This window comes from Rutilus rutilus (assembly GCF_951802725.1).
Source record: "Rutilus rutilus genome assembly, chromosome: 2".
NCBI lineage: Eukaryota > Metazoa > Chordata > Actinopteri > Cypriniformes > Leuciscidae > Rutilus > Rutilus rutilus.
Window position 1 is genome coordinate 31998083 of NC_140210.1, and position 576716 is coordinate 32574798.

The following is a 576716-nucleotide window of genomic DNA, read 5'->3' on the forward strand; positions in this document are numbered from 1 at the left end:
AACCAACACAAATAATTGCCGTGTTTCAGACATATTTTAATAAGTCAGCATTACTGGATTATTTATAGACTCACAAAAACTAACCCGAGAGAATGAAATAAGCTTTATTTATTTATTTCTGTAATTTTCATTACCTCTATCTGGAGGATTTGCCCATTGAGAAGGTGCCATACCAGGGGTATTGTTTACCCCAAATAGTCGATGTAATTGGCTCTCTGAAGTCAGAAAATTGCTTTAATAATGCCCTGCAGCTCGCCAGCAAAGAAGATATTAAAAGTAAACATCCTCATCAAAGAAAAGAGGCCGCCACCTGAGGTGCCTCAATACATTAGACTCCATTAAAGAGCTATGGTCCGCGTCACTGCCACTATTGGCTTTGCCCATACTGCGAGTTAATAACTGTTTCAGGGCTGTACACCTTGTAATAAATGTTCAGTCTATGCCCTCAATTAACATGATTATGAACCACTCTTGGAATGTGTTTATTGAATGCCATTCTTATTGTTTGGCTAGGATGATGATACATGCACATTCACAGTTGTATTTTAAACCACCTCAGAATGCTCTTTTATCCCTTATTTAAGTGTAGACAGTAGGTTAACTGAAATCAATGTGGCCAGATGTTATTTAGCAGAGAGAGCCCCCAAACCACATTTTGCCATGGAAACTCATTGTGATTGAATGGGTGAACAATGAAACCTCCCTGAACGCTCCTTTAGTTTTTAGTTGTACTTCGAAATAGCATCATGTTATGGTCTCCTATACTGGCTTATTACAGTCGACAGATATCGAAGCAGAGGTTAGGCCAGGTCCTGCCTGAGAAAAGGTCACCTGTCCAAAATATTCCCTTTTCTCTACCCAGTCTCCTGTCAGCACATAGATATCATTACCTGTTATGACTGGTTGAGTCTCTTAGCAGCCTCGCTTGGTTCTCAGCATGCAGTATTAATCATGCCCATGGGGCTGTATGGTCTTCAGCACAACCTTTAAAAGACCTCGGTTTTCTTGCAGACTCCAGTCCCTGAGTATGTGAGAGCATGGTGTTGAGTTTATCAGTGGCCACATGTTTCTGTTTATATGGTATTTGGGTCCACAATTAGCCTTTGTTAATGAGATGGAAATTAATTCAGAGAGGCAGTTTGGGTCAGGTGGAATGCATCATGATTATGATAAGCTGACAAGCCCCTTAATTGAGGTTTGGGTCAGTTGGGCTATTTATTGAAAGTTAAACTGTGTTTAGGGGTATAATACGCTTATGGAGTTCTACATGCACAGACTTACCAGATTAGAGCATGGAAATCCCTATACATATTTTTGTGTTGGTAAATTATTCGTTTATATCTGCTACTTCTGTCATGTATTGATAAGTGAACAAAACACATGGCCTTCCACTCCATAAAATTGTCAACCCTATTTAGTTTTTGATGCATAATTCTTTAGAATGGTTTACATAACAGGGTATAGAGGACATTTCAGACTGGCTTAATTAGTTACTGTACATACAATGCCGTGAGCTAAATGCCAAGCCTCAAGCTAATTGCAAAATATGTTATGTTGACGTTCAGCTGGAAGAATATGAGGTTATAAGAGGACAAGAAGTTGATGTCAGTTCATTTCTTTTCCAGGATACTCTTGACTCCATGACCATCCTGCCCTCGGTCATCGTGATTTTGCCAAGTAAGACATATTTTGTCATCCCTATCCCTAATCCTAAACCTAATTCTAATCATATACCCATAACTTATCCATACATTCAGGGGGAACTTATAGGTAAATAACACTGACGTAGAAGCACCTAACCATTGTTGTAAGCCTAAATTTGACATAAACCGTAAAATGATCCCTCAAATCTGGAATGATGTTGATCCAGGAACATGTTGTACTTGGTGAAACCACATTCACCCTGCCCTCTGCCTAATCAAATATGATTTAGAGAGATGGATAAATTAGAATGATGCCTGTCTGTCACTCAGTCAAGTCCAGCTTTAGATGTTGCCACTCTCAAGACAGTTTTGAAAGGAGGGTCCACTGCAGGAGATGAAAGCTGTAGATTAACACATGCAGTATTTGCTGCTTGAATCGATGCCGCAGCCTTCTGCATGTGCATAGATAAGAGAGGATCGCATGCGGATCCTCAAGAGCCTGCTGGAAAAGAACTCCCAGGTTCATCTCCAATCGAAATTACATCTCCTAACTGAGTTTTACAGCACAGCCAATCAATGCTCTTAAACTTCAAAGTAGACCTGCCGACATCTCCCAGCACATAATCAGATATAGACAGGTGAGTTATTCAGCGTGATGGGCCTAGATTTGAAACTGAATGTGAACCCCTCACGCGTCTCACTTATAGTCCAGGTGCTGAAATAATAGTAAATCCATGACATGATTTATAAGTCATACTCCAAAACCCAATGTGACATATTTTGCTTTTATTACTGTGGATTTAAGTGAAGTCTTAAAATGTGACAAGGTCAAAGAACAAGGAGTATGTTTTCTCGCTTCACTGATAACGCTGACATTTTATTATATGATAATGAACAGAGAATAAATATTCAGGTGACAGAAAAAATGATGACATAAAGCCAGACCCACAGAATGAGAGGATGCACATGTAGGTGGATATAGAAGCTTATACATATTCAAATTCTGCTGCAGTGTTTTGCATTCTCATGCTTGATCTTGTCTAATCATTTCAAGGGTAAAGAGTATTAATTAACAGGTGCAGGCCCCGCTTTATTTACAGCCGTAGAGGTTCTGAATGTCCTTGAAACCATGTTTATCTTTAAAGTTAAAGTTTTTGCATTATTTTAACATTTTGCATCAAGGTCATGTGAAGTGCACTCATCTGCAGTGAATTTCGACATCACTTAAGTGTTATGATTTAGGGAAAAATTTACTGCATACTGTACACAGTCCCTTTCGCTAATCTCCAAAGCACTGGTATGAAATATTCTTTTTCTGTCATGAGAGGAGGAAAAAAAAATCGTATGATGAGATTTTTATATTAACCTGTTATCAATGTGTCTAACATTGCTGATTTAACTTCCTCCCTCTGTTATGACAAGGGCTTAGATTCACAATGCTGCATTTGGGATCTTGATGACAGACACATTAAATTGAGTAATGACAGTGTCAGCTGCCTTGATTATGAGGTACTAAAAGAGATGGGATGTAGACATTTCCAAGCTGGGTGTGGCGTTCTGGAGGAGGGAACTGCATTACTTCATGCGTCAATATTGAGTGATGCAGGCTCAATAAAGACAAGCAATATTTGGGCCATTAACATAAAAACGCACTCGAGTTTTACACGGTTTGCTTGAGTGCAGAAAGTGTTGTTAAACCATTCACGGTAATGTAATGGAGATTGTTGCTGTTTGCAACAAAACTGTTTCACAGCTGTGCGAAACTGGCGTGGGATGGCTATTGACCAGGCCTTTTGAAAGAATCTTTTGTTTTTTATTTCTTTTACTTGCTTTTAAGATCATTTTCAGCTGGGTACTGTAACTGAACTAATGCTTTTGACACTGTGGTTAACCCCCGGTTACGTTTCACACTTGTAATTTAAAAGTGGGGTTAGCTTCAGAGCAGCGTTAACTGCTTTTGGTGTGTTAAATCTGCATTGCAGTTCCAACATTTTTTAATTTTAAAACTACATTTTTAGTGAATGAGTCAAAATCTGTTTTAGATTGAATGAAAAATCACTATTATTTACAAAAGCATCTGCATTTTCATGGGTTTAAATAAAAGATTTTTGATATAAGAGACAATAAAAACAACTTTGTAATTTTTTTTTTACTTGATTTTCAAAAGTCAACGAATTTGGACAGCTGAATGTAAAATGTTTGACTAGCCCAACATGTCAGTCTCTGAGTAACATGTAATTTATAAAATAAACATCATTCTGTAAAATAAGTACAATTCACTATGCAAAAAGCACTTTAAACATCTCCAGCCCATTTTATAATTACCCAAATTTCACCCCTCAGGCACGTTATGATGTGCAAAACTTAGGCCCCGTCCACACTACTGCGTAAACTATTTTATCGGGAATTGTCAGTTGCACACAGGAATTGTCACATTGTCACTATTTTACCGGGAATTGTCACAGATCGCTCGAATAATAGCTTGCCTCCGGCGCATGTAGGCAGTTAGCATTGTAAAATGCAGAATTTACTTGCACAACAGCTGCTAGAAAAGGTATAGCCTACGCCATGACTGATGACACCCATAGATCCGAGCGTGAGCCTCTACTACGTCATCGTTTCTAAAGTCCTCTGTTTTGACCCGTCCACACTAAAACGCCCTCCGGAGATTCAAAACGAAAAACGGGTCGGCAGCGTTTCTAAACTTCTCCGTTTTGGGTCTCCGTTTTTGCCGTTTTAGTGTGGACGGGAGGTGCAAACGTAGCAAAAGGTCTCCGTTTTTAAACGAAAACGCAGTAGTGTGGACAGGGCCTTAGGCTGGCTGTCGGTTGGAATATTACAACTATTGGAACTAAAAACATCGACATTACACAATCTTGGACATCAATCATTTCACTGAATACTTGCTGGCTAAAAACATATTTAATTATTACCTTACAATCCATCTGTTTTCAAATCCACATTATTTAAATATCATGACATCGATGTCTGTCAGAAAATAACATGCACAATAAACCATAGTTTACAAACTACTATTCACCTTATTCCGCCCCGCCCACTTTTACTTCTGTCCAGTACTTCCGTTGTAAACCAACTTCCGGTTTAGCGGACCCTCATTCAATTTCGAGGGGAACTGCAGAGAAGTCTCACTGATAAAATGTCACATAAGATAAGCTAATTTGTGCCAAATGTGCTATGTACGTGTGTACCAACAGCACAGCACAGCAATGCACTGTTTCTCGGGGTAATTTTTAAACGACTTTTAGGTGTTTATATGACCCGTCTGCCTGTCTGATCGCAGCCCGGCCGATGTGTAGTGTTTAGCCTACATTAGCCACAAACATCTAATGTTGTAATGGTCTCACTACAGGACACATACACATGCTATACCTTGTTTGAAAGCTATGGTCCTCTAGAATTCAGTCGCTGGATTTATTTTACAGCCATTACTTGTGTTAGAGATCAAACCATAAGAAATTGCAGCTAGCAGTTAGCTAAGCTAACGTTACCCTCTTGTTCATCTAGTTGAGGCTCTACTTTCTTTCTACACCAGTTCGTGGCTATTTTTTTCTCATCTGTTGGCTATACACTGCAAATGTATCTGGTGATTAAGCAAACAAACTGTGGTGTAATAATGTTTCAAACTTTACATGTAGTAGTGTTTGTGCACATCTTCATAACTAAGTAATAGCTATTAGAAAGACACAGCTATTAAATAATTTGATTGTGGCATTGTTTCAAAAGCTTCAAGTGAAATGTACTTTAGTACGTTGCAGCAGTTGTTAATAACCATAGGCCAACGCATTTGGCTATAATATTATAGTCTATCTACTTATATCAAGACAGATAACAGATTGGACCAGGGCAAACAAAGCGCTAAGTAGCTAAACCAGGAAGTGAGATTACGCGGATGGCGCCACCCAGTGCTACTTCCGGAATAAGGTGAATAGTATTTACGAGAAGCAGAGGTCCAGGGATTACACACATTTTCTGGAAAACCCACTCTACTGGATGTTTTGAATGCGTCATCGCTGTCCGAGAAGGGGGTGACAATGGCGACCTGAGCACCTTCGACATGCTAGCGTATTTGTTAGAGACGATAATGCACGTGGCTGTAAATTTGTTGTTCACTTACAGAAATTCAATCTGAATGACCATGGAGCCGAATGAAATACTTTACACTGTATGCTAAAGGGAATAAACACCAATCCAATTGAAAAACTTTGCCGGGTTAGTGAACATCGTTCATGTGTTGGTTTTGACAGACATTTTGTTATGCATGAACTATGCATTCCGATTCTGACATTCCTGATTTTAATATTTTAATATTTTTGACTGATCTTTTTTCATAATTTTGGCAAAAGGTGAACTGTTAAAAAAAGTGATCTTGAGACAAGTCCCTGTAGTCGTTCAATTTGACTCTCATATTATAATATGAGATAGCAGACTTTTTTTTTTTTGGGAAAGCTTCCATTTTGAAGACGTAATTAAATTAATTGTAATTGCATGGGAAAAAAAGGTCTTAAAAATTTCTCCACAGCAAAAAGAAAGTCATACATGTTCGGGAAGGTGAATGACAATTTTTATTTTTGGGTGAACTATCCCATTAATAATATATTTTACTCGTTAGCATGTGCCACATAGAGAGATAATGTGTGCAGCTATGATTGCTGTTAACCTGATCATATGGGATTCCTGTGGAGATGTCGCTGCAGACATATCCTCCCCCTGGTAAAGCGGTGGTCCAGGTGAGAAGCTTGGCCTTGTTCATTACTCTTCATTAGTCTGGACTTCATCCCTCAGTGGGACTCTGTGACGTGATCAGGGGAGAGCTGCATTTTATTCGTTCCGTAGCTTTCCTGCTCTCAGTGTGATAATGAGGCCATCACATACTGTGTTCAGGGGTCGCAGACGTAATTTCTCTCTGCAGAGAGGCTGGATCTCTCTCACGTACTGTGCTGCCAGATTCTCAATCTTCTCGCTTCACTAAACTCTCTCTCAGTTAAGCCAGTAAGAACAGAGAGATTTGAAGAGCTGTGAATATTACAAGTCTATATCTTTCCCCCTGAAGTCCTGTGTGTAGGTGTGAGTATGTGAATAATATCATTGTGTGTATTCTATTAGCAGGAGCCAAATGAAATCCAAATATGTATTTGAAATATCTGAATGCATATCAGAAAGTGGGAGAATTATTGGCAGATAACTCTTATGTTCTCTCCAATATGCCGGCCGCTCTTTTCACACATTTTCCCAAAAATGTTAATGCTAAAAGAATTTCTAAAACAAGCGTTATAAACTATGGCACTTATTCGGGGCCTTTTTGGAGTTTGAAAGTTGGATTTGTCAGTATATTTTGTTGTATGGCAAAGATCAGCCTTAAAGGGATATAGTTCACCCAAAAATGAATTTACTTAAGCGTTAATTAAGCGAGTTCCGAACCGGTTTGGAATTCTTTCTTCTGGGGACCATAAAGAAAACATTTAATATTTGACAACTTTATCATGGTAGAAATGTTAAATTGCTGACATTTATATCCAGGGATGTAAACCCAGCCATATTAGCAAGAGATTAAGAAAGAATGTGTACATAACGTGAATGCATTTTTTAGCAGAAAATTTTCCCCGATAGCCTTTCTGTAAATTTACTCAGACCTACACTAGAAAATGGTTAAACATGTGGCTTTGACAGGTGCATTTATATATAGGCTGTGTGGTTAGGACAGTCATTTAGCCTATTAAATTAAGAATATCATTTGCAAATAGATCAAATGCTTTATTTTACAGTAAATTATAATAACTCTTAGGCCGTGTGTCCACCAAAGCGTTTTTACTCGCGGCTGGCGTGTTTTTTCAATTGTTTTCAATGGGAGCGCCGCGTTTTTAAAACGCCATGAGCGTAACGAGGCGCTGAGCATCTTTTTCACGCTGAAGCGCTGAGTGTTCGGCGATTTTTACAGGTCGCCGAGAGTTGAATAATGTTCAACTTTGGGTAAAACGCTGCGCTCATCACTGTCACTTTTTACCCAACCGACCAATCACAGTGGAGGAGGGGCGGGACTAATACCACACCGACCAACCGCGTCCGCCACATGATTCTGCTTGTACAACGTCAACAGATGACAACAACAAGCATAACAACTCTGCAACCTTTATTGAGATGGCTGGTCTGTCCTCAAAATCTAACGGTATAGTTGACCTAAAAATGTACGGTCTGTTATCATTGATCTATTTAACACTAACTAGAGTCAAACACTACGAGTTGTACACGTGTAATTTTTCTGCACATTTTTACTTTTGCATTCAACAAAAAAAAAAAAAAAATTACAGGTTAAGTGTAAATTACAGCTTTTTATCCACTATGTTGGCTCACTAGCTGGCATTCAGAATTTAATTATTTATCAACTTAGTTTTCAGAGTTACCAAGAACTCTTATAATCTATATCCTTGAGTTGCTTAAAAGGATAGTTCACCCACAAATCTAAATTCTGCAACTGTGACACACACACACACACACACACACACACAAAAAGTTGATTTGAAAAGAATGTTCACACTTTAGCCTTTCAAATACAGTGTATTTTGTCAAGATCAAAAAGGACAAAAACACACAAAAGACCTTATTTAGCCCCGCCCCTTTCAGCTCTGTGCTTGTTGTGTTCTGTCTCGCGGTTTGTATTTCCACAGCATGGAAGTAAGATCTTAGGGATTTATGCTTATGATACCTTTCGTTAACTACAATAAGTAAATCCATTTCACCAGCTAATTACTCTTCGACAGTGATGCCATAGAAATATACAGAGCTACCGCAAAAACGGAAGTTCAAAGAAGATGCGCGCTTGTTTCTCTGGTGCATAAGGTATATAAAAGCAGTCCATTCAACTTGTGCATTATGTTGGAAGTCTTCTAAAAACAGATAGTAATTTTATGTGAGGAACAGAATGAAAGGTAAAAGGGGTCATGAATTGCATTTTCTGAACTTTATATATCTACGTCCAGGGACAGAACAGCATCAGACAGTTTTACTCGACAGCAATATCACAGATGACAGACATGAAGAGCACACATCTTTGATTTACAAACACATGTTAATGGGTGTGTAGAGGAAAATTGTGATGTCACAAGTTCAAATACTGGCATTTCTGGAGGGAGGAAAATAAAACTCATAAACTAGGGAGCAAGCTTTGAGGTATGAAACGTGCAGTGTTTTTATTAGAGTAAACTCATATGTAAATATCAAAGACATTGTGATTTTCCATTTCATGACCCCTTTACGTTGTTATTAAATGAAAATATTGCCCTCTGCTCTAGCTGTCAAATGTAATTTGCTTTGAAGATGCGTGAAGTATACGAGAACATGGGTGAGATTTAAAAGATTTTTGTTGTATGTCAGTAATGAAATTTTGAGCAAACTACTTTCATTTATTGGAGCTTTACAGCACCTGGTCACCATTTACTTTCATTAAAAAAAAAAAAAAAAAAAACTCCTTTTCATGTTTCAAGGAAAACATACGGCAAATATGTTTTTGTAAATGTTGACAATTTCCCATTCTTTCATTTGGTGCTGACTTTGTTGCTAGATCCTTTAAGGATGGACTTATTATTCTGATTGAAACTTTGGATGAAGAAACAACCTAGACAAAAATCCAGACCTGTGCACTTCAACAAAGACACCAACCGGCCGAGTGATTTACTGTAGTCATATAAAATTCTATTCTACTCATAATTTTGTTATATACGAAGGTGACATCACATCCATGTTCTCTCTATTTTGTCATCCTCTTTCTCTATCTCGCCCCCTCTCTCAGTGTCAGTGTAATAGAGCATTTGATTTGAGAGTCTTGGAAAGACTGTGCTGTTATTGATAAGATCGGCCACCTGCCGCAGTGCCGCAACCACAGAGATGAACGGCCCCAGACTTTTCATTACTGAACACCAACACATTTATAAATCTTTCATGTGACCGGCGTGGCCACACCAACCAGCCTTCTCTGAATGTGCTCAGTGTGCACATCACTCTTTGATTAAGACCAGAAAGGTCCAACATGGATATAAGGTAATGCAATATTCATGTGTATTAGTCATTTGATCAGCAAGCTGACGGACTTTAAAAATACATTGTCATTGACTCATGTTCCCTCTAGTATAAATGTCAGCTAGTGTAAAGCTCATCCAAAATAAGTCATCTGAAAAAAAAAAAATCCCCCTACCTGATGAATAATGCATTTGGAATGGCGTGTTTTCAACTATAACATGAATAATTAATTATAAATATTTGGATCAGATAATGGGATTATCTTGATGTAGCAGAATTAATATTAAAATCAATGAACATGTTCGTCCAGCGAACACTCAGTATAACGTTTCTTTTTTCGTGGCCACAGAAAATGAACTCTTTCTTACTGAGCACAGTACTAGAGAACATGTAGCTGTGGTCACATTTGTTTTGCAAGCAGTGACCACAGAATCAACACTCTCGTGAATGTGCACAAAAGTTTTATTTAACTAAAACGAACTAGACTAAATAAACACATACACACAGACCTTGCATACATGGGTAAAAAAGTGAATGAATGAAACCAAAACAAAAACCGAATGAAGCTATGGAAACATAAGAGTCAGTTAACCTAATGAACAACCATCCGTTTCTTAATTCAAAGCACCTTGCTAACAAGGGTTCTACAGCTTATACTAAACCTCCAACTAGTTAGTTAAATGTACGATACTTGCGCAATTCCTAAGCAATTGAACGAGCAGTCTCAGAAGAAAGTCTTGATGGTTCAGTAGTTCGATGGTAGTGAAGTTGCAACAGGTTCTTCCACATTGAAGAATGATGAACTTCAGTGATGTTAGTATGACTTGTTTGTGGTCGGGAGAGTTCTTTCTCCTGAATGGGAAATTTCAACATGGCTGGTTGTAACTTTGAGACCCCTCCAGCCTGCACGTCAGGGCAAAGTGAAGTCCCGCGGTGCTGTGGTCAGACCAGATGTCTCCTGTCTTTCCCACATGAACAGCAACTAGAAGAGAGAGGGAGGGTCACTCAGATAGTGCCCTTTTAACTTCTGTGGAGGTCACACCTCTATAATTTGGCTTGACCGATGAAAAGGGTGCAATTTCAGGCGGGAAAAGTTCCTTTGTTTGAAAGCTGACTCATTTGCATGATCATAGTGGGTTTAGGGTGACCAGATTTCTCATGATGGAATATGGGACAGGATTAACAGGCACAACCTGTTAACCCCCGCCCCATTTCACATATTTCATTATATGAGAAATTTTATTTCATGACAATGATATATATCATATAGTTATTCAATTTTTGTTATAAAAAAATAATAATAGGGCAAATACGATGAGTTACAAATGAAATAAACTAAGTTTTTCAGATATGTTTATTTAACATGTATACATTTATTTAATATCCTTTGTTGTTTGATTAGCATTAATGACACAGATAGGTATTTTAGGCTGCTGTCACTTTAAGACCGAATGCTAGGATCTAATATACTGACTCAAATCTGGTTTTCACGGAGCTGCTTACGTTCACTTAAGCCATAATCGACTGTATTTGCATGAGATACTCCACATGATGGGCATTTTGACAGCTGTCGGTATTTCACCATTCAGGAGCAAAGAGAACTGAATTTGGAATTGCGTGCTGTCTGAGAGAGCGCTTCTGGTGTGCGTCATTCAGCGCAATACCACATTGAATTCTTTTTTTCACAACTTACTCCATATAATAACTTGATAAACTCTTTTTGAAAATCCTCCAGTAATTATACACACAGTGTCCTGGGAATATGCTTATTCATTCATAGAACGGTTTGTCTATGAATCTACGATTGGGTCGTAAAACCAGTCTTATCTTTGTTGTATCCATGGGGGGACTGTTCTGCATTTTGGGTTGTCACAGACATCTTAGCACCTACTTTTGTTATTGGGTAATGGGTTTGTTGGATTATTCATTAAATATAACAAATAATTGTGTGTCTGATTGGTCCAGCCGCTACACTGAGAAATTATGAATTGCACAAATTATGAAATTACTATTAATGGGGAACTAGTACAGTTATTTATGATTGTATCCAATAATTTCCCCAATTTCCCCATTCAATAAATGCCCCATTTTCTTTTCTTTTCTTTTCTTTTCTTTTCTTTTCTTTTCTTTTCTTTTCTTTTCTTTTCTTTTCTTTTCTTTTCTTTTCTTTTCTTTTCTTTCTTTTTCTTTTTTTTTGTGCTCAAGGCTTTCAGAACTTTTACAATAATCATTTCACTCCTTCTGAGGGAGAAGCACTCTAATGACTTTAACTTTCATAACCTCTCTCGGTCTCGCTTCACATGTCGGTCGGTGATATTGGCACAGAATAAGTGACAGTGTGATACAATCTGCTTTTTATCCAGCACTGGATTTTGACAAGTGCAATTAAAGCTCCTTTAGCTGTCGTCTGGTAGGACAATGCACGTTCACCTTCTCTTGCCTTGATGTGCAACATCTCTTTCTTACTTCCCTCCCTAACTCATTGTGTCTGCCCGACTTTCTCTCCTTCAGTGTCTCAATCTCACTTTAGCTCAAATACATATTTCAGCTCAGAAAACTGATGTTCTATTGTCAGACGTCTCTTGCCCTTTTTTTCATTTAAAAAAGGTGTGTGTGTGTGTGTGTGTGTTTGTGTATATATATATGAAGAGTTCAGATGCAAAAGTGCCATCTGAAATTTTCTTCTAGAATGATCATTTTTATCAAGCTCGTATATTTAAGTTCAACGATTTCACTTAAATGGCAATGAAAATTACCTATGAATTGTCATTTAAGTTAAATTACTTTACTTAAATATACAAGCTTTATAAAAATGATCATTCTAGAAGAAAATTTCAGATGGCACTTAGAGGATTTTGCATCTGAACTCTTCACATATATATGCGCATACTGTATGTATTGCCACTTACAACAGCAATGAACTAAAGAAATTCTCGGAAAGTACGTGTTTTGAGCACCAGCAATTCTGAAAAGACTGCCCATATGTGGTGCCATATGCCTTGCATTTAATGCCAAAGACTGACAAGAGAAAAAGTGCTTGCAGCACTTAAGTTAAAATACTCCCCATAAAAGGTATATGTGCGCTCTTATCATTTTGAGGACAACCCCCCCCCCCCCCCCCCCCCCCCATTAAACTTTGATTTAATGAGTGAGGTACTGACAAAAGATGGTCATTGCGACATTATTAAGTTACATTATCAGCTTGGAAAATACTCTAATTTGATTAGAAACACCGGAGACCTAGCCTGGGTTTCCCCATGCTGCCTTGAGCGCAGCGCGATTTTATTCACGCTGCTAGGCAGCCTGGATACCATGGACCAGATTTTCCCCTCAAAAAGGGAACCAATCACAGAACGGGGTGGGAGCAGCAAGACGATGACGACGTCTATGCGACACACCGAAGCAGTTTGTTTATATCTATGGATCCAACATGGCATCAGACGCGAAGTTACCTTTCGATGCAGCCTTAGATAGTGTTCTAAGTAGTTTAGAACGCAAGTTTATTTCGTCTTCTTCCTCGTCAAATTTCTGTCGCTCTACAAACGTCATCTGGTATAATTGAAGCGATTGGCTATGAGCTACGTACAGGCGCATTTGATAGACATACGTAGCGCCCAATAAACGGCTCTGGGCATTCGTAAACCACGCCTCAAATACGAGAAAATGAACATGTGGTTCCCAGACCACGTCTCAATGAGAAAGAGGTCTGACGTTAGCCAGGCTCCCGGAGACCAGAAATGTAAAGGATAATTCCGCTATGAGTCGGGTGAGACTTCCGTGTTCAGGAAAACAGTGAATATGCACAGAATCTGATTTTAGAATTCACCCCACAAACAAAGCTGCAAAATATTAAACGCTTCGTTACTTGCCAGTTGATATCCAGCATTGCTTATATTTACTGTAAGCACATATATAAATATATATATAAATTCACACTTACACCATTTACACATAATTACACAAAAATTGTAGGTGTGCAAGATTTTTTGAATATGCATTATAATGGGTTCTATCCTAATTTTACTTTGCATGCAGTATTTGAGGGTTATTCAACTGTACTCTGTGTCTATGTGCTTGTGTAAAATGTACATTTCTATGTGCTTGCATCCTTTATGATGCCATGATGCATCACCATGCCACAGTGGTTGTAATGGAAAAGAAGAAAGACATGAAGAAAAATAGTAAATAGTTAGATAAAGAGATGTCAGAAAGCATCCATCACCTGCTGCAGTTGAGAGACACGATTCCTGTGAGATGTAACAAATAGATATGAACACTAAATGATAGTGTGTGTGTGGTTCAGGTAAACCCTACATTATGGGAAAAATGTCCCAACAAAGATGGCACTATCCAAAATCCTTGTCGTTGTGAGGACATTTTTAGTCCCCATATGAAAAATGGCTTATAAATCAGTGATGTTTTTTGAAAATGTTAAAATACAGAAAGTTTTCTGTGAGGGCTGTGTTTAAGGGGTAGAGTTAGGGGATATAATATACAGTTTGTACAGTGTAAAAACCATAATGCCAATGGAAAGTGCAAAAGTGGAAACTGCGATATTTTTTCATGATCCTTAGAAAGTTACAAAGAACAGCATTTATTTGAAATTAGATTTTTTTACTGTTACTGTTGATCAATTAAATGCTTCCTTTCTTTTTTCTTTTAGTGCATAAATCAGCTACACATTAACTGTACTACTTTCAACTGACCTTACTAGGTTTCAAGTTTAGATAGTTGTGCACATATGTGTCAGAAAATAAAAGCACTTGTATAATGCAGAGCTATTCAACGTGTGCTTTTTTTGGTTTCATTTTATTTTGCAGTATGTGCACTTACGTGTACTTACAGTGTGCAAAGTACTGGGTAATATGAGGTAACTACAAAGTAATGTTTAGAGGTAGGTTCAGGGTTAGAACCTAGGTATTACCCAGTTATTGCAATTACTATAATAAGTACAAAGTGTACATGGGGAACAGGACTGTAAAATTAAGTGCTACCGTTTTTTTTTCTTTCTAGTGAGCAGCTATGCTCTCAAAAGGGGAAATGAAAAAGATCAATGTTGGAGAGTTTAATGAGGATATAAGATGTCTCTGGAGGCAGTTTTTCTCCCTATGAATTTTAAGAACGTTTCAGGCCCAGTCCAATGTCAGGCAGATTTGCATTTGATTTATAGTCACTGTCACTGAGATTTTGACAGATGAGTAAAACCAAAATATTCCCATCTTTTGCTCTATTCACCCGGGAACATAAACACAACCATACATTTTTAGCTTGCCCTTGCTTTTATTAATAAGTTTCAGAGGATAAACCACAGGACAGTATTACATTTGAAAGAAGCATTATTGCATTATAGCTGATGATGAATCTTCCCTTTGAGACAGGAATAAATTACATGCTTCAGTATTAAACAGAAATGAACACAAAAATCTTTCCCTATTGCTCTTTGTGTTAAATTACTTGTACTACATGCTGAGAGTCTGAACTTAGTTTTGAACCATGTGCATCTTTCTTTTTTTATGTATTTTTATGGACCTGTGGACATATAAATAAGAATGGCGAAATCACTCTTCACATCCAGAGCTCTCCAAGAACAGCTTGAGAAAGCAATATACTTCAACATCAATACATCAGAAGCAAAGGCATACCTTCATCTCCTCTGAATGAGCCCAGTGGTCTCCTCCCACATTTCGGGCTCTCATTTTACCGCAGCTCATTCGCCTGAAGGGCTAAATTGCCCCCTCTGGAATATTGGCTCCAAATATACTATTACAAAGCAATTTTGTTGGTAAAATAAGCATGATGTGAATGCTGTTTTTGAGGCAGCAGTCTTTTTTCATTATTAAAAACTTCAACCCTCCTGAGATGTGCAGTAGTGTCACATTTAACACAATTCACCAACATATACTATTCATTATATGGATCTATTCTGGTAGAGAGAAGATGTGTATGCTGTGTTGTTTAGATTTTTTTTTTTTTTTTTTTTTTTTTATACAGACTTTACTGGTCATTACTGCCTTCCTTACAAAAATACAAACATCATAAAAAAAAAAAATTTGAGCCAAACAATTTTTAACTTCCCTTGAACCATATATAAACAAGTTAACAACACCAATTTCTTTGAGCACTGCTTTTGTTGATCCTTTCTTAAGTGTGTGGTTAACCCAAAGAAAGGAATGCTCGGGGAGTCCGTATCCACACGGGACTCAATTAAACCTTCTGCCTTTCTGTAGCAAAAGCATTTAATTGTGTCCATGTGTTATATATTCCTAAAAGTTCAGGGTGTTTGGTGACTAAATCCCTGCTAAGTCATCACATAATATTTGATTCTGCTCAGAAGGAGTTGTTTGCCTTAGTACACAGATGAGGTTGTATCAGGAGACTTCCTGCCTTATTTGCATTGTAAAGATAAAACACACACACACACACACACACACACAAAAAACTTAAATCATTTTCTACACTGAAATTACCTAGATGGTGCTAATTATGATGACTATGATTATGGATGCTGAATGATTTGGATCACTGTCATATAGGTTTGGATTGTTGAATCGTTCATTGATTCCGTTCATTGATTAATGAAACCAGTTTGCATTATCATAGCAGTTGCAACCTGCAGTACAATAACTATGACAACCAAAGAGAATGCTTGCATTATCATTCCTGATTAAATAAACTTTTGCATACATAAAATGGTAACACTTTACAATAAAGTCCATTAGTTAACATTAGTTAATGCAGTAATACAAATAAACTGTAATGTTAAGTAACTGTTGTAAACTGTTGGTTCAACATGGTTCCAGAAAACATATTTCTCTGTTGACAGCCATTTAAAATTAGCTTTGTAGTCAGATTTACATACATATTTCAGTAACATGTCACCCTTGTATAATTAATGTTTATGTAAATGTATGTACACACACGCACACGCACACACACAGCTCATTTTAAATGGCTGTCAATAGAGAAATATGATTTTTAGAACCACACATTGTAGTTACAACATCTACTTTTAGGAGCTACCAAGTTCATGGTAATCGACAACAAAGTACAAGGGTTTTACTTTGCTCTAGAGTGTTTCAAATCAAATTTACTTCAGATATGTGGCATCTCTCTTTAGGCAATGTCAATTAAAGTTTAGTGTGTAGTAAAGGGGCCAATTTGTGAAACTTCATTAATTGACAGCTAACATAAATATCTCATTAAACGGCACACCTGAATTTAATTGCATACATTTCAGAAAAAAAAAAGAAAAAAAATGCATTCACCTCCAAAACAACTTACAGTTGCCCTCTGTTTTGACAGAGCAGGCAACAGTTCACATCCTGTCTGTTATAGGCTAGAATTTAGCACATGCATCTCTTAGACCTCTACATAATAAATTGTCATATCACATTCTTGTCTTTAGTAATGTTTTTTTATTTCACCTTCTTCACATTCACCATTGCTGGTTGCCTGATGGATTGTTATTGCACTCTAGACGTCTGGATTCTATTCTAACTTATTTGCTAAGGGCATAACTCAACCTGATCCAATCTACTCAACACCAGACCTCGCTGAAAACAAAAATGGGGAAAAAGCTAGTCAGCATCACTCCTGATCCACATCAGTCTGTTTGGGTTATTTTGCATTGCTTAAAATGAAAACATGCATCCTGGGTTCATATTAAGCATGCTAATCATTCCCTGACCATAAATGTTTGCTATAATTAGCTGTTTTTGTCTTCTGGTGCATTCAAGATGATGTTTATACCCTAGAATGGAGAGAACAAGCCTCTGTGCATCTGAAGCCCAATGGTTTCACCCCAGGAGAGACAATTAGGCATGGTTTTTCATGCCTTCTGTAATGACTGTGTGTACATTGTTTCTCAGCGCTCTGCAGACGAGCTGTCCTATCATTCTTCAGCTGTCAAACTGTGCTCTGGGTCAACAATGCACTAAATGCATGCTAAATGCCATCACATTCAAATTTAAATAATTTATCCCTAGACACAATCAGCATTCTGACAGCAGAAACGATACTAGCAGTAATTACTTCATTCTCGGAGTATTTTTGTAAAACATTTTATGTGAATCATTAATTGGACCATAACATACTTTGCAATCTTAGATTGCCTCTGAGATGGATCCAAAATCCTGCGTTCACAATATAGTTATCACCCTTCTGTGCTATGTTCACATGGCCACTATGCCAAAAACTTTTGTTCAGCGGCACCTGATTAAATTGTACTGAGATAAAAATGACAAATTACTGTTCAACTTTGAGCCTTAAGGGGTTCTCAATTCAGTTTAGTTTGTGACAAAGAAAGGCTTTGATACCCACACTGTAAAAAATTTCTAACCCTCCCAAATCAAAAATTTCAAGTGACCGATAACATCTAAATTTTTCAATTGGCCCAAGTAAAATTCTGTAAATTATAAAATTAAATGTACAGATTTTCACTTGGGCCAATTGAAATTTACAGAATTTTACTTGGGCCAATTGAAAAATTTAGATGTTATCGGTCACTTGAAATTTTTGATTTGGGAGGGTTAGAAATTGTTTATAGTACTCACACAAAATATGGGGAATCTTAATATATCAGAACCATATATTATATTAGAATTTTTTAAATATGAATATTAAATTGGATATATTTTTGCTGATATTGGGTTACAAATACATGATCATTTCCCCTATACATTTAGATTACCTTATTGTCATCATCTATCAAATTTTCACTATACTGTAATGTTGTAATGCCTAAATTCGTCTTTGATGTTATTATTATTATTTTATTTTATTTTTATAATGGCCATTAATTGGTTATTGGCCAGTAACACAATAAAATAGTCATTGACTTATCGGTATTGGTCAGATCTTTAATATTGTGCATCCTAAACAAAATACATTTGCCTTAGTTAAGACACTCGTGGATTGTTTCACATAAAAAATGTGAGAATTGTTCTTTCTGTTATACAATATAAAATTGTGCTCTATGGTTAATCACTAATTCAAATTTGCCTGAAATATTAAATAAATAGTGTAATGTCAGATGGTAGATACATTTCCTGTAAAGAAAGTGGCACATGCTGTCACTTTTTTAATTAGCTTTATGTGACCAGTTAATTATGCTGTAACTATAACGTGCATCAGCGGTCAACGGAAGGTTTCACATGCAATTTGCCAAACTTTAGATCCAAAAGCCCCCCACATATGCATTTGCGAGTTAAATATAGTGTCAAAGATCCTCCCATGCTGAAGCCAGAGCCAGAGTTTGTAACATAAAGAGCCACTAGTACCACTTACTGTATTATAAATAATAATGCTTCAGTCCTGCCTACTTAGTCTTCTAATGAAAAAAGAGAAATATCAACAAGTCAATTTAAATTTCCATGACTTCTGAAATATTTTGAATGTGAAACTTTCTTTAAAATTTGAAGGTTGAGTTTGTGGTCAGTATCCCGGTACCCTCATTATACTTTCCTAGAAAACATACAAGTATCGGTGTTCTTTAATGATTCCATCCGTATAGTTTCCATAGGTTCATAGGATTGCACTGCAGCAGCTGTAAAGGTGAATGACTGGCCGCAGAAGCGAAGAGGAAGCCAATAAAGTGCCGCCCTTGAGTGTGAGCCAAACGCCCTGTGACACACTCAACCCTCCACAGAACAAGGTCTGCCAATACAATTCATTAGGCAGCCAATTACTCACTGCCAAGGTTTTTTTTTTTTTTTTTTTTTTTTTTACAGTAACACTCCCTGACCCACAAAGAGCTTGCTTCTGGAAAGGAAGCTGTTATCTTGCCTGTGTCTTACCTGTTTGGCTTTCCAGACATGGAAATTACTTGACTTTGCCCTGCATTGAGGGCGGGATATTTTGAGAGCGGAGGCCTGCTCCTTCATCGGTTCTTTTCCTTATTGGTGTCCTTTCAGCATGAAGCGTGTCAGCCAAATCAATACAGGACTCTGAGGGAGATAGATGAAGCAGACAGTGATTATAGGACCATGTTTTATGTGTTTGCTGCATTATTAACCAAGAGATTTAATTTCGAATGCTTCTCTCCTCCTGAAAGGCCTGAGAGCTTAATTACAGAAGAACAGCCTTGACCATCTGCTTTCATACAGCCTTGCCTCAGACCTCAGACTGCAAAACCGGAGGCACCTCTGTCTTACATCAATTGTATAATAAAATTTTGATTGAAATTCTGGCCCTGTGCACAATATGATATGAATCTGATGCAAACTTGATGTAAAAAATCCTTCTTCATGAAATAAGGCTAGAGGTTGCTAATGTATTAAAGGATAATTCCGGTATTTAACACTTTGAGTCTATTTTGTAGTTTGTTTTGGATGAACAAGAGTGGTGGACAAATACATTTTGACAATGGTTCCTGTCTTGACTTTTTGACTATTTTAGAATTGCCCATGACCGCTTTAGAATGGGAGTCTATGGCCATGCACAAACATGTCCTTAAAACAACCCTTAACGTTCGTTTTCAAAACTGTTCAACTCACCGAGTGGTTAGTGGTGTTCGTTGATGATTAAAAACAAATATATCGGCGCAATGTATGATTTCAATCCGTTTATTTTTCTATAGTGGAACTATACCTCACAACCGCGTATAAACTTCCGCTCGATATTTGAGTCTGAAGCGTCTTTTCCGTTCCCGGTAGCGCAGTAATATCAACGAGCAATGAGTCCTCCAACAGAAATCAATGGGATTTTACAAAATGCCAAATAAAACACGACAGAAACTGTATTTCGCTACTCTACTTGTTTTGGAACATCAACGAACACCACTAACCACTCGGTGAGTTGAACAGTTTTGAAAACGAACGTTAAGGGTTGTTTTAAGGACATATTTGTGCATGGCCATAGACTCCCATTCTACAGCGGTCATGGGCAATTCTAAAATAGTCAAAAAGTCGAGACAGGAACCATTGTCAAAATTTCTTTGTCCACCACTCTTGTTCATCCAAAACAAACAGACTCCATGGGCCCTATTTTAACGATCTGAAACGCAAGTATCAAGCGCGAAACGCAAGTAACTTTGTGGGCGGGTCTTGGGCACTGTTGCTATTATACCGGCGGGATAAATGACTCTTGCGCCCGACGCAAATCTAAAATGGGTTGGTCTGAAGTAGCTTCATTATTCATAGGTGTGGTTTGGGTGTAACGTGAAATAAACCAATCAGAGCGTCATCTCACATTCCCTTTAAGAGCAGGCGCGCTTGTTCTATAGCGGATTCCTATTATAACGGCGGATTTGCCAGGCGCACGCGAGGAGCGGTTCACAGCCGAGGAGACCGACGTTCTCGTCAGGGCCGTAAAACACAGAGAAGTGACATTGGGGATGGAGAAACCCACCCAAATTAACTTCGGTTAAACAGGCGTATGATAATTTGGGTTAATGTGTAAGCTAGATGTATGCTTTTATAATAAACTATCTATCTATCTATCTATCTATCTATCTATCTATCTATCTATCTATCTATCCATCTATCCATCTATCCATCTATCCATCTATCCATCTATCCATCTATCCATCTATCTATCTATCTATCTATCTATCTATCGTAATAATGTATGATTTGCAAAAATGAAAACTGCTGCTCCTGTGTAGATGAGAGAATCAAAGTGTATGCGCGTTGTGCACACTTGGTTATGGCCAAGCATGCACCCTTAAAATAGCATATGAATAACATGCGCAACGCGCCACTGACTTTAAACTAGTTTTTTTTGGTCAGTGGCGGAATTGTTTTCTAAACCTGTAAAATAGCATGAGGGAACGTTTGCGCCGGAACACACCTACTCTTTGCGCTGAACCGCCTCCGGGAGCGCAAGTTCATTTGCTAGTCTACCGACGTGCGTCTGTGGAGGGAAAAGTCCGCCGTGCGCGGGTGCAAAATAGGAATGATACATGCGTCTGTGTACAAAGTCAATTGCGCTGGGTGCAAGATAGGGCCCAAAGTGTTAAATACTGGAATTATCCTTTAAGGTGAACATCAGAAACATTTTAATTGTTATTATTATTTTTTACATATTCTGTATACATGTCATATTAAATACCCCATGGAATCAAAATTGGAGTTTTGTGGCATTTAATTCATACTGTATCTGCTTGTTTTGAAGACATTTATATGCTAATGCAGGGGTTTTCAAACTTCATGCCACGAGAGAGTTCGGGTTGGGGGGGGTACCATTCAGGGCTGCGTTTCCCGAAACCTTCTTAACACTACGTCGTTCTTAAGTTACACCTTAAGCTGTACCTTATTGATAATACGTGTTTCCCGAAACGTTCTTAGTTAAGTATACCTTCTGTAAGTCATACGTTCGGAAGGTTGGTCTGGACCACTCTTAGCTTTACCTTTTCACTGTAGCAGGTCTATATGAATATAATTCTGAAGTTTTAATACACCCAGTGTTTAATTAGGCTAATTCAAGTGTTTTCATGCAAAGAATAAAATTGTCATTACACTGATTGTTGTTAGAATTTTAATGATATTAATATATTATATTATTAATTTAATAAAAGAGAGCTTTTAAAGGCCAGTGAAAGCATAGGCTACTGTCAGTTAAGTCCTATTCGGACTCTAATTGTTTCTCATGGGCTCGTATTTTAAAGGGGTCATATAATGCCATTTTTGTACAAGCTAATATGATTATTTAGGGTCTAAATTAAAAGTTTGTAATATACTTTAATTAAAAATTCTCATTAGTATTGTAAGAAAACACTCATTTTACCTGGTCAAAAACAGCTCTGTTTTCAGCACGCCGTTTAAGAGCATGTGTCTTTAAATGATAATGAGCTTTGCTTACCCCGCCCCTCTGTTCTGTGCGTACACCGTTTGTAACACAATAACACAATAACCATTACGCGTTGTTATAAACGTGGGATTATGAATTATATTGAGAACGTCGTACATAGAAAACATGCCGTAATGTACCCTGAGTGTAAACAGCCGCATTCATCGTGAAGCGTGCAGCAAGCGATTTGCAAAGATTAATATAAATATTAATATAAAGGTTAATAAAACGTTACACTCACTTCTTCTTCTGGAGGTGCAGCAGGAACACGAATAGTTGGTATCGATCCTTTTTTCAGGAGCAGCTTCTTAGCAAAACCAGCTTTATACTGACCTCGTTTGTAAAGCAGTCTGGTGTGTGAAATGATTTGCGCAAACATGAAAGCATTGCTGTTGATCGTGGGGAATATTCCCTTTGAAAACAAACTCAGCCACTGCGTCTTCAGCGGTTCGGATTTAGGAACATCAAAATGACTGCTGTGTTCCTTATTACACCCAAGAACAGAACACCACAATCGCTTAGGCAACATTCTGCTCATAGACAGTGCTCCAGTGTATCAACAATGACCGCGCCGGTACGCGCGGACTATGATGACAGCTCGCTCACCAGCGAGGGCGGGTCTGTGTTGAAACGCTGCTGTCAATCAACAATCGTGGGAGGGGCGTCATTTTTGTGACGTCACAAAATCAAACGGCTTGATTTGAGATGGGGGAAAACATATAAGAAGATAAAAAAAAAAACACTGGATGGATTTTTATCATTTTATGATGGTTGTGTACAGGCACTGCCAACACACATTTCAGTACAATCAACTTGTAAAAGTGCATGTACCATTATATGACCCCTTTAAACATTTACAGGGGTAAGTCTGTGATTTTAGTGCCATCCGAATCCATAATATCAGTGTTTTTTCTCACCCAACCTGCGTAAAAATCCCTGGCCAAATTAGTACCTACTGTTTTTCGACAAACAGGTCGTGTGGTAATTTAATTGCTGTCTGAATCCAAATCGCTGAGTTTACAAGAAGAGATTCAAAATTCACTGTTTAAATCCTTTTTGATCACTACCGAGCACCGTTCGTAAGATGTACACTTTTATTACTGAAATGCTGGAAAGTATTTACAAGGACAAAATTTCATCGCAGCTCCACCTCAGCGAACAAAAATGGGAAAGAGAAGAAAGCACGTAAAAATTTGAAATGGTTGTCATGGCAGCAATATATGATACAATTTTAAAATATATAGGCTAGGCTATTATAGGCTATTATAGTTTGGTATAAAATATTATAGTATAAAACTTCTTTTATAAAGAACACTGCTTTCTCACATAATGCAGTGAAACAGCCCCTGCACTAAAGAATAATTGATTCTCGAGCCATCGATATCAACCAATTCAGCACCAACGCCACGGACAGCACCGGGTAACGTCGCACGTAAGAAGGTATATCTTAAGCAGCTTCCTAAGGTATAGTTCGGGGAGCACGCCTAGCAATGGTATACCTTTAGTTAAGTTATACCTTAAGAGTCTTCGTAGCGCGCTAAGAGACAACGCTATCGGGAAACTCAGCCCTGGGCATTATTAGTGGGGTAATTTACGAGATACAACCTTGGATCCATTAGCGCCTTCACTTAGCCATTCGGCTGATATCTCTAAATAAGCTCTAACTTTAATAATGTTCGACCAAGGGAAAAAAAAGCTTCTGGGGGGGTGTTTGGCTTGAGGTCATGGTGCAAAGGACCCTAGGTTGAAATTACTCCAAACCATCCCTTTAAGTTTATACGTCATGTCTATATGTTATGTACCCTATATGTTAGGCAGGCCCAATCACTTTCAGCTTTTAAATCCAGTCTTAAAACTTTTATAATTTGGCGTTTAATTCATAACATAAAATTAACATAATAACATCATATTTTGAGTATGAGATGTTGATGACTTTTTCTGCATTTGCTCATTATGCCCAATCAAATGTGCTCTACATTGAGAATGTTCTCCCACTAATAACACCTCAACTGAATAGAAAGCAACAAATCAATGCCTGTGGCATAACTAAAGCCGTTTGGCTATTTTTAAAAGGAAAAAATAGGAAACAAATTAGAAGAGGAAATTGCGCTTGCTGTTTAATGGGCTATTTTAATGTACATCTGATTTTTTATATATTGTTTTGTAAAACAAAACCGAATTCTTATTTATTCTCCATAGTTTTTGTGATTTGTAGAACAGCTGGTCCAACATGCAGGTTTGTATAGATACAATTGGATTATATATGCCATTATCATGTAAATTATTTAATATTTAATATCTTGTTGAGGTGGCTGCTTCCATCTATTCATGCCATTGCTATTCGGCATGTGGCATTAATCATGTAATTATCGCTGTTTGCTTGGTGACATCCAGTCAGTGTTTTGGTGGCTTTTACCTCAGCTTCATTATTCAACCCTGAAAAGGTTACATTGATTTGGATTTTCTCTAAGGGCGTGGGGGAGGGGGCCATTTTGCAGTCTCAGGAACGAATCTTAATATATCATATCATTTTTGACAGTTGTGGCGAGGGCCTTCAGGAAACGTGGGTATTGGTTTTTTTTGTGTCATGAGATTGTGTTTGCATTGCAGCCATTGGTATTAAGAGTAATGACCAAGTGACACAGATAATGTCAGGGTGGAATTTTCTGCATGCATGGTGGCAGGTGAAATGACAAGCCTTTATTTACGACACGACAATCTTTGCGCTTTCAATTTGCCCAAGTTGCTGCCTAATGACCTTTCTCAGAATGATATTTCTGTGCGATGTTGGACAGCATTTTATATATCCCCTTTCAATCCCCCCCCCCCCCCCCCCCATATTCATATAACAGCTCTGTCTCGCTTGCGTCATCTATCTAAAACTGAAGTGAAAGAAACAACGCTTTCTGTTTTGAAGGATTGCTGTGGTCCTGAGCTACAAATGTTAAGACTTAAATGCAAACGACATTACACCATCTTCTCTCTGATCTGGTGATCTGAAACATTGGATCAAAATGTTGCGTGGGGTGCAGCACAATGTAATATTGGTGAAAAAAATATTATCCACTGACTCAGAAGAAAGGTGTGTTCCAACATGATCTCATTAGTATTCATTGCTGTTGGTGGTTGTAAAACATTGTAAACCACATTTGCATAGACTCTGCGGCATACATTGTTACTTATTAACAAGTGGTAATATTCGTATTATGGGTGAAGTTATAGACTCTTATTATGGAGTATTATATTATATCATTTTCAGGGTAAACCTCACTCAAAGACAGATATAAACCAATCCAAACAGTTGTTTATTGAACAGAACTCGGGAGAGAGTGAGTGTGTAACTAGAGAGCCTGTGGATACTGTGACAATAATATAATATAATATAATTGTCACGTTATGTTTAGTTCTATGGACTCTTATTTTGACATGCTGTTCTGTTTCCCTTACTTCCTGTTTCCCTGATCTGTTTAGTTTTGGTTTCCTTGGTTTGGCTAGGCCTACTTATTATTACCAGCTGTGTGTTATTTAGTTCCTTTGTTAACTCCTGTATATACTCCATGTTCAGTTGTCTAATGTGTAATGTGTTATTTACTCCTGTGTTCTTTTAATGATCTCCTGCATTTATAATTAAATGTGACATATTATGCCCCTTTTCACAAGATACAATATAAATCTATGGTGTCCCCAGAATGTGTCTGTGAAATTTCAGCTCAAAATAACACCCAGATCATTTATTATAGATTGTCAAATTTGCCCCTTTTTGGGTGTGAGAACCAACTTTTGTATGTGTCCCTTTAAATGCAAATGAGTTGCTGCTCCCCGCCTTCAAAAGTTCAAAAGACGGCCAATCCTTTACACGAGCTTCAGATACTCTGGGGGAGCCGCTAGCAATTTTGGGCCCTATGAAAGAATATGAGGTTGGGCCCCTTACCGCACCCATTCCATTAATAAAATCGATCTCTGGGGGCCCCAAAAGTGCGTGGGCCCTTAGAATCGCCCTTTTCCATTGCGTTACACTGTTGTCGCTTGGGAAAACAAATGGCAGTGCTGTGGGTGGAAACGTGCATATTAAGGGGCGGTAATATTATAATAAGATCCCCTTCCTATGTCAGAAGGGGAGCGAAATCTGATCGGCTTATTTTTTGACATGCTTGCAGAGAAAGTCTTACCAAAACAAACTTACTGGGTTGTCACTTTTCATGTTTCCTGGGTTGGTAGATGCACCGGGGACCCGATTATAATACTTTAACAAGTCAGATTTTCATATTATGTCCCCTTTAAAGACTTTTGTATTCCTTGTTCGTGCGTGTTGCTTACTACACCAACTCATTAATATAATATAATATAATATAATATAATATAATATAATATAATATAATATAATATAATATAATATAATATAATATAATATAATATCCATGCTGTCAAAATTAGTAGGAATGTGCACAGGCTAATTATGAGCTACAAACAAAACAAGTGAAACGTCAATTTTGGTCGAATTTGAGGTTTTCACAAATAATTAGTTCATTAAGTCCTCATCTAGGTATCCTGATGCTCCAAATAGCAAGCAAACATCTAAAATAATTTATTTGTACCTTTTCTGAGAGGTGTACTTTCTTAAATCTTTCCTTTGTTTTAAAAATCCATGAACATTTTCTCTGCTGGCTTCTCGACGACTGGTGCGTCCTCTCAGCATAAGTTTGGGGTCACAGCATTCCATCTTTGTGAATATTTATAGTGAATTCTCGATGGCACGAGTCTTAACAAATGAAATGTGATTTTCAAACCCATGCTGATGTAAACAAAACCAGCTCGTTGCTAACCAGTCGTAATTACGCCTTCGGTGATTAATCAAAACACACCACGCGGTGCATTGTGGTATCATGGAAGCGTTCATCCTCTGAAGACACGAAAAGTAAACTTTTAATTAATGGATGTGGAAGATAGAGTGCTCAGTCGGTGGCTAATGCTTTAAATGCACTATAAGGTCGGTGAATATTTTCGGAGCAACTGACATGGAACATTTTGCTACACTTATTAATGACTACTTCTGTGATAATGAGCCACCACCTAAACAGGATGATTATGGACATTAATGTAAGCAAATCTTGAACAATGGCTGGGCATGGACACAATATGAAACTGTGATGACTGTAATAAAATGAACTTTGCTCACTGTGTTGATCACTAATCTTGCCACACATAAATTCAGGAAAAATCATGAAAATTATTTCCCAGAATTTAGTCTTTTTTTAATAAACTTGTTAACATGAGATGGGCAATTTGTTATTTAATGCTGTTATTGATATTTTATTGCATAATTTTGCTACATGGATTGCCCTTAACCAGTGACACACTTCTCAAACTGACTTGCTAAGCAGACAAATCAGTTATTATTATACAATATTCTATATATACAATATTATATTATATATATAATAGTTGGTTACACTTTATTTTAAGGTGTCTTTGTTACAGTGTATTTATACATTTAAGTACTGAGTAATATTAATTAACTACATGTACTTACTATAGGGTTAGGATTAGGTTTGGTTTAGGGTTAGTTGCATGTAATTATGCATAATTTATAGTAATTACTATAGAAACTACATGTAACGTGTAACAAGGACACTGTAAAATAAAGACTTACCAAATTTGGTGTTATTACCAGCGATTTTAAGGGATGGTTGCCAGGTGATTTTGTTTTGGAACTTCATCGACTTCAAACATTTTTAGCTCATTCATTTTTGTTGTCTGATTCCAACAAATCATATCGTTTTGAAGGTTTTGTTAATGGAGAAAATGTTTTGCCATTTTGCCAGCACGGGTCACATGTAATACTAAAAATCGAATATATTTAGAATGTAATAAAAGCATTCATATTTTTAATGGTCTTAAATCATACACAAGTAAATCTACATTTTAGAAACTGTCAGTATTGTACATTTTTGGCTTATGTCCACATTTTTAATGTTAGATAATTATGCAAATTCCTACAAATATGAGTTCAGGCTTTGTATTCAGAGTACAACTAAAGTACAACTTCAACCTAGAGTACAACTATGTATTTTATTTGAAAACTATGATAGCATCACATAAAAAAAAAAAGGTTCATCCACCCACACAATATCTTTACGGTGAGATTCTTAAGGTAACAGCTGAATAATTGAACAGACTTTTTGGGTGGTATTCTCTATGATTGCCTTCAAGGTAGCTCTTCTCTTATAAAATGGGCATATAGCAATTTCGTGACGGTGTAGCATCTTTGTGACCATAGCAAATGGATCTATGAAATAGCTTGGCTTTTTGTTTATGATCTTTATAAAGGATATTTGGTGAAACTATAATATCATTGGCTTTGATAGTCACATATAGTCTCATATAGACAAATTCTTGGTTCTTGTTTGGTGTATGAAATGATGTGTCTGGATGTTCAATTTCATGCAGAAGCAGTTTTATCTTAAGTGAAACTTTATAGAAAATAAAGATATACGTTTGACGGTTTGTGTGTGTGTGTTTAGGAGACTCAGGAAGGCTGTTAAATTTGGCCATGAAAATGGGTTTACAGCCAGTCTCTCATCCATTTCATGAGGGCTAGAGCTGGTTGCCCAAGAACAGGCATTTGGGTCACTTTAACCTCTGCTTTTCCATGCTACATTAATCTACTATCCACCTCAAATCTGCTGTGAAATTAGCCTGTCTAAATACAGATGACTTAGATATTGGGTGTTCTTGCTCTGTCCAAACATCTAAGAAAAATGTGTGTACATGTTTGTGTACATGAAAGGAACAGAGTTAGGCACTGAGTTCACAGTAAATTTCTGACTACAGTAATTTATTGTAAAATAATAACTTTAAGTCTGTATATTCCTGGCCAGTGTACTAGAAGACAAATTGTTTTATTAATATTAAATAGGCTGCTTGGATGATATAAATCACAAGTTTAAGAGCACATTATACATTTTGCAAACTTTTAAATTTGCTAACATTAGAAAGAAATAGCTAACCAAAATATCAAAGCACTGAGACTGGATCAATTTAGCAAATTATGTTTAAGTGTATGTTATTAACAGAGGTGAAAATACCTATGGATGTAATGGAAGATCACCCAGAACACCCTGGCTGGTTCTCAACTCCAAGAATGCAAAGAACTTACTTGCATTCTCGTGGAGACCGGTCTTGCCAGGCGACCTTGAAAGAACGAACTCGGAAGGACGAGAGGACACATCCTTGTGAGAATTGAGATGTGCTGCGATCTTGTTGCTTAACTGATCGTCCAAGCATAGGGACATCCAACATAACGTCACAAACAAATGTCACAACCTATTTAAATATAGCCTATATTTTATATAATTATTTTCATATCATTTTAAATATTTTTTATCTTACTGTATTTATGAAAACGAGTAGCCTATATGTCTTACCTATGCTTTGTCATTGTTAAGATTATTTTTAATATGCCTGTAAAAATACTGCAGGCTTTCTTCAGGTTATAATTTTATTACAGTTAAGCAAAACAAACGGACAAATGTCTACTTTCACAAGTATTTGTGAGCTTGCAGCAGAAATCTCTGAACTGAGAATGAGAAGTTTAAAGCTTACAGGCTTACAGGTATGTTGTCTCGTCTTCTGGGAGTTCTAACGGTTCGATTCCCTCAAGTCTGCATTCGATGGATCCTCAATACTCAAGAACACATCCGGGTACTTTCATGCGTCCTCTGTACTTGCGTTCTTGAGTATTGGAATAGAGCAGTGCAGGTATGACGTCACTTTGTAGGCCAACCGACAGTTAGCATCACACTGGTTCCCTCGACCAAAACCCAATAGGATTTTTCCATAGGCTTTTGGATTATTGCAAAAAACAAGCACTGTGATCAACAAAAGTTTATTATACTTACACATTTTGTCCATCAAAATAATTTTCACAGATTAACACTTTTTGAAGCCTAAATCCAGTTGCCCGAAGTAAAAAGCTAAAGGGTAGCCTATAAACAAACAACACCATGGTCCCATGGCTTCATCGTCTGACAACTCTTTCAGTTTTTACCTAAAAACATTTTCCCAGAATGCTTGAGTTAGAATAGTTTATAAGAGCACAATTAAGCATAACAAGGCTATAAAAGCAGACTGAGCATACCTGTTCGGCGTGATGACATTTAATCTTCCCGACAGTCTTTGTTAGCAACTGCCTTTTTCAAAACATGTAACAGCTTAAAAAAATCACGAGTGGGGTAATGATGTATTTTTTGTCGTAGAATAAAACAGACCTTAGACCACAGACCTTATTTAAGCCATTTAACCAAAATCCCATTAAAAAACCTGTTGACTTCAGGACAATTAAACCAGAAGTGCTAAAATGCTAACTCGTTTCCACGCTAACTTGAACTCCGATTGGTTGATGATGACGTAGTACGAGAACAAGATCGCTAAAGAGCGCATATTGAGAAATGGCCCCTATAGAGCTGGTAAGTCCCGCCCATCCGTAAAACCCCAAGTGGACCTCTAGGTTGAAAAATCGTCAATGCAAGTTAATGTGAGAAAATAATTATTTTCTGGTCCCGTTTGAATTGTGCCATGAATGTTAACATAATTTGCCTGTGAAATTTTTATATAATTTTTCATGTTACGAGTTTGACAGTATATTGTATGATTCTTTGGCTAGCAGTTGTGGAAAAGACATAAGGAGAAAGACTACATGTCGCCTATGTGACGTCACCCCATAACACATTTTCCCTCCACTTGTCAAATCACGGTGCTAATGCTGCGATAATCTATGGAGACAGATCGAGATGCCTGTGTGTTTTGTACCCAAATGTCACCATTCAATCAAAATGGGCTGTTCTTTCTTCAGATTCCCGCGTCGAAAGCAGCGAAGAGCTGTAGTCCACAAAGTGCTCTCACACAAAGTCTAACCGTATCAAACTTCTACCCGCTAAATTGTAGCATTCTTCACACGAAAAATTATATTAAAAATTCACAGACAACATATGTTCACATTCATGGCAAAATTCAAACGGGACCAGAAAATAATTATTTTCTCACATTCACTTGCATTGATGATTTTTCAACCTAGAGGTCCAGCGGGGTTAGCGGAAGGGGCGGGACTTACCAGCTCTATAGCAACCATATACTGTAGTAACACCTCAGCAAGAGACTAGCAACCACCGAGCAACACTTAAGCAAACACCCAGAACATATTCTGACCTAACGACATCAAACTATTTTACATTTTTAAACAAGACTTTGGCTTTAAGACAAGCCAGCTTTTCAGAATAAAATCTAGTTTATTAATATTAGATTCTAACCTAACTGTGCTGTTAGTTTTCATGATCTTATTGATTTTTTTTTTTCGTCGGACGGCAAAAAGCAAAGTGCAGCAAACGGACATATCCTATCCAGATGGGATTAGATTTCTCAGAGGACCTCTGAGTTAGCCAAGAAAAGGTAATTTTCAGATTCACAAACAAATGGGAAAACAATCAATTTTGGCCTCACTGTCTTTTTTGACTCACAAAGGACCGGTTCAATAGAGTCATTTGCAACCCGCTATAGGGCAATTTATAGAAAGACTTGTTTTTGCCATTATTTTGTGGTATGCTTGGTAGCGCCTCTGTTGAAAAGTGGTACAGGAAGCACTGCTTACATTTTTATTTTATACTGGGGAAATTGTGGGGTGGCAGATGTGGTGGCACAGCTTTTTCTTAGGGTGGCAGCTGGATCCCTGGTAGATCCGCCTCTGAGAGACAATGAAGGACAGGCTAGAGCCACACAAAGGTGTTTTTGTTTGTTTGTTTGTTTGTTTTTCTTTTTTTACGATTTTATGCTACATTTACATTAAAAGAAATGTTAAGACAATAGATAGACCTGAATGGGAATTTGTAATCGAAACATTTCACTATAAGTTAAATTTGGCAGCTGTAATTGTAATCTTGATTATTTATAAATCATTTACATTACTATTTGAATATTATGAAGCAAAATATTGAATGGAAAAAGAGACAATAAATATCCACTTTTGGAAAAAGTACATTCACCGGTATCAAAATATTTAGATCTCTTTTGACGAAATATTCTGCATTTACTTTCTTTTTGTAGACACTTTTATCCAAAGTGACTAACAAATGAGGAACTTCAAAAGCGATATACTGTAATGGCCACAATGTTTGCAGTATTGAAATGTTTCTAAATTTAAATGTGCATTCTGTAATTTTAGGTTTCACACACAAAGAAATGGACAGTACATATTCAACATATGAACTGAAGACTCATCATATACGTAGACAAAATAAAAGCTTTTATTCATAAATGAATCATGGTGCATTTTTTCAGCCAAAAAATATCGCATTGTCTTGTGCAAAGCTGTATCCACAGAAGTAAGTGTCAGTACGTAGTCAAAAGTGATGCCAGTGCAACCTAAAAAAAAAATACTAGTTCACATTGTAGCCTTTAATTCATGCACATGGATGTTGTAATAAAACACACCAGCCAGTTATTGTAATATCCTATAAGAAAGAAAATACAACAGTTGGAAGACGCAGTACAACCTGCCAGACCATGTCTAAGACTGTTCTACACATTGACAGCATTTGGCGCTCTAGATAGAAGGGTTATAAAGCCGAGAAGGACATTTACGGGAGTAAGTGGGGCAGTTAGGATTGTGTCGTGGTTGAGGAAGATTGATTATTTCAGCAGAGGATGCTTCTGTGATTTCCTTCAATGGTTAAATCTTGGTTCTTCTACTGGGGTGATCACAGTCTGAGGTTGTTTTCTTTTTTTTTAAACTAAGCAAAGACTCTTGTGCTCTGACCCTGCATTCATCAGAAAGGAAACTGCATGTCCCCAAACACTGGTTGCTAAAGGCATCAGGACAGAATCTTTCAGAGGGTCATTACAGCTGGCATGCCATTTCAAAAAATTGTTTTGTGTTTCTGTTATTCCAGTTTTCTCTGGTGTCATTTAAAAAAAAAAAAAAGAAGAGGAATTCAAAGCTTTGAGAGTAGACTAACCTTTTTTAATAATCCAGTTCTGTGCATCCTGTTGTTTCCTATATTTACAGGAATTTATTTTAATCTATATTGTGAAATAGTCATTAGATACATGCACTTTTCCTCCTTGCCAGTTGTTTCTCTACATGAAAATGAGCAAAGGTGGCGAACTTCTGCTGTTGTACTAACTGAGAGAGAAGTTTTCATACATAAGGTTTGCTGCATGACTGGTGTTAGAAATTCTCTTTGTGTAGCACACAGTAGATGCATTAGTAATGGATGGCTCTGGTTTTCTCTCCTGTTTTGCAGAAATATTCATCACAAACTTGTAACATCATTTATATAGAGGAGTTCTTGCTTCGGTATACACTTAGTGCTGCCTCATTAGTATTCACTATTTAACAGGTACTTTACGGACTGCAATCAGATGCCACTTTAACTTTTCCTCAAACACCATCCTGAGCGTCTCAACCGCACAAACCTCTTGTCTACAGGGGGAAAAAAAATTGTAATGAGAAATGGGTTCTGACGGTAGCGCTCGTGCTGAATGGAACAGCCATGCAAAATGGGGTCATGCTAGTGAAAATGTTAAGCAAGTATCGTAAATGGTTGCATTTTCTGCTTCCCGTGTTTTTTAAAGAAGCAAGTCCAATGCAGAGCTTGTTCACTATCCAAGTGCAGGAAACAGCATCTGGTTAAAGCTCAACATAAGCCTTTTTATTGGTCAAAATGTTATGTGCATGGATGTGGAGGATTAAACCAGTGCTTCATTTAGGTTTGACTGCACATATGGCAAAATCAAGTTAAATCCTTTTAGTGCGTGTATGTCTTTCACTACAGGCTACTGGTAAAAATAACCCCACACCTCCACATGGAAAGTTAACACTGAGTAAAATTGATAGGCAATCTGGAGCAATGATTGGGTAGCCTTGCCTGATCTTTAACTGCTTGCTACAGGGATGATAGAAATTGTCTCTTTCACTAAACCAGCCCAGACACCATTTTACGACCGTGGCCACTGTTTCGTTCAATGATTCAGTGTCCAACAATCAGGGACCTTCTGTTCTGCGATATATCAGCTAACTCAAATGACTTGATTACTATATAACAGATAAAAAATGTTCTGTTCTCTCAGCCATATTCGGGCATATACCAAAATGTGGTCAATTCTGCAGGTATTTTGTCAATGCAAACCTGTTATAAGACAACATTTCCAGAGAAAACCATTTATTTCTGGTTTGTAGAAAAGTAAATATGACAGCACATGTGCATCAATAATGATGTCTGCTGGCTGAAAGCCAGTGTGAAAGCATTTCAGGGCGGTTGTGGAATGGTCACTTGCCCATTTGTGTCAGTGCTGCATTGCTACTGAAAATCTTGCCTTTGTTGATGTTTCTTTGAAATACATAAACATACATACACAAACTGTATACACTACCAGTCAAAGGTCTGAAATAATTAAGTCTTTTGAAATAAGTCTCTTATGCTCACTAAGGCTGCATTTATTTGATCAAAAATACAGTAAAAACAGTAATATCGTGAAATTTTATTACATTTTAAAGGGGTGGTTGATTATGATTTCACTTTTCTAACTTTAGTTAGTGTGTAATGTTGCTGTTTGAGCATAAACAACATCTGCAAATTTACGACACTCAAAGTTCAAAGCAAGGGGAGCTTTTTAAGGACTACAACAAACGGCTGCTAGGGACTACACAAGCTTCCTCCCAGGTTAGTGACATCACTAACTCTAAAATTTACATAAACCCCGCCCCCGGAACACGATTTATAGATGACTAGAAGATAACTACACATAAGCTACATAAATACATCAACTAACCATTCATAAATATTGTCTACATGTTGTCTCTTCTTCTTAGGTCTCTCCATCTTTGGCTGACTCTAGTTTGAACATAAAAGGCTAAAAGTTTTTTTTACATTTTCAGTGTTTGTCTGTATGAGGTAATGGAAGCTGCTAAGAATGATCTCTTGAAGCTCCGCCCTCTGTGCTGTGAGCAGCAGCTCATTTGCATTTAAAGGGACAGACACAAAAATGTTGCGTTTTTGCTCACCCTCAAAAAGTGACAAAAAATATCTGTGGGATATTTTGAGCTAAAACTTCACATACACACTCTGGGGACATCAGAGATTTATTTTACATCTTGTGAAAAGGGTATTATACCACCCCTTTAAAATAATAGCTTTCTATTTGAATGTATTTTAAAATGTAATTCATTCCTGTGTCCAAATATGCCTATAGTAGGCAAAAAAAGATGCTGTGTCCGATTGACCTTATTATCCTGTAAGGCCATGGTTGGGGATTTGTGAATGGAGGTGAAGCGACAGTGACAACTTGGCAGATACTTTATTTTGATGGTCCCCTTTAGACATTCTGTTGACTGTTAGTAGCATTGGCCTGCATGTCAACTAACTCTTAGTAAAGTATTAGTAGACTATGCTTAATAGGGCTGCCCCCTAAAATTCAACTAATCATTAGTCAACTAGAAGAGGCTTAGTCAACCAAAAATGGTATTAGTCGAAATCACAGTCCATAAGAGACAGGCTGTTAACGGAGGGTCTTTGTGGTAATTACAGTATGTCGGCCAGGAAATCCAAACGTTCGGTTATTATCCATCGACCTCAAATATGTTTTATAATTTGAAACATGTAAATAACTTGGCCGCTCGCGCTAACGTTAACACAATAACAAGAAAACGCTGTACCTTTGTAAAATAAAGAAGACAAACATGATCGGTCTCTGTGAGCTTGAGTGCGTCAAAAAAACAATAATCATTGTATACTTGCCTCACAGACATGAGAAATATATCAATAAAAAGCTTGAAATGCGATTGTCAACCGATTGTCAACCAATTCAAGTGGAAAACAATATTCTCAGATTATGTAATCCCTATGAAACGTGCATACATGCACGTCCACTACTGCGTAGATGACGAGTCAGCATTGTTGACTTAATCTCTGCAGCTGAAAAGACAGAAAACATTATCAATAAATTATTTACATTTTTAGACAACACGTTTTTTCACAACACGTTGTAGGAAACTTAGAATCGAAAACCAGGAGACGTTGGGATCGCGTTCAAACAGAAGTTATTCTTTATTGAGAACTTTGCGTTGCGTTGCTGCAGTTCTTCCAACAGTCTAAATCTAATACAGTATGCATTGTAGTTATATACATTCCAAGGGGGAGGGATTACATAGAGGCGGAGACTCTGAACAAAGCATGCAAATTAAGTAGGAACACACCCTACTCTGAGATCGCTACCAGTACAATTGAATCAGCGTAACTATTCAAATGCTGATACTGGCCAGGAACTCCGGTTCCAAGAGCCATCCCAGAGCCATTAAAGACAAAAGGTGAAAGTCTCCCCTTCAGCTAATCCAATCAACCTAACGATTCAACGTATGGGCCAGGGGCTCCGAAAGCCATTTGGGCTCCGAAAGGTACTTTTACCAGTGCGCCGTTGCAAGCTTTATGCGTGCAATTGGCTATGTATTACATATAGGCAATTAATGGCTTATCATTATGGTTTATATGGCTTATTAATTGCGTGCGGTTGGTCGACTAATTGCTTAAATGAATGACTACTAGTCGACTAGAAAAAATCTTTAGTAGAGGGCAGCCCTAATGCTTAATATCTGCTAACACTTTATTTTGATTGTCCCCCAACAGAGATTGTATTGACTTTAAGTAACTTGTCAACATGTTCTGCTAACTCTAACCCTAACCTAACAGTCTACTAATACTCACCTAAAGTTAGTTGACATGTACAGTATGTGCAATGTTATTTATAGTCAATAGACTGTCTAAAGGGGACCCTCAAAATAAGTGTAACCCACAGATGTTGTATGGCCAAATTTCATTAATATTACATGCATTCATACTATATAGAACATACTATACAGTATGCAATTCTGGATGTGGCATAGTTTTTCTTGCATTTTTTATTACAGTTATTAAAAAAAGTTTTCCTCCTGTGACCTAAAAAAAATATCATCACACCTATGTCATGTCCATGTCCTAGAACAGACACATGGCCTTATTAGCAGACTCACACTGAATCCACACCCACTGAATCCTTTAGAAAGCACCACAGATTTCCACAGAATTAGAACATCCGTCATTCCATTGCCTGTTGATTTATCAAATGTTATTGGCTTATTCAATTACGCTTTCAGCTACCAATTAGGAGTGTAGTTCTTGGCTATATTTAACATATTTTGCCATATTTAAAAGCATTTCACATATTTCCCCCCAGTCAGTGCAGGAAAAAAGAAACCTCTGCTGATTCAATCTGTACGAGTTTTCTTATTAGTATGCATCTTTCATTGACATGCAGTAGGCTATTGGTTAGAACTGAGATGGATCTTCTTAATTCTCTGTAAACATTCAATTAGGGACTCATAGATGGATTTAAGTAGACAAATAGGCTAATAATAACTAAATTATACTTGGCATATTTGCTCAAGCAGGATGGCTTTTTCATCCATAGATCTTCCTTTGCAAATATGTCTTGATATCCGCAATCTAGCCTGGTTTGCGAGAACCCTTAACACATGACTGCAATAGGTCCCTGGTGCAATGCAGTAATAATTAGGTTTGAATCCCTTGTGCTGTTGTGCTCCTTAGAGGCTGAACCCCATCAGAGCCTGGACAGAAGCACAGAGGACACGTCAACTCCTCGTGTCCCTGAGAACCAGAGGCTCAAATGCTGCTTTACAGGAAATCAATACAAGCAGGGACCCTACCGGCTGTCCTAGGATCAATGGGAGAGCAGATAGACAAGCTTTTTTGACTGTTCGCTCAGAAGAGAAACTAGCAGAAAATGTTGTATGCTTTTCTACTGAGGTTGGCTCACATTCTATAGTAATTCACTTAAGAATGTGCTATATAAAGTTGCTACAGAGATTTGACTTGGCAAAGGAGGGAAATACAAATTATGCATTTAAGGAATGAGCACATGTGGTTGCTTATTTAGGGGAAAGAAAATATGTAAACATGACTGTAGAAGGTTACAGTCTGTAAAACCCAGCAACAAAACTTAATATACACAGGTAACTGACCTTTGCTCAACCTTGGCCAACATGATACATACCAGTTGTACCTTCAGACTTCGTGTAATGAAAGTCTTTGGAGGGTCTATGTATTTAGATAGTTTTAGATGGAATATTATGAAAATACTTTGTTGTCAGGTTGATAATAATAGTGAAACAAGGTATACAGGAGATTCTTTCATTCTTTAGTTCGTTCATCTGTCCGTCTATTTATGTATTTGTCAGTTTATTTTTATTTTTTTATATTCTTTAAATATATTTTGAGAAGTGCATGCTGTTTAAACCATGTGTCATCCCTCATTCTAATATATCCCTCATTCTTCAATACCTGGATGACAGCAACATAAAAACCCACATTTAGGTAAATTAAAGGTTGTGACTTATCATAGTGAATGTTGAATAACAAAATAATAATGTTTCTCTGTCTCTGTCATTCACTCTGATAAGCAGTTTAAATCAGTGCATTGACTGAGTGCTGTTTGCCACTGCTCTTTAAAACATATTTTCATGATTTCTTATCACAACTTTTCACATATTTTGTCAAATCAGCTTAGGTTCACAAACATTTTACAGATAACACAGTCAACTCAAGCTTTTTGTTTAAATTAACTCCAAATTTTAAGGCAACCAGTTTAGGCTACTTCAAGTAAAATCAACAAATACTTTTTTACAGTGTGATCGTGTCTTCAATAATTTCTGTGCGTGATGCTAATCTAATGCCACATCCACAAAAATATGTTTTAATGTAAAAATGTAATTTTCAAATGAAAACAACATTTTCTAAAGTGTCTTCATGTTCTGTTTTCGCTGGAGGAAAACAAAAGTGTGATGAGGGGTGAACACAGGGAAAATGTTACAGGACGGGAAACAGTCTCGTATTGGATTGCATCAAATAACACTGTCTCTGAAGAAACAAATATGCAATCAAATTTAAGATAAAAAAAAAAAAAAAAACCAAGCAGGGAAAGGAAGATTCATTGTGGAATATAAGGCTTCAACGATAAGACCACACTGTCAGTTACACAAAATAGCTCTCATCACACAGAGGCTGTTTGCGATCAATAGCTCTTTTCTGCTTCTCTCTCAGTCATTCACATTTACAGTTTTTTTTTTTTTTTTTTTTCTCAGGGAAGATGGGTGGACACCGTCTGCCTGCTTGCATCCAGCATGGATCCATTTTTAATTTGATGTGCTAGGAGCTGCTGACAGTCCCCATATCTTCAGATAAAGTAGGAGGATTATTAATGTATGACTTCAATATAATGATTTTCCCATCTGCCAATCAAGCAGCCTCCTTTTGTGGCAGCCCAACACAAATGGCTTCACTGATGGCATTTACAGAATCCCATTATGTCAGTCTGCAATATAACGAACATTAGAAAAGACTTTTGAATCAATGGCTGGTAATTAATTTTATCTTGCCAAATAAGTCAATAGAAGTCACCTAGCTGAGAATAACACTGCCTATTAATTTGAGGGGTTCATTTTTAGAAATTCCATTGTAGTAAACATCAAAGAAGAACAAAGAGGAAAAACAGAAACAGCTATATTACATTTATGAGCTACAGTATAATGCAGGATGAACTTTATGATAATATACAATTAATTTCCCTAGATATTTATTAAGATAATGTAAGGAGCTATATTTTTTATGCAATATGGGTCTTATGGGTCTTCTATTTTAAACTATATTTAATTATACTCTACTCTAATAATGTGGGAATAGCACTTCGAGAAGGGTGAGATTTTCTCATTCATTTAATCCTCTAGCGACTGAAAATGGAATTTATAGAGATGCAATACAATTTTTCTTCACTAACTGAAAGGTTCTCATATATTTTATTGATGAAAGTAATATCCTATTCAGTCTACAACTTTAGGTCCTGCATGCACAATCACATTCCAGAGGATGCTTAGGTTCTCAGCCTTAAGTGGCACGTCCACAGTCCACAGACTTCACTGCCAGTTTGATGCATATAGCACACAAGTCTAGAAAGCCATTTCTCCATCTGGCTAACTCTAATCTGACTGGCTTGCTTGGCCCTGAGGAGGCTAGGTCCTGCTAGGCCCTGCTTGAGTAAGTTATTGGTAACACTTTACAATAAGGATACATGAATAATCATGTACTAATGTCTGAAGTAATAGTTTCTTCAACAAGAGCTCATGATTAGTGAAGATATGAACTAATCATGAACAAATGAAGAGCTATCCTTAACTACATGTTAGTACATGTTTGGTAGTTAATGCATTAATTAACATTTAGGGGTAAACTAAATCAAACAGGCTCTGTAAGAAGGAATAATAAATATTTTGACTTTGAAATACATTTAAACAATTTATTAATGTCATAATTTAAACTATTGACATCAACAGCTTCATCATACACATTACTGAAAGGCACAGGATTAGTTTGTTATTAATTTCACTGATCCTCCTTATCACACATAGAAAATACTAAATACACTAATAATTTATCTTAAAAGGTCTTAATCTGTTTTGTGATATTCTCTTTCCCATCAAACTAAACCTACTGTGACTTACAAAAGTTCCTGAGGAATCGGTTGCCAAAAAAATAACCAAACAGGAAACATGAATTAAGGTCAGGGGAATGTTTACTGGGATCAGTAGTTCGGTCTCCATCAAGACACAGGTTGTGACGATACTGTTCCTCTGTTCTCTGACTTTTTGAAAAGCCACACAACATCACTTAACTGGGCTGAATGCTAGTTGTAGTACATGTGTATTTGATAGTAAGTTTATGATTAATCATGAAATTGGTAAGTAGTTAACGGTGAATTAATTATGATGTGCCCCCTCAAGGAAAGTCATGCCACAATGCATTAACAAGCCATTAGTTGATGTTAGTGTATGGTTAGTTAATAATGAGTTAATTATAATGTGCCCCATCAAGTAAAGTCATGACATAATGATGCATTAACAAGCCATTAGTTGATGTTAATGTATGGTTAGTTAATAATGAAATAATTATGATGTGCCTCCTCAAGTAAAGTTATGACACAATGGCTACATTTACATGCAACCAAATAATCCGTTAGTAATCGAATTGAAGGCTCAATCGGACTGAAAAGCCTTCATGTAAACACCTTAATCGATCCGATTGAGCTTGATCCAAATTAAATTTTGATCGGATTGAAAGGGGTGGTTTATTCCTTTTCTAATCCGATCTAGAGCACATGTAAACACTTGATCGGATTGAAAACCGAAACTGAAAGGACTGCACATGTGCAATGATGCTGAAATAGCGTAATGACGTATGACACGTGGAGCGAGCTGTTATTCCTGTTGAATAAAGTATCATATAAATGAGTGTCTCATAATTCTAAAATTCTACTTTCACTCAACGTCTGTGAAGTTGAATAGGACAACGTCCCACCAGTGCTCGTTTCGGATTCTCATCCACAGACGACTGGTTTTGGGCGCAGGGAGGGGCAATTTTACATCGTTATAAATATAAGCAGCACAGCACAATGGTTTGTATCCTCATTGTCTCCAAATTATGACCAGAAATGGATAAATATTAAGTCTGCTGTTTAAAACAAATAAAGAACCAATGTAGGAGAATGGTTATTATGGGCAAACAGCAGGAAACTGTATATATTTGTGCATGTCAAAAAATTCTATCCCGATTTGAAGCTTGTGACATAAACGTGCACATGAAACCCGATCACATGTTTAGCGTTCATGTAAACGCTATGTTCGGATTCATCAATCGGAATTAATTCAGTCCGATTGAAACAAAAGTTGTGCATGTAAACGTAGCCAATGATTAACTAAAATATGAATAAACATATGCACTGTGTGCCATCGCTATTCCTTCACACCCATGGTACAAAAAAGATACCATAAAAGGTATGGTATACCATACAAAAATTGTATACCATACAAATGGTATACCATACAAAAAGATAAAAAATATTTGTGGTTATTTTATTTTTGTTTATATAATTAATATGGACTTAAAAGAAAGCCCACACATACCTGTAAAACACACATAAGGCACGTTTACATGTAAAATATGGCATATCCAAAAGCTAATGCTAATCGAAGCATATACATTAAAGCGACAAAGAATACAGTTAATTACTGTACATAACTTCCTGAAAACTCCCAATACAACATATATGCAAACATCAAAGTCTTTAATTATTAATTCTGTTTACCAAAGCAGTCAACATTTATTAGATTAAAATGCCAGCATTACCATAGAACTTACGTGCGGCGAATTGTTAACGTGTCCCACCAGAAACAAATCCCACATACTGTAGTTCCTGGAAGAAAAGTAGCTATTACTAAACATAGGCTGTATCTCGTTTTAGGTCAAGGTGTGTATTACGAGGCCCTATAATTAGCTAAATGTGCAACATTAGCCTCTGGACTGAGAACAGGTAGCCATATTAATGGTAAATAGAGGTATTCCTCGTTATCTTTAGTATATAGATATACTATATATAGTTCCCTTTGAGTTTGTCTGGTCTCGTTTCAGTTAAGTGTGTGTGTGTGTGTCTCCTGCTACCTGTTTGGATTTATACCTATTTGGATTCTTATATTACACCTTGTATTGGAACTTTATTTGTCTTTGCCTTCATCAGTCTGTCGACGCACACGCGTTATATGTATTTTAGATGAATTCGCACATTAAAACAAAAGAAAAATTATGGTTGGCTGCTTTATATTTCAGTTAGTCTTCCTGTCTAAGTGGTCTGACCTTGGTCAGAATAAATGTGACCCTGGACCACAAAACCAGTCACATGGGTGACTTAATTTTTTTAAATTGAGATTTATACATCATAAATAAGCTTTTCATTGATATATGGTTTGTTAGGATAGGACAATATTTTGCCGAGATACAACTATTTGAACATCTGGAATCTGAGGGTGCAAAAAAATTATTAAAATTAAGATTCCAGATCTTCACATAGTTGTATTCGGATCGAATGTAATGATTGAACAAACATTTTATGGTCCTACGCCTCCCACAGATGGTATAAAAATACATTTAGACCACTTCGAAACAAAATCGAAACATTGAGAAAATCGCCTTTAAAGTTGTCCATTTATGTTCGCGGTTGTGCTGCATTCACTCACAAAAATAAATGTTTTATATATTTACAGTAGGAAATTTACTAAATATCTTCATGGAACATGATCTTTACTTAATATCCTAATGATTTTTGGCATAAAAGGAAAATCGATCATTTTGACCCATACAATGTATTGTTGGCTATTGCCACAAATTCACCCGTGCGACTTGTGACTGGTTTTGTGATCCAGGGTCACAAATGGCATTTTTTTGTAGTCAAAATTGTCTTGCAGGACAATTTTTCCCAATTTTCACTTCATATTGTATCTCACAGCACGTCATTGTTTCTAAAAGGGACTTTATCTTGCATTGCAAAATCACAAAATATAAAACTAAAACTTTTTCTCATTATTGCTTTATCTCACAACTGCCACTCACACAGGTTGACTTTCTTATTTTGAACTTGATCTCACAATTACCTTGTTTACTCCGAGACAGAAATAGGCGTCTGTAGATATAGGACTTTTTTTTTTTTTTAAGCAAATTTGTGTGCAACCTTTGACATGGTGGTATTTGCTGGGGTATTTTAATCCAATCACTGTCTTCTCTTTGAGTTTTTTTTTTTTTTTTTTTGCCCATTCCACTCTGTGATGTGCCTCATATTCTCATATCAAGAAGACAAACATGTTGTTCAGAAAATACAACTCATCCTTTCAGTTACACTTCATTCAGCTGACAAAATTACTTGTTGAGATGAAGGCACACATCTTGTTCCAACAAGACAGACTGAAGCTTAGCTTTAGATGTGTCAGATATGGAGCTTTATATAGCAAAATGTCAAGACAGGAGTTGTTGTTTTTGTGGGAAATATTTCCAGCATAGTCATCTTTAAAGTAATATGCGTTCTTTAAAAGCATATACATTACGGAACTGAATTAGTGGTGTGTTTTAGGTCAAGGTGTGTATTACGAGGTCCTATAATTAATGTGCAACGTTAGCCTCTGGACTGAGAACAGGTAGCCATATTAATGGTAAATAGAGGTACTCATTAACCCGGGCAGTGACACTGACGGTAACATCATCTAATTACAGCTGCTGCGCGTCCCGTTGGGGCAACCATGTGTGGAGGGCTGAGGAAAAGGTCTAAGTCATTATTAGCTTTTCCACACACCTCACACAGTAATAGTGTTCTGGTTTAGTGGTGAGAGCAACAATTAGTTTATTTTTAAACCTGGCATCTTTTTAAGCAAGTTGATTTAATTATTTATACATCCAGGACTACTTGTTCCGTTGCTAATAACTGTAAAATCCTGTTCCAGTAAAATAACTGCTAATTGAAAGTATTTACTTAGTCAGCTGTGGATGTTCAGCCTGCAGTTGCAGTCTGATCACAATGAATGATGTGAACATCAACAGTGCTATCACGGCGTAGCCTTTATAGATCAGTGGGAAACAGACCTCTGTTCTACAATTGACTGTCTTCTGAGTCCATAGATTAAATCACCCTCTTGTCTTGCAGTTGGGCTTTTCTATTACGAAAGACAGAGGGAGGCGGCTTCTTTTGCACTGACGTGCCAGACTTGTGCTCGCCACTAACATGTCAATTTGTTTAGGCTTTGGCCATGGAATACTAATGATCCTGCAGTTATCTAAAATCAGGTTTTATGTAGCCATTCCAGAATGTGTGAAGCTTTAAATATAGGTTAAAGCATGATTGTTTGTTATGCAAGCAAATATTTAATTTGCTTATTCACTGAACTTAAAAAAGTACCATAATGCCCAAATTTATTCTGGTTTCCATACAAGACAATTGAATGAAAATTGTGTCTGATTATTGTTGAAAATTGGTTCATATTGTACTTACCCAAGCATAATTCCAGTTTATTTTATTTTTTTGATGTACTCATTCTGTGCATTTTGAAAAATAAAAAGATTCATAATGACTAAATTTAGGCTTACTTTCATACAAGAAAATCGTAGTAAAAAATATTGAAAATTGTAAATGATTATTGATGAAAACGTATTATTGTAATTTATTCTAACATGATTCCAGGAAATCAGGATAAAACTTGCAACAATAATACCAACAATCAACATATCTAGCTATTTTAATTGACTCATTCTGTGAACTTAAAAAAATAAAAAAAAATTATCCATAATGCCTACAATTTAGGTCATTTGCAGACATATATTAAAAAATTATATACAAAATTAATGGCACCCCTGATAAATATGATAAAAAATGGCTGTAAAAAATAAATCTGCATTGTTTATCCTTTTGATCTTTCCTTCAAAAAATTCACAAAAATCTAACCTTTCATTGAAGTAAAAGAATTGAAATTGGGGGGTAAAAAAAATTCCCTTAATCATCCATCACAATGAGTAAAACCAAAGAATATAGTACTGATGTGCAGCAAAAGATAATAAAATAGATCACAAAATAGAAAGTGGCTGTAAGAAAATAGCTAAAGAATTGAAAATCCCCATTTTGACCATCAGGGCAATAATTAAGTTATAATCAACTAAAGATGTTACGAATCTGCCAGGAAGAAGACGTGTGTCTATATTGTCTTAATGGACGGTGAGGAGGATAGTTTGAGTGGCCAAAGACTCTTCAAGGATCACAGATGGAGAATTGCAGAGATTACTTGAGTCTTGGGGTTCAGAAAGCCTAAAAAAATTTATCAAACAACCCCTACATCACCACATGTTGTTTGGGAGGGTTTCAAGAAAAATCCTCCTCGCTCCTCCAAAAATAAACTCCAGCATATTCAGTGGTCAGACACGACTGGATCTTCAAAAGGGACCGGATTCTATGGTCAGATGAAACTAAAAAAGGACTTTTTGGCAGAAAACCCAGCAGATGTGTTTGGTGCAAACAGGGATGAAGAGTACCCTATGCCTATGGTTAAATATACTGCTGGATCTTATATGTTGTGGGCCTATTTTTTTGCTGGAGGTCCTGGACATCTTGTTCAGATACATGGTATTATGGATTCTAGCAAATACCAACAGATAAAAAATCAAAACCTGACGGCCTCTGCTAGAAATCTTATAATGGGCCGTGGTTGGATCTTCCATCAGGACAACGGTCCAAAACAAACATCAAAATCAACACAAAAATTGGTAACTGAGCACAAAATGAAGCTTCTGCCATGACCGTCACAGTTCCCTGACCTGATGAGTGGAGTGAACTGAAGAGAAGAAGCACCAACATGAAATTGTGAATCTGAAGGATCTGGAGAGATTCTGCATGGAGGAATGGTCTCTGATGTCTTGTCAGGTGTTCTCCAAACTCATCAGGCATTATAGAAGAAAACTCAGATCTGTTATCTTGGCAAAAGGAGGTTGCAAAAAGTATTTAATAACAGGGTGCCAACAATTATGGCCAGCGTGTTTTGGAGAAAAACATTTATTTTATAATGTGATTTACCCCCCACTTTCAATTCTTTTACTTCAATGAAAGGTTCGATTTTTGTGATTTTTTTTTAATGAAAGATCAAAAGGATAAACAATGCAGAATTATTTTTTACAGCCATTTTTTATCATATTTATCAGGGGTGCCATCAATTTTGACCACCACTGTATATCAGTTCAGTTCAGTTCAGTTCATCTTTATTCGTTTCCTGAAGGCAATTTGGTTGCAGCATACAAGCATACACATAAAACAATGTCACACACACATACAAGAAATACAAAAAAAAAAAAAAAGAAAGAAAAAAAAATACCCCAATAAATACATTTACCTTGAGTTTAAAACCTTTACAACTGAGGGGATAAATTAATTTTTGAACCGATTCGTTTTACTAAGCGGAGTTCTGTACCGGCTACCAGAAGGGAGGAGATGGAACTCATGATACAAGGGGTGGGAATCGTCTAACAAAATGGTCTGGGCTTTACCCAAAGCCTGTCTATGGTATAACTGGGCCATAGTCACCTGCTTCCTCCCCATTATTTGATTTCCCTGATTTACAATCCTCTCAATACGATTTAAATTTTTCACGTTCAGAGAATTGAACCAGCACAACAAAGAAAAGGATAAAAGCGACTCAATATAGGATCTGTAAAACATGCACATCAATGTTTTATCCACATTAAATGACCTTAGTTTCCGCAAACAATACAATCTTTGCTGCCCCCTCTTGCACAAAGCATCAGTATTTGTGGAAAAAGTCAATTTACAATCTAAGACAGTACCCAAATACTTGTACTGTTCAACACTCTGGATACCCGCTCCATTAATACTTAATTGCTTATCATTCATTGATTTCCCCCTCAATCTAAAATCAATAGTCATCTCTTTAGTTTTCAGAACATTAAGTTTTAAAAAAGCATTCTGACACCAAACAATAAAATCATCAACCACAGGACTGTGCATAGAATCCTCCTCACTCAATAAGCTAACAATTATAGAGTCATCAGCAAATTTTATGATATGCCTATTACTAAACCTACTCTTACAATCATTAGTGTACAGAATAAATAATAAGGGAGAGAGGACACATCCTTGAGGTGACCCAGTAGATGACACCAGCCATTCAGACAAAACAGTCATTTACTTTGACTCTCTGTGTTCTCTGCACAAGGAAATCTAAAATCCAGCCTACCAAATAAAAATCCAACCCAAACTCTTTAATGAGTTTATCAACTAAAATATGTGGCTGAATGGTGTTGAAGGCAGATGAAAAATCAATAAAAAGTCATTTAACAAAAGTTTTCGGCTTCTCTAAATGCTGAGATATTAAATGTAAGAGACTTGCAACTCCATCCTCTACACCTCGTTTATCCATGTACGCAAATTGAAGAGGATCTAGAGATCTCTCAGTCCTTTGCATAATTTCTCTCTTAACTAATTTATATATATACAGTATATATATATATATATATATATTTTTTTAATATATATATATATATATATATATTTTATTTATTGCAACTGGTTATTGCTGAAAATTGATTATTACTGTTATTGTTATTTATTCTAGCATAATTAAAATAACTCCAGATTCTGTTTATTTCTTGAAAAATTCACTCATTTTTGCAACCTAAAATAAAAAGATTTATAATGCCTAAATTTAAGCTGGTATCCATGCGAAACAACTGTAGAAAAAGTTTGAGTCTACCGTGTTTTTTCACAGGTATGCTTCGAGACTGCATTAAGTTTACTTCAAACACGAGTTTTATATTTCTCTGCATGAGATACATTTACAAGCCTTCAGAAATGCCATACAGAGAACCACATTAAACCTTTTTTATTTTTACTGAAAAGCTCCCATGAGAGAACGATTTCCCACAAGGCTTTGAAATTTCATAGCAGTTCACTTGTTGAATTGCGTCTTACTTGCCTAACCTGTCTCCAAAAATATGTTTGTACAGTACATCACCTAAAGCCTTTTTCCTTCTCGCTTATTTCAAAGTTAGGTATTCCTACATGGTTCTTTTCAGAGCTTGCCTCATACACTCTTTTATGACTTTGCGCTACGGTCCTTTCTGGTGAGTGTGAAACTTAATTTGTGTGAATCTATCTAGTCCATTGCACTGTTTGACAAAGAATATCCCAAGAAGCGTGTGTTTTGAATTTTAAGGATTTGTTGTGTTTTTTTCCTCCTATTTCAGGCTCTCTGGAAGAGCTGAGTGACAGCATAAATTGACAATCCGCAGATTTTTTTATTTGTATTAAGCTAATGAGAGCTGCACAGTGTTTTTCTTTTAGAGTAATAATGATGAGATGATGATAACAATTGTACAGCCCAAATAAAACCCCATTACCCCATTCACTTCCATTGTAAGTGCCTCATCTTAACCTGAATTATTATTATTTTTCTTAAGAAAACAAAGGAATGGTTGAAATTTTATTTTTTTGTGATAATAAACATTATGCCTTATAATACATGATGGTGGTAAAGCTCATCTTGTTTTGAACCCAGACAAAAACAGCTTCCCACATGCCGATTCTCTCACAGATCTTCATCTTACAGGTCTCTCTCTGTCTTATACTGGCATTAGGCCCAGGCCATAAGAATAGTCCCTCATAGACCTACGTGATTTATTTAGAAAGAGGAAAGGCATCACCTCCAGCTTGAAGCAAAATGATGGCCTCTCAGTCTACCTGCTAAATAGGGCCCCCAGTATATACTGTGTAAATAAGGGAATTCCTCACTTCCAAACAGCTGGCAGGTAATAACACACGTTGTGTTCCCTGGCCACCGCAAGGTATGTGAGTCTGGCCGCTGTTATAATCCAGTGACAAGAGCAGATGAAGGGTGACTGTGTTTGTGTGTGTGTAGAGAAAGACTGCACTCTGACCCTTCTGCTGTAATGCATATAAGTTAGAGGAGTGGGATCCACGTATCCACATTTTCAGTGGAGGTAGAGTGTACTGAGCTGTCTGCTGGTCGGCTCATTGTTTATTCCACCAGCGTTGTTTATTAACATTCAGGAGATGGTTCATTTTTAAATGGGCAAGTTTTTAGGAGATGCAGAGCTTCATGGATTCCTGGCAAGCAGTGCTTGAACTGTGCCGTCATTGAAGTCGAACATAGGATCAGACAATCACAACACAATAATGCAGTTACATTTAGAATAGCCTAATTGCTGACTGTTCTCTCAATGGGCCCTATCTTGCACCCAGCGCAATTGACTTTGTACACCGACGCATGTTTCATTCCTATTTTGCACCCGCGCAAGGCGCGCTTTTCCCTCCACAGAAGCACGTCGCTAAACTAGAGAATGAACTTGCGCTCCCTGGGCGGTTCAGCGCAAAAAAGGAGGCGTGTTCCGGCGCAAACGTTCCCTGGTGCTATTTTACTGTTCCATAAAACAATTGCGCCACTGGCCAGAAAAAACCTAGTCTAAAGTCAGTGGCGCGTTGCGTGTTGTTCATTATGCTATTTTAAGGGCGCATGCTTGACCATAATGTATAGAGTGCACAACGCTCATACACTGTGATTCTCTAATCTACACAGAAGCAGCAGTTTTCATTTTTGCAAATCATATTATTACAAACGATAGATAGATAGATAGATAGATAGATAGATAGATAGATAGATAGATAGATAGATAGATAGATAGATAGATAGATAGACAATTTATTATAAATATAATAATTTATTATAAAAGCATACATAGCTTACACATTTACCCACATTATTATATGCCTGTTTAACCGAAGCTAATTTGGGTGTGTTTCTCCCATCCCCAATGTCACTTCTCTCTCTTTTACGGCCGTGACGAGAGCGTTGGTCTCCTCGGCTGTGAACCGCTCTTGGCGCGCGCCTGGCAAATCCGCCGTTATAATAGCAATACGCCAAGGAAAAAGTGCGTCTGCTCTTAAAGGGAATGTGAGATGATGCTCTGATTGGTTTATTTCACGTTACGCCCAAACCACACCTATGAATAATGAAGCTACTTCAGACCAACCCCTTTTAGATTTGCGCCCGGCGCAAGAGTCATTTATCCCGCCGGGAAAATAGCAACAGCGCCGAGACCCGCCCACAAAGTTACTTGCGCTTTGCGCTTTGACACTTGCGTTTCAGATCGTTAAAATAGGGCCCTATGTCTGCAAAACCTTCATCTGACTAAATTTGCAATATCACAAATATCAAATTCCTTATTGCTTTAAAACATTATTACTATATAATAATGTTTTTTTTATTTTATTTTATTTTTTTTTATCTGAACTTTAAAGGGCACCTATTATGACTCTTTTCACAAGATGTAAAATAAATCTCTGATGTCCCCAGAGTATGTATGTGAAGTTTTAGCTCAAAATACCCAACAGATCATTTTTTACAGCATGTTTAAATTGTCATTTTTTGGGGGCTCAGAAAAACGCGCTGTTTTAGTGTGTATCCCTTTAAATGCAAATTAACTGCTGCTGCACGGCCCAGGGGGCGGAGCCTCACGAGCTTGTGCTTCAGTCAGGACAATCTCATCTGATAATATCAGAACAGAAACTCATTTCGACTCGGAGTCGGACAATAATGCCCACAGAGCCAGAGAATATATGCTGTATGAGATAGAACAGGTATAGAGTTTAATTATGGTTATAACTTATTTGTCATCTGCTTTTATCCACTATTAATACAAGCCTGCTGTAGCAAACCCCGTCCAAATGATGACCAAAATAACGTTATACTGATGAGTTCAGTGAAGTTTATTGTACATCACACAAAAGATGAGCGTTAGTTTTACTCCAGAGAATCACTGTAAGACCTGAATAAACACAGTATAAGCCATAAACTCTCGCTCTCTCTCCCTTTCATTATCAACAACATACACAGCGAAGTACACAAAACACTCGTTACAACTAACAGTAAACAAATATATACACACCTTTTCAGTGGGTGCTAAATAAACTGGTAAATCTTATATCCGTAAAATGACTCAATGAGCTGTCATAAAGTGCGCGCTCTCACTTTCATTTCTGCCGTGGTCAGTAACGTTAGTCCTGTCGCTCTGGAGACTGTAAGCTGGATCACAAACAGTACTGATACATCCTCGAGTAACAACGAGAGTAAATGAAGACTGCTATGTTCATTCTTACATCCAACAACAAAACACCTCAATCGCTTAGGAGACATTCTTGTCTACAGCTGCTCCAGCTTCGAACAATGGTGGACTCTGTGTCCAGCTCACTCAGGGCGGGTCTAGGCTCAAACAGCAGTGTCAATCAAGGAGTCGTGGGAGGGGCTTGCGCAATTCTACGTCACATTGCCCCGAATCTGAGAACAGCTCATTCTGAGACAGTGCTTATGATTTATTGAGATTGTAAAAAAAACACTGGGTGGATTTTTATCATTTTAGGGTGGTTTTGCTCACACACTGCCAACACACATTTATGTTCAAACACCATGTAAAAGTGAATTTTGCATAATAGGTGCCCTTTAAACTTCACATTCTCTTCATGAACTTCTTGAAGCATCATAGTTGTGGTGGATTGGACTTTCAATGGAGGGACCGGAATCTCTCAGGTTTCATTAAAAAAATATCTTCATTTGTGTTTCAAAGATGAGTAAAAGTATTATGGATTTGAAATGGCATAAGGGTGAGTATATGATGACAAAATTAAAATTTATGGGTGAAGTGTTCTCACTGTGCCTGCAAAACCTTCATCTGTGACAACAGATGGAATATAGCACAAATCTCAAATTCCTTATTGCATATCAAGAAATGGTTGCTATGTAATACAAAAGTAATATATAATAAATAAATAAATCAGTTAATCATATAAATTGATCATGTTTCTTCGGAAGACTTGATATGGGTTTCTTTTACGTTCTCTACGACTCTACTTCCTGCTCAGCTACTGTTCGGACGCTCTTGCTTGCTGCTCCGCGCTTTGCTCTATCACTTTTATTTTGTTATATTTCATCTCCTTTTATCACCTAATTTTAATTTAAGCAAATCAGCACAGTGCTCAAACGACAAAGCTTGGATTGCTAAAAAAAGCAGAATTCTTTTATCCGACCAGCTTCCCACTAAAAGCCATCAGCTTACATTCCGGGGAAGGGAAAACACAATGCTTACATTCAAAAAGATGAGAGAGAAAATGCCTCTTCTGGTTCAAGAATCTATTTTCTGCACAAACTGCCACAGACTTTTACAAAGGATTGCAGTTCTTGAAACAAAGTTACTTGCGGGACCACCAAACCAGATGGAACACACAACAGAGCTTTGTCAGCATACAGCCGGTGAGTCCCATGAATCTAGTGCTCCTCGACAGGCCATACTGAGTGTAGAGAAACAAGCCATAACTGATCGACATACAAATCAATGGCACAAACAGGGAGCGAGACCCAAAGGCACTCGAGACATCAGATTGTCACGAGCATCGCATATTGCCGCAGTAGCATCCTCTACCCCAGATACGGCTCTGACGAGGATTGCAAACACTGGTTTCCTACCACCGCCTTTACATCTTGTGAACAGATTTGAAGTATTAATGGATGTAGATGAGGAATCCCCAAACGTGATGAATGTGATCAAACAAAGATCGAATCAGCCTGTAGCTAACTCTGATGCTAACTGGCGCTCAAGGTCGAGCAGACAGCGGCAGCAAAGCCAAGCACAGGACTCTGATAGTGGGTGACTCCATAATCAGAAACATTAGCAGTAGGGATACAACTACGTGTTGCCTTCCACAAGCAACAACTTCTGATGTAAACAGGGAACTTCAGAACATTCTGAAGAAACATAAGACTGCAAATCGACTTGATATGATATTCATAAAGAGCAGTCAGAACTCCTTAAGAAGGATTACAATGAACTTTTTGAAACACTTAAAAAACTGAAAGTTCAGACATTCATCAGTGGACCACTCCCAGCAAGAGGAACAAACAGGTTTTCACGGTTGCTTGGGCTTAATACGTGGCTGCAAAAAACCTGCAATATAAAAGGAGTGGACTTCATTGACAACTTAAATCTTTTCTGGAGTCAGAGACAACTGTTTCAACAGGATGGCCACCACCCAAACAAACATGGTTCAAGAGTGCTAAAGGACAATATCTACTTCTCCCTCCATCATCCTTCTGCTGTGTGTGAATCTACTCAACCTGAATGGCACACACACACCTGGACACAGTATGAATGACCACAGGACTTCACTTCAGCACCTGAATGGACATGCGGTTGACAAATCACACAAGGACAATGATAACACCATGCAGCCCCAACAACCTCTGCTCACGGACACAATCTCAGCTGAGCCCTGCCCACAGAGCTCACCACAGACAGACTGTGACATATTAGAACTGCTCCAAGATTCAGCACCCAAGGGCGACTTCCTGGAAAACAGCCAGGGAAGCCAGGACAGCATATTACAGCCTCCAATAACACCAGAGCAACAGCCCCTTTCACCAGACACGTTATCCCTCTCTCTAGCATCTCCACTTCTGTGGTTCTCAGAGAAAATGTAAGAACTGGTGTATGCTGCAACCAAACTATCCCACTCTTTTGCTGCGAGCCCCCAGATATCAACCAAAAAACGTAAGGCCCCGCAACCTCCTGTGAGAGCTCTTCGGCCTCTGCCACAACGCCAGGGCCCACACCCTCCCCCATCTGCTCGAGGTGAACCAAAAACAACTGATACCAGCGCTCAGTGATATGTGTCGGGTCCCCGCTATGATAACAGTAACTTTCTCAAATGTTTACAGAACAAGCGGGAACCCAGTGTGCCTGTATCTTTCTCTATTGATGTTCTGTTACATGATAGAAAGTCTAAGGTCTTCAAAAGCCGTACAGCAAACCCAACTAATCTGGTGCCTATTACACGTCAAACTAAGACTGCTGTGGGGACAAAAAGTAAGACTGTTAAGTTAGCACTTTTAAACATCTGCTCACTTAAAACAAACTTCTAGTCAACGCCTTAATAACCACAAACAACCTGGATTTTATGTTTCTAAATGAAACATGGCTAGAAGACAGCTGCAGTGCAACAATCCTCAATGAAACATCCCATCTTAACTTTACTTTTATGAGTGTCTGCGGAGCTGTTAGGAGAGGTGGGGGAAATTTTGGAAGAAACCATACAGCACCTTAAAACATCAACCTGCGCCTTTGACGCACTTCCCACATCTTTTTTCAAAAGTGTGTTAAACTGTTTAGAAGCAGATCTTCTAGAAGTGGTAAATTCCTCACTTCTCTCTGGGAGTTTTCCAAACTCCCTGAAAACTGCAGTTGTCAAGCCCCTCCTGAAAAAGAGCAATCTGGATAAAAACATATTAAGCAACTATAGACCAATCTCAAATCTTCCTTTCATAGGCAAGATCATTGAAAACGTTGTCTTCAATCAGCTGAACATATTCTTAAGCTCGAATGGATACTTTGACAATTTTCAATCTGGTTTCCGACCACATCACAGCACAGAGACAGCGCTCATAAAGATAATAAACGATATTCGCTTAAATACTGATTCAGGCAAATTATCAGTGCTGGTACTACTCGACCTCAGTGCTGCATTTGACACTGTCGATCCTGGGTCAGGCTTTCTGGGAGAGTCCTAAAATGGTTCAGGTCATACTTAGGAGGGACAGGTTATTATGTGAGTATAGGAGACCATAAGTCTGAGTGGACTTCCATGACATGCAGAGTCCCTCAAGGCTCAATTCTTGCGCCACTCTTGTTCAACCTGTACATGCTCCCACTGAGCCAAATAATGAGAAAGAACCAAATTGCTTACCACAGCTATGCAGACGACACAAAGATCTACTTAGCCCTATCACCTAACGATCACAGCCCCATTGACTTCCTGTGCCAATGCATTGATGAAGTGAACAGTTGGATGTGCCAAAACTTCCTTCAGTTAAACAAAGACAAAACTGAAGTCATTGCGTTTGGAAACAAAGATGAAGTTCTCAAGGTGAATGCATACCTTCACTCTAGGGGTCAAACAACTAAAAATTAAGTCAGGAATAGGGTTACATTTAGGATTGACTTTAAAGTATTATTACTGGTATATAAATCATTCAATGGCCTAGATATGCCATACATTGCAGATATGCTCTGAAAGGATTATTAGGAACACCATACTAATACTGTGTTTGACCCCCTTTCGCCTTCAGAACTGCCTTAATTCTACGTGGCATTGATTCAACAAGGTGCTGAAAGCATTCTTTAGAAATGTTGGCCCATATTGATAGGATAGCATCTTGCAGTTGATGGAGATTTGTGGGATGCACATCCAGGGCACGAAGCTCCCGTTCCACCACATCCCAAAGATGCTCTATTGGGTTGAGATCTGGTGACTGTGGGGGCCATTTTAGTACAGTGAACTCATTGTCATGTTCAAGAAACCAATTTGAAATGATTCAAGCTTTGTGACATGGTGCATTATCCTGCTGGAAGTAGCCATCAGAGGATGGGTACATGGTGGTCATAAAGGGATGAACATGGTCAGAAACAATGCTCAGGAAGGCCGTGGCATTTAAACGATGCCCAATTGGCACTAAGAGGCCTAAAGTGTGCCAAGAAAACATCCCCCACACCATTACACCACCACCACCAGCCTGCACAGTGGTAACAAGGCATGATGGATCCATGTTCTCATTCTGTTTACGCCAAATACTGACTCTACCATCTGAATGTCTCAACAGAAATCATCGAGACTCATCAGACCAGGCAACATTTTTCCAGTCTTCAACTGTCCAATTTTGGTGAGCTCGTGCAAATTGTAGCCTCTTTTTCCTATTTGTAGTGGAGATGAGTGGTACCCGGTGGGGTCTTCTGCTGTTGTAGCCCATCCGCCTCAAGGTTGTGCGTGTTGTGGCTTCACAAATGCTTTGCTGCATACCTCGGTTGTAACGAGTGGTTATTTCAGTCAAAGTTGCTCTTCTATCAGCTTGAATCAGTCGGCCCATTCTCCTCTGACCTCTAGCATCAACAAGGCATTTTCGCCCACAGGACTGCCGCATACTGGATGTTTTTCCCTTTTCACACCATTCTTTGTAAACCCTAGAAATGGTGTGCGTGAAAATCCCAGTAACTGAGCAGATTGTGAAATACTCAGACCGGCCTGTCTGGCACCAACCACCATGCCACGCTCAAAATTGCTTAAATCACCTTTCTTTCCCATTCTGACATTCAGTTTGGAGTTCAGGAGATTGTCTTGACCAGGACCACACCCCTAAATGCATTGAAGCAACTGCCATGTGATTGGTTGATTAGATAATTGCATTAATGAGAAATTGAACAGGTGTTCCTAATAATCCTTTAGGTGAGTGTATAAACCCAACAGATCACTCAGATCATTAGGATCACATCAGCTAGAAATGCCAAGGGTTCACTCTAAGCATGGTGAGTCCGCTTTTAGCTATTATGCCAGCCGCAGCTGGAACCAGCTTCCAGAAGAGATCAGATGTGCTCCTACAGTAGTCACATTCAAATCCAGACTCAAAACACATTGTTTAGCTATGCGTTTACTGAATGAGCACTGTGCCACCGTTTGTCCGATTATTTGTACTGTATTTTCTTTTCTTTTTTATTCTAAACTGTTTTAATTATTCTTATTCATTTTGATTATTTAAATTTCTTCTATGTAAAGCTCTTTTAATTACCATTGTGTATGAAATGTGCTATATAAATAAACTTGCCTTGCCTTGCCTCTATGTACTTTTTGAAACATCAAAGGATTGGTGGATTGGACTTTCAATGGAGGGCCAGAAATCTCGCAGGCATCATTAAAAATATCTTTATTTATGTTTCAAAGATAACCAAAAGTATTTTGGATTTGGAATGACATGAGGGTGAGTAATTGATGATGCAATTTTTATTTTTATTTTATTGAACTTACCCTTTGCGTATAAATTATCATCAATACATTCAGAAGAAAAAAAATGAAAATCTGTCATCATTTAATCTCCCTTTATCATTCTAAACTTGATTGACTTTCTTTCTTCTGTGGAAAACAAAAGTAGACACTGTATTTTGAAGAATGTTTCAACTGTTTTTGATCATACAATGAAAGCTAATTGGGTCCAAAACAACATTGGACTGAGACTGACTGTCATTGGATGGACCTAAAAATAACTTCTTTTATGTTCCACAGAAGAAAAAAACCCTCATAATCCATTATCATTTGCTAATTAAAATCTCTTAATTGAAATCTGCCTCAATTAATTAACATGTACTAAATATAATAATCATTCTTTTTATTTGTTCGTTTGTGTCTTGCTGAGACACTCTCGCTCTTTTTTGAGGCTTCATTCTCTCTTCCCCCCCATAGATGCTTGTTTAAAGAGACGTGCTGAGTCTCCCACATCAGCATTTTACCTCCTGGAATCAGATCCAATTTGTTGATTTAAGTCACACACTGAGTGGAGATGGATGGCTCTGGAACTGCAGGACTCCTTATCGATTGATCAAAGAGCCTGTGGATATGTGCACCGAATCGTTCGTCATTGTAAAGTGCGTCCATAAACACCCAATGAAAGTGCTTAAGTCTACGTAAGAATGCATCGAATGATTTCATGAGAATTCAATAGGATGCACAAAGATGAATGTCGTAATGGGCCATGCAGATATTTGGGGCGATATTTTAGTGAATTGACATCATTTTCTTTTTCCTGTTTCTTTTTGGAAAACTCTTCTTGCTGAAATGTCTTATTTCATATGAGAAGCATGGAAAGCAAAATGTCTTTTTGAGAGCATGACATATCCTTTTTTTTTTTTTTTTCAAAACAATCACCATGTGTTGGTGGATCATTTTGCTGTAAATAGATCAATTCTGTCCATGTGCTCTGTTCCCATGTATTAGAGGGAGCTGGCATGTCACTGAGCTTCTGTGCTTTGCATATGTGTTGTGTGATTACAGCGGTGGAAGCAGCCAGCTGTCCATGAAGACAGCAGAGGCTTACAGATTTTCTGCACAGCTCTGGGGCAATGGCATTACACAACACGTTGGCAGGAAGAGCTTTGTGCACACGAGAGACTGTGGCAATCGAAGCTCTGGATGAGACCAGAGAAACTGTCATACAGCTGGCTCTAGGTAGGAGGCCTGTGGGTGTTTTTTTTTTTTTTTTAGTTCATCTTAAATTTCTGAATCATAAACAAAAATCTCACTGCAAAACCATAGCAAGCATGAGAGAGTGCAGTAGCGACTATTCATGTGAATTTCCAAATCTTTTTCTTCACAGACTTTTCAAAAAGTTTCACTAAAGAGTTTTAAGCCTTGAACCAAAGCATCCAGCTCCTAGATGAATCACAGCCTATTATCCGAAGCAAAACAATCTGAAATATTTTCAAAGATCACAGTATATAACTTTGCAACTTTAACAGATTGAATAAATGACAGTGCATCATTATGTACTCTTTATATATAGTGTGCAATAGACTATTGAGTACAATATGAGTAATATGTATTACAAAGTATTCAAATATGCACAAAGCAGTATTTTATTTTCCAAATATACACAAATATACACAATATTTACAATATCTATTACAAAATAAATGAAGGACTTGAAAGTTAATGCTAAGTTATTGCTGTCAAATGGTATTTTAACCTAATCGATAAATGGATAAAGACAAGCATTTAGCAAAAAAGTGTGATCCCACTATATATTAGGTGTCTTTAACTACTATGCACTAACATTTAAACTGATTATTTGATTGTTCAATTTGATTGTACCTGTCCTGTTCAATATACCAATTTGGCCATTTGATTTCTTAATTTTATGTTTAAGTGTGACCCCAATCCTCCAAAGGAACTGCAAATTGATTGAGAGTGTGGGGTGACAGATTCAGTTATTTTGAACAATTTAGCAAACCATCTGTGGTTCTGTCTAACATTTTCTTTCCTTAGCATCTCATTTTTGCATGTAGATATGAATATGTATGAATAAGTACAGCATGCATTATCACAACACACAAGTCAGCGCTGTCAGTAATTGAAACGACTCTATCGGATTGCGAGGAGAGTTTATTTTGGTTGCGTTCTAAACCCTCCCTTGTAATAAAAGTCACTTGAGAAATTGTGAGGAGCCATAAATATGCAATTACATGCGCTGCGCTGCATAAGAAGAGCCAGAGTTGCAGATGCTGCGTTTGTGACCATATTAATATGCACCTGTCTGGCTTTCTCAATAGACAAGCATTGTTTAAGCACAGCAGGGAGACGTCGAGAGAAAACAGCTCCTCATTCATATTCATCTCTCTATCTCTCTCCCTTCCACACATTTAGCACCGTTGACTTGCAGGCAGAGTTGTATTCGCGTATTCTGGACAGCTGGCTGCACTTATTCTGTCAGAAGCAAACTAAACTTCACTCTTCATTTGCTTTTCATGGAGCTTCTTTTTGTATATTATAAACAACATAAATATAATGTAATACAATAGAATATTTATTGAATATTATCTTTCATTTTATTGCATTATTATTATTAGGGATGTCCCGATACCACTTTTTGCAGAACGAGTCCGATACCGATACTGTAATTTTTGGTACTCGCCGATACCGATACCGTAACCGATACCTGAATTTTCACTGCATTTGTAATTTTTAAATGTATTAGTAGATAAACCAAAAGATTATAAATCATATTAGTTGGCTTAATTTGTTCATCAAATATATATATTTCTTTCAGTTATTTTCATGCTTAATTAAGCCTGCTAAAATGCATATGAGCTTCTGTAAGCCTACTGTCACTGTTCATTCTATTGCTCTATCATATTTTATCTTTCATTTAATAGCACAGCACATATTTAGAGCTGCTTCAGCAGGGCTCAGTGCTGAGGATCGGGTCAGCGGTTCAAATGTTTGTCAAAACCAGTGAAATATCAATTATTTAATCCAATTTTGATACTACAACAAAAACTAGCAGCCTAATTAATGTGAATTTAAAACAAGTAAGCAGTCAGTAACAAAATAAAAACAAACAATTGAATTACAAATAGGACAAATATATACAATAGAACAAAGGCTACAAATGAAATAAACAGTGTTTTTAGAGTTTTTCAGGTAGATCTAACAGGTACAGAAATTTGAATAAAGTAATCAAATGTGAAAAAAAAACATATTCATTACTGTATGAATTATATATAGATGGATATTTTTGTAAAGTTGAAAAGGGTAGCCTATTTAGTCAAGAGCAGTGAGTATTTCTTTGTCCTTTGTTTGATTAACATTAAAACACAGAAGCAGGTTTATCAAACTGCTGCCCCTTTAAGACCGAGCGCACGGACCGCATTTGAACATGCTACGTTCATTTGAGATATAACCGACTTTGTTTACCGGTACTCACCAAGACGGGCGTTATTACATAGTTGTGTGTGAATTCGTCCGTACAAGCGCAAGACGTGAAAGACAATTTAATTCAGTATTCGCGTGCTGAGACGCTGGTTTGAGGGGCGCGCGCTTCGGATGTTTGTATTCATGAAACTTCTTGACCTCTGCACACGTCCTGTAATAATGTAGGGAACCACTCGTTATACTTCAGTCAGGTAACAGTTCATGTTTTACTTTACTTACATATACGATTTAGTTTTCATCCAAATAACATGTGCTGAGCCTGAGTGAACGATCAGCAATCAAGAGCATTCAACAGAAGTGCGCTTCTCGCTCTCTGCCTCTCTCTCTCGTCAGTTAACGTTAATAAGCTAAAGCTACATGCCTCGTTTAATTTCGTTGCCATTGACATCGGACTGAACAAACTTTCCACTGTTGTCTGTTTAAAAGGATGTGCTCGACCAGCTCGTGCGTCTATGACTCAGTTCACCTCGACAAAGCACTCACGGCGGCCAGTTTCGTTTCGCAAAATGTACGTGGTATCAGTGCGTGGTATCGGCGAATTTTTATGAGTACGAGTATATATCGGCCCGATCCCCGATGCCAGTATCGGTATCGGGCCATCCCTAATTATTATTATTACAAAAATGGAGCTACATGAAAAACACAAAACACACTGAAGAGTGAAGCTGAAAAACGTAAAGAATCTGTCCAAACACAATATTATTATAACCGTCATAAGGTTTTTTTTTTTTTTTTTTTTCATATACTGTAGCTGTCTCAAGAATCACACACATTGAGAGAAATGCTCTAAATTAAGTCCTTCTTCATCAACTTGTTTACATGACTGTTTGATTGCGTTTTGATGGAGCAGTCGGCAGAGAAATCTCTCTGAGAGGGGGAGAAAAAAAAATAATTTGAAAGCTGGGTGTATATTGTATTTTCCCATCATGGTTACTGCAATAGTCAGAACAGTGAATTTCCATCAGCACTGAAGTAAGACATGCCAATTTGAAACAAATTATTTTGTGATTATTGGATGAGGAATTCTTGTGCTGAGTTAAAACAAAGAAATTGTATGGTTTACTCAGACTATGAGCATGATTCTTGAACCCAAACAATTTTTTTTCTCATCATTTTGTCTTACTAAATTAACTTGTAAGGCTGACAATTTCACAAAAAGACTGTTTTATCACTCACACTTTTGCTCGGTTTGTCTTCCTTTTCACTGTACTTCATTTTCCTACCTGCAATTTTATGAAGAGGCCCGTTGAGGCCCTGACCTCATTTTTCAGTAGACTATGCTGATGATATTTCATGTGAATCCAGACTTACGGTAAAGGCAGATATAAAATGTTCAGTGACTACAGCTGTCACAAGGTATATTAAATAAAATTATAACACTTTACAATAACACTGTAAAAAATTTCTAACCTCCCTAACTCAAAATTTTCTAGTGACTGATAACATCTAAATTTTTCAATTGGCCCAAGTGAAATTCTGTAAATTATAAAATTAAATTTACAGATTTTCACTTGGGCCAATTGAAATTTACAGAATTTCACTTGGGCCAATTGAAAAATTTAGATGTTATCAGTCACTAGAAAATTTTGAGTTAGGGAGGTTAGAATTTTTTTACAGTGAAGGTCACATTAGTTAACGTTAGTTAATGCATTTACTAGCAATAACTAACAATACATTTGTTACAGTATTTATTTATCTTTATTAACATTAGTTAATACAAATACAGCTGTTTATCAACAATCAGAAGAACCCTTATTGTAAATTGTTACCATTGAAAATACCATGAAAACTCTTGTCAGAGTTCACTCTTTGACCAGAACTCGACTCGCGTACGGCCGTTACAAGAAGGAGTGATTTTAGTTTATAAAAATTGATATTTTTCTTACAAAAACGCATTTTATTAACCCCCTAGAACAGTGGTTCCCAACAGGGGGGTCGCGGCCCACAAGGGGGTCTCAGCGAGCTCTCTGGGGGGTCGCGTCATATTTTGAAAAGTTTTGAGTAATGAGCATTCAAGTCGTCCGTAACTTTTTCTATGTTAAAAATGTACAAAATGTATATAATGAGCGAGTTCATCATGAATCCATCTTCCAAACCGTGTTTTTGTCTTATTCTGAATATGGTACACCTATAATAAGTGTTTATATTGGGACTATTTAACACTGGTTCGGATCGCCGCCGCTGCGGAGTAGTGGTACTTGACCTGCGTGACTCGTCATAGCCAAACACAGAGAAGTAATTCCGGCTCCAAAAGACGCATTATTCTGTTAACAAACGCATGTTTATTAACGATCGCTATAGCGCAAAAAAAGGAATGCATGCTTTAAGGAGAACGATCATATTACTTTAGCTAATTTTATCCATTACCTGGCCTGGCTGACCAAAAATGGGATTTTAACCATGACAGCCTTAAAAACCCAAATACATATGGACCAGACTGACCCTTGAGGATGATAAAGATGTCTTACCCTGTTAAAGATCTCTCCACGCATTGACCAAATTACTCACGACCAGCAGATCCTCACACTTATTGATAAAGCCTCACAAATAACATGCAAGTATTGAGGTCCCAGACAGCAGTAATTTTGTAATAGCCTATATATTCATTCTTTTTTTTTAACCTACACACCAGTGTGAATACTGATATTTTTTTATTGCGATTCAAATAGGGCCAATTTATAGGCTACTCTTAGGCTTACGTTTTTAAATTACAAATGGCCCACTGATGTTTTTGTTATTGTATTTTCAATATTAGGCTATTGGCTATTATTTGTGCATAAACATATCTGGTTATAGTAATAAACATAGCCTACCGTTTGCTTGAAAACAACATATTTTGTCATCCTTGCTGCTAGCCAACAAGAGCGATAATATCATTAAATGTGAAGGGGGACCCTAAAATATTTTCTTGGGAAAAAGGGGGTCTCAGACAATAAAAGGTTGGGAACCACTGCCCTAGAACCTTATGGATTACTTTTATGATGGATGGATGTGCTTTTTTGGGCTTCAAAATCTAAGGTTCCATTCACCCCCATTATAAAGTTTGGAAGAGCCAGGCTATTTTTTAATATAACTCTGATTGTGTTCGGCTGAAAGAAGAAAGTCATATACACCTAGGATGGCTTGAGGGTGAGTAAATTATGGGATTTTTTGGGGTGAACTAACCCTTTAAGCCTTTAAAGTGTCCCATAGTATAAATCTATTGGAACAGAAAAGTTTATCTGCCTCTACTTTTGAGAGAAATGTCCACATCTCAAAATCCAATCAACAACCAAAGGATAAAACCAAGTCCCTAGCCTACGTTTCTTTCTAAAACTTTTCCGACAATCCATTACACCTGGATGTACGTCACAATAAATTATGTCACTACCTCCGTTTAATCATGACTTTAAAAACAACATTCCCCTCTTGTAGAGCTGCAGTCCAGCACAGCTAAATGCCATCTGCCATCATGCTGCATTAGTGATGCCACATTACACCAGGTGGACAATTCTTGTGGATCACTCGATAAACTTAATTTATTGTTATTTAATACACAAACAGACGCCTTTATAGATTGTAAGCATAAATAATAAATAATGAAAAGTGTCACTGGCATTATCAGGCAAATGTAGATGTGTGACAGGAAGACACATCAGTTTGTTCACCTCAGCATCCTGTCTGGTGATTAAGCTTAAACAAAGAGCCGTTTCCCCGTCACCTCTGTCGTGAGCCGGCCAATCAGAGGCCAGTAAAGAGCAGTGTTTTATTAGCCTGCATCTGCTGTGCAGCTGCTCTCTTCCCATCAGGAGATTCTCTTTTTGGCAGGTGTCACCGGCCGCCAGATGCATTAACCACCTTCCAGAGACCTGTCGCATCATTAAGCCATCAGCACATCACTGCGGACAGAGAGAAAACAGGCCATGGCAGGGACTAATCCAGCTGCAAACCTGTCCAGATGAATAATACATCAGCCCGCCAGACGATTGTTCAGCTAAGCAGGAGTGGACCACCGCGACCTGCTCGAGAGATTGACTTCATCCCATCAGGGCTAGTAAGCAGAAAACACTCTTCTTTTGTGCTGAGCTTCAGCTTGTTGTACAGAGAGGGAGATTCTCATGGGCCGACTCCTCCTGTCTGTTTGAGCCACACACTGATTTTTATCCTCCTCACTTGCTCAGCTGTTTTTCTCTTCTCTTCTGGTTAGCTGCAGGTCACATTATCCTACAACACCTGATAAGAAGTTGACTTGAGATTGTCGAGACCATAACAGTTGTTCATAACAACAAATAAGAAAATTTAAACATCATACTTTTTGCACTTTTCTTGTCAACCTGTCAAACTTGAGAAGAATCTAAGCAGGCAGCTGACAGTGCTGTAAGCACCAGAAATGCTCCTCTTCTCTCATTACTGAGAGCTACCGCAGGATTGCTGTCTCAACCATTTGTCCACAACCAGGGTGAATTGATCATTTTTACTAACACAAATTCACCATCAGTGCAGGAAAAGAAGATTATCATTTGAGAAAGTATTTGACTCTGTCAGGTTCATACTAAGCATGACTGTCACGAAGAACGGAAGAAGGAGGCAGGAACCGGCGAACATTCAATGTAACTTGATAGTAAAATAAACATAAAAAAACTAAAGGAAAGCGACAGCCCCTCATGGACGATTGCCGCATAAACTAAACTAAAACATCAAAATAAAGTCCAGGCCTGGTCCTCTCTCGTCTTCCACTGTCATCACTCCTCTTTTAATCTTTTCTGAGCTCCTCCATGAGACTCGAGACCGGTGTTGCATGCAGGTCATACTCATTAACACTCGTGCTACCGCTCTCGCTCTGTTCCCACAGCTCATAGATGTGTATAATTAAATCAGTTCATAATTAGCCAATCAATGATATGCTCAAATTAGCCATTGGTGACAAACTAACTTGCCAGCAGGAAACTATTCAGTCGGTGTCAGCAGTGTTTGTGTATTGTGTGGACACAAGATGTTTTATTAACCTGTATGTTGTTGACATCTGCTTTTCCATTATTTTATAGAAAGTTTGGTCACACTTTAGAAAAGGGTCCAATTCTTACTATTAACTAACTATTAACTATGACTTTTGCCTCAATAAACTCATAATTACTGCGTATTAATAAGTTAGTAAGGTAGTTGTTACATTAGATATTGGGTAGGATTAAGGGATGTAGAATATGGTCATGCAGAATAAGGTGCTAATAGGTGCTAAAGTGCTAATAAACAGCCAATATCCTAGTAATATGCATGCTAATAAGCAACTAGTTAATAGTGAGAATTGGACCCTAAACTAAAGTGTTACCAAAAGTTCAAACAGGCTTTGTTATGCAGACCCGGGACAGTCAACAAAAGCATGCGGGTTTGCAGCAACATAAGGGTAAAAAGTAAATAGCCTAATTTCAAAATGTTAAGGTTTGGCAGGTAAGCATGGTCCAGTTAGAGCCTGCTAGTAGATGCCATGACTATGCTGTTTTGGTGGCAAAAATCCCAATTCCAAATACACTTTCAAACTGAAAATACTGTTCGTGTCTGTGTCAAAATAATTTCTTCACTTTCCTACAAACAATAAGGGGGAAAAGCTCAAAATTAAACGTTAGTCTTCCCATTTTGAATTTGCTAATACTCTATCCTCTTATATCTGATCAGCTATGTACTGTATTTGTTTTCCAGTTTTAGTCCAGCATATTATTGTCTTCCGCATGAGCTAACCACCTCACTCCATCAGTTTCCTCATTAGTAATCAGCTGCATGCCGGTGATGTTTAATTGCTGGAATATGTCAGGATGTAATTATTGCAATCATCTCCATTAAAAAAACGGCTGCCTTTCTGAGCGAAAACGAGCCCAGTGACACAGTGATGATTCCACAGCTGTCAAAGCAGGTTTTAGTTGCCAGATCTCCGATTCCGCTCATCCTCTTTCATTATGTAAGGAATTACGCAGAGGCCACGAGGTTAACCAGATCGGATTTAGCACACTGCTGTAAGTTTCTACAAAACACGCTTGTCGCATATTGACCAGCTTTAGACAGGGGGCTGGCAATTAACGGTGTTGTCTAGCACATGCATGGGAATTTTGAGCTTTTGAGTTATTATCCAGGGATTGGTGGAACAGAAGAGGGACGCTGTAGAATTCTGCTTTTTTTTGTCGAGGTCATTTTTAACCAGTGCAGTCACTGTTATATGCAGCTCTCAAAACCATAGTGGAGGCAGTAGTGACATGGGAAATGCTGTGAGCTGTTGCAATCCATCTAATCTAGGTTGAGCGATTGTTCACCTTTCTCACCCTTATCCATCAGCCAGGCTTTTTGCAAAGGATACAAACAGTGGCAGGACAAAGATTATGCTGTGAAGACAAGTATGAGAATGCTTGCAAATGTGCAATAGACCAAGTTTCTCTCGGACGAAATGTCATGGGTTGTTTAATTCTCATCATATGGTTGAAAAATCACTCGGATAATTCTTTCTTTCAGTCTTCAGTGTCTCAAAGGATGTTTTAATCCTTTTTAACCAAAGTCCTCAAAGCATTCAGAACAGCCGATAACAGAACATATTGTAATATATTATTTTATTATAACCTGGGAACTGTTGAATGCCTTGTTCAATGTTTAAATGGACTTTGCTCATATGCTTTATTGTTGTCACGCTCATGTCTTGTTTAGTTTCATTATCTTGTTCTGTTTCTTTTTCCCTGTCACCATTTGCCTGAGTTTTTGTTCACAGTTGGTAACCACGGTTTCTAATTGAGTTACACATCTGTTTCTTGTTACGTTTATCATTCCTTCTGTGTATTTAAGTCAAGTCACCTTCATTTATATAGTACTTTTTACAATACAGATTGTTTCAAAGAAACTTTACATTTATAATAGGAAATGAATGCAACAAAATTGTTTTGACTGTACAGCAGCTCTATAAGAAAGTCATTGTCCAGCTTAGGTAAGTTTTTGATTGAATCATTTCCATTGTAAAAAATAGTTGAATTAGTTATTAACTTAGGGGACGCTTACACGACACCGTTTACAACTGAAAACAGAAAACTTTTAATGCGCTCTGGCCGTTCATTTACATAACAACAGTGTTTTGGTGGCCTGAGAATCCAAACTTTGAAATAGGTTTCAAACCCTCAGTTATTTTTGTTCATAGTTTTTTGGTGTTATATATTTATATTTATCTTTCTTTGGTTTTACCATCACTATATCATAGAAAAACACTTTGGACAAAAACTAAACGGTGACCTCATACAGATTTGAAGCATTTCCAAAGGAGTTTCTTCATGCTTTGTTTTTGTAAGATGCTGGTAATTATGGATTCTGAACAAATCAGATTAATTAGGTTTCTGTTGCATAACTTTAGAAGTTCCCACACTAATACTTTTATGTGCACAGTTTCAAAAGAAGAAGGAAAAGTAAATAAGATGCCATGTGAATTTTAAAATGTGACAGGTGCTTTGAAATGCAAATATTTTGCTAATCAAAAAAATGTGTGTGCTTGGTAATACATTGAAATATAGTTTTAAATGTCATTTCCAAAGGGGAATATAAAATACTGATCTTTAATTAAAATGCTTTAAATGTTGAGGCATTGATTTGGGCCACAGTGAAATGTCTATATCAGTCAAACAGACCAAGATGCCAAGTTTATACTGACATTACAGCATATAATATATTACGAAGTGTTGCATTTATCACTTCAGAAGCCACACATGGATTCTGCACCCACAGAACACTTCACAGATTTCTTCAGAATTTGAACACCCATCATTCGTGTGCTCATTTTGAAATACTAAAGCTAATTTAACGATTTCAGCAATAAGAGTGTATAACTTGCTGTTTAAAACATTGTATGATGTTTAAATCTATTCCACAGAGTTCTTCACCCCAAAGACTCTTCATATTCCATCTGGGTTTGCATATAAATCAGTCTCACAGCAGATTCTCGAGTTGGTATTTCCAGAAAGCTGTGCTTCAAAGCACCATTTACATTTGATGCAAGCATTAAGGATTTGAAAAAAATATATATATTTTTGTTCAATTATTCAAAACACAGACTTATCCAAGCACTAAATCAAGGCATAGGTGCCCCATGACAACATTATCAAATACTTTTAAAGTGTGTTTAACCGCAGACCAAATATCCATCTCATATGTTAATCGAAAATAAATAGGTTAAAATGGCCTTTTTAAGGAAGTGTGTAGATACTAGGCAAGTTGCTAAGTATACGTTTATTGAGGTTTATCTTGCATGAAATGTCACAGTGGCAGTGTTAATCACTAGCTGTGCTTATAGGCCTAGTTAAATGAATGCCATACAATTTTACAAATTTCAGCTGGCACACCCTCAAGCAGTGATAGTTTACACACAAGTGTCAGCAATCCAAAAGACTTGAGTCACATGGGAGGATCGTGCACAAGATGAATGATATGAGTGTGCGAATCACACGCTGAGCCTGAAATCACAGGGTTTTAGATCTGCCGACAAGCATTCCTGACTCGATAATGCAGGGGAGCTTGTGAGGTGGAAACTTACTTCTGCTTATAATGTGAAAGCTTACAGTCTGATAAAACAAACAAAAAACTCTATGAATATTATGAACTAATATTTAAGGATCTTTAAGGTTCAGTTGTTTTGTAAAAAAATATATTCATCATTTTTATATGAACAGTTTTATGTAAAACATGTTGGGGTCATTCTTGTTTGATCATTATCTAACATCAGGTCAGAAAAAAAGTGCATGCCGCTTTGAACACTTTTAAAGGGTGATCAAATAAAAGCCTAAATTCAATGCAATAGACGGGGGAAAAACACATTAATAGCTTTAATGCATATTACATTTTATGCATATAGTCCCATAGCAAAAGCTAAATTGTGCTAATTTGTGAATGTGAATCCAAGTGTGTGAGAAAGAGAATTACTCTAATTTACATGATTACACCTGAGTTCCACTCTTCCTACACTAGAATAACTTTGTGAGAAAATAACCTATAGTGCTAATGGTCAGCTTCTAAAATGTTTAACTTGCAACTTTCAAAACATTAAACCCACTTAATACACTGATATATTGATCTGTCTTCTTAACTGTGACATTATAAATCCAACATGTAGCTACCAAACATGGACTGTTAGCTGCCCTTGTGGTTGTTTTCTGCAACATAGAATCCCTTTGACACTGTCATATATTGTTGTAAAGGGCTCACAAGGTTCTGACATGATGGATCAGTTACCCTGTAATTTTATGGCCCAGTTATATTGTTTGTGCAAATTCAAATGTTTACACAGCAAAAAAAAATTTGTCATCTTAAAATCAGATAAAATCAGAAAAGGCAGCATGTGAGAATGCTGCACAAGCTTGTTTTCCTGCCTCAGTTTTAAAAATAAAAAAGATAATTTGCGACTTTTTATCTCACAATTCTGACTTTTTTAAACTTAGAATCACGTGATATAAACTCGCAATTGCGAATTTATAAAGAAAAAAAGTTACAATTATGCACAAGTATGCACAAGTCCATCAGTGGAAGAAGGGAGGGGGTTTATAAGGAGGGCGAGGCCTGCAGGCCCCGAAGGGCTGAGGTGACGTTGACAGCTCAAGGTGGAGGTGAGGGCCTGGCAGAATGGGAGCGAGGACCAAGGTGGAACTGGAGGGAAGGAGGATCTGGGTGAAGCTGGAGGGGTGGAGGGCTGATGCATAGCCAGAGGCCCGGAAGTCCGCTGAAAACCTGGGTCACTATAGACCAAGGTGGAGCTGGTGGGACGAGGGAACCCGGTGGAGCCTTAGAGATGGCTGACCACGGCAGATCTGAGGGAGTACAGAGCCAAGGCGTAGCCGAAGGGCTGACAGGTCGAGGTGGAGAAAGGGGCCTGGAGGCCTGAGGTGTTGCCAGGCACTTCACAGAGCCATGCTGGTGGTGAAGGAGCCAGAGGCGGAGCCAAAAAGCTGGCGGTAATCACCGGGCTAGGGAAGAGCCGAGGAGCTTCAAGCCACCAGTGGGACAGGTGAGTCCGGGGAAATAGACGGATTCAGCGGAGAGGATGGTGAGAATGGAGTCTTTCTTCTTCTTTGATCCCTAGCTGGTGATTGGTTTGGATAGTTTCCTAAGACCGTATGCTGCTAACTGGGTGCTAATGGTTGCCAGATTTCCAGAGCAGTTTGAATGCTAGCCTGCTGTCAGTCATTCTTCAGACATGGCCAAACCATTGCAGTCGCTGTTTCTGGATCTGCAACGAAGATGGAGTTGGAGATGTTGGTTCGCTTCCACAGGCACTAATTGAGGGAAGCAAAGGCCATGGTTGCTTGACCAGTTCGAGTGTGGACCTCTGCTGTGGTCGCTACTTTCTTCTCTTGTTCCATCGTTCTCAGGTATTTGAATTTTTTAACTTGCTTGATTTTTGTAGCCATCAAGATGAACGATGGCCACTGATCCATCTGTCAATACTTTCGTCTTGTCCGCATTAATCTTGAGACCGTATGACTAGGCGACGCGGGCGATATCATAGAGGATGTCTGTGGCCTCTGCATCGTTGTTAGCCAGTATGGCATTGTTGTCAGCGAACATCAAATCTGTCATTAAAATTGTCCTCATAGTACCGTGCCTGTTTTGGAATGCGTGACTCCCATGTGACTCCATTTAACCCCAAATATCAAATGCATATTATTCACTAGACTTGCTCTCTACTTATTCATATAATGACACCATAATTAAAAACTATGGACTATGGAATTGAAACATGCAATGAATAGTATTGTATTAATATTAAATCTGATAAACATGTTAAAAAAAATGACATGCAGTAAAAACACAAAACTGTACTGTACTCTCTTTTATGTTGGGATTTGGTAAAACATTTTCATATGTTAGATTTCATATCTTGTTCACCAGTCTTGGAGAATGAAATAGCTCCCCCAACATAAGAAAAAATAATTATTTAATTGCATTTAGATATTCAGTGTGCAGCTAATAGGTTTTTCTGAACTAAAAACATTATTTGTAAATTTTCCATTTTGAGACTTGAAGAAAGAAGAGGTGTACAGTGAAAGGTGAAAGAGTACAGTGAGAGTGTTTTCACATACGGCTGGGTTTTCATCTGCCCATGATTGATTTCCGGTGGAAATAAAAGCAGCAAAGCTTCAGGGCATCGGAAGGGCACATCTCTTTCACAAGTCAACCGTAATAGATGTGTCCATGAACATAGAATTAGTGTGTGTGTGTTAGGGTTGTAACGGTATACCGGTATGGCGATTTATCACGATATTGGCATGTACGATTATCATATCGTAAACATTTGCTAATCCACGGTTTTGAAAAAAAATAAATAAAAATTAAACCAGATCTCATCTGCGCATATGCAACTTCTTTTCACTTGACTGCTTAGACTCCACCCAATACATGTGATTCGAATTCGAATCTCCTTTTCCCCCGCCGAAAACAAACACTTTTGTCATCTGAAAAACGAACGCGGGATTTTCCTCGAAGATGGATATCCAGTTTAGAGTGCTGATCGGGAATTTTTCTGTCCGAGCCCGGCCCGCGTCCGACAGAGCAGTAACCGAACCCGACCCGAGTCCGACAGGCATAAAGATATGTCCGAGCTCGACCCGAGACCGACAGTTAAAATCTGTTTTTTTTTTCTTCTCATACTAATGAGACATGTACGTTTGTTTGTGTGGGAAGCCCGCTTTTATTAAGCAACTGTAGGAAGGCATTCGGAAACTTCAACAGGTCAGTTGTGTCTAGAAATATGGACGAAGAGTGGCTGCAAAAGGAGGAAATATGTCGAACATATTTAAATTTCTAAATGGTAAATTAATCCAAATCGCTATGAGTGTGTCTATTAATATACAGCGGAAAACAATGCTATACTGTAAAACTATATTCTGCTTGTTCTGTGTGAATGAGCAGCGCCATTTCACCTAGTACATACTCAAGTATGTGTGACGCTCATGGTGTTTAAAGCGTCTGCTGTCTCACTCATATGAGGACGTGAACACATGAACATATCCAGAGCTGCTCTGCTTTTATTTAAAAGAATCATCATCAAATACACTCTGACTGAAACTCATAGGTGTTTAGTACAACCTGTCAAAATAAAAGTTCGATTTAGCTTAAAGAAATGTTACTATTGTACAATAGAATATAGCTTAGTTATAACAACAACAATAATAAAGTTTATTTAAACATTAAGAAATATAGTTTTTTGTCTGTTTTAATTTAGTAAACCTATCCAGACTAACAAAAGTTGTTACATTTCATCTGATTGCATTTTCAATAATATATTTGTATTAAATCATAGAATCCAGACAAATTATATCAGACAAGTTACCCAGAATTTCTGAGGAAATACATTTTATAAGACTCTACTATCTTATAATTATCTGAAATAATAATTAATAAATTAAGAATAAAAATAAGTTAAGGTTTTATGAATTCAATTGATTAGATATGTTTGTTCAATTGGGAATTAATTTTTTCTTTCTTATTTTTTCAAAAGGTAGACTCATACAAAAAAGTTTGTTTTAATAAACCATATGTTCAACCAAAAAACCCTATCTGTTTTCATTCATTTAAGAGCCATTGTAGCAGATGATTAAAATAATAATAATGATTGTTTAATACCGTATATCATGAAACCGTGATATTTTCTGAGACGATTATCATACCGTGAAAATCTCATACCGTTACAACCCTAGTGTGTGTGTGTGTGTGTGTGTGTGTGTGTTGTGTGTGTTGTCAGGCTGGTCCCTGTCCTCAGAGGCCCTGTCTTTCTCGCTGATTGAGAGGAGCTTTAATTAAGATAAATAGGCTGTGCTTAGTCATCTGTTTAATACCAGGCCTGGAAAGTGAGTGCTTTATCCTCTTACAGGTTTACAGAGGTAATAGGGAATTATTGTTTTGGAGATGAAAAAGAAAATCCCATTAGCGGCCAACTTTTTGCATTTCATCTAAACTTCATTAAGACAATGGCACCACTGCAACAGAAAAAAATAGATTATAATAATTTGATGAGTACACCTCCAGGTAGGCATAAGTTTCATTAAATGTTTCTTCATTTTCCCCTGGTGTTTCAATAGCTCTGGTTGTGCCTCTGTCTTATTGTTCACATTAGAAGTTAATGAGCTTAATGTGATGTAGACAAGGAGGACATGTTGCTGAATCAGCATCTTTGTTGGTCCTGAAAGAATATTTTCATCTGCTAATCAGGTTTTATGGGTTATGTTTATATTTAAGCAGGTTAGGGATGTAGTGTCTGCACCATGTGGGATGCGTTTGGTTTGTCACAATGTTTCATTGTAGTATGCACTGTCTACAATAGAATGCAGTGTTTCACTCGATGAACAGACACATCTTTGAAATTCTTAAATTGTAACAATATTTGAGTAAATTACCACTTTGAACATAATTTTGATCAAATAAATGCAGTCTTGGTGAGTCTTCTTACAAAAACGTTATTAAACATCATTAAACACCATATGTGTGTAGTTGTATTAGTATTAACATTTGTATGTAAAATTATTTTGTATGCCAACTGAATTCCTGGAAAATTATGTAGGGTTAGGGTTATTTATTTTACTGTAGGTTTTAGGTTCAGCTTTGAGTTAATTAATATTCCGAGATGTTGTGCTAATTTAATGCTTCCAGTGCAGACAGCCTCAAGCTGTTTTGGCATGACGCATCATGTGATGGTGTAGGCACAGGAATGCTTGGCTTATGATTGTTATGAAAATATGCTGAATGTGTTAAATTACACATTATTGAATGTGTTAAATCACATTGTGCAGATTATTAACACAACTAAAACATAAAACATATTGTTGTAATAAAATGGTTTAAATGGCTACTATGGTCCTGTTACTTGCAGATGCTGTAACGACACTATTCACAATTTGATGAGTGAATATTTTAATTAACAGTTAAAGTTTGGGGTTGGTAAGATTTTTTTTTTTATGTTTTTGAAAGAAGTCTATTATGCTCACAAAATCTGAATTTATTTGATAAAAATACAGTAAATGTTAATATTGTGAAATAATACTTGTATTGTAATATTAATAATATTTAAAATATTTGATTGTAATTTATTCCTATGATGCGAAGCTGAATTATCAGCGTCATTACTCCAGTCTTAGGTGTAACACGATCCTTCAGAAATCATTCTAATATGCTGATTTGGAAGAAACATTTCTTATTATTTTCAATATTATCAATTCTGCTTAATGTGTGGAAACAGTGATACTTTTTTTTCAGGATTATTTGATGAATGGAAAGTTCAAAAGAACAGTATTTATTTTTAAATTTATATATTTTGTAACACTATAAATGTCTTTACTGTCACTTTTGATCAATTGAATCCTTCCTTAGTGGTAGTAGTATTAAAGGTCCAATAGGTGCATCTATACAGAAACTTTTTTTGTTATGTTGGTAGAAAGTCTCCTCATATCCAGCAATCACTATGTTAAGCAGTCTAAATGTATTTTTACACATATATATATAATCTGTGGGAGGCGTAGGACCATAAAATGTTTGTTCAATCATTACATTCGATCTGAATGAAATGATACCATGTGTTCCCTGTGTCAGTCAACGTGTATTTGCATATCACTGCGCAGCCTGTTCACGCAGACATCTTACGTCACTAGCGTGTTTCACATACGCTGTGCAGAGAATGGCAGGCAAACAGTTGTTTATGTTCATTATTGTAATACTGTTACTCACTGTACTGTAAAATGACACATGATGTAATCCAATAATGTTGTTTCTGGTCGTCTTGCTTCTGGTCTGTGCCATGTGTTTTGGAGGAGAAGTGGCTTTGGACGGCGATTTGCTGGGAGGGTGGGCTCATATGCTTTCAATGCTAGCAGGCTAAAGTTAGCATTTCCCAGATCACCTATTGCACCCAAGCGGCAACCTCCCCGTCTCTCTCTTGAAACCAACACGGAAGTGAGTTAAACTGCAATTCATTGACTGGCCACTTGGGCTGGCTGCACAAGTGAGTCAAATCTGTATCTCCCCCATGTTAAAATTACCAACTTTACAGCAGAAAAAAAAACATGTTTACAGCCTGGATTTCTATGTGGCTTTGGTCTATACAGCTAATTTTGCCCTTCATAACAACTGTGAGGGGGGTGAATTTTTTTATAACTCATCCGTTTAGTTGATTAATATTTAAAGTTCTGCATAATTAAGGGTGTGGCCACTTGAGTGACAGATGGATTCCCGCTGATGTCAATGCTAGCCGTTTGTCTGCTGTTACTAGCCGTCACTTCACCTCAGCAAATTTTAGCTGCTGAACTTGCCATCTCTGCAGTGTTTTGTGCTTTTTTCCGGGATTATTTCATACAATTTAATACACCCATTACTTCGCCCACGTCTTAGGATTCCGTCGTTGTCGTCGAGAATCGTTCGAGAGAACAACCAGCTCTGTATTTCAGTTGTTTTCCTCTGTGAACATGCACTAATGGATGTCTGACAATTTCGTTGCTTTTTGGAGTTTTCAGATTTAAAAACGTCAATAAAGGCTCGTTCGTTCTGCTCTCACGGAACAGATAGATTATAATACAGTATGCTTATGTTAGCGTCAATCCTGCAGGTGTCGGCGCTTTCTCCGTCATGCTATACGTAAATGCACATCCTTGAATGAGCGCGGATTTTCTAGCGCATTTACTTGAACTTCATAGGCAGTATATCTATGGTTTAACCCATTTGAGAGGCGGCCAAAATCAGAATTTAAAATGGACTGAATAAGCTCTCTACGAACTTGACGAGCGATGCCGCGCTGACGGACCATAGACTATAAAAAAAGAGTGACTGACATGTATGCACATAAATCACTGTCACACACACACTCTCAGAGTAATATTAAGTTACTGCGTAATACATTTTCAACTAGCAGAATAGTACAGAATCATGATACACAGTCTCACTTGTAGCCATGTCTTTTAACTATTATAATATTTCGAAGGACAAAAATAGGAACTTTTAATTGGCTTTACATCATCAACTGTCACTTTAGCGCGAGGCCCTGTGCAGTCGCAGACTTGGTACTGTCAGTAGCATAACGTTATAGCATTACCTCCCCAGCCTGAGCTAACTCGATCACGTCGAGCTAGGTGATTTCAGATAGCCAGGCTCCTCAGCTGCACTCACGCCCCACCTCTTTGCCTATTTTCTGTTATCCGGGAGTGACACAAGGCCAAGATGGCGACGGCCGGGTCCGCCTACTTTAGGCTTAAAAAATGCTCTTCAGAAACCTACGGGTGACGTCACGGACACTACGTCCATATTTTTTTACAGTCTATAATTGCACCTTTAATTCCCTTAAAACTTAAACACTAAAACATATAGTGTATGCCACTAATATTTCATTATAATACATACTTTTTAATAACCAGTGTATGATTGTTTAGAGGGCTCTTAAAGCATTAAATGTATGTATGTATGTATGTATCTATATCTATGTATGTATGTATGTCCCTTTCTCCTCATAACATAACTTGTTATGCTGGGAATGTAACACATTTTATGGTCCTATCAGCTAGTCAGTGTTGCTATGGCGTCATTTCCTCTTGCTTCAACTCAATAAGTCACATGACATTTAAGGCTCAGTTTATTTGTGTCAAAAGCTCTGTGGTGCTAACGCAAAACTTACTAAGGGATAACTTTCTCCAAGTAATTACAACATTATTGGTTGTAACATTATACATTTAGGGCAATATTTACTAAACAAGGCAAATTAGCATTAAAACACAATTCCAAAAAAGCGCCAATGGGAGTGGAAAGTTCTGCACGTGATCTACTGACAACACGCAAATTAAAGAACACAGACACAGACGGATCATTTCCATAATGACCAACGCAAGGAGCAGCGCAAATTGGCGTCTGGTTTAATATGCTTTTTTGGCCGTTAAATAATGCCACAAAATCCAGTAAATACCTTAGTAAATCATATTGCGTGATTCATTTAAATACTCTTCTCCTATAAATATTGCGTCTGAAAGGGAAACTCCTACAAATCCATAATGCAATAAGGTCAGTCGCAAAAATAACCCTGTCCAAACCTTTTCAGCGCTAACTTTTCACTGTGTCTTTAGTAAATCCTGACAGTAGGAGGGTTTGCGCTGGCACAAGCTGTTAGTAAATCTGGCCCTTATTTGGTAATTTATGAATTCACATATCTGAGCTGGCAGATTGCTATGTAAACTGCCAGTGCATGATTCAGCCCTTCTCTGACCCCTCTGTGAAAATGCCCATGGATGTGGATAGAAATCTCACTGGAGCATGAGACAGACACTGAAGATGTCACTTCTGGTATTGAGCACCGCTGCGAACATCATACGTGCGTCTCTCTCCTCAACCTGTCACTGAATCACATCCGTAGCCTTCACACACACGCAGTCTCACCTTGCTGCAGGCTGCTGTTATCCTCACCCTCTTCCATCCTCTACTGACACGTGGAGAAGAGTTCGAGAGGTGTGTGTGCGAGTGCGAGTTTCTAAGTGTACTCACTCTGTGTACACACATCCCCAGGCTCTGCTCTTGTTCTCACCTTACAGTCTGTTGGACTGCAGAGGAGAAATGAATCACACTGTCAGATGCTCTGAAAATAAGCAGCATCAAGCTCAAGCCCTGCTGACTTACAGCCACACCAGCGCAGCGGACGAGACCTCTCCTCTGAATTCCCCTGAATTACTTCACCTTCGCTAGTGGCAGGTGTGAACTGGCTTGCCATTTTGCTTGCCATTGTGAAGCATGCTGGCAGTGTGACCTGAAAACAAACGGGCAGAATAATTGAATTAGGAAACAACTGGAGTGTTAGACGGCATCTGTTGCTCACCTGATGTGCTGCTGTGTAGGTGATTAGCGTGACAGAAAGACTCAAATGCGGGAGGTCTCCAATCAGAAAAAACTCACAAACACACACACACACACACGCATGGATGCTTGCTGGATGCTCCCTCAACCACAACAATAGCTATGAAAGGTACTCTACTGTTTGCAAGGTTTTCTGAGTGGTTGCTAGTTTATTGGTAGTTTGTTGCTAGGGGTTTCTGGATGGTTTTTAGGGGTTTGCTAGAGTGTTCGGGGTGGTTGCTAGGCTATTAGCACTGTAGATGGTTGGTGATGGGTATTTACACCGAGTCCTTAAGATGTGATGCTGAGAAACACGAGAAAAGGTATATTTTCCATGTTAATCATAGTTTTTATTTTATTTTTATTTTTTTACCAGCCATTATAACGAAATGCAGCAAGCGCCATGGGTTTCTATTTTAGAAAAGTTTCTATTTCTTCGACGTCACGGCTGTAACAACAACATCTAAAGTGGGTTTGTGATAATTTTGCATGACTTTTATAGCCATACTGAAAACGACAATGGATAATTCACCTCAGATCTTGAAAATAAATGAAAGGAAACAAGAATGTTCAAACTGTGAACTCAAAAACAAATGTATTCTATGACAAAGATTGTTTCAGTCTCTCAGTATGTATTTGTAATAAAATTTAAAATGGTTTAATATACAGTATATGATTGGTTTTGAATATGTACTTATCCAGTTTCTTGTGAGTGCAGTAGTCTTGCAGATATAATCCGCCCATAGACTCTTTTGATTAGATGGGATTTTTGATCTATTTTGTCATGTCTCATAGCAGTGTAAAGATTGCTTGTCGCTGTCCGATCACACCTCTGTTTAACAAGTCACACAATTTGAAGTATCATTCATGCCTTTGTGGACAAGTAACTTGCCAACGATTATTTCCTGGAAAACATAAGCACCACATAGCAAGCACCACTATTAACCGCAATAAGCCAATGCTCATTGTGCACATGTACAGCTGCACAGCTGCAGGCAGTGTTGGTGCAGTAAAATTTATTCTCTCTGAAAAGCACATGCACATCGAGGGGAAACACATTCTATTGAGTGATGTGTCCTAAGCCATTCCACACTGGAAGGAGAACTCGACTATGGTGGATGTTGCCATGTGCGACGGAGACTGGATGTGCCCAGACATGATGCCAGGGGAGACGAGGTGACGAGTGAATGTGAAAATGGTGCCAAAAGAAGAGAAGTAAAAACGAATGGCAGAATGTGGGAGAGGGGAACAGGGAGAGTTCAAGCTGAAAGGGATGTGTTGAGAAGACAGATGAGCTGTGGGAGAGGAAGCAAAAGCTCTTTGCAGTTCAGCATGGAAATATGAGGTTGAAGGTGAGCATGGAATGGAAAGAAGCAGACATGAGAAGCTACAGGAAGAACAGAAGCGTGCTGGAGGAAAAAAGTCGAGGAACCTTGTCTGGCCTTCTCAGTCTTGATGAATGTGCCCTGTGTGGGAAAAGTTGCGCCCTGTTCAAGATAACAAGCTTTCCACCTGTGTCTTTGCTCACACGGCAAACCTCCACAAGCAGCAGTGCTACATCAGGGTGCCTCGCAAGCACAGAGATGCTAAGTAAACAAATAAATAACCTTTGCCAGTCTTAGAAAGTTCACAAAGAGTTTGCATCACTTTTGTTGGGGCTTTCCACTTCAGGGTACAGTCAGGGACTAGCTTCGTGCCCGCTGAACATCATATGCGAAGTGCAGTTGTAAAATACTTATTTTTCCTATTTTTCAGATCTCTTTTCCATTATGTATGAAGGTGCTTGTGGCTGAGGCACAGAGCGATGAACTCCACTTTCAGTTATTTGTCGATGTGATTTTTTAGATGTACAATATGCAGGCTGTGCTTATATGACGGGACGCCGCAGGTACCGGCAGTGCAGCTTCAATTTAGTTTATTTTTTTTCTCCAGCACAGGTTGCAAGGTGAGTGATTCTACGGCGCTGTAGAGAGCTTGCTTTGGTCATAATCCTTTCCTTTATTGAGCAACAGTTTTGGTAACATTCAGAATTTAAGAATTGGTTCAGTTTATGTGTTTGGATTTTATTTGAATTGTTCACGCTCAACATGATGTTGAAATGTAATGGGTAAGAATGACAGGAAGTGGAACTGCTATTCAAAGAAATTCAACAGTCACTCAAAAGAGTTATTTCATTTGTCAAACGCAATAACAAAATCAGCAAGAATCGTTTTCTTTGGTTTGCTGTTTATGATCTTCATATTGATTTAGTTTGGCTTGATTTCAAATACTTTTGAGGAAAGTATTAATGTATTTTGGAAAATTAATTTGTGTTCTTCTATGGTTCATTAAACATACACACACACACACACACACACACACACACACACACACACACACACACACACACACACACACACACACACACACACACACACACACACACACACACACACACACACACACCATGATCCTTCAGAAATCATTCCAATGATTCCAATGTGCATCTTCCCAATCCTAATTGTATGAACAATACTGTATATGAAGAGTTCAGATGCAAAAGCCTCTAAGTGCCATCTGAAATTTTCTTCTAGAATGATCATTTTTATAAAGCTTGTATATTTAAGTTCAATAATTTCACTTAAATGACAATGCAAATTACCTATTAATTGTCATTTAAGTGAAATTACTTAACTTAAATATACAAGCTTTATAAAAATGATCATTCTAGAAGAAAATTTCAGATGGCACTTAGAGGCTTTTGCATCTGAACTCTTCATATATATATTTTATATATTCATATATTCATTTTAATTGTACTAATATATATATATATATATATATATATATATATATATATATATATATATATATATATATATATAATCTAACCTTTCATTGAAGTAAAATAATTGAAAGTGGGGAGGAAATCACATTATGAAATAAATGTTTTTCTCCAAAACACGTCGGCCACAATTATTGGCACCCCTAGAATTTTTTACGAGTAAAATATCTCTGAAGTATATTCCAATTAATATTTACCTTTATTTAGCTCACCAGGGTGACTAGGAACATGAAATTGTCTAGCTATGACTTCTTGTTTCACAGGAGTTTAAATATGACAAATAACAAAGGCCAAATTCCCTTAATCATGCATCACAATGAGTAAAACCAAAGAATATAGTTCTGATGTGCATCAAAAGATTGTTAAGCATCACAAAATAGAAAATGGCTGTAAGAAAATAGCTAAAGAATTGAAAATCCCCATTTTGACCATCAGGGTAATAATTAAGAAGTTCCAATCAACTAAAGATGTTACGAATCTGCCAGGAAGAGGACGTGTGTCTATATTGTCTTAATGAGGAGGAAAGTTTGAGTGGCCAAAGACTCTCCAAGGATCACAGATGGAGAATTGCAGAGATTACTTGAGTCTTGGGGGTCAGAAAGCCTAAATAAAATGATCAAACAACCCTTACACAACCACATGTTGTTTGGGAGGGATTCAAAAATAAACTCCAGCATATTCAGTGGTCAGACACGACTGGAACTTCAAAATGGACCGGATTCTGTGGTCAGATGAAACAAAAAAAGGACTTTTTGGCAGAAAACCCACCAGATGTGTTTGGTGCAAACAGGGATAAAAAAGTACCCCATGCCTACGGTTAAATATACTGCTGGATCTTATATGTTGTGGGCCTATTTTTTTGCTGGAGGTCCTGGAAATCTTGTTCAGATACATGGTATTATGGATTCTAGCAAATACCAACAGATAAAAAATCAAAACCTGACGGCCTCTGCTAGAAATCTTATAATGGGCCGTGGTTGGATCTTCCATCAGGACAACAGTCCAAAACAAACATCAAAATCAACACAAAAATTGGTAACTGAGCAAAAATTGAAGCTTCTGCCATGACCGTCACAGTCCCCTAAACTGAACACTATAGAAAATGAGTGGGCTGAACTGAACAGAAGAAGCACCAACATGAAATTGTGAATCTGAAGGATCTGGAGAGATTCTGCATGGAGGAATGGTCTCTTATCTCTTTTCAGTTATTCTCCAAACTCATCAGGCATTATAGAAGAAAACTCAGATCTGTTATCTTGGCAAAAGGAGGTTGCAAAAAGTATTTAATAACAGGGAGCCAATAATTATGGCCAGCGTGTTTTGGAGAAAAGCATTTATTTTATAATGTGATTTACCCCCACTTTCAATTCTTTTACGTCAATGAAAGGTTCTTTTTTTTTGAATGAAAGATCAAAAGGATAAACAATGCAGATTTATTTTTTACAGCCATTTTTGATATTATTTAGCAGGGGTGCCATTAATTCTGACCAGCACTGTATATACATTATGGCTGGGGGAATTAACGCGTTAATCTTTGCGATTAATTTGAGATGTTTAACGAGTAAAAAAATAATAATAATAATAACGCAATTAAAGCTATAGTAGGTAATCCTGTTCAGAAACACTTTTTTTTATACTGGGTGAAATGGTCCTTCCATCCTGAGAGTAGTCAATACATTATGTGTTCAGAAAAAGGAATGAAAACAATCAGACCTCTGTAGCAGCTGCAGGACAGTAAAAACTCAGACCAATCACTGCCACTCGGTCCGAGTGTAAAGAACCAATCAGATGCCTTCAGAGCCAGGAGGAGTGTCTTGGCAGTGTCAATCAAGTTTGCGTACGCGCTGATCGCCCCTCTCTTGCACAGCGCATACCGTCATTCAAAATCAAGATTGCCGGTGTGCTGAGCAGCTGTGCTAATGGCGGACAAACAACCAAAACTGCCAATTTCTCGAGTGGAACCTGCTCATAGGCTACAACAAAGACAGGTAAACGGAAAAAGACCGATGACGATAAACAAGCCCGTCGGAGCCCATTGACTCAGTGTTAAAACTCTAGCCGCATAACATACAGATAAAATGTCACGCACTGTGCAAAGCAACAATTGAAACCTGCTAATTCACTGGCTTGTCATGTTGCTAAAATAATGTACTAGCAAACCTTATTTAGCATTACATATCGCTAGAATAATTATTTACATAGCCTACTGCAACGTTAGTTACCGTTATATTATCTTACTAGCTATTTATAACTCATAGAAAGAGTGCAACGTTATAAAGTTACATTACATGTATTGCATAATACGTAATGATTTGAGGACCAAGTTTGTAGTCAAAGTATGGGCAGGCCAGTCAATGTAAAGCATTTCATCCCTACCAGTGAATGTGCCATAACTGTTTATCCGTCGTCATCGGTGACCCTGCATGTTTACTAGCCTGCGCGTTCACGGCAGGCTCCGCTGTGGGGGGAACTTTACATAACAAAATACATGTTTAACAGCTAGTAGGCCTAACGTTATATGTTATGAATCTTACACGAAATTCATCTTCATCACAGTGCAACTAATGGAAATGGAAAAACGTGTATCAATGCAACCTGTTTGCCTTATAGTTATAACTAGCTCGTTAGCGAATCAAAAAATATATAAAACTTTACCAATATCGATATGATAGCTTGATGTGAGTAGGCTACTAAAATAAATCCTATTTGTTTATATTCATAATGATAAAGTTAGATTTTTTTTATTACATGTGATTCTGACATGATGCTACATGCACTGCGCTCCTTCCTCTCCGCTCGTCTCAGGTAAATAATGGGTCTTCCAGCTCAGCTGTCGAAGTCGCGCGTTCATGTGTTTTGGGGGCGTGGCTTTGGAAGGACCCCAGAAGGGAGAGGGTGGACTGAATGGAAATAATGAGCTGTCTTTAAAACAGTCGTTAGAGGTCTACATACACTCGATTTTTATACTTTCTTTTTCAGAATACTTACATTTGAATTATGTATTGATATATACATAAAGTTTAAACAAATTTGAAAAATAATTTTTTTAGACCATTCTTACCTACCCCAGCTTTAACGCAGCACTTTTTTTTATTATTCATTTTAATGATTTCCTGTTGCCGCTGCTATTGAAAAGGGCGAAAATATGTTCGGCGATCAGGTTTCATTCTCGCGCAGCTTTCATGAGCGGGTCTTTTCCGCTCTGTGTGTGCGCCTCGCTCTCCATTGTGTGTGTGTGTGTGTGTGTGTGTCGGCGCGCTGCTGCGCTCTCTGCTCATTGTTCCGCTCTATGTTTGCGCGGCGTGTTCTGCTCTGTCATTAACGGCCCAAACGCTCCAATCATGTACCGATCACGCACTGGAAAAGCAAAGTCCGCTCAAATAACCTGCACTTTCTCTGTAGTAGACTTCTGTTTGCAATAGCCCTACTGAGCTGGTATAGTCATGCTGGGCAACAATGGTAAAATTACCTGCTCTGATCACATGCTCTGGTAATAATAGTTTTGTAGGACTATATTTTAGTTTGATAATTATTTAAAAAAAAAAAAAAAATCTGTTAAATGGATTATGTTGATTGATTATTGAAAAAGAATAATATATTGATGTTTAATATTATTTTAATATAGGACTATTTTCTGTTCCTTTTTTTTATTATTATTTTTTTATTAGGTGATTCTAAGTTTAAATGTTGATGCATTGGGGGAAATGCAATTAATTGCAATTAATTACAGCAAATTGTGCAATTAAATTTTTTTTTTTGATTCCCAGCCCTAATATATATATATATATATATATATATATATATATATATGTATATGTATATATATATGTATATATGCATGCAAAAGCCTTTAAGTCATTTTTATCAGGCTCTTATGTGTATATATATATATATATATATATAGAGAGAGAGAGAGAGAGAGAGAGAGAGAGAGATATAGAGATATATATATATATACACACACATACATACATACATACACACACACAAACACACACACATATATATTAGTACAATTAAAATACATTTACACAAAAAAAATATCTTGTAATTTTTCACATTTTTCTATTCGAGCAAAGGAAAATAAAAACCCACAAAAACAGATTGACAAATGTAAGATAAAGAGTTTGCGGAGTTCCAAATGGTTCCATATGGATATGGCAGAAATCTCTTTTATGAGAACATCTTGGATTTGACAGTTGAACTGAGCTGTGATCCTAACAGCTCAACATTCTGACTCTACTGAATCCCTTGCTGAAGAGACAAATTGATGGATTTCAAAGCGCAAGATTTGTTTGATCAGCTGTTGGAACCTGCACTTCACAAAACCATCACTACCATCTGTTGTCATTTTATGGTGAAATAAAAATTTTGCAGCTCTTATTAGCACATTTCAAAACATAATACCAAAAAGATACCAAAAGTGTACAAATTATAGTATATTTTTATATTGCTCCATACATAGCCTAAATCAGTTTTGAACAGTTTTGAACTTACTTTGTATCAGTACAAAATAAAGAGGAGAAACAGACTGAATGACAGAAAATGAAGGACTGAGTGAGAGAGAGGAAGCTGGTACATCACACAGACAGTCTGATGGAACGTGGACGTCTTAGCTGTTGACAACCGAGGGGAGTGTTTATCAGGCTTGTCAAGATCCAACGATGGATAAAGAATGAATTACAGTTGCTGAGTCACTTATTCCGAGGGAATATCAAATACAAATTCTGACTTGCATAGCAAAATATAGAGAAGTTATGAAATCTAGCATTGACCTCTATAGGGGTGAACACACACTGGTTTCTATGTTAGCTGAAAATTTGTCAGATTGTGGATCTTCTACTGAGAGATGATTTCAAGCAAATCATGGCGAGTCAAATGCAGTTGTACTTAATGCATGTTGTTCATGAGTTGTTGTAGATTCCACTTCCTCTTAACCGTCTATTGCATGATGTTGCCTCAGGGTAACACAGATTTTCTTCACTCTGCAAACACATGATGCATACAGAATGCCTGTAAAATGGTTAATAGTGACAGGATGGATTTGACTAAACCAATAAAATCTTTTTGTTGGTCACACATCTTGGCAGTCATTTTAAATTATTTTTCTGGCATGGTACACTGATGATGCACATTTGTGCTCTGTAGAACACTGCCCTCATACTGTCCTTTTTCAATTAAACTTTTCAGCTAAAAAAATATTATTCACATTTGTTAGAGAGCGAATGTCATTTTATAACAGTTACAATTATACATTATTTGTATGGTATGAAAACTTGCAAAAGTGTATGTCACCTAGAGACAATGTGTTGCAGTAGAATGGCTATCAGTATGGATACAATTAATGTTTTTGTTTTTATCTTTGTTATATGATTGTCTATGGGCAATATACAGTTGTGGTCAGAATTAATGGCACCCCTGGTAAATATGATCAAAAATGACAACTTTTACACTGTAAAAAACAAATACATCCCCAAGTCAAAATTTTCTAGTGACTGGTCACATCTAAATTTTTCAATTAGTCTGACGTATTATTTCTCATTGAGCCAACGTTAACAGACTATTGCAACAAGAATTGCACTTGGGCCAATTAAAAATTTAGATGTGACCAGTCACTAGAAAATTTTGACTTGGAGAGGTTAGAATTTTTTTACAGTGTACGCACCATTTTGCTAGGGCTGTGCGATGGATCATTATTGATTTTCGATTTTGGCTTCCAACGATTATGAAAACAAGATAATTCGGTCCAGTGCACCTTCCTTTTCTTAACATATGTGCACTTTCATTCCTCCCTAAAAGCCCAAACTTAACATCCAAATCAGCCAAATAAGTGTGTGATGTAAAATGCAGTCTACTATTGCTAAACTGCGGAACGTGTTTGGTATCAAACAATGTTATTAAAAGCGCATTAAGCCGCAAAAGAAACACTGTTCCCCTGTCAGCTTTCTGTGAGCGCGCTCCGAGTAGGAGCCGAACGCAGACATGCAGATGGTCTTTGGAGACACGCCTAAACGCATACACATAAAAATGTAAAAATGCCATTTTGGAGAGTATTCACGTAAACACAGTAGGCTATGTCTTAAATAAACGTACAAAGTTGAATAAGAAAACGCGCCTGTAACAGTAGGCTATATTGGATATGTCAGTTAGCTCTTAAAGTGACAGCTGCCTTATATACCTGCAGTCTGTCATTAATGATATCAACTAAACAACAAATGACAAAGGAAAATCACTCACTGATCTTGACTGAATAACTTAAGTAGCTTTAATAAGGATTAATCTATACTTAATGTGTACAGTAAGACTATGCAGTGTTATTTTACATTTGATTATTAATTTTTTGTTGTAGGCTATTACTTATCTGAATACCACTGTTAGTACATCACCCTGTTTGTAGTACATCCGTTTTGTTTGTAATTAGTTTCTTTGTTCTTATTGTATTGCTGTTAACTTGTTTTATGTAATTGTTTTAAGGACATTTTTCTTACATTAGTGAACCTAATATTAGTTTCTGCTGAAGTATTGACAATTGTGAAATTTCACTGATATTTAAAAGTACTCATATCATGTAATATGACTTTGATCATATCGCCCACCAATAATCGTTTTAAATAATCAATAATTCAGTACTGACCAAAAATAACCATGATTATGATTTTTGCCATAATCGAGCAGCCCTACCATATGTCTCAGCACTCGGTGACCCCGCTCTGTGACTTTACATGGTCTTCCACTTCGTGGCTGAGTTGTTACTGTTCCTAAACACTTCCACTTTCACAATAATACCACTTACAGTTGACCGTGGAATTTCTAGCAGGGATGAAATTTCATCAACTGACTTATTGCAATGGTGGCATCCTAGCACAGTACCACGCTTGAATTCACTGAGCAATTCAGCACAACCTATTTTATTATTATTATTATTATTATTATTTTCCAGCATTGCACCGTGTTGCTTCTAGGATACTGTATGTACTTTAAAAGGTAAAAGGCCCACCAAATAGTATTGATGTCCATTTTGTTTTTGCAACAAAAAAAAAAAAATGTTGTAACATTGCTTTCATAATGTGTGCAACAGAGAGTTAAAGCTCAGTTTGCTCTGGTGGTTCCTCTTCCTGCAGTTATGCTGTGCACGTGGCTGTGCCTCATTCGAAAGCGCTTGCTGATGTTTTACATTGATCGTGACTTATGAAGGCGATTCAGCATGACAGTTAACAGGGCAGTGAGTTACAGGAGGGTTGATGTCCAATTAGCGCCGTCTCCTCGGCTTTAATGAGTGGTGGTAAATTTCAACTCCATCTCCCTGGCACAGTTTAATTAGCTGTAATTACATGTGGCCTGACCTTTGCAGAGCCCTGTCCTGTTGATTTACAGGGCTGCAGGTCTCTTGATTTATCCCCCTGGGAGGCTGAAGGAAGGCCAGAGAACGTGAGGGACAGTTCAGCCTGATAGAGCTCTTCAGGTATCTTGGCTCAGGCTTACTGTTGATCTTGGATGAGCTGATGTTTTGTATTTGGGAGCATTTTCCATTGATTAAACGGTTGCTAGTTACCATAATTTTACAGTCATTTTTCATACTTTGAATTCACAGTGAACAGGACCAGAAAATTATTGTTTATTAACATATCAACTGTAGTAGCGTGATGTCCACAGTGATGTACTGGCACTTACAGTAGGTTCGCATCATGCATTGAGGCATGAATAAATTATACAGTTGCATTTTTAGACCGTTTAACCAGATGCCTACCACTAAACCTAAGCCATTAGGTGAATAACACTGATGTAGAAGCACCTAACCCTGGTTGTAAGCCTAAACTTGACATAAACTCTTAACTTGTCCATTCCGTTAAACTTAAATATGATTGGTTGATTGAACATGTTGCACTTGGTGAAATCACGTTCACCGAACATATAGCTACAAAATTGCCACCTATAATGTAAATAGCCTTAAGAGGCAGGCTCTTAAGCTTACAGTAGCTTATTTTCCCCATATAACATGAAATCAGTTGTTTTTTGTAACATCTTTAATATTGGCTCGTGGAATATTAATAAGGTATAATGTACAGTCTTCCAGTTATTGTTGCAATATAAACCCTGACAGAGTGATCAGACCGCTAGTAGAAAAGGGGGAAGGTGGCAAGATGGTAACAAGGAGCCACAGGGGGCTCCACAAATATTGGCATCCAATTTGAGTAAAACTGACTGTGGCCGCAGGCTGAGTGCCATAGGTAATCACAGAGTGCTGGGAACCACATGTTCATTTTCTCGTATTTGAGGCGTGGTTTACGAATGCCCAGAGCCGTTTATTGGGCGCTACGAATGTCTATCAAATGCGCCTGTACGTAGCTCATAGCCAATCATTTCAATTATACCAGATGACGTATGTAGAGCGACAGAAATTCGACGAAGAAGAAGACGATGGGTCAGAGATTTATGTGTACACGATGGCGTTCAGCGACTATTGCCGTTTGTGCAAGATCGAAAGGTAACTTCGCGTCTGCTGCCATGTTGGATCCATAGATATAAACAAACTGCTTCGGTGTGTCGCATAGACCTCGTCATCGTCTTGCTGCTCCCTCCCCGTTCTGTGATTGGTTCCCTTTTTGAGGGGAAAATCTGGTCCATGGTGTCCAGGCTACCTAGTAGCATGAATAAAATCGCGCTGCGCGCAAGGCAGCATGGGGAAACCCAGGCTACCATATCGCACGGCTACGAGTGTCTTTAAAAACCCTTTTTTTGTGTGTGTAGAACTACTTCCTTCCGCCTCGGATTCAAATCTCAATTTGACAGTTTAACAGTTGAGCCCAAGCCTCAGTTACTAATTCTAAAACGTCACTTTAGATCTAGTAAAGAAGGAACGCTCTGTCGCTTCATTGAAGCTTATTGTAGAGTAGCCTATAGAGTAGAGTATTATGGTTTTATGAGAGAAAGATTGACTAAACAAGTGTATTACCTGCATCTGATATAGCATTCATTATTCAGGTCGATGTCCATAATATTATATCCATTATAAAGTCGATTTTCAGTTTGAATGTTCGCTGAGGAAAGTGATATCTTTGTCTGTGTCTTTTGACAGCGCTAAAACAACTTCCTTGTTCTGACTCACTCATAAAGACAGTCTTTGCTGTCATCTAATGGCAGAATAAAGTAACTTTCACTGAAGTCCATATCACAATCACTAATGGACCATTTCTCAATACCAAATGTATTATTGAGCAACCATTTTAAATGAACAACAATAGCCACTATAAAAGACAATAGGAAATAAACACGAGCAAACAATTCAGTCAAACATACAAAAGCAGCGCTCTAGTACAGGATTTCTGTTAAATATAGCCTAAATATAAAGTTATTAAACTTAATTTTCCTTAACCTAAAGTTTGCCTGTTTGATATACCCCAAATTAATTATATCTCATGTTTAACCACTATCTACATAAGAGCCAGTGGCAAATTCCCTAAGGACTGCCCAAGATGAATCTGTTCTCTGCGGGTACATGAGCGCTGAAAGGCCGCTGACGGTCTGGAGCTCGCATCTGCAAAAGCGTCCTAACAAATTGTAAAATAGGCACTATGTTTATATATGTGTCACATATTTGAGGTCTAAATAACTACATCCTTGCCTAAAAAAACTTTTAAAACTACATTTTGTAACAACAATAGTAGTATTTTTAATAAATATGGCCGGTGTAATTGTAATTCATACAAACGGTGAAATGGTTCCGGTGCTGATACTGGGGCAATATCGGACGGCTGGAAAAGGCTCTCAGCCAATCATATTCGAGAACCAGAAAGAACTGTTGTATAGTATACTAGTGTGTGATATAATAGTATTGTTTTAGTTGTGATAACGCAATGAAACATGCCAAATTATGCAGACATCATTTTTGGCCAGGATGTCATACAAAGAAATTATGAACATGTAAAAATGAGAGAACCAGCAAAATATTTATAACTAATTATGTTGAAGTCAATGCTTTGTGTGCTTTTTTATTTCTTTTGCATATTAAACTTATTAGCCAAATTATTTTGTCTGATAAATACCTTAACCAAGTTTAGTGTTTTGTTCTCCCCTAATATTTACTTTTTTTTTTTAGATTTTTTGATGGTTTAATCAAACTAGTAGGTAATTAAAAAACAAATCACTTTTGTAAGTTTGGTTAGTGCTACAATAGTTCTATTTAAGACCCAGCTTACTGTGGACTGATGAGCCCAAATCATCACCAGTGCACTGCACTGATTTATTCAGTCCCCAAAAATGTCATTATTTCATTAAATTCTGCAGTTAGAGCATTGCTTTTGTAGAGTAGGAGAAGTTCTTAGTTCATTCTTCGAATTTTTACACTTAAGACAACATTTTTACTCAAAATGGCTAATACATATGGCCCCAGAGGTGGGTTTGGCATAGACATAGCCATGTAGAAAAGTACCTCATCTCCACTGTGAAGTATGGTGGTGGATCTTTAATGATGCGGGGCTAATTTTCTTCCAAAGACACTGGACAACTTCCATGAAGTACCAGCAATTATAAACATAGTTTTATGGGAAAAACTATGGAAGATCAGAAGGTCTATGGAAGATAGGAAGGTCCTAGGAAGATCAGATACTCCAGAGTGATTGACATCTTTTCTTCCAAAGACACTGGACAACTTCCATCAAGTACCAGCAATTATAAACACTTGACTGACCCTGTCAGGAAGCTTAACCTGGGCCATGGTTGGATCTTCCGGCAGTATTAAATGAAGGAGTGCCAATAATTGTGAAATACATAGATTTCAGTCTAAACATACAAATAAAATTGTTTTGCGGTAAGACCTTTTTTCCCCACTATTCAACTTTAATCAAAGTTTAGATTTGTCTGAATTTTGGTCCCATTCACTTAGCTACATTGATAGTGCCTCAACTTTAATCCAATATTCTTCGTGGAAAATGGAAAACAAAATGCTGCAAAATGCTGTCCTATTGAACTCAACTTGTTCCGAACCCCAATTTTCAATGATTACAGTTAAAATCCTGGCAGTTGGAAAACAAAATTAAGTCTCAAAAGCATGATCAGACATTTGGGTATAGTCACATATTCACATTCAAATTGGCGAATCACTACCATTATTGGCTAATTAGCATTAATTACTGCTTCCTAGGAAGATCAGATACTCCAGAGTGATTGACATCTTTTTGCACTGGATTTATGAATGTGCTTGATGCCACGACTAAACTAAGTGTTGCATTACATAGCTTTGTTTTTCTTGTAACATCTGCTTGCAATCAGCTCTCTCCGGTATCCACAGGTTCTCCGGTACTAATTTAAAGTCAAAGTGCAGAACTCCTGAGCGGGAGGTGAATGATTATGTCTCAATGACTGAGACAAACGACTCCGGCACGCTAGGCACCATGAGACGTAAAGAGAAGCTTTGCAGACTGGAATGTCAAATAGCCGCGGAGACTTAAAGGGCCTCAAGGCCCGAGGAAAGAATGGACATCACACTGTGGAGCACAGAGAAATGCAGAGGGAAATGACGTCTGTGACCCCTGAACACAGAGTATGTGATGGCCTCATTATCACACTGAGGGCAGGAAATCTACGAAGCGAATAAAATGCAGCTCTCCCCTGATCACTTCACAGAGTCCCACTGAGGGATGAAGTCCAGACTAATGAAGAGTAATGAACAAGGCCAAGCTTCTCACCTGGACCACCGCTCCATCCCATGAGTACTGAGGTGGTGGGATAAACCGACAACACTAGTGGACAATATCACACCTGTTTAAAGGGTGGTAATTCAACCTACTAATGGGTCAGTGGTCAAATAGCACACATTTAAATTCCCACCACATGTACATCAAGCATTTTTTTTGTCTAGCTACAATTTATCACTTTTTTTATCTCCAACACATGCCAACTGGCTGATACCTAATAGCCTTTCTTTGTAATGTGATGTAAACAAAAGGAAGTTGCTCTCGCCCTTACGTGGTCTCCCAGAGCCTGATATAGATATCATTTCATTCCAGCGATGTACCTGTGTCAAATATTCTACCTCAGGGGTATTCTTTCCCAAAGAAGAAGAAATTGAAATTCAATAGATTTCCCACCTCCAAAAGGTTGAAGAGAGCATGTTAGAGAGAGAGAAAGAGAGAGAGAGAGAGAGATGCCCAGCGGGAGAGCTGTCATGCAGAGAAAGATGGTGCCCGACATTTAGTTATGCATTCCTATCTATTTTCACCCACAAAATTAGAGCTATTTGCCAGCCGCCGTCCGTCTCATGTTACTGCAAGGGACATTTTTCCCCACCTTTAGCTTTTGCCCCGTAAATTCAGTCTGGATGCGGTGTTGGATGAAAGTGTCTTTATGGAAAATACCATCTCATGCAATCTAGTTTATGTTTATTATGCTCAACAAATTGCATTTTGGGTTCAGCAGAAGTCATAGCACTGTTGTTTTTACGCTTTATTTGTCTCCATAAACACGGATGGATATGACTTCATTTCACAAGAACACAGATCTAGATTTGGTGATATTTTGGATTGACTTAAAGCTGGAGAACACTGAGGCTAGCCGATTAAAGAAGTGTCAATCAACAACACGATATTAAATGCACACGTCATTAACAATATATGACAGAGATTTGATTTTCCTGACAGCAGAGCATCTGTGCCTCCGAGATGAGGCGAGTGGACTGGATCTCATAGCACTGTTGTTTTTACGCTTTATTTGTCTCCATAAACACATGGATAATACAAAAAGGAATAGTCTAGTTAGTGTGCATTATGATGTACACAATTGAGCATTTAGTTTGAATGTTTGATGGATTTTATTGTAGAAATTTTTCATACTATTAAGACGTTTCAGAAGCCAAAATGTGACAATGCCAACAGCTCATTTACGTCGGTGTTCCATAATGGTGCACACTGGACAGTCTAATTTGTCATTTCAGACATGTTCGGGATAATATAATAGAGTACATTTCCCTTGGGACAAACTTCAACAATGAAAAACACAAATGAGCAGTTAAATATCTTTTTCATGAAGTCGAAATTAATCACATTGCATTACAGCCCTATATAAGAGTATTTATACAGCCATTTTGTTTTGAAGGACCAGTCATGGACGGCTCTTTAGCACTTCGCTTTTTATTGAGTCATTAAAACAAACCTGCATAAACTATCTTCTCACATAATGGTGCCAATCTCTGTTCTAGAGGCACCTAAGAGATGCATAAAAAAAGCCACCAACAGTGATCAAAACCACATTATTATGTAAACTTGATGATTTTGGACTGAATCACTTTTATGAAATGTACGGCCTTTATTTTGCTGGTGCATACAATCAATAGGCAGCTAACATTTGCACAGGGCCTTTCACCATAAGGGTGAAACAGATGACTTTTGACTGTGCTTTTCAATTGCGCACTCCTGTTTTCTCACTAGGGACCCTCCGAAACCTAACCTCTTGATTTTGGCAGACTGGATCAGAAGGTAGCCTGTGTCCTCAGGCTAAGCCTGGAGCCAGAGGCTCGCTTAAATGGAAACACACTCTCCGTGCTTAAAAAAAAAAAAAAAAAAAAAAATTAATCAGCGAAATGAATGTTAATATGGCACTTCAAAGCACTTTTGGGGACAATGTTCAAGCCCTAAGATCACGATGTGTCTGTGTATGTGATAGCAAATTCGGCACTATTGCATTTCAAGTAGTTTGTTCATTAAAGTGTAGGATTATTGTATGTTTTTTTTTTTGTGTCAGTATCAAACGGCCTATTTTTTTTTTAAATAATTAGACTTCAACAGCATGAGATCAAATGTCTCTAAAATCTAAAATTGTAACAATTTTGGATTATTTACTGTATTGGTTGGTAACAGGGTGTAGGTTACATTCCTTAACTGTCCTATAATTCTAGAACTATTGCCCATGTCTTGCAAAGTCAGCACATAACACAAGCAGCCTAAACGACTGATCTGACCTTCACAAAAAAAGAACTTGAATTGTTTCCAACAGAGATAAAAGATAAATGTCTGCATTTTTGATGTTTTCAATACAAGGCCCTGTGTTTTTTTTTCTTTGACGGGCAGCTATGTTAAAGTCCCACCAGACATTTCCGATTGTACTCAAGTCTGCTCTTTGACAGACAAGGACATATGATCTCTTTTGAAGCTGTCTAATGCATATTTTTCCTGTATGTCTGGTAGTTTCCCTGCTGAGTGGTGGATGTTTATCAAAGTTATAAATCTTCTGAGAACTGAGGTGGACTTCGGCTGAATTAGACCATCTTTCCTCCTCCGTTTTCCGGATTGACGTTTCTGGCTGATCGAAAGCACAGTTCCACAATGTAATTTATAGACCTGTTGTTAAATTGATTCACCACAATGGGTGTAATAAATCTGATACACGAAAAGTTTTGCTACTAATTTCAGGCACAAAACTTTTAGTACCAAAGACATCAGAAATCTATCTATCTATCTATCTATCTATCTATCTATCTATCTATCTATCTATCTATCTATCTATCTATCTATCTATCTATCTATCTATCTATCTATCTATCTATCTATCTATCTATCTATCTATCTATCTATCTATCTATCTATCTATCTGTTTTAGTTTTTAAAGAAACTACCTAATCAGTCAAATATGCTAGTTTGCTAACACAAAATAAACATTGTCATACAAAACAATTCATGATCTACCAAAATTATTGTTCATATTTGAAATTGAAGACTGTAATCTGAAGTAAACATTCGTTCATTTACATTACATACATGTATACATACATACACAGAGTAAAGTACACTCTAAAAAATGCTGGGTTGTTTTAACCCAATGTTGGGTCAAATATGGACTAACCCAACGTTGGGTTAAAAAATGCAGTTTAAAAATGGACAAATTGCATTTTGGACAAAATCAAAAATGGACAAAAATGCAATTAAAAAATGGACTGCATTTTTTAGCCCAACGTTGGGTTAGTCCATATTTGACCCAACATTGGGTTAAAACAACCCAGCATTTTTTAGAGTGTAAACAAATGATCAACTAAAGTAACCTCGCGAAGTATTTGGTCCAGATTATGATCTCTGGTCATGTGATGTGCACTGTCACGCCTCTCTCCCCCTGTTTGAGGACCATTGCTTTGCTGTCTCAAACTCAGTCGGGAGATTTATTTTCGATTGAAGCTGAACCTGGGTGTTCTTTTCCAGCGGGCTCTGGAGGGCTCTCACGCTGTCCTTTTCCTTATCACTGCACATGCAGGCAGCTGCAGCATCCATTTGAACGGCAACTGTCTGGTTTATCCTCGGCTTTCATCTCTTGCGGTAGACCTGTGCTCAAAGAACTGCAGCAGCAGCACCGATCCAGCCCACTCGCCTCATCTCGGAGGCACAGATGCTCTGCTGTCAGGAAAATCAAATCTCTGTCATATATTGTTAATGACGTGTGCATTTAATATCGTGTTGTTGATTGACACTTCTTTAATCGGCTTGCCTCAGTGTTCTCCAGTTCTAAGTCAATCCAAAAAATCACCAAATCTAGATCTGTGTTCTTGTGAAATGAAGCGAAGCTGTCTAGTCTCTACAAACTAGGCCTGTGAAACATTAGTGTTGTGCCGGCAGTATATTTGGTAGATGGGAATTTTAGATGCGTTCCGTGAAGTATTTGTCGAGCAGTGTCCGGTTAACAAGCGTAAGAGGAAATCCCTGTTCCCAGTCAAGAGGGATTAAGTAGGGCTCCGTTCTCTCTGCTCTCGGCAGTCATTCCCTCTGTTCAGCGTGGAGAACATGTTGATGTGAATAGACCTCAGTCATGTACACTGGAACCGTAACACCTGGTAGAAAGGTTGCGCAATAAGGGGCTGTGCAGAACAGCCATGGAATCGCTCACCCCTCCAGATTTTGTGAGTTTGCATGAGGTCTTGCATCCATTAACATTTATTTTTTATTGATGTTAACACTTTAGTAACTATACTGGCACATTCCCTATTAAATATGACCTTCTTCTACCCAGGCGAATGAATGTTATGAAATCGTTCAGCCCTTTGTGAAATGATTTATGAATTCGTACAGTCTGTCAAGGCCTATTTCCACTTCAAAGGGCTGTCTAATGAACAAAGTTTGTGTTTCGCCCTGGGTCCCTGTGATGATTTTCTGATATATGAATCAAAGTGTTACTGAAAATTGCCACAGTTTAACTTATTGTTTATATTTAAGTCGATTTCTTGGAAATTTTAGATGCCTACTTTTGCTTATCTTTAACAAATATCTGCATATTTATTTCTCTGCATAGTGTAGCCAATATATATAATGCTTGTGATAGTCTAAACATAATATTTGGTTTCTATTATCAAGATATGTATTATATTAAAGCTTCTGATAAGACCAAATCACTCTATTACAATGTACATGATAATCGCCTTAGTAACAAGACAAATACTACAAAAAAGTACAGTGATATTAATATTGGTTTGTATGAAACCAGCGGTGTCTCTGCGGTGACGTCCATCATAATCTTAACATACCTGTTAGAGCGTTGAATGTTGAATTTTATGTGCAAGGCTTCCATTTGAAAAACAATCCATAATGCTGATTGATGTTGCTGTATAGGCAATGGTTTGTAGCGCCTTTTACTGGTTTTAAATTGTTGCACATTGTTATTAGTTATTTAACAACAGTTTGCACATTCACATGAAATAGCTTACTTACGCATTGAAAAATAAAGTTGGAAAGTGCATTCACGTGCATTCATGGAGATTCCAAAAACCAATCACGTCCTTTTAGAACTCATAATTACAACTTGTAAACTTGTATCACTTAACCACTGCAACATCATGTGAAAACACTCATAATAGCAGCTTCAGCAATAAAATGTAATTAAGTAAGGTTTTATTTGTAGTATGTTTGTAGAATAATTAGAAAATAATGAAATACATACAACACAGTTTACTGTGGCTAGCACAGAGTGGTCTAATATCCGCTAAATAAAGTTTAAGTTTGCATTTGCGTAACATTGCTACTTGATGCATTTTATCTATTGATTACTCAAATTACACTGATTCATTATGTCATTAAAAGTGTTGCTGTAGAAAGCCGTAATTTCTAGTCTGAGAAACATGAACAACTTAGAACATCTAGGTCGTCATCTAGTTATTACGAAAGGGCGTGAATGCAGTAAATGGGATCAAAAATAATTAATGATTTACTCACTCTCATGTTGTTCCAAACCTGTATGAGTTTATGTCTTCTGTTGAATACAAAAGAAGAAAGAAGAAAGAAACTCATACAGGCTTGGAACAACTTGAGGGTAAATAATGACAATATTTAAATTTTGGGGTGAACTATCCCTTTAAGCAGAAAAACAGACAGGATCCGTATTTTTCCGTAGCAGATGTGAACGTACAGTTTCATCAAGTGTGTCGATGTAATTTTAACATAACAAAACATATATCTATGTAATTTTTTTTCCATTTTGCCATTTGCAGTGCCCTTCAAACTGAACATTAACTGTACACTTCCTTCGGATTGGAGTCTAATTTAGGATGACGGAATTTCCTGTGAATTCGCAAGGAATGCACATGTACTACAGTGTTGCTATAGACCTTATTCAGAGCAGCACCATGGCAGGGTTGAAAGCGAGGCTGTGAGGGATATACATTTCTTTTTAATGGCATTCACTGTAAAAAAAAGTTGTATAAAGCTCCTAATCACTTATAATTTTCCACAGCTCATGTTGTCTGGAGTTTTTTGTCTCTTGAAATTGCTTGGAATGGTATTTTTGTAGTGTTTCGTCTGCAGAGAAATCCAAAAATACTCGCATACTCTCTTGAGAAGTAATTACTTCACAACCGCTAAAAAAGTATGTTCTATATAGTATGAATGTGTGTGGTATGAATGTAATCTGGACGTACTACTTTGGCTACGCTGTCGTTATCATGTGACCTACCAGCATCAGTTGCATCGCTTCACTGCCATTCACAAATCTTCTCCCGTGGCCTCATGGGAAAGTGTCCATTATATGCAAACTTCAGAATCTCGCCGGAAGTAGTAGGTCATCCAGGTACTTCCTGCCTACTCTTTGAGGACTGTGAATTCAGACATAGTTATTTTGTCGCATACTTTTTTTGCCGACTATATAGTAGGGAAGTATGCGATTTTGGATGCAGTCTATGTGTATCCCTCACAGCCTCACTTTCATTCTCATTACAAATCAAGATGGCGCTGCTGTGAATAAGGTCTATGTATGACACTTTCTCTTGTTTTGAGTTGTTGTATCCTTTATAGGCTGTCATAAACAGACATATTTCAGTGTGTGTTTGTTTATACGCACAAAAAGCTGTCTGTGTTTTACCCCCCATCCCCCCTAAAATCCTTCAAATGTACGCTCTTAGGCAAACAATTTGTCTGTTTCTCCTCAGATGAACACTCATTTGTCACATTTCACAATTAGCTGCAGGCATGGCATTTAGCTCATTGCGTTGTGATTAGAATAACTTATTGTGCTTGTCCTCCACAGCATCTGCACACATGACTGCTGAATATTAGCATGCCCATTATTTGTCACTTGATCAGTTTAAACTGATGCTGAATACATTTGATGGAAACTATATTTGTGCTGTGATTTGTGTGTGGCTGTCATCCAATATTCATCCCAACCATTTATTTATGTCACTTGCTTTATGGTGCATTAATTTTGCGCGCAAGACAGTTTACTTGGGGATCTTGGGTAGGCTGGTTGATGGCTTGGAAATAATTAATAATTTTTTGAAGGGACGCAGAGTAGACAATCAAACTCAGTGTTACAGAGTAGAATAAAAACAAAAGCTCATACCCAGAGGGCTAAAGTCAAATCCTGTGAAATTACAGTTACAGTGTAAACCAAATGTAAGACCTTGGCATTTGACCCCAATTTTCTCCAGGGGTAATGTTGTAGCAGACCCTTTGGTTTGACCTTAGAGCTAACAACACTCCCTGTGAACATCTATTTGTGGCTTTGAGAGGCTGACTAAACTTACTGTCGCAAATAGTAGCAAGTTGTCACATATCCAGTGTTAGAAATTACTCATGAGTAAATGATCAAGCCCAGCTGATGCAGTTTTACATTGTCATATGTTGATCCCTTAACACCTTTCAGTTCAATTTTTGTTCAGTCTTGCACAAGTCACAAGAAACCCGTTAAACTGATTTTCTTTCTTCATACATTTCGATATTTGTAAGGTGTACAAGTCAGTCACATTGTCTCTAGAAGTGGAGGGATTGTGTCTATCATAGTTCATAAAATACGAAATGCACTGTATTTTATCACAAAGAATTGTGTATTGCTAAAACAATATGAAAAAGGTATTGCATTCTTGTTTTCTATCAGAACAACAGTATGGTGATGTTATTACACTTCTCACATTGTGAGCAACATAAAACATGCTTTCTTTCCCCCTCTCCTGCAAAGCCACAGGCAGAATTAAATTTATGTGGAAGATTGAGATGGCTCATTCTTCGTTGTCACAGTCAATATGCTGCATCAAATGGTTTGACTGATGTGCTGCACCGTAATAATTAAGACAAAGGGGGGGGGGGGGGGGGGGGGGGCATAGTGAATTTTTGCCTCGAACTAATGATTTTATCTAGTGTGAGTGCTGCCTGATGCCTTGGGAAGATGTGTGCCATTGTGTCTTTTCAGGTAGATTTTAGATTTTATTTACTTGTACGATTTTCTATATGTTTTCAAACAGAGGTAGATTAAATTTAAAGTTCTGAGTAGAGAGGCAGAGTCATGTTTTCACATTGCCTCTTGGCTTAACTTGCCTGTCTTACTGTGCTTGGAGATCGCTGTCCATGGTGCTGAAGCAAACAGGCTGAAGCTTTGCTTCAATGGAGTAGTGCAAATGCAGCATATATATATATTTATATATACTATAATAATAATAATAATTTGTTACATTTATATAGCGCTTTTCTGGGTACTCAAAGCGCTTTACATAGAATGGGGAAACCTCCTCAACCACCACAAATGTGTAGCATCCACCTGGATGATGCGACGGCAGCCATATTGCGCCAGAACGCCCACCTATAGAACGCCTACTATATGTTACTTCTGAAACATTGTAATGTGATTTGTAATTCTACAGTACATTGCATAAAATATTTTTAGAGCAGGCTGTGCCTAATGGCCCCCTCTGTTGGTGGTGTTAGAAATTCAAACTGTACCAGCACAAAGTTTCTTTTTGCATATTTTATTTACAATAGCAAGGGAAAATATTTTGGTTAGATTGTGTATCAATATTCAGGACCAGATCCAACCTGGTATTGACAAAATTCATGAAGTTCTTCAATTCACTTAGAAACATCAGGTGATCCCTTGTGAATGCTGTCTCCATATGCTGTGCTGCAGTTGCCTTTGGCATAAGCGTACCCCCACCCCACCCCCATCTGTCTCCCTTTCGTTCCCATCAAGTATAGCAGCATTCAACAATAAATAAACAACTTCAAAGAAATGCATGCCTATTCAATATGAATTTTTTCCAATAAAAAAGAGAAAAGATCATAATCATAAGTTTGTCTTGATTAACTTATTCAGCATAAAGGATTCTTAGAGCACAGCAGCAGAATTAATGATTCTAATGATGCACAGTGAATATAAGAATTCATAATAGTATATATCATTAATAGTATAACAATGGTAGCATTGACTAATACAGTGGTAATATACTAAGCTGCACTACTAAAAACTTTTTACCTTTAAAATGTACCGACCCAAAAATCAAATCAGACTCCAGAAAGTTAAAATTCATTAAAATGTTTGGTCTCAATTTGGTTCAAGGTCCAATTCTCACTACTAACTATTAACTAGGACTTTTGCCTCAGTCAACTCCTAATTACTGCCTTTTAATAGTTAATAAGGTAGCTGTTAAATTAAGATATTGGGTAGGATTAAGGGATGTAGAATATTGTAATGTAGAATAGCCATTAATAACGTTATGTGCTTTATCAATATGCGTGTTAATAAGCAACGAGTTAATAGTGAGAACTGGACCCTAAATTAAAGTGTTACAATTTTTTCAGGAGACAAAAAAAAAAAAAAACAGTTAATGAACATGTATAGACAAAGTACAGCGTCACACACACAAAAATAATGTGTAACACTTTACAATAAGTTTTCATTAGTTAACATTAAGTAACAAATTTAGTTAACTTCTACAGCATTTATTAATCTTAGATAGTTAATTTCAAAACTTACTAATACATTATTAAAATCAAAAGTTGTATTTGCTAACATTAGCTAGTGCACTCTGTACTAACATGAACAAACAATGAAAAGCTGGATTTTTATTTACTAACATTTACAAAGATTAATAAATACTGTAACACATGTATTGCTCATTGTTCGTTAATTTTAGTTAATACATTAATGTTAACATGTGACACCTTATTGTAAAGTGTTACCAAATAATGCAAAACATATTAACTAGATTACTTACAATGAAAAATACAAGAACTTAATCATACCAAAAATTATATAAATATAAATGTCATAAAATGCATTACTTCTGGGGTCTTCTTCCTTTCAAAGGTACAACAAATAAAATAAACTGTATTTTATTGTAATAGCCAAAATGGTCACACTTAAGATTAGGGTCCAATTCTCAATATTTACTAAATATGAACGAACTTTTGCCTCAATAAACACCTAATTACTGCTTATAAGATAGTTGTCACGTTTAGGTATTTGGTATAGGATTAGGGATGCAGAATAATGTCATGCAGAATAATGCATTAATATGTGCTTTATGCATGCTAATAAGCAACTAGTTAACAGTGAGAATTGGACTCTAAACTACGTGTTACCGCCAAAATAATGTCACCAGAATAGCTAGAGTTTCACAGGGTTATTGACTTGAACTTACGAACACAAAAGAAGCAGAGCTACAGCTGAACAGCTCAAACCAAACCTAAGAATCCCTCACCTCTTTACTCTGTGAGCTCGTATTTGGTGTAAAGACTGCTGCTACACTGTGTTGTCCCACACATCGCAAAGCATCGCCCGGCTGCGAGGATGTTTTCATATTAATGCGCATCACACGTGGTTTAAAACCGCAATATCTAAAAGCTGAGGGCATTGAGAAGTCGCCTAAGGAGGAAAGAGGGAAAAAAATCCGTAAACCTTCAGAAGGTGGTACGCGCGCGAGGGTTTTAATGAAGAGCACGAGACGATTTCAAATTTGATCTCGAGCGCATTGCCACAGATAAAAACGCAGCGCTCGTCGTTGTTCAGCAATTATCGTACTCGGAAACGTCCCCCTTGCGTGTCTTCAACAAAGGAGAGGGGATTGTCGAGCAACATATATGTCTCAACATGCAAATAACCCTCTACTGTAAGTCCTTTTCATAGTATTGCTTTCGCTCGTTGCGTCTCGCGGGAATGATAAAAGCAGGCTCGTGCTGTTTTGTCTTAGCGATAGTGGCTGTTACAGAATTATCTCAATTATTGATAATCTATGCTTATTCTATAGAGTGTTCAGTTAATGTTTGCTTAATTGCCTATGTCATTTAAGCGATAGCTAGTGTTGCTCAAGAGCCTGATATTATTGCGCGTAATAATACACTATGTTGCTTCGTTTCATTTAGGAGTGTTTGTTTATATGACGCGGCGACTCTTTCTTCCTTACAGGTGAAAGTTTGTCGTCTTCTGCGAGGGGGGATACGGAGCTTGAGTCCACAAACGGCATACTCGTGTCTATCTAGCGCTGGATTGTGTCTCATTTGCGTCTTCAAAATGAAGAGAAGGCAAAAGCGCGTTCTGCAGATGGCATTTCTATTCATGGTGGCTTTAATTTTTCTGCCAAACGTCGGCCTTTGGTCAATGTACAGAGAGAAGAACCTCATGAAGTCGCATGAGCCAGGAGAACAGGTGAGCACACACCTTTGATATCTATGTGTATAGGCTAAGTTATTACTGTCAATCAGATATGGTGCATGCAGCATAACCTCTGTAAATAACAAGCCTGTATAAGCCATAGCTCACCTGGACTAGTACTGTACTGAAAAAAATCATTCTTTATTTTAAAAAAAGTATTCTTCATGCCAGAAAAAAGTTCATGCCAGACTAGCTATCTTTACTTTCAAAAGATATATCACTGGAAGTGCAGCAAGTCATAGTGCTTTTCTCTCTTTGAATAAATGTTAAAAAGTATTAAACACAGCATCAATTTCTTAAAAGGGCTTTCAGGATTAATTCTACCTCACATTAGTTTGTCTGTTTCCAAATAATTTATTATACGCATTATTTAAAGAGTTGGAAATGTTCTACATTATTGTGTTTGGCCAATTCTATAGTGTTGGAAATGTTTATCATCCCCACTTTAATCAAAAGTTGTTAGTTACCAATCTAAGAGGTGTTGGGAAATGTTGCTTTTGACATCCCATCTTCTCTAACTAACCCAACAGTACTCTAATTAAACTTTTAGGATACAAAAACACATCTTTATGCGCCTTGTTCAGCTGTTAATGAATAGTTAACATACCATTATTGTGTGTTTGCCTCCCACAAGATTATGCATTTAGGAGCACTTAAGAAGTCAGCAGTTTTGCCTTGAGGGAAACATAAATCACCAGTCAAAAATGAAAAAAACATTTTCTTGCAAGGCGTGCAGAAATGAAAAGGATGAAGCTCTATCTAATGCTAATATTGAATATTTATTGTTGATCTCTGCTAATGCTCTCAAAGAGTCGGAGAGAACAATTCAACCTACTGAATGTTTTATTTTCAAGAGATTTGGGATTATAGCATCATTTTCATAGGTTGAATTCCTTAATCACGTTTAGCTCTCAGAGAACAACATTCATAAGCTCATTTGCTCTGCAACTGGCTGCTGCTTGTGATGAGAGTGCAATCAGTGATTCTCTCAGCCAGATGCCATTGTGACATATTTAGTCCCCTAAAAGCATCTTGCATGTGGAAAATCACTTGGGCTGGGTTGGCTGCATTCACTTACGTACATCACTACTAGATGACATTCATCTCAACATTACAGGACTAGCGTTCCCGTCTACTGAATTCCCTCTCTTCATGTATGTGTGTACCCCTCAACCGGCTGCTGAGGGGTGCTGTTGGTTCATTTGATTCCACCCTTGGGTACCTGGTTGCTTTTGGTTTCTGCAACTCTGATGTAGTTCTAGCGCTCAAGGGAAAATGCTGATTCTGTTTATTGCGTCTTGTAATTGCTCCTTTTTCATTTGTTTTGCCGGGGTTGCATGACTTTAGCCTTGGGTGAGCACAACTGCACAAATCCAGTCTCTTCATTAAAATTAAACCAGTGAGCAGGCACCACGATATTGCCAGGGCCAAAGAAATCTGAGCACCTAATGCAGGGTGCTGTCCTTTCGCTCTCTGCTGACCTCCCATTTCCGATTTCCTCAAAGAGGCATTCTCATGCAAAACAACCTCACTTGGCTCTGTGGGAACTTTGTAGGTGAGACAGGTGGGCCTTTGCATAGAAGCTTGGTGAAGCATTCTACAAGTGCCTCAGATAGAGGACTTAATATGTAGACTCTGTCATCTGAAAATGTATTGACATCTAATGAAGTAAATCAGGCGGACTATTGATTCCTCAGCAGTTTTTAAGAGAATATGATTAGTGGAATGAGAGCATATTCCATTAGAAAAAAAAAAGATGGGGAGGGCAGCGCAGGGATGAGAGCAGTCTGGAATCAGACTCTCAATCCCCTCATGTCACACACTTTCCGGACTCAAAAGAAGCTTGAGTTTACCAGCTCAATAGAAATATCCCAGCGCCTGTTATTGTGTACCTGTCAGAGCGGGAGAGATAATTGACAGCAGAGATATTGTGTGAATAAGCCCCCAAGAATCCCGGTGAATAAACCCACCTTGTGTGTCCTCTTTTATTATCCAATAGCAATTACCCATGATTGAATCAGCCCTCGAATCCCAAAAAATCCTCCCTCAGTGATGTTAACCGAGGTTTAACAAAATAGCGACGGGAAGCGTAGACTCAATGCACCGGCTCCCTTTCTTCTGGGAAGACATGCGTTGAGCTCTGTCCCTCCTTCCCTGTCAAAATCTCGGCTTTCTGTCCTTTGGGAGACAATCATGTTGAATTAGCTGTGGCGGCCCACTCCTGGCGCGGGTAAACAGCATCTGTGTACTTCGGTGGGTGGTGTGCACAGCGCCAGTGCTACGAGATGGATGTGTGCTGATAAGCGTGTGTCAGGACTGATAACCTTCCCTCAGCTCCTAACAAGAGCCCTCCGTTGAGCATGACATTGCCCACAAGCATTATGAAGAGAGTGTCTATGCAATTCTATCTCGACGCGCTACTGCTCATCGGTGTGTTGACAACGGTGTGCATGCAACACTGTCACTGATAGCATGGTGGATAACGAGAGCTTCGCCATTGTTAACTACCTGGGGTGGAAGCACAACGGAGGTGGAGGGCAAGGTGACCACAAGAATCTTTAAGCTTTCCAGTTTTCAAGCCGACCATGTTTATGTCATTCTAAACGAAGGAATCTTATTGTCGCTTTCCATTTGCCAGCAAAGTGACAAGGGGAAGAGAGATGTAGTAATTGCAATTACCCTCAGTGTCATACTGGAGAGATACATTATGGTAATGTACACGTCAAGCTGACAGTGAGAGCATGGGTGAAGAGTGCACAAGATGATTTGAACTAAATTGTGGTCTGGGGACACTGAAGGATCAAGCAAAATAGTATTGTAGAGAGGCTTGGATAACCAAAGGATGGAAATCGGATAGTTCTCGGATAGTTTGCAGTTCTTGTCGGGAAGCATTGAGAGGATTCCGCAATAAGCAGCACCGTTCGGTGTGATGCGAGGGCAAGGTTCAATTTGGAAATGGAATGGATTTGATGATATCCAAGTTAATGCTAACCATGTTGGCCCGAAAAAGGACACGTGTTTTTCTCCTCATCATTTCCATTGCACAGAATAGAAATTAAATTGTGCTGTCATTAGGGAGGGGGTCAGCCAAGTGATCAGTCCCAGGAGATATTATGTAATTGAATATTCCGCCTTGCAGTGATAGTGTCCGGTCCTCAAATCTCATACAACATATTTCTTCTCTCCACGATCCTATGGCATTCTGTTATCGAAAGTCATCAGCGTCACATTGTCTTCCTGTAATTGCGTTCTTCCCAGGAAAAAGGGTAAAGATAACTGAATTTCTGCCTGACTATTTTTTCTTTGGGTTATGTAGAACAGCGTTGTAGTCCTCAAGTCTGATTCCAAGACAACATTTTCAGGAGCATTTGGACTCAGACTCGAAAAAGCTGGTCTCGACTATTCATCGAAAATATGGTTTTGGACTCGGACTTGAGACCGAGTCCGGCTTGTCCTTGTAGTACATCACTAAGGCACAAACCCACCTTCCTTCATACACTCACTTTGGTTTCATGTTAAACATTCTGCTCTCTGTCATTACCACCTGGAGCCGCACTTGATGGCCCATGCCCCTAATATGAACAGCAGCGTGACCCTCTCGAGAAAGAGACAATTTAAACTTGATTACTCTGATGTGCCTCATGAGGTGAGGATGGAGCAATGTCTCGGGCTGTTCGCCGTGGCTCCCAAGAGTAATGCGCATTTCATATTGAGCGGCGGCCATATAGCAGAGCAGGGTAATATAAAACCACTTACTCTCAGGCTCACAAAACAAAGGGACACGGACCTTTCCAGTCTTGTGTGTTTGGCACCTCCATTAAGATAATAACACTATTACAAGAGATTGAAAGCCTCTGAAGGGCTCTTACTTTCTCTCTTGGTCTTTAGCCATGAGAGTGACACACACACACGCACACACACACACACACACACACACACACACACACACACACACACACACACACACACACACACACACACACACACACACACACACACACACACACACACACACACACACACACACACACACACACTTATAATGGCCTTGTGCATGATTGTTCAGTGTGTACTGATTAGAATGAATTTAATTAATGTATTTCTATTTCCATTATGACTAACTGTTTCTGCCCTTAAATGGCCCTTGTTTGTCCTTGATGGTGAATAGTTTTGAAAAATATATATAATATACATATAGTTATTAGCATTATTTAATCAACATTATATTCATGACTATGCTGTCCAATTTGTCCAAGCAAAGTTATCATAGGAGGGAGCAAAATAATAACAGTCGTTGTACTGGGTGCTTACAGTAATAAGCTTACAGTTACAGATTCCTTAAAATACTACCTATTTATGCAGCACATACTTTAAATGAGAACCTATAGCTCACACTGATCAGACCAAAGAGGTCTTTGTATTTACTGCAAATTCTAATAAATAATGATATAATTACTGAGCCATAGGTCACAAAAATAAGCATGCATACAAAACATAGGCATCTGGATGGTATTAAATGAGATAGGTAAACGTAATAGTATTATGTATCATTATGTATGTCAATGCTGTTGTATGCAGCAGTGTGTTAATCTTCTCTTTATTTGTCCCGAGGTGATCTGAAAGCTCTTTGCGTTGAATTATGGCCGTTTGAACTGGCAGATTTCACTGACTCCTCCACCCGAGTGATTGTTATCTAAGAAAAGTGAGGTCTGTTATATTTTATGGCTCCTCTCTGAGCATGTAGAGATTTATGGCATTAAAATCCGCAGTGTAAGGTGATATTTGTCTTTGGCAAAAAAATACAGTAAAATTGGGCGGCCAGTTTAATGGTGTAGCCCAGTATAAAGGATGTTATCATCAGACCTGAGGGATAGTGGGTGGTTATGCAAAATGTGTGGCGAATGCACAATTTAGAATCACCTTTTGATGTTTTTTTTTTCCAGCATCAGATGGTTTATTTAAGCCATATATTTGCTGACCAGAGAATTAATGTTTAAGACTTGCTGGCATGCATAATCAATTTTCCTAATTATGGTAAACTATGGAGAACAAGACTATTGAAGAAGTTTTGATGAGCTACAGAAATTCAGAGCATTGTTTTTTGTTCATCTTTGGCAGGAAAATGTGCCATTTGGCTACAGATCGTGTTTAAAACAGAAAGCAGTCAGGTACATGTACAGATAGAAAATTATAAAAGCTTTTCATAACCTCAATGTGGAAGTTGGACTCAAGGTTATGTCATTTTTTAAATGATTTGTGAGCTTGCTGTTTATTCATCATCCAAGCCCCGGCCCCTCTCTCAAGGATAAGGTGGAAAAGGTCATGCGAAGCAATCCAGTTTTTCTATTGTTAGAAGTGATGATTTACAATCAATCTCATCTTGTGTATTTAATCGACTTACATGCTCTCTTGAGCTTTCATTTTCGTGGAGTAATCATATCACTCCAATGTTTTCTCACCAAGAAAAAAAAAAAAAACACTAACTAAAACGGACTGTTATAACTGTCAATAGAAATTTATTTTGCATATGCTAACTTTAAAAAATGTTGAGTAAGTTTATAATAATATAATTTAATATTATAACCCTTTTGATTGCAAGTAACTGTTAAAAGAACAAGTGCAGTAACATGGAACTGTGGAGAGTTTAATCCGCAGTGGACCAGTGGGAAACGGTTCAGTTTTTCTCGGAGTATTGGTATATCCAGATCTTATTTCAACAGCGAGAGACTATTTAAAAGTAATTTTATTACTCCAGTGAATATTTTACCTTCTTACCATTTCAAATGAACTGATTGGAATCTTTTAATATTGCGGGAAATCCCCCAGGCTTGTTAGAGGGTCTCAAAAATACATTTTCAAATTCATTTATTCTCCTTTAAAAATGAACTCATTTTACTTTCTGCCTTTGTCTCTATCTCCCTCTCCCTTTAATTTATTGGCACAGACCAAAAAAAAAAAAAAAAAAATCAGCTGGGCCCACTAACAAGAAAGACCTTGATGCTTATTAGGATATTTTTGAGTCATTTTGAAACATTATCCAATTTAATTAACGCCCCACAGAACATCTTTGATCTCTTAATGGGGAAAATAGGCCTGAATTTGATGAATGTTTGCTAGGTGATGTCAATGAATCTTTATTAGGGGCTGAATGTGTTTTTCCATTGTGCTCGATGCTGAATTCATCAGAAGGACGAGCACAGGTTCAGTTGCCATACTGCACAGCCAGACAGATGATAGAACTAGCAGGGGAACAGCTTGAGACCAATCACACCACTGTAGGGAAAACTAAGACAGATAATAGTCTGTAAAGTTAGGAGCAAATTGCTGCCCACCCACCAGTTTATCTTTAGGTTAGGCCAATGTATGTGCCGTGGACTGAGACAGGAGAGGTATACAGCGAGATATGTGACAACAGAAGGACAAACAGCTATTTGTGGCATCATCACCCTCGGAGAGTTGCAGTGACATGAAGTCTTGTACATGTGTGCTCACTTGTTCGCTGTGAGGTGTTTTTGTCTACTCTTAAAGGAGTAGTACACCCCAAAAAATGAAAATTTTGCCATTGTTTTTTCACACTTATGCCATTCCAAATGTATTTCTTTGTTTGTTTGTTTGTTTGTTTGTTTCTTCTTTCTTTCTAAGGCAACCCTTAAAGACATTTTTTTTTATCTTTACCAGTGGCAAAGGAGTTCATTATTTATTTATTTATAATTTTTCTTTCTTTCTTTCTTTCTTATACTCTTAATAATTTATAATATATATATATATATATATATATATATATATATGTATAGAGAGAGAGAGAGAGAGAGAGAGAGAGAGAGAGAGAGAGAGACACGAGTAGCAGTGCGATATGGCTGTATATCAGCACGGCAGGCAGAGTGCCGCAGGTAATTACAGTGTGCTGATATACAGCCATTTCGCATTGAGTATAATATTGCATTTATACAGCAGTTTGACGCATACATGAGTAAATTAATAAGAAACAACAACAGGTCTTTAAAAACTCTCTTTTGTGCAGAACGTCCTTCCGCCTCGGATTCAAATCTCAAATTGACAGTTTAACAGTTGAGCTGAAGCCTCCTTTACTAACTCTAAAATGTCACATTAGAACTAGTAACGAAGGAACGTTGAGTCGCTTGTTGTATTATGTAGAGTACAGTATTATGGTATTATGAGAGAGAGATCGACTAAACGTGTGTATTACCTGCATCTGATATAGCATTCATTCTTCAGGTCGATGTCCATAATATTATATCCAAAAAAATCTGTTTGAATGTCCACTGAGGAAAAGCGGTATGTTCGTCTTTGTCCTTCCCATGACAGCGCTAAAACAACTTCCTAGTTCTGACTCAGTCATAAAGACAGTATTTGCTGCCATCTAATGGTGTAATAAAGTAACTTTCACTGAAGTCCATATCACCATCCTTTCTCAATATTTATTGAACAACAATATTTAAATTAACAATAATAGTCATTATAAAAGACAATTGGAAATTAACACAAGCAAACAATTCAGTCAAACATACAAGCAGCACTCTAGTACAGGATTTAAGTGAAATGTAGCCTAAATATAAAAACGTATTTTTTCCCTTAAAGGGGTGATATAATGCCGTTTTCACAATATGTAAAATAAGTCTTTGATGTCCCCAGAGTGTGTATGTGAAGTTTTAACTCAAAATACCCCACACATATTTTTATATAGCACATTCCTTTTTGAGGGTGAGTAAAAACGCACCGTTTTGTGTCTGTCCCTTTAAATGCAAATGAGCTGCTGCTCCCAGCACAGGGGGCGGAGCTCACACCAACATGCACTGAAAATTTCAAAAACTGTTAGCCTTTTATGTTAAAACCGGAGTCAGACAATGATGGAGAGACTCAAGAAGAAGTGACAACATGTAGAAGCAACACAGGACATTTCTGAATGGTTAGTTGATGAATTTATGTAGCTTATGTGTAGTTATCTTCTAGTCATTGATTAGCATATTCTGTCATGATAATCTATAAATCGCGTTCACGGGGGCGGGTTTATGTAAAATCTAGGTGATGTCACTAACCTGAGAGGAATGTCGTGTAGTCCCTACCAGCCATTTGTTGTAGTCCTTAAAAAAGCAATTTCTTTAAAAGCAAATATCTCCCTTTGCTTTGAACTCTGAGCATTGTAACTTTGCAGATGTTGTTTATGCTCAAACAGCAACATGACACACTAACTAAAGTTAAAAAAGTGAAATCATAGTCAACCACCCCTTTAACCAAAATCGATTTGCTCTGGAACAAGTAATAGATTAATAAGACCAAAGATCGCCCGTTTGATATACCCCAAATGAATTATATCTCATGTTAAACCACTATCTTCAAATTCCCAAAGGACTGCCCGAGATGAATCTGTTCTCTGCTGGTATGAGCGCTGAAAGGCCGCTGATGGTCTGGAGCTCACATCTGCAAAAGTGTTTTCACATATTGTAAAATAGGCACTATGATTATATATTAGTCACATATTTGAGGTCTAAATAAATACATTCCGCCTAAAAAACTCTTAAAACTACATTTCGTGACATATCAACAGTAGTATTTTTAAAAAATATGGTGGATTTGCTCGACCGCCATGAACAGTCGCCGCAAGCGGAGTGATACAAACGGTGAAACGGTTAGAGTGCTGTTACTGGGTGAATATTGCACGTCTTTCGAGAACGAGAAAGAACTGTTGTAAATATACTGTAGACTTCTTTTATGGTATTTGTTGTCCTTTTTTGAAGCATGACAGAAGTGGTCTCTAAATGTAATGGTCAAATAACAGCATAATGGAATGGCATGAGGAAATAATGTCAGAATTTTCAATGTGCTTTGACCCTGGTGCATCAGCGCATGTTGTTTGAAATAGAATAAAAAGTTCTTAAACCTTTTTTTTTTTTTTTTTGGCTTCTGAAATGATTGATGACATCACAATATATCAAATGCTAATGCCATTTCAAGTCACGCTTGTTTAATCTTAGTTTGCTGTTGACTATCTGGTATCAGTGTCAGGTGTGCTGTAACTGCATACTGTAACTGCTTTGAAGCCACATGCAGCACCAGCAATTGATCCTTTTAGAGAATGTGGCTTTGTGCTACTCAGATTACATTTCAGCTCTCTATTGATCGGAATGCTGGCTGCAGCCTTCGCGTCGCGTAGGTTTGTTATTAAGCTAATTTATCCTTGAAATCAGTAGAAAGTTGAATTAAGTGTGCCGTACAGTTAAATTACCTTTCTTGTACTCAATAGCTTATCCATAAATATTTAGCCACAGAAGCTCTCTGTAGGTCTTCATCTGCCGTGTTGCCAACTGTTCATTATGTAGAAATAAAGCACAGCAGACACATGTATCAAAACCCTCGTTGACACCTGGCTGTTCTCACAAGCTCTCCGGGTCATTAGAAGACAAGCTTCTCTCTCCTCAGGCTGCTGCTCCTGTGCTTTCCTTTTATTTATGACATCACGTGAACTCATAAAGTCCATCCTAATTACACTTCACTCTTAAGATTAATGGGCGATCTCAGCCACATGCATCTGCCAAGCTTACCTTTTTCCCACCCGACTGATGGATGTTTCTGTGGCTCCTCGAGATTCTCTGTTGCCACTGGACGCTAGTTTATTAGCCAAATAATTGGAAAGGGCTCAAACACCCTCATTCAACCTGTACAGCACGTGTGGACCTACTTGAAAGCAATTTCTTTGCTGAAGTTGAATTGATTGGTGTAACCCAGGCTCCAATCCATTTGTAGTCTGAGTCAGTTTTATGAATACAGTAGACTAAATAACCAAGGAATGTAAAGGAAATAATAAATAATAAGATAAAAGATGAAATACAAAACATTTCATGCTAGACATGGTTTATTTACAATATAAGGCAATGTAAATAATTGCAGAAACTTTGTTCCATCTTTGAGCTCTTGATCTGTGCTGCGCAGGTGAGCAGCCAATCGCGTGCAATTAGGTCAAGCGGACTCCGCCCCCTAGAAAAGCCGCTCAAGGAGAAAAGATAGAGAAAACACGAAGTTTTTCTTGTTTTTAGATTTTATTGAGAGATATATTTGATAGGAACAAACCCCGTATGTTTTGTAGATATTTTGTTTAGAAACAAAGTTGAGTAGTTTTCGGAAAGGTCTTACCTTTATCCTGTTGATCCGTGTGACCGCCGTCGTGCTAAAAATCCAATGGAGTAGGCCATTGTTGTGTCATCTGGTGAAACCCTGAAAGAAAATAAGAAATATCATTAATACACAAGGGAATCGGTGAGTTAAAATGTCTGTTTTAGTTTATATGTTGAAATGTTGTGTATTGATGTGTTTTGAAGGGAAAAAATGTTTCATTTTACATGGAGTAAATGTATGTAACGTTACTGTTATAAAACATGTACTAAGCTGTGTAGTCCAGTCATTTTATGAAAAAAGGTTGAACAAATTGCAACAGAAGCAAACTCAACTGATTTTGTATCGTCAATATGTAAGGAAAAAACCCCCCAGAAGAATCCCCTTCTAAAGAAAGTTTAGAAAAAGACCCAAATATAGCTTATTCATACGCCTATTCATTCTTTTTCTCACGTGAATTGGGTAAAAAAATGAACTTTTAGATATCACCATGAAAATTACTGAGTTGATTACTTGCATCAAGACAAACAAAAAATGTATAACAAGTTTTTTGAAATTGTTTGTTAACATGGACAAACGGTGCATAATCTAATTACATATGTGCTAATTTGCATAACTAGATTTTTATTTTTATCATTTTAAGAGATTGGGTTTGGGGCTGGGTCCGTGGGACTGTTTCTGGGGGTCGAGTCTGAGGGAAGAACAGGAGACAATGGTAAGGAGAATGCAGAAGACAAAAGGTAGGTAAAATAAAAAGTGAACCCCCAGAAACAGCCCCAAACCCCATCTCTTAAAAATTAATAAAGGCTGGTTTCTAAAGTACTTCTTCCTGCCTCTTTGTTTTAATGCTCATGGGTAGCCTAAATGGGTTCCATTCAGACCTTAACATTAAGTATTTTACTGTTATATGTCAACAAGATTCAACAAGACATTTGTCTGGCTATACCCAATGTTTAGATCTGTTGTGGTCTTTATGCAAATGAGCACATATGTAATTAGATTATGCACCGTTTGTCCATGTTAACAAACAATTTCAAAAGACTTGTAATACATTTTTTGTTTGTCTTGATGCAAGTAATCAACTCAGTAATTTTCATGGTGATATCTAAAGGTTACATTTTTTACCCCATTCACGTGAGAAAAAGAATGAATAGGCGTATGAAAAGGCTATATTTGGGTCTTTTTCGAAACTTTCCCCTAACGGGATTCTTCTGGGCTTTTTTTCCCTTACTCAGGACATATTGACGATACAAAATCAGTTGAGTTTGCTTCTGTTGCAATTTGTTCAAGGTTGACCCCCATTTTGGCTTAAAATGACTGGACTAGTGAAGATGTAGCCTATTCAAGTTAAGCAAAATAAGTATGTAAAGTGTGGATTGATTGAGAATATTGTTCTGTGTGTGCGCGCAGGCCAGTTTTGTTATCTCAAAATATAGATTCTGGATCCTTCTATTAGTATGAACCAAGCGTGCCGCACAACACAAGCCATGAAAAGTGAAGCCAAAGCGTCTCGATCGGTCCTAGTATAGGTCATAAACCCCGCCTCCCCATGTTATGTAACGGAACGTGAGACCAACTAAACAATTAAATTAGATTTCAAATATCTTTTTTCCAAAGATGGTTTCTGTCATTTACTGTAGTTTTTATCATGCTGATGTAAGTTCAAGTGTTTGTTTTTAAAATAAGTTTGTTTTTAGTTAGTTATTTGATGCGGTGGTGTGACGTCATGATTGACAGCTGTGATTGACGGGTTCTCTGAGCGAAGTAGTCACTGAAGCACCAACAGACTTTTTTTTCAGGATCTTCAGAGGACTGAGGAGATTGGAGCTTTAAATTTAATATCTAAATTTCTGTAATTACTTTAAAAAAGTGCAGGAGCGTGTGCTTGCGATTGATTCTGCGAGAGTGAGGGCGGGGCCTTGATTTTGCGTCTTTACTTCCTGCTCACTACTGCACAGGTCTGGTCTTGAGATCGCTACTGTGCAGACTCGGGTCCCAAGATGTCAGCGCCACATTGGGACACTGGCGGCTTCACTTCTCACCAATGGAAGAGAGCGAAGGGGCGTCATCCATCTTTTTTTACAGTCTATGGTATGAACACTTCAAATGTACACCGTTGAGGATGGCGAGCCAACCGTAAGACGATCAGAGACGCTTGTTTTTTTGTCTTCGTGGACATCTGCATTGCATTGCTCCCAACAAAATATTTTCATTGGATTCTTGAAGGCGTGGAGTATCTATTATTATGTTTTGAGTACTGGATCTTTCTTTATATGGAACTGAGGAAAGAAACCACTGTTCGTTATTATTCGGAATGACATTATTGAACTCTGCATTATATTTGAACTTTGTATTGAATTCTAAGTGTTCCTGATATTTTGGGTTTATTTTATATTTGTTTACCTTGAGTATACGTATTTGAGTTTTGTATAAGTTGAACTCTAAAGTGCTAAAATTGAAATAATATTGACATAAGGTCATCATATAAAAAAAGAAATGGGGAATCAAACCTAGAACTGAACATTTGAGTCATATACATTTCAAATTCATTTTGGTTATTTTATTTGGTTAAAAGTACAATTTAAACTAGATTTATACCTTATTTTAGTTTGATACACTCAATTTGTGTATTCTGTTAAATCCTAACAAACTATAAATAAGTTACATAAATAAGTGCATTTAAATCATCTACGTGTGTGTGTGTGTGTGTGTGTGTGTGTGTGTGTGCCCTTGCCTCTTACGAATTCTTGTGTCTTGTGATTGGTTTTAATCTGGTCTACAGTGTCCCTACAAATAATCATCTGAATTCTAGTGCGCTATTGTCCCTTTTACTGTGATTTACTGTGAACCCCTAAATGTCCTGACGGGGGTTACATTTGTCTCACCTTTTTGTCCCAAATTAATTTCCTTTCGATGATCATTGTCTGTTCCTGTCCCTGTTAAAAGTTCCTGTCCCTGTAGTAGTTGCCTTTCTTTTAACTGCTCCCTGAGGGCATTTCTTATGCTTTTCATGCCCTTTCTAATGTAGGATCCTTATTTTAAAGAGAGATTTCAATGGCCCTCACCTTAAAGGTTACATCTCAAGGGGGTTGATAAACTTTGCCTGAGTGAACTTGATGATGTTTTGAGTGAGTCCCATCTTGCAATCTTACAGTGCTCTTCAGCACTAATGGTGACATGAGCTGATAATTACTTATTGAAAGTCTTTAATGTTCTCCTGAAGTAACCTCTCTGCTCATGTATTGCTATTAAGACCGCAGATCTCTTCTTTTCCCCCTTCACTTCCAAACCTTGGTTGATGCTTTGATGTTGCAGCTTATTGATATAAATCTTTGTTGTTGCTGCTCAGTTCTGCTTCAAGCTAATACTGAATACAACTTTTTTTGCCCTCATGTTTTATCCTTGACTGTAAAATCACTGAATTGTGACCTAACGATGAGACCATGAATAATAAATAAAATACAATAAAAGGCACATTTACAAGGCTGTACACTACTCTTGAGCGAGGAATAAAGATATTAAAGATGTTGGATGTTTATTAAGTTTCCTGTTGTTTTAGACAGGATCACCCTGAAGTCATTGGCGTGCAGTGGTGTTCTGAAATAAGGAGGCCTAATAAATCAAATGTAAATTCATGTCCCATTTGACACATTTTCCAGGTTAAATAAACATTACATTACATCATTCATGCATTAATTAATTAATGTGAATAAATAAATAAATAAAAATGATAAAAAATACAATTATTTTTACATTAACAATTTTACCAAGTATAAATCTCATTACTCTCTTCATATAACAACATGCTGAAACACAGGCAAACTGAAGCACAAAGAATTCACATGCTCTCATTATAATGTTAGATTGGCGCTGCACATCTTGCACCTAACTATTTTTATGATCAAAGTGATTCCAGGCTTCACTGTGCATCTGTACATTTTGCATACTGGACAGCATGCTGTACTAACGCTAACCAATCAGGGGTGCGTTTCCCGAAAGCATCGTTAGCCAACTATGGTCGCAAGTTCCGTCGTTATCAGCATAGTTCAACGATTTGGTGTTTCCCGAAACCATCGTTCCAACGAACGTTCGCAAACAGCATCGCAAACTTGTGTGGTTGGAACGACAGCTCTCGACCTGTGGTTAGAAGCATAGTTTCTAGTTTACATGAAATGTAGACTGAATAAATCCTTATCTTTAGCAAAATAAGCAAGCTGACATTCAGTACAACCCGTGTTATTTATTTAGAATACATACAAATGTAATTTACGTCTTTTAGTTTGTCAAGAGATTTAAAGCACCGTTTTTGAAGACTGCGCATGTGCGAACGTGCTCTACTATATAAGAACGAGCCAAATATTGAGTCTGGTAATAAAGCAAAATAACTGAGAAAAATTAGAAATGGTGTTCAGATGCCATGTCTGTAGCTTATATGACAAAATCTAGCGTTAATTCGATCTCAAACAGATTAATTAAAATAAGTTATTAGTCCACCACGTGCGAGACGTCATAAACGATACTTTGCGACATACGGTTTCGGGAAACAGTCGTGACTAGCTAGTTGATTTCTCCATCGATTCATCGTACTATGGTAGTTAAGCAGCGCGCTATATAGTTGTACGGGAAACGCACCCCAGACCTCAAGGACCGCCCAAAAATTCCGCAATAGTCAGAAAAGAAGAAATATATTTTTTAAAGTCACGGTGATCATTTTCATGATCGATCGTCACTGTCATATCTGAGTACTTGAGTACTTCTGCACATCCCTAATAGTCAACTTATTTTAGGATCATCAGTCATCATGCTTGGTAAACACTTGTCACAGACATGGAGATGGACCTTTAATTTCACCAAGCTAATTGCTGACTAAAAATATTGTATTTGTATAATATATTTGCATTGTTGTATTTTTGTAATATTGATTATTTTCTCATCCATCCATTCATCCATCCTTTGTCAGTCTGTTCATTTTAAATGTTTTATTTTGTTGTGGTTAGTTTTGGAGAAGGAGTAGGGTTAGTGGCTTAAAAATATCTATATAATAGTAAAATGTAACTATGAACATTTTAAAATATACAGTAAATGCAATAAAACGGATTATAAAGATTTTTTTCTAAAGCTGTGCATATGTAAATATTTTTATTTTCTCAATATGTCTATATTAAATCGTATGTGTCAGCGTATGTGTACATGTATGAAACGTATGTTATGTATGAGCGTAGGGGCAGTCGTGGCCTAATAGTTAGAGAGACAGACTGGTAATCCGAAGGTTGCGGGTTCACACCGGCAGGAATGCCTGAGGTGCCCATGAGCAAGGCACCTAACCTCCAAAAGCAATAATGGCTGCCCACTACTCCAGTTGTGTGTTCACTGCTCACTGCTCCTAATGTGTGTGCACTAACTTGGATGGGTTAAACGCAGAGGACAAATTCCGAGTATCGGTTACCATACTTGGCTTTCACATGTCACTTAACTTAACTTAATACTTACAAACATTAATAAGGTCAGGCTGCAAAAGCATTGTTAGCAGCAAGTTCTGTCATTGCTAACATAGCTCAACGATTTTGTGTTTTCTTTGAACTATACTTCCAACAAACATTTACAAACAGTTTTGCAAACAACTCTCAACATGTGGTTAGCATAGTTCCTTTTGATTATGATATATGGAATAGATTATGTTATTCAGAAATCAGAAAAAAAGCTAGCATGAAGTATATTCATTTCATATACAAATTTCATTCTACATATTGATAATTGAATCAAACATGGATATGAAGCAAAACAATTGAGAAAAAGAATAGCAAAGTTGTCTTCAGATGCATTATGGAGAAATGATTGCACGGCAATTACATAGTGCACATAGACGTTAAAAATCGACTGTTGTCCATGTTAATGAGCCACAATAATCTGACATTAATTCAGTCTTGAACTACAATTTAAGCAATAACAACATCTAGGCTACTATTACTTATACTTTTTTGTCCACATGGTGTACTGTAGTAGGACCATGCTAACAGCCAAACCTTGCCCCCTTGTAGTCACCCCACAAATTCTCCTTAAAGGAGAACTCCTTTAAGAGAACATTTTTTTGTACATTTGGAGTGCTGTCAGTACAGAGAACAACGACAAAAATCGGTGTTGCCTACACCGAGTTATCCTCTTTTTAAAATTTGCACCCTGTTGACTTCAATGGGGCAAGTCACACATACCTGTATTTACATCCTGTTTTCGGTCGAAGTCCACAGTAGTCGATTGTCGAGTTCACGCGCGTGATCATAGGTACTAAACCTATGCGCGTGAACTCGACAATCGAATACTGTGGACTTCGACCGAAAACAGGATGTAAATACAGGTATGTGCGCTGGCTAAATAAACATCATTTTTTATATATTTCTTTCACATCTACTGCAGTCAGATTCACCCGCGTTCACTCAGAAGGAATCACTCACATGACCTGTGCACTTGTAATGACACATCAAGGATGTTAAGAGGCTAAAAGCAGGTTTAAAACTTGCCCCATTGAAGTCAACAGGGTGCAAATTTTAAAACGAGGATAACACGGTGTAGGCAGCACCGATTTTTGTCGTTGTTCTCTGTACTGACAGCACTCCAAATGTACAAAAAAATGAGCTCAATGTTAAAATTGACCGGAGTTCTCCTTTAAAAGATTTGTTTTTCTTGTCAGATTTATTCAGATACACTTTTGCCCCATAGAAATAAGCCTAAATGCATTTTGCCCATGTTTGCACAATATTAGCTTACTGTGCATCGTAGGAGTTGACAGCAGGGTGCAGTGCAGTTTCCCAGTGATGGGCACTGATGGAGGTGGACAACATCGCCTCAGTGGTTTTCTTCTTGATGCTTAACAGCATTGTATCTACCTACAACAATCAAACCGTGTCATTGATGTAAAGCTTTTGATGCCCGATGGTTCCTTGTTTAATCACATGAAACGCTCCTGTCCATGAGATTTGGAATCTAAAAAAAAACATGATAAAGGCAAACCATGACAGGCTTATCATCATCCTCTCTCCCCCCCCCCCAAAAAAAAAATCAGGACAAATACAGCAGTGATGCATTCCTGTCATCCACTCTTCAAATCAGCATGACACCACCAGCACTTGATGCAATCCTCTCTGCTGAGTCTGGCAGCCACTTTGTGACTTATTTGTTTACATGTGTTATTGTTTCTGTTCCTCTCTGTGATGTTATTTGCACTGCATTGTGTTCTCCAAATTTCCAGGCAATCTCTGTAAGTGACACCATGGCAAACACAATCGAGTCTTGAACGCCTCGTTCAAGACCACTGTCATCTCCCTGATGTCTCATGTCAGATGACAGATGAGAGATGATCAGTGACACCAAGCATGTGTGGGCTTAAACAGAGTAACTTTTTGTGGTTGGTTAAGAGACGTTGGACCCCTAATGAGTACCACTGCTGTTTGAGTTTGTTTCGCTTCACTAACCGGCGCTGCACATCTCAAGCATACAGTCGGCTTGATGTTACACCAAGCGTGAACGCCTTTATTGAATCCTCGCCTGAATAAGATGTTTTAGGTAAGATACTTTTCTTATTTTCTTTGAGAAGTTTTGTGCCCTGAATATGGCGTTTACAGGAGAAGTTGTTCATAACTTAAGCTCTGCTGCCTCTCGTCACATGTCTCTTGTTCTTTTGCTCAGATTCACAAAGCAAGAAAGTGAAATTGTGTGGCACGAGGCTGACAATCAGAGACCCAGAGCAGCGTACCTCCTTAGAAGCGCACATCACTGGGAATGACAATCGAGGTAGATTTGGTAGAAAAGCCTCATTTGGCTGCTCCTTTTGTGAGCCTCGAGATTCCAATCACTGACATTCAAAGATGAGATTGGCACAGCTGTCTCTTTGTGGTGACACGGCCCTCTGTGTGTCGCGGGTTGATTGACAGCTCCCTTGCTCTGTTGTCTCCACTCTCCAGGTCTGCAGAGAATCGCCCAGCACCAGAAGTCAAACTTGGAAACTGTATGCACTTTTTAGGGTGTTAAATTATACAACAAGCCCATGCTGAACATCGAGGCAATGTTGTGTTTTTAATAATTAATTATTTTTCTCAGGAAAACTAAACAAAATGCACTCTCTCTTTGTTTCGTAGTTCTACCAGCTTTCGCTGGCATTTCAAAGCAACAAGACTTTTATTTGGAGTATATTGCAGGGTGAATCCATGAGGTCATGATCAGTAAACCAAAATGTCATTAGTTGTTAAAAAAATACCAGTAATTTTCAGAATGACTTGAAATCCATTGTGATAAAAGATGTTAATGAACACTTTCAATTTAAAGTCATAATAATAATACAAATAAGAATGGTAAGAATCCACAGTAAGGTTCAATTTGTTAATGCTAATTTATACATATACTAATACATTTTAGCATTTCAAATTGTATAGATCAGCATTGAATTGTGAACAAAAATGAACTAACAATTAGCCTAACAGTAATATGTGTATAAATTAACATTAACCAGTGATAAAAAAAAAAAACATTTCTTGGTAAAACAGTGCATTAACTAATGTGAATGTATTTTTTTGCTAAAAATAAAGTATTACCATAATATTTATGTTAAATTTGAATTCATCATTATCATAAGATATGCAGCCTTTAAAATAAATATTGCTTCATCAACCTAATATTTTTTCAAGTAAACAGACATACTGTCAATAAATTGTAGTAAAGAACAAATAAATAAATAAATAAGGAGCAGTTAGTGTTTCCTTTTTCTTGTTTATATTGTTGTTTAAATATTATTGACATAAACAGTGGCAGATAATAGGCTGCATTTGCGGTGCAAGGTCTAATGCACAGATCTGATGCTTTGACACAAATCAGATTTTTTTGTTTTGTTCTGCCTGTCAGTTAATTTAAATGGATAGTTCTCCCCAAAATGAAAATTCTGTCATCATTTACTCACCCTCAGGTTGATCCCTATATGACTTACTTTCTTCTGTGGAACAAGAAAAGATGTTTTGAGAAATATCTTAGTGTCGTCTGAAGTCTGTGGTAACCAAAATGGTTTGATAACTAACATTCTTCAACATTGTTTTCCACAGAAGAAAGCAAGCCAAAGCATTTTTTTTTACTAACACATATTTTTACTAAGAAATACATTCAGTTATGCATGTGTGCTGCCACATAACCGCAAAGAACAACCAAACTCTTCACAGAGAACATATGAAAATATGCATGTGAACATTTGAAAGCAGTCTAAATTGGTACTCAATTCTGCGGATACTGTAGAAATATATATATATATATATATATATATATATATATATATATATATATATATATAAGTCTTAATGCCGACTTGGTCAGAAAAATACCAATACTTTTACTATATGTAAGAAGATGCCTGTTATCAGAGAAGCTGGAATGCTAAGCAGACCCTCAAATGATGTGCATTTGTTGATGTTACCAAATTATCATTTATTTGCATGTTTGTGCTGCTCTCTTATGGATGACTCCCCCAGTAGCTATATTAATATAGACACAGCACCCGTGTTTATCTTTCCTGCACAGGGTTTAGAAATGTAATTATGGCTCAGGCGGTGACATTTTTGTCATTTCACCTCTGAGTGGCTGATAGCATAATGAACAAGCTAAGATTATCTCGAGGCTTTTCACCAAATCTGCGGGCCCAGTGTAAACAATGTACATTTTCATATTAAATAAACTCGAATATGTCAAGCAAATTCGCTAGAGTTTTAAAATGTAGAGTTCCTTGTTATAATAAAATGAAAGTTAACCTGGATATCTCGATAGAACAGCATATGACAGTCACCTCACCTTGAACCTCTTCAAAGGATTTAAACTTTATATATGCCTAACATTGTGGAAATTATCTGGTTATGGTTTATTAAGGAAAAAAAAATGCAATTTTCGTGCACCGAAACTACACACTTAGACTGTGACTTTATGTGAATCCTTCGAATTGATATATATACTTGAGTTGGTTACATAGCATGTGGACAGTAGTCTGAAATGCTTTTCAGAAGTGACATCTTAGTTGTAAAAAAAGACCATAACACTCGACCTGTGGGATAGGTCACCTAAAAATTAAAATGGTCATACTTTACTCTCTTTCATGTCAAACCAATCATGTATGACTTTCTTCTTCTCAGGTTTGTAAAGTCATGAGAGTGAGTTAATGAAGACAGAATTATATTATTTATCAGACATTTTTACTAAAAATACAATGTCATTCACATGCATTGCTGCATTTCCACAAGGGGCAAGATTGAAAGATTTAGCTGTAGAAAATATTTCTTTGTCTTAGTATCGGAAAAAGGGAAAGTCATCCCCCCCCAAAAAGAAAATTGTCAACATTTACTTGTTCTCATGATATTCCAAACCAGCAGAACACAAAGTACATACAGTATTTTGAAGAAGTATATGCTTGAGTTGGCCATGTTACATGTGGATAAAAAAAAAAAAAAAAAAAAAAAAAAAAATCTAAAGTGCTTTTCAGGCGATTAGGACTGACATCTGTTGTTTTACAGAAAAAAAAGACCTTTACACTCAACCCACTGCAGGGTGTACAGCAGAACCCCTTGTTCACTTTGAAAGTCGTATGATGAAATCATATCCCAAGGAATCATCTTCCACTTTGACCACCGCTAAACCTTTCTCCTCACAATCTGGTCAAACTTTTTTTCCAACCACGTTCTATTCCAATGTCATTTGAAGAAACATCGAGCCACCCCCCTCCGATCCCCTCTTTGAACTAGAGCCCTGTTTCCTGAAAGTGTATGACCCAGATTCATCCCTCTCATTTCCATTTCTCTGATGTTTTTGTAGCATTACAAGCCCATGTACAGGCAGTTGTTGTTTCTAATGTTTCAAGGCAACAGAGGAGTCCCTTGAGCATAGAGTCATTTACTTTAAAAATGTATCCTCTAAGCAGAGAGGAACTCAAAGGCAGGCTAATAAATGCGGCGTGCCTCCCTCACCATGCGCCGATATTTAATCAGCATCAACAGGCTGCTGAAAGCACTCCACCGAAGTAAGTGCCCTCGGAATTTATTTGTTTCTTAAATTGGATGGGTCCTAAGTGTCTGTGGTTTAACATCATAACTAATTGGCCCCGGTGGTTTATCGCGTACGCTCCTGTCTCTGATTTAAACGGAGGCCCAGATTAGTGACTCTTACAGAGTGGCTGCAGCCCCATTAGAAAACATCTCTATCCATGTTCAGGGTGAAAAAATATATAGATGCTTGAACATGTTTGTAAAATCCTACTGTATTTGTGTTTGCATGCTTTCGTTTACCACCCTATCATTTTGCCTGCTTCTCACATGGCATCGGGGGGGACGTATAATCTCAGAAGTGGGCATTAATGTCCTTAGGTGTCGACCCCTTTCCACCGTTTTAACCCGCTCTCCTCCACCTCTCCACTGGAAGCTCGCCAACCATTAATTAAAGGCCCTCATTAAAGCTCTGCAGTCCTCTAACTGGTTGTGTGAGTGATCACCCTCAGCCTGGGGTCATTTCTTTGCCTCTTTGTGGGGGAATATATTTAGAATTGTGCTGAGTCAAAGCCGTCAGGAGGAAGTGGTTTAATATGATCAGGAAATGAGCCCTACAGCGGATAGAAGCGACTCGGCTCTCCTTACTAACGGAGAACCAGTTCAGCGCAGGGGTGCGGAACGCCCGACGGTCACACTCGTGAATGTGGACATTAGTATGCGTGTGGGATTCAGCGCAGAATTTCCTGAAAGCGCTCTTCTTTTGTTAATATCAGTAAGACCATGGAAAGCATGGATAATCCACCCTCAAAGAATCCTCTTAGACATTTTTACGAAAAAATTACACAAAAGAATCGTCATTGCTGTAAACTGTCTGCAGCTGGGAAGTTGTCGAGAAGTCTTAAACTTTGTGATCGTAGATCAGAGACCACAAGGAACGTACTTTGTATTCAATTCCTGCTTCAGATTTGTGTTTTATAGGCATTGTAAAGCTTTAGGGGGAATTGAATTACATGGAATAACAACAGTAAAACTGGATGGGTTTTTATCTTCAGCACGATTATTATCTTTCTACAGAAGATCTGCCACAAGTACAACACTGCCATTGGCTGTAATTGTTCTAGGGTGCATGCTCTTGCGATACAAGAGAAATTCAAACAATTATAACAGTGGCCTTATAAATGTTCTTCATTTTTCTAAAAAAGTCAGTTTGAATCTGAATTCACAAATCAGAAAATATGACCTCTTTTTTTCAGTATGAAATTGTGAGGCAGGCATCTGAAAAGGGCACTGTTCTGTAACAAGCGCTATTCAGAATAGGGACAATAACCTTGGGAAAGACTTTAAGGCCTAAAGATGGGATGTCGTTATAGTAAGGCCAAGCAAGGTGTCATTAATCACAGGGTCTCGGGCCCTGCGAGCATTGTGCGTTTCTCAGGTTGAGTTATTAAAGAAGATAACAGGGGTGAGTGCTTTCTCTACCTCAGGGTTTTGTCCTATTTCTGGATTTTAAATTCTCACTTTCAGTTTGATGCTGTAATATGGATGACTTACATTAAATATTAGAGTATGAATAGGGCAAGTGTCTCAGATTGTGAAATTGCTTTGTCTTAATAGTAAAATATGAAGGTGATGGTAACAGTTAATCCATTTATTTAATCTTAAATTGTATCGGCAGTGAAGAATTGGTTTTCTTTATGCAATGCCTCCCCCAGTTTCTAAAATGCATGTTTGAGCTGTTTTAACTGAAAGCAACTTGCACTGACATATCTTAAAGTCAGTGAGATTGTTTTGTCTCAAGATGCACATCAGTTATGTTTGTTATACGGCACGTTTATAAAAAAATAAATAAAATAAAATAAAAACTACTTGAATGCCCTAATTTGAACAAAGGCTTAATCCTGGCTTAATCTAAGTCCTGTCTGTGAAACCAGGCCATAGTGTCTACATTATATTTAGAATAAAAGTAATGCAAGTTTTGATCAATACACATTATGATTGTGCCACTAAGCACACTACAAACCTCTATCAGTATCAGAGTATTCTGTAATGGTATAAAATTCATTTTTGAATGGTATTGATTGATGGAGAAATGTAGTAAATTTTATTTCATGAAGATGTATTGTTTCAGAAAAAATGTAAGCCTACAGCATGAACTGAATAATAAGTATGTGACAGGATTGAATTGGCTGCGTTTCTTAAAGGCCTTTGGCTTCCGACCTTCAACAAATGGAGGCGATATTGTGTAAACATTAATGCTGGCAACTAGGAAAAGGAATCAATCAGTTTTGACATGGAGCTTTTGATTAGAAACTGCAGAGGACCTTTCAGAATTGTTGAAAATAAAAATATTTAAGTAATAAGGTGCAATTTGATGTGCAATAATATGAAAGTAGTCACAGGTAAAAGACATTTTGCATCATAGCTGTTGCTAAATGCTGTGACTATAATCTTTTTATTAGAAGGCACACAGCACTGTACTTTTACACTTTACAGCCAAATTTAAAGATTTAATCTCTACTGTAAGTGGGTTTGTTGTTCTTGATGCGGTATCACTTTTCAGCATTGATTTAAAGCTGGCATACTGTAGCTGAGGGTAGACTTGAGTTCTCATTATAGATCAATGTTTTTTTCTTATTGTGGCTGTATTGACAGGTAAGCCAATACCACAATTGATAAAAACAACAAATAAATCTTTGAAATCTTTTCATTTCAACAATTTTCTAGCATTACAGAGCTGTTAGGGATCATGGCTGTTTTTTTTTTTTGTTTTTTTTTTTTTTGGTGTGTGCTTTTTGCTTGCTTTGGCGTCCTGGAGTAGGTCAGATAAGTTCAAGGCCTACAAACACTAGTCATTTCCCCAGGTGGATTTGATGGTCCCTTTTGACAGCCCAGGACAGCTGGTGATCCTTAGTCATAAGCAAGGCATGCTGGGACAAGTACCAAGCTGACCTGTATATGCCACTGCTACATCACTCATAGTTTGTCACCTGTGGTGTAAATACCCATTTAGACTGGATAGGAGGTTTCACACTGACTGATTGTCCTCAGATTCACTTCACTAAAAGGATTTCAAATCCTGACCTGGATGTTTTGATGCTGTAATTACTGTATCACTTGAATTGAAGTAATTTTAGGTTGTTTGGGTAACGCTGTCATTATGATTAAGTCAAATCTCTCTTGTAATTATGTATATGTAACATTTGTTTACAGATTTTCACTTCTTTTTTTATATTTATTTCATTTTGTATTTTGGTTTAGTTTTAGTCAGTTTTAATGGTGCATAAACAAGTCTTTATATCAATGCTCAGTGCTGCAACCTTTTATGCAATGGAAATAGATCTAAAAAATCAATACTTTTAAGGATCTCGGCAGCTGTAATACTAAAGACATAGTAAAAGTTTTCAAAAGAGCAGGGCTAAAATCAGGTCCTTTTAGTAATACATTATGGGGGAAAAAATACCACTAACATTATAAGTCCACCTCTGGAAACATAAAATAAAAAGGTGGTCACACTTTATTTTGATAGTCCACTTTAGACATTCTACTAACTCTAAGTAACTTTGCAACTACAAGTCAACTAACTCTCAATAATTTGTAGCAACATTTTGTAGCAACTCTCATTAGATTATTAGTAGACTGGTTATGGTTAAGAGTTAGAATAATAAGTTGACGTACTTGCAAATTATATTAAGTAGGGGACCATCAAATTAAGCACTGGTGGTTGACATGTAGTTGCAAAGTTACAAAGATAGTAGAATGTCTAAAGTGGTCTGTCGAAATAAAGTGTACTGTTTTCCGTTCCCTTTTGACCAGCTATAACACCTCTTAAACTATGAGAGTGTGTTTTCTTACTAATCATTATGGACAACACTGCTGTAGCCTTGCCAAAAGCACGAAGCTGTGGTATGGGACTAGTCAACGAGATGTAAAAGTAAAGCAAGTGTTTTTACTGTGAACTCAGGAACAGAAACTAGCACCTCACACAGACACTGAAGGTGAGACATAAGAGAAAATCTGTAAATTGGATGATATCCAGCATAAAAATTTCCAAGACAGAGTTGCGTTTGTGTTAAAAACTCTCTACTTTTAAACATCTCACAAACTTATCAAAGACTTCTCATACAAAGCTGGTATCAGAGAGAGGGAGCTGTTCTTATTTGTGGCAAGTTTCTATCCCGCTTGCATGAGATGACCCTGTATTCCTATTCAATAATAGATAAAACAAACAGACATACACAAACAAACCTTTCTGCTTACTGTATGATGCTAAAGTGTCAAGGTTTGTTTTGTATTAGTTTTTCTCCCATATCCGGTGCTTTGAAGCATCAAAAGCTTATATGACGTGCTCCTTTCTTCACAAGACTGAAGTGTTAGCAAAGTGTCTGAGCAAACAGGAAGCAGCTCAAACTGAGACAAAGTGTCTTACTAACGCTGCTTTGATCTCCCTTTAATAACCTTCACTTGTCCTCTCAATGTTCCATTGCACAGGAACAAAGGCTCTTCACTGTCATAAATTTATATGTTAATTTACAGTGAGGTCCGAAATTCAGAGATCACATTGGCAGTCTGGGATTAGTAACTACATTTAAACACTTAGGCTACTTACTATACTTTACTACCGTTCAAATGTTTGTGGTCAAATAGCTGTATTCATTTGATCAAAAAATGTCAGCAGCCATTAATCCATTCTGAATTAAATGATCTAACAGTAATATTGTGAAAGTGTAATGTTATTACAATAACTGTTTTCTATTTTAATACATTTTAAAATGCAATTAATTTATTTGATGGCAAAGATGAATTTTCAGCATCATTACTCCAGTCTTCAGTGTCACATGATATTTCAGAAATCATTCTAATATGCTGATTTGGTGCTCAAGAAACATTTCTTATTATTATCTATGTTGAAAAAAAGTGCTGTTTAATATTTTTGTGGAAACCGTGCTACATTTTATTTTTCAGGATCCTTTGATGGATAATTTTTTTTTTGCCTAAATAACAAATACAAATATTTTGTAACAATGTATTTACTGTATATGTTTGGGTATATTGGCAAGTTAATATGTTGTAATCTTTTTATTTCGGTTTATTTTTTAGTTTAACTCATTCAAAAAACATTATGTGTAAGAACTACCAATATTTTGAGGATGCGTGTGTCCTTAGGTGATTTAAAAGCGAAATTGTTGGGTAAATAAATTTGCCTCAAATCCCAAGTTGCGTCTATAAAGGATTAGAGTCTCTCATGCATGTTGGAAAAATCTACTGAATTTCTTTAGCATGGGGGAGTTCTGATTTTTTAGAAGAGTTTCACCATAATTGCTATTGGTGGTTAGTTTGACCGTAAGTGTACATGTACTTTGGGATGGTCAATTGAGGTGATTTTAGGTGCTGCTGGTACATATGGAGAGTCCAATGCCACTACAGAGTGTGCTCATTACTGAGTGTGCCCTGAGGTGACCCTCACTTTCTGCTGTGTATGAGAGTTTCTCTTTCTCTCTGAGATAGTAGAGATGCACTGGTCCTCATTGTGCCGATCTCCTGCTGAGTTGCTTTATTCGGCTAAGGCCATACACATGTCCCTGAGAGCCACACAACTATCCACAAGAAAATCTCTCTCTCTCTCTCTCTCCTTTTTCTTATACAAAAAAGTGTTTGTATGCATGTATGTATGCCTCTCTATTTCATTAATAGATAAACATTATAAACCGGGAATGGAAAAATCTTTTGCACTTTTAACCCTCTTAATCAGATTAGTTTTGAATTAATCTGCAGAATTCAGCCTCATTTCTCTCATTTCCACACTCTCCGATTCCATGATTCATGTTAACAGTGTTGTTGAAGGGTAGCACATGAAAAGGCAAGTTTTCTAAGAATTTTCTTTTAAATGTGCAGTGTGTAATTTTTAGCGGCATGATAGTGGTGAGGTTTGCGAATTGCAAACAGCTAGTCACTCACGGCCTATCCCTCAGTTTGCAAACTCTAAGGAGAAGCTACGGTGGCCGACGTAGGATCGGAAGATGTCGTCGTCTGAGTCTGAGTCAGCAGAGAGTAGCAAGTCAAGCAATGAGGTTTCTTTATATTATATTTTATATTAAAGGGGACATATAATGCCATTTTTGTACAAGCTAATATGATTCTTTAGGGTCTAAATTAAAAGTTTGCAATATTAGATTAGATTAGATTAGATTCAACTTTATTGTCATTACACAAGTACAGGTACAAGGCAACGAAATGCAGTTTAGGTCTAACCAGAAGTGCAATAGCAGCAAGTGCAGGATATACAGTGGTTCATAAGTGCAGAACATGGATATGTACTGAATAAATATAGAGTTGAATACTATTATAAACAAAAATTTACAGATAGATTGTCCTATGAATATAATATACAGATAACTATTACTGTGAACAGAGTTTACAGCTAGATATGTACTGAATATAATAATATACAGATGGCTATTACTATAAACAGAATGTTTACAGATAGATATGTACTGAATATAATATACAGATGGCTGTTACTATAAATAGAATTTTACAGATAGATATGTACTATGAATATATATACAGATGGCTGTTACTATAAACAGAATGTGAGCATAATATACAGATGGCTAATACTATAAACAGAATTTAACAAATAGATATATGTATAAGTTAGGCTAATGAGCAGTATAACAATGGATTTAAAGTAGTGCAAATAAAGTTTGGACAGAAGCTATCCGAGTGAAAGTGCAGTGGAAAGTAATTGCATATTACAGTTAAGGTACGATATTGCAATGTATATATAAACAGTCGGTACTGTAAATAAACAGTCGGCAGTGCAAATTGAGCATATTCCAGTCAAGGTAGTAGTGCAAGATGCATATGTAAACAGTTGTTACTGTATAACAATCAGCAGTGCAAATGAACATTATAGTATTGCAAATAACAAAATGGAGGCAGGTGTGAGGAGGGAGAGGAGAGTCAATCAGTATATGAGGGGAGTGGGATCAATGAGGGTTAGAGTTTAATAAAGAGACAGCTCTGGGGAAAAAACTGTTCTTTAGTCTGCTGGTCCTGGTCCGGAGGCACCTGAAACGCCTGCCGGAGGGCAGGAGAGAAAACAGTCTGTGGGCTGGGTGAGAGGAGTCCTTAAGGATGCTGCGAGCTCGATGCAGACAGCGTTTCCTCTGGATGTGCTCGATGGCAGGTAGTGGAGTCCCAGTGATGCGCTGGGCGGTTTTCACCACCCGCTGCAGTGCCTTGCGCTCTGCAACAGAACAGCTCCCATACCACACTGTAGCACAGTTGGTCAGGATGCTTTCTATTGCACAGCGATAGAAGTTCACCAGGATAGTGGAGGAAAGCTGATTCTTCCTCAGTGTCCTCAGGAAGAAAAGGCGCTGGTGAGCCTTCTTGACCAGGCTGGAGGTGTTGGTTGTCCAGGTCATGTCCGCCGAGATGTGGATCCCCAGGAACTTGAAACTGGAGACACGCTCAACAGCCATTCCATTGATGTGGATGGTGTCGTGTGTGCCTCTTGACACTTTCCTGAAGTCCACGATGAGCTCCTTCGTTTTGGTGGTGTTGAGGAGCTGGTTATTTTCGGTGCACCATGTGGCCAGGTGCTTGATCTCCTCCCTATAGGCAGTCTCATCGTTGTTGCTGATGAGACCAATCACTGTAGTGTCGTCCGCAAACTTGACGATGGAATTAGATCCGTACACAGGCTTGCAGTCGGAGGTGAAGAGGGAGTAGAGGAACGGGCTTAGCACACAGCCCTGTGGTACACCAGTGTTGAGTGTGATGGATGTGGAGCAGTTGGAGCCTGATCGAACATTCTGGGGTCTGTTGGTCAAGAAGTCCAAAATCCAGTTGCACATGGAGGTGTTGAAGCCCAGGTCTCCAAGTTTGGCTATTAACTTAGTTGGGATGACAGTGTTGAATGCTGAGCTGAAGTCAACAAACAGCATGCGTGCATAAGTGTTCTTATTGTCCAGATGTGTGAGCACAGAGTGCAGTGCCATGGAGACTGCATCCTCTGTGCTCCTATTGCTACGGTAGGCAAACTGGTGTGAGTCCAATGTGGATGGTAGAGAGTCTTTTAGGTGTGCCAGGACCAGCCGCTCAAAGCACTTCATTACGATGGGTGTGAGTGCTACAGGGCGGTAGTCATTAAGGCACTTCGGGCTGGAGTGTTTTGGCACTGGCACAATGGAAGTGCATTTAAAGCATGTTGGTACAGCTGCTTGGGCAAGAGACAGGTTGAAAATGTCTGTAAAAACCCCAGCGAGCTGCTCCGCACATGCCCTGAGTACGCGTCCAGGGATGTTGTCTGGTCCAGCAGCCTTGTGCGCGCTGATCCTGCTCAGTGCATTGCAGACATCTGTGGAGGAGAGTGTGATCGGTGGGTGGTCAGCTGAGGATTTGAGCTTGGTGGCAGTTTCTCTGTTGTCTCTTTCAAAGCGAGCATAAAAGTCATTTAGCTCGTTCAGGAAGTTGACATCAGTGGCTGCGGGGGTGGAGTGAGAGGGTTTGTAGTCACTGATGGCCTGAATGCCCTGCCACATGCGCCGAGGGTCAGCGTTGGAAAAGTGTCCCTCTATCTTAAGCTTGTAGCAGTGCTTGGCCTCTTTGATGCCCCTTTTCAGATTTGCTCTGGATGTACTATAGGCTTGTGCATCTCCTGATCTGAAGGCAGTATTGCGTGTCTTCAATAGGAGTCGCACTTCCCTGTTCATCCATGGCTTCTGATTTGGGTATGTGGTGATCTGCTTCTGGGTTGTAACACTGTCAATGGTGGTATTAATATAATCCAGTACAGAGGAGGTGTAGCAGTCAATGTCCGTGTGAGAGCCACTGGTGGCTTGAGAAGCAAACATACTCCAGTCTGTGTGTAGAAACCTTTCCTGGAGTGAGAAATCTGCCCCCGCAGGCCACACCTTGATGGTCTTCATTGATGGCTTCACGCGATTGATCAGAGGTGCATATTTGGGGGTGAGGAACAAAGAAAGGTGATCTGACTGTCCCAAGTGGGGGAGGGGTGTCGCGACGTAAGCTTCAGCCATGTTTGTGTAAACATGGTCTAAGGTTTTGTTTCCTCTGGTGTGACAGGAAACATGCTGGTGAAATTTCGGTAGCACTGACTTTAAGTTTGAATGATTAAAATCACCCGCAACAATAAACGCAGCTTCCGGGTGAACGGTCTGTTGTTTACTGATGGCTGCGTGAAGTTCTTTCATAGCAAACTTGGCATCAGCATCCGGGGGAATATAGGCTGCAGTTATAATAGTGGAAGTGAACTCCCGCGGTAGATAAAACGGTCTACATTTAACCATGAGAAACTCAAGGTTAGCTGAACAATGTCTCCCAACAATAGCAGAGTTTGTGCACCAAGCTTTGTTAATGTAAATGCACAATCCACCACCTCTGGTCTTACCGGAGCCATCTAATGTTCTATCCGCCCGGAATGTATGGCGTCCCGCTAGCTCAATAGCGTTGTCCGGTATTCCGCTGTTTAACCATGTTTCCGTGAAAATTAGAACATTACAGTTCAAAAGTCTCTTGCTGTATGTGATGTTGAGTCGAATCTCCTCCATTTTGTTCAACAGCGACCGTACATTGGCAAGGAAAATGCTGGGTAAAGAGAGCCGGTGTGGTGTTAGCTTTAGCTTAGCTCTTAGTCCTCCGCGCTTCCCCCGCCTTTGTTTACGATCTCGCCGGCGCCTGCGAGCACTTCCGCCCGGCCGGGCAGAGTGCATAGCCTCGGGTGATCTGGCGATCTCAGGAAGGAGTCGAAGGTTGTCCATAAAACTGTCGGAAATTCGCAAACCAATATCCAAAAGCTCACCTTGGGTGTACGATGTTAAGGCACAACTGTTCTGGACGAACAGACCCGAAATGAGCAAGAAAAATACTGCTAAATTACAGAATCTGGAGAGACCGCGAGCCTCGCGATGTACTCGCGCCGCCATCTTGGATCTAAAAATCAATATACTTTAATTAAAAATTCTCATTAGTATTGTAAGAAAACACTCATTTTACCTGGTCAAAAACAGCTCTGTTTTCAGCACGCCGTTTAAGTGCATGTGTCTTTAAATGATAATGAGCTTCGCTCACCCCGCCCCTCTGTTCTGTGCGTACACCGTTTTTAATAATAACATAGCGCGTTGTTCATTATAAACGTGGGATTATGAATTATATTGAGAACGTCGTACATAGAAAACATGCCGTAATGTACCCTGAGTGTAAACAGCCGCATTCATCGTGAAGCGTGCAGCAAGCGATTTGCAAAGATTAATATAAATATTAATATAAAGGTTAATAAAGCGTTACACTCACTTCTTCTTCTGGAGGTGCAGCAGGAACACGAATACAGTAGTTGGTACCGATCCTTTTTTCAGGAGCAGCTTCTTAGCAAAACCAGCTTTACTGACCCTCGTTTGTAAAGCAGTCTGGTGTATGAAATGATTCGCGCAAACATGAAAGCATTGACGTTGATCGTGGGGAATATTCCCTTCGAAAACAAACTCAGCCACTGCGTCTTCAGCGGTTTGGATTTAGGAACATCAAAATGACTGCTGTTTTCCTTATTATACCCAAGAACAGAACACCACAATCGCTTAGAAGCCATTCTGCTCATAGACAGTGCTCCAGCGTATCAACAATGACTTTGTTGATACACCACTGTATCTTTATACACCACTGAAAACATAGTAATGGATCTTATATTGCATTTCTGTCAATAGATCCTCAGAAATATTACACATTGCACCTTTAATTTTTTTTTAAAAATTGCATTTTTGCTTGGTTTCTTTTTTACCTTAATTTAATTACTTTTTCAGTCTGCACTTCAGAATTTTGCCTATTTGTTATTACACCCAGCCAGTGTTACTTTAGTTTTAATAATATTTTGAATTTAATATTTTTAGGTTTCTTGTTAATGTTAGTTTAATGTTTAGTAATTTCACTATGCACTTTTTGTCATTTTATTATTTTTTAAAGATTGCTGTTTAGGTTTAACTTATTTCTATTTGTTTGTAATTGTAGTGCTTCAACTTATTTTTTATTTCAGTTTACAGTGCGTAGATAATTAGTATGCTTGTTGATATTCTGATCATATTTTCTTTTTTTTTTTTGTTAATGGTTATATATCACTTTCGTGATATAATTTTAGTTTAGTTTACGTTTTTCAACTTTCATTTTATTTTATTCCAGCTGTATTTTAATGAACTAAAACTATTAAAAACATATATAAACTTGTTCTGTGTGAGTAGAAGTGGTTGTCTGTCACTTGGAGAGTCACACCTGTTATAGTTGTCAATCCCAAACACTGACTGTATGCACATAGCCTATGTGTGCTTGTGTTGCTCTGCATTTACGAATGCTTGTGAGTGTCTGTATATGCACATGTAATTTTTGAAATCCTGAATATGAAGTATGCATTAGAAAGGAAAGCAATTATAAACCAGTTTTATTTTGTAATAAAACACTGTTTAGATGTAATGAATGCACTTTCATTTCTGAATTGCCAAAGGTGCTCCTGCCACAAAGCTGTTTTATTTGTGGGGAAAGGCTTTTTAGAAATAAAAACCAAGCAGCAGAAAGTAATTAAGTGCTCTGTAATAACACGAAAGCACCATATTAGGGCCCGTGTGCTCAGAACGCAGATGCAGTGCAGCTTGAAGCCAAAGGAGTTGGAACAGCGAGACACTTAAACGCTAAAGTCGAGAAGAGGCTGAACACAGCGTGTTTAAACGCGCCGGGAAAAAAAGCTTTTCAGCTGTTGTTGAACTCCACATTCAGTTGGGCTAATTAGATTTTCAAAGCTCACAGTGTGGCATATTTGCCTCTAATCAAAATCATTCAACATATCAGTCTATGTTGATATTCTATGCCGCAGCCATTACTGTCAGAGGTAATGATGTGATCACAGAGAGTGGAGTCAGGGAAGGCACACTGCCTTCTGCATGTATGCCATTTTTAACCAATATGACTCTCATTGAATTAAATTGCTGATCTGAAGCCAGCCACCTCACCTAATATTTGTCAATAGCAGTACTGTTCTCAGATCAGCCAGTTTGACTGTTGCCGTACAGTCTGGTCGACATTGCAATATATTCTTGCCAGAAACTTTCCAATTAGGAAGGATTATTTTGTTTTACGTGACATTTTAGAGGCAAGTTAATCTGAAATTGATGATACACAATAACAAAACCATTCTGCAGAAAAATGATACCCCAAATGTCTCCTCAAAAGCTGGAAAGACAACACTAAATAAATAGAAAAATTTTGGCATATTAAAGGTGCAATCTACAGAATTTTTTTTTGTCATGCTGGTTGAAAGTCTCCTCATATCCTGATAGCAATCACTATGTTAAGCAGTCTAAATGTTTTTTTATAAATATATCATCTGTGGGAGGCGTAGGACCATAAAATTGTTCAATCATTTCATCAGTCCGAATGAAATGATACCATGTGTTCCATGTCAGTCAATGTGTGTTTGCATATCACTGCGCAGCCTGTTCACGCAGACATCTTACGTTTCACGTAGGCTGTGCAGACAGAGCGAGAATGGCAGGCAAACAGCAACAACCTAACTTTACTTCTGAACCAACAACAAGTATCTGCATTTCAGGATTGACAGTACAGTTCTATGTACCGCTGACTTTGCCCTATGCAGATAATTCAGTGAGATTCGACTGCGTAGCCGCTATGTCCTAAAATCGCATATGAATAAAGCTGAAATACAGTGCATTCTTTCCTTTATGTCAACAGGTCAACTTCTGGAGTAATTTCGCAATCACATACTTATGTATGCAAGCAAGCGCTTCTATTACTCCCCTCACTGTACTGTAAAGTTTTCTCCCAGTGAATGACACATGATGTAATCCAATAATGTTGTCTCTGGTCATCTCGCTTCTGGTCTGTGCGCGTTCATGTGTTTTGGAGGAGGCGTGGCTTTGGATTGTGAAGGAAGAGTAGGATCGTACGCTTTCAATGCTAGCAGGCTAACGTTAGCATTTCCCAGATCACCTATTGAATCTTTAACATTAATCTTCTGAGCTGTTTTTCATCAAAGAATCCTGAAAATAAAGAAAACAAACAAAACAAATATATCACAAAAATATTAAGCAGCACAATTGTCTTCAAGATAATAATAATAAATGCTTCTTGAGCACTAAATCAGAATGATTTCTGAAGTATCATGTGACACTGAAGACTGAAGTAATAGTTGCAGAAAATTCAGCTTTGCCATCACAGGATTATTATTATATATTTTTTAAATAAATTCAAATAGAAAAGTTATTATAAATTGTAATATGTCACAATATTACTGGTTTTATAAAAATTTTCATCAAATAATGCCTTAAGCATAAAGCATAAAGAGCATAATGAGCAAATGGGCATAAAGTGTACTTACACTTTTCTAACAAAACATTACAAAAAAAATCTTACCTTCCCGCAAACGTTTGAACCTTAGAGCATATACAGCATTTTGAATCTTCTGGCAACCATGGATTAAAAAAAAAAAAAAAAAACCTTTTTTTTAAGCCATTGAGAGCATATGCATGGAGCTATAAATCGAATATCATAAAAAGGCTAAAGAATGTCATAATTTTTAGATTGTTTTTAGATTCCAGCTGCTAATTTCAGCCAACACTTGCCGTTTTTCTCTTTAGTATGTATCAGACAGTTTGTGAATAGTGCATGATGTGTGTGTGTGTGTGTGTGTGTGTGTGTGTGTGTGTGTGTGTGTGTGTGTGTGTGTGTGTGTGTGTGTGTGTGTGTGTGTGTGTGTGCGTGTGTGTGTTAGCTGGTGACTGCTAAATTCTATACTTTTATCTTATACATAGTACAGATTGTTTTCTGTGGTTTCATAAATTCATAAAATCCTCCTTGTTTCCAGTTCTTCAATATTGGTATTACTGTCTCTAATATCCCCCTTATAGAGGGTTAGAACAGTATTTGAAAGTAATGTGGAAGCTCTTCAAAGAGACAGAGTTACAAAGAAAGTGAGAGAGAAAGAGAGGCGACAGTGGAAAGAAAAAGATATTTAGAGTTTATAATTTCATGAGGATGATCCTGGGTAAATGAGTCCTGCCCAAATGAATAGAGTCATAAAAAGAAATAAAGTTTAAAAGCTCTGGAATTAATCAAGTTACAGACACGCTGTGACCATCAGGAATGTTTCAGAAATTGAATAATGTGAGCTAGGTGTGTGTGTGTGTGTGAGAGAGAGAGAGAGAGAGAGAGAGGGAGAGAGAGGGAGAGAGAGAGAGAGAGACTATCACAGTGGCTACCTCTCTGCTCTCCTGTAATTTCAGTAGATGTTTAATCTCTCTCCAGAGGAGGTGAATGTTGCTCATGCTGAACAGTATTAGATCTGGAGTCCCTCTCCCTACAGGCCACTGGAGGTTAATGTAAATATCAAACTCAGCAGCATGTGACTTTTGGAGCATCACTGTATTTCACAGCACCATTTCTCCTACACACAGATGCCCTGAATATCCATCAGACCAATTCTTCATATTTTTTACTCCAATTTTTGCATTTTAAAACAGTACTGTTCAAAAGCTTATAGGGTCTGTTTTATTTATGATATATCACTCAGGCTGCATTTATTTTATCAAAAGTACAGTAAAAACAGTTGTATTATGCAATATTATACAATTTAATATAACTGTTTTCTATTTTGTTATGTTTTAAAATGTAATTTATTCCTATGATGAAACAAAAGTTGCTGCTTAATGTTTTTGTGGAAACCATGAAACTTTTTTTTCAGGATTCTTTGATGAGTAGCAAGTTCAAAAGTTCATTAATGGAAATCTTTTATGAAATTATAAATGCATTTATAGTCACTTGTTACTTTTTGATCAGTTTGCTGAATAAAAGATACATCTTTTAATTATATGGAAACTGCTATCTGTACAGTTGGATAAATTGTTATGTCTGAAATGGCTGTTAGAAAGATTTTCATTTCAATTTCATTTCTTTATTAATAGTGGTTTGACAATACATATTCTGCCCCAGACCTCAGTTTGAAAAACATTTGTTTCGGTTGATTATTTGTGTTTCTACTGGTTTTGGGAATTTCACCCTTGGCTTGACTCGTGGATCCTGTGTTCAGATACATTTGGAAAGAGTAACAAATGGTTTTACAAAACAGGTGTATGAAAAAAACATACAGATGTATATAGATGATATTAATGTGTATTATGCTAGTTAACTCTGGCCACACCTCTCAATTAAAATAATCTGAAATGATCAACTTTAAAATGAGGATAATAAATCTACTTGCATTATTTATTCCCTTTTATGAATCTGACTACTATTTTGCCCAAGAGTTTTTTTCTTCTTCACACACTGTATAAGAACACTTATACATAATTACTGAAGCCCTGGCTCTTATCATTCAGCCTGTTCATGACCTATTTATGACTATAAACAGAACTGTTGTCAGATTCGACAGACATTTCCAATATTGCCATCATCTCTGTGTGCATCATTGTCATGGGGCTTATTTATTTCACAGGTGCACGAAATGTGCTCTCTGATCTTCTGCACCAGACACAGGTCAAATGATGTGGTTGATCAGAACACAATGGTTCCTGCTCTGTTGGATGTGTCTTTTTCCTGCAATCGTTTGAACTCATCACGGGTCGAACGGTCGCAGTTGGCTCTATGTTCCGTTTGTGATGTGAAGCAATGCTCTGATGTGCAGATGTCCTCATTAGCTGCACCTACTGGAGATGATCCCGTATTCTTAGATAATGATGTATCCTGCAGTGGACATCCAATGTTATTAGGTCGATAGTTCTTCTTCTATAGTTACTATCATCCCTTAGAAACAACCTTGGAGAAATGAAATCCCAATGCATAATAACATGTTACTTTGACTCTGTTGATGGTACTTGGACTCATGTCTTGACTGTATGTGATGTTTAGATACGCATCCTTCTGACACCAACACATATACGCATTCACTCACAAATGTCGGCCAGATTGATCGAATAGCTCCTGACAGCTGCACAAAAGGCTAATTCAAAACGTCCTTGTCCTCAACAGCAGAGCCTGTTAATGGAACCTTGCTTAGTTCAGTCTCACCTCTGCTGACGCCTACTGTAGGCCATTCAGAGAAGGATTCTATTTAACAAACAAAGCGCAGCTAGCACCAGCTATCACAATACCAGCAGATGAGCCGCGGCTGACAGACAGGACTTAGGACATTGAAAACCAGCTCTGAGAAGGAAGCTGTAAAAAAGAGCTCCGGCAATGGGTATTTTGGACAGCACTGCTAAACGACATAATTAGATAGTGGGGCTGGCAGTGTATAAAACATCTGCTTTCTTATCTGTAGAAAAAAAATAGAAATGGCGATGAGAAAAGGGAGGGGGAAAAACAGCAGAGAATTGCAGAGAGAACAAGCCCGCCAAATGTGAGGTTGAAAGAAAGGCCTTTTACCTTGCAAACCTCAATAGAGAGTAAATTATTCTTTAAACTAACTTAATTAAATTATGGACAGTGGTTCCACACAAGCAAATAATTTTTTATTAACATTAATGGAATTTTTTGAATCTGTGTAAGCTCCTTGTGTTGTGACACCACAACTGAATGAGAAAGAATCTATGTGAAATAGTAATGTCCAACCAAATCAATAGAATTGCTTCCCTGTAACTTAAACTGGTTAAGTTTAGTGAATGTACTCGGTTACTAACGTAACCTCGGTTCCCTGAGAGTAGGGAACGAGTATTGCGTAGCTATACGCAGTGGGGGAACTCCTTTCCTCATATTATTGAAGCCAACTATGTAAAAAGGATTGCAGCTGCACTGCTAGCACAGTGAGTGTCTGGTTCACTCATTGGCTGTGCTGCGGCAACTGCACATCCAATGGCGAGACCGCCAAATTGGGCGTGGCTAAGTCTATATTAGAGCCCGAATTCGCCATTATAGCAGGTTTAAATCGACTGAAGTGACAAACTTGCCATGTTACCATAGTGCGGCAGGCTACGCAATACTCGTTCCCTACTCTCAGGGAACCGAGGTTACGTTAGTAACCGAGTACGTTCCCTTTCGAGAACAGTCACTTCGTATTGCGTAGCTATACGCAGTGGGGACGCAATGTAAAACACCGCACTATAAGTAACTGGTCACAGAAACAAGCCAGAACCCAAGTATATAATGAACAGACCGGACACCGTCGGGTCTGATCATAATAGAGTGATGTCAATAAGCTCATACCCAATATATATATATATATATATATATATATATATATATATATTAGTGCTGTCAATCGATTAAAAACTTTAACTAGATTAATCACACATTTTTTCTGTGATTAATCGCAATTAATCGCAATAAAAAAAGAAATGTTTTTGTACGTTTTTAATATATTTTATAATGTAATAATTTCACAGTTAATCAAATTAATGTAGAAACAACATAAAGACAGTATATTTTAAATAATTTTTTAATGGCATCTTTTTATGAATGAAGGCCAGTATTACTGATATTAATACAGCTACTGATTTTTTTTTCTTTTTCACATTTATTAGGCTTCAAAAATATAACACTTTTTAATTTAAGTGAACTTAAAACAATGCTAACATAAACCCATAATAAATGTCATATTTATTTGTGCCCTTCCTGTCTTAACAGTTAGGAAATATACTGTAATAAAGTTATCAAAGTTATATGCAGTCTGCACTGCATAAACTATAAATTAAATAGTTAATCCTTATTAAAGCTACAAAAGTTATTTAGTCAACAGCAGTGAGTCATTTTCTCTGTTCCCTTTGTTCTTTAACTTTACTGACAGGAAGCTTTATTGGCTGCTGTCCCTTTAAGAGCAGACAGACACGCGGATCTCACCGTTTATATACCGTACTGTCTATGGATCTCACACGCGCGCCTCATTCTCTCGCAACTCTTCGTTCATTTTAGACTTTATATAAATCATTTAAGACTGCTCTTATGAGGATAATCGACAAAACTGACATTTTGGGATTGTTATTGTTAGTTCAAGCGCGAAAGAGAACTGGATTCTGGCGCCCTGTCTATGCATTGTGTGTGTGTGTGTCACATAAAGACATTCACAGACAGCGCTTTCTCTTTTGTCTTGCCGCGCTTGAAATGTTTAAAAGCATTTAAATGAATAAGAGCGTGATCATATAATGTAAAGCTAGCCAACGGATGGCAGAAAAGACAGATGGATGCTGCGTTAATTGCGTTAAATATTTTAACACGTTAAACCAGACAAAAATTAATCGCATGCGTTAACGCGTTAACGTTGACAGCACTAATATATATATATATTATACCAATAAGACCGGACACCGTCGGGTCTGATTATGTATAAAGGGATATCAGAACCAAGCCAGAGGCAGGTTTCATAATAAGGGATAATGTGCTTATGAACAGTAACATGACACATAGATAAGACCGGACACCGTCTGGTCTAGATCATACAGAAAGGACCTTAGCCTGCAGGGAAGGCACCTCCATGTTATAAAACCTCACGAATGTGGAAGGTGAAGACCAACCGGCCGCCGCACAAATGTCCTGAATAGGAAACCCAGAGGACCAAGCCCATGACGAGGCCATGCCTCTAGTCGAATGGGCTCTAGTACCTATAGGGCAAACCTGACCCACTGAGGCGTATGCCAGAGAGATGGCATCCACTATCCATCTGGACAGTCTTTGCTTCGTGACTGGAGACCCTTTGGATCGGCCACCGAAGCAGACAAAGAGCTGTTTTGATTGCCTATAGGGCGCAGAACGCTCCAAATAGACCTTTAACGCTCTGACAGGGCAGAGCAGATTTTGTAAATCCGCACCCGCCCGTACCCGCGGTGCTTAAAACCGCATCCGACCCGTTTTCCGACAGCAGCACTAATTAAAATCCGCAACCCGACCCGACCCGCTTAAAATAGAACCGACACCCGACCCGCACCTGAAATAAAATCAGTTTAGCCAATCACATTAGACACACTTTTTTCAAATTTGTATTGCCTTTGGCGGCTTGCCTTAACACAAGGACAACAGCCGAAGCTGTCAAAAAGCCGATAGCCTATAAAGAACATGGCTAACGTTACTACTTAACAGTGTTAAATTAGACAATAACAACAGTGTAGGCTATGTGATTCTTTTAAATGAAAGAAAAGTCCAGTATGCGAATCCTAAACGCTATACCGGCCTGTGCATTATGCTACTTAACTATACACAGCCTTACAATTAGGGGTGAGACGTGGAACTGTCCCGTTTATGAATCCAGTGCGAGGTGATTAGAGCCTATTTGTGGTGTTTTAAATTGCTGTGTAAAAAAAGCACATCGTCCACTGTTGACGGTTTCAGCTGACTCCTCCGCTCTTGGATAACGTATCCAGCACAAGAGAAGTCTCGCTCACTTGCAGCGCTGGATGCAGGGATGGTGAGGATAGACCTCGCAATCTGGGCAATATTAGGGAAAAGGTGAGCATGGTCTTGCCACCATGACAAAATGTCAAAATGGTCATCTTTTGGTGATTTGTGATCGATGTAAGCAGCCACTTCGTCCTGATACTGCGGGCCCTCATCACTGGAATCTTCCACGTCAGATAAAGTGTCCGCCGACACTCGAACTCGCTTCTCCGGTGGGGGGTGGTGGCACTGCTCCTCAGGACTTCCACGCTTATCCTTAAGGTCTATAATAAATGTAAACAAATATTGTAGTGCAAAAATGTTATGGACGTGACATTTGCAGTCAAAACTGCATTTTATGAATGAAAATGAAAATGCATTTAATACCAATATGGAAACGTCTGTTTATATATCCATACTCCCTTAATAAAGGAAAAATATCAGTCTACACATGCGTTTTATTAGCCTGGTAATACCAGACTCTGCTACTTCACTTTGCTTCGTAGACAGAGTCTGGAATAGCATAATAGAGAAGTGTTTTCTCTCTCGCGGGGGGGCGCTTGTCTGAAGTTTAAAATCATTGGTTACCCGTAAGCCAATCACATAACGTTTGGTTATGGCGTGTGTTATGCGCATGCTCAGCCACATCTAACTTCCACTGTAAATGCATGTATGATGCAAAAACTAAACCATCGAGCGAAATACCGGAGTGAACATGGCTGTGAACGACTTTTGCAGATTATGTGAAGTAAATCTACGCATCCACGGTACAATCAGCGTCTACGTCACGGCTCTCAGCCCGCCCTCTGTCCGTTGATTGGCCCGGCTGTTTTCAGGCCGGTGGAAAACTGAAAGATAGGCTGCTATCTCAGACTGACTACAGCAGCGAAATGAAATTAGCGGAAGTAGGAAGTCTGATGTAGTCAGGCTAGCGTTTTATATTTAATATGAGGGAAATACACAATGCCTACGTGTGACACAAAAAATCTGTAACTTTTAGGTGGCAAATCATTTTTCTTTCGTTCAAATCCCGCTCCGACATACAAATTCTATATAGGGTAGGCCTACTGTAGGGTATTAGGCCTACGTGTGCTACGTGTGGCTAGTCATTAAAGAAAACATTTAGTTTCACAATTTTATATATATTTATTTATTATTTCATCAATGTTGATTATATGAGAAGTGAAAAGCATAGTAGCCTAAGATCATAAGTTGTGCAATATGTCGGGAGACAGAGTGGGCAGACATTATTGACCACTTCATTAAGTTTCTTATTGTATAAAGCCTTTCTTTAAAGTGAATTTCGTTTTGTATTAATTTTATCTTAATTTTAATCAATGTTTTATAACAAAACAAAACAATTCAAAACGAAATAAAACAGACTGCTCTGTCTCCTGGCTATATTTGACATATTCAATAATCATTAGGCTACTTTTGCCGTTTCTTTGTGACATTTTTCATGAACGCGTCATCACCTCTCAATAGTTAATATTGTAATTTGGTGTTCAGTTTATACAGGTTTTCAACTGTTATGTAATACAAATATTTTTTTTTTCCCCTGTGGCTGTGTTTGCATTAATACTGACCTTTCACAAGGCGCCGCATCTCACTGTGCACGCTTGCCACTTCACTACTGTCAGCAAGAAGCTTCATACTTTTCAGTTTAGGATGCAGGAACATTGCAAGTCTGTGTAAACGATGAATTTCGAACTTGTCCTGGAGAATACTGAGGCATTTCTCCTTCAGTGAGGAAATGGTCATGCTATCATTTGAAGAAGCTCGCAAGTGGCGTCTGATGCGCTCATACCAAACAATGGTTAGATGGAGGGTCGGGGTTTTCAATGCCTCTAATGCTTTAGTGGCTTCCTTAAATCGCTCCAGGAATGCAACAAAGTCGGAGAGGACCTCTTCATCCAAATTTGTGAGGCGGTCAACTTCCCCTCGCTCTTCCAGAAGTGTGCGGATGTCTTCATATTGACTGCTGATAGACTCTAGCATTGTATGCAGGGAATTCCAACGTGTCTCTACAGAGTTTTTAAGAGTCTTTTTCAGGCGAGCCTGGAGGTTGGTCTGCTTGAAATATGTCACCAGTGACTTGGCCGAGTCAATCATTGCAGTTACTTCTTCCCCATACATATCCTCCTGGGACGGTTTGAATGTAGTGTACAGGACAGTATTAAAAATATGGGCAGCGCAGCTCAATCTGGTCACTGTACGCAGGGCTGCAACAATATTTGCGCCCCTATCTGTCACATACACGAGTTTGGAGTAGAATTCATCAATGCCAAATTTACGCAATGCGCTGATGATGGCTGGTTTAATGTTGTCAGCCGTTTTACGCAGTGAACTGTCCCACTCAGAGGTACACAGCACTCGTTCGATAAGCTTCCACTTATTGTTAATGTAGTGCAGAGTAACACAAAGGTAGCCGGTTTTTCTGTAATCGTCAGTCCACATGTCCAATGTAACAGCTCCATTACTCCCCTCCAACTGCATTTTAAGTTCTGGGATTAGTTTTTGGCGAATCTCCTCTGCATATTTGTTAACACCACGAGAAACCGTCGTAGGGTCAGGCAGTAGTTGTTTAACATCCACACGACCAGCCCGAGCACCAACATCTATCAACCCTTGTGCTAATGCAAAAAATCCCTCGCCGTGTACTGCATCAAAGGGTCTAATATCATTGCATACAAAGTTCACAGACAGCCTGGTTATGGTGTCCTTATCATCTCTACGAGGCACCTTCAGTTCTGTCCCCTTTGAAACATACTGTTCGATAGAACTGGTGCTCGGTTTGTTACTGCAGGTATCTGCGTGCTTCCTCAGCGACGAAGTTCTATATTTTCGGCTATCGAACACGAAAACTTTAAGGCAGGTTTTGCATGCAGCAAAGCCTTTCACAATGTTGCTTTCTTCATCAGAGATGACTCCAAATTTCTCCCACACATTGGACTTGAGTTTCGATGAAGTATTGTCGACAACTTTATAATCTCCTCTAGCTATTTTTTTTTCAACTCCTCACTATCCATCTCGACAACTCATGCAGCAGTTCGAGTGGTTGTGATTTTTTAAAAGTGAATATAACGTTAGGCCTAGAGACTCATGGGAGGGCGCGGGCTCAAAAAAATAAAAAAATAAATATAAATAAATATTTTATCAACTTGAAATACAGGCATAGTTTTGTGGATGTGTTCCTAAAAATATGCATTTATTTTTACATTTGCACGTGACTGTTTTGAACCCGTGTTTAGACCCGCTTTCCCCCGTGTCCGACCCGACCCGCACCCGTATCCGACACAGTTGGATATTTTTCACCCGTTTGAGCAAAATTTGCGGGTCACCCGCGGGTACCCGAACCCGTGCAGGACTCTGGCCTCCCCAACCTCTTCAGAAGGGGGAAGAGCTAATAACGTAATCACCTGTGCTCTAAACGGTGTTGAGAGCACCTTAGGTACATAGCCGTGTCTGGGTTTGAGAGTGACTTTGGGGAGTCACCTATTCCAAACTCCAAATAGGAGGGGCTCACAGAGAGCGCCTGCAGATCTCCCACTCGCTTGATAGATGCCAGTGCCAGCAGGAGAGCAGTCTTTAGCGAAAGTGGTTTGAGATCAACCGACTGAAGCGGCTCAGACGGCAGACCCTTCAGGGCCCCAAGGACCGTGGAAGGGTTCATCCTCCTGGCTCCCTTTAGAAACCGTACGACCAAGTCGTTTCTTCCTAGTGATTGGCCAGCCACCGGCGCATGATAAGCTGCTATGGCTGCCACATAAACTTTGAGCGTGGATGCGGAATGGCCCGCATCCAGCAGCTCTTGTAAGAAGGAGAGTATCACTGATACCTCACATGACTGGGGTTCAAAGTGTCTATCCGAGCACCAGCCGGAAAACACTTTCCACTTCAGGGCATAGAGACGCCTGGTAGACGGGTCTCTAGCCTCAGAAATTGTGTTCAAAACCGGATACCCGTTGAGGGGCCACACATGTAGATCCCATAAATCTGGGCGTGGATGCCAGATTGTCCCGTTCGCCTGCGCGAGGAGATCTTTCCTCAGTGGGACAGGCCAGGGGACTTCGTCCATCATCTGAACCAGCTCTGGGAACAATGGCCTGGATTTCAAGAGGGGGGCCACTAGGAGGACTGGGCATCAGCTCTCCCTGACCCGTTTGATGACCTGGGGAATCGGAATGGGAACGGGAAACACATAAAGGGGGCAACTGGGGCAGGGATGGGCCAGCGTGTCCCTGCTCTTCGCAAAGAACACTGCGCAGTGAGTGTTGTTTCTCGAGGCGAAAAGGTCGACTTTGTCCTTGCCGAAAACACTCCATATCAGACAGACCGTCTGAGGGTTTAGAGACCACTCGCCTAGGGGAGTGTTGTCTCGAGAAAGCATATCCGCACCCAGATTCTGAATGCCAGGGATATGTGCTGCTCTCAGAGAGCTCAGGTTGCCTTGCGCCCAGAGAAGGAGGTCTCTCGCCATGGTGAACAGGTTGCCCGACCTGATGCCACCTTGGCGATTTATATATGACACCACCGACATGTTGTCCATGCAGACTAAGACATGGTGTCCCTTGAGGTTTGACAGAAATGCTTTCAGGGCCAAACAAACTGCTTTCATTTCCAGGCAGTTGATTTGTAAGCTCTTCTCCGTGCTCGACCAGAGGCTGGAGACAGGCTTGCCCTCGTGCAGCGCACCCCAACCTAGGCTGGAGGCGTCTGTGAAAACCACTTTCCACCTGGAGGCCACCCCCATGGTCACACCCATGGTCACACCCTCCTACCAGTCCTGAACCCACCAGGGAATCAGGGCGCGTAAACAACCGTCATTCACCGTAATGTGCAGGCTTCCCGACTGCCATGCAAGGGCTGGCACGCAGCGTTTGAGCCAGTGCTGGAGCGGACAAATACGCAGTGATCCCATACGGAGTACTGGCGATGCAGCTTCCATGAGACCAAGAAGTTTCTGAAACTTTCTGAGGGGTGTGCGTGCACCTGCTTTGAAGGAGGTCGTCAGCTGTTGAACAGAGAGTGCACGCTCTGGTGTGAGTCATGCTCTCATAGTTGTAAAGTCGATAACTGTGCCCAGAAAGATAACACTCTGGCTGTGGTTCAGTTTGCTCTTGGCTAAATTGATTTTGAGCCCCAGGCATTCCAAATGGCTGAGGATCGAAGCTCTGTGTGTCAAAAGTTTGGTCTTCGACTGCGCCAGTCGTCAAGATAATTCAACACGCATGATGCCTCAGGGGAGAAAGCGCCCAAATTCGTAAATGTACGGGGTGCTAGGGACAGACCGTAAGGCAGAACTGTGTATTGATAAGCCTGCCCATCGAAGGCGAATCTCAAGAATGGCCTGTGATGGGGGGCTATCTGGACATGAAAGTACACGTCTTTCAGATCCACAGTAAAGAACCAATCCCCCGTGCGAACTTGCGCGAGGATGTGTCTGATAGTTAGAATTCTGAATGGCTGTCTTATGAGGGCTCTGTTCAGATGCCTTAGGTCTAATATGGGTCTGATGCCGCCGTCTTTTTTCGGTACTAGAAAATAGCGACTGTAAAACCCCCAAAAAATTTGCGCAGGAGGGATTAATTCTATCGCCCTTTTGCTAACAGATTTGGTGTTTCTAAGGGAAGCACGTGACACACGCTGCTTCTCACCAAAGTCTCGACTACCGCCTGAAACTTTGGGGGTCTGCGAGCGAATTGAAGCGAGTAGCCTCGTTTTATTGTATTTATAACCCAACTCGACACACCGGGGGCGGCTTGCCAGGCCAGGGCCTTTGCTGACTAGGGTTTGACACATATTTGGGGATAGGCCGCCTAACACAGGGGGACCTAATACCCTTATATTGTGATTTGTTCACATACTTAGTGTTGGACTGACTGGAGATGCTTTTGCCTCAGGCAAAGTCAGATTGACAACTGGGAAGGGGCCACCTAGTGAAGGGGGACCGGGAACCCGTGTGTTGTGTGCTTGAAACATACTTGAAACATACAAACATTCTGTGCTTTACTTGGGTCGCTGTAAAAACAGCGTTTGTTTGTAGGGGCGCGCACAGTGCAGCGAGCCCAGTTTCTACAGTATAAAATTCCCCAGCCGCCTGAGCTGAACAGGGAGCTGCGGGAATTATCGTGGGTTTTACCCCTGTTGCTAGGAGGTCTTCGGAGGCCTAAGGTCCAACACAATGCTGGGTTGGGGGCCCTGGCGCCGGGGCAACGGGTAGCACTTAGCTGGCCGTAAGGGTATCAGCCGCAGGGCGGGGCTGAGAGACCTGCTTCACTGGCTGTGGAGAAGGTGGTGTGGTTTTGGGCCTACTCGACGCGGAGCTAGAGCGCTTGGGCAGGAAGTGTTGCATGGCTTGGGACGACTTCTGCCCTTCAGTGTACCTCTCCGAAAATCCCTTCACCGCCGGGCCGAAGAGACCGGAGCTGGAGACGGGAGCATCAGGGAACACAGTTTTGTCCGCATCCTTAATCTCAGTGAGATTATGCCAGAGGTGGTGCTTGAGCATGACTAGGCTAGCCATGCTCCTCCCGATAGCCTGCGCTGTAGCCTTGGTAGCATGCAAGGCTAGGTCCGTGGTGCTCTGCAGATCCCGAAAGGCCTCAGGGTCCGGGCCAGCCCCCGGCAGAAACCAGCCGTCCAGCCGATTGGAGATGAGGATTCTCAGCATCTCCGCGTCAGAGTTAGTCCTCGTAGCTGAGACGCTGGCACCCGATTGAGAAGCAAGGGTGGGGTCAACAGAGCCCGACCATTCCTCCTCAGAGGCAGCAATAGAGAGGCTGTCGTCTTGTTTGTCGTCTGATCTCCCGCTGGAGAGACGCTGGTCCGCCTGAGAGAACAGGACTGGTGATGGTTTTTGAGAAGGAGAAAGCGAGGCACGCAGGGACATGGCCGGTGTGGGCTCGCTAATCTCCATACTCTCAGGCTGCAGTTGGCTGCGGCGCTTCTTTTTCCTCGGCATAAGTAGAACGGGAAAAGGAAGAGCAGGAGATGCGGTATCGCCATCTTTGGAGAGAGCTAGCCACGTCCGCAGCACGGAAACAGGCACGCTCTCTCAGACAGAGCAGCCACCAGCAGAAAGTGCATCCTCAGCATGGGCGGTACCCAGGCATTTGCTGCACTTCGTGTGCCCGTCGGCCTCGTGCAGATGGGATCCGTACGTGGCACAAGTAGAGCGAGGCATTTGAAACAACGCTCGCTTAGCTTTTTCAGAAAAAGGATATATATGACGATCGCCGGATGGCCTCAGGAGAACGGCGACAGGAGAGGAACGGCTTCCGGTGAGTGAAAAGCGCTGTCTGCTGTAGATGGCTCGTTCTAGCTGAAAAAGGCCTGTTTCCTATGGCGATGGCTTCGGAGGAGACAGAGATGTGAAGTTGTCGCTGAAGGAGATAAAATCTGCTATAATGGCGATTTCAGGCTCTAATATAGACTTAGCCACGCCCAATTTGGCGGTGTCTGACTCGCCATTGGATGTGCAGTTGCCGCAGTACAGCCAATGAGTGAGCCAGACACTCACTGTGCTAGCAGTGCAGCTGCAATGCGTTTTACATAGTTGGCTTCAATAATCTGAGGAAAGGAGTTCCCCCACTGCATATAGCTACGCAATACGAAGTGACCGTTCTCGATAGGGAACATGCTTTAGTTTATTTAAAACTGCACTGAAAACAACATGTGTTGGATTTACATGATTTGATAGTGTACATTGGTCACTTTAGGTCACTCAATTGAATTTCTAGACTATAGCTAGCTATTAGCCAATAATAGCACTTATAAACATCTTAAATGCTAAGATTTATATGCTTCTTTAGCTATAGGAGTTAAACTTGTTTGAATCAGTCCATAGCCTAACCAAATGCTCCACTCTTCTCCACAATGGTAACCCACTGTAATTTAAATTCCAATGTAATTGAACATTAAACACAATTACACACTATCAAGTCTTCCCTTTTTCAAAATTTCTCAAAAATACATAAAATAACACTTAATTTCAACATTTATTCTCTTAATTCAGCTATATGCAAAGCATGCTGGGATCTAGCAAGCACCGCCCAGTTTCAGTTAATGCAACACAAATCATTCATGTATTCCAACACAAACAGATTAAGTAAACTTAAATTTTACATATATTTAACCCCTTCCCCATCACCCCCAATTTTGGCAAGTGCTGCATACATGAAATGCCCAAAATAAAAAGGTTACTGCTCATAAGTAATTCTGAATAGAAACATAACACACATACATTTAGAAAGCCAACACTTGAGAGTTTATAGTTCAAGACTCAAAATTAACCAGACTGTTATTAATATTGAGATATATAAGCTCAAACATATTTTGAACTAAAATAATTATGGGATCACCAGTGATCCCTGACAGGTAAGGGGTTTTAAGCAGACTGAACACAATCAAATTAAGTTTGGACAAAATGTATAGCAATTGTGTTGTTTAAGCTAATTTTAATGAAGCAATTTGAACAAGCAGCCAAAATAAATTTTTTCAGTGCAATATATTAAAAACATCCCAGAACAGACTTTCCGAAATACTAACAGAAATGAAAGACTTTGCCTTTAGATTAACTTTATATTTCTTGTCTGGCTGATACTTCTAGCTCTGACGCCATGCACCTTGCCACCTTCTTCGCACGCCATCTTCATCCAATACATTGGAAATCGTCACATCCATTTTTTTTTCCCGCAAAATTAAACCCTTTACATTAGTTTAACGATTGATAATTAAGTATAGTGGAAAATTATACAGGTTAAGTTAATTTGACGCAACACAATAGTGTTTTGGTGGTAAAATAAATATATGTGTGTTACTTTAACAAAAAAATATTTGGGTAAAAAGAACAGTGCCACAACGAAATAGTGCCACAAATAGCCACAAATAGTGCCACAAAAGAACAGTTTTTGTGCAGTTGCTTTTCTAGTCATCTCATTGTTTGTACCATATTCCATTCTATATCTCCTCAAGTCTCTTTCAGATAGGGCTGGGCGATATGGGCAAAAATATTATCACAATATTTTTTTCCATGTTAGTCGGTATCGATTTATCACGATATTCTTTTACCATTAATGGGGAAGGAAATGTTTTCCACATACTTGTTACACCTTGAGAATGAATGTAAATAACTTGTTTGATCTCAATTAAACTCCACAGAGTAAGCTACCTTTTAATTTAGGGCCCCATGAATCCATTTTATTTTCCCCTAAATTCCATTTCCATTTTTTCTGGATTCTGTTTTATGATTTTATACAAATTTATCATAACAATTGTGTCTAAATTAATTAATTAAATTTAAGAATTACATTTTAGTATACAATAATAATATTTCAATCATAATTTCTTCAAGTTAAACCGGACTTTTATTTTGACGTGTTGTCATGTAGATCTTTTAGTTTCAGTTTCAGTATTTGACGGTATTTTTTCTCAAATGAAACGGTAAGTTTCAGTTCATGTGTTCATGTCTTAATATATTGAGATGCAGATTGCTCAAAACGCCATGAGCATGAAACATGTTTGAGTTTGTGTAGTAGACGAAACTACGGCACTCATTCACACAGAGACACATAGAACGTGCAGACTTATTAGAAACATGCACTGACTGGCTGTTGCCACGTTTATTTATGCTTTGTGATAGGCTATTAGATTAATCAATGTCTTTTTCAATATCATCATCACCGGTTCTGATGTCACATGGCGATGGCGGAACCAAACCCCACAACAATGCAACTTGTTCGATTATTGGCTGGTTACTTTTCACTTTTAGCACTTTATCAAGGCATATAGACTGTTTATAATTCAGGAATGGCGCACTTGAGGGATGTTCATGCAACCAAACTTTTTATGTGGTTTCATATATATATATTTTGCTTTATTTCCAGATTCAATCATAGGCTCGTTCTTTTATACTAGAGCACGTTCGCACATGCGCAGTCTTCAAAAACGGTGCTTTAAATCTCTTGACAAACTAAAAGACGTAAAGGAAATTTGTACGTAGTCTAAATAAAAGACACAGGTTGTAATGAATGTCAGCTTGCTTATTTTGCTATATGAAGTCCACATGTCATGCAAACAACCACCACAACTTTGTCGTTCCAACCACACAACTTTGCAATGCTGTTTGTGAATGTTCGTTGGAAAGATGGTTTTGGGAAACACTGACTCGTTGAACTATGCTGATAACGACGGAACTTGCTAACATAGTTGGCTAACGATGCTTTTGGGAAACGCACCTCAGGCCGGCTGTGCCTTTAATAACCAGACCTGTTTGAATGTCATATTCTCCTTCTTCACTGTATCTCAGGATAATTTTTTAACTGATTTTAAAACTCTATATTCTAAATAATAGCAATGTAGACCTAAATGTAATTCTGGCCCTTTTCATGAGTAGTCATGGTGGTGACAACACTTATTGCATTCTTGAATACTTAATTAATTGTGTGGCCTGACACAGATCAGATACATATTGTATTTTAATATGTGTGTGTGTGTGTGTGTGTATAAACAGAAACTTAATTCACAATTGTGAACAAAATCAGTTTCAAAAAGCTGTTCTGTTATTTCTCCCCTGTATCTTGGGTTTGATTTGTGTTTGTACTGGGGGAACAGTGACACTCCTCCTACATGGTTCTGTTTTGGAGCAGCAATATGAATTAGATATTGGCATTGATGCAGGCGGCATCCACCACCGCGCTTTGTTGACCACTTTTAATTAGGCAGCACATTGTGCCGTGAGCCACCCCACTTCAGTCTGGGCCGAGTCAGTAATTGCTAAATTTACTGTAATCAATGTGAGGAAAGCTTGAGAGCTTGATGATCTGCCAGAAAATTCCTGTGTGGCAAAATGGGGAAAAGAGAAACATTCAGCAGACTTGCATTCTGAGTACTTTTACTGTAATCTGAATTACTTTCACTGATGCCTTAAATACATGTCTTTTTCAAATGTTGTAAAGCATCTCAAATTTGATATCACTAGTTTAGTATGTTAAGAGAATAAATAACATCCAGAATAGAAAGAGGAAGAGAAAGGGAATGAAAGAACTGGATGATGTGACCTATATATTTAGCACGATTAATAGTTCTCAATATTGTCAATTTTATTTAACACATTTTATTAGAATCTACCATGCGACCCAAACAACCACAGATTTGAACTTTAACTGCAGATTCTTGAATGTGGGCATATGAAGAGACTTTAAAATAGTCCATTTCTTTTTTGAAAGTGTCCATATTTTCAAAGCTCTTCTGTGTCTTGCTGCTAACCTGACTAGCAGTGTTTCCATTACCCTTCAAATTGCGCGAATTGAAATTACGAATTGAAAATATGCCCAATGGAATCAATTTAGCAAAAACTCCCATATATCGTAAAAAAAAGTTTTTATGATCGCATTAGGGGGGTTTTCAGGCATTTCGAAAAAGGAATATTTAGCAAAACTGCAATGGAAATGTTTTTTTTTTTTTTTTTTGCATTTACAGGTTACCTGGTGTACGTTAAAGTCGATCATTCTGTTCAAGGTGCGGTATGTTAGGACAGAAGACGAGATAGAGTTATTTATTAAACTCGTAAAACACAAAATAATTACGGGAATACTGGATTCTAAACAAAGAAATGCTACAATTTATCAAGACCTTGAAGCAGATAGGAGGGAGAAACACCCAGAAACACCTAATACGTGGCCGCTCCCAAGTGGGGCTTTCCTTTCCATTAATGCTTGGATAACACGACTACGTCTGCTACTGCTACTGTTTTGGAACACAAGAAGAATATTGGAAACACTGGATTGCTGTGTTGTTTTCTACATCCGTCCGGTGTCTTTTTATGTTTTTAATATGTCTAGATCTTGAGGACAGACAGCTTCCAACAGCTCAAGATGTAGGCCATCATAAATGATGAATGTAACTAAAAACTGTCGTTTTGAAAGGGTGAGTTATATACAGGACATGGAGAAATAAGTAGCTGTGGCTTTACAAAGCGAAATTGAGGCATTCAGCTTTTCTTGGGTTTTAGCCATATTCTTACTGTATGTTTACATCTGTGAATTGTAGTGCTTTTCAAAAACTAAATTGAATCAATTTTTCCACCACTTCCACTAATCATGCAGTTAAACATGCCCTTTATTCAGGTGACAATGCCATGTCAGTGTTTTCATGCAAACTTAACAGTTATTTATTTACAATTATGTGACCAAATGGCACAGTTGTGATCAGTGATAATATATATATATATATATATATATATATATATATATGTGTGTGTGTGTATTATTATTATTATTATTATTATTTTTTTTTTTTTTAAATAGTCAATCTGCAGTGTTGTTTTTTTCCTGCATTATTGTCAAAAATTTGTCATGCATATGCACATTTTTGCAATGCACATTTTCCGCCACTTTTCACGAAGCAGACCACAACCTGATATATGCAGCTGTTTATGCTGCCTTGATGTAACTTTTACAATAGACTCTGAGGGAAAGCCTCAAGGGCTGAGGGTGTCATTTGGGACAAGGCCTACATGTAAATTACTCACAGCAAACTTAAGTCAACCATTACATTAATAACCTAGGCAAGCTCCACCTGTGCTCTGCCACAAAGTCTTGCCATCAGAAGCCTCTGTATTCCTATGGGTGAGTGATATCCAACATTGCTGCCAGCAGTTCTCTTTTTGCGATTGTCAAGTTGATGTCACATTCTTCTAGTGAAATTCCCCTCTGCCAAGCTCCAATGTGCTTGCATTCAATTTTTTAAAGGCCTTAATAAAGCAATGCTTTTGTTTTTAAATTATTCACAAACACAGTGGAAAAAAGCCATCCAAATCCTCGGAGCTGCTATACTGGAATCCAAGCACCTGCCTCCCATAATCCACTTTGCTAAGTAGCACTCTAAATCATTTCCCTAAAAATCTCTGTGTCTTTTTCACTGGATTAATTTTCAGTGAATAGCCTCTGTCATTTTCAATTTGCTCACCTGAAGCATTTCCATGGTGAAGCTTGCGCAAATACAAAGCACTAAAAGGCATGTAGACTTATTCTGGATGTATGTTTGAAGCATGGCATCCTGAATCCTTCTCTCAGAGCTTTCATCAAAACCATTCCCCACTGCATTAGCACCCACCACCAGTGAAAAGAGCTGTTATCAGGGGTCTATCTGTGAGAATGGATAAATTGTAGATCAAATGGGGCCTCTTAGACCTTCTAGAGCTCCACTTTTTACATCCTGCAAATGCCCATTGTGCAAATAGAAGAGGCGTCAGAAACACAGAGGAGCACATAGCTGCACTTAAACAGGCGCTGTCCACTGCACACCTCTTACCATTCTGCATGATCATTTTGCTTTTGATCACGCTTTTTCATTCCCAAATTAGAAAAATTCACCAAAATGTGACATGCTGTTCTGGCATGATGGAATTGATGGTTGGCACCAATTCTGCTTTCCCGGGGTTTGAAAAATCCCAGACTTATGTCCAACCAGGAAGGCAAATACTCACGTGCGCGTTTACTAAAAAGATTATGGGTTCTAAAGGAGTATCTAAAGGAGAATTTTACCTTTGGCTGAAATGTTCTGTGTAATGTTAATGGATCAGATTGGAAAGCTTTCTGTTTTTTTTTTGTTTTTTTTTGCTGGCTACAGTGATTTCAGCCAATTGAATGTGTGTTCAAACAACAGCTACAGATTGAAATTTTGATCATTGCATTATACTGTAGGACAATTTAGGCATAAGTTACCTCGGAGAGTTCTTGAAGATGTTTAATTTTGAAGTTAAATTACCTCTCATAATGATGTTGTTATTGTTGTTCCCTATAAGTCGCTCACGTTTGACATTACGTCAACGTGATGACGTAATTGGGATCATTTCAGGGAGCCCTATCATGCACACAGTCTTTCACTTCGAAGCCGAGCTTCCTGTTTGTCTGCAGCAACAAGACTCTGTATGTTGACGATCTCTTTGTTCTCCTCTCCCTGCAGTGTTGGTGTGATGGCGCGTTCAGCGAGTGGCTGCGGGCTGAATTACAGCTCAAACAAACTGCAAATTTCTGTGTCGGTTTCGGTGGGTGTTCCCTGAGAGTGCATAGCAGATCACTCTGCTGTGCATCGTGGCCATTCCTTGGGTGCCTCAGCACTGCTGAAAGAGATTAAAAGAGTACTTTCTTCTAATAAAAGAGCAACACAGGCGTGATACTGCGTCCTTTTTAGGATGTCATTCCGCCTGTGCGTTTCTGGATGCAGTCGTTCCCTGGCGCCAGCAGACGGCCACAATAGCTGCCTCTCGTGTTTGGGAATTCAGCATGCTGAGGCAGCCTTTGTGAATAGTTCATGTGCCCATTGCGGTAATATGACTATGGCAGCGTTGAGATCGAGACTCGCTTACCTCAAGGGAGGTGCAGTCCCCTCGCCTATGCCCCGATCTAGAGCCTATTCTGGACCTCAGAATAGGCCTACTTCAGCGGTTAGCCAGGGTGATCTGAGGATTACCGTGAGGGTGGGTCCTTCACGCCTCACAAACGCTGCCGCCGTTGAAGCCTCCAAAGGAACGTGCTGGTCCTTCTCATGGACGACCAGTTGTGTCCTTTAGAGCTCCACCTGACGACCAGATGTCGGTTGCAGCATCGGAGGGGGAACTTCAGTCCTCTGGAGATGAGGATTCGGCTGCATTACCCCCTTTGTGGATAGGTTGCATTGCCCGAGTCCGATCCAGAATGGGCAGCTATGCTTTCCCGGGCCGCCGAGAAGGTCGGGCTTGCGTGGAACCCTCCACCACGTCCCGAACCTTCTCGGTTGGACGATTGGTTTCTCGGGGCAGGCCTTGCTGGTTCTCAGCGTGCCGCTCTGGTATCATTCTTTCCGGAAGTGCATGAGGAGCTCACTAGGACATGGATGGCGCCGTATAGTGCCAGAAGCCGCCCTAGTGGTAATCCACGCCTCCCATCCAAGGCTTGTAAGTTTTCGTCAGGTCTTATGCCGAAGACTTACAGCGTCTTTTTCACTGGATTAATTTTCAGTGAATAGCCTCTGTCATTTTCAATTTGCTCACCTGAAGCATTTCCATGGTGAAGCTTGTGCAAATACAAAGCACTAAAAGGCATGTACACTTCTGGATGTATGTTTGAAGCATGGCATCCTGAATCCTTCTCTCAGAGCTTTCATCAAAACCATTCCCCACTGCATTAGCAGTGAACGAAAAAGCAAAAAGAAACCGCACGTTCCGACGGTCAGGCGATGTCAACCTTGGTGGTCCAGGAACGCCACCTTTGGCTCAACCTGGCGGATATGAGGGACACCGATAAATATCAGTTCTTGGATGCCCCTCTTTCCCAGGTTGGGTTATTGCGGTCGAGAGATTTGCCCAGCAGTTCTTGGCCGCCCAGAAGCAGACGGAGGCTATCCGGCACATCCTGCCCCGGCGGACTGCTGCTGCCTCCACCCATCTGCCGGCCACAGACCCTCCGTCTGCTCGTCGCCGAGCCTCCTGCGGCGTCCTCCACTCCCGCTAAGCCACCGCAGCAGCCATCACCCAGTCCTCAGCGTGGAGCAAGCCACAGGAAGTCAGCCCTGCCCGTCCAGACCGCTGCCAAACCAGGAGGCAAGTGGAGGTGCAAACAACTCTGAGGCGACCCAGAGGTGGATCAGACTACTCTTCAGGAGATGGTGAACGCGCCACTCCTTCACCCGGTGGAGGGCCGGGCGGAGAATCTTTTGTTTCCTTTTCTTTTTGTTCTGCAATTGTCCCACAATTTCAATAAAAGAGCAGTTTCTGAAACCTCTGGGTCCCAAGAGAGCACGCTTGGCGGTCGACGACGCTATGCCTTGTCACCCTCAAGCCCCTCTTTCATCACCAGCGAGCTGCAGTGGCACTCAAGAGGCCTACACACTCAAGAGGCCTCCGCAAACTCACTCTGCCCTTCGACGGAAGCAGGTACGTGTTGCACCACACTCTCAGACTCCACTTTGGGCCGCTATGCCATCCGAGTCGGGTCCCTGCATTCTGCCGCGCTGCCCCACCACAGATACGTCTGTGGTGCCGTTGGTCCCACTTGCACGGTGTCTGGGAGCTTGGCTAGTGCTTCCCAGCCCGTCTCGCTGGCTCAGCGATACCATCAGACTCGGCTATGCGATTCAGTTCGCCCGGCACCCCCCAGTCTTGTAGAGATCGTAGAGTCCTACTGGTGAAGGACGCAATCGAGCCGGTCCCTCCAGCCGATATGAAGACTCACCAGGTGCTACCGGGAGAATGGTCCAGCTAATATGGAGGCGCTTCGGGACCGCACAGGTAGATCTGTTTGCTGCCCCGGACACGTCCCACTGACAGTTGTTCTTCTCCCTCACCGAGGGCACCCTCGAGACGGACGCACTGGCACACAGCTGGCCCCGGGACTTGGCCTACGCAAGTATGCGTTTCCCCCAGTGAGCCTTCTTGCACAGACCCTGTGCAAAGTCAGGGAGGACGAGGAGCAGGTCTTGCTTGTTGCACCGTATTGGCCCAACCACACCTGGTTCCCGGAACTAGTGCTCGTCGCGACAGCCCCTCCCTGGCCCATTCCTCTGAGAGAGGACCCGCTCTCTCAGATATTGGGCACCCTATGGCACCCACGTCCAGACCTCTGGAAACTCCATGTCTGGTCCCTGGACGTGACGTGTTATCCAAGAGTTCCACTGTGTGAGGTATAACGGAACAGCAGTTTGAATCGCCTCTATGCAGGCCTTCAGCCCCAGTCAGTTGGGGGTCTGAGAGTCTTGCGTAGGGCGCTGGATGTGGCAGCAACCGTGGTGTTTTCCATAGGGATCCCAATTACGTCGTCACATCGAACGTGAGCGACTGATAGGGAACCTCTCGGTTACTAATGTAACCCTCGTTCTCTGAAGGAGGGAACGGGAGACGTTATGTCCTGTCGCCACTGTTGTTGACCATCGATGTACGGCCGTCACGATCTCGGCTCCTTAGCGAAAAACAATGTGTGTGACGTGATTCACGCACGCCAACATTCATTGGCTCATTCTGTAGACACTTGAAGATGATAGGGCTCCCTGAAGTGATCCCAATTCCCAATGAACATCTCACAGGGAACGAGGGTTACATTAGTAACCGAGATATTTTCCGTTAATTTTTTTTACGTATTTGAGATCTAACTTGATTTAACTGGATCTTTTGAGATGCATTCTGTGTGGAAGTTTCCCAAAAATTTTTTTATAATTTAATCTGAATATCATTATATTTCACTTAAAAAAGTTTCTCTTTCTCCACAGGGCTTCCCACTGGGCTTAAATGATGGTCACATTTATACCTGGACAGACGGTTTGAGAAGACGAGACTGGCATGACAACGAGAGCATCAGGAAAGACGAACAACGTGTTGGTATGCACGCTAAATCCACTGAATATTTCAGATTAGACCTTTTCTTTCTTATGATTGATACTTGTTCCTTTCAAAGCATATGCAAACCTCACATTATTACAGCATAAAGACATCAACCGGACTAAAGAGGCATGATTTGATGATGATGACGTTTTCTTTATGGCTTTCATTTAGGGTAAGACATTATTTTAGAATCCCTGCCAAGCTGTCTCTGTAAATCAACTAGTTGCCCCTGTGGCTAAAGAGACTTTATTGATCCATCTGAATTTACGGCTGGTTAATAATGTAAGGGTGTCTTTTTGCTGTGTTAAATTTTAGCTGCATTATGTCCTCGGCAGTTAAGGATATAAATGGCTGTCAAGGTGCTTACTTTGGTGTTTATTTTATCCAGTGATTTTCGTACGGTTTTCAAGGATGACCCAAGGTACTCGATAAGATATGGTTTTTGGCTAAGCACAATTTGCCCAATTCTTAGACTTGTTTACAGTTTCGACTATAAATCAGTTAATAACTGACATGGATAGTCATTGTTGGTATTGTGCCTGCAGTAACACCAGACTCATATGCATATGTGTCCATGTTTGAATGTGATGTAGCAATCTAATAAAATTCACATGAATTACATTTTAATATAATAATAATAATTATAATTATAATTATTATAATAATAATTTGTTACATTTATATAGTACTTTTCTGGGTACTCAAAGCACTTCACATATGGAAGGGGGAATCTACTCAACCACCACCAATGTGCAGCATCTACCTGGATAGTCACCATATAGATGTTATTGTGTTGCTTTTGCTCCTTACATACCCTCTTTTTTCTAAATGCCTCTTAAGTGCCTACATTTCCTTTTGGGTGAATGCATTTTGACATTGCAGTTATTTTACATTAGAAATAGTTTTCAACTGCAGACAATTAAAAATACTCTTAAATCCCCAATTCTAAATGCAAGTGCTCAGGAAATCAAATAATTGTGTCCTTCAGGTTAAAGGTTGTATCAGCGATTTCAGGCCCAAAAAAGGCCCAAACATAAATTATCACATTCATCTAATCTTTCCTAACGATCCGCTAGCTGCCCGCCTCATAAGCAGGCCGTCAAAAAACTGGGTGTTGTGAGGTTTTGCGCTCGTGTTCTCCGACTTCGCGTGAACCTCACAACACCCACCCCCTGTCGGTGATTGGTTGGAACACTATTTATTTTGGTTTTGAGTGGTTGGTGAAACCAATTGTTTTTGTGTGCAGATCTCAGAGCCGAGGCTGCCTACAGAGACACGTTTTTTTGATGGCCTGCTTATGGGGCAGGCAGCTAGCGGATCGTTAGGAAAGATTAGATGAATGTGATAATTTATGTTTGGGCCTTTTTTGGGCCTGAAATCGCTGATAGAACCTTTAAAGTTATTTGGCTGCAGATTAATATGTATAAAAAGAGGTCCCCAGAAAGAGGAAAGAGGTTTTATAGCCCTTTGGAATAAAAAAAGAAGTCACTGTATTAGGCAGGGAGATTTGTCAGATTAGAGGGAGGATGGCTTTTCTGGCGCCTGTAGGCAGGACCATGTCCTTCTGCATATGGCCCACTCGGCCCAACTGTTCTGTGTTGACCCTTCACGTTAGAGTATGCTGCACTATTCTATTAGAGGGCTTTCAGTGCACACCATCTGTTGTGACAAAGCTTATGATAGCAGCCTCTATTATAAAAAGCCACCCGCAAATTTTTCATGAATCTAGTTCACTGGAGATGGTAGTACATGAATGCAAGAGAAGAGTAATGGATCTTCCCATATCAATTTGGACATGGCCAACAAATTGCAATGCAAGTATCGGTGAGGATCTGAGTATTAAAGCTGTCCACTCCAAACTTTATTTATTTAGATTTAGATTACTGCTGAAACATATAGTACACATAGGTTGTGAGGTGGAGCTGCCGTGAATCTTGTTGGTCCAGCACATCCCACAGATGCTCAACTAGATTTAGATCTGGGTAATTCAGAGGCCAGGGCAACACCTTGAGCTCTTCATTGTGTTCCTCAAACCATTCCTGAACAATGTGTGCAGTATGGCAGTGTGCATTATCCTGCTGAAAGAGGCCAATTCCACCAGGGAACACCAAGGGTGTACCTGGTCTGCAAGAATGTTTAGGTATGTGGCGCATGTCAAATTTACGTCCACATGAATGGCCGGACCCAGGGTGTCCCAGCAGAACATTCCCTCAGAACAGCATCACACTCCTTCCACCTGCTTGTTGTTGTCCCACAGTGCATCCTGGTGCCATCGCTTCCCCAGGTAAAAGGTGCATACGTACACAGCTGTCCACGTGATGTAAAACAAATCGGGACTCATCGGACCAGACAAACTTCTTCCATTGCTCCAAGGTCCAGTTCCTACGCTTGTGTGCCCATTGGTGCTTTCAACGGTGGACAGGGGTAATCATAGGCACTCTGATTGGTCTATGGCTAGTAAGCCCCATACACAGGCGATGCACTGTCTGTTGTGACACATTCCCATATCATTAACATTTTGTGTGAATTGTACCACAGTAGACCTTCTGTTGGTTCGGACCAGATGGGATAGCCTTCATTGCCCTCATGCATTAATAAGTCTTGGGCGCACAACACTCTGTCGATAAGTAACGATAGAGTAATAGTCGATAAGATAAGTAAATCCTAGCAATTGCTTCTTCAAAGTGTAAAATAATTTTGCGCACTTATAATATATATATATATATATATATATATACAGTGAAGAAAATAAGTATTTGAACACCCTGCTATTTTGCAAGTTCTCCCACTTAGAAATCATGGAGGGGTCTAAAATTGTCATCGTAGGTGCATGTCCACTGTGAGAGACATAATCTAAAAAAAAAAATCCAGAAATCACAATGTATGATTTTTTAACTATTTATTTGTATGATACAGCTGCAAATAAGTATTTGAACACCTGAGAAAATCAATGTTAATATTTGGTACAGTAGCCTTTGTTTGCAATTACAGAGGTCAAACGTTTCCTGTAGTTTTTCACCAGGTTTGCACACACTGCAGGAGGGATTTTGGCCCACTCCTCCACACAGATCTTCTCTAGATCAGTCAGGTTTCTGGGCTGTCGCTGAGAAACACGGAGTTTGAGCTCCCTCCAAAGATTCTCTATTGGGTTTAGGTCTGGAGACTGGCTAGGCCACGCCAGAACCTTGATATGCTTCTTACAGAGCCACTCCTTGGTTATCCTGGCTGTGTGCTTCGGGTCATTGTCATGTTGGAAGACCCAGCCTCGACCCATCTTTAATGCTCTAACTGAGGGAAGGAGGTTGTTCCCCAAAATCTCGCAATACATGGCCCCGGTCATCCTCTCCTTAATACAGTGCAGTCGCCCTGTCCCATGTGCAGAAAAACACCCCCAAAGCATGATGCTACCACCCCCATGCTTCACAGTAGGGATGGTGTTCTTGGGATGGTACTCATCATTCTTCTTCCTCCAAACACGTTTAGTGGAATTATGACCAAAAAGTTCTATTTTGGTCTCATCTGACCACATGACTTTCTCCCATGACTCCTCTGGATCATCCAAATGGTCATTGGCAAAGTTAAGACGGGCCTTGACATGTGCTGGTTTAAGCAGGGGAACCTTACCGTGCCATGCATGATTTCAAACCATGACGTCTTAGTGTACACCAACAGTAACCTTGGAAACGGTGGTCCCAGCTCTTTTCAGGTCATTGACCAGCTCCTCCCGTGTAGTTCTGGGCTGATTTCTCACCTTTCTTAGGATCATTGAGACCCCACGAGGTGAGATCTTGCATGGAGCCCCAGTCCGAGGGAGATTGACAGTCATGTTTAGCTTCTTCCATTTTCTAATGATTGCTCCAACAGTGGACCTTTTTTCACCAAGCTGCTTGGCAATTTCCCCGTAGCCCTTTCCAGCCTTGTGGAGGTGTACAATTTTGTCTCTAGTGTCTTTGGACAGCTCTTTGGTCTTGGCCATGTTAGTAGTTGGATTCTTACTGATTGTATGGGGTGGACAGGTGTCTTTATGCAGCTAACGACCTCAAACAGGTGCATCTAATTTAGGATAATAAATGGAGTGGAGGTGGACATTTTAAAGGCAGACTAACAGGTCTTTGAGGGTCAGAATTCTAGCTGATAGACAGGTGTTCAAATACTTATTTGCAGCTGTATCATACAAATAAATAGTTAAAAAATCATATATTGTGATTTCTGGATTTTTTTATTTTTTATTATGTCTCTCACAGTGGGCATGCACCTACGATGACAATTTCAGACCCCTCCATGATTTCCAAGTGGGAGAACTTGCAAAATAGCAGGGTGTTCAAATACTTCTTTTCTTCACTGTATATATATTATAAGTGCGCAAAATTATTTTACACTTTGAAGAAGCAATTGCTAGGATTTACTTATCTTCAAATAAGCATGCAGGGACATTTACATCTAACAGACAAATCACAATGACAGTGACATTCAATAATATTGGAGTGTGAAGATCCTGGTGTTTAAAATTGTTATATACATCTCATTATGAAATTTGCGAGTAGACACAGAACAGAGGTCTAGCTAATCCAATGCAGAAAAAGTATTTATCAGATATAATGCTGGTTGTGCAATTACACTAGCTGAAAAAAAATATATTATGCACAATGCCTGTCAGTGATCAAACTCACAATGCTTAAGCTTTGCCCCAAAAGTTCTGATAACAATAATAAACTCTGCGTGGAGCTGTTGTACAACGATTTTAAGAGGCAAACACGTGTACACACTGAGAGCTTGTGCGTAGGAGTATTAAAATCTGTAATTTTGCATTATGATTTAAATGTTCTGTTTAACTCTGTTATAATGCCAGAAAATGCCAGAGGAGTGGGTGTGAGGTTATTGTAATTATGCACGTCACAGCGAGATGACTTTGTGCTGAAATGCACTACGGGGTACATTAAATGAAAGTTTATATATGTAATACACACATACACGTATGCACGCACTCACGCGCACACACACACACACACACACACACACACACACACAGTTGTGGTCAGAATTATTGGCGCCCCTGGTAAATATAATCAAAGATGCCATAGGGTGCCCAATATCTGAGAGAGCAGGTCCTCTCTCAGAGGAATGGGCCAGGGAGGGGCTGTCGCGACGGGCACTAGTTCCGGGAACCAGGTGTGGTTGGGCCAATACGGTGCAACAAGCAAGACCTGCTCCTCGTCCTCCCTGACTTTGCACAGGGTCTGTGCAAGAAGGCTCACTGGGGGAAACGCATCCTTTTGATCCTTCATTTAAAAAATTCGCAAAAAACGAACATTTCATGTAAAATAATTGAAAATGGGGGGTAAATCACATTATGAAATAACGTCTCAGGATAGGCATGTAACCATGGTTCCCTGAGAATAGGGAATGAGACGCTGCATCCCCTAGGGGTCGCTATGGGGAATGCCTCCAGCATGACAGGTATCTGAAGCATGAGTCTAAACACTACAATGAACTTGACATTGGCAGGCAGCAGCCTATGACGTCACTAGGTGAGGCCTAGTGTATAAAAGGGCACCTGTGCAAAACGTTATCTACTTCTTGTCTGAAGGAGACGTGTGCAGGAATACCGAAAGCATGGCATAGGGATGCCGTGTCTCGTTCCCTATTCTCAGGGAACTATGGTTACATGCGTAACATGAGACGTTCCCTTTCTATAGGGAACTCGTGCTGTGTCCCCTAGGGGTCGCTATGGTGAACGGAATACCCACGCTGCCATGCTGAATGGATGAGGGCCCTATTGGCTTAGCTAAGTCGAAGGACTCAAAGTCCTCATCCCTATGGTGCACACCAGCAGGATAATAGTAGACTGGAGCTTCTCAAGAACAGAGGCCTCAACGGGGTGACTCTAAAGAGAGGAAGCCTAACTACGTTCATATTCAGGCCAGCATCAAAGGAGGCTCACAGAGAGCCTAACACTCAGAACTTCTATCAGACAGAGTGAAAACAAGAGGCCTAGCAACTCTAACCCAAGGCAGTAAAAAGCTTAGAGGAGCTCCTTCAATGTAGTGTACTACCCTTCCACCTAGCCTATCTTTAGGAGTGGGGGCCTCAGCATGATGACTCTCAAAAACAAGAAGAGACCTAACAACGCCCCACGCTCAGTACATCTTGCAAGGAGGCTCACAAAGAGCCTACCACTCACAATTGCTATCCTAGTGGAGTGGAGGCCTCAAAAAAGATAGCTCTCTCTAGCGAGAGGCCTAACAAATATCACAGTGGCCAAGATGGCCCACAGAGAGCCTAACAACTTAGCAAACAGAGCTGAGCTCTAGGAGCAGAGGTCTCAGCATGACAACTCTCAAAACAAGAGGAGATCTAACAACACCCTACATTCAGGATACCGTGTAACGAGGCTCAAAGAGGCCCTACAACTCGCAAATGGCTATCCAAGCGGAGCTCTGGGGAGCGGAGGCCTCAGTAAGGCCTAACAACACTCGCAGTAGACAAGGAGGCTCACAGAGAGCCTGACGACTTAGCAAACAGGCTGGCCAAGCTCTAGGACTGGAGGTCTCAGCATGATGACTCTCTAAATCGAGAAGAGACCTAACAACGCCCCACACTCAGGACATATTGCAAGGAGGTTTACAGAGAGCCTATAACTGGCAGTTACTATCCTAGCAGAGCCTGGCTGCCTGGTCGAGCTCTGAGGATGAAGGCCTCAACATGACGATTCTTATTGTGAGAGGAGGCCTACCTACGTCCGACACCCAATACATCTTACCAAGGAGGTTCAACCAGAGGCATTGACACATATCCATATTCCTGCATCACCTCAACATCAGCATAGTTTACATGTGAATGATGGATGCTTGCAGAATATGGCTTTCCCCAAGATCTCCGCACCTCAGTGTGAAGATCTGGGAGGAAGGGAAGAGTCATACGAACTGGTGGGTTATGTCCCGTCAGGAAGCATTCACCAAGGTGGCTGCGAGAGAGCTTGCACCTCTCGCGCTTCCAAGGACAGATCTAATCTCTCTGTAGCGTGAGACATAACGTCCAACATCTCGTCATATGCAGGGCAGGAACATCAGAAATCTTGTAGATCTTAACTTATATAATTTACACGTTATGTAATTAAGTGCAGAAATGAAAGTAATCTTACCTGAAACTGATATTACATTAGCCAGTCTTAACAGTTTACGTGATTTGGCTCTTCTTGTTGATTTCATTTTTTTATTTCTTCGCAGTGTACAGAACACAGCTACATCCATTATCGGTGCGCAAAAAGCAGAAACTTGAATACCGGCGCGATAGCGAGAGATTGTACGGTAATTCACGTTGACCAAAACACACAAAAAACGGACGGGATTAGATTTCTCTGAGGACCGCCGAGTTTGACGAAAAACGGTAGGTAATTTGCTCTGGAATTTTTACAGAGGTCGTGTGAGAAAAAGACAGACATGGCAGATTCGGACAGGATTAAAATCTCAAAGTACGTCTGTGAAACAGAAATTTCTCTAACGTCCCCCTGCAGGGACGGACTGGGGCTAAAAAACAGCCCTGGAGTTTCTCCCAAATAGTCCCATCATCCGGCCATTCGCCTCTAGCCGTGTGGGACAGACACTAGCCAGGATGTCCTGATACTAGGCTATGCCACAATACTGTAGCCTATCAGACAGGTATTCACAGCAAGTAACATCTCAAAACCAATGATGATAATTGGGGTTGTGTTTATTAATGAAGCCTCAGCCTTCAAATAAAAACAAAAAATGTACAATGCCATAAAATACAAATAATGAAATGTCACTGGCTACAGTAACCCAAATTACACAAACTTGTAATTATAAAACATATAGTTAGGCTACTGTATACCAGGGATCTCCAACCTTTTTGTGTGCAAGGGCTACATCTAGAAGGAATTTTTATTTGTTATACTCCAATATTTATTATACATAACGTGGTGAAGCTTTTTTACTTTTCACCATCATATGGGAAATAATAAAATATCTTGATATTCTGGTTCAGACTTAAAAGCGTTTAAAAAAATCCTGAAAAATTATGAAAATTATTTTTTTTGTTTAGTTTTTTTATTATTTTTTTTGTTGATTTTCTATAAACCTATTGTACGTGTTATCAAAAACAGTAGCCCAAACATTTAGTATAAATATAAATGAAAAAAAAATAAAATAAAAAAAATAATAAACTGCCATAACTTCTAAACAAAAACATTACTGCATTACATTTAATACATTTATACATAACTGTATTAATATAACAGCATTTTTAATAGTTAATTCATAGGTTTTGGTGTGTAATGTCTTCTAACTGGTTTGTTCTCGGAACAATGTTTCGCCTGTTTTTTTTTTTGTTTTGTTTTTTTGCGTCAATATATTGAGAATATCAGCGCTGTTTCATCTGGCTTTTTACAAGCTTAAATCACATAGTCATTTGTGGTTTATAATAGAGATAGAGAATTCTGCGCTGAATTGAAATGCTTCTCAGTGGATCGCGCAGCTCTGTGTAATAATGTTCGCGTGATCGAGATCAGCTTTGTCCGCGATCGCTGTTTTTTGGGCCGAGCTGATAATGCGCTGCTCAGATCAAACAAGTTTTGTTCCGCTTTTTAAGCGTTTGCCATTTGATGTTTCTCATACGCAACGCAAATGACAGCGTACAATCAAAGAGAGTTGGGTAATTTTGTAGAGGCAAAAGTTCAAATTGAAACATTTAGTTGAAAATACCATTTATTCGAACTAAGTCTGGAACCCCGACGGCAAGTTGGGGCTATTTATAAAATGTGTTTAGCGGGCAACTCACAGGCACCACTCTGGAGACCACAGCTATTCAAATATAATGTAAGCAAATTTAAAAGTGCAGCCTTATAAAATGTCAGTGGCTATAGGCCGACTCTTCTTCCTCAGTTGTTGTTTTTTACACGTAGCATAAGTGATCATATTAGTGCCCCTGCTGTTGGCTGATACTGCTTTATTAGACTTTTTTTTTTTTTTGTGCCGACGGCCCTCGGTTGGACGGCCGTTCTGGACTTTTCCAGAACGCACAGATTGTCAATCCGTCCCTGTCCCCCTGTGAAACTAGTCCCGTCCGAATAGGGCTAAAGAGTCCTTTAATTGGTTTAACTGGTTTAAGTAAAGTAAAAACTACATAACCATTTTGATAAACATTTTGGAATAGCATTCTCTTGAATAGTTGGACCATATTTTATTCTGGAAGAAAGGTGGAAGATTTTTTCTGCCACGGAATAAAAAAAAAAAAAAAAGATAATTGCGACTTTTATCTCACAATTCTGCCTTTTTTTCTCACAATTGTGATTTACATCTCACAATTCTGACAAAAAAAAAAAAAAAAGTGAAGAGATAAAAAATTGTGAGATAAAAAAAGGATTTTTTATTCCATGGCGGAAACAAGCTTCCATATAAGGGAAACAGTCTGTACATTTTTTTCAATCAATTGGTGCTTACACTGATGACAAATAAAAAAGCCTGAATGCTATGTTTTTTATGTTTTTATTTATTTATTTATTTATTTTTAAGTATGTCTATCCAACTTATTTTTAACATAAAAGCAGACAAGGCCATTTTTACATTGAATGTGTCTGGTCACCGGTGTCGTCTGCTTCCAGTTATTTTTAGCTGTACCGAACAGCTAGTTAAACTACTTGATATTGCAAACTAGTACTTCTTTCCATATTATTTTAATGTATTGTCATAATTATAAACACACTGCTATGTATTCCAAATAGTTGTGCAAATAGTTAAGGTTTACTACACTTTGTTATTCTCCTAGTTATTGACCTATTAGTGCCTAATGAATCAGAAGTCACACATTCACAGAAATTCACAGAAAATAGCTTACTTCCGTGTTGTATATGAAGGTGGGTACTTAGATGTTTGGCATTTAAACATTTGGGAGATGATAAAGTGTTGGTTAATGATTCAGGCAAGCAGCTGTTCTCAGGGTCATATTAGTGGCACTTTTCAGTCAATTACTTACTCAGGACATAAGAAAACCATTCAAAGTAGAATAATTTCTGATGAAAAAGTGCTGTACAGCCTACATTGTTACTGCAGTGCTTTTTTCATGTTTCATCAAAGTATGCGTGTCATCTCAAAACTTCAGACTTGTTTTTAGCACTTTAAAGGGATAACTTGCACAAAATGAAAACTGTCATCTACTCACCCTTATGACAAAGCTCAGGTGATTATATTTTTCCTTGTAGAACACACACACACACACACAGTTTGCAAAATGTAAGCTACTAATGTATTAAAACAAATGGGATTATGTGTGTGTGTGTGTGTGTGTGTGTGTGTGTGTGTGTGTGTGTGTGTGTTCTGAATACTCAATGTTGATTGGCTGAAAGGAAAACCTTTTAATGTACAGGTAGTTCCTTTCAGTTGAACCACCGTTCAAGATCTTATCATTGCAATGCAATTTATGCACTCTCACGACTGCTTTCATCCAAATAACAATGCAAACACGATGTAAATACAGTAAGAGCTTCGTTGTGCAGTGTAACAGCATCACTGATTTCAGAACGAGTTTTGGCAAGTGTCCAGACTTGCGTTGTGTGATTGACAGCTTGGGCGATTGGAAAGAGATCGTTCCCTTTCGTTCAGTCACTACGAGTTATGTCAGTGAATGACGAAATGGGGGTTTCGCCTGAGAGCCCTATCACCTTCGAGTTATTAGAAAACGAGCCAATGGTATGAAAATACCATGGGTCTGCGTAATTTGCATCACGAACTCCGCCCCAGCACGTGGGTATAAAAGGAGCCACGAGTGCAATCTCGCATTATGTTTCTGCTTCGGAACCGAAGTGTTATGTGCTTCTCTTTGCCTTCAAAAGCAACGAGCATCTCTCTTCAGCGGTGTTGGTGTGACGGCGCGTTCAGCAGGTTCACGGGTCCTGCTGCTCCTCTTTGCAGTGACTTTGCACACGGCTCGTGTTCTCCCCTGGGTGCCTCGGCACTGCTGAGAGAGCTTTTCTTTTCTAAAAGAGCTGCACAGGCGCGTCTTTTTAAAGATGTTTCGCCCGTGTGTTTCTGGATGTGGGCACATGGTCCATCCGCCTGACGTCACGAGCGCTGCCTAGCGTGTTTGGGCTTTAATCATGCTCAGGCAGCGCTCGTGGATGAGTCATGTTCTCATTGCGGAAACATGCCCATCGCGTGTTGAGATCAAGACTCAATGACCTCCGTGGAGGTAGAGTGGAAGTGCATCAGGAGGTCACCAGGTCGTGGAAGTCCCCGTTGACTTGACGTGGCCCGGCGGCGTCCTCCACCTTCTCTTCCCTCGACGGCGCAGCGGCCAACGGGTACACTGGGGTCCCCTCGGTGGAGCACGCTGTGGCGATGCAATTGTGTCCCCAGAGCACCTCCACCTGGCGTGGTGACCCAAAGCATCCCTCCAAGGCCTCTAGGTTTTCGTCCACTCTCGTTGTCAAAGCCTATTGTAGCAAATTAGCTCTATGAAATATTAATAATCAATAATAACTGGTTATAATTGATTATGAATATTTGGATCAGTTAATATAATTAACTTAATGGCGTAAATTAATATTACAATCAATTAACCTGTTTGTCCCGTGAACACTCAGTGTTAATTGTTTATTAACTCTAAGAAATGTACATTTCCGGGGCATGGGAAATGTCTTTCTTACTTTACAGTACTACTAAAAGCAAGTAGACAAGATCTGTGATTAGTGACTCCAGATATGAGCTTGAGACACGGACAACTTTACGTGTGACATGAACAAGATTTTATTAACTTGTCTAAACACTTAAACTACTCTAGCATACACACACATACATGCATACAGTTTACCAAGGGAAAGAGAGCTGAAGCAGAATACAGGAAAGCAAGAAGTTATAGCATTGTTTGAAATTCAGCAGATCAACAGCCTTGAGCAAACCATCAGTTTAGTTCTAACATGCCCTTCTTTAAAAGGGGTAAGGGTACTTAATGTATCAAATAATGAGATACTTTTAAAAATAAGTTTGATACTTGCATGTCTCGCCCATTTGAATTAAACTGTCCTGATGCAATTTGTTGAGGCTCCAGTTCATCTTTGCTGATGTGGTCTTGATGAGAGAGAACCAGTGGTATTCAGAGTATCTTTGGTGAATGGAAAAACAAGGCCGCAGCCTGGCACAAACTTGGAGGGTCCTTAGAAACTTCTAGTTCAGCATCATCTTGTCAGCATCATGTCAGCATTTCAGAAAGGGACTAAGAGAGACGAGCTAAGAGAGCTAAGAGAGCTGATCTTGTGATCAGTGATTTTTAAAGCGTGAAGATGTCACACCCTCTGGAGGTGTGTGAGCCAATAAGAAGTGTTTTCCTTTGGAGGGAAATTTCTTTACGACCCATTGTTCAAGCAGGCCTTTGAACATGTAATTTGATTGGATGTTTAACACAAGAATCTTTAAGATGCTTATAATACTAATACATCACAAAGTTAGCAAAATGTAATGTAAATTAACAAATGGGGGACGAAGATTGGAGTTTATAGAGACTAAACATGCCACACGTATGATTTTGGTAAACCATAGTATGCAACAAAGTCGGAAACATTAATCCCAAAAGTTTACAAGAATACAAAGGCCAAACCACATAAAAAGAAAATCATTAGATGAGAAAATTAGATACATGTTTATATATATTTCTCAAGTGGTTATATATAGAATATATAGGATTAACATGGTTTATTTAAAATCCTCAGCAAGAATTAAGTGAGCGTCACAGCCCTCTGCAAATTCCTTTTTGGGGTCGTAAAACTCTTATCAGTCTCAATGTGTCCTGTAACAGGACACCGCGTTCTGCCAGTGTGTTAGCTTCACTTGTGATGTTAGTTTTGGGGGAAGTTTCACAGGCCTTTGTTGGGAGAGTGAGTTTGCTGGATTATTCATTAAATATAATGCATAATTTGTGTGTGTCTGATTGGTCCAGACGCTACACTATAGAGCTGCGGGGCTGGCCGCCTCCGCTCTGTATGCCATGGTCATCCTTCAAGTCCATCAGGAGAAGGTGCTCAGGGACATGCACGAGGGAAGAGCTGACCCGGGGGTCATGCAATAGCTGGGCACTGTCAACGACCTCGCTCTACGGGCGACGAAGGTCACTGTGCGATCCCTGGGTCAGGTGATGTTCACCTGTGAGGTCCAGGAACAACATCTTTGGTTCAACCTGGCCGATATGAGGGAGACTCAGAGAACTCGTTTTCTCATCTCCCCCCATATCCCAGGCTGGGCTCTTCGGCGGTGCGGCCGAGGACTTCGCCCAACAGTTCTCGGCCGCCCAGAAGCAGACTGAGGCCATAAAGCACATCCTGTCTCGACAGCCAGCTGCTGCCTCCACCCTGCCGTCGGTGCAGCCCCCTCAGTCTGCTTCCCGCCGAGGCCGCCCTCCTGTGACTCCCGCCCCTCCTGCTCGGCCCAAGCAGCAGCCTTCACCCGGGCCGAAGCAAGGAGGTGGTCTCAGGAAGGCGCCACAGCCCATCTCTGCCCCTAAGCCTGCTAAACGCCAGGCTAAGCGGCGCTCCTGAGACGGGCAGCTCGGAGCAAGGGCGCAGTTCTTCTCAGGAGCTGGCAGCAGGACCACTCCTTCTCCCAATGTAGGGCCAGGGGAGAATCTTTTGTTCTCCTTCCCCCGCTGCTGGCCTCACGGTCGGTGGCACCCTAAAATTGTTAAAGAAAGAACTGACTCCCCTTCCTCCGAGCCCCAAGAGGTTGCGGATGGCAGTATGCGACGCTATGCCTAACCACTCTCGTACCCCTCTGTCGCCAGACCCCTGTCAGAGCAGGCCGCCGTGGAACGCTCATCCTTCCCTGGCTTCCTCTGTCAGGACACGGAATTTGACCACGCCCCCACACCGGGATGCTACGCCTCCCATGTCTGGGCCGATTGTTCCGCCTTGCTGCCCCATCGTGGATACATCTGTGATTCACATGACCCTACTGGTACAGTTTTTGGGAGCCTGGCTACAGCTTCCCAATCTGTCCCACTGTCGAGAACTATCAGGCTCGGCTATGCGATTCAGTTTGCACGGTCTCCTTCCCGCTTCTGGGGAGTCCGCTATGCCGTGGTGGGTGGCAATGCCCCTGTCATGCATGAGAAGGTCGCCATCCTACTGGCGAAGAGTGCGATTGAGACCGTCCCTCCAGCCGAAATGAAGTCCGGCTTCTACAGCCCCCACTTTGCAATGCTCCAGTGGGCGGCGCCAAAAACGTGGTGATGTACACTAGCTGTTGATCTTCTGCAAAGGCGCTCTTACTTATAAAAGTAGCTGATTTATCCATTTGGTCAAGACTGCAAGTTATAAAAACTCATTTATGGCTGTAGTTTATATACACTTTTGTTGTATGGAAAAGAGCACTTTTTATTTGATTATTTAATTGAATATATACTTTAATGATAAGTAGGGTTTCCATCAACTGTGACAGGCAGACAGTGGAAAGTGGCTGGGACCAGAATGTACACTGCAGAGCCAGCAACTCAGTTAAGCCTTTATACTAGAGTATGTCTGGTCAGCATTCAGCAATAGTCCAGGTTTATTGGTTAAGCTGCTTCAGCTGTTCAGTCATAAAATAATAATAATAATAATAATAATAATATAAAATAAACTGTCAGTTCTCACAGTGGTACTTTCTATCTTTGGAGTGGTGTTATGTGCCATTGTTAGTACACACATGCTCACCTTGCCAACGTCCTGGCTGTGTTCAGCATGGTTGCTTATGTCAGACTGCATCTGTTTCAGGAAAAGGGGAGCATGGGAAACCATACCCACTCATAGAGGACGAGTGTGATGACTCAGTATACAAAGAGAACGGCTTCAACATCTACGTCAGCAACAATATTGCTCTGGACCGCTCCCTTCCTGACATCAGACATCCAAAGTAAGTATAGCTGATTCTCACAGCATGTTCACAGTAACCAGCCTCCAGAGATGCACAGCTTGAGCTAGACATCAGTGTTTTAACGATCCATGGCAGGCCATACTTATGCAATGTGTTTAATTAATGATTTTGTCCTAAATGAGGAATTAATTTAATTAGGATTGATTCATTTAATGATTTCAAGGCTTATATTTTACGTTAGTGTACCTTTTGCTGTAAAATTGCATAACAACAAGGAAGAGCAGGCATAACCATAAGGTTTTTAGCTCATTTATTAATAAAATTGGGAGCATAAAGCTTTGAGATTTTACCTCAAGCATCTTTGACCATCAGTAGTCCCTGTCAATTATTGTCACAAACTGCTCTGACACAGTTGAGGATCCACATGCAGCTTTATTATGGTAATCCACAATCAAGTTAAAAATATAGGCAAAGGGTCAAAACCATGGAGCAAACTATCCAAACAATAACCAGCCAGAAAACACAGGCAAACAGGGAAATCCAGGCAGAAAGTCAAAACCATTACATGTGAAAATCAGAAAGAGTGCTCAAAAATCCAATGGCAACACTAACAAGACTTTGCAACAAAAGAGTGAAAACACAGGGCTTAAATAGGCAGGGCTTATAACAAGCTTATGCCATAGCTGAACCTAATCACAACATAATATAAAACGTAAAAGTCAGTATCTCTCCGAGCTCATTAATAACAATAGCCACCGCCCTGGTATCTTGTTCAGTACTATAAACTCTGTTATAAATCCAGTCCCTGTTGTATTGAATGATTACTCAGTTAATACATGCAATGTTTTTAAACAATATTTTATTGATAAGGTTTTGTCTGTTAGGCAAACTATCATACCAGCCCCTGTTGTCATTACTTCCTCCCAAGCGACACAATGTGTGCTGAAGAATTTTGAGGTGGTTTCTTTTGTTGATCTCAAAAAAGTTGTTCATGAGTTGAAGCCAACCTCCTGTCCTCTAGATGTTGTTCCTGCTAGGATTCTGAAAGAAGCCATCGACATCGTAGGCCCTTTCCTTGTCTCCTTCATGAATTGTTGTCTTAGTCTGGGCGTTGTTCCCACTCCTCTCAAGCACGCCATTGTTAGACCGCTACTTAAGAAACCAAACCTTGATCCTTCAGTACTGTCTAATTTCCGCCCTATATCCCACCTGTCATTTTTGTCTAAGCTTATGGAAAAGCTTGTCTTCTCCCAGCTTCAGTCATACCTCAATCTGCATGGTATGGGGGACAAATTTCAATCTGGCTTTAGGTCTAGGCATAGTACAGAGTCAGCCTTACTGAGGGTTCATAATGACATTCTCAGAGCCTTAGATAATAAAAACTCAGTGGTTCTGGTGCTGCTTGACCTCACCGCTGCTTTTGACACCGTGGACCACGCAATCCTCATCTCCCGTCTACAACATGTTGTGGGTCTACAGGGCACGGTGCTAAACTGGTTCTCGTCATATCTCACCAACAGAACATTCTCAGTAATGCTTGATGATTTTTCCTCCTCAGCTGCCCCTTTATCATCTGGTGTGCCCCAGGGTTCTATTCTTGGTCCTATCCTGTTCTCCCTTTATATGCTGCCACTTGGTCAACTCATTTCAAAACACAACGTACAATTTCATTTCTATGCTGACGACCTTCAAGTCTACCTTCCTGTAGTTTTGAACAATCATTCAGCACTAGACCCCCTCCATAACTGCACCCAGGACATTAAACAGTGGCTTTCTCAAAATTTCCTTCATTTAAATGAAGGTAAGACCGAGTACATACTGTTCACCCCAGACTCACCTTGCAGCTCTTACAGTTTTGGCCCTTTCACGCCTCAATTTGCATCCACTGTTCGTAACCTGGGTGTTGCTTTCGACAATAGATTGCATTTTGATGAACAAATTGGTGCAGTCGTTAAGATTGGCTTTTTCCAGCTAAGGCTTATTAGTAAGGTGAAATCATTCCTGTCCCGTGCTGATCTAGAAAAAGCTATTCATGCCTTTATCAGCTCAAGGCTAGATTACTGTAATGCCCTCTACATTGGGCTTAACCAATCACTTCTCAACCGTCTTCAGATGGTTCAAAACGCAGCAGCGCGTCTCCTTACCAATACCCATAAACATTCACACATCACCCCCGTCCTCTGCTCACTTCACTGGCTCCCGGTACGGTTTAGGGTGGAGTATAAGGTTCTGTTGTTTGTTTTTAAGGCCATCAATGGTCTGGCCCCGGCATACCTTTCCGAGCTGGTCAATGTATACCAACCTGCCAGAACCCTCCGCTCCTCTCAGAACACTTCTTTGATTATCCCTAAGTTTAGATGCAAAAAGTTTGGAGGCCGCTCTTTTGCCATCCAGGGACCTACTTTGTGGAATGCCTTACCTACTTCCCTTCGTAACGTAACTGTGTTTAGTGTTTTTAAATCGCAGTTAAAAACGTTTCTTTTCAGGAAGGCTTTCAACATGTAACCACTTGTTTTGTGTTTTTAGTCTTTGTGTTAGTTACTTTGTTTTAACTGCTTAAATTAGCTTTAATTTGCTATTTTTATATCCTGCTGCCTTTTTTTTTATGTGTTTTATGGAAAGCGCTTTGTGCACCTTTCTGGTTGTTGTAAAGGCGCTATATAAATAAAAATTGATTGATTGATTGATAATGAGTCCAGGCAATGGGTTATGGGAATTGAAGTTCATCATGTGATAGCCCAGGAGTCGGGAGGAGTATCCTCTGGTGCAGATTATGGGCACTCCAGCTGGCGGATGTCACAATTATATATTGATGAGAATAAAATGATGATCATAAAACGTTTTCAACATTTGGTAATAATATACTTTTTTCTTTAGCCCTAAATCAGCATATTAGAATTATTTCTGAAGGATCATGTAACACTGAAGATTGGAGTAATTGCTGCTGAAAATTCAGCTTTGCCACAACTGGAATAAAATACATAAAAAAAATATATTCAAATAGAAAACGGTTATTTTAAGCAGTTATATTTCTAATATTTCACAATGTTACTCATTTTACTTTATTTTTGATAAATAATTCCAGCCCTGGTGAGCCTAAGAGACTCAAGAGAAAAATGTTAATAGCCCAAACTTTTTATGGGTATCACTCTTAGAAGAAAAGCTATACTACAATTTAACGGTTCCCATAATGGGATCATTTTAAAGATTTAGTTATAAATAAATTGTTTTAACTCATTTTTATTGTTAAGTCAATTTTATGAATTAAACAGGTCCCAAACATACTTTATCATTAGAAAAAAATTAAATAACCCGTTAAACATAAAAAATATTATGCAAACATTCAAGACATCACCTCCTTATATATAACCTTTTTTGGCGTAAGGGGTTCTTTAAAATTGATTAAAGAACACTAGGGTTCCCTTTCAGTCGCTCACGATCATGCTTAGGGAGCCTGTCATCTTCGAGTATTGATAAAACGAGCCAATGCACATTATTGTGCGAGATTTGCATCTCGCGCTCCGCCCCGCCCCGCTCGTCGTTATATTGCAACGAGCGAGTGTGTCGGTGCTTCTTCAGGAAGTCTCTCCCGGTGCTGGTGGTTCTACAGCGCGAATGCAGCGGTGGTCGCGAGCTTTCTGAGCTCTCAACTGCTGTTTTAACAACATCACATTTTTGTTTGTGTTTGTTTGTCTGACGGCCGGTTGAGGGCGAAGAGAGTGAGTGCTTCACTGGTACAGGCTGCACCATCCCTGTCAGTGTTGCCGCGATCATTCCCCTGTGTGCTCCGGCACTGGTGAGAATTTTTCATTTCCTGAAAGAGCAACACGGGTGCGTTTGCGTCTTTTTCAAGATATCATTCCACCTGTGCGTTTCTGGATGTGGTTGTTCCCTGTCCCCCTCTGACGGTCACAATTGTTGCGTCACGTGTTTGGGCTTACAACACGCTGAAGCAGCTTTTGTGGATGGCTCATGTTCCCATTGCGGAGTTCTTTCCCGAAGTGCGTGGAGAGCTTACTAGGTCGTGGACGGCACCTTTTACTGCCAGAAACTGCCTGGATAGCTCCTCCCCCCTCACTACCCTTGACGGAGGAGCGGTGAAGGGTTACGAGGCTATCCCTCCAGTGAAGTGGTCTATCACGGCACACCTCTGTCCGGCGGCCGCTGCATCTTGGACAGGGGATCCTCGTCTCCCCTCTCAGGCCTGTGTGTTCTCGTCTGTTCTTACGGGCAGAGCTTACAAAGCCTGTGGGCAAGCCGCCTCCTCTTTGCATGCCATGGTGTTGCTACAGGTCTATCAGGCCAAAGCACTCATGGACATGCACAAGGGTAGCCTAGGCTGTGCGCTCATGAGTGAGCTCCGCACCGCAACCGACTTGGCTCTCCGGAGCTCGAGCGTTGCAGCCTGCACGTTCGGTCTAACAATGTCCACCCTGGTGGACCAGGGGCGCCATTGTTGGCTCAGCCTGGTTGATATGGCGGATGCGGACAAGGTTCGGTTCCTGGACTCCCTAATTTCCCAGGTTGGGCTGTTCAGTGATGCGGTGGAGAGCTGTGCCCAACAGTTCTCTGCCACCCGAGAGCAGACGAAGGCCATCCGGCACATCCTGTCTCGGCAGCCCGCTGCTGCCATAACCCCGCCGCCGGTGGCAGTTCCTCCGCCTGCTCATCGCCGAGAGAGTCCTTCCGCTCCTGCTGGGCCACTGCAGCAGCCTTCACCCAGGCCTCAGCGGAGAGCCAGCCGCAGGCAGGCCGCCCAGCCTGTGTCAGACGCTGCCAAGACAGGTGGCAAGTGTAAGACCAAGCGTCCCTGACACAGGCCACCCAGGGATGGGGGGATAAGCTGTTCAGATGGTTACCGTTCCCGCCCGATTTGTCAAAAGAGCAAATTCCTCCATTCCTGGGTCCCAAGAGGGTCAGACTGGCGGTGTGCGACCCTGTAAAGCCTTGCACCCCTCAGTCCCCTCTTGTGTCACCAGTCGGCAGCCGGGTGCTGTTCGAGGACCCAACTACGCCTTCTTCCGTACCCCTTCCGACCCGTGGAGACAGGTAAGTGTTGCATCGCACACTCAGACCTCACTTCGGGCCGCCCCCGGGCCTTCCGAGCCAGGTCCCTGTCCTCCACCTCGCTGCCCCACCCCGGGTACATCTGTGGTGCCTCTGGCCCCCCTGGCCCGGTTTGTGGAAGCCTGGAGAGTGCTTCCCAACCGGTCCAGCTGGCTCCTCTGTACCATCAGACTTGGCGATTCAGTTCGCCCGGCATCCGCCCAAGTTCAGCGACGTTTTTTACACTTCGGTGCTGAGCGAATGTGCCCCTGTCATGTGCGTGGAGATCGCAGTCCTACTGGCGAAGGATGCGATAGAGCCGGTTCCTCTAGCCGATATGAAGACCGACTTCTACAGCCCGTTATTCATTGTACCCAGGAAAGGTGGTGGATTACGGCCAATCTTGGACCTGCGAGTCTTGAATCCGGGCCCTTGAACCCGGGCCTGCGAGTCTTGAACCCGGGCCCTTCACAGGCTTCTGTTCAAGATGCTAGTGCAGAAACGCATTTTCAAGTGCATCCGTCCCCGAGATTGGTTCGCTGCGATCTACCTGAAGAACGTATCCGGTCGGTGCTGAACTGCCTGAATCAAGAGCAGAACAGTGGTCCCACTGAAACTTTTTCAGAGGCTCCTGGGGCATATGGCAGCCGCTGCCGCAGTAATGCCGCTCGGCTTGCTCCATATGAGACCGCTTCAGCACTGGCAGAGCGGCCGAGTCCCGAGCTGGGCGTGGCAGAGCGGCACACTCAGTGTTACAATTACCCCGGCCTGCCACTAAAACCCTCAGCCCGTGGTCAGACCCTTCGTTTCTCCGGGCCGGAGTGCCCCAGAAAAAGTGTACAGGCATGCTGTGGTCTCCACAGATGCCACCAACACCGGCTGGGGGGCCACGTACAACGGGCATGCAGTAGCAGGGATCTGGACGGGCCCCCGACTGCATTGGCACATCAATTGCCTCGAGTTGTTTGCAGTACACCTTGCTTTGAAACGCCTCAAAACGCCGCTGCTCGGCAAGCACAACTGGTCCTTACAGACAACACTGCGACCGTTGCGTACATCAACCATCAAGGTGGTCTACGCTCCCGTCGTATGTCGCAACTCACCCGCCACCTCCTCCTGTGGAGTTACAAGCATCTGAGGTCGCTTCGTGCCACTTATATTCCCGGCCTGCTTAATTGTGCTGCCGACGAGCTCTCACGACAGCCTGTGGCCCAGGGAGAGTGGAGACTCCATCCCCAGGCGGTCCAGCTGATCTGGGACCACTTCGGGGCCACACAGATAGATCTGTTTGCCTCTCCGGACTCGTCCCATTGCCAGTTGTTTTACTCACTGACCGAGGGGACCCTCGGCACGGATGCGCTGGCACACAGCTGGCCCCCGGGCCTCCGCAAGTATGCATTTCCCCCAGTGAGCCTTCTTGCACAGACACTGTGCAAAGTCAGGGAGGAAGAGGTCTTACCAGTTGCCCCTTATTGGCCCAACCGGACCTGGTTCCCCGAACTTATGCTCCTCTCGACAGCCCCTCCCTGGCCCATTCCCCTGAGGGAGGACCTTCTCTCTCAGGGACGGGGCACTGTATGGTACCCACGTCCAGACCTCTGGAAACTCCATGTCTGGTCCCTGGACGGGACGCAGAGGTTCTAGGTGACCTACCACAATCAGTCATAGACACTATCACTTCTGCGAGAGCACCCTCTACGAGGCATGCTTACGCTCTGAAGTGGAACCTGTTCATTGAGTGGTGTTCTTCTCACCGAGAAGCCCCCTGAAGGTGATCGATCAGCGGCGTGCTTTCTTTCCTGCAAGGTGGGTTGGAGTGAGGGATGTCACCCTCCACCCTCAAAGCTTATGTTGCCTCTATTGCCGCACATCACAATGCAGTGGATGGGAGATCCGTGGGAAAGCATGACCTGATTGTCAGGTTCTTGAGGGGAGCGAGGAGACTGATTCCGCCTTGCGTCACCTCTATACCCTCTTGGGACTTATCTCTGGTGCTGACCGCACTGCAGAGACCTCCCTTTGAGCCACTGCAGGCAGCTGAGTTAAAAGTCCTGTCTTTAAAAACAGTTCTCTTGCTTGCTTTGGCCTCCATCAAGAGGGTAGGGGACCTGCACGCATTTTTGGTCGACGAATCATGCCTGGAATTCGGGCCGGCTAACTCTCACGTTATCCTGAGACCCCGGCCTGGATATGGGCCCAAGGTTCCTACCACTCCCTTTCGGGACCAGGTGGTGAACCTGCAAGCGCTGCCCCCAGAGGAGGCAGACCCAGCCCTGGCTTTTCTCTGTCCAGTCCTTGCGGTTATATGTGAACAGAACGCAAAGCCTCAGGACCTCAGATCAGCTTTTCGTCTGTTACGGAGACCAGCAGAAGGGAAAGGCTGTCTCCAAGCAGAGGTTGGCCCACTGGATAGTGGATGCCATCATCTTAGCGTATGAGTCCCAAGATGCACCTTGTCCCCCGGGACGGCGAGCTCACTCCACTCGGAGTGTAGCCGCTTCCTGGGAGTTGGCGCAGGGTACCTTGCTAACAGATGTTTGTAGAGCTGCGGGCTGGGCCACACCTAACACGTTCGCTAGATTCTATAGCCTACTTGTCGAACCGTTTGCTTCCAGTGTGCTCTCTTCACATAGAAGCCAGTTAACACTGTAAGCCCCACTCGATGTGTCGGCTTGCTGCGCCATTCCCCTCCTATGGACTGGATACATGCGCTATTCTTGCTCCAGTTGAGTTCCTCTTTAGCCGAACCCTGTTGAGCTCCTCCACACCCTTTCGGCATTGGACGAGGCGGAGCGTCCGATGCTAGGCCTACCACTCGTATGCTCTAGTGGAACTTGTGCTAGGCTGGGTCCACATGTTGTGATCCCTACGGCGATCCCATATGTGTATTCTCCACAGTACGGCTCCCTGAGGCGAGCCCGTGTCTTTCCCTTGGCAGAGCTTGCTCTGCCGTCACTGATAGGCTGGAACCAGTTATAGGCTGGAACCACCTCAGTGACATTCCATATGTTTTACTGCCCGGTAATTCGCCCAGTCCAAATGTGTATCCTCAACATGTTACCTCCCTGCGGGCTGGATGTGGCTTCTGTAGCATCCCTCCTTCCATCAAAGGGCACGCTTTCCCAGTGTTATCCAAGTCTAACTGAGTGAGTCTTGTGGAACAGCAGTGACTTTCCTAGCGTAAGCCCTGTCCTATCTCAATAATGCGGGGGGTCAGGAGGCTTTGTCTAGGTACTGGAAGGTGGCAGCACTAGTGGCGTTTTAATAGGGATCCCAATCAGTCAACACGTCGACTACGTTGAACGTGAGCGACTGAAAGGGAACGTCTTGGTTACGTATGTAACCCTCGTTCCCTGAAGGACGGAACGGAGACATAGTACCATCGCCACTACTGCTGGTCCACCGCTGACTCCGGGCTCCGTTCGGCTCCTCAGTGAAAAACAAGTGGTGCGTCCATCCGCTTCCGTGTTTATACCCGCGCTGTGGGGCGGAGCGCGGGATGCAAATCTCACACGCCAATGTGCATTGGCTCATTTTAACAGTACTCGAAGATGACAGGCTCCCAGCGTAATCCCAATCAGTCGACACATCGACTATGTCTCCGTTCCCTCCTTCAGGGAACGAGGGTTACAAACTTAAACGAGACGTTCTGTATACAACTCCATTGAAGCATTTTTCTGTGTTGTGTAGTGTGTAGTGTTCCATATTCTTACTGGGGCTACATGAACATTCATTTATAAGAACATTTTCTAGTTCAAATAACAATAAAAGGTTTTTCTTCTCCTTGCATGATCATTAGTATTAAAGCATAAAGCCAAAAAAGAGCAGTAGTAGTTCACAGTCCATCCATTTAGCAGGATTTAGAGGAGAAAGTCTGGTTTTAGACTTCCATCTAAATGAGCTCCTTGATGGATTGATCGTTAATTGTTCTTAGAAGGCTCTGCACCATTACCTTCCTTTGAATGTCTCCACTGCCATGGATTTTCCCTTGGCAAGAACAAATTTCTATATTACTCATGCACCAAAGAGTCAATGTCTGAAGGAGGACCAATTCGTTACAGGGTTGTCAATAACTAAAATATAATTCATTTTGCCTGAACGGGCTTAAGCATCTGCTACTGGCTTGCCAAGCTTCCAGGCTTTGATAGTGTGAATGAATATGAAGTCTTTAAAACATTTTTTTTAGTGCCATTACAAGGTTAGAGAATTTTCCCTCCTCTACGTCTTCTTGGTGAAAAAGTTTGTATGTTGCTTTACTGCTGTTAGCTGTAAAGTTGTCTAAACCCCTTACAAGCACTGCAGACAGTGTTCCGGTGAAGAGCCTGGTATGGGACTTTTATTTACATCCCCTATAAAAGCCTGTGGCGCTCAGTGTCAGTGTGGAACCTGCCAACACACAGAATGTGAATAACTGTCTCAGTGCAAGAGCCAGCTTGCCAGTGTATTCACTTTTAATGCAGGTAACAGTGAAACACACAGATGCTGCTGCAGTGTAAGTGCTAAAAGCAAGCAGAAGGAACTGGACAGATTCCATGTTTTCTGAAGTGGCTGTGAGTTTTAAAAACACACACATATACAGTAGGCCTTGTTTCACAGACAGGGCTTAGATTAATCCAGTACTAGGCCTTAGTTCAATTAGGACATTTAAGTAGCTTTTATAAACATGCCTTAAAAAAATTATAAAATAAAAACATTACTGGTGTGCATCTTGAGACAAAGCAATGGCACTGACATAGTTTAATATATGTCAGTGCAATTTGCTTTCAGTTAAAACAGCTCAAACATGCATTTTAGTATGGGAAATTTTAATCTACAGGTTTAAACATTGTCTCTGAAACCGGGGGATAGTCTTTTGAATAAAGCAAAACAAAAGCAAGCTATGCACTACCATTCAAAAGTTTGGGGTCTGTAAGATTTTTTTATGTTTTTGACAGAAGTCTCTTATGCTCACCAAGGCTGCATTGTGAAATATTATTTCAGTTTAAAAGAACTGTTTTCTATTTAAATATATTTTCAAATGTAATTTATTCCTGTGATGGCAAAGCTGAATTTTCAGCAGTCAATACTCCAGTCATATTACTTATTATTATCAATGTTGAAAAAATATCATTGTTGTGAAGCTTAATATTTTGTGGAAACTCTCATACATGTTTTTTAAAAGAATTCTTTGAGGAATAGAAAGTTTAAAAGAACAGCATTTATTTGAAATAAAAATATTTTGAAATCCCCATACTTTTGAACGGAAATATAAAGTGACAGTTACTACTTGCTACATTGTTACAAAAAAATAAATAAAAAAAAATACTTAAAATAATAAATAAATAAATAAATTCCCACAAAAATAGTAAACAGCACAACAGTGACAATAATAATAAATGTTTATTGACCACCAAATTAGCATATTAGAATGATTTTGATCAAATAAATGCAGCCTTAGTGAGCAAAAGCAATTTCAAATTTCAAAAACATTAAAAAATATTATAGAGTGACCGGTAGTGTGTGTGTGTGTGTGTGTGTGTGTGTGTGTGTGTGTATGTATTACCTCTTGTAAACATATATGCTTTTGTGTTTACTCCAAATTTACAAGTTTTGTTACAAATGTACAAACTTGGTTTGTTGAATCAAGGCTAAAGCAAAGACAAATAGAATGGTTGTCTATTTGAGGGCTTCAAGGACAGGAATTGAAAACCACATCCTAATGATGACATGCATTTCTGGAAAAGCTCAAATCCTAAAATATAGTGTTTTATGCAAATGCATTTTCTTTTATACCGATTCAGAGAATTTGTGAGAGATACATGTTCCAGTAATACACATGACACTGTCTGGCTATTAGTATGCAAATGGAGCGCCTTTTTCTTCCTGAACTGTATTTCATTAGTAGACTGATCTGACAGGTCAGACAGGGCTGTTTTAGAATGCTGGCTCCTCTCCAGAATGCATTTGTGCACAATGCTGGATCTCTCTGTACTGTATTTTTGTTTTGTGTTATTTTTCCCCCCCACCACCATTAGAAGTGAAATGTTAATAAACCATGCAGCGCCCTGAAAATGATTATTATATGGAAGTGTATGAATTAGGGCCAGCTTGTCAAGTTTGTCAGGGTGCTGAATTAGAGAGACCAGTGTGAGACATAAAGTGCCACTTCATCTGTCGGTGCCGGCTTTGTCGGAGCTCAATTAGCATGCAGATTTCTGAATGCTTTATGAGACCGCTGGGACTGAAGGACCTCTCAAAACATTGATTTATGATCTGAGCTCTGTCGCCGTTGCCTACGGCATTGGGGCAGCCCGCACCGGTGCTTTTGTTTTCAAATAATGTTTTTACAGTTTGGCAAGATCTAGTGCAATAAGCAACAAGATTTATATTTCACACACCATTGTTCTAAGGAGGCTTATGCGATGTTTTAAGAAGTGTTTCTTAAGTGCCTTACAATATGTGGATTATACGTTGATGCCCTGATTAATCATTTGATGTAAAGCATAAGCAGTTCGTATTTGCCTTCCTCGCTCTCAATCTCAATCTCATTCTTTCTTTTCTGTAGCTGTAAGCAGAAGCTGTATCTTGAAAACCTCCCAAACACCAGCATTATCATCCCGTTCCATAACGAAGGCTGGTCCTCTCTGCTCAGAACCCTCCACAGCATCACCAACCGCACACCTGACCACCTGATTGCAGAGATCATACTGGTAGACGACTACAGTGACAGAGGTAAACGGAAGAGCGTTTCTTTGTCTCTCAGAGCATCTGCTTGACATCAAGGTCGTTGCTGGTGGCTTTCTGCATTAGCTGCTCAAAGTGAATGTTGAACGAGGCTTTGATAGTACAAGGTCCTTGAGTCCGTCATTTATTGAAGTGGACAGGGCTTTGCCAATGACCACTGAGTGATAGTTATATGTTATGTTATGATTGGTGTTTTATCAATTTGAAGGGACTTTTGACACTTGTAGGCTCCCTCAAAACTGGGTTTGACTGTTAACATTGCATATACATCTTTAACATTGTTCACTACATAGTGGTGGAAATTATATATTAAATATTTGTTGGACTCCTTTGTCTCATTAAGGCTAATTTAAATGTTTGCATTTTATGTATTAGTACGTTTAAAGGGGACATATCATGCTAAATCTACTTTTTTAGCCCTTAAATGCATTTTGTTGTATATTTGGAGTGTTTAGAAGTACAGAAAAGTTGAAATTATTCTCTTCAGGTGCTTCGTTGATATCTTTATATTCTGTTTTGGTCATATTTTTCAACCTGTTCCGATTTTTCTGTTATCTATGACGTTTTTTGAACTATTACGTCACAGTATTTGCAGCGGAACTGCCAAATAAGGACATTGACTTCCGGCCCAACACTTCGAGCAATCCGCCATTTTTATTTCTCGCTGCAATTTTGTAGTCCAAGCTAAAGGATGCAGAAGTTACGAGAGGGTAAGTTAAAATGTTCGGTTGTTGGATGTAGTAACCCACACGCTTCATTACACCGTCTAATGTTGATGAAGCCGCGCTTGTAACAGGGCGCATGTTTAACTGAAAGAATGAGCGGAGAGAGAGACCCGGTCGCGCACGCGCGCACTCTCTCTCTCTCTTCGGAGCCAGACGAAAGTGTAAACAAGACTTCATCGTCTCCAAACTAGACGCTGTCTTACTCTCTCTCCCTCCCACATCAAAGTAAATCGACACGGTGGTAAAAGGTCGGAAGACCAAAGTTTCATGTGTAAATACAGTAACACACCATTGCGATACATCCATATGAAGACGTTGTTCTGCAGGTTCGTCGTCTCGCTCTGGCTCGAACATGTAAGGCTGGCTGGACAAGTCTTCCGTTGTTGACATTTTGTTAATAACGTGTGAATAAAAAGTTTCTGTGCCGCTAGATAATCGTATCTCTGCTATCAAACTACAAAAATGGCCGAACGGGGTGGAGTTGAACCGAGTGTCACCTCTGCAACCTGGAGAGGGGGCGGGGTATGAAGTGTCTCAATTGTATTTAAAGAGACCGCACCAAAACGAGTTGCTCTCAGACGCACATCAGAAAAGGGGTAGAAAAGGGGCCTGTGGAGCTATAATAATGAGGAATTCAGACCCAAGCATTGCAGTTCCACTTTATATAGACCACAAATGTATGATTTATATGTAAAAAGGAACGATTTAAAAGCATGATATGTCTCCTTTAAAGCACATTTAAACAGGGGTGGTTTCTTCATTAGGGCAATAGGCCGGCGCACCACCAAAGTGCGAAAGGGACGGATTTTTTCAATTACATTCGCATTCAACCACAGAGTTACGCTAACCGTCACTGTAGACTGTTTGTTCTGCCTCTGGATATAGTCCAATCAGCATCAAGTCACGTTCTGTGGAGTACCGCCTCTTTTTGGGCGATTTCACTCTGGCCGAGAATTGCCCAGAGTGTTCCCATAGACTTCCATACGAACTGCAGGTACTGCAATGCATTCTCTATGGGTTCCGGGAGGGCTCACACTAATGTGCTTTCGTCATCATATGTAACCTTAACTTGTGCAGCGATTGGTGGAAACAAACATACCTATTAACAATCTTTAAGCTGAATTGACATCCAATAATTTCCTGTTTTTAGTCTCATTGACCATGAAAAGTAGAGCACATTCTGCTCATTGTAAGACGTTTGGTAGTGGAATGCAGTAAGTTCAAGCCATCAGGACTGTCTTTGCTTTGAGACACATAGCGCTCGGTTGAGCACTATAGCACCAAATACTCCTCCTTTTGGAACAGCATCCCAATACTTCACACAATAAATCAATAAGAACATCCCACCGCACAATGCCCCTCTGTACTACAAGACATCTCAGCCAATAGCATTCCATCTCCCAGCTGGGGATGCATCATTACTGTAGAGGAATAATGGGAGAGCACAATAGTGAGCGTGCACTCCTCTCTATTCCCATTACAGTACTCGTGTCCAACTGAAATGACCTGCCATTAGACTGAGAGTCATCTTGCATTGTTTGATTTTTGATTTTTTATATATAATTTCACAGATTGTTGTTTGTGTCAGCATGTTCATATAATATAATAGTGTTTCCTAATTCATATAAGACCATCTGCAATGTTTAACGTGTGTATATACTGTGTGTAGAGATTAACTCTGCTATGCTAATCAACGCAAGCTCATTGGTCAGTTCCCTTTGATGATGAGCTCATATGAGATGCAGATTCTCTCTCAACAGATTTTTGACCTAGAGCAACAGTTGCAATAAACTCTCAAAGCATAGAAAATGTCAGTTTTCTGGCATTTCATTGCAGTGATTTGAAAGCAGATCCACTGAAAAAGCACTAAATCTCCTGCGCATTCGTCAAGTGCTCGTATGAGTCATTTATGTGGTTTAAAGAGTTTAAAGAGAATTTTAGCCAGATGCATTGCTTACTCTCTGTAACAAACATTTGTCAGTTTCCTCAGATCTCTAGCAATGAGAGGTAATTCTGCCAGCCACTATACAGAAAGAATGAATGAGCTTTCCAGTACTGCAACAATGATTTGGTAGTTACGTTTCACTCAGATTAAAGATTGACCAATTATGTCCAAGTGCATTTGAGAGGAAATAAGCACCTGTCAGTATTGTCACTGGTCACTCTACCTGCACTCTCTCTACACAAACACACAGAAGGTTGTGTGCAGATGGTGGCCTTTTTGTCTGGACAGTCGCTTTTGAAAACGTTCAGTACAATCAATCACTACAGCCAAAAGCGAGAGCGAGATCTAATTAGCATAGAGCAGAGGACAGTCCAGAATGACTGACAGAGAGCCACACTTCTGCCACTCATGATCACTGGCACTAACCAAACCTAGATATGAAGTGGATATAAAGTGGGCTGAAGTTATTCCCACCCATTTCCTTGTGTTCTCTTTAGCACCACTCATGATTTCCATTAGGGTTGGATGATATAGAAATTTCTGTATTTTTCAGACTTTTTGAAAATGTTTGATCTCAATATGCATGTATTATTCTATTCAAAAAAGGGAGCTGTGCTTTCAACCAAGCTGTGCCACTGTAGCTTTGGTAACACTTTATTTTGAAGGTCAGTTAACTCTTATTAGAGTATTAGTCGAGTGTCTGCTTAATATCTGCTACCATTTTATTTTGATGGTCCCTCAACAGACATTCTACTGACTATAAGTAACTTTGCAACTGCATGTCAACTTATTCTATTTACCTGAACCCTACAACTAACCCTAACGTAACAATATACTGTCTATGACATCTATTAATGCTCCAATGAGAGTTAGTTGACAAGTCACTTATAGTTAGTAGAACGTCTAAAGTGGACCATCGAAATAAAGTGTAACCAAATAAAAATACATAATCATAAACAGCAATATTTAATTATAATAAAATGTTTCCATGTATCAACAATGCCACACTTGTCACAGTCACCACCTCCTTCACTACATTTCCCAGCATCCTCCTTGGCCCACACCTGCACCTCCTTCACAATCACCTGCACCTGTCAGCAATCTCCCTCATTAACTTCACCATAAAACCACTCACCTTGTGTTCCCTTATCGTCCAGTCTTGTTTATCCCGAGTGTGTGGAACGTTTGGACCCATACCTCCCGTGTCCTCTCCAGCATTCCTCTACAGCGTCTGTGTCCTGTGCTCTCCTCTACCTTGTGTTTGACATTTACCTGTTTGTCTGCCCACTGCTGTTTAATAAACTCTTTCACCTGCTCTTCTGTCTCCGGGTCCCTGTCCCGTAACAACACTGAGATTTCTGTGAAAATTTTGAATGCTAACAAATGACACTAAAAAATCACTGAATCAGAGTTTTTTAATTGATTCACTTAGTTTGAGCTGATTTACTGAAATGAGTCAAACTTACTGAATTTAATGCTTTTTTTGCTTTTAAACATTTTCATAACATCTGTCTTTAAACTGTATCATTGACTCGTGATAGTTTTTGTATTATTGATACCGGAACATAAAATAAAAATAAGTGCATTAAAATCATTGCAATATTAACAATCCTAAATAAATTTTTAATATATGCAAGTAAAACCACAATGCTTTAATGCTTCAGGCAGACACTTATCAAAGCAAGTTATATTGCTTTCAAGATCCAAAGTATACTGTGCAGTGAATGTCCTAATATTCTTATAGAGTTAATTTTAAAACATCTACTTATGAATGGATGCACATGAAAAGACCACAGTGGCGCTCCTCACTTGTATTGTGTGATTAATTTTCATGAATATGTAGAGCGTTTGTGTTTCTTTGACTCTGCTTAAAGTAAAGTATTTTTAGAGCGTTGCTAAAGTGGAAGCTCTGCTGGTGTCTCTCTCGCCGCCAGCCTGGCTCTTATTGAAGATAAGCATTTCCACCATGTCTCACTCTGTGCAGAAGAGGCCTTGCTGGGCTCTCATTAATTGTGGATACAAATTAAATTCATGCCATGCATTTAATTAATTGAGAAACGTCTTCGTCATGGAAGCTCACAGTGGCATTCACTAGCGTGAAGGTGCTTCATCACTTTTGAACACTTTTGTTGTTCTTTCCTTGGCCCGGATGACTCGTTAAGGCTTTCAGAATGTTTCTTTTTGCCTGTGTGTTTAGCTAAGCTGTAAAGTCAACTGCATGATGATTAAATTAATATTCCCTTTAATAGATAGTATTAAATTAGAACATGTAATTAAAGTGCTCTTCTAATGAACCAAAATTAAATGGCTTGCATGAAAGATGACACTTGTGTAAAGGCAGATACAACACATGCAAGTCAGACTTAATTTTCTATTAAGGCTAATTAAACCGCCATTATCAGTGCATGGACGTGTGTTCATATACAGTAAATCAGTATTAGTGACCATTACAGTATATTGATAAATGGAATACATCAGCTTGCCATTGTTTCTGTTTGAGTAGGGGTGGAAGATAAAGGGCATTTGAATGAATATTGAGTTTGAATTTTGTTTAAGTTATGCTCAATTTGCCTTAAGACTTAAACAATATGCGTGTTAACATTATTTTAGTGTGATCAAACTGCTTACTTTTTCTTGTGTTATATTCAGTTTTACAACTTTATGGTAATGTCAACGCAATGACTGTATAAATTATGTAAATAGCTTTACCTATACATCTCAAATAATACACGTTTTATGAAGATTTAGAATACAGTAAAAGCAGTAATATTGTGAAATAATAAAAAAAATATATATTTTAATACATTTTAAAATGTAATTTATTCCTGTAATGGCAAAGGTGACTTTTACTCCAGTCTTCAGTGTCACATGATTCTCCTTATACTAATAAATTCTCCTTATGCTAGGGTTTTGCTAAAATTTTCACGAAACAATTAACCAGATCATCTTCAGGCTGTCACGGTTATCTGGACTCATTCATCTTTAGTTTCACTTTCATGGACTTTCAGTTTGTTTTCATTATTCACATGTTTCTTTGTCTTTTTTTTCCCCGTCACTCATCTGTTCTCAATGGACACTAATCTTCCACCAAAGCTGCACATTATTTATTTCCTTACCTCTGTGTATTTAGTTCCTCTGTGTCCAGTCTTCAGTTGATGGTCGATGTTTGCGTGTTAACCTTTGTTTCACGCACGCTCTGTAAAACTTTCTGTCAGTTCCTGTGTTTATTGTAGTATTAAATCACTATGTATTGGATTCTGTGTACCTTTGTCTTCATCATCTTCAGTCTTAGGACACAGGCCATGCCGACAAAAAGTTATGGAATTCAAAAGTGGATTAGTCAAAACATTCTTGAATAATGTGCAAACAAATTTGACGAAAAGCACGTCAATATAGATGTGAGGCTTTATCTCCTCAATGCTAGCGTATTTAAAACAAACTTGGTTTGTGTTATGACAACCGTGAGCTAAGGATACCTGCACAGTTTCGGGGCAGTGCCACCTGGTGGAAAAATTATTATTTTTGCTTATAAATTCTGAACAGATTAGCCAAAAATCACAAACAAAAAAAATAACGATACTTTTATTTATCGACCATTTTTGGTGTGGGCCATTTTGAATTTTGTCATAAAATAGTATCTTTTTTACGAATGCATTGGTGTTTCGTTACAAAACTCGATATGTGTATTCGACACAATGCTTTGAAGGTACTCAAAAGGTCTGGGGGCAGCGCCACCTTGTGGTATTTTTTTTTTATTAAATGTAAAAAAACAACAACAACCTCTAATAGCTTTTGATTAGTTCTCTTGTCATGAGACTTGGTAGATTCCTTGGGTCATGCCAAGAATATAGATACCAATTTTGCCGTAGTCGACCAAACTTCCTGTTTGCCATTTTGATTTTCTTTAAAAACATACTTTTTCGAACTCCTCATAGACTGTTTGTCCAATATTTACCAAATTCGAGTCAGAACAACTTGAGACCATACCAGCATAAGTCGTGGATTTCATGTTGATAGACGAAACGGTCAATGAAAAAAATCAATGAATTTGATGGCGCAATGCCAAACTGCATGTTAGGTTGTATCTCTGCAAAGCTTTGACATATTGACCCCAAAGTTTATCTGTCGTTGTCACCTCACATTGACCACACCACATCAATATGGTAACAGCGCCACCTATTGGTAGAAAAATATATTAGCAATGAAATCAGCCAAAAAAATGTTCAGCCATTATTATTTTGTCATAATCAACAATATGCCACAAATGTTGTTAGTCCAACTTAAAGGTAAAATTCTACCATAATTTACTCCTAGTGTTCCAAACCTGTATGGCGTTCTTTCTTCTGCAGAGCACAAAAGAATCAAATGATTATATAATTGGTTAGTATCCCTTCAAACTTGTACTGAACCGAGAATATTCATTTAAGAGCAACTGTGTCACAGAAACACATTTATGGTCCACCTAATGTGAGTACAATATCACAACACAACCTTAACTTCCATAGCCTAATTTGGGTTTTTACCTGCTGGAAGCTGAATTTGTAGTAATTACTGACCTACAGTGTCCTGTGTCCCTACCACCTACCACCCATGTGCCCTTTCAAAAGCTACAGCTGACACAATTAGTATGGTGTGAAGATAGTCTGGCTATTCTTGGACACACACACACACACACACACACACACACACACACACACACACACACACACACACACACACACACACACACACACACACACACACACACACACACACACACACACACACAAAGACACAGAGACAAACACAGATTCACAGTTTTTGCTGGCTCACCTTGACAGTGAATGATTACTATGCTCTGTGTTTTGCGAATGACGAGGAACAACTCCTGCAAGCCAAATGTGTTTCCCTCCAAGAAAACGTCCTTGAACTCCTCTACAAATTGATGTAAAGAACTGAATGATAAAATCTTTGCAGTAACAAGCTGTTCATTCTGTACCCTTTTCTGACATACTATTTGAGAAGCAGACAGTGGGATACTGGGCACTTTGCTAGCCAAGCCTCTCAGAGTCTTCTGCTAAGACAGCGTAATTATTACAATCACCTCACCTCTTTTTTAGAGCAGACACATGCACGCCATGGACCAATTCACGAAGCAACTTGAGATGTTACTTAAAGAGAGAGAGAGTGCTCTTATTTTGGATCTGTCAATGCTTTAGTGAGTACACCCAGCATGCTTTGCTCCTAAAACTGCACAAAGTGCAGGTGATTTTTTAAAGTATGCAGGTAATTTAGGTGTGTATTCACCCTTCAGATTATTTGCTTTGGAAAAAAAAAATATATAGAGAGAGAGTTAGTGTAGAGGTCTGTCCCATTTGCCATTCTTCTGTACTATTTTAGGCCATTTTTGTAGGAGAATGAGTGCAAGTAGTGTGTTCACAGTGAGCAATGCAATAAGACACTTTATGCACTCATGCACCTTATGAAGCGGAACGGGAGTTTTATCTGGAAATGATGGTGGTATGATCAAAAATTGTCAAAATGGCAGACGCAGTGACTGCTGAAACTTGGGTGATAAGGCTGGTCCTCTGAGTGTTGGTGGTCCACTGATTAATGTGAAGACAGGTCAGGTGACCACAAGAAGAAGAGATAAGACCTGTCCTGATGCCCTTGATGATGACTTGGCGAGGGTTCTCTGGAGGGTGACTCAAGTCTGTGGAGAAGGCAGCATTATGCAAAAGTTGAATGCGTTGACAAAATTGTTTAATATTTGTTTAACATGTACTGTATGTAAAAGGCCATTTTGCCTATTATATTGAATTAGGACTCAGGCAAGTGGTCAAAACAGGCATATGGACATATTTAAAATGTAATTTCTCAAATGAAAAGCTTATATGTATGTAGCAGTTTTTTTTTTCTTTTTTTTTTCAGCAGCCATTACTACAGTCTGCAGTGTCACATGATCCTTCAGAAATCATTCTGAAATGCCGATTTGGTGCACAAGACATATTTCTTGTTGAAAACAGTTCTGCTTCTTAATATTTTTTTGTGGAAACTCAGTATTCTTTGATGAATATAAAGTTCAAAAGAACAGTATTTATTTGAAATGTAAATATTTTGTAACATTATAAATTCATTTGCTTTCACTTTCGATCAGTTTAATACATCCTTGCTGAATAAGAGGATTAATTTCTTCTCAAATAAAGAGACAAAAAGAAGACAAGCATTTAAAATGTCACTTTAATTAACTGAAATGAAACAAATGTATGTACTGTAGTAAAAATAGCATTAGTGTTGTATTTGAGATTATACCTTCAAATTCATATACTACATGACAGTGTACTGTAGTGTAATGTAGTGTAGTGCACAGTGTATAGTACATCATTTTGAGGCACTATTATGTGATTTGTTTCTCCAGTAGGGACTACTTAAGGCACTATTTAATTGCATTTGTTAACTATTAGCTAAAAGCCATTGCATCTAGCAAGTGGTGGGGTAAATCACCCCCAAAATGCAGGGATTATCTAAGCAATAAATGAATCAAGGTGAAGAAAAAATCCATTGTCTAATAGCTTTTGCTGCACAGGAGGCAATTAATGTACCCTAAGCTGGCTGGGCTCAAGATCAGCCTCAGGGATCAATGTTCTTAAGCCCAATCAAAGCAATTCCATCGCATTATTTGGCTAGACTAATTGCTCGGACTAAAAAAGTGCAAAGTTTACCCCTAATGAGATTGACCTGTAGAATAAATGTGTTCCCTTGCTTTAAAGATTACGCTGACTTTTTTTATCCAGGGGCGTTAAATGAACACTTCCTGAGCATCCGGCTTTAATCGCTATTGCCATAAAATCATTGCTTGTGCATATTTCACAAGAAAAATGCTGTTTTCCCAGTGTCTCTGATTTAAAGGCACAAATCTCTGTATCAGCCAGGGTGTTTCACACATTATTGCAGTTTATCATGCACTGCACAAGTCGTTGCTACCCATTAGCAGTAGTGCAGTCTCCAGTCTTTTTAGTGGATGATCAGTGGGCTGGTCCTCTGGGTGTTAGTGGTCTGCTGACTGAGCCTCGGTGTGATGTGCTTAGATGACAAGACCTGCCCGGATGCCCTTGGACATTTTGCTGTCTTGGCGAGGCTTCTACCAATGGGGAAATGGCAGAATCTCTCTAGAGTGGCCATAGATGCGATTGATTGGAGCGGGCAAAATAGACAGTGATGTACTCTTTGTCACTGCCACTCCCCCATGGCGTGAAAGTTTAAAGCAAGAATCAATCCTCTCATTGGCCGCCTCATGGAGGCTGTCGATAGTCATAAGTGGCTGACCTTCTCATCAAAGTTTGTGCCCCTCATCAGGCTCACGGACTCTGGCAGATATTGCTTGGAAAGCTGCATCCATCAATCCTGTGCCAACACAGCCAGGGATTGTCATGGTGACAAGGCTTTGAGGGTTTTTCACAAGAGCTGAAGTGTTAATAAAGTTAATAACACCACTGTCAGCGGCAGATGTTCAACAGGAGTTAAAATCTAAATGCAAAAACATTATTTTTTAAGCTCCACAATGCACATAAAATACATTGAGATCAAAGTTATAGTCATCAGCATCAACAATCCCCAGTTTGCACAATGCAGACGTTACTGTAAGTAGCATATTGTTTTATTTGATATCTTCACTTACAGATATTATAATCTTAATTTACTATGCACTACACTCAGTCTGCAGTAATTGGTCTACTAATAGCTACTTCAGAGTCTTTTCTACTTAAAAGTATGATGCTCAGAACTAGTCCCTGCTGAGAAAATGGTTATCTCTCGCTCCCACTTTGACACTTCACCACTAAGGATCTGTCTCCCTGTTCCCCAGGCTCTACACCACTGAAGAGCTCTGTCAACCTCTGTATTTTGACATGGCATTTACTACATGGAGTGAACTACATTTAAAGCTATACTGTAAAAAGTAAAAAAAAAAAAATTATAATAATTGCAGTTGTGAAAGAAATGTACAGAGCCCCATCTGTACAAATATACAGGACCTTTGCAAAGATAAAAAAAAAAAAAAAAACTCGCTGTTTTTGCGTGCGCACGAGAAACTTTTTGTGTGCTCACGAGAAAATATACTTACACTGTTACACACCATCGTTAGCGACCCTATACAATTTTTACAAAAAATGAAGGAAAATGTAATTTCTTTTACATTTTATATATTTTTTTTCCTATTATAATGTTTATAATGAATTGATTTAGGAAAACTAATAAGGTTGATGTCTAACTTAAAAAAAATGAGGAGGAGGGTAGTGAATGACATCCCGGGTCACTGAAGACCAGAGGTTTGCATTTAAGGGATATAGTTACATTATGTTACAGATAAGTTGTAGGCACTTTTTTTTTTTTTTTATGGAATAGAGCAGGATATATATATATATATATGACACATTGATTGCCTGCTCATTCATTTTCATACAGCTATAGCAGCGCTGAGAGGGGTAGTTTGTAGATGTCCACTGAATTTAACGAAATATTTTTCTTTTTCAAATCAAATCAAATTTTATTTGTAGAGCGCCTAACAACAGCCAGAAGGTGCACAAGGCGCTTTCCAGTAAAACCAACAATAGACAACAATAAATAAAAACATAAATGTGCATAAAATAACAGTCAAATAGGAAGCTACGTGTTGAAAGCTTGTCTGAATAGGTGTGTTTTCAACTGGGATTTGAAAACACTCAACACGGTAATGCTTCGTAGGTATTGCGGAAGAGCGTTCCACAGCTTTGGGCCCTGGACGGCAAATGACCGGCCTCCAAACTTTTTATATTTAAACTTGGGAGTGACCAGAGAGGTGTGTTCAGAGGAGCGCAGAGTTCTGGCAGGTTGGTAGACCGTTAGTAATTCAGCAAGGTATGCCGGTGCCAGACCATTAATGGCCTTGAACACAAACAGCAGGCTCTTATACTCCACCCTAAACCGCACCGGGAGCCAGTGGAGCGAGCGGAGGACTGGGGTGATGTGTGAGCGTTTGGAGGTGTTGCAAAGAAGGCGTGCTGCCGCGTTTTGTACCAGTTGAAGCCGATTGAGGGATGATTGATTAAGTCCAGTGTAGAGGGCATTACAGTAGTCTATCCTTGAGCTGATGAAGGCATGAATGGCTTTTTCAAGGTCAGCTCTTGACAAGAATGGTTTTACCTTACTGAGGAGCCTTAGCTGGTAAAAGCTCGCCCTCACAACTGCACTAATCTGTTTGTCATACTGCAAGCTTTTGTCAAAAATAACACCCAGGTTACGCACAGTGGGTGCAAACTGCGGTGTAAGAGGACCAAAACTGAGAGAACTATTGGGTGAGTCCGGGCTGAATAGGATATACTCAGTCTTTCCTTCATTCAGATGAAGGAAATTCTGCGAAAGCCACTGTTTGATGTCCTGAAGGCAGTTATGAAGAGGGTCCAGTGCAGAACGATTGCTCAGAATCACAGGAAGGTAGATCTGGAGATCGTCTGCATAGAAATGAAATTGAACGTTGTGATTGGAGATGAGTTGACCAAGTGGCAGCATATAAAGTGAAAACAGAATAGGACCGAGAATGGATCCTTGTGGCACACCGGATGACAGGGGGGCAGCTGAGGAGGAAAAGTCATTAAGCATTACTGAGAAAGTTCTATTAGTGAGATATGAAGAGAACCAATTGAGCACTGTGCCCTGCAGACCGATAGCATGTTGAAGACGAGAGATGAGGATGGCATGATCCACGGTGTCAAATGCAGCGGTCAGGTCCAGTAACACCAAAACCACAGAGCTTTTACTGTCCAGGGCTCCTAGAATGTCATTATTGACCCTCAGTAACGCTGATTCAGTGCTGTGTCTAGACCTGAAACCAGACTGAAATTTATCAGCAATGACGTGCAGTTGGAGGTGAGACTGAAGCTGGGAGAAAACAATCTTCTCCATCAACTTAGACAAAAATGACAGGTGAGATATAGGGCGGAAGTTGGACAGTATGGAAGGATCAAGGTTGGGTTTCTTCAGCAGCGGTCTGACAATGGCGTGTTTGAGAGCAGTGGGAACAGTTCCCAAGCTAAGACAGCTGTTTATGAAGGAGACAAGGAAGGGACCTATGGTGTCAATAGCCTCCTTCAAAATCCTGGCAGGAACAGCATCAAGAGGGCAAGTGGTAGGCTTCAACTCATGGACAGCTTTTTTGAGGTCCGCAAGAGTAACTTTCTCAAAGTTCTCCAGCACACATTGCGTTGCTCTGGAGGACATGGCAACAGCAGGAGTGTGTGTAATGGTATGTCTGACAGACAAAACCTTGTCCAAAAAGTATTGTCTGAATGCATTGCATGTATTTTCAGATACATCATTCAAAACAACAACAGACACCGGATTTATGACAGAATTAACAGTGCTAAACAGAATTCCAGGGCGGTGGCTGTTTCTATGGATGAGATTGGAAAGATACTGTCCTTTAGCTTCCTTCACAGCTCTCTGATAAGTGGCAAGACTGTCTCTAAACATCTCCAGTGACACCTGCAGTCCATCCTTCTTCCATTTTCGCTCAGCCTGTCTACACTTACGCCTGAGGGCCCAAGTTGTATCATTTAGCCAGGGGTCCAATGGACCTTTGGTCATCTTTACCTTGTAAGGCGCAACAGAGTCCATAATCTGGGAGCAGATGGTGTGGAAGGAGGAGAGGAAAAGGTCAGGACATAGAGGCGATGCCAATGCAGCAGTAGAGGCGAGATCAGAAACAGAGAAGGCAGCAACAAAATCATCAACTGTAGATGAGGTAAAGATGCGACGACGATGGGGGGCAGTGGACGTGGGTGCAGGCGGAGCAGCACAGATATCAAACCGAATGAGAGAGTGGTCAGAGATGGGAAAATCCAGCACCTCACAAGTTGACACTGTCACCCCGCGAGAGATGATAAGATCAAGAGTGTGACCTAACCTATGAGTGGGACAGGATATGGACTGGGTCAAATCCAATGAATCTAAAAGTGCCTTAAAATCATTAGCAGGTTTATCAGAGGGGCAACAAACATGAATGTTAAAATCACCACAGATTAAAATATTGTCAAACTTTGCCAGAAACTCTGTCAGAAACTCTGAAAACTCGTTTAAAAAATCTCTATTTAATTTAGGCGGCCTATAAATTACTGCACATAAAATAGGACAGGGCAATGTGAGCACAAATGCTTGTAGCTCAAAGCTGGAATACCCTCTAGTGGACAGCTGGCGGCACTTCAAGGACTGTCTATACGTGGTAGCTATCCCCCCGCCCCTACCCGTTTGCCTCGGGGTGTTTAGGTAAAGATAGCCAGAGGGGAGGAGTTCCGAGAAGGCACTGACGTCACCTGGGGGAAGCCAGGTTTCAGTGAGGAAAAACAAATCCAGATTGTGAGAGGAGATGACATCATTGAGGACAAATGTTTTGTTATTGAGCGATCTGGTGTTACATAATGCCATGCGAAACGTGGTCAAGTTGACAGGCGGCGATGTCACACGTGGAATAGGACGTAGATTTCCTTGGACACAGCTCCGGGTGGATGTTTTTACACGGCGGTGACATGGATATGGAACGCCAGTGTCGAAGCCAACCGGCCGAAGCCAACGGTAGCACTCCCGCGATCCTCTAGCACTGCCAGGTCCCGATCGATCTCCACTCCTCGGCGACGGAGAATCCAGGTGAGTCCTCAGCCTGACATGTAACCCGCCTCTCCGACCGCGTCTTCTACGGCGCTTACTGCCTGGTAACAGGCAGACAGGGCGTCTCAGGAAAGGAGGAATTGATGTCAACAGTGGCGGTGGTGGTTTAAAGGACTGGGCATTTAGGAGGCGATTAGTTGTAATACGTAATTCCAGCAGCGTAGTGCGATCATAAACAATAAACGACGAGACGGTAGCAAAAACAAATATGAAAAAACAGAGGAGCAGGTGACAAGCCAAACACAGCGGCGCCATCTCTCAGCTCTCTCAAGAAACCAGATCTGGGACATAGAACAAACAATACTCAACCTTGAGTATCAACCTGATGACAATACTGATGTCTTTTTATTGATTATTAACAGTTAGATTCTAGCAGTTAGATTATTATCAGTTAGTAAACACTCTTTCTGCTAGTTACATTGTTACACCAGTAGGAATGAAACAAGTAGTAAGTTAGTAAGTCTTTATGAAACAGGAAGTTTTTATGAGTGAGTCATTCATTCATTTACAGCTTATTCGTTCAAAAACGCTGATTCATTTAGGAACAAAACTATTGTGTGTCTTTATATAGCTACGAGTTATCCATAGCTGATTTGTTTAAACACATTGTTTCATTCAGGAATCAAACAAGTATTTGCCTTTATGAGTGAGTCATTCAGCTGATTTGTTCAAAAATACTTTATATCTGATGTCTTTAAATAATATATACTTACGTCAACAAATGTTTGGAACAATGTAATTATTGTGTTCATGTTCAATTGTGCAAAACACTTTTGCTGCTATTCAGGTGAGATACGGATAAGGTCAGAGACAAGTGTCATGTTATGGTTATGTCAACAGTGTAATTTTAGATGTAATTATATGCTGCAGGTATTTTTTTTATATAAGTGCAATGTAAAAATATGTGTACACAATAAGTGCATTGTATCAAATGAATGGTTACACTTTATTTTAAGGTGTCATTGTTACAGTGCAATTATATATTTGAGTACAGAGTAATATTAATTTACAACATATACTGTACTTACAATAGGGTTAGGGTAGGATTAGGATTTGGTTGAGGGTTAGTTGCATGTACATGTAATTTATTGTTAGTACTATGGCAAGTACATGTAACATAGTTATGTAACAAGTACACTGTAAAATAAAGTGTTACCAAATGAATAATTTAATTCTTAGTACATAGTTAAAGTCATTTATAATAGAAATAAAAAGTGGGACCATTCAGGAATGCCACAACTGTGTATTGTTTGGAGGCATGTACCGGTTCTGCTGTGACTCCGTTTAGAACTATTTTTGTTGGCGGAGCAAAACCAGACAAAGTTACTGACAATATCGCCTAAAGCGTTGCAGTGTACTCAATAACTTTCTTGTTAATGCACTGTCCCGCAAAAGCAATATCACACTCTAAACCAGCATCCAAAAATAACATATGTTATACTACGGGTAGGCACTGACTTCAGTGGCCTGAGAACACTGGTGAAATTTGATTTGGATGAAATGTGACCTCTTTTTTGAAAGTAAGTTAATGAAGGGCATTGAATCAGTAGAGGTTATGGCAGAATTGGTCATAACACCACATGAGTGGGCAAAGCAATAATGCGTCCTTCAAATAAATAATTTCTAATATTTCAGCTTTAAAGTGTAGAACCATCATTGGATACACTGAGCACAGATTTGTGGGTAGCACTACATTAAATGATCAAATTTTTGCTCTCTTTTCCCACCAAAATGAGCCTGGCTCCTTGATAGCCACAGCTTTTTTATAATGAGATACATCTACGCCCCACTCTCTTCAATCAGTCTTCTCAGGTAGTCCATTTCCTTGGCTGTGGGAGGTTGTGAAATATTCAGGAGCATGCATCAGTACTCCTATTATTGAAATCAGCAGCTACTCTTTTTAAAAGGTGTAGCCATTAATCAATCATTACCAGAACATTGGCTTTATTATTTGCTTCATTACCAAAGCTCTACCTCTGGCAACCACCATTTTGTGTGCATGAGTGGAATCTAATGCAGCGACTAGTGCCATTTTTCTATCATTATGTGAGCACTAGAGGTCTTTTGTTGGAGATTACTCATAATGTTTTCAACCCTTACAGCCCTTCGTAACAGCATTCTATTGTGTACAGCCTTTCAGGATTAATTAATTGTGTCACCATGCTTGTGTCTGAAAGGCATGTGAATGAACGGCTTAAGACTTCAGGTGAACTTAATGAAAGTTTTGCAAAGCATTTCCAGTACGTAAGCATTCATAAAGGTGCTAAGCTTCAATCATATGCCAAGTTGACTCTACATGTCTAATGACCTGCACTGAAGTGATAAGAGAAGTCATAGAGATCTAAAAGGCCGATATTCAAGCCACGACTGTCCCAGCATGATGACTTTTTATCAGCTTTCTTTAGAGAGACCCCCTAACAAGATTCATTGCTTTTCTTTCTCAGAATTAGGAAGGGTTATCTGCAAGAGCGGTCAACTTTGGAGGGAAGCTCTTTTAATTATCATATCATTGTTGGCTATCGATTTCGCCCTCATCTTAAAGCAGAGGTATCAAAAGAACATCCAGCACCAAACAAGAAAGAATTTCTCATGTCATTCGTTGTGTCGCCTTGCTCAGCTGAGAAATGGTTGGAAATTATACTCCATTTAGGGCAATTGTGCTGCTGCTCAATACAAAGCCATTATTGTCCTTGAGAAATAGAGTAACATCTCTGTAGAGGAGCGACCGCCATCATGTGGGAGTGTAAAAACAGCTGTGATGGATGTTGTTCAAATGTAATGACTGAACTTGCAGTCAGCACAGTAGAGGAGGAGAAGGCAGAGACCATTGTGTGTGGTGGTTATTGGCTCCTGTTTTTACTTGGCATAGTCAACTGAAATCGAGCTGGGAAATAAACTGCCTCACACACGCCAAGCCCTGAACGAAACTTGCAAATTGAATATTGCTATAAAAAAAAAATAAAAAAAATAAAAAAAAACTTCCTTTACTAGGCCGAATGCAGCTGTGGCCAACAAGGTTATTTATTTTGTCGTAAATGAATGTGCCACGATGCCACCGGCTCAATTTTGGTGGTGGATTTGAAAAACGGAAGCTATTATTATTACTATTTGAGCACAATCAGCCTCATGTCTCCAAGCTGATTAGGAGTTGTCCTGAATGGCTCTGATTGTGTAATGATCAGCTAATTACAAAGAGAACAGTCCCATGCTGTGGTGAATTCAGCCTAGCTGCTAATGCCAGTCTGGCAGAGTGAATAATGCAGCACCCCATAAGAGTTTCACTCACAATAGCGCTACAGTAATGGCATTAGAGCACATAGCAATTGATGATTTTTTTTTTTTATGTGTTCTTTTCCGTGGATGAAATGTTAGCTTTGAATATCTCTTTGGAAATATTGCATCATATATCAGTTGCCAATGTGTATTTACACACAGTTGTTAAGCGATCTGTGTGGCTGTGATGCATATTGCCAATGAATAATAGAAAACAGCGAAGCAGAGAGCCATGGCTGTAGCTCGAATCGGATCTATTATACATAACCATGAGCTACTGCAATTAGCAAGAGTTTAAAAGTGCAATCATCTGTATAACCAGCATTGTTAGTCTTCTTGGCATATGAGGTGGACTTTGAAGAGGCATCTAAGTACTTACTTATCTATCTATCTATCTATCTATCTATCTATCTATCTATCTATCTATCTATCTATCTATCTATCTATCTATCTAGCTATCTAGCTATCTAGCTATCTAGCTATCTAGCTATCTATCTATCTTCCAGTGCTGCTGTCAAAATACTAAGAAGTTCTGAAATTCATATAAAATTTCCAATTCAATCGTAATATTTGAAAAGAAAAATACAATTAAAATTTTCGATAATGGTCTCTGAATTTTGGACCCCACTATAAATCATTAGAACATGCCTGCTGTAGTATTTGCAACATGGTCGTCATAGCAGAGTTCAGTTCAGTGTACTTTGGCTGTTGTGACAGTGATAAGCACTTTGTTCCAGAATTTGGAGACAAAAATAGGGAAACTCACTGACCAAAACCGACTAGAGTGGCTCTTCTAGACTCAGGGCTTAAACCAACCAAATGTAACAGAGCAGAACAGGGCTAGAATAGGTGGACATCACATCAGGCAATTCCATTAGCTGCATTGCACACGAATCAGAGCCTTGAATCTAATTCCATCTGCCACAGAAGAACAGTGAGCTTCAAGAGACCATGTGACCCTGCAGAACGCTGATAACTGTCCCTCTGTAACATGTTGTAATGTGAATTTCGGGGCAGCTAGTGAGTGTAAGACTGAGGTATTGTGAGCCATGGTGCCTAGCGGTTTGAAGCAGACAGGCTGGACTAGAGCGCCGTTTGCCCCGGCACTGAGACTGATGAACGTGCCGTTCTGCCGAGATGGGCCCATTTATTACAGTCTGACATGACAAATCATTGCACAAGGATACAGGGCCAGTTTGTGCACTCTGCCACCCCACCACAACAAAGCCATTGGTAATTCTAATGGCCAGTATGTGCAAATGTGACATTTCTTTTATGGTCATGCAAGTATCTCCTTTTTGCAGCCGATTCTGCACCATTAAGTTTAAAAGGAAGGGTTTTGTTTAAGCATAATATTCAGGAAGAGACCCTGCAGTTCCTCAATGACTAAAGGAGCATTTGATCCACTTTACTCAGACTGCATAATATAGGGAAAAAAGAAACGTGGAAAACTTCAACTGAATACAAAAAGACACATTTTGTACTTTAATTAGATCCTTACATGTCACACATATACATTTAAAAAAAAGATTGATTTCTATGAATAGGAACAAACCTGCGGTACACGACAGTTGGGTTATTCATTCTCTAATACTAATGCGCACCTCTTAGAAATATCCTCTCCACCGGCATTTGATCTGATGGTTTTTTTTTTCATACTTGTTCCCTGCCGCTCTGAGCTTTGATGTCCGTTTTCATTAAACAGATTGTGTTTCTTTTCTCATAGAGTGGGGTCATGCTTAACAGGGCGTACTCCGCGTGCAAAGAGGTGGGTCACTGGTGAAGCGTGTCTGTACAAATTTTAGAGAGATTTAAAATGGGTTTTGTCGTTGAGAAATGGCTGTGTACCTACAAGTACAGCTAATTGTATTTTCAATTAATTCCTTCGGCAAATGATGGTAATGATAAAAGCAGAGGTGACTTTTGGCACTACTCGACTGTGACTTTGTTAATTAGATTCGAGTCATGAGCAAAGGCCAGTAAATCCTCTTGTTTTTAAATACGCTGTGTAATGAATGCAAATTTCAGTTGTTTTCGGTCTCTCGTTAGTTCTTTTTATTCGCTACATGGTCGAAAGTATGTGGACATCCATTTTTAATTAACGTGCTGTAATATTTCAGATATTCCCTCTGTCAGCAGAGATATACAATCAAGCAGTACAGCCATGCAATCTGCTTAGACAAACGATTTTCATGTAGTGGGTCATATCTTTTCTGTTCCAGCATGACAATGCGTTTGCATCACAAAGCGTGATTCGTAAAAAAAAGTTTAAAAAGTTTGGCGTACAAGAAGTTGACTGTGATTCCCTTTCAGTCGAGAACGTCAGACGTAGTCGACTGAATGGGGATCACGCTTAGGGAGCCTGTCTTCTTCGTACTAATATTTAATCAAGCCAATTCAACATTGGCGTGCGTGATTACATGCTCTGCCCCGCACCGCGGGTATAAACACGGAAGTGGACGCGCGAACCAGTTGCCTTTCGGTTCGGAGCCGATCGGATGTCTCTGAAGAGTACTATTGTTTACACAACAAGCGAGTGTGTCGTGTTCTTGCGGAAAACCTCCCAGTATTGGTGTTTCTACAGCGTGAGTGCAGCGGTGATCGCAAGCTTCTCAAGCTCTCAACTGCTGTTTTAACAGCATCAAATTTCTATTTGTTTGTGCGTTTGACGGTTGGTTAGAGGGCGAGAAGTGAGTGCTTCACTGTTTCAGTTCGCTGATTCAGTGTTGCCGCTTTCATTCCCTGTGTGCTCCTCACTCCTCCCTTCCACCGCAGCCGGTGGAGTCCCCCCGTGGAGCGTGCTGGTCCATCTGTAATGGGTGGACCGGCCGTTTCACCTGGGGCTCCCCCAGAGGACAGGACGCTGATTGCAGCATTGGAGGGTGAGCTGGCCTCTGGAGATGATAACTCGACTGCGTTATCTCCCTCTGGGAACGTAATGTTGCCCGAGCCGGATCTCTCAGCTATGCTGAATTGGGCCACCGAGGCTGTCGGGCTCGAGTGGAACCCTCCACCGTGTCCTGCTCAGTCTCGGTTGGATGATTGGTATCTCGGGGCGGGCCGTGCTGGTTCTTAGCCCGCCGCCCCAGTGTCCTTCTTTCACGAAGTGCATGGAGAGCTTACTAGGTCGTGGACGGCACCTTTTACTGCCAAAAAATGTCTGAGTGGCTCTTTCCCCCTCGCTACCCTTGAGGAAGGAGTGGTGAAGGGTTATGAGGCTATCCCTCCAGTTGGAGCAGTCTGTTGCGACACACCTGTGTCCACCCCGCCACCGGTGGCAGTTCCTCCGCCTGCTCGTCGCCGAGGGCGTCCCCTGCCGCTGCCTCCGGTTCCGCGGGGCCCCCGCAGCAGCCTCCACCCAGGCCCCAGCGTAGAGCCAGCAGCAGGCAGGCCGCCCGGTCTGTCTCAGGCAACTCCTTCAGGGAACGGTGGGTTGCATACGCAACCAGGACATTTTGTACCATGAAATAATGGTAAGAAAACACTGGGGTTTTCTCAGAGCTGCACGCAATAACACAGTGTAGTCCGATTCTAACACTAATGGCCCTTTTAACCTTTTTTGTATATTTAATGAATCAAAAGCATACAGCACAACCAGTATAGTCTTTATTGGTAAAAATTTCCAATGACAATCCATTTGTTAACATTAGTTATCTAGTTAACATGAACAAACGATGATACATCTAAAGCATTTGATATTTTTAGCTCATGTTAATTTCAATATGTACCACTACATTATTAAAACAAACTCTGTTAATATTATTTTATGGACTCGATATCATGATCTGTGATAACAATAACAGTATAACATGATAACAATGAACAGTATTTCTTTTTATTATTATTATATCTTTTGAATACATAGCATTTTAACTCTAAATAAATATTTTTTATTATTAGAAAGTAGAAGGTATGCTTAGCATTAACGAATTTGAGCTTATGCTCAAATGAATCATAATGGAATCTAATTGCAACCGGATACTGCCATATAGTGTAACTATAGCTTTTAGATCTTCGCTAGAGTGGAGCCGGTGGAGTAGAGGAGAGAGGAGAAAAACAGTCTTGCGAGTGAGGAGGATAAAATCTACTCTGTGCGGCTCAAACAGACAGGAGGAGTCGGCCCATGAGAATCTCCCTCTCTGTACAACAAGCTGGAGCTCAGCACAAAAGAAGAGTGTTTTCTGCTTACTAGCCCTGATGGGAGGAAGTCAATCTCTGGACCCTCTCGAGCAGGCCACGGTGGTCCGCTCCTGCTTAGCTGAACAATTGTCTGGCGGGCTGATGTATTATTCATCTGGACAGGTTTGCAGCTGGATTAGTCCCTGCCATGGCCTGTTTTCTCTCTGTCCGCAGTGATGTGCTGATGGCTTAATGATGCGACAGGTCTCTGGGAGGTGGTTAATGCATCTGGCGGCCGGTGACACCTGCCAAAAAGAGAATCTCCTGATGGGAAGAGAGCAGCTGCACAGCAGATGCAGGCTAATAAAACACTGCTCTTTACTGGCCTCTGATTGGCCGGCTCACGACAGAGGTGACGGGGAAACGGCTCTTTGTTTAAGCTTAATCACCAGACAGGATGCTGAGGTGAACAAACTGATGTGTCTTCCTGTCACACATCTACATTTCCCTGATAATGCTAGTTAATGTGTATATTTTATCAGTGACAAGCCTTTATTTGCATCATGCATTTTTAATTCAGATTATACTTAAGGGAAAAGTGCATTGCATTGCAGCCTTCAGTTAGTAAAACTCTAAGGGTTTGTCTACATTTTTAAAGACAAAAATATTTGTGCTTATAAGCACTGAGAGTCTCCACGGTCATGTCTGCCAAATAATAGTTCATTGAGTCAGTGAACTGCAAAAGCAGCAAATATGCCCACCTGGAGTAGCAAAATATTCATGTCATACCTGGTGTAATGTGGCATCACTAATGCAGCGTGATGGCAGATGGAATTTTGCTGGGTTGGGTGGCAGCACTACAGAGGGGCCTGTCATATTTAATGGCAGACAGTCCTTATGACAGTTCACATTAGCCGCTGCGGATGCTGAAAATTTTATATGTTTTATATTCCCTTAAGTCAGACTTTACATGAAATATCATCAGGAAATTATACTGGAAAATGAGGTCAAGGCTACAAAAAAAAGAAGAAAAAAAAAGAAGAGAGCGCGCTCTACAGTTTAGTTAAATTGTAGCCGAGGCTTTTAACATACAAATAGAGTGTAAATGGTATGTACACAGAAACCATAGAGGAGACACAATCAGAAGAGACCATAATTACCATTTGCTGGAGAATGTGTGTGTTCAAAATTCTACAGGCAATTGCCTTTGTTCATAATTTAAGACCATTTTAAGCTCTTTGGAGTCATGATTTTATGCAACCGAGTTCATAATCTGTTTTTTGAGGTGGAGAATTTGGAAATCATTTTGAACTCTAGTGCCATCCTTTCTATATCAGTGGTTCTCAACTTGTTTGATTCAAAGGCCCCCAATATTGGCTAAAATATTTCCTTTGGTATTTCTGCTGTAAATATGACAACATTGCTTGTTTTCAACTTTATTTAGCAACAGAAATTGGGAATGTTGATATGCTAAAATTAAACCTAACTCAATGATTCCAGTATATGTTTTTTTTTTTTTTTTTTTTTTTAGAGCTTCATGCAATAACACAAAGCTTGAACAATGTAGTATATACTAGTATATAGTATATACAAATGTTCCCACAAGGATAGTAAAACCTGAGATCACCTACATTGTGGGGACCAGCCAGCGAGGGAAATGTGTTAATAAACATACTCAATTATATTTTTTTGAAAATGTAAAGATGCAGAAAGTTTTGTGTGATGGGTAGGTTTAGGGGTAGGGTTAGTGTGAGGGGACAGAATATACAGTTTACAGCGTAAAACCCATTACGTTTATGGAGAGTCCCCACAAAGATAGTGAACCAGACGTGTGTGTGTGTGTGTGTGTGTGTGTGTGTGTAGTGTCTGTTTTACCCTATTGAAAAAGAAGTGCATTTTAGCTTTAGCTTTTATACTTTTAAAAAGGTGACTTGTTACGGAAACAAATTATTTTAAAATAATATCATTAAGTGTAAACTAAATGAATGTTATTGGACACTTAATTACATATTAATTGCAATACAATTTAAATCCATTATAGTTTTTTTTTTTTACCCACTTATAGGTTTTTAGGACATCTTATATGTAATTTCATAATTACTTCTATTAGCTTTGAAATATGTTTAAAGTGCACTGCCAAATGTACTGATATGTATATTGAATAACACACTACAGTTCAAATTAAATTAATTGTATTTGCTTTTGTATGTTAGTCAGTATAAGTCATAGGTGTACTTATTTAAAGCACAACAAAATATTACTAAAACAATTTTTTTTTCATTTTAACTTTTAATGTGAATCGATTCAGACAATTATAAATTATTTTGACATTATTACAAAGTGTACTTTTTAGAAGTGTACTTACATTTGTTTGTCATGAAAGTGACATATACTCTCTTTAAAAAACATAGATGGAGTAGATCGAGTCCATCAACGCTTTCAAAGCTTTCACAGTTTTATACCTCTTCCTGTGTGTTCAACATTTAATTTAGGGTAAACTTAGGCAGTTTTGAGTTTTGATTTATATGCTGTTTAATGTTCGCGTAAGCTTACATGTGCATAACCAATGCTTCTATCTCTTGTTTATTTTTTTATTTTTTTTTTATTTTTTTATCCAGAAATTCGGTACTATGTTTATAAAAAATTATTATTATTATTATTATTATTCAATTATTTTAAGTCAAACTGTTGCCCATTCGGAAGTTTGCAAAGTCCCATCAATGGGCCCCGGCCCTCTAGTTGAGAATCACTGCTCTATATTTTATACCATACACAGCTTTTATTGCATATCAGCAAACCAGTGACTCATTGTGATTGAAACTCAAATGCTCTGAGAACTCCTGTTCCTCTCTAGTTCTCTCTCTTTCTCATTTCCATTCATTTTAGGTCTTCCCTCTGCTGCTTATTGAAAATCACCTTCATGGAAACAACCATTACATTTCAGCGATTTTGTTGCACAATAACTATTACGATAAACATGGTGGGAAATGACAGAAAAACACACCCAGCTCTCAATCATGCTGTTTTTTTCTGGTCCTTACTCAGAGGGCTTTCACGGCATGTTCAGCTCAGTAGAAGCAGGACTGAACGGTCCCTGTAATTTTCATCATGCAAACAAAGGAAAGCAATGCTATATAAATCAGGAGCAGAGTCCCTCTCTGTCTCTCTGTGTAAAATCTGCAAGACGTTCTCTCCATCTAACGTTTTGTTTTACCCAAGCTCGCGATGACCCCCTATTAAATCCTGGAAAATCTGTCTTTGTCTGTCATCCGTTTTAAATTCCCTCTGTGTGGAGATACCTGATCTTTTGTCTGCGCTTTCCTTCCCCACTGATTCGTCAGCTCAAAGCATTCTGACTGCTTTCTGAAGAACTTTCCTCAAATATGCAAAAGAAACTCACTGTTACCATAGTAGCGTATTATGATATTCAGAAAGAACAACCAACCATTTGGGATGCTAAAATTAGGCCAAAGTGTGTGCAGTTTTTTTTTTTTTTTTTTACTGTTTTTTTTCTTAATTACTGACTTCAGAATGATAATAAGATTCATCGTCTCTAACTAGACAGAGCAATTAAATTAACTGGGGAAGAAAGCTTCTCTACACCCTTATATTCTGCACAATTGTTTCCCCTCTAATTAGATGGTAAACTTTCTAGACTAGTGAAAATAAATTTGTGGTAAATTTCTGTGGTGTTTTTTTTTTTTTTTTTCAAGTAGTCCATCTATTTTTTCCTAAACACATAGAAAGAATGCACAATTAGTAGCCATACCAAGTACACTAAGCTTTGATCTTGTGTAGCCAGTGACATAGCATTGCACAATAAAATAAAAAACAATTCATTTTTACGTTTATTTTGACTGAAAAAAAAATATAGTCACTTTAGCAGTAAGTAAAAGGACTTTTAAGTCCTCTTTAAAAGAATATATCACCCTCAAATCAAAGTTGTGTTATTATTTACTCATGTTTTTACCCATACAATTAAAGGGTTAGTTCACCTAAAAATGAAAATTCTGTCATTAATTATTCACCCTCATTTAGTTCTAAACCCGTAAGACCTTGTTCATCTTCGGAACATGAATTACGATTTTCTTTTTTTGATGAAATCCGAGAGGTTTCTGAACCATCCATAGGCAGCAACGTCATTGCAACTTTCAGTAGCCAGAAAGGTAGTAAAGACATTGTTAAAATAGTCCATGCGACTTCAATCTTAATGTTATGAAACGACAAGATTTTTTTTTTGTCCGCAAAAACAAAACAAAAATAGCCACTTTATTCAACCATTTCTTCTTGTCTACGTGAGTCTCTGACGCTGTTGACGTAGTAAACACAGAATTTTCACGACACTGTAGAGACTACAGTATCTGTAAAACACAGTGCAGGGCTTCCAGGTTCTACGTCGTGGTGCTCACATGAACAGCGTCAGCCAGTTGTGAGCTGGCAGTTCTGCCGTATAACCTGGAAACGCTGCACTGTGTTTTACAGATACTTCAGATACTATACAAGATTTTCCTATGGGGTTTTATAATGGTGCTTTTCGATTTATGAGTAAAATAAAGTTTGTGGTAAATGTATTTTGACGATAGTTTCACATTTTGTTCTACAACGTACACTGCACACACTCACACCCAAAACTGTCTTATCTAGTTACTTAAAAGTATATGTTTTCAAAAATGAAATAACTGCTTCAAAATGTGCCTTTTTCACTATGTGTGTGTGTAATTTACGTTGTGGATCAAAAAATCTAAGTATTGTCAAGTTATGTTTACCACAGGCGAAAAACCCCATTTTAAAACCCCATAGGAAAATCTTGAAAGAAACCAGCGGTGAATTAGTCTTCCGGGTTCTAAAATCTTACCTGCACCACTCTATAATAGGGGACATACTAAATACAAAGAAACTGTCAAATGTGCATTTGCCAATTACATTTCTCATGCTGATAACACAAGAAAAATGTCATGTAAGTAATGAAAAATGTTCTATAAAAAAAAAAAAAGAGGTCTCAGAATTATTACTCACAATTATAGCTTGACCTGCCTTTTCACGATGTAAAATGGTTAAAATTTGATTTTGTACAATGCATAGTTTAGATAGCACTGGTATTATGATTGGTGCTAATTACAATAATAGACTTTCTGCATTATAACACCTGGGTGTACAGAGGAAAAAAGGTAGATATGCCGCTTAATTCCTTTGTCCTTGATCAGTCTAAAGAACCCTTGATTCCAATTACTTTATCATGATAATTTAGCCATTTCATCTCACATATTGTAGGCTCAGTCACAAAAGACATGCAAACAATGCTTAAAATATCAGTTATGTGCAACACTTCTTTTCTTTCATTTTCCTGATGCTCCCTGCTGTCTGGATGTCTTGCACTTCCACATGCTCCATTTCCCTGTATTAAAGAGGGCCGGCTTATCACTGTGTCTGTGAGTCTGTTAGCATTGCATATCTTACATGCAAAGTGATTACAGCAGTGGCAGCACCCAGTCATCCATGAAGACAGCAGCGGTTCACAGATTTGGCTGCACAGCTCTGGGGCAATGGCATTACATGACATGTTGGCAGGAAAAGCTTTATACACATGAGAGACAGAAACCATGGAAGCTGTGCATAAGAAGCTACACAAACCCCCAGGGCCACTTCAGATAACCTTCTCACTACCATGGAGTTATAGGTTGGCGTTGTGATGTAGTCCTCCCTCTCATACACCCCAACTGAAATAAGTCTAAGTTGTTGGGCCTGAAGGAAGGGTACCATAGCAAATAATGACATGTACAACAAAGTTGCCATTCTATTAAATAGCCACCAGGGTTAGAAACCCAGGTTAGAACATAGGTCTGTATGTTCACTTGAATTCATCAGTACAAGCAAGAGATGTGAAAGGCAATTCAATTCAGTATTCGCGAGCTGAGATGCTGGTTTTCAGGGCGCGTGCTTTGGATGTTTGTGTTCATGGAACTTCTTGACATTCACACGTCCTGTAATAATGTATGAAATCACTCGTTATACATAAATCAGGTAACAGTTCATGGTTTACTTGCATATACGATTTAGTTTTAATCCAAATAACACATGCTGAGTGAACGATCAGCAATCAAGAGCATTCAACAGAAGTACTCTCTCTCTCTCTCTCTCTCTCTCTCTCTCTCTCTCTCTCTCTCTCTCTCTCTCTCTCTCTCTCTCTCTCTCTCTCTCTCTCTCTCTCTCTCTCTCTCTCTCTCGTCAGTTAACATAAATAATAAGCTACATCATGCCTTGTTTTACTTTGCCATTGACATTCGACTGAACTACAAACTTTCCACTTACGTCTGCCACAAACGCTGCCTGGTATCGGTTGTTGGTATCGGAGCATTTTTACGAGTACGAGTACATGAGCTCAGTATCGGCGGATACTGGTATCAGTATCTGTGCATCCCTAGTTTCTAGTGCTGCATTGGTGCCTGCAGGATTTCATCTGATGATACGCACAGAAGGGCGACAACACTAAAAAGTTCAAATAAATTCAATATGGGCTCAAGTTCAATAATCGACTCTTTTTCAAATCGAAAATTCGAGCATAATCTAGCATGAATTCCATGTTGGTCCAAGCTTGTTTATGCTGGTTAGAGCTAGCTGTTCTAGTCATGCTGTTCTCAAGCATGGTCCACCAGCACTCCTGCTTCCCATACTGCACTCTAAAAACTGTTGGGTTGAAAATAACCCAATTTGGATTGTTTTGCAAACCACTCCTTGGTCAAATATGGACAAACCCAAACGTGGGTTATTTAAACAGCATGCTGGATTGTTAATTAAACTCTGTATAATGGGTTGATTTATGGTACTGTAGTTGTTTTTCACAGGAACACTCTTATTTTTACTTCATATAGGCTAATATTTCCAGATTAACTTTAATCCTGTAAACATTTTGTAAAAAACACTACACAACCAGTGTGTTTACGCGATACGTCCTTTATTTTGGTGTCAGTAGACTCTTTTTAAACCTGAAAACAGCCAAAAGCAATGAAATGGACAAAGACGTCCATCTAGCGCATGTTCTCATGAGAAACAAAAAAGACAAATTATAATGGTTTCAGACCGTTATGTGGCCAATTCAATAAAAATAAACAATTGACTAGAATAGAAGGATTAATTGACATTGCTGGTTGAGACATAATGTGAAATATTGTGAAATATTTGCACAGAATACATTTCTCAGGTCAGTCTGAGGACTCATGCATAAACACTGCGTACTGTACTGCAGCAGACACCACTGTATAGTGCTGAAATATTTCCAGTTCGGTTCCTCTATTGTTTTTTCCTCACACAGCTCAGACCCTTCACACGCTCATTCATTACAGAGAGGCTGCAGTCCTGCAGTTTCACAGGTTTGATTGGACCATGACTAGAAAAAAGGGAACCGATCTGCACTCCATCCAACCACTTGCTGTCTCTGATGATGTCCCATATTAGAGATGTGACAGGTCGAGTGAGATAGTCTGCAAGGATCTTTCCTTCCACATGCACACTTTCTGACTTCATGGAGTTGTGATGAGATAATTGACCTCCATTAAGACCAAGATAAGTTAGACTTTAAAGTGGTTTAAAGTGTGTAATTGACCCTTTTGCCTGGACCTTGTCTGTCATTATTCAGACTAGCAGGAAGTCCCTCATCTTACTTAAATGATAATTGGGTCATTTTTTTTTTTTTTCTGTTCTGTATATTCATTTATTTAAAAGTTCAGTTCTTAAATAGAAAGACTTCAATAAACCTATTTTATTATTTTTTAAATATTTTTTATTTTATTTTATTTTTCGGTATTATTTTTTATATGTCGGTATTAAAATTCATTTTGATATTCTTGGGAGGTATAAAGTTAGGAAATAATTAGGAAAAATACATAATTAAGCATTTCTAAGATATTGGCACATATATTTTTACGTATATGTTTAATTTAATTTTTATTATTATTATTACATTTTTTGTAGACACCCTTGCAGTATATGTCCCTGAACCAGATATACAGCAAACTAGACTAGCTATTCCATTAACTATTTTCTTTGTCACTCTAGACCAGATTGTGGGTGGGGCCAGACAGCTACGTATAGATGGGTTTACTGTAAGTGAGACACCCTCTCACCCTTGATTTTGTGCATTTATTCACACCTTTGACATTAGCTGACAGCAGCACATGTTCATGCACAACTGGTGGTGCTCAAATAGATCTGGTTCTTTGGCAAACTGCTATGTGTTAGCAGTGCAGTGTTGAGAAGTACCAAACCATGACTCATTCTTCACAGAAAGGAAACAACTGGCTATTTTATAGCTACAGAAAATGCAGAAATATATGTGTTGAGATAAAAATACTTTTCATGTTGCAATTCTAAGGAAAGCTGAAACATACCATTTGATTGTATTTGTTTTATCATTATTGTACGTTTGAAGCATGTTTTGCAGGTTTAGCAAGTTAGCAAAATTACATCTTTTGGTTTTAAATCTTTCTTCCAACATTTTTTTGTTGTTGTAAATCTACCACAGAAAAAAGCCACAAAGAAAATGTGTACTATAATTCAAATACCCTTACTTCTAACCTATGATTACCAGAACGGCTCATATGAAGACTCTATGAAGTGTATCTCCAAGCTCAGCAGAGGGCTGCTCTCTTGACTGCCGGGACCCATGCAAAGGTTAAGCCTTAATGGGTTTGATTTACTCCATTAAAACACCTTAAGGATGACAAATAGGACCGTATAACACTTCAATGTCATTGTTATAAAGGAAACGTCTGATTTATGCCAGCTCTGTGATGGCTGCCCTAACCCTGACATGTTCCGGAGGTCCAGGAAAATAAATGGCTAAGCTAAGAAACCAGAGGCAAATGACCGCAGTAAACGCCTCTCCCAAGTCCCAGCCGCCCGCCGAGGTGATCCATTTGTTAAAGTAGGAAGTGAGGTCAGGCCTGGACGGTCCCAGAGTGCCTGTTGAGGCTCGGCAGATGGTGGCCCAAGTGCAGACCAATTAAAAAAGACCTGTATGTGTGCTGGGAGCACAAGCATCCATGTTCTGTGTGTGGATATAAGCTCTGGAGGGGAGAGCGACCCTGGAGTGTGGCAATGGAGCCAGATGAGGCCCACATGAGAGAATATCTCCCACCCTGGTCCAGTTTGCTAAAATTTATTAGGCAAGGCAAGGCAAGTATTCAGCATTCAGCTCCATGAGGTACAGTAAAAGCAGCATCATTTGTTTTAGGATTTCTTGTTGTTTCTAATAAGTATGAATGGGTGAGTCTGTAATGTGGGAGTTGAAATGGTACCTTTAGGTCTTCATTAGCCATAAAGGAATAAGATTGACTGCAGACTTGGATGATTTCCTATACACTAAGGTCTTAAGCTCACAGATATCCACTCCTAAGGGTCTGAACTAAACCATGCTCTATCACAAAAGCCTTGAGGGAAATGGCAGAAGCTCCACATTCTAAGGAGCAGTAAAATGCAAAGCATTGCACTCATTGGAGTGTTGCTGCCAAACAACAAGGCACTAACTAGATTTACTCACATAATTAAATGAAAAAAATAGGAGCTAAATGCATGTGTCTGATATAGATCTCACAAACTGCTTTGGCCTAAAAACTATTTCAAGCTTTTTCAGGGAGGTGGAGGCTGTAACTGTGATAATTTGCTTTAACAAATGCATTTGTTGAAGGGCATTGGAAGAATTAAACCCTATTCTAGTTCCTTCCATCGCTGTTCTACTTAAACCCAGTGGGAAATTCTCTTCCCATCTTAAGTAGACAGTAGAGCCAGCAGTTATTATATTACCCAGTTTCTGCACTGATAGTGATATTAACAGTCTTCCCACTATAGGTTCTTTTTCACAAGCTCCATTTTGCCTGCAAAAGATTTGCATTTGGAGCTCTGAGACGTTGGGGGTTTTATTTCTCTTTTTGTAAAAGCTCAGGCACAATTGAAAGCAAGCAGAGAAATGAAGCAAAGGACAAGGGGCATTAATCTCTCTATGTAATGTTCATATTGAAAAATTTCAGCACTCGTAATGCCATGTCCATGGATAAAAGTTCCATAATAACACCCTCCCGATATCTCTCTCTCTCTCTCTCTCACACACACACACACACACACACAGTAACTTATAAGTCATATATCATAATTTCTGAGCACTTTGCTCCTTGTTGGTAATGCCATTTTCTCTCCCTCTATCTTTAAACGTATTATGTCCAAAATAAAAGGGTCAAAACTTCTCTGCTTGCTTTTTTTCTCTTTTTTTTTTTTTTTTTTTTCTGCAGCAACCCTAGTCTGATATCAGAACGTATAGTGCGCCCAGTCTCAAATCCATTTCGCACTCCATGCAAGGCGGTTGCTGGGGTAAATACTCTGATTTGATAGATGGCACTCATTAATAGAAGGTGCCTGCAACCTTTGATTAATAGCCCTTTGGTTTCTTTTCCCCATGTTGGTTAATCTGCAGAAACAAAGAAGTATTTGTGTCCCATGCTAGTAGAAGCCAAATTGATATTTTTAACATGGCGTTCAAGCATCTGGGACTTTGCTCGTGAGTTTTGCCCCTCCGGCTTTATTGGGAGAGGAAAGATCAAAGGAGGAACGTACACGTTATTTAATTCATTGACTCAGATTACACAGGTCCAGGCCGTGTAGTTTCCTCCTCAGCGGTTTCTGGTTCACAGCATTTCCGTTGAGGGACATGGGGATTGAACTGTTGTAATAAAGCATGGCTCCCCCGACCATGTCCCATTCAGTCCCATATCTCAGGAGATGTTTGCTTTAATTACGTGGTGTTCTGCTTATCGCTCGAGACTACTGCACCATACAGCTCCACTTAGAGCCAGGGAAGTATGTAATGCCTTATGGAAAAATCTGCATCTCTTGCTGTTTTATACATTTACTAAACTCGATTTAATACTCCCACAGCAGCTTAAAATTATCACAGTCTTTGTCACTGTATTATTGAGGACGTGTATTCACATTTAGTTTTTTGTGTCTTCAAAGTTGATGAAGAAGTTTTGTGAACTTTGTGAATACATTTTCCTGGTGTTAATGATTCAGTGGTGCATGCTATAAAAAACCAAAAAAAAAAACATGTTTGTCTTTGTAATATTATCTAACATTAACTAGTAGCTAAATTACTATTTAGACACTGTTTTAGTAAACTTGATTTCATTCTGGCTTTATTCCTACCTTAGAAACTGTTGCCGTTGGCCATTTTCTCAGACAAGCTTTTGATCTTTCTTTTTTAAAGGGATAGTTCACCCAAAAATGAAAATTCTGTCAGTAATTACTCACCCTCATGTTGTTCCAACCCCGTAAGACCTTCGTTTATCTTCGGAACACAAATTAAGATATTTTTGATCAAATCTGAGAGCTGATCACTCCTCCGTAGGCTGCTAGGTGGCCCAAACTTGCTGGCCCAGAAAAGTTATTAAAGAGATCGTTAATATAGTCCAAGTGACTACAGTGGTTCAATCTTAAGTACAGTATATCAAGCGACGAGAATACTTTTTGTGTGCAAAAAAAATAAAAATAACGACTTTATTCCACTATTCATTTCCTTCTCTCTGGACATCTAGTTGGTTCGCGTAGTGTTTTTGCGCAGCGCGTCTGTGTTACACGTCACCACGTAGGCTCACTATTGGCCGACGCTGGTCATGTGTGTGATGCGTGATGACGTATAACACAGACGCACAGCGCAAAAACACTATGAGGTCCAGAGAGAAGGAAATGAATAGTGGAATAAAGTCGTTATTTTTGTTTGTTTTTGCACACAAAAAGTATTCTCGTCGCTTGATATACTTAAGATTGAGCCACTGGAGTCACTTGGACTATATTAACGATCTCTTTAATAACTTTTCTGGGCCAGCAAGTTTGGGCCACCTAGCAGCCTATGGAGGAGTGAGCCAGCTCTCAGATTTCATCAAAAATATCTTAATTTGTGTTCCGAAGATAAACGAAGGTCTTACGCGATTGGAACAACATGAGGGTGAGTAATTACTGACAGAATTTTCATTTTTGGGTGAACTATCCCTTTAAATGTGTCTGTGTGTTTGGATATTTTTAACTGTAGTATTACAGAAATGATCCAAAAATGTATTAATACTTCGTTACCTCAAGGTTACTAGAAAGGATACAAGCATTTGTTTTTATTTTTATTCTTTTAAGTCATTGAGAAGATAATGCTATGGATTAAACTACAGTATGTGCCAGCCCTTATACCCTAATGAAATTGTAAAACACCAGTAAGGACACCTTCATTGTAAATTAATGTTTAATTAAGCTTTGATTGAGGTCAGTGTCAAAATAAACAAAATAGTTCACAGTATCTGAGTGAATGCATTTTAGAACTGTTAGAAACAATTGTGTTGTCTTACTCCGATGTTATGATTTGCAATTGCTTTCGAATATGACTTTTCTTTTTTCAGTTGACTGATGAGTGTTTGCCTCATTCTAATTCACAATCTCTGCAGTGTTTAATCATGTTTCTGCATAATTTAACAATTTCTTTATAAATGTCTTTTTATTGTCACAATTCATTCCCATGTAATAATATTATCCAATCAAGTTTTACTACTTTATGAGCATTTGACTGAAACGACACTGTTCACAGAAATCACCAGTTCGTTTCGGGGATGTTCTGTAAAATTGTTCTGAAATAACAACAGTAACCAAGAGGACGGAGCTTAATGGATAATATCAAGCATCACAATAGTTGTATAGACTATGTTGTATAAAATAGTTGTGAGTGAAGTGTTAGCAGAAGTGTTGTACATGAATAATCCCACATGGAGGATGTTGTTCTGTGTGAAGTCTTGATGACATGCATGTCTTACCCTGACTCTCAGATCAGGTTTGGCTTAATGGGTTCAATAACATGCATTCAGGTGCAACAAAGTCTCCATCTTAGCTTCTGGCCTCTCGCAATAGAGAGTCTGCAGTGCTCATCATTTCTGTTCCCTTAAGCAGCAGAATTAAATGCCGGTTGTGCCAGAGAGCAGCGGAAAGGCTCTGACCTCTGCTTTGTTTGCGAATCATGGCTGGAAATAATTACACGTCTCATCTGATAATTGTTCACACTCATCCCAACAGAAACATCAAAGACCTGAAGGAATATGTTTCATTCGCAATTACCGGAAATAAGAATGGGCACTTTTCAAAGGACAGGTTATTAGCGGGACGGTATTCTTGCAGAGTGCAGGTGAGCGTTCAATACTTCGCTTGGCTCTGTTTCTAATTTACCTTATTTCCCAATGTGAATAACTCCCATTCAAAAATTAAAGCCTACATTTGCTGTTTTCGCATCTTGTCTAATCAGGTTAATCCGGTCCAGTCCGACACTGGGTGGTTTTGAATGTAATTTGGTAACACTTTATAATAATGTTCAGTTGTAAGTCATTTATAAGTGGTTAGTTAATGATGAACTAATAATTTACAAAACATTCATAAATGTTTAGCAAGTGATATACTAACATTTTATGTATGTTTTGTAAATTCCGTTACAAGTCATTTACAAGTGATTAGTAAATGATTAACTAATAATTTATGAAACATGACTATGCATTCAAAAATTATTAATAAGTGATATGTTCATTATTTTATGTATGTTTTGTAGATTCAGTTATAAGTCATTTACATTTGATTAGTTAATGATTAACTAATAATTTACAAAACATGACTATGCGTTTCATAAATGTTTAATAAATTGTAAAAAAAAAAAAATTGTTCAGAAAAAAACCACATCAGGTGCACATTGGTTAAAGACAGCTGTCTATACCCTCACCAGTCAGCACTTACACTGCAGCACACACTACAGTGTTCAACACCTGTTATAGATGTGTAAATGCATGAATAAATCATTTACAACACTTTCTGCATCCCCTAATCTAAAGTGTAAACTATTCATCACTTGTAAATGTGTTACACATCATTCGTAGATAACATTCGTTGATCTTATGCCTTATTGGTTCTTGACGTGGTAATCTACAAATTATGTGTAATACATTCACAAGTGATGAATAGTTTACACTTTAGATTAGGGGATGCAGAAAGTGTTGTAAATGATTTATTTATGCGTTTACACATCGTGTTGAACACTATTACTTACCTGTTACAAATTATCTGTACGTGTATACAAGGCATTTACAACACTTTCTGCACCCTCTAATTGCTATATAGGCAAAACAAAACAACATAATTTATTAAACATTTATGAAACGCATATTCATGTTTTGTAAATAATTAGTTAATCATTAACTAATCAATAGTAAATAACTTATAACTGAATATACAAAACATACATACAATAATGAACATATCACTTATTAATCATTTATGAATGCATAGTCATGTTTCGTAAATAATTAGTTAATCATTTACTAATCACTTGTAAATGACTTGTAACGGAATTTACAAAACATTCATAAAACGTTAGTATATCACTTGCTAATCTTTTATGAATGTTTTGAAAATGAATAGTTCATCATTAACTAACCACTTATAAATGACTTACAACTGAACGTTATTATAAAGTGTTACCTGTAATTCTTGAAGCGTGGCATCTCATGATCAGTTGATTGGAGGACAAGTGTCATATGAGGATTTAAGGTCATAAGTTATGTGCTTTAAACAGCTGGGCCATGTGGTATGTTCATTGTTCTGTTCACTGTTCATGTACAAGTGAGCATTTTTCATTTTTGACATTGTAGCATCTTTCGGAGGGAGCACAAATGGTGCATATTAGTCTTTCTTAAAAACACAGATGCTATCTTAAAACCCTTGCTCATGCAGAGCAAACCTCGCTTTAATTGTGTGTGCGTGTGGCCTTTGCTGAGCAAAAATGCATTGACTTTAAGTGACTATGGCCACTTTTGCATTCTCAAACAATTTTATTTCTTCCTTATCTTGTTATAGTCATGCAAACAGCAAAAACCCAGTCTTCATTTCTCATTATTTCAAGTTTATATCTCACAATACTGAGATTTCTTTTTTCTTTTTTTTTTTGTGTGGTGGAAACAAGATTGGATAAAATACTCATATCAATGTTTCTGTGTAAACAAACGTATTCTGAAGCAGCTAGATGTCAAGTGGTTGTTCCCCCTTTAGGGGAACAACAGCTTGTTCCCTTTTAAAAGCTACAATCGATGCTGCTTTGATCAGCGCATTGGGAACATCTTTAACGTGACCAGCTGTGAATATGTGTGCAACACCTCAATGAAATTGACCCATGACGCTCGAGCGGTGACGTTACCGGAGCACGTGTCGCACTCGCAAGGCTATAAGTGGATGAGTCACAGCTGCATCGACAGGTCTTTTGTCTTCAGACCATACTGTGATATGTGTGTGCTTCTCAAGCTCTCAAAAATTCTCTGTTTCCTCTGATAGGAGTTAGTTTTAGCTAGGCAGTGCGCAGAAAAATCTTTGTCTTTTTCCTCTGCACTCTGTCTGACAAGTAAAAAAAAGAAAAAAAGAAGTGATTTACAAAACAAACGGTATGTGTCTCTGTGTTCACGTCACTCCAATGCTGTTTTGTTTGTTTGGGGAAAGAGCATGCTGTCCTTGCGTTTGAGTATGGTAATTGCGAGCACTGTGGAATGTTCACAGTTAAAGTGCTTCGCGTTCGCTTTGCTTATTTCAAAGGGGTAGCACCCACAATGCGATTGTGGGGCTCGAGTGTCGAACTAGCTGAGGAGCGAGAGACGGGTGCTTCTCCCTCGCTCCTATCGCTCGCTCTCACTCCAGATCGCGATGTCCTTTTGCCTGACTATCGAAGCGTGCCTCGGCGCTTCTTTGGCTCGGACAGAGGACACTGAATCTTGTGAGTTCGCCGCCTCCGAGCGTTCCTCTCGTGATGATAAAAGGAGAACTGCTCGGGGCGACCGCTCGTGCAGTGGCCAGATTGCACTGATCACAGAAAAAAGAGTCCCATAAAACACTCAAAGTTTATAAATAATGATTGTAAATATATATCTGAAATATATATCGGTAAAAAACCCAAAAACTATATACACATCGCGTGTCTGTTCCCTCGACGTCGACCCATTCAACTATCTCGGATGCAAAGGCACACGATTATATGATGCTTCCTCAGATCGGAGAGACGCTCGCGGGCTATCTCTCCCTTGGGATCACATTATCAGATACATTTTCAGCAGCGGGTCAGGCTGGTACTGCGCTGCACACCATGGCTGTGTTACAGGAATACCAGGCTGATCTTATGAAAGATTTAAACACAGCCTGTCATACAGACCGTTTTTGCTTGTCTGAATGATATTTGGCTGTATTTATTGCTTAGGAATTAAATTATAATATGACAAATCAGATGCTTGTATTAATATATTGTCTGGCTGTTCTTTGGCCACATTTAATTCTGAGGAATTAAATACTGAAAAAGCCATCTAAAAAAATGATGGACTTTGAGAGTGCCACCTCCGAGCACTTCTCACGTTATGATAAAGCGTGTGAGAGGTTACTCGAGGTGGTGACTCGTGCAGTGGCCAGATTACAGCTAGACTGTGCTCCTTGAGGATCTCCATGACGTTAACTCGTTCATGGGAAACACCTTATTCTTCCCGCCTCTTTGTGCCCTCGACGTCAACTTATTAGACTATCGTGGGTGCAGGGGCGTGTGGTTATATGATGATGCGCCAGTCCGAAGAGACGCTTGCAGGCTATCTCTTCTTTAGGGCTCATCGTCATTTAAGGAGTCAGCACCCCCCACCAAGCCGTGTATAATAACATCCACGCTGGTGGGGGTCAGACTGGTGCTGCTCTGCACACTATGATAGTGTTGCAGGCATACCAGGCTGATCTGCTTAAAATAAAAATAAATGAAAAGAAGAACAAAACGGGGGCTCAAAAGCAGAGTGTGGCAAGTTAAGTATCGCCCAGGACACAGAACATTTAACATTCCCCCAACAGGAAGTATTCAAATTGGTACCCCTTTAAAGAGACTTTGGCAGCGTGAAAGCTACTGCCGGGTATCTCTCTTTGCGTCCTAAAGACAGTAAAAAGGAATATGTTGCCCTCCTCGTTTTAAAGGTGGGGTTCCCACTACCGTGAAACAGGAGTACGCACATCTGCTGTCACAAAAGAAGAAATAAATGGGCGACTGCGTCCGTTTTTGGATCTTTGAGGCTTGAACCGTTCCGTCAGAACTGCTCAAGTTCAAGATTCTAACTATCAAGAAGATCGTGTTGCAAATTCAACATTGCGATTGGTTCTTCACAATCGATCTTAAAGACGCATGTTTTCACATAGAAATATATCCACAACACAGGAAGTTCCAACGCATTCTCATCCTAGGGCGTCATATACTGACGCTTTTGACATTTCGTCTACATCGAACGCACATGGCACCCTTTAGCGTCAATATGACACGCACAGAGCTTTGTTCGGTTATGGGTAGGTTTAGGTCTGGGGTAGGGTTAGGGTTAGACCGCTAGGAGGCGCCTTCTGGCCCATATCTATCTGTGTCTCATATTGACGCTAAAGGGTGCCATGTGCGTTCGATGTAGACGAAATGTCAAAAGCGTCAGTATATGACGCCTTGGGATGAGAACGGGCTGGAAGTTCCTGAGGTTTGCTTTTGGGGGGCGAAGCTTCGTTCCCTTTCTATGTGGTTCAGACCCCGGTGTTCGTTTCCTTTCTACGTGGTTCAGACCCTGGTTCCTTGCATTGGGTCCCACTCTAGGTATGTCTTGCCATCGCAGAATGCTAACGGTAGATGCCTCCCTGTTGGGCTGGGTAGCGGTCTTAAGTGGTCGTCCAGCCCAAGGTATCTGGGAAGGCATCATCTTGATTGGCACATCAATTGCCTCGAATGGATGGCTGTGTTTTTGGCCCTGAAATACTTCCTCCAGCACTTTAGGGGCTATCATGTCCTAGCACAGGTGGACAATACTATGGTAGTTGCCTACAAAAATCGTCAGGTGGACTGTGTTCGCGCCTTCTAACAGGCGAGCGCAGCAGGCTCTGCTTTAGGGTCAGGACAAGTTCCTGTCCCTTAGGACGATTTACACCCTTAGGAGTCCTGACCAAGGTTCGTCATCAAGGGTCCTTGCCTCTTACTAATAGCACCTTGTTGGCTGAACAGAGTTTGGTTCTCGCAAATAATATCTCTCCTCGACGGCTCGCACTGGGCGATACGCACTGGGCGAACAGGAAGGACATTCAGTCTCAAACGCAGGGGTCAATATTCTCAGCCCGAGTTGTGGAACCATCATGCTTGGCCCTGGAGGGGTACCAACTGAGGGACACTGGGTTTTCAGCTAATATTATAGAGACCATTCTCAGTGTTAGGGCTCCCTCCACTAGAGGATGTTATGCCAATAAATGGGGTGTCTTTGAAAGGTTGTGCACTGCACGTAATGCAGATCCAGTTAACTGCCAGATTGCTTCAGATCTGGACTTCCTGCAAAGAAAAAATTATCAGCAGGCACATGCCCTGCAACTCAGGGTTTATGTGGCCACTTTATCAGCTTGCCACGCCTTGACTGATGGGGTGCCACTTGAGAAACATCCTCTGCTTGTCCGCTTTGTTCGTGGAGCCTGGCGGCTGAGGCCTCCTGTTAAAACCAAGATCCCTTCATGGGACTTGGCTATAGTCCTGGAGGGTCTGGTTGAAACCCCCTTGGAACCTTTAGGGTCAGCGTCTGATAAACTTCTGACTTTTAAAGATGTTTTTTCTTATGGCTATCACTTCTTTAAAAAGAATCTTGCATCCTCATCCTGACTACCCTATGGTCCTCTTCTCGACCGTATATCCAGTCACTCTTGAGGCCTTCTGCCATTCACAACACCGGGTCAGGAGAGACTTCACAGACTGTGTCCAGTCCGTGCTCTTCAGACCTACGTCCACCGCACTAGCCAGTGGCATAATTCAGAGCAACTATTTGTTTGTCATGGTGGCCGTAACAGAGGCAGCCAAAACAGACAATTTCACATTGGGTGAGGGATGCTATTGCCCTTGCCAATGAGGCGCGCAGTCAAGCTTCCCAGTAGGCATCACAGTTCATTCTACTAGGGGGGTCACTTCTTTCTTCCAAGCCTTGGCGGGTGGTGCCCCCGTACAGCATGTTTGGGATGCGGCAGTCTGGACCTCTCCGCACACATTCATAAGATTCTATAGTTTGGATGTTCATGCCACTCCGGGCTCACACGTCAACATCACAAGCTCATGCCTGAGACCTTCTTGTGTTCTTGTGAGCACACACTATACAACCGTAAGGGGTCCAGACACCTCCAAGCACGGCGGCGTGGGTATTCTCCTTCCCAATGCACTGATCAGCACAACATCGATTGTAGGTTTTGAAAGGGAACGTCTCGGGTTACTTGACTGTAACCCTGTTCCCAGAAAAAGCAGAACGAGATGCTGCGCTGTATTGCCGTGCTGAAGATGTCCCAGGACTGCTATTTAGCCCGAGGCTATAAAATGTCCGGGTCAATTTCATTGACGTGATGCACACATATTCACAGCTGGTCACATTAAAGACTCAGCTCCGTTCATGTTAAACAGTGTGAATACTTCTACTAAAAACAAGTCTAGATGTGTTGTCAGCCTATTGAGTCTTGGTAGTTATTGTTGTAACTAGGTATGACTTCTAAAGTGAATGTTATCAGACCGGACAAAAATCTGAAATGTGTCAAAAAATCTAATCTGTGCATTATGCTTTGCACTGTTAATTAAAAGCAGCCAAATGTCCATATACCCTGTTTACGCCGTCTTAGACAGCGATGAAGAGCATTTAGCTGCACTCTATTCAAATGCAGATTGCACACCCTGGCCAGCCTCCAGCTTTACCAGATGAACACTGAATACTTAGGAATGGAGCTCCTCTGTCAGAAGTGATGAACCCAGGAAAGCTGTTGCACAGTGAGGCCTGTTACTGCAGGTCTGAATAATGGATAGAGTTCAGAAGGTCTTGCTGACGGGGACAGGAGAGTCACACAAAGGAACCTACGTAAAGCCTTCCTCCGCCAGACACTAATCCCAGACTAACGGCAAATTTTAGACCCCCTCATGGTTTATTCAGAAACCTGAGATAGGTTAATTTCAGCTCTGCAGAAGGTCTGCTCCAAAGTAAAGGGTAGCGTAAATATGCAATAGTCACTGCCCTTAAATTATGAATACACTTGTGCTCTCAGAGCTGAAAGAAGTGAAATGTAGTAAGCAATATTTTTTACATTTATATTAATTTATAATATTATATTAGGCTACATTTATAAAAAAAATATGTTTATATTACAAGAACATAATTATATATAGAATGATAATAGGCAAATTATAATACGTAAAATATACATTCAAACATAACATTCTTTCACTCACTAACGGTCAAAAGTTTGAAATAATTTAGATTTTTTATGTATTTGAAAAAAGTATCTTATGCTCATCAAGGCTGCATTTATTTGATGAAAAATACTGCAGAAACAATAATATTGTGAAATAGTAACTATTTTTCGATTTGAATATATTTTATAAGCTGAATTTTTAGCAGCCATTACTCCAGTTTTCAGTGTCACATGATCCTTCAGAAATCATTCTAATATGCTGATTTGGTGCTCAGTTATTATCAATTATTATTCATGCTCAGTTAATCATAATGGATATTATTATCAATGTTGAAAACAGTTTTTCCTGCTTACTAGTTTAGTGGAAACCGTGATTTACTTTAAATTACATTTTGATATACTAAAATAGAAAACAGTTATTTTAAATTGTAATAATATTTCACAATATTATACTGTTTTTACTGTATTTTTGATCAAATAAATCCAGCCCTGGTGAGTATAAGAGACTTCTTTCACACACACAAAAAAAAAAATCTTATTTATTTCAAACTTTTGACCTGTAGTGTACATTAATGTCTCAGAGATGGCTGCTTTTGTCCTCCAGTGCGAATTCACATTAGCTTTGCGTCTCATGCACCGGACGATTTCCCCAGTAGGGGAAGGAGGCAGGCAGATAGATTGAACTCGTACAGTCTCATAAAGATTTCACAGGCAAGCTCTATGGGGATTAGATGAATAAAAAGTTCTCTCTCTGCTTACTAAGTGAGGTTTTCTTTTTTGGACATTATTAGCGATGGGGCTGAGGAAGTATAATTAAATACAGCCGCACAATACAGTCTCAAACCGCATCAAAGACAATCCACAGTCCCCGGTGCCTAAATTTAAAAGTAAATATGGAAAAATATCAGCCTCCCTCCAGTCTTTCTGGAGATAGATGAAGTTTTATGAGGAGTTGGATGCTTTTTTTTATCGATTGAGGCACAAAGAGAGTTACAGTTCAGTCGTCTAACTTTTTTATCTCTTGATCGGAACATCTCCTGTCAGCTGTTATCTTCAGAATGCTTCGTCCAGGATTTAGAAAAATATGGAGTGCTTGAGTACTTTTTGCATTCAGCGCACACATTTTTATGTTTTATTGCATGTTTCTGCAGTGCTCCTTATAAAAAGGACACAGAAATAAACTTTTGCGCACTGGATTTACAGAAGTCATAGGCCAAGTTTATACTGCATAGATAACTCTTTACTGTAAATCACAATCCATTCATTATGTTTTCCATCCTGGCTTGCTTATGCTCCAGGCGACCTTCAGTCGTGCAGTATGCTTTGCTGTGTTTACTTGTTTTCTTCTTTTCCAATGCAAACATCCTAGGGGAAGCATCAGCCATGTCCCCAAAAAAAAAGAGAGAGAGAGATTAGATGATGGTGTGGTATGGTAGTATTTCACAAGCCTTAATTTTAATCCATGTAGCTTTCAAATCAAATATGCACATAGTGATGGCTCTCAGAGACGAGTGAATAATGTTGAGTGTGGAGTGTTCTGTTCCTTTACCCACTCCTGCTTCTGCCTGGATGATTCAGAAATAAATAATTGATGGGTCTTTTGACTGACCCTCTGTACCTTTGACATCACACTCCTCTCCCTTATCATAAAGAAGGTCTACTCCAATAGGTCACTGAACATCATTAGTTTAGATTTCTCATTTCTTTATTTTGGTGCTTTTCCTGTGTATTGTATTTGTGGTGCTTAGCCTCTTTCAAGGTCAAGATGGAAGTCAGTGAATACTGGCAATACTGGAATACTTTCTCAGATGATTCAGTTCGATTCAATTTAGTTGCGCAACACTTTTTACAATACATTGTTCCAAAGCTGCTGTACAGGCAAAAAAACGAACAAAAAAACAATGGAATTAATGCATTACTACAACCCCACTGTGAATAAGTCAAGGGGGACAGTGTCAATCAATCAACCAATCAATACATCAATCAATCAAACAATCAATCAACCAACCAACAACCAATCAAACAATCAACCAACCAACCAACCAATAAATAAATAAATCCAACCAATCAGTCTCAAACCCTTTAAGATTTTTACATAGATAAGGAAGAAACCAGATGAATCAAGTCTTATCTGAGGTATTTCTTTTTAATGTATTGATTAACTTTTAAACTTTTCGTTTCATTTTCAACGACTTTTAGTTTATATTCCTCAGTTACCTGTTTCCTGTGTTCCTTTGTTCCTTTTGCCCTGCCAGACATTAGTTTCTATGGACACTCATTCAATCTGCACACTTGTTTGCCCTTGGGCTCATTATCTAGGTCTTTGTTTTCTGTTGAGTTGTCTGGTATTGTCGTGTCTACACACAGTTTGGTTGCCTTCTGCGAACCTGTGGATTACCTGAGTTCGTTTTATTTAATAAATATCTTTGTTTTGGAGCCTTTTGTGTCTGTCTCATTTTCATCTGGACTAAACTTTACAACTACAATGTCAGCTATTGATTTAACACTGCAAAAACAAATACAGATATAAAAAGTTTTGTAGTTGAACAGGCAAATAAGAATCTTGTGCTGAATAATTTACAATATAGTCCATGTTGCGCAAAGTTTTGTGGCACATATTTAAACAAATTTATTCTAGCAAACATAACATGTACAGATGAGAAGATATGTTACCCATATTCTGTTTTAACTTGGTTGGGTTTACCTCCCTTCTTGCTGAATTGGATTATTAGAAAAGGCTGTTTAAGACCGAAAGAGCAATGATCCAGTGTCTGAACATACAGTCAGCTTTGTTACTGATCTCAGGGACATGAGGAGTGGACGTGTCTTCTGCAGGTTCTGATGGTGTTCATTCTCAGAGGAGCACAATGGCACTGGGGATCCAAACCTTATTATTATGACATTATTATAGGAGTGTTATTGATTCCATCAGCGTAGAAATGCAACTTAAGGAAACAGTAGCAGAGATGTTTTTTTGTGTGTAGTATCCTGACATGTGAGTGAATCTATAGTATTGCAGTGAATTTGCCTGCTTTGTATTTATTTTTATTTTTTTTTACTCCCTGATATTTAGTTTGAATTAGATCATACAGAACTTTTTTAGAACTTAGTCTTCCCTATTATGTTTCCATAAGGTCTTCCTTGCTGCTTTCGCTCTCACTCAGTGTTAGCAGTTGCTCGCCAGTATACTGTGATGTGAAACAGCATGATTCCGTATTTAAGGGTTAGGAAACATGGTTCAGTCTCTTTTTTTCTACTTTGAGAATATATATATTTTTTTCTTTCTTTTTTCCATGAAGGTTAAACCGATACCTCCACAGTGCTTGAAGGGAAGCGTTTGTGAATTTGAAAAGAGAATCATGCTGAGCTTTTGTTGGTTAGTACACTGAAAAGACAGGCGGAAATACCCTCCTCAAAAGAAAATCTGCAGACATTATTACACGTGAGAAGTGCAGACAGCAAGTCTTCTGAGAAAAAGCTTTCATGGTGGCTTCTTTCCACATTTCGGCCCTATAGCAAAAGAGATGAAAATGGTCTGTTAATCATTACACTCTGAGCATTTTCAGAGAGGTGACTGAGTCACTTAAAGGGAGCAGACTATTCTCTATCCTTTCATCAGTACTGGGACACAATTTGACAACTAGAGCTTGACATAATCCACAATAAAAAAAAAAAAGTGATACCTTGATGTTGGAAACTGAACTCATTTTGACAAAATGCATATTAAAATGGTTGATACACTGGACAAGCTGTTTGAAGAATGGATGGTTGGCTGGATTTTGATTTGTTAAAGTTACACTATGTAAGAATTTTGTTTCAAAATATCCAAAAACCACTTGCACAGTGTTATATATTTACTTCAATTGTGTGCTTCCAAGAATTTGTAAATTCAGATAAATTCACAATTTTAAATAGTCAAATCACCTTCATTTATATAGCGCTTTTAACAATATTAATTGTTTCAAAGCAGCTTTACAGTGATAATAGGAAATTACAGTAACCGAGATTGTTTTGGCTTTACAGCAGCTCTAGAATAAAATTATTCTCCAGCTAAAGTTAGTTTTGATTGATTGATTCACTTCCGTTGTGAAGATCATTAGTTAGGGGCCGCTAGCACGACACCGTTCTAACAGAAAACCCTCAACAGCACTAAAGATTTAGACAGATTTGTGAACAATATTTGAGAGAAATAGGCCTTTTGTGTACATAGAAAAAGTCTTAGATCTTTGAATTCAGCTTATGTAAAATGGGGGCAAAAACGTCTCGGTTACGGATGTAACCCTCGTTCCCTGAGTGGGAACGGAGACGTTACGTCGGATGACGACGATTGGGGTTTCGCTTAGAAGCCTATCACCTTCGAGTATATAAAACGAGCCAATGGCAATGAAATGCCATGGGTCTGCGGAATTTGCATAGCGTAACTCCGCCCGCCGCAGGGGGTATATAAGGAAGTACGCTGCACAATGCAGACATGCCTTCGCTGAGGAGCCGAGACTGGCCCCAGGCGTTTTTCAGCGGTACAGCGGAAGTGGCAGGAAGACGTAACGTCTCCGTTCCCACTCAGGGAACGAGGGTTACATCCGTAACCGAGACGTTCCCTTTCGTGGTCACTCCGAGTTACGTCGGATGACGACGATTGGGGTTCCAGTCTAATCACGCCACCTCGGCTGTCTTCCAGTGCCCTGCGTAAGTCTGAGCTCCCTGTTGTGAGACTAGCACGAACGAAGGAGTCCTACTTAACACAGGGATACCAAGGTACACTGGGAAGCATATCTCCAGAGAGAAATATGCAATCATGCCCAGCCATTGATGGGGGGGACTTAGAATACACATATGACCCAGAGGGATGCATATGGAGAATCACTGGGGTGTCCAGCCGCAGGTGGAATTTTAAACCCCAGGGGTGGCAAGGTGGCTTGCCAAGGGAAAGACACACGCTCACAAGGAGACTTATAGTGGAATACACATGTGGGGGTCGCCCAGAGGGGGGACCATGCACATGGAGGCACCTAGTCAAGCGCAAAAGCTGCGTTATGGCAGATTGGCATAACTCAGGCGTTGACGTCACCAGTGCTGGAGGAAACTCAGAGCTTATCAGACTCACCTGAGAAGAAAATCGCACGTATCCCGTCCGTGGAGAGGAATGGCGAGCAAGCGAAGACACCTGAGCAGAATCTAGCACCGGCTGGTTGAAGCGAGTACATGAGAAGAAACTGGCTCTACGCGGAGATTATAGAATCTCGCGAATGTGTTGGGTGTCGCCCAGCCTGCAGCTCTACAAATGTCTGTTAGCGAGGCGCCATGCGCTAGAGCCCAAGAGGAAGCGACACTACGTGTGGAGTGGGCTTTCACACCAAGGGGGCACGGACGACCTTGCTGCTGGTATGCCAAAGCAATGGTATCCACTATCCAGTGAGATAACCTTTGCTTTGAGAGAGCCTTTCCCTTCAGCTTCCCACCATGACAGACAAAGAGCTGGTCTGAGGTCCTGAAACACCGCGTTCTGTCTACGTAAGCACGGAGGGCGCGTACTGGACAGAGCAGTGCCAAGGCTGGGTCTGCCTCCTCCAAGGGCAGCGCTTGCAGGTTCACTACCTGGTCTCGAAAGGGTGTGGTAGGAACCTTGGGCACATATCCAAGCCGGGGTCTCAGGATCACGTGAGAGTCAGCCGGCCCGAATTCCAGGCACGCTTCGTCAACCGAAAATGCCTGCAGGTCCCCTACCCTCTTGATGGAGGCCAATGCAACCAGGAGCGCTGTCTTCATTGACAGGAACTTAAGCTCCACTGATTGCAAAGGCTCAAAGGGAGCACTCTGCAGGGCAGTTAGAACCACTGAGAGGTCCCAAGAGGGAACGAGGGGAGGACGAGGAGGATTTAGTCTCCTCGCTCCCCTCAGGAACCTGACGATCAGGTCGTGCTTTCCCAGAGACTTACCTTCAACTGCTTCGTGATGTGCGGCAATGGCGGCAACATACACTTTCAGGGTGGAGGGAGACAGCCTTCGCTCCAACCCTTCTTGCAGGAAGGAAAGCACGACACTGATCGGGCATTTCGTGGGTTCTTGATGTTTAGAAGAACACCAGTTGACGAAGAGGTTCCACTTCAACGCATAGGCATGTCTCGTGGACGATGCTCTAGCGGAAGTGATGGTAGCCACCACCGCAGGTGGTAGGGTACTCAAACCTGCCTCGTCCCGTCCAGGAGCCACACGTGGAGGTTCCAAAGATCGGGACGAGGGTGCCATAAGGTGCCCCGTCCCTGAGAAAGGAGGTCCTTCCTCAGAGGAATTGGCCAGGGAGGTGCTGTCGCGAGGAGTACTAGTTCGGAGAACCAGGTCCGGTTGGGCCAATACGGGGCAACCAAAATGACCTGCTCCTCGTCCTCCCTGATCTTGCGCAAGGTCTGCGCAAGAAGGCTCACTGGGGGAAACGCATACTTGCGTAGGCCCCGCGGCCAGCTGTGCGCCAGTGCATCCGTGCCGAGCGTGCCCTCGGTCAGGGAATAAAACAGGTCGCAATGGGACGAGTCGTGGGAGGCAAACAGGTCTACCTGTGCGTCGCCGAACTGATCCCAAATCAGCTGAACCGTCCGGGGATGGAGTCGCCATTCTCCAGCGAGAGGCCGAACTCGAGACAGCTCGTCGGCCGCCTGGTTCAGGTGTCCCGGGATATAAATGGCTCGAAGCGACCTCAGATGCTTCTGACTCCATATGAGGAGGTGGCGAGCGAGTTGCGACATACGGCGGGAGCGTAGACCACCTTGATGGTTGATGTACGCTACTGTTGCGGTATTGTCTGATCGGACTAGTACGTGCTGACCCCTGAGCAGCGCATGGAAGCGGTGCAGGGCGAGACGTACAGCCAGCAACTCGAGGCAATTGACATGCCAAAGGCGCTGGGGTCCTGTCCAGGAGCCCGCGGCAGCATGACCATTGCACATGGCGCCCCAGCCCGTGTTGGAGGCATCTGTTGATACAACAACATGCCGGGAAACTCGTTCTAAGGGCACTCCGGCCCGTAGAAAACTGAGGTTCGCCCACGGGGTGAAGGTCTGACGGCAGGCTGGAGTCACTGGGACTTGGAGCGTGCCGTGTTGCCATGCCCACCTCGGGACTCGATCGCGAAGCCAAAGCTGAAGCGGTCTCATATGAAGCAATCCCAGCGGCGTTACTGCGGCTGCGGATGCCATATGCCCCAGGAGCCTCTGAAAAAGTTTCAGTGGAACCGCACTCTTGCCCTCGAACTGACGAAGACAAGTCAGCAGTGACTGCGCGCGCTCGCTCGTAAGCTGCGCGCACATGGCGACCGAGTCGATCTCCATACCGAGAAAAGAGATCCTCTGCACGGGGCAGAGTTTGCTCTTCTCCCAGTTGACCCGAAGGCCCAGACGGACTAGGTGCCGGAGCACTAGGTCCCTGTGTTCGCAAACCTGGTCTCGAGAGTGAGCTAGGATCAGCCAGTCGTCGAGATAGTTCAGGATGCGAACCCCGTGTTCCCGGAGGGGAACAAGGGCTGCCTCGACGACCTTCGTAAAGACGCGAGGGGACAGGGCTAGCCCGAAAGGGAGAACCGCGTACTGGTATGCCTGCCCCTCGAAAGCAAACCGTAGAAACGGTCTGTGTCGAGGTAAAATGGAGACATGGAAGTAGGCGTCCTTCAGGTCGATCGCTGCAAACCAATCCTGCGGCCGCACACACTGGAGGATGTGTTTGGCCGTGAGCATCTTGAATGGCAGCCTGTGAAGGGAGCGGTTCAAGACGCGCAGGTCGAGGATTGGCCGTAACCCACCGGACTTCTTGGGTACAATGAAGTAAGGGCTGTAGAAGCCGGACTTCATTTCGGCTGGAGGGACAATCTCGATCGCACCCTTCGCCAGCAGGGTGGCGACCTCCGCTCTCATGACAGGGGCATTGCCACCGACCATAGTGAAGCGGACTCCCCTGAAGCGGGGAGGAGATCTCGCGAACTGAATCGCGTAGCCGAGCCTGATGGTTCTCGCGACCCAGCGGGACAGTCTGGGAAGCTCTAGCCAGGCCTCCAGAAAGTGCACCAGCGGGGTCATACGAACCACAGACGTACCGTCGGTGGGGCAGCGAGGCGGAATGACCGGCACCGGCGAGGGTGGCATAGCGGCCCTGTGCGGGGGCACGGTCATTAACCGCGTCCTGCCAGAGGAGGCCAGGGGAGGGCGCGCGTCCCACGGGGGCGTGCTCTGGCAGGGGTCTGGCGACAGAGGGGGATGAGAGGAGCGTGGCCCGTGGGCGGCGCGTGCTGTCATCCCACACCTCTGGGACAGAGGAGGGCGGCAGTGGCGGGACCCGAGGGTGGCGCGCACTGCGGCCCTCGGACTCTGTCGGCTCAGGATTGGGGAATTCAATTCTGTCTTCAACCACATCAAAGTACTGCTCGTCGTTGGACGAGCAGCGGGGAGTGGAGAACAAAAGATTCTCCCCCGGCCCTCCACCGGGGGAAGGAGTGGCCCTGCTACCAGCTCCTGGGACAGAATTGAAGCCAACCCTGAGCAGCCCGTCTCAGGAGCGCCGCTCGGCCTGGCGTTTAGCGGGCGGCGGGGCTGGAGAGGGCTGTGGCGCCTGCCTGCGGCTCCCTCCACAACGCGGCCCGGGTGAAGGTTGCTGCTGGGGCCGTGCGGGAGGGGCGGCCGCGGGAGGGCGCCCTCGGCGGCGAGCAGGCTGAGGATTCTGTGCCGACGGCTGAGCAGCAGAGCGTCGGGGCAGAATGTGCTTGATAGCCTCAGTCTGCTTCTGGGCGGTCGAGAACTGTTGGGCAAAATCCTCGACCGCACCGCCGAAAAGGCCGGCCTGGGATATGGGAGCATCCAGCAGACGAGTCCGCTCGGGCTCACACATATCAGCCAGGTTCAGCCAGAGATGTCTCTCCTGGACCACAGCTGTGGACATCACCAAACCCAGGGAGCGCGCGGTCACCTTCGTCGCTCGGAGAGCGAGGTCGGTGGCGGCGCGCAGCTCATCAACGAGCCCTGGGTCTGTCCTGCCCTCGTGCATGTCACGAAGCATCTGGGCCTGGTAGACCTGCAGAATGGCCATGGCATGCAAAGAGGCAGCTGCCTGTCCCGCCGCACTGTAAGACTTCGCCACGAGAGTGGACGAGAATCCACAGGCTTTGGACGGGTGCTTAGGATCACCACGTGATGAAGCGCCTGCCGGACACAGCTGCATCGCGACAGAACGTTCAACCGTGGGAATCCCAGTGTACCCACAAGCATCAGCTCTATCGAGGGGAGGAAAGGCGGAGAAAGCCGACGAACGATCGCGGGAAGACATGGGAGCCTTCCAGGACCGCGTGACTTCCTCATGCACTTCCGGGAAGAATGGTATTGGGGTTGGGCGGCGACGAATGTCAGCGGCCGCTCCCAAAAACCAATCATCCAGCCGCGAGCGCACTGGATCGGGCGGCGGGGACCACTCGAGCCCAATGGCCGCGGCTGCCCGGGAAAGCATGGCAGTCAGCTCGGGATCAGACTCGGGCAATGCTGGCACGCCCGAGGGCGGCAACACAGCCGAATCCTCACTTCCCGAGGACTCATGCCCACCCTGTGATGCAGTGATCGACATTGCATCCTCCTGTGGAACGCCAAACGAAACGCGCGGGGCCTCCGTAGAGGGACCGGCGGTTTCGGTTTGCACGCTCGCGGGTACCAATGCTGAAGAGGGGTGTGTGGACCGTGGACGTATCGGCGGTTTGTCCCACACAGATACCCTCAGGTCACCCTGGCCACCAGCCGAAGTACAGCCTCTCGGGGAGACCGTAGATCGGGGTGTGGATGAGGGGACTCTCGCTCTGATGAGCTCATTGAGTCTCGACCGCAGCATGGAGATGGTCATGTTCCCGCAATGAGAACATGAGTCATCCACAAACGCTGCTTCAGCGTGATCAACGCCCAAACACGCTAAGCAGAGATTGTGCCCATCAGGAGAAAATACATCGCGACCACAACCAGAAGTGCACGGGCGAGACATCTTTAAAAAGACGTGCCACATGCAATGCTCTTTTTGTGAGAGGAAAACTCCGCGGATGTTGAAGCGAACAGGGAGAAATCACACTAACTGTCAGATCACTGACAAGATCAGCAGGGAAGTGTGCACTCGCTGAAATCGCCGTCACACCAACACCGGAGAGCTCGCTCGTCTCGAAGGTAAGAGAAGACTAACTCAGAATCTTTTGGCTTGCAGGAGTGGAGAAGTTCTCGGCTCCGAAGCGAAAGCATGTCTGCATTGTGCAGCGTACTTCCTTATATACCCCCTGCGGCGGGCGGAGTTACGCTATGCAAATTCCGCAGACCCATGGCATTTCATTGCCATTGGCTCGTTTTATATACTCGAAGGTGATAGGCTTCTAAGCGAAACCCCAATCGTCGTCATCCGACGTAACTCGGAGTGACCACGAAAGGGAACAAAAGTGTTGCGTTTATAATTTTGTTCAGTGTAGATCCATCGGCATGACGACAAGTTCCATGATTCCGCTTATTCACTGCGTCATCAATCTATGCCTTTGTTAGTGTAAGAGGTTAGCGACCCCTAGCGGCAAAAAAATAAATAAAAATAAAATACATATTGTAGCTTTAAGATTTAAAGCCTAGGTTAGGACAAGGGTAATAAGTTATTATACAAATTGTATCATCTACTTAAAAGGGCCGTTTTCATTCTGTAAGTGGAAAGATGATGTTGCATTCTTAAGATTAGTGTTTTCAAAAGGTACCGGTACTTCGGTACCAAGTTGGTACTGAAATCTTTAAAATGTGACGATACCAGCATTTCTGTAGTACCGGTAGCACCGAGTACCGGGTATATTTGGTACCCACTAATAGGCAGCTGCTTTCAGTCGCTTCCGTGTTTATCTAAGCGCGGTGCTCCGGACTAACTTTTTTACTAAGAGCACTTTATATGTCTGTGTATATTAAACCGCAAAAAGACTATTTAAATATTAACCCTGCATGTTCTGCTGGTCTCTGTGTGAATGAATGGTGCAGACGCGCGGTTTCATTTACCTCACGCACACACACACACACACACACACACTGAAGCACGAGTGACGCTCACGCTGTTTTCAGTCTCTGCTGCCTCACTATATTTTGACATGATGAAATTAATCTCCAGAGCCGCTCTGAGAGTCACTTCATGAGCATTTTACCATTTACCTATTCTTTACCTATGTTCCTAGAATGCAACCCTGAATAGTCATTATGTTCTAATCCCTTTTCCCTCCTCCGAAATAATCGCAAGATGGAGTTTAGCTATCTTCTCCCCTCACCAATAGTCTATTGATTTTGCTCTGGTCTGACTTCAGGGAGGATTTTCTTGTTGAGATAATATAGTAGTGATATCACCTGGAATCTCCTGCCACTGCTAAAGGGCCAAATCCTTATCTCTTCTGACAGGGAGTCTGACTTTGCCAACTCTGAGGAGGCCTGTCGCTCTCTTGACCTACCAAAGGTCTTCACTTTTACTCACAGGATTTATCACAGCTCTGCGGTTCTTAGCGGCTCGCATACAGTTCAGATAATAATGCAGGAGTAACGGTTATCTAACGATACCGTTCCCACCCAAAAATGCAGTTAATAGAAAGAGACAACAGCCACTTAATGTGAAAGTGCTGTCAGCGCTAGCACCCAATCAGAATTCTATTGCAATTCTTGTTTCCTTGGAAACATTTGAGTATGCAGTAATCCTGGGGTTCTGGGATGGTGTGTGACGTAGAGTTAAAGTGACATGTCTTGTTGGACTCCATAAAGTACCTTTCAGCTGATGAATATTAATGAGGCTTCCTGTATAATGCTGCAGTGCATCCACCATGGATATCTCTGTAAAGCAGGAGTGAGAACTGGAATGATCCATTACTAATGCACCCGCTATGCGCCGGACAAAGAGAATTTCTAACATGCTCCAGTCCTTCAGCAAACCCAGAGGTATCTGAAAGGTCTACTCTAGCCCGGAGCACAGCGAGCAGGTCACCACCTTGGCCTGAGGTGTTATGAAGACTGAGTCTGAGAACCATTCAACATTTCTTGTCATTATTTAGAAATCTAGATGCTACCTAGATGCTTCACTGTTTGTTATGAATTCACTGAAGTTGATAGTTGGTCAAATATGAAACTGTTTTGCTGTGTAGATTGCAAGGTAATATTATTTCTCAAGTGCATTCTGGATTTTTTTAGTTTACTGTAGGTAACCATCCTGCTGCAAAACATCAGTAAACTTGTTTTATGGGATTTATATCTGCATGAATCAGCAAAGCCATGGACATTTTTCTGCATGATGAGCAATAGAGTGAAAAAAAAAGGCGGAGGAGAAAGAGAGAGGATGTATTTTCTGCCATACAGAGTTCAATGAATGTTCTTTAGAGCTGCTCATGGTAAATGAATCTCATTGTGAGGTTAACCTGATGCTGCAGTATTTTTGGTATGCATAGTGAGGACCAAAACAGAGCAGGTCAAAGGTTAATAGGAGACCAAGAGATTTGATTTCATGTACATTATTATGGAAATAAAATATGATGTAAATATATATATTCTTAAACAGAATCTTTAAGCAATAAAACACATGCTTCAGTGTATTTACAGGAACGTTGTTATTCAAAAATTAACATTATGCCATCATTGTTTTTTTTTTAAATGGTTTTAAAACAACCATATCAATGTATGGACAATTTTCTTCCAAATATTGTCTTTTGTGTTCCACAGAATAAAGAAAGTGATACAGACTTGGAATGACCTGACAGTGAGTAAATGATGACCGAATTTTCATTTTTGGGTGAACTATCCCTTTAAGGGCCAGATTTACCAAAAAGGGCAAATTAATGTGAGAGCAAAATCCCCCAAAAAGTGCCAATGGGAGTATAAAGTTCTGCGGGTGATTTACTGACAATGCGCACATTAAAGAACACAGACGCAGCCGGATCATTTCCATAAAGACCAACGCAATATACCAAGAGCAACGCCAATTAGTGTCTGGTTTTTTGGGGCGTTAAATGATGGCGCAAATATCAATAAATTGACTAGCACAAGCCTTAGTAAATCGTTTTGCATGGTTCATTTAAATCCCATAAATTCCTCCCATAAATTTTGCATGCCCGGCAACATTGCTAAAAAAAGTTGCCCTGTGTATCATCACCTTAAGTCTGTAAGATGCGCAATCTAAATGTCTATTCACAGAGTATCATGGGTAGTTTGCTCATATCCGGGGAGTGCAGCACAAAGGCAGTAACTACAGGCATCTAGCTGAGCTTGCAAGCCTGTACATCAGCAGCTGACATCGATGTTGAGAAGCCATTACAGAGGCCGAGGAGATTTACATCTGTCTGTGTGTATGAGTGTGCTTTTTTATTGAGCGTCCCGCCCGTCCTGGACACTGCCTATGAATTGCAGAGGTTTGTCAGTAAACCTGTCATGGGCTAAATTTTCAGTTAGGGTGCTGGAATGGCTCACTGTGCACTCCATCTGACGAATTCAGACATTTTATTTCCTCGTCCTATAGAGAGATGGTTCTGATCAGATAGGGCATCCATCATAAGAGAGTACAGACGGCAGACTGCCACACAAAAGCACTCAGCGGAGTTACGAGGCAAAAACATGGCAATATTCCCTTTGAGTCTGCTGCCTTTTTTTTTTCTTTTTTTTTTTTTTTTGTCAAACAAATCAAACAGACCCTTACCTGGATTGAGATCAGTCATCGTTGGAGTGTGAACTGAGAGTGTCTCAGTGGGGGAAATCACTGCAGGACTTTCTGCAGAAATAATCAATCTCCCTCAGAGCTTTTCCTCTGCCTTAACGGCCACATTTGCTGCATTAAATGCTCTGCTCTGTGCTGTAACAGCCTAATTCAAACATATAACTGCCCTATTCACTGCACTAACTATTACATGCTGTGTCTTAACAGCCAATAGGGTTTTAAGTTAAAGCAGCCAGCTGCTCTCAATTTGTCTGTCTCTTTTGTCTTACTCTTTTTTCCTTTCTATCTTCCTTCATTTCTTCCAATCTGTCTTCAGGCACATCTGACTGCTCAGAGGGCCATTTTTGATTGGAACTCTGCCCATTATGCAGTAAGTTAGTTTATTATTTGCTGTACTAGAAGAGAATTGACTTGAAATCTTTGGAGTGGGTAATCGGGTCTCACATGCTCTTCAATCCAGCCGTGTTGCACACAACATTCATTTATCAGCCTCCTTTTTTTTCTTTGCTCTTGGCAGCAGTTCAACCCTATGTGGTCTATCACAGTCTGCCTGGTCCTACGCTGTCATACAGCAAATTCAAATGACCTTTTCACTTTAGCTTGACAGGTTGATGGATGGTCTTACACAGGCAAATTATGTGGAAAGCAGGGGTGTAGCAGCTATTATAACTTTTAGAAATTTTAAAGTATGGGAAATGGCCAATTTATTTTAAAATCTCCATTTTGCCTCAGAAGAAAAAAATATATAGTCCAAAATTCATTGTTTTGTGAATAAATGATTAAAAATGACGGAGTATCATTTTATATGGTATTTATTCTTAATTATTAAAATATGTTAATGTTACTATTTTCTTCTAATTACACGTCACATACTGTAGAACTCGAAATAAACTAAATAGTGAGCTAATATTTTTTTTTTTTATAAGTTTTAGTCAATGAAAACTTTTCGTCACATTTACCTCATACTGCATAATGGTTTAATTGTAATCATGATTATTTTGCTCAAAATTATAATCGCAACGGTTGTTGTCATTTGAGAAATGTATCAGAATTATTGCACTTTCACATATGAGCGCAAATCAAGAGAATGTCAACACATGCATGGTTTATTTGACCTCATCTAGTTTCCTAATTTATTATATGCTTTTTATCATATAAATGAATGCTCTCTTCATTATGAAAACTAGTAAAGAAATAATAAAATTCTCTCAAAAATTTCAAACAGTGAAATTCCTAATAGTAATTCCAATGAATCCAAATGACATTAATGTTTTTCTATAAAAACAACAGCTTAAAAGACTTTTGTCAAACTGAAGTTGCGTTAGTGAATTTATTCTGCAGATGCAATCACAAGCATAGTTTAGATCCATGTTTATATTTATTACAGTTCATCACTGAGAAGGATTGATGAGATTTGATCGCAGCAAACCCAAGCGGCTTGGGAATGAATGACACTTTCATTTGAGCAGAATATCTCATGGAGATCGGTGAACTCCAGTTTACTTGATTGTCGTATTTTTTTAGATCATCTGCTTCCGCAGTGTAGAGAGAACATGTGTGCATGGTTGACATGCTGCAAATATTAAATAAAACATGAGGCAGAAAATGTATCCTCTTAACAGAAAAGCCATCTGGCAACCACAAGCATAAAAGCTCTTAGTAGAGGCTTGAACAGTTGTAATATTTTGTCTCCTCATTTTTCCCCAACAAAAGGAGAGATTTTCGTAAAGATTTAAAAAAAAAAAAGTTTAGTCTCATCTTTTGTCATCAACAAAATTGCATGTTAATATAGTCACAGTTATTGTTTAATGACCTTGCTGTCGTCTCGTCTTAGTCATGGGAAAAAGGTAATTTACTTTACCTTTTTGTTTATTTTTTTTTATGAAATCTGCACTACTTCATTCATACCCAAAAGGTTGTGCAACGGTGCATGATTAAGATTAAGATCATTTAAGCAAGACTCCTTACTCTTTGTCTGTGATTATCCACACATAAATCCTGACAGTGTAATGAGCACATTTGTGTTTTCCTGGATGACACCAACGGTTTTCATAGATATGACGACAGCTGATTCAGCCCACGTTGAACAGAGTGCATCACGAGGGCTCATAACTGATTCTGAATAAAGAAATACCTCGTAATTGACCAGAATGCATTTCCTCCACAAGCAAATCATAAACAAGTCTGTTCAACTGGTCTGGATAACATTTCCAAGGGAAGTAGGGGAATTTAATGCTTGTCTGAGGACTTCCTTCATTTCCATGATACGGGCAATTTGCATGTGAGAGTTTCACTGGCAGACATTTACTAAATTCCAGTACCTCAGAAGTCACAGATGAGAAGAAAACTTGATGAGAGACTCGCTGCTCTCTCCAAAGACTTTAGACTTAATGCTGCTGATTTTCTCCAGTGTGGTAATAATTTCACAGTTAACTGTGATGCACTATTAAGCAAGACTGTACACTAAATTTGTTTAAAAATCATCTGGGTTATAGCACTTTGCAAATGTATTGATACATCCATACATGTATATAGGCTAGTCACAGTCTTCAAAAGGAATACTGTATCATCATCTTCTGCCTTGATGTTCATAATAATAGCATTTGAAGCCTTTTGAAAGCCTTTTGACAGTTGCTCTCTGCCAAGGCAGTGGTTGATGAGTCTATATCCAGATTTTTTTTTTTAAATAAAAATAAAGGAGTTGCTGCATCTCAGTGGGGGAAATAATGAGGTACAGTTCTTCCTATCAGCATGAATCTGTCAGCCAGCTCAGATAGCTGTCACTCACTCATCAGAGAAAACCTATGGTTTGTTCATAGGGTCTTGTCCCTTGGGTTCTACACAGTCTGTCTGTATTTGGCTGTTGGCTGATTTAGGTTTCACTTTCTTGGTATGCAGGTATCAGCCAAGGGCAGAGGAGTGGGTCTGTCCCATCAGTAGCAGCTCATCATGGGCCTCTTCGGTCAGAACTGACCAAAAAATGTATGTTTAAATTAATTAATTTATTTATTTATTTATGCTTCATCGGAATGGGGTGACATTTTATAACTTTTGTTGCATTAGCTATGTGAACACACAAACATATCATGGACATGATTTGGATATATTAAAGGGTCGAAAAATAAAAAGTAACACTTGGTACATTCACAGTCAAAAATTACAGACATAGGAAATGGAAATATGAAAAAAATACTAAAACTCAGAGAATATTTTGGTGTATTTTATACTCTCTCTCTCTCTCTCTCTCTCTCTGGTAGAAAAAGGCATTGAATTGAGGGGTTCATTTGTACATGTGCTTCCCCTTTCTACACCATCTCAAAAAAGATTACATTGTCAAATGTTCCACCTTTTATCAAAGATGAAGTACTCGCAAGAGAGCTTTCACGCTTTGGTAAACTTATTTCACCCGTTAAAAAGATCGCAATCGGCAGTAAATCTGAGTTACTGAAACATGTCTTTCCTTTAGGAGGTTTACGTACATGATTTTGAATAACTGGAACGAACTTGATCTGAATTTGAAATTCAGAATAGATGATTTCGATTATACAGTTTTTTAGATGTTTTGGATGTGGAAAGACGGGTCATCAGATTAGTGCTTGTCCGGTCAGCAGTGCGAACGTCAGTAAACCCTGACCTTCGGGTGTTCAGCGCTAAGCTGTTCATTGTAATGATGCTGATGAATCCAATCCAACTGATCATTAGCAGGTGTAAATGAAGAGTCTGTAGTTGAAACAAGAAATGAAGAAACTGTTGTTGAAGAACATGAAATTGAGCAGTTAGAATCTGCTAAACATGAGTCTAATGTGAATGAGAATAGCTAGTTGGAGCCAGTCTCTGAGTCAGATGCTTGATGTTGACTCTCCTACTGAAAATACAAATAAGGAGGATGGTGATTTACTGATGGAAGTAGATCAAAACATATTTAAAACACATCTGAAAAGGAAGAAAAAAAATGAATGCATTGCAACTAAACAAGCGAACAAAAGCAAAACATTCTTGTGATAGATTCAAGTGCTTCACTTTGTTCTCAGAGTGAGTGGCCATTTCATAATTGTAGCACTGAAAAAAATAAGACATTTCTGAAAGTGACAAAAAATCGAAGATGTGTACAAGTTGTCGGAGTATTTTCCAAATCTTAAAAGATTTGTTGAAGTTACTAAGAGTTCAGTGAGTGAAGGACGCTTCTCAGACAAAGAGGTGTATCGTCTTAAAAAAATTGTCACTAAAGTTCAAAACCAACTGAATAATAGCGATAATGAAGCTTAATTCAGTGTCTTGTGCTACCTGTCTCTTACTCAGTTTTCTATGGGTAATCTTATCTCTTACTATGGGTGATTTTTGCATTGCTTCTTTAAATGTGAATGGAGCCAGAGATGTGAGACAAAGATTAGGAATATATGAGTTAGTGAGACAGAAAAAAAATGATGTTTTATTTGGAATCATTTTTGGAAAAATTCCAAAATGTGACAATGCAATTCAGTTATCTGCTTATGCTGATGACATTGTAGTAATGATTGAAGGCCATAAAGATATACAAAGTTTAAAAAGAATATCCAGTGATTTTGAATCGATTTCTTCTGCAAGAATCATTTGGAAAAAAAGTGATGCAGTGTTGCTTGGAAAATGGAAACATAAAACACCAGAGCTGTCAAGTGGTTTAATATGGAAAAGGAATGGTTTTAAATACCTGGGAGGGCCAGGTACCTCATAAAGGGCCTCTGAAATCCATATGGGAAGCAGAGAGTGGGGAATAAGGTGGCATGGCGCATTAAAAATTAGCCATGGTTAGAGCAGTAGGACGTCTTCTGATCTTGCAATGGCTAATAGAATCACAGCATCTGCTTGCTTTACTGATGTTGTTCTAGGCAAGGACGCGTGCATGTTGGTGATGGTGAAAAGCTGTGTGTTCATTATAGGCATCTTTTACAGCTTTGATACATATTTTAGCCTGCCTGTTTGAAAATTCCAGATAAAATCAGCCTCTGAGGATAAACAAGCACCTAAAGTTATATTGTTGCCTTTTTTATTCTTATTATGATTCATCATTAATAATTGTTGTTGTTTTTGTGCTATTTATACAACAATTAGTTCTGGCCCTTGAATATTTTTGGTCGAGCAGTGTTCAAAAGTTAGCCTACAGGTTATTATCATTATGTCATTAGATGGTAGCAGTTATGAATAAAGGTAGTCTTTATGAATAAATCACTGAGTCATTCATTAAACTAATTCCTTCAGGAATAAAACAAGGCACTGTCTATTATTGTGCCATTGAATCACTAATTTAACCAACTTGTTCAAAATAATCCTCATTCATTTGAAGCAAAAAATTTGTAAATGAGTTATTTAATCACTTATGATTTAGATTGGCATTTCTCATAAATGTATGCAAATGCAGAACATCACTTTCTTTAGACAGTTATTTAGATCTTAAGGGAACATGATATACCTGACAAAGGAACATTTAAAACTCTAATACAGCCAACCTTTGGCTTTTTCTTCAGTCCACAGTACAGCTCCTGCTTCTGCACTGCAGACTTTCTCTAACATGTGCTTCTGTAGCACTGCTACAGTACTTGCTTTGCATTTGATATGCTGGATTAGGCTGTGATCCATTAAATTCCATCCATGACAGAGCTGTGTGAAAAAGGTGAGACACGTCTTCAGCTGAAGGACTTGTGATGAAGGACTCTCCGGGTCACTGAGAGAGTCATGAGAGACAATGATGAGGCTGCTGGAGGAGGGTTTTAAACTCACTCTGTATCCAAAGCAACAGACAGTCTTTCTCACTGTGCCTCTGGCAGGCACACATCCGGTCTAGTATTCAGACTTTTGTGCGTGTTTGTCTTTATGTGTGTGTGCGTAGGTGGTTACGTAGGTGGGTTGGTACAAAGTGCAGCGGTCAACTTCCATTGAACCAGTAGGTCAGGGAAAAAAAACTCCTGACATTCCCACGAGAGCATTTTATAATGTATCATGCACCTTAATAAGAACATTTGCTTGTATTTTTGAAGCCCAAAGTCACTTCAAAAGGGCAGACAGAGAGTTCACATAAGAGCGGGAAACAATGTCAGACAGACAGCACATCTCCTGTGGATTTTCTTGCTATTGCAGGCAGCAATAAATAACCTCAGTATAATTCACATATTTTTAACTTTTTATTTAGTAATCTCTGTACTTAATGTTTTGGGGATTTCCATTAATAACATTTGCTTTTAGAATCATGTAGTATTAAGATGTCTTTATAATAATGAAACAAACAAGAAACTAATACAATTCAGCATAATATATATGTGTGTGTGTGTGTGTACTGTATATATGTACTCGCCGGCCACTTTATTAGGTTTACCTTGTTGGTACTGCCTTAATTCTTTGTGGGATAGATTCCACATGGAGCTTTAAACATTCCTCAGAGATTTTGGTCCATATTGTCATTATCAGCTGCACATCCATGATGCAAATCTCCTGTTCCACCACATCCCAAAGGTGCTCTTTTGGATTGAGATCTGGTGACTGTGGAGGCCACTTGACTATTATTGAACTCATTGCCATGTTCCATAAAACAGTTTGCGATGATTTGAGCTTTGTGACATGCCACGTTATCCTGCTGGAAGTAACCATCAGAAGATGGGTACACTGTGGTCATAAAGAGATATACATGGTCAGCAACAATGCTCAGGTAGACTGTGGTGTTTAAACGATTCTCAATTGGTACTAAGGGCCCCAAAGAGATGACTCAAGAAATCAAGACTCAGGCAACGTTTTTCGAATCTTCCATTGTCCAATTTTAGTGAGCCCCTGCGAATTGTAGCCTCAGCTTCTTGTTCTTAGCTGACAGAAGTGGCACCTGGTGTGATGATCAGAGTTGTGCATTCAGAGATACTCCACTCTCCTCTGACCTCCTGGCATCAACAAGGCATTTTCGCGCACAGAACTGACACTCAGTGAATATTTTCTCTTTTTCTGACCATTATCTGTAAACTCTAGAGATGGTTGTGCGTGAAAATCTCAGTAGATTAGCAGTTCCCTTTCAAGGGCACTCACGCTGCGTTGATTGATGCTAGGGAACGCTTTGCGTGATGTCTTGAAGCACATGTAAAATCGGGTCCCGCTGCTGCCAAGGCACAGTGGAGGCTTCAGACTTGGGGTCCGCAAATGGATGTGTCAGCGAGGTTAGAGACGGGCCCAGCCTTATCTCTGCCTTCACCTGACAGATCCAGTGCCTTCTCTCAGGGTTTGGAAGCACGCACTGCGGTTACTTCCGCCCTGATTGAAGGACCGACACTGCAGCTATCCACTTCCGAGAAACTGGATGTTGTTAATGTCGAAGCAGGAGATACTGAGGACTCGCCAACTCAGTCTCATGCTTTTGAGGATCTTGTTGAGGTTGTAACAAGAGCAGTTGAACGATTAAGCATCGATTGGCCGGCTGATAAGCAGGATGTTCGTTCAAAAAGCAAACTAGACGAACACTTCCTGCCCTCTCGTTCACAATCTCAACGTCGGGGCCTTACGTTTTTCCCCGATCTCCACACTTAGGTGTCTAGATCGTGGGATAAACTGGTTTTATATAGAGTTTAAAGTCCACAAACATCACACTATTCCTCTACACACTATCTCTAACTATAAAGAGCACGGTTATGGGGAGTGGGTTATACGGTGCCCGTCTTCCTGCGGTGCCCTCAGGGGACTGTTATGCTAACCCTGCCACCTCATGTGCTTAAGGGCACAGCGGTCTCTGACGAGCACATATCTCAGGGTCCACCCAGAAACACAGTGGTCCTGGGATGCCCGCCCCCTTCGAGGAGGGTCCCAGAGCAGTCAGTTTGGTCGTTCCCTTCCGGTTCGCGTTACAGGGCATCGGACTGATTGCAAAACAACAACAAAATCCAGAAGCCAGTCTCGAGAGGCTGGTACCTCTAGTAGAATTTTTGACAGCGTGGAAGCTACTGACAAATATTTCTCATTGGGTCCTGCAGACCATAGAAAAGGGTTATCAAATACAATTTGGGTCTCGCCCGCCCAGGTTTATGTGGGTCCTATCCACCGTGGTGGGCCCCGAGCAGGTTCTGGTAATGGAACAAGAAGTGAAAACCCTGTTGGAGAAAGGGGCCATAGAACATGTACCTCCCTCCAGCAGGGAAATCGGACTTTACAGTCAGTATTTCATCATTCCAAAGAAGGATGGGGGTTGTGTCCCATTTTGGATATGAGAATTCTGAACGAATCAGTCGAGCAGCTAAAGTTTAAAATGTTAACACTTGAGACAAATCGTGCCACAGATCAGATCCGAGGACTGGTTTGTCACGATAGAGCTCAAGGACACATACTTTCACATTTCCATCCTTCCATATCACAGGAAGTTCCTGAGGTTTGCTTTCGGGGGCAAAGCATACCAATATCGAGTTCTTCCGTTCAGCCTAGCACTATCACCCCACACTTTCACGAAATGCATAGATGCAACTCTGGCGCCACTGAATATTTGAATATAGAATATTTGATCTTGTTGAACTTGGCAACTTTGTTTTTCAAAATGGTAAAAGAAAATCAAGATTATTATAAGTAATTAAAATGATCCAGAATTTGACCCTGGATCAGAAAACCAGTCACAAGTAGCACGGGTATATTTGTGGCAATAGCCAACAATACATTGTATGGCTAAAAATGATCGATTTTCCTTTTATGCAAAAAAATCATTAGGATATTAAGTAAACATCATGTTCCATGAAGATATTTTGTAAATTTCCTACCTTAAATATATAAAACATTTATTTTTGTGAATGAATGCAGCACAATCGCGAACATAAATGGACAGCTTTAAAGGCGATTTTCTCAATGTTTAGATTTTTTTGCACCTTCAGATTCCAGATATTCAAATAGTTGTATCTCGGCCAAATATTGCCCTATCCTAACAAACCATACATCGATGGAGAGCTTATTTATTCAGCTTTCATATGATGTATACATCGCAATTAAAAAAAAATTGACCCATGTGACTTTGGTTTTGTGGTCCAGGGTCACAAATATGGAATTTAGACAACTTGACTCTTATTAACATTAACATTGCGACTTTAAAGCCTAGTGTTGATATACAATAAACTTTTCCTCTCCATTGTCCTTTCCATTTCTTTATATAACCATACTCTGCTGGCTCCATGGCAACTGGTGTGAATTAAGTCTGAAGTCATTATGAAAGTAATTAGCGAGAGTGTGTGTGTGCGCGGGTGGAGCTGGAAGCCCTCTGTTTCGTTCTGTCTCATCGTCTTCTAAGACTGCTGTCAGATGAGTGCAGATGGGTCCAGGTTCTGCCATCTGTTGAGGGACATAGGTGTGCATGAAAAAAACATTAATAAAAAAGGGAATTGCTTGAGTGCGAAGTACTGATTCAAGCAGTGGCTTTAACTCACCCAGTTATGCCTGCGTATTTAACTTAAAATGCTTGTTGTCAGAATTCGCCTAGACGATGACAGTTCTTCATGCCGTGAAATAGACTGTTGTGACTCAAAAATGTAAATGTGCTTACGTGATTTGCATTTAGAAAAAATTCCATCTCCATGGATGATTAGAGATGATTAATTTCATTACGACACTTTCTTAGAGAGTGGTGTCTTTTATTGGGCAGGTTTCAGAGAGACATGGCAGTGTTTGCTTTTCCAAATGGAAGTCTGATCAGGAATAGCTTATCTCTGGACTATTAGCTTTGTCAATATTTGTTGAGGTAAATAATTAATGGATTGCGATCATTCTCCATCTCCTCATCTCCATCCTCTTGGTTTAGATGGGTTCTTTTATGAATCATTTTCTACCATGCATACAGTGGTTAAGTTGTGGCATTAACACATTGGTGTCAAATAAAAGTGTCCTCGAAAATCTTTTAAAAATATATATGCTGAGTTTGCAATCCTGTTGCTTGAGTTTAAACTTGAGTAGTTTAAACATATTGACTGTAGCTATTAGTGTGTTGTAACCATCAAGTAAAAACAATTTTCCTTACACCTCGTACATGTATGAGTGTACACATCTTAATCATTATTTTAAAAAAGTTTTTTTAAATATTGTTTTCAAGGTCGAACGCAGGTTTGTTGGCACAGATCCCACAGTATCTGTTCATTCTAGGTGTATAAAATTGCCACTTAAAATTGTCTCTGCATATTCATCTCAGAAAAGAGAAAGTAAAAAGAAAGTACAAGGAGAAAAAAAAGTTTTAAATAAAACAGCCAACTAGGTGTTAATTGTTGTGCAAGCTGACATGTTAATTAGCAAATTTTGTATTCTGCCTTTGTTTAAATGTGATTCTACTCACTATTCAAGCGCTGGTGAGAAAATGTACACCTTTAATTACTTTATAAAAATAACAAAAACACACCCACAAATATGCCTTTCTCCTCATGAATATTCTTGGGAAGATTTGAATTTTTTGTTCAGTTATGTGACTGACATTTCGGATCAAAATATCAACACAGAATATGCAGAAATCAAGGATGACATTGCCTGATGTATACCCCTCTCTTGCACACACACAGTGGCTCCTCAGCCCTCCAATAGACTTATGAAGGAGGGTTGGAAAGGTCAGTCGCTGTTAATGAGCTATGTCTAGCCCATTGTCTCCGAGCACCAGGTCCGTCTTCCTGATGAAACTGTGCAGCTGAGAGACAAAGATTACATTCCTTCCACATTCACCTTTGTGTTTAAATGAACTGCTACATTCCATAAGTAGATTCCCAACAAGCCTATTTGTTTTCAAGGCCAGAGGCACTAGCTGACTAATTAGCACTACTGTAATTTAGACACTTAAATTCTGAATGTAGAACTCTGCGGTTGGCGATGCCATGCTCCTGTACTGTGTTTATTGTTTTCTTCCTCTAAATGCACACTGCATATATTCTTACTGAAAATTATGTGGGGTTGAGTAATTTTATGTTTCCCACATTCGTCTTTAGATTTCTATGTATGTTCCCATGCAGATTTGTAAAGGTAATCGGAAAATCTCTGGGTTGACCTTTTGCTTTCATCGCACCCTGATACTAACCTTCCTTTAGTAAACACTATACTTATTCTATTTTCCTTTCTCTCGTTCACCCACACACAAAACACACTCTCGGTTCCACCGGCTGCTCTTTACCTCTGCATGGTGCACCTTGTGGAAATTCTCTGTTGTTCTTTCTGACTGGCCCTGTTATTTATCACTCAAATTCATTTGCGAGCCCTGAGGTGTGTGTGTTTCAACCAAGCGAGGGAAGGTTGATGTGTGTTCGCACATGCAAGGATGCGTGTGCGCGCTGATGGAACGAGACAGGGCTTGTTGCTGTCTCTGTTGGCTGTGCTCGCTTCCTCTCATTCCCTAATCCCTCAGTGTTACAGTCATCTCCGTGCACCAAGCCCCTCAGAACTGTCAATATCCAGACCAGAATATCTCACTTTTTGATCTCTGCTCTCTTAGACTGACTTATAAGCCCTGCCGATGTGCTTAGCATTAAGATACACTGCTTGCCACTGAAACCCCACTAAGCTTGATGCAAGGCATGGGGGACAAATAACAGTATGTGGAGGAAAAAAAAAATGGTAGCCTGTTCTAAAGAGACAGAATGGTGGCACCGGACACCGTAAGGAATTACTATGTGTCATACTATCTGTCATCAGCTTCGTTTTGTGCAAATATTTCGGACTCTGATGTCATATTTTATTTATTTATTTGAATGTATTGCTGTGTGGGAATTAAAAGGAAAGTTCTATGTTGATCAAAATATGTTGATAGGCAAATGCAGTCGAAATTTTTGATGCACCTTTCCTTGAATATAACAACAGCTACACTACCCTTAAAAGGTTTGGACTTGGTACGATTTTTAAATGTTTTTGGAAAAAGTGTCTGATTCAAGGCTGCATTTATTTGATAAAAAAAAAATATATATATATCTATTTTACTAGCCTATATTTTAAAGTGTAATTTATTTCTGTCATGACAAAGCTGAATTTTGAGCACACATTACTCCAGTGTTCAGGGTCACATGGTCCTGATGATGAATAGAAATCATTCTAATATTCTGATTTGGTGCTCGAGAAACATTTCTTATTAATATCGATATTGAAAACAGTTGTACTGCTTAATATTTTTGTGTTGAAACTGTAATGCATTTTTTTCAAGATTATTTGACAAAAACACAGGACATCATTTGTAACAATGTATAAGTCTTTACTGTCACTTTTGATCAATTTAATGCATTCTTAATAAAATATAAATTTCTTTCTTGAAAAAAATACTGACCTTTATACTGTGTCAACACTAAGCATAATATAAAAAAGTGATGTGTCTTGCTAAATTAAACAGCTTTTAATTGGCTTTTACTTTATCCAAAAGAAGTGAATAAAATATTTAGAAATGAATTATACCCACTAATGGAATAATGCTAGATGTATAAACCTTAAGAGAAACATTTGCAATTCAAATCTATTAGTAATTGTCCCCAGAAAACATCATTTTAGAACTATATTCTTTTATATTCAGTAAATATTCACATCATTTTTACACAATTTTCTTCTGAAAAATCTTTTCCCAGAAAAGCGGTTTGAACACTGCTTATTTCCCAATTTGTTTTGTCCAAATTGTCTTACAGTGCATTGAAATGTATATCTTTTGCAAGGACGTGTTACCTTGGATTCAATGGTATTTGATGGCTAGCACAATGCTTTATTCTAGGAACATTGTAATTATCCTGTATCTGACGGCTATATTTGTTGACAGTATTGATACATTGCGGTACTCTTGCATCAGTGCAGTTACGCACCTGTAACCCATGTGGTCTGTCCTGCCACGCTACAGATAAAGGAACTGGACCTCTATTGGAGTTTGGACCGAGGCCTGCCACAGGCAGCCTGGGAGCATCATACCTCATCTTTGTTCTCTGTTTGTTTCCCCCCTCTCTCACTCTCTTGCATGTTTACATCACACTTCTCCTCTGAAGTCTCTCCATCCCAGCAGAAAACCATTGCAGATTGATGCCAGTGTTGCACGTGGTGTGAATTTGGACAGCGTGAAGCCCAGCAGAGATGAACAGAGATCTCATCCAGCTGTCTTGACAACTCAATGGATCATTCCCCTCAGTTGTCACTGGGTCAGATTTCCATTCAAAACACCTTGACACATTTGATAATGTGACAAATGGGTCTCTTTGTCTGGAAGCAATATCATCAGTATCATCCTCTCTGCGGTTATTTGTGCAATGAGCCAGCAAATGAAATTAACAGAAAGCAAATTAAAAATGAGTGAAACTGATGGAAATTGGAAGTAATCCCAAGACAAAGGTCTCAATTTTTATGCTTTCTCAAAGACTCGCTGATCAGATGGTGCACAAATAAACAAACATGTCTGGATGAAATGAATAAATGAATAGACAAATATATGTTTAAAGACTTCATCACAGTCATGTTTGTTTGTTCTGTGATAGCAAATACCAGATTCTGGATAATCAACAAAACAAGCCTCAGCACACAGTTTGAGCTGGGCCATAACAACCGGGGAACTGAGACGCCACATTTTAACACCATTGCAAATATTTATGGGCCTACACGGAATAGAAATAATGCAGAATTATATTTGTTTTATATCAGTACAGTATTTGTTTTTAACAGCCAATTTTTAGCATGTAGAAGAGGAATGATGCAGTATCAACATGCACTTGCATTTAGCTCTCAGATACTGACCAAGACAACCAATTTGGCACTGTTTACATTTGGTATTAAGATGTGTTTTCATCAATCCAATCACAAGTGCACAAGATAAATACAGCTGAAGACTTCAGAACCGTCTAACGGTTTTCTTTATTATTACCATATTTATCAGGCTCCTATAGGTTTCTACCTAAGTACCGACATTTCTGAATGGGCTGAGGCTGGGATTTAGTGAGCTTGAAGTGAAAGTATTTGATGAACGTATACTATGTGCGGAGAGCATTCACACAATATTATTATATCATTTTTGACATAGGTGGCTTTTAGAGGCTTTTGCATCGGAGGTCTTCAGTTGTAAATGGGGTCTAAAGCGTTCTGAGCTTTACCACTTTTGACCACTTGCAGAGGACAAAACACGTATTTGACTGGATTGCTACTGTAGTGTAGACGCTCATGTGGTTGAATGTGTTTGAAAAGGCACAAAATAGCCTACCTGTCACCCACTGACCTAACACGTGAACGTTATGGGACGAGTTTTGAGAAAGCACCCCAGAACAAACGATTTCATCTTTGCCATGTTGTTTGAAATGCTTATTTGCTGCATGCATTTTCGTGTTGGATAGCCGCAAATGTGGAACTTCATCGCCGAGGAAGCACGCAGATAACTGTGGTAACAAACCAAGCAGTTCTATCGAACAGTATTTTTCAAATTTAACACTGTTAAGTATGTGTGGTGTGCAGGGCGTGTTTGAACCCAAAATTGTCAAATGTAGGCTAGACGAAATTGCGTGGCATATAGTGTTGTAGCCGCGTCTGTTCGATTGGTACAAGGCTACTCCGGTTTGTGGTAACGTTTGCCATGTTCTTCATGTACCGGCCTTTTGACAGCTTCGGCTGAAGTTGTCCTTGTGTTAATTGTCGTGTAATAACTTCTGTATGACCTGGCAATAAACATTTTTGTAATTGTGTCTATAATGTGATTGGCTAAACGTATTTTATTTCGGGTGCGGGTCGGGTGTCGGTTCTATTTTAAGCGGGTCGGGTCGGGTGCGGATTTTAATTAGTGCTGCTGTCGGAAAACGGGTCGAATGCGGTTTTAAGCACTGCGGGTATGGGCGGGTGCGGATTTACAAAATCGGACCCGTGCAGGACTTTGATTTACACTGTGAGGTGGCCATCGGTCAAGGGAGTTGTCTAAATCTCCTTCTATTAGAATAAGTGAATTTGGGAATTTAGATAAACAGTGTGTAAATACGACTCTCTCATTTTTTGATTAAAGCATAATTTTGAATTTTAGAATTGTACCCATAAAATTGTATAATAATTTTAGTCACCAGATCTAGTTTAATAACTAAAATAATGAAATGACCAAGGGGATCCCCCCTCAGAAGATAAAATGTCCCCAGAAAATTTGTTTTTTAAAATTGCAACACCAGCTGTACGCTCAGACCCATGAGCAAACCAAACATCATTACCCCATTGAGCTTTCCAGAAATGTACATCTTTGGGAGTTAAATGAACTTCTTGAAAGGAACAAAAGTCAGATTTCTGCTGTTTAGCAAATAAAAACAAAGTTTTACGTTTAACATTAAACCTTAAACCCCTGACATTAAGTGTAACTAACGAAAACGACATGAATATAGGAGGATCAAAAGAAACAAGAACAGGTTTAGAAAAATTTCCATCCTCTTCGAAATGAAATAAAATAAGAATGAACCCGGTTATGAAACTACAAATGTTACAGATAACATTAACCCAAAATTAACTTACATTAGGCAAGTAATAAACACTAGTACAAACTTACAAGTTGGCCTAGAACAGGTCAGAGGGAAAAATGTTCACATGACGCAAGGTGAAAATCACTTGATTTCACAAGGGTGACTGTACCTCTTTCCCATCAATGAATGCGTGCACACCGATAAAGAATGCACGTTTTTCTTCCTTCCTAGCAGCTTCAACCAACGGCCACCTCTTCATCCTCAGTGACTTGTCTGCTTGAGACAAATCTTCTGTGAATCTCAGCTTGTGATTCCTCAGATATTGAGTGCTTGGCCTCCCACCAGATCAGGTCCCACGTAGATCTTCTCATGAAGCGAATAATCACTGGTCTTGGTCTATTGGTCTGCTCCTTCAGCTTTTCTGGTCGATGCACAACATCTATGTCATCTTTGAAAGAAACGTTTGAGTCGGGGACAACTGAGACACAGACGCTGATGACTTTTTGCTTGACGTTTTCCTCAGAATGTTCAGGAATACCGTACAGACGGATGTTCCATCTCCGCTGATAGTGTCCGGCATCGTTCAGTCTTTGCTCAAGTTCGTGGATTTTGGTGCTGTTTAAGTTGGCGGTAGTTCTGCAGATTTTCAAGTCTGTTTTTAAGGTGTTTACTTCTTCTAACACAAAGTCAATTGATTTCTTAAGGCCCTCAATGCTCACCGTGCTGGTAATCATTTTGCCGAGGTCGTTTGCACTTTCTTTAATCCTGGATGTCAATGCCGCATTGACATTATCTTGCAATTCCATCAGGGAAATTTCACCTTGAGATTTCTTTTGTTGAGGTTTCACAGGCGTATCTAGGTCGGAGTCATGTACGATCTCGAGACTTGGGCTTCCAGATCGGGTGACATCGGGATGTTGTTGGTCATATTGATGGTCTACCTCGAAATGTACAGCAGACCCACCAACAGCGGCAGGAACATCTAATTCCATCTCTTCCGTAAGCAAATTGGAGGTAGAGCTCTTATTTTTTTCCTTTGCGTTTCATTGTGGTTTCCATGTGTGTTCAAGGGTTCCATTAACGATCGCCAACTTAAGGAGGAAATTAAACTAACTTAAATAACAAGTTACTCTGCTAAAACAAAACAGAAAAATGACCCAATGCTGGAATGGAATGGAAAGTAAAATTGAATCAACTGCATGACAGACATATCCAAAATCATGTGATTATATGAAACAAGGATAGGAAAGAAAAAAAGAAAAGAAAAAAAAACGTCACAATGGTAAGACAATACATAAAACAACAGAAACATGTTCGGCAGGTGTTTCACAACAATGATTGCCTAGCTGTTGTCCCTGATCCAAGAGATTATCTTAGATGAGAAAGAGTTCCAAGCTTGTACAGTCACTGGTCGTGCCTTATTGAGTCGCACAGTTGTATGTTCAAGGTTGACAATGTTGATATGGATCCAGAATGATTTCATACACATATCCGGAAAGAACCAGAGGTAAACCCTGCAAATACCATTTTGACCTGAATTTGCTTTAGATTTATATCAGAATTATCATTAAGGAGACAGAAACCAGGATTGGGAACATAAAAAATGTCAAGTATATCCGCTAAAACTGAATTTACATGCAACCAGAACTTAGAGATAACTGGACACTCCCAAAACATGTGTAAAAACGTTCCAGTGAAGCAGTGTTACATATATGACAGTTGTGAGTAGGTTGTAATTTCATGGTGTGATGTAGGCTCTATGTATGGTTTTGAAATGAATTAGTTGGTGAGCTAGGTTCTTAGAAGTCATACTTAAATTGCACCATATTCTCTCCCAATCTAGGTTTATATTTAAACTCCCCAACTCCCTGTTCCATATGGATTCAATTGGTAAAGCCTTAGCACTATGCTGGATCAGTGCACCATATATTAAAGAGACAGAAGATCTGCCCAGTAATGGTGCAATCCATAGTAACATGGGATGTGAGGGGAGAGGAGAGTTCCAGGGAACTCCATACGTTTTTAAGGCTGATCTTAGCTGGAGATAAACAAAATAAGAGGACACAGGAAGCGAAAAGCGTGTTCTTAAATCTTGAATGGAGCAAAGAAAGGATGACTTAATCTTGAGTATTTCACACAAAAAATAATTTACTCGCTCTCATGTTGTTCCAAACCAGTGTGCCTTTCTTTTATTATTTTCAGAACACATGAAATTATGAGCTGTTACAGTATGTTCTTATAATGAAAGTCAAATGTTGTTTTGATCCTATTGTTCTTCCAAATATCAACTATCCCTTTTATGACTGATTCATTGAAATTATTCAATCTAAACGGCCCAATGAGGGTGACTGAGGTCAGAGAGACACTGATCTGAGAGTTGCACATTTTCACGCCGTACCTTTAATTAAGGTTTAGCGTAACATCATAACAGCTACTCGTACATCAGCATTAAAGAGTATCTTCAGCCCTGAAGTAAGGAGTTTCCCGCTGGCAATAAAAACTGTTAAGATTGTGTCCTTGACTCAAGCTCTTCAGCAAGGTCCAATAGAGATCATTACCCAACCCTAGGGACAGGAGTGTGATTAATGGTTATTAAGGTCCAAACAACATCCGAGGCCAGCCGTGAAGCGGAGCAATGTAAGAAGTGCCAGACAGATCACTCTTTTGTTTCAAAGAGGTGGAGAGAGAGAGAGAGAGAGAGAGAGAGAGAGAGAGAGAGAGAGTGTGTGTGTGTGTGACTATACACATCTGCTCAAGATTTTATGAGTGTCTCCATGTGCGTATGTGGGTTCCGCCTCGGCCCTTTGATCTCCTCGTGCACCTTAAGTGGATCCATAATACCTTATTTCTGATTAAGTTACAAATATGCGAAATTGAGTTGCGGTCTTTGTAGTCTGCACTACAAAGCCTAGACCATTTATCATAGCTTTCAGTAAAATCAGTGACAGCAATAAGTCTGATAGGGAGTGGGCTATATCTATTTTCATGCTCATTTGAATAGACTGCAGCACTCAGAGCATTACTCTTAGATTAATGAGGAATTTATCTTGAATCAGGTTGCTGGTCATATACAATATTATAGGCCACATTGCAAAAAAAAACAGAAAAACATTTTTGCAATTGCAAGATAAGAAGTCATAATGCTATTTTTATAACAATCTCAACATTATTTGTGCTGTTGTAATTGTACCAACTTCTGTGCCACCTCTGCAATGCAAAGATGAATTTTGTTGTTAATGATTTAATTTGATTGATTACAGCTATAGTGTCTTATTATTCTGTATTTATTGAATACATATTATAAGACATTTTTCAGGAACCAAATGTGGATCTTTTAGATGAATTTAAGGAGTGCTCTTCTTGTCTTGGTCTTGTCTTGATCTCAACAAACACTGGTCTTGGTCTCGACTCGGTTTCAGTTTAGGTGGTCTTGACTACAACACAATATTTATGAGAAACAAAATTGCAGTTGTGAGATTTAAAGATTATGAGGTTTAACTGACATTGTAAAACAAAGCCACAATTATTAGTCGTTATTGTGAAATATGAAGTCGCATTGTGAGATTTAAAGTTACATGTTATGAGACGGAAGGTCACATTTATGAGAATCAAAGTCAATTGTGAAATGTAGTCACATTGTGAATTTTAGAATCACATTATGATGTAAAGTCGCAATTTTGAGCAAGTCACAATTGTGTGATAAGAAGAAACATTATGAGAAACAAAGTTGCAATTGTCATTGTGAGTTAAAAAAAAAAAGATATAAAGTTGTATTTATTAGATACTTTCTGAGTCTGATTCCTGAGTCACATTGTGAAATGTGAATTATAACAATTTTGAGAATGTTGCATTTCTGAGATTTAAAATGGCAGTTATGAGAAATTCACAATTGTGAGATCTAAAGTCACACTGCAAAATTGTGATTTGCACATGAAGTCACATTGTGAGATTTAAAGTCACATTGTGAAATATAAAATCAAAGCAAAGTTGCAATTCTGAGATTTAAAGCCACATTATCAATAAAAAATGTTTTAAGGCAGAAACTGCCTTCCATATGATATTGTGGCTAAAACATTGAGAAGCAAAAAGAAACAGTAATACAGAACTTGATATTTTCTTGGATGGAGTACAAACAGTATATACCATGTTACTGCTGTACAGAGAGATACAGAACATCAGAGGAAATAGGTGCAAAAGTCAGCCCGTGAGACTCCCTGGTTTGAGTCGACAGCTCTGTAGGTGCTGTCTTACACATGTCAACAGAAATCTGCAAGGAAGAGTAAAGTTCTAGGAGCTGAATGTGAACATCATGTTTGAATTAGCACATTTCAACCCTTCCATCCAGGCTTGGACCGTGGCCTTTGGTGCAGGACTGTCCTCAGATAAGTTTTTCCTTTAATTGGACCGGGCAGCAGGCAGAACCTGAGTGGTTTCCGTGTTCTTTCGGCTGCAGACATGTCGGTTGTGTCGGAGGAGGTGGTTGGATTTATGAATGGCTTCAAAATTCTTCTTCACAATTTAATTTTGGATCTCTCTTTCTCTAGCTCATACTTGCATGCTTTCACACAGCCTCTTTCGCTTTGCCATTACCCAGTCTGATGTGTGAACTTGAAAATTGCTGCTATATTTATCAGCATTATCTGCTATATAACACTGTCGATCACAAACCCTCTTTTCCATTCAGACTCTCTCTTTCTCTCTTTAGTCTCTCTTTCAGCTTAGTCAACAGCTTCTTTTCTACTATTCAAACCTGTAATTCGAGCCTGTGATACTAAAGACTGACTCTTTACTCTTTAACAAAAATTCCTACATTTTGATTAGGTCCAAAAAGAATGCGTAATTACCGCCATTCTTTTGTCCATGTGTGATTTAAAAAAAAGTCTTCGCTTAGAGAGTGGTGCAACGAGGGGTAATTAACATTAGCCAAAATGAGGAGGATGGAATATGCCTTTGAATGACCTCACCAGCTCCTCCACATTTAATTAGCTGATGCCAGCAAATGATTGTAAGCATGAGGTCTAATCTGGGGGCGTTAATCCCATTAAGCTTCATTGACATGCAGGCATTTGATGATACAAGATTGCCTTTCATGATAGCGTTGTCACCTGCTGACTTGAGTGAGAGTGAACACACGTTCATATACAAAAAGAAAGAAACCTATATCACTAAACACGCTCTCCCACTCGTTTCTCCACATACTTACGTAATGCTCACACACTTGAATTGAGGCAAAAGTATCCAAACATTCCCATCGTCGGTGTCCGGCAGAGATGATGAATTTTTTTATCATACAGTTTTCATCTGCATTTTCTCATGTGGCATATACGTGTGTGTGTGTCTGCAGTCGCACCCAGTGGAAATGCAAAATGATGTTTATCACTTCTCCAGGTCTATCATTGGCCTGGAAATTGTATCATAAACTGAAGGGGAAAAAAAAACTTTTCAAAGAGGTGATAATCAGAGCATTCAATCAGAGCTGCAATTTCAGCCTCTTCTCCAATGAAGCGACGGCCGCTTCACTTTGTAATGGAGGGCCATAATGAATTAAGATTCATCGCCGGATAAATTGGCGTGAATAGTCTTCAAAAGGTCTCCGAGATGAGATATAAGCTGTCATCTCTGGCCACCTGCTAACATTCCCGGCTCACGAGAAAGCGCCAGTGATTCACTCGGGATTGCAGGCATTATGGAGGTCCAAACCAATAACTGCTTAGAGTTCACACACTTCTATGAAATTAGCTTATGGAAGCATAGAAATAAGGGCAGGGGAGAGAGATTGTGAAAGAGAGGGAGGAGGAGAGCGAGTGAGTATCTGTTTTACTTTTAGCTGACTTCTACCCACACAAGCCATGCGGTAATGATCATAAATACTTGTTTTATGCACACAGTAGTTTATATCGATCTGTCCACATAGATCGCCTTCACTGCTCGGGCTGACTCAACGAAAGAATCCATATTCAAACAAATCCATATTCAGCAGCAAAAAGTGACGGTTTTATTAGTTCTGAAGGTCTCCTTTATTATACTGCTTTGCCGGTGATATGGTAAAAGAAAAGGCTCCAAGGAGAAAGTGAATCTCTGTGTGAAGTTCAAAGCTGCGAACGGCACATAAAAACAGGTTGAAACCACATAAACCGTTCCCAGTCTGTCTGATACACCAATGAAAAACTCCAAGCCGCCTGTCTTCTCCGGAAAGCGTTTAGTTTATTCTGATTTCATGTTTGTATGTGGGTGTGAACCCTGTGAGTAGCAGCATATAGGCAAACAATGTCAAGCTTGCTTGGATGGAAAACTAAATGGTGTTTGTTGCAGCCGACCGTTTTAAAAGGCTGATTGTATTTACAGTGACGGGTGCACAGCTCGAAAACGTATTCATTTCCTGGGGCAATTGTTTCTTTGAATGATCTGCGTGTTGACGTTAACCTTGTTTGTTGTTTTACTATGAATCATATTATTGGGTTTTAAAAAATAGTCACATTGAATTTCAAATATTATATAAAGAAGAGCAAGAGATATGATATAAGGTATGTCTATGTGATAATTAGTTTTTATGTCAACAATTGAGTTTAAAAGCAGCAGCACTCCCATAAGGAGTCACACTCACTTTTGTTTGGATGTAAAGCTGTAATATAAGACCTGAAAGGATATGGTTCATGTTGCTTTACAGGATACACTGCCATGAGATTTGATCAAGTGTTGATGTTTTCATTTAGAGCTGTGATAATTATTTCACACGTTCAAATGTGCAAATATTTTCACGTCTATTTTACCCAAATACACTCTTTAAAATAAAGATTCCAAAAGGGGGGTTTCTGCAGCGATGCCATTGAAGAACCATTTTGAGTTCATCAAAGAACCTTTCAGTAAACAGTTCTTAAAATAACCTTTTTTTTCCTTCACACAAGGAAAACCTTCACACCTTTTTTCACTACAATGGAAATGGGTTTCATGGATGGGAAAGGTTCTTCATGGAACCATAGAGGCCAATTGATACAGAATCTTGTATGTATGAATGCAGAATACAGAATGTATGAAAATTATTATTTTTTGGCATAAAGACAAATATTTTGTAATCTTAATCACATTAATCACACAATCTCATATTTATTGATTTTACCACATTATTAATAAGACTAGAGTGTCTTCCAGTAATGTATTGTGCTTATATTAAGAGTATGTGATATTTTGGTAATATAAGCTAATAGGCCTTTGTCTACAAGGACAAGTACAATTTGAAATACTGTAAAATGCCATTAAGGTTTAATCATCATAGTGTTTGTGAACACCCTGATGAAGGCCTGATGCTCAAGCCATTCATCTTAATTAGCTTCAGTAAATGGCATTTACTTGCAACTTGAGTGTTTTGACATGCTCTATCTTGAACTAACGTTTCATCCATTTTACACAGTCAGAAGTAATGAAAAGCTTATCGTCAGAGCTGGAACACCTGGGAGTTTGTACCGGATAGTGAGGAGTAGTATAGTGTATGCATTCGATTGCTCTCGAGTGGGACTCTTTCAAAGAACGGGGTTTATGCAGTGGCTTTTCTGAAAAGGTGGACAAGCAGCTGTTTGAAAACCCTTCGGTAGAGTTGGTACACAACAAAATAAATAATACCTTTTGAAAACTTTTTTTTATTGGCATGAGAAACATCTAAAAGTGCTTTGAAGGTATCTAAGTATTTTCTGCCTGAACAAACTGCAGTGTATGTTTCCACACTTATATCGTTCATTCTCAAAGAGGTAAAATGTTTGCCGTCCTGTCACCTTCCTCAGTGACATTCACTATACATTTCATATCTAATCGCTCTTCTCAATATCTGCCAATTTATTTCACCAGCAAAAATATTAAATGAAAACCTTTACCTTTGGCTTTTTTATATCTTACCATATAATATGTACTTAATGATTATTCAACAATGGGAAATAACTTGTCAGTACAATACAGTAGGTTAATTTAACTGCATTTCAATCTATTCAATTCTGGTTGGTGTAATTTCAGAATCCGTATGATTGACTTCTTTGCTTCACAGGACGTCAATGTTGTGCTTTGCTGCTTTTTTTGTATCTCATTATAGTCTAGGAAGAGATTGTTCATTATGTGTCAAATCCTGTAAAGAATACGAGGGAAAACAAATTAGACTTTGTTGTTGTTGTGTGTGTGTGTGTTAGCTTTGTGTACATCACATGAATTTACTGCATTTATGGATGTATTTACAGTATTAAAATTATTCCAAAGACAGTATTTTCTTCAGACACTGCAACGGTCGTGATATGACATTACGCTCTGCTGTGTCTTTTTTTATGAACACAATCAATTCAACATATAACAAATAGTAACTAAAATGTAAAAAATATACAATCTACTCGAGTTTACTGAAAAAACATCATTCTTATAAAATTTAGCCAAGTGGTCACACCGTGACGTATTGATCTTCTACTGGCCACACGCCTTCACGTGATGTGAATTTGCTGGTCACAGTTCACCAAACTTGAACTTTACAATGCAGCGAAATGCAAAACTTTTTGCAAGAGCTGCATGGCATTTTACGGTCTGACGCATTCGCATGTGTTTGAATGGAAGTCAATGGAACGTAAAGTGCAGTGTGACAGCCCCTTTTATTATCTTATTACATTTACCTGTTGTCCATTTAGTTACCTAATTTCCTCTCCTTGTGTATTTAAGCCATTAATCCTCCTCAGTGTTTTGTATTGCTTTAACATTGCATGTCAGGTTAGTGTTCATAATTCCTGTTCCTGTATTCTCCTGAGTATCAGTTAAAGTCTATATATTGAATTCTCTATCGTTGTGTTTACTGACCAGCAAAATGTACAGTAACAGCAGAACACTGCACTCCTGCAGTTTCAAATTTACTCAGGTATAGTGTATTGTTACAGTATTGTCTACAGCCGGGGTGCCCAATCCTGTTCCTGGAGATCTACCTACCTGCAGATTTCAGCTCCAACCCCAATCAAACACACCTGGAACAGCTAATCAAGCTGTTCAGGGTTGCTTGATACAGTAATTACAGGCAGGTGTGTTGGAACTGAAGCCTGCAGGAGCAGGGTTGGAGATTCCCATAGACAGTATATAAACTGGACACAGCGACCCCATTGGATTCAACGGAGGCAAGTGAAGTCAATTAGAAGCACAAACTTCCTGATGGTCGAGCGTACTGCGCAGACTCACACTGAGCTTGACGACGTAGATGTGACGTGAGCAACCCGTCTGTCTTCTAGTAGCTGTGCCAAGCGAAATCTGAATCATTCCCTTCCGAAACTTGCAGAGACGGAGAGTGTGAGTAGGAGGTGTCCATGAGCTGGAGCAGGAGAAACTTTTGCTAAGTATTCTGATTAATTACTTTGCCATTTTGCCTCCACGTCCCCCCGATTGCGAGCGAGCTTCTCCTCCTGTCCATACGGTAATCTCTCTACTGTGCGACAGAGAGTCGCGTTGGTATGACGCAATCGTTAGCCTATTTTTACAAAAACTGCTTCTACGGGGCCATTACGTAAGATACAAGGTAATGGAGCCTTTTATACATTTTCGTGTTTCTTTAGAAATAAATAATGGACAAATGGAGTCTTTAAACGCCTCAGATGTAAAGTTATTCGCTGTCAAAGTGACGCCAAAATGAATGGGAGTCAATGGGATGCTAACAACAGGTGATGGTCTGATAGCCAATGGCGGCGCCCGGGGAAGCTTCAACATAATATGAAACGCTGCCCCCCTGGAGATTCCTGGTGCAGACAGGGGCATGGAAATGTTGAGCTCCTTCAGGGGTAAGACGTGACTGGCCTCTGGCTGCTGCAACTCCTGAACACCTGGATCCGGAAGCTCTTTAACGACAGGCCACCCACAGGAAGAGACTTGTTGTCCCGCTTGTACATGATCCAGGCATTCGTGAGGCTGACATCAATTGCATATGCAAAATGAAAAACAAAGAATATTGACATATAAATTGTAAATATATAATAAGTGAAAATGGCACTAAGGACTGGTGTTACCACTGATTTTAGCAGTAATAAGGCTCACAGTATAAAATAAACACCAATATATGCCATAATAATATAAACTTGCTTAGTAGTAATAATTATAATAATAATAAAAAACTGTTGTAGGTTAAACATATGTCACTATTTATGGCTTGATCATTTAAATAAATGGCTATAACAAATAAATGCCATTTAAGTATAATAAAAACTGTTATAAAATCATAAAACTGTCCAAAATTGCACATATTTCATTATTTATGGCTTGATCATTTCAATAAATGGTTTAATTTTCCTAGTAGCCCATGTGGCAACATTCAATGTACTATTAAATACTATTGTCCTACGTTATAATGCATTATTTGTACAAAAAAATAAATAAAAATACCCTGAGTATGGCTTACTACGTATCGGGCGTATGTCTGAAAATGGACATCCTGTCACTAGTCTTACCTGAACCTTATGATCAAATATGATGATACCGTTTTCATGCCACAACGTTCACTAATTTCTAGAAATCCTACGCAAACAACATCCATCGCATTATTTAACACAACTATCCAACCATATAACGTGTGAGTTTCATTAACTTACCATTGTTCGTTTCGATGCTATTTCCATATTTGTGGGAGTAGGCAGGGGCATAAATCCGTACTTCACAAATTCCGGAATAACGCTGAAGTTTGAAATGCCCAGGGAAACTCCTTATTGGTCAGATGCCATGGTGACACTGTGACATAGTCTGATGTCCTTTGATTGGCTGGGAGATATCCATGTGCATATACGAGCTCACGGAGAGGCATGTAAACGCCATTGTGAAAGATCGGTTAAGTTACCAAATGGTTCTTCGCTGTTCCACTGATGTGTAGCATGTGCAATAATTGTTTATATTTAATACGAGCATAAAAAAAAACATTGTTTAAACCCTTTCCAATAATAATCTGTAAAGCTTAACTGAATTTTACAAAATTATCTTTAAAATACAGTATCCTGAAAAAGGGTTATTTTATTTTATTTTATTTTTTTTTTGCTGAGTAAATATATGGCTGCCATCCGAAAGGGTTTGGTGTTCAGTACCAGGGATGCCGAGGGTGAACAGAGTGGGGTCATAAGTTTGCTTTGTTTCTGTGGTGCTTCTGAGCAAAGCACTTTGCCTAAAATTGCTCCTGAAGGAAAGTTTATGCAATTGGCTTACTGTCTCTTTGGATAAAACTGTCCGCAAAATGACAAATTTAATTTAAGCTGGTACAAGCGTGGGCTGATGGTTGTCTGAGTCTAGGGGCTAAATACGAAGATTAAAGAGGGAAACATTAAGACACTGCTCTTTATTATGTTACAACATCAATTGTAACAGCTTTACATCAATCTCTGGTTTTCCAAGAACAACAAATGAAGGGAAACATCTTGAGTCCTAAAGTATGTGATTGCATATAGCTGTTGGCCATAGGCAGGTCTCAGTACCCATATGTGACCTGCTCCATCATTTTGACTCAGCAATACATTTTCTACTAAAACATTGTTGAGATGCAATTATACTACAGTTTTTGGTCGAGCAGCGTTTTGAGAGTGCTGATATAACAGTCCATCAGCACTGGGACTTTTTGTATGTATCATCTTATCTTTCTGTAAGTTGCATTGAGTTAAGTTTAACTTTTTAAGTATTAACTTATTATTTATTGAACCGTTGTGTAAAAGCTGTCACATAATGATGCCACATTGTTACACTAATATTTGTGGATAGAGCCAAACTGCTGTTGCTAGTTCTAACATGACGGTTTCAAATTCGTAATGGAGGCTCTTGAACTTGAACGTCAAGTGACATGTTTAATTGATGTCTTTTTTATGTCTGGAACACTGATTGTGTGGTTTTGTGCAATAACCCGTAGGGGTGCACCGATCCGACTTTTTCAGTCCCGATACCAATACCGATGCCTGGGCTTTGTGTATCTGTCGATACCCGATACCGATCCGATACTATAGTTGAATTAATAATAAACTGTATACCTTCCACAAATACCTTCCTTGAAGAGACTAAAGGCACCAGACTTTACTAACTAAACATAACTAAGACAAAATAACAGATGTATGTAATGTGTTGTATTCTTATTTATTTAAAAAACAATTGTGCATTCAAAATCGAAAATAGAATATAATCAAACTTCTTTAAATAAATGTTAAAAAAAAAAATTTAAAATGTAGCGGTGGAAACAAAAAAACTGTGTATTGGTCAAACGTGTCACACCACCATCACAAACATGACCTGAATGCTCACTTAATCAGCAATGGCAAATTTAAATGTCAGTTTTAATGATCATTATGTTTCATATTTTTAAAAATGAAAACAAAAAGAAGCAGGGTTGTGTTTTATATTTCGTGTTGTTATAAATATGCAGTAAAGATAATCAATGTACGCGTTTGCCTGAACCACATTTATGTGGCCATTAATATGTTTAAGATTTTTTTTTAAATGAAAAGAGGCAGAGTGGTGTTTTATAACATACTTCGCTTTATTGTTGGCTAAAATATACATAAAGGGATTACCGGAGTAGCCAGAGCGAGCTGAGTGACGCGATCAAGAACGCTGCTGTTCCATTTGCAGAATAACCGGACTCGCGTCCTCTCGTCCTCGGGAGTTCGTTCTCCTGAGTCGAACTTGGCAAGTCCGAACTACCAAGGAGGACGCAAGTCCGAAGTTTGCGTACTTGGTATTGAGAAACGGCCTCTGGCTCGCTCCATGTTGCTTCTAGCATGCGACACGCGTGAAGCTGACGAATGACGTAGGTTCTGCTGCGACGACGAGAAAAAAAAAACCTGGATCGGCCCGTGGATCTGTTATTTTTTCCGATCCCCGATCCAGCTATTTTATCAGTATCGCGGCCGATATCCGATCCTAATATCGGATCGGTGCACCCCTAATAACCCGTTATAAAGAAGACAAGATGTTTGCTTCACTCACACTTGAAACAGTCTGTTACACCACAATAAAGAGTGTCAAACATCAATTTGTTTGAATTGCATAATTGAAATAATTCTTTGAGACTTTATTTAATCAAAAATAAAACACACAAAAAAATGTCCACACACCTGTGAGCCCTGGTTTGGGTATCTCTGTTCTATTGGTTGGATGAACATTTTCATAATTGAATAGATTATAAATAGATCTGAAAGATATTTAGCAGATTGTTACCTTCACAGCAGGGCCATTGTCAGTGGTGAAGAACCCATAACATCTTTGTCCTTGGCCCTGTGAATTTAAGCAAAGCCGTCCGGTACACAGTGGGAATTACAGCACTGTTGCTTCCGAACAATTCACAAAACAATCTTCTGAAACCATCGTGGAAAAAACACACATACAGACTGCCACATCATACAGGGTCCTTCGGGATTTGTTTGGTGTGGTCACGTAGATGCATTTGGTACTTACAGTTGTCAGAATTTGATTATAATGGTCTCTTCACAAAGGAACATAAGATTTCCAAGATTTCCATGAAGCTTTTAGAAAATCCATTTATTTCATTTTATACATTTCATCAGACTGACTTAAAAGGCTTTATGTGTGGACAAGCCCTCCAGATGTATTTGGCTATTCATTTATGAGTATTCTCAACAAATATTTACCCAGCTAAATAAACGCTCTATCTGATGCTAAGGATATAAATAATGTAAAATGTTTTGCCCATAGCAAAGTAGTCTCAATGCAAAAAAAAACACCATGGTCGTGCAGCAAGAACTGAGCCAATGGTCGCTAGGGATGATTGAGCTCAACGGAATGCTTTACACACGTGTATGAACAAACACTGAGTATTGGGGAGTCACATTGTCTGGGTCAACTCCCCCATGTTTTCCATTCATCTGCCGACTGCCATCCGTCAGTCTTGACATATTCAATTAGGTGCAGTGATTGTACTTAAACAGACCTTGAAAGGTTTGTTTTCCCTCGGCGGATGTCAAGGATAATTGCGTGAGTGCGTGAGGAGCTTCATGCGAATTGATGAGCGCCTCACGTGCGGATCTACAATGTGTTTTTTTTTTCTTCTGAAGCTACAGATATTCCTGTACGGTGTACAGAGGAAGTTGTGTACACTGGCCGCACTAACACATAGGGGCTGTAATTGAGTGTGGCAGGCAGATATTTGCTGACAGAGGCGGGAAACTGGAGCGTAACACAAGTGTCCTGCAGCCGTCACGGCAGACTGTGTATTGTCTAGCGCTCCACTGTGTGTAATCATAGCTGTGGTTGTTTTTTCCTCACTGCCGTGGGGTCCTTCATTCTGCAAAAGGCCTGTCCGGTCTGACCAATAGACCATGATCAGCATCTCTCCCACTCGCAAAGCCACGCAGCAGGACTGAATGGAGCCTTAAGGAAAATGGCCAAAATAGCTGGCCAAGCTGAGGTCGCGGTAGCGACACTGTTACAAATTCTTTTTTGCCTCTCTAGCTTGTTTTTGTCTGTTTTTTCTTTGTGTAGGGATAGTTGTTGTTTTTTCTCAGTTTGCACAGTAATCACTCTCTGAACAGTTGCATTTGTAGATGCATCCCCTTTTTACAGCGTGGTTGTCTTTGGCCATTCCATTGTGTCTCCCACTTTTCACAACTGGTTCTCCACAGATCCATCCTGTTGGCCGTCAGAAAGCTGCTTGGTTTGAAAGTGTGAGCTGCTTTGTACGTCGCTACACTATTGGCAATGGACCTTTTTTTGGCTGCGAAATTTCACAAAAATTTCGCTTATGTTCCCGCAACACAAGGCAGTGTTCAGGGGGTAAACAAAAATGAGAAACAATTTATTTATTTATTATTCTGTTGACAGCCCAAGTGTTTAATAGCAAAGATACATTCTTCTCTCACATAAGATACATGTGTTTTTATACATAGAAATGTATGTATAAAGGGGGTTTGTCATATTAGGAGGTCCTTGGCATCAAAAAGTTTGAAAACCTCTGGATTAGGTGACTAATGTTTGGGCAGCCCACCAACTAGTCGAGTTTAAAATCTTCATCAATGTCTTTTTTTTTTTTTTTTTTATAGTAATCTTCTGATGCATAAAACAAAGTGTTGCAAGCATGCTAACTAACCTTCATGCATCATGTGTGCCACTTTGCAACCTGTACAAGGTAGCTTGCGTAATGCTCTGTGTAACTGTACAATATCTTTCCAGGCTCTTGCCTGTCAGATTGCCTGTCATCCTGTCCCACTGCACATTACGGAGAATATGTTTTTCACACCATTCTTATCTGTGTCTTGCCATTGCGGATTATTTTTTAATTATGTCATAATCCCCCCATAAAGGAGATTTGATTGGGGCGTAACAGGCAGATGTGACCTCATTACTTACAGGACGCAGGCCCTGCAGTCTCTCTCTGTTATCATGGAGATGACGCAATGGTGACATGATTATGGCACGGGAGCTTTACTGAGATGCTAACAGAGTTTTATACCCCAGGGCTTTATTTGGCAGTCTCTCGCCTCACATCTAACTGTCTCTTGTGTGTGCAGTGCCAAATGTTGCTTTTTGACAGCACCACATGTAATATTTCTCGCCTGCTTTGGATTCTTGCCTGCTTGTCGTGCAGGTCAGAGTTTGCTCTCAAAAAAAAAAAAAGGAAAATTAGACAAGCATGTGGTTGGTATTCTTTTCTTTTTTTCTTTTCCAGAAATTAATTCCGTTTTCAACAGATGTTTATGAGACTTGGCACTGAACAGGATCTTCACGGGCTGTTGGCAGTGATTAAGACAAATTCCAGTTTTCAGCTGCTGATAATTTTACAAGGACGTTGCTGGCGTGTACAGTATATTTCATGATCTTGGATCTTTAGGGGGGTTTATAAGGGTTAATTGTGCCTGAATTTCAGCATTCAAAATAAAGTAAGAAATTATTGGCAGTTTGTCTGTTTGTTTTTTATTCAGCACACATTCTTGTCTCCATTTAGCAAGTGTACTTACTCCAAAAAGTTACTTATATTAAGTAGGGATGCACAATATTAGTACTGTATTGGTAATCAGTCATTATTAGATTATATATTTTTTATCTGTGGCTGATATTGGATAGTAAATATGCATGCTCATTCCCCTGTATTAACACTATTAAATGTTATCTTTAGCAAATCTGAAAATGATTATTCACTTTTCATACTGTACACCATACTGTTGTGATGTCACTTGAATTGATTTTAGTTTTTAGTGTTTTATTTTATGGTTATTTTAATTGACATTTATTTGTTGTCAGCCATAACATGCATTATTTCATAATAAATATGGCCATATATAGCGCTGTTACACAAGGGTGTAAACATAAGGATTCGTTAGGGATGGGTTAGGATGTTCACATCATATCTTGCGACAGAAACACAACCATAATGTAATGTTCCCGTACATTTCTTCAGATGTTTTCCACCTGTGGTATCTCATTACAGTTGGCACAGATCAATCTAAAAACAATGATGGATCTTCAAGTTACACTCTATGTGATACTAACTAATTTACACACGAGAGAAAATAACAAATAAGCATTTTACCTCACTGACTGTGCACCGAGCACTCCTTGAATATTAAATTGGATATAAATCTAAATTTGAATACAAACCATATTATCAAAGCACGCTTCGTTAGATGCCTTTCCTAAGGTGTAAAGTAAACAACTCTGTAGATGAGAAATGATAATTAAGTATTGTGAAGGGACATTTCCATGTTGTTCCAGTGGAGGAAAAAAAGGACTTTGGTTTGAATGTGGTGATTATAACTGCGGTTACATAATTGTACTTATTTATGTATTTATTTTTTTGCACAGTGCTTTGTTTAAAGAGAGTGAAAATTAATAGCAAGTTAATGGGTGTAAAATAAACCCACATTGCAATGTGGTGTGAAAGAGGTTGCTTTTTTCCTGTCTAATGAACCTGGCTGGACGCCTTGCAATTTAAAGGGATTTAAATCCAGGAAAAAGTGAATGTCTTGCCTCCCCATCCTCTACAACAAATAATAAAATAGTTGCCGTTTACGCTGACAAAGGATTGCTTTGTGTGGTAAAAAACAAATGCTGAGCTACGTGAGGGCACTACAGAAACTGTCTGGCAACTTAAAAATATGTATTACTACTGTACACTCTCTCTGTTTTTCTTTCTCATTTCTCTCTCATTCCTCCCCCTCATGCTCTCGCTTATCTCTTCTCTTATCTCTTAAAAAAGCCATTCAGCTCCTGCTTTATTCATTAAATATCTTTTCTTTTTTTTTTTACTCTTAAGCCCTCAAAACATAAAAATTGATGGTGTAATGATTATGGATTATTCCTACACCTTACTGACCTGTATGACCCGCCTATAAAGTATCTCAGAATTAATATTTATAGGTGCAGCTGCTTTGACCTTTGCAAAATTCTTCCTAGAAAGTTAAAAGGCTTGAAGCTTCAATATGTTCATCTCAGAGCACTCTGACAATCTCTAAATTTTCACTGTGCTATAACAGAAATATATACGTTTTTGATAACCCTTCTTAAAATCTCCTCTAACGACAGCAACTCTTTATGTGTCTCTATAAATAAAGGAATCCATCGACCAATCTTTAGAACCCCGACCAGTCTTTTTTTACATGCAATTTCCCATGAACACTCTAGTACCCCCCCTGGTGGCCTCTTGGGGGTCTGAATACCTGAATACCTTTGATTTATATATATATATACACAAGCACAGATGCTAGCAGAGGTTTTCATATTACATATCATCATTGCTAAATCATGCCATTAAAATGCTTTCAGCAGCCAACTGATGGATGTTAATGTTGCTGTTTGAATAGCATTGTGGTTTTACAAAATTTGAAAACACTTGAATTGAATATTATGACTATGCTCATTATTCAGGTGATGGTATTCTTTAATGTGAAGTGTTTAAATGTACCTGCTTCAACTGTCATTATCAGACAATTCATTCATTTACTATTTTAATTATGTGATTTTTTTATTTTATTTTATTTTGGGTTGTTTGTTTAAAAAGCAGGCCTTAATTGCTTTGAAGCATAAATTGGAGGTAGTTATGTTTTCTCAGGTCTATTGTGCGTCTGCATTTTGTTGCATTATGCATTGTCACCCAGGCACCATTTATGCATTTATGATAATGTTGTAATTAGTGAAAGATGAATGCAGCTGTTAATTATTTGACAAACATTCAGGCTTATAACCCCTTAGTCAGAGTGAACAACATGGTTTATGGAGGTTTTTCACAAATAGATTGATCCTCACAGCTCTGGCACATTCGTTACATCTCCCTTGATCCTCTCTGAGTGCAGGGGAGGGGAAACGGTCGACTGCTGGAAAGCTAGCACCCCTCTCTATGGGAATATTTGGCTAGTTTTGAAAGGTCAGGCACTTGGGCTCTAACCCCAGCCGTGGCAACTCTCTGCTGACCTGGCCTCCTCCTCCAAACCGCTTGACTTTCCGCTTAGTGCCTCGTGCTCTGAATGCTCTTCTCGCCTGAAGAACAAAGGTTTATTCTGCTTTCTTGGAGGTGATTGTCGCTGATTGCAGCTTTCTACATTCTGCTTTCCAGATTACTTCTATTTGTCCTGTTCCAGCTCCATCTGTTGGCTTGGCTATGTATGGAGCTACTTGCTAATTAAGTCATTATTTAGAAAGACAGTCCAATATTGGACTTCTTTTTAATAGCCTTTTTTTGAAAATACAACCCATTCGGTTGTAGATAAAAAAGGCCTGTTGTTTAGACTTTGGACTTAATGTCTTGTTTTCCGTTGTTGTTGTTTTGTGCTTTTTTTATATCAACAGAGTTGTTCTTAGGGTCTATTTGAGTCTTTTATGTAATCCTCCGTCTCCAGGACTCGAAAGCCCAAAATTAATGTTTGCGCTCATCCCTCGCTTGTTTATCAGCAGAGCGGAACAATTGGATTTCAAGGTGCTCTGTCAATGGAATTCGTATTGCTGCTTTATTTTCTGTTTGTTTTGTGTCTGTCGTATGCTGTATTGAAGACAAAGGACTTTATTGGATGTGCAACGCTGCATCCAGTGCTAGTTATTGTCTCCTGGAGTGGTAGGAGCTGCTCTTGCTCACTGTACACTGGATTTCTCAGCTGAGAGTTCTGTGAGGACATTTTGTGCAGACTGTTTGTAGTTACAGTATGTGTAGTGAAAGAACATTAGCTACTGCTGTGAAGTGTGCCAGGCCTGGAGTTTGAGCTGCTTCTGTTGGTGGAGTGAACCAGTAGTACTGAGCTGATTTAGATCAATAGTTCTAGTTTAAAGTTATTTTGAGATGGTTGGTGCTGGTCAATATTACTTTTTCTTCAGCATTCCAAATGTCAGGTGCGACAGATTACAAAGAACAAATTGAACATCGTTTCAAAGGAACAGATCGTTCCAAAGCAAACTGACTACACTAGCCCTTGAAGTTTTACTGTAAAGAGGACCTATTATGCTTTTTCGGTAACGCTTTAGATTACAGCCCGGAAAGTACTGCGTAATTAAAATGAAAGTACAGTGTAACTTTCGGTAATTACAGTGTACCTATAAAGTACTTACGTGTAAGTATAGGGGAACAATATGTAAAGTCTTGGGAATAAAGGTGTAACAACCAGGAAAATGCTGCGTTATTAAAACGAAATTACAGTGTAACTTTCGGTAATTACAGTGTACCTACCTATAAAGTGCGTACGTGTAAGTATAGAGGAATAATATGTAAAGTCTTGGGAATAAAGGGGTAACAACCAGGAAAATAACTAATTATTTAGGCAAATTATTTAGACTAAGTATTTTAGAATCTTACTTTTGTGAGCAATTTAGCGAGTACATACACTGCACCTTTTTGTAATAATAGTGTATAAAAATACATAAAGGCTTTTTTTAAATCACGGGGTACATATCAGTGCATTTATAAAGTAGGCTAATTTGTTATTATTGCAAAGGTGCACTGATTAAGTTTCAAGGCAAGTAAAACTATTGCAACTTTTTTTTTTTTTTAAATGCTGGGAAAATATACTCTTGTTCCGTGTAGTTACAGGGTAAGTATGACATTGCGGGCTGTAAATTAAAGTGGTGCTTCTTACCTTCTTGTTTCATGTAGTTACAGGGTAAGTATGACATTGCGGGCTGTAAATTAAAGTGGTGCTTCTTACCCTCTTGTTTCATGTAGTTACAGGGTAAGTACAATAAAAACACATGTACACATACACAATCTGATATCACTCGGAAAACTTTATTTGAAAAACAACTTATTTCAAAACGGATTTACAGCACTTTGTTTCTCTTGCTTGGTTTCCTCCTCCTCTTGTTCCTCTTCTTCTGAAGTGAAACGATAAGCGTTTGTAAGAAAAATACCAAATATTTTAAATTTTTAAACTGTAGACTATCGCTTCCGACCAACTGTCACCTGCGCGTTCATGAGAGGGTTGAGAGAAAGTATAAATACAAGTTGTCCGCGTCCGAGCTGTGCGCAGCTGTCGTGTACGCGTCCAAACTGGAGAGGCTTAAAGCGTGACGTAAGCGCACCGAAAAACCAATGTTGAATTATTTATTTTTTTAAATGTTTTTATTATTGCTCACAACAAAATACAAACAATAACAGATAATAATAATGAAAAACAAACCATGCAGAAGAACAGAGACACCAGTTCTCGCGCACGTTTCACATCAAACTCCCGCGAGAATGCAATGAACGCTTAAAGCTTCACCAAACGCGAAGCCATTCAAGCCGCCCCTATGAAGCCGACTCTCATGCACTCGCTGGTGAAAGTTGGTCGGTAGCGAAAAGATGAGTAGCCTAAATTATGAGAACATTTCTGGGTGTAGGCTACTGTATTTTCTTTTAATACATAATACAGAATAGAAAAAGACTCCTTTTGATTAGGCTAATCAGTGGAACGATAGAAAAAGAAGAGGAGGACCAAGAGGAGGAGGAAGCCATGCAAGAGAAACAAAAAAGGACAAAACATGCTACTTTCTGTCAGGATTTTAGAATTTGAAATGAAAAGTTGATTTAAAAAAATATATAATAAATTAAATAAATAAGAAGTGTAATATGTTGTAAATCTGTTTTGAAATAAGTTGTTTTTCAAATAAAGGTTTTCCAAGTGATGTCAGATTGTGTGTGTACATGTGTTTTTTATTGTACTTACCCTGTAACTACATGAAACAAGAGGGTAAGAAGCACCGCTTTAATTTACAGCCCGCAATGTCAAACTTACCCTGTAACTACATGGAATACTTACAGTCTAAATAATTTGCCTAAATAATTTGTTATTTTCCTGGTTGTTACCCCTTTATTCCCAAAACGTTACATATTATTCCTCTATACTTACACGTACGCACTTTATAGGTAGGTACACTGTAATTACCGAAAGTTACACTGTAATTTCGTTTTAATAACGCAGTATTTTCCTGGTTGTTACACCTTTATTCCCAAGACTTTACATATTGTTCCCCTATACTTACACGTAAGTACTTTATAGGTACACTGTAATTACCGAAAGTTACACAGTACTTTCATTTTAATTACGCAGTACTTTCCGGGCTGTAATCTAAAGCGTTACCGCTTTTTCTTCTTCAACTTTCTTTAGTTTGTAATGTTGCTGTTTGAGCATGAAAAAGTTCTGGAAAGTCACAAGGCTTCCACTTTAAAGGAAGTTGTTATCTAAATCAGTAAGCACAGTTTCTGAACTCCCTGAAACGTCTTGATTGTAGTCTTTACATGAATCATTTATTCTGCCCACCCAGGGCTTATACAAAAAAAAAATGGCGAGACCTGCCGTGCCTATTCCATGTTAATAATTTTGCGCATTTTGCATATTATACAGGGCTTCAAGATTCAAGCTGTCGAATGCTTGAATCTGATTGGTTTGACGAGCGTTCTAAGGTGTACAATTATTTTCAGGGAAACGCACAGATAAAGCAGTTCCAGGCAGGTCTTGACTGCATTACAGTTCCATATCACTTCCCCAAATGATTTCAGTTATTTTAAAGGTCCTTACAGTCTACAACAGCAAAAGAACCAAAACCCGCAACGACACTGACCCAACAGATAAATATAGTAAACAATAGGATAAAAACGACAAATTATTTCCATGTTTTTGCCACAAAATTCAAAAGACATTTGGAAACCAAACATTACAAGTATAATAACTAAATTATACTTTGGCTGTTCTATGTTGCTCATGCTTTTATATAGCCTATTCCATGTTAATAATTTTGCGCATTTTGTATATAATATTAAACTGCAGGGCTGTTGAATGCTTGAATCTGATTGGTTGAGATAGGGTGGTAATAACGGGACTGTTCTTGGAGCAGATTATTATAGACGCTGCTGCCGAATACTGTTGAGAGACGCACAGACAGGTAATTCACATACACTTAATCTCTCTCTCTCTCTCTCTCTCTCTCTCTCTCTCTCTGAGAAGAATTATTGACAAATGTCTTTAAATACAGTATCTGAACAATGTTTTGAGGTGTGGTAACTATAGTATAAGCGGAATAATTGACTCCAGACCATTGAATAATTAAAAAATAATGCACACCCTCTTCGCGTCTTTCACAAGATGTTGAAGAAGATGAAGAGTTCAAAAGGGTATCAATAAACAAAAGGGTACTTTAATGAAAGCAAACTCAGGTAATCCACAAAAGGTGTAACAGAGTGCAGCAAAACACTAGCGTACTTGAACATCGACTGACAAAAACAGAGTGACCAGAGAGGAACTAAATACATGGTATGAACAAATTTATGAACAGCTGTGAGGAATAAATGTCCATGGTTACTGATGAGTGGCGGGAAAATCAAACAAAGGAACACGTGATGAATGAAAACAAACTGAAAGTCCTTTAAAAACAGAAACTAACTAACAACATCATGGCCACATTACCACCTCGGGTGTGCATTATTTTTCTAATAATTCAACGGCCCGTCACCAATTATTCCTTACATAATAGATACATATCAATGTTGAATTTTAAGGCCATTTTTTAACTCATTTTGTTACGTATCGGGTCAGCATTTTAAAGCAAGATCATTTGAGAACTTCTGCTCTGAATAACCTAAAAATCAAATAACTGTCCTAGTAAAATGGTGTAGAGCTGATCTGTGATTTGCACTACAAGGCATGTAATTCAGTTTTATAGCCCTGTCAGTGCACATTACTGTGTCTCACCGCCACCACAATGCCTAAACTGTGCAAATTGTTGTTTGCCTGAGACATCACCTTTTCAAACAAACAGAATCTCACCAAATGAAAAATTGATTCCAAAGCAGATTGCTTTTAATGGACAGATAATGGGGCTCCACTCAAGCTGTCTGCTTGATGCTTTGAGGCTTCAAATACTTGAAATGACTTATAATCTTAAATGAATTACCATTTAAATGGCACGGCTTGTTTATGTGTCTGTTTCCATTTTATCCCATGCTAGTGTTCCCTTTTGCTAATTACGATGGTAGAAAAAGCTTTCAATATTGAATTTAGCTCATAAATGTCCATCAAACAAAAATGTGGTGAACTGAAGTGCAATGCAGGATACCTGAAGTGTGTAAGTGCCTGAAAGTGACATAACACATAAATATACCTGTTTCTCTTTCTTTATTTTAAGTGAAAGGGTGTTTTGGTTGCATTTTATGACCAGACAGTAAATGGCACATTGTAAGAGTAGAATATGAAAGAAAGTGAGCATAAGGTCAGGGGTTCTAGTTCAATAGTCCTCAATCGGTAGGTTGAGATTAGGTCTGTACCAGTGTACCGGTATGACGATATATCACGGTATGAATAGACACTTACTTGACAGAGAATATCACCTGCGCATCAGCAACTTCTATGCACTTGACTGCTTAGGGCACGTCTACATTAATATGGAAACATTTGAAAACTGCTTTTCGGTTTAAAAAAGCTCTCCGTCCACACTAGCATTTATAGGCGTTTTCCTGAAACTTTTGGAAAATGCCTGAAAACGCTAAATTCACCTTACTGTGCATGCGTAAAAGCTCACTGAGATGATACAGACGGAAAAATAAATAATAAAGTTATCGCTCAATTCTTCTGACAGGATAATTTTATTTAGCAAAATATCTCACCATTCACTGATGGCGTCCAGGTTGCACTCAGTCACCATATGTTTGGTCTAAAACACAACTGCATTCAAATCTGACAGCAAATCTGAGTACATTTTCTGTCATCTTTACAGGACTGTGATATGACGAGTCTGCAAAGTAACATATTTTTAGCAACAGTGTGAAAGTGAATAGCACATAACAGGTACAATACCGATATAAACATGAATATATATTGGTACAATATGCGTCACATGATGCGTTTTCAAACGGACATGGCCTTAGACTCTCATCTTGCTACACACACACACGTACAGCAGAGGAAACGATCATTTAAAATTTGCAGAATGGGAATACTTTGGATATAGAAAAAGTAAACGCCTGGTTGTCCTCGAGGATAGATATCCATTTTGCAAAAAAATGTGGACTCAATGTGGCTGCAAAAGGAGGAAACACATCAAACATAATCACCTATATTTGAGAACACCATCCCTCTATGCAGATAAATGTGTGTCCCGTGTATAACTTAAGGCCGTGTGATTTCCGATATGTAGAGGGAATCGAGGAATCCAGACATGAAAATGGATTTTACAGTAGATATGGATGAATGAATAAATCGAAAGTAGAGCTGTTCAATAAATCAAATCAAGTGACATGGTCTGTGAATATAAAAAACCTTATTCTGAAAATCTCATACCGTTAAAACTCTAGGTTAGATATACAAATAGATCACTGGATTGCAGGGGAAAATGCTAAGTGAATAATAAAATGCAAGTCACCATCTAATCATGCATAGTAAGGATAGCAATGTAAATTGGCATATCAACTTATAAAAGAAAATGCTTCTCATATCTCTTGCTTGCCATGTTCATGTTCTCTCGGTTCGCCTGCCTGTTTGAGTTCTCATTAGTCTCCTTAGTAACTGATCGATTAGTTATTCTGTTCAGCTGTGTCCTGATTAGTTCCCTTATTCCTCTTGTATTTATGCCCTGACTTTCAGTCTGTCTCTTTGTCCATTCTTGTCAATGTAAAGTGAGTGGTAGTGTATGCTGTTCCCTGAGTTTTCCTGTTGGATTTATTTAAGATTGTTTACTCCTAAAATCTCTATCATCATGCGCTTAATTCATTGCAGCCATTTTGTGACATTGCAGTTGAGATCAAAAGGTTGTGCATCCAATAAAACTCTTCAGTAAATGCATCTGTCACAGGTGACACTATGTGCTTATTAATCTTAATTTGCATAAGTGTACAATATAAGACTTGAATAAAAGCACTGCTGTGGCTGCTCATTGATTGAATGTTTCTCTAGTTTTAATAACTGTCCCCCTTTGTATAAGTGTTCATCAAACAGCACTCACTGCCATCTAACAAATGCCATTATTGAGCTCTGCTGACATTAAGAGGCCTTTATATGTCAGAAAAAGAAAAAAAAATGTTTTAACATGATGTGCAAATCAAATGGGTGAGATTCACAAGGTCATTATCCTCCAGCCGATCATATTGGGCTTTAAACGTCTTTCACTCCTCCAATCATAATGTCTGGCTGATGTCTCTGCTATCGGCTCATCACAGTCTAATATCAATATTCTAGTGGCAGCTGTTCTTCTCCACTTTGAAACCTATCTATATCATGCCCTATTTTTGTATTTTTTTTCTGAAATGTTGGTCACTATTGCGAACATAGAAGGATGGGCAGTAAAAAATAAATCCTCTGCAGAATGACCTGTCCATCATTTGTATCTCATTCTCCTCCAGTTCCCATGGTGCTCTATCACCTCCCGTCACTTGCTGTTATCATTAAATTTGAATTTTGACAGCATATTTTTTTGTTGTAGCACTTCCTTGCATGCCACAGATGATCCGTGTTGAAAGGTTGTTCAGAGGAGAAGAATGTTTAGTCTGAGGTTAGTCTTACATCTGAAGCAATTCATTATTTTTGTGGCAAAAACGTTATTTTTAGGATTAAGTGTCAAGTTAGTTTAAAACACACTTATTTCTGTGAAATGTTTGGAATAAATGATTTGGAAATGCTTTTGTGTTCTCTCGCAAATGTTTTGTGTTCCCCCGAGAAACTTTGCGTTCACTCGCAAATGTTTTTGCAAGTGAACACAATGGTTTTGCGAGCGAACGCACAGTTTCTTGGGGGAATGCAAAACATTTGCGAGAGAACGCAAAAGCATTTTCTCATATTTTTTTTTTCCACCACCATGTCCCCTTAGGGGCTCCGTAGTTATCTAATGCAGTAATATTCATTCAATTTTAAAGGAATCATTCATCAATAAAAAATAAAAACATTTATCTCATTATTTACTTAAATGTTTTCCCAAACCAATCTGACTTTATTTCTTCTGCAGAACACAAAGGGCATAAATTATATCTGTTTTGGGTGAATTAAATGCAATGGCAGTATATTGTATTAGGAATGCAGCGCATATTCTTAATAATGCAACAAAAAATATATCTTGCTGAACATTTAACAAGTATTCTGATCAGTTTTGATGGAAAACAAACTCAATATTTAATCCATTATACAGTTCTTCACACTTCAGTCCAGTAGGCAGCATACTCATAATCAAGATCTTTGTATTTTTGTCCTTTGAGTTCAGAACTCAGTTTCACATCCCATCTTAAAGGCCACAACTTTTCACAGCTCTGAAGCATTGGAACTCAGAGCATTGAATGAGTGAATGCCCCCTGCTAGTTCCACTAACATTATTTCCATCAGCAAGCAGGGGGTCTCCCATCCAAGAACAGGCCAGGCCTAGACCTGTTCTGCTTGGATAGATGTCAGTTTGTGCAATGTTGCATTAGATTTGAGTCTATTTCAGGTTAAATTGTTTTATGTATACACTGTATATCAAGTATCGTAAAATGTCATGTGGTGTGACTCCCCAAAACGTAATTATATTTATTTATGAATATGATCTATAAAATGTTTAAATAAATTAATAAAAGTATGTCATAGTAAAAAACTTTAAATATTACAATTGCAGAACCATTTTTTTATGGTTAGCCCACATGACTTGATTGATTGATTGATTGATTGATAATTATTATTTTTATGGTTACACCACATGATTTTAGAGCCATTAAATGTAAACTTGAAAATGGTAAAACAGTTTTTCGAATCCATATGAAGCCTAGATAAAGAAAACATGTTTATTTGTTAGGTTTTAGAAAAAAAATCAATACAAACTTTATAGTTACAATGAAGTTTTCATTGAGGATTGTCTCATAAAAAAATGACAACTGTTGCAGAATATTTTTTACAAATGTTCAGTCTAGATCTACGCAAGATTACATCGATGCAAGAATAGCTACTGCTTGTCCTTGATGTAAAAAAAAAAAAAAAAAGAAGAAGAACGCATGTAATTGTCTGCTTTTCTTTCAAACATCCACCAAACACAATATTAATGGGCAGAGTGACATTAATTCTAGTTTACGTGTCTTGCTCTCTGTCTTCCCGCCGCAGAGAATGGAGCGTGTTGTTTGGCTAGTAATCAGCGTCTGTGGTGCTTCATTGTTGCTTGACGTGCTTTCCGCGCCACACCGAGATGAATGACCTTGTCTCTTTTAATAGAGCCGCATTGAGAAACCGGTGTATCTTTCAAACAAAACCTGCCTTGCATGGAGGCAACCTCTCCAATAATGAGGGACCATAGCAGGCGTACGCATCCCGCCGTGTCCAGAGCGAGGCCGCATTTTCCCCTCAGTGAAAAACAAACTGACGCTGTGATGTGGGCTCTATGAGAGGACTAGAGGGAGGCTAATGGAGGGGCTTCACCTCTCCGCTGTCTAGCCTCACCAACAATAGCCTGGCCAATTACCCACCTGCCCTTTGATTGGCCTGCTGTGGCAGTGAGTGCATGGAAGAGGTGCTGGTCACTACAATGAAGTATTCACACCTCAATTTACCTTGACAGTTATTCCTGTTGCTCTCATCCACAGGCAAACAAAGTTGCTGGATCAATAGGACCAAGGCCTGGTCTTTGTTCTTTGGCTATAGCAAATGTTGTCTGGAACACATGCCGACTGAATTATCATACACCCTACGCAGCAAACTTTGCTAGAGGAATAACAATTGCTGTCCTCGCGCGTCAGAGCATGCTTCAACTTTAACTGCCATCACCCACACAATTCCTCCATTTCCTCAGAGCATCTTTGGTCAGTTCGCTTGTCATCTAAGTTTTCTGACCTTTAGATGGGCCAATATGTATTATATATATCTCAGCGTTAAAGTTTGAGAAGTGTTTGACTTTGAAATTTGTTGAGAATGATACGGGAAGACAGCCTACTACTTATTCTGAAACAGTATTATGTACCTAAACAGAATGTGCTGCCTACTCTACCAGAGTCCTCTAATCCCGTGTTAAACCCTCTAGACAGCAGGCTGTTGTGAATGTCTCTCTTTAGCCTTAAAACCCAACATAAGCTTTTCACCTCTGAGGTCTTCTGTTTCCCGGAGACTCTGACTCGTGTTCAGCAGGCAGAGGCATACAGAACAATAATAAAAATTTCATTTTATTTCCCTCCTCCTCCATTTGAGATGTTTAATGTTGCATGAAAGACCTTTCCTTTGGCGACAGAAAATACTCTTGCTACTGAGTAGAGGTTTGGTTGTAATTATACCCTCAAAGTCCTCGTCCTTTCATCCTTTGCAATCGATTGCGTTGAAAGTTCAATAGAAAATAGTAGTATTGTGGCTATTTTTTTGTAATCTGTTACCTGTGTTAAATAGATAGTTCATCTAAAAAATCTTTTTATCATTTACTCACTCTTGTGTCAGTCAAAGCATCTTCTTTTGTGTTCCACAGAAGAAAGAAAGTCATACAGATTTGGATCACCTTGACGGTGAATTTTCATTTGTGTGTGAACTTTTGAATACATCGACAATAATGTTTACTAGATGAAAATGCACATCTTAATGATAACTGAACAGGTCTATTGAAAACAAACTGCTTTTCTATAGTGAGAAAAAATTACACTGAAAGATACTAAAATCAACTAACAATTGTATTTACTCAAGGCAAGGCAAGTTTATTTATATAGCACATTTCATACACAATGGCAATTCAAAGTGCTTTACATAGAAGAAATTAAAATAATAAAAAGAAATAAGAATAATTAAAACAAAATAAAATAAAATCTCGAAAGTATAATAATAATAACAAATAATCCAATCATACTGTGTGAACTGAAACTGAAGTGAATGAAGACAGGAGCTCAGGTCTCACAACAAGGACATTTTCATTTGTTTTTGCTAAATGTTGTTACATTTAATTTAAAATGTATATTTGGTTTAGTTTTGGACTCGTGAAACAAAAATTCTCGTCGACTGAAATTGGATGCTATTTTAGTCCGTGTAAAATTGGCAAATGGTGTGATATAACATGAAGAAATATTGAATACATTTTAAGGGTTCTTTTTTTCTTTGTGAAAATACAAAAATTATGACTAAACTGTCCAAGTTTTCTAAAAGTAAAAGTGCAAACCATTTTGATGGTTTTATCGAGGAGCTCAAAAAACAATTCTGTAACAAATTATGTTGTGAATCTTATTCACTTCGTGTTTAAAAGCAATTTCGATTTTAATTAAGACTCACGTTTTAATTAGCTAGCAGCATCTTGAAAGCAATTTGAAGAGGTTTGTGCCAAGTGTAGGGGAACATTTCAAAGTTGCCTTGACGTTGTTTTTTGTTGTTTATCTATTAGTGCTGTGAATTATGAAAGGTTCACTTTTTTTATGTTGTTGTTGCTTTGATGACCACACTCTGAACGAAACATGCGTCTCCCGACATTTGAGACATGCTTATTGCTACAACAAAATCATTTGCTACATTGTCAGGCATTGTTAGACATTTCCCTTGTTCTTTGTTCAGGATCCCTTTGGGTTTCCTGCACAGGCCTCATTTTCTGCTTCTCTTTACAGCGGCAATGTAATAAATTGGGATTGAGTCTGAACATTGATCTCGCTGCAGAGACGGATTTATGAACGGTTCAAGGGAGTGCGTATCTCCCCCCTGAGGAAAACGGCGGTTGTGTAAACTCAAGCCAAGAAGCAGGGCAATAAGAGGGGTGGGTGGCTTTCTTTTATTCACACACTGGCCAACGGCAGGCTTCAAAAACACACCGTATATTATGAATAAAGGCAGTGGCAACGAAGCGCTCAAGGTGTCTGTGCTTAGCGGATGTTTTATTCTCTGCACATGTTCTCTGGGGGCCACAGACGAATCCTGACTACAACGTCAGCAGCATTATAGGAGCCCAACGACACACGTGCAGAGACAAAGCAGCTAATTCATTCACTGTAATGAGTCCATTACGGCAAGCCTGCACTAGCTAAATCACAGCTAGCGAGGAAAAAGTACTTGTTGAGTGATGCAATGTGGAAAGATAGATAGCCCAGTAATGTATCAAGTAGAAAACAGGGTACTTGCGGCTTTATTGACTTTTTAGGTTTTGCAGGCCTTGGATAAGTCATGTAAATTAATTAAATCTTAAGTCAAGGAAATGACATTAACATTACCGTTCAAAAGTTTAGGGTCAATAAGATTTTTGAAATGTGTCTCTTATGCTCACCAAGGCTGCATTTATTTGATTAGAACTTAGAAAAACAGTAATATTGTGAAATATTAGTACAATTTAAAGTACCGTAATGTTTTTTTTCTTTCTTTTTTTTCTATTTTAATAATAAAATATTATTCCTGTAATGTCAAAGCTGAATTTTCAGCATCATTACTCCAGTCGTCAGTATCACTCGATCCTTCAGAAATCATCCTAATGTGCTGATTTGGTACTCAAATCCATGATACCATGATATTTTTTGAATACTAATGAATATAATATTCAGAAGAATAGCATTTTTAATTACTGACCGCAAACCTTTAAACGGTAATGTATAATATACTGTGTACATTTGTTTTATTTATTTTTTTATTACACTCATCACTAAGGTATTTCAAATACTGCTTTTGTGTAAAGTCATAGCGATGTCTGATTTGCGAGGGAATCAGTCTTTTGAGTCATTTATTTTTGATGAATTGGTTGAACAATTTTGCAAATCAGTCTAAATGGTTAATTACCAGATCAATTTGAATTGGAATGATTTTTAAAAGTCCTTAGCAAGTAATCACAAATGACTGAAAAGATCACAGAAATAATGGAAAACGTGGATTTAGCAAGCATGATTTTCAACCTAATACTTTCAAAAGCAAAAGAAACCTGCTTCAGCAGAGAAAAAGCATGTAGTTAATGCCATTAAAATTGATATTTGTTTCTCAGCAGCATTTCTACAACATCTGTAATTGAACATAACACACAAACATCCACAGACACACACAATGTATTTTGCATCCAATTGTTTTTGTCGTACAGGCTGATATGTTTATTCTCCTAATTAACTGAGGGGCTTGAACTCTTCTGGCATCTTTGAAAAGCAACATTTTCACATTGTTCTTTGTTTGTATGTGTGGGGTGTCAATTGTGTGTCTTGACCCTATTATATATTTTCTGTTTATATTCAACTTTATATATTATGTCACGTCCCGACAAAACCTTAGAAACTCACTTTAAAGCTCAGAGTCCTTTGACAGTTTGCAAAAAAGGATACCATATGGTCAGAACTGCAATTCTACCAGAAAGACTCGGGAGGCAAAATAGCGTAACAAAGCATACATTTATTAACAGCCCAGCAAGCATTTATAAAGTTATTTGGCATAGGCCCCGTCCATAGCTCGCAATCCGAGGGTAACGGAATCTGCATTTTCTGCCTGAAGACAAAGGCAGGGGCGTAGCCGACCCCCTGGGAGGTATGGGCAGGGACCATCCCGGTGGTGGTGGGGAGGATGGAGGTAATTAATGGCGTCAGCATCTGCAAACTCAGACATGTGTAAGTACCGATATTTTACACTGCAAGTATTAGAACACGACTGGTTAGATGTGAAGGTAATAAGGTGACGTAACAATTGAGTCTTCCTTGCAGAACTTATGCTAAAGCTTTCATTTGTTATCTTTTGTGCCTCTGCAGCTAATAATAGGGGATATTCTTTTATCTGCCTAATACCAACCACACCAATAAAACAATACAGTTCTAAGCGAGTTCATCCAGTAACGCAGCAACAATTAAAGCAAGTGACTCATTGGTGTGAATCTCTCGCTCATTAAGTTTGAATTGCAGAGACAATGGTAATTTTAGCTCCTCCGTAGCTCTCATATCAAAGAAACAAGCTCTAATGAAGTACTGTTCAGATACTATCACATCTCACCAGTGTCGATTTGAATGTGATATGAAGCGAACGGTTTGGGAAGATGTGCGTCTGTCTAAAAAACCATCAAAACCTTGAATGGGGCAAATGGTTCTCTACCATCTGTCTTAATGACAGACCACCAGGGAAAGAGAAAAATGAAATTTTCCACCCAGGTTGGGAAGGTAGTGGCCCAGAGAGGTCTGTCTGCAAACCATCAAAGCAGAGAATGTGCCTGCCCTTCATCATGGCTTGTCAGCCATACGCCAGCGGGATACGAAATTTTGCCTTTTCCTCATAACTGTTTATTTGTCACTTCCTTCCTCACCGCTCGGCCTGCCACGCATCAGCACCAATGATTTATGACCTCGTTTAATCAAGCGCTCGTAGGACATGGAAAAAGAGAGGGAGAAAACCCACCCGACACTTTCGCTTCTGTGAGCCACTTACACTTACAACGGCAGCCTGGAAAAGTTTTGCGAGTCTCCTCCCCACCTCAGCTCAGTGGGATCAGAGTGCAGTGGCAACTCATATTGAGGCTGTCACTTTTATTGGGGCCATTTGTTTGAAGGCCAGACACCCTGGGAGTTGAGAAGAACAGAGAGAGGGAGAGGGAGAGAAACAGAAAGAAAGGGCGGAATGCAAGTTTTGCGCTGGCAGGTGACTTTGCCAGAGTTTAGTAGACAGTGAGGATGCATCTGCAGGTTCCCTAAAGTGAGTTTGGCCTCTGGCCTGAAAGAACCGAACAAGAGGAACAACCACACATACACATACATTGCTGTTTGATGTCCACCAGATGAACGCCCCACATACTGTCTCCCCATCGGCTAATATACTCTTTTATTTTTCATCACAGATGTCCTGCTCTGTTTGGGTTGTTTATAATTGCATTGGGGGCCTGCAGTGAGCTCTCAGTACACAAACCAGAAACCCTCTGAGGGTCTGTAGTGCTACTATCATTAAGTTGCCAATCTTTTTGTTGCTATATTAAAAATAAATAAGTCGGTGCTGCATTTCTGACACAATAAACCTTCTCTGGAGCTTACTAGAGGTGTGTAGACATCATATTTGTAAATATGGTGATGTGCCGCACTGGGCTTTTTGGGAAATAAATGCTCAGTGTAAAATCAAAAGGGAAAAAAACAAAATATTACTGTGCTACATATTTTCAAAGGGAAATTTATCATATTTTCAGGATTAAAGTGAAATTAATGATTGTTTTAAGACAGGTTTCCTAAACTTGGTCAGATAAACAGAGAGCTCCACCCCAAACTCACACCATTGGTTTAGCCAGTATTGCCGCAAATATTTCAAATCACCGTAGAGTTAGTTTTCAGTAAAAATGGCTTACTTGTTGTTTCTGCTTACAGCATGTACACAAGTCAATATTTTTTCCAAGCACATTTTACCAATTACAAACCACATTAAAATGAATAATACTATTAAGATTACATATAATAATTGGTAGGTGATATGTAATTGTTCATGATGGAAGGTATGTCTTAAAATGATAAATGCTGTATATTAAACTGTGCATAATTACTGGGCAGTTTTTTTTGTTTGTTTTTTTCTACAGGTAAAATGGGGGCAAAATTAGATTTAATTGACACTGAAAAGTTATTATGAAAAGAATGAAATGCCTATTAGATGAATGCAACACTGGACAACATTCTGAAATTCTGCACACATTGTATAAGAAGTTGGAAATATTTTAATGGAAAATTATTTTTGACATGTTTGTGTATGATAAAATAAAAAATAAAATTGTAATTTCCTAGTTCTATTTTTCTTGAGTGCTTATGCTCACCCCTATTAAGGACACCACAACTATTGTAGATGCATGTCAGCTGTTGTTTGTGTGATAAAAATAAATAAATAAAGTATCATTCTTATTTGAATTTGTAAAGCAGGAAGAACATAGAACTAGTCCTTCTTGAAGTTAAACATAACACACAAACTTTAAAGTCAAAGCATGACTCTTTTCATGTACATAACTTTAATGTTGCCTGCTTCACAGCTTTCAAATAAGAAATTTACCGGTCCATCCAGTTTAAACCTTCCATCAAAACATGGCGGCTGCATCTAATGGATTTATGTTATTAGTGGTAATCCAAAGCCCACGTATTTGGTACCTCCAAAGCATCTAATCACACAAAGTCACATGGAAACACACATACACACACTCATGCACAGACACAGCAGCTGGGAAGCTGTGATTGAGTTTGTGGAGGTATTAATGCTTTGTATTTGAATAATGTGCAAACGGTCGACAAGCTGCAGCAAACTCCTGCTGCTTCTGAAAATGAACAAACAGTAATGTGTGGAAAGATAAGGTTTTTTTTTTTTTTTTTTGGTTTTGAAATGACTGCCTTTGCTGTTTCTTTGTGCTGTCACTGAAAGGGGTCAAATGCATTACCCACTACCCGGCAGTGAGAAAATCGTATTTTTCCATCTGTTTCATTTTTTGTTTGTGTTTACCTCACGTTAGCATAATTAAAGATGTTTGTAGAATGTGCACATTCATATTAACTGAAAAATATTACCAATGTTGGATGTAAAATACATCTAAATTTAATGTGCAAATGCAACAGTTCTTGATTCTTAATTGCACTGTGTTCAATACGCCTACATTTGTATAATAAAAGTTTACTTAATCTATTTGTGTTATTACAGGGCAGTGGATTTATAGTTCCCAGCATGCTTTGTATCTGACCAGATCAGAAGAATAAATTAAATGTTATTTTATGTTTTTGAGAAAGAAAAAAATGGAGAGGCCTTTTGATGTTCTGTTATATGATGCATGTTGCTTTACTGCGCAATAACTGCACATACTATATTACATGTAAGAAAAGCTATATTTAACTTGCTAATGTCTGAGGTTGAATAACTCATACATCTAATTTTATTGATACTTACTCAGTTCACTGGGTGTTTCACTAGGTTTTTGAATTTATGTTAAATAGAGTGTTTGAGTTGAGCCTACATGGTAATTTTGTGTTAAGAAAACTAATTTCCAACATGTGGAACCACAGTGAGTTAGGCCAAAGAATTAATATTGGGTCTGTTTGTCCTGATTAATATTCTAGAAACAGAGAACATTAAACAATTCATTTAAGTCTTAACAACGGTGGAATCTTATGGGGTGTTAAACATTAATGCCATTGAATGGGGCCGCGAGAATGGAGAAACAATTCCGAGATTAAATTACCGCACCACTGCACCGCAACACACAATCAATCTCCCTCCTTTTCCCTTTAACAGAACACAAACCTAAACTTAGCAATTTCCTCTTTTCCCCGGTGCATTCTTTCTAGCAATTTCTCTCTTTTTTTCTGTCACTTTTTCAGATCACCTAAAGGCATATCTGGAGGAGTACATGTCCAGATTTCCTAAGGTTCGTATCGTGCGTACCAAGAAGCGAGAGGGTCTGATCCGCACGCGACTTCTGGGAGCGTCGGTGGCTAGAGGAGAGGTACTTGCTTTCCTGGATTCTCACTGTGAAGCCAACATCAACTGGCTGCCGCCCCTGCTCGGTAAGTCCAGATAAAAAACTGCCTACCCTGGCATCAGCACGTACCCACAGATTTCTCAATTTTTTATGCCTGTCACTGTGAGAAAACAGAGCCCTCTGAAAATCCCATGGAATGTTCTGTGTGCTTATCTTCCTCTTTTGAATCTAGCAATTTCAAAATTCAATTGCTTTTTCCCATCCAAAGTCCTTCCCCCCTGCAGTTGGTTGATTAAAAAAACAAAACGAATCCTCCATCTCCTTGTTTCTTGTCTGTGGCTTGGTCCTTTTATCGCAGAAAAACCTTTCTTATTTTCAGACTCATTGAGGATAGAATCTATAGTGTACCCCACTGCGTCGCACAAGCATTGCAAATCCAGATGGCTTTTGATGTGCATGACCCTGTTATAAGATGTTTTAAAATGCCTACTTCAGCAAATCTTTTTGCACTTATCGACACTTATTGATCTGATTCCAGCTCGGTTTTTAGTTCTGTTTGTTTCTTCGCTTGGTTGAACATCAGGCGGTCGTCCCAGAGACGTGGGCACAGCACGGCGAGTTCTAATTGGTTACAGTGTGCTGTGTATGGCCTTTGAGAGGCATGCTGGGATGTGGCCTGGCATGTATGATTAGAGTGGAGCTGCCGCACAAGCGCTCGACAGGTACTGTGTCGCGGGCTGTTTGAAGCAGAGCTCTGATCTGTAATGTGAAGGACTGGACTGTATTCCTATTTCTCTCCCCACCAGTCTTCTCATCAGACCATCGCTCATTAGACAGGCTAGAAAAAGACTATTTATAAATGATGGTTGGCCAGATACGCCAAGGTTGTATGCCTTTAAACTGGGATGACCAAAAGAAACAAACTTTTATGCAAGCACAAATGGTGCATGATGTTTTTTGTCAAGAACTCTTTTTAAAAATCCCATTAATGTCCTGATTTCTTTACACCCTTTAAGAGATCTCAGGTTGTTACAATGTGTGAGTTTAGTGTCATAAAAAAATATATATTTGATTCCACCAATAACAGAAGTCACCTTTACCATGAGAACGAGAAACACATCAAAAAAGCACAGCAGCAAACCCCTCCCATGAATCATTGTGAATGACGTAATGATTGATGAGTTGATTGATTGCTTGTTTGATTGATTGATTGATTGATTGATTGATTGACTGATTGATTGATTGATTGATTGATTGATTGATTGATTGATTGATTGATTGATTGACTGATTGACTGATTGACTGATTGACTGATTGATTGATGCCATTTGTTGTGCTTCAAATTAAATTAAATATAGTTATGTGAAAAATAAGTAAAATACTTCCAAAGCCAAGGCTGCTGGGAAATAGGGCCCTTACTTACTGTTGCACTCTATACTGACACGCATTTGCCTACAATTTGCTGGATAAACAACATTGCTGTCAACACTGTGATTTGTTTTAAGGCGAGACACGGCAGGCAAAAACATCGTTTTTTTTTTACTGGTCAAGTTTGAGATTTGGGGATATTTGTCTTCAATAACATGTCTTCTTTCAGACTTGTGTTGAAAAAAAGTCAAAAATACACATTTAGGTCTTTATTTTATTACACTTTGTCTGTTTGCGTCTGTAGATTTCTCATAAATTCAACAAAAGTTCGCGTTCTTAATCAACGTGCTGCTCCGCGATCTCTGCCGTCAGCCTGTCATCAGAAGCACCGTTAGGAAGCTCTCTCTCTCTGTACAATCCTGTCTGATCCAAATATGGTCATTTCCTTTTTATCAGCAACCAATCGTGAAAGTAAAAGGGCTGAATGCGCAAGCTCATTGGCTGATGAAAAATCTTTAAAGCCCGTTTTCTCAAAATGACTTTTCTCTCATACTCCAAGGACGAAATCTCCACTTCAGTAGCACCTATATACACCAAACGTTCCAGACTTGTACCTAGTTATATTATGAAGACATTTACAGAGGGATTTGTAAATATATTATTCCTAGCCTGATTTATATAACATTTTATTCCAAAAAACATGGCGAAAATAATTTTTTTAAGGCTATTGACAGTATTTTCTGATTTACAGGATAACAAAAGTAGATATCCATAAATCCCTCTGTAATTTTTTTCCCATCTAATATGTGAACACAATGAAAAAATAATTTTTAATCTGGCTTTATCCAATACTCAGATATCGTTTTTTAAAATATATGCAAATTAGTGCATATTTGATTAGATATTGCCTGATTTGCATATTTAAACATTAAATTACAGAAAACTTGTAATAATTTTTTTTCTCATCTTAATGTAGGTAATCAACTGGGAAAGTTTCATGGTGATATCTGCTAGTTAAAATTTTTACCCTATTCACCTGTAGTGTCTCGCCTTAAGAGTGTGAAAAAAACTTAATGACATTCTTTTTTTACTATTTTTTTATTTATTTTATTTTTAGAGATCTCTTTTGTATTCCAAAGCATATAATAGGAACAGAATGTGGATTTAGCCCTTTTTTGGATGCTCTAGTACTGTACGTTCTTAATTATTAACCTTAATCTGTGTAGCTGTCATGAAAGGTGATTATTGGGAGTGCAAATTCACAGACTCTCAGTTTTGAATGCAAAAACCTACTCAAAGTTTGCCTCCTAAATTGCATAATCTCTTGATGTAGCGTAAGTCCACTGAGGGTGAGCTGAAGAACCCAATCGCAGTTTATTAAACAAAATACATATAAACAAAACAAGACGATGACTAGAACTTGGCTTGTCTAAGAACATAACAAGATTTGAACATTTGAACATAAGCTTGAACATACACCTGAACTGACTAGACTCACCAAAAGTAGAATGAATGTAACCCGGATGTACTACATTTGACATGTTGTCATTATCATGTGACCTACCAGCGTCAGTTACGTCGCTTCACTGCCATTCACAAATCCTCTCCTGGGGCCTCATGGGATAGTAAAATGTCCATCGTATGCCTGCTTCAGAATCTCACCAGAGGAAGTTGGTCCTACGGGTACTTTTATGAGTACTGTGAATTTGGACGTATGTTTTTTTGTCACATGCTGTTTTTCGTTTGTAAAAAATAAGTATGCTATTTCGGATGCAGCCAATTCAAGCAAAACAAACACAGAACAAACTCCTTATTAATTGACATGCCAACTGCACTTGTCACCAACTGTTACCTAGAAAGTTGGCAGACATTTTGTAATGAAGGTACACCTGTACTTTAGTTGCAGTATTGATTCAAAATAAATTAGGGGACTTGCTCATGTGAAAATGAATGATCACAGACATTCCTATCTGGACGAAATAAAATGTTCTCAGAGGACCACTGAAAAACAGTCATTTTTACTAAGGTTGTGTGAAAAAAACACAAACATGTGTAATTCATATTGGCTTAAAATCACAAAATATGTCTGATAAACACAAATTTACCTGACCTCCTCAGAGAAAACTGGCCTTAAATCTTCTTCTTCTTCTTCAAAAAAGGAAATTTAAGGCCTCTTCCAGCATCTCCACAACAACTGAAATTGTATCGTACTATATGTTCCTTTGTGTGTCAATATTGCTCTGATCTTTGCCTCCTTTGTCATTTCTCTTCAAGTTGTTTTTAGAACTGTGCTAAAATGTTGTTAAAATGTGTACTCTGGTCAGTCTGGTTTGGTGATGTTTTGCTGCTTTTACAAAAATCAGTCACATGCAATGCAAAAATCTCAGCTTAGTCTTCTTCTAAATTCTTCTTCACTTGTCTCCCTCAACTGGGCAGCCATCAGATGGGGTCCTTGGTTTTCATATTTAGACATCTGCAAAGGGATAAAGAACCAAATAAAGGATTCTGCCCCAGTAAGCGCTACAGCAGAGCGGGTTCTTACTGTAGGAAAGTGGATACTCGGTGCCAGAGAGAAAACAAAGGCGTGATAAGTGAGTTTTGGCAGGAGAACGCAGGTGGTTGTTTGTGCGCTAGCTTTTTAGGAAAGCCTCTTCTTGAACTGACACACACACGTAAACAAATGCAAAACCAACAGCTCTCGACAGAAGACGTCCTCTAGCCTAACTAATGACACAAAGCCGACAGTAAATTCTTCATGTAACCAAAACAGCTATTTGTAGGATTGAGCTGCAATACATATATGCATTCTTGTAATTTGTGCTCCATTGTGGTTAAGCGACTAGTATACGATCAAAATAGCTTATATTCACTATACAACAGAAGAAAAAAAAGTCTGCTGAAAGAGAAAGGCAACAGATTTTAACCCTGCAACTCTTTAAGTTTACTGGTTGTCCACTTACTAAGTGTAGTTCAGCCTGGCTAGTATATGGACAGGAGACCCTTTGAGAACTTGCTATATTACTCTGACCACACACCAGTTATAAATAGAGAGGAAACAGAGTTTGGCAGAGTATGGCTTGTGGAGGTTGAGCAGTAATATTCAGAAAATTGCTATATAGGGTGTTTCTTCAACTTCAGCCAGCAGGATTTTTATGAAAACTTACAAATTCCAACTTTTTAAATTTGTTCTTTACATTTAAAGGGTCTTGGAAACATTTCACAATAACTTTAAAATGATTTTTTTACAACTTTTCAAATGTCTTTTACGTATTGATTTTGTATTAACCCTTCTCCCAGACTTAGACATTTAATCTTAAACTATGAAAATCCATCATAAAAAAATAACAAAAATGAATTTTTACATTTAATGTATTAAAGGGTTAGTTCACCCAAAAATGAAAATTCTGTAATTACTCTCCCTCATGTTGTTCCAACCCCGTAAGACCTTCGTTCATCTTCGGAACACAAATTAAGATATTTTTGATTAAATCTGAGAGCTGGCTCACTCCTCCGTAGGCTTCTAAGGCATTATAACTTGCTGGCCCAGAAAATGTATTAAAGACATCATTAATATAGTCCAAGTGACTACAGTGGCTCAATCTTAAGTTTATAAAGCGACGAGAATACTTTTTGTGCGCAAAAAAAACACAAAAATAACGACTTTATTCCACTATTTATTTCCTTCTCTCTGGGCCTCGAGTTTTTTCACGTAGTGTAATAGCGCAGCGCTTCTGTGTTGCACATCACACGCATCACACACATGACCAGCGTCAGCCAATAGTGAGCCTACGTGTGACGTACAACACAGATGCGCTGCGCAGTTATACTACGTGAAAAGACTCGAGGCCCAGAGAGAAGGAAATGAATAGTGGAATAAAGTCGTTATTTTTGTTTGTTTTTTGCGCACAAAAAGTATTCTCGTCGCTTTAGAAACTTCTGGACATGGACAGTATACCGTACATACATTTTCAATGGAGGGACAGAAAGCTCTCGGACTAAATCTAAAATATCTTAAACTGTGTTCCGAAGATGAACGGAGGTCTTACGGGCTTGGAACGACATGAGGGTGAGTCATTAATGACATAATTTTCATTTTTGGGTGAACTAACCCTTTAATATTTATAATCTTAACAAATAGTGAATTCAACTACTTCAATGTTAGTTCAGTGTCAGTGAAGAGCTTGAGATGTGATATGTGCAAACAAAGAAAAATCAAGATAAAATCACTTGCGATTTTTAGTGTTCATTTCCATTCAAGCTGTATAATTTTGTCAAAATATACAAAATGTGTGAAAATGTCATTTCATTTTATACATTTAAAATATGTTTCTGTTAAATTTGCCATTAGCAAGACAAAAGGAGTTTCACAAAATTGAATTTCCATCACTGTTATTTCCATCAAATAATGTTATTTAACACAAAAAAATCGGAATTTTCATCATCATTACTCCAGTTTTCAATGTCACATGATCCTTCAGAAATCGTTCTAATATGATGATTTGGTACTCAAAAAATTTGTGTTGCATAATATCTTTTTGGAAACCGTGATCATTTTTGTTTCAGGATTCTTTGATGAATAGAAAGTTCAAAAGAACTACATAAATATCCTTACTGTCACATTTAACGCAATATGATATCAATGAGGAAAAAAAAAAGAAGTGTTTTTCCTGCTTAAAATTGGACACTATAACAATATCAATAAACATTTTCATTACTTTTTAATTCATTTGCAACATTGTACCGCATCGGAGAAATTGATACATTTGACATTTTCACATAGAAAAAAGAAATATATTTATTGAAAACATCAACATATTTAACCAGACACTTGAACAAACACATTTATCCAGTTTATATTACAAATTTCATATTTAATAAAAAGTAACATTTCATATCCAGCTGTTGCTCTCAGGCAACATTGTACCATAGTGGAACACAAGTATTACCAAACCTTCATATCATCAAGTTATCATTTCAAGTTATCTCCATCTTCAACCTCATCTCCATCTTCGCTCTCATCTTCACTCTCTCCTTGCAGGATTCACTATGTCTCTATGGCCTCATCTTCCTCATCACAGTCTGACACCTCATCCTTACCCTCATCAACTGGCAGTTGTGTTTTATACTTTTTTTAGGTGCTATAGAAAATGTGCAGATCATAATATTTGAAGATATAGTATGTGAATTACTATTCTTATAAGTGCATTACAAAATCGTGCAAAAATGCAAATCTATTTAGATAATTCTAAAGTAAAAAGTAAAATATATTTGTATTCCAACCTAGTATGCCTGGTATGGCCTTATGCAGTTCTATTGTGGTACAATGTTGCCTTGAGGCAACACACAGTTTGTTTGTTTTTTTGATGATGATGATATATAATGTAAAGTTCTTGAAAATACTTCTTTACAGTGAAGGTGACTCATATTTTTTGTGGGTGATTAACTGGACGCAAATTAGAGAAAAATGCACTTTTCATTAGGACAAATATGGAGGAAATATAGGAAAAATATAGAGCCATGTGACCTGTGCAATACAAAATGTACCCCGGGGTACAAATATTATTTTTTTAATTTTTTTCACTTTCATGGATTAGTATTTGAGTTGCAATAGGTTTGACCAATAAATGGGTGTCCCATTTTATTAAAAATAAACTAAAATAGACTATGTTGCCTGGAGGAAACACCGTACCATAGTTAATGCATCCTTGCTGAATTAAAGTATTAATTTCTTAGCCACAGTCACAAGTGCGATTCCCAGAGAATAAATGAACTGATAAAATATCTACCTTTAATGCAATATAAGTTGCTTTAGATAAAAGGATCTGCCAAATGCATAAAAAAACGTATAAAAGAACTTTATTTTCTAAAATAAAAGTAGTTGAATAAACCCATAATTCTTCCATTTAAGGAATTATCAGTGTGAGTATTATTAAAGTGTTGAGCCTTGCAATAGTCCCTACAGCCTCACTTCCAGACAGACTGTACAGATTGTGCTCTTAAGTTTAATCTTTATGATGTATGTGTTTAATGTGTGTTTTTGTGTTTAAGCACGCACCAGGTCTGTTCTCTCTCTTTTGCTTTCTCCTTGTGCTCTCCATGGTCCAGTAGTGCAGTGGTGTTGAGGGAGAGTGTGGGTGACAGATCTGGGACGGCTTAGCGGCTGCTGACTGACAGAGATAGAGTTAAGGGCCGAGGGTCCTTTCTGCTCGGCCCTCCATGGAGCAAACCTACTTTGAAGCGCTGTAATTGTTTCTAATCGCAGGGTGGCTGTGGCGGCTTTAAATTTCACAGGGTCGCCACACTCAGCCAAGCAGAGCGAAGGAGAGCAAGTGATCCAGGAGAGGAGGGAGACTCCTGAGATGCACTGCCTCCCCTTTCTTTTCTTCTTTCCTCTTCTCCACGGAGTGTGGCGACGAGACAGAAATTATAGATTTCTCGCATTGCCTAACATTCCCTCTCCTTTTCTCTCCTTGCCTTCTGCCTGCAGACCAGATCGCCCAGAACCCCAAAACCATTGTGTGTCCCATGATAGACGTGATCGACCATAACCACTTTGGATACGAGGCGCAGGCAGGTGATGCCATGAGGGGAGCGTTTGACTGGGAGATGTACTACAAACGTATTCCCATCCCACCTGAGCTACAAGGACCAGACCCCAGTGACCCATATCAGTGAGTAAAGTCAGTCTTTGACCATTACAGACCCTTTCCAAAAAATTTGAATATCATGGAAAAGTTTATTTATTTCCATAATTCCATTCAAAACGTTAAACTTCCATAGATTATAGATTCAGGGCCCACAACTTAAACGATTTCAAGTATTTAGTTGTTTATTTGTACATAATTTGGGCTTCCAGCTCATAAAACCCACGAAAACAGGTTTTAAAAAAATTAGAATATTACATGAAATCACACAGTAATTATACAGTGATACCATGGTCATTGAACCAGGTTTTGGTTCTTTTGGCAGTGTGGGCAGGTGCAAATCCTGCTGGAAAATGAAGGAAGCATGAAGTGCTCTGAAAATGTCCTGGTAGACGGCTGCGTTGACTCTGGATTTAATAAAGCACAGTGGACCAAAGTCCTCTTTTCTGATGAGAGCAAATTTTGCATCTCATTTGGAAACCAAGGTCCCAGAGTCTGGAGGAAGAATGGAGAGGCACACAATCCAAGATGCTTGAAGTCCAGTGTGAAGTTTCCACAGTCTGTGTTGGTTTGGGGAGCCATGTCATCGGCTGGTGTCGGTCCACTGTGCTGTCCACTCAACGCAGCCGTCTACCAGGACATTTTCAGAGCACTTCATGCTTCCTTCAGCAGACAAGCTTTATGGAGATGCTGACTTCATTTTCCAGCAGGATTTGCACCTGCCCACACTGCCAAAATAACCAAAACCTGGTTCAATGACCATGGTATCACTGTGTAATTACTTAATTAATTAATTCTAATTACTATGTGTGATTTCATGTAATATTCTAATTTTTTGAAATCCTCTTTTCGTGGGTTTTATGAGCTGGAAGCCCAAATTATGTACAAATAAACAACTAAATACTTGAAATCATTTAAGTCGTGGGCCCTGAATCTATAATCTATGGAAGTTTAACGTTTTGAATGGAATTATGGAAATAAATAAACTTTTCCATGATATTCAAATTTTTTGGAAAGGGTCTGTACATGCCAATGGCCACAACAATATACAGTGAATATATACATGGTCACCGAGACATGTTCCTGGACCAACATATTTTGTTTATCCTGGATCAACATTCCTGTCCAAAGATTTAGTCTTAACCCTATCTCTACTCCTAAACCTAACCATACCCATAACTTATCACTGAAATCATAGGGAAATGATGAGTGAATAACACTGACATAGAAGCCCCTAACCCTGGTTTGTAAGCCTAAACTTGACATAAACTGTAAACTTGTCCCTCAAATCTGATTGGTTAATTGGAATGTTGTTCCAGGATCAATAAAGATGTTGATCCAGGAATATGTTGTACTTGGAGAAATCACGTTCACCATATATACACTACCATTCAAAAGTATGAGTCTTCAGTGTCTCTTAATCATTCTAATATTCTGATTTGATTTCTTATTTTTAGCAGTGCAAAAAAAAAAAAAAGACAAAGAGTGAAAATATGTATGTTTGTATATATTTTTCTTTTCAGGATTGTTTGATGAATACAAAATATTTTGTTTTATATGGACTATATATTATATAAAAGATTGTGTATTTATCAAACAATACTGAAAAAAATATATATTTTTACTCTTTGTCTTTTTTTTTTTCAAGAAAAGCATTGGAGAATCAAAGAACATGCGCTGTACCTTCAATTTCAATTTTCTTTGTGCTCCATGACATTTCTGCAATTGTTTTTAGCCTTTTTTATATGTTTTATTGTTCACTCTCCAATTTACTTGATCTTTTTATGTGCCCTTCTGTTTCAAAATCTCATTTAAATCTGCTGCACAGAGACATTGTGACTGACCTCATTAAACCTGCATTGTTGTACATGAATAGAAGATAAATGTCACTATGACCAGTGACCTGCACAACCTCAATTGATAGCCAGGAACCTTAATCCAATGTCTTTCATTTCCATACTCTGCCATTGCATTTCAGAGTGTGCGTGTGCACTTTTTTTGTTTTGTTTACCAGCCTTTCCACCACAGCTCACGTCAATCCATGATTCGGAGTTTAGTATTTGTTCTGCACTCTAACCTTCAGCTTCACAAGCAGTAGAGCAACTTTTCCCAACAATGTTTTTTTTTCTGATTCCCTCACAGCCAGAAGTGCTCAGGTCATCTATACTTACTGTGAGCAGAAATGTGTTCCTTTTACTTGATATATCGTTTAGAATTGTCAATAATGATAATTAAAATGCCCATTATTGCAATAATTCTCTCAAATTAAAAACAGTGGGTTTTACTGTGGGTGACAAACACACACACAGCAAGTAGCTTCCTTTCAAACAGAAACAATTTGAGTAAACTGACGCTGTTTGAGAAATATTGAATCGGTTATTTTATTAATGTGTTTAGTTTGCTAATGGTCTGGTGTCAGACATTTGATGCAATGGGCAAAGAGCTGTTATTTTGTTAAGTGCAAATGAGAAAAGTGATGTTCAAATATGTCATCCACATAAACTGACTCGCTCATTGTAGAGTTGTGGAGGAAGTTGAAGGAGGGGTGGAAATGGATCACTTGCCACTTTAACCCTTTCGCACGTAAGTTTAAAAATGTAGCCGACTTTTTTTAAGGCGACTGTTATTTTAGAACGTAATACCTTATTATTTCAATGGCGACGCGTCATGCTTGTCACGTGACACACCACAGACACAATAGTGCTGTATGACGGATGTATTGCTTTTATTTTGTTTTTCCTTTTGTATTCAAAATATTCACACACTTGTTAACTATTTCATGATCTATCGGAAATGCAACCAAAATCATTTCTACTCAAGGACCTGACAGAATTGTAGTGGAGTAAAAAGTACAATATTTGTCTTTCAAATGTAGTGAAGTTAAAGTAAAAAGTTTCCAGAAAAAATAATACTCAAGTAAAGTACAGATACTCAAAAAGTGTACTTAAGTACAGTACTCAAGTAAATGTACTTTGTTACTGTCCACCTCTGCAAGATGGCACTGTTTCCGACACTCCTGATGCTACAAATCTTTTCCCGAAACATGTCTCATTTCGAAGGCTGCATCCTCAGGAGGTCGCATTTGTTGGCCTCATACATCATACAGGATGTCTTATTTCAGAACAGTTTCCATTATAAAATTGACTGTTAATCATTAGGGAAGCCTAAATTGTTGTAATTTCTTAATGACTTTGGAATGTAGTGGTCAGTTTGCTGAAATGAAGCTGCATCAATGGCGTGTGCTGCAGACAAATGCGACCTCCGGAGGACACAGCCTTCAAAATGAGACACAGCGAATGAGAGCTTCATAGCTTTAAGAGGCTTCAATATAAGAGATAAAAAGCAACTCAACAAAAACCATGCGTGACACTGCAATTTTCACTTTTCTCTGCACTCAAAGCACTAAACATATGGAAGGAAGAATCTCCTCAACCACCACCAATGTGCAGCATCCACATGGATGATGTGACGGCAGCCATATACTGCGCCAGAACGCCCACCAGCTTACTGGTAGAGAGGAGACAGTGATGAAGTCAATCAGTATATGAGGATGATTAGGAGGCCATAGGGCAAATTTTGGCCAGGATGCCAGGGTTAAACCCCTACTCTTGCGAAGGACATCACAGAGCCAGGGCCTCAGTTTAACGAATCATCCGAAGGACAGTGCTTGTTACAGTATAGTGTCCCCATTGCTATACTGGGGCGGTAGGACCCACACAGACCACAGAGTGAGCGCCCCCTGCTGGCCTCACTTACCTCCAGCAGCAACCTAGTTTTCCCAGGAGGTCTCCCATCCAGGTACTGACCAGGCTCAACCCTGCTTAGCTTCAGTGGGCAACCAGTCTTGGGCTACAGGGTGATATGGCTGCTGGTAAACTAATCTGTCAAACTAGTAAACTAATCTGTCAAACTAGTAAACTAATCTGTCAAACTAGTAAACTAATCTAGCAAACTAGTAAACTAATCATTAACTAGAACACAGGCAAAACAGTGACGAAGAAAGCCATGACTAAAAATTAAACAGAAGACAATGAAACTGAACATAATCCTGACACACATACTATTTTGATCTCTTTCCTTAAAATTAAGTGATTATTTGCCAGAAAAAAATCACAATAATAATTGTTAACTTTTATTTTTATTTTATTTTATTTTACAAATATCATTTTAAGCCATTAGTCATAACGTCTATTTTATAGTTGTAACCTAACAAAATCAATATCTTTCCAGCTCTGGCTGGGGATCACTGCAGTAGATAGTAGGCAGAGAGTCCCCACGAAGATAGCGAAACCTTCAGTGTGTGTGTGTGTGTGTGTGTGTGTCTTTTGGTCCCCTATCACATCACAACACGTTGCGCCCCAGACTAGCCATACCAGGCATTAAGCTGTGGATTAACTTTTGGGGTAGATATGAGGTCTTGAGAAAATCAGCTTTCCTGAGTGTGGCGGAGTGTGTGTGTTTGTGTTTATATGTGAAGGCGCACTGCATCTCCTCTGCAAAGGTCTGAGTGAAGACTCGCTCACTCACTTGCTTATGTATACCAACACAAAGACACACACTTACACAGTATTACAAGCAGCCATCCATGACTGCTGCTGCACACATGTGGATTAGAATGTTAACATTAGTGTGATGCTGCAAGGCTTTATCCACAGACCTCTGGGACTTTCTGTGGAATCCAGACCTCTCCTTCCTCTCAGGTTGCTGGTTTGCTGTGGCCAGTGCAGCCCACTGTAGTTCATCCAGCATCCCACTCCTCCTCCAAGCCCTGAGGGCATGTCATATTTTCTGCAGTCACTGGCTCAACCCAAACTCACCTGTCAGGGATCAAACACACCTCTTTATATCTATTTCGCTCTGCCAGGCTGTCAGCATTACTGACTACATGCGACCAACGCGTACCTAAAACGTTTAGAGAGGCGGACATAAATCTCTCTCTTTCTGTCAGCTTTTTTTTAATCTTTTTTTTTTTTTACGAAAGTATAATATATATTTTCTGTCTGAATATAAGACTTTTTTTCTCTCTCTTACTTGCTTCACTGGAATGTGTCATGTCTTTAATGTTGAAGTTTGACCAATCCATGGCCATATATTAATATATTAACACATTCATATTTTTATAGCTATGATGACCAAGCAGTTGGTCGAACAAACAAAGGCAAAAGACAAATTTTAAAGCAAAGCGCTGTGATTGCTTAAAAAATCATCACAGATTTAATCTACACAGATTATTATTAAACATATTTAAAAAAATATTAATAGATGGTATATGAAGTAAAATAATTTAATTGATCTTGTGTTTTTTTCAATATATATATATATATATACATAAGACAAAATCTACAGATAGAAGTAGTCAGTAAGGTTGACTGCCTGGCAGAGTGGATTAGATATAAAAAGGTTATATAATAATTTTATATATATATATATATATATATATATATATATATAATTATTATATAACCTTTTTATATATATTATATATAAAAATATATATATATATATTTGTATATTTCACATAAAATTGTATAAATTAAATAAAATGTATATTTAATTGAAAATCATAAATTTAACAATTCTAAAACAACCCTTGCAAACTGGATTTAGGATAGAGAAATGTATATTAATCAATATTCATGTACACTTTGAACAGTATTCAGGGTTTAAGTAAAAGTAATAAACAGCTCAAATCTGAGCGTATGAACCAGGGATTTGGTTTCTCTTGCGACTCAAGTTTTATTCATTTAGTGATTTGTCATTTGGCAAAAATGCTTATGAAAAATCAAAGCTGGGGAAATGCATACACAAAATCAATACAGAAAGTAATATTTTTCATATCATACATAATACACTCTGAGTACTAGGAGACATTTCTCATTACATGCCAATCTCTGAGGAGAGTTAAGAGGGATAGTTGGATCAGTAGGATGCAAAGCCTGAGCTCTCTCCGTGGAATACTAGAGTTCCGTTTTAAGTGAGAATTACTTTGTGTTTTTATTTCACACTATGACACACATTTTATTCTGACCTGCATACAGTATCTGTACTCTCCCATACTCACTCTCTTTGACTCACTCACAGGAAAGGCAGCAGAGATATTTACTGAAAAACATTACTCATGAATGTGGCACCAAACCCTCAAACATTTTAGTGGGGTTTATAAATTCCATCCATTCTGCAGACCCAGGGCTTTTTGACACATATTGCAAACCACAACAGAGATTTGTTGCCTTCCATTCGATGTGTATACTGTCACAAACAGTTCTGTTTAACTCTGTCTGGTGTAACCAGGCCGTCCTATTCCCCTGTATGCTGTTTATCATCTTCTTCAATTCTTTGTGAAAAGTCCCCCTACAGTACATAACATCTGCCTAAAGCAGTTAACAAGCCAAAGTTGAGCTGACGGCTCTCTCGTCACGCACTCAAGCCTCTCGCGTGGGCTAAGACTCCTCCGTCAGTGCCGTGTTGCTAGAGGGGTGACGTCTCCTCCGCCAATTTGCTAAGTTTACTTCTGAAGGAGAAGGTTGAGGCATTTTTATGAGTGTGAAAAAGAAGCATAGGAGGGGAAGACAAAATGCATCCGTTTAGGTCTCCAGGAACGCTTTTTGCTCTCTGTGAGACATCGGCACTGAAAGAGAGATGCGGAAGACTTTGCGGCGAGACGGGTACGTAATGAGCCTCTCCTGCAAGCCGCCCTCGACCGTGGAACAGAATCCTTCTGGCTTTCGAAATCCCCCATCCTTTTATTTTAATACTTTATTACCTCTTGCCTCGACTGCTGGCTGAGCAACCTAGTCTGGCGTATTCACATGTGTGAAGCGTACGCAGCTAAGAAGCCTTAATATAGATCTTACCGCCTGTTACAAGATGAAAGCGGGCCCTCTATCTGGATCACAGCTCATTTGTGCAATGACTGATCCACTGAGAAGTCAGAGCTTTCTTCCCTGACTTCTTTCTGATTGATTGAGAGAAGAAGAAAGAGTAGTAAACCCAACGTATTGGCGTTAATGGAAACGCAATGAATGATTCACCTTGCTACCTTGTGACATACGTTAGCTGCAGGATTAAATTACATTACAACCCCAGCCTGTGAATCTATTGCGACCTACACGGAACTCCCAGCTAAAGTTGAATCCTTGTCCTCACATCGCCCCCTTCTGGCTAGGATGAGAAGACTCTCAGGCTGGTCACAGTCAATGGCAGGCGAGGATAACAGCACAATCATATTTCCATATATTACAGACCTTATTGGCCCTTTATTCATTAGAGATGGCTTTCTATAATGGGGTCACACTGTCCCCTATCTTCAGCCTTTCTCTAAGGTGGAAATGAATAATGTATTTATGGTGCACATATGGTTTAGTAGTGATTCACGGTCTTGCCTTCCACACATATGCCCTTGCTTGGCGTGTATGACACCTTGAATTCACAAAAAATGTGCAAATGTATGAAGTTTTCTAATGGGATTCCTGGAAAGTGTGATAGATGACATTGGACTCGATCCTTTCTCCGTCTTACCGTCTCTGTCTCTTTCTGTGTCTCTTTCGCTTCATGCATACTCTGACCTTGACTTCAAGGAAGTACATTGGAAATCATTTCCCAATAAAATCTCTTCTAAGTCCCCCACAGTTTCGTGAATCTTTAACCATTTAATACGCAGCCACACAATAGGATTCAGAGAACGATTATTATGCCGGAACTCGCTCCACTCCCACCCTCCATTCAAGCAAGATTGAACATTTCCAAATGGAGGTCTTTTCTACTGAGAATAGAAATCTTCCTGCTGAATTTGCCCGGGAAGGGAGTAAATAGTGGATTTATATTTATGGAAATCACAGGGACAGCAGGGATGATGAGAGAGAGAGAAAGAGGAAAAGCTGATGAGCTCCTCAGTCTGTGTCCTCCTTGCTCCACAAAGACATTTAAGCTTCATAAATGTTGTATTTGTGGAGAACTTAATTGGATTTATGTTGCTCAGGCCTTGAATGCAAATTGTGATTGGCATCTGCGAGGCTGGCATTTTTTTCCATGATTGAAAGGGAAAGGGGGGCTTAGAGAAGTGATGTCCAGAATGAAGCTAATGCAAAAAGTATGTCCTGTTTTCTTCTTTTTCTGTCAGAAATGCTTTGACTTGTTAGTGAGTTGAATCTTTCATTCAACAGATTCATTCAAAATGCTAATACATTAACTTAGCAAAGGACTGCATTTATGAATGGGTAGCCTAATTTAAAGGGCACCTATTATGTAAAATTCACTTTTACATGGTGTTTGAACATAAATGTGTGTTGGCAGTGTGTGTACACAACCACCCTATAATGATAAAAATCCACCCAGTGCTTTTTTTATAATTCCCATAAATCATAAGCACTGTCTCAGAACGAGCTGTTCTCAGATTCGGGGCAATGTGACGTCACTTTGCACAGGCCCCTCCCACGACTGTTGATTGACACTGCAGTTTGAGCATAGACCCGCCCTGAGTGAGCTGGACACAGAGTCTGCCATTGTTTCGACGCTTGAGCAGCTGTAGACAAGAATGTCTCCTAAGCGATTGAGGTGTTTTGTTGTTGGATGTAAGAATGAACATAGCAGTCTTCATTTACTCTCGTTGTTACTCGAGGATGGATCAGTACTGTTCGTGATCCAGCTTACGGTCTCCGGAGCGACAGGACTAACGTTACTGACCACGGCAGAAATGAAAGTGAGAGCACGCACTTTATGACAGCTTATCGAGTCATTTTACGGATATAAGGTTTACCAGTTTATTTAGCACCCACTGAAAAGGTGTGTACATATTTGTTTACTGTTAGTTGTAACGAGTGTTTTGTGTACTTCGCTGTGTATGTTGATGATAATGAAAGGGAGAGAGAGAGAGAGTTTATGGATAAGACTTTAATGCTCACTTCTTATACTGTGTTTATTCAGCTCTTACTGTGATTCTCTGGAGTAAAACTAACGCTCATCTTTTGTGTGATGTACAATAAACTTCACTGAACTCGTCAGTATATTTTGGTCATCATTCGGACGGGGTTTGCTACAGCAGGCTTGTATTAATAGTGGATAAAAGCAGATGACAAATAAGTTATAACCATAATTAAACTAAACTATACCTGTTCTATCTCCATACAGCATATATTCTCTGGCTCTGTGGGCATTATTGTCCGACTCCGAGTCGAAATGAACACCGCAACTGAGAGTTTCTGTTCTGATATTATCAGATGAGATTGTCCTGGCTCTTAGCACGAGCTCGTGAGGCTCCGCCCCCTGAGCCGGCAGCAGCAGTTCATTTGCATTTAAAGGGATACACACTAAAACAGCATGTTTTTCTGAGCTCCAAAAAATGACAATTTAAACATGCTGTAAAAAATTATCTGTTGGGTATTTTGAGCTAAAACTTCACATACATACTCTGGGGACATCAGAGACTTATTTTACATCTTGTGATAAGAGTCATAATAGGTGCCCTTTAATCATTTACTCATCTGATTTGTTCAAATACGTAGTTTTGTTTTTTTTGACTAACAAAACTGTTACTCAGAGACGCAGCGGTTCTGCTGTTAGTTTTATTTTCTTTGATGGAGCAAAAACAGAATGTGTTGTGTATAAGTAACTCAGTAACGTTATGTTTATTGAACTGTTTATTGATCATGCAAATGTTCGGACAAACAGCACTCTTGATTGAGTGATAATTCCTATATCATAGGCTTATGTTATAAATATAAAAAACAGGAACTCATTAAATTGTTATAATTTGTATGACATTTCTGCCCCACTATAGTGTGATGCCATTAAGACAGGAGAGAGCATTCAAAACTTAATGGAAAATGACCAGAAATTATCATTCTCCATACATATGAGAATTTATCAATATCTTTCTAAATGTGTGCTCTTTTGGGCTAAAAGCCTTAATGGAACTGTTTAAAGTAGCCATGTGATCACAAATAAATCAGAGCAGATTTAATATGTGTGTCCTTCTTCTATGTGAAATAATGATAAATACCAGTTTGATAACGGCACAGTTATAATCTCACAGTCAGAGGCTATTAGCCCTGGCTGGCCGTTTATAGCCCTCACTCGCATGAAAATGCGGTAAATCATTTCTGACTGTCATAAATAAACAAATCAAACATATGTAAACGGTTAAAAGCGGTGCCTCCTACTGGGCGAGGCCCATGGGCTGCAGCCCAGTCAAACCCAATGTAAAAAATACAGTAAAAACAGTAATACTGAGAAGAATTAAAATAACTGTTTTCTTTTTTAATGTATTTTAAAATATAATTTATTAATTGGCAGGGACTCCTTGTGAACAATTAGTCAACTAGTCATTCAGTCAACCAACTCATCATTTGGTAAATATAGTAGGTGTCATGAAATAACAATGAACAATACTTATAAATCATTTAAAAATATTGGTTCATTTCTACATGTATACATTTCAACATTTAAGGTTGTGTAAATGAAAATTAATTAATGTATTATAAATTAACAAGTAGTATATTAAGAATTAACTAATCTAATTGATTGATTAACTTAGGTTTTTAAATGCTGTAAACATTGTTGCTCATTGTTAGTCTGTGAGACTGAATCCTCTATGTTAACAAATTGAAGCTTATTGTTAAATGTTCTCAAAACTGTGTTGTTTCGCACATCCTTTGTCGTGTGAGACGAGGATCGATGCCGGCTGCTCTTAGGGGCCTGCTCTGAAGGGCTGTCCAACCAGCCTGAACAAATGATTATTTATATTAGGAAGAGCACAAAGCATAGAGATCCTTTAACTTAGAGCCCATCCGCAAAGGACATACATATGGAGCCACACTGACTGACAGCACATTTAGCTAGAATACAATGCACAAACTCCTTCGTCTCTTCCTGTCTCTCTCTCAGAATAACTAATTCAAGAAAGCAAACGTCATTGTAACTCTATTTGTAAATACCTCTCTCTCTCTCTCTCTCTCTCTCTCTCTCTCTCTCTCTCTCTCTCTCTCTCTCTCTCTCTCTCTCTCTCTCTCTCTCTCTCTCTCTCTCTCTCTCTCTCTCTCTCTCTCTCTCACCCCTGAGGTCTGTTTCCAGAGTTTACGGTATTTAATTGAGGAATAATGAAAATTAATTTAAAATGAGCCTAGTCACAAAACATTACAGAATCACCTGCAACAATTAGCCCTTAGTATTGCTTTATATTAGCCTCAGTGGAATAAGCAGACCACCCAGACCCCACTTGTCAACACAGGGCACGCATGTCCTCAGGGAGCCATTCTCTCTCTCTCTCTCTCTCTCTCTCTCTCTCTCTGTGTGTGTGTGTGTGTGTGTGTGTGTGTGTGTGTGTGTTTGTGCGTGAGTGCGTGTGTGTGCAGCATGTGCTTGTGAATATAGGTCAGTACTGAATGGTAATAGAAATGAGAGCAGTATTGAAGTGGCCAGTGTGCTGTGGTTGAGAAGGTGATGAATGCTAATAAGTGTGAAACAGGGCTGAGAGGTCGAGACCCCACTGAGTCCCTTAAGACCTGGAGAGAAAGCTGCCCCAGAATGTCCTACATACAGACGGAAAGGGGTGTGTGTGTGTGTGTGTGTGTGTGTGTGTGTGTGTGTGTGTGTGTGTGTGTGTGTGTGTGCGTGTGCGTGTGTGTGTGTGTGTGTGTGTGTGTTGTTTTGCACCTACTGTTTGGAGAGATGTAGAGTTACAGCAATTTTCCAACCCTTGCTCAAAGCATTCTGTAATCACTCCACTCCGACTCCACTCTGAGTTTTCCATTTCTCGCTCACTGTAAAAGTATATTTAAAGTATATTATATGTGTAATCTAAAATTAAAAGTTAACTAAAATATAAAAAATATATATATTCCATTCAATGAAAGTCAAAGGTAACCGAACGTGTTTTTTTATTATTTATTTTTTAACAAACATTCTTCAAAATATCTTCTTTCGTGTTCTGCAGAAGAAAATAAGTCATACAGGTTTGGAACGACATGAGATGACAGAATGTTAAAGTTTTTTTTTTTTTTTTTTTTTTATATTACCTTTCATGCAGTGTTGTAATAGCTGTTTGTGAATGTTAAATATCTGCAAAGTTTTAAAGATCAAAGTGCAAGATAAATAAGGTTATTGTCTCCTAAAAGACAGAATCGATTCTGAACTGCCGAACCAAGTCATCAGCTACTTGTAATTTCATAAACCTACATATCATTGTAACAAATTTGCATAATGCCAACCTGTGGTCTTCATTGGCTTCATTGGTTAACTTTGACCCACCCTCAAACACTGTAGTTGTAGCTGCCTGGAGGAATGTTTGGTTCGTGTTGTCGAAATGTCAAGAATATGCTGTTTTCAGTGACCCAAATCCACTTTGCATGCACTTTCAAAGGATGAGGACTTGCACTTGAATTGATACAGATAAACTGAAGCAATCTGTTCATATCACTGTGTATCAAGTGATGAGGAAGCCTCCAGAGCTGAAATTCAAATAGGGTAATGGGCATTTCATTTCTGACACATTCTGAAAGTGGTAGACCAATCACAACAGACAAGGCCGTCTGACCAGAGCAGAGTAGGCTCGCGGAAAGGGGGTTTTAGAGAGACTGAATTTGCAAACTAACTGTTTTCAGATTCTTTGAGAAATGAGGTGATGTGCAATGTAATTTATGAGAAAATTAAAGTGGTTTTTGACCTTGGATGCATGTAAACCTAGTCCCCCCAAACATAAAAAACATTAAAATAGCATAAGGGGCACTTTATTTTTTTGGGTGAACTACAGTATATCTTTAAAGGAACACTTCATATTTTATTTTCTCCACAATAAATGATCACATTCACTCATAATGAGCAGATGTGTGTCTTTCTGATTATACATACATTTTTGATTTAGTAAAGTTTGATTTTAATTTGTGTGATTAAACGTATTTCTTTCAGACTTCTAATAGTCTTAACCTTTTTTAAAACGTGGTGGCTACTTTCAGACATGCCATTGCATTACGGTCTGTCAACATGCTGTGCTGCCATGTATCAGAGCGATCTTAAAGTGAGAGAACACACAACATTCTGACTTTCCGTAATAAAATCCCTCCTTGCTCCAGGCAAAATCAAACAGCTCCTCTCTGTGCTCCGCTTGTTAGATTTACACTTAGCTAGGTGGTCTATATCCAGGAGTGCCCCCCCTATTTCTTTCTCCCCCTCTCTCTCTCTCTCTCTCTCTCTCTCTCTCTCTCCTTATCTCTCTCCTCCTCTGTAGTAAGGTATTTGACCTGGTGGTATGCTTCACTGGTGCAGAACATTCCTGTTGAGAGGTTTCTCTGCTCCATTCACCTGCCTTTCCGTCACACACACTGACACTCCACCACATCGACCCACACTCTCCCCTCAGATCAGTGCCTAAATAGCCAATCAATACGGCCACCGGCAGCTGTTCCTACATCCTTATATTTACCTCACACGGCAAGCTCACCACGCGAGCGGCACCCTGAAGTAATCAGCTCCCTCCTCTGCGTCTGAATAAGAGACCGAATGTTGAAAAACAGACACATCCTAAATGGACCGTGTCATTGTGCATGCATGAACGCACTGGGAGACGAGAGCGTGCAAATACAATCAAGAGCCCTAGCTGTGGCTAGAGTCGTCAAAGAAACTTGTCAAGTCGTCAAAGCTCCCCGGAGCCTGTTGATCGGTCGCTCCAATCATCCCCATCGCTGATTCCTGCTTCACCGGATGTCTAAGTGATTCTATTTCTTTCTGCCTGAGTCTCCTAGCTGGGTGCCCAGCTGATCAAATAAACCATCGGCAGACCCCACAGCCAATGAGCTAGCTAAGCACCCACACAGTCCATCGTCTGCAACAGCCAAGGAGTGCATGTTCCACCAAGCCACAATATCTGCTGGAGCTGCTGTTATTGACGGTGGAGGGGAAAAAGCCAACATGGTCATTTCTCCAGTAGAGTGCTTGTTCTTCCATTAGCTGCCTTAATTGAGTAGACTGTTATATTTCAGCACCTTATTAAATCGGAAGGAAGCAGGCCAGAGAGTATTACGTGAGAGTAAATTGATTTTGGCGCATTGCTGCTCATCTACTTTGGCCGTCTTTACACAAACCCATTCCTCCAATTATTGTTTATGGCTTGCCTCTGTTCTCTTGCTCATTCTCGTTCATTCTCCTCTCTTTTCTCTCACTTTCAACCATCCATAATATTTTGGCCCCGCTTAGCTTAAGTCCAGTTCCCAGAGGACACAGAAACCAACAGCACTTTGCAATTTTCATTCTTGTTAAATGCTGACAATGAGGTTTCCACTAGGCATCTACTTGGCTTTCACATCATTATTTATTTATTTTTAATAGGAAATATATGAGACTGATATTCCTACAAATCCATATGCAATAATGACAGCCACAAAAAAAAAGAAAAAAAAAAAAAGAAAAAACTGTCCACAGCTTTTCAGTGCTAATTTTTCACTGCGTGTCTTTAGTAAATCCTGACAGTAGTTTTTAACGCCAAGGGCCCTATCATACACCCGGCGCAATGCAGCGCGACACAAGTGTTTTTTTTTGCTAGTTTCAGCCAGACGCAGTTATCATTTTCACGTCCTTCACCACGTTGTATAAATAGCAAATGCATTTGCGGCCATTTGTGCACCCATTTGTGCGCCCATGGGCATGCTGGTCTGAAAAAGAAGGGTGTTCAGGCGCATTGTTGGCGCGTTTCTATTTTGAGGCAACAGAAATAGACTTTTTTTTGTTATCGCCGTGCGATTTTGACCATGTGCTTGTTAAAAAAGGGCCCCAAAAGTTAGTAAATCTGGCCTTAAATCATTCCTAAGAAATAGCTTCATGAAGTGAACAGAGAAGGTGTCAAACAGGAAATGAGGCTGTATTTTTTATTTAGTTTTTTTTTTTTTTTTTGAAGAAATAAACACTTTTATTTAGCAAGGATATATTTAATTAATTAAAATGACAGCAAAGACATTAATAATGTAACAAAAAAATTATTTTCTTTTGAACAAATAATCCTGATAAATTGGATTACAGTTTCAACAAAAATGCTAAGCAGCACAACTGTTTCAACATTGATAATAATTAGAAATGTTTCTTAACCACCATAACTGCAAATTACAGAAGACTAGTGTACTTCTTTTAAATTATAATAATATTTCACAATATTACTGTTTTTATTGTATTATTGATCAAATAAATGCAGCCTTGGTGAGCATGATACTTCTTTGAAAAACATTTAAAAATCTTTAGTGTCAGACTTTTAAAAATTATACACCATGTAGGTCTATTTTTTTTTTTTTTGGTAATAACTCGTAATAATTCATGAGACTGGTCTATTTAGATTTCTCTGGGCATATTGAGACAAAAGATACCCATCATTCCTACATCATCAGTATTAGGCTTTTGTATATAGGCAATATACTTTAAAAATAAAAAATTCATATACAAACAATTCAAAGAGGACAATTTAAGAGGCAAACTTGTTAATAAATACTTTTGTCAATTTCACTGACTGTGAATGAGGCCTGCCACCCGCATCACAACCACCAACGGAAAGTGTCTGCCCAGATCATCTCAGCTTTAGATGATCACCCCCCCATGCTCAGAATACGGAATAAATAAATCCACCACAAATCCTCTCTCATCGCAGGGCTCTCTGTCGTCTGTGCAATGTGCAAGTGCAGTGTATGCATAACCATAATCACAAAACATGCTGTCATTCCAGCCCATGCATTACCATATTTCATCCCACATGCTCTATTAAAAGATTGCACTACTTACCAACAGACACTTTGTACCGCTTCATGACTGCTTTAGCCAAGTCTCGGGATTCAAACACTACTGAACAAATGGAGAGATCCATTAAATCCATCAGTATCCCATCTCAAACCTCATTGGCAGGCGTAAGCCCAAAAGTACATGAGATAAAACCACTAAATAAAAGTTTTGGAAGCACAATAAGCATAAATGAAAATAGCACAATGAGGATAACAGCAACTCATCTGCATGTTTAATCCTCTCTCATTTTGATCTGACTTGAATTGGCTAATACATCTCAAAAGTTTTTCGCATAAGTGATCTTGACTGGACCATGAGCCTGATCATGTCAGTAAGCAGAATTCAGCTTTCGGCTTATGTCTGATTCTACCATCAGGGACTGTTTGCAGATGTAGATTATGATTCACCTTTCAAAACACGGAAGCCTGAAGAGATGCATGAAAGTAAAATGAGCTTATTAATTCATACTATATGGTGATTCCATGTGTTAAATTATCTGCTTTTGAACGGTGTGGTGCGCAGCAGGGATGCCCATTGGCCCCTGTCAAAATACACACAAATCATTTGACTACTGACATATTGTAACATTAATCCATCTATCTATCTATCTATCTATCTATCTATCTATCTATCTATCTATCTATCTATCTATCTATCTATCTATCTATCTATCTATCTATCTATCTATCTATCTATCTATCTATCTATCTATCTATTGACTACTGACATATTGTAATATTAATCTATCTATCTATCTATCTATTGACTGCTGACATATTGTAACATTAATCCATCTATCTATCTATCTATCTATTGACTACTGACATATTGTAATATTAATCTATCTATCTATCTATCTATTGACTACTGACATATTGTAATATTAATCTATCTATCTATCTATCTATTGACTACTGACATATTGTAACATTAATCTATCTATATATCTATCCATCCATCCATCCATCCATCCACCTATATATCTTTCTCTATAAGGCTTAAGATATTCTAAACCTTTTTTTTTTCACAACTTTTAAACAAGGTTTCAAAGGTTTTGCTAATTAAATAAAACAGTTAAATGGAATGCTCTTAATCTCTATTTATTTTATTATAATCCTTTACATTCAAATTACAAATCTGCATCCTGTTCTCTACCTCAATTCGAATTAAATTCAAATGCAAATGGGTTATTTTATTATTTTAAAAGGCACTCTCTATTCAGTTCTGAATGTCACTCAACCCTGCTTTTCTCAAACTTCACCTCAGCATAGTTGTGTGTCATTAATTTTGTATAATAACCCACAATGGACAAATATATTTGGAATTAGCTAAATGGAAAACAAATAACAATAAACCCGGAGTGTTTTGTGTCCATATAAAAAGTGCTTGCCGACATTAAAAATGGTTGAAGTATTCACATTAAAGATTAAATTCTTTTGTTCTAAAACAAATTAGATGTCGCCACAAGACTGGTATAAACTAAAACCAAACTGTGGGCAGTTTTTGTTTTGTTTTATGTCAATGCAAGCAGCATGAATCTGGCACTCCACTCATAAACTCTTTATCTGTGCAGTCAGATTTGCTTTAGAAGCTGCACAGCTTATTGTGAGTCATGTACATATGGTAAACATTGACCTGCTGACTAATCGACTACTTTGCTGTATGACCAGTTCACTAATAAAAGTAAGTAGTGATGCGAGCCCAAGTATATCCACCTACTCATCAATAGATTTTTCCGCTTACATTTACATTGGTTTATTCAACTTAACCCAAAGCCACTTACAAGTGAGAAATACTATAACACAAGTGATTCATCATAAGAATTGTATTGAATGCACTGAATTCATATTAAGTGACTTTTCCTTCCTGATGCTCACAAAGTTTCTCCAGGGGTTATTTGACCTTAATTTGTGGTTCTTCCTGCACATTGCCCTTCAGGTTCCATTAAAACTTCTTCCAAAAAAAGCAGAATGAAGTCTTAAGACATGGCTGAGTATGTTGGTCTTTCCGCTTCCCGCAGGTCTCCTGTGATGGCTGGAGGCTTGTTTGCTGTAAACCGACAGTGGTTCTGGGAGCTGGGAGGATATGACACAGGCCTTGAGATCTGGGGAGGCGAGCAGTTTGAAATATCCTTCAAGGTGAGTTAAAGCCTCTGCATTGATTCCTGTACACAATTCACAAATAATACATCCATTTTCACAAACATTTCCAAGGCTGCATCTTGTTGTTGGCCTTTCAGACCGAAATAATCTAACAGAACACAATAAGGCTCGCACAAGACAGTGTCTCAGTCCAATGCTTTGTGCAATCCAGGCCTTAAAATGGATTCCAAGACACACACTCCAAAACCACATCCAATAGATCATCGCTCCTGATCCATTGCGAACCTCTAACTATAGCTATACCAGATTTATTTTTCTCCCACTTAATGTGAAGTGCTCTGTCTGTCTGTCTAGACAGTCTTTTCTCATTCTTTTCAACAATAAAGCCAAAATGAGATTGGACGGCAGAGGTTATTTTCTTCACTGTGTTACTAACTGAAGCCTCAGAGCCAAACGCACATGAGTCGGCCAAAATAAGGCGGTGAAGATAGTGGAGCTGTGAGTCTGTGCACGTTTGTGTTTGTGTGTATGTGTATGTGTATGTGTTTAGACTGGCTAGACTAGTGAAACTAATTAGATTGTGTGATCCAGTGATTGGCTGTGGCTCTGAAGTGATTCGGTTTTGATTAGCGGGGCCAAAACTGGCGCCGATGGATGTGAGGAAGTGTTCTATTTATCAGTTCTGACATACCTGCCACCCCACTCTTTTTCATTAGACTCTCACTTGTGCTGGCACTGAACTTTGTTATTGGAACACCATCCTCTGCACCTCTCTAGTAACCATGGCAACCGCAAAAATAGTTTAGAAGCTAAACCGCCTGTTTGAGAGAATTTTGATCATTATTTCCTTTTTATGCACAGCCTATTTGTCTGTTGCTATTTGTCATAAAGTTGTCTGGTTGACCTTGACATATGGTAGTAACATGCCAAACAACTCTCCATTTGAAAACTTAAAGATAGCTGGTATTGTATTACAGTGTCTCCCTCAGAATCCAATGTGCAACTACAAACTAAAATAAAAGCCGGGGCTGATTAGGCTTGGCGTCATCCCATTGATTGGTTGCCTGCCACAGTCCGTCCAAGTTTCATCCATCTGTTCGATGTAGGCAGCTTTCTAAATGCAATTCAAGTCATCTTAATATCTAAAGTCCTGCCATGGCTGCCTTCCTCCATGCTTTATGATAAAAGAGGCTGTGAAAAAAATTTGAAAATTATTCCTAAAACTTCATTTGTTACATGGCTCCCTCGTTTATCCTCAAATGAGGGATCTGCAGGGGCTTTTTCTAGCTCACTTTGTAGCATTGATGTTTAGAACGATTCTCTCCCCATGACGATGGGTCTGTGAAGTTAGCTTGACCGCTAACCCGCCGCCTGGCAGGAGAGATAGGTCTGTGCGGTTTTGATATCTGCAGACAGCTCTCTCGGGCTCAACGGGTGACCGAGGAATAGAGAGAAACCATCAGACTCAACTCGTCCGACTTGAAGCCCCCCTCCCCTCCGCTTTCTCACCTCCCTCTGTGTGTCATTGGCCCTGGCCGAGTCCAAACTCCACCATGCCTGAGCCAATACTCGATACGGACAGGCACTTCAAAGTCTTGGCCTTAGTAGAACAGAATGAGAGAGATGGGAAGGGAAGCATATTGAACACCCTGCTTTTTTCTTTATCCTTCTTTTCTTTTGGTTTAAAGAGGAAAAGTAGAGACACAAGCATGAGGCAGTTGGAAAACTCTACTTCTTTCCTTCAGTGAATGCGCCAGTCGATCCGTAATTGGAGCCTACGGCGAGGACGTTGCTTGTTTCTGGTTCGATGTGGAAGCGTAGCAGTATTTCTAGCTAGTCTGTCCACATATTCCCTGGAGCTCACAAGGATGTGATGCATGAGGCTTTCTGAGTTTTTTTCGACTGTCTAAGAGAATGCAGGATGGAGAAAAAAAACTCTGTACATAGTGTGATGTTGTATAAATTTTTGAGTATGTGTGTGCGTATGTGCTTTTTCAGGTGTGGATGTGCGGAGGCAGCATGTATGATGTACCTTGTTCGAGGGTGGGCCACATCTACAGGAAGTACGTCCCCTACAAGGTGCCTTCAGGGACCAGCCTGGCAAGAGTGAGTAGAACTTCCACTATCCTTCCAAATGAGAAAGGATTGAGTGTTTCTCAACAGTGGCCCGATTCTGCTAGTTTATAGTGCTCTAGATTCACAATGTTCCTGAGATGCTCTTATTCATATTCTGTGCACATGATAAAAGACAATTTGTAGGGAGAGAACATCGCTCTGCTCTAAATAGTGTATAGCAAATGTGACTAATTAGCATAATGGACACTTGTATTATATGACATGATTAACGAAAAAGATGATGGATGGATGGATGGATGGATGAGTGGGTGGGTGGATGGATGGATGGATGGATGGATGGATGGGTGGGTGGGTGGATGGATAGACGGATGGACGGACAGTGTATATATATATTAATATATTAATATATATATATTAATCCTCACAGAATCTGAAACGAGTGGCAGAGACATGGATGGATGAGTTCACAGAGTACATCTATCAGCGCCGGCCCGAGTACCGCCACCTCTCCACCGGCGACATTACCGCTCAGAAGGAGCTCCGCAAACACCTCAAATGTAAAGACTTCAAATGGTACATGAACACTGTGGCCTGGGACCTGCCCAAATATTACCCACCTGTGGAGCCACCGCCAGCTGCCTGGGGAGAGGTGGGTGAACAATGCCACAATAAAATTGTGAAGATACCAGGGTTGAGCGAAATGCAGAATTTAATCATTGGCTTTAATCTTTTGATTCATGACTTGGAATTAGCCACACAGTGATGTTGAATTGGGAATTTGAATGGGAATGACAGGAAGTGGCATACATTTTAAAGAATTCAACAAAGGTACACAATAGAGAAATTTCAATAGTCAAACAAGAACAGAAATAAGCAAGAACACTTTTCCATCTTATAAACTTTCTTTATATTTAGAATTATAGCAAATGAGAGCATTCTGGGAAAGTTCTTGGGGACAATATGATGTTTTTGAAAGAAGTATTTCAAGGCTGCATGCATTTGATCAAAAATACAGTAAAAACTGAAATATTGTGAAATATTATTACAATTTAAAATCTTTTTAAACATATCTCAAAATGTAATTTATTCCTGTGATGGCAAAGCTGAACTTTCAGCATCATTACTCCAGTCTTCAGTATCACATGATCCTTCAGAAATCATTATAATGTGATACTTTTTTCCGGAATATTTGATGAATAGAAAGTTAAAAGAACAGCATTTAAAAAAAAAAAAGGTATATATCTTTCTAAAAATGTAAGTCACTGTCACTTTTTAATTTAATACAAAATTACAAAAAATTACAAAATTGCTGAATGAAAAGTATTTATTTTCTTTAAAACAAAGTTTTACTGACACCAAACTTTTGAACACTTGCGTATATACTTGATGGATGGATGGATGGATATGATCACATTTATATGTAATTCATACCTTCAATTTTATGTATTTTGATAAATGACTGCATTTAAGAAGCATTCAAATTCATTTAGCTATTGGATATATTAACAGTACACTTTTATTCGAAGTAACTTACAGTTATTACGGGTCCACTTGTGCTCAGTGGTACAATGGAGGTTTCTACCTGAATCTTTCAGTTACCAGTCAGTTTTGACACCCCTTACATCTCTTTGTTTACCCATAAATTGGGCACATAACTATTCCACACTTACACACTAAAGACGGCACGATCGTCAATACATCCTGTGAGACAGAGCATAGATGCCAGAACAGGTATAAGTGTGTGTGTGTTTGTGTGTGTGTGTGTGTGTGTGTGTGTGTGTGTGTGTGTGTGTGTGTGTGTTTGCATGCTTGCGTGCTTGCGTGCATATGACAGAGAGGTTATGCGGAAATATTATTTGATTTATGAGAAGCACTGCCGGGTGAGATATAACACATTTTTCGCCAAAGACAAGCAGGCGGCCAGTCCTCACCTAAAACTGCGCTGTCTAATATACAGCGACATCACAACATAACTATTGTTTGCATCACTGCTTCCTAATCCATAAATAAACAGAAGATGTGTTATACATTTATTACTCAAGCTGATCCAGGCAGACAGGCTATTCGGGTTATTCATTATCATTTGGGTTTGCTGTGCCAGAACAGTGGTTCTTGGGAACATGCATGGAGAGATGGGCCTGTCATTTCTCTCCATCTGTGGGTCTGCCATGTCTGTCATAGTGGGGGGTATTTAATATGCATGGAGTGATTCCCATCTTGTGCATTTTGATGGGCCTTTTTAATCACTGCTGAATGATGTACCTCACAGACATCATGCCTTAATGAATCCCCCCGGGGAACACCATCTCCTCTTTTTTCAGTCCCCTACTGTGATGTGTCAGAAATGGCAAGTAATAATTTACAAATGTAATTAATTTCACTTCCAAATTAATTGGAGGGCTGACGCTTACCGTAAAGCACATCCGTCCATCCGAATCCAACTAAGGTAGTAATAGAAACAGCACTTTGGTTTCAATTGTTTCAGCAGAGCAATACAAAATAAAAAAAGTCCATTAGCAAACAACATCCCTTCCCTTTCACTTATTGGCTTTTTCTGCATTAGCGGCATAACATTGATGGTAAAAAAAAAGGGCTGTGCGGCATGCAGCCGGGGAACCTGCTCGGGTGAAATTTATGTACGGTAAATATCTTCTTTCCTGAAGCGAAATGATAGTAATTTGACTGTCAACCTGATAGCTTCATACACCCCGCTCTGGCCACCTGTCACCCCGCCTGATGTATTGCACAATAAAAGAGCCTCATTGGACTTTTGAAGCCACCCCCATGGACCATGACAGAGAGGGAGAGGGGTAGCTAAGGAATTAAACGGGTTCTTGTCGGCATTTTCAGCAAAGGACAGGGGTCAACGTCGGCATGACCTCCAGCTGACAGGGCGGTGAGATGGGTAAGCAGGCTGTCAACCATTTACCACTCGCCCACCTTCACACATATATGCTCTCTCTCTCTCCCCCACAGCTGTTTCATTGCCTCTTCAATACACTCAAATACTTTAAATAATGCAATCAGCAGACTTTTCAGCCACTTTTATGCTCACAGCCATTGCTGCCAAAGGCTGTTACGGTATAAATGCAGTTTTCAGGCCCATTTTAGAGTACCCCCTCCCCCCCTGTGGATTGAGAGGAAGAAGAGAGGAGAGACCCATGCTGATTTGGTCTGATTCTGCTGTATTTACCTCTAAAGAGCTTGTGATTACATGCACTCTTCTAGTGTAACCTAGAAAAGTGCATTCATTTATTTATTTATTTTGTGGTATAAATATTACAAATCAAAGTTGAATCAATGAATTTATATTTTTCTGCATCGAAAAAAAAATGCTACACCATGAACAGGTAGTAAGTATGATTGAGCCCGTTAGTAGCACTTAAAATGATGCGAGAGGAAATGTTCTTGCGGTTTCTTTCTAATCAGCACAACCTCCTGCTAAATTCCAGAATACTTAAGAAAAGAAATGAAGAGGACAGAGGCTTTAGAAAATCCACAACAAACATGCTTTGAGCTTCTTAAAACATATTGGAACACATTTATAGTTGCTCTGACTTCACAAAAATGTGGTTTGGTAGTAAATTGGCTGCAAACGCAGAAAATTAGATTCTAATGCATGTCTTTGTTACCGTGTTGAACAAGTCAAATAATTCATCCTGAAAACATCACACGGTGGCAGGCGCAAGGAAGGTCCAAAAGAGAGCGAGGAGCTGCTAATAGACAAGAAAATGAATTAAACATGTTTTCTTTTTATAACTTCAGGGGGGGGGGGGATAAGCTTTTAAGAATAAATCGGCAAGGCAGAGCTTGGTGTGACCTTGCTTTTCGCTTTCATTTTGTTCCATTTGTCAAGCTCGTCCTCACTCGATTCTCCAATCCCGCTCATTTGAAAAGAAATCACAGCTCAAATAGGGTGCACCATTTCCTTTCCCGTAAATATTACGCAGTAAAGTGTTGACCTGAACTGCAATAAAGACCACCGTCTGAGTTAGGACATTTTTATTCTGATGTCCTCACCCGCTCCGGAAAGCTTGTTGCGTCCATCTGCCGTAGAAACTGTATTGATTGCATTAGTTTTCAGCCTAGGTTTAAAGTTATTTCAACATTTCGAGTGAATTTCTGTCTTTCAGACTGTGAGAAGCAGCAAATGCATCTTGTCACCTACAAGAAAAATCTGCTTTAGGTCTTGCATTCACAGAGCAGAACGCATCGAGCAGAACTTCATGTTGATTTTTGCAGCCTACTAACTGATTTCCAATTACTTTCAACAGTCATGGCTTGCCAAGAGCTCAAAAACCCTAAATCCCTCACCTCAATCGTTAAGGACTCATGACCGTGAGAAAACATATTTGAGGAAAAGGGCTTCAACAAACACTCTGTAATGTTTCCTCTGATGGCCTTGGTATGCTGTGCACAGTTTCGGCAGTGGAAGCTTTTGCTTTGTGCATACTGCACAGCAATGTTCCACCACTGTTCATCCTCTTTGCCAGGCCTCCTTTTTGTGCTTGTGTGTGTGTGTGTGTGTGTGTCTGTGTGTATGACCTTGCCCCAAGCCCTAGTCCCCCTATGTCTCCCTAGTGAGGTGAATAAGTGAGCAGAATTGGCCCAGAACTGCTGCCCACTCTTCTGTGTCTGCTCAGGAGGCAGTGGCTCCAGCCGCTCATGCATTATTGAGCTGCACTGTGACAACAGTCAGTACACCTGAATGCCTTAAAGAAAATTAGACAACCTGGACAGCTAATCAAAGAAAGGAAAAAAAGAGAAAAATAGAAGGACAAGGGGCAGCGGAACTCTCTAGAATTCATTCAATGGGGAAAGTGCACAAGTCTTTGTGAACAGGTGTATTTTGAATGATTCATTATTTAAATTGTCCGATTTAGCACTTGAACAGATTGCAGACCAGGGGTCACATTATACTTCACCGCACAGTTGGGGAAGAAGTACAACTTTTGGCTAACATTCTGTTACCTTCAATGCACAACGTGAGCACCGTAGAGGTCATTAAGCATGATTGTTATGGTCGGGAAATACTGCTTTCCTGTGCTCTCAAGAAACTTGTGTAACTATTTAATAATATAAAAAATTTCAACCTGGTCTCATAGGAAATACGTAGGCCTACCTCTGTAGGTATGTACAAAATATGTACAATCAGGTACATATCACTGCAGTTTCTAACAAATGAACACCGGAGGCAGCAAAACAACAAGCACTTTTAATTGTTTTCACACACAATTATGATTACAGGGGCAAATTATGGATTATGGAATTATACAGATTATGCTCGATTGCTCAGCTGGTAAAGAATTGTACTTGTGATGCGGAGAGCCCGTGGACGAAATCAGTTAAAGACGAGTCACGATAAAAGAGCTAAAAAACTAGCTAAAATGCCATTTGCTTTTGTTAACACTATCAGGTAGGTTTAGGGTTTAGTGTAGGTGTACATTATATTAAAATGGAGCATTACAGTTTTTTACAATCGCTATGACAATTTTTTCAATACTTTTAACAAATTTCCTAAACTCTTAACGCACCAACACAACTACAACACACGATTGGCAAAACGGTTAATTTCATGCTCAAAATCACACATTGTAAACTAAACTCCAACACTAATTTTCTAAATACAATAATACACTAACACAATACACTATGTCTACCAAAACCTTAACACATGTTCTCTTCCAACAGGAAGATTTTGTCAATCATAGCACAATGTCATAAAAACACTAACATCAGATGGAATTACAGAAACTGCATTATTTTAAATGTGTCAGGTATGCCCTTATACAACAGACAGTATATTGTATTGATCATAGATTGTGTTTTGTTTGTAATGTAAATGCATGCATTTTGTTGTTGTTGTTTTTTTGCAGCAGAAATTCAATACAACGAAATAAATGACCCTTCTTAGAGTAGCTTTATAGAATGTATGGTTCATGAAAAAAAGAAGACAGAGACAGAATTGCTGCAGTAACGGCTTTATTTGCAACAGGACATTTCTGCAAGATAACAACAATATGCAATATAGCTGCCATTTACAGTATTACTGTATGTGAAAATACAAAATATACAAACAGAAAAAGCCATCTTCTAATCTGCGCGGTCTTCTGCATTTGTCCACGTTCTCATCCACATCACACCTGATATCTTCCCTGGCAAGGCATCTTGGGAAGAATCTTTTGGCTTGCCTTATCCACCCCTGGCAGTGTTCAGCTGTGATGTCTTGGTATGCAGCATCTTTTGCATACAGGAGGGACATTTGGTCCTGTGGACTATGGTCAAAAACCTTTCATCTCCAGGCTGAGAAAACTCCTCAATGGGGTTGAGGAAAGGGAAGTAAGGGGCAAGGAAAATGGACATCATCCTCTGATGGGCGTCAAACCAGGCTGTGACTGCACGGGAATGGTGGAATGCCACATTGTCCCATACAGTATTTGCATAACTTCAATCAGCTGTTTCTCAGTAGCAATGGAATAAAATACAGGGGATATATTTGTGTTTCAGTTCACAATATAAGCAGCTGTTTACCTTGACTTTAGCCTGTAAGGTTAGGTTTATAACATGGTGTTATCTGTTCTGACATACAGTGTTAAAGCATGGGTAAATTTGGCAGTAAAAATCCATTGTTTTGGTCTTGTTTGAGCTTGTGTGTAAAAGAAGTTCAAGCATTTTAAATTTGTGTTAATTGTATGCATTTTGTGTTAAAGCAACAAGAAATGTGTTAATAGTATAGCTTACACAGGCGGATGTAGTGCTAACTGTGTTAAGAGTTTTGGAAAATTGTTAAAAGTATTGAAAAATCTGTCATAGCGATTGTAAAAAACTGTAAGCTTTTAGCGCCACTAACCCGACATTTCAATTCAGAACTGCAGTGATACATACAAACGTCAGCGTAATAAAACGTTGGCATAAAAAATTAACATGCTTTTAGCGCCACTCACTGGACATTTCACTTTGAAACTGTCGCGAAACGTGCACGACGCAACGTACTTTGCAAAAATGTTGCCACTGGTACGGTTTTCTAATGAGACCAGGCTGAAAAATGTGCAGATGCATTTGACATTCTCTGGTCATTATTTGGCATCATTTCGATGTTAATATCCACAGAACTATCAAATCTCAACCAAAATTTGTTGACAGAGAATATATTATAAGGTCCATCAGGTCAGTATCTTACATTTGTGTGTTTTTTGTTTTGTTTTACATTTTCACATTTGTCTTTTTTTTCCCCAAAAGCATGTCATGGACTTATTACTGGAAATGTACCTGAAACTGTATGACAAAATATAAATATTTCTGACACATTTATGTTGAACATTAATGTTTTTGTGGTGGGCCTAAAATGTTGGCAGGGCAAATACCAGCAGAACATGTCCTTATTATTATTGAACTAATTGCTTATTAGAATATTCCTCTCATGTTCTCATTGCTTCTGTCATTGTAGCTATTTCTTCTTGGTATTGTTCTTTCATGTTTGTTTGTGGTTTATTTTTATTGATAGATGGATTTATGGATTGTGTTATGTATTTTAACCATATTTGTTTTAGGTTGACATATAACATTCTGTCCAGGGACTACAGATAAAAAATAGCCTTTGGGGCTAATGCTGGCACATTTACAGGAAGGTTTATTAATGTGCAATGTCCCTGTTAATCAAAAAATAAAATAAAGTAAAATCAAATCAAATATAAAATAAAGTAAAATGTTGCTTTAATTGAAATCAATTTTAAGTTGAGTTTTCAATGTGCTTTGTGTATTTGGAGTTGCTGGCTATGTGGAGTGGAGCTTATGCATATATGTATATATCTATCTTACAACCCTTTTGATCTCAGATGCCTTGTTCTTGTATCTTGTTATATACACTGACAACCCTGCTAAAAAATCCAGCATTGCTGTTCATCAGCATAAGGTATGTCTTTCATGCTGGGAACCAGCATGGGATGCGGGTTGCAGGTTTGCTGGATACCAGCATGGGAACTGGGAATGCTGGTGGACCAGCAACTCCAGTTCAGTTTTGCTTGAGAACAGCATGACTTTGGTCCACCAACTAGAACAGCACTATACCAGCACTAACCAGCCTGGAAAAACATGGAATACATTATGCTAGATTTCCTCAGGGAATGCTAAGGCTAACTTTGTTAAATCCTTGTGCAATTGATAGGTGTCACTCAACAAATCTATTTCTCTGTCCGCAGATCCGTAATGTGGCATCTGGTTTGTGCATCGACTCTAAACATGGCTCCACTGGCACCGAACTGCGTCTGGACAGTTGTTTAAAAGAGGGCGCAGAGCGAACATGGGCACATGAGCAGGTAAGGCTCCTTTTCAGTACATTTCCCACATTACTCAGTACTGATTAGTATCAGACATGTTGGAATAATGTGAAAAGCAATAGATGGATGACTATTTAAGTGTAGTTTCTTAAGTAACTCCCTAAAAAATGAACTGATTCTTTGATGAAATGAAATCATGATATGACGCGTATTCCTTGACAGTCTTCTTTGAGAATGAGAGTATTGCTGTTCCCTGTGGTGGTTAGATTTTCACGTTTGGCTGGAGAGAGGACATCAGGCCTGGAGATCCCCTGCACACCAGAAAATTCTGCTTCGATGCTATAAGTCAGAACAGCCCCATTACCCTGTATGACTGCCATGGTATGAAAGGCAACCAGCACTGGAGCTACAGGAAGGTAATGCAGTAATACAGATACACTTCCAGTCCAAAAATTGGCAAATTTGAGGAACAAATTGTATGTAGTGACCAAAAGCATATCAAAACTATCTTATGTTTTAACTTCTTTCAAGTAGCTTCTTCAAAACTTGCCTGTGCCTATTACAGGTTTGTGCCAAGGGGTCAAGGTTTGTCTGAGGTTTCACTCCTACTAGCCACTTTGACAGGCTGAATTTTATATTTGACTGAAACTAATTCCAATACTAATTTTCCACATTATAGATACACGATACCAGCTGCGCTTTCTCGCTCTCTCGTGATCTCTCAGACAGCGAGTTGACACACATATCCGCCTTCCCTCAATCAAGAATTGATCTTCCTCCGGAAGAATATCGTTGGTATTACAGAGCATGAATTTCAGCGTGGGGAATGTGCATATTGCCCATCATTTTACTCATTCCGCAGATTTTGTGCTCACATCCAAAGCGTGTGCACATAAAGCTGCCTCTCAGTGCTAAATGTAGGTTGTTGTTGTTTTTTCGCTACTTATTGCGCTTAAACTGTCACATAAATAAAATGCAAACAAAATGATGTAAAAATGAAAGGCCTTTGCGAGTATTCGACTGAATGTCAGTTATGTTTTAAGTGAATGTAAACAGTAGAGAAAAAAAAGCATGTGTAACAGTATAATGGATCCATGCGTCAGGTCTTAAAGTGACAGCAGCCTAATATATCTGCTGCCAAATTATGAGATAATATAAAAAACATCTACAGTATATGGCAGTTTTTCCCTATGGTATCGATGTCAAAATTGTGGCCAGTGAAATTGATGAAAATTTGTAAACTTTTTTAAACTTTAGAAAACCTTGTGTGTGTGTGTGTGTGTGTGTGTGTGTGTGTGTGTGTGTGTGTGTGTGTGTGTGTGTGTGTGTGTGTGTGTGTTCATATATACATTATGTTCTAAGAAAAAGTAATGTAAGAAAAAATATTTGGCTATAAAACTATTTAAATATAACACAGACAACTGACGGAATGCAAGAGGGCATGACGTTATTGAGATAAAATCCATTACAGTCAGCATGAGTAATGTTTTACACCCAGGTGTTACGTTTTCATATCTCTTCATACATTTTCATACCATCTCTAAGGAAAAGCTGCACCTGTCTTCCCCCATATTCCCTCTTCACATCTTCTTTAAGAGGTCAATAAAGTATATCTACAGCAACAGAGCAGCGGTGGGACCGAACGTACACCTTGTAACAGAAGCCCCTGTGGACTTATACCTATCGCTCTGGGCCCATCACGAACGACAGAGCCTAATACAGAAGCATAGTTTTTCTAGCCCTCTAGCGAGGTACTATGAGCCTAAACTGAGATATTCCGTCTCGCACAAGGGCTTTAAGGTGTCAAGCAAAGAAATCACTGTCATTGCAGGATAGGTCAATGACGGCACTATATAGAGGGGAAATATACAGTTGAAAGGAAAAGGTGGTACCTGGAAGTGGAGCTGCCTGAGGCGCAGAGAACAGTAAATCAACCCAGGGGAGAGCAGCACAGAACTGGAGCCGAAAGCCCGAAGGCATGTCCCTCCTCTGCTCAGCCTGATCACTCCCTTAGGGACACATCCTCTATTTTTTCACCGGCTCTGTTTGGCATACTCAGTAGTTTCTAGCGCAAAAATATACATGCCCTGTGTGCTGTGGAGAACACTTCCAAGTGGAGACTTTCTTTGTTGTCTTCCACTTTTTGATAGGAGATTGATGATGAATCCCCCATTCTTTCACTTTTATTTACCTTTCACCTTCCTCATTTTCTTTCTACACTCTCAGAAAAAAAAGGTACAAAAGCCGTCACTGGGGCGGTACTCATTTGTACCTAAACAGTGCATATTAGTACCTCAAAGGTACATACTGGTACCAAAATTTTACATATTAGTACCTAAAGAGTACGTATTATGGTGCTTTTCCAGTGCATGGTACGGCTCGGCGTGGTACGGCTCGGCTCGCTTCGCTTTTCCACTGCCTGGTATGACTCGGCTCGGCTCGCTTTGGCTCGGTTTACTTTTCCACTGCAGTTTAGTACCGCTTCAAAGTGGGTGGGATTATAGACTGATCGTCACCCCATCCTCTCGCTGGATCCGCTCCGTCTACGTCTAGAACGTCTACACCTACTGACCAGTCACAACGATTCAGCCATTTCTTTTTTTCTTTTTTCTAGCAAGTCGTTTAAAAAAAATGTGCGAAGAAATAACACTGCGGTAGCTGTTGCTGACTATTTAAATCTAGCGGGTTTGGTGTCTCGTGGTGCAAATCCAGTGACGCTGGTAGTGACGATTCTCTCTGACCAATCAGTGGTCTGTAGTGTTTTCACGTCACATTTTAGTATCGGTACGGCACGCTTGGAACCTCAACAGAGGTGGTACCACTTAAAGCGAGGCAAAGCGAGCCGTACCGAGCGGTACCATACAGTGGAAAAGTGCCTCAAAGCGAGCCGTACCGAGCGGTACCATACAGTGGAAAAGTGCCTCAAAGTGAGTCGTACCGAGCCATACCATGCAATGGAAAAACGCCAAAGCGAGCCTTGCCGAGCTATACCGAACCGTACGATGCAGTGGAAAAGCCTATTTAACCTTTTTAAAAGGGTACCGTCCCAGTGACAGCTTTTGTGCAATTTTTTCTGAGAGTGTACCTACCGTTGTGCAGTGGTGTTTTGAAATCATGAGGCAAAGTCATCGCTGTTTTTAATGCTTAATTGTAATCCAATGTAAATGAATGTTCCAGTTAAACTTAATGTTGACACATTTCCAGGTTAAATAAACATTACTAAGGGCCTGTTTACATAGAACGTGTTTTTTCCATTCCACTGCGCTACTATTCCATTGTTTATCAAAGTCATTTCAAGTTTGGTTTTAACATGACAAAAAATCGGTGATAACTACGTGGGTGAGTTTTTTACTTACTTTTAATTAGTCTTTACATTAACACCAATATAATTATTCATTCAGAGTCGGACCGATATGCAGATGTGGAATGCACACAAAAGTTATTGCTTGAAGAAAGTGATAGGCCAATCGGAATTTATTGCTTGAACAACATATAGGCCAATCAAAATGTGATGGAGGCTCTCATGTGACTTTTCTCCATTTATTCTCAATTACCCCCCACCAAACCCATTGCACGCTCTAGGGGGTCTGTTAAAACTCAATGGGATCAGTGGAGGGAAAATAGACGCTCCCTCATGCTGTAACTTTAACCACTGTTGTCGCTGTGTCACTTAAAAAAAAGTGATTTATACACCGTTTTAATGCCATAATTATTTCATAATATTTGCAGTGTTTTATTTATGTACAGTGGATATTATCTGAGGAGACACTGCCTCCCTTTGCATCCTCTGAGAAAACACCCCTGCAACCTACCGCCCTTCCCGTACATAATTTCTCAATGTCTCATGTTTCACTTCCAAACTCAAGCCAAGAAATAAAGTCCGCTTTTCTGATTAGTGCATCCCATGTTTGGTTCTTCAGTTCCACTCCTGTAATCCGACTGGAGGCTAGAGGGAGATTGCAGGATTAGACCTCTGCCGCAGTCACAGTCACTGTTTCTTGTTTATTTATTTTTATTTCACCCTCCTTCTCTCTTTTTCTCCTTCCCATCTTCTTCTTGCTCCAGGACAAATCTTTGTACCACCTGGTGAGCAGCGGTTGCATAGACTGTAGCCCGGGTGATAAGCGGATTTTCATGAACAAGTGCGACCCCGAGTCTGAAACACAACAGTGGATCTTCCAGAAAGTCAACGCCACCGTTCTGGACAAATTCAACAGCGCCTCTAGCTCATAGGACCTGGGGTTGTGGTCAAGCCAATCAGCTGGCTTCCACACATTCACACACCTCCCACAATCCTAAATGTGGGCCTGGATGTTCTTACTGTCTGGCTCTGGGTCCCTCTCAAGGTTCTGCAGCAGTCTGAATGAGGGGGCTAGAAACAACGAGAGACATGAGGCTGGTGGAAACGCATCCACAATGAGCACCTTGCTGGTCGAGGAGAATACGGACAGCCCGACTCTCTCGTAGGGGTCTAACTTGGGCCCTCAGTTGCTTCATATACATTGAAAAACAGAGCAGCTTTAGGACTTTGGAAGTGGAGTCCAATGAAAGAATGTTCTGTATCAGTCCTTGAAGATTGCATGGTGGATTTGTACAAAACCAGAAACTGGAAAGTTTTTTTTTGTATTTTTTTTTTTTGTATTGCTATTTATTTTTTTCTGGGATTGTTTCAAATGCATATTTATTTGTATTTATTTGGTGCCTTTCCAGAATTACTTTATGTGTATTGACTCTGTTTTATCATCTCTTGTACATGTAGAGTCAAACTTGGGTTGAGGCAGTGAGCTAATTCAATGAAATATTTGACTTTTTCAATGGAATCTATCTTGTTACAGAGTTTCTCGTCTATAAATAAACCAGAAAATGAGTGGATGTTTGTTGTCTTGCCTGTGTGTCTTTTGTCATGCTGATGGATGATATCATGCTTACTGTCTTATCTCAAAAGTGATGGTTTGTCTCCCTCTGGTGTTGAGCCATCTGCAGAAGATATGTGTATATATATATATATATATATATATATATACATAGATAGATAGATAGATAGGTAGGTTTTTTATTTGTTATTTTTTTATTATTTGACCTTTAAAGGGGTCATCACATGAGAAAACAAATTTGCCTTGATCTTTTGACATATAAGAGGTCTTTGAACCGTTGAAACATCCTGAAAGTTTCATAGCTTAAAACATCCCCCTCATTATAAACAAATTATTTATTATTATTATTTTATTTATTATTATTATTATTATTTAATCAAGCTCAAAAAAACAGCTTGTTTTGATATTGTGGGATCTGTGACATCATACGGGAAAATACATTTGCATATGACTGACTCAAGAGCAAAACATCAACGAATAGTCATTCAACATCACATAGGCCCTGCCTACTGCTGTTCAGTCGCTTAATGGCTGACATTTGCCTACACTGGATGTGAGCACGACCGGACCAGGCTCTGTTGGTGTCCTAGGCGAGGTTTTTAGATTTTAGTTTTTAGAAAAGTGCAATCAACTAGCCTCTTACCTGTCTTCCCTATTTTAGAGCATACACTGGAAAATTACATGAACTTAAATGATTGCAAATCATGAATGCTTTAGTCATAGGCATAGTTGTTGGGTTTTTTTTTTAAGTGGACACTTAAAATAAAATAAAATTAGGTCAAATAAAAGCAAGTAGCAATATAACTGAAAAAAAGATTACATTAATTTTAAAGAAAAGACACTGCTCTTTACTTGCAGTTTAAAACAAGCAAAAACGGCCCACTGTATTAGTGTTGCCAGAAAGGAGTGCTTGGCAAGGTCTGCATAAGATGATGGGGCATGAATCGAGAAGTGTAAATGATGATATTATAGACACAGATATGTTTAAATGGGTTAATGATTTGAATTTGTTTTATGGAAGATATGATGTATCTGACAGTAGGAATAAGGTCGCTTGACAGGTGAGGTCAGAAGGTGTCTTAAGTGTATTAGGCCCTGTAAAGCACTGGGTCCAGATGGCCTTAAGACTTGTGTAAATGAACTAACTGACCCTTTAACAAAATGATTTCGGTTTTATTTAGATGTACATGTTGTACCAAATAAGTGGAGGGTAACATTTGTATGGCCACTTCGTAAAAAAAGTGGGAGCTAAAAATCTTGAAGACTTTCGTCCGGTGGCCTTGACATCAATACTTGCTAAATGTATGGAAAGGTTCATTAGTTATCATCTTAAAGGGATAGTTCACCCAAAAATGAAAATTCTGTCATCATTTACTCACCCTCAAGTTGTTCCAAACCTGTATGAGTTTCTTTGTTCTGCTGAACACAAAGGAAGATATTTGGAAGAATGTTTGTAATCAACAGATCTCGGTCCCCATTGACTTCCATAGTAGGAAAAATATATACTATGGTAGTCAATGGGGACTGAGATCTGTTTGGTTACAAACATTCTTCCAAATATCTTCCTTTGTGTTCAGCAGAACAAAGAAACTCATACAGGTTTGGAACAACTTGAGGGTGAGTAAACAATGATAGAATTTTCATTTTTGGGTGAACTATCCCTTTAAGCCATCAGAGCAATTAGATACTTCAGTTTGCATATGAACCACAAAGAGGGACAGAGGATGCAACGCTCAATATGCTACCCATTTACAACGAGCAAAGGCTTATGTGCGTGCTCTTTTTATTGACTATACCTCTGCCTTTAATTCTATGCATACATTTACTTTTAGAACGTCAATTTTTTTTTTTACGCTTTTTTTTACGTTTGTGCTCAGATATTATGTTTGTAAATACTGGGGCACCTTAATAATGTGTTGTGTCACCTCTGTTGTTCTCTGTTTATACAAATTAAATAAGAAATGCAGAGTGAGAATTTTAAATTATATAAATATGCTGATGACATGGCACTTGTTATGGAAAGACTGTAAATTCTGAGTATGAGGAGCAGGTGTTAAAACTAGAAAAATGGTGTAAAGTGAGTTCTTTATTGATAAATGTCAGTAAGACTACAGAATTGGTTTCAAACCATCCAGAACCCCTAACAGAAATAATGTTATGTGATCAACCTGTTGAAATTGTGAAGACTTAAGAATTTGGGAATTATGATTGACTGTAAATTACATTTTTCTGATAATGTGGGTCTTATCTGTAAGAAAGCAAATCAGGGGTTATTTCTGGTAAGGAAACTGCGAGAATTTTCTGTAGTTTTTTTTTTTTTTTTTGCAAAGACTTTATATCAGTTAAGTTGAGAGTGTTTTAGGGTATAATATAACTGTGTGGTTCAGATGAATAACATCTGTGAATAAAGTCAAATTAAACAAGAATTACAAGAGCAAAAGTCTGTCGAGCAAATGTCTGTCGATCAATTATATTGCTGTTCAGAGAAAAGATTTGGCTATTACGAGAGACACAACACACCCTCTGAATCATGTCTTTGAATTATTAACCATCCCGTCGTCGTTATACCAAAAGCAACTAAAGCAATAGCCTACAAACAAACTTCTGAATAAGGGGTAGGAAATGTGAATATTTTAGCTTATTATGTTCACTGTAAAAAAAGAAAAGTTGACTTAACTTAGAATTATAAGGCAACTTGCTGCACAGATTTTTTGAGTTGACTCAACTAAAACATCTCTATAGTTGAGTTGACTCAACTATAACATCTCTAGTTGAGTAAACTCTATTAGTTGAGTCAACTCAAAAAATCTGTGCAGCAAGTTGCCTTCTAATTTTAAGTTAAGTCAACTTTTCTTTTTTTACAGTGTTGAAGTGGATGTTGTATTGTGGATGTTGTGTATTGTTGATTGTATGGCGAGACCAAAGACCAATTTTCAGCCAAGGCTGGACAATAAAGTAGCCTACAACTAAACTAAACTAAATTAGTCCAACATGACATGTTGTCAACTTAAGTTTTTCTTTTCTTTTTTTCTTTTCTTTCATTGATGTAGGCTACTAAAAGGATGTTATTTGGCATAACATTTAAAATCACTAAAAAGCTGTCACTTATCTCAGACTCATTGCGATCAAGCTCCGTTATAAACAATGAAGCTGTCTGCACCTGAGGGTGCTCTTGCTTTAGTTTGAGGAGGGTGATTATAACACCATCTAGCACCACCATAGAACCGGACCTGCCTCTCGTGCAGCGTCCTCCTGTATGTATGTCGCCTATGCCACGGGCCGGCCCTCGCGTCAAAAGCAAATAGAACCCATTATAATCACTGATGCTGTCTATACAGTATACAGGATACAGTATACAGATGCATATTCAGTTTCTGACAGAGGGGTTACTCCACGCACTTGTTGACAACAGGACAAATGGAAGAGTGAAAGAAGTCTCTGTACAGACTTCAGAAGGATCCCAGCATCGGAAACAAGTGGATGATTTTGGTTCATTGTAATTCCATCTTGGATGGCATAAGAGGATTAGGCTATACGTATGTTTGTTCAAAGCATTTTGCTTTGTAATTGAGGCACAGTGTAAAGGAGAGTTTGCAAAGAAACTTTTGTTGAAAGATGAAGCAGCCAACAGTATTGGAATAGTAAACTATTTATCAATGCTTTATATACACTCACCTAAAGGATTATTAGGAACACCATACTAATACTGTGTTTGACCCCCTGTCGCCTTCAGAACTGCCTTAATTCTACGTGGCATTGATTCAACAAGGTGCTGAAAGCATTCTTTAGAAATGTTGGCCCATATTGATAGGATAGCATCTTGCAGATGATGGAGATTTGTGGGATGCACATCCAGGGCACGAAGCTCCCATTCCACCACATCCCAAAGATGCTCTATTGGGTTGAGATCTGGTGACTGTGGGGGCCATTTTAGTACAGTGAACTCATTGTCATGTTCAAGAAACCAATTTGAAATGATTCAAGCTTTGTGACATGGTGCATTATCCTGCTGGAAGTAGCTATCAGAGGATGGGTACATGGTGGTCATAAAGGGATGGATATGGTCAGAAACAATGCTCAGGTAGGCCGTGGCATTTAAACGATGCCCAATTGGCACTAAGGGGCCTAAAGTGTGCCAAGAAAACATCACCCACACCATTACACCACCACCACCAGCCTGCACAGTGGTAACAAGGCATGATGGATCCATGTTCTCATTCTGTTTACGCCAAATTCTGACTCTACCATCTGAATGTCTCAACAGAAATCGAGACTCATCAGACCAGGCAACATTTTTCCAGTCTTCAACTGTCCAATTTTGGTGAGCTCGTGCAAATTGTAGCCTCTTTTTCCTATTTGTAGTGGAGATGAGTGGTACCCGGTGGGGTCTTCTGCTGTTGTAGCCCATCCGCCTCAAGGTTGTGCGTGTTGTGGCTTCACAAATGCTTTGCTGCATACCTCGGTTGTAACGAGTGGTTATTTCAGTCAAAGTTGCTCTTCTATCAGCTTGAATCAGTCGGCCCATTCTCCTCTGACCTCTAGCATCAACAAGGCATTTTCGCCCACAGGACTGCCGCATACTGGATGTTTTTCCCTTTTCACACCATTCTTTGTAAACCCTAGAAATGGTTGTGCATGAAAATCCCAGTAACTGAGCAGATTGTGAAATACTCAGACCGGCCCGTCTGACACCAACAACCATGCCACGCTCAAAATTGCTTAAATCACCTTTCTTTCCCATTCTGACATTCAGTTTGGAGTTCAGGAGATTGTCTTGACCAGGACCACACCCCTAAATGCATTGAAGCAACTGCCATGTGATTGGTTGATTAGATAATTGCATTAATGAGAAATTGAACAGTTGTTCCTAATAATGTGTATATATATATATAGTGTTGTTGTTGTTTTGTGGAAAACATACATTATCAACATTATATCAACATAATATACAAATCAACATTATAAGTGAACCTCAAGGAACATTAAAATAATAATTAAAAAAAATAGTACTAATATTTATTCATATAGTAATGCTTCACGAGGATGATTACAAGAACAATTCAAACACAGGATAAATACTTAGCAAATCATAATTTTTAAATATGTAATTTGTATATTTCTTTACCATATATAAACAGCAAATATGTAGAGGTACAGCCACAGTAATACCACTATTATTTGTGTGTGTGTGTTGCTGCAAGGTGTCACAAGTGCTACACCTCAGTAAATATGGTTTTAAGTCGATTCATTTGTGGTTGTAATGGTTCAGTCCAATTGCATTTTAATTCCAATGATAAAGAAGAAATTTGAAAGAAATTTTATGAACAAGTGAGCTGAACATAATAAAACCACATTGACACATCTATCTTATCAATTTTTTTAAATTAACCACATTTTCCAGTAATGGACGGAAATGTTCAATTGTTGGCTGGGGCCCCCGTGAGTGTCTAAAAATGTGTGCTAATATTTTCAGAACATTTTATGCAACAACATAATTCTCATTTGATGGTATTTTTTTCTAGTCTGACTGAGAGAGGACTAACTGGCCTGCTGGATCAATTGCTGATATGAGTAGAAAGTAAAAACGTCCTGAAAGTTTTATATCTGGCGATAAAACATCCTACTGGAAATCTGAGGTCTGTGTTCTCAATCTTGAACACTAGGGGGAGCTCATCTCCTACAAATATTTTCTTATCTTACTGCAAGTGATTTATCACTGAGACAGTCAAGTTTAACGTTACAGATCAATGATTATTACAAAGATTTGTTCAGTGCGAGTTTTTCCTTCTGTCTTATGTTTTTTTATTTATTATTATTATTATTTTATGTTTTAATGATAGCCAGGCCTACTTAATGCTAACAATTTAACATTATTTTTTACAGCATAGCCTATGTATTGAAATGCCACTGTAAAGTAAGTCACTTAAATAGATAGGCTATCTGCATACGACGTCAAGCTCCATCTAGCTTCAGATCTGGATTTTGCACTCTGGACTTAATTATTAACTAAAAATGTTTACATGTGTGTGATATTGTGTTATGGTCTACCATGATACACACAATCCTGCTGTTTAGAAGAATCTTTCTCACACATAAACTAAGGTTAATGAGAACATACCATAAACTTCTATTGATTTTACATGAAACAATTAAAATTATAGCGGTTACTGAGTAATCCAACAAAAATGAAATTACAAAAACATTTTACAAATATATATATATATATATATATATATTAACTACTGTTTAAAAGTTTGGATTCTGTAAGATTTTTTGTTTATTTAAATATGTTTACTTTTAAAGAAGTATGTTATGCTCAATAAGGCTGCATTTATTTGATCTTAAATATAAAACATTAATATTGTACAATTTTCAGGTGCCATTATTCCAGTCTTCAGTTTCACATGATCCTTCAGAAATAATTCTAACATGCTGATTTGCTTCTCAATCAACTTTTCTTCTAATTGTCAATATAATACCAGCTAACAGGATGATTCAAACCATCCAAACCTCCGTGGTTTGCGATGCATTCAGCGCACATAATACATAAACTATAGACACTCCCATTTAATACAGACTCAGAGCATGAATGACAGATGATGTGTTTTAATAAGCTGTCAGAGTGAAACTGGAAAACGCCAATCTGACAGACTTTACATGTCCTTACAAAATCAGGGAAAGGCAGGATGACAAGATATCCCGGTTTAACAGTCAGAGTTTCAGGAGGTGTGGCTCAGTGCACTGTCTCTGGTTTCCTTAACAATAACTAACTTTATTAGTCCCAAGCTTTCTGTTTCAGGACATGTCAACACAGAAGAGAAAACTGCTCGTTAAACAATTTCCACTTCAGCATGGGGATTTAATAGGCTATAAATTTTGTATGTGAACTTACAAATACATTTTATTTGGTTCTGATGTTTGGTTCTTGAAAATCTTCTACTGTAAATTTACATTTCAAGCATGACAGCTCATAACATTATTATAGGCCTATACATGACATGATAATTGAGAGAATAGCCTACATGAATTTGCTAATTTATTTGTTACACAAGAAGGCTCTTTAAGTGAACTGCAAAGAACTGTCCACAGCAAGATTTGGATTCCTCTATTTTTTATTATATATGTGTGCTATTATATTTGTGTTATATTGAGCCCATGAACACAATAGATAGGTTTTTCGCGTAAAAACAATTAGTTTGGGAGTTATACGGTGGTGTCATCGGTGGTGGTTGAGGAGATTCCCACCTTCTATGTAAAGCGCTTTGAGTGCTGAGAAAAGCGCTATATAAATGTAATGAATTATTATACCCACGCAAGCGATGATTTGGCGACATCTTGTGTTTGAAAACGATTACTACAACTAACTATTGAAATAAAAATGAGCTGAGGACATTTCATTTTAATATTTTGTCGGTGAGCATAAATCCTTTAATAGATGGCTAAAAAACATTAATAATTCCTCTTTAAAGCAGGAAAAACAGCATCGCTCGGAAGAACAAGGAACTGCCAAGAGACAGAAATATCTGAATGAAAGAACAACTGAAAGGGATAGTTCACCCAAAAATGGAATGATTCATTTACTCATCATGTCGTTCCAAACCTGTATGACTACTTCTTTTCTGCTGAATACAAAATGTGATATTTTGAAGAATGTTGGTAACCAAACAGTTTTGGCCACAATGTTCTATGCACAAGAAAATAAATTAAAGTTTTGAGTAAAGGATAACAGAATTTTGATCCCAGAAATTAAGACATTACACAAAAAAAAAAAAAAAAAAAACTCTCTTAAAAGCAACTAGGAAAACCAGTGCTTGCATAGGGCTATACAGACATATTCTTTATTTTTCCATTAAAAGTTCTTTATATTGATAGTGGCACGATTGTGTTTACACACAATATTGCCAAAGCATTATATACAAAACAAGTAGGCCTAATGACAAGAAAAAGAAGCCAGGGAGAAATGTTGCAAACGAAAACAAAGTTCAAACTAGCTGAACTGACAATAATAATAACATTAGTTTGATGTTCCCCACCAAATAGCAGAAATCTGCCTACTAAAGAATAAATATTATTGACACAAAATATAATAGCCTACATTCATTGAAAAAAAAAAACCTCAAATGTTACGAGGATCACACGTGTGTTAAGTGAGGAATAACAATAAGGTTAACACAAAAATTAAAGTCGGCATGAAATAGAAGTATAGTGATTAGTTCTTTCTTCCCTGTTAGCTGTTGCGACATACTGTAGTATGAGTGAAACACCCTCTAGAACAGTGGTTCTCAAACCTTTTACACCAAGTACTACCTCAGAAAATATGTGGCTGTCCAAGTACCACCAAAATAACCAATATGAAAATACAGTAGCGTAGTAGGCCTAACCATTCAGCTACAGTTATGCACAGCTCAAAAATGAGGCAGTTTTATTTCTAATAAGAATATTTATTATTGCATTATTTGCATTGAAAATGCAGTTCTCCACAAAGAACTGACAAAATCGTTGCACGCCACCTTCACCATGCGTCCATTACTTCAGCTGCTCTAACCACAGTTGACGGCGTGGAGGAAAAGGGCTACACTAAACTTCCCCTATTGGAAGAGGCCGTCGCTGCTCTTCTCTGCCCTGCCGCAGCCCTCGGTTGGAAGACCAAAGCTGACTACCCAACAAGGCCGTGCAGAGCGACATCTGCTTTCATGGCCAGAGCGTATGCCGCGAGTGGCCAGGCTGGTTGCGTCCTTTACACTTTGGAGGTCCTCCAAGTTTATCAGGCCAAACTTCTCTGCCCAATGGACGAGAGTGGTCTTGACCCGTCGGCCTTCAAGGAGCTGCACAGCACGACCGACCTCACCCTGCGTGCCACTTAATCTACGACCCAAGTAATTGGTCGTGCCATGGCCAACTTTGGCGCTCTAACTAAACTCCTGTTTAGTTCCGGGCGTTGGAGGCATTGTGTTTGCCACTAGTTGTATGCATGCCCAGACCTATTTCTGCTGTTATAGCGAGTCAAATAAAAAACCTTGAGTGTGGGGCAAAGGCTCAATGTACCAAATGTACCAAAGCCCTGGTCCCCTGGAAATCGTCCCACCTGTATCTGTTTGCTCAGTAAAAGCGATACATGTGCAGGGCTCCTTGAATATGGGAGCAGATATTCTGTCCAAGAACGGACCGTCCACGGGGGAATGGAGACTCCACCCCCAGACAGTTTGCATGATCTAGAGCACTTTCCGGCAAGTGGAGATGGACCTCTTTGCTTCGAAAGAGAACACACACTGCCCAATATTTTTCTCTAGGGAAAAGGACGCATTAGCCCACAGGTGGCCCTCTCTATCTGTTTTTTTTTTTCAAAACAATGTGAATGTCTCAGCAGTGCATTATTTGTTTTCTGTGTATTTCACTGTGGATTATTTGGTCAATTTCAGCGGAGGCTTTGCTAACAGACTTTTATGATATGGATCTTCCAGCAACGCCACAAACATGTAAGTAGTCATGTTTATTCTAATGCCTGATCTGTGATCTAACTATTCAAATTCAGACAGATTATCTCTCAAAATATCGTTCAATACTGTTGTTTATGCATCAGTAAATCAAGGCAGTGACTAAACAATCAACTTCACGTCGTTTCTCTTTGTAGGATGAAAATAATCTTATTTAAACTGTGATTCAATTATATAAAGAAAGCGATCAAAGAACGCTCCCTTTCCAATTTTCCAATCTCATTTAATAGTTTACAGTTGTATTTTTTCAATGTGAACTATTTAATTTAATTGGTAACAACCTAGTATCTTATTCTTCTAATTGAATGTATTGATCAAATTTAAGAATTTGAAATGAAAGATGGAGCATACATGAAATAAAATTAGGGGGGAAATGCCCTTTATAAAGGTAAAACAATTATTCTGATAAGAATGTTTTCCAACAGTGATGTAATGAAACATTGACAATTTAAGTTTGAAGTGAGTAAAGCCTCTGTTTGGGTTATTAAGGAAATGTAATTTTGCCAAAAGAAGAACTTTTATTTTAAATAGATGTTAATTTTAAATCAGCCTACTTCAGTGTGATATTTTACTATATTATCATGCTTAACACTGAGAATTTGAATAATTGTAATGTGATGATCAGATGCAGATATCTAAATCAAAGAATATCATAGGTTTGGGTGGTTGGCGGGTGGATTATTTATTTTTAACAGTGGATTCGGGTGACTCAAAGTGCACCAGATTAATGAATTTATCTTTAAAATGTACAACATTTTCTTCTATGAAAAATACAAATTTAATGATCATATTATTAAAATACATGATCAGGATTTTACCACCTCCGCCTCGTTTTGAGCCAGGAAAAACCCTGAAACCTTTACGCCTTTCCTACGGTAGCTCTGCTCCCTCAGGTCATCAGCCGAATTAGGGAGGATAGATGCTCGATTTTACTCCTGGCACCCGTGGTTCATCCTGGCATCAGCAGCTTCATGGCCAATCCCTTACCCGGTAGGTCATGAACACGATCTCTGAGGCTAGCGGGCTTTCTACCAGGCACCTTAATGCCCAAAAATGGTCTATTTTTGTTGGCTGGTGCTCAGCTCAGAATGTAGACCCCTTTCCGAGATTGTTCAGGTTCTCGCATTCCTACAGGAGCTGGACGGCAGCGGACACACCCCGTCAACGCTCAAGGTATACACAGTAACACGCTCATATCGATGGCCAGTCAGTTTGGAAATACGACAGGGGCTAGGAAGTTAAACCCGGCCTCGCCCCAACAGAGTTCCATCCTGGGATCTGTCCATTGTCCTGAGGACACTTTGTGGCCCCTCCGTTCGAGCTGCTTATGACATCCGACCTTCAGCCTCTCTCGCTAAAGTGCGCCCTTCTGCTGGCTCTAGCATCGGTCAAGGGAGTTGGTGATCTGCAGGATATTTCAATGGACGATTCCTGCCTTGAGTTTGGGCCCAAAGACAGCCAAGTTGTCCTTAAGCCCAGACGAGGCTTTGTGCCTAAGGTGCTTTCTACACCCTTTAGGGCACAAGTTATTTCACTCTCTGTTCTCCCCTCTACTGAGGATGAACAGACGCCACACCCACTTTCCTCGGTTTGGGCCCTTAGGGTGTGCATTAAGCACTCTAGAGATCAGAGATCAGATGTGCTCATACAGTAGTCACATTCAAATCCAGACTCAAAACACATCTGTTTAGCTATGCATTTACTGAATGAGCACTGTGCCACTGTTTGTCCGACTGTTTGAACTGTACTGTATTTTATTTTATTTTCTAAACTGTTTTAATTATTCTTATTTCTTTTTATTATTTTAATTTATTCTATGTAAAGCTCTTTGAATTGCCATTGTGTATGAAATGTGCGATATAAATAAACTTGCCTTGCCTTGCCTCTAGCCAGTTCAGGCAATCAGAGCAGCTGTTTGTATACTTCAGCGGCCGCTCTAAGGGGCTGCCAGTTACGAAGCAGAGACTATCCCATTGGATAGCGCAATGCGAGTGAACCGTATCGAAAGGGTTCCTAACATGGGAACAGTGTGAGCTTTGTTGAAAATTCAGAGTACATTTGAAAAAAATGCTCGCAACGTTTATTTCTTCTCAGACAACTTAGTGGCCATGGAGTTAGTCAACATATTTTAGAACATCCATTTTAGAGAGTGTATTAACTTTTCATCTCCCTGCATGGTATGATCACTTAAACTGCAGCTCTAAGAACAAACTCACCAGAATTGTGCCAATGGCAAGCAAAATAGTCAGCAGACCACAGAAGCCCTTAGTACAACTTTATGCTGAAAGGGCAAAGAAGGCGGCAAATATTATTCTTGCAGATAATTATCACCCTCTCTTTAGTCAATTTGAGCCCCTGAAATCAGGTAGGTGCTACTGAATCCTTCTAGTAAATAAAATGTGTTTAAGTGGTCTTTTATTCCAAACACTATTACAATTCTCAACTCTGCAAGTGATTGATAAACTAAGTGGCATGAACTGTATTTTTATATCTATGTAATGTAAATCTGTGTTTTTGTTTTGTTTTTGTTTTTGTTTTCTTACTACTGCCTGAATTGTTATTTTATGTGCTGGTGGGCCATAGACAATTTTCCACCTTTGTGGACAATAAAGACATACGATACAATACAATACAATACAACATAACTAACATAACCTCGGTTCGCTGAGATAATTGGATGGAGCATTGCGTAGCTTTTTGCGTAATTCTGTCTAAAAATGCCATAAAATAGCCATAATTGTGCGCAACCCCCAAATAGGTAGTCGGCCTTGCCCGCGGGCTGGCGGACTAAAGTAATAATGAAAAAAATAATTTTTTTTTTTTTCTACAGTGTGAACATTGAGATGCCTGAATGTTTTGTTAAAGGGTTAGTTCACCCAAAAATGAAAATTCTGTCAGTAATTACTCACCCTCATGTTGTTCCAACCATGTAAGTCTTTCGTTCATCTTCGGAACACAAATTAAGATATTTTTGATGAAATCTGACAGAATTTTGACTCCTCCATAGGCTTCCAGTGTGACCGAAACTCACCGGCCCAGAATAGTTATTAAAATATCGTTAAAATAGTCCAAGTAACTACAGTGGCACTACATTAAGTTTATCATGCGACGAGAATACTTTTTGTGCACAAAAACAAACAAAAATAACGACTTTATTCCACTTTTCATTTCCTTCTCTCTGGGCCTCGTAGTGTTTTTGCGCTGCGCGTCTGTGTTGCACGTCATCACGCAACACACACATGACCGGCGTCGGCCAATAGTGAGCCTACGTGGTGACGTGTAACACAGACGCGCTGCGCAAAAACACTACGCGAACCAACTAGAGGTCGAGAGAGAAGGAAATGAATAGTGGAATAAAGTCGTTATTTTTGTTTGTTTTTGCGCACAAAAAGTATTCTCGTCGCTTGATATACTTAAGATTGAGCCACTGGAGTCACTTGGACTATATTAACGATCTCTTTAATAACTTTTCTGGGCCAGCAAGTTTCGGTCACATAGAAGCCTATGGAGGAGTGAAACATGGCTCAGATTTTATCAAAAATAGCTTAATTTGTGTTCCGAAAATGAACGAAGGTCTTACGCGGTTGGAACAACATGAGGGTGAGTAATTACTGACAGAATTTGAATTTTTGGGTGAACTAACCCTTTAAAGTATTTGCCGTGTTGTAGGTACATTATAATAGACATCCATTTTAATATAGTATCTACAGACCTACATTACTCTGCATTGTGAAGAGCCAGCGTCAAGGTCCAGCACACTTCTGAATGGTTGGTGCCAGGTTTCATAATGCATTTCGAAATGGTAGGTGTCACGTCTTTATAATGTTTTGTGGCATTTTCTCTAATGCTAGTTTACAATACCTAAAAAAAAATCGTCTGGTTCCTGTTGTTCCACCACCACTCTGCTTTTAATAAATACTGTGTGCACATAAACCTGTCTGTCTCCTCCTTTGTTTGTGACAGAAGACCAGACCATCATGCAGAGTCCTGTTGGAACCAGCATGGAACATGTGCTTGGCAGTTCAGCAAACTCTCCCCTCTGTGCTCCTTCGCCACCTGCCTCTGCCAGTCCCATGGCCCGACTAGCGACATACAACGTGAGGCAGAAGATTGCAGTGGGTTCCTTCTACAATGTTCGCTATATTTTGAGATACAACCACAGCTTTTCTCCACCGAACGGGCTCGTATCGCCTTCATGGTTTCCCTGCTATCCGGACGCGAACTCCATTGGGCCCAATCCATCTGGCACGCCAACGGCCCGGTTACGACTTCATTGACATACTTCACCAGTCACTACAAGGAAGTCTTTGGTCAAACCACCTCAGATTTATCTGTTCATGATCAGCTATTCAACCGCCGTCAAGGTAATACTTCTATGAATACTTATGCTCTGCAGTTCCGCACGTTAGCGGCATCTAGCAGTTGGAACGAGACAGCCCTGTTAACAGCCTTTTGCCGGGGTCTGAACCGGAAGTGCGCCACCAAATGGTAATTTATGACGAATTCATCGGTTTGGAGAGTTTCATTCAGAAAGCTGTGCGAATCTCTCAACGTCTTTCAGCCCACTCATTGGATCAACCCGCTTCGCATCCTCCGCTCATCTCTCCATCTGTCACCCTTCCAGCACCAGAACCCATGCAGGTAGACACTTACCATCTGTCCAACGCTGAGCATCAAAGAATACTAACATAGCACTTGTGTCTGTATTGTGGGGCAGAAGGTCATATCATCACCAACTGCCCGATACGACCACCACATCCAGCGGTGTGTACCATCCAGTTTCTGCTCAAAGTTGCACCTCTCACTCGCACGCCTGTCCAAATTCTAACCCCAAAACTTCTCGTTTCAGCACAAGCGCTCATCGACTCCGGGTCTGCTGGAAACTTCATCTCTCATCAACTTCTCCAAAGACTCAACCTCCAGAGGAAACGCTGCTCACAAGAATTAGCCATTCACACCATCCTCGGCAAGCCGCTGGGCCGTGGTCATGTCCGCCACTTCTCCCCCACAGTCACGCTATGTGTCGGCTGCCTGCATGAGGAGAAGATCTCGTTCTTGGTGCTGGAAGGATCCACCGCTGACATCATCCTGGGACGCCCCTGGATGGCCAAGCACGAGCCCACCGTCAAATGGAACTCTGGAGAGATTCTACAATGGAATGATTTCAGAACTGTCTGTCATCTGTGATCAAACCATCTTCACGTCGGACATCTCTCAAAATATTCATCCAGTCTCCAGTTGAACTCCACCTCTGTGGAAAGCCCAGAGACCGAGAGTAAAACTGAAATCCCTCTAGAGTACCGGGCTGTTGTACCGTTCCAGGATGTATTCAGCAAGCGGTTGGCGACCCTTCAACCACCTCATCGGCCATGGGACTGTGCCATCGACCTGCTGCCTGGGCCTACTCCACCTAAGGGTAAGGTCTACCCACTGTCCATCCTGGAACAGAAGGCCATGGAGGAGTACATTCAGGAGGCTCTCAAACAACGTTTCATCCGTCTGCCTGCTACATCCAGCTTCTTCTTCGTGGCCAAGAAGGATGGGGGCTTGCGGCCGTGCATCGACTAACGAGCCCTTAACACACAGATTGTTAAATACAGTTATCCTTTTCTTCTGGTCCCTGCCATGTTGGAACAACTCTGTGGGGCTCACATCTTCTCCAAGTTGGACCTGTGGAGTACCTAAAACCTCATTCGAATAAGCAAGGGTGACGAATGGAAGATGGCGTTCATCACTCCGGCAGGTCACAACGATTACTAGGTGATGCCGTATGGCCTATCCAACCCATCCTCCATATTCCAGGTCTACATGAATGAGGTGTTCCGGGAGTACCTCCAACGCTTTGTCATCGTCTGCATCGACGATATCCTGATCTACCCCCGGAACCTGGCCGAACATCGCCACCATGTGACGCAGGTCCTCAAGAAGCTGAGAGAACACTACCTCTATCTCAAGTTGGAGAAGTGCGAGTTTCACACACCATCTGTCCAGTTTCTTTGGTACATCATCGACCAACAGGGTATCCAGATAGATCAGAGGAAGGTGGACACCATCCACAACTGGCCCCAACCTGTCACCGTCAAGGAACTCTTGCGCTTTCTTAGGCTTCACCAACTTCTATCGCAGGTTAATCCGGAATTACAGTCTCCTCAGCTCACATCTCACCTTGCTCCTCAGGAACCGGCTCAAGTCTCTGTCCTGGAACCCCTTGGCCACCGAAGCTTTCCAACACCTGAAGGATGCCTTCACGACCACTCCAATCCTGGTACATCCCAATCCAGAACTCCCATTCGTGGTCGAAGTCGATGCGTCTACCACCGGGGTTGGAGCGGTGTTATCCCAGCGGCAGGGTGAGCCTCCTCGACTCCATCCATGTGCCTTCTATTCCAAGAAGCTGTCCCCAGCGGAGCAGAATTACGACAATGGAAATTGTGTGCTGCTCGCCATCAAGCTCGCCTTGGAGGAATGAAGACACTAGCTGGAGGGAGCTCATCACCGATTCAAGGTCATCACCGATCATTCATCACTGATTCACCGTAACCTAGAGTATCTCCGAGAGGCCAAGCGGCTCAACCCACGACTAGACCATCGGGCGCTATTCTTCACACGGTTCGATTTCACCATTAACTACCGACCCGGTACTAAGAATTGCAAGGCCTTGTAGCGTGGCCACATAAGGGAAAGCTTATTTGTATTAATTGACTGAGATTAAGTTTGGTGTTGTCAATTATTTTAACTACTTTTCCCTGTATTCTGTATTTGCCTTAAATGTTGTATATTTGACCTCGATCCCTGTTCTCGCGATAGTATCTCGTGTCTTCATGTCACTTGAGGTTCTGTTACCCAAACAGGAAAATACTATGTGATCTTTTATACAGGAATTATTAGGACATGATTGGATAGATGTGAAGGTAATAAGTGACGTAGTTACGTAAGCTGGACAAACTGGAAGAACTGGTTGAGGAACGACCACTTCTCGAGAAGACAAATGACCTTTCTGGAAAATAATATTTGAACTCTCTCTTGTGAAACTAGCACCTCTCACTTAAGCAATCCTATACATTTCTTCCCTTCACCCATCCCTGCCTGAATTCACCGAAAAAATATATATGGTTTAATGTGAATAATTATCATACAGTATTACACATGTTTGATATCATTTGAAATGTCTCAGTGCGACTGGTACAAAGGTATCATTGTTAGCAGATGTTTCCATGTGAAAAAAGTTTCTGGCTATATAATGAAATGCAACTAGAGGATCAGCACGATTCTGTAACCCAGATCAGCCCTTGATGTTGAAGGCCCTCAAAGACTTCAGCATCATGTATTTCCTAATGTTGTGAATTCCCTGCTGTGAGGAGGTCACCGCAGTGCATCATCCGCAGTGGGAGCGACCAGACATACACCTTACCCGACCTCGCTGAATGGCTGGATATGAAGGTTCAGGTGCTCCAGGTGTCTCGACGTGCAGCAGAATCCAACACATCTGATCCCAGTCGTATCACACTGAGAGAGAATAAAGCAAGTAAATCACAGTGGGTCAAACCAGCCTCTGTTTACTTCAGCAGTGATTCTACAACAGTCAAACATCAGCAGACCTCTCCACAGCGACAACGGACCAACCTCCAGTCGGGTTCAAAGAAAGATCAGCCCACAAGCAAAGGGAGGGAGCGTTTTAAGCCCTATTGTCCGTATTGTAGGACCACCCAGGATCATTACCTCAATGGCTGTGCAGAGTTTGAAAGAATTACTACTGAAGAGAAAGCCACCTGGATAAAGGACAAAGGAAAATGTTGGAGATGTGGGCGTGGACACTCTCCAGAGAGCTGCACTCTAAAGAAACTCTGCTCCATGTGCAACAAACAACACCTGCTGATACTTCATGAAGTTGTGGCCCAAGACCCGCAGCTAAACATCCTCACTGTCAGTACCCCAACAAATGCAGTGTATCTGGATCACGCTAGCCACTCAGGGCGTGTCATGTTAAAAGTGGTACCAGTGCTGCTCCGTCATGGCAAGAGAACACTAAAAACACATGCAGTGTTGGATGACGGCTCTGAGCGCACTGTGATTCTGGCTGCTGCGGTCAAACACCTTGGGTTGAGCGTGGAAGTGGAGTCACTCAAATTGAAGACCATCAGACATGATGTATTGCAGCTCCAGGGAATGGCAGTGTCATTTGAGGTGTCCGCTGACACAAAACCACGCACTTATCACTCTATCAATCAAGCTTTCACTGCAACCGAACTCCAGCTGGCTGAGCAGTCATGTCCAGGTGACAAATTAGCAAGGAAATACAACCACCTGAAAGGAGTCCCCCTACACACATTCACTAAGGTGCAGCCAATGCTACTGATTGGATCTGACCATCCTCATTTAATAACTCCGATCCACTCAGTACGTGCAGGACCGATAAGAGCACCAGTAGCAGTCTGCACCCGACTCGGCTGGGCAGTGCAAGGACCCACTAACTTTCTTCAACATCCACCCGGTGAGAGTTCCTTCCTTCACCTGTCAGTTGACACACCTTGCTCCAACCTACACAAAGATGTTCAACGCTTGTGGCAGCTTGACATTTTGCCATATAAAAGCGAGAGGGAGGTGACGCGATCCAAGCAAGACCAGGCAGCTCTCACCATGCTTGATGAGAAGAGCACCACTGTAATAGTGGATGGTGTCTTAAGATACGCAACGCCCCTCCTTCGGAAGAGGAAAGTAGCTCTGCCCTGCGCATCACCTGTTGCTGTGATGCCCCTCCTTCGCTCTACAGAACGCCGTCTATCTACCAATCCTGAGTTTGCTAAAGTTTACAACCAGGAAATACACAAGCTAGTTGAGGCGGGATATGCTGAGCGGATCACCAGTGAGGAGGCCAGTCGCTCTGCCGAATCCTGGTACATTCCACACCACTTAGTACATCATAACGGAAAGGTAAGGGTGGTATTTAACTGCTCCTTTCGCTACCAGGAGAGTGCTCTGAATGATGACCTGCTACCAGGGCCTTCCCTTGGACCGTCACTATTAAGAGTTCTGCTCAGGTTTCGAGAACATGCCGTCGCTATCAGCGGAGACATACGGGCAATGTTCCATCAGATCAGACTCCTTCCTGAGGACTGCCCACTCCTCCGCTTCCTCTGGCGCGACATGGAGAGAGACAGGTCACCTGATATCTATGAGTGGCGTGTCCTGCCATTTGGCACGGTTTGCAGTCTGTGCTGCGCCATATACGCTGTGCAGCGTCACGTCCGTGATCACCAGAGCGGCAACGAAGACCTGCTGGAGACGGTAATTACCTCGTTCTATGTGGATAACTGCCTGAAATCGCTCCGCACGCCACAGCAGGCAAAGGATCTTCTCAACCGCTTGAGAGCCCTCCTAGCGAAGGGTGGATTTGAAATAAGGCAGTGGGCATCCAACAGGACAGAGGTAATCTCTCACCTCCCAACTGAGGCACGATCAACAACATCTGAGCTCTGGCTAACCGCTGAAGGAGATGACCTGAGGGAGTCCACTCTCGGCCTGGTTTGGCATTGCATGACAGACACACTGGGTTATAAATGTCAGCCTGTGACGCCTAAACAGCCCACCATGAGAAATGTATATAGGGTACTTGCCTCACAATACGACCCGCTCGGATACATAATCCCCTTCACTACCCGTGCTAAAGTCCTGGTTCAGGCTTTGTGGGCTACAGAAAGACAGTGGGACGAGCCTATTGCAGATGAGTTACTTCCAGTGTGGCAGGCCTGGGAAGGTGAGCTCCCTCAATTGCAGAACATAGTTCTTCCCCGTTGTTATGTTCCAGAAGCTGCTGACAATGATTCATCAGTGAGGCAGATTCACATTTTTTGTGATGCCTCGGAGAAGGCGTACGGATCAGTCGCCTACCTGCGAGTGGAGGATCCAGAGGGACGCATCACTGTGTCATTCATTATGGCCAGGTCGCGGGTTGCACCTAAACGACAACAGACGATACCGCGACTGGAATTATGTGCTGCACTCACTGGAGCCCAGCTGGCCAAAGTGCTCCAGACCGAACTGACTTTGTCCATCCAATCCGTAGTGCTGTGGTCAGATTCAACAACTGTACTGAGCTGGATACAGTCAGAGTCCAACCAGTACAAAGTATTCGTTGGTACAAGAGTTACTGAAATACTTGACCTTACCAAGCCCGGGTCATGGAGATACATTAACACGGACTTGAACCCCGCTGATGATATCACTCGCGGGAAGACTCTTCTTGAATTGTCCCAGCCAAACTGTTGGAGTCAGGGGCCTTCATTCTTGTATCAGTCCTCAGATCACTGGCCAGTGAACCCCTCAGTGCACATAGAGGAACCAGATGAGTTGAGAGCTCAGACCTTCTGTGGCCACATGTCTACTATCAGCAGTGATGAGCCCGATCCTGCTAAATATGATACATGGACTGAACTACTGCAGGCTACATATCAGTTCCTTCATGGGGCGGCTGCTCCAGCTATGTCTGCCGTCGACCGTATTGAGATGGAGACTACTCTGCTAAGAAGGATACAATCCGATAGTTTCCCGGAAGAATTAAAGGCACTTAAACAGGGCAAACCAGTCCATTCAGGCAGCCGTTTAAGTGCTCTAAGCCCTGAATACGACCAAGCATTAGGCCTCATTCGGGTTGGTGGTCGATTACGCAAAGCAGAGAATCTGATTGAAGGCAGTCTTCACCCTGTTGTAATTAGCCCTGATCATCCTATCACACAGCTGTTGGTGAAGGATTACGACAACCGTCTGCACCACGCTGGTACTGAGAGAACTTTTGCAGAGATCCGGAGAAATTACTGGATCTTACGTGGTCGACAGGTAATTAAGAAACACCAGAAACACTGTGCAGAATGCTGTTTGTGGCGGAGCAACCCAGTTACACCAATGATGGCCGATCTGCCTGCTGCGCAGCTCCGGATCAACAAACCCCCGTTCTGGTCCACTGGAGTCGACTGTTTTGGGCCTTATACAGTGAAAATCGGCTGCATATGGTTCCAGTGATCTTCTAGGCCACCGCCGTTGGAGACATAGCCAAATCCTGGCAGACCGGTTCTGGAGCCAATTCACTCTCCGGTACCTTCCTGACCTTCAGCGCCGCCAGAAGTGGAGGACCCCTACTGTTGACCTCAATGCAGACCAAGTGGTTATGGTAGTAGATTCCCAGCTTCCTAGGGCACTTTGGCCCATAGGAAAGGTCATTAAACTTCATCCCAGTGGAGATGGGACAGTTCGTTCAGCGGATGTCAAAATCAAGGGGGCAGTTTACACTCGTCCGGTTACCAAGTTAGTACCTCTCCCCAAAATGCCAGAGGACCACGTGTGCAACAGGGACCTTTAACAACAGCAGGGACTTGTACTTCTTCTACACATTCATACATGAATGTGGGGGCGGCTGTTGTGAATTCCCTGCTGTGAGGAGGTCACGTCACAGCAAGCTGCTTCATACAGAGTCTGAGGGACTGTTTGCGCATGCGCAGTACTGCGTGTTCGGGGAAATTTTCCTGTGTAGTCAATAGTTGGCCTTCTACCGACAGTCCGTGGTCTTCATTATTACTTTGTACAACAGTGTGCGTCGGTGATGATGTAAGTTACATGATGAGTAGATGTTGTTTATATATTTGAATGTGGCGTGATCTATTAATATTACCGGGGTAATATGTTTATTTGTTAACTTCCTATTTAGCGTGTGTTGCTGAGCCCCGTGAAACAGACAGCCTGACATGTAGTTAATTACCCCACATTTTATTTCCTTATTCTACTGTTTATTTAGCTGTGTAGCTTTGTTTATTGAGGCCGTTAATATTTTGACGTTAATGTGTCAAATTACTGATCGTTAGTTGTCAGGGCTTTCTCAGTTTAGCTTGGTCACGTGACCTACCCGTGGCGCGAAGCTGTGGTGTTGCTTAATGATCCTACACTGACCCCTAGTGGCGATTTGCAGTATTACACACTGTTCATATCTGTTGTAATTCATGTTATTTTATCATTATTACCATTGATGCCACTGAACTTTAATTAGTATTAATATTGTTTTACTGTTGTTATTTTCTGCAGGCATCACAAACCACACATACACATATTACAGTGCCCTGTAAAGTTGTAAAAGACCAATAAATTCATCTAAAGGAAAGAAGTTGCTGCGTCTTCTCTGACCGGAGGATTAGGCCAGTATACATACAGCCAGCATTTCATCACCGCAGCTGTTCCGTTACACCTAATGTCGGGTTTGCATCTCTTCTCTTTATTCCAGAGCATTTGATGTTTTTTATTGATTATCTTTGAAGTGATTATGTAATTGGCATGATATATTTACCTGACATAATAAATTGTTAACATCTGATTTTATTCTAACGGACTCATTATTTGCAGTAAAGAGTTAAAAGGAATAGTCAAACATTCATTCACATTTAATGATGCACATATATCATTAAAACCTTTTAATTTATGGAGTCAGATGAAATAAGGAGAAAATACAAATGAGAACATGTATTTCATTTAATCAAAAATACTTTGCCACGAGAAAAGTAACACGCAGAGACCTTCCCCGCTACTCGGATGCCTACATTGGACTACAACTCATGGAAAAACACTGCAATACATATGAATTGCTACAGTCACAAATCGATAATGTAAAAATAATCAAAAATACTTTGCCACGAGAAAAGACAGTAACACGCAGAGACCTGTAAGTCTTCCTGGCAGAACTTATGCTAACGCTTTCATTTATGTTTACCACAGGCTTTATTTGACACATAAATCGAAAAACCCCATTCTAAAACCCCATTGGAAAATCTCTAAGGAACCAGCGGTGAATTAGTCTTCCGTGTTCTGACGTCATACCTGCACCACTCCATGGCTTCTGTGTGTGAGATGCCATGCCATATAGTGCGAGAGAGACACTCTGCACTGAATGCGGATTCAGTATTTACATTTTACATCCAATCACTGTCTTCCAATGCTTCTTTAGAGTCTTAATTTTCATTTCAGGAGGTCTTAAATTTGTTGACAGAAAAACAGAAATAACAGAAATCACAATGGCTTGACGTGACCAATAAACTTCAAAAGGCTATTACTAAAGGCTATTAGACAAAATAAACGTGAGCACTGCATGTTTCAAAGTAAAAACACAATGCTGTTGCACGTTCTAGGCCTACTCGCACTTTCAGAGCAGTTTGCAATCACCAAATAGCCCATTTTTATGCCAAGCGATTGCTAGATCTATACTGATGAATTATGACTACTTTGTTTAATTTATGGTGTTTATATCATACCTGTAAACTCGTCACATTTCGACTAGGGAAGTTTCTTTTTCATCTTAGCGAATTATGTGACCCTATAGTAGACACTGTATTGAGCTAATCCAACCTCTAACCCTACCGTCACTACAGCGCCGACTAGGGTCACATAATTTGGTGGTGGTCACAAAATTTGTCACTACACCGGTGTGACCGCATGCCGCTATAATTCTGCTGTTCCATAGAGCCACTCACTGGTAGAGAGTGAATTTACATATTCATATTCACACAGTGTTGTAAATGCTAACTGGAGTATTGACACAAAAAAATATCAACATAATAAATAATTGACAAGGGGGGGCAGGGCAGGGGCCTCTAGTTCTCTTAAGGCCCCCCTGTTTATAATAAATAGGGGAGACCAGGGAGTGTTGTAACACGGGGTCAGTTGTAACACTGTCCGTTTGATAAGTCAGAAAAGAGCTGATGTCATCAATATCATACACTTGCGTAACTTTTTTGAGCTCACATGAGAAGTGGCATGTGAATGTGAGCAACATTGTACATTTTATGAACAAAAATATTATTAACAATAATCAAATTATCAAGAATTTTATTTATTTTTTGGACTAGCATTATCTAAAGTAGCTATTTCTCTAGTTTAATTTGATGCTTTGCATTCATGCTAACTTCAAACCCACATGCTAAAAACAGTAAGCTAAGACTGTTAGGGGTTGGGATAGTTGTAACAGTTCATTAAAAAATGTTACAACCAACCCCATATGATAATTCCAGTTATCAATCACATTCCCTGTTAAGATAAAATCATGTGAGACAATAGTTTTTGTGCTAGATTTAAAGTCCTTAAAGAAATACAATACAATGTTTTTTGTTGCTTTAAATTGCTCACTTTTTTCAAAACTGGTTATACAAATGTACATACAGCAAATTTTCAGCAAATCACCTCTCATTGCTACATCTATCCCCAGCCTGTTACAAGTTCAACTCACCCCCAGAAGTGGGTTGTGTTGTAACAACGGAACTCTTTGTGTTTGACATTAACACATAATTTGTGATAGCGTTGTACACGCCCATGCTGTGACTTATATTTGTAGCTGACAAATGTGGCTCATCCGTGTATCAAATTTTGAGAGAGATATAGCACAAACAACCACTGAGTTACTGATGCTCAAACAAAATGTGTTACTTTCATCCCCGGTCTCCCCTATACTCCAAAATCCCGTACAAATGAGAATTGTCCATTTTGATTTCATTCCGACATCCAGAATACTGATCTCTGACCCTTGTTCATCATCTCGGTCTCTTCAAAAACGATAAGAAGAGTTATGTGTGCGTGGCACAAAGCGAGAAGGGTTTGGCAATAGTTGTGCGTATAAACGCCTATACTGCAACACTTGTGGAAGTCTCCGCCCCGCACATCTCTACGGGCCTTTTATGTTCTATCAATCATTCCGCGCACGTCCGTGTGTGTTCATTCACACATCCGTGTGTTTAGACCTCATGGCTGTGTGGTGCGCGCTCGCATGCACGCAACTGTTTGCTTATTGTATGACTTTTTTTCGTGACTGAATCATAGAGGATAGTGGGAGTTTTATTGAATAAGGGAGCAGACAGAAGGGGGGGAGAGAGCGAGAGAGAGAAAGAGAGAGTGAGAGGAAAGGAGGGAGGGATTCGATGTGTCCATACAGACTGCGGAGTGTTTATTTATTTGTGCTAGATACCCTTTTTCTTTCTTTCTTATTATTTTTTAACTGATTTTTTTTTCCAAAATGAGGTTAAAGGTTGGATTCATCCTTCGAAGTGTACTGGTCATCGGCACATTTTTGGGGCTGGTTTTGCTTTGGTCTTCCCTGACACCGAAGGCAGGCGACGATAACCCGTTCGCTGGCGTAGTGGTAAAGTATCACTTTAATGGCCGTTAGTTATCTGGAGACGAGGGTGTTTTCGCTGTGTTTGCTGTTAATTTCACCATGTTTTAGTATTCAGGTGGGTCGGCTAGCATGATGATTAGCATGCTAACTGCTGCGGTTGTCATGGAGATGAGCAGCGAGAACTGACCGATGAATTGAATCAGACACAGGACGTTTTTATTAATCTTGAGAAGTATTTAAATATGTATTTCCATTTAAATTAAACTCAAAACGCAGATATGGACGTCAGCTACTAGCATAGAGAGCTAAATGTCGCTGTCAGTGCCTACATCCTCATAAGTAGCAGCAAATTCAGCGAAGAACCGGAAGGTCGTTTCTGTTGTTATACTGGTTGCTTAAATTTGAGACACGCATAATTAATTTAAAATAGCAGTTATTTAATATAAAAAATATATATGTTAGGTGATCAGTCTCTAGATGGTTTGCTGTATCAGTAACGTTACTGATTATGGACTAACGTTAATGGTGTCTTCGAGATCGAATAGGTGGTCGATATGCTTGCAGACTGAATTAAATGATCAGCTCGAGATGAATAAGTGTACGTGGACACACATTTCTTTGCTTTCAGAGGAGATTGCACAGAAATGCAAGTGACACGTGGCACATTGACACCTTTCTGTCAACACCAGTCTGGTGTAACGTTAGTTTGGCTTCTCTCTGTGGTATTACATTCTCGCGGATTTATTTGCACTGCATTTGTACGGAGCATACATTATTTGTACAGAGTTTCTTCTTTGTTTACTCATTTCACCTCAGGTTGTCTTTTTCATAATGGGTGCTTTATGTAGGCTAAATGTTTACTTGAAAGTGCTTGTCTGTAAACCTGTCATTTGAAATAATACTTTGGCCAATACTTGTAGTGACCCATGTAGTATGATTCAATTAGCAAGAAAATTGAGCTTCAATGTTATTCAAATGAGGCTCAAACTGAGCAAAAATAGGCAATTTGGTTCAATTTCTATTTAGATGGTCAAAAAGTAATATGAAATTCTGATAGCTTGCAAATCAGTGAGATTTTATGACAGTATAGCAATTAGCAAACTACAGTAAATGTCCATCTTGAAATAGTATTACTGTAAATGGTTAGTTCACCCAAAAATGAAAATTATCCCATAATTTATTCACCCTCAACCATCCTAGCTGTATGATTTTCTTCTTTCAGCCGAACACAATCGGAGTTGTATTAAACATATCCTGGCTCTTTATAATGGGAGTAAATGGTACCAAATTTTTTTTTTTAAGCCCAAAAAAGTGCATCCATCCATCACAAAAATAATCCAGGACGTTAATAAAGGCTATTTGAAGTGAAGCAATGTGTTTTTGTCATAAGTATTCATATTTATTACTTTTATACAGTCGAAAAATGCATCGCAATTACAAAAACGCATCACTTCGCTTCAGTAGGCCTTTATTAACCCCCTGGAGACGTATTGGACTACTTTTATGATGGATGGACGCGCTTTTTTTGGCTTAAAAAATTATACCACTAACATTCTCACATTATAAAGCTTGGATATTTTTTTTATATAACTCCAGTTGTGTTAGGCTGAAAGAAGAAAATCATATAGGCCTACACCGTAGATGGCTTGAGGGTGAGATTAAATTATGTGATAATTTTCATTTTTGGGTGAACTAACCCTTTAACAGCATAAACGCTATTTGTTACGTTTACTTTATTAAAATCATTAAAGAATTCACAACAAAAAGTGTAAAATCGTTTGTACCACAACCTGAGGGGGAGCATTTCAACGGAATTGTACTTGCTAAAAAAGTATGAACTATCAGCCAGAGGGCAGAAAGCATGTAGTAGATATGGCTTTATAGGGTTAACATCTAACAACAAATTTGTCTCATTTTATAGGTAGGAAGAGATGCAGATAAACTTCTGCAGCCCATCCCTCCCAATAATGACATGGTTGACCAGTTCAAGCCAGTTGTTCCTTGGCCCCACGTTGAAGGAGTTGAGGTCGATCTGGAGTCTATCCGCCAGAAAAATGGTGACAAGCCAAACCCTGAATTAAGAGCCCAGAACCAGCAGAATGTCATTCAAAAGCAATACGTCACCTTCAAGCCCCACACCAATGTTTTTAGCGAACCTGTGTTGAAGAAAGGGATTCTGGGCAACTTTGAGCCTAAAGAACCTGAGCCTCAGGGGTCCCCGGGCGGACCAGGAGAGGGGAGCAAACCGTTTGTGTTGGGACCTGAGTACAAAGATGCGGTTCAGGCCAGCATTAAGGAATTCGGATTTAATATGGTAGCCAGCGACATGATCTCCTTGGATCGAACTGTCGGCGACTTGCGGCATGAAGAGTGAGTATGACGACGCACGTCACTCTGATTTCAGAATTTATTTGGGTGTGTGTGAGGGGAGAGTTGTGGGTGTGGTAGCAACCTCTGTTTTTTAATTAATTTTTTTGGCAATGTTTTGCTTCATTAGACATTAACCAGTTGGTCCTCTTTTGTTTCAGCATGTACTTGACTACAGTAGGCTATCTATTTATAAAATAATTTACATTTATTTTTTAGATGCTCAGACCACACACTATAGATAGACAGTCAGGTTTGACATGTTGACTTTCTGAGTTATTTTTGTGATCACACCCAGAAAGATGAAAACGATAAGGACACACCCTTTCAAACGAGTTATTTCAGGTGTGTAATAAAGGAAGAAAAACGTCCTTTTGAGCCACGTCATTTTCTATTTCTCCTTTATTCTGTACACACACACACAAACTATGGTAATCCTTCATTTCTCACATAAATTTCACATCATTTTTGTCAGGTAAGACCATTAAACATAGAAGTACCTTGGCTTGGTGTACCATGTATTGTAAACACCATGTAGCCTATGCAAATATCGAAAAGTACCTTCAGATATAAACACTACTGTGTTGCAGTACATTAAGGAATGTATCCTATACCCTTTTCACTGAAAGGATGGTTAGTACTGGGTAGATAATGTGCTACACTCTATTACTAATGTTCCAGACATTAAATAGGATCAGCATTATGGCCATAATTCAGCCACCAAAATGTTGTTTAGCCACGTCACAGCTGAATGATAAGCCGCAGTCTCTCTCATTAACTCCCCTCCAAGCTGGAAAGCTGGATTATCTGCCTGAGACTGCTTTATGAGTTCATACAGCTTCAGAAATGTCCTACCTGAGGCTTTAACAACAGCTTCAGCTTCATATTTGACCACTGTCCAGTTTCAACTGTCCAACTCATTTTCTCTTTCGACAATAATATTATATCGTTACATTTCACGCTTGGTATACATTGTCATTGGGCAATAGTTGATGGTATAAAAAGCATGCAGTGTTTTCACCATCTGCAGTTTAATTATTAGTGCATTTTATAGCGCTTTGGTCAGTGCTGTTTCTTTTGCAGATAGCCTGAATGGTGGCTTTTAAAGGGATAGTTCACCCATAAAAGAAAATGCTGTCATCATTTACTCACTTATTTACTTATGCCATTCCAAAACTGTATGACTTTCTTTCTTCTGTATGACCTTAAAAGAAGATATTTTGAGAAATGTTTGAGGGTGAGTAAATGACAGAATTTTTAATTTTGGGTGAACTATCCCTGTAATGAAAATTTGATTTAACTTGACCAGCTTATTATCTAAAAATTATATTTATGCATATTGTCAGTTTGCTTGTTCCCTGGAAATTGAACACATGACCTTAAAGGTACAATGTTGTGTCCTTTGAGGTACATGATCCTAAATATAACCAAATTCAGTCATGCTCATTCATTCAGCTGTGTTGTAATGCCATTGCTACATGTTTTGACTTGATGGCAGGATGCTTTTAGTACACAAATTTGCATGTTCTCTCAAACTCCAGCTTCCTTCAGGAAAAACAAATTCTTTTCTAGTAGAGAAATCTGGATTGTGTCTGGATCCAAGTTAGGGCTGAAACAATAGACACCACTGTTCTTTGGTACAGGCAGGGTGCAAAGGTTTTCAACAGCTTATGAACTTGCAGTATGGCACTAAATGTTCCTGGGAAAAAGAGCACCGCTGATCTTTGGTGGTATTATTATTAACATTGGTTAGTAGGCAGGCTATATAATATATATGGCCCTTTTGAACTGATCAGTTGTGAGCCCGCAGGTGTGTGACTTCTCAGAGTGCAGCAGAGCTCAGATATATTTGTAACCTTTCAGAGACGTAATTATGATCATATAGATTGTAGCATGATTACGTTATGTTATTTGTATTGGTTGTATTTCCTTTGGCAAACTAAATTGTTGGCGAGTGTTTTCGGTGATACCAACTTTTGTCTGAAGATGTCAGTGTTTACACACTTTGTTTCTTAGTAGTGATGTTTTGCTTCATTTCATAATTTAGTCATGCCTTCCTCATAAGTCAAACACACTGCAGCATGTTAGTCAAGTCAAGTAAGAATAGCTTTATCAATTTTGTAATTTAAATATTTGTTTGTTGGCACATACAAGTTTTTTGAGCCAATAACTTCCCTTTTGAAAAAGACAATGCTTATTGGTCAAGAATGCATAAAGTCCCAATTATTAGCAATTATCCTGAACTGTGACAAAAGGAAGCAGACGAGGACACATAATCATCCATCTATTTATTCTAGCCTATACTATATAACTATATATATATATTGCAAAAAAAATATTTCGTCAGAATTGCATTTGAATGGCCGTCAATGGAAAATGCTTTTTAATTGATGAGTAAAATAAGGTGAGTGGTTTACATTAACTTGTTTTGAATTTGTTTTGAAGACTACAACCACCACAAGGATCCGGGTTGACGTGCTTCATGATTCTGACAACCATTGTAGTTCTTCTAGAATTTTTTTTTTGGCTACTATTTTTAAAACTCACATTTGACGTATAACTGTGTGTAATTTAGCCTATATTGTAGAGCAAAACATGAAAGTGTCTTCAAGTGATCTTTGCAAGACCCTATTTTAGAGAGAGAGATAGCTGCAGGTCGATATAATGGGCGTGTCGAAAGGTGAATTGCTTTAACAGAAACTAACCCCTAACCCTACCCTACACCCTGACATACAGCTTTCGCTACCGAGGATAAAAACCTTTATCCACACCCCAATACCTTTCATCACGGCAATGATGCAGTGGAAATTCTCAAGGGACCTCATGATGAATCGGCCCTCTGAGTTGGCCTACAAATGGACGTCACAACCGAACAGCTCCATTACCTCAGAGATTCAGTGCTAAAATAAGCTAAAACATTTAACTAAATAGAATCCATGTAGTTTAGAAGAACAGTTAGTATTAGCACTCGGATGGTGACAACGTGTTTACAAGTAGCGCAACACACCTTGATCTCCAGTGAGATTGAATGCCATGGGAGTGAGTTGTTCTTTCAGTTGAGTGGCTTTACTGTGTTATGTAACACACAAGTTAGGCCTCTGCACACTTAAGAACATTGAAACCTAAGTCTGATGCTAAAAGAGGTTAAACCACCTTAAGAAAGAAAGTATTGCTCTGGCAGTGTGTTGTGTTGCAGGCAGGAAACTATATTTTTTTACGGTTTTGGGAGGGAAATTGTGTGTTTTAATCACATGCATAGGCAAATCTATGTCCTATTTACTTAAGACATCAAGAGTTTCCTCATCAATAGATTTTCTATTTTCTAACCTGATCAAACTTTTACTTTAGAATTTCTGTTTGCACTATGTAAGAACTTGTACATATATTAAGCCCTAGTGCAAATAACCCACCTGGAACCTACAAACAAAGCCAAATTGTTTGTGCATGCATATCCTTCAGTTTCATAGCTCAAACAGGTGCCTCAAATATATTAGAGGTGTCTGGAAGCTCAAACCTTCATAAAATAGCATGAAGTTTGTGCAATTCATTCAACAGCATTTCTCCCCCAGTCCCACACACAACTGTATTATTTACTGCAAGTGAATGAACGTGGATAAAGAAACTTTAATTTCGAGCTTAGAAAGAGAATGAGGAAGTGTAACTGGGCATTGCTTTCCCCCTGTGCGGAGGAAACCGTGAGCAAAGTTGCTGTTTCCTGTCTCACAAATGTCTTTCACTGGATAGAGGTGCATGCCAGTGTGTAATAATCTACCACTAACACATGATAAGCGGTGTATTCATGTGCAAACCCGTGAACAGCAATACAGACCAGACACGCACTTGTAACAGCAGCGTTCACTTCCAGTATAGAGTGTGTTTCATATCTGTTTATATTGTCTGCAGGTGTAAATACTGGCACTATGATGACAACCTCCTCACCTCCAGCGTGATCATTGTCTTCCATAATGAGGGCTGGTCCACCCTGATGAGGACGGTGCACAGTGTCATCAAAAGAACCCCAAGAAGATACCTGGCTGAGATAGTCATGATTGATGACTTCAGTAACAAAGGTAGCGTGAGCATTGAGCATTGTTTTCATTTCTTCATCAAATACTCTAAATGGCAAATATGAATAGCAGTCTAAATAGCACATGTATGTGGTTTGCACATTTTTTTTAACTCAGCACAGTGCTTGTGCAAAAAAAAACAACACATCAGGTCTGACGACTAAAGTCATATTTACACCACAAACATGGCAAAGAAAAAGTGCACTGATGCTGGTAGTTTTTTAATGAACAATCACAAAGGAACTATATCTATATCTTAGTGACATTTCACAGTATTGTGACAGTAGCTCTCGGCTATTTTCAAATCAATGTAGATGTAGCAACTGGAAGTAGTGTCACTGGTTTTTATGTCCCTTGCACATTTTATTGTTGCAACAGCCAAGCAAACAGGCAATAATCAAACGCACTTTCCTGTCCTCCTCAAATACCAATAAGTCTGAATCGTTTTATTTTATTGGTTATTGCATCCCATTTGGTCATTTAAAAGAAACTGAAAAAAAAAGATTCACCAATTCATTTAAGTAAAATGTGTTCATTACTGTTTTCTACTTAGAACTTTCTAGTTTTAGTGTATTTAGTGCTAATTAATCTGAAAATTAGATTAGAAATTAGAAAAATATAATATCATCTGCCAAACCAAACTGACCCCAAAGAACTAGCACTGATCAAAGCCGACTGTGTTGTCGGCTCGCGTCGCCTGCGTTGGGGAAAAATATATGTGCTTGAACACAGCAAAAGGACTACAGGCGACTGTCTGATAGGCCTAACTGTCTATTTAAGCAGATATATTCGTCATTCAAAAAGAGAAAGTGAAACTAAGACTGCAGGTATACAAACCATAAACAAAGCAGCACTTGCTGACTTTTTTTGCGCACGGTGCTCGATGGCCGACCGTCGGCTTGGTGTGTCCCTGGCTCTAAAGGCGGGCATACACTGTGCGATGTCTGTGCGATTTCAGCAAGGTACCTACTCACACTGAACGAGTAGATCGCATGCGATGTAAAGCCAAAGCTCAGGATTTATGTGCTCACACTATACGGTCCGAACGTCGAGCTGCGACTTCACTGCTCACACTACGTGTGAAATATGCACGAATCAGCGCGATAAACCCCCGGGTTTGTGGACATGCCGGGTTGCGCCTATAGACGATATCATGTAACGAGATATTGTCAAAACAAGCATCAGCTATCAATATCAAGATGATTTAGCATTTCCAATTTATGTATTAAAATATAATAATAATAATAATAATTATTATTATTATTAGGGAAGGCCTAGGCTACTTTTATTATTAAATTGATAGGCTATTATAATTAAATTGCCACGCAATAATTTCATAGCGCATCACCGCATAACCAACGGCTGTGAGGATAATAAAATATTACACAGAAGCTTACTCCTCCTCATTGAAAATTGTCTAAAACATTTAGGTCGATTACAATGAATTATAGGCATATAATTAATTAGTAACAGTCTATAATATGTCCGAACACTGCAATAATTCATCAATGAAAATTAAAAACAGCTTTATTTTAAAAACATTGTTTAACAAATTAATACAATTTATATAGCGCTTTTTCTGGGTCCTCAAAGCGCTTCACATATGGAAGGGGGCGAATCTCCTCAACCACCATCAATGTGCAGCATCCACTTGGATGATGCGACGGCAGCCATATACTGCGCCAGAACGCCCACCACACACCACACACCAGCTTACTGGTGGAGAGGAGACAGTGATTAAGTCAATCAGTATATGAGGATGATTAGGAGGCCATGATGTACAGAGGCCAATTGGCAAATTTGGCCAGGATGCCAGGGTTACACCCCTACTCTTTTTCGAAGGACATCGGATTTTTAATGACCACAGAGCACCTCGGTTTAACGTCTCATCCGAAGGACGGTGCTCTTTTGACAGTATAGTGTCCCCGTCACCATACTGGGGCATTAGGACCCACACAGACCACAGGGTGAGCGCCCCCTGCTGGCCTCACTAACACCTCTTCCAGCAGCAACCTGGTTTTTCTCAGGAGGTCTCCCATCCAGGTACTGACCAGGCTCAGCCCTGCTTAGCTTCAGTGGGCAACCAGTCTTGGGCTACAGGGTTGATATGGCTGCTGGGAAGAGTAAGAGTAAGATGGTAAGAGTCTGGCCAAAGTTCCCAAAACCCATTCACTTGGTACTTTGGCAGCAATATTTGTTATGGCTATCGGCAACTATTTTGGGCATCCAAGACTAAGTCCTATCTACTTGAATAGGGAATCCTGAAATCTCAAAAACTGCTTGCCACACTCACATTTAAATAACATTCAAAATCTGCAACAAGATCTGGGATGAGCTGTCCCATAAATGTTGTTTTTTTATGGTTGAATATGAGCAAACCTAAGCAGTGTCTCAGGACACTGACTGTTTCTATTGCAACCAGAGCCTCTAACAGCGGCTGCAGTGATGTGAAGACTTAACTTCATGTACGTATGCGGATGAATTGTTCACAGTAACATGCATTTAGTAAATCAGTAAAAAAAAATTGTTTTCTTGTCTTCTAAATGCTCTGGGATTTGCATGTTCCGGCTGTTTTGGGTTGTGACTGTCTTTCAGCTGTTACTGGTTTTTCAGGTTTAAGGAAGTGATGAATGGCTTTAGTTTTTGATATCTCTCTCATGAGAGTCTATTCTCTACTCATAAGTGAAAGAGACATATCTTTGCCACAACCTGTAGGCGGTCTGCCTGAAGGCTAATGCTTAACGCCTGTTCATTAATATGGGGCAAGCAGACTGTTACTGAATGGAGATCATTACTCTTTAAGAGATCGCTCACAGGGGAACTATGAATAAATGCAGTGCTGCAGAATTAGCCGATAAGAATCGATAAAGAGCGTATAGGCTCAGAATGTTTTATGCGCTTTCTAGTAAAGGTCAGTAAAACTTTGTTCATGTTGCACACAGTTTCGATTTGTTTTTCAAAGGCAATCTTTAGGGCTGACTGTCTGCACTGTTATTTTGCAAGTGGTCAAATCGGATCCGCTTGCTCAGACACAATCGATGTCTGCTATGTCTACACTGGCTGCTGTAGTAGTGTAGGTTTGAACAATATGCCAATAACCTTCTTTTACAACTGAATAGCCAGGTATAATTAACAAGTGCAGGCAGAAAGCTGAAAAGTTTGCTATTTGCTCATGTTATGTCCCCATGGAGCTCATGAGGTGATTTGGACAACATAAATAAAAGAAAAAAATTGATGACATTTTTGTGTCTGTTAGTGTAGACAAAGCCTGAAAGTGTTTGTATGTGTTCTCTGTTTAGTTCATCTTAAAGAGAGGCTGGAGGAGTATATAAAACAATGGAATGGGTTGGTCAAACTGTTTCGCAATGAGAAGAGAGAGGGTCTGATCCAGGCCAGGAGCATAGGAGCCCGCAAAGCCACACTGGGACAGGTATGGGCCCCATTATTAACATGCTGTTTAATGGTACTACATAAATGTACCTGTCTCACATCGCTGTGGTTCTGTCCTCAGGTGCTGATCTACCTGGATGCTCATTGTGAAGTTGGGATAAACTGGTATGCCCCACTGGTGGCCCCCATTTCAAAAGACAGGTATGACTTAAGCGCTAGGCCGGTTTTGTGCTCACTAAAAAAAAAGAGACTTTGAAGATAGATTTATCTTTTTTAAATATTTAAAAATGGTTTAATTGGCTTTCTAGAAATGTTCTCTTCCTATTCATGTTGGTTTCATATTTAAAAAAACACAAAAACTTGTTTTAAAAGAAAAGTTTAAATTTAATGAATTTAAAAAGGTCATGTGGTGTAACATAAAAGTAAAATGTAGGATTTACCTTGCACCTCTTAATTAGACCTGGAACGGCGGATCAGTGTAATCTATTATTTAGATTATGCTCTGTTTATGTTCATTCCTAATACACTGTCGTGTTTCACACTAAACAAAAATAGATACTAATGGCTAGTATGGCAGCGCCACTTATTATAAGCCTATACATTATTCAGCAACAGTAGCAAAAATGGCGATATCCATAACATTGGAAAGTTTTATCACAATTGACAGCGTGTTGTTAAATAAAAGGGGTCCAATCAAGGCGTGAGTTCATCTATCTGATATTTTAAATAACCAACAAGGACTTTAAATGCTTAGTAGCCAGTAACCAGTTCAGAGAGTATGTTTGAGCAGCGCGCCTCCGTCTCCTTAAGTGAACTAAACCCTTGATGATGTGCAGCTCTCACATTATATGACGTGGCAGACAACTAGTTGTCCAGTGCGGTTCCGTTCGTTCAGCGTGCCTTTTTCGTGAAAAACAAAACTCTGTATGAACACAACTAAGCGGTGCTGCCTTAATAGCCATTAGTATCTGCTCTAGAGTTTAGTTTTGTGTGAAAAATGACAGCGGAATAGGAATGAACATAAACAGTACGTAATCGACATAATCCATAACGTCGACACATCGTTCCAGCCCTAATCTAATATAAGTCATTGTTTTGAAAATAGATTTTAAAAGATATTTTTAGGCAAACGCATTTTTTTTTTATTTTTTTTTTAATAAATATCATGAATTAATAAATATCATTAACTTTTTTTTTTAAACACCCATTCTGAACTAATCTTGCCTTGTCATAAAAATATAAAATTATTTAAAAGACTTTAAAGAAGGGCTGCAGTCTCCTCTATGATATAGAGAGATTTTTTTCATATTGGTTCGACCACATGACTTTTGGTTTTGTGGACAAGTTATTCAAATATTAATATATATACATATATATTTTTTTTATATTATATTTCTAGTACACTACACAGGTGTGGTATTTTTTATTATTTTTGATCTTTACCTAAATGTATTGTTAATACTGTGTTGTGTTAATGTTGCAGAACGGTCTGCACAGTACCGTTGATAGATTACATAGACGGCAATGATTATACCATAGAGCCACAGCAGGGCGGCGACGAGGACGGCCTGGCGCGAGGCGCCTGGGACTGGAGCCTCCTGTGGAAAAGGGTCCCTCTTAGCAGCAGGGAGAAGGCTAAGAGAAAGCATAAGACAGAGCCTTATCGGTAAACTTCCACCCTCCTATAAGCATGATCATTAAATCCATTCTGTCTCTCTCTCTTGTTTTGTCTCCCCCACCCTTTTGTGTGTGTGTACTGTATGTGTGTCCATGTTTGCTTGCATGGACGTCCCCCTTGTCTCTCCTCCATCCTCTGTGGCCATGTTCAGAACGGTGTGCACAGTGCCTCTCATAGATTCTATTAACGGCAAGACTTATACCATCGAGCCCCAGGGGGGCGGGGACGAGGATGGCTTTGCCAGAGGAGCATGGGACTGGAGCATGCTTTGGAAACGCGTGCCACTGGGTGGCAAGGAGAAGCAGAAGAGACTAACTAGAACTGAGCCTTATGGGTAATTTAGAGCTATAATCTTGAGAGCGGATTAGGGCTGACCACAACACGCATAAGTGGAGAGACTGTCTCTCTTTTGTAAAGATTGGTGATGGTCTGCTTGTCTCTTCTTTTTTAACAGTTCAGCTCTTTTGATGCTCATGCTGCATACTAACTGCTATTTTAATAAAATACTTAATATATTATGACTCCAGTATGGCTGTTCTGTAGTCGCTCAACTACTAGATTTAGAAACTAACTACTCACAGACCTTGCTTCTGCTTCTCTTTGCATGTAGTCTCCATTTTCTCTTGTCTATCTAATCTCTTCTGTGGTAGTGACTTGGCATAAGTCTACAACCCAAGTGTGCATATACGTGTCACCAAACAAGGGGAAGTGTGTATGCTGTTGCTGCTTGAATTTTAACTAGAGCTTCATCTTTACATTATGCTATTTTCTGTGCACTCTTCTGAAAAAAATGATCTCTGATGTGTGATTCTATGGTTAATATAATGTAAAAAGAGACACCAGAATTTTGCAGAATTATGTAGGCGCTGAAGACAGAACATGGACAATTTTTTTTTTTTTTTAAATGGCACATCCTGATAGTATAATTGAAACGTCTTGATTGGTTGTCAGCATTTTACTGCTTGGTTTGGTGTCTCTTCGGGTTTGTTCACGCTGCAGGGGAAATCCTTTCTTTTTTTTTTCTTAAATTCCTTTTTTTTTTACATATATAATTTTTTTCCAAAGAGTAAATTCATTTTAGTCAACAGCCATGATGTGCATATTTTGCAGTTTGTTGTGTCTGTCACTGTTTTTCATTAACTCAGACTACAAAAAACTAAATTGATTTCAGATTTGTACTGCCTGTCTGAACAAGGCCTCGTCTCTTAATGTTGTAAAATAGCGTATGAAAAGTAAGGGGTGAACATTCCTTATGAGTGAATTTGTGTATCAGGTCTCCTGCCATGGCTGGAGGACTCTTCGCAATAGAAAGAGAATTCTTCTTCGAGCTGGGCCTCTATGATCCAGGCCTTCAGATCTGGGGAGGAGAAAACTTTGAGATCTCCTACAAGGTAAACTTTTAGATATAACTTTTAGAAATTGGTAGTGGTTTTGATTGAAAATTTGACTAGATATTTTCCCCCACAGAAGTTTGCATAAAGGTTAATTATGTGTTCCTAAGTTTGTTTTAAATGTATGGTAGGTAATTTTTGGAGAGCTAGCTTTGAAAGCATGAGATCCCACCCTCCCTTCAGAGCGTCTACAAAGCCACACCTCCTCCAAAACACAAGAAGCAAACAAAAGCGTCACGAGAGACGGCGTTAAACCACCTCATGTCTCAAAGCGCACTATTAAAAAACTTAAAGCACTGACCTATATCAGCTGACTGCTGCAGGTTCATTTCACCATTGATAGTGTTGCCATTGAAACGTATGAATTCGAATCAAGAACCACTCCGACTATAACGTCACAGGTTTCGATCTCTTCCAAATTACAGTGGTTATGGCGTGAACTTAGCATAAACTTGTTGTTTTGGTTCAGGAGGAACTGTAAAAGGTGGCTGCTGTTTCTGTTGCGGTGCTCGGTGACTGACGTCTGTCTAATTCGTAGCATGAAACGTGCTGATGTTGTGTGATGTCTGCACGAGCAGGGTGTGCAAATACATATGCTAACAGGCAGATATGACATCCTATCATTGCATTCGGACCGAATAAACAAACATTTGATGGTCCTACACCATTCACAGACAAGATATATATACATATAAAGTTAAATATTTACACTTAACTTAGTGATTGCTATCAGGATGTAAAGAGACTTTCAACCAGCATAACAAAAAAAAAAAAACTGGAACAAATAACCTACCCTGCCTTTAAAATCGGCATGAAACGGAAGTTGTGATAGTCTTTTCTTCCCTATTGTGATGCATTTGGGTAAGTGAAACAAAATGTTTTGTTTAACAGAAATTGATTGGATGGTTGGATCATTGTGGTTTGCTATTACGGTGATCTCATGCAAGTGACAGGTTGCCCTCGAGCTGGTAAACACATCATCACAGAAGAGAACAAGAGATGGGTTATAAGAGGGAGGGGTTATGTTATTTTGATTAAAGAACAAACAATAACGATGTGCACAGATAAATAATTGGTATTCCATAAAATGTTCCATATTTTGATTTAATGGTGACTGTAAGATTGATTTGATTTTGTTTGTTTATCGTTTTGAACGACATTATTTCCGAATAATGATCTTTGTCAAGTGTAACACTTCATAACTCAAACTGACTGCACAAACATTTTTCTTTTGTAGTCGTGCTTGTGTTCTGTCTTTTCAGCTGGCTCTACCAGCAGAATAATAAAACAATTTCTACTCAAATCAATGCTTAATGCCCATGTTTTTAAGTAACAAAAGTAAGGAATAATAATGTACAGTCAGAAATACAGTCATTACCACAAAATAAACTTCTTCAGGGTGATATTTCTTCTACATTAATTGCACCGAGCAACATAGTTAGCCAACTTGAGCAGTTTGTTTGTACGTGGACACTTTCTGAATCCCTGCCATGTGTGTGTCCTGCGTAGATATGGCAATGTGGTGGGCAGCTTCTGTTCGTGCCATGTTCACGGGTGGGGCACATCTACCGTCTGCAGGGCTGGCAAGGAAACCCACCTCCTGCTCATGTAGGCTCATCCCCCACACTTAAGGTCAGTTTTACTCTTTTTTTATTCTATAATCAGCCCTTTCTGAATCTGAAAACAAAACTGGGTCGAAACTATACTTTACTGATACACTTTAATCCAGTCTGTAACCTCCCCTCTCCTTATTGGCTGCATGTAGAACTATGTGCGGGTGGTGGAGGTGTGGTGGGATGAGTATAAGGACTATTTCTACGCCAGTCGGCCTGAGACTCTCACGCTGGCCTACGGGGACATCAGCAGCTTGAAAAAGTTCAGAGAGGAACATCGCTGCAAGAGCTTCAAGTGGTTCATGGAGGAGATTGCCTATGACATCCCTCTACATTACCCACTTCCTCCAAAGAACGTCGAATGGGGAGAGGTGCAAATATGTAGTTATTCAAGAAATGGAGAAAATGCAGTTGATTAAAGTGATAGTGAATGTTGTGGAATTTGCCATTATTCAGTCGCTTTTTCTTTCGATAGATCCGTGGGTATGAGACCAGCTACTGCATTGACAGCATGGGCCACACCAATGGTGGCAATGTTGAGATTGGGCCTTGTCACAGAATGGGTGGAAATCAGGTATAGGGAAATGTTTTAGCAGCAGTACTTTGCTTTGACCGTTCTTAGAACAAGTTTTTGATCTCGTTTCAATTTGGCATTTCTTCAGCTCTTCAGAATTAATGAAGCAAACCAGCTCATGCAGTACGACCAGTGCCTGACGAAAGGAGGAGATGGATCTGCCGTCATCATAACACACTGCAACTTGAACGAGCACACGGAGTGGAAATATTTTAAGGTATGTCACAACAGGTATCAAGAGATGAAAACATGGTTAATGTTAAAATTGTATTATTATCTGTAGAAATGATCATTTCAAGTCTCTTATGTTCACCAAAGCTGCATTTATTTGATGAAAAATACAGTTATTATTACAATTTAAAAAAACTTTTCTATTTTAATATATTTTAAAATGTAATTTATTTCTGTGATGGCAAAGCGGAATTTTCAGCATTATTACTCAAGTCTTCAGCGTCACATGATCCTTCAGAAATCATTATAATGTGCTGATTTTGTGCTTTTCTTGTTATCAATGTTGAAAACTATTTTTTAACTGTGTAAAAGTCCATTTTGATCATTTTTAAGGCATAGTAAAACATAAAACAGTTAGTTAACAAACAGTCACAATTACTAATATTTTATACATGAATACATTAATAATGCTGTAGTTCATGATACCTAATTTATTACCTTTATTATAAATTGTTAGCAAGCTTGATTCCGTACCTTTCTGTATCAATTGTTCAGTTAACTTTTCCAACTCTTCTCGTAGGATCTGCATCGATTCACACATATACCTACAGGGAAATGTTTGGATCGCTCTGATGTATTGCACAAGGTTTATATAACTGACTGTGACAACAATAAGAGCTCGCAGAAGTGGGAGATGAACAACATTGTGGCAGTCTGAGGAGCTGGCTTTACTGTCTCAAATGTGCTTCAAGGAAAACCACTGACTACAGAAACATGTTTTACCAGTATGTGACTAATGAAGTTTTAGTCTTCGCCACAATAACTGAACTCTGATCATATTTGTTTTTTTCTCTCCATTGAAGACAATGTTTACATCGGTTCATCCCCAGTGTCCGTTGCATGGGTTTTTCATTGGAATCTGTGGATTGGAGGGGTCTACCTAACAGAATGTTTTTATCTTTTGTAGAATGTGCACAATGTGTGCTGAGATAAATTATCTAATGCCACTTCTGTTGCTGCTCCATTATAAAGTAAAGTTTGTCCATCAAGTACTGGGATGCATATATTTTTTTAACACTGGAACTTCGTTATGTTTGAGATGTCAACCTGCCACTTGAACTTTTTTCGTCTTTGGCACAATGGCACATTTTTTGCCACATTCTATGGGTGAAGAATGGGAGTCGAAAGACAAGGGAAATGAGGACACGGGGTCAACAATGAAAAAAAAAAAAAAGTGATGCATTTATTTTTGTCTACTGCATAAATGTTTGGTTGGTTGAGGGAACATTTGTTTACTTGTTTGTGAAAATCATTGATTGATTATTCTATTCATGGCCAAAAATCACAAGCAAGTGGAGCAAAGGTATGTTTTAAGGGCGGGAATGATTGCAATGTGTAAATTTATGTTTGTTTTGTACAATGTAAATATGATTATTTCTAAATTAACATTTTGAGATATGGTGGGTTTCTGAATGAAGGTGTAAATATCTAACTTATACTGGCTGTTTTCTCAAGAAAATAAATGGAACATTTTTACCAGTCTGTTGCTGTATTAAAGTTTTTGTATATTTTGCATATTTCAGCCATTTAGATGATCACGGGAATTAAGTTGGCAATATTTTTTGGTTTCCACATATTTAAAATTATCATTATATATATATAAACTTCAAGTTATTAGTTGATAAATTGTTTTCTGAGTTTGTGAATTTTAAGCACCCCCCTTTAATGTAGAGGTTATTTGTTTGCAGTGTTCTTGGAAAGTGCCTGCTAATGTGGAAGTGATCCCAGTATACGGTTCATATGCAGATTAGGTTGTTCAAGGCAGTAGACTGAGCTTTTGGATGCAGGTGAGCAGATGTCAAATGTGCGATATACATCTATTGTCACTGCACAGAACAATACACCCAACCTATACAGCGGACCACGCGTCACATGACCAAGCAGAAGGACATCTCAGCCCAAACATAAATCATTAATGCACTTAATCATAACTCTGGTTACAGATGAAGTTACATGTGCATTTATGCCTCTTATTTTTCAGATCAAATTATTCACGGGTGAGATTAGCATTTTCTTCAGGGTAACCTGATAACCAGCAATTAAATCCAAGTAGAAACAAACCTCAATATAAAGGGATAGCTCACTCAATTTTAATTGTCATTACTTGCTCACCCTCATGTTGTTCCAAATCTGTACGAGTTTCGATCTTCTGTTGAACACAAAAGATATTATGAAGAATGCTGTTATCTAAACAGTGGACAGTAGCCATTGACTTCCATAGTAATTTCTCCCTACAATGGAGTCCATCAACTGTCTGGTCACCAACATTCTTCAAAATAATAAACTCATACAGGTTTGGAACATGAGGGTGGAGTAAATGACAATTTTTAATTTTTGGGTGAACTATCCCTTTAAAGTCAGTAACAATTACACTCCATAGTTATGGTCTCACAATAGCATCATGGCCAGTCCACAAGAAACTAAGCCTAATTTAAAACACCAAAATTGTAAGATGTCTGCTTGAAGTAAAATAGTGCCAATAGTCTGTAAAACAGCCAAAGCTGAACAGTTTCAATTTAAACTAAATACTTGGTTTAATACAATTTGCTTAGGCAATGATTAAATTAGTTTTTACACCTCAATGATATTTAATCAGCACCTGTTGCTACGAATAAATGCGATCTGACAATATGCAGTATGAACAAATTCTGCAAAAATCTTTAATAAGTCAAATGAAGTCAAAATTGCACACAGTGGAAAGGGAAACTGGTCATAATATACAAAAATTTAATAACAAAAAAAAAGAAACGATTTCAGTCTACACAACTTTTAAAGCTCATTTTAAAAATTGAGACACTACACAAATTGTTCCTCATTTGTCTTAAAATGGCAGTAGAAATAATATGAAACAGGGAAAGAAAACAAGCAACCACAGCTATCAAGACAAAAAGCAGTGCTTAAAAAAAAAGCTGTTACATTTACAAAACAGCACATGACCTCAATATGTATTCAATTATACACATTTCTGTACAGGTCTTGAAAAATTTAAATGCATTCACATTGTTTTGCAAACAACTCAGCTCAAGTTTTCCTGATAGTTTAATCGTCATCATCATCCTCCTCTTCCTCGTCCTCTTCTTCCTCATCATCCTCCTCCTCCTCGTCATCGTCATCATCATCAGCTTCTACCTTTTTTCCTGCTGGCCGGCCAGGTCCACCCTTCTTGCCACCCTCTGCTTTTGCTCCTTTGGCGCGATACGCAGCAACGTCCTGGTACACAAATACTTGTTAACACGAGCAAAATGCCATCAAAAGTACCTGAACTGGGCCAATCTTTACCTTTTCATACTTCTCCTTGAACTTCATGGCCTTCTGCTCATATGGAGACTTTTCCTTTGGTGAAAGCTTGGACCACATTTCCCCAAGTTTCTTTGCAATGTCACCAATAGAGATGCCAGGGTTGTCGCCCTTCACCTTCGGGCGATGGTCAGAGCAGAAGACAAAGAAAGCCGACCTGATGGTGGAAGAAAAATGAGACTTAAAATAAATATTCAAATAAGAGACAAATCTCAGGGGTCTATTTGTGCACTACTTACGGTGGTCTCTTGGGAGCATTCGGGTCTTTCTTCTGCCTTTTCCCTCCTTTCGCACCTTTAGGAGGCACATAAGTCTTCATCTCCCGTTCATAGCGGACCTTGTCGGTTTTGGCCATTTCTTCAAATTTGCCCTTCTCCTTAGAGGACATGGTCTGAAAAACATGAGACTATGATTAGATTGTGCCAGGCAGGCGCAGTGTGTCTCCCTTTATCCTCCCGCCCTACATTTGCCTCAGTCACTTGAGTAACAGATGCATCGTGTAATTCTGCCCCACCCCCCCCTCCCCTCCCTAACAACAACCACCCCCCGGAAAAACATTGAAGCAGCCCTTCTGTTCAGCTCACCTTCCATCTTTCAGAGCACTTCTTGGAGAACTCTGAAAAGTTCACCGATGTCCCTGGATTTTTCTTTTTATGTTCCTCCCGGCAGGTTTGCACAAAGAAGGCGTAAGAGGACGTCTTTCCCCTGGGCTTAGTAGGATCCTTACCCATGGCTGTAATGTGCTAAAAGTGATAAAGAGACAAAAACCTCTTTAAAAGAAAATACCCCTCAGAAACAGCAGCATGTATTGTTCAGTCAAAACATAATGTTGTTGCTTTGCGCGCTAGCAAAGCGACGGAGAAATGATCGCGCACTAAACGCTAACGTTAGTTAATCCGATCAAGTTCCTGCTTCGTTTCCACCAGATCACTCAACTAGAACAATAAGCGTCCCTCCATTTTGTTTTCCCGCCTAAACTGCAGGAAATATGCACTATAATGTATGAAGGCTCTTAGTTTCAGACTCTAGTCGTTGAAAGTAAATAAACCAAGTAACGTTAAGTTTGTACGGCACACAACTTTAGAGCACTTTCAGCCGCTTCGGTCTCACGAGCGCTGCAACTCCATTACGACCTCAAACTCAAGCCAGCCATGGCTGCTTACGCTCTTAACTTCACAAGATCACTAAGCTGGTACAATCCTTTAAATCTACTTGCTCACGTAACCAGCTACAAAAAGCTACAGCTGAGATGATAACACGCTTTTTTCTTTTCTTTTTTTTTTTAAATAAACAACACTTTTCTTGGTTTCAACTGTAGTAGCAGTAAAAAGTATCATACAAAATTCTAACGCGACCGTGTAACGTTATCTTTCTCAGACATATTCGATAAAAGCTCAAGTTTTACAAGAATTATCGGGTGCATTAAGACATGCAGCTTACCTCTAATCAGCCTCAACTGCTCAACACGTACTCTGGTTGTAAACTGTTGTTTTGTAGCTGTGTGCTGCAGGGCGCACAAACTTGATTAAATGCCCATAGACTCCACCCTCAGAGCTCTCGTCTGATTGGTTGGGACACGTTCGAATTTGAATCAGGAACGGTCTAGACACGGTATTGAATTCTTATTGGCTGTCTATGACCGCAGTCAAGTTTCTTCGTGAAAATTAGATCCAGATGACGACGCCACTGATCTCGTCAGCTATTGGTTGAACTAGGGATTTAAAATAATGAGCGGTAAGTCTTTGAATCAAGGAAATGCGCCCCAGTTTCGTTCTTATATCCAAATTACTTTATGTAACAAATATTAATACGTTGCACATTCTGAGTGAAATTGTTTAAGGGAGGATCACTATGACAAACAGAATCAGGGTTCGAAGGCTTAAGGTTTTAAAGTTTTAATTGGCACAAACAACGTCGCGCCATATGGACAAAAGCTGAAGTCTGAGTTGATGCGGGTTTAAAGAAGGCACGCCTTGGGTCTCTGCTCACACCTCCTCCTAGGTTAAAACCAAGTCATGGCTACTATCATTTTTCATTACTATGATTTTTTTAATTTAAATCTAAAAATATTGCCCCATGTTTCCAACGCATTTTTTTTTTTAAATAAATGTGTCTAGAAGATAAGTATTGCAGCAGCGTAATCTACACATTTGGACGATTATTGCGTTCGTAAACACATGACCACGTGATACTTTAACCTTTTGTGGGGGAAAGGGCGTTCGTTTGTCGTTAGAGTAGGCTACCATTGAATGTTATAAAGTAATACAGCAGAATACAAAGATGACAAACAAGACAAAGATTGCATAGTTCACTTAAACATACTTAAAACTGTTATAGTAACAAACAATTATTTTCTTCTATTTCTTAATATATTTAAGAGAAATCTGTAAGAATATCTGCTAGAATCACTATTGTAGCATTAATAACAGCATGGCCTGGACAAATTATAAATTGCTGCTGTTGTATTATACAAGTTATGCTATGAAATTGTGCTAATATCATTTAACACACACACACAAGACAAATTCTAATCTGAAGTGTTTGTCTGGGCAGTTCAAGCCAGTTCCATGAAATATGTGCCATCAAGATTCATTGTGGAAAACACTCTCAGCTGTTCAGACAACTGAAAGGCCAAGGGGGGGATGGACAACTGGAACTCTGCTGAAATGTATATGAAGAACAAGAGCAGTTTGGTGGTATTTAAAGAAGTTAAACTTTTATATGAAAGAAATGGTGTATTTATAAGAACTTTAAAAAGATCACTAAGAGCTGCTATATTTATACACAAAAAATCTTAAATATATTTGCACAAAATTATGTATTTCAGACTTAACTGTGATGGATAACTAAATTAGGTCATTAGCATGACACTGTTACCACCTGCATTAGAGCCTAAAACAGCACCTCACATTCAAATCTATCTACATTTTCCCTTTGGATTTCAATAGGTTGTACTATAGGTTGTTCAATAGGTTGACAATAGAGGTGTAAAACAGTTCTAGAGAATTAGCCAAATGGCTGTCTAAGTACCCTATAAGCACAGTTTGTCTGAGTACAAAGGGCATGATCGGGGATAACTCAAGTCTGAAATGTGGTCAAATAAGAGACTGAGCTAGGCATCAAATTGCACTTTTCAGATTTTACGTTTTATTTGTTATTTGTGAATATTCAGGAGTGCATTAAGTATCCCAAATGTGACTTAGAAACTAGCTCAACAACTAAAACTAGTTAATTGTTGGTCTTTGTTTTTCAGTGTCCCTCTGTTGTCAGACATGCCTTGTCTTTGGACTCATGCTAATTTAAATGTGTCTTCCTTTAGATTTATGCAGTTAATAGGTAGGCCTACAGAAAAATGGACAGGTGAAACACAGTCCTCTTTTCTTTCTTTTTGTAACATGCCCTTCCGTTCAGATTTCTGCATGAAACACATCCTGTTCATCTGTGGTGTGGTGCTATAGACCTTATCTAGCCCCGCCCCTTTTCAGCGCTGCGCTCGTTGTCTTGTCTTCCGGTCTGTATTTTCACAGTGATCTTGCGGATTTATGAATGAACGGCTCGTTTTAAAATCTTTCCGGTCTACTGACATTTGTTAAGACATCTGCTCTAAACATTACAATCCTCGTGATAACTTTTGTTAAGTTTAGAATAAGTAATTTCCACTTTACCAGCTAATTACTCCTCGACAGCGATGCCATAGAGATAAACAGAGCGACAGCAAAACCGGAAGTTCAAAGACAATATAAATTCTAAAGATGGCTTCGCGCTTTTTTATCTGTCGCATAAGGTCGAGTGCTCCAAGCTGGCAAGAGTAGACATGCTGATACAAACCAAAACTATCATCTTATTGCAAATGTGAAGAGTGCAATAATTGATTTAGGATGACTGTACAGCGCCTCTTTGCGTTTTTTTTATTTATTTATTATTTACAAATTGTATTGTCAGCAAAACAATTTAGTGAAACGTAATTGAGAAATGAACATGAATTGCAGGATTTCTTAGTTTTTGGTTTGCCTTCCTTTTGCTTTTTAATGACAGCAACACTAGAGCTGCATTAACTCTGCAAGCAAAACCGGATGATAGGATGATTCGTGTTCCAAAGAAGAGCATATGAGTCATTCCACGAAACCGGTATGATTTGAGTCCCTCTGACCTTTTTAAGTGTATTTTACCTATTGGGTCACCAAAATCTATTTTTAAAAGCTTTTTGTATCAATTGAAATGTCTCCTTTAATAAAGTTAAAAATAATTACATACATATTATCTTTATATTAGAAATTATCTTGTTTTTTCAGTTGACACCACCTATTTTGTCATGTCCCTCATGGCCTTCTATGAAAGTGTACTTGGGATATGAATAATATAATTAGAAAAAAGTCCATACATTTTGCCCTTCCCATGAATATCTATCTGTGCTTTTTTTGCTGCATATTTTTTGTCTAAGTAAATTCATGATTATTCATTAAAATCACATTATTTAGGTCGGTCCTTCAGTAATCCCTCAATACAAATCATTGTTTACAATAGTTTTAGTGTTTTACATATAAAACAGCATATATATATATATATATATATATATATATATATATATATATATATATATATATATATATAAATAATTATATCCCTGGGTGGGGGCTTCTTACCCCAGTATGGCCCATATTACCCCTCTTTTAATATTTGACATTTTTTGCTATAACAACTAAGTTAGTGGATGTTTCTATTTATTTCAATAACACATTGGCTGATGCATCAGCATCCTGCACATGCTAAACGTATATCTAAATATGTTACAAAGTAAATCCACATTGTTCATAAGGGGGCACCTTCCCCCATCCTACCCTACTTTGCAATAAAGCTCATTCTGACTCTGATGTCATCTAACCTTAAATAGTTAATGTCACTTAATCATTGTATTATTTTTCAAAATCATAAAAATTTCAAGGATTACATTATTTTAAGTGTGGACTGTTCTATTAAACATCAAATGAACACAGTGCTTTTCAGATGTAACATCGAGATAAGGCTACACAAATTAAAGACAGTAAATGCCCAAAACTTATAATTTATTGTGTTTATTATTTAAAATGTCCACATCTGAATTCAGGTTAAATTGTTTTGCATTAGGCAAATACAATATCACAATTGCACCCTTTTTAAACAATTACATTTCAAATACTGCCCCCTAACGGAGGCTTATTTGTTCAAAACATTACCTCACACTTTGTGCTGCTATCCCCTTCAGAGCCCCTGTCTGTAAAATGTAGGTATGAAACTTGATAAACATTCTTCATTGTAGCGCTGAGAGCCAGTTTAATTATTTAATCCTTTCTTTATATTTCGCATTTTCCTCTCACTGATTTCCACCAAACCATTTCCTTGTGATTTTCTCACTTAGAGAAAAGGCTCATAAGTTCTTGCATGGAATTACAAAGAAGATTTTCGTCCCAAAGAAGCTGTGCCTGTAACAATTAGCTCGATTAAAGGAAAATGTCCAGTCCCGTTATTTAGTCAGTTATCTAATCGTTACATTGTTAACTTACATCGAACAAAAAAAGCAACTGTAGCCTATCAGTATACCACGCTGGCGCTGTTAGTCATGTGCATATTAATAGATGGTTCAAAATAGCAGCTACAATGACACCTCTGACCGCCGCTGACCGTATCCGGTGTGCCGACCTGTAAAATTAACTTGGCGCCCTCTTGCGAAATTACTAAAGTCTACAATGGCGATCGAGTCTGAGCTAATGAATGTTAATTTCGCAAAGCTGACCTTGCCTAACGTTCCAATGATAAATGCTGGGGTAGTATAGGCCTACTGAATATTAATTAGGTAGCCTAGAGGACTCCTGACCAAGAGGACAGAGGTTAGCACTTGCCAACAGAGTAAGCTTATCTCATGAATTATAAATATTCAGAAACAATCCTTCAAGTCAAGCCCTTCGCTACCAGATCTTTAGCAAACCACTGAAACCAGATCTCCGCTGCGCTCTAGCGGCCAGATCGTGTAATTACAGACTTCGCACTCGTTGCCCTCCCAACAATGGTTCTGCAAGGTGTCAATTTGTCGCATCTTCTTCACTCCTTTTGTAATGCCATGGCAGTCTCGATCCTTGAATAATTTTTTTATAGCATACCAGACAGTTCAGAGCGAATTGCACAGCTGTTGTGTCTATTCCACTCGGGAAATAAATAAATTACAATACCTGCATTTTAATGTAGAAAAAAGAAATGTGTGTTGTTGAATGCTTACCTTTATATTTGCTGTAATGAGAACCGGATGTATGTTGGCTGCGTCTTTGACCACTGTAAAGAACCTTTTGTGTAATGGAAAGATGGATGTTAAAGGTTCTTCATGGAACCATAGATGCCAGTAAAGAACATTTATTTTTAAGAGTGCAGGATGTACAAATCACAGAACCTGATGATGGCTTTTGGAACAATGAATGCGAGGATATCGTTTTGTTGTTGTCGTCGTCGTTGTTGTTGATCTTTGTCTCCCATTTAAATCGCACGAGTGGTCAGAAGCTTTAGTTAGTTTACGAACGCATTTGCTTAGGTTACATAATGAAGTTTTGAAAAACGTTCTGTAGGCCTACCTATAAGTTCATTTACGTTCTAGGGCCTACTTTGTGCTTAGACAAAACCCAATGAACTTGCACTAGCCTATAACACGCAACAACCACAAGATGGCGCTCTTAACCTATGTTCTTATACTATTTTCCAAAAGATCTGGATCACCAACAACAACAGCTATGGATAAAAAGACTCGCAATTTATTCTACACAAATCCTTAATCAGTGGATTAGAAATATGTATGCGGCCTGCTATTCTTATTGTATAGCCTACAATATGATTTTTATTTAATTTTTTTACTATAGAAATATAATGACATGTGGCCTATATTTTACTTTTGGAGACTGTAGCCAATAAAATACACGTTTTATTTTTATTTTCTAAAGACATGTCTGGTTACACGTCGATGTGCAGTGTTTTCAGACAACTGTTGATAGCCTATATTTCCACAAAATGTAAGCACTTATGCGATTCATTCAGTTTCGTTATATTGTGACCGCATGGATCAACATGTGTATTTAGCATATTGCCTTCATTCTCCAATAAAGTGTTAAAGTAATAATGTTCTGCAGAACAGAGCACTATTTTTCCACCATGAGCATGGTGACCGTGTAACCTTAATTGGTCTTTGTTGTGGAAGGAAAATTGACGATGCTGTTCAACTGCTAGTGATTGTGAACAGTAACAGTTTCAGTAGTGGCTATTTGACAGCTCTAATCACACAAGGTTTGTGCTCTAATCGCTCTGAGATCAGTGTCATAACAGTAATCATTTTAAAGCTCCCGCTGAATCACTGACTGAAACCGCGCTTCTGACCATTGCAGTAGCCTAGGCTATGCAGGTTTTTTTTTTGTTTTTTTTTTATTAAAAAGCTACTAGTCCGCAGTGATTTAAAAAAATAATAATATTCAACATTTTATTTTATTAATCTCGTCTCACAATTTACTAGCCCAATGAGATCGCATAGCCTACTGTTGCCTGCATTAAACCAATATTTAGTCGTCTTCATAGCATTATTATGATCGAATGGTTGGAATTTCCAACTTGGAAATACATTTTATTTTTCCAAAAACATCTAAACCCCAAGCAGATTGTAAAAACGAAAGATCAACGAATAATCGAAGTACATTGCAAGGAGAATCACCTGCAGGGCAACAGCAAAATTACACTTAATATAGTTCCCTAATGTATGCAGTGACTTTTATATTTTTCATATAGTGTGAATTCAGGTTTGGGACACGTTTCCCCAGTCATCACAATGGCAAAAAAAAGTGTCCCAATCAACCTGAATTCACCCTCTACGTTACTCAGGAGTTTTATTAGGCTATTATTGTGTATAATGCATGTACAATATTTGCTTTTATTTAATCAATGATTTTAAATGATAGCCTGTTAAATAGACTAATGCATAAAATATAATAAAAATAGGCTAATAGTTAAATACATAAAGTAGGCCTACCCTGAGCAGAAGACCATTCAAACAAAGTGCTTTACAATGCTTCCTTGCCATTGCCAGTCTCAGGGCTTCAGTGACCCTGCAGGATTGCACCTCGACCTAAATCTGAGAAATCGCAAATGGCATTCAGATGAATGGAGCAGGCTAACTGTGACTGTGTAAAAGTAGGGCAATATATCGTTCTGCACAAAACAATCAAGTGTTTTGGAAGAAAATAAGTTGAATATTTAAGAAAATATGTTTAGCCTATACCTTTCCCTCCAGGTAAATAACAAGCAAGTAACAAATAAATATTGCGTCTGCATAACGCAAAGCGTTGTAAAAACGCTATATAGGCTACTATTATATATTATACTAATGACTTTACATTTCAGCATGGCATAAACAAACAGTGACTCTTGTTGCACTGTTCGCGCGTTCTCGTTAAGTACATTTTAGTTATGAATAGGTTACCACGCAGAGGATGCTCCTTAAATCTATTTGCGTTGCCATCACAGTTTGGGATTACCGAATTCACATTAAAAGCATGTAATCCAAAATAGGCTAATAAGATTCCCATAGACATTGAAGTTGACCCTGCGTCAGAATTTATTTATTTATTTGTTTTTGCTGCTGTGTCCTAAAATTGTGCCAGCAACATGACCACTCTCACATTGAATCAAGGTGTTACGTTTTCTTTTGACTATGATCAAAACCATTCTGCGGCAAGCAATGAAAGCAGTGGGGTGTGGTGTATCACAGTGGCCTGGCCACCCGTGAGAAGTCCTAATACCCTCAGACCTGTGGACTTGTGTGCCCAATAAACATGGGGCCACTACAGTCCCAAATCAATCTGCCACCCACTTCCTAAATCAATAATTGCACGTGAGTGGGATAAGCAATGAGAAAACGGCAAACAATTTAGTTGCACTTCATAGTGGGTGTATATATATATATATATATATATATATATATTTTTTTTTTTAAATAGTGTTTTTCAGTAGCTATAGGCTAGTATAGGTACAGCTTATTAAGCTTATAAAAAAAAAAAAGGTATGAAACATTTAAATGCGCCGTATCGTTTATGTTTTACCTTCTATACCGAGGTCTAAAAGTTTGGATCAAGAAAGCTACATGCAGGATTGAAAACATTTCAATTTCATTATTCAAGCCTTCTTGAGTTTATTTGTTGGCGGAGAAAGTTTTTAAATATTTTTATCTTTAAGTGTTTTCCTATTTGATTGAAAGGTTTACAGCTATTATTTTTTTGTAAAAATAATTAATTGCTCATTATGAAAATTGGAATATTACAAAACATTTACTTCTTTTAACATTTTCTTTCTTTTAATATTCCGGCCATTTAAAAAAAATGCATGAATGAATTATAGGTGTGAAAGACACAAATAGTGTCCCGTGCCCAGCTCTTTACATATTTTTAATCACATTTTTGTTTTAATGGTTAGAATTGGGGCTGTTTCCCAAAGCACCATCAAGCAGAACCCGAAAATGATCTGGAGCAAGAGACTAGCGCTAAGTGCATCGTAAGGAGACCTATGCAATCATTTGCAGGACAAACTCAAAATCACACAGAAACTTAATATCAGAATGAGATTTATTGCCAAATATGTTTACACAAACAAGGAATTTGTCTTGGTGAAAGAAGAAGCTTACAGTGTACAAAACAACAATAACACACAATAAAAGTAAAATAAATTGAAATGAAAAGATAAGATAAGCGAGTAAAGAAACATATAACACAATAAATAAATTACGTAGACACATAAATATGCAAATATGTAGGCCTATGTAGTATAATTGCAGTCGATAAAATGTGACTTTAAAATCAGTAGGCAATTCTTTTAATTTTACCAGTGATTACAGTAATGTTATATAACTGCAGTTAAATAAAAAAGAGAATAATAAATGGAACACGCTGATTTTGGTACAGTCAAAGAAGAGGCATGATTGACAGCCATATAAATTAAATTCAGAGGAACTGAATATGTTTAACGGGGAATGATCTGAGCTTTGCATGCTGATGAAAATATGGATTTCATTTGGCGAATGTCCCAAAAGCGCAGCTTCCAGATATGCACCCCGCAGTATGGCAACACGGTGAATGTCGAACTCATATCCTTATCGTTGGCCCTTGGTCTCCTATTCATTGAAGCTTGCACCTCGACCCGCCAATGTAGGCTATTTGTGAAAATGAAGCATTGCAAACGAAGCAGTGTTTGTGCTAAAGAAATTTATCGTTCTGCAAAAAATCAGTTACATTGAACATTTTACATTAAACATTCTCCGGCCATGAAAATTGCATATATTTTTAACATAATGCAAAAAATCTATTAGCCCCAATGAAAAAAGAAAGAACTGATATTATAATATATTGATTGCTTAAAGTAAATGTATCGTGCAGTTATAGAAAGCATTCTCGATGTAAATCTAGAAGGTTTAAATAAGAACTCGTTTTTTATAAAAGAATTTTGTCTTTTAAAAAAAACTTTTTTTTTCTCAATAAACTAGGCCTGCATTAAAAAAGTGCTGTAGGCTATATGATAGTGACGTGTTCATTAGGCTTAAAAGAGAGACCATATTTGTCATATGGACATCTTATGTTTGTTCTATAGAAAAACAATCCGGGAACGCTCTGAATGTGAAGGGGAACACAAACTGAAATAGGCTATAGCCATGTAGGCTTTGCGGTGCAAAACAAAGAGGGTACCTTTTGTAAATGAGAATGCCTGATGAGACGTGAGAGAGAAACGGAAAGAAAGAAATATAAATGTGATAGTAAATGTAAAGAGAAAGAAGGGTATAGCTCAGAGCTGGAGAGCAGATAGCTGTCATCGCTGTGGTTTAACACAGTCAGCCACAGACTGCTCCAGAAACTCTCCATTACCGCCAATGATGGATGGGAGAGGAACCTATCCCCGGATATACTGGCCTGAGGGGCCCCTGAGTGACAGGAGAACCTGGGGTTGCCATGGTACCACTGTTTCCATGGTTACTCACTGATCTGCTCTTCATTATTGATACATGAGTTTGCTGTCTTTACTTAGAAGCCACTCTTTCCAAAAGTCGTAGCCTATAGGTAGCACGTTTTAGTTGGACACCGCACCATACTCTCAACTCCATACTTCAGTGTATAGCCACAAGCAGTGACTGAACGTTTGTATTTTACCACATGCCACATAAGGTTATTTTTACAGTCTATTATTGCATATGCAAGGTCTGTGGAGTGCAAAGTAATAGATGTTTTCATGACTGGAAAACTGACCGTCCATATTGCAGATACGTAAAGAGGTCTGAGAATTGGCTAACCAAGTGATAATGCTAGAATGCTGGTTTTAGCTCTTGGCCCATCCATCTCCTTGTGTGAGATAATTCATGAATGAATTTTCAGACTCTACAATGCCTGACGACACGATTTTTTTGTGATTTCAAATCCTTTTCCAATGTTATTACATGAGCAGGAACATTTAAAATTTGCGAGCAACAACATTTTACATATAAAGACTAAATACCACCAGTCAGTCAGTGAAACACGACCATTGTGCTTGCATTTTGCACATTGCACACTGGATTTAATAAAGGACACACAACACGTAGGTAATTTATTTGATTTGTTCATTTTAAAAAGTCCAATAGCCCATTGCTGCATCTGCCTGCATTCATGTGATTTCTTTGAAAGTCACTTCGCTATTTCCCCCTTCGATAGTTAGATGGCTAGAACCATGAAAGTATCAGAGGGAAATTACGATATCTTTATAGACCATCAGCTGCATCTCGAGGCCCCTGGGCAATAATGTAGGTGTCTTCTGACTGGCGTCTATACTTGAATGTTTCTCTTTTGTGCTCGACGGTAGATTTTTTCTAAATGTCAATGATTGGCCATACTGAAAATAGACGTCTATGTTGTAACCAAAAGCAATTTTTCAAGGGTAATTAAATATATATATATTTTTAAATCTGTTAAAACTGGTATCCAATATTTGCGGAGACCATATGCTTTTACACCATTTTATTATTATAAAAATACAAGTTAACATTTGACATGCATGCTTGAATCGATTGAAACGTCAACAGGCCACAGGTTTATAGTGAACGGTTGGTTCCATCAACTCACAAAATTACAAAGACAAGTTCAAGGTCATATATGCTATTTTGTAATATCTTCTTCGCTCTGTCCACATTTTTAATATAGAATTACAATGAAAAATCATAAAATAGGCTGTTTAAAAGTAAATAGCAATGGCAACAGATTGTGCAATTACTGAAATAAGGTCGAAAGTTTTAAAGTCTCAACATGAGCTTGAGTATTAAGCGGGGAGAGTCTATTCCAGCTATAGGCCAATGATTTGAATAGACCTGTATTCAGTTTGTTTAATTGGTCAGTTTAAAAGGTTAACACTGTGAGTAATTTGTGTCTGTGATGAACGAAGTCTGTTTATTATTCACTGAAGATGTATTGCACTACCACTCCTATGAGTTCCATTTAAATAAATGGGATAAAGAAAGCGCGAATTTGGTGAGGGTCAGGCAATGTCAATCCTGGACGTTTAGCTGAAAAAACATTACTATTAGGCTTAATAGATGGTAATATAAGGCCTACCGTTAATGATTTGATCGCCATCTCCTCACACAACCAACAGTGCATCTATAGATGAACATAGCATAGGACATTTTCACCGTTGGAGCGCTATGAAATTAACAACCATGATGTCCGTAAATTAATCTTTAACAGTACTAACTTTTACTGCATATTACACGAATAATGATTAGCCTACATCTCCACAACAATAACTGCGTAGCCTATAGGCACAAAGGCTACATGTTATTTATTCGAATTAGGCTACCCTTATATTGTGTATCACTGAACATTATCATTTCTAGAGGGCATTATTATTATTTTTAAAGGCCGTGCATACTTTCTCGAAGACTGCACCCGAATTCATTTGCATATTTAATGCTTGCTCAATTTTAACATATAAATGTATCCTAATAAACGATTATTTACGAAATGACCGTCGCCTGTTGATCTGTCCGAAGCGCATTTCCGTATTTATTAGGTCGGTTTCTGAAAATGTAGCCTTTTTCATGTGTTTTTTTTCCCCCCATCTGGATTTATGCTCTCGTTTAAAGGTTTTAAATGTTTATCACCGACAAAACAGAGCAGTCGCCTCATGCTCGCAGGGATAAATGGAGTGTTAGAGGACTCGCTTGAAATGACACGCATGCCCTGACCACTTGGGAGGTCTTCCTCTCCTCTCACAGGCTCAATAGGATACGTGACGCTTTTTATGCAGTATACGCTTTTTCTGAAATGTTTCTGAAGGAGTCGTTGTACTCATTGCTGAGCTGTGATGCCAAGCTGTTCAGCACGAGTAACGTAGGCATTTTTTTTTTTTTTTTAGCTGATTTGAATATTTTTATTTACGAAATATTTAGTGGGCCTACGTAACAGTTTATATTTAAATTATATTTTATAGTCTTAAATTAGGCTAAGTTTAAACCTTGAATAACATACAATACATGCAACACTACCTCATACAACATGGCTTCAATGGCATTGCCTACATTTTAAAGTGCAAATTAGGCCATTTTTAATGTGCAATAACCTACATACATTTATTATGTTTATTTAAATGTTTAATGTGTGTGCGTAGCCTATATATATATATATAGGCTAAATGTATTTTTGCTCTCTGAGAGTTGCCACTCTAAATTGTACCGTGTACAAGGACAACTCCAGCTTTTTGTTGTGTAAGATGTTCTTTAAAATGATCTTGTAACTTACTGTCAAAATTAAATAACATTTTACAATATATTTATATTACAAACATATTTTGTTTAATGCTGGATCTATTAAATATAAAAATATCAAATATGCCATATTTGGCAATAGTAATAGGCTACATCAAATCGCGTAACGGCAATTATTTTTTGTAATTACAACATTTAAAAAACGTTATCATTGTTTAAGGGCCAACCATAGACGCATTTACTGGTATCTGCCCCTGCCAAGTTTAAAAAAAAAAAAAAAAAAAAAAAAAAAAAATTGGTTATTGTGTAATAGCCTAAACAATTTTCAACTCATTTTCGCAACGTTGTGCACCGCAATAGATTTAGGCGAGTGCAAAACCAATAAAAGTATAGCTAGTACATTTGTAATGTAGCTAACTAACAGAAAAAATAGAAACAGCACAAAAACCATACTAATTATTTCAAATGGCTGATTTTCTACTGACCGAAAAAGTATGCTCTTGCTAAGAGATCCTTATGATCAAAAAAGAAAGCTCTTAGTTGTGTTTAAGTTGTGTGCCAGTTGCTAATAAAACCAACAAATCACTTTACACATTCAAGGCAAATCCAGTTTACCGTAGTACCATCAGTGATCCTGCCACTAGCTCGTCAAGCAGATGTATAGCCATCTCTTCTCGTCAAGCATATACTCTGATGAAGCGAAGCGTCTTTATTCCTTCAAACCTCCGCTCATTCTTTCCGCGTTACCGATGTTTGAGGCGTCGGGGCGCAAGAGTGCCTGAAGAACTTTTGGAGGACGGTTTGGAAGAAGAGGGAGTTGTTTCTGTGAGAAACTCAATCTCGCATACAGTAGCGGCCTCCATCTGGGAACTGTCACAACTGACAGCACCACGGGCACTGGCCTGCTCTTCCGCGCAACATTCAGCAAGACACAGGACAGTCTCTCAAAATGGCACATTGTCTGGTTGTTTAATTTTGGGGGGAAAACAGCTGACAGCTTATAACCAGATACGCTGGCGCATTTGTATTGTATGGGAAATTTAGCAGATTGATATTGCTGTCCTTTCAATAAACTCACGGAAAACGTTTTGGGTCAGTGACTGAGAATACACTCGGATTCAAAAATAAAAGTGACTTTTTGGGTAGTAAATAACACATTTACGTATAAATATAAGATTGCACTTTTAGGCCTAGGCCTACATGTGACAAAAGGGTGTAGCTAGGCCTAAGAACAAAATGCCGTGTCGATGTTTATATTAGGCTACGCTAATTCAAGAACAAACGAGGAATTACATTTTATAGGCAACTAATTAGACTATCATGTTATTGGAAATAATATAAAGTGTTTAATTATCTAATTCAGTCAATATCAGACTTGATTCAACCATCAAAATGGTTGCAAATGTCGGCGAAACGCAAGCAAAGTCTTAATTAAGTTAGAATGCTCCGTTATATCGGTACACATTGAGGATGTGGGACAAAAATGTTAAATATTAAATATAAAATATGCTACATCTAATTACACTGAGGTGATCCAGTCTAATCTCCCATGTTAACATTTGATATTACGCGCTAGGCAATATGGTTCCACGAACCTTTAACATATATGGAACCTTAACATTGCACAAAAGGTTAAGTTATAGAGCAAAATAGATCCTTAGATGCAAAATAGATTCATTAAAATGTTCTTTACACTCGGGGGAAAAAGTATTTTAAGAACTTTTATTTTCAAGAGATCTGTTCGGAAAACCATGTAAAGAGCTATAGTAGCCCAGCCTTATCACAAAATTTAAGAATATAAGACAGTGTCCAAATGAAAGAGGCCTACATATAGCCATGACTTTAATTTTAAACGATTAAGACTGCGACAAAAAATGTTTTAAAGCACGAACAGACTAAAACAAATATCTTAATGCTGTAGGCGTGTTTGTGGCACTTCAAACCATTGACTATATTTTTTCGAAAGGTTAGATTGTCTTTATCAAGTTATTTCCACTGAACGGGTTTGATGCAAGGCTTTTTGTTGAGGTAGAATCACAGGCCTCGTACGTGATTACGTTTAGCATATAGGCGCAGGATGGCTCTGTTCTGACGTCAACATGTCTACTTGCCACCGCCACAGACAGAAAAAAATGGAGGAGGGCCTTATGAGCTAATGGTTTACAGATGTCTGTAATACTAAGAAATAGATGCTGTTTGGGCCATGTTTTAAAATATTATACGACATCATTCGAGAAAGTGTTTTGGACAATTTCACGTAAGAGACCAAATTGATTTGTTATTAAGCTGATGCTTATGCCATCGTCGAAGCAAGTTGAAATAAACAACACTAGACATATAGGCAACTGAAATTCAAGTGTTTTTGCTGGTCAGAATGTGTAAGCTTTAATTGTATTTATTCATATGGGACATGAGGTGAGGGGAAGTGAGAGATAAAAGAGCTCTGTATACCAACGAAATTGTAGGCTATATTCCAGGATTAGACGACTTCGTTTGCTTTAGTGCCAGAGGAAATAAGGGGTCCTGACTATACTTTGGGCCTTCAGGAATCATGGTGTCGAATGTAAGATATGTGTTCTTTTCCATTTGGAGAGCCATTCATGTTACAGCAGCAGAAGCAGGTCAGAGTGAGGTCACAGTATTATCTGTATCCTTAATCAAGGGAGTACGGACGGTTAATTTTATCTAAGACGCCATCTTGACACTCTCAACAAATTATCTACAATTATTAGCGCATAGAACCTGTGGAATCAGACAATACAATGTAAAGTACGCGGTAATTTAAAGCAATTGGATGGGTCTTACATTGTCTGTGTGTCTTCCTATCTAAAGAGATTTACTCTCCCGGAGATGTCAGTTTAATTGCATGCCTTTGCGTAAAGAAAAAAAATCATACGAATGAGGCCTGAACCGAATAGCATAGCTAACGTTAGCCCCCCCCCCCCCCCCCCCCCCCCCCCCCAAATATATTTTTAAATTTTAAATGTTTAAATTAAAATTCTTTAATAATTAACAATTATTATATAAATAAATAGCCTACATTTATGTATATCTAAATATAAATAAAAACTTTGCAAAAAAAAAAAAGAAGCATTTATTATAAATCACGGATGTTATAGCCTATTACGCCATAATTCCAGCTGATACTACTGACTCTTGTTATTGCCATCAGAGCCAAAATTCGGTTCAATGAATTGTGGTGCTAATTGTGGTGGTTATCAATTGCACATCCGAGCTGGCCGTTACTCCGAAAGTCCAGCCCTCCTCCGTATTTTGTTTTTAACGTCATTTTGACATTTTCCACTGGCTCCAGTATGTCTACTCAATCAATTATGGAATTAAACTTCATGCGTCTAAGCGACCCTGCAGTTTCAGTGTTAGAATTTGGTTTATTAAAATACTGTTTAAAGGGCTGTCTATATTTAACAGCTAGGCTACATCAATACTTCGGGATTCAGATTCTATTTGATTTTCCCTTAATCAGTAGATTACTGTGATTTTTTTATTTTTTATTATTACATGAGCACTAGTATATTCTTTATATGTCACAGGCATTGAGGCAAATCATCATTTTGATGAATTAAATAAGCCTATATTTTTTATTTTTTGGCACCTGCTGCATAAACCGTAGGCTATCACCTGTTCAACAAACCTGTCCATTTAATAATATGATTAAATCAAATTTCATTTGTACCCTGGCAAAATGTATTACAACTGTAGGTAAATGAAATGGGCATACATTTCTCATTTTGAGATAATAATGATAATAGTTATCGCTTTTTTTATATGTATATTGTAATAACACGAAACTACATGTTACCTGAAGTAGTTTATCTACATCGAATTGTAGGCATGCTTGTAAAAATGAATTACCTGTACATTAGGACGATAGCTAGCAAGAACATTATTTTTAACTATATTTGTTTTGGCGTATCCAAGTGTTGCACGTAGATCAAAAGGCAAACTGTGCACACCAGCCACATTGCTGACACTTAGCCCACAGCAACTTTGTCAAATGTAACTCGTCTTTAAAACTCTAGAATACCTTTTTTAAAAAGCCAAAATGTCTCGAAGCGGGACACAGTTTGGGCTGTGAGAATCATTCTGTTTGTGCTCGAGGAGCTGCCGGGTATGCGTGAGTGCTGTTTGATTTGACTGTCAAGTTAATGTAAGTATAACTGAAAATACGTTCAACAGCCTCTCTAGGCTCTGAAACGTATCATTAATTTCTATACTCTGTGTTCACGAACAGCACTTTTCTTTTGTGAATTGGCTACTTATTAAGTATGCAATTTACTAAGTAGCACCTTTAAGTTAAATTACATTTCAATAAAAAATAAAGGTTAAAAAAAAAGGTCTAAGATCGTTAAAAACACAGTGGTTTATTGAATTAATTACATTGTTTACATCTCCAATATTATTTAAATTTCGTGTCTCTGGACGGAAGTGCACTGGGTGGTTTCAGACACCAGCATTGTACGACCACAAAATGACATTATAACACTTCATGACATTTTCAAATAAAACATTTACTATATCATAACATCGACTAATCTTCCTCATAATTAAAGGAGAGAAAGAGAGAGAGGGAGACAGAGATAGATACTGAAAGTGATAGAGAGGCAGAAAAAGACAGAATTTCACGTACTCCTTAGTGGCAGATATCTCATTTTGATTCACAATGGGACACGAAAACAAACAATGATAACCCAATATCAGACAGCAACATACAATTTCTTACCAAGAGAGTATCCTCCTTCTAAAATGGAATGGTTTTTCCTCAAATATCCACTGTCCGTAGCGGGAAATTGCACATAAATATTCCATTAAATAAAGTGAGAGAACAACTAAAATGAGTTCAGAGGGCCTCATTTCGTGTCTTTTGCATTAGTCTCATTGTTTCAGTTCCAATGCCCATACATGCTGCGGCCAACCAGTTCTCCCTTTAGTTTTCTTGTCATTGCTGCTCCCTGAACTTTTCAAAACGTCATTCTGTGAAAAAAGAACACAAAAGAGATTATTTATATACCTATTGCAAATTACCAAACTTCATCAATACGGTAAAGACAGCAAATTGCTTTTACGCAACAAAGACACAGGAACAACAACGTTCACTGAATAGAAAGTTTCTGCACAGATTGAATAGCCTATATCAAAGTCAAAGCAAGTTTCCATTATATTTATGTCTAATATATCGCAGAGCTGTTTATCTTTTAACCTACATATTTGCGTAATAAATTATAAGTCTAGAACATAATATTTGTTTAAACTAAAGTTGAAAGTTTATTGAGATCTTACCATTTCCTTCTTTCGCCTTTCTTCTTTGCCGTCTGTCTTTTTGAATTCCGCCTTGAAGGCCTCTGCTTCCCCGTTCTGCTCGTCTTTGTCCAGAATGTCCATAAGGTAAGCAATATAACTGGTAGCCAAACGAAGGGTTTTGATTTTGGACAGCTTCGTGTCCGCGGGCACGTTGGGAATGCATTCCCTGAGTTCTGCAAAGGCGCTGTTGATGCTCTGAGTCCTGCGCCTCTCCTTTCGGTTTGCCGTGGGTCTACGTTTCACTGGTCGGGGTTCCATTCCAACGGCGCCCGGTACTCCTCCGTAGTGCGAGTGGTCGAGCCCGGGGGCTCCTGTTGAGTATTCGGGGCTATACGAGGGTGCCATCGTGTAGTCTGGAGGAGACATCTCCGGATGGCTGATAAGCCACCCATGAAAATAGGGGGGTTCTTCATGACAGCGACTGGCAGCAGCTGCAGCAGCGAAGGAATAGCCGTCATGATGCATCACCGGGTGGTGGGGAAACCCTCCAACTAAACTCATGGCGACAGATTTGTGTAGGCTACCCTACGGCGAACCACAGACGGAGTTCGCTTTGGCTCTCAGATTGTGCGTACTTTGACTTGATGATTTAAACACTGGCTGTCTCCCCATAAAAAGTATTTATTTGTTGCTTTCAGACAGAATGTAAAAAATACAGTCCTACTTATTTGTCCATAACAAAGATATCGCAGAAAATATAGCAGATCATTAACGGATGCACAAAACAGGCTTCGGGTGTGGGCTAACTGCAGTCGAGTTATTACTGAAAAATCATTTACTCACGCTAATATTTTCCACTGCAGATATCCATCACGAAAAAGTTCCATTGCTAATGGTTATTATTGTTTTAGAAGAGTTCACAGCCTTTTTCTGAATTCCACACCCGCTGTGGAATCAATGTGCGTTGGATGGAAAAAGATCCAATCCCAGTCGATGTTGTGCCCGCAATTCGTAGCCTGATTCACTCGGTAGAAGCAGGCGAATTCCGCCGTTTGATCTCCATGTCAGCTACATCTTTAGAGCGGCTTGGGTTCATATATGTCGTCAAAACTGTTCTCAGCCAATAACGTTGAAGAGGAGGAGGGACATGAACTGCATCGTTAGGGTGTTTACGCTCCTAAATTGCACAAACCCTTGCAAAGCATACATAAAATGTAGAAAACTATGAAATACATACAAAAGTGGTTGGTAAATACTGCCATGCCACGTTTATATTAGCTATATATTTATTTAGGCCTATGTAGTAGCCTATGTGCAAAAGCTATTTTTTTTAATTTTTGTTTTTACATTTAAATAGTCCTATTTGTGTGTGCGTGTTGCACAATACCGTCAGTCTTTTGTACATTTAATTTAAAGCTTTAATGTAGTAATAAAATAGGTGAAATAAAATAGCTTTTTGCGTAGTTATTAAACATTGGTATTTTCTTTCTTATTATTATTTTATTTTTTAAAATAGCTTACAGGAACCAAAGAGATGGATCGTATTTAAAATAAAAACCTGGTTAAGAGTAGAACTTGTGTGTGGGGGGGTTTTATCACTGCCTCTTGAAAAAAGGAAGGAAAAGCAAAGTGCAGAGCAACAGATTTGCCATTTTAAACGGACGTTAAAACGTATGTTATTATTCATTCTCTCATTGCCACTGTGTAGCTATGCATCTTTAGACCTAACTATTTGTACTACTTTAGGTCGTCTATAAAATAACATTTCTCAACAATATATAGCCTATTGCTTTTTGACGCGTTTCATATTTCAATTCATATAATTTCATATAAACACAAGCACAGCGTATTCTTTTTTTTTTTTTTTTGTCTAAGGCCAATATGCTGAAATATCTCGAAATACTTCCAACATAATCTATATATTTAATCTATATACACATTCTGTATATAAAACGAGAAATGTTTTTCATTTAGAAGTTGATTGAATGTATTTTCCTTTCCGTAGGCCTATTAACTAAAGTGTTTTACATGAAAATGTTTAACGAACCAATAAAAGCACAAGCAATATAAACGTATAGACAAAAATGATAATAATAATAAAAATGTAAATGTAACATAAAATGCATAAAATAATATTGTTAAATCATTTAATCTTTTTGACTGCATTTGAAATTTCTGACAAAAATAATCACGCCATCGTCAGCTTATAATAGATTTTTTTTTTTTTTTTAAGTATTATCTTTGATAAATCAATAGGCCTATCAACACTGTTTCATCATGTAAAGTCCAACTGAGGGCGTAGTTGAAAAATTATTTGTGCCATTAAAATTTAGACATCATCAAGAACAGGCCAATGAGTTTGACTGTAATATATGTTTATGTCGTATGTTTGTATACGAAACACTTTACAAGAATTATGTTTCCTGGATCTGTTAATCCTCAATTGGTCATTCATTTTTCACGACATCCATGTTTGAACACATATTTTGAAATGTGGTGTAGAAAAGTGTAGAATTTTTTGAACTGAATCCAAAAGACATGGTAATTTTGAACAGGATTGGCTGTAATGCCCTTGTACCGTTAGCCTAGCCTATCAGTGTTGACTGCATGTGAGCCGTTTCAGGGGTCTTGGAATTGACTCGTTTTATATGGACAGTTCACAGTGTATTCCTCCAGTTGCCAAGTATAACAGCTATGCTAAACAATGTGTGAATATCTATGGGCATAGCTATTCTTGTGTGTGTGCGTGCGTGTGTGTGTGTGTGTGTGTGAGAGAGAGAGAGAGAGAGAGAGAGAGAGAGAGAGAGAGAGAGAGAGAGAGAGAGAGAGAGAGAGAGAGAGATGAGGGGAAAGGCAGGAGGAGAGTGAGAGAAAAAGGGAGTGGAATAAGTGTGTGTGTGTAAAATTTCACAAATTTCACAAAAGAAGGCTCATGATTTATTCGTGTTTAAGTGTTGTTGTGTGGGGTTCAGGCGTAATTCATCTGTCTGAATGGAAGTTCTCGAGTAATTTAAATAGGCCGAGTCTCCAGTTAATGACATATAATCAGCCTGTAGGTCACTTGGTCAGACTCCTGGTACAGACCCCTCCTCCTCCTCCTCCTCCTCCTCCTCCTGATCTCCTTTCAAACTGAAATTTTAAAAAATAAATAAAGTTATGCAGAACCAAATATTTGAGCATGAGAGAAGCGCTTAATAATCGTAGAACGAATCAAAACTAATAGACTCTATATTATCCGAATTGATGTAGCTTGTTATGCCATTAGGACTAAGGTAAATTATGAATGGGGAAAAAATAAAACAATGCTTATAACAAATAACAATAAAGGCCTGGCCGCAGTTCTTTTTCACTATAATGTGTGTGTGTGTGTGTGTGTGTGTGTGTGTGTGTATATATATATATAGGCTATTATAATAATAAAATATACAATTTAGAAATGTCACCAGAAGAAGAAATTCTTAAAACCGAAGTGTCGTTTTAAACGTCCCCTTTTGCAAGCGTCCGCGTTTCTGATGGATATTTATACACGTTTTAAAATCGCCTATAGGTATTTGATGATTATATTCCAACTCTGCCTTCAGATTTCCTGTTAATTTCTGAAAGTTCATTATTGTTGTTTCGTGATTAAAGGTAACCAGAACTATCATTATGCTATCCTTTCTAGACAGTCTGTGAATTTACATTTTCTTTATTCACATAGCCTACCTGATCCTGCAGTGGGTTGAAGCCTAATGTCCCATCCCCCAGCCAGTCAGTCAGTCAGTCAGTCAGTCCAGTGACCGGTGGGCTCCTTCTTTCCTCTGGAGGTCTCATTAAGAGAGTCGTGTGCTATTTTCAACATTTCCTCAATCCAGTGACTTTAAATAAAGCCGCTCAGTCACACCGGCGGAAAATCCACCCAAATCACGTTAACCAACTTCTCTGCCAGACGTTTGTTCTCTTTGTCGTTGTAGTTGTGATAATTGACGGTCTCGGGAAAACCGACATGTTTTCCCACCTTGCCTCTCCACTAATATGCCGCCAGGTAAGCCGTAACAAGCGACCCAGCTTAATTTATATCAGTATTAAGCCCATCTGATATGTCAACTGATATGGAACAGGCAAACGGCCAGATTTAGGGGACATTTACGAGATTTTAATACAATTCATCTGCCCTCATGAATCACAGTCATTATAAACAGGTTATTCCAAACATATTGTGGTGGCACCTTTCTTTCTTTCTTTCTTTCTTTCTTTCTTTCTTTCTTTCTTTCTTTCTTTCTTTCTTTCTTTCTTTCTTTCTTTCTTTCTTTCTTTCGGGACAATAATTAAAATAGCTAGCTACAATATGTGTTATAGCCTAAAATTCTCGTTAATATTGAATGATTTAATTAGGCTACTTACATTTATTTCCTTATTTCCCCTTATTATTAATTGATCATAACGGAAGATATTGATATTTGTAATTAAAAAGCGCATGTTTGGGAAAGAGTTTTTGTTATTGTATTCGTGTATTCAGCTGTATTTTTAAAAAAAGTGTAAGGGTGATTAATTCTCCATAGATAGTTGTTTTTATTATTATTATTATTATTATTACTATAAAAAATATTTGTTAATGCGAACAGGTAGGTTATTAATTGAGTTGTCCTTTATTATTAGTAAAATAATCGGTAATGATCAATGATGTGGTTGAATTTAACTAAATATTTAAAAACTAAATGACACATACATTTTTTTTTTTAAGTATATAAAAGAGAGAACGATGGGAAAGTTTCAGTTTTGCGTGGTTTTCAAGAGAAAAGCATTAAATGCTCCTTTTAGCACTTGTAATTGTAAAAGTGCTATCAGAAAAAAAAAAAAAAAAAATGCTATCAGAAATAGTAATTTTACAAGTTTCCATTCATTTTATTGGTATTTTTAAAAAACAAAACCAAAAAAACAAACGCATTTAAACAACATGTTCCATTTAAAAGCTATTTATATTTATGTAGGTCTTAAGCAATGATCACACCAATATTTTTTTTGATCAAATAAATATATTATGACTGGATATGGATCTAACTTTAATGGAAATTTAAATATAAACTTTATTGAATAAGTTATAGAATATTTGAAGTTATTTGGTACTCATCTAGGGAAATTTGACAAGCAGGTACAACTTGAAGGTAATAGTTTCTGGTGCACACTTGCTGAGGGGTTATTATAACACCAAATATAACATGTAGCAGTGTTTGTTACAGTATACATTTTGATATATTTCCGAATCATGAATTCTGTGTTCAGATACATCCATGTGCACAATGGATGCTTAAACAAATCACTTTTGTCAGCAGCTGTAGCTCCTGTGAATTCTTGCAATCAATTTTCAAACATTCTCTTTCCTGTCACTCTTTTCCTTCTCTCCAACCCATTAATAATTCGTATCTATACTAATCATCACTCAGAAGCCCATGTCTTATAACACCTGTTCACCCCCTAACACATAATATCTCATCCTCACTTTCAGAGCCAGCCTGAATAATACACTCTGGAGCTCCCAGAATGCAAATGATTATGAAGCAGTTTGCGGATAGGCTGGTTTTACTGGTTTCCAATGATGGTTGACTCTCTGTCTGATCAGAACCAATGCCACTATCTCCATCCGTCTCCAAGTTATCTTCATTCTTTCCGTATGTTTTTGCAGACTTCCCCACTGACCGCAGAATTTTTTTTCCCCCTCCTCTTCATCTTTTCATCACCACCCACTTCTGTTTTCATCCCCCCTTTCTTCTTGAACTGTTTTTGATGGTTCAAAGTCTCCTCACCTCTCCTTCACCAACACTCACTTCCTTTCACCACACACACACACACACACACACACAGAGAGAGAGACAGAGAGAGAGAAACGCAGGGTCAGCCCTTCCATTGTTTCTTGCCCTACTGAGTTACTCTCTGATTACGTAAAGCAGAAATGTGTGAGAAATAGGGCCAATCTGAATAGAGGGTTAATCTCCATGTGCCTCTTGATCAGGCTGCTGTCCGTTTCGTACCATTGAGGTCAATGTTGAAGCCCTACAGACAGTAATACGAGCAGCACACCTGACACATGTGGGAAAAACAGGCCTCAGAGCCAAAGCATCAGACAAGCCCCAGTGTAACACGTACAGCTCATCCGTTCACACACCAGACTGAAGTTCGTACTGTATTCGCTCGCCATGCAGCCATTTCCTCCTGATGTCCATTTGCAACCACATTAAGTGCTATCACCAATCAATCTCTACCCAAATAAAATGAGAGTGAAAAATCATTACACTAATGAGGACAGCTTGTTTTCAGTCAAACTCACTTTTCCAATCATCATCATCATCATCATCATCATCATCATCATCAGTCTGCCCTCCGGTGCTTCTGCTGTATGTTTCTCTAATGCGGCTACACCTTCTAAAGCAATTTCACCCCCCAGAGTCTCTGCTTTTACCGACCGGCCTTTTTTTTTTTTTTTTTGGAGCTCAGAGTAATTTCAGAGACAAATGAGATTCATAATTCACATTCTTTGGCCCTAACACAATACTACTAACCAGTTTATACAATACATCCCAAATCCAATAAAAAACAGAGAATCTGGGCTTTAATCAGAGCCATATGTGCACATGCTTGCGGTGCACATCGAATGCACAACAACATGACATCTTATGCCATTCGGTAGACAATGCAATATGCTCTAAATGACCTCTTCCTCAGTTTATGTCACAGTTTCTAAGACAATAAGGTTTTTCTGAAGTGGTTGTGGCATTGTTCCTCCATTGAAATTTAAAGGCATCACCCAAAAAATGAAAGATTATCATGTTTCGCTAATCCTGTATGACTTTCTTTCTTCTGTGGAACACAAAAGAAGAATTCTTGAAAAATGTCATGACATCATGTTTATTTGTGGGTGAACTGTCCCTTTAACTAGGCTACTTTTTTTTTGAGAGTAAGAAGCACAATGAAAACCCGCAAAGTCAACATTAGGGAATCTCCTTTCTCAGTTCCCCATAATGTTGTCTAGCTGTTAACAAGCTTTGGTTTTATTGTGTCCCTCAATCAATCACACACTTGTGGATTACTCTGCTCTGCATCACATCCTCCTGGTCTCTGAGCCACACATGTCTGAAAGCCCTACTTATCCAATCATGCCACACGGATGAGAGGAACTGTTTGATGATCAGCTCATTTCTGTAGTGTTACTACAGCTGGTGTATTCCATATAGAAGACCATGGACTGTTGCATGTCTGATTATTATAAAAACATTCAGAAAGGAATTGTGAGGCCATGAATCACTTTATCTAATGCAGCTGTTTAAAACCTTTCAAAATGTGACACTATGTTTGCGGAGCCAAGTTGCTGTAATTTTTTATTTAATCATCATGTTTGAATGCCAATAGACCAGCTCCCTCTTTGGTAAGATGATGGATGGGAATTGCCAAGCAAAAGCGTGGCCTTTTCCCAATTGACTTCATCTTTTTGCAATGGCTGTGATATGCCAAGCAAAACTGGGCTTTTACCTTACTTGTCATTGGCTGTTCCCTTAACAGGTGCTTACGTGGCTTGCTATGTGCTGGCTGCTAAGCCCGCAGGTCTGCTTTTGTTTTCCTTATGGCTTGGATTTGTCTATTTGTATGACTTTGCACTAGGATTTCCATAAAGTTTTCTTTGAGTCCTATTTGGCAATGCTTGTGTTTGCGAAGCTAAAAAAAAAAAAAAAAAGGAATATATTTGAATGGAATATATTACAGTTAATGTTTAGACTAAGTCAAGTCACATTTATTTATATAGCGCTTTTTATAATACAGATTGTTTCAAAGCAGCTTTACAGAGATAACAGGAAAATAATGCAAAAAAGTTTGTTTCCAGAAGAAAATAGCATCACAGTCCAGCTTATAAGTAAGTTCAGTGATGTTTCATTTTTGTTTTAAAAAAAAATAGTTATTAATTTAGTTAATTTATATATATATAAAGCCGCTCTGGATTAAACTGTGATGTCATCGTCCAGCTCAGTTCAGTTCTTGTATAAAAGTGTCAATGCAGGCAGATCAATATTATTGTTGAATATTAAATTAAATGTTAAATTTAATGTCCCCAACTAAGCAAGGCAAGCCAATGGCAATAAAGGTGAAAAAGGCGACAGTGGCAAGGAACCAAAACTCCATCAGGTGGCAGAATGGAGAAAAAAACCTTGGGAGAAACCAGGCTCAGTCAGGGGGCCAGTTCTCCTCTGGCCAATGAACGAACACTGTATGATTATGATTCAGGCAGCATTATAGGTCAGAAGTCAGATTGGTTTGGAACAATCAGAATACTATCCAGTTCCATCTGGTTTAAGATCAGAGTCATCACGCCGGGATGCAGACGGGTTTGTTGAGGATCAGTGCTGATGGCTGTCGTGTTGATGAGGCCTTCGATGAGAGTCTAGTTGACACAATCTCTGCTGACACTTCAGGGATGACCTAATTTATGCAGCCTAATAATCATTTAAGTGTTTGGGGTTCAGCTGACCCCACTGGACTTTTTCTTCATTTTTAAAATTGGTATCTTCATCTCAGGGGCATGAGACTCTGTGCCTTTTCTTAAATAATCAATCAAATCACACACAAAAAAATCTGGGCTTGATTTGGTTTGATTTTTAAGGGGTTTGGGGTCAGATTGACCCCACATTGAAAATGAATGGGAAAATGAAAAACATGACATTTTTTTCATCTTGTTTGTCAAATTTCTGAATCTGAAAATTTCTACATTTAAATCAAGGTTTGGTCCTAGAGCATAAACACAAAGTGGAACAAACTTTCTATCTCACACACACACACACACACACACACACACACACACACACACACACACACACACACACACACACACACACACACACACACACACACACACACACACACACACACACACACACACACACACACACACACACACACACACACACACACACACACACACACACACACACACACACACACAGTTTTTTACAATCACTTTGTTACTATTTTCAGAACCTTGATGTCATTTTTCACAACTCTAGACACAAAACTCACAACCAATGATCAAAATGCAAATTTTTCAAAACTCTAACACTTTCCTCAATTGCTTGGATACAATACACATAAAACTTAGATCATTTGTTCATTCAACAAAAATCACCTGTTCAATATGACACAACTTAACATCAAAGTACTACTATTTCAAAAGGCACTGCATTTGATGTTTTACAGTACTGTCTTTTCTATTCTATTTCATAGCTAATTATTTTTGCTTTGATTCAAATAAACCTATGTTGTGATTGTACTGTAGTGTTTTGCATCAATATATTACAAACTTTGTTCAATGATTCCACTGTGTCTGTAGTATTCTCTCTACTACTGCAGTACTTTTACAGAGATGTATTTACTGAACATGTAGTACCATAATGAAACCTGTATCACCTATTTTGTTCTACAATATTTAATGATTGTACGAACAATGACACAGTGAAACTATCGGTTGCTTGTGTGTGGGTCATCTATAGTTATGTATCAATGGTATTTCACAGTAAATTTGTTTTTTGAACCAATGATTGTGCAAGTGCAAGATTTCTTTAAAGATGTGAATGCACAATGCAATGTTTTGAACATTAGACAGCCTGTGTTACAAGTGATAACCGTTTTGAGTTTTGTGTCTAGAGTTTTGAAAAATGACATCAAGGTTCTGAAAATAGTAGCAAAGTGATTGTAAAAAACTCTATTTACTTTTTTTAATTCATCTCTTGTTCTAAAAAAAAATCATTTGTGATAAATCATTTTCTGAAATAAATAGTATGTGATTACAGTCATGTCTTTTAGTGGTGACTTGTAACGTTTCTGCAAATTTATGTATAATAATTTGCAAAAGCAGACAATTCAAAATATATCAGACAACAACAACAAATTCTGACTTTGACAATACAGATTTTTAATGTATTTTACAATGTTTAAATATATATTCACAAAATATATATCATAAAGTTGTGAGGAGAAGTTGAAGCATCAAGAAAAATGATGGTCCCTATGGACCTCTACTGGAGATATGTGGTCATTGCGCTTTGTTTCTTTAACTATAATTCCTAAAGTTTTTCCACAAAACTGCAGATGGCAGTATTCTATCCCTAACATAGAGCAATGTCCAAAAACAATTTAGATTTAATTAAGATCATCATTTAAGTGATTTTTTTCATAAACTTTTTTTTTTTTTTTTCATGAGCCAATTTATGGAGTAGTTAAGTAATTGCAGTAAAAAGGTAAAAAACTACCAAATATCCACAAAAACACAGCATAAATGTATAGTTGAGAAGTAAATAAAAAAATGATATATAGTTTGCACTGTAAAAAATGTATATTTCCTCATGCAATCGCTCTGTAAATGTTTGGGGTCTATGTGACCCCAAGCACCAAAAACGTAAACCCTACTGCACTGATTAAGGGTTAACTGTTTTGAAAGTCTTCTATAATTAGGGTCATCGCTAACAAGCCATTGTTTTTCCTTTGAATGAGTGTGGAAACCACTTGTTGCTCTTTTAGTGCAGTGGAAAAGTCTTCCTATTGCTGTCTTCTCAGATTGTTCTTGTTCCAGCTCTTTTCTCTCCATTTCCGCCTCCTCTGTTTACACTGTGGAATAAAAACAAACAGGAATTAGTCTGTTATTACACTTTCACAGCTCATTAATAGACATGTTTTTAATGCAGTTATGGCAAGACAAAAGCAACTCAATTCCAGTGTTTATTTGACTAAACAATGGATGGGTGTCAGTGCCTGTATTTTCCTTCCCTCTGAGTGGAGCCAATTGGCTTTGTGAGACTTCTATGCTGGGTCATCATATCAAACCCTAGTGGACAGACACCAGGCACACCAAACATCCAGTCCATCATTAATGCGGTGAGGGTAGACTGACACAGCGGCTCTGATGGAGAGCTTTTCTTGACTCTGCAGTATTTCACCTGAGTGCATCCATGCCTCCACCAATAATAAAGTGTGTCTAGGTTTACACGACATGGTCTTTATTCACCAGAGAAAGTGGGTGTGTCTTTCAATGCGAATGTGTAGGAAAGAGAGACAAAGAGGGCTGCCAGAGATTTCCAAAAAGATAAATACCTAGATATGAGTCAAATCCCAGGCATCCAGTGACATCTTTACCAGACTGTTTGGGCATTACTTGCCCTGCGTTTGTGGTCCAGGACGATTTATAGTAGTGCCGCTCGCGTCAAAACCAACGTATATCATGGCGGGGCTCTCTTGGCGGCCATTATCCCCCCCAACAATGTAATCCATGCACACAAGTGTGCCTAGCGTTAATTTATGGCATACTGATGGATTTACACCACTCGCCCCATTAGTGTGTACATTACCTTGGGCATGTTATGTAATGGTGTTAGGGAGATTTGGAGAAAGGATAACAAGTAATAAATTTGAGCTCTTCTGCAGTGAGAATGAAAAGTCTGGGTTCAGACTGGACCTTAGCTCACTGACAGTGTTGTTTTCATTGTGTATTGTGATGAATTCTGCACCATTTAGGTGTTGGTACTGGAGGTAAATAGAGAGGCATTGTGTTGAAAGTGCTGAAACTAAAAATCATCATGTCATCATGGCAGTACTTGCCATAATGTTAATTTCGAATGGTCCCTCTTTTTCTTTAATAAAAGCAAAAATCTGGGTTAGCGTGAAGCATTTACAATGGTACAAATGTGAACATAAAATACTCACTTTTGCAACAAGATGTAAACAGTGCCTGTGTTAACATGATTTAGTGTGAATAAATCGACAACATTTTCTGTGTAAATTTATATCTAATTTTACAACTTCATCGCCATGACATTGCGACACCTAATTAAAATTATGATTTATTCTGCAATACAGCTCAATTAAAACACAAACTAACACAAATAGAATAATTAATGTGCCAGAAAATTATAGACGGTTAAATAGTCTAAAAATGACTTCCATTGTGTGTTATAATTTTATTTAAAAAATATATATATATATTTTTTTTTTTGTATAATCAACATTATTCCACAAATGTTGTTGATTAATCTTAATTTCTATTGAACCCAGAATATTCCTCTAATTACTATTGGATGAAAAAAAAAAAAAAATTGTTGTCTCAACACTGGTGCAAACAAGCTATAATTATTATTAGCTAATTATTATTCAAAAAAAAGTTAAAAGCGAGAGGAAACAATCATTAGTTGTTGTAATTTTGACTGTTCGAGCTGTGGGCAGCTCTTTTTTTCTCCACCTTGTTCTCCACCTCTGTAAAGCGACAACATAAAAAGCAAGAGATGATGTTGAATTAGCAAAACAATTGTTAATACCGACTTAATTTCTTATTCACCAACTTTAATTACTAAGAACTAAATTGAGATGGTACAACACAGTTGAGGCACATTAGGCCATTATTTTGTACGACATCACTGCTATTGTGGAACTTCTCAATGACGTACTTTCCTGCAATTTAGTGAGCCATTATGACTGAAAAAGGAAAGATAGGAGAGAAGAGATGCATGAATTCCCATTCATCCAATACTAAGCGCATATCTGAGCAAATAAACACTAAAACAATATACTGAAAGTGTACATAGTAGAAGTGCCAACATTAACACTTCTCTGTTGAACCACAGCCAGGTAAAAAAAAAAAAAAATCACAGCAATATTTAATGTGAATTAAGATGTCCTGTCCATTTAAAGAGTAATAACGGTCTTTTCTATATTTGACCAGGGAGTTTAGGTCTTGAGGTTGATGTCCATGATAGTTTCTCATATGCATGATGAATTGCCTTCATTTATTTGTGTACACCTGGCAGTTTTAGTGTTTCTTTGATAAATCGTGCCACTATTGGCATACTTGTGATGCCAAGCAGACACCCATTGATTCATATTTTCTAATTAGCCAAAACTGTCAGAAACACAACGGTAAGAGTGAGCGTCCCGGAAAGTTCAGTAATGGGACCCGTCCAGGTTGCCAAAACCGGTACGTTTTAAATGAGAACCTGAAACACCCTGCTTGAGAAGACAGAGATCTCTGTTGATAAAACAGTGCATTTTAAATGTAACAAATGGCATGAACCTTAGAGCTGATTTGGCAGAGATAATCTAAAAGAGAAAAAAAAAAAAAAAAAAAAAAAAGATAAATGAAGCTGGGGGAAACTCTTTGACACTGCGTCAATGGTACAAATAGTAAAAAGTCTTTGAAACTCTGTTAACCAGAGGATGGCATTGGCTTCTGCAGTGAGGAGCGGTGAATAATTCTTATTCTTGTAAAGGGAGTGTTTTAATTTGTGAAGATGAACAAAATAAATAATGTATGATGCAGTCCTACGCATTTTAAAGAACACAAATCTGGCTCCGATGATTTATAGCCATGGCCATAACTTTAACCAATGTGCTAAAATCTTTTGCGGTGAGGAAGTGTTCATATTTATGTCGACATCTCCCCAAAGATACGGTGACAGAAAATAATCCGTTCCGGTATTAGGAGACATATTTTCTCAGGATATAGAACTCAACCGAAGGTCATGTGCATGCTAAAATACTTTTTAACAGGAACACATACATCAGTGCAGTGGAGCAACACCCAGGAAAGTGTTTTTGGGCATGCTGGACATTCTTTCTCAGGGCTTTACACCAAGATCTCTCTCTTTTTTTTGTGAGGGTCTTAAAAGCAGCACTTTTAGGAGTGTGAGCATATCACGGAGTGAACTCTTACGTGTCAGAAAAAGTAGGGAGAGGATACAGATAACCGCTAGGATTGAAGAGGAGTAACTGTGGGAATTATGACCAGCTCACATGGGTGGTGTTTGCATGAACCACACTGACACCATGTTGCCTAAGTTGGAGATGCCAGACCCCTGCGATCACACCACATGTGCTTTTGTAATGTTTAGAAGGTGGTTGTCTTAAAGGGATAGTTCACCCAAAAATTTAAATTAGCCTATGATTTACTCACCGTCAAGTCATCCTAGGTGTATATGACATTCTTCTTTCAGACGAATACAATCGGAGTTATATATATATAAAAAAAAAAAAAATGTCCTTGCTCTTCCAAGCTTTATAATGGCAGTGAATGGCCGTTTCTGTTTTGAAGTCCATAAAAGTGCATCTATCCATCATAAAAGTTCTCCACACGGCTCTGGCGGATTAATAAAGTATGTTCGTTTGGCCGGAAGCTAGTTATTTTACTTTATAAAGTTTTAGTTATGGATGTTTTCCTTACACAAACGCATCGCTTCGCTTCAGAAGGCCTTTATTAACCCCCCAGAGCCCTGTGGAGCACTTTTATGGACTTCACAACAGAAACGGCCATTCACTGCCATTATAAAGCTTGGAAGAGCCAGGGCATTTTAAAATATAACTCTGATTGTATTAGTCTGAAAGAAGACTGTCATATACACCTAGGATAACTTGAGGGTGAGTAAATCATGGGCTAATTTTCATTTTTCAGTGAACTATACCTTTAATTTCCCCCCATTCTAGAAAATGGTGCTAGTACACTTTAAAAAAAGTGTAACATTTCACATAGTGAACTTTTTTAATTCAAACATAAACTATATTTTATTGAGAGGTGTGAGAAAGCAGTGTAAAGTTGTATCTCAGAATTTTTCTGTATTTCAACGTTTCATATCCACAGTTATACGGCCAGTATTGTAGTTGCTCACATCTCTGTAAAAAGCAAGGTCACATGGCTCTTTTTGAGATGATATAATCTTTCATTGTGAATTATTTGAAATGGTTGCACTCATGATTTTGAAAATGCGTTTGATGTTTTGGTTTTATGAATCCCACTTATCTTTCAGACCACTTCAATGTCCCACATCCAAACGTTTTCTGTGTTTACATCTGAATCCCTTTTTCCAGGATTTGGTCCAACTACATGTACAGGGACTGCTTGCTCAAAGCCGAAAAGGGGAAAGATATATTTTTTTGTTTTGCCACAAATCATAAAAGTTTGAGAAGGCTCAGGATGTGGAACTGTAAAGACAAGCAGACTCTGATTATTTTAGTGTTGTCACCACATGAAGGAATGTGCTGCTGAACTCTTAACATAACAATATATGTCTCATAAATAACGTTTTAACAGGTTATTGGAATGTAAAATCCATCTTATTCGAGAAAGAAATAAAAGAGCTTTCATAGATACATAAAAATACATTGCATACATTTATAATTGACATGAATAATTGAACATCGTTGAACTATTCTGATATTAATACAAAATGACAGATAGAAACTTTTAATACCAAATTATTTGAACATGACCAAAGGACGCACACTACCCCTATGCAACTGTAAATATCCACAGTCCACAATGCTCACAAAGTATGTAAATTATAGGTGTAAGTGAGCTTCACAAGCTTTAATTATCTCTGTTACTATAACAGACACACTTTAGAGACCTTTATCAATGGCACATGTGGTAAACAAAGAGTTAGGACTTGGTGTTCCTCAAACACAATTTTGTTTTATTTCCTTCGTTTTTTCTGGAATTTAAGAGCGTCTTAGATCTAAAGTTCTGGAAAATCAGAAAACATGACTGGCCATTTAAAAAATGTAGTAAAGTTTTATCACAGCATAGACCTCTTCCAGTTGAAAATATGTCTGAAATTTAGTGAAACCAATATCCCATTACTGTTATTGCACTTTGCTGACTATGCACCTACGAGCTTTTTTAAATTCATAGATTATTGTAGATACTAGAGATAGACAGGTTGGTTTTACAGATGCTGATCAATCTGCGTCTATAGTTGCTTTTCTAAAAGCACACACACACACACACACACACACACACACACACACACACACACACACGCACGCACGCACACACACATTTATTTTTTTTATGGATTTTTTAAAATGTAATTACAAAACATTTTTTATTTAATCATTTATGGACAGCATTATTTTACATTGTAAAATTGTTAAATCTTATTTTTACAATCGGAATTATTATTAAAGAAAAACAAATTATTAATGTTGTTATCTTTTTCCCTTATTATTTGTCAACTTTAAGGATTTCAGGGATCTGTAATATTATATAAAATATTTATAGGATTTGGGAATTAACTTACAAATTTTCTTTGAATAACAGCAACAAGCCAGTTTGTTAGTATTTTTTGATAGTGGTGATAACAAAAAAAAAAAAAAAAAAATGTATCATGAAATCATGTTTTCTGTATTTAATAACTGTCAGCAACAATGTACTGACTCTTGTTATGCAGAGCTGTCCTGTTGGAACCACACATATAATAATTCTCCCTTCCCCTCTTTGGCTGCGATCAGATTATTCCTTTTGCTGAAGATGCCATAGGATGTTACTATCAAGGATGTTCGCAGTTCAATTACCAGAGCCTCTCCCACTGTACATGTTTACGTTCACATGGAAGTTCAGGGAAGAATGTCAGACAGATAAACCAGTGCGCTTCATTCTGGCATAGTATGATAGCCGCAGCCAACATGTCCAACTTGTAAACAAGGCGGCCCATCGTTTGAGGATGAAGAGGGAGTACGTCTCCCTCTTTCTTTGTCTCGCTCTCTGCATGAACTTTTCTCCTTTCCCTGGAGGGCTGGAACAAGCCTCTGGATGTAGAGTTCTTTTCTATTTGAGAGATGGATGGTCATGTTCTAATTCACTATAACTGATAAGCTCGTATTTGTTTGGAAGTTTTAAAGGTTAGGGAGGAAAACCTGACCTCTCGAAACACAGAACAAGTTTGGAGTACTTGAAATGACTAGTTCCATGTAAAGGATCCACATATAGGGACATCAAAGATGGTAAATATATGATTTGGTGTATGCAACGCTACACACTGGTGTATTCCTCTCACCATTAATTCAGCTGCAGCTGGAGGTTTTCGCTGGTGAGTCTCCTTTATTTGGCTGCCCAAAAATGAAATGAAGCATTTTGCAACTCTGATCCAGGCAGGATGTATTGCTCATCTGCAGCGAGAGCAAGACATAAACTCTGGCACTTTCCAAATGCTGCTTGGCGCCCCTTGATTTATTAAAACTTCTGTTCTTAGAACACAGTCCAATATGAACCAAGAGGCCCATATAGATACATATATAATGTACTGGTTATATACAGCAGTGATTCATGTCATGGTATAAGCGGTACTCTAGGTGAATGTTTGTCAACCTCATTGGGTGAATGGCGAAATATGGTATGGAAAGATCCAAGCCCCCAAAATCAAAGACTTATTCAAGGAACAGGCCTACTGCCACCACAGCATCTCTCTTTGTCTGGCGCCGGTCAAACTCTGCGAGTGCAGGGCTCCCATGATGTTTAAGTGTTGTTGTTCACCCAGGCCGAGTAGCAGTCGTGTTCATCTTGCTCGAGCAGTTTTATGATGACTTTATTTCTAATGACTTATTTGGTGGGGGTTTATAGAGAAGCGGTCGGCAGAGAAAGGAAATGAATTAGACTCTGCACAGATGGCTTTTAAGGCAAAAGACTGCATGACAAATGTTCCCTGCCCTCCAGACCCTGAGCCTCAGTATAACAAATTGAAAGCGACTATGAAAAAACAGTAACAGGACACTGACTTCACAGTGCCATTGTATCTCGCGACTCACTACACAACATAAAAATATATAGTAAAAACAGGAGCCTTTAATCTTTTAATATCCCAGCCCCCCACCCCCTACCGCCTTTGTGCATTTGTGTGTATGTAGGCTCTATGTGTCAAGTCTAGCTCATGCTGAGGGAAATAGTGAGCAAGCTCAGGAAGTTGCATAGCTACACAATGCTTATATGGTGCTTTTGACCTATGTTTCATACAGAATGAGCTCTTGCCCAGTTTCATATTCAATGATAGGGTTTCATGTGATGTGGATGTGATCATTGGGTACTTGGAGATATAATTCATGCGTTTCTGTGGAGCTTCCACTTGGAGGAGAGGTTTTAGCCTGGAGCTGTGTCTGCCACTTGCACCTTCTGAAACTGGAAACCGGCTGGTTCTCATTTAGAATAATGATGGAATCCTCAAACTTTCAAGGTTTGGCAATGAAAAAAGATCTCAAGATTCTCATGTTTGTGTTTTAGGAATAGATTACTAGATGTCAAACGTAATTTCTTTTGAACGTGATTTCACCAAGTACAACATGTTCCTGGATCAACATCTTTGTTGATCCTGGAAGAACATTCCAATCAACCAATCACATTTGAGGGATAATATTACAGTTTATGTCAAGTTTAGGCTTACAACCAGGTGCTTCTAGATCAGTGTTATTCACCAATCATTTCCCTCTGATTTTAGGAATAAGTTATGGGTAGGGTTAGGTTTAGGAGTAGGGATAGGATAATTTTTGGACAGGAATGTTGTTCCATGATCAACAAGATATGTTGATCCAGGAACGGGTCTTACTTGGCAAAATCATGGTGATCATGTCGAACCATCCACTACAAGGTGCAGTGACCATGCATGTACTTAAAAAGTTAAATTTGAGCAATAATTGGTCTACTTTTAAAAAGCAAGTGTGTCCAAACCTGCTGCTTTAGGGTCAAGTTCCTGCAGAGTTTAGTTCCATCCTACCCCAACACACTTGCCAGTAAGTTTCTAAAAATCCTGAAGACCTTGACTAATAGTGACCTTACAGGAGCAGGATTTGACACCCTTGTTTTAAAGTGTCACGCAATCAGTTTAATCCAACTGAAATCATACCAATATTATAGTCCAATATTTCTGAAGTCGGATTAACAGGCCTGGATAACACCGGACAGTAGCCTGGCATCATCCAACATGTTAATCAAACTACAATTGTCCTCAATGTTGTGCACTTGCTGTGAAAAAACAATGTGTAGGCTATTTAATCCTTCATTATTCAGTTATGAAGACAGATTAAAAAAAACTTAAAAAAAACTATTGTTGCTTGGTTATAACTACACATGTAAACATACTTATTTACTGACAACTCTGGAACATGTCTTTCCCAGAAAGGTCCTTTCCATTCCACAGAAACATCCAAACATAGCAGTTTGGATGCCTAAATTTTGAGTAAACCTTTATTTAATCTGGTCCATCATTCAGAAGTTTCTTAAGGAATGTTCTTCAGCTCTGATGTTGAGGTTCATCTCCCTCCTGCTGGTCTCTGGTGGTGGTCCCAACAGGGTTGAGAGAGTGCTGGATCTGTTCGGGACTTTAATGCTCCACTGCCCAGGAAGAGTCTCTGATAATGGCTCTTGATCTGCGAGGCTGTCTCTGCCTTGTTATCTGGATGAGAGGCCGACTGGAGGCCGTAGACTTATCCTAACGACCCAGTCACTCCGGAGGGGCCACCCCCTCGCCTTCTCTTTCCCCCTCTCTTTGTGGACTCTTTCAAACTCAGATTGAGGCTCTTTCCACTTCCAAATTCACTCTAACCAAGCAAATGATGCCATTATTTCCTTAACAGCTTGTTGTTCTTTCTTTAATCTTGTTGTTTTCTGACTTATAGAAACCATAGTATCAATCTTAGGCTTCTGTGGTCATTTTAGTTTGCTGGTCTCCATTTGAAAGGGAAGGAAGAAGCAGGTCAAAGACACGCCATATCTTTGCTCTGGACAAGATTTGACGGTTATTATTATTGTCTCACTGGGTTATCCTCTGGTACTCAGCAGGGCTACATTGGGGTCTCTAACACCTGCTGGGTCTGTTAGCAGAGTCCTGTTGTTCTGCCACATGCCAGGAAAGCACCGTAAACCCATAAACATACTTTCAAAGGCATTCAAAGGCCCATGACACAGGCTCAACCTCAAAAAGAGGACAATGATGAAGAGCACAGAGAGGGATTGAGGAGGGAGAGGGAGGGTTGAGGTATTCATGTTGACACATAGTGATGTGTTAAATAGGCTCCAGTGCTCCTGCTAACTGCTGCACAAACACAAGGTGTAATTTTTAACACAGATGCTGTCAAATTAGCCACTTTCTCCACATTAGCACTTAGGCTAGGTATCACTGATTAGGCAATGCTGATTGAGACCTGTCTAAAGCATCAGTGGTCCCATAGTATTAACATTCATCAGTCTGATCACAAGTGGACAAAAAGGTGTAAAAAGAATCAAAAAACAAATTGTGATCTGAGCACTTAGATACACGTGTAAATTGCATTTGTAGTGTAAACACTAAAGCTTCCTGAATGTCCTTCTTGCCTGTCAGTCATCCATTGCAAAAATAACTGGCAAGATTAAAATATTTGTAAAAACCCTGATTTCACTGAACATTAGTATATGCCATATACAGTGACACAAATAATTTGTTTATTGAACACAAAACATGTTTAGATTAACATGTTTTATAAATGAAAGAAAGAAAGAAAGAAAGAAAGAAAGAAAGAAAGAAAGAAAGAAAGAAAGAAACAAACAAACAAACAAACAAACAAACAAACAAACAAAAACACACACAAAAAAAAAAACATATATACATAATTACAGCCCCCCCCCCCCCTTGATGAAAGTGGTCACAGGAAGTAAGGTACAAACAGGTCCAAAATGCTGTCAATCTTTAAGTTTTTTATATATATATATATATATATATATTTTTTTTTTTTTTTTTTTTAAAGAACTAGGCTAACTTTTTTTCAATTTGTTTGGATATTCAGGATTATCTTGAGCACTGAAGTTTTTTTTTTTTATTTTTATTTTTTTTTTATACTGCTGTTAGTTTCAACGGTAAAGCATGAACTCACATGTGTAGTTGGACACATGTACTCTATAACTCACAGTGGGGCATTTCAGCAGGAGTCTAAGGACACTGAAGGCCTTGATTAAATTACCACATCTGACTCTACAGGGTTCCATGTTCAAGCTCGTAGCTCATACTGTTTTCCAACGAACCACAGGTTTTACTATAATTATTTCCTAGTCTTTTTGTTAATGTGTTCTTTGTTAAGTGGTAAAAAATATATGTGACCCTGCATGGATCACAAAACCAGTCACAAATCGCACGGGTATATTTGTGGCAATAGCCAACAATACATTGTATGGGTCAAAATGATAGGATATTAAGTAAAGATCATGGTCCATGAAGATATTTTGTACATTTACTACCGTAAATAAATAAAACATTTATTTTTGTGAGTGAATGCAGCACAATTGCGAACATAAATGGACAACTTTAAAGGTGATTTTCTCAATGTTTTGATATTTTTGCACCCTCAGATTCCATATTTTCAAATAGTTGTATCTCGGCCAAATATGATCCTATCCTAACTAATAATACATCAATGGAAAGCTTATTTATTCATCTTTCAGGTGATGCATAGATCTCAATTAAAAAAAATTATTACCCATGTGACTGGTTTTGTGGTCCAGGGTCACATATATATAAATAAAAGTTTTGTTGGTTTATGAACTTTTTTGTTGGATTTATCTTTTCATCTTATTTTTGTGTAATATTAATTATTCATGAAAATACAAAGGGAGCACTGGATAAACTGAATTATAGAGAAACTATAATCAAAAGAGACACTTTGTTTTGTCTGCTGGTCTTAGCTTGTTGAGTGCACTGATGGGAACCCATAAAATCGCTCTTGACTCAAACAGCTGCTTTACAATTTTATGAGATTGTTCTCATATATAATACCAAGCTAAACATGGTTGAAATTCAATACATTTTTAACTTGCACGTCATCCATTATTTATCCATTATTCATCCATTATTCAAACTATTCTGCACATGACAACTAGAGGCCTCTTTCTGTCTGAGAAAAAGGAATATGACCGATTCACAAGTAATTTGCACCAATATTCTCCATAATTCTAAATTATGATCTATTCTTTATCATTATAGGTCTATAATTGGTACAGTCAATTTTGGCACATATCACGTTATAAGATGGCAGATCATTTTGTAGTAGTCTGTGATTTATATTTTAAGTCGGATTCATGCAGATTTCTGCAGAATGGAACATTGCAAATGCAACTTGATTCATGTTCCACTGAACAAATGGCAAGTCAGCAAAAACACATTAAAGTCGCCATATGAGATATGTCAGATTCAACAGGGCCATGAGCCAAAAATGTCCAAAGAGTCTTAAGAGAGACGTTGTTATTAATTTAAAAATTCTAAAGATTATTTATCTAAATGTCTGGCTAAGTATACAGACCATAAATTAATGTGAATTTATCTTAAAGTAAATTGTCAGCAATGTTCTTTTCCTACATTTATGATCTACTAGTTGTATGTTTGCCACTATGGTAAATCTATCATAACTGCTAATGGGGGCTGTATAATAAAGTAATTGTTCATTACTTTGCTGTGTCTAGTACTAAGAGGAATCATACTCTGTTACACTCTCCTTTAAAGTTGATGCTCAGACCTTGGTTCTCACCTTTGACTAGTCTGGAACGTGTGAAGTGTTTCCAGATGTGTACCTTTGCCAACAATCCTAGACCCGGAAGGTTCAATGCTGACATATTGTGAGTGTTAGTATTTTTTATTTTAGGCACAAAAACAAGTTTCATTACTAAATATGGGAAAAGACAAATGCCGACCAGCGTCGGAGAGTCATTGTAGTGTCACTCACAGAAACAAATCCATTTTACTGTTTAATTTTCAGTGTTTAATGTGCATTACCTACCATCAAACATAATTTAATATAGCTCACCGCTTTGTTAGATTTTCATATATAATTAATTATCTCTTAGATGATGTCTAGATGTAGTCTCTTTGTTAACATGTGAAGTCGAGTATATTTTATTAGCAGCCGGTTTCATGACCTGATTAGCATCACTCTGAAACTGAAATCTGACAATAAGAATGTTTAATACAGATTTTCTTTCTTCAGAAATGTTTATTTTTACCGTTTTTAAATCTAGATTAAGCGATTAATGTCTTAAAATGATAATCTCCTATATTCCCGAATCCCGATATTGTTCCATACGCATATAGGCCTACGTTATTTTCACGCATTGCTGTGCATCCCTTTGCTTAAATAGAATTTTCAGCGAGAGCGAGGAAGTCTTTCAGCGAGGTGCAAAATCAACAACATTCCTATAAGTTGGCCTGCTTCACATAGTTCAACATCTCACGATAAATCACAGGCAAGACAGTTCAAGTTAAACTGAGGTGAAAGTTTGGGGTAAATAATCCAAGTGAGACACCCTCAAACCCTCCCTTTCTAACTCTCTTTTGACTTGGCAGCTGAGGTTTCTGGGCTATAACATAATTAAAATGAAATGTTTTCACCTTTTCCTCCTTTGACTTCTGTTGATATATTGAAAAGCATTGCTCTGAATTCAAGAGCATCCTTCTTGAGTCGGAACAAGAGGGTCCATCAGCAGATGGATACTTTAAGAGTGTTTGAGACAAAAAAAAATACATTTCTTTATTCATTTTTATTATTATTTTTTTTTACGATAAAGGAAAACTACAGCAAACATGATTTTGGTACCAGGATGTCTTTTCTGAAATACTTTATCCCTTTGAGGGCCCCCTAAGGCCAAACAGCATTCTGCTGGTTGATAGTTATTCCAACACTCATACATAGCCTTTCATAAACACTACACCAATACCTGTCATGCGCGCCCATCATTTTTCCTCCGGCTGCTCCATTGTTTATATTACACAATTCTTACATCTATTCAAACATTTGCTTTTCAATAAACACACATGAATAGGCAGAGACCTGAGCAGATTCATTTATAATTTGTCACCTGATAAATAAGTCCATTCAAGTTTTACTTTCTTTCTCCTTCTTTTCTTTTTTCTCTCTCCATATTTTATCCTTTGTTTTTAAACTCGACCGCCCGACGAGGGGCCTGGCCTGTAAGCTTCAATTCACTAGTCACATTCAGCCATGCAGCCAGTGAATCAGTGAATGCTGCCATTTGTGGGATTGCACCCAAACCAAAATTAGCTTTAAAAGCAGTTCAACAAGAAGTAACTACTTATCTGTGTTTAACATGCATTCAGTATAATCTATTGGGGGCATAAACATCCCATTGATAAAAAGTGCTCAGCGGACAGATTGCAAAATAATTAAAGGGAGAGTTTGGTACAGAATGTAAACTTTACAAGGGTCTCCATTTCTGTTTATTTTGAAACAGCTGTGAAGAGCCAGCCCGGCTGCCAAGTGTAAGCAGCTGTTTGTCACTTTCATTTTACCAAAGAGCCACTAGAAACAGAAAATCCACTTCAGCTGTCTGCCGCTCTTTCTTTTTCACTCTCGTCTTGCCCCAACGCTTTCTGTCACTCCATCCACCGTTTGATACAATGGTGAGCTTCTTGCTTGGTACCTCTGAATGATGCGTTCTTGTGCATGACATATGTGACTCTATTCTGAAGGTCATTCACTGGGTTTCTTCTCTAGTTTTAAATTTGAATAAGGATAACACCATCATTACACTACCGAGTGTGCACCAGCAATGGAAGGCAAGCTTTTGGCTCAAGGTCTCAATAAGAAATGGAAATGGATTGGAGAATGGAGGGAGAAGTAGAAAACGACGGAGAAAGAGCAAGAGAGAGAGAGAGAGAGAGAGAGAGAGAAAATATTTCCCTTTCATTCGTAGATGTATCTGGTGCTGCATGATTCCACAAACTCTTTCTCACTATAATCCCCTAAATTTACATCTCCACTTATAGTTTTCAGCTGAAATGGACTGTGCCAGCAGGCTATAAATCTGCCCTGCCAAGACAACATGGAACATCGGGGCTCAAATCTGCCGTAACAAGTTATAACTACAGTAAACTAGATTAATCTTGCGGGTGATACAATCTAATTGTTGAGTGTCAGAGGAAACAACCTGGTCCAAAGGGAAGTCAGTCTATAATCTGCAAAGCTCAACGTGGAACAAAACCGTCCGAGACTGTTTACATACCTGCCCGCTGATTTATTTTTTGTATATGACGAGCGGTCCTGTGACTATCACCCGCACATTTTATTACAGCTCTGGAATGTTCAATCTCTGAGGGAACAAGGTTACCGTTTTATCTATTTGTCTCCAAATATGGTGATCGCTTTCTTTCAACCCTGTCATCAATCATAACCTTGTTCTAATGGCTTTAGGGATGGCTTTTTACCAGACAGTGCTGTACAGCTCTTAAGGCGACCAAGAGTCATATGGTTATAATTGTTTTTTGGTGTTCTTACATTTCTCATCAAATACTGGTCAAAAGTTTGGATTTTTTAATGTCTTTGGAAGAAATATCTTATGCTCACCAAGGCTGCATTTATCTGATGAAATATACACTTAAAATAGCAATATTATGAAATATTATTACAATTTAAAATAAGCTTTCTTTTTAACATATTTTAAAATGTAATTTATTTCTGTGATGGCAAAGCTGAATTTTCAGCAGCCATTACTCCAGTCTTCAGTGCAGATTTGGTGCTTAATTTTTGTATAAACCATGATACACTATACCCTTAAAAAGTTTCGGGGTAAGTAAAAAATTGAGAAAAAAATAAATGTATACTTTTATTCAGCGAGGACACATTACATTGATCAAATGTGACAGTAAAAACATTTTTCAAATAAATGCTGGTCTTTTGAACTATCATGATTTCTATCAAAAATATAATGCTGTCCACAAACATATTATCCGGAAAAACTACTTTCAACTTTGATACTAATAAGAACCATTATTAATAGGCTATTTGAGCAGCAATAATAATTGGTTAGAATTAAGCACCAAATCAGCATATTAGAATCATTTCTGGAGGACCATGACACTGAAGACTGGAGTAATAGCTGCTGAAACTTCAGCTTTGTCATCACAGGAATAAATTACAATTCAATATTACAATACAAAAAAAAAGTAATTCACAATATTACTGTATTTGTGATCAAATAAATGCAGCCTTGGTGAGTACAAGTGACTTATTTGAAAACCTTTCAAACATTTGACCAGTAGTGTAGATTAGTATCCTTGGCATCTCATCATCCATTTATGTTGTATCATCCTTTAGAGTGTTAGCTAGTATACTCATCTACTTTAATTCTCGGCATGTCCCACATGCTAATGCTAGTGCTAACTTACAAACATGAGGCATGTGTACTGTATATGTAGTGCGTTCCAGAGGTCAATCTGTGGTCCTCTAGCTCGCTGGAGCCTTTTAGCCCTCTGCCCTGTCTGAGCACTGAACCCTCCGCTGGGTTGGGTCACAGCGGAGCCAGAGCTCCAGCCATCGATCAGCTCTTATCAGCTCACAACTGACAGTTCAGAAGCGCAGCGGAGGAGCTGAGTGAAAGAGCCCTGAGAGAAAGAGAGGAAGAGAGAAACAGAGAAGAGAAAGAAAGATTATGCGCTATGCTGTCTGCACTGTCAGCTGCCGGCCTGAGCTGTACTGTCAGGCCAGGGCCTAAGTTATGGGTGCCTCAGGGCTCCCTGATAAGTCTGTAGGGGTTTGAGTAAGACAGAAAGAGGGAGAGATAAGCACTGAGGTAGAGCTCTTTGAGAACAGATGACAGGCTCTATGCAGTCTATGATTTTATGGACTTTCAACTCTATTTCCATGAACTGGAGATTGAGAGCCCTGCAGAATTATCTGTTGTACAGCTTTTGTACCTACAACATTGCATGTATTTGCAGACACTGTGTTAGTTTATTTATCAGCTCTTTTAAATGAATAAATTATGCTCGACAACACCACACATCTGGATGTAGAACAGATCTCTTAAAAAAAAAAAAAAAAGCCTAATTTACATAGAAATGAAGTGTGAAAAAGCTGAAAAACATGACAGTGACTTCATCTTGAATAATCAAAAGTTATATATATATATTACTCCAGTCTTCAGTGTCACATTATCCTTCAGAAATCATTCTAATATGCTAATTTGGTGCTCAAGAAAAAAAAAATCTTATTATTAATAATGTTGAAAATGACTGTGCTGTTTTATGTTTTATTGGAAATCATGATGATTTTTTTGTTGTTGTTCCAGGATTCTTTAATGAATACCAAAGTTAAAAAGAACAGTGTTTATTTGAAATATTTCATTACATTCTTAGTGTCTTTACTTTCACTGATCAATTTAATGCATCCTTGCTGAATAAAATAACTAAATTAAATTCACATTTATTTGTGTAGTGCTTTTCACAATACATATCGTTTCAAAGCAGCTTTACAGAAAATGCATTACAATTTAGAGTGATCTGTTATCAGAGGTGACTGTGTACAAGTAATGCATTTCAGAAATGTGCATATACAAATCACACAGTTAGCTAACAATGTATTAATTTAAGGCAGAAACAACGAGCTCATTTAAGTAATTATTACAAGCTGTAAATTACAGAAAATTTAAATAAAAAAAACTTAATAAAAAATAAAAAAAATGACCCCAACATTTGGATCAATATGTTCAATCAAGATTTAAAACCATATACTTTGTTATCTGTTAAGAGTTTATTCAGCATTTAAAGAATAGGCTATGGTGAGTGAATACAATGACTGCCCTCAAGTGATATGAATACTTCTTAATACTATTTTTGGGGTGCCTTTCAAGAAGTGGCAAGTATTACCCTTGGTGGTCCTGTCCATCCCCGCCAGCAATATACAGTTCAGTAACAAATCCAATTATTCTCTGACCCTCTCTCAGCAGCAGGCCTGTGCCAGCAGAGCTTATTAGGACCCAGTGTCCACAATGGGCAGCTCAGACAATTATGAGTCGATGGCCTCGCTAGAAGAGAATAAGTGATTTGTTTAATGTGCAGGCTTTTTGTGGCTCTTTGAATGAGAAGAGATGGACATGGTTATGGGGGGCAGTGAGCTGGGTTAGTGCAGTTGTGATTTGCCCACTTGAATCTATGAATAGATTCAAGTTATGTGTGGAGTGATGGATTGACTTATCACTGGTCTGGTAAGGAGAGACTGATAGGCCCAGCAATCAGAATCTCCATCCACTTTGGCTGCCCAGGGAATTTTTGGTTTTGTTTTGTTAAATATTTGTTTTGTATTTTCAGCAGCCTTATAGTCTCCTTTATTTAGTCGATCCTTCAGAAACCACTGTAATATGCTGATTGTGCTCAAGAAGCATTTTTATTATTATCAATGTTGAAAACAGTTGTGCTGTTTAATGTTGTGTTTTAATGTTTTAAGGGGACTTTCCATGAAGTAGGCCTAATGGTTTTTATACTGTAAACTGTATATTATATCCCCTAACCCTAAACCTACCCATCACAGAAAACTTTCTAAATTATTACATTTTCCAAAAACATCACTTTGTATGGATTTATAAGCTGTTTTCCTCATGGGGACCAAAACATGTCCCCACAAAGACAAGGACAAGGATTTCGGATATTGGGGACATTTTCTTCCCATAATATGTAGGAAGGATTTATCAGGCCACACACACACAGAGAAGACCTTTTTTTGGTCCCCATGAGGAAAACAGCTTATAAATCCATACAAAGTGATGTTTTTGGAAAATGTAATAATTTAGAAAGTAAGGAGAGACTGAAGGGTCAGAATCTCCAACCATTGCCATCTCAGGGACAGGGACAATATATATTTTAATTATTTATTTAATTGTTTATTTAGTTACTTATTTTAATTAGTTATAACATATGTTTCTGAGCTCAGTAAAAACAGTAATGCACTAAAACATGGCAGCATGGTCTGCTAGGTACACAAATAAGGAACATCATTTAAACTATAATATTTTGTAGAGACCTATTTAAAAACAAGTCAAATGTAGGCCTAGATCTTATCAAAGCTGCTGTCCTTAATGGATAACATTGAACTCTAATGTTTAGAGACAAACCCAGAACAACAAGTGGGATGAAGAACAAAGTGAAACATAAGAAGATCAATCTTCCATAGAGAGTAGTCTATTGCGAATCCAAGTACCTCATTATTCTCAGCCATTCTTAGCCTAGCTTGCTGCTTTGTAGCCCAAGGCTAACTGTAAATCCTAGCTTGTGTATAGACAAGTACATGTGTCAGTAGACTGATGAGAGAGCTAATCTGCGCTTGAACCTTTTTCCTGGCAGACAGACAGACAGAAACTAGAAAGGATGGCTCCCCTTTGTGAGCCTTGTTGTGATGTGTCAAGTGAAATTTGATCTTTATTCCTCAAATGAGAGCCTCCACCCTTCATGATTCTGCAGCCTTTAAACTCTTTATGACAAGAGACTTCAAACGCTACCACACTTAATTCGTAATATAATTACTGTAGAATATCATTGTTTTTTGAATGTGAACATTGGATGTTCATTTTATAGTGGCATGACAATTTTTTTTAACCATTTTGCAAGATATAGATTATTATTGACTGTGAAGTACTTTAGATTATCAAAGTGTCTGCGGTTCCCACAGTCACGACTTTTCAAACCCCTGTCTCTCTCTCTCTCTCTCTCGCTCGCTCTATTCCTAGACGCCTTAGAGCCAAACAATGCTGAGACAAAGTCCTCAGTGGAGCCAGACTGATAAAGCTATCCACAACTGTCAATCAAATCACTAACAGAGTGATAATGAACACTTTAGCTTTGCCACACCAACTCCAGTAAACCTCTGTCATTCTCTCACCAACACTCTCTTGTGAGTGCCATTCCTTCTCTTACCTCATTTTCCTCTTGTCATCCATCCCATTCATTGCATCATGATACCACACTAGTATCAGACAACAAAACCAACAATGACTTGTCATTTTTGGGAATTAGGAATGTCGTTCTTAAGAGGCATTATGGACTTAGAGGCCTCTTCTGTTGCTGGAGAAGTTGAATGAGTGCCATACATAACTGGTTCTTTGGTATTTGCAGATGATCCATTTTGTAATCCATTTGATGAACCTTCTTGTAAACAATGTCTTGACTGAGGTTGACTATAGGGCTCAACAATAAGGATCAGGGACCAGTGTGAGAGAGTTAGGTGCATTTCGACAGAACCATAATTTCCCTTTTTTAAATGAAATTTTACTTATTGTTGATCTTGTACTTTCAAATGTTATGCCTTGATTTAAACATTCTGCTTCGTCAACAAAATAATGTTATTTAGATGGCTAATATAAATGAGATTATTTTGTGATAGTCTTAAAAGCATCAATAAGAATCTGATGAAAACCAGTGTTGGGAATTTGCATTACTTGGTTATTTATTTAGGAAAGTATTAAATGTGTTAGATTACTTTTGCTCACCTGGACTGGGCTTGCTTGTTTTTAAATAACAAAAAAAGTTATTTTTGTTATTTTTGTATATTTTGTAAAGGTCTATTTTTGGCCAATGTAAAATAAGACTAAGGCTGAATGTAATGCAACTTCACGTCTATACAGTAGAGGACCTTTCAGCTGCGCTGCCATTCTGGATCGCAGAAGAATAGGATGCAGGAGAATTGGATCAAATGTCACACTGTAAAAAATAAAAAGTTGAGTAAACTTAAAAAAGTGAAGCAACCAGCTGCAAAGCATTTTTGAGTTTACTCAACTTCAGTGGTCGAAGTTCATCCAACTACCAGTCCAACTCAAAGAAACGAGTAAGCACAACTACAGAGGTCCTGAAGTTCAGTAAACTCAAAAAAGCTTTGCAGCTGGTTGCTTCACTTTTTTAAGTTGATTCAATTTTTTACTTTTTTAAGTTGATTCAACTTTAAGTTGATTCAACTTTTTCAAATATCTCACCCAGATACTTGTATAGCCTTCACATTAAGAATCCAAATGCAGGGAGTAAACCATACTGTAAATACAACACAATACAAAAGACATTGCTATCATTACAGAACTTATTTATTGACAAATATTCTGCAAAACAACACATTTTCTATTTGCATTAGATACACATATTTTAAGGTGATGAAGTTCTATTCCACTCTTCAAGATTTATAAAAAAAAAAAAAAAAAAAAAAGACTGCACAAAATTAGAGTACAAACTGGAATAAATAAATGCTCAACCTTACAATTATCCATATGGATTGCAGCTACTTGGACAATCTTTTGAAGGACTATGCAAAAAAAAAATTAGCCTTGCGGAGCACTTTAGGTCAAGATAAATAAATGTTTTTTTTCTAAACAAACTAAACAATTTTTTTCTTAACCAGTTACTACTGGTGTATTTTAATGCTTTAGAATAGTTAACATTGGGGCCATAAATCAAGCCAAAGAGGAGAGTAACAACTGTGGCAAAGGTCTTGCACATTATCTGGCCCAAACTGCTCTTATAGTACTACAGAGAGGCACCTTATATTTGGGTTTGAGTGGATAGTGGCAACATCATCTTCAACGATAGTTAAGGTCCTCATCTTCTCCCCTTGTGAATGTCTTCTGGCTCTGTGTCCTGCAGTAGAAAATAAATCAGCATACAATTAGGGTCATTTTTTTATTGTATTGAATTATGTTAGACCACAGAGTGTTCCTAAAGGTCTGCTCATGTAACTTCACTTGAAAAGTAAAGGTGGTCATGTTTTTTAAGCATGTTCAAATTCAGCCATAGAGCTAAAACTGATAAACGGAAAACATTTTCCCAACTCCAAACAATGCCATATCAGCATTGATGTGATTGCCTGTGGCACTCGTCCACAGCAGAATCCACGGCCATTCTGATTTAATGCTTTTTTTAGTTTTAGTTTAGTTATTTTAGGTCACCCAAAATCGTACATGTATTAAGGCACACATTCTGTTCATCACCCAAAACTGGTCATATTGCATCAGTGAAGATTGGTTTAAATCACTAGAGTCACATGGATTACTTTCATGCTGCCTTTTCTTGTTTATATCTCCTATATTCATATTCTTTCATATTATATTTATTTTATTTACTCTGCTATTGCTACATTACTGTTTAACCTTATGATTGTGCACTGTATTGTTTTAACAGGTTAGATATCAGAGGGAATGTCTCCGGACAGTGTTGTAAAGCAGTAATTTTCCACTGTCTTTGCTTTGGTAAAATAACAACTTGTTGAATTTGTGCTATCAGATGAAGTCAAACTGATCACTGAGAAAGTTTCAACTACAATTATTTAATCAAGTAATTTTTACCATGACTTTGTCTGTTGATGATAAGTTTTGTATATCACACAAAACCTATCTCTTAACAGCATCTGGTAAATAGGTGACATATATCAGGTGTGAGTGTATATGCTGATGATCTTCTTACCAGGCAAGTCTTCAGGATGTTTCCAGACTTTTCCCTCATAAACAAAGGCAGACCTTTAAGAGTTGTAGACTTTCTTTGAGGAAGCACATTGGAGTTTCTGTGTCTGAAAGACAGAAAAACAAATACGGAACAAGTTATATACAAAGTGAAGCATGGGAATTACCTTGAAAAAGAGATGGCACCATTCAGCCTTTAACCAGAGAGATATGATCACATGCAAAATAATTACTTGATGATCAAGTGAGGATCTTCATCTCCACCACTTGCTCTGTACAACTAGATGTGTATTCATTTAACTAAGAGAAAAAGGTGCTCTTCGGATCAGTTTGTGTGATACTGTAATACTCAGCAGAGAGCAGAGACCCTGAAAAAAAAAAAAAAAACATTGTTGAAACAGTAAGAAACAGTAAGTAAATTCAGTTCAACTCACCTGATCTTTTAAAAAATAAAGGCCACTGTTTTAGCACATCCAAGGATCTTGTCACTGTACTGATGTTCTTTAGTCTAAAAAGGACAAATACAACAGAACAAAGATACATAATTTTATTAAACAAAACAACAACAAAAAAATCAGTTACAGTAGGTTAATTTAACATGTAGCAAAAATAATACAGAAAATGAATAATCAAATGTGAAAAAGAATCAATGCATAGTTTTCACTGTATTTACAGCGATTTTGTCTTTTGTTAATTGATTAACATTAAGGATTTAGCCTAATATTTGTTTAAGGATACACAATATTTTTATCCTATTCACTTTAAAACATACCGCACACATACTACCCATTCTATTATTTGATATGCAAAGCTAACATACATATTTTTAACATAACACATTAGTTTTGCATAGGCTTCTATTATTAAATTTTTCCTCTAAATTGTATTGTATTTAATTATATTGCACTACTGTAGAATGACTGAGCCTCAACCTAAGCATGTACAAATTGTAACTGAAATTTGTATACGTGACAAATAAACTTGAAATTAAATTGAACGGACTGCGGTCACTTTAAGAGCTCATGGATCTAATACTGAAACATCTAGGTTTCACCAAATTGGTTATGTTCACTTAAGACATTGCCGACTGTGTTTACTTGAATACTTTTTTTGTTTTGTTTTTTTGTTATTGACATAATTGTATGTGTATGTCATTATTAAATCGCAATACACCACGAATGATAGCTGAATTCGCACTCAGATTCTGTCCGAGTCCGAGAGAAGCGGCAGAAAGTCTCTCAATCAGCGCAAGCACCGCATTTAAGTCTTTATTCACGACTTACTGAGCTTAACTTTTTTTAACATCTTTTAAACACCATGCACGTCCTTGTCCTTCTTTTTCAAGCATGTTTCCTCACTCTAACGTTAGTCTGGGTAACGTTAGCACGTTAAGTAGCAATGTGCTACGTGGATAATCTCTAACAATAGAAACTTATCGTCACCACGAAATATATCTTTTAACATAATACTATATTTTATCAACATATGTGTGCAATTTATAGCCTATTTTCATTCATAAAGCTTAAAGAAAACTTACCGCAATCAGATGAAATCCAGTCCCTTCCATAGCGTGGTTGGAGGAGGAAACCCCAAGTAACGTACAGCGAGACAGACTGCGCATGCGCGATGACGGGAAGTTAAACGTTCGAACTATGAAATCAAAATATTAAGTTTTCTCAACTTAATTGTTTGTGTTCATTGGACAAAATAGTAGTGCACTTGCAGTTAAATAGTTTTTATAAGTAAACTCAACATTGCAGTAAAAAATTTGCCCACTCAACTTAAAATTTTAAACTGAGTTAACAATTTGCAAGTTGGATTTTTTACAGTGCAGCAGCAAAGACCTTGGTTAATAAAGTGAGATTTTTTTGTGCAAATGATATATTATGCATGCACACATTTAGTATAGATCTATAACCATCATGTTGACAGTGCATATAATGCCTCTGCAACTTACGATTTCTCTCAAGATGGGGACGGAGGTGTCAGTCAATAAATGGGAAAACAAAGTGTCTTGCCTTACTTATTTAAAGTGACTCAGCTTTTTTTTATATATATATTTAAAAGAACTGTACTTGTTACTTGAAAAAAGTAATCTAATTACGTAACGTGTTACTTGTAATGTGTTACCTCCAACACTGATGAAAACTACAAAAAACAATCTATAATGTTTTGCATTGTATGACACGGTTTTCCAGAAAAGGGTATTTACCAATTTAGTGTTCATAAAACAGAAGAAAGAAACGCGGGTAATCTCCATCGAAGTAAGCAGGTGAAAATCTGAGAAATTGGTAGTTGTAGAAGGAATAGCAGTGGATAACTGTTGCTAGTCTTATCTGTTGCTATTGCAGAGTGTTGGAGATGGTGGACTGGATGGCTGAAGGTGAAGGCAAACAACTGAAGAAGTGTGAATATTACAGGAAAGTGTCTCTCAGGTGAGTGGTCAGGTAAGAAGACCAGAAAGTGTGTGTGTGTGTGTGTGTGTGTGTGTGTGTGTGTGTGTGTGTGTGTGTGTGTGTGTGTGTGTGTGTGTGTGTGTGTGTGTGTGTGTGTGTGTGGAGTGACCTATTTTTATTTTTTTTTCTTCTCCTCACTCTGTTCCACAGAATCTCTTATTAATGTTCAAATGCATAGCCTTTGGACAGGAAATTAATCCAGTGCTAATTTAAACTGTGCTATAACAAATGTAATATTCTGTTGCACAGAAATAATGAGCTAGCCAGGAGTTTCCCAAGCTTTCAGTGAGTCAGGTCATGGCCCAAGTTGGCTAACAAAGATCCAGGTCTAATCCAGGTTTGAAAAAGAGTAGTCTAATAGCTGAAAGCTGCTGCTGCTTTGACTTCAGACGAAGGGGACACACATTCTTCAGAATAGGTCCGGAAGGTCCCTTGTTACCATTAGGGATAATTGCACCCACACTGGAGCTGCCATCTTTTTTTACATATCAACATCGGACAACCCCCGCAATCTCCACAGACAAGAGCATATTTTGAAAGCAATTAAAGTTAGGGGAAATACAGTGGTTTGCCTCTGCTGACTTGACATTTCATGGTTGATTTTGTGCAAGGCACACCTGGTGGCCAAACCAAGGGTCTCTAGACATCTAAGAAGAGCTTCGAAAAAGGGAATAGGCTACATTTACACTATTAAATCTATTTTTCTTTGTTCCGGGAATACACAATTGCAGTTGTTTAAGAGGATGTCCAAACTTCACTTTTCCATGCAATAAAATTGATTAGTCAACTTCATAAAACAGCAGCCTGCTAAATAACTTCTTTTCCAAGAAAAACAAAGATCATATGGGTTTTAGTGACTTTAAGTAAATGACTTTTGGGTGAACAATCTCTTTACGTAAAAAGTGTTTTAAGTTTCAAGATGGATCTCATTGTCATGCACCTTGTGAAAAAAAAACCCCAACAACTTTGTTTTATGAGGAAACTTTTAAAATGTTTAAGTTGTGTGTTTTTGGTTGTGGTTGATAGACATATTTGCAGATATCAGAGGAATGTTTCTCTAGTCCTCCTTTCTCACCGCAAGCACACTCATTCACAGCTGTTGTGATACTAAATGTCTCCCAAACGAGAAATATAAAATATAATACTTGGGAGTCTCTTATGAGTTCATGTAAGGAGTATTGCTCATGGACGCCAGCTCATTCACATTAGTTGAAAGCCCGCTGATAATGTTTGGATGAGGCTAACGAAAGGATTAGCAATCATTTAACCCTTGTGACTGTGCAGTCATTAGCAAAGGGCTGAAATCTTAATTATCATAAAATATTACTAGTAACAGAACCCAGGCCCAATTGAGACACTAATTTAGAAACATCAATACCTTGGCTCCTGAAATATTGAGAACATGTGTTCCTTCCCAATATCTCTTTTCCGTAAAACATTATATCCTGTCTTACTCCCCCATGGAACTCACAGAGGATGACTGCAGAGTGAATCAGACTGTCCATTAAACAGACTTGTGCATAATGAATAAAATGAAAAAAATAATCTATCTATCTATCTATCTATCTATCTATCTATCTATCTATCTATCTATCTATCTATCTATCTATCTATCTATCTATCTATCTATCTATCTATCTATCTATCTATCTATCTATCTATCTATCTGTCTATCTGTCTGTCTGTTTGATCCATCCATCATCCATCCATCCATCCATCCATCCATCCACCCCTATATGCTGAGAAGTGCCTATTACATTTTTTTTTTCTCAATCGCTTTGGCACATTTTTTGAAACAATCTTAACATTCTCTAAACTGTAACTGCAATTGTCACAACTGTTTGCTTGAACATCAGACCTCTAATGCATGCCTGTAAAATGTAGTTACTCACCCAAAACATTTAATTAATGCTTCACAACCTAGTTGTTGTGTCAGTAAATTGGTCAATGTTGCCAACATATAAAAGCCTGGTTTCACAGACAAAGCTTAGTTTAAACCAAGATTTGGCCTTAGTTCAATTAGGACATTTCAGTAGGTTTTTATATATGTTCCTTAGAAAAACATTACTGGTGTGCATCTTGAGACAAAACAATGGCACTGACATAAGATATGTCAGTGCAAGTTACTTTCAGTTAAAACAGCTCAAACATGCATTTTAGTCTGGGACTATGCTTAAGCATTGCCTGTGAAACTGCGGCCAAAATTGTGTTTGTCATCGTGTGAGCCACACTGACTGAAATGTTTAGATGTTTTTTCGCCATGGAAATATTTGTTATATACAAATGTCATGTTTGTTCAACTTATTTGTTGGCACTGACTGCTTTCTATACCATACAAGACTGTCGGTTTTGTCTAGCTGAATGCTCTTGTGTCTCACACTGAGCTTTTTAGATACAGATTTCCACAGTAGGCAAAGTTTTACTAGGAAAAGTCAATGTAGTACACAAAAATAAACTGGACATTTGGTCACAATTTATAGGTGTCCTTAACTACTATGTACTTACATCATAAAATAAGCAGTGTACTTATTGTGTTGATGTCGCATTGCAAAACACTTTTGCTGCTATTGAGGAAGGATACGGGTAAGGTTAGGAACATGTTGATGGTATGAGTAGGTTTAAGGGTGGTTTAAGGGGTAAGGGAAGGGTCAATGGTATAATTATAGATTTTATTACAGCTGTCATTACATGTAGCATTTCACTGAGAATCAGCCATGTGCATTTAGTATTTGTGCAACCTGTAGACAATTGCGCGTACTCTATTGCACACGTGCCAAAACACCTGTAATTTGCTTAAATCAATAAGAAATTCAAATCTGATGTGAACAAAAAACAAACTTTTCAGAGATCTGAACATATTGTTTTGAGAGAGAAAAAAAATCTAATTCGAGAATTGAGCCAAAGCAATTGAGAAAAATTGTAAGATTACATGTTATGGAAACATTTTGATCTTGGTGCGTCCTTGAGATGGTGATGATCATATAGAGGATAGAGATCAGTACTGAGTAATGGACTAAGTGGCAGTCATTGGGTCCATTTTTGGACTACGTTACACCATTTCCTGTCCTTTCTGTCTCTTTTTCCATGGAAGGTGGCTGATCAGACTTCAGTGAGAGCCTTAAAGAAAACCCATAAAAGGGCTTTTATGGATACTTCCCGACCTCATTCCTTCATCTCTCTATTAGAGGAGACAGTGCTCCGATTCAAGGCCTCGGTTTTCATTTTAAACAGCAGTCTGCCTAATCGACCCAACAGCAGCAATAACTGTGCTGTGAAAACAAGGCCTTGTAGCTGTAAGACACATCACACTTGTTGTGAAAACACGTATGTAACTAGATAGCATTGTGTTAGCCACATGGTAAAAGTGATTTTTAGGAGTATGTTTTTGCACAAATGGTTCATAAAATACCAATTGAGTAATATAAACCATAACTAATCATTATTCTAGGCATGACATGTTTTAAAAATGAACTAATTACTAAACTGCTCTTATCTCGATATGTACTTCTGCCAGTCTTAAAATCTTAAATGATGTCAGTTACATGAAATCATTTATTTGTTTGGGCATGAGAGGAAATCTCTGAATGCTTCAATGTGGCACAGTGAGTTCTGTGGTCATTATTATTAAACATTATTCCAGACAGAACATTATTTTTGATGTGTGTTATCAAAAATTTGAATAGGCATTTGATAGTGAATTCAGACATTACCTCAATGGTGGTGTTCTACACTGAAAAAAAATATAATTGCTATACGCTCTTAAAAATAAAGGCTCCAAAAGGGGTTTTCTCAGCGATACCATTGGAGAACCATTAGTTCCCTAAAGAACATTTCATTGAACAGTTCTTAGAACTATTTTTTTTTTTTCGGTTACATTTTATTTTTAGGTGTCCGTGTTACAGTTTAATTGTACATTAAGTACTGTGTAATAATAATTAAGTACATGCACTTACTAGGGTTAGGAATATGGGTTGGTTTAGGGTTATTTTCTTGTAATTATGCATAATTTATAGTTAATACTGCAGTAACAACATGTAATATGTGTAACAAGGATAGTGTAAAATAGTAGTCCAAATAACCTTCTGTGCAGAGGAAAGGTCCCATGGATTTTAAAGGTTCTTCATGTAACCATCAATGCCAATAAAGAAACTTTATTTTTAAGAGTGCAGAACCATTTTTACTCATTTTTAATTACTAATGGCAAGTAATATTGAATTAAACATGAAATACTAGAAAGTAGCATTTTCTTCTAAAACATATCCAATAATTATAACTTTGAAAAAATATGTTTCAAGTGCATTTTTTTGTCATGATGTGAAATTACAGGCATTCATTGATTCGTTTATTTAGTCATTTATTGACCTCTCTCGCTTTCTCCCGCTCTCTTTCCCTCCTCCCCAAAAACCCTACACTCCCACAAAAAAAGTACTATTCATTGTTTCCAGTCCTTGGGAAACAAGGGCGATCTTTAGAGCAAATTATATGGATGCATTCCACCTCATATATTTGTCAGGCATTTCAGCAGTGGAACACTCATTAGGAGAGGCAATAAGGAGCACTGACAGGCAGCTTCAGTCCACCTCAAAGCACAGTCCATTTACGCAGGCCCTCAGGAGTGCACATATACGCTGCTCCTTAAAAAACACACTCTCGTTACACTCTCCTCGCTCCGGAGTGTGTGTATTGAGACACATTCGACACAGATGTGTGATTTAGATGAGGTGAGTTTAGGGAAGTGATTGGTATAGTTTGACAAAGGTCAGCAGAGTTGTCTCCGGTGTGTGTTGGTGATTTATTTCGGGAGTACTGTGGTTTGGGCGAGCCGGCCGGAGCTGTGTGAGAAAGACATATTTTTGTGGATAGGAAACTGGTTTTATTGGTTGACGAAACCTCAGAGTTCCAGCTGTTTCCGAGCTCTGAGTAAAGGCCGACAATGTTACTTCAACTCCAGACAGATTTAGGAGAGACGGAGAAAAGCTGGGAAATGGAAAATGATTTGGCAAATCTACTTTAAGATAAATGCTTTCAGATCCTGTAGGTGTATCTTCAAGACATTCGCTCTCCACACTAGGACAATTTATCTAATCACCTGATTTATAAATAGCAGCTGCAATATTTCCATCAGAATGGAAAGTTCAGTTTTTTTAATGCCTCTGATGTAAACATTTCACACATTATTGAGTCTATAACTGCATATCGACCCCAAAACAAAGACAAAACGGGCCATTTCACATAGCATTCTCCCTATGAGCCATTGAGCTACATTAAGATTCAAAGGTTTTGTCATTATCATTGAATAAATAAGTCTGAAACAACAGATAAAGCACTGAAAGACAGCAAGCTCTCAGTATTTCCACTGGTAAACACACTCACGTCACCAGTCTTAGATCAACTTTCAGTCATATCATGGGAAAAGTTGAGTCAAGCATTGTTTGAGCTGGTTCTGCTATCTCTCTCTTGTTGGTATACAGCAGTCATGTCTATATTCAGTTCAGCTGTCACACTGTTGCCACTGAGGACTATTGTCTGCTTATGTGATTACAACATATAAAAGGTGTTATCAGGTTGCTTACCATCAATTCTGGAAGAAAAACAGTGTATTGCAAATTATATTAAAGGGATTGTCACCCCAAAAAAGAAAAAAGAAAAAGTAATGAATTACTCACCATCATGGTGTTCCAAACCTGTAAGACTTTCTGTCCCTCCATTAGACACCTACTGACACTTTGACGCTTCAAAAAGTTCATAGAGAGATTGTAAAACTAATTCATATGAATTGAGTGGTTTATTCCAAATGTTCTACACAATCGCGTTATATAATGAACAGATTTAATTTAGGCTTTTATTTAAATATAAACATTCATCAACTCACACATCAGTTGTGGTAAACGAAAACTCAAGCATGTTCGCTTGACGTACAAGAACCAATGAGGTTCATTCTCGTGTATTACGCATCACGTTTGAGCTTCCACAAGAACCAATGAGGTTCATTCTCATGTTACGCAGCACGTTTGAGCTTCTTCAAGAACCAATGAGGTTCATTCTTTTGTGTTACGCATCATGTTTGAGCTTCCACAAGAGCCAATGAGGTTCATTCTCATGTTATGCAGCACATTTGAGCTTCCACAAGAACCAATGAGGTTCATTCTCGTGTTACGCAGCACGTTTGAGCTTCTTCAAGAACCAATGAGGTTCATTCTTTTGTGTTACGCATCATGTTTGAGCTTCCACAAGAACCAATGAGGTTCATTCTCGTGTTACGCAGCACGTTTGAGCTTCTTCAAGAACCAATGAGGTTCATTCTTTTGTGTTACGCATCATGTTTCAGCTTCCACAAGAACCAATGAGGCTCATTCTCATGTTACGTATCACGTTTGAGCTTCCACAAGAACCAATGAGGTTCATTCTTGTGTTACGCATCACGTTTGAGCTTCCACAAGAACCAGTGAGGCTCATTCTCATGTTACGCATCATGTTTGAGCTTCCACAAGAACCAATGAGGTTCATTCTTGTGTTACGCATCATGTTTGAGCTTCTGCAAGAACCAATGAGGTTCATTCTCGTGTTATATATCTCGTGTCTCACATTTGAGCTTCCACAAGAACCAATGAGGTTCATTCTTGTGTTACGCATCACGTTTGAGCTTCCACAAGAACCAATGAGGCTCATTCTCATGTTACGCATCATGTTTGAGCTTCCACAAGAACCAATGAGGTTCATTCTCGTGTTATGCATCATTTTTGAGCTTCTGCAAGAACCAATGAGGTTCATTCTCGTGTTACACATCATGTTTGAGTTTCCACAAGAACCAATGAGGTTCATTCTCATGTTACGCATCATGTTTGAGCTTCCACAAGAACCAATGAGGTTCATTCTCGTGTTATGCATCATTTTTGAGCTTCTGCAAGAACCAATGAGGTTCATTCTCGTGTTATATATCTCGTGTCTCACATTTGAGCTTCTGCAAGAACCAGTGAGGTTCATTCTCGTGTTACACATCATGTTTGAGCTTCCACAAGAACCAATGAGGTTCATTCTTGTGTTACGCATCATGTTTGAGCTTCTGCAAGAACCAATGAGGTTCATTCTCGTGTTATATATCTCGTGTCTCACATTTGAGCTTCCACAAGAACCAATGAGGTTCATTCTTGTGTTACGCATCACGTTTGAGCTTCCACAAGAACCAATGAGGCTCATTCTCATGTTACGCATCATGTTTGAGCTTCCACAAGAACCAATGAGGTTAATAATCGTGCTACGCAGCACGTTTCAGTTTCCGCAAGAACCAATGAGGTTTATTCTCATGTATTGCGCATCATGTATGAGCTTCCGCAAGAAGCAATGAAGTTCATTATTGTGTGTTACGCATTACATTTGAACTTCTGCAAGAACCAATGAGGTTCATTCTCGTGTTACGCATCATGTTTGAGCTTCTTCAAGAACCAATGAGGTTCATTCTTGTGTGTTACGTATCACGTTTGAGCTTCCGCAAGAACCAATGAGGTTCATTCTTGTGTGTTACACATCACGTTTGAGCTTCAGCAAGAACCAATGAAGTTCATTCTCATGTATTGTGCATCATGTTTGAGCTTCCACAAGAACCAATGAGGTTCATTCTTGTGTGTTACGCAGCATGTTTGAGCTTCCACAAGAACCAATGAGGTTCATTCTTGTGTGTTACGCAGCATGTTTGAGCTTCAGCAAGAACCAATGAGGTTAATAATCGTGTTACGCAGCACGTTTCAGTTTCCGCAAGAACCAATGAGGTTTATTCTCATGTATTGTGCATCATGTATGAGCTTCCACAAGAAGCAGTGAAGTTCATTATTGTGTGTTATGCATTATGTTTTAACTTCTGCAAGAACCAATGAGGTTCATTCTCGTGTGTTACGCAGCACGTTTCAGCTTCCGCAAGAACCAATGTGGTTTATTTTCATGTATTACGCATCATGTATGAGCTTCCGCAAGAAGCAATGAAGTTCATTATTATACGCATTACGTTTGAACTTCTGCAAGAACCAACGAGGTTCATTTTTATTTATTTTTTGTCCAGGAGTATGTGTGTGTGTGTGTGTGTATAATATAATATAATAATACAAAAGTTGTATCATTTATAATTATTTTTAATTTTTCAGTTAGAAGTATTATTTTATGACAATTTTACATTTTAAGATTTTTTAATTATCATAAACAATTACATCTGTAATCAAATACATAGTCCATCCATATTATAACCGCCTATCCTCTGTAGTGTCACGGGGATTTTGGAGCTTATCCCAGTGTCTTGGGCCACAGGCACAAATGCATATTATTCTATATAATTTATAATTATTTATATATTTTTACAAATTTATATTAATTCATTTAGAATTACTATTCATGATCATTTTAAATAACCCAAATAAAGTTCCAACTGTATGTCAGTAGATATATATGAGGAGTGTGCACAAAACTGTGAAAATGCAGTGGATAAATGTCCCTATTTTTTACAAATGTAAACATTTATGGAATGTGTCCATTAAAACACATTATGTAACACCTGTCATCATGTTATGTATAATTTAAAACCAACCTGCTCTCCAGGTGTTTGTGTTTCATTGCTACCAATTGGACGTGTGCATTAAGTGTGTGTTTGTTTGCATCTCCGTGTTTCTGAGATCCCTCCCATCCTCAGGCAATGTGTGTCAGGGTGAAAGTGCTGTTGGTCAGAGAGGCTAATGCTGACATCTGCCCCCTGCCAGCTGACTGCCCTCTGGGACAAAGATCTTAACATGCACAAGCCACACACATACAACCTCTTTCCCTCTCTCGTTTTCTCTTTATCTCTATGGCTTAGAGCAACAGGTGTTCCTGCAGCTCTTATTAAATGTAATGGGACTATCTCTTAACCTGTCCTCCTACTTTTCTCTGCTCTCTTATCTTCTATCAAAAACAAAGGAGTAACTCAATCACTATAGCTGCTTAGATCTACATGGGATTAAGGTAACAAAGTTTCAGGCAGCGCCGTCTGTAGGCGCGTGCCGAATCAGTGGGTAAAGAGTCCTGGAGGCGACCTTTTCTTGAGCATCTCACGGCCCCTGAGGGCTCCGAGGAGGGGTGGCCTCTGAGCCAAATTAACTTATCTTGTCCATTTGTTTCTCCTAAAACAGATTACAGCGAGGGAGCCCACACTGGATGCACTTGGGCCCCTCACTCACTCACTCACTCACTCCCCGACTGAAGCCCATGGGCGCTTGACGGGCTTTGTTCATGGTGCATTAACTCTGTCACACATTAGCTCTGACCACAGCTAATTGACTGCACTTGAGTCAATTGCTGTATAGAGTCAATATTATCAGCTTTAAAGGGTCTTTAGCTTAAGTTCCTTTTAGCTAACCATGCTCCTATAGAGTCACTTGGAAGCTCCGTGGGAGTAAATCTTTTTAGGACCTTTTATGCAGATTTTCGGATTTTGGTCACTAGTATATCAGTCTAATATGGAAACACAGAAATGTGGTTTATTTCAGGGAGCTTCCAGAAGTTTTCTTGGATAGCGCTGTCAGGAGAGCAAACAGTTTAAAAGACTGCTGGCAGGGAATCAGACGTGGGCCTAGGAAAATTGATGAGTGTCAAGGAGCCTGAGCTTCAGCGCACAGACTAAATGGCCATATTTATTAGACGTTACAACAACAAATGGATGCTTATTGCTCTAATGGCCCTGATTTCCTTCTTGTCTCAAGGAAATCCGCGAAGAGCAGATGCACAGGGCCATTATTAGTCAGTCATCTGACCTTAACTTCAAAACATTTAAAACATGCACTCATGCACTTAGACAGGAAAAAAAGCAAACATCAGTCACATAAAGATTTTTGCATGTTTAGGATAAACATATTAAGGATGTCGATTTAATTCAGAGCAAATAATAAAAGAAAATGTTTTTTTTTTGGAAAGCCAAAGATGTCTGTCAGCACATGTATAGACCAACAATGAACAAAATTGCGCACACGGAATGCTAAATGTTTCCTGCGTATATGGCCAAAAACATCCCTAAAATCCATTACAAACAAAATAGATTGTTTTGGACTGTAGGATACAGAATTTTATATGGAAATTATATTGACATTTTTGTAAATGAATGAAGTACTTGCGCAACATCTTTCGCATTGTATATGTTATGGCTCTTTTAGATAACAATTTGCATTTAGTTATTCATAGGAAGGCAGAGCATTTCTACTAGAACAACAGTTCATAAAAACGATCATGTTTTATGTTTGCACATGTAGATCCCTAAAATCGATTGCAAACAAGATGGATTGTTGTGTAGAATTTGGAATTTTTACATGGAAAATATACTTCTTTAATGTCTCTTTTTTTTTTTTTTTAAAACACTGCAAAAATTTTTTTTCCTACTCAGTGTTTTTGTCTTGGTTTCCTTTACAAATATTTAAAACCTAATTGATATTGTCTTGTTTTCAAAAAAAAAAAAAACTAAATTAAGTGTGCTGTTGCCAAAACCAAGAAAACATATCTGCCAATGGGGTCAGAAAAATCATCTTGTTTTCCCTTTGAATTAAGTTTATTTTTCTGACCCCTTTGGCAGATTCTTTCAACTTCCTTAATTCTGATTCATTTTTCATAAAACAAGTCAGTCAAGACTAATATCTTAAGTCGTTTTGCTTCTCAAACAAATGTGTCTTTGATAAATGTTTAGAAAATGTGTACTGGAAAACAAGACAAAAATACAGAGTAAGAAAATCATTTTTTGCAGTGTATAATAATGTAAAGTTTTTGAATTATCTTAATGCGAGGGCTTTTCTCAGAAAATATTTTCTGCATTTATAAGATTTATGCATTTATTTGGAGTTAATTTTAAGAATGCATCACCATATTGTGTAATTATTTAAATTTTTAAAACATGATAATCGATTGAATGTCCTAATTCAATCCTAACACTTGTTTAAAAATGTCCTTTGAATGACCAAAGCATCATTCAAACAACATAGGCATTCTTTCAAAGGAGAGTGTGCATGTTTACATGTGTTCGCAAATAATGCATATTAGCCTCTTGTGAGTCTCTCCGTGTTCTATAAACAGCTCTATGCTATTTAAATCTGGGTGTGACTGAAAAAGCCTTGCAGCACATTAAAATAGAGGCCTCTCAGTGCAGTAATTACTCCCAACAGGAGGGATTGTTTGACAAGGCACAAGGCAGGGGTCAAAGGTCACGCCCTGTCTGCCTCCCTTGTTTGCCAACATGGACACAAGATCACAGCCCGCCAAGGCGCTGCACGTTCTGTCACATTTTGCCTCCTTGCAAACAACAACAGCTCTCAGGAACCCTGTGTCGTTTGGAAACACGAGTCTCAGACCTTCAAGTTCTAGTTCTATTATGAAGTCACTTATACATTTGCCATTTTCTTTCTCTCTCTCTCTCAGTCGGCCTCAATGAATGTGGCTGATTAGTAATTATGATAAAACGCTCGTTGCCGCGAGCAAATTGAGTCCTGGGAGTCGGCCGTCCAGTCCGTGATTGATCATTAGTCTGTAACTGGTCGTGTCTCAAACCAGCGGTGTATTTTTAAAGCAGATCACTGGCAAAGAGAAATGTGGCGTGAGGCACGATGCCTGAGGCCTCAGTCAGAGAGGAGATTGAGAGTACCTTTATCTGCTGGTATGCTGACTGATAAAATATGGAAATACAAACATGGTCTAACAGATAGTAAAGAAGTAATTATGTAAATGAATGGACCACATGCACATCATTTTCTACATTTGACTTTTTTAGATAACAATATTCATGTGGTTATTCATAGGAAGGGAGATTGTTTCTACTTTTTAGAGCTGTCAATTCACACAAAAAAAATCATGTTTTTGGCATTAACGTGACCAGTTTTTAATTGCAGACCTGCTGCACTTCATCAAATATATATATTTTCTTTCCAAATGTAGTGCATTAATGCATAAATAATATACTGTATATTTTTTGCAAATAATATATATTTTCTAATTAATAGCTTGATTCACATATTGGTGATATTGTTTAATATTGAATGATAATATAAAATTCTACCATACCACTGCAAATTTCTTTGCTTTTGTTAAACGTCCCATATAGATTTGAGAATCAGTTTACTGTTACAGTTTACTTTTCTCCATCATTTACTGATAAGTTTTGTGTGCAATGCCATTTAAAAATGTGGGGTTCGTATGTTTTTCATTACTTTGAAAGAAGTATATTTTGCACACCTTCAATACATTTGTTTGATACACAAATACATTAAACAGTAATATTGTTGAATATTATTACAATTTAAAATAAGTTTTGTTCTATTAAATATATTTCCAAATGTAATTTATTACTGTGGTGGCAAAACTGAATTTTCAGCATCATTACCCCAGTTTTCAGTGTCACATGATCCTTCAGAAATAATTCTAATGATGTTGAAAACAGTTTTTTTATTCTTTGATGAATAGAAAGGTCAAAAAAGTTCTATTCATTGAAAAAAATAAAAAAATAGTCAATGAATAGAATAGACACTTTTAATCAGCTCATTGCATCCTGGTGCTGGTGCAGTTATTTTAGAAATCTTTAGAAATCAGACAGTATGCAACAGTTGTAATGTCAGATTGATTAAAAAGATTGAATATTTCAATAAACTTAACTGTTGACATTAATCTCCATCTGTAAGGTGTTAGATTTGGCAGTCCTACTACTTTTACATATGCTGTGTATACAGACATGATTATCAATGATCTGTCATTTAGATGTCAACATATAGAAATAATTGTCAATTAAAATGCTCAAAATGGTAATGAAAACATACATTTAGAGTCAATTCAGCACTCTACCACACAGTGGAGCATTGCAGTGTTTGAAGGGTGAAGTTGTTTTACTGAAAGTGCGCTGGCACTAATCCTATTACTAGTCTCCTTCAACTCTGTGATTTGTGGTTCAAGCTGATCTGTGGTGAAATGTTTGCTTCTAACAAGAGGTCAGAATTTGTCTGCTTAGCAAGGTCCAGTTAGCCCCTTCTGGTAGTTGCTGAAACTAAATACTAAATTAGTCTAAATACTTTATATCTTTCAATCTGATTATCCATGTATTATGCACACAATGTGCAACAGGCCATTAAGATGAATGGGAAGGATAACGGATAGCTTTTTTCCAGTTATTATAGACCTCTTTGACTACTAGTCTTTAATGTTCGAGGAAGCAGTGAAATGGTCTGGTGTGTAGGCCTATGTACAGTACCAGCCACTGCTTTTCTCAAATCGCTTGGACTGGAAAGCTTGGAAAATGCAATATTCCATTGAATTTTGAAGGTGCTGCACACTTCTGTCACTGAAAATATCTGGATATGAAAACCCGCTTGCAAACATTCATTAGAAGTTGCGATTCGGGAACTAGGCAACTGTGGCAGATTGTAAACACACGTAACCAGAAACAAATGAGTTGCAATATTTGAAATTGAATGTGCGTCATGAAACCCACAGCAAGTAGTCCGTTCAAAACAAGTCCAACAACAATCTGTTTCAGAGTTCAGTGCTAAATTTGCGAGGTGGAAATGGATGCACTGCTGTTTTCTAGATCATGAAGAATTGGTGTTTATAAGGCAAAATCAATAATTGAAATATGTAATGAAACGTATTCATCCAGTACAAATTTCTGTTTTGAATTCATTTAAACGCTACAATTTGCATACATATGATAACGCAGAAAGTCATTCTGCTTGTGCTTCATAAATATATACCAATGCATTTTATTTTGGAGAAAATGTACAAAAATGTATCAGTATAACAAGTGACCACCTTGTAAATACACAATACCCATCAACTGGACTGCCTGCTGACCTTTGCCCACCAAGCAGCATTTGCGTGCATTGAAGCTTAGGACTGCAGGTGAGAAAGCTCTGACCTGTCAGCGGTGCTAGAACCCTCTTCAGGACGCCAGAGCACATGTGAGGTTGAAGGGAGGAATGTTAACAGTCGTCATTAGTATCTGGGCTTCTGAGGGGGAGAGGGGCCCAGCGGCCCTGCTGCGAGGATGTCACCGGCTCGCGCCGCTATCTCTGTTTGGGTTTTCCCACGTTATGTCATGCATAGACATGCACGTACGCACGCTAAGTCGTGAGAAGCAGGTAGGGATTTTATTTTGTGTTTAGAGTCCATGACTCCAACTGAGATTTATGCTTGCAGCAATGTATAGATTTCACAGGGGAGTATGTAGTTTATGTCCAGTGTATTTTTAGGAGCCATGGCACTTAATTGAATAATTGAAAAATTTAATTTAGTACATTTTATTAAATGGTTCATAATAGAAAAAAAAAAAAAACAAAAAAAAAAAAAACAACTTGTTCAAAGAATTTAAAAGTGGCATGAAACCAAAAAGTTATCCTATTTTTATTTTTAAGTTGCACAAATTAATTGTTCACAAGTTGATATATATATCATAGACATAAGGAAACTTCATATGCAAAAATCTCTCTTTAATGGCAATGAAAGGGTTTTCAGTCAATTATTGAAATCACAGCTTTGCCATCGAATGAATATGAACAGGATTAAATATATTAAAATAGATAATAATTATGAATTGTAATATTTATATTACTGCTTTTACTCTATTTATGATCTAATAAATGCACCCATGGTGAACATAAGAGACATAAAAAAAATTAAACTCTTAGAAAAAAATGTTCAATCGGTTTCTATAAAGATATATAGTTCCCCTGATGGAAACCCCTAAAAGGTTCATTATATGAAATGCCTGAGAGAACCCTTTAAGATTATTATCGTTTATAATAAAAAAATCAATAAATAAAATGCAATCTGCAATTTCCAACCCCATTGAATGTTCACACAAGGGTTTAAGAGGGATATAAACCCTAGGGTGAATACTAATAAACAGAAAATGTAACTTTATAGGGAACATATTACCCCATACCCTGTGTGACCACCTTCATGAACAGCACCATCTTGATTAGCAAATGTGTAACATTCCTTCGCACACTTTATGGACACTTGTGCGCTGAAGTCTGAAACCTCGCTCCCAGTTTGCAACATTAACGGTGTGTAGAGTGAATTTATGGTGCGGTAGACTGGAGGGTGAGATGGGCTATCCTGGAGGTCAAGCTGACCAGGGCAGATAACACAAGCTGATCCAGGGCACTGCAGGCCACTGTCCCCCCCTCTCAACCCATTCCATGGATCTTCAGCCCCATCCGTGGCTCTTTGAAGTACCTGTGATTTAAGGTTATGAGAAAAGGACTCTGGCGAGGCCTCATTGATCTCCAAGCGTATCGGCGGCTGCGACTCTGCCACGCTTTTGTTGTGAGGAGATTGACCCTATTTTCATCTCTCCGTCAATGTCTGATGACCGGACGGTGAATCCAACCTCTGGCATCTGGCTTCTCTGAAGTGATGCTGTAGAGTGAAATACTGAGTGAGCGGGATAAACATTTGCTTTTATGCTGAAGGTGCCGGAATTCAGCAAGCAGATCTCGGACATTGAGGAAAGCACATGTGCGCTCCAATGGATGGTTGGCTTGAAGATGATTGCGTGTTTATGTGACAAATGGGATTCTTAAACAGCATGAGATTCTACAAATCCTAATCAGAAACTATCGAGGAGGATAATCGATTGCCAAATTGTGGCCGATCCAGTTACTCCAATCAGATTATAATGGTGATAAATGTATAACCAGAAAAGCACATGCCGCTATTGCACACATCAACATTACGAGCTAGCTTGTTGTTCCAGCATCACTCACAATTTTAAGCGTGTGAGGATGCGTGCCATGGAAAGAAAAATGGCTGCGGCAGTTGTTCTTGTCTAATCCATACAGCCGAGCTGCTTTGAAATTTAACAAGCAAAAGAGTTACAGCTCCTGAATGTCAAGCGGTTTATTTTGTTTTAATGCTACAGGAAGCAGCTGCCATCTACTGTATGTACACAGCTCAGCCTCTATCATTCATACAGGAGAAAACGCAGTACTCTCTGCATTGCATTAAATCTCTTCTACGGTATAGCAAAGCAGTGCCATGTGATGCTCATTCTGAGCTGTGCGAGCTCAGAGAAAATTGTTTTTGCAATAAGTCACACTGTTCTATGGGCTGTTGTTATTTGGGTCAATGGCAAATAAGAGTAAAGAAAAGGACGTTTTGGCCCCGGTTTTAGACATTTTCTCTTTGCGTTTATGTTGATTTTTCAAATGGCTTTTGATAAACTTTTAATACTGTTTTCACAAAAAGTTAATATTTAATGACTCTTGAAATGTCATGTGGTGTAACCATCAGGTAAAAGGAAATTACTGTAATTAGGTACTGTAATTACACCTTACTTACTGTAACTGTAAATAAGGTACATTTTCCTACAACATTTGCGTGTACACATCTAAAACTTTGAAAACTTTAATGTTTAATAATATTTTTATAATGGTTAAATCATTAAATATCACAAAATATAAAATATGAATTAATCATTCATATAATTAGATTTTGTCATAAAAATGTCAAATTATCTGATATTTTAAGATATTTATTTATTAACCTTGATATTATGAGGGTTTGCCCCATGCACACATATTTGTTTTGACAGACAAGCATTTTATTAATAAGCAGTATATGGACAAAATAAATAATGCTTAAAAGGATGTATTTTCCAAAATTATTATTATTATTTTTTAATTACGCTTTGTTCATCATGATAGCAAGACAGTTGTCTTAAACAAACAAACAAACAAACAAACAAGCAATTTTAATACAAAAGTTATGCCTGTAAATGCCTGATGAAGGTTACGGGACCGAAATGTTGCTGAATAAATTGCGTTACTTTTTACTAGTTGGGATAGTGTGATGGAATGTTTTGTTTCTATATTAAATTGTTTATTAAATACAAAAAAATAAAAACATGTTCATCATAGAAGAGGAGCATTCAAGTCTTGTAAGGATGAATTGCATTTTAATGAATATTTGAATAAAGTAGTTGATCTAGATTTGCTTAATGGGACTTTTAGCTTATTTAAAGGATCATTGATCATTAATATTGTGTTGTTAGTACAATAGAGAGGAGATGTTTTGCCACTTGAGTTTTAGATGTAAGCTAACGGTTCTGTTAGCATTTCCAGGAAGCAATCTTTAGCTATTGTTGTGACTGGATGTATTAGGCTATCAGGCTTCACAACAGTTCTCTCAGGTAATTGCTTGTTCACAAAATAATTGAAGTATGAAGTCACTTACCACACAAAGCTCCGCTAATTCCCCTTTGAACTTGGAAATAGTTTAGTGTGTAGCAGCACTGCAGTCTGTCATGGCAGTTAAGAAGTCGCTATTAAAAAAATTTGTTATAATTGTGGGGAAACATAAACTCTTCATGACCAGATGATCGCAGATGGAATCTCCATGGCAACATTTCCATGCGATGGAGGTTGATGCAGAAAGAAGAGTCACTGTGTTTACTTTGTTGGACATTGGTGTCCTTGGTGTCACTTTAGTGTTGAGATCCCATGCCTATATTGAGAAAAGCCCCCCTAAAATGATTATATTCTGCAATATGACTTTCCAGAACAAATATTTTCAAAGACACAGTTCCCAAGGCCTCAGAGCTTAGAAACCACTCCACATTAACATTATTTTGCGGTTAAGTTCTGTCACTTTCAGCAGAGCTCTAACCACTGCAATGCTTGATTTAGCTGTCAGTAGCACTTTGCACATTTTGGCTAAGGTACGCTGGATCCTCCACTGCAAATGTTCTGTTCAGTAACATCACTTCCTAAATCACAGCTGTTCCGTAGACGGAGGGAACAGAGCGACTAGACGGAACCAACCCTCAGTCTGAGATCAAGGTCTGTGATGTTGTTTGAGCTTCTCAAAATTGAGTGTGATTTATATGTCATGGGGAAAAACTGTCGGTTTTTGCAATTTTGACAATGATGACCTTATGAGTGGGGAATGGTGGACTCCAAAAGGCCTTTTGGGAGACAAGCTGCTGCTTCATTTCAGACAATGGAGCACTGTACTGCATTTCCTATTATTGCCTTGGATCGTTTTTAAACATATTAGGTCACTGTGATGTGGCCGTTACATATAGCTGCTCTAAAGCTGACCTTCTGATCAGATTCAAATGAGTGATCGTTCTGAGATCAAAAGATCATCTGTTTTTCAGAGATGCTCATATGGACTGTGTGTAGAACAATAAAATATGGATTCACAACTTTCTAGGATTCACATTATTTTTCTTCTGTTTGGCCATGGTTATTAGCTGAAACGCATCTCTCTTGAGTAGTTCTTCTTGGCAGTCACCACTCACTGGTCAGCAATGGGATGAATTTGGAACAGATTGCAGATTAAACTTGAGGAGGTAATTAGGACTAAAGAGGAGATAATTTTGCTCCAGCCAGGCTCCTGTTGTTTTAAGTCCTTCTGGAAAATGTGGATTTTCCAATGATGACCATTTAAAGGTGTCACTGTGGAGCCATGGTGAATTAAAGGGAGTCGCTACATAGTCTAAACAAGCAATCTTCTCCATTATCAACAGCCTGACAGGATAATAGAGTACAACTGGTCATGTGACAAGGGCTGTGGTGACAAAAGACCGGCATCTATCATTTAGCCGTCTGCAATGGTGCCCACTTTTTATCAGCGCAGTTTGGTTTGAAATGAAAGAACAGGAAATTTAGCAAAAGGGAGGAGAGTGAAGAAAATGCTTTGAATTTGTAAATATCTCTCTCTCTCTGTGTGTGTGTGTGTGTGTGTGTGTGTGTGCGTGTGTGTGCGTGTGTGCGCGTGTGTGTGTGTGTGTGTGTGTGTGTGTGTGTGTGTGTGTGAAATATATTTATTTATTTATTATCAAACATTATTTATTTATCGAACATTATTTAAATGTGTTTCGCTTAAAGGTATATGTTATCATATTTTACATTTACATTTGCAATTATGTATTCAGCAGATCAGATGCCTTTATCCACAACACCTTACAAAAGAGGAACAAAAGCAGTTTGTCAGAGCCAACAATATTTGTAATATACAATGCCAGATTTATAAGACAACTGGATTAGAAAGCAAGAAGAGCAGAAATGCAGAGAAGAAATGACATTTTCAAAGTTGTTCATGTTCTTGTTACAGCCTTAACACCAACTAATTCAGCACTGAGCATTGAGGTACATTGACGAACAAAGCAAAAACTACCATAAAAGTTCAAGAGGTTATAAAGGTAAATGATTTCATCTGCCTGGCCCAAACTACGGCAATGAAAGCGGGCCAATAGCAGCACAATGAGCCGGTCCATTCCTCTCCTAGGTGGAAACGGCTAGTTAGAGTCCGTAATCTCCAGAGACGCCTCCAGCTCGCCCCAATCCCGAACCCCCCCGCCAGGGGCTTTTAAGTGGAACCTTCTGAACATCGAGCCAGCGTTTGCTGGATAGCAGGCAGCTGGACTTTGTCATGCATGACCAGGGACATTCTTGTTAGTGTAGTGTAACCTTTTCTGCACTAACACAGATAACACTGGCACCTAGCTGGGTCCTAATCTGCGTGCAGTGCCCAAGCAAGGGGAGGGAGACCGGGTGGAAGCTAAGAGGTGGTGGTGGGGTGAGGGGGGAGTTTAAATTGTTCCAAACAGCAGGCCAGCAGCAGTGGCCATAGGGACCCTGGCACCCCCAGCACCGGTGGTGACCTCACTGCACTGAGAAAACAGATTCCCATTCAGGGACATTTATAGTAATATCTGCCTGAGATCCTGAAACCAAACTCCTACTGTAGAACAACACTGGTGCCGTTCCTCAGCCAAGCGCTTGACGTTCACTTCCCTTGTTTTCCTATCGGAATGCTCAGTTTTTCAGTTTGTATCTGCTTTATGCTATCTCTACAACCTCGAAAATGCAAACTGTGGTTGTTTTTCAAAAGCCGCCCCGACAGCATGAAATATAAATGAGTTGTAGACGTGTTGCAGTAGTCTGCGTGTTTAACTCTTCGCCGCTCGCGTATATTATCCGCCAGAGGATCAAAGCATCGAGAGGTTCTCTATCACATCGCTAAAATGTTCATCTAATCTCAATAGTGCTGCAAGGGATTCACTGTTGGTGTGGAGAGCTTAGCTGCTTCAGGGAGAGGGGCCTTCAGACAGAGAGAGCCAACATGTGTACTCCAGATGCCCAAAAGCAGAGGTGGGTGTGAGCCACGCTAGTGCTGACAATAATTCGGGGACAGCGGGTGTCAGGCTGAGAGAGGCCTACACCTCATCACCCCGCCGGCTAATTGATTTCCAAATGAGCCGCGGTATTTCTGCACAGTAATCTTGAAAGGGGGTCATAAAAATGTCCGGGGATACAGGGTGTGCCGCGCTTTTATCTGAAAAGCTAAAATGTCTCTCGCTTTCCTTTCCTCTCTTATTTCTACAACCGCTAACCTTTCTCTCTTTCTCCTTTCTTCCACTCAAGCTTTTTCCTCTTATTTGCCTTTTCCCTTCATGCAGTTCTAAGCTGGCACACCTGAATTATATATTTTTTTTCTTTCTCAAATGCAGCCCTTCTCTTTGAGAGCAAATGTCTGAGATGGAAGAACATCCAAATCAGAACCATATTGGTGCTCTCACCACACTGTGCAAAAATATGTGTGTGTGTGAGAACAAAGTGAGTACACATGAAGAACTCCAAATCTTAATAGCGTTCCAAAAACAATGATACATTGTTTTTTCCCATTTAGCTGCTGATTAGGTGATAAATCAGTATGGGGTTTGGTGTTGTGACATTGGCCATCAGTCTCCAGCATATTTTGGTAAATGAAAACCAGGGACCATGAAAACCCTTTGCCTATGACATCTTTATCTTGTGTTCATGTCATCTTTACCATGAAAATGTGGTTTAATATATTGAAGCGTCTTTAAGATACCTGACAAAACCATTTTTGAGTATAGTGGTACAGCTGTACCATGTACAGTATTGTTCACTGTGAACGTACAGTGAAAATGTGGGAAAAGTAAGGAAATGTGAGCAAATGTGAGCTTCAAAAGGACGTAGTCTTTTTTTATTATTATTAATTTAATCAGGCTTTTACAGTATTGTTTGCAACAGTTTGAACAGGTTAATTGCCTAGATTATTGCTTGCAAAGATATGAATATGAGTTTGAGAAATGAACCGACTGTAAAACACGAAACTACAATAAAAAGGCATTTACCGGGCTCAAGTTGATTTTAGGGAAATAATTATTCTCAGAAGTTAGCAAAGTAAAAATATATATATATAAAAATTTAAAAAAAACTTAAAACTTCTAGGGAAATATTTATATTTATATAACATTTATTTCCTTAGAAGTTGAACAAAACATGATTTTTTTTTAACTAGTTGAACATGAAACAAATATACATTTAATGTTTATATTTATATTTATTTCATGTTCTCAAAGCAAGAATATTTGTATTTCCAACAGCTGTGTTGTGCAAAATATATATTGCACCGATGCATAAATTGTACATTTCCAAAATATATTATTTTATAAATAAAATATATAAATTGTATAAAATCTGAAAAACTATTATAATTTGATCATTTTAATTTTGCTTAGTCATATAAATTACAAGCTATAACGCAATGCTTGATACTAAATGTTTATTTTTATTATGTACAGAAATGTAAGTGATGAAAGGTTATATTGAGAAAAAAAAAAAAAAAATTATATATATATATATATATATATATATATTCATAACACTCCTTGCCTTGACTAAATTAAACATACTTTGTAATGAGCTCTGATGATCTGTCATGGCGTAGAATATCTCAAAGCAAACATTTCCACAGATTACTCAGAGCTGTTGTCCTGAGACTGGCACTTTTTAAACTCGGCAGTGTCTTCGGGTAGTGCAGAGGCTGGGTAGAGACATTATACCTGGCAGAGCTGACAACTTACTGACCACTTGCGGCTCTGCTGGCATTTTGCCTCTCTCCCTTAGAGCCATCCAAATGTAAATATTTCCTTAGTTACCTTGCTTGTTGATCTGCAGACTATTTCCATATTTATATTGCACTCAAAACATTTACTGAAGACAATGTGAACGGACTAAGGTGTTGTTCCATTAACAGTAACAAAACGTTTTGCACATAACTTTTTTAGCTACTGTTCCCCACTCAGATGAGGCAAATTAGTTCAAGAAAATTGTAGCACATTGATGCACTGTTTTATTTATACAGTGTCACCGCAGCTGTGTGTGCATACAGGTAATTTTTATGTTTGTCCTGTAATTTATAGTTATTTATACTTTAGTCTTTTTTCTTATTTGGTATTTTTTACATAAAGACAAAATTGCAGTCAAGCCCTATCGGATGTGTTTTCAATGATTGTTTAATCCCACACACACATACAACTCCACTCTCTGCAGAGTCTACATTCTTTGAACCTTGTTTCCTGTTTGTCTTTATGACACTTAATACACAATCCAGACCAAACAGTTTAATACAGTTTAATCAGCAGCTTTCTGGAACAGAAACACAGTTCATCTAATGACACTTACATGGAACAAAACTGACAATACAAAATTATAATAACATTGATAGTATAAGATCAATAAACCAGATTTGTCACAAAGAATACATTAACCTTTTAATGTGTGTGTTTAATTTGTGTGGCGGTTTAAAATAAATAGAAACGAGAGAGAACTCTGTGGATGCACTACAAAATACAGGCCCTATTTACATTTTCATTTCATTTAAGATAATCTTCAAATGTCAAATAAGTATCTCAAGCAATTTTTAAAAAAATCTATATATCAGAGTGTAAATTCCCGTTATCTCTGGCCTGATGGCTCCAGAATACGCAGAGCTTGGTGGCTCCTTCTTATCAGAGCCTTGCTGAGCCTATCATCACTTTTAGGAACTACAAGGTGAACTCTGACCTCTGATCCCTCTCTTCGCTGAGATATGGATAAGAAACCTAGTTCTCCCAAAACTACTGATAAATGCAAACTTTTCACAGAAGGAGTGGGGACTGGACATTAGGAACTTACGTCTCCTCTTAAAAGTCAACAGACGCGTTAGAGTAAATGAAACATCTCCATCCAAGAACTTTATATACGGAGGCTTGAATGGCTATTTGAAGGGTATAAGAAAAGACAAAAATAAACATTATGAGATTGGTAAAAGCAACATCATGCCATTGATTCAATAAATCACAGGCAGACCGCATTACACGATGCAGAATGGACATATAACAAAGTCAGCTATGACACTGTGTCTGTTTCACATTACGATTAATCGTTGCATATACAATATAACCACGTTATCAACTCTCTCCCCTCTCCTGTTCCAAGAACAACCATATACGCTGGCATCAATTACCCATCCCAAAATTCGGTTAGCTCTTCTTTTCACAAAGCCGAAACAAAAGCCGATGGCTACACAGAACCACACTGGGGCTGAGGCTAAACAGATTAGCACCGGGGCTGCTGGGTATCTGGTGAGTGTCAGCGATTGCCTGGCCAGGGTTTGAGTTTGCGCGCGTGTGTTCGTTGGACTGGCTTTGGACGTCCCCTCTCAGTCCTGAGGCTTCGTTCACTGATACGCTGTCTTGCGGAGCCGGTTTCGAAATCGGCTTAGGGCGACAGGGAGAGAATTCAAGCATTTGCTCGCTGATTTGATTTAGCGAGGGCAATCGGTCGGGCAGTTTCTCTGATTTATAGCTTCCTGCTTCCCTTTTGCTCCTCACGTTGCCCTCTCACATACAGTACTGTATCATGCTGCTAGTGGAAGAGGGCACTCGTACTGACCAAAACATACACGCTTGCACACGCAGACTACTTATCAGTGGTCACTAAACACGGGGTCCGTGCTAACTGTATTTATTTTAAGATGAAGAAATGCTTCCCACACCGCAGTTAGGGAAATCCTCGATTGCTTTCTGGCAGTCCTCTGCAGGCGGTACACGAGACTTCTCGACACAACAATATCATTTATTTCTGGCCAGGCAGTTGCGAGGCCGGATAATGGCCGTCTTTGACAATGCCACCCGCAGACTGAGAGGGACAGTGGAGATGAAAGCTGGCATGCTGCTAACCTTTGTGTTTCAGAGAGATGATTCTCCTAATTGCTTGTGACTGCACGAATAGCCTTGGAGACGACTGCTGTCCCGGACAGTATTAGGGTGTGCCCGATGCCTGTGTGCCCACACACACAGTCCCATACAAAAGGCCCTCAGAGCTGGAGAAACCAGAGTGGCCATTGTGCAGAACCACTACGATTTACACATGGAAACATGGAGCCTTAACAGTTCCCTAGATTGTCAATGACAGCATTTAGATCAAATACCACATCACAGCCAATAAACTCCAGTGTTCTTTTTTTGTTTATATTTTATATAGTACACTGATAAAAAATTAATTACCGATGCTGTAAGTGATAAAAAACATTATTTTGACAACTAAATATTTGTTTGTTACTCTATTTGAGTAGGTCACTTAATATGGATTTGCAGCAAAAAAAAAAAAAAAATTACAATTATATATTGAACGTATTATTCTGAGTGCACAAGGCTTTGCAGACGTGTGTGTTTCCAAGATACTAATAAAGTTACATTTATATAAAATATTCACTACTGAATCCTGTAGCCTTTCATTACTCATCTTTTGCATTTGAAATCGCATACACTGTCTTAGTAGGTTCTACATTTGATGAAGATCTTCATCACTGTTACAAAAGTGATGTAATGTATAGTGTATAGCGATGTGTATACAAGATGTGTTTAGTATGGAAATTATAGCATGAATGTGTTTAGTGTAAATGCAATCTGATTGTACACTCTCAGAAAAAAAGGTACAAAAACTGTCACTGGGACAGTACCCTTCAAAAGGGTTCTAATATGTACCATTTAGATACTAATATGTACACGTTTGGTACCAATATGTACCTTTGAGGGACTTTTATGCACTCTTTAGGTACAAAGGTGTACCTTTTGAAAAGGTACCGCCACAGTGACAGCTTTTGTACCTTTTTTTCTGAGAGTGTATTAGATCCGCCGTGAGTTGAGTTCTGTAGTTTCTCTGCCGTTAACAATTGCTCTCCCATGGTCTATGAATAGTGTTCATTCCACGTGAACTTCAGAATCCTGGCGGAAATGGTATGTAGTAGGTCATCCGGATACTTTTTTGTCTGCTGTTTGTGAATTACTCATTTCTCATTCTACTTTTCACATATTATATAGGCATATTAACAGTTGGTGCTGAGGCAAATAATTAGCTCAGATTAAAAAAAGTCACAAAAGATTTTTAGTAATCCATAGTTTTCAGAAAATAAATAATATTATTGACACAAATGTATCAAAAAAGACAGTGTTGAGTCAAAAATCCATAGGAAATTAATACAGGTCAGTTTATCCCCCTTAGTAGTGATACAAAAATTATAAAAAAATTCCGTCCTATGACCAAGAAATATGAAAGTTGCATTGATGCGGGTCAGAAACAAGTTTTTTGAATAAATAATTTTAACTTTAAGTCTTTTCTTTGATAAAACATTTAAAAAATCACAGCATACTAGGTCAATTTGACACCCCTTTATGCATTCTGCACTGTTAGAAAAATCTGTAGAAATTACAGTATTACTGGCAGCTACTTGCCAGTAACTTACTGTAGATTTAAATATATGTTATTTACTGGCAACAATTTGTTCAAAATTAAATGAACATTAAACATTAACAAGTCTTTATCTTTACAGAATAAAACTAAAATAACAGCCTCATGAAAAGGATTCTGGGAACCAAAATCTGAAGGAAAAAAAACAGAAAAAGGTTGATGAAGATTTCTGGTTCCCAGAATGCTTTGCATTAGATTGTTATTTTATAGTTTTATTCTGTAAAGACAAAGACTTGTTAATGTCTAATGTTCATTTAACTTTGAACAAACTGTTGCCAGTAAATAACATACATTTAAATCTACAGTAAGTTACTGGCAAACAGCTGCATAACTACAGCAATTTTTTTACAGTTAAGAACAACAGTAAATGAAAAGCATGAAAATATGTTGAAATCCTGCTCTATAATAAGAACTTACTATTAACCAATATATTTCTTATTCTTTATATTTATTACCAAAAAACTCAGTTTAGATAATTGTTAATAAGTTATTTAAAATTGTGGGTACACTGATAAAAGATTGATCATTTCATATGGCATATGCAATATCACAAGATTTTATAAACATGTAATACTAAACCCTGTATAGATTGCATCATGTTGAATTACTTTGCTGTTTATTATACAGCTTTTGGCAGCACAGTGCAAATTGTAAATGTCAATTTTCAATTCTATCATCAAACCCTCATGTCGCTCAATTACTTTTTTTTTTTTTTCTGTGGAAAAGGGTATTTAATTTAATTTTTGTATTATTGTCCATACAATGGAAGTCAGTGGACTCGAAAACTGTTTTGTTGACAACATTCTTCAAAATATATTTTGTGTTCTGCAGAAGAAAGTAAGATATACAAGTTTTGAATGACATGATGGTGAATAAATGATGACAGAATTATCTTCTTTTCTTGTTGTTGTGAGAATTAAATTTGATGGTAACCTGTTCAGTGTTACTCAAAGGCATAAGAGCAATGGGTGGTCCAGTTATGGCCCTTTAAGAGCCCTCTTATTTCCATCCACAGCTGTCCTCACCCCCAGCCTGCTGTCCAGAATCCAGCCACATATCTACCAGCTGGCCTTCAGTGCCGCTAAAGCCTCTGGTTTTAGGGTATGTGACATCAAGGCATCGGAGCAAAGGCCTAATCACGTTAACATCCACAACCAGACGCTCCACTCATTTGACTAATCAAAGAGAACAGCTCGTTCAGAGAGAAGAGAGGCACTGTATGAGGTACTTCCTATCTCTTTTTCTTATCTGTTCATCCCTGTACAGCACCTATGCAGCATTCACTTAATGTGGCCTGGACTCACTCATTAGCTTCCACGGTACCTGGAATGCTCTGTAGTGGGGGATGGCATGGCATGGCATATACTGATAGTTTTGTAAAGGCAGTGGGGGAAAAAATAATGCATAGAAGTTTATTTTCTTAATAATTTTAAGGCAATGGGTTTCCTCAATTTTTTTAAGTTAAATCAACTGATCACTTTTTACAGTCTATCTATCTATCTATCTATCTATCTATCTATCTATCTATCTATCTATCTATCTATCTATCTATCTATCTATCTATCTATCTATCTATCTATCTATCTATCTATCTATCTATCTATCTATCCCTACCTACCTACCTTCTTTGATTGGTGTACATGTGCATTTTGTTTATTTATTGTATTTTATTGTTTTATTCCAGTATGTTTTGCCGAGATCAAATTGATACAGAAACAATGTTACTATTGGATACCAAATGAAGTTTACATGTCTGAAAAGTACAAATCTGCTTTGTAGTTGCTTCAATATTATCAAAGCTTTATTATTCGCTTTGGTATTTTCAAATAAGGCGTACTTTCTCAGAACTCTGCTAATATCACAACAGATCCTCAAAAGTGCACATTTTTCAAACATTTCAGCATGGTTTCAATTCTGTAAGTACAATACACAAAATCACAAAGTATCCTTTTCACAACACAAAATAAGTGTTTCATCTATAGAAATATTTCATTCACAGTGCCTTTCATAAAGCTCTTACTATCAAACTTTTAATTTGCATCTCTTTTCGTTAAGTTTAATACATTTGTCTATTATTTAATCCAACTGAACTTAATGGTCAATCAATGAATCATTTGGTACACCTAAAGATTTCTATAGATATTGATTCCATAAACACTTTTTACAGAACTTGTTTGCATTTTCCAATATGGATAACCAAATGTACTTTTTACATAAGTGATTTATAGATAATAACCACCACTGTGTTCAAAATGTGTGTGCATGCATGCGTGCGTGTGTGTGTGAGAGAGAGAGAGAGAGAGAGAGAGAGAGAGAGAGAGAGAGAGAGAGAGAGAGAGAGAGAGAGAGAGAGAGAGAGAGAGAGAGAGAGAGAGAGAGAGAGAGAGAGAGAGAGATGTAATTTATATAAAACAATAATGGGTATAATAAAAATAACTTTGCTTTGTAATTCTGGTCAGCAGTTTTGCAGCGTGGACAGCATTCCAACATCAACTCTTATCAGAAACTTTTCAGCAGGAGCCATTTCTGCACCGAGCGAAGATTGGTCCTGTCCTGGTGGTGAACGATGTCTATAATGTTAAGCACAACAAATGACAAAACCATCCAGGCGCGCACATCAGCGCAGGGGTCAGGGAAGGTAAGGAAAAAGAGGCCCTCTATGACATATCTACTGTGGGAAACGGGCCGCAGAGATAACCGAGCTTTAGTGTTTCATCTCTGCTTCATCCCATACACATTATCACTGACCTTTCACCCTGCAATAAGAAAGGCTATGTAACCCAGAGAAACACACAGCCGTAAATCTCTTTATCCAGAGCTATAAAAGTGTGGGATATTCAAACAATGTGAATTGTGTAAAAACAAGGGATTTTTATTTATTTGTATCTCTCTTATTTTATTAATATGTATCTATAATGTATCGGGCCCAGTTTGCCTTTGTCCTTAAAAGTATCGCTCTGTCCCTCTCTTTCTTGCCTGCTAAAGGGAAAGCATGCTGGAGACTGAAGAACACTTCATTAACCAATAGTGAGAATGAACACAGTTAAAACTGAGAAGACACACAGCCACAGGAAATCCCACATATCCGCTAGCATACACACCACACAGTGATAAAGAAAAATATGATAGTTAGATTGTTTTAGTCTTCGGCCTAATGAGACAGTTTTCCATGACAAATTATCCCACAGTGAGACGGTGGCTTCTGTTAATTAGTACACAATTATAGCATGAAATATATTCAGAATTGACTCTGTTCACATCTACCTCTTCATTGCATGTCTCAAATGGCAATCAATACAATAGATAATGTGATAAAATCGCAGGCCTATTCACTGAGATTATATGAGATATGTATCCGACTCCTGCTTCTATTTTACTTATTTAATCTTAAAAAATATATATACTATACGTTGTGCTATACACATTCAGGCTTTTTTTTTTCTAAATATAAAGCATAAAAAACAGGAATTAAAAATGCTAGAAGTTAGATATGTCATTTATTCACCCTCATGCCGTTCCAAACCTGAATGCCGAGTAGGATGCCGTAGACAAAAATTTATTTAAACAGTTTTACATAAATTACGTGATCTAGGACCTTCATACAATTGCTTGCCTTTGTAGAGACTGCAGGTCTATCCCTCACAGCCTTGTTTTCTTTCGTCTTAAATTCGATATGCACTGCTGCATTGAACGTCTATCATTAAGGTCCAAGGTCTATTGATTTCCATTGATTTCCGTTCTTCCATTTCCATTTCCAGGATATTTATTTTTAGGTGAACTATCCCTTTAAATGCAAACATTAAGATTTAATGTTTGAAAGTCAAAGCTGGGACATAAACTGACACACAAAACTTACTTTATTATTGCAAAGGCTGGTAAAAATGCCCTGGCCTAACTCGTTCAAATGCTTGGATGGGTTTTATTTCAGCTAATGAGGTGTGAAGCCTTACCCTGAGTGTGTGTGTGTGGTGCTGCCCATAAACCAAAAGTGAGAAACAGCTTGTTTGGTAGGAATTAGGGGTTTACGTTTTCCTTTTCCACTCACTGCCATGTCTTCTAATGTAAAACTATGCAGAGCGAATTTGACACAATAATGGTTTTTCAAATATACCACAGTTGTGTGTTACATTAAGACCATCAAAACAAATTGTAATAGAATTTTAATTTTGTTAATCAAGTAGACAAAGTGATTTTGTAACCATCAGCTTGTTTTCCAAAGCTTCTCTTTAACGTGTCTATTTTAAGAAGGTATCGTTCTCAGTGGCTGATTGGTTGCCTGGGCCTCTCTTATTGTCATCTCATTCCTGTCTGTGTCTCGCAGACATGGGGCCCCTTTGCAATGTAGCCATTAACTAAGGTCATTACAGAGAGAGGCTTTGTCATTAAGACCACATGGTTCTCCTTGAGTCACGCTAATGACTTTTTGCATTTTTTATTCAATTTATCGTTTTATTCTGTGATTTCTTTATGGGTTTAGACAAATCTGAAGCGATCAAAGTATCACCTTCAAGTGTCTAGAGAGGTGTCGGGGTCAATGTCATCCTCTCTTTTAACGGCCCTTTGAATAAGACATGGCTATTGTTCTGTATTGACAGCATATACTTGGACCTGTCAGTCAACGTGTCACAAAGTGCGTATTGACGAACACAGAGGTTGCGTTATCACTGAGAGTAATAAATCCGATGGCGTTTTAATGCAGTGCATTTCAAGTATTTTTACAGCTTTGTAATCGGTGTGATAGAAACCGCCAGAGCTGTTATGACATGGGAAAGTTGCCTTACCACCCAGGTGCTAACACCCTTTTGAGCAGCTCTGCTTAGCATTGGCGTCTCCTCCAAAGCTTTCAACAGTGCTGTTACTTTACAGACTCGCAAAGACCTCTGGGAGGTGTAGTCCTTCAGAGTTTCGGAAACCCAATGGATGCGGATTTGCTTCTTTCATGAGAACTGAAGAATCCGTCTTGCCTACAATTTTGCTGTTGTGTTCAGAGTTTAGCCTTAAGCACAATCACAGGCTGAAAAACACAACAGATCCCTTACGCTCATTGTAGCCGAGCTGGTAAATGCAAGACGCCATCTGTTTTTTTTCAATGAATGCCAAAAGTAACCCAAGGGGATGGGCGAAGTCTGTGATTGGGTCGGCACCCTGTTGCTTCAGAGGCCTGGTCTCTGTATCAAACGACGCCATGCTGGAGGAAAGACCCCATGGCACAGGGGATACTGTTATAGAGGCAGTGACCTGGATGTGTGTCAGTAGGGAGTGTGGTTTATCTCCTCTCTATTTGTCATTTGTTCTTTTCCTTTTTCTATCACTCCTCCCCCATTTCAAAAGGGCAGTTTAGTTTCCCTTCTCTACTCCTTCTTGTTTCCCCTCTGTTTTTCCATGAAATCACTCGTCTGTCACCAGATCCTAGCCATCGTACACAATTCAATTGTCTCGGCGGACGTCGCACAATGAGCTCCTTGTCCTCTTTGATGCTTTTGTCTGGAATGAGGCCCGAAACAAAAGCTGCGGTGCTTTTAAGCACGTTTTAGCCTGAGTTTGTTTTATTTCTGAATTGAAAGTTGACCCAAGTCTCATTCATATAGCGCCAATAAAAAGGCCTCATGGACTCCCGGATTTACAACTCACGGTGTTTCCCCAGGGCCTTGGAGGCCATAGTATACCTGACTAAACTGATTCCCCCTCCCGTCACCAACAAAATATTGAACCCAATGCATTCTAAGCCACTAGGCGGTCAAGGCCCATAAAAGCCTAACAGTCTATGCAGTGGCTGTTGGTGGTCTGTCTTGTTCTTTGGCCTTTAGATGGCAGAAGGGGCCTTTTTGTCTGTCTGTGTGTAAGTGTGTGTGTGTAAGTACGTCTTTTGCAGGGACGTCTGAGAGAGAAAAACATCAAAAGGCAACATAATCCAGGTACAGGGCTTCACTTTTAACTTTTCAGCAGCTAGTGTCTGAAGCAGCTATAAAACTGTGGCCAATGGGACGAGAAACGTGATTGATGCTGAGCACAGCTTAATTGCTAAGAGATTTAGCTGCCTGTTCATAATATACTGAAAATATAGAGGCTTTGGGCAGAACCTTCATTCAGAGTTGTATTTCCATAACTCAGCTCATTCACACACATTGGTGTTCTGAACCGGCCACGCATATATTTAAGGTAGTTTATGTTCTGAAAATAAAGAATGTTTAGTTTAGCATTTAACGTGTTGCTGTTATACACTGTAAAAAAAATACTGTTCACTGTAAAAAATTTCTAACCCTCCCAAATCAAAAATTTCAAGTGACCGATAACATCAAAATTTTTCAATTGGCCCAAGTGAAATTCTGTAAATTTCAATTGGCCCAAGTGAAAATCTGTAAATTTAATTTTATAATTTACAGAATTTCACTTGGGCCAATTGAAAAATTGAGATGTTATCGGTCACTTGAAATTTTTGATTTGGGAGGGTTAGAATTTTTTTACAGTGTTGGTTTAACTTAAAAAAGTAAGTTATCTGGTTGCGTTCATTGAGATTAAAATTTGAGTTAATACGATTAATGAGATTGGTTTAATAAATAGAAATTCAAAATATTATGTTATCCGAACCACATTAATTATCCAAGTTGATTTGACAAAAGAAAAAAAAAGTTGTAAGCCATGAAAATATTTGTTTACAGTGTTGCTTGCAGCTCATTTCCTTTTAGTATTTTTATTAATGGTTAATTTAATGTTTTATTGACTTTTATTTTTCAGGTATACATTGTACATTTTTAAAGAGGCGGGGGAATGCAGCTGGGTAGACTTCATGTGACCACCTGGGTTCTTCTCAAGTCTAACCCACTTCCAGAGCACCCTTAGAGGTGAGTGAGAGGGCTCATTGGGATAACTTTTCCTGTAAGTATGCAAGTCTTGTTGGAAAACATAGAGGGAACTCTGAGGTGGGGAGGTGGGGAGGTGGGGGGGTGGGGGGGGGGGGGGGGGTGGGGGTGAAGGAGCACACTTTGGAGATTTCTCAGGCACTGTCATAATCTTTATTGCATGATGTGATAGAAAATAAATGTCTCTGGATCATTGAGGTTGACGTGCCAGGGGAGCAGCTTACAGTTTAAGGGTATATGACTGCATAACATCTAGTTTTATTTTTCTCTTTCAGTGTCATTCACATGCAAGTGGGTTTATGGTGACCTGGTTTTATTTTGATCCAGCCTAGAGGGATGTTAAAGACAGGCACTTGAAAGCCTTCCACTGAACCACATGGTTGAAGGGGGTTTTATCTCCACCTAGCGGCTTAATGGTCTTAATGCTACAGGTGAATGCTTTGCAGTGAAACTTCTCAGTTATCCAATGCGTCAGTGGTGCATGCGCTTGAAATGCATCTATAGCCTAGATGCAAATTCCGAAGCAATATTAACTAACCCAGTACTGAAAGGAAAGAGGAAAAAAGAGAAAAATAAACACATTTTTATCATATTTTTTAATCATAAAATGTGTGCAAGGGAATAATCGGCTCGATTTTTTTGTAATGAATTAAAGTTTGCTTATAAAGGAAATGCAGTTCTATCGCGGCAGTTACAACCGGAATACTATAAAGCAATGCAGTAGCCTATGATCTTTTTGAAACATGTTATTTTTAATTATCCTCATTAAGGGTCAACAAGTAAATGCTATTTTCTGTGTTTCTTCGAGATTTTTATCTCTAAGCATAATGACTGGATATTAATAATTTAAATACATTAAAATAAAACAGTAGTAGCCTAGTTTACTGCTACATTAAGATAAAGACAATACAAAATTACACAAAATTATCACAAAAATACCACCATTATTTTTATTAACAAACTGTTGCAAAGTGGGGAAATTAAAACAAATGTACTGTCAGTGCAGTAGCATATTTTACAAATAGTTCAGCACAAATCCACAATTATGAATACCGCTCTAAATGACATATTCCTTTCCAGACATAGAATCATGGATTAAATGTTTTTGAATATTTTTTTTCTTGCACGAATTTACAGACTTTACAAAACCTAATCCGTAAAGGGCATGGATGTCATACTTTCCACTAATGTCCCGCTCGCCCTGATGAAGGAATATTATGCCCAGCCAATATATTTTAATTTGCCCTGGTTTTGATCTTCAAGAAAATTGCACGCGCATACATAGATTACACACATTCATGAAAACAATGAAAATATGATTAAATCCATTTGAAAATATATGATTAAATCCATTTGAAAGAAAGAAAGAAAGAAAGAAAGAAAGAAAGAAAGAAAGAAAGAAAGAAAGAAAGAAAGAAAGAAAGAAAGAAAGAAAGAAAGAAAGAAAGAAAGAAAGAAAGAAAGAAAGAAAGAGCTTTTATAATCTATTTTGGACATTGGATATGCACTTATTATATTTTTGTTCATATTTAATAAACATTTCATTTCTCCTGCTTATTTTACAATGTTTTTTTTTTTTTTTTTTTTTTTTTTTTCAGTTTAACAATGATAAACACCATGACAAATGTGTATGTCTAATAAGTAACACATAACATGATTATTACTATATTTGTTTTTAAGCATTCAAAACACATGATATTATCTCATTTAATTGGCAGTCTGTGGCATCATCGGCGATTACGTGATGATCTTGTACTCTTCATCTTTGGTGATAAATGTTTTCGACAAGCCACTCTTGACATTCTTACTCAATATCCTCGATGAAGCCATAAAGGAGAGCGCTGGAGCTGCAGCAGGACCTGTTCTTTCTCAATGCACAATGATGGATGCCCACCGCAAACTTCTTCACTTCACATTGCGTCCCAAATATAGATTTACAAGTGTACAAATATAAGGCAAATGTAATCAGTTCGAGTTTGCCGAAAATTGCTGGCAGTTAATTCACCTCAAAAATGTAGGCTATGTGTAAACAAATTATGACGTATGATAAATTGAGTAGGCTAATAAACGAAAGACATAGCGCTAAGTATGAAATAACCTAGAGACTTAATTATTTAGCGAAATTTATTTAGGCTACTTATCGCTTTGTAATTAATTATATATTTTTTAGGCATTTTATGTAGACTATGAACTAAATGTGTCCTTAGTTTTTATAGTGTTAAATATGAACGCACGAAAATAGGCTTTACCTGCTTTACACATATTCTATTCTATTTCATTTTTTTTTTTTTTTTGTCAGTTTAACAATGATAAACACCATGACAAATGTGTATGTCTAATACGTACCACATAACATGATTATTACTATATTTATTTTGAATAGGACGACAGTAATCGTGATCAAACGTGAAAGAGAAATGGCTTCGAGAGCCATGTGTCGTTATTGGCGCTCTGTCATTATGAATGTGCTTTTCGTAATGCACACACACACCTCTGAGTTTTATTAACTTGGTTTCTTATTTTACAACGTATATAATGTGTGAAAATGGGGAGGGTTCATAGTCAATTAAGACTTGAAGCAAATCTCCACAGTGTTGTACAAAAAAAAAAAAAAGGATGAAGCTATATAGCCTAATAATAATAATAATAATAATAATAATAATGCAATCAAACAATCAGAATTAACCTAAAACCAACGACATCGAAAACCTTATGAAACTGCCAAATTGAAATCCGTGCGCTGACATTAGCAGACGAGATAAGCATAATTATTTATGATCATCAGCTTGATAAGAAAATTGGTTAGGCTATGAAATGAAATCCTTATTAGAAGTAGCCTACAAAGTTAAAGACTGAAATTGAGCAGATAAAATAGCAAACAATTATGCATTAGTAGTAGGCATGTGCGGAATTTTTAGTGTAAAAAATAAATAAATAAATATCTAACAACAGCAAAAAACATGCAATTACAGTATCAAATAGTAGCCTACAGCTGTGTACAACAATAGCTGTGTCGGTTATCAAAACAGTGGACTTGTGAGTGTTTCTCCAGCAGTGCTGCCACCAGAGATCAAACAGTTTGACACTGGCGCAATGAGCGCAGCTTATGAAGGGGGTCCGAGTGCTGTGTTGGGTGCTGGCTGGGGAAATGTTATGATCTTGTAATTACGGGTCTTGGACAGATGCATTATCCAGGCTCAGCGTTGGAGCCACTGGATATTATTGTAGCCAGAGAGCCGGAGGGCCAGACACCTAGCATCGCGGAGAGGGGCTGACCCCGCTGGCCCTACGGCTCTCGCGCCATATTGCACATTTAAGCACCAAGGTTTTCCCAAGTTCACCGGCGTTGTTGATTAACAGGCCAGCATTGAGGGGAGATGATTTCTGCATTCTCCAAACGAGTTCCCAACAATCCACACGCGGTGAGGTCATGCTGATCTATAGGGCGTGGGTTACTGGGACAGGCAAACATATATTAACCCGCTTTGTTTCATGTTGTCCGATTTAGCATAACATTTATTCATAATTTATTCAGATATGCAGAAGAACATCCAAACTAATTTTGTATTATTTATTTCTCTCTTTCTTTCTCTTTCTCTTTCTCTTTCTTTCTTTCTTTCTTTCTTTCTTTCTTTCTTTCTTTCTTTCTTTCTTTCCTTTTATTTATTTATTTATTTATTTATTTATTTGTTTATTTATTCATTTATTCATTCATTTATTCATTCATTCATATATATTCATTCATTCATATAGGCCTATATTCATTCATTCATTCAGAAGTATATGGCTTGACAAAAACATGAGTTCATTGCAAATGCACTATGTTGTTGTCTGGTTTACATGCTAATTGCATTTAAGTTTATTTCGTTGCCTATAATAGGGAGACCTGAGAGTGTTGCAATATTTTTTTATCAGAATTTAGAAATCTACATTTCCCTAAACGTCAGATATAATCTGCCACAATATTGAATTGTAACATCAATCATAAACATCTATATTTTTAAGTTGGTATGAGTGTCTCCTGTTAATTAAATAGCATATAGCCGATAGCTATACGTACAAATAATACTGTCATTCCACAGTAGTTATATTTCATTTTTCTATTTTAATGTTTTACAACATGCTGATGAAAAGCATATATAAACCTAATTATATATATATATTTATATGGCTACCAAATTATGAGAACACACTGATTTAGATGACAAAATAATTTGACATATTAATCTACAAATCTAAACACAACTCAGATTGTAATACCAAATTAAACTTTTTGTAATTATTTTTATTATCATTCTGTATATCCTTTATATTTTTACCCAGAGATACAGTAGCACAGGCATATGAGCATTTGACTCTTGTATAACTTACAAAATAAATGACATTTTTTAAACTTATTCTGATGAGATAAAACAATGTAAAACATATGCTGTCATAACCCAATGATATCGTTTTCTTTTTTTTCCTTCTTTTTTTACAGTGTAAATATCTCCTTAGGAGGGTGCTCTCATAATGCTAAGATAATGTGAATTCATTTGTGAACATAAACATTTTTAATCACTCACCCTCCTTATCATGGACTGTACGGTATTCCTTGACAATTCCGTGCAAATAATGAGGCTATCAATTCAAATCCACAAAACAACGCGCAGCGGTTCAGTTAGTGCAGTGGTTGGCTATAGGCCTATACCTGTAGCCTATATAAGATGACATGCTCTACACGAATGTCTTCCATCGGCTCTGCGGTCCTGGAATAACTCTTTTCTTAATCCCACAAGTGTCAGACACCCGCAAACGTCAAGCGTCCTGTATGGCATGATGTGACAGTGGACAGCCCCTGTCAAAGAGATACGGCCTCGTGCATAAACAAACCATAAAACAAACCTCTGCGATAATATTTAAGATGGGTTTCAATAACTCAACGTGCTTGTGAAGGCCGTCTGTCCGTGTCTCACATGAAAAGCTCACCTCAGACAGGTAACGAAACAGCTCTCAGGAGCGTTTGATGCTCTTCGACTGGTTTCTAGCACAAACTCACAGCTGTGGCACACCTGTGCCGTTCTGTGAAGGCCGTTTATAGTGTGAATGACAGAAGACTCTATCTGCGCATCACGGACCTGAGACAGGCAACAAGCTCAGCTCATTTGGGAAGCTCATATCCAACTCCACTGTTATCTTAGATCTGATCTTATGATGTGCGCTCATAAATTAGAAAACGTTTGATCAAAGGAACATGTTACTAATACACCTCTGAGAAACAGTCCTACCCTTTGATAGTGCCTTTATAAAAAGTTGAATCAAGCATAACTAGTCTGTCTTTAGGTCTGTCAAAAAAGCCTCCTGTTAACCCAAACGTGAATAAGCATACTCAGTGCTATGTTTTACTCATTTTCATCATTAGGCTATTTAAAAAGCGATCAATTTAAATACTGCACAGTTTTAGGATTGACTACATTTTGCAGGTCTATGCAAATACTTTTGTGTGTGTGTGGCCATATATATATGAAATATATATCATGCTATTACAGACTTTTTATTTATTTATCTGGAATACTGACCTAATTTGATTTTAAGGTCTATGAGGGATAGATGCAGAGTCTGTTTAATATAAGGTTAATTTAATGCGGCAACATTGCAAAGGGAAATGCTGCAGTTGCAGGCGCGTCCATCATCAGCACCACAGTTGATTGCACACTGGCCTAAATTCCTGCATCCAAATGAGCATAACCAACACGAGGTAAGTCATTTTAATAAGCTAAATTAGGGCAGGCCTGTATTAAATCCTTCTCTGTAGGATTTTTAGAAACGTCACCCTGCTGGGTAAAAAAAAAAAAAAAAAAAAAAAACATAAGCGAGCATACTGGTTTTAGCTGCAACAGCCTAACCAAACATGGTTAAATTAGCCAAACAGCGGCTAAGCTGATGTTCAAAAGTCGTCTATAGCAGGTCTCCCAGTCTGACGATCTTAAAAGCGCCCCTAACCTTTGTAAAACCCGCCTGACCATGATGGGAGACCAGCAAACCAGACTGCATTTCAGCACAGAAAAAGTAATTCATCGCATTGTCTCAACGATGACACATGACCAAGGAAGCCAATCAACCCAAATAGTCACTCACTCAGAAATTCTTGATTATTTAGTACAGAAACCTATTGCGTTTGAGGCGGTGGTCGGGTGATGGCGGGGGTGGTTTGCAGGAAACAATTATAGAAACAGGGGCAGTCCCGTCCTCAATCATAGAGTCTGGGTTATACCCGCATTATAAAGGAGGACACCTAGAGGACCAGCCTAAACAACCTGCCGTCATCAGCTATAGCTCCACATCCATAGGCTATTTGTATTATTTACGTAGGATTATTTCAAAACTCACATAGCCTATAGTGACTAGTGCGAGATCATAAAGAATGCATTTGGCTTTTGAAATCCAATTCATTTATTCGAAACAAATTTAGACGATATCCAGGGTAAAACATGGCTTAAAACCGAAAAAAGCAGACACGCTCATTGTGACCCTGTCTCCATTGGATCTGCATCTATGGCCCCTGTCTTTCAACACAGAAAATGTCAAATTTATCGACTTCAAAGACAGCAGATGTCGCCTACGTCGAACTCGCCTTTTCCATGGCCCAGACAATAAACTTTAATATTAAACTAAAACCAAAAAAATCCAATTACTCAAGACATCTATAAAAGCGGGGACCTTTGGTTAGGCAGTTGTGGTTCTTTTTTTTTTTTTTTGAGCATCAGGACGTTTGGCATCTGCTTGGCATTCATGTCGACGAACGAGTTGCGTGAGGGTAACTGTTAAAATACTCAGCACTTTCCCAGGAGAAGAAGCATAGCCTATCCAAAATAATATCAAGAGAACATTTCTGTATATATATAGGCTATATATATATATATATATATATATATATATATATATATATATATATATATATATATATATATATATATATATATATATATATATATATCTTTTTTTTTACAAGGCTAGTTTTCCCATATCTCCGTCAACAGAGAAGTGTCAAAATCACAAGGTCTTTGCATTTTCTCTGGGGTGTCAGGTAGACCAGACGCAATTTCAGGCGTCAGAGAGGCTCGCGCTGCTGTTGAGTCAGTTGTATTGATGAAATGCAGTCATAGCGAAGGCATGCAAGGACTTCATCAATCATGCCAAATTATAGCCACAACTCTGCCATTAGACCTGAGAAACATAACGTCACCTCAGATAAACAACATTTTAACTACATGCCTTTGATAAATCCATGGACAAAAAAAAAAAAAAAAAGTATGGGCCTGTTGGTATAGGTTATCTACTTGCACAAATAACATGCATTTTGATTGAATAAAACTTTTATTGTTTTCACCACTGAACTGGTTGATGACATAGAGGTCGAGAAAAGTAATAAAATGAATCATATGTAGTTTATTTTATTATAGAAGTAGGGGAAACCGAGGCCAGTTGTCATAGGCTATACTTTTTACATATTTGTTAGAGTAGGCTATAGGTTTATTTTTTAAAGATAATTTATGGGCGCATATGCCTAAAAGTTGTGGCTACAAAAACAGCTACTGTTATTTTTTGTTCTCCTAATAGTAACTGCATAAATGGTATAACATTTATCACACAACAACTCGCCCCAACTAGAAAACAGCGCAGAATTTTCAGTTAAATACCTTCATTAGCCTGCTTGCCTAAATGTTCGTTAGTGTGTGTATATTGAAAGTTTAATTTGGAGGATAAATTTCACAAATCATTTTACTTTATATTTAGTGAGTTGCAAACTTTTGTTTGTGTCAACTAGCCCCATGTCTACTGCATAATAATCTGCAATCAGTTACTGGTATTCAATTTCAAGCAGAAATCAGTACTTCCATTTAAAAGTGAAGTGTCATTAAATCTCTTCATTTGCCCGCCACACATGAACCGGGAAACGATCATTCTTGCGACGTCTTTCTCATGCAGAATAATTTTGAAAGCATTATACAAAGTATTTGAAACAATCGCATTTAACCTGCGAACAGTTTTCTTCTGTCAGAACCAAGTGTTTGATTTTTCTAATTTCCAGGAAGAAATAATCTCATATTACTTTGAAATAGCTTGTTTTAATAAAGGTAGTCGCACAATTTATGTAAATTCCAATTTCCCCCAAAAACAAACATTAATCAATTAATGCAATTTCAAAATTCATAAGTTTTGAAAATGTCGTATTTAAATGAATGCATTGCTTTTGAACTGCTAAGGAGTGGACACACATGCACACGTGACTATGCAAGCAGTGACTTTCAAAGTTTTATTTTTTTGATACAATCTATAAGTGCATTAGTCCAGTGTTATCATTCTGAAATCTATACTAAACATTCCTTCTGCTATTTAACTAGTTCAGCAGATTTGCTCAAATAGAATTGCATTTTCTGGATAAATACCAAAAGAATTCTGAGCATATAGTGAAAAAAAAAAAAAAAGACCCAGGGAAAGAGGAGCTGTAATCTGCTATTAAAATTACAGTTAATTCAGCAATGGATAACAATGGTCAGAATTATGTAGCATTGTGACATGGTAAACATGCCCCCAAAAAAAGTGCAAACGAGAATGAACTCTTTTAATTGAGGGGAAAAACCACAACTCTTAGTTAAAATACTCCAAAATAAATTTTAATGTTTATAAATCTCTATACTTAAATATATACATTATGTGCAAATAAAATGTTCAACATTAAATTAAACTATGCAGAGCGTGTGAATAATAGTATCATTCCTTGTTATTGTGTATATCTTGTTTAGTATTTAATCCTCTCTATTGGCACCCAATTGTAGAAAATCTACATAAAAGACAAATCTGAATAAAAGAAAGAAAAAAATACCCACATTTATGGAACAGAGCAAATACTTAACCAAAAGACAAGATGTCCAATTCATTTTTTGGAAAAGCTTCTCTTGAGTACTCAGATGTTCAGATGATACATTTTTGATAGCTGATTTCATCTGCTTGTATATGAATTATTTGCATGTATATAATTTATATAGGATTGGGAAACGGTCTAACAGAATATCTATGCAAAAAAAAAAAAAAATTTTTTATATATTAGAAAGGAAGATGACCAAAAAAAAGGTACCAAACCTACGACACATACGTGATAAAAATTCAGTGCATACAATGTCTCACAGGGTTTTACTCTTCTCAAGGAAGATGAGACATGTGACAATGCACAAACACAAAGCCTCCTAAAACACGAAAGTGCACACAGAGTTAAAATAAAATGCTTTTGTTCATTTTCAATAGTTCTGCTATTTTAGCCTGTCAATCCTTTGATATCACAGTGACTAGATTGAATGTCTTAGACTTGCCTGAATTTTGTAGATATGGCAAAAAAAAAAAAAAGCTGACATTCATTTGAGAGGTTTTCAAATTAGAATGAGGAAGAAAATAGATGTCGTTGTAAATATGACGCAAGCCCCGTTAAGTCTACATTCAGCTTTAACTGACTTCATAGCTTATCTCATATATCTTTATGTAGCTACATAGTTTTGCATGTTTAAGCGGTTTCTTGTAGGTAAACCTTGTCGCTACCATTGCTAGCCTGCTAACAACTGACTTTCTTCACTGATTCTTCAACATTGTGGCTGTCCTCCACGTCTGTAATGCAGCACATCATATCTAGAGCTCATAGGACTTCATTTTAAAATGAGTTCTGAAAGTGTTTCTTCCAGCTTCAAGTGGAATTTTTCCTAGTGCACTGCTAATGCTTTACGTGCCAGCTCTCTCTGACGGGTCAAGCGCTGTAGTGCCTAGGCCGCCACGTGGCCGATCAGATAGATGTTGTCATAGAGGTGGCCTACAAAGTCCTCGCTGATGTTCTGAGCAGCCCGCCGTGTGTTTCGGATAAACTCCCTTTTGGACATCTTGTTCTTTACGTGAGGGCTGGTCAGATCGATGGAGAGAAGGATGAGGGAGTAGCACAGCACGTACACAGCATCTGCAAAACCAGAAGAGAGAGAGAGAGAGAGAGAGAGCGAGAGCGAGAGAGAGAGGGGTGTGTTTATGTCATTTTTCATTGTATAGTTGTAATCCCTACCTCAAATAAAAATGTTTGCATTATGCAGAAACAGTAATTATATTTCACAATATTACATTTGAACATAACTGTTCTTTGTTTGAATATATTTAAAAGTGTAATTTAGTCCTGTGATTGCTAAGCTGAATTTTCAGCATTATTACTTCAGTCTTTAGTGTCACATGATTCTTCAGAAATCATTCTACTATGCTGATTCGGTGCTCAATTAGTATCAATTATTATTGGTGCTGAATTATTAATAATGGTTCATATTATTATCAATGTTGAAAACAGTTTTTACTGCTTTATATTTTATTAATATTTTTGTGGAAACTGTGATACTTTTTTTTACAAGATTCTTTGATGAAGAAAAAAAAGAAAAAGAAAAGAAGAAAAAAAAAACAGCATTTATTTGAAATAGAAATCCTTTGTAACATTATAGATGTCTTCACTGGCACTTGAATCAATTTAATTTATTGGTTAAATTAAAGTATTAATATATATATATATATATATATATATATTAAATAACTTAATTGCCCCAAACTTTTAAATGGTAGTGTATCACTGTTTCCACAAAATATTAAGCAGCACAACTGTTTTCAACATTAATAATAAGAAATGTTTTTGTTGTTGTTGCAACAAATCAGCATATTAGAATGATTTCGAAAAGATCATTACTCATGATTTCTCAAGGTCATCATGACACCAAAGACTGCAGTAATAAAAATTCAGATTTGCCATTACAGGAATAAATTATATTTGATAATATATTCAAATGGAAAAATGTTATTTTTGTAAGAATATTTTACAATATTTCTGTTTTTACTGCATTTTTTTTTTCATCAAATAAATGCATTAATTAATGATTCTATTTAATTAATTAATTAATTAATTAGTCCAAACTTTTGACTGCCAATATATACACATATATGTTGAAATGGAAACAATGTGAGAAGAGCACAACTCGGCTTGAACTCTGTCAGTAATTTATAATAAATCTTTCTGCTTGTACAGTAGCACACATGCACTACAAGTCACATGTTATTGCAGGCGGTAACTCTGATTGGTTGGACTCAACACAGGGTCCTCTTCTGCTAACACTTTAAGCCAGCGGGCTTAGCTCGGCTTTAGAAGCAAACGGCAGTGTTAGTACAAGGATTTCTCACATGTTGCTCTATACAAAGACAAGATCATGCAAATCTGCAGCTAATAAAAGATGGTTGATTCCAATCAATAATCCTGCAAGTTGTGATTTGCATGTACCGCAATTAGAACCAGTACTTCAACTTTAATTGTTGCCTATGGCAAAAATCTGTGAACATCACTTGCGACGTGCTGTACATGTCTGACACCGAGCAAAGCAAACCACTGTGATCTTGATGTAGCAATTACACACTAAATCACATCGTAGTAGAAGTGCCGTTCTGGCATCTGTAATGACTTTGCTGTAGTTCACTTACCAGGACTTAAGCCCACTTCCCGGACCAAAGTGGGGTTGCAGGCACAGAAACGATGAGAAAACTTAGTGATGAGGGTCTCCAGGTACTCGCCCCGCTCCTCCGGGGCATGAATGTGTCTGAAGAAGTCCCTCAGTGCATTAGGGAGGAACTGGTTACTAAAATTATGAAGTGTGACCAACTCATCCAGGACATCTCGCCTGCAATCAGGGGAAACTTAATCAACATTTTTAGTTATTATCAGTAGCAGAATATTATATACATTGAGATATGCATGCATGTATACACACACACGTGTGTGAGATATATACACAATTATAATAAAAGGGAAAGAAAAAAATTAGGGAACAAACCGTTCATCAAGATAATTCCGCAGCATCTTCCAGTTGAGCATTCTGGTATAGAATATAAACTTGGCAATTTCCTTCGGGTGGTCCAAAAGAATACCTCTGAACATGAAGTAACTGATACCCTGAACGAAAGAACCCACAAAAAACAGGGTGTGGGGATTAGGGGAAAAAGTGAAGGAGGGGGCGAGCTTTTTTGCCAGACACCGCGGTTTAGTCCGGAGCAAGGCTATCGCATGTCCTTTAAGTGGACAGCTAAAGCTTTGCTAATCTAACCTAAGACACGAGCGAGGGGGAGTCAAGACATTCAAATGCATCTTTGAACAGAAATTATGTTTTAAGAGCAGCTTGCATGAGAGAAAAGCCATTCATTTCGTTTTAATCCGGGTTGTGGTCTAAAAGCCTATGTCATGGACCATTATTCATTCTAGGTGAGCTTGTAAAAATAATATATTTAGTCTGCAGTATGAGCATTGCCGGGTTATGTGGGAATTTACAGGGTGGAGGAGGAAACCGTCATATTAATCATAGCTGAGGTTGGTCAGAATTGTGTTTCCAAAGCACACTGTGGCTATGATCATTTCTCTGTTCTTTGCCCGTTTAAACATTAAATGGCTCGGCCTCTAATTACAGAGACATTATTGTGGCGAGACAGAACAAAAGTTTGTAGTTTTTGTACCTCTTGCGGGTTGGCGTTGAAGGTTAAACTTCCTTCATCTAATTCCATGTAGAGCTTTCTATAGGAAAATCCATATGGAAGCCTTCGATTATATATGGAACAGTGACCCCAAGTGGACTTGCATAGGCTAGAGGGCAGACAAAGGAAAACAAAGCAGCTGAATAGGAGGAATGCTAAAATCTAAAACACACAATTAGTGGAAAAATAGGTAATATCCCTATTTGTATTTATTTCATAATAGTGGGAAATCTAAGAGCTGAAATAATGAATACAGTTTAGTTGGCATCAAATCCATTGAAAGAAACATTATCCTCCCTTATATAGTTCTCCCTGAATTATTATTCAGAAAATACTGAGATGATATTTTATATGGAAGCTAAACGCATCACTGACCCCTGCCACAGGTACTCATCACTGCCCAAGTCCTGCCACACACAGGAGGCCAGGCACAGGTCGGTAGCATTCAGGTAGGAGAGGATGGTGATGCTGAGTTCGGGCGGCAGCATCTCAAGATCGATGAAGCCCTGCTCCTCTTTGCCCCTGCGGACGCGCAGCAGGTGGCTGATGTCGGAGCCGGGGACCTGGCACTGTGGCGTACGGCGCTGCTGGAGCGGTTCAGACAGCGGGGGACCCATCCTTCGGCCCTGCTCTCTCTCCTGCTGGAGGAAGCACTGTTCACTGTACTGCTGCTGCAGCTGCTGGTTCCTCACCACCCTCCACAGAACCTGACCCATCTGCAGATCTGAAAAAATGTCATTGCAGCTTAATGCATTAAAATAGTATACTTGTATACAAGTTTGTGTAGCTTGAGAAAAAAAAAAAAAAAAAAAAAAATTCCACTACACCAACTTTAGCATGAAAAGCTAAATTTTTCAGTCTTCAGTGCCACATGATCCTTCAGAAATCATTCTAATATTCTGATTTGGTGCTCAAGAAACACTTATTATTATCATGTTGAAAACAGTTTTGCTGTTTAATATTTTTGTGGAAACCACGTTACACTACAATTTTAAAAGTTTAGGGTAAGTAAGATACAAAAAAAAAAAAATATATATATATATATTAATACTTTTATTCAAGTGACAGTAAAAACATTTATAGTGTTACAAAATACTTCTATTTCAAATCAATTAACTATTTAAACTTTCTATCCTGAAAGAAAATGCATCACTGTTTAAGCAGCAAAAACAGTTTTCAACACTGATAATGATAATAAGAAACGTTATTAATAATTGAGCACCAATAATAATTGAGCACCAAATCAGCATATTATAATGACTTTTGAAGGATCATTTGACACTGAAGACTGGAGTAATAATGCTGAAAATTCAGCTTTGCCAGCATAGGATATTTAAATAGAAAACAGTTATTTTAAATTGTAATAATATTTTTTTTCAATATTGCTATTTTTACTCTATTTTACATGACATCATTTCAGCCCTAGTTAGCATAAGAGACTTATATATAAAAAAAGTTTTTGACTATTTCAAACCTTTGATCAATAGTGAAAATATGTTTTTCAACTGTAAATTCCAGTTTGAAACTGAGTCAAATTATGTCACTGAGTTCCTGCATTACAGCTCAGCTGTAGACCTGTTCGTGAATATTAAAAAACTGAAGTGTACTACACATGCAACAGATTTCGATTACTAAGAGTTCATGTCTTAGATCAGTTTCTGTTTTTGATTTCATATACATTAGGCAGGAGAAGCTGATGTAATCTCAGCGCTCACATTTGGTACGCACAAGTTGCTTTCATTCCCTGTTTCAATGAGAGCTTTTGTAAATCATATAATCTCATATTGTATTTATTTATTTATTATTAAAGGAAAGCGTCGTGTATTAAGCCTTTTATCCCTCTGCCTTCTTTTCCTACAAACTAAACCAGAGTAATCCAGAGGTCTCAAACTCTCAGCACATCATTTCTGTTAGGTCCCCGAATCCTTGCATTATCCGACAGAGCAAAACAGCCCAAAGGAAACTGTTTTTAGTGCTAGTGTGCAGTAGTCCGCTGGGAAATAAAACCCCTGATGGCAGCTTTATCTCCACTGCAGTAGCACTAGCCTAATCCTCTCTCTGAGATATGCATTAAGCCTTTTTATGTGGCTCTGTCTGACTCCCTCCCTCCAAGGGCCTTTCTCTCTAAAACATATCTCAGTCTATGAGAAGCCTTGTTATTCTGGTCTTTAATGGCCTCTTGAATGCTCTCTCGGGTCACTTGCTTTGTCGCAGAGTCTCTATGACAGCTTTTTTCATATATGATCTTGACATATTACTTATTCGGGACTGACGCAATGCTCCTTGGCATTCTGTAGGAGGAGCTTGGGAATTCTTAGACCTGCTTAAAACATGGAACGGAAATCTGAACAAGGTCAATGAACTCTTACAAGCAATTTCCCTCTGCTTTGCCTGAGGGCAGAAGTGGTTCTTAAATCATTACAAAACGTTTGCGCTTATTAAAGTTATATAATGAACATCTTTTATTTATTTTTAAATGGGTGATTAGCTCATCTAACTCTATTAAAAGTGAAAGCAAACAGGTCTGGCAACTCCATGCATGTTCTAATTGTGTTAAAACTATTTACAGTAAACTGAGACAATACAAGCTGGAAAGAACAGCTATACAAGAATATCACAAAAGCACAATTTACAGAATCTAAAAATACATTTTAGGTCAATTGAAAAGTACTTAAAACGTAGTTTAACCCTAACATAATTTGTCTGCCTTTATTTGCATTGTGTCAGTAGCCTTTCAGATTTCTGCCCGAACAAAGGAGAACTCATCTGACACATTATAAAAGTACAAAAAAATATTCGCACAATATCTGAGACTGTGAATTATAAAAAGATATATTATTTAGTGTGATGACTGACGTACAAATCGAGGTTTTCTACCGTTTGTATTTTTTAAGCTATAGGTCCTCTATCATGTTTGTCTGAAGCACAAAGTCCCGCCTCGCTCTAAAACAATTGGTTGGAATACCAATTTGATACATAAACTCGAACTCTGATTGGCTGTTGCGGTAGAACGCTTCTGTTTTTATTTTCGCAGCGTCAATCGCTCTAAGCAGCAGCACCACCCACCTCTGTGTATATGAAATACTTCTACCGCCGCCGCGACGAAATGAGTTGCTAGTGATCTGCCAGTGTCTCACGGATGAAATCATCTCAGTCTTTTAACAAGAGCCCAGGACAGCCATCTTGACAGCTCCAACGCTGCTGATCGAGTCCTGTGACACTATCATTCATCAGTCCACTCGCTCCTCCCGTCTGTCTCTCCGCCTCCTCGAACACTCTGGCCAGACTGACGTTTCTTGTTGTTATTGGTGGAAGTGACGCAATTCGCTCAGAGTAAATCAAACACAGGTACGTACAGTTGCACTTTCGATCGAAATGTTTTCTGTCATGTTCGCAATATAACATAAAATAAAATACATACATAAAATTAATAAAGGGATGAAGTTAATAAAATAAATACATTAATACATGCGTGAACTAATTAAAACACATGAGTAAATTAATAATTTCATGAAATTGCATTTAACATGTGCTTTTAAAACCTAAAAGAAGCAAGCTAAGACAAGAATGTGTAGAAGTGAAACAAAGGATGAACCGTCGTCTCCTGGTGCGTAGAAACCAATAAAAACAAACCCGGATATTTCAGCGGTAAAAACAAAAGGGAGGAATTAGCAATAACTGTTTAACTATAAAATACATCCATCGGCAAGACAGTTGTTACTGTATTACAAACGCAAATAAGTGCGAAATGTAATCAACTAAGTTAATGCAAAATATGTAACTTACTTCTTGTGTACTGTAACAATGAAATGTACTGAAATGTTGTGTACTGTAACTCCTAATGAAATCCTCTGACATTACAGAGATGGGCACTGGTGATTTGAAAGGATGTCTAAGAAAGCTGGAAGCCTCTCTCCGTTCTCTAAAGTATCCGAGAGAAGTGGACTATCAAAGGTATGACGAATTTTAAACCAAATAACGTTAGTTCAATCAAATATTTTAAGTTATATATATATATGCAAGACTGGTTTATAAAATAAAATTCATGTTTAAAAAAAAAAAGTTGCCAGTTGCCAAATTATTCACATAGAAATACAGGAATTAAAAAGGCACCATGGCAGAGTGAGCATGTTATAAATCTCCATTCTTGTACTGAATGCATGTTAGCGCTTTATAAAATAAGGTTATTGTCTATACTCTAACTCTTATCTTAAAAGTCACCATGAAATCAAAATGTCATATTTATTTCATGGAATATTGCAGTATTTATTATAAATCATTGATCTGTGCACATAATTATTATTATTATTTTTTTATTTATCTGCCCTTATAATCTTTAATCAAAATAACCTTCTCTTCTCTTCTCTTCTCTTCTCTTCTCTTCTCTTCTCTTCTCTTCTCTTCTCTTCTCTTCTCTTCTCTGATGACGTGTTTACTGGCACGAGGGTGGGACACATGTCACTCACATGAGAACACAGCAATAGCAAACCACAACCATCCAATCAATTCCCAATGAACAAAATCAAGTCCCGCCCTACATTTTTTACTTGTTCGAGACGCTGCATTCATACGTCACAATAGGGAAGGAAACACTATAGCAACTTCTGTTTTATGTCAACTTTAAGATTCTTTTGATTTTGTACATGCTACCCTTGTAGATATTGCTCTTGTGTGTTGCATTTACATTTATGCATTTGGCAGACACTTTTATCCAAAGCACTTACATTGTATACACTTTTATCAGATCATGCATTCCCTGGGAATCAAACCCATGACATTGGCGTTGCTAGCACCATGCTTTGCAGTTTGAGCCAAAGGAATATTGCATGTCACGAATGTGGATGGGGTAAAAGGAAGGCCTAATTGTCCTATGATGGTTAGCGTTATATAAAAGTTAACACTATGTTATGAGCGAACATCAGGCCATTGACAATGAGTCCAGGCCTTTTATGTCTTTGATAGAGATTAAGAAAGAAGCCTTGGCTAGCTGAGTGGCTGTGTGAAGTAGTTAATCAGCTGTGTGGAAATAGAAAAAAAAAGTTTTATATGGTTAGGTTAGATTAACGATTAATCGTTAAAAGATCACAATCTCGATTCAGACACCCACACAATCTCATTCCTTAATGGCAATGATTCGCCTATTGTGTCTATTAAACCTTTGACAAAATCACACCGGAACATTCAAATCTGAGTTTGCGCTGCCGCTGACCCGGGGAGAGCAGTTGTCATGCATGGGTATGAAACAACTTCACGAACAGTCTTTTTAACCACAGTTTCGTTATTTCTGTGTCACACAAGTGGGATACAAGTTTATAGTTCGGATAAAAAAAATGTCTACGGTAACGTTAAAAGTGTATTTGTCATTGAATCATTCGTTCAAGAGATTTGTTCAAAAACGCTGATTAAACGCCTTTGATGCTTAAAGTAGGTTTTTAGATATATTCCCCTGAACCTAAATAAAGTAGCCTAAATAAGGAGACCACCTATAATAAAATCTGACCACACTGACATTAGATACAAGCCTCATTCACTTCCCAGCCTTTATGAATGCATAGCTCCTCTGAATTCATTTTTAACATGCAGTCAGCAGAGATGATATGCGGGATGTATTTCATTAGACATTAACGCCCCCCAATTCTACCCCCACTTTTTTTGGCCTACCTAGACTTTAAACATCTTGACTCGCATAAACATCCAAAAGGGGGGTCTGCCAGTGTTTCATGTCCCATATTTTGTTTTGAAGTTTGGGAAGTTGAAGACTTGTCCCGAGCCTCTCCAATGCTGAGCTATTTTGTAAACATGCTTTACAAAAACCAGCTCCGTTCCTCCACCAGGATCTCATTCTCAAGCTGCACATCAGATGCTCAGTGAAGAGGTTTTGATGTGAGACGCATCAAACACAACATTCTTCTCTGACTGAAAGACAGATCCGTTTGGCTTGTGCGTGCTGGAGATGATCCAGAAAAATGACTTAATTTGTCTCCAGCACGATACTCAAAATGGCTTGCAGACATGTTATAAAACTTTATTTGTTTTAAAACCTATATATGGTGTTGATTTTGTAACACTTTTTTTTTAGATGTTTGTCAGTACAACTGCTTTATAATTTGATGTTGTGTTTTACTCTTCCAGATTGGCTGTGGGAGATCCATCAGCGTGCCTTCCTATTGTGAGCTTTACCTTCACGTCCTTTTCCCCCTCACTCACAGAGCACCTGGTCGATTATGGTGTGGAATTAACCGGAATGAATGATTTACGATTTATTGAGAATGTTTACAAGGTGAATTGCACGAATGTAGCTTATTAAATATTATTTTTATGTAGCTTGTTATTGAATAGGATGAATATATTTTAAAGGGATAATTCATCAAATAAAATTCTGTCATTGCTAACATTGCTAAGATATTTTGAGAAATGTTTCTGTGGTCCTTTTTGTCATTTCTATGAAAGTCAGTGGTCGCCAAAACATTCTTCAAAATATCTTATTTTGCATTCAACAGAAAAACAAAAAACATATAGGTTTGAAACAACATGAGAGTAAGTAAATGATTGTAATTTTTGGGTGAATTATCCCTTTAAACTCTTGTGTTTAACAAATTGAATCACAGTTCAGTTAAAAGACTATTTAATACAGCTAACATGGTTTAGCTATTGGATAATTTTCATTTGAAATCAACAACAGATCTTTATTAGCATGCATGTTTGTGATATTGCAGCCCCTTTAAATTTGACTTTTATAAACTGTTTGCCGTTTCCTTCAAGAGCTAGTGGTTTTGAGGAGCTGGCTGTTTTAAATGGATCAAAGTGGTCAGAGTTGCTTTGTTTCAGTTATGAGGACGGAAAGTTATTGAGGTAAAACATTATAGAGTTTAGAGCTATGACCGAACCAAGTCAATGATAATGTTTTTCACATCGCCTTTAATTAGTTTTTTTTTTAAGTTTTTTTATGAAAAGCAATTTCACATGTAATTAAACTTACAAAGCCATGCTTTATGTTGCCTAATAGCCATATTTACTGGCACTGTCCCTGATCTCAGAGGGTTTTTTAACCCCCAAATCAGAAACGCAGGTCTCTTCCAGAGCTCTGTGATTCGGAGCATCTGTAGCCCCATTCTCCTGCATTCAGATGTTCTGGCAGCTCTTCTCCACCAAGTCTCGAGTAATTAAAATTCTCTGCTCACGTCTCTCTCCTGCAGTGAGAGAACACAAAAGGAGGCTTGCCTTCATGTTGGTCCAATTCATCTGATCTCAGATTAACTCAAAGCTCATTCTGTACGTTTAACCGCTGGACTGAAGAGCTGATCTGTCTTTTGACACTTCCTCCTGTTCATTGACCTTTCGTGCAGTTCGAAAAGTTCTGGCCTTCGTCCCAGGATCATCTGCAGAGTCAGACTGCAGCTCAAGTTAAATATTCTGGGGGGAATTAGTGGTCCCAGTATATTACCTTGAGGGCCTCGATGGCATTTGCTAAAAATTAGAGTTGTTGTAACAGGAAAGTAGTGTTTAGCAGTTCTATCATATTTTTCCAGTCATCATTTTTCCCTTTGCGCTACAGCTCATTGTTTACATCTGGCTTAGTCCTCCTGTGATTAGTCTTGGTGGCTCCTCTGGAGTTCCTCCTGTACCAGAAATTCTACAAATCAATTTTTTTGTTTGTGATTTTAATCCACTGAGGGGATAATTTCCTTTCAAGTCCTTTAATATGTTAAACCCCTGAAGTTGTAATATTTAGCTTAGCACTCTTTTTGTTGTATCTGCATTTTCATGGGAAAATCTCTTAAAATGTAGGTCTTGCGGGATGTTTTCAGCTATAAGCCGTTGTTGACCAAACAGCAGTTTCTTCAGTTTGGCTTTGCTGAGAGGAAAGTCACCATTCTCTGTGATATCATTGGCCTTATTCTCAACAAGCACAAAGAACTGACAAAAGAAAGCAAGGTATCTCAAACATTTTTTTTTTTTTTTGATATATAGCGATAGCGAAATGGGTACCATTTCAGTTATCAGCCAATATTAGAGATTGTTTTATTTAAAGGGTTAGTTCACCCAAAAATAAAAATTCTGTCATCATTTACTCTCCCTTATGTCTTTCCAAACCCATAAGACTTTTGTTCATATTCGGAACAAAAATGAGACATTTTGAATGAAATCTATATAGAAAGATTTTAATCCTGCTGTTGACAGCCTACGCAACTACCACTTTGACGCTTCAAAAAGTTCATAAAGAGAAACTAATTCATATGAATTGAGTGGTTTAGTCAAAATTTTCTGAAAAGACTCGATCGTTGTGTATGATGAACAGATTGAATTTATGCTTTTATTCACATTTAAACATTGTTGAGCGATCATAAACAGAAGCTCAACCGTAACTGATTAAAACAGTAACCTCAAGCTCAAATGTGCTGCGTAACACACGGGAGTGAACCTCATTGGTTCTTGCACGTCAAGCAAGCATGTTAGAGCTTCTGTTTACCACGACTGATGTGTGAGTTGATGAATGTTTATATGTGAATTAAAGCCTAAATTCGATCTGTTTATCAAATAAAGTGATTGTCTCTTCAGAAAATTTGGACTAAACCGCTCAATTCAAACGTCTCATATTTCATAAAAAAATATTTTCATTTGTGTTCTGAACATGAACAAAAGTCTCACAGGTTTGGAACAACATGAGGGTGAGTAAATGATGACATCATTTTGGGGTGAACTAACCCTTTAAATTCGATAATTAATTTTGCATTCTCATTTCCCCTATTTTTACTTTTACGTTTTTACATTTGCTGTCATCTGTCACTTAAAGTTAATCTTTAAAAACACTAATATTAAATAACATTTTTAACATATTAAATAACACTGTTAAATGTAATCTTTAGCAAATTATTATTTATTTGTCATATTTACGTAATGTTGTGATGCCTAAATTCACTTGTAGCATTTAAAATGATTTTAGTTTTAATCTATTTCGAGAAAATATGATAGAATTTTAATATCAGACATTTATTGGTTATTGGCCATATTGCATTTATTTATGTTTATTATTTATATTTTAATTGAACAAACAGCAAATTGTCTTACAGCATGTCAGTAAGCCAAAGAGAAGGCCTCAGTTGAAGAGCTGCATTAAACATGAGATCCCTTCTCCTGAGAGTAACTCACTGGTGTCAACAGCCCTGACAGTAAGTGTAAACATAATTGACAGTAAAATAAACATAATTGATTTGATGATAATAATAATTATTGTTATTATATCTGCTTCTTTCCCTCTTCGGTACCTCAGAAGCAGCCACTGGTAGAAAGGCATCTTGGCAGCAGCTCAGCACCAGCTCAGATCAGACGCTGCTCAGATGAGCAGCCACAGCAGGAAGAGGAAACAGAAGAGAGGGAGTTAGACAGTGAGGATCTTGAGGATTCTCCTCCACCTACAGATTCCACTGTGAGTGCGCATCCTGCGACACATGTACACACAGGGAGGTGCATGAGTTATCATCTAGTTGAGAGCACATTATGCACCAACTAGTCAGCTTTAATGGTCGAAAGAAAGTACTATGAGAAACTTGGTCTCTTATCATAAGCAGTTGCAGTGTTATTTTCTCCACAGCAGACCACGTTGTTAATAGAAAGACTTTTTTTTTTAAAGAATATTTAGAAAATCTTGATGTTTTTTTTTTGTTTGTTTTTTTCATATTGTTCATTTATTTATTCATTTTTCCAAAAGTAAAATGTAGGTTGTTAATGTTAGATTTTTTTTAAACCATTATTGATGATAACAATATGGTGATTGAAATAAAATATACATTTAACATACACTAACACTACAGTTCAAAAGTTTGTGGTTGGAAATATTTTTTTAATGTGTTTGAAATGAGTCTCTTATGCTCACCAAGGCTGCATTTTTTTTTTATATATATATCAAAAATACAGTAAAAACTAATATTGTAAACAATATTGTGAAATATTAGTACAATTTAAAAATAATTTTCTTTCATAATTGATTAAAAGTGTGATTTATTCCTGTAATGGCAAAGTGAAATTTTCAAAATGAAAATTTTCAGCATCATTACTTCAGTTTTCAGTGTCACATGATCCTTCAAAAATCATTCTAATATTCTGATGTGGTGCTCAAGAACATTTCTTATTATCAATGTTGAAAACAGTTGCTGCTTAATAGTTTTGTTGAAACCATTATACATTTTTTCAGGAATTTTTGATGAATAGAAAGTTCAATACAACAGCATTTTTATTGTATCATTTAAAATATCTTTACTGGCACTTTTGATCAATTTAATGCATCCTGCTGAATAAAATCAATTTATTATATATTATAATTATTATTTTTAAATCTTACTGACCCCAAACTTTTCAACGGCAGTGTACGTCATACACATTGTAACTTTAATCAAATTTTTTGGGGTAATCATTTGCTCTTTTTTTGTGTGTGTGTGTGTGTTATGGAACTAAACTACACAATTACTCAAATTGCCAATTCCTACACACAAACATCTGCAAAATTCTGAACTTGTTCAATCCACCAAAAAAATCAATTTTTAGGATTGTGTGTTAGAGAGCCGGCTGAGGGGCGTGGAGGTAAGTCTTCTGGAGAGTGTTGGCAGACTGGAGCAGCGATTGGCCCTCATGGAACACAGGATACATGCTCTGGAGAAAAGCTTGGCTGGCAAGATTATCATCGAGAGCAACCAGTGGGAGAACTTGGAGAGTCGCGTGCTGCTGCTGGAGACCAGGCTGGCGCTGACCTCAGCACAGGTAGGGGAGTTTAACATCTTTTTGGAAGTTAAATTTCAATTTATTTTGCAATTGTGGCATAATGCTGTTTTCTCCCAAAACTCACTTTGATGATCAAGCTTGCGTTACGGGATGAAAAGCAGTGACAGTCAGCACAGATACACACACTATAGCAAAGCTCTCACGTTTCAGTTTCGCAGTCGGAAAATTCATACGGAAAATATGTTGTTTTATGAAGACTGCAAACCACTTTAGAGGTCAGATTCCAGTCTACAGCAACTGATTTGTTCAGGGAAAACAGAACTGTTTTGCAATTTAATATCCTAATATAACAGTTCATGGGTGTGTTATTTTGTTTTGTGATTTGTTTTAAAATGGCAAGTTGGCAATGCATCTCTTGAGAAGTAATGAATATAAATATATGTGTTATATGGTGCTCACAAAAGTTTTCTCTTCTACTATAGGGTCTAACTTCACAAGATGGGGTCTTCAGTTCAGGCAGGGTTGGACTAAAAGAGAATACAGGTACTTCGCAATGTTTTAGCTTTTTAATTTGAATAATTTGAACAATTTAAATAAATGAAATATTCATAAAATTTTGTATCTGTTAAAGTATCTGCAAGTGGCTTTTCTACTGTGATTCAACCACCATCTGACATCAGTGATAATGGGCATATTCTAGCCAGTTCTCCTCCAACAGCTACCCAGGTGACCATCCATCCATCCATCCATCCATTATCTCATCTTATTTTCAAGAGAAATTTGTTTAATAACTATTGTATATTTTTCTTCCAATTTTTGTAGAATTTTAAAGAAAGGCTGGACAGAATAGTTTATATGTAAGTGTTGTAATAGTTAAAAAACGTAATAAAAAATAGTCTAATTTTTTAAAATTGAAAAATTGTCGCTTAGACAAAGACATCAATACATGTTTTGTTCCTTTCCCATTTCAGGATGAAGGATACAGCTAACATTCTGCAAAACATAGAGCCGACAATGTGAATTTGATCTCAGTCCAAGTTTAAAAAAAAATTGTCATCATTTACTCACCCTCACATTGTTCCAAACCTGTGTGTTGCTTTTCAGTTTTCTGAGAAATAAGTAAATAAAATTCAGTTTATAAAAGTTTATAAATTATGTTTGCTTTGCTCTTACTATACAGTGAACCCACATAGTGATCAGAAGTGGTCAAACTCCAAAAAGGGGGAAAAAAGTATCATAATAACAGACAAGTGACTTGTGTGCTATATTTTTTCTTGTGTGCTGACTTTATGACAGACTTTGTGATCAACAGAACAAAATTGTAATTAATTGGAAACTTTGCTCAACACTGTAGCTTTCAAATCACATATGGCGCCTGTGCATCACATCTGGTTGGATGTCAATGTCATCATCAGTCGTCATTGGTTCTTGCATGATCAAATGTTGTGAGTCTCACATGTGGCACCATATTTGATTTAAAGTTTGATTTGAGAAGTGAGATTTTCACTGAAAAGCACCTAAATGTCAGTCTGTTCCACATACAAAGTTTTTTTTTTTTTTTTTTTTCAAATTATAGTATTTCTATATATTTGTGTCCTTTTGGAGCTTGACTTACATGATCACTGGAAAACAAGCTGTGTGAAGTGTTCCACTGAAAAAAAAAAAAAACAGCGTACAAGACGGGAATGAGTAAAGGGTGAGGAAAATATTCTTCTTATTATTTGTTGGGTGAACAATATTTCACCTTATGCCAATATTTTGTTAATATTTTTTTTTTTTTTACCTTATGCCTTCCAATTGATTCTACAGTTTCATTGACATGCAAATAAAATGTCCTGTCCTCTAGATGTCACTGCTACCCAAGTAAAACCTAATGGTGAATTAGTCTATGGCGCCCTCTGTGGTCAGTGTTTTGTATTGCACTCTGGGAAAGCAACATCAGCCCATTGCCACACAACAGTTGTGCATTTACTTGAATATCAGGTAAAGTAAAGGTGTATGATGACTGGGTGATGTCTGTGCATTAATATTAATGGCATGTATTTGTTACTGTACGATTCTTTCTTTAGCACATGCTCTGAAAAAAGGGGAATAAAGTCTGAATGTATGACGTTTAATGTAGTTAAAGTAGCACGCTTGTGAAAGTAACTGCCTGGCATGAGTTTGGGATGTGACTCTCTTGTGTGTGTTCGACCAATGACAGATGAGGGAGTGTTTGTAGAACTTATTGAATGATTACTTTACCTGAGGGTCCATCTCTTGTACTGATCCAGGCAGAGGGCCATTTCCCTTCAAAATTTTCCTTTAACCTGGAGTTAATGGATGCATTTTTAAGAACAGTTTCTGTATTAATGTTTGGTAGTAATTTGAGCATGTTTCAGAGTTCAGTTGACCTTTGGATGGTCTTTTGGTGTTGGGTGTCATTGCACAAGTTATCACATTCATCAGATTTCAGTTTGCGTAAAAAAACGATCTGACTTTGACCTGGCAATGTCTCACAAAAATACATCAGAGGTCTGACTTGTTGGTCTCACAGGACAGCTTTACCCTTCTCATATTTCTGTACAAGGCAATGATGTAAAACTGTTTTTCATCAGTGGATTTTCTCTCTGACAACACTGACCTCTGGTCGTTCTTCCAGACTTTCATTTCAGTGCCCTATATATACTATGCAGACACAATGGGAATTGCTCTGTTGAGATCAATCGGACACAAAGCAGTCATGGAGAGGAAAAGAAAGGTCAGATCAACGCTGTAATTATGTTGAAGGAGAGTGTGTGTGCTTGTGTTTGTGTGATTAGTCAGCATACCTGTGACTTTCGTGTGTGTGTGTGTGTGTGTGTGTGTGTGTGTGTGTGTGTATTGAATAGCAGTGAGAGTTGGAAGAGATGCTCAGACAGATTCTTTGGGAACTGATGTGTGTCCAATGGACAGTTTTACCTCACTAAACTGAAGGGGATGCACAATGTCTCCACTAGCCACAATACAGGGTTTTGCTGCTGTCTGCATTTTAACAAAACTGCTTTAATTTTTATTAATATTTGTTTTTGTTTTTCAAAACCAAACATTTCTAAGAACTTGGAAGACAGCAACATTTTTTAAAGTTTTCTTTCATTAGTGCACAAGCTTATATGCCATTGACCCATATACCAACTCTGCTATAACATCATAACCTGGGCCCCAGAAACCCCCTGTGGAATCAACAGGCCTCTGGCTGGGGCCAGATGTGAATGGGAAAGACTTTTTTTTTTTTTTACCTTTGCTCTGCTATCTCCTTGAGACTGCATGCGAGTATGCATGTTTCTCAGTAGATGCACGACTAGTAGATGTTTGTTTTTGTATTTAGTTTTTTCTAAATCAGTCTAACTAGAAAGTGGATTTATAGAGTGCGAACTTTGGGAATACCGGGTACTTAAAAGTGGATTCTTTGAGCCACTTAAGCCTCGTTCAGACTGGCAGCTAAAATCCGATTTTTGAGCATCTGATTGGAATTCGATCATATTTAGCAAGAGTGAGCGGCCAAAAAAAAAAATCATGCAATTTTTAGGAATCCGTTTTGAGCTAAAATCATAATGTGGCATGAAAACCTTTTCAAATCGCATTTATGGAAATCTGTGTCAGTCTGATTTCGCGTGGTTTATGTCACTTTCTTACGCTACGTCAGATGTTACATCCATAAAAACAAGGTTGCGTTGTTGAAAAGTTCAGATCAAGCAGAAAATTGGAGACATGTTGAATTGTAAGACGGGCGGTGAAGATGACAACATAGAATAAAGCCGTAGAAACCAGAGCCTGCTACATTTCTGCCGCTGACGACGTAATCTTCCCGCGCGGTGACGCATTGCCATGCTGCTGTTTTTGTTGTTTTTGCTGTATGCCTAACACAACGTTATTGCCATAAAAACCAATGCAGATGGTCCAGAAAACGAAAGAGCTCCACTCTAAAAAATGCTGGGTTGTTTTAACCCAATGTTGGGTCAAATATGGACTAACCCAACGTTGGGTTAAAAAATGCAGTTTAAAAATGGACAAATTGCATTTTGGACAAAATAAAAAATGGACAAAAATGCAATTCAAAAATTGACAAATTGCATTGGTTACATTAAAAATGTAACCCAACGGCTGGGTTTGTCCATTTTTAAATTGCATTTTTAACCCAACGTTGGGTTAGTCCATATTTGACCCAACATTGGGTTAAAACAACCCAGCATTTTTTAGATCCGAACATCTGGATAGTAGCCAGATAGTGTGGAAAGTCAATAATTTAGTTCCGATTCCAATCGGATACAGAAATATTTGGAATTGGACTGACACTGTGAACATAGCCTTAGTAGCAAGTTAACTTTTGAGATATTTATTAAAGAGTTTTTGCTTTTAAACTGGCATTAACTAGTGTTGTCATTTGTTTCTTTACATTTTCAACTGTGGTTGGACATTTTACACCACCACTCAATATTTTTTTTTTTTTTTTTTTTTTAAGAAATCAATAGCCTCCTTTTATTCAGAGAGTGTCATTAAATTGATCAGAAGTGACAGTAAAGGCATGTTCAATGTTACAAAAGATTTATTTAAAATAATTGCTATTCTTTTGAACTCATCAAAGAATCCTTAAAAAAAAAAAAAAAAAAAAGTATCACAGTTTCCACAAAAATATTAAGCAACACAACCGTTTCCAGCGTTTATAATAAGAAATGTTTCCTGAGCACCAAATCAGAATTAGAATGATTTCTGAAGGATCATTTGACACTAAAGACTGGATTAATGGCTACTGGAAATTCAGCTTTGCCATCAAAGGAATAAATGACATTTTTATATATTAAAATAGAAAATAGTTATTTTAAATTGTAATAATAATTCACAATATTAGTTTTTACAGTGTTTTACATCAATAAATGGAGCCTTGGCGAGCATAAGAGACTTCTTTCAAAACCAATTTTGAATGGTAGTGTACAGTCAGTTACAGTTGGTCAGGTGGTCTCATCCTGTATGAGAAGATGGTTCTTGCAAAAAACATGCAATATGAACCAGAACTTATTCTTAATTCAGTCAATGGCCTTACTATGTAGCTAAAAATTAATGGATCTTTTCTTATTTTATTAGGCTCATACAATATTTATCGAGGCTTCATTCAGCATTCAGCAGTCATTTTGTTTGGTCTCAGCTTTAAAGCAAAAAATGATATTGACTTCAAATCAACCTCAACTATCCAGTCTAAAGACAAAGCAATTAATCAAGCTAAATAAAATTAAATCTGTTTGCTTTGCTTTGCTTTTTTACTGTAACGGGAGAGTTTGGAGCTGGACCATGATGTAATGTGTTGCAATGATATGAATAAGAAGCAGACTAGACCAGGTCTGATGATTGCAATAATAATCCTGCTCGGGACTTTATTTTAAAAAAAGGAATGAAAGATGAGAACAGGGATCCATTCATAATGAATGTGTCATTAGGTTCTGTTGATTGGCCACTGGGAGCACGGCTCCGTTGCTCTCCAGTGCTGCTGTAATCCCCTGCTCTCATTAATCATTGTCCTGAAAGAGGGGTGGGGGAGATGAGAGAAACAACTTGGTGAAGTGGGTGAGAGGGAACACTTTTTGCATTCCTCCTCTTTTTTAAAGCATGTATGTTTATGCAAGCTCCCCCCACTCCATTCCACCAGCCTCGCCATTCCATATCCCTACACATTAGGTTCATTTTCACTCCTAATTAGCAGGACCTCATGCATGTCTATGAACTCTTTACCTTCCTGATTGGTTTGTCGCGGACATGCCGGCATCTGCACCTCTTGTGGAGCACAAGGCTAATTGAGCCAATCACTCAAGTTAATGAGAGCATTTTTAAAGGTTGGAGGGCATAAGTAAATGAGATGAAGAAAGTGAAATGAAAAAGAGATATAATTAGAATCACAGATGAGTTCACTTGACTTTCAGCCATATGAAGCTGAAGTGAGTTTTTAATACATTAAAAAGCTACCCAGCTTACAAGGAACTTTCTCAAAATTTGAGCTAATGTTCTGGCAAGGTTCTCTCAAAGTTATGAACAAAACATTCTTCCTGTAATGTTAATAGAACGTGTTCAAAGTTATCTGGGCTTTAATAACATTCTCAAAATGTTAGCACAAAAAAAGTTATTTAGATATTGTTGAAACATTTTAGGTAGACATTCGTCTATGTTTTTTATTATTAAAATGTCTACTTCTTGTTTCAGAATGTTTAGAGAACATTAAAAAAAAAATAGCATTTGCAAAATTATAAAATGGAACATTCTCTTAATGTTTTCTATAATGTTCGCATAACCAGAAAAACATTTTGAAACATGGATGTTTTGAATGTTCAAAGAGCAGTCAGAAATAACGTTTTCAAAACTTAAGGGGAACGTAAGCAAAGAACAACATATTTTGTTAGCTGAGTATTTAGTGAGACTTTAAAGTACAATACAGATATAAAACTGTAAAACAATTATGTGATCAATAATTTGACAACATATGTTTTTACATTGCTTTAACTCATCAAAATAAGTTAAACCATTTTCAACAGTTATACAAGAACTTTTTTTTTTTTTTTTTTTTTTGGTTTAATGTAATTTAAGTTGAAATGACTTAAACATCCAAGTTGATTGTACTTTTTTTTATTATTATTTTTTTTATTGGTGTAATAAAATAATAATATAAAGCTAACATGTTTATGTTGCCTCAAGGGCTAAATATTTTTTCTAACCTCTTAAATTAGCGTTCATTTTATTTCATTGTTTTGTTCCGAAAAGAATTTCCTCCGAGTCTCTTGATTACAAATTTACACCACTCTCAATGCTTATTTTCTTTGCCAATAGGAGCCGAGTTATTATCCTTGGTCAGCCGCCAAGACCTCATTGCCTGCCAGTCAAAACAGTTTTCACATGCTCATGGGAAGCCCTACAATAACATCTTATCATTAGAAACGAGCACATAGGCAAGTATTTGGGCCACTTGGCTCCCCTGATGTAAAATAAACATAGGGGCGCTCGGTAAATCTGCGAGCTGATTGAGTCTCAAGTCCTTAGCAACACCAGTGGGAATGTACACAGTGATACTATCCACAAGTCGCTCTCTATGCTGCATATCTTATTCTGTATCTGTGCAAAACGTCTTTTAGAAGTTAGTCTTCATCACCTGAGGATAAAGATCTCAGACGCTCTGTTCAAATATCAGGCTGGTCATGCAGTATTTGGCAATGTGTGCAAAAGCAGCAGAGTTTACAATGCCTAGACACAATCCCAAGAGGCTGTCCCTGCTGTGTTTACATTGAAGATATCTCCTGTATGCACTCCTGGAACTGGCAGAAAATAGAATATTGTGTTCAATTTTCCCACCATAGTCTGTAAAGAATATATGAACTAAACACCTTCCTTATCTCAGATTTGTCTGCCTCTCTGCCAACAATAATGGCATGTTTGCACATTTCCTCTTCCTTGTGACAAGGGAGGACACTTTTGGGTCATCTAGATTTTTCCTTCTTAGAAATCATTTATATGTTTGTTCAGCTATTTTGTGACTTTTCACTTAAAACCTCTTTAACTGTGTGTGTGTGTGTGTGTGTGTGTGTGTGTGTGTGTGTTTTTTTATTTCATGCTACAGATGGTGTATTTACTTGAAGATTAATTTAATAATATTTTTAATAATTATAATATTTATTTAATTAAAGGGGTGGTATAATGCCCTTTTCACAAGATGTACAATAAGTCTTTAAGTGTGTATATGAAGTTTTAGCTCAAAATACCCCACATGTATTTTTATAAAGCATTTTAAAATTGTCAGTTTTTGAGAGTGAGCAAAATCGCATCGTTTTTGTGTCTGTCCGTTTAAATGCAAATGAGCTGCTGCTCCCGGCACAGAGGGCAGAGCTTCAACAACTTGTGTCCTTTTACCTCACGCAGACATGCACTGAAAATTTCAAAAATGTGTAGCCTTTTATGTCCAAACCGGAGTCGACAAAGATGGAGAGACTCAAGAAGAAGTTACAACATAGACAACATTTCTGAATGGTTAGTTGATGAATTTATGTAGCTTAGTTATCTTCTAGTCAATATATATATATATATATCAATATAATAAATAATCAATATATATATATATCTTCTTTTTTTTTTTTTTTTTGCAGAAAGTAAAAGTAATTGAATAAAACATGAAGCAATCATGCATAAACTGAAATACAAATCAGTAAGAGGGATAAATAGGAATACTATTATATAATGATACAAACAGCAGGAAAATGCTGGGAGTGCTTCTTGGGTGTAAAAATATGTAAATACCTCCGGTGCTCTTCAGTAAAGGGATCCAGATATATCTTAAGATAGAGATCTGAGGCACTCAGGAGGATGAAGATTAAAAAGCCTTTATTAATCCATGGCTAGTCTCATAAAAACATGCCTACGCGTTTCAGCCAACAAGGCTTTCGTCAGGGCTTGAACGTCAGGGCTATTATATAATATTGAACGTTTTTTTTTTTTTTTTTTTTATGTTTTATTATTTCCTGCTGCCAAGTAAAAAGTTGGAGGAAAAAGTAAAAAAACATATATATATATATTTCTTGATATTAAAATGCAACACTTCATCGAGCAAAACCTATCAAATCTGTGAGGCCAAACCTTTTCCCAGTAAGAGATTTGAAAACAGATTGTTGCTTAGTAGGAGCACCATAACACTATTAAATGTTTCAAAACCAGCAGTTAATTGGCTGTGTTTTTTTTTACACTATTCCTTTCTCGATCCTTTCCTGTCCTGTGCTGATGCAGGCTTTGCCCCCAGCGAGAATCGAGCTAGAAACCTCAATTCGCTGGACGGGTGATACAAGGGAGTGAGGCATCCTAGAGAATATGCAGGCCGGCCTGATGTTTTGTATGCCATTTAATCTGAGGTGAAGGGGTGTGTCTTATCACAGCTTTTAGCTTGATTTGTTGAAAAAACTCTATTCTAGTTTTGTTTTACAAACAAAGTTGACCCAAAAATTAGATTCTTTAAAAAAAGAAAACGGTGGAGCATAGTGACTCATAGTGACTGCTTCTGTGAGCAGTTATATGTACTGAATACCGTAGTGAGGAGGTCACTGCAATTTCAAAATTTGGTCTGTGATAGAAAATAACATTGCATTTATGAGAAATAGCAAGGAGAACTGCTTGCTGCAATAAAATATTTAGAAGGTACTTTTAGTGCTGGCACACATTTAAGTGCTGTGGTCTATTTCCATTTAACTTTCCATTTAAGGCTTATTTCTTGCTGTCAGGTCACCGTGAGTCCCTTAGCTTATAGTCAGAGACATGGGGGTACTATAGCCCCCTCGGCCCACTCTGTAATTTGTCCTGGGTGACAGTTGCTTGTAGTTGTAAACGATGTTTGAAACACTTAAGCCCCACCAGGACTGCTGAAGAATTACACACAAAGCATCTAGGCAAATAAACAATGAAGTATAGTGGGTCTAGACATCTGCACAATATGAAACTCCCGAAGAGATGCATGTGAAATACAGGAATCTCTAACAAAATGATAATCCACAGTACAATTTGTATCTTTAGCAACTTCCACAATAACATTTTTGCTTCAGTGTTAGCTTCTTTTTTTTTTTTTTTTTTTTTTTTTTGCCTTTAATGCCACAAACAGAAGGCCTATTTGAAAAGCATAATTTAGCAATATTGTATACAAACACTGGAGTTTGAATCCTTAGTTGGATCTGATACCCAACAATATACTTTTACAGTAATGTAATAATGAAGTGCTCACAAATGTTCACAGATGTTGTTAGAATGCGGTACTGTCCAGATGTCCACACAGACTGTGGGACTCAGTATGACACAACGGCAGCTTCACAGAGTATTTCAATTAGACACAGTTTTAACAAGATTTGATTTAAACTCTTTTATTTTTCCACAGAACATTTGTTTTGGACTTGACGAGCAATTTCTGTCTAACATGGTTTCTCAGTAGTGGTTCTTTCTGTTTTGATAGAGAAATGCAATTAAATAATGTTTTGGAAAATAATTTAATGGTTCTTCATACATACATACAGTGGGGAGAACAAGTGTTTGATACACTGCTGATTTAGCAGGTTTTCCTACTTACAAAGCATGTAGAGGTCTGTAATTTTTATCATAGGTACACTTCAACTGTGAGAGACGGAATCTAAAACAAAAATCCAGAAAATCACATTGTATGATTTTTAAATAATTAAGTATTTGATCACCTACCAACCAGTAAGAATTCCGGCTCTCACAGACCTGTTCGTTTTTCTTTAAGAAGCCCTCCTGTTCTCCACTCATTACCTGTATTAACTGCATCTGTTTGAACTTGTTACCTGTATAAAAGACACCTGTCCACACACTCAGTCAAACAGACTCCAACCTCTCCACAATGGCCAAGACCAGAGAGCTGTGTAAGGACATCAGGGATAAAATTGTAGACCTGCACAAGGCTGGGATGGGCTACAGGACAATAGGCAAGCAGCTTGGTGAGAAGGCAACAACTGTTGGTGCAATTATTAGAAAATGGAAGAAGTTCAAGATGACAGTCAATCTCCCTCGGTCTGGGGCACCATGCAAGATCTCACCTCGTGGGGCATCAATGATCATGAGGAAGGTGAGGGATCAGCCCAGAACTACACAGCAGGACCTGGTCAATGACCTGAAGAGAGCTGGGACCACAGTCTCAAAGAAAACCATTAGTAACACACTACGCCGTCATGGATTAAAATCCTGCAGCGCAGGCAAGGTCCTCCTGCTCAAGCCAGCGCATGTCCAGGCCTGTCTGAAGTTTGCCAATGACCATCTGGATGATCCAGAGGAGGAATGGGAGAAGGTCATGTGGTCTGATGAGACAAAAATAGAGCTTTTTGGTCCAAACTCCACTCGCCGTGTTTGAAGGAAGAAGAAGGATCAGTACAACCCCAAGAACACCACCCTACCGTGAAGCATGGAGGTGGAAACATCATTCTTTGGGGATGCTTTTCTGCAAAGGGGACAGGACGACTGCACCGTATTGAGGGGAGGATGGATGGGGCCATGTATTGCGAGATCTTGGCCAACAACCTCCTTCCCTCAGTAAGAGCATTGAAGATGGGTCGTGGCTGGGTCTTCCAGCATGACAACGACCCGAAACACACAGCCAGGTCAACTAAGGAGTGGCTCCGTAAGAAGCATCTCAAGGTCCTGGAGTGGCTTAGCCAGTCCCCAGACCTGAACCCAATAGAGAATCTTTGGAGGGAGCTGAAAGTCCGTATTGCCCAGCGACAGCCCCGAAACCTGAAGGATCTGGAGAAGGTCTGTATGGAGGAGTGGGCCAAAATCCCTGCTGCAGTGTGTGCAAACCTGGTCAAGAACTACAGGAAACGTTTGACCTCTGTAATTGCAAACAAATGTTTCTGTACCAAATATTAAGTTCTGCTTTTCTGATGTATCAAATACTTATGTCTTGCAATAAAATGCAAATGAATTACTTAAAAATCATACAATGTGATTTTCTGGATTTTTTGTTTTAGATTCTGTCACTCACAGTTGAAGTGTACCTATGATAAAAATTACAGACTTCTACATGCTTTGTAAGTGGGAAAACCTGCAAAATCAGCAGTGTATCAAATACTTGTTCTCCCCACTGTACATACATACATACATACATACATATTATATATATATATAAACAAACACACACACATATATGTATGTACGCATGTATGTATGTATGTATGTACATACATACATATATATGAGCATTGTTTTGGATTTTGTCCTGAGGGGGGCGCCAATAAACTATCAACACACTGTCAGAGATTAAGACTTTATTTGTGTAAAATTAATAACTTTTAGATTATATTTTGAAGATTTTATTACAGATCAAATTATCACCTTTTCATGTCACCTTTACCCCCCCCCCCCCCCCCCATAAGATTACACCCAATGCATGTGTTAAAGTTCCTTGGGTGACCAAAAGCAAAACCTGTGCAGAGATCACACTAAATGTTGAAGACACAAGGAAGCACTCAACCTCGATTACTGATGGAGGAGTTCCAAAACACAATGAAACTTTCAGTGGAAGAAAAGTGCTGCTGCTTTGTAATGAATCCCTTTGCACATTGATTGCCAAAGTGAACACGATTTACACGCACCAGGTTCAGGAAATGACCAAGGCCACTGGAAGTTCAGTACTTGCCTCTGTAACCTAGAGCTGTTTGTTTTATTTTCCAAAACAAACAAAAAAACAACTCAATTAATATTTTACTGTGTTTGATTACACACAGCTGACATACAGTGAGGCAAGTCATTCAACACACCGTTTATCTCATGTCACAACTTCCTGCCTACAATATGCTAACCGAGCTGCATATCTGCGTACTAGTGATTACCCAAGCTTTCTTATCTGCTTAACCTGTAATCACACCCCATCCCTCAGGGCCTTCACTGTGATCTCAGTGGCCTGGTTCATCTGGTCTCCTCTCATTCAAATTACTGATAAAAGTTGTTTGCCTAGTTGTAAGACATAATGGAGAAGTCCAACAACCTATGTGTGCAACAAGTACGTTATACAAAAAGATTCTGTACGTCAGCATTAGTTACTGTGATCATGAACAAACTATGTAAACATATACCAAGTTTAAGTGTTGTGTATTGTTTGTCTGTTTATTGCGTTACCGAAACTATTGCATACGTATTTTTTTACTGATTATATGATGAAAACACGTATCTGTTTGTGGTTAATACAAGAATTCAATGAGGAAATGTTTGTAGAATATAGAAAACATACACTTCCTTCAAGAATTCCTCAACATTCTTGACTAGCTCTGACTATCATATAGTCATCATTCAAACATCCCCCTTCCATGCAGCCCTCATAGACTTTCATTTCTGTATCTGCTGTCATATCAAGAAGAGTCACATTCTTGGTAATCTCTGTGATGTTTCATCACAATTTGTAAAGTTACAGTGATACACAAAAAGTTTCTTCTCATCTGCGAAATAGTCGGACACTTATAGAACTGTTCTTGTCCAATTTAACCCTTATGAACCAACTAGGGCATTATATTATTTATGAAACTTTAGTGTAGACTTGGTGACTGTACTGATGTCATGATACAACAAAACACAAGTCCTAAAGTATTTAAAACAGATAAGTCACTGTACTGATGTCATGATACAACAAAACGCAAGTCCTAAAGTATTTAAAACAGATAAGTCATGTTTTGATTGATCAAGATAAAGTGATGCATTCCATGTCACAATATGTACCATTACGGCACCATTTGCAATTAATATGTTTTTGTTTTGACTGCATTTATGGAAAGTTCATGGAAAATATTTATTTTTATAAAAATGTATGATCAATAAATCATGACAACATATGCTTACTCTTACTTTAAGTTATACAAGATTCAATTAGATTTTTTTTTTAAGTAAGTTTAGTATAATTTAAATTGAAATGAGGCAGGTGGATTTTTTTACAGTGTATATCGAACAGCTTGTTAGAATGAAATGGCATTGCTGAAAATAGGAGGAAGCTTTTGCCTGTTAACTAAATTTTAATGTTACACTATTTTAATGGGACACTAAACATTCTATAATAAACTTTGCAACTAAATGTCAACTAATTCTCAGAGTATTAGTAGACTTTAGTGGACTGTTAGGTTAGGGTCATATGGTTGGGGGAGCATCAAAATAAAGTGTTAGCAGATATTAAGTATAGTCTATTAATACTCTAATGATAGTTAACATGCTACTGCAAAGTTACTTGTAGTTAGAATGTATAAAGTGGACCATCGAAATAGTTAACAAATATTATAGTCTACTAATACTCTAATGAGAGTTAGTTGACATGCAGTTGCACAGTTACTTGTAGTTAGAATGTATAAAGTGGACCATCGAAATAAAGAGTTAACAAATATTAAGCCAACCCAATCTCATGAAATGTGTCTCCATTAGCACGCATTGTGTTTATCGTGCAATTTCAAAATGAAATTTTGATGTGCAAAAATTAGTTTTTATGTGCATATGACATGTACTGTAGGCTAAACCCCTTGGGTAGGATTAGTGGTGTGGGGTACGTGTGTATTACATGGCATAAGTGCGTATACAGTCTAATACTCTAATGATAGTCAGTTGACATGCAGCTGCAAAGTTACTTGTAGTTAGTAGAATGTCTAAAGTGGGCCATCGAAATAAAGTGTTACTAAATTTAAACTTGCAGGGCTCATCTACAGTGCTATGCATAAGTTTAGACACCCATGCTAAAGTTGACTAAAAAGAGGAATAAAAAATCATCTTTTGGAAATTGAACTTAATGCCTTAATTAAAAAAAATGAGGAAAAATCCAACCTTTAAGGACACCAATTTTCTTTGTGAATGAATAATGTATCGTAAATAAATAAATGTTCTTCCTTAAAATACAGGGTGCATAAGTTAAATTCCCATAGAGGCAGGCAGATTTTTATTTTTAAAGGCCAGTTACTTCATGGATCCAGGATACTATGCATCCTGATAAAGTTCCCTTGGCCTTTGGAATTAAAATAGCCCCACATCATCACATAGCCTTCACCATACCTAGAGACTGGCATGGTTTTATTTCAGTTAGCCTAATAGCTAGTTTGATTTGCATTGAGAGATGATCTTATGGAAAGTACTCCATGCCAGTCTCTAGGTATGGTGAAGGCTATGTGATGATGTGGGCTATTTTAATTCCAAAGGTCAAGGGAACTTTATCAGGATGCATAGTATCCTGGATCCATGAAGTAACTGGCCTTTAAAAATAAAAATCTGCCTGCCTCTATGGGAATTTAACATAGGGGTGTCCAAACTTATGCACCCTGTATTTTAAGGAAGAACATTTATTTATTTACGATACATTATTCATTCACAAAGAAAATTGGTGTCCTTAAAGGTTGGCTTTTTCCTAATTTTTTTAATTAAGGCATTAAGTTCAATTTCCAAAAGATGATTTTTTATTCCTCTTTTTAGTCAGCTTTAGCATGGGTGTCTAAACTTATGCATAGCACTGTATTTCTGGTAATGCGGTAGCGGAGGCAAATGTGCAGATTCCTGGACATAACGACTGCATGGATGTAAACACAGCTGCCAGGTGACACTTGTTTCTGGTTTTCCATTCCAGAACAGTGCAACTTATAAATTAGGCAGGAAAAAGTGTAAACAAATTAAATGAAAAATAAGAACATTGTATACAAAAGAACATTTTGTACAGGAGCTAATCCCCAAGTCTACAAGACGACAAGCAGATTTTAGGTTACGTTTTGGTAAAACAGAGACTATGCAATTTAGCTGCAAGAAACAAATAAAGAAAACAAAAGTATAAAGAAATGATTTGCTTTATGTTTTCAGAAGTTTATTGTTTGATTTATACATTAAAAACCATGGATATTCTCTCACAAATATCTATCTATCTATATATATATATATATATATATATATATGTGTAAAACAAACAAAACAAAAAAGGTTGGTTGAGCACTAATGAGGTATGATAGCCACAAAACAGTAATGAATTAGTAATAAATATGATTTTTTTTTTTTTTTTTTTTTTTAAAGCAATTACTCACAGTACAAAACAATGTTCAAGAGCATTACGAAAAACAAACAGGTTTAGAAAGAGGCCAGCACACCAGTATGCAATCCTTTTTGATTTTCAAAACTGATAAATGATAAACATGAAACACTGTCCTTTTACAAAATCTATACCCTCCCTATTTATTTCCAGGTGGTGTTTGCACTGGACTTCAATAAAATAAATGTTCTGGTGAGGAATAAACAGGACTGGCTTGATTGTTCATCACTCTCAAGCTGAAAGAGGCTCATAGGTGTGGAAGTGAATGCCTTTAGAACAGGTTATCTTCATCACGGCTCCATTTAGGCTTTCGTCTGTTATGATTCGCAGCATTCCTTCAGCAATAAGAGATGGTCTGTAGATATACACACAGACACAACATCATTTTACTATGTTGTCCTGTAGCATTAAGTTAAATGAACACATTTCAGCAAAGAAAGTGGAATTTTATCATGCAAACAACAAGGCGATTCATTTTATTGTGTTGTAAAATCAGTCTATTGGCCTCAAACTTATTTTTTCTATGTTCTTGTCAACATACTGTAACCACATCCTTCATTATGTCTACAGAGAGTTTGAGACAGTCAGATACCACATAACAGACATTTCAGAGGGAAAAAATAATAAAACATCCTCAGATACACCACCAGCACCAGAATAATAGTGCGAGTGAGGCAAAATGCAGAGGCATGAAATAAAGTATCATCTATGTAATACTGTAGATGATTAGTTGGGGTGGAGGTGTTTGATTTGGTTCAAATTTAAGCACATGTCAAAAATAGTGCAAGCAAAACATGCGGTCTAATCCACATTTAATCCGTGGGTGGTGCAAAACGAAATGTCTACATTTCCCAGTAAAGGCAGGGTTAAAGATTTGAAAGCATTCAATCCACTATTTATATTGGAACCGTAAAGGTCTGGACTAGAAACGTATTTGTGCCATTTTCTAGAGAACACTGTTGCTGTCTGCCCAAACAACAGACTGAATACAACAAACAAAGCAAAACTACTAAGACAGAAACAGGTATAGTTCAACTTTAGCTTACTTAAGAACGCCATACTTGTCGATCCTTTGTTTGAATTCATCTTTGTACTTGACAAACTTGCCCATTGTTTCCTCATGCTCCACAGTGCGAAGTAGTGGGGTGTCCACAAAGGCTGGGCACAGTGTGTTGATCCTCACTCCATAATTGCCCTGTTCAGATGCGTCCTGCCGACAACAAAACGTGTCCAAACACGGTCAGCCTAAATTACACACACAGCGCAAAGAATGTGTCAACACACACGAGTAAGAGATCCTATCTGTGAGCAAACACAACTACTCTCTCATGGGGGAAAAGCTGGGCTGTTTAAACCGCACTGGGTCAGCCGGTTTGGTAGTCAGCTGGAATGTACCATATTTTAAGGAAAGGATTTACATATGGTTACGGTAAACTTTACTTAGGGTAAACTGATGAGACAGGATTGATGTACTCACAGCTATGGCTCGTGAAAATCCAATCACACCATACTTTGTTGCTGTGTACACTGGCTGGTGAGGAGAATGGAGAAATGCTGGGAAGAAACAAAACAAACATTAATTCCCCCCCCAAAAAATGTTTTTTTTTTTTTTTTTTTTTTGGTTTTCCATATGACCATGTCTTTTAAGCTCCAGAAATGCACCATAAAGGTAGCATATGTGACTTGAGCATTATACTCCAAGTATTCTGGTATTTGTGTGAGCAACAGGCCCAAATTGAAGTCACTTCAGAAGAAATGAGATGAGTGAGATGTTAACTGCGGTTGAATCATTATGCCAGTGAATTTAACTCGAGAACTAGATCAGGATTTGGTAATTTGGTTGGATTGGCGCTAGGTCAACTCGTTGACTCAACAGTTCCCAAGTAACAACAATTGTTAGGGAATAACGACTACAAATTTTATATATTCCCCATACATTTGAGGAGAAGTGGAATATAGCACATGAGTCATATGGACTGTTTTCATAGTGCTTTTTTGGCTGTATTTTTTTATTTTCAAATTGTTTGGAACAGATCACTATGACCTGTCATTGTATGTAAAAGAGTTGTGTGAAAATTCTTCAGAATATCTTCTCCTCCCCCCCACAGACACATGGGTTTGAAACATGAAGGTGAGTACATGGCTAAAATAAGCATTATTTCTATTTCTTTAACGTTCATGACAACATTATCATCATCATGTGACTGAATGAAAGCTTTTGTAACCGACCAGAGTCTGTTATATGAAAGCGCAATGTTTTCATCTTATTGAGGCTGTAGTAAAACAAAGCCTGTGAATGACTTCCAATTCCTTCGTCATGGAAAATGTCTGGATCTTCCAAGGCTGAGGATTTCTCCTTTAATTCAAGTATGAAAATCCTAATGGCATGTTTAAACTAAAGTGGCTCTTTAGAAACATAAAGAGCTGAGGACAATTTCCTAAACTACTGCTTTAAACTTTATAGGGCAGTTTGGTTGTTTATTGACGTATATGAAAATACAAATTTCTGTGGAAAAGTCACCTATTTTTCCCAATACAATGAATATTAATAACGATTATATTGCAATAAACATAAATTGTATTTTATGTGAAAAGTTATTGGAGACGTCATATAGAACTATGTTTCCTTAGAGCGTTGAGGTTTTGTTATAATAAACAACATTTACAAGCCGCATCAAACTGAGGCAGCCAAGGGACGCCGAGACAGTATTTACAATTAAACAATTCTTGTGTGTTCTGGATGAACAATTCTAAACACAACCGTAATGCACATCCAGAGAATAATCCACTTTGAAGGCTCTGTTCCCAATTCTGGCTGTTTTAACATCTCAGAGACAGTCGTCAAGATTTCTTATCGGTAAACATGTTAATTAAGGGGGAAGATCCTAATAAAAAGTAAACCAAACAATGAAGTCTTACTACAATGACATGTTTCGACTCAGCGTGGTAAATTACTTATTTCAGCTCTCGCCCCCTATATGCACTAAAACCAGATGCATATGATTATCTATTTACCAAAAGAGTAATGTAGATTGAATTATAGAGACTCTATATTAAATACTAAAATTACTTTTGCTCCATGCAGTTATGTGGGTTGGTTTGAGGACAAATCAAAATCATATAATTCATATTATATTTATAATGTTCTTTTTATAGCCTTATCAGTTCTGTTTAATTTATTGCATTTGCTACTTGTGGATGTGAAACTGGATCTAATGCAACTCAGGGAAACTGAGTTGAGAAACTGAGGTTTTTCCTCACAGTTTATGAGATTTGCTCACAGCAATAATGAAAACATGCACAGGTATAAGACAAAATATTTATTTACAATAATAAATGATTTTTATTTTTATTTATTTTTTGTTCAATTGTTTCCTAGTGTCTGATGAATAATTATTTGATGTACTGTCAACATTAATACTGATTCATTGGTGTTTAAGGAGGGTGAAGCAGGCCTATATTTTAACTTAGTCTTAACGTTACTTTCTTACACAAAGTTATGCAATTTAATGTGTGGTTAAACAGCAACAATATCAAGCTTCCAGCTTTGGAAGTGAGGGCAATGAGAGAATGTGAGATCCCTCAACAAAATTCAAAAGAGTAGTTAAGATAGTCACAAAGTGAGAGTTGTTCCACTCACAAAAAAAAGGATAATCACCTGTGTTACATTAGTTAGAAACTTGAGATGCAGTGATAGAAATAAACCATCTTTTATCCCAGTTCTCAGGGAAATGAAAAGGCTGTTTCAAATCCAAAGTCTAAAAACTTGTGGAGCATGTTGGGGGTTATAACAAGTTCACTGTCAGCCATGCAACATTCATCATCCACCATGTACACACACGTATATATACAAAATCATATTCATATTTTCAAAACAGTGCCCAGAATCAGTTTGTCTATGTCCAAACAACTCAGTGTCACCACAACACAGGTATCTGATGGAAGATGGATAACCTTCCCTTTGTTGTCATAATAGTTATGCTGTTGATTTACGATTGCAGTTTTTTCCATCTTCTGGGGTGCTTAAATACATATCTGGTGTGTTTTTTTTTTTTTTTAGTGTGAACTTGGATTTGCTTGTGTGAATAGTCACAAAGGCAAAGATAGAGCACATGGGTTATACAACTTCAAAGCAAGGAGTGTCCCAGTAATGTACTGTAAATAATTAGTGTGAGACAGATCTTGAAATGTCTCACACTTTGCAGTTTCCCAGAGACTATTGAAATGCCTGTGACCAAAAAGTTTTTGTTTACTTTATGCTGGCTCTTCTTTGATGCAGTCTTGGACTTAAAATACCCCTATCATGGTCCCCTACAATAGGTTAACATGCATCCAAGGTAAAAAATAAATTAAAAAAACACTTGAATTTTCTCATAATATACATTGCTGCATCACCTCTTTTTTCACAGTGTCTGAAATGGTTCAATAAAGGATTCAGTCTCTCCTATTTTCACCCCTCCTTTCCGAAAGCCTACTCTGCTCTGATTGGTCAATTGGCCCACTCTGTTGTGAAAGGTCTACCTCTTACAACGTGTCGAAAACGAAACGGCCATGACCATATCTGAATTTCAGCTCCGAGGGTTTCTTCAGCACTTTTATACACAATGATACAAACAGTAATGATGGTGTCGGTTTTACCGTATCAACGACTGGACTTGCTGGCGACTTGTTTCAGGCAGTTCAGAATCGATTCTTTCTTTTGGGAGACAATAACTCCATTTATCAAGCATTTTAATCTTTGAAACTTTGTAGACCTTTTACATTCACAAACAGCTATATTACACACTACATGAAATGTAATATCCGAAAAAGCATAATAGAGAAACTTTAATGCTGCCACCTACTGTGGTGGATGTATTAAGTGTGTTTATCAAATTCTGCTGCATCATATTGTGTTTATTTTATTTTATTTTATTTTATTTTATTTTATTTTATTTTATTTTAAAATTGTCTATTAACAATAAGATGATTCTTGGATTCAATCTCAACTAACTTACATGCATTGTTAATTGTTAACACGTTTGTGCTGTACATGGCTAGCTGCATTTCATTTCATTATGTTGTCAGCCTTTTCATTTCATGCGAGTATATAATTCCAATCACATTTCATCCGAGTGCATTTTTAAGCAGATACTTTTGTAGGTTAAAATGTCTCATTGTGGCATACTGCTGTTATTTTTTGCTTCATGCTCTTTTGTCGTTTTGTTCATATTACATGCGTTCATTTAAAACTACATTCTTGGAAAAAAGGTGTGCCCAAATGACCTGTTATTCTAAAGGTTTTGATTCTTTTACATCTTAATCATCAAGCAAGTCATTTATCTGTAATCTTCGGTAACTGCACAGCATCTATTATGTAATTTATTATTTAGGTGTAATTGTGCTTGTGTCATTTTTCAAAAGTCTGTACCGATCCTTGGCAACAGACAGAACAAAACACAAATATTTGCTTTAGTGCGAGCAAACATTTGACTCATTCTATAGTTTGCTAATGATCATAAAAATACTGTTATGTAACCTTCTTAAGCACAACACTCTGTACAGGCTATATTATGAACTTTTAGGCTAACTTTTTCAAAACAGGCACATATGTTAGACACACAATAAAGTTATCAGTGGCTTACCTGCCATAGATGAGACGTTGATGATAACCCCTCCTTCCTTTCCATACTCTTTACTCATGTGTTCTAGTGCTAAATATGTCCCCTTTATGACGGATGTCTGAGGAAGAAAACAGTTGTATAAATCTACTAGCACATAGTGAACAGATGTTTTCTTAGGAGAGTGAGATTATGTTGACATTGGCCTGCTATTATGAACTAACATAAATACACATTATTTTACTGCATCGTGTCCATTATGAAATCACTCTGCAGGGCATGAATAATATTAAAGATCTGTAGATTATTTCATTTCTTGTACTATTGTGAAATATTTTGGACTAGAAGCAGGGGGTGTAGTATTGTTTTGTGAATTTGTAACTCCTTTCCTGAAGTGTGGTTGAATGTTGTGCCCTTAAGGCACAAAACGTTATCCACACTATCTGTGTAAATCATGTGTTCAAGGAAATGAGGCTAAGTGGAAATGCAACAGTTTGGCATGATCTATCCAAGTGTTTTTTTTTTTTTTTTTTGTAAAAGTGATTTTTAACCCTTAAATGCATACCTCGGGTCTTTAGTAACCGGGGACGTCATTCATTACCCTCTTCCTCATTCATTTTTTTAAAGATGATTTTTTAAAGATCAATTAATTATAAACAATATAACAAGAAAAAAAATATATAAAAGAATGCCTGTTTTCCCATTCATTTTTTGTAAAAATTGTATAGGGTCGCTAACGACACAAGGTGTGTAACAGTGTAATTTTTTTGTACAGAAAATAGAATAATTAATAAAAATTAATAAAAATAATTAAATCTTTGATAACTGAATAAGTGCAAATCACCTTTATTCTACAAAGTGGCAATGTCTGATACACAATGATGAAGTTAGTTACCGCAGGCAGAAAACAAAAGAATAGGAAGTATCATCAGCAAAACTTGAAATGGCTCAGCGATTTACTACAAGTACTAAACACAATCAAATACACTGTCACTTGATTGTGGATCTGGTGAAGAAGCTGTCAGCGATCAAAATATTGATGTTGAAAATGATCGTTTTAAGAATATGTTTGAGATTGCGAAAATGAGCCAGATGCTGAATGTACTGGGAAAGGAGTTCTGTTGAGCACAGTGATGATGATATAAAACATCTGCTCAAACTGAACCCTTCCAAGCTCCAAAAGGTAACAAAATGTGCTTTATTTAATTCTTCTGTAATTGTTATAGCAGGAGAGTTTTATATTATCGAGATCCATCCGTGTTAGATATAGATCCGGGTCTCTAAAGACCCCGAATATGTAATAATGATTGGCAAAACATTCATGCATTTAAGGGTTAACTCACCAAATTTACTTCAATGGTCTTTTCCCAATTCTTCTCATTGTTGATTCCAGCATTATTGATGACAATATCCAATCGACCAAACCTCTCTACTGTGTTTTGAAAGGCATCTAAAGGAAGCAAAACAGTTTTCATGTTTTGATCAATAACAATAGCTCCACTTTTGACAGCATTACAAAGTGTCTGTATCAAAACAAAATGAGCAATCCAGGTAGGCAGCTCTCTAGGTTTTGAAATACAGCCAGTGTCAGCTTGCATGTGCCCTCACCTGACTTGCAGCTGCAGCATTCCACAAAGAAACATTTGATTAAACTCTATAGTAAGTGTGTCGTTAGAAACAAGTCTAACAGGAATGAACAATCTCCTCACCACCGACCCATAAACCCTTGTCTTGGAGAAATATTAACAAAAGACAAAGCATTGATTGTGTTAAAACTTCAAAAAAACTATAACATTCTTCAATGTTGACCTGGGGCCCTTATGAAGGTCTACTATGACCTAATTAACATCCCAAACAATGAGACTCTGTTCAGGAATAAGATGCGCTTCACATACAGGTGCACAGATGAGAAGTGTATCATTGTTTCGTTTAAGAAACCGATTCCAACCTCAGAGAAGATGATAAATGCCCTATAAGTAAAAGCCTAAGTAAAAAGTATGATTTTACCTTTAAGTTTCCCCGAGTCCGTCACGTCACACTGGATAAAAAAACAGTTATCCTGTCCAAACTGACCATCTAGATCACTTTTACATTCCTCTCCCACAGACTGGTTCAGGTCTACCAATGCAACCTGAATTGTCAAAAAGTAAATAAATTAATAACGTAACGCTAAAACAAGTAAACTAACACAAAACAGGCAACTGAAATAGTTTAGATTTGTACAAGTTTTCCCAATAGTTAATTGGATAAATCCGCATTAACATGTCCATTTAAAAAAATTAAATAAAAAATAGAAATTTGAGAAAGCTAAACCTTCGCCCCATTCCCCAGGAGATCTTCCACCACGGCTCTTCCGATGCCTTGCGCGCCGCCGGTGACCAGAGCAACTTTCCCGTGGAGAATCATGCTGCTCACCGCCGGACGCACCGCGCACTGCTTTATGTAGGCGTACAGTCAGATGGGGGCGTGTAGATGCAGTATTACTACAGTAAACATAGACGGCCAGGTGTCGTTTTACAAACTATCATTTACCCCCAAAAGATGATTAGCCTACTAACATTTTTGTGAGCGCTCCGCGCTATAGCTCTTTAATGCCCTCGGCAGCAGTCGAATCCAGTACAAGTACACACACGTAAAGTGAGAAAATGAACGCACCTAAATGAACGAGAGACCAATGATGCTTTTATAAACATCTTTATTTTTCAGTCTTTCTCAGAGGGCGCCTCAGTAAACCTAAAAAAGGAACTTTACACTTTACATTACAGTGTTCATGTTAAAAGTTTAAATACTGACAAACTGTTTTGTGTGGCATAGTATTATTATATATTATTTTTTTTTATAACTGTTGACTTAGCTAGGCTATATGTGGACACTGTAAAGTAGAGTGTGACCAGAAGCCTATTTGCAGATGTACACGGAAGAACATATGCGTCTCACCTGTAACCAACTCTCTTTTAATAGCAGCGAGAACATTTGGACTGACAGGTCAGATTCACATTTAAAAAATGCAGTACAACAGACTTAAGTTCATGCATAACATTTAACATATTAATATGTACAAAACAAATTACAACTGCTCTTGCATTATACTGTAAATGTCTATGAACTTCCTTTATCCATTCCATGGTGAATGTGTGTGCCAAATGCTGATGTCAGATGGTGTTCAAAACACAACATCACAGCTCTATTTGAGACTAGATATGCTTTGATCATTTGTATGGCACAGTTTTCCAGCAGATTACTTTTATTTTCAAAGAAAAGGAAATACATTTCTCTCAGAATTATTATTATCATCATCATCATCATCATGACAAAACAAAACAAACAAACAAAAAATGGTTTAATAAAGTCTGGTCCCAGTATTTTAACTGTTTTGAACAGTATTCAAAGAAAATATAAGTGAACAGATAATTCTGAGTTTCAGTGCTAAAAAATAAATATTGATAATATTGTTAAACATTGTTTCAAATACATTTTCAGTACCCTATGGATAATTGAAATATCCTTAGAAGCAAAATTGAATATGGATCTCTCTTTTAGTTGAATTTAATAGCTCCTTTTTCAAAATCAATTGCCATATAATCACCATACATGCACTTACATTAGTTTAAAACCACTCATTTTTTTTTTTTTTTTTTTTATTAATTACAAAATATTTTTTTTTGCACTTCAATTTGAGTATTCTCAGAAAACACATTGGCTGAGACTCCAGCCCACCTCTTTTCTCCATTCACGAATTTGCAACACATGTCTGACAGAATTCACTCCCAGCCGCATTATTTTGCAGTGGCATCATTAGCTTGAAGTGATTTGCAATGGTTTTCGAACAACAATGCTTTTGTTTGAGAGAAACTTCAGTTGGACTTGTAGAATGGTTTCAATTAGTCTATGGTTACTGACATTACGCTACCCGTTAAAGTTTTGGAAATGTGTTTTCTTGAAGCAGTTAATGTTAAGGTGTTCATAGCTGTAAACAGAATAGTCTTCTCTGCTGGTTCAGGGTCATTCTTGAGATTTAGCTCAGAATGTTTTTGGCCTGGATGCTGGTTTCTAGAGCTGGTCAACAATCAGGTCAGGACAAAATGATCAAGGGTGAAATACGCTGACCAAATGCTAATAAAAGCAATTCAACACTTCCTTATAAAATCATCAAGATGATATATTGTGTTTGGAAATTTGTATAATATACAGTTCTGCTCTTGCACTCTGATATATACTTGCCATTTTTTTAATAGCTGTGTATCAAATATACAACAAAGAACATTGGCAGTGAAGCTGTAAGACAACAGAGTTGACAAAACCAGTGCAGGACACGCATATCTGTCTCTAAAGGGGCTGTAATCGGTGTCGGACTGTGCTCCTGTGTTAAACAGGTGTGAGGAAGCTCTGTCCACTTTTATTGTAGTTTGTTAAAGGACAGGTGTGTCAGAGGCCTTACGGATGCCTATCCATTGCATAGTGAGCGAGCGCAGTGTTCTTGAATGGGTGCACAACACAAACAAACTATTGAAAGTAACCACCGGTCCTTGACATCACAGTTTTTCATAGTCATTTTCAGAATTCAGCATAGATCATGGCAGGAACAGGACTAATAGCATCAGAGTTCAATGATGCAGCTTTACTGTGTTACTTACAGTACTTCCCAAGCTGCATCACGCCATGTTCCATCTATCGCTTATGCACATCCTCATGGCGTAGGATTTTGTACAGAACCCAATAGAAAATATTGAAAAACAAGAAAGCCAGTGGGAATCCGGCACGGGATACAGTGTCGATCTTCTTGGCTCGGTCGATGAAGAGTTTTCTCATCTCCTCATGACTCTTGCTGGCAGCAAGGGCTGGGTCAGAGGGAGTTGGGGCCGCATTGTTAGCGGCTTTGGGCACAGCCCCGTCTTTCCCTGCGTTGGGAAAGCTCAACCGGCTCTCCCGTACATCCTCCTCCTTAGCAATAGGAAAGGATACAAACAGAGAAGCAATCATTACTCTAGTAGTCCTACATTCGCAAAACCTGTTGCTTCCCTCATAGGGAATTTTGATAATAATGTGAACAGTAAATTAGTGTTGGCACTCTGTTTTAGTTTTAAGAGATGTTCGTAACACTTTAAATGACTTCTGGGAAGTTTCTGCCAAAATAATGCCCTGCTGGCATGCATTTTAGTTTTAGTTTTTTACAAAAATCATTAGCTTTCTGTCCTGGTGTCAGCAATGATTTTCAGACAAATTCAGAGGACTTTGGTAGAAAGAGGAAAAGTCTTACATATAAAACACAAACATTATTTTGTACTTATTTTTTCCCCACTAATAAAACATAAGGAAAGATGGCTATGTTGCATTTACTGGAATATACCAATTTAGTAAGCATGCAACTTGTAAAAAAAGCATGCAAGAATTTTGGCCAATGAGACATGTGATGCATATTGAGTGTGACATCAGGTGAAAATATAATTGTATTATTTCAAAGTCATTATTTCAGTGATACTGGACATTTATCTTAATTTGTCTATTTAGTTGATGCTACTTGCATTCATTGGTATTCTGCCCCAATGGTTTAATAAAGTGATAAAGTATATACAATTGTTATTTTATATATATATATATTTCTGAAATAAGTCTCTTGTGCTCACCACAACTACATTAATATAATCAAAAATAGTAATATTGTGAAATATTAGTACATTTTAAAATAACTTTATATATATATATATATATAAAAAGAATTTCAAATTCAAATGTGATGGCAAAGCTAAATTTCCAGTCTTCAGTGTCCACATGATCAGACATAATTATAATATGCTGATTTGGTGCTCAGCATTTTTTATTGAGCTGCTTAATATTTTTGTGGAACATGTGATAAAACATTTTTTTCAGGATTCTTTGATGAATATAAAGTTCAAAAGAACAGCATTCATTTGAAATAGAAATCATTATTTACTGCCACTTTTAGTCAGTTTTATGCGTACTTGCTCAATAAAAATCTTATTGACCCTGAATTTTTTTTAATGATTCTGTATTATCTTAAAATAAACACATTGGGGGAATCTACAGATGTTAGATTCAAATGTTTTTTGTTTTTTTTTCTTAAGAATATAATTTATTATGTCATAACTATCTCTAAATAGACTGGTTTATTTAAAAACAGGGAAACAATTGTTCATTTATAAATACACCAGTGTATACAGTTAAGCATGTTCGTTCAAAATAGATTTAGCCTATGTTAAAATGATACGACTAAATGTGTATACTGTATGTAGAAATTAACATTAACTTACATAAATGCTCTAAAAATAATATCCGAAGTTAGTTCATGATACCAAATGTATTGTCCAATTTAACAAATTGAACCTCAAGTAATGTTCCAAAAATGGAAAAAAGATGCAATCAAATGATTCCATTATCATTATAAAAGACTCAAGTGGCTATTTAGTTAACATTATGATCACTAGTACTCAATGGTAAAATGATGTGACATGCTGTTTCATGAGGGCTGGACACTGAATGAACATGAGGAAGAAGGGGATGAAGAGGAGTGACTGTATCATGATCTCATCAGTCAACCGAAGAGACAGAGATGAAGTGCCGTGCGCTCTCTCTTTACCCAGTCATTGGATTCGTCGAGTTGGCCCATTGATCCGTAAATAGGCTCGGCACTGCGTAGGCCATTGATATGATGCAATGACTCGGTAAGCTCCTCATCAAATGTATGATCGAAAGTCTTTCAGCACAGCAGGGGGATTGAAAGAGAGAAAGAAACACAAAGCATGCAAACTAATAAAATATAATGGCTCACCACATGCAGGATTTCATGCGAGGTCCATAATTAAAAAAAAAAAAAAAAATATTAACCAGTAAGTGGCATTCAAAAATAACTATTTCAGGCATGTACTGTAAAATAATGAAATTGCATGAAAACCGTGTATTCTTTTTAAAAAAATCAAGTGGTTTCATCTGTAAATTGCAACATCCAATATTGTGGCTGTGCCTGGACTGCTTGCACATGCATTTTATAATGTCATTTAAACTTAATGCACTTTGTACCTCTTTTTTTTTTCTCTTTATGAAAATTGCCAGAATGCATATCATGAGTCAATAATCTTCCAGCTCCATAGTGCCAGGGGAAATAACACCCCTGCCCACATGCAATATTAATACACTTCAATAAGACAACATATAAACAGACAAAAAATGGCAATGTGACCTTTGTAATGTTCATTAGGATTTAGCCTTTGTTTGAAATATGTTTGGTTATGAAGTTGCTGTGTATGCCATAAAAATGCACTGAATACTTCTGTCCTCTAGGGGGCAGTGTTGTATATGTGTAGGATTAACAATGTGGGTGTTTCTGTGAGACCAGTGTAAACAAATGTGATTCCAGATGCTTATTTTAACTAAGAGATGCAAATAACTACCTTTTTTGCTATAAGCTATAATAAATAACATTATCAATGATAGACTGTTGTTAATGTGACCTTACATGTTGCTCAAACTTAACATCATAGTTCCAAGTGTAGCATCAGATCAACTCAACAATTGCCTTCCAGAACATACACATTCAATCAGTTAAACTGTGTTTGGCTGTGTATTTAGTATTTATCTGAGCAGAGTCTAAAAGGCAGAGAAATTCTGTCAGTCTCCCAATCATCTGCTTCAGTTACTGTCAAGTTCAAGTGCAGTGACAGTTTCTCCTCATACAGGGCAAAATCCTTCCCATGGGATTTTTCAAATTCACTTTAGTGCTTTGAATGGTACTCTATTGGATTCTGTTTTTTTAGACATATACTATGCTACAGATAATCTTCTTATAAGGTGAATTGTCATAATGACCTTTATTACCATTAATCTAACTTGACAAAGGGTGTGTTTGCCACTGATATTTCAGAGAATTATAATTATAATTATTTTGTTTTTATCTTTAAACCCCAAGTTCAAGAAGGTTATACAAGAGCATATACAATGTCCATTAATTTGATTGAACTAGCAGTCCAAGAGTGCTGCTTCTTGTGGAAATTTTTTTCTTTGGCAGAGCAAAAATAAATATAAAAGCTGTTTCTGTAATATCAGTTATATTTTAGTTCATTTATTTATAAAGCGATTAGTTTTGGTCCTCAAATCTGATTGGCGGAGCTGTGACTAGAGTGCCAAAATAACTGATCAACAGAACGGGAACTTTTACTGTTTGGATAATTTTATATTTGTTGGGGTATTTCAGACAGTATGTCAGTATGTGCATTGGTGGGTATTTGTCAGTGACTCTTTCTACAGGTTACATTTTTTACGCCAGTAGGTGGCGACAAGTGTCTGTCTTAATAAATGAATCCAGAAAATTGAATTCAATGATTGAGCTATTTAATCATATATTCAACCTCACAAGTGACTGTCTATGAGTGAGTCATTGAATCATTCATCCAATCGATTTGTTCTAAAACACAGAATCATTTAAGAACAATGACAACGACAGCATCACTGTTGCAATGATTCTACTGTGGATTTGACTGGAACCATTTTCATTGACGGAGCAAGATCAAACAAGTAAATCAAAATAGTGTGTCTAAAATGTTGCTCAATACTAACTTCCTTTTTTATACAAGTGATATCAGACTCGCAGTCATGCTGTTTTTCACAGACTCAGTGTGCCATCATCAGCACTCATAAATACTTGCTTCAAAATTTCTCATGATTTTTTTATGGATAATAAATAAACATAATTTACATTTGAGTTCTGACTTGTATGTGTCCACGTCAACATGAAAGGTGAGAACTCTGTATTGTCACATACCTTCAAAACACAGGGAAGCAATTTACATCTTATCGTAAATGTGGGTTCACATTAATCAGATGTGTTTTGCATTATTTTGTGACAGATTGCCTGTTACAGTTCAGCTCAGTCCATACCTTTCCAGGCTTCTTCCTTCTCCGTCGAAATCGTAAGAGTTCCTTGTGTTGCCGTGAAACGAAGTTGACTGCAGCATACTCCAACAGGGCAGAAAAGACAAATAGCAAACACACAGCCATCCAGATGTCAATAGCTTTCACATAGGACACCTGCATGGCAGAAACACACAAAAACAGTTGTTCTCAGAGACCTTAATTAGCCTTTGGCTTTTTCATTACAGCCTGCATTACAGCCAAGTCGTTTTATTATTGAACAAAACAGGGACCTTGACAATTGTCCTCAACATCGCTATGAATCAGAGATAATTTTATCTCTGCCGGGTGAAAAAGCCTATTTGCTGGAATGTTTAATTGTGTTACATAACTCAATGTAGCATTTATGCATTTTTAATATGCAATACACACTGCACGCCTGCTTTCACACATGGACGCATTTACACATTCTACTGTGGACTGCATTAATAAATGATAACTGAGAATGAATGGCAGGACAAGAGATGCTTTGAAGATGCTGCAAGGCTCTTACTTTGATGCTTTATGCACTCTGACCTTAGGTAAGGACGTCCTGGATCCAGAGCTCTGAGTTGTCATCGTGAGCACTGTGGTGATTCCCAGGGCGACACGGGCAGGAGCGGCATCCATGTTGATCCAGAAGGAGACCCAAGAGAGGATGACGATGAGCAGGCTGGGAATGTACATCTGGATCAGGTAGTAGCCCATCTGTCTTTCCAAGTGAAAACGTACCTCGATGCATGTGAACTTGCCTAGCAGGAAATAAAGTTGACACAGGGCATAATATGAAAAAATAGAAATAAGGGTTTTTGCTACTAAGCTACTTTCTCAAGACCACATTTACACAACTAATAGGTCCTATTGCCTTGAAATGCTATTGGATGGAATATTTTGTGAATAGGCCTGTTCACCTGGCCATGAACTCACACAACCTGCAAACTTGCCTTGAAGCACATCATCTTCTTTTACTGGACTGAATAAATCAACATTCAAGTAAGTAAAATTTAGTAACATGTATACAGTGCAATGCATAAGTGATTACACCCATGCTAAAGTTGACTAAAAAGAGGAATAAAAAATCATATTTTGGAAATTGAACTTAATGCCTTAATTTAAAAAATTAGGAAAAATCCAACCTTTAAGGACACCAATTTTCTTTGTGAATGAATAATGTATCGTAAATAAATAAATGTTCTTCCTTAAAATACATAGTGCATAAGTGAGTACACCCCTATGTTAAATTCCCATAGAGGCAGGCAGATTTTTATTTTTAAGTATTTAAAAAAAAAAAAAAATTAGGATACTATGCATCCTGATAAAGTTCCCTTGGCCTTTGGAATTAAAATAGCCCCACATCATCACATAGCCTTCACCATACCTAGAGATTGGCATGGTTTTATTTCAGTTAGCCTAAAAGCTAGTTTGATTTGCGTTGAGAGATGATCTTATGGAAAGTACCCCATGCCAATCTCTAGGTATGGTGAAGGCTATGTGATGATGTGGGGCTATTTTAATTCCAAAGGCCAAGGGAACTTTATCAGGATGCATAGTATCCTAATTTTTTTTTTTTTTTAAATACTTAAAAATAAAAATCTGCCTGCCTCTATGGGAATTTAACATAGGGGTGTACTCACTTATGCACTATGTATTTTAAGGAAGAACATTTATTTATTTGCGATACATTATTCATTCACAAAGAAAATTGGTGTCCTTAAAGGTTGGATTTTTCCTAATTTTTTAAATTAAGGCATTAAGTTCAATTTCCAAAATATGATTTTTTATTCCTCTTTTTAGTCAACTTTAGCATGGGTGTATTCACTTATGCATTGCACTGTAGATCATGCATATATTTAGGTACTCTTGAATGCTTTAATCATATTAGATTTTGAGCTTGTAATGTCAATGTTGTAATTTTACAACACTGGGTGAAAGGGGTAACAAAATGTACCTTTCACATGACAAGTTCAAGTTGAATTAGGGGATACATTTTCTTTTAGAATTTGAAAGTGTAGCAATATTTGAAACTATCTGTATCTTACCATTTATAAAATATACCGTAACTGGTCTGGTTCTTTTCTGGGCTTTGCTTGTTTGACCAAATATCTCCTTGCTGCATGAGGGACAAATGTTCTGGAACGTGGGAGCTATAAATGCTATTAGCATGATAAGTAGAGGGCACAATAAGCTAGCCAGGCGGTATTGTGTGAATTCTTTCAATGTGTTGATTGGGATATGAAAAATAACCAGTGTTATTGTTTTTTTATTTCATTTCAGAACCACCAGCCAGGAAAGACATTATCTACAAAGTGCATGATGTGAACTGGAAAAGGAAAATAAACAACCCAGTGACCATCCATCTGATGATTATGCGGATATCATGCCAACAGAATCAAGTCATTCAAGAACACAGACCATGCCCTGTGACAGGTATCGCAGGCTGAAAAAGGATTTTATCAGTCCCAACATTGATTTTTCAGGTCAGGATATCACTAATGATGCCGTCTCCCTTCATACACCACTGGAGTATTTACGAAAGTCTGTGTAAGAAGATGAACAAAATAGAGGACGCTGCAGACACTGTGGTAAAGACTACATCAAACTTTGCAGCAAGTGCAATGTCCACCTTTGCTTCTCGGAGGAGAAGAACTGTATACGTTTGGGACTATTATAATTGAATATGCTATGAACAGAGCTAAATCACCTAAATGTCAAAGTTTTCAGTTTTTGTAAATACAATCTCAACATATTTTTTTATTATTTTTTTCAATTTTTTATGATTTTTCATAAAATATGACTTGTCCAATCTTTAATATTGTGTGATTATTAGTGTATATATAGGCTACTGTTATGGGGCTACATACTGTAAGCAGTACACCCTGCAAATGAACCCTTAGATGTTCTTTACATTTGCTCAGACAGTGAGTGAAATGACTGAAAGTCTGCTACCCAACCGGCACAACGCTGCAATAGTGCAAAATTTCCCTAAAAACGTACTAAAATGTAAAAACAATGTATAAATCCATGTATTTCTGCATTTGAGGCCTCTCACAACAACATGTAAAAGGTGGATAAAAAAAAAAAAAAAATCTAGGGGAGCGCGTGGCACAACCTAACGCGGGGTTAAATGTAACACAGACCTTTTACATAGTTAGTCAGGGTCAAGCAGTTGCGCTTCCGCTCTTTTCCTCTCGCTGCCAAGACGGTCTCCCGTGGATTTGTGGAAAGTTTTGATAAGATTTCGTGAAGATTCTGGACAAAGAGTGTTTTGACACCATGCAAGTACATTTTTTCATCATACGTTTTTTTCGGTTTCTGAGTTGGGTGTGTACGTCACCAAATCTAACTTTATATTAACTTAATCACTGTCTTGTTGGCTAAAACATAGCACCATTTTGAAACATAGCAGCAACTCCTAGCAACTATTAGCTAGGCTTAAACTATTTTTTACACAGCGGGGTTAGTTGTAGCGCAGTGTTACAACTAAGCCGCCAAGTGTACAACGATAATAAAATGAAAACAGGGAGCCTCACATCTTTTCAGGTTTGAGTATTTATTTATATATTTATTTTGCCATATTTACCTTTGTTGGACTTTCACAAACAATGTTGGAATTTAAATGTCAAAGTATGATTTTTTCATATTTGTTAACTATGCATTGATCACTTGTTTATGTATTAAAAAGCCTTTTTTGTTCATGCAATAAACCCTTTAAAATGTGATTTTGAGCTCGTTTTTATTATTATTACTGTTATTATTAATAATAATAATTTTGCAGCTGCCACACCCAAACATAATTCAATAGCAATTACAATATTTGATGATTTTGTTTATTTATTTATTTATTTATTGCAAAACTGTGCAGCCCTTTCATATATCTCTATCCATGATATTGATCCATATAGAAGGATGATTGGATGAGGGATGGATGTATGGATATCTATCTGTACAAACAATATCAAACTATACAGATAAAACCGTACTGAATTATGTGTGTTACACACAAGTGTTACAACTAACCCCTCTGTCTTTTATAATTAACACAACACAATTAACGCATATGGGGTAAGTTGTAACATTTGCACTTCTGTCACTTTCAGTGCAACTGTACGAAAATGGTAGGTCCTAGAAAAAAAACTTGTAGCAGAGATGTGTATGTTGCTTGTGTAAAAAAGGATTAATTTAACTTAATTATTTTTTTTTAATAATTGAGCCAAAACCCAAATGTGTTAGGTTGTGCCCCGCGCTCCCCTATATTTGGGTCTTTACATATTTAGTCTAGGAAATTTGGAAATGAGGAATGTAAGTTGTCCAACACATTGCAAAACCATGATGCCACAAACTGAAAGTGTACTATTTATTTACATTTAAAAGCAGATATATGTTTCATATGTGCTTGTGGAACAATTGTAGACAGCCATTACAGACGGTTATATTTATGCACATAATCCGCATGAAAGGTAGAGAGCACCTACTTAAAACGCCTGAGAGCTTTCAGCTGCAGTCTGTTTTTTTTATTTATTTTTTTGTTCTCTGCAACTGAGCCTTTTCCTCTCTCAAAACAAATTTCTGCAAGGCTTGTCTTTACTGAAAAGCAGGGAGACGGCTTTCACTTTTTCTGTCTCTTTTGTTCCAAACTCCCGCAGAGATTTTTGCTTGGTAATATTCCAGACTGTCCTACTCTCTAACCAGAGTGCACTTGGGGGGGGGGGGGGTATTCTTCACTCTAAAAATACACTTAAAAAAGTCAATACATGAATGAAAAATCTGTAAACCTAAATGTAAATGTAAAGAATCACATAATGAATGCTTGCTTAAAACTATACATGTGCCTAAACAAGTAATTGCTTCTAAAGAGTATATTTGACACAGAAATGCTCTCTCTGGAATGTAACCTGCTCACTCTCACACAAACACACACTTCTAGTCTCCTCTGCAGTTTGGGTGGTTGGAGCTGTCAACACTGTGGTTGAGGTGAACTAAGAATAAAGCACCTGAGAGACTAAGGGAGAGAGGTGAGAGAAACAACAACAGGAGGAAGAGGGAAGGGAAAGGAACAAAAACCAGGATACAGTCTGTGTTATGGAGCCTGACAGCACCTAACGTTCCCATGACGGAAGTGGGATGTGCTGCAGGCTCAGGAAAGAACTCAACAGAATAAATCATCCAGATTACAATGGATTGGGGTAAAAAACGATTGGACAACCACAGAAGTGTAATTTCTCCCATATTTTCCATAATTTATCTTATTTCAGGGATCGGGATAAGTAATATTTAAAAATTAATTAGTGGAAAAAATATGCTACTAGGGTATGCTACTAACATAATATGAACATCAGTGGGCTCTATAATCCATTTACCTCCCCGTTTTTTCAGCCATAATGTCAACCATACAAAGAAAAATAGCTAGAGCAGAGAGGAAGGATAATGCTATGTGTCCTCATCATGAGCATTAAAGGTTGTATCAGCGATTTCAGGCCCAAAAAAGGCCCAAACATAAATGATCACATTCATCTAATCTTTCCTAACGATCTGCTAGCTGCCCGCCCCATAAGCAGGCCGTAAAAAAAAAGGCGTCTCTGTAGGCAGCCTAGGCTCTGAGAAAAACAATTGGTTTCACCAACCACTCAGAACCAACCACCTTGCAAAACCTCACAACACCCTCCCCGTGTCGGTGATTGGTTGGAACACTATTTATTTTGGGTTTTGAATGGTTGGTGAAACCAACTGTTTTTGTGTGCAGATCTCAGAGCCGAGGCTGCCTACAGAGAAGCAGTTTTTTGACGGCCTTCTTATGGGGCGGGCAGCTAGCGGATCGTTAGGAAAGATTAGATGAATGTGATCATTTATGTTTGGGCCTTTTTTGGGCCTGAAATCGCTGATACAACCTTTAACAGTTAATGTTAATCAATACTGAGTGTCTTTAGCAGTAGTCATAATAACAAGCTCAGTTTTGTTTTCTAGTAGAATTTGTTTACCCTAGTGTGAGAGAGATTATGGTCATTGATAGATTTGTTTTCATACATAAGCAATTGAATTTCATGTACAGATGTAACAATATCATGATTATTGTTGCTTGGTGATTTAAATAAATCCTCAAGGTCATGTTTTCAAGGTGGCTAGTATGAGGTTATGATGAATTGTATGAATGATTTCTAATAGCGTTGGAAATGTAAAGTCTGTACTGTATGCCATAATTTTCCATTAACGTGTGCGTAAACCCACATTGTGGCTGTCATGGAGTTTCATAATTTCAGATGCATTGCATAATGTTAAGGCATTCATTAGTTTATGCATTCTGTGGAAATCAAATCCACGGTCTTGGCATTGTTAGCGTCATACTTAACTGTTTGAGCTAAGAAATTGTTGGAAATTATTTATTAATTTATTTTGTACAATTAAATGTATCAAAGTTATGATATTTAAATATGATATATGATATAGAAATTGATAAGGAATTATGCTCACCAGGCTTGCATTATTTGATAAAAAATACAGTAAAAACAATAATATTGTGAAATATTATTATAATTTAAAATAACTAAAATAATTTGTTTATTTTAATATACACTCACCTAAAGGATTATTAGGAACACCATACTAATACTGTGTTTGACCCCCTTTCGCCTTCAGAACTGCCTTAATTCTACGTGGCATTGATTCAACAAGGTGCTGAAAGCATTCTTTAGAAATGTTGGCCCATATTGATAGGATAGCATCTTGCAGATGATGGAGATTTGTGGGATGCACATCCAGGGCACGAAGCTCCCGTTCCACCACATCCCAAAGATGCTCTATTGGGTTGAGATCTGGTGACTGTGGGGGCCATTTTAGTACAGTGAACTCATTGTCATGTTCAAGAAACCAATTTGAAATGATTCGAGCTTTGTGACATGGTGCATTATCCTGCTGGAAGTAGCCATCAGAGGATGGGTACATGGTGGTCATAAAGGGATGGACATGGTCAGAAACAATGCTCAGGTAGGCCGTGGCATTTAAACGATGCCCAATTGGCACTGGGGCCTAAAGTGTGCCAAGAAAACATCCCCCACACCATTACACCACCAGCCTGCACAGTGGTAACAAGGCATGATGGATCCATGTTCTCATTCTGTTTACGCCAAATTCTGACTCTACCATCTGAATGTCTCAACAGAAATCGAGACTCATCAGACCAGGCAACATTTTTCCAGTCTTCAACTGTCCAATTTTGGTGAGCTCGTGCAAATTGTAGCCTCTTTTTCCTATTTGTAGTGGAGATGAGTGGTACCCGGTGGGGTCTTCTGCTGTTGTAGCCCATCTGCCTCAAGGTTGTGCGTGTTGTGGCTTCACAAATGCTTTGCTGCATACCTCGGTTGTAACGAGTGGTTATTTCAGTCAAAGTTGCTCTTCTATCAGCTTGAATCAGTCGGCCCATTCTCCTCTGACCTCTAGCATCAACAAGGCATTTTCGGCCACAGGACTGCCGCATACTGGATGTTTTTCCCTTTTCACACCATTCTTTGTAAACCCTAGAAATGGTTGTGCGTGAAAATCCCAGTAACTGAGCAGATTGTGAAATACTCAGACCGGCCCGTCTGGCACCAACAACCATGCCACGCTCAAAATTGCTTAAATCACCTTTCTTTCCCATTCTGACATTCAGTTTGGAGTTCAGGAGATTGTCTTGACCAGGACCACACCCCTAAATGCATTGAAGCAACTGCCATGTGATTGGTTGATTAGATAATTGCATTGATGAGAAATTGAACAGGTGTTCCTAATAATCCTTTAGGTGAGTGTATGTTAAAATGTATTTTATTCCTGTGATGGCAAAGCTGAATTTTCCGCAGCAATTACTTCAGTCTTCAGTGTCACATGATCCTTCAGAAATCTTTTGAAAATGCTGATTCAGTGCTCAAGAAACATTTATTATTAATTATCAATGTTTGAAAACAGTAGTGCTGCTTAATATTTTTGTGGAAACCATGACTGATTTTTTTTAGGATTATTCGATGAATAGAAAGTTCAGGACTACAGTACCTGCAGAAAACAATCCTTATTTATGGAGCTCAGGCAGAGATACATTTTTTAGTACACTGCTTAATTTACATACTGAGGAAACCCAAAGGATCCTCAATCCTTTCACTGGTTGGCTTGTTCTGCATTAGCTCAGGGATGAAAACCCGCTGTGACATCACTAAAGCTGTGCCATGTGGTTATTTCACATCCCTCATGACTCAACTGATGGAACATGCAGCTCTGAGCAAATGTATGAGTGGGCTGAACTACATGACAGAGAAGGAAATGTGTGAGCAATCATGCAGAAGACCCTGTGTCCATCCTGTCACACTGGAGAGGGGAGATCACATTTAAAGTGTTAATGAACCGATGGTGGAAGTAAAACGTCATTGTGGTGTTTAAAGGCTAATGTGATTTTTAGCATCTAATGTGCCCCCTGTACCTGTTGGTATAGGTCAACTGGGACTGGTTGTATGAGCAATAAGATTGTAAAAAGGCCTTTGGGTGTTGTACATTTATCGTCTTAGCAACTAAGAATAACGAAGCGAGACGTTGCTTCGATTTAGACGTTTAATGAAAAAAACAAGAGTAAATACAGCGTGTGCTTGTTCAGCAAATCATTAACAAGATGGCTGTTGCCAAATCCCCAGAACCATCAACAAACCTTCATGTGAATCACGTGACTTTCACCATTGCTCAATGCATCTTGGGTAATGAAGTCAATTCACAAATCATGATGACACATAGTTTGTTTTTAACCACATATGTATCTGACACATGAACTGTTAATCTTAGTTTTGTGTATTAACTGTCGGTATTAATGTTAACTTATTAATTTTAACTTATTAATCTTAATAAAACTTTCGTAACTATTCTTTTAAATAGTCTTCTAACAAATAAATTCTCAACATTGGGTAAATTTCAAGGGTTGTAAGTCTACAACTCCAACTCCATAAGGAAAGCATGCTTGCAAAGAAATGTCTACAGGCATAAAAGGGGCATTGATTATTACTCAGTATGCTTATCTCACAGACACCAGTCTTATTTTGCCACGTACAATACCAGCATGTTCAGAAAGTGTAGTATATTTTCACAATGTGACATCTGTGGATTGTCAGTGACTTGAAAGATGCAATAGATCAAGTACTGAATTATTGATTCCTTACTATAAAAATGCAACAGGCAGTTGGACACTAAGTGGTGTTCAACCAATCAGAGGCGCCTGCAGCGGATATGTTAAGAGATCAATATATTGTATACAGGTCGGTTTGAATGAATCGTAAAATTGATCTATTCAGTTTGATTGTACAAGCCAAACTGAGCCAACATCCTACTAAACTCTACTTGTGATACCCCAGAATGCACAAATTGTAGTATTACTGCAATGATTTTTACAAATTTAAGCATTTGGAAACTGTGATAAGAGAGTTCCACTCTTTCCTAATTCCTAATGCTGGTAGAGGGTTATTTATTGTATATTTGTATATGTCTCAGGGTATCCTTGTTATGATGCTCTACCAACCAAGGAGCGCTCAAAAAGAGGTCTTGAAAAAGGTGAAAGACCCCTAATGTAAAATATTGTGGGGCACTATTAAAGCCAGAGGCTAAATCACTGCTCTGTGAGAGAAAGTCACGGTTTTGTCAGCTCTGATTACATTACTTAATTAGTCTGCTCTGATAGGACATTTTGACAACATTTCAGCACCCTGCTGTGTCATTAAATTAACACAACAGCTGAGTTGAGTTTACCATGCCTTCTTAGAAGTCTTCTTGTAGCCTACCTTCTTGGTACAGTTCTTGTTTGCAGACTTAATCGCAGTTGTATTAAAAAAGATAAACAAAGCATTGTAAAATAACTGCCAGAGAGAGAGAGAGAGAGAGAGAGAGAGAGAGAGAGAGAGAGAGAGAGAGAGAGAGAGAGAGAGATAGAGAGAGAGAGAGAGAGAGAGAGAGAGAGAGAGAGAGAGAGAGAGAGAGAGAGAGAGAGAGAAAGAAACAAGAAAATATAAAATGGGTTTAAATATTATGAAATATAACAGAATAAAGTAAAAATCCAATCCGACCTCGGTAGATGGTAATAGCTTTTGGACTTTAAGCTCATGATGTAAGTAAAACTGAAACAACGTGAATGACATGGTACATGTTTATAATAAAAAATATTTTGATGTTAATAGCTCTAAATTGCACAAAACATATGCATTACACAGTCCTAATATATATATATATATATATATATATATAAATTATTTATATAAATTAATATATATATATTTAGATGAATTTATATCTGATCAGTTTGGGGTCTATTGATCTCTGGTGAGTGATTTTTCTTCTCTACTTTTTCTAAACATACTTTTGCAGTGTGGAATATGCATAGAGGAAGTCTTATTCACACTGTAAACCCTCCCAAATCAAAAATTTCAAGTGACCGATAACATCTAAATTTTTCAATTGGCCCAAGTGAAATTCTTGTTGCAATAGACCTTATGTAGCTCCGCCCCTTTTCAGCGCTGCGCTCATTGTCCTTTGACTTCCGGTCTGTATTTTCACAGCGATTTGCGTGTTTATTAATGAACGGCTCGTTTTAAAATCTTCCCGGTCGATTTACATTTGTTAAGTCATCTGCTTTAAACATTACAGTCCTCATGATAACTTTCGTTAACTTTACATTAAGTAAATCCACTTAAAAAGCGAATTACTCCTGGACAGAAATGCCATATAAATATACAGAGCGACCGCAAAACGGAAGTTAAAAGACAATATTCCAAAGATGGCGGCGCCCTTGTTTCTCTGGTGCATAAGGTCTATAGCCTGCTAACATTGGCTCAATGAGAAATAATACGTCAGACTAATTGAAAAATGTAGATGTTATCGGTCACTTGAAATTTTTGACTTGGGGATGTGATTTTTTTTTTACAGTGCATAAATATATATTTAATTCCCTAAGTGATTTGCAATTATCTTTTACCTTTTATTTGGACAGTCAACTGTCAACTCAATCAATACCAATATGCATTTGTGAGCAAATATTGATTTAATTACTGAGTTAGAAATTTGTGAATAATGACATGTAGCTCCCTATAGACCTTAGCTCCGCCCCTTTTCAGCGCTGCGTTTGTTGTGTTCTGTATTCCGCTTTGTATTTCCACAGCAGGAAGGTCGACTGACATTGACAACTGCTTCAAACATTACAAGGCACGGCAACTTTCGTCAATAACTCTACAATAAGTAAATCCACTTGACCAGCTAATTACTCTTCGTCAGCGATGCCTTATTTTGTATACAGAGCTAACACAAAAAACAAAAGTTAAAACACAAAATTATCAAGATGGCTGCATGCTTGTTTCTCTGGTGCATGAGGTCTATAGAAGCATACAGTGCCCCGAACACAACTGTCAAGAGATTTCCTGTCCAAAAAAAAAAGACCTTTGAATTTCAGTGTTCTTACAGTACCCTCCGATTCTATATTTCTTTTCTTTTTTCCCTGCGGTTTTCCATTTCTCTTGCCTCTCAAGTCTTTTAAGGGGTGATCTCTCTCTCATTTTGTCCTCACAAAATTGTTTGAGGCAATCTGACCTTGACCCACCAGCATCTGTCATTCATCCTGTCTGAAAGTCCCTCTGAGGCAAAACACACAGGGAGGCAAAAGGCCAGCATACACCTCTTCCCTCGGTATTGTGTGGTCTTCCGGTGTACTACTGATATAACTGTAATATGTTTCAAACACAGGCAGAATTAAAAGTAAGAGTGCTGAATAATTATTTCAATTACATCTGACAAGGCTAATGAGAGCCTTGGACATATTTGACAGGATGATGGGTAAAATAGAGATACGTACAATTCTGCAATGCACTGACGATACGAGCTTACAAGCTTATCCTGATTTTGTCTGTTTTTTAAAGATCTTTCCTAGAAATCCTTAGAAGTCTTTATAACATAGTGTTTTAACTAGTTTTGCTGTTATTTTGTTTGTTTTAAAGATAACTTTCTCTAAATTGCAGATTTGGGTTTGTTTCAAGGACACTAAGCCGAATGTGTTACATAAAATACTGGGCATTGACTTTGTTAACTGACACAATTAGCAAGTCTCAGGCAGTGAACTGCAAATCCAAAAAGTTATACATTTTCCTGTTCATCCTGTGTCATGTTAATAATATACTGTATGTTGCTGAGCATTTGCAGTTGATCAGTTTCAATTTTGTTTGTGTGACATGTTTTGAAAATTACCTGTGTTGTAGTGCTTGGTGCAGTATCTTAAATCAGACTCATCCTTGAGGATGAACTGTGGGAGGGTCAGTCCGTCGGCCACCTGCACAGGTCCCTTCTCTTGCCACTCAAAGATCAGGTCATTCATTGTGTAGCCAACTAGGAGAAATACCAAGAGATAACTTTTAGCACATTTTAGCCATGTGGACCTTGAATGCAACTTCTAAAACACAAAAATGTAATATTCTTACATTTGATAATTAAGTTCTATGATTATTGTTGGGACAAAATGATCAGTGCCCTAGTTGCCTAGTTCTGGCCTTTTAGTGAATTTTGCCGCTTTGAAGCAAAATAACTTACAGCGGAACTCAGCTTCGCACTATAGGGACTCTGCGTCTCAGGTATAAGGACTAGAGAGAGCAACCTCTTATTCACAAAATAAGATTCCAAACACAGACATAAAGTGCAGCTTAGCCTTGCAGTGTTCAAAAGTACATAAATATTACTGTGAAAACTGCATATATATTATAAATATAATATATATATATATATATATATATATATATATATATTTTTTTTTTTTTGTGGGGTTGTTTTTTTCTGTGGTACTGCCTCACTACGCATGCACTATTCAAACTACTTATACTACAAAACAGCACAGAATAGTGCTTAAAATAATAGTTCATTTAAAAATAAAAATTCTGTCATCATTTACTCCTTCAAGTTGTTTCAAACCTGTATGAATTTCTTTTTTCTGCTAAACACAAAGGAAGATATTTTGAAGAATGTCAGTAACCAAACAGTTGATGAACCCCATTGACTTCCATAGTATTATTTTATTTTTTCCTATTATGGAAGTCAGTGGGGTCCATCAACTGTTTGGTTACTGACATTCTTCAAATATCTTCCTTTCTGTTCAGCAGATTTGAAACAACTTGAGGGTGAGTAAATGGTGACAAAATTTTCATTTTTTAAGTGAACTATTCCTTTAAGTATGCAAATTGGGATGCACCTGTTTGCATATACCTAGAAATCATTGAGAAGTGCAGTAAACTGAATCCAACCTGTCGCAAAATGGTCTGTGACTTCTCTTAATGAACAGCTACTTTTTCATTCAGTGTAAATCAAAATCAAAATAAAAAAAAATCAATCCAAAAAAAATGCAAAACATGTTGAAGATTAGCCGATAGGCTGTTTATTCATTAAATGATAAGCTGTTACCCCACAAAAGCAGTTTATTAATGTAGTGAATCCTCTTATCCACTGACATCCATTCAAATGCATTCTTTTGTCTCCTTTCCTGTGTATCACAGGGTTTTTGTGTGTGTGTGTGTGTGTGTGTGTGTGTGTGTGTGTGTGTGTGTGTGTGTGTGTGTGTGTGTGTGTGTGTGTGTGTGTGTGTGTGTGTGTGTGTGTGTGTGTGTGTGTGTGTGTGTGTGTGTGTGTGTGTGTGTGTGTGTGTGTGTGTGCAAAAGGTTAGTTCACTCAATGAAATTTCTGTCATTATAAATACTCATAATTACCTGAAGTTGTTCCAAACTCGTAAGAACTTCGGTCATCTTCGGAACACAAATTAAGATATTTTTGATGAAATATAGGTTTGTAACGACATGAGGGTAAGTAATTAATGACAGAAATGTCATTTTTGGGTGAACCATCCCTTTAAAGTGGCTTTGGTTGCAGTACAGAAGACAGGGAGGATGAATCAGACGAAAGGGCCGTTTAAGAGCTGCTCATGCAGCTGAATCGAATATTACAGTTTTTCTCAGTCGCTTTGGTGCATTTCTCACATCACTATTTACATTTGCACAACAGTTAGTTCAACCTCCACAACATTTAGTCATTTGTGTAGCAGTTTCTCATTCCTTCCAACAAACTGCAAATGCTTTTGGACATGCATCAATTGCTTTCATACAACTCTCTGCTGTTTTATAACATTATCATTTGCTTATGTCATGTCAGTCAAAATTAACTATACTTGTGAATGCTGAATAGTCATTCCATATAAAACTAATAGTCCTCATTTCATTGCTTGAGTCATTACAAAATGTTGAACTAGTTGTCAAAATCTGTCAAGCAAATTTTACACATTTAAAAAATAAAAATAAAAAAATCCTGAAAATGTCCCTAAATTGAACAATTTCTCTCAGGTGAATCTCAACTTTCACTGATGAGGAACGTCTGGATGTGCATGAATGATTACAGTACTATGTATGTAGTATGTTCAGTTCCAATATGTACTGCAGTATTGTGTACAGTTGTGCACAGCTCTACCCAAAGGGAGTTTATGTATGTTGTAAATGAGGGTGTATTTTTTCTTTTGCACAATGCTGTGAACAAATTAGAATTGCAAAGAGAATATGCAGTAAAAATGTGAAACATACATATTCAGTGTCTTGTACTCAGTTACCTCACTAAATACAGTAATGTGTAACTTTACTGTATTTTTCAAATGGCTGTGCAAATAGTATATAGTGCTGTCTTGAGCATTTTCAGGTAGTGTCACCAAGATCTGACTTTTTTGCATTGGAAAACATTTACAGAGTAAACTGTCATAATGAAAACACGACAAAGCCATTTGACTATCTTGTTCATAAACAATGGTGTCAGGACTTTTCATCTTGATGACACTGACACTTTCATTGACATGAATACTTGCTTTTGAGGAATGACTATCCATTTTGAGCAAGTGACACGCTTTTGCAGGTTATCAACTAGGTTTTGCAGTTTGTACTAATTGTTTTGAGAACTGCATTAACTGTTGTGCAAATGTAAATAGTGATGTGAGAAATGCACCAAAGCGACTGAGAAAAACTGTAAACCTGTAAACTAATTTGTATCCATAAAAAAAAAAAAAAAAAAAAAAACAACCCTAAGCTCTGGCTGAATTTTTGTTATTCCATTACTAAACTGAAAAATGGGGAAAAAGTTTCTTGTTTCTCTTTATTTATTTTTACATTGAAAATCAAATAATCAGAGGGTGCACGAACCACTGTGGAACTGATGTGATTTTTAATACAAATTTGCTGACTTAGAAATATATATTTGAACTATAGCCATACAGGCATAAAGCATGCTAACTACAGTACATACTGAAAAGGTCCAAGGCTTCATTAAGAAGACAAATCATATCACAAAGCATTAAGTAATTCACCAGCACAATATCCTCAGGGCTGCAATGTATGGTGTGATGTTTCTTGATATAGCTCGTGTCACTTTTGCTTCTCTTGGTGGTACCACTTTACTGGAGGGAAGGTGAATATGCTCATTATTCTATTCTATTCTATTCTATTCTATTCTATTCTATTCTATTCTATTCTATTCTATTCTATTCTATTCTATTCTATTCTATTCTATTCTATTCTATTCTATTGAACGAGCAAGCTATCTCAGTCTTTGTGCCAGAAACTGTCTCCTCATTTAACACTGTTGCGCATCATCAAGAGCCTTTCAATGAGCAACTCTCATAGCAACATGAACAGGGCCACTCTAAAATATGCAGTTGTGAAGACAGATTCCCCATGACATGGGGCCTTTCTTTAAAAGCCTCAAACCCAGCTCAGAGCACTCATCATGGGAGGGATCGAGGGAGATGTGGCATGTTTTCAAGTCGACAGAAAGCTCTTGGAATGAATTACCAAACACTTCGACCACTAGCTTCACTAATCTTTAACCAGGCACACAGTACTCAGACTGTAGAGAAATAGATAGATAGATAGATAGATAGATAGATAGATAGATAGATAGATAGATAGATAGATAGATAGATAGATAGATAGATAGATAGATAGATAGATAGATAGATAGATAGATAGATAGATAGTGAGTCCTTAAGTTACTGTCTAGGATGGTGTATCTACGTGATGATTTTAAGGCAACAGGCCAGATGTCTTCAGGGTCCTTCCCACATATAATGACATCATTTAGCACGATCATGCCAGGTACACGCTAAAGCCTGACATGCTTCACATCAGATCTACTATTAACCTCATCCTGGCTACCGGCTGAAGTTACATTATCAAATGAGAAACACAGTTTGCTTTCCACACAAATCTGAACGAGGGGTGGGGGGAGTTACATAACAAGCTCTTGATGAGAGGAGGTCATACGAGATTACTCACAACTCTCCAGCTGCATTATGCACGTCTGCACATCCATGGGGAAATTCTTCAGATCCATTGGACAAGAGAGTGTCAGTGTCAATCTAAAAATTGAATGGAAAAAAGAATCGATTTTATAAATCATACACACGCCTTTTGTTTTAATAAACAGTAGAAAACATGGTAAGAAAATGCAAATGCAATTCAATGTATACATTTTCTGAATGTTTGCGAAAATCCACAGCTCAGACAAAGAAGGGAATCAAAGAGGAGGGTTTTGAGCATCCGAAGCTGCTTAAGTGGTGGAATTTCTGAACGGGGCTAAAGCAGAGGAGAGACGAGTCTGACAGCCGCAGATTGGCCATGTTTTAATTACACTCTTTCTCCCTCAGGGCACCACGTGAATTTCAGTCAGAGTGAATCCTCTGTCGTCTCACATCTGCTCAGCTTTCCGTCATATCTTCTCAAAAGCCTGACATAATTTACCACTCACTATTAACTCCAGCACGACCCATCAACCCTCATGCTGCCACAATAATGTTGTTTTCTTATAGCTTCACTGCAGTGATTGATGTTGAATGACATTGTTTATCCTACCATTTGTTTAGGGGTTAGTTACATTTTAGAGTTCAAGGGGAATTTATATTAAATGACTCAAATCTGTGACAGCTGAGATATTGCATTACTATGGATTGTAGACTGATATTTTCAGAAGCTAGTGCAGCAGTTATTTCAAAGGCCATGGCCCTACCTACACACATTTATTTGTGAATTGTCAGTCATTGTGAAAAAGATCAACAAGAATTTATTCTAATCGTAGGCTTTGCCGAAGAAATTGTCATGACTGGTAATTGAATTTATGAGTATGTATACAACAAAGTAATTTGGGACATTTCATTTATTGATTTCAAATGCTTTCCATGACCCATGGTAATTCTGACTGTGCCGAAGAGTCTCACCTGATTGAATAGAGGACATTTCCATTTTTGAATATTCTCAAGAGCTTGTTGTCAGTGGTGACCTCGTGGAAGTGCGCTCCCTTCTCGTTGGCGAAGAACAGATCAGGCTTCCAAATGGAGTCTAACATAGAGGGATCCAGGTCCAGGGAGTCATCTGGGTACTCGCTGTAAGCTAACCGAGGGTCGTTCCACTGCTGCCGTAGGAATATATTCACTCTGTAATCCTAAGAGACGAGTAAGTGCTTAACATCAGTCAAGGCAAATAGCACAGAAGAGTTGAAACCGGCCTCTCTGCCAGTTTTAAATCAGACATAATGGGTACTTTCATGTACAAGCATGCACAGCTGCTGGAAGTTAGGAATGGAAATGAGCATCATTACTTAAAAATTGCAGTACAGTAAAACACTGTGTGAGACTTACACATTCAATGCACTGCTATTTACATTTTCACAATTATATGTGTGACATCACTCTTCTGAAAATCATGAGCAAAAACCTTCAAGGGTAAAACAAGTACCACCCAGACTACATTACATGGGCTACAAGTTTGAAAACCACCACGTTAGATACATAATTAATGATTTTGTACTGTGATAAGGTGTGTAATATCATCAGTTTGATGTTGTGACAGGCCATGGAGTTTAGCCAACTGTTACATTGCCAACAGTTAAATTAGATCAAATATCTTAGCAGTTTAGCAAAGGTTATGCCTCCAAGAGGTTACTTCTCCAAGCCAATCATTGGGCATGTCACAACTCAAACATCAATCAGATCTGTTCTGTCCTGCTGTATATGGTGTGAAACGTAACAGACAAGGAAGCAAAATGTTTTTGTTTTTTTTAAAAGATGCTGTCATGCTTTGTTGAATATGTAAAAATCTGTTAAAATATATTACATATATTTTGTATTTTGTATACATATACATATATTGACGAAGAGACATATCACAGACATGCTATTACATTTGTCTTTAGACACAGCCCACAGCCCATATTAAATTAAAGTTCTGAGGGGAAAATGTTATGCAGTTTTATATATGCCATAATTTTCATGATATTTGCCTAGAGGCCTGGCGGAATTGCATGAGTAATGAAGAAAAAAACCTTAATGAACCTCAACAATAAGCTTGCAGACAGAGTTATAATAATTTGAAACTAATAAAAGCTGAAAGAAAATGTTAAAAACGCATCCAAGTAGAGAGTGAAACTTGTGCTTTTTGACATTTTGTTCAGAATTTATAAGAATATACTATAGTCAGACTGAATTAGCCTGAAAGCGATAAGACAAGCATTCACTAATAATGAATGGAAGATGACGGCGCGTGGGTGATATAATTTGTTAGGCAGCAAGGCGGATAGAGAATTGGGCGGTTTTCATATCTCTGTATTTCTAAAAAACTCGAAGACCTTCATTAGAAGGTCCGTACGTCTGAATGCATGAGTGGTGGGATATTGAAAGGAGGTTCTGCTCATAGTTCCACATGGGAAATAGGTGCAACACAGTTAACTGTGTCAGATCCGCAACTTGTCAGCAGTCATGCAAACGTCTCAAGGCTGAGGATGGATCGTGGTGATTACCACAAACAGGAAAGCATCAGTGTTCTGCTCCACTTCCCAAAACATCTAATTGTAGTGGTTTGTTGACAGAAACATAGCTGATACTCACAGATTACAGATCACCGAATTGGCCAACATCAGATGATGAAGCATGCCTTACTTTCATTATTGATGTCACACCACTTCTTTGTCAATCTCTTGCCCATTTTGTCATCAACTTAGCAGCTAATTCTGTCCTCTGCACATTTCTTTACGGTTTGTGTGGAGGAGCTTAATTGAACCCGTGCAGCACATCTGCGAATGCTCAACCCGCTGCAGGCCTTCAGTGGCTCCATGGCAATCTCCACACATCTGCTCTATGATTGCCTACTCAAGCGGGACTCAATGGCATTGAGGGGGGAATCTGCGCTCGTGCCAACAAGCCAGCGATTTATCACATCTCCCTATGTCTGCGGCTTCTGTAACAGTCAGATAGTCCTGTCAATACATTCACTGCTTTGGTGGTGACTATTGAAACACTCAACCTGCATGTTGTCAGCATAACTGTTGGCAACTCTAAGCCTGCTTGTTGTAAGCATATGCCAAAAGGAGCAAAGGCAAAAAATAAAAATGTGGCACTTACAAGCAAAAATCAAGTTTCACATCAGTCCAGACGTGCAAAACATCTTCACGATGTGGGGATGTAATTGAAAACCTTATTTTGGTTAACCATCTTAACTCCACTAAATGAAGCTGTCGATAATCTTGAGATTATTGTTCTTATCAGCTGGTAAACAGAACTGGGCTCATCAGATCAGCACATGGACTGGCAGATGTGCCCGGATTCTGAAAAAACAAAGGGTAATCTATCTGTATGGAGACATGTTCAACAACAATCCCTTAATATGTTGTTTTGAAACAGCAACTACTTGAGGTTAGACCTTCATAACCTCATAATCGGACAATAAAAACATAATAGATTAAAGCAGTGGATCATCTGAGAATCCTTTAGATGTTTAGATGCTCTTGTCCTTTAATTTTCTTTCATTTTAGCGAACAATTTAAGTGGCATATGAAGACATATAAATGGTGTCACTTGTCATTATGAATATCAGCTGTCTGGGAACTGAGGATTGTCCAGAATAATGTTCTGTTATGGCAGTGTCTTTGTTCCTGGATGTTAGGATTATCCCATGGCCCTAATGCTGAGGGAAGGCGATCTCCAGGGGCCAGATGGTATGGACAGTGAATCTAAGAAGGGTTAATCCATATGTAACATATGGGGAAGCATATCTAGAGAGAATTCCTTTCCATGACATTTCACCCTCTTCTTCAACCTCTCCTAGTAAAGCTTATAGACAAGGACAACCAATATGAAGGATGTTGTTTATTACTGCACATTGAAACTCTCCTGAAGATGTGTAATATACCAGAAAGTTTTGAACATATCCAGATATTTATACAATTATTATAATTTTTTTTTTTTTTTTTTTTTTTTTTTTTTTAAGATGAAAAAAAGAAAAATCTTAAACTAGAAATCTAGTCTTAAACTAGAAATCTAGTTTAAGGGCGTTTTCACACCTGTATCGTTTGGAGGATTTGTTTCAGAACTCTATGGCACATATGAACATGGAAATTATGTTTGGATTAGCACCAAAAAAAATCGATCTGAAATCGCCTGAATGAGGTGGTCTCGGCCCACTTGAAAACGAACTCCGGAGTGGTTCGCTTATGGTGAGAAAGCAATCCGACCCAACGGAACAAAGACAAAGTGAAAATTTGAAACTGAAATTTGGTCGGACAAACATATTTAATGACTGTTACAAAAATAGCCACAATAAGTCCACGGAGCTATTGTCTATCCATCCTAATGGAGTGGAATCTGTATGAGAAAAAATTTAGCTGTATGAGTTACATTTTAAATGTATTTTTTAACAACTTAAGGCATCTGGACACCCCCCCTCCCCCTCAAAAAAGAAAATAAAAAAGCTCAGTTGTACCTTAGAACATAGAACAGTTTGTTGATTTGAGTAAATGGCAAGAGTCTTGTACCCGGCTTGAAGGAAGGAATATTTATGAAGAGAAGTCCACTCTGAGTGAGGGAAAGGCTTTGGCAAAAGCACATTCTCTTCAGACATAATTATTTCAGAGTGAGTGTGCCATCTCACAGTGTATAACTTATTCAGAGCAAGCAGAGGGATGAAGGTGACAAGGCACTCTATATGTGTGTGTGATGAGCATGAGCATTCACAGACAGGAATGTTGGGACACTTGTGTAAGATAAAAGCACATTTCCTTGTTCCTGTGTGTAGATCTGTGTTATAATAGGGTGAAATGCCAAATGTGGCTGTCTGCAGAGTATGGCATGACCAAATATTCAAAAAGACAAAAAATTATAATAAATAAATAAAGCGCAACATACACAGAGTTCCACACCTGGAGCCTGTTTCTATTCAACCCGTGGTTGCATATAATGTACAAACAAGATCCCTGCAGGGATGAACTGCTCAAGTAAGTACAATAACCCCTTTCTGCTACTCATTTGCTGATTCCCTGGAGGATTAAAGATATGGCAACCTGTATACAAGCAATCCAGACCCAAGTGCATCTAAAGGGTTGGATGCTTTCTTCTGCATGAACAGCTGTTTGAATTGTTGTCTCTTCTCTACTCCTGATGTGATTCACCCCAGTGGTTGTTGTTAACCCACACTGCTGTCTCCAGACTCACTTAGTCTGTCTGTCATGCTGATACTGTTCTTCTGATGTAGAAAAGTCTTGAAATATTAGTATCAAATCAGCAGATCAAAGAAGACATTTTGTCATTATACATAATGTCTTCACTGCTTCGTTATATGAAAAACATTTGTCTGCCAAAGGTAGGTTAATTCAGGTTGTGAAATTTCATGGTGCTCAAAAACGATTTAAGGAATTAAAAGGGTCCTTGATTATGATTTCACTTTTTTAACTTTAGTTAGAGTGTAATGTTGCTGTTTGAGTATAAACAACATCTGCAAAGTTACGACGCTCAAAGTTCAATGCAAAGGGAGATATTTTATTTTACAACAAATGGCTGGTAGGAACTACAATGAGCTTCTTCTCGGGTTGGTGACATCACGAACCCTAAAGTTCAGTAGCCCTGCCCACTGATTCGAGCATGACAAGTAGTAGTAGGTAAATAACAGACGTGATGCTAACAATGGATCGTGGAACTAAGTGATAAACATGCCTTTGAAGAGTGCAAAATGTTATGCAGTGCCAGGTTGTGGAAAAACACTACATTAGATTTGCAGACAGCCTAAAAAAAAAATATATATATGTGCCTTCTATATTGGATCCGAAAGGAACGGCGCAACACACTTACTGTAAGTGAGTAAAGTTTTTACTGTGTCAACATTGCTTTGTTACAGATCGTTTGATATGTATGGGTTATGTGTACATGTCTAACCAAAATCACCAGTGACTTCTGATATGTAATGATTCATGAAGGCATAAAGTCAAGATGTTTTTGTCTCAAAATCGTTTATTGTCAGTAAATCAAACTTCACATTGTTTCTCTTAGTAGGATGAAAATAACTTATTTAATCTGCGATTAAATTATATATAGAAAGCGATCAAAGAGCGCTTCTTTTTACAATTGCTGGAGCTGTCAATCAAACAGCGTGATGGACTCTTGCCAAAACTGCCATCATAATCATCAAATCTCTTATTTGCATCGTGTTTGCACTGTTAGTTATGATGAAAGCATTCGTTAGTGTGCAGAAATCGAGTTACAATGACGAGATCACTGCATTCATGCGCTCAACATGCCTGTGATCGACTACAATGCTCATTCGCTGCAACCTTTCATACCACAATCTAAATATGATGCTATAGATCTAAATATAATGCTATAATCAACAATTTTCACGATTAGTAAACCTTGAGAACTGTAATAGTAAAAATGTGCTAAAAGTTTTCAAAAGAGTTCCACATGTAATGGCCACTGGTGTTGCTAATAACAAGGGTTTCTGAATTCTACATTTAGCTACTTTAAGGGGAGGATTTCAAGGGCTGAAACAAAAGACAAAGGGTTAATTCCTAGGAGACTGGTGATGGAAGCAAGTTTGTGTCCCCTCTGACATTCAGCCACTGGACACTTCCTGACAGTGTCCTACAGTCTTTCTCACAATCTGGATTTAGATGTAATACAACATGAACGCAAGCAGGAAACGTTTCCTCCATACAAAACACACTCTTTTAGTGACTATTAGTGCATTAATTACACCCTGTAGAAACAATCATCACAGTGCTAATATAATTGCTCTGATTTATAATGTGTAAACACCACCATGGGGCATTTGTGCATGAAAACTCATGCACGATCGCTGGATTCTGAATACATACCATAGTTGTCTCTGCAATGGAGCCGAAACTGTTAATGAATATGTTGCATGATACATTCACAGGCGGACCTGTAAAAAAGTAAAGTGAAATCAGTCATGATACACCACAACCTCTACAAAGACTTTTAAAAGTGTCATTGGTTAATCAAGGTTGTTATACATGTGCAAGTATTTAATACTTCAATTAATATAACTGTTTATACTTTTGTTTTTTTTCAATTTCTTATTAAATGGTATTATCCAGCTTTATCTCTTTTGCATATTCTTTGCTCCAGAGAATAATTGTTAATTCAAGATCAAGAAAAACATTTGGTTCCACTTTATGCACTGACAATTAAATTAATCATGTTTTTACGGTGTACTTATATTTAACAAATACCTGCATGTAATTACAGATGTAATTAATTTCTGTAATTACATCTATAATTACACAGTTGATGTCTTGATATGTACAATGAACTCAGGGGATAAATTTACTGCTTTATTATGCATCTGTTTGAAACACAGCAAAGTCAGGTTCCTGTCATTGAGCGTTGCCTCTCTTTTTCTTTTTTCTTTTTTTACTTTTCAAACTCCCTTTACTTGACATTTATGAATTAGTGGCTTCTGTAAATGAGCTTCTGAGGGGAAGTCTTTTGCCAGTTTAATAATTTAATAAAGCTCAGGCTGATTTATGGTTTGAGATCATTTGGGTTCATGGCCATTGGGTAACAGCATGGGAGAATGTATTCAGGGTCACAGCAGAAACATTTAGAAGCAATAAGAAACCAGGAGCTGCTCAGTATTATTACATAATCATTTCAGCATGAAACGGAATATAGTCACATCTGCTTCAGCTTTGTACCACATGAAAGATACATCTCATATAGACACCAATGATCATTATAACTAATGGTTTTAAAGATATCAAATCAAAAACAAGAAATGGTGGCAAAAAAAATACTAAAGCTACCAAAATGTATTCCTTTCAAGGAGAAAAAGAACAACTACCTTTAAAGTTGGGCCTTATTCTGGCATCGTAACCTGAGATTCTTCCCATGAGCTTGTCAAGGAAGACAGAGGGTGACATGGATTCCGCTTTTCTTCGAGGGTTTTCTTGTTCTTTTGATGTTACCAAACTTAAAGGGAGAGAGAGAGAGAGAGAGAGAGAGAGAGAGAGAGAGAGAGAGAGAGAGAGAGAGAGAGAGAGAGAGAGAGAGAGAGAGAGAGAGAGAGAGAGAGAGAGAGAGAGAGAGAGAGAGAGAGAGAGAGAGAGAGAGAGAGAGAGAGAGAGAGAGAGAGAGAGAGATTTTAGCAGATCAGCCACGACAGTCAACAAGGCTACAAATTTAAGGGGCTATACTAATGTCATCTGACATCAAATACTCAGGTTTTGCATTTGGGGCATTAGATAATGCTGTATAATAAGCAGCTTTTATTCACTTCAAGATAAATACAAAAAAACACAGATAAATATATTTGCATTCAAATTTATACATATATAACAAATTTACCATCTTGAGCAATGGATTTAGCAATGTATACAGATGTATGTGGATAAGATTTGTTATTGCACTGCATTAATGCCACCACTATAATACCCAGCTGAAAAAAAAATAGATATTATAAGAGTAATATGTTGCATTACAATAATAATAGCATTCAGCTTCATTTCATTTTGAAATACATGGCATATGCTTATCTGAGACTTATTGCATATGATCATACATGGCTAACATGCAACATAAACAGCTGGTGTACAAGTAATGCTGCCAAACTCCCTAGACAGAACTCTGTATTGTGATGCACAATGGAATATTGTGCTGCCATATTTCCTTTTAGTAATGACTGAAAGAGAATAATTTTGTCAGGCATTCTTTCTCTTGATACTGATCAGGGGTAAAAGGAAGTTCTATTGGCAGCTGCAGATAAGTGATAATTTATGTCTTGATTATTACCCCAGTGTTGAAAGGTGCTATTCTTAGTGATTGGCTTTTATATGTGTATGCTGGATTTTTTGCAGTTGCACCCCTCTGTTCCTCAAAGAGAAGTTCACATACGGCAAGCAGTGATAGGCTGTGGTTAGAAGTAAGGAAACCTACAAATGCTTGCCAGTGAATCTCATTTTGAAGAGTGGGAAGGACATGTTATTGATCGATTTGGCTTAATGAAAACACAAAGTATATTTTCAGGAATTTGTGGACTTGACATTTCATTGATCTTTTTTTCCTAAATTAATCAGGTGAGAGATACTCACTGGGGAGCTGGGAAAAGATGTGGACAAATATCCATGAGGAACATCCATGCTTTTAAACATTTAAACCTTCTTGTTGCATAAGCGTAATGCACAGATTATGAAATCACAAATTAAATACTTTAAATATATATTTTGAGAAAGTTACACATCTGTCCACTGTAGTGGACACAATATATCTAAGGTGGTGAGAGAAGCACAAGATGCCCCTATTGTTCAACATTTTCTAAATGTTGAATGTAATATGCTTATATCTTCAAGTATGTTCCCCTCACTCCCTAAACTCTCCACAGCATATCCAGTCAGTTTTGCTGGTATAATTATCCAGGATAATTCATTAGTCATGCAAATCCCTTTGACACAATCATTATCAATTATCATATGGAAATGAGGACACTGGCGATCTGAAACATAGAGCACCACAGGCCACTTTTTGCAAAATATGAGGAAATCTGGAATTAAATGAGGAAATTCAACAATAATCTGTAGTATTGTAGTATAGTTGTAGAATACAGCAGAATGAAATACAGAAATAGCATCTGAAGGGAATATTAATCTCAAAAATCAATCCAATGTCAACAGGCTGGCCAAAAATGAGTGTTAAAATGTAAAAAAAAATGTAGTGAAAAAATATAAGAAATATGATGAAAAATATTAATAACATTTATTTAAAAAAAATGGTTACAATTTTGAGTGAAAAATATAATGAAAAATATTAAAAACATTTATTAAAAAAAAGTCAAATATAAATATAAACTATTAAATAGAAAATAAATAAAACACAAGTAACATTCAGTGTGTGGTTGTTCACATAATGCTAGTGCAATGAACTGAGCACGAACCATGATCTGGCTTCATGTGTAATCTGTGACATGATTCATGTATTAAGCAATGTGACAAGATTATATCTACAGAAATGCTTCTTTCTGGCTACTGAAGCACCTCGTTAAGTTTCTGATGAACATAGGTCAAAGGTCAGACAGTAAGATTAGGATTAAAAGCTTGTGACGCAAAATTACTGACACTCGCTGCTCCGTCACGCAAAATCATCCTGTGAGGCAAACACACACATTCACAACTCTGGGGCTGCTTTGCTCAGCACAGATCAGCTTTGCTCACCACTGTTGACACTGACATCCCTCTGAGCGTTCTGTTGCCATTTTTTCTTCACCAGTTTCCTCTTTCTCATTTTTCTAAGGCTTTTTGTTCTGTTGTTTTAGTTTCAAAGCTCTGAGACTAAGCAAAACTAGATCAGTTTAGAGCAAAGCAGAAGTGACTTGAGAGGGCTTTACTGTTTCTCCATATTTGGCTGGAGCAGCATAGAGGATGATGATTTTACTCTCTACCTTTATTCCAATGCCAACTGCAGAGAATAATCACCTTTGATATCTTTCCACATCTGGGACCAATGTACTGGTTTTTGTCACACAGTTGTCTGTTTTCACTCGTTTAGGGCCACGATAACCACAAGTAGGGTAGAGTGGGGGAAAACGCCCCCCTGGGGTACAACGCCCCCCACCTGTTTTTCCCAAAATGATCACTAAAAGTAGTCGAGATACATTTTTACTGTTGCTATGCACTACGTTGATAACGGGGATATACAAATCTCTATGGAGAAGCTGACACCAGCGACATATTTTAAGAGAAGAGGATTACAGGGTAAATGCTATAATTTTCAGATATTAGTAAACAAGTGTTTAATACAATATTGTTCTGCAGGATATCGCAGTGATGTATGATAGATGAATAGTGAAGTCTGTAGTTTGAGATCATATGGTATTTATAAGGAATATAATTATATTTAAAAAATTAAACATTTTTTTAAAAAGTCATAGCTTGTGGGGTAAAACGCCCCCTACGCTGAGGGGTAAAACGCCCCCCTGGGGGCATAGTTTCTCTCTATCATAATTACTATAATAAAATATTTATGTCCATCAAATCCTTTGTTTTACACTTAATGCAGTATAACTAGGTGGTAAAATCTAAATATTTGAACAAAACATGAAAAAATTACCTCAAGTGAGCATTAACTAGCTAGCTTGCTAGCAAAGTTAGCTCACTGATGGAAGGTAGTTAAATTTGGCTATTTTGGACATTGCTGAAATAAATATTAATATATATACATGTTGATACATTACTTGCCTTTTACTTTTAGAGATTAAAAACTATTGTCTGTTAATTTTGCTGTTGATCTATGAAGCAAACTGGTTGGTAAGAAAGGGGGCATTTTACCCCACCTTGGGGGGCGTTTTACCCCACCGCTGGGGCAAAACGCCCCCTTTGTACAAAAATATTTTCAGTGAAAATACTAATTAATTATGAAGGCTGAGCAATTTTAATATTTGGTGAATAACTCCTGCCATAGTCACTCAAAACCGGGATGGCAATTCTAGTCACATTTATGTTTTGTTTCACTGTAACGTCACACTTTCCTTAAGGGGGGCGTTTTCCCCCACTCTACCCTATATGGAGGAACGCTGAGGGCTACAAGTCCAACCCAGTAATTAGATATGGTAAAAATCATCCCATAGAAGCCGAATATGAATTCCAGTGCAATGTTTCAGTTTTAGGGGCAGTTTACAAGACACATTTTTCAGCTAAAAACGGAAAACGTTTAACTTTTAATTTAACTTTTAATTTTGACCATTCATTTACACAAAAACAGCGTTTTGGGGGCCTGAAAACACAAACGTTTGAAAACACATTTCAAAATGCACTTTTTTGAAAACGATATGACCATTTCTGTGCAAACTACATTAATGCGAATGCACACATTACGTGTTTGACATGGTAATGGCTATGACAATGTCGAATATCCATTGCGTATTACGTGTTCAGTCTATAGGCGCGTAGTGTTTCTTTACAAAGTGAAATTGTCAACTGGCTTGGCATGCATACTATAGAGGTTTTTAGTCGTTTTCGCTGATTTGACAATGCTGTCGTCTGTTCGAAATCTTTCAAAAATGCGAAGAAAACTTTTCCTATTTTAGTACATCATTGTCATGTAAATGTACACTTCATGGTGAAAGCGAACCAGTACATGAGTAGAAAAACTAAAGTGATGAAAGCAAGCAAATGCCAAAGTCAAGACGGTATACACAGAATACTCTTCTAATTTTACAACTTAATTTTAACTGAGTATTCCAAAACACAAATATTTTCATAATGACATGGCTGTCTGGAATGAAGAAAGTGAAGAACTGATAAACATGAATTAAATTCAAAATGATAAGTAAGCACTGCTTTGTTTATGGTTTGTATAACCACAGTCCTAATTCCGTTTTTGAATCACAAATACAGACTACTGCCAGCAGCAGGTATGGAAAGGTATTTCCTCAACCGCAGAATGTATGCGCTAGTTGGCCGTTGGCTGTCTTTGTGGTGTATTCAAGCACAGCAAGGCGATTTTGCTGGGTAGGTTTTTTGGTTTTATTTTATTTTTATGTTGGCTTGGTGTGTCACATACTTAACAAGCACTGATGTTGCTTCTGAAGCTGACAGAAACTGCATCTGTGTAAAAGCCTCTGGCTATGAGAATTGTGTCATTGTGTTGGGCCTTCCTGACTATGCAGAATTGTGAAGTCAACAGTGCACATCCCACCTTTGCTCCCAGGAGCAGTAAGGAAAGTGCAAATCTCAAATTACCAAGCTCCTTCTCAGCAGAAAGAGCCAAGCCTCCAGCAACAGCTCTCTCTCTCTCTCTCTCTCTCTCTCTCTCTCTCTCGCAGAAACATCCCTACCAGAGAAAGCCACCAGCCATGGATTTGCTCTTACAACCCCTAGGAGTCACCTCTGGGTCCAAATGTCTTACTGGTTTCCTGCAGTCCCAGATATGTTGTCCTTGACACTCTCCCATTCCCTCCCACCAATACCAAAGGAGGCCTAGAGACAGTTACCATGGAAACCACAGGCCAATGAAGCATCAATGGTGGTCAACAGAGCGAGGCAGTCACAGAGGATGCTCACGTTGGAGCCGATCGAAGGGGATTGAGGAGATGGCGTGAATGTGCATGTGTGGAGCCAGAAGGGAGAATACCGACATCCGTAGATTGCAGTCTGCCTCAGTGCACAAATTAATAATTGACAGAAATAACATATGGTTAAGGTTAGGGCCTACTCTCTCACACACACACATACATACATTGTAAATGTACTGGATAGATTTGACTGTGTGTGAGGATGTTGTATTCATTGCTGAAAAAAATTGCTTTGGTTAAAACTCTCATTAAGGGTGAGCCCAATGGCTATCATAGCATCAGAATATGACTTTTGACAAAAAGTTTTAACTGGTTAAAATAGATAGAAATGATAAAAGACAGGTTCAGAATGACAGATAAGTCGAGAGAAGGACAGGGTAGTACTTCAAAGTCTTCACATGGCCACATGAAAGATTGGGAGATGAAGGGGAAGACAGGATATTTGAAGAGAGGGAAAGAATGAAAGAGACAGATTGACGGAGCATATCAATGATAGAAAGAAACAGGATAGCTAAGACAATTAACTGGAAACACCAGCTCACAGTTCAGTCATTATAAAAGAAGAGTTATAGCTTCACCTTTACACTGTGACAGCTCTGACTTAATCAAAAGCACTTACAATTCACACACGGTTCACTTCACATTCAGTCTCAGGCGAGAATAAATGCCAGCAGACACTATGCTCAAATTCACACGCAACATTCATCCACATAGATTGTATCTGAAATATGTCATTTAATAGTTTTGTATTGTTCATTTACACAGATTACAGCAGCATTATAAGATTGCTTGCATGTGTTGCACACATTTATTATTTTGTGCTTTGCTTATTCACTGGCACCACAAACAGGCACTCTGTGTACTGTAATTAATGTGAATAACCAAAATACACTAATTAATATTGTTAAGGTATATTTTACCAATTATAGACATGTTTATACACTATATCTGTATAATTATGTATATGTACACTACCATTTAAAAGTTTAGAGTTGGTAAGATTTATTTAAAGTTTTTTAAATCTCTTATTCTCACCAAGGCAGGATTTTTTTTTTTTTTTTGTAAAAAAAAAACAATCATATTGTAAAAATATTATTACAATTTAAAATAGATGTTTTCTATTTTGATAGACTTATTGTTAAACTCAAAGTTATGTCATGAATTTCTAGATGGTGAAGGCTGATTGGTCCTTAACTCAGTCTGCTTGCAATCACATCATTCTTCTTTATAGAGCAAAGCTGATTGGTTCCTGCTCTATCAGTAGCCAATGAGCTCGCTGCTCAGCCTTCAATACTTTGTCAGCATTACCATTACCATAGTCACCATTTTTACAAAACGCAAAATACACTGCGTCGTGCACATTTCGCAACAGTTTCAAACTGAAATGTCCACTGAGTCGCGCTAAAAGCACATTTAGTTTTTTTTCCGGAACAGATGAACGTGAATATGGCAATGTTTTATTACGTTGGTGCTTGTACATATCACCGCAGTTCTGAATTGACATGTCCGGTGAGTGGCGCTAAAATCTCAATGCTTCATCACGGTTTAAAATAACATACACCTACACTATATACCCTAAACCTACTCAATAGTATTAACAAAAAGCAAATGTGACATAAAAACGCAATCGTATTACGTTGTTTTTATTGCATTTGCATTTTAGCTTAGTTTTGAGCTCTTTTAACGTGACTCTACTTTCACAGGATTTGTACCCAAACTCTCCACATCGCAAGTACAATTCTGTACAAGCTACCGAGCAAGCTTATGTCATTAAAATGACATAATTATGTCATGGTCAAGTGATGCAAACTCCAAAATGTATTTGCTTACGAACCATGCACTATGGTAAAAAGTGCTTTGAGGTTAGAACACAATATCGTACAAGGAGCCGTGTGAAAACAAGTCTTTATTAATCTATTATCTACCCTATCATAATTATGTATGAAAACAATTAAAAGTGATTGCTGTTTTACTGCCTCTAGTGTTCATTTCTGTTGGAAACTGCAATGATATGTAAAGAAGGACTTTTTTGTTAAGCATTAACAAAAGCATTAACAAAATTAAGAGTTTTTCATTTTAATTTCAAACAATCAGCTTGTTTTATCATAGAGTAACTTGCATCACAATAACTATACAACCATATACAGCATATCTTCCATCTCATTACGCCTAACGAGTCTGTGAAATGCATCCAGTTAGTATGAGGGGAGTATGGCTGCAGTTTTGTTGTCACCCCCTGTAGGCTTCAGTCTCATTGGGTTGTCATTGCTGTGGGACAAACAACCCGCTCCCCCACCCCTCGTCTGCTTCCCTTAACGTGAAACCACAGCTAAACTGCTGGATCGGTGTGACCTGTCCTGTCAGCATGGTGCTCGCTGTGTTGTCTTGCTTTGCTAATGCGAGGAGGCTGGACACAATTTGGCTCCTTTGTTTTCTAGTGGTTCATCTTCTCTGAATGTTGCCCACTGTCGTATTTGTGTTGCATACTGTGTGAGATGCTGATGGACCTTGTGTTGTTTAGCTGACGGGCATAGACTGGCCATCAGCCTGAAGTGTGCTGGACTGGCTAATATGTCTTTCCTTATTAAGGTGCTAGTTAGTTTTTTATAGTCAGTGAGTAATGAGTGAATTTGTATGGGAATGTGTTGCCACCCTGTCCCAGAGTATTACCGTGACAGCTGCTATTTATCTAAATTAAAAATCCAGTGACATCAGCCAGCCGAAATAATACCTCACTCAGAGAGTGATACGACTGACTGGTTCCAAACCATGGAGTCAAAAAAGTAAAAAATGATCACATAAAAATATATTGATTAACTGGGATGTGATATTTCCGTATTTATACAAATTATTTATTAGGTACTTTGCTTTTGTTTCTCTCAGTTACCTGTTTTCCTTTGTTCCAGTTTCCTGCTCCTCATTTGTCTCCATATTTTTTGATTAACTCGCCATCACCTGTTCGTCATTTGAGTTCTATCACCTTGTGTATTTAATTTCCTCCTTTTGAGTTGGTGTCTGGTTTTGATCATGTGAATGTGTAAATGTATGCTCATTTGTTTATGCCATAAATGCTGTAATGAAGTCATTAGCCTTATCCTTCATCCTCACCAGCAGTGTCACCTGGTTTCCGCCACTGAATAAAAAAGGTAATTGCAACTTTTTATCACACAATTCTGACTTTTTTTCTTGCAATTGTGAGTGCACATCTCAAAATTCTGACTTGTTTTCTCAGAATTGCGTGATATAAACTCGCAATTGAGAGTTATAAAGTCAGAATTGTAATATAAAAGTACCCCCCCCCCCCCCCCCCAAATAAATATTTAACTTGAAATGATGTGTTTATATCTCACAATTCTGAGAAAAGAACTCAGTGTTGTGAGATATTAACTCAGAAAAAGTCTTGTGAGATAAAAAGTTGCAATTATCCTTTACTTGTTTATTCCGTGGCAGAAATAAGCTTCTATACATGAATGATTTAATAAAATAAGCAGTTCACAATTATTATAATTATTTTATTTTTTTTAAACTAAGAGCAAGAGAGAATGCAGCTTACAGTATGCACACATAAATTAGATTTATTTTATTCCCTATACAGAAACCAAAACAAAAGGCTTTTCGGTTCTGTTTGCAGTCCACACCAATGCTTTAAATACATTCCATTTTATGGTCAAGAAACAAAAAAAAGGAAGCACATTCTTCAAGTGTGTTTAGATACTCACTGTTGTCACTGAATGTGAGGATGGTATTGATGACGGTGGATTAATCCCCAAGTACTCACTAGCTTTTGTGTCATGCATCACTATTTATAAATGAATTGTGTTGTTATGGATACTTTGTATTGATTTTCTGGTGGGTCCTTCTAGGAATACTGTCATTGTGATTGGCGGAAAAGCCTTTCTCCATTCTGTTTCAAACGAGCTCTTTTACATTTAAGTCACATTAAAAGTTTCATTTACATTTATTCATTTAGGTGACTATAATCCAAAGAATATACAAATGAGTAATGGTGCAAAATTAGTGAATCATGAAGCATTATCCTTTTTTAGAAAAGTATTAACCGCTAGTCTGTCATTGGTAACTGATTTCCTTAGAGATACAAGCACCTTGTGATTTGTCAACTGATTGGTTGACTTTTCTTCTAAATTGGATCAAGACTGGAAGCAGTCAGAGACCTTCTCCTCCCCCCTTGCTCTCTGATATTAAGCATGCACACCCTTGCCAAAATAATCAAAAGGGTGTGCTCGTGTGTGTGGTCAACCACAAAATTGGTAGTAAAGATAACTGCCATTTGGGTGAAATGGCTTCCATTGCTTGAAGGCAGTGGCACATCTAAATTATAGTCTAACAGAATGAAAATTATAACAAACACAGACAAGAAACAACAATGCTTGAATTCAACATAAATGCCAATATAACCATCATGTTAATCACAGTGCTTTTTGTTCTTAGCTATATTTTACTCTTAGCACTTATTTTACAGTGTCTGGTTCTGCACATGCAATGAATAATTTGTTGACGCCCCTATAGACTTAATTAACTGTACACCAGATAAGAACTTGAAAAAGAAATCTCGTCAGTTCAGTAGATCGGTAGATACAAATAAGCAAACAAATAAACCGAGTAAATAAAAATGAAGCAGAAATCCAGAGCACATGGATTCAAACAATGATCAGAAGACATGATCGCCTGAGGGTTTCCAGCAGTAACTGGAACAGATGGTAGAACAAATGAATAACCAAATCCTTTATTTCTAAAATTAAGCATACTTCTGGTTTGTTTAGCTGTCCTTGTGTCACAACACAAGGGTGTGTGCAAACAGACAGACGAAGATTCAGAAGTTTAATCCAAACAGGCAATAATCCAATCCAGGGCAGAGACACACATTTAACGTGAACAATAGACCAAACAATGACATATAAATAGTGACTCAAACAAGATGATTATTGACACACAGCTGATGCAAATGAACTCATAATGACAGTGACCACGGAGACAAACGAGTGTTGGGAATCTGAACACAGAACACTGAAGATGAATGAAAACAAATAAAAAAATCCATGGAAACTAAACACACTGAACATACTTGTACTTCATTTCAGACCCAGGTCTTGAAATGTCTTTTATGCTCACCAAGGCAGCATTTATTTGATCAAAAATACAGTCATATTTTTGAAATATTATTACACTTAAACAACTGTTTTCTATTTTATTATAGGCCCTGAATTTTAAGCAGCCATTATTCCAGTCCTCATTGTCACATGATCCTTCTAATATGCTGATTCGGTGCTCAAGAAACATCTCCTATTATTATCAATGTTGTAAACAGTTGTTTTGATTAATATTTTCGTGATACATATATTTCAGGATTCTTTAATGAATAGGAAGTTCAAAAGAACAGCATTTATCTGAAATGTTTATCTTGACATTATCAATGTCTTTACAGTCACTTTTAATTAATTGAATGCATCCTTGCTGAATAAAAGTATGAATTTATTTAATAGTAATAAAAAAATATATATTACTGACCATAAACTTATGAAAAGTAGTGCATATATCAGAGCTCTTGGAAACCACCACATTTCCTCGTGTGTTTGTGCACACATGGACAATACAGCTCATAATGATTCTGATTATGAATTCCTTTTATTCATGGTCGCATTGATAGAATCTGAAAAAGAAAAGTCTTTGAGCCTTTCTTCTAGTGATTATTTCACCCTCCCCCACTTTGGCTTTCCAACTGAAATGAATGTAACATGAAGGTGCTTCCAAAACACTCCCCTGGAGTAAGTGCAGAGAGACATGTGAGGGCAGAGATTATCAATTTAATCGGGATCAGATAGACACTAGATGATTCTCTGGATGGTGTCCATCACAAACACTAAATGTAATTCCAGCCAGGCAGAACATGCTCTCCAGACTAAGCAGGGAAGAGAGTCAGTTTGCTATAACTGTCGGTGTTGGAGAGTAGCTATAACTAAGTAGTGAAGCTAAACATCAACTGCCTTCTCTCTTATATATGTAGCATTAGAAAGTCCAGACATTAAAGTGCCCCTATTACGGTATTGTAAAGGCTTCTAATTTTGTTTTGGCAGCCTCCTACAATAGGTTTACATGCATCCAAGGTAAAAAAAAAGCATCCATGTTGAGTCTTTTCAACATGTTTTCACCACAGACCAAACTCTACAGGCCTCAGCTACTGTAGTGTTTGAGGGCGGGTAAAAGTAGATGTTGCTTGTTACATACCTATGTAGGTTCATTGAGGAAGTAAGACTGTAATTACTGATGACTCAATTCAGGCAGTTCAGAATCGGTTATTTCTTTTGGGACACGAAAATTCCATTTATTATGCACTTTGATCATTCACAAATAGCTCTATTACACACTACATGATAGATAATATCTGAAAAAAGCATAATAGGGGCACTTTACCATAACTAAAAAGTTAAATTCTGCTGTTTTAAATCACTGTCATCAGCTCAATTATATAAATCAGTGTGTATATATATGTTTTTTTTTTTCAGTTTATCTGTTAAATATGATGTCAATCTAATTCCTATTGTTTGCTCCTTCAAAAACCCTCATTGTTTTGTGTCATAAAAAACAGCTGTGATTAAATTTTAAATGATCATATAGTTATATACTTAAAATAAATGTTCTCCTTAAATAGCTGCAATGTCGTTAGCTCCTTTAAATTATGATGAGTAGCTTGAGACTTGGCACGCTACAGTTTCAAAGCAGCTGCCAAATTTAGAAGACTGTCCTATTTTTTCCTAGAGTCACCCTGTGGAGTCTGGATTTATTGAAATATGAAAAATCCTGGTTTAAGTGCTAAACAGGTGTGAAAGCTCCCTTCTTGTCCTCTGGGAGCGTCGGAGCAGGAGAGATCTACAGAACTGGAGTACACCATCAGCCAGAACCCAAATATGTTACATGTCTGATTAGGTGACAGAAACACTCTTTCTCTTCTTAACCTTACACATAGCCTACATGACAATTGTAAGATGCTTCACTTATGTTGACAGTGAAGGTTTTCTGTGCTTGTAAACCTGCTTTTTTTTTTCTTCAGATTACTGTGTCTCTGTCCAAATCTTTTGTCTAGCTTATCATTATGAGACAAGTGCAAACAGTAATCATTTGTGTTCCACATGGTGATTTTCTACATGCTCTCAATCTTTAGCACTTTTTTTTTTTTTTATGGTGACAGGAGACTGTTGTTTAGTAAAGATAAGTCCATACACAGCTGTTATTAAATTTTAAACTCTGTTTCTAAGTAATTGCATATGCTCACCACTCCCCGATGTACTTTAATTTTGCACCACTAACTGAAATGACCAGAGTACCCTGGGATCCTCAGTCTCATTCTCCATATTTTATGTAAGGCCCTCATTTCCTTTTCACTCACATAGCTAATACGCCGACTGCATAAATTTGTCATTCTGCAGAACACTGAACTGTCCTTTTCCATTATGTTTGAGGTGTGGCTGATAAACATTGTCTCTAACAGTCACTATATTGACAAAATCTATGTGATTTAAATATTATTGTTTAAAGTGCCCCTATTATTCTAATTTAAAGTTTCCTAATGTTGTTTTGGAGTCTCCTACAACAGGTTTACATGCTTCAAAGGTAAAATGTTCTCATAATATACACCACATTTTTCAATAATTCTCAAACGACCCGTCAGATGAATCAGTCTCTGTAAATCCCGTCTTTCTGCGAGCTACTCTGCTCTGATTGGCCAGATAGCTCAGTCTGTTGTGATTGGTTTACCGTGTACAGCGCGCGTGTCGAAAACAAAAACGCCCATTGCCATAACAACGTCCGCTGTCCTGAGGCTTCCTACACCATAAACTAAAGACAGTAACGTACAATGACGTAGATTTTACCATATCAATCCGAGTGCGAGTCCGATGATGAAACACTGGAAGAACTAGTCATTCAACCCCAACCTCCATCGCAAGGACGACTTGAGCAGGATGTTTCTCAGTGATACACTACTCAGTTTGAGGTAGCTACATTATGAGATGTTGCAACTGTAACTCCTCACCATCAGCATTAACAAGTGCATGTCCATCAACAAAGTCCATCCTCAGTTCGTATGAATTAATACAATGTGAATCGTATGAAAATGCATGATTTTTCAGAAAAAAAAGTAGGCTAAGCATTAAGATCAACCCCAATAAACATCATGTAAAAACATGATTGAGATTGTACAATATACAAATTAGCCACCAATTTTCCAAAATGTAAAATAGTTATGAATTGTCATGAGATTGTGTTGAAGGAAGCCCACTCTGTTCTGGAACTGAGCTCTTGTGTCTGCATGGTCTCATAGCCTAACTTATATTACATTAAACACACACACATACAGTACTTAACATTCTGTTTCCATCACTTACAACAGACCGATTGTCCGTAGCACAAAGGCTGGACTGAGGAAACACTGCATCAATACTCAGATCAATGCAACCACAGACCTCTCTGCAAAGATCTGCACCTTTCATCTCCATCCTCTTATGTAACATCCTTTATGTGCACATACACAGACAGACAAACACATATACACACACACACACGCACACACACAACGGACAGATAAAAACGCAAAACATTTTTACACAGCCCTCCACAAGACAGCCCTCCACAATTCTCACTATTAACTAACTATTAACTATGACTTTTGCCTCAATAAACTCCTAATAACTGATTATTAATAGTTAGTAAGATAGTTGTTAAGTTTAGGTACTGGGTAGGATTAAGGGATGTAGAATATGGTCATGCAGAATAAGGCATTAAAATGTGCTTTTATAAGTACTAATAAACATACAATATATTAGTAATATGCATGCTAATAAACAACTAGTCAGTAGTGATAATTGGACACTTAACTAAAGTGTTACCAAAAATTGTTCCCCCACCAGATGAAATGTCTTGAGATGACACAATAAATAGTTTGTTGGGTCTTTATAAAAAAGTATGGTAAGTAAGTAAGAAAGTAAGTACGGTCACACAGCACTCATAGACCTTTATAAAAAAAAAAAAAAAAAAACCTTATCAAAATACGTTCTGATACCAAATTGCTATATATACTGTAAATATTACTAGCAGCAATACATGTGTTGGCTTGACAGTATATCAGGACAGCCACAGTGGCTCAAGCTCTAATCTGCTCAGGCTGGTGTAGATACATGCACAATTCTCCATTCAACGTCTGTGGATTTTGGGTTTAGCTGCTCACTCATCACTGCAGCACAATATTTATAAAAACTGTCCCTGGAATTTCACAGTGGTCTTCAAACCTACAGCATTTTCCCCAGCCTAGAATAGCTCTTATCAAATTAACACGGTTCCGTACTTCTAGTTTGTGTACCGACTTACAAGATGTACACTTCACCCAGTTTAGTCTGTTAGTGTGTGTTGTCAAGCCAAGTGGAAACAGGAAACAAGTTAAGTGGACAGGGAAGAGCTCTCCTGCAAGCCCAGCCGAGAGGTATTTTTATTGATGGGAGTAGATGCAGCTTTACTAAGCATGAGCTGAGAAAAACAGGAACTTACACTCCACAGTATGTGACAGCAGTGACACTGATGTGTGACAGAGATTTGCGTTTCGCGCATCAGCTGCCACGGTGGTAACTTAAATGTCACAGTTATAGCTTATTTTCGCCACTATATGCAAACTGTGACCAGCATGCATAACTCAGGTAACAGCTCCCATCCTGGAAGCTCTTTTTGCTGTACGTCACCACCACACCACTGCCTCATCACTTAGTAAGAGGCATAACTGCTGAGAGATCATATTAATAGTGTTTGTTGTGACGTTTATGAGGAATCATATAGGGATTTTAAGAGTAAGCATAGCTTTATTTTTGTAAACTACTGTTCAAAACTTTGAGGCAAGTAAGATTTAAAGAAATTAAAGAAATGAATGCTTTTACTCCGCAAGGATGCATTCAATTCATATATAATATTATAATATAGCTGTTTTCAACTGTGCTTATAAGAAATGTTTCTAGAGCACAAAATCAGCCTATTAAAATGATTTCTGAAGGATCATGTGACTCTGATGCTGAAAATTCAGTGTTGCTATCACAGGATTAAATTACATTTTAAAACATATTAAAATGGAAAACAGTTATTTTAAATTGCAATAACATTTCTCAATATAACTGTTGTTACCACTGATCTATATAGAATGACTGGATAGCTCATGACGTCATGAACAGTGAAGCCACCGCGCCGCCATATTGGTATTCCCTAGTGAGCTCATGCGTTCTATTGAATCAATAGGAAATTTTATGATTTGACTGAAAAAAACATTGCCTAACGAGACACCGTTTTAAAATCTAAAGTCTCCCTGCACATTTTTACAACGCAAACACCCTTAGCATTTAAATGGGTATTTGTTTAAAGTCGAATATTTTTCCAGCTTATTAAAAAACGGCAATTTCTTTGCAAAAGGAATTAAAAGCTGTACGAGAACACTAGTCGGCCTTCACTGAAAAGCTATCTTCACAGGTAAGAAAAACAGTTTGATACTATTAATTAAATAGTGAATGCTAAAGACCTATATTTTTTTGAATTGGTGAATATTCCTGTGAATATTGTTTCGTAGCCACGTCCGAATTAATAATACCTCAGCACAATACTAATTTGTTCCCTCGTTTTATTATATTGTGGCCACGTTGTAATTCGTTAAATCAAAATGAGGAAGGGAATTAGTTAAACGTGTCCACGATTTATTAAAACGAGGGAACAAGTCGTCGTAACAACGAATTATTTAGATCAGTGGACAGAGCGCATACAAGCAGAGAGAGCCCCGGCCGCGCGCGCGCACTCTCACCGCCTTCAAACAACACAAGCGCTGTATTGCTCTCTCTCCCTCGCGCATATCAACATCAATTCACACAATATTAAAAGGTCGGAAGACCGATTGTGTTTTATAGATTAGTACCCAGATAGCACACGACTATTTGATGTGAAACTTACATCTGGAAGACGTATTTTAAAGAGTGTTTGCTCATCTGCAATACGTCTATAGGACGTTTCCTGTCAGATGTCAAATAGACGTTTATAAGATGTCAGTTTAACATACATTCTAAATCATTCTAAATCATTACATCTTAAAGACATCTTCTAAACGTCTATTTGACATCTGACAGGAAACGTCCTATAGACGTATTGCAGATGAGCAAACACTCTTTAAAATACGTCTTCCAGATGTAAGTTTCACATCAAATAGTCGTGTGCTATCTGGGTAGTTTGTTCATATAAAGTGTTTGATTAGCAAGTTACATGTTCAGGAAATGCTTAATACAAATTGTATGGGTTAATGTAACGGTAAACGGACTCTGCACGAAGCTCTTTTGAAGCTGTCAAATGTTGTCGCTATTGGACACTTAATTGTGATTATTGCTGCTCTGGTGTTTCTTATAGAATACTGTTGACTGTTTTATCGTTGATTTTTGAAGATGCAGCAGCTCTTGCCTCGGAGAAAACAACACGGGCATAGCGACAATATTGCATATAAATTACTACTTATAGGGCTTGAATTACAACCTGTGGGCACTTGTTATACATCCCTTTGTGAACGTCGTCTTACACTTGTATGCTGCACATCGGGTCATCTTAAAAGTGCCGTCGGAGCTACCAATCTCTGTATAACGGGCGTTGGATCCCTCTGCTGGTAGGGAATCGTAAGATGGCCGCTCGAACACTTCCGGTGGCTTCACTGCCTAGTGGCAGTTTAGAACGTCATGAGCTATCCAGTCATTATATAGATCAGTGGTTGTTACTGTATTTTTGAACAAATACAGAACAGACATGGTGAACATCAGAGACTTCTTTCAAAACATAAAAAAACGCACTAACTTATTTTTTCAAATGCTTGAAAGAGAACTCTTGTTGAGTACTCTTGTATTTATCTTAGTGTTCCCTGTTGCCTTTCAGATTATGAAGTGTCAGATGTTTTATCTTTTTAATCATTTTTGATATCAGCATTTTTGGTTTTAACCTGGCATTTGCTTGGATCTTACTCCTCGACATTTTCCTCATACATAAAAGCTTTTTGAAAACTTAAACATTTTAAGCTGCTTACAGAGGCCTCCCTCTGTTTCTCTGTTCCTCTGTCTTTCTTTATCTTTCAAAAACTCTGACGAAAGTATTCGAGAGAAACAGGGCTGGCAGAATAACTCAAAGTGCAATCAATGCTTTGTGACAAAATCTTATCAATAATGCAACAGGAGCTACCTAATCTGCCTTTTACAATACGCAAACTGGCACAGGAGGCAGAGGAGTGAAACGGGCTCAAATAAAAAGACTAAAATATCCCTTGAAGGCAGAGAAAAAGAGAAAAAGAGAGCATTAGTGCTTTTGGAAGCCAAGTGGTTTGTTAAAGAACAAGAGCCGGTTGGTCCTAATGCACACGGTGAAAGGTACACCGGAGGAAAACAGAAACGATGAGGTTCTCTTCCCGCTGGGGGGTCGCTCTCATCTTTTGGAACATTCCGCTCCAATGAGCGTTTCAGCAGATGACAATGAAACCAAGAGCAGTGCAAATATGAACAAACACATGGCTTTTGTGTGCGTGTGTGTGTGTGTGTGTGTGTGTGTGTGTCTGTCACTCTCTTGTTAATGTGTCTTGTCACAGAAAGTGATTTTATGTATTATTCAAATTAAAAGTTGTATCTGTTCATTTTATTTAATATACCTGAGCTAATATGAACTAACAATGGACATTTGAATTTTTTATTAATGAAACAAATGTATTGCTCATTATTAGGTCATGTTAATTAATGCATTAACTAATGTTAACTGGGACTTTATTGTAAAATGTTACCATTTATGTAGGTTTAGTAGTTTTTAATATAAAACCACAGTGTACTACTGTACATTGTCCACATCACTCCTTTTTAACACTACTAACTACCTAGTACATCCTACCACTGAGAGAACATCAGACACATTAAAGATCATATTAGTTTTTTTAAAAGGTATTAGTTGTCTGATTCCCTCCCACTCTTAGTGACAGAATTTTATAGGTATTTGAAAGCATAACACTTAAAAATAATGACATACGAAATACAAAATATTTTTTGGTGGGTGAATTGTGAGACTCTCTTGGAGCAGATGACACAATGTCCTACACTGTCTTTGGTCCAGTGCTGACATTAGCCTGTCCTTGTCTATTCAAGTTATTTGAGTTGGCACTGGCAGAACTGCTGCCACAAAAAGTCCCAAAATAAACAGACAGGTCTGACAAAGCGACAATCTCTGTCTTTCTCTAATTAATTACGTATGCAGTATTTCCCCACTCTGAATAGTACTTATGAATAAACATCATAGACACAGACATACCACAGGAAACATCTTTTTGTTTTCTATTACATAGCTGTACATAATTAAATCCAAGTCTTCAAACCATGAAACTGTAATGGAAATGTCAGTTTTAATAATAACACACTTTTCAATCCTTCCAACAGTCAGTCTTTGTGAATTGTCAGTGCAGATTAATTCAAATCGTGTCTAAATGCTAATTGCTTCTGTCCTGTCTCTCTATATCAAGTTCTGATTGATGAAGTGTTCTCTCTTTACCAATCCACATCAAAGTTAATATTTGCAATAAAGTATTTTTTAGTACACCAGTGAATATTTCTCAGATAAAGGTAACATTTTGTCCATTTTAGACATTCTACTAACTACAAGTAACTTTGCTACTATAACGTTACAACTAACTCTCATTAATTTGCAACTACATGTCAACTAACTCTAATATATCAGACTGATAGGTTAGACTATTAGGTTATGGTTAGGGTTAGTAGAATAAGTTGACATATAGTTGAAAAGTTACTTATAGTAAGTAGAATGTCTGTGAACGGAGGATCAAAATAACGTGTTAGCAGATATTAAGGAGAAAGTCTACTAATACTCTATGATTGCTATAGTTAACATGTATTAGCAAAGTTGTAGTAGAATGTCTTTAAGAATATCGATAAAAAATTTTAAAAAAAAAAATGTTTTAAGTTAATATTTATAAAGGCACATACCTTAACAAGTCTGGGCTATAGAAAAAAAAAAAGCTACCAAACATTTTCATGGTGTTTGCTCAGGGGAAATAATGCACATGCTGACCTTTTGTGACAACATGACCCAATAACAGTTGTCACACTGTATTTAAAATCCTCACATAGGCTTTTAAGAAACGTTTTGAGTAAAAATCAATACAATCTGACATATACAAAAATAACTATTTTAATGTGCCTTTATTATACAGTTGTCCCTTGCCTAATTGTATGCTGATGTGTTTTTTATTTTTTACCCGACAACTTTAGCCAACAATTTCATTTTAGCTTATTATTCAGTTGAAACCAACATGTGCATAGAAAGCATTTGAATAATTGAACTTTTACTCAAAACCTTATACTGAAATATAGCTCTTGTGACAAATTCCCCGTGTGACAGCTAACCTCCGTGACCCTTATTTAGGTCCCTAAAGCTATTGAGAAATTGTATGAGTCATTCGTGAAGCCACCAACAAGTTAGAAACTGTGACAATATTCAACGTCCAACAAAACAGGGTACGACATAAAGACTCTGGGGTACTAAACAGCATTTTGATCCTTTATGTTCTTGAAGAAAACAACACATTAAAATTCGTTAACCCAGAGGCACATAATGACTAGCTACTGTAGTATGAAGCAGAGGCATGTAAACCTGTGCTGAGTGGTGTAGAACACATCACTGTACTGTGCCATATTCCATTATCCTTTCTGAGGATAGACTGACAGCTATCTGTCTGTACTCATTCACAGTTGTGTGAATGCCTGAGCGTATGCGTGCTGGGGGCCGTTTTATGATTGTAGTTGTTGATGTATGTGTGTTGTCATCTGTGGCAATGTGGAGAGGACTTTATGTTTTGATGTGTTTGAGGATGTGCTACGTGGCTTTGGGAGTTTGCATGTAAATCATTTTTCCTTTTTCTTTCCTTCTTTTTCTTTTAGAAAGTTGTGGAAAGCGCTCATGAAAATCATTTTTACTTTCAAAAACACACTCAAAATATGTAGTCCATCACTGTAAAATCCAAAAGTGATTTTAACTAACACTTTTTAGTTAACTTTATTTAATGTCTTAACTTAATTGTAAAAATCTAGTAATCTGTACTATTCACATACCATGCTTTGTTTGCTCAGAAAACCCAAGTTAAGATTAATTGACTGGAGAGAACATCACATAAGCTGACTTCATAAATTGATGTTGATTTTCCTAAAATGTTTTAGTCACCATTATGGCGATTAGTGTTCCCTTCGGTTGGGCACTTGGAACTTCATTTATACTATTGTAATTCTCTTCCCATTGATGCAGCGATTGCAACAAGAAATCAGTTATTTGGTTTCAAAGGAAGGTATATATATATATAATTATATCTGTATGTATGAATGAATGATATATAACATAACTATATTTCATGTCAATTAATGATCTTTTAAAATTTAATTGCTAACACTTATGTCCTAAACACCTTGTGAAACTTTTAATTGGGTTTATACAATCTCTCTATATTTGTGACAATTTTGTAATTGATCATGCTTGAGACACACAGACTTCAACATTCAGCATGCAAAACACAACAATGGTAACAATCATATTTTATTTAAAATAAATTATCAAGTACTCTCTAAAGTTATTTTTTAGTTACTAGAACTCTTGTGTAAGTGAACTATACTAACTAAGCATTTGTCAGTACCACATAATATGCCTATTTCACTTTACTTGTTTTTTTTTTTTTTTTTAAGGCAATCGGTTTGCATGCTTTTCTTAAGTAAGTCCAACTAATTAGATTTTACAGTGCACATGTAAACTTGTAGCCAAATTTCTCCATAGTTGTTTTGTAAATATCATCTCTGGTTTACACCTATATTTACACCTGTACATCTGTATTTTTTAAAAAGTATATTCTGAAAAAAAAAAAAAAAAAATGGTTATCGAGATCAAAATAGTAGGCTGTTTAATATATAACTCAACCATATATATAATTTCTTAATATGTGACCCTGGACCACAAAACCAGTCACAAGGGTAATTTTTTTTAAATTGAGATTTATACTGAGATATATACTGAAAAAATAAGCTTTCCGTTGATGTATGTTTTGTTAGGATAGGACAATATTTGGCAGAGATACAACTATTTGAAAATCTGGAATCTGAGGGTGCAAAATAATCGAAACATTGAGAAAATCACCTTTAAAGTTGTCCATTTATGTTCGCGATTTTGCTGCATCCACTCACAAAAATATATTTTTTATATATTTACGGTAGGAAATTTACAAAATATCTTAAACCTAATGATTTTTGGCATGAAAGAAAAATCGATAAATTTGACCCATCCAATGTATTGTTGGCTATTGCCACAAATATACGCATGCAACTTGTGACTGGTTTTGTGATCCAGGGTCACATAGTCAATAACAGTTTCATTTGTTCTATGCTTTAGTTTTAACCCATAAAGATCAGATTAAAATTCAGGACAGTGAAAGTAATAATGTAAAATGATGGTAGACCAATGTAAAGGATAGAATAACTTATGGACTGGAGTTTTCTTAATCAGGCTAATTTTGAAACTTTTCAACTACTGTTTCACAGGAAACTGTCACTGCCACACATGGTGTTGACGGATAATGTATCAAAATATCACCCATTAAATTATCTGAATTTTGAAGAAGATCTTTGAAGGATTTATGGTACAACAAAGTCTGTATATAATGCTTTGCATATAATAGTGGATTTTCTTTTCTTTTCTTTTTTTTAAAGTGTTTTTATTCAAACAGATCAAAGAAAATAATCATCAAATAAAATGACAAATGTGCTGCTATGCTAGGATACACATCACTATTAACACATTAATAAGACTGAACAAGATTCCATCAACTGTGAAAATCAGAAAGAGTCAAAGAGAAGTCTACAGAGCCTGAAAATTCAATATTTGCACAAAGATCTTGATTAAGATATAAGCACACTGAGACCACTACTTCCGAGCACCTTGCTGGCAATGAGCCTGTTGTGGAGTGATTCTGAGCCATTGTTGACTGATATCAAAAAGAAATGATTGTTTTCCACCTCATTTCGAGCTATTCACTATCCATTGTCTTTGCCCTCTCTGAAGATAAATCTTATTGGTGAGTAGCTCTTGCAAAAAGTTCTTCTCAACGTTATAACACATTCTAAAGTATGACTTGGTAGCAAGGATGAATATTTCCTGTACATTGTAATTAATTATGAGTGGTGGAATGAGGCGCATCCAGCTTTTCTATGAAAACAACTTCCTCTTAGAAGGCTATAAGTAAAAACTCTCCCTCAGGGTGCACAGAATGGCAGCCAATACAAAGGCGGAACAGATACTGCAAGTGCCAACGTATCAATAATGCAAGACTTTACGCTTGCGTGAGCCCAAGGATCGTAGACAAATGAAACATTAAAAATGCATAGCATCATCAGCCAAAAGAATTGTGAGGATTCGGTACAGTTCAAAGGGACCCAGAACGCCAATTTCATATTTTGAAGCTACTTGCAAGACTAGACAGAAAGGGTTATGGAAAAAAGTGTACGGCAGAGTAAAAATAATCACCTAAACTAATAGATATATGATGGCCTTAAATGAATATAATTTGGGACTCATAAGAAGTTCCACTGGGGTGTAGTATCAGGAGTACAAAAATAAATTACCATAAAATTAAACTGTTTTGAAAAATTCATTATTTCTATATAAAGGAAGATACTACAAATACCTATTTCCTTTTGCATCATTTTATATTTTGTTTTATATTTCCTTTAATATTTTCAAATTTCTAATATTATTGCACAAAACCGTCATTAACATGTTTCCTAATAGCAACATTTAGAATTATAGAAATAATTAAAGGTATTTTACTTCAGAAGAACAATACTTTTCATTAGGATCGCAGAGCTCTAAGTTACTCTGTGAAAATTACAAGATATCACCTGTTACACTGAGAACAAGCTGCTTAAAAACTTTATCTGTGCCTACAATAGCCATCATGAATGCGGTGCATGGTGACGAGATATATTCTCGTACATTAAACTGTACAATAAATAAATAAATAAATAAATAAATAAATAAATACTATCTTTACTCTCTCCTCCACCAGGGAAAATATTTGCTCTTACCTCAACATAATTCCTATTTCCCACGCAATGAATCCCCAAACAGCCACAGAACGCAGCCTTTTCCGAGTCATCTCAAGACTTGATCGGCATAGACATACAGTCCTCTGTGAATGCCTGTGCTCTCTTCAGCACTTCTGGCTTCTTGACTTCAGGACGCTGGACAGCGCTCCAGCGGTTCTTCCTTCACTCCTATGCACTGTAGGCTCGTTGCGCACGGCAATCGCAAAGGAATCCCTCATAATCTTATAAAGCTAAACAGCATATATGAAACACTTCCCTCGTATCGGCACTGGAAGAGATGGAGTGCTGTTTAAAAGCGTGCGGTAGCTGAAGTGATTCTTGACATATTCAGACATCTCTGAGCAGAGACCGCCCCACACGCGCTTGACTGACAGTGCGCTTCTCCACTCTCACCGCACACATGCATGAGCAACGCTTACTTACAATTAGAGAGAACTGAATTTGAATACTTCCCCTTACTCGTGCCAGCCCTTTGACTATGAGAGCTGCTCACGTGATTAATAGCCCAGCATCGAGATACCAGATTATAGCATTATTGTCGGTAGTACTATAATATTTATATTTGTAATAGAGTTATATATGTTTATATTAATACAATTGTAAAATATATTTGATTTAAAACTTGTATATGCACGCGCATGTATATACTCAACGAATTCATTCATTCATTCATTCATTCATCCCTTTTCTTTGAGGATTCCTCTTTGGCCAATCTCCATCCATGTGATTCCAACTTGCTTTATTAGCAAAGATGTACATTTTATGGACATAGTGTTTATTAAAAAGACTGGAAGTTATGTGTCCAGGTCAGGACATGTCAGTTGGGGATGACTGACTACTATTCAACCCTGTAACAGTGAGCAGATGATAAATATATATTTCTAGAAATATCAGCATTAGTTATCTTTCTAATAAACACCTGTGTCATGACCTTAAAGAATTACTTAACTTCAAAATGAAGATTCTGTGATCATTTACTCACCTTCACTGTGTTTCAAACCTCTATGATTTCTTTCCACAAAAGAAGATATTTTGAAGAATGTCGGTAAGCAGGCAGTTGATGTACCCCATTGACTTCCATAGTAGGAAAAAAAATACTATAGTAGTCACTTGGTTACTGACATTCTTCAAAATATCTTCTTTTGAGTTCAGCAGAAGAAAGAAATTCATACAGGTTTGAAACAACTTGAGGGTAAATAACAGAATTTTCATTTTGAAAAGAACTAATCCTTTAAGCACACGGCAATGGCTAAATTAAGTATATACCAGCATCGGCCCTGTTGTTGTTTTAAAGGCTGTTGCAACATTTACTAATTTAAAAAGAAAACCGTAAAAAAAAGCATTTTTTTAATGCTTCACAATAACACTTAAAAAAATATTATATATATATAAAAAAAAAAGCCTTATAATGATATCGTAGCTCCAACTAAAGATCTGTTTTTAATAAATGATAACATATTTTAGGTTTAATTATGGCTAATATTCAGTATATCATGACATGGTGTTATATTTAATCTTTGTGGGTAATAATACACTCATTGCAAGCTGACTGCATCAGTAAGCAATGTCAAAACTAAGTGCAATGTAACTCGTGAGTCATACATGATGGCAAATGCTAGAACGCATGCTGATTCCCTATCCAATTTGGCAGAGGGGTCCTAAGTTGTATTTAGGTATAGGCCTAACGCACTGAGCTTGTACTGCCTGTTTTTGATTTACCCATGAAATCATCGTTGTGTTACAGTGAGTGACAGTGTCTGGCATGGGCTGCCGTAGGCAGGGTGTATGGCACAGCTGAGACTGGGTGCATCTGCGCAGCATGTGCATGTGCATGTGTGCGCCCACTCCTGTTTATTGTGCCACGTTGACCCTGTTCCCAGCTTTATGCCATTGCTCTGGAATTGGGCGATAAGCTCAAAAGCTCTCTGCTGCCAAAGTTTGTCATCAGGGAGCTTTGGTCTGCTTTTTCACTTTTCATTCATTCTCTTATTTAAAAGTTACTTTTTTTGTGCTTTAAAAGACAACAAAGACTTGAATATTATGTCCATTCTTATATATAAGTGTCCCCTGATGTTATCCGCTAACTCATTGGAAAAGCCTTATAATAAAAAGCGTTAGGCCTACCCTTATTATTTATGTGTCTAAACCAGTGGTTTCCATCCTGAAATGGGACCTATTATGCAAAATTCACTTTTATAAGATGTTTGAACACTGATGTGTGTATGCAGCGTGTGAGAACAACCATCCTATATTGATAAAAATCCACTCACTCATTTCCGGTCTATCAAACTGGAGTTGATGTTTGCGCCAAAGAGGCATTACAAGAGTTGTGTTTTGGGATGTACCAACATTAGACTTCTGCCATCTGAGTCACTAAGGACATCGTAATAAATGTATTTTTCGAAGGAAATGTCCCGATAAATCTCTTATAGCTACGTTTGCGGCAACCTTGGCCTCCAAGCAGGCCCCAGTTTAGAACCATTTCTTTAAACTTTTTCCCACAGTAGAACACATTAAAATGCATTAAGAATAGTATAGCTTTCCCCCCTTCATATTCAACTGCATACTAGAGCATTTTTTAGCTATAGGTTTTGAACACATATTATTGGCAGGTGAGCTAATTGCTTATTTGCAGCTGAAGTGTGAGCAGGCAGGCGCTGTGTGTGGGTGGATGAAGGGCAGATGGATGGGAAGAGCACTGATAATGGCCTAATGTGTACTGTGTCAATTACAAAGGTCAATGTGTGCCCTCAGATAATTTCCCCTGCCTTTGTTGAATGAACACTTCTGTCATGTAAAATAATTGTTTGAGGTAGAGCTCTTTTGTAGACTAATCACTGTCAGCCTGAAAGTAGCCTGTAATGTTTGAACACCCAATACACTCAAAAAAAGTTATTTGGTTCACGAAATGTGACCCTGGACCACAAAACCAGTCACATGGGTCAATATTTTGAAATTGAGATTTATACATCATCTGAAAGTTGAATAAAAAAGCTTTCCACTGATGTATGATTTGTTATGATATTACAATGTTTGGCTGAGATACAACTATTTGAAAATCTGGAATCTGAGGGTGCAAAACAATCAAAACACTGAGAAAATCGCCTTTAAAGTTGTCCATTTATGTTCGCGATTGTGCTGCATTCACTCACAAAAATAAATGTTTTAGATATTTAGGTAGGAAATAAACAAAATATCTTCATGGAACATGATCTTGCTGCAAATATACCCGTGCGACTTGTGACTGGTTTTGTGATCCAGTGTCACACTTCTTCTTTGTACAAAGGTATGCTCTGCTGCAGTTAGAGTTTATGTTAAGGAATGCTGTGCCCTACTAAAGGAAATGTCACACTTGTTTATCTTATTACAAAGTAATAGTATTTTCTGTCTGTCAGGATGTGCTACCCTTGTTGTATTTCAAAGAAGTGCATTTTCTTAGACAAGCATGACAACTTTAACTCAGCTCATCTTGACAACTTCATGTTGAGTGGATTTAGGTCAGATTTCAGAACAAAGAAGGCAATGATCTAAAGCTGTGACTGCAGCAATGCCTTTAATCAATGCATAGGCAAGCAGTGCCAATCTGTTCTTATTTTATATCAGAAAGTAACCAACAATGATTTTAATTATGATGGAATTTCATGGTATGCTGCATTCGCAGAGTAGTTTCATCGCCAGCTTTGCCTCTACCCTCCTCTTCTCTGAAACCTTCTGTTTCATGCATAATAAAGTCTGCCTAATCAATACTATAATGATCAATCCTCATTATGCTTCACTTAACTAGTTTGTCTCAGAAAACATCAAGCAAATGCATGTATAAAAATATATTCACAATCAACAGACTCACTGAGCAATGAGGTATATTTCAATACCCGCTCTGCTCTGTAGGTGCTCATCACATTATAATGCAAATGCATTTACTCGGCAGCCAAAGATACACATGGCATTTACTGAATCAGTTATATATGGAGAGATTATTGCACTCTATTGGCTGGGAAAAAGACGAATTGCTCAATTACTGGTGTGTGGCGAATCGTTATAAATTTCGACCCGGCACGCTGCATATTAAAGGGCCTTATTTGGAAGACATAGAGACTCGGGTGGGCAGTTTAGTCTCAAAGGAAGGCCGTTGCCATAGAAAAGCACTAACAACTTCTCATTATAAGAGTATCTATGAGTAAAAAAAAAAGATGTTAGATCACATCACATTAGGATTGAACTTAGTTGTGAAATATTTTTTTTATAGTGAGATCTAGTGCTTACTTTAATTATCTAGTATGATTGGAAGCTCAAACCTGCAAGGAGCAATTCATGAGCTATCACTCTTCTGTCCTTGTTTAAGAAGACGTAAAGATGCGTCTTAAGGAGACTGTCCCCCTTAATAAGTGTACTATAAGTTTAGTTCAATGCCTAAGCCAAATGATTCCTTGCTAGTGCACCTATTTCATAAATAAAATTGTTAATCTGCATCATTCTAACCAGAATATTTAAATCACGAATGTGGGACACCTCTTCCTTCTATATCCATATAGCATGCACTTTGCTCACGTGAGAACAGACCATGACCACGGCACACCACACTCCACACAGTTGATGCCATATTAAAACCCTTTGAGTCAATGCTAAATTAAGTACACTCTCAGAGCTAATGATTTGGTTATTTTCAGCCAATGGGCTGCACATCACTTTCCAAATGGGTCACACCAGCAATGAAATGTTCCAATCTGTCTGGCGGATCCATCAAAAGGGACTTTAGCCATGACTGCAGTAATAGTTCTGAGCAGATAATTAGAAATGCACTCTGCTATGACACGTTTAGACGTTAACAAAGCCTTAGTAATCAGGATTGAAGAGAGTTGTGTTCTGACTCAATCTCAAAGCATTACTGCCTTCTTTTGCTGTTAAATGATTACAAGTTCATGATGAAAGCTGTTAATCTTACATTTGTTTGGTCAAGAGGAATATTGGTGAGAAGCACACTGAACTACACACTACAAGCTTCAAAGCTTTGCTTTGAAATGTGACCTTATTAAATGCCATAAACTGATGCTAAAACTGGGAGGAATTCCGAAACGTGTGCTTTTACTACCAATATTTTTTCTCTTTCTTGAGAATTATTAAACTTTTGTTGTGCTTTCCTGTGTGGATTATGGGGCCTAACGGCACATAGAACATTTCCTTCCAGTTGAGAAAGTCTTTACGCTTCACTCAGCTGCCCGAGCTCCATTGAGGTTTACGATGGTCACAGAATTCTTGAATAACATATGTCCAGACAAGGCACTGACTCACTAAAACTATGAGATAGTTCTAGTATTGGAGATGTTGCACCAAAATGATGGCAAATGAATGATGCAATACCAAGAGAGCAGTATTAAATGACATGTTTCATTCAGCTGTCTCCCACTGGATGCTAATCCCTTTATTCTCTATTCATGTAAATATTTCCCTGGATGCCATGGCTTTTCTAACACCCTGACACGGCCACAGTTTTAATGAGTTACAGATAACAGTTGTATGTTGCATGATCACCAGAATGCATACTGTATGTGGAACATGCAAGCACTTCTAATCATGCACAAACACGGAATAAGATACATGTCAATCAAGCAACATCTGTTTCTCAAAGGGGAGGAATAAAATGGTGCAAAGTCTAACAAACCATATGTTCATTGGGATTTACACAGTATGTACAAAATCCAAGTGCATGTTTTTTTTTTTAAGGCAATGAGGGCTGTATCTTATAATTCTATGATAAGAAAAAAATATATATACTGTTTTAAATCCCTGCTGTTTGTTTTCAGTTAGAATAGAGCTGGATTCCTTGGAGTGCAGAGTTAGCAAAACACTTGATTACACACATTATGATGTCACAGAGATTATTTCTGTATAATTCGGTGATGCGTGCATGTGAGTATAGTTAGATACGGCATGGGACTGTGAGTACTATTATGTAATGTTATAAAAAAAAAAAGGATAGCTGGAATGCCATAGAGCAGTCAGCAACACAAATATAATTGTTCTTTTCTTACACTCCATCATGCTGCAGAGATAAATTCATTCATTACCAGCACCTCATGCATGTTATGGCCTGATATCAATTAACCACATTCACAATTCACACCAATGAAGATCCCTGATGGATATATAGAAGCATGAAAGTGCTGACCTGTCAAACCCTATACAGAGCATCCCATAATGATCAAAGTGTATCCACGTATCAATATCAAAGCTTTGAGTAAGAACTATATTCGAAGGCCAACCTTCTGTCACACACTCATGCAGTTCAACAATGGGATATGGAAATGATATTAGAATAGAGGCAATTCTTCGGTGAGTGGCTTTCAATTTAATCATGCATTTGTCCAGCAGCAATAATCTCACCTCCCTACTATGGCTAACATGATATGATCTGATTTTTTTCAATTGAAAGGATGTGCTGTATTGCTCATGTAGGCTCTTCTCATGCAAACTGGCATGCACTGCTGCACACATGTAATGTCCAGATTAGAAGACAATCCACAAAACACACACACACACACACACACACACACACAAACACACACACACACACACACACACACACACACACACACACACACACACACACACACACACACACACACACACACACACACACACACACACACACACACACACACTCCTATTGCCCTGGCAAAAATAAAACTTCTATTTCACTATGATAAAATAATGATAGGATTGAAGACCTGAAATGGTCAGCACACATTCCTGAAGTTAAGACAAACAAAACTTGAGCAAAATTGGGAAGTTATTGGGAAGTCTAATCTTCTTTGACAGCTTTTTCTAAATAGTTTTCCTAAACAGTGGGTGGTTTCTGCATGCGCTTCCATGTACACATAAAATGTTTTATTTGGAACATAGAAGGAATTCTTTTTTTATATATAAATCATACAAATTCATAAGAAATCTCCACCTTGTAAAATAGCATTCCTGTGAGATCGGGATAGATTTTTCTGGTAAAAACATCATACTTGCTATTCACACAAAACAAGTAACAGCTTTCCATCATTTTACAGTTAAGATTCCATTCACAGAACAGCTCCAAAATGCCGGTGAACTCTTTGATGCCACTAATCAGAAAATGAATTAGCATACATTGACAACATCTCAATGTTCTCAATGTCTACAGAAACTCAAAGTGCGTGAGGTAGCACTTGGAAGAAGCCTATCATTCTCATTTAAAGTATCATTTAAAGGCTTCTGTATCCATTATTCATGTTGTTCCAAAAGCGCCTCCCATGAATAAGAAATGGCTTAGTCTAACACGATAAAGTACACATCTTCCCAGCTTACTAATGTTTTGCTTTTAAAGACTGCACAAATTATTTTGAATTAGGAAAGGTGTCAAAAATAATGAAGAAATTAAATAAACATGGATCACCCCTGGTTATTCCATCCAAAAACAGAATGAAAGTTGAGTTCAAAATGTATTTTTTTGCCAAATGAGATGATACAAAAAGAGCTAGAAATTAAAAAGTCAAAAAGGGGAATAAATGATCAGATGCCCCTCCAGATTTATAGGAGAAAAATAAATAAACTACTTAAACAGATACTAGATGAAAATACTGTCAGAATGCCCCACTTTATTAGTATTTGTTCAGCCTTTTAGTTATTCTTCTTTGGGAACAAGGAAACTTATAACTTTGGAAAGCTGGGTTGTTGAGAGAAAGAAATACATTTGTCTGAAAAGCTAATGTGAGAGTAAAAAAAAAAAAAAAAAACAGTTAAATAGATGCTACAGGTCTGCCAGGTACCTGCACTACATTTCCCATCACTCTCCTCAGTTCCCACCAAGCGTGCCACACAACTGCTGAAAAGTGAAGCCAAAGGTTCTTGATTGCCCCCGGTGGCTGGTCCCAGTAGGTCATAAAGCCCGCCTCCCCTCCTTTTTTTTATTATTAAGTTTGGTCTTAGTTAGTTATTTGATGCTATAAAAACGGGAATGTGACGTCATGATTGACAGCTGTGATTGACAGCTTCTCTAAACGAAGTAGTCACTGAGGCACCAACAGAATTTTTGGGGGGATTTTTGGGAGGAGATTGGAGCTTCAACTTTAATTTCTATATGTCCATACCTGTTTATTTCCAGCCCGATCTCATCCCAAGGCGTCATATACTGACGCTTTTGACATTTCGTCTATATCCAACACACATGGCACCCTTTAGCGTCAATATGAGACGCAGATAGATATGGGCCAGAAGGCGCCTCCTAGTGGTCTAACCCTAACCCAAACGAGAAGGCGTTCCGCCAGAGCATTGAGTTTTCTGGATCTGACACCGCCCTGGCGGTTCACGTAAGCTACCACTGACATATTGTCCGTGCGGACCAGCACATGGTAGCCCCGTAGGTGTGGGAGGAAGTGCCTCAGCGCGTTCTCGACCGCCATCATCTCCAAACAGTTTATGTGAAGGCATTTCTCCTGGTCTGACCACTGGCCAAAGACCGGTCTGCCATCGAACAGGGCACCCCAACCTAGGTTGGAGGCATCTGTCGAGATAACCTTTCGGTACGAGATGGCTCCCATCGTCAACCCCGACTGGTACCACTCGGCCGCTGTCCAGGGCTCCAGAGCTGAAACACAGCTCTGAGTCACTCTGATACGCAGACCGCCGGAAGCCCAAGCTCGGTGTGGTACTCGTGCACTCAGCCAGCGCTGTAGCGGGCGCATACGTAGCAAACCCAGTTGAAGCACCGCTGTGGCTGAGGCCATGCAGCCTAGCATTCTCTGAAAAATGTTCAGGGGGACAAGGCTGCCCGTCCGGAATGAAGCGGCTAGGTGTCGAACGCGGCGCGCGCGCTGCATCGACAGGAGGGACAGACACAGACATAGACACAGCGGCGGCGAGCACACACAGGCAGAAAAGGATATAACGCCGGATAGCGTAGCAGGCACGGATGGCTGAAGGTGGCGAAGATCGTCCGGCTTCTTCAGGCGCTGTCCTAGGCGTGCTTTGTCGCTTGTGTCGACGGCATCGACTTCTCTCAGAGGATCCAGCGATGCGGAGAGCTTCAATGAAAATCAGGTAAGCAGCCCCTGAGCCCTTCCTTATATACGCTAAGCCACACCCATTCTGGCAGGCTTTGACGCGTGAGGGCGCAAAGCGCCCTCATTGGGCGTGATGTCACGCAGGGCTCAGCGATAGGCTGCTGCAGTTGCCACAGGGCAGCCAATGAGCGCTAGTAAGCCCGCTCTAGGTCTGCTAGCTGCTGCAACGCATTAACAATAAATACAAAATTAAGGATAATTTTTGGCTTCAATATCTCGAGAAAAGATGACTTTACCCGTAGCGTAAGCAACTTACGCAATACGAGAGAACGTCTTGTAAGAGAACCACTTA

At 38.5% G+C, this 576716-nt stretch overlaps 8 protein-coding genes and 1 long non-coding RNA gene across 24 annotated transcripts; 3 read left to right on the plus strand and 6 right to left on the minus strand.

The window, feature by feature from the left end:
• The first annotated feature begins 103953 nt into the window (after positions 1 to 103953).
• On the plus strand, positions 103954 to 337224 carry galntl6 (polypeptide N-acetylgalactosaminyltransferase like 6). 2 transcript variants are annotated; one of them, XM_084402886.1, is made up of 13 exons: positions 103954 to 104299; positions 104596 to 104835; positions 162594 to 162702; positions 177458 to 177596; positions 189148 to 189314; positions 296040 to 296225; positions 303996 to 304179; positions 321920 to 322037; positions 324000 to 324107; positions 324505 to 324726; positions 332276 to 332392; positions 332620 to 332769; positions 336419 to 337224. In XM_084402886.1, the coding sequence occupies exons 2-13, from the start codon at positions 104701 to 104703 to the stop codon at positions 336584 to 336586; spliced, it is 1803 nt and encodes a 600-aa protein (XP_084259012.1). In that variant the 5' UTR covers positions 103954 to 104299; positions 104596 to 104700; the 3' UTR covers positions 336587 to 337224. The 2 variants fall into 2 exon arrangements, with proteins under 2 accessions (XP_084259012.1, XP_084259013.1); XM_084402887.1 differs by lacking the exon at positions 103954 to 104299 and having other exon boundaries at positions 104304 to 104835.
• A 24163-nt stretch (positions 337225 to 361387) lies between these two features.
• On the plus strand, positions 361388 to 378653 carry galnt7 (UDP-N-acetyl-alpha-D-galactosamine: polypeptide N-acetylgalactosaminyltransferase 7). 3 transcript variants are annotated; one of them, XM_084393716.1, is made up of 13 exons: positions 361438 to 361884; positions 363782 to 364230; positions 368131 to 368297; positions 371594 to 371724; positions 371806 to 371885; positions 373168 to 373350; positions 373514 to 373696; positions 374636 to 374753; positions 376263 to 376385; positions 376519 to 376737; positions 376842 to 376940; positions 377029 to 377157; positions 377692 to 378653. In XM_084393716.1, exons 1-13 carry the CDS (start codon positions 361759 to 361761, stop codon positions 377827 to 377829), a joined length of 2145 nt encoding a protein of 714 aa, XP_084249842.1. In that variant the 5' UTR covers positions 361438 to 361758; the 3' UTR covers positions 377830 to 378653. The 3 variants fall into 3 exon arrangements, with proteins under 3 accessions (XP_084249840.1, XP_084249842.1, XP_084249841.1); XM_084393714.1 differs by lacking the exon at positions 373168 to 373350 and having other exon boundaries at positions 361388 to 361884; XM_084393715.1 differs by lacking the exon at positions 373514 to 373696.
• Positions 378654 to 379804: 1151 nt separating this feature from the next.
• hmgb2a (high mobility group box 2a) lies at positions 379805 to 382264 on the minus strand. The gene is made up of 5 exons (XM_084402339.1): positions 381909 to 382264; positions 381053 to 381211; positions 380708 to 380859; positions 380451 to 380625; positions 379805 to 380381 (listed from the first exon to the last, which is right to left on the minus strand). The coding sequence occupies exons 2-5, from the start codon at positions 381197 to 381199 to the stop codon at positions 380211 to 380213; spliced, it is 645 nt and encodes a 214-aa protein (XP_084258465.1). The 5' UTR covers positions 381200 to 381211; positions 381909 to 382264; the 3' UTR covers positions 379805 to 380210.
• Positions 382265 to 398605: 16341 nt separating this feature from the next.
• Positions 398606 to 400598, minus strand: hand2 (heart and neural crest derivatives expressed 2). Its single transcript, XM_084402340.1, has 2 exons — positions 399541 to 400598; positions 398606 to 399234 (listed from the first exon to the last, which is right to left on the minus strand). The coding sequence occupies exons 1-2, from the start codon at positions 400060 to 400062 to the stop codon at positions 399136 to 399138; spliced, it is 621 nt and encodes a 206-aa protein (XP_084258466.1). The 5' UTR covers positions 400063 to 400598; the 3' UTR covers positions 398606 to 399135.
• A 29417-nt stretch (positions 400599 to 430015) lies between these two features.
• Positions 430016 to 433333, minus strand: LOC311286768. 5 transcript variants are annotated; one of them, XR_014626634.1, is made up of 5 exons: positions 431938 to 432680; positions 431737 to 431871; positions 431508 to 431610; positions 430589 to 430685; positions 430016 to 430088 (listed from the first exon to the last, which is right to left on the minus strand). It is a non-coding gene; the product is annotated as an uncharacterized lncRNA (long non-coding RNA). The 5 variants fall into 5 exon arrangements; XR_014626635.1 differs by lacking the exon at positions 430016 to 430088 and adding an exon at positions 433041 to 433333 and having other exon boundaries at positions 430426 to 430685; positions 431938 to 432011; XR_014626636.1 differs by lacking the exons at positions 430016 to 430088; positions 431737 to 431871 and adding an exon at positions 433041 to 433078 and having other exon boundaries at positions 430426 to 430685; positions 431938 to 432011.
• Positions 433334 to 474690: 41357 nt separating this feature from the next.
• On the minus strand, positions 474691 to 482174 carry fbxo8 (F-box protein 8). Its single transcript, XM_084397339.1, has 6 exons — positions 482036 to 482174; positions 479345 to 479693; positions 478952 to 479078; positions 478279 to 478397; positions 477929 to 478125; positions 474691 to 476387 (listed from the first exon to the last, which is right to left on the minus strand). Exons 2-6 carry the CDS (start codon positions 479683 to 479685, stop codon positions 476200 to 476202), a joined length of 972 nt encoding a protein of 323 aa, XP_084253465.1. The 5' UTR covers positions 479686 to 479693; positions 482036 to 482174; the 3' UTR covers positions 474691 to 476199.
• On the plus strand, positions 482173 to 490830 carry cep44 (centrosomal protein 44). Of its 8 annotated transcripts, none has more exons than XM_084397286.1 (11): positions 482173 to 482317; positions 482833 to 482923; positions 485102 to 485249; positions 486758 to 486904; positions 488041 to 488139; positions 488241 to 488396; positions 489512 to 489724; positions 490168 to 490228; positions 490317 to 490411; positions 490508 to 490542; positions 490657 to 490830. In XM_084397286.1, the coding sequence occupies exons 2-11, from the start codon at positions 482835 to 482837 to the stop codon at positions 490703 to 490705; spliced, it is 1092 nt and encodes a 363-aa protein (XP_084253412.1). In that variant the 5' UTR covers positions 482173 to 482317; positions 482833 to 482834; the 3' UTR covers positions 490706 to 490830. The 8 variants fall into 8 exon arrangements, with proteins under 8 accessions (XP_084253412.1, XP_084253408.1, XP_084253407.1 ...); XM_084397282.1 differs by having other exon boundaries at positions 482177 to 482317; positions 488232 to 488396; XM_084397281.1 differs by lacking the exon at positions 482173 to 482317 and adding an exon at positions 482584 to 482617 and having other exon boundaries at positions 488232 to 488396.
• Positions 490831 to 505024: 14194 nt separating this feature from the next.
• hpgd (15-hydroxyprostaglandin dehydrogenase) lies at positions 505025 to 513402 on the minus strand. The gene is made up of 7 exons (XM_084401783.1): positions 513164 to 513402; positions 512858 to 512981; positions 512194 to 512300; positions 510875 to 510971; positions 506728 to 506804; positions 506297 to 506460; positions 505025 to 505605 (listed from the first exon to the last, which is right to left on the minus strand). Exons 1-7 carry the CDS (start codon positions 513254 to 513256, stop codon positions 505482 to 505484), a joined length of 786 nt encoding a protein of 261 aa, XP_084257909.1. The 5' UTR covers positions 513257 to 513402; the 3' UTR covers positions 505025 to 505481.
• A 1112-nt stretch (positions 513403 to 514514) lies between these two features.
• Positions 514515 to 567785, minus strand: glra3 (glycine receptor, alpha 3). Of its 2 annotated transcripts, XM_084392581.1 has the most exons (10): positions 567318 to 567765; positions 543922 to 544049; positions 542933 to 543000; positions 537015 to 537238; positions 536077 to 536159; positions 531977 to 532114; positions 520289 to 520503; positions 519740 to 519889; positions 517446 to 517562; positions 515440 to 515791 (listed from the first exon to the last, which is right to left on the minus strand). In XM_084392581.1, the coding sequence occupies exons 1-10, from the start codon at positions 567386 to 567388 to the stop codon at positions 515519 to 515521; spliced, it is 1467 nt and encodes a 488-aa protein (XP_084248707.1). In that variant the 5' UTR covers positions 567389 to 567765; the 3' UTR covers positions 515440 to 515518. The 2 variants fall into 2 exon arrangements, with proteins under 2 accessions (XP_084248706.1, XP_084248707.1); XM_084392580.1 differs by lacking the exon at positions 517446 to 517562 and having other exon boundaries at positions 514515 to 515791; positions 567318 to 567785.
• Positions 567786 to 576716: the final 8931 nt, after the last annotated feature.

Bases quoted from the DNA above. Each gene is read 5' to 3' on its own strand.
- cep44 (XM_084397282.1), top strand. From the start codon at position 482,835: ATGGGCACTGGTGATTTGAAAGGATGTCTAAGAAAGCTGGAAGCCTCT. The intron at 482,924-485,101 runs GTATGACGAATT...TTACTCTTCCAG, and splicing joins AGAGAAGTGGACTATCAAAG to ATTGGCTGTGGGAGATCCAT. The intron at 485,250-486,757 runs GTGAATTGCACG...CTTAAAATGTAG, and splicing joins TTATTGAGAATGTTTACAAG to GTCTTGCGGGATGTTTTCAG.
- galnt7 (XM_084393716.1), top strand. From the start codon at position 361,759: ATGAGGTTAAAGGTTGGATTCATCCTTCGAAGTGTACTGGTCATCGGC. The intron at 371,886-373,167 runs GTATGACTTAAG...TTAATGTTGCAG, and splicing joins GCCCCCATTTCAAAAGACAG to AACGGTCTGCACAGTACCGT. The intron at 373,351-373,513 runs GTAAACTTCCAC...GGCCATGTTCAG, and splicing joins CATAAGACAGAGCCTTATCG to AACGGTGTGCACAGTGCCTC.
- glra3 (XM_084392581.1), bottom strand. From the start codon at position 567,388: ATGACTCGGAAAAGGCTGCGTTCTGTGGCTGTTTGGGGATTCATTGCG. The intron at 544,050-567,317 runs GTAAGAGCAAAT...TCTCCCTTTAAG, and splicing joins GAAATAGGAATTATGTTGAG to TTTGGTAACATCAAAAGAAC. The intron at 543,001-543,921 runs GTAGTTGTTCTT...ACTTTTTTACAG, and splicing joins AATAAGGCCCAACTTTAAAG to GTCCGCCTGTGAATGTATCA.
- hpgd (XM_084401783.1), bottom strand. From the start codon at position 513,256: ATGATTCTCCACGGGAAAGTTGCTCTGGTCACCGGCGGCGCGCAAGGC. The intron at 512,301-512,857 runs GTAAAATCATAC...TGCTTCCTTTAG, and splicing joins GGACTCGGGGAAACTTAAAG to ATGCCTTTCAAAACACAGTA. The intron at 506,461-506,727 runs GTGAGTACATCA...TGTTGTCGGCAG, and splicing joins GATTTTCACGAGCCATAGCT to GACGCATCTGAACAGGGCAA.
- galntl6 (XM_084402886.1), top strand. From the start codon at position 104,701: ATGAAGAGAAGGCAAAAGCGCGTTCTGCAGATGGCATTTCTATTCATG. The intron at 104,836-162,593 runs GTGAGCACACAC...CTTTCTCCACAG, and splicing joins CGCATGAGCCAGGAGAACAG to GGCTTCCCACTGGGCTTAAA. The intron at 177,597-189,147 runs GTAAGTATAGCT...TCTTTTCTGTAG, and splicing joins CCTGACATCAGACATCCAAA to CTGTAAGCAGAAGCTGTATC.
- hand2 (XM_084402340.1), bottom strand. From the start codon at position 400,062: ATGAGTTTAGTTGGAGGGTTTCCCCACCACCCGGTGATGCATCATGAC. The intron at 399,235-399,540 runs GTAAGATCTCAA...CTTTTTTCACAG, and splicing joins AAAGGCGAAAGAAGGAAATG to AATGACGTTTTGAAAAGTTC.
- fbxo8 (XM_084397339.1), bottom strand. From the start codon at position 479,685: ATGGGTCAGGTTCTGTGGAGGGTGGTGAGGAACCAGCAGCTGCAGCAG. The intron at 478,398-478,951 runs GTACAAAAACTA...TCTTTCGTTCAG, and splicing joins TCAACGCCAACCCGCAAGAG to GGTATCAGTTACTTCATGTT. The intron at 478,126-478,278 runs GTTTGTTCCCTA...CCCTGATTGCAG, and splicing joins CGGAATTATCTTGATGAACG to GCGAGATGTCCTGGATGAGT.
- hmgb2a (XM_084402339.1), bottom strand. From the start codon at position 381,199: ATGGGTAAGGATCCTACTAAGCCCAGGGGAAAGACGTCCTCTTACGCC. The intron at 380,860-381,052 runs GTGAGCTGAACA...CATGTTTTTCAG, and splicing joins AGTGCTCTGAAAGATGGAAG to ACCATGTCCTCTAAGGAGAA. The intron at 380,626-380,707 runs GTAAGTAGTGCA...TTCCACCATCAG, and splicing joins AATGCTCCCAAGAGACCACC to GTCGGCTTTCTTTGTCTTCT.